Source organism: Schistocerca serialis, chromosome 4 (genome assembly GCF_023864345.2).
Source record: "Schistocerca serialis cubense isolate TAMUIC-IGC-003099 chromosome 4, iqSchSeri2.2, whole genome shotgun sequence".
Classification (NCBI taxonomy): domain Eukaryota; kingdom Metazoa; phylum Arthropoda; class Insecta; order Orthoptera; family Acrididae; genus Schistocerca; species Schistocerca serialis.
Genome location: NC_064641.1, coordinates 705350282 through 705926997, shown reverse-complemented (window position 1 = coordinate 705926997; position 576716 = coordinate 705350282). Strand labels below are relative to the sequence as shown.

The following is a 576716-nucleotide window of genomic DNA, read 5'->3' as shown; positions in this document are numbered from 1 at the left end:
CGTTGTGAGTCTTTAAAGCTGACTCACCCATCGTACACTTAGGCTCTGAATTTTTTCTTTTCTCTTCTGAAGATTTTGAAGGTGTGGCTTTATAGATGTAAACTTGCAGTTTGTAATTCTAGTAATTTACATTGCCTTTGCACTTATTTCTATAATGAATGTTGTAATGTTGCAGTTTTGACTTTGTATCATTTGTCATGTGACAGAATGTTGCACAAATCTGAAAATCTGAATGCCATGTGCTATGTATGTTTAAATTATGACTTGTATAGTAGATGATTTTCTTATCTTTTCTGCAATATGTAATGTATCAGATACTTCTATACATCTGAATTCTACCTTTTGCCATCATTTTGCATACCAGAATGAGAATTTCGCACTGCAGCAGAGTGTGCACTGTTCTGAAACTTCCTGGCAGATTAAAACTGTGTTCCGGACTGAGGCTCAAACTCAGGGCCTTTGCCTTTCATGGGAAAGTGCTCTAGCAACTGAGCTACCTGAGCATGACTCACGACCCATTCTCACAGCTTCAATTCCATCAGTACCTTGTCTCCTACCTTCCAAACTTCATAGCAGCTCTTCTGCGAACCTTGCAAGTTTGGAAAGTAGGAGACAAGGTACTGGCAGAATTGAAGCTGTGAGGAAGGGTTGCGAGTCATGCTTGGGCAACTCAGTCAACTTCACAGAAGCTCTTCTGCAAACCTTGTAAGTTTGGAAGGTAGGAGACAAGGTACTGGCAGAACTGAAGCTGTGCAAACGGGTTGTGGGTCATGCTTGGGCAGCTCAGTTGGTAGAGGACTTTCCAGCAAAGTGGAAAGGTCCTGAGTTCGAGTCTTGGTCTGGCACACAGTTTTAATCTGCCAGGAAGTTTTATTTTGTATACCATTTGGCAAACTTTATAGTAGGCCACAAAATATCGTAAACACATTGTTTGCAAATTTTGTGAGAGGGATATTGAAAAGTAACACCCACCTCTAGCATTATTTTTCCTCAGCAGAAGTACTGACACTAATTTTCGAATTTTGCAATGGTCAATATTATCTCAACTGTTTATCTGAAAAATTTCATATAATTTTATACACAATATGTTATATTTCAAGCTAAAAACTATGAAACTGAATTACTTTATTTTGGTTGTCACAATTAATATTTGCTAGGTCTCTATGTACAGTTAAGACAATTTTTGTTTTTAGAAATATTTGAAATTATAAAAGATGTGGCACACTTAAAATTTCTATTATTGATTATGCAATTTGGTACTGTTTTTATGTATATTTCTGGATTCATTTATAAAATAATAATATAAACTACTAGAAATTCATTTGCCAAGGAAGTTTTTAAACCCTTTGGAATATTATTATTACAAAGTGAAGTAGTAGTGGGCATGCCTTTGATGTGATTGAACATGTTTTTGTATTTTGAAAGAACAATGTAATTTTGGCTTTGTCAATGTGAAAATTCAAAAGACAGTGTATAATAGTAAAATGTGAAAGAAATAAAAATAAAATTATCTGCACAGATATTCATAAAAATTATTTATGTCAAGTGGATTCATGAGAACCTAAAAAATGAAAATTTCAGCTTCAAGAATCAGACCCCTAGACATGAAGGACTGAAGCCAGCTACAAGAAAAGAAGATAAGTTAAATGTCTATTGTAAATCTTACTCTTCTTGAAACTTATTAAAAGAGTTAACCATAAAGACAGTTGCAACAACAAAGGAGGGAGGGGTAAATTACAGTGGTTTTTGGTCTGTATAGGTCACAACATGGCTGCCTTCAATATCCTCCCTTAAACTTTGAACTACTTCACACACCACAAGTAACTCACAATCAAATGCACAGCATTTTGATTGCAAAGCTGTGAGTTTCTTGGAGAAGAAGCAAACTGCTTGTGCTTCACCTGGCACAATTCATTGTAAAACTTCCCAATAACCAAATCAGCATCCATTGCGTCAGTACACTGCGCATCTGGTGTCAGGTGTGCCAGGGTGGCCACTTCCTCAAGGCAGTCTTTAGTGTGGTCAAATACACCTTGAATGTTAAGAATCACAAACATTTCCTCTTTCCTTGTGTATCCTGACCAGCAAAGGCTTTGGTGAGTGGAGGCTAAATTGCAATCACATGCAACAGGTGACATAGGTGAAAGCTAAGGGTGCCTAGAAATCATCATACACTGTGAAAAGTCTGTGAAGATGGTAACAGTTGGAAGGGCTCCATTCATTCAGGCATGGGTTTGATGCCATCAGCATTGAATTCTGTCCAAAAAATATCACATCAGTTCTCTGCAACTGACATTTCTTCTCATTAATGACCACCCCAGCATTTTTGATGGCAGCATGACCTAGCTCAACATGTTCATGATACTGAGGATTAGTAGAAAAAAAATGCATGCATGTCCAAAGAAACATTGCATTGAACTTCTGAACAACACAGGCACTTCTATTTTGTATTTATTCACCAGTACCAGGCCCTCAACTTCTCGGACAATGAGGTGGCTAATAATAATACTGTTAATTAGGACACTCTGAATAAGCAATACTTTATCAATTACAACAAAATTATCTTTGCTCTCCAGGTTCAGCTGTAGCTATGAAACTGCACATGTGGATTTACAGTTCAGAACACACTAAATGAGCCATGATTACTGAGTGGTGAATTGATACAAGTTCAAAACTGCTGTACTATGGTTTCACTACAGTCGCTAGAAAACACAAGTTCATAGACACTTGTTGACACGGTTCTGATAGCATCATCGCAAAAGCACAGTTCAAAGGAGTCGGAAGACTCTTCACTCCCTGATGGTTGACACAAGCTGTGTCACAGCAAGCAGGCAGCACTATGAAGTTAATCTGATAGGAACATCCTGGAAGTGGGCAAGATCAGACCTCAAGCAGAACTGCCCTCCTGGCCTCTGTCAGTGCTATTTCAGGGCAGAGGTGTGGCAGTGGTGCCTCAGACCTATGGGAGGCATGGCTTCTTTCTAGCAACTCATTGGCAACTTATGATACTGCTTTGTTGTGCAGTGTTTCTCAGTTGGCCAATACTTCTTGTGCCACGCCCATTTGTTAATGGCACTGCATGCCTCCTCCCCAAACATTCACCCCAACATTGGGTATGGAAATGGGACATGTCAACAGTGGGGAGGACAGAGTGCCATTGCAGTGGCGAAGGTAGATGCTGTAATTTCAGTCAGTGCTGAGCACCCACCTGCACTCCAGTATCCACCCTACATGTGTATAGATATGCCAACCAGGAAACCAACCACAGGGTGCATGTTGGCAGCTGTAGCTACAAAGGCAGATGATGCAACATGTAAGCCACTGGAGATGCCCTTTCAGGCATCCGGCAGGGTGGCCACACATGACCTTGTTGATGTCTGCTCCATGAACTGCCAGCATGACTGTAATGCTGGTTGCAGTGCCAGGCTGATGTCCACAGGCATCTCCTGTTGTGGAGCAAACTATGCTGCCAGCGGTGACATCTGCTATGCCTGGTCTGATGCTGTTTCCTGCGCCACATGGCAGAAGATGGCTGGAAAATCTCCCAAAAGCCAGATATCTTTTGAAACAATGTGATGACAGGAGTCCTCAAATCATGCATCATCAGAGCCAATGGGGAGCACTGGCAGGAGGTTTGGATTGGAATGTTTGGTATTGGGCCAATATGACGACTTGTACTGGTAATTGGACAAGAGAATGGCCCACCATTGTAACTTCCATGCTTTACATTCTCAGACTGGCTGGGAGGCCCCAAACAGAGCTGTCAATGTTCTGTGGTCCACAACTAGAGAAAAGCAGTGGCTGTACAGGTATTGATGAAAGTGCATGACCCAATAAATGACAGCCAATGCCTCCTTTTCAAGTTGGCTGTAGTCGTTTTGGGCCTTGGTCCATGTCTTTGACGCAAATGAAATTGGCCTGTGTGACGTCCCCTCTCCCCTTTTGTTGTCGCTGTTGATGCTGAGCTGCTACTGCTACAGCTCAGTTGGTGGAATGGAGAAGCAATGCGCAGTGATGGTTGTCCTTGTTGTATAACGTGGAACAGCACCTGAAAATCTCTAAAGAAAATTTTTCCTCGCGTAATGTAAGAAAGTCCATTTGTGAGCCTACTGATTTTAATTGTCTGTTATGGTTTTATGATGATGCAATGCCCAGTTAGTTAGTTATTGCAGTATTGACTGAATCATTCATCAGCGGCATCGTTTCACACCACTGAAGTGAGGAAAAATTCATTTGCGGTTCAGTATCAGTAGCTGTTTTTATGTTGCTAGGCAGAATTGTTCACTACAGCACGACGCAACTCCAGAGATAATCTATAATGCTATCTTGCTTTCGTGCGTCATAATATTATTTCGGCAAAACACTCCTTTCAATGCACAATGTTCATCACTCTTTCAATCAAAATGTTCACAGTTGATAAATTTTTATCATCAACTATTACACAGTTCAATTAATGATGGAGCCAACACGAGATTTCCATTACTGACAAACAATTTTTATTGTTCTTTAGCAGTTTTTATAATCATCACATTACGTGCACACCCATGGGTCATATCAATTACGATTCTTTTCAGTTCGGTGATCATGACAATTGTGACAACTTTTACAATTGGCATATTTGTATTATCTTTGTGTGGTCATATTAATGTTTCCTACTCAAGGCTAATCAGGTATTGCTGTCTTTGATACTATGTCCATTCTTCATTGTAACTGTTCACTTTTATGAAGGTTGAGTCCAACAATAATATCTCCAATAATTAAAGTTCATTAACTCATCATACACTATCAGAATACCACTTCAGTTCAAGTTCTCCAGTCAGAATGTCTGAGAACAAAGCCCGCACATCTCTATCATGCAATAGTACTTTCTTTTAATAGAAACAATCTCTTAGCATTCCATTTGTAGTACTATAACAAATGGTGCTCTCTCATGACTTGATAGCAAGCAAGCTAGCAAGCGACTAACATTTCCATGATCGAGCATTCTAGATGCATTGAATTTCCTTTCCACCATGTTTACAACTCTCTTTCACAATAAATGTTATCTCTGACCTACATATTACTTTGGACTTAACTTTTGTTGCACTGATTTGCAGTTATTACTGAGATGTTTGGTAGCTAATTAAAAATAACCTTTCTTTCTTTCTACCTTTATATCATGACATACTCAGTAATTATTGAAATTGGTGTTCATCAAAACTTTAAGGTGTTATATTATTGTCAAAGTTGTCGTACCTGTCAGGATAATACTATTCCCTACTTAAAATTATCATGACATTCTTATTTGGGTTTTCAGGTTTCTTGGGGTGTTACATATTCCCTCCAGACGATGAAGTGGGTATTTTATTTCCTGCTTCGAAGTCCCTATCTAGGTCAGGTCCCTGTTTTTAATTTTCACACACACATTCACACACATACATGTACAAAATCGTAATATTACACCACTCATACACCTACGTATACAAAATTGAAATATTACATTGATCAATACACTCACATGAACTTAAGGTTCATCACTTATATAATTCACATCATATTGCACTGTGTTGTCAATACATTGGCACACTGACACTGCATCAGCACTGGACCATGTGATCTGCAAAACATGGCCCAGTTCGAAGCCCGTTTCTTCTTTTCCGAACCCCTTGCAAAGGTTCCACGGCATCAGATCATACCAAGCAGCGATTACAATCCAATTATTTGTGGTTAATTGTTGACATTTGTTGTGAAGTGGTGTCACCCCTGCTAGACTGTGCTAAGGACTCAGTACAATCTGCACCCTGATTGGCCACACTACCACTGTCGTGAATCTGTAACACTTAGTTCACACTTCTCTCTCTTGTGTACTCACAGGACACTACCTGCTTACTGGTTCCTACCAAAACTTTGTTTTTCTATTTATCTAATTATATTATTTATTAGTCTGAATAGTCTTTGACATTTCATACAAGTCTCATTAGTCTATTAACACATAGACCGTTCAACACTATCATCACTTTATTGTTACTGTCCTGTTATTCAAATGATTCTCACTCCCTTTTTCCCTCATCGGTTTTCTTTGTCTCTCTTCTTTACAGTTTTCATATGCTCTCCCCCAAAATAAGTCATCTTTCTTTTACATCAATCTTCTACCCGAACTGATTCTGATTATATTTTTCAGTGTGCTTGCGTTTACATGAGTGTGATGCCTCTTTTATAACATAACATGTGGAGGCTTATTAACAAAAATATTTTAAACAAACATTTATAATTAATCTATAATATATACATACTTAATTAATTAACAAAACTCCAACATTCTTGATGGCTCTTGCAACAACTTAATGAAACTCATAGTAATCATTTTCTTGGATGACACATTTTAACTTAACTATCAAAGTAATTATTATTACTAACCACTTATTTACTAAATCTAAATAGAAAGTTGATACATTGTTAATCTTCTCTTGCTTCACACTGGATCCTGTCATATAAAAATAGGAATTCTGGCTTAACTAAAATACCTTTTTAATTCTGTGTGAGGATAGACTCCTTTTATTTTCTTCTGTTCTTCGTCCTCTAGAAGGTAACTTCACCATTTTCGGTTTAGTTTCTTTTTCTTTGATGATTTCAGATGATTTTTTAACAATACAGAGTCATCAACTTTATAACTAATTACAACACCTAATTTCTTATAAAATTGTTTTATTTTTTTTTTTTTTTTTTTTATATTACCTTTATGTTTTAACCGTAAATAAGCTTTACGTATAACCTCATTGTGAACTCTTTCCTTATTACGTATATATGGTAAATTACCAAGCCATTCGTCACCATATTGTTTATTGAATAGAATTTCATTAGGCGCATAACTGGTCAATGTATGTGGTAATTCATTGTACATTATTTCAAAACTTTCAATTAACTCTATCCATTGATGATGTTGTTTACCTGCATATGTCCTCACGAATCTATTTAGTTCTCGAAAAATGCGTTCAATTGGGTTCCCCAACAGGTTGAAATGGGCTATGAACACATGATGAATGCCCCATGTCTTCACTGTGTCATGCCATATTTTACTTCTAAAATACAAGACAGTGTCTGAAATTAACATCGTCGATTTACCTGCTTTAGCTAGATAGTCATCTCCGATTTTTCTTAGCATTGGTTTAACACTAGTGGATCTTAATGGATAAAATTTTACATGCTTCGAAAACATATTGTACATCGCAAACACATATTTGAAATTTCCCTTTGCTGTTGGGAATGGCCCACATGTATCACACGATACAATGCCTAGAGATTGCTTAGGAATTATTGGATGTAAGACACCTCGAATATCATAGTTGACTGGCTTTGCCTTTTGGCGTACTTTACACCTTTTAAGTATTTCTTGAGGTCGTTTTAATAAGTTTGGGTAGAAACACAGTTGTTGCAGTTTCATGACAGACTTCTGAGCTCTGAGATGCCCCCAACGGACGTATGTGAACCACAAAATAGTGTTAATATATTCTGAAGGAATACATATTTTCCACCGATCTTTTTATTTTTCCAGTAGAACAATACATCTTCTTTTACTCTATAATGACACTTGACTTTATCTCTTCTGCCAGTTTGTAATTCACTGATGATTCCCTTCCATTACCTATCTACCTTTTGGATTTGCTCAGTCTGCGAACACATTTCATTAACCTCTTTTGTATATGGAATTGTTCCAGACATCATGATCTTAAAATCTATTATACGCCCTTCTTCAGTCTCATCAGACTTAGTGGTCGGTAATCTCGATAATGCATCCACGATGTCCCTTGACATGCTTAATCATCACGTTATATTCTTGTAATATTAGGGCCCAACGTGTAAGTCAGCCATGCACCATTCGACTTGACATTAGGAACGTTACTGCTTTGTGCAATACACCACTATCCGCTTACCATACACGAAATATCTCAACTTTTTTAATGCCCATAATATTGCTAACACTTCTAACTCAGTCATACAATATGAGCATTCACAATTTGATAAAGTTTGACTGGCAAAAGCAATTATCTTTATAGTCTCTATATTTGTCTCATCATCCATTTGAAATAAAGTAGCTCCTAGTCCAGTTTCTGCTGCATCTGTCGCTATGAAAAAATCTCTTTCCATCTGCAGATGATGCAATAGTGGTGCATTTATTAAAGCACTGTGAATTTCATCAAATGCTTTACTGCAAGCTTTTGTCCATTGCCATGGTACATTTTTGCTTAACAATTGCAGTAGACAGTCTTTCAGTCTTTATTTAACAGTTGATGGGATATAAACTTTCTGAAAAAATGATTTTAACTGTTTCTTAGTTATCGGATAAGGGCAGTTTCTTATGGCATCTAACTTCTTTGGATTTGGAATTATTCCTTCAGGTGTTACTATGTAACCTAAAAATTTAATCTGATTTCTCCCAAATTTTGACTTTACTAAATTAATCATTACCCCATATTCTAAAAATTTTGCAAATACACGGTTCAGTATCTCAAGATGTTCTGTCCACGTTTCTGTGGCAATTAATAAGTCATCAACATAAACAGTGAGCCATTCCAGTAAATCCAGACCAAGTATTGTGTCCATTGTGGTTACAAAAACACCACCGCTAATATTCAATCCAAATGGCATAACTTTAAATTGATAATTTCATCCTAAATAAATGAACCTTGTGTATTTTTGAGATTCTTTTGTGATTTTGGTTTGTCAATATGAGCTTCTGAGGTCCAGGGAGGTCAGGAACATCACCCCGTGAAATTTCTGGATGAGTTCTTCTAGATTTTCTGGTTGAGTCATAACAGGTTTAATAATTTGGTTGATATCTCGAGCGTCTAAGACTAGTTGTATATCACCATTAGGCTTAGTTATTGCTAATAGTGGGCTACAATATTCGGACATCGAGGTCTCAATGATTCCCAAGTCCAACATATTTGTTATTTCTTTAGTTACCGCTTCCCTTTTTGACCAAGGAACTGAATACGTTGTTTTACAAAATGTGGTATGTGGGTAAGTTTCGATATTATACTCAAAGTTTTTAATCACACCTAGTTTTTTATTGAATACTGGTAAATATAATTTTAAAACCTCTCTTAATTCTATTTGTTGTTGTGTAGATACATATTCAAATTCCCGGACTTCCTCGTTGACCCCTGACATATCAGCCTCAGCATCAGTTGGCTTAACACAGTCATTATTCAGACAGTGTAGAGCATTTACTGGAAAACTATTAACAATTAAATGCTGACAATATTTCCTTAACATAACTCTTTTCTTCATTAATGTTACCTTCAATGGTTTGTCTTTAACAATCAAAGTAAAAACACCTTCTTTAATATCAAGGACTGCACTATTGCACTATAATCATACAAAAAAATCCATCCCCCATACGCACAGTGAAGAAATCCTGGATACTATCAAGAAAGTACATTCTATTTCGACTCCTTGTAGCTCCACTGCTACCCGTACCTGCTTAATTACACTTTGCGCCTTAGTGCTAAATGCCCCTGATAGCTGGCCGGTGTGGCCGAGCGGTTCTAGGCGCTTCCGTCTGGAACCACATGACCGCTACGGTCACAGGTTCGAATCCTGCCTCGGGCATGGATGTGTGTGATGTACTTAGGTTAGTTAGGTTTAAGTAGTTCTAAGTTCTAGGGGACTGATGACCTCAAATGTTAAGTCCCATAGTGCTCAGAGCCATTTGAACCATTTTTTTGCCCCTGATACTGTGCATCCTGATACTGGCAAAGTGAGTAATTTCTGCTATCAACTAAGCACATTTAGGCAATTAATTGTCATTACACTGACCATTGGCCCCATATCACTTAGTATATTCATCGATATTTTATTGATTTTCGCTACTACAATAGCTTGTAAAGTATATACTTTCTTATTTAATTCAGCCCTTGGTTCATTCATTAGATCTTCTCTTATATCTGATTCATTGTTTTACTTAAGGATGTTTACAGATTCATGAAGCTTGCCTCCCTCCTCATTACCAGCCATCCAAGAAGGCCTACAATGACCGGTTCTCGTTTGACCGTCCATCATTCAGTTTCCTCCATGGTTCATGCACTTCTACCAAATGTACTTCAATTACCTTTTGGGGATATGCACTGTCTATCACCACATTTCTTCCATTCGTTAATGGTATAGGTCTATTAGATTCAAAGGACGTGCCTGTAGTATTGGTATTTGTCCAACCTACGTTATTCATTTGACCAGTCCCCCAACTGGACTTATTTGGCAGTTCCATGGGAGCACAGTTGTTTCTTCGGCCATTGTCACAACATTGATGGTTTGGCAATTGCCGCAACCCAAATTTCCTTTTCCTATTCATTGATACCAAATTCACCCTTTGGAAACCACTTCGTCCTGCCATTTCATTATTATTTTCTACAAATGAACCTTTAGGATAATCGTAATTTGCATTCCAATTCTGGTTATTCTTTGGCATGCGATCTATCTGTCCACTACCATTTTGAGGATTATTGTTATTTTGGCTGAAGTCTGGAGAATGATTATTATTCTGCTTATTCTGACTCCATTGGCAATGTCTGCTTGTGTCTGTGTATGTGCGGATGGATATGTGTGTGTGTGCGAGTGTATACCCGTCCTTTTTTCCCCATAAGGTAAGTCTTTCTGCTCCCGGGATTGGAATAGCTCCTTACCCTCTCCCTTAAAACCCACATCCTTTCGTCTTTCCCTCTCCTTCCCTCTTTCCTGATGAAGCAACTGTTGGTTGCGAAAGCTTGAATTTTGTGTGTATGTTTGTGTGTCTATCAACCTGCCAGCACTTTCGTTTGGTAAGTCACATCATCTTTGTTTTTAGATCTAAAATACAATTAATAGTTTGAAAGAAACAACAGGTTTGTTGTTAACATTATAGTATAGTGTTACAGTTGATAAAGTCTCTTATATCATAGAATGTGTGGTGGACTAGCCAGTCATGAATTGTTTGTTTGAATAATTGTTCAGGTAATTCTTGAACAGATTGAGAAAGATTATTAAGTAATTTGTACCCCATGGTTTCATAACTGTTGAGTGACTTTGACAATCTGTGGTAAGGAATATAGAGGCACCTATTCCTTCTTGTATTGTGGCTATGTACATTTCCTCTGGTTTTTGTTTCTGGTAATTTCTTCTTCGTATAAATTAGAACATAGTATATGTACAGATTTATAACAGTCATGACTTTTTGTTCACAGAACAATGGTTTACAGTGTGCCTCATATGCAGAACCAGTAATTATCCTAATAGCTTTTTTTTTGCAGTATTAATATGTCATGTACACAGCTAGAGTTCCCCCACAAAATAATTCCATATGTTATTATACTTTGAAAGAATTAAAAATAGGATGTACTAACATATTTTTCAGGAACACAGTCCATAAGTTGCCTTAACAGGTAAATAACTCTTGACAACTTACCACTAATATATTGTACATGTTGAGCCCAAGATAATTTATCATCTATGTATACCCCCAAAAATTTAACATAACTTGGATCATCTGACAGAAGCTTATCTCTGAGACTACAAACCATCTGCTTTGTTTTGTTTTCATTCAGCAGTAATCCATTTGCCTTGAACCAATAGGATGCTTGGTCAATTGTCTTTGCTGCACAAGTTTTAAGGCTATTGAAATCATCACTAGCATGAAGAAATCTTGTATCATCTGCATATGACACAGTGGTGGACTTGATAAATGATGGAAGATCATTTATCATTATTAGGAATAAAAAGGGGCCCAGTACAGATCCCTGTGGAACACCTATCTTGACTTGTTCTATACTCGACATTTCTTTCCCTACACAAACAACTTGCTTACAATTCTGAAGATATGATTTTATTAATTTAAGGCTGTTATGTCTAATGCCATAGAATTCCAGTTTTTCTAAGAGTGGCTTATGCTTTACACAGTCGAAAGCTTTGCTTCGATCACAAAATGTGAGTTGAACATAGCCCTTATCCTCAAACACTTGATGTAAGTATTTGACTAAAAAGTCTATAGCATCCACAGTAGACAACTTTTTCCTAAAACCATATTGGGATTCACTAATTGTTCCTAATTTTTCAAAATAGCTGTTGGTAAATTACACATTCCAGTATTTTAGAAAAAGCTGGGACTATGGAGATTGGTCTGTAATTGGAAGGTGAGTCTATATCTCCCTTTTTATATATTGGAACTACCCTAGCCACTTTGAGTTCTTCGGGAAAATACCCATCAGATATACATTTATTTATACAGAATGTTAAGGGGTACACAATATAGTCAATTACTTTCTTTAGTATATTACAGGATATGTCATATACACTGTCTGAAGATTTCAACCATTTTACAATGCTTAGGACAAGACTAGGTGAGACCTCGGAGAACATAAACGTACCTGTGTCTGTTGGTGTTCTGCAAACATTTTTAGAAAGTAACTCTGATGAACTGATATCAGGTTTGATTATAATATTTCCTACATCTTCAACAGATTTAATAAAGAAATCATTGAATTTTTGTGGACTTACATTAATTTTTTTGCTTCTTACATCTTTAGCGACACCATTTATTAATTTCCATGCAATTTTGCACTTATTTGTGGAATTATCAATGGTATTGAAATTATGTGCTTTTGACTTACATTAATTTTTTTGCTTCTTACATCTTTAGCGACACCATTTATTAATTTCCATGCAATTTTGCACTTATTTGTGGAATTATCAATGGTATTGAAATTATGTGCTTTTTTGGCTTCCACAATGGCTTTTTTACACTCATTCCTACATTTTATATACGCTAATCTGGCATGTTCTGTTTTCTGATTGCTACATATATTGTGCAACACCAGAACTTGGTTTTTCATGTTTGATAATCATTTAGTGTACCACAGATATTGTCTGTTTGTAGCCCTGTTTGTAAAGCCTTTGTCAGTTAATTTGCATTTCTTTATTGGAATGTTGTCATTAAATTGCATCAGAAATGTTTTAAAAAATCTCTCAAATAATAGTTTCCCTGACAAATCAGCCCTAAGACTATAACTTGTGTCACCATGACATTGGTTGAACCAGTCTCTCTCAGCAAGGGACTTACATAGCTGAACAATTTTGTCATCTGTGACATGTCTGGTGATTATAACTTTTGGGACAGGCTTAGGAATATTACTCTTATCAATACAGAACCTACTTGTATAGTTTAAAGATACAGAGTCATGATTTGATGTCTCATGATAGCTCATTGTTGTGTAGTATCTCCTTGGTGATCAACACCTCTTGTGCCGCTCTCGATACTTGACGACAGGAATATACATAATGTATAAGTGCAGGTTATGATACATGGACCTGCCATGTGGAAGTTTGAGTCTAACCTTGATTCATGCATGGATCCCCAAAGTGGTTAAGGCAACTGCTTGTGTAAAGTGGGAAATCTGGGTTCGAGTTCCATTCTGGCACAAATTTTCATTGTTGTCATTGCAATATACAAGGATTGGAACTTAAATAGTGGCAACTATTTATTCACAACAGATACAAAAGAGTTACATGTTTGCACCTGTTACTGTCCTTCAAAGTAGTCACCAGTGTTGTGTAGAACCTGTTGCCAGCGATGTGGAAGGCATAGTATACTATTAGCAGAGCCTGTTCTGTTGCTGGTGCAAATGGAGTGGTCTAAAGTTATGGTGATTCTCATGTACAACTGTGATGGTGTTATCCTAATGCATTATGTTCCTTCACAGCAGACCATCAATGCACAGTATTACTGTTCATTTTTGGAGCATCACCTGTGACCAGCTTTGTAAAAGAGGCGGCGACACTTTCTGCGCAACCCACCCATCATTTTGCACGAGGATGTGCGGGCACATACAGCGTGAGCTGTGGCTGCTCTGTTCGGTCGATGGGACTGGTAAGTACTGTACCATCCACCATACTCCCCAGACTTAGTCCTTGTGACTTCGATTGGATTCCAAAGATGAAGGAACCACATCATGGCATTCGCTTCAGAACTGTTCCAGAGGTTCGACAGGCAGTAGCCCAGCCATCATGTCTGTCATGCAGGGTGACTATAAGGCAGAGGCTGAAAAAATATGTTTTGCACTGTCTCTGCTCCTATTGGAACAACACTGCTACTCATGACGTCTATATATATACATGATGTCTATACATACACGTATACTGCTTTATATATGCGGTTCCCTCCTAAGAGTTATTAGGTACATTTTCTCTGATGTTTCAGCAAATGTTTGCAATTTTGCTGTTTCAGTGTGTAGCTGGAGTCAGCCTAAACAAATATTGCTCTCAAATCTTTCTTGTGATGAGTGGTGTCAACAGAAAGCACTGGTTTGTTTCCCATTACAATCTTCATGAGTAATAACACCAACAGGTGTTCATATACAGAGTAAACATAAAGTCTCTATTTCTAGCTAAATCTGTTTTTATGACAGGTAATCTGACAGAACACTCAACAGAAGAACAAAATTCTGCTATTTGTGCCTGTTTGCATGGGATGACATACAAACAGGTATGGAAGGATTTCATTTGTAGAGTTAAAAAACCAGGTCTCACAAATTTTGTAATAAGGAATTTCATTAACAAATTCAAATATATGAATAATGTTGGTGATGAGGAATGTGAGGGGAGGCTGTCCAGAATTCAAAAAATGGTGAGACACCTAGAGGATGCAATCACTTCAAACACTTTGCATCTACTGGTAGACTTGAGTACGGAGCTAGGTATTCCACAGTCCACAGTTTGCAAAACCATGCAATACATGATGAAGACATGCATACAACACACAGATTCCACACAAGCTTAAAGCTGAAGATTGTGCATCCCGAAGGGCTGCGTATTATGATTTATTAAAAGCTGTGGAGAATAACAATCTCATTACATGTGTTGATTGGTAATGAAGCAACATTCCACACTTGTGGACACATGAACAGAGATAATTGCAGAATCTGTGCAACCAAACAATCATACACTGCAAGAGTAGCAACATGGCAGTCCGAAAATGAATGTATTGTTGGGGATGCCAAGTACTGCTTCCAATGGCTCCTTTACAATTGTAGACAGAACATTTAATGGAGACATATACTTTGATATGTTGAAAACCTTTTTGGAGCCACGGTTGGTACAAGACAGGGTTAAAGAATAACTTGTTTTCTACCGGGATGGAACACCACCTCACTTCACCTTAGTTGTTCATGATTATCTGGATGTATGTTTTGTCCAGATTGTATGTGGTCCTCAAATGCTGTGAGCACCTCACTCTCCAGCCCTGAACCACTTAGATTTCCTTGTGAGGGAGTTTATCATGGCTAAACTGTACCAGATGAGGATTAATGGTGTAACACAACTGAAACAAAGTAGAGACACAGTTGACCAGATCTCTCCAGCTATGTTGGATAGAGAATTTTGTTCTGTATAAGAACACTGCCGGCTATGCCTAGATTTGTAGGGCGGTCACATTGAGATGTATTGATTTGTGGTTTTATTGTGATTCACATTGTATTATATATCACAGATGTGTAATAAATTTGTGTGTCCTCAGAAATATATAGAGACTTTATGTTCACCCTGGACTTTTGAAATTATTGTGAAGCAATAATTTGTAGCCAGAATGAAATTTTCACTCTGCAGCAGAGTATGAGTTCATATGAAATTCCTGACATATTAAAACTGAATTTCCTTATTCAATGTAAAATAACTGCATTAAAGAATAGAATAATGTGTTGACATTCGAATGTGTTGAGATTCGAACTTGGGACCTTTGCCTTTCATGGGCAAGTGCTCTACCAGCTGTGCCACCTAAGCATGACTCACAACCCATCCTCACAGCCTCACTTCCGCCAGTACTTTGTCTCCTATCCTCCAAACTTCACAGAAGCTCTTATGTGAACCTTGCAATACTAGCACTTCTGGAAGAAAGGATACTGCCAAGACATGGCTTAGCCACAGCCTAGAGGGATGTTTCCAGTATGAATTTTTCACTCGCAGCAGAGTGTGTACTGATATGAAACTTCCTGTAAGATTAAAACTGTGTGCCAGACCAAGACTCAAATTTGGGACCTTCGCCTTTCACGGGCAAGTGCTCTACCAACGAAGCTACCCAAGCAGAAATTATGACCCATCTTCACAGCTTCATCCTCCAAAGTTTGAGTCTTGGTCTGGCACATAGTTTTAGTCTGCCAGGAAGTTTAATATCAGTGCACATTCTGCTGCAGAGGGAAAATTTCATTCTGGAAACATCCCCCAGGCTGTGGCTAAGCCACGTATCCACAATATCCTTTCTTCCAGAAGGTTCACAGGAGAGCTTCTGTGAAGTTGGAGGGTAAGAGACAGAAGATACTGACAGAAGTAAAGCTGTGATGACAGGTTGTGAGTTGTGCTTGGGGAGCTCATTTGGTAGAGCTTTTGCCCACAAAAGGTAAGGGTCCCAAGTTCGAGTCTTGGTCCAGCACACAGTTTTAATCTGCTGGGAAGTTTCAATAGTTATCTCCTACTGGAACAATCAAACTTGTGATAGTTAATGTCTAAACAGAATAAAAACTTTTATGGAGTGTATAGGGTGGCCGAAGATACTCCAAAAATTGTATTCAACATTTTTAGACAATGTAATATTTTTAATCTTTCTCTTCATTTTATTATGCCTTTGTCCCATAGCAGCAGAAAAGTCAGCACAGTTATGAATGGATTTGTCATGGTTAGTTGGAGGTGTGGCCAGATGCCCATCATGTAATCACCCCATCTATCCCCGACCCTTCCCCTATGACGAAATATGTGTACCCCAACTGTCTGCTTGCAGTATGGTCATGTGAAAATGAACACAAGTTTTTCAAAATATTTGTGAAACGTGAAACTGAGGCAGGAGCTGGGTACCAACCTAGTAATCAACTAATGGGATATGAGAGACCACCTAAAAACAACATCCAGGATGGTTAGCACAGCAAACCTCATCATTAATTCACTGGGCAGATTTGATGTGAGGCAAGCATCCCTCTCCATTCCAGAACTGGTGCTTAGCATGCACAGTTATCTGAGTGGATTTCGTGACAATGTAATCTAAATACTGAACAGGATATTATAAACTACAGTTCAAGAAATGCATTCAAATATCAGAAAACATGTCACTATTTTTCAGTACTATGTGTAAAATAGTGAAGCAGCTGCAGCTATTGCATAAGGCCATGGGAATTAGCGAGCTCAGCACTGATTAAATGCTTTATGTCAGATGCAGCAACCCCACTGGCCGAGTATGACTGCTCAATAGGTAAGGGGCCAGCACCGCAACAGTGGCTACATGACAGAAAGGCAGAATTAGCAGAACTATTGGAGAATCAGTAGCCCGGTTGCTACACATCCAAGCCACTGGCTTGTTAGGGCCTATGTGGTAGAAAGTGGTGCTTTGCCATACAAGTACACACCAAGCTGGTATAAATACTTGTCACTTTAGTCAATGGTACCACAGCCTGGCTGCCACGATATATGAGGCTAATTGTTCTACTAATAGACATCATGAGACTTGGCCTCCACTAGCTGTAGGCCTACTGCTGGCTCTAAGTCCAGTGCTGTGGGCTTTACATTTTCCGGCCACCTCTCAGCTCATGTAAGCTACATCCAGCCTTCTGCTGAGGGCTGTCTTCCTCCACAGGAACCATGGCAGGATTCTGTGCTGCCCAGTGTTACCTCCCTGAGCTGCAGAACCGTGCACAGATGGTACACATGCTGTTACATACTGTGCATGTCAGCATTCCTCCAAAGTCTCTGTCTTCACAGCAGACTGTGGACCACTGCTGCATCAACACCTACCCACTCGCTGTCTTCAGCACATGCCCAGGAGAGTGTTGCTATGGCAGGGTTTCACTTCGAATGTTGTAGTTTGTTCTTCAAATGTATGACTGCCAATGCTGTGTCTCTGAGCAACCATTGGTCATTGTCCTGACATCAGCCCAGCACCCCCCCCCCCCTTCCCCCCACCCCCTCCCCCCACCCCGCCTCAATTTAGCCCTGCCCCTGTAGAGGTTATCCACCTCTACATCTTGTGAGAGAAGTGGGCACAGTGACACAAACCACTGCCAAGAAGGATGTCTGCAGCTGGACCCAGCACCATGTCTCAGCCAAAGCTGTTCGCATTGAGAAGTACAGTAAGGCTAGTACACAAACTATTTTGTTTCTTTTTTTCTTACTGTTTCCTAATGTAATAGGGGAGGTGAGCACAATGAAGGGCTGTCACTGAAATTTGAAATTAACATTGTTAATGCCAGAGGAACCAGCTTATTTGTCACTATGTTCGGGAACACTGTTTGCAGCCAGTAAGCCACATGCAATGCAGCCTATTATGTTGCAATGCAGCCTGTCCAGAGTCAGTATCAGCGAAGTGTTCCAGATGCCATAATTAAGGCCATACTGCTGAACAATGCACTGAGTGGTGCATGATTAGCCATAAGGTCTGTTAGTGTTCTATGGTTGAAAGTGTTTTGGTCATTGTGCAGGTATTGTTATTCTTAGTAAACTTGGTCATGTATTGCACATTGATGGACAGAGGTTCCACAGTGGCAGAGTCCAAGAAGTTGGCTGCATTAGTAAATCAAGTAGTGCAATTGTTGACAGTTGAGGATGTGTTGTCTTTCCTAGTTGATCTGGTAGCAGTGGCAAGGACTGAGTTTTGCCTGGATGACCAACCATCTCCTGCAGTACTATAAGAAGCGGAATGGTTTGAGATATTTCCATGGGCAATTGAGTGACTTATCATAGAATCAGAATGAATCAGTGGAGAAACTCATTGATAGGACAAGGAAAATCAATGTTCATACTTACAAACTGATGGAGAGAGATGAGACAAATAAGATTATCCTTCACAAACTGAACATAGAAAACAAGATGCCTTCCTGAGGGACCCACCACCTGACATGTCTAGGAGGGTTCAGGGTTCCTAAATGCTACTGTCAGGATAGCTAAAAGGCTGGAGGAAATAGATACAGCAACAGGGATGCACAATAGGTAAAGCATTTTCATGCTGACATAAGGTGTTACTAGTGTTGACATTAGGGTCACATCCAAGGCAGTATCGTCAACCACATTACAAGAAGCATGGTATTATTGGGCATCTGCAATGAGAGTGTAGAAGTAAAGGAGAGAATGGGCAAAGGTGAGATAGTAAGATACCGATAGCAAATGGGAATTCCAGATCCACATGGTAGTACTCCCAGTACATTCCAGTACTGTAAAGACATATGCAGAGGTAGATCATGGTGCAGTAGGAGTTGTTGGGGGTAAGAAACAAAAAAAATATTGTCAGTCACAGGGGCACAAGTGCCAGTGGCAAGTCTAAACCTCCTAGATAGAAAACAGTTAAGCCCACCACACTATAGTTTCCAAGGGATGTGTGATAGTGATGTGAAGTCACTCACTTCAGCAGTATTGAGTTTACAGGTTGGGGCAGAAGAACTACAGGAGTGTGCGGAGGTAGTGCCTCATGCAAATAAAGCTTAGTGTGCAATCATAGAGTTAGGCTTTCTGTTCAAGCATGATGGCAAAACTGATCTTCAGCGATGTACACTGTAACTCATGGGGACAATTTTTCAGCTGGGGGAAGCTGTTTCCAGTGAAATACTGATGTAAGGTTCATCTATCATGAGGAATAACCCAGTTAAACTGTGGATGAAATCATTATGGCTTAATTCACATGGTACAGTGCCACAAGGCACCAGGGAGTTGCTCTGGGCGAACAAGGGTACAACAGAGCATAACATCATGAGAAGAATTCGGTATGGGGTTAGCATTAAAGTGAGGGGAAATAAGGGGACCTAGGAGTCGTCATATTGTGTGGTAGCACTGTATGTGGGTTTGCATGATCACAGTTTTAGGGGTGTGTTTTCTAAGAAAATGCAAGGGGGAATTGTTGTTGCAGACACATAGTTCCAGATGATGTACCGAAGCAGCAGGTTAAGAAAATACCAGATAGACAAAAAGGGACACTGAGCATGAGAGATCAGTGGAGTAGTTGGATTACTTATTGTTAAAGAATTTTTGTGGATTGTGTTTTATTCACCTCATGAACATTTGCAATCCATTTTGTTTGCGTACAGGAGACATGTCAAAAATTTGTAAAACATTAATAAATAATAGCACTATAATAAATAATAACACTATAAGGATATTTCTTAGAATGTGTAACACATTGTATCCAGCTCAAATTTCCAGTTTGTCCCATATGAATTCGTACACTGAGTAATAACACTTCAGTGTCAGTACCTCACATAGCTTTCTTTTAAGTGAACCTAAATTCATCTGCTTCAACTTGTTCCCTTTTACAAATTTTCATTCCCGTATGTTGAGGTCCCTGGGCATACTGTCTGAGGCAGTGGGTGGGGAGCATAAAATTTTCTTTGTTTCTAGTATTGTGTGAATGAACAAAATGGTTTTCCTCAAATAATTCATGTATGGTGCACAAAAATATAATAATCTCATATATGTATAAGGACGGCAGAGTTAATATTTTAAGTTTTCTAAATAATGGTTGACATGGTTCTTTGTGATTTGCAGTGCACATATTTTGTATGATTTTATTCTGTATTTCTAGTATCCACACTATGTTTGTTGAGTTACCCCAAAAAACAATACCATACCTAATTATGGATTTGAAGTAGCTTGTATATGCTACTTTTCATGTGTCCATGTTAACTGCAGTTGATAATATTTGCGTTTCAAATGCAAAGCTGCTCAGTTTGTTTTCCAGGTAGTCAATGTGTGCCTGCCAGCTCAAATTTTTGTCTTTGATTTGTTAAGGATAATTTGTTAAGACAGAAGGAGCTTTCCTTATTTTTAGTTTGTTCTATATTTTTGTTGGTGTTGGTATTAGATAGTTCATTACTTTGTTGTGATTAATGGTAGGAACATGTATTTCAATGATTATGATATTTAATGGATGACTTAACAGCACTGCGCTTCTGGTCAAAAGAATTGTGCTTTGACTAGTTGACTACTAGTGAATCAATTTGACTATGCTTGGATTTCATGTAACCAGAGAATAAGTCACATCAAATTCTTCTACAACAGTTGCTGACAGTATCTTCTCATTATTGCTGGCCATCATTTCAGTTGTAGCAATGGGCAGCTGAGCATCTCTAGCTGCACCGGTGAAGACTCTACCATCAGTGTATTGCAGCATCCATGGTCCTGACATAAAAAAGAAACCAAGCATACAATAATACACAAATTAAGTATATAAGTTTATTTGCCACTATATGTATTAAATTTAATTAAGTCTTCTCATTTGCATTCCCTAAGGCATTAAGAAAATCGGGGTGGTAGATTCCAATATTCGGTTACACCACATTTCCTTCTTGCCAGTCTAGTGATAATGGTGACAGGACAATTGTTTTTCATGTGACTGTGATTTTAATCAATCACATTTTCTAATATTATTACAAAAATTCTTTTACTTATAACACAGAACATAAGCACCTTATCTTAATAAAACACCCAGTGGTTTTCACCGTCATGTGAACGTTAATTCTAATACAGAGAAAAGAGCTCATAATGATAGGATTTTATGTCTACTCACCTACAGTGTAACATTATTGTCTCATTACTTCATTTACATAATTTACACCTACTGGTTGAAATAAGTCTTATTTATTTATTTGTTTTGATCATCTGAATCATACATTGTACAGAAATGCACATCATGATATAGGACAGGTCATTTGATACATATTAGGCATTTGATACATATTAGGCATTTATAAGAAGAGGTACATGTCTATGAATCTATAAAGTGATTACATATTTATATCATATGTGTAATGTACTTAGGTCTTATATTTATTCTGTACCAGAATTCAGCATTTATATCAATAAAACTTACATTGAGTTATGTTACATAAGGTCAGTAGTTTGTGATTCATTATCTGATGTTTTTGTTGAGACATTCCTTATAGCAGGTTGTTTTCGAGGAATTCCTGTATGCTGTAGAGGCAGTGTTTAATTAGGAGTGACCGTAGTTTTATTTTAAAATCCTTTACTTATGTAATGGTTTTCACTGCTATTGGGAGATGATTGTAGAGTTTTATTCCCATATATTTGACACCTTTACTGTATAGTTTTGTTGAATGGGGAATTACTCATAGGGAGTTCTCTGACCTTGTATCATGTTGATGCCAGTTTGAGTTTATATCTAAGTTGCTAATATTTTTCTTGGTGAAACATTGTAGGTCCAGTATGTACTGAGATGGGAGGGGTAATATGTTCAGATTCTGGAACAGTGGTTTACAAGATTCTTTCTGCTGTTTGAATAATATTATTCTAACTACTTCTTTTTTAGTTTAAACAGCCTCATTGCTTCTGCACTATGGCCCCAAAAGATAATTCCATAGCTTAATATAGAGTGGAAAAGAGCGTAGTACATTGATGTGAGGGTGCTGGTATTAACAATATTCCTTATTTGTCTAATCATAAAATACACTTTACTCAATTTGGTGAAGGTTATATCAATATGCCTTTTCCATGTAAGTGTGTCAGTAATGGTAACCCCCAAAAATTTGGTTTCCTTTACATAGTTGATTTTATCATCAGTGATATATTTGGTACTGGTGGGTTTTTATTTTGGACTATGTGCAAAGTAATACCAGCTATCTTTTTTATATTTAGTAGTAGTCTGTTTGAATTAAGCCATGAGTTTAGTTGTGCTGTGCTCCTGTTTACTGCATCTTGAAGATATTCATTTGAGTCAGACATCATAATTGTGGTATTATCAGCAAAGAGGAAGGTTCTGTTATTGTGTAAATTTAAGGGGAGGTCATTTACATAAAGTAAGAATAATAAGGGTCCCAACACTGAGTCTTGGGGAACTCCAAGTTCTGTGATTTGGGTAGATGACTGTACAGTATTAGCAATTCCTGGTCAATTGGTTACGTTCATTTTGACATATTGGTTTCTGTCTTTGAGTTGGCTTTTAAACCAGTCAAGGGCAGTGCCCCTTATTCCATAGGAATAAATATTTTGGAGCAGTATATTGTGATTAACCATATCAAATGCCTTTGTTAGGTCAAGAAAAATGCCTATGGCTGGAAGCTTCTTGTCTACTAGTGTTAAGGTGTAATCTAGGAGTTGCTGCATTGCATCTATTGTGGTTTTTCCTCCTTGGAAACCAAACTCAGCAGGTGATTTGGCATTTCATTTTTTCAGAAATAGATTTAGTCTGTCTGCCATAGTGTATTAAAAAATTTTGCTGAATACTGAGAGTACTGCTACTGGCCTGTAATTGCTGATATCATCTTTACTTCCTTTTTTTATGAATGGGTATGATTTTTGCAGTCTTGAGTTTATTAGGAAATAGTCTCTGACATTTAATTGTAATTATTGTAAACTTTGCACCCTCAAGGTGAAATTTTTCATAATTATTTACATTCATTATATGCCTCCTAGCTGAACATCACCAATACAAAATTTTCAGTTTAAACACTTCCTATGCCACCAGGCCAAAATCAGCAGTCATAAAATGCTAAAGATCTAGCAGCCTATGTGCCTTTTAGATGGACTGTCCAAAGATAGTTCCTTAAATTAGAATCACATAATATATTTCTTGGACAAGATTCTTAACTCACTGGATTATTATTCATAATTAATGTACATATGTTTGCATATTGCCAGGAAATCATTTTTGTGTGCTTATGAAGCTTAATGATCACTTCTGTTAAACTATGCCAATAATAATTACGGTCTACTTACCCTTTTATTTTCTCGAGTCTCAGATATACTAAATGTAGTAGAAAACAATAATGGGGACAAGCTTCATGACCTTATTGGTGTTACTCTTTAACAGTGCTCTGGGCATAACTTCCTGCTTAATTTTTATGATGAGTTTAACAGATATAAATACACCATCCAAATAAATAATCCATGTACAGTGAACACTTCCACTTCCATGAGTATTCACACTGGGAGGGAGATATCATTTAATTTATATGACAGTATTATTTATCGTAAATACAATAAGTTTCTCTCTTACTATAAGTCTAATTTCAGCATATACCATTCTAAATAACCTTATTATAGTGCACATGATTGCAGTGAAATTCAGACTCTACCATTTAACAATAGTAACTAATTGTGCATATGACTGGAGGGCAACAACATACTCCAAGTGTACCCAGGTGCCCTATACAAATTTTCTCTCTGCATAGTCTGTAAGATCCATGTGATCCAATATACTATAGTACATTATGTGAATAATGTGTTATACCAACAGAATTGGAGAGCCTTCCCCTATCAGCTCCTAGCACAAAGGTACCTGAGTAATACATGAATTAGAACTTGCTTCAGTACTCACAAGGGAATGGTCCAATAAGACATGTCGATACCTAGCCTGAAATTTTTCACAGGAAGAAGACAGTGAAAGAAATGCACTGTCAAAATTTTAGTGTTTTGTAAAAAATGTTAAAGTTACACATATTTGCTGTGCAAAGAACAGCCTATAACATTGATTTGTACAGCCCTGCCAACCTAGCATGCAACTCAGTGAATCACTCATGCAGCCCCGTGTAGTAGAATTATCCAGAGTTCACAGACAGCAATTTTAAGCATCTAAAGCCTGGTTTACAATGTAGAAAATGGAATTGAACATGTGGAAATGAGCATTTCCAGAAAATTCACTACCACTTGCTTGTATATGGGTAGAATCGTTTATACTAGAGGGAACGGAAGAGAACACGAGTTACCAAACATTGCCTATGCCACACTATGTCATTAGTTTTCAGTTTTTGGAGCTAATATTTGGCTAATAGGATGCAACTCTACCTTGTTAGAGCCACAATGTGAAACTTAGCTATTCAGTGAGGATTATTTTGCATGCCGAGTGCACTGTTCTTGACGGAGTATGCAAAATGACGCAGGGAAGGAAGAATTTAAATGTGCCAATTCGTATGAAAGTGTGACATGCATGGAGATTGTGCACTTTGTACAGAATTGCATCTCTATCCCTCCTTAGTACTGGTCCAAAATTTTCCTTGTTTGTTGGCTGCCATTTTCCCCTGGCTTCTCATTACCATTGAGGGGAAATTTATAAACAGAACACTAATTACCGATGTCAAGCATCATCTCAGGAAGTGACACAGCTAGTGTTTCCCACTATACATGTAAGGTCTAACGGTCATATTCTTTTTTGTTTTTTCGTTTTTTTTTTCTCTAAAACAAAAGTGGTTTAGTGGCAAAGTGTGCACTTCGTGATACAGAAAGTGTGGAATCAAATCCCATTAGGTTACAACTTTTTCACTATGATTTTTAACTAAGCATTCACTTCTCGCAGATGTTGGAGTGGCCACAAAAGACATGGTTTGGATTCCACATTAAGCTGTAGGTCTCTATTTTGCAATTAGGTAACTGAGGAAGGTTAGGGACATCTAAGTAGCTGCAGTGGAGTCCAGTTTAAAGAACTGCAGGAGGCCTACTGAGTACACCAGACAAGATTCTCATTTGCTGCTGCTTGTTGGCTTGTTTGCTCCAATGAAAATCTGGCTTAAACTAAACAAACATTTTCTTGAATAACTTCATATCAACAGTTCAATTCTTGTACTTGTAATTCTGATAAAAGTGGCTAGCAGAGAAAGTAAAATCATGGCGGGTGTTTGATATCACAGACAACTTGCATCAATGAGAACCTGTAATTTGTTGAAATGAAATGTTTACTTTTGAATACATTGTGGGAGTACAGTGATCAATGTGTTACAAATATTTACTATCAGAAACAATCTTGATCACAATTTATTTATTATGGTGACTGTTTTTGACCATTACTGTGGTCATCTTCAGACCAATGAGTAACAACCTCCTTCTGCTGGATATCACAGTAGTGATTCTCCAGCAGAAGGAGGTTCTTACTCATTGGTCTGAAGATGACCACAGTAGTGGTCAAAACCGGTCACCATAATAAATAAATTGTGGGCAAGACTGTTTTTGATAGTAAAGAAATGAAAAGTGCTTCCAGAATGAGATTTTCACTCTGCAGCGGAGTGTGCGCTGATATGAAACTTCCTGGCAGATTAAAACTGAGTGCCCGACCGAGACTCGAACTCGGGACCTTTGCCTTTCGCGGGCAAGTGCTCTACCAACTGAGCTACCGAAGCACGACTCACGCCCGGTACTCACAGCTCTACTTCTGCCAGTACCTCGTCTCCTACCTTCCAAACTTTACAGAAGCTCTCCTGCGAACCTTGCAGAACTAGCACTTCTGAAAGAAAGGATATTGCGGAGACATGGCGTAGCCACAGCCTGGGGGATGTTTCCAGAATGAGATTTTCACTCTGCAGCGGAGTGTGTGCTGATATGAAACTTCCTGGCAGATTAAAACTGTGTGCCCGACCGAGACTCGAACTCGGGACCTTTGCCTTTCGCGGGCAAGTGCTCTACCAACTGAGCTACCGAAGCACGACTCACGCCCGGTATTCACAGCTTTACTTCTGCCAGTACCTCGTCTCCTACCTTCCAAACTTTACAGAAGCTCTCCTGCGAACCTTGCAGAACTAGCATTCCTGAAAGAAAGGATATTGCGGAGACATGGCTTAGCCACAGCCTGGGGGATGTTTCCAGAATGAGATTTTCACTCTGCAGCGGAGTGTGCGCAGATATGAAACTTCCTGGCAGATTAAAACTGTGTGCCCGACCGAGACTCGAACTCGGGACCCTTGCCTTTCGCGGGCAAGTGCTCTACCAACTGAGCTACCGAAGCACGACTCACGCCCGGTACTCACAGCTTTACTTCTGCCAGTACCTCGTCTCCTACCTTCCAAACTTTACAGAAGCTCTCCTGCGAACCTTGCAGAACATCCCCCAGGCTGTGGCTAAGCCATGTCTCCGCAATATCCTTTCTTTCAGGAGTGCTAGTTCTGCAAGGTTCGCGGGAGAGCTTCTGTAAAGTTTGGATGGTAGGAGACGAGGTGCTGGCAGAAGTAAAGCTGTGAGTACCGGGCGTGAGTCGTGTTTCGGTAGCTCAGTTGGTAGAGCACTTTCTCGCGAAAGGCAAAGGTCCCGAGTTCGAGTCTCGGTCAGGCACACAGTTTTAATCTGCTAGGAAGTTTCAAATGAAAAGTGTCTTGCAGTACTACATTTTATAACAATTCCTGCAGGCCATTCCTTATAACAATGTCTGAATGTTGTGCATTTGACTGTCAGTGAAACAGTTATTTGTTCATTCCCTGTAGCCATCACAAAAATGCGAACTGCCTCTTGAATGACAAAAACAAACATTCTTCTTGCACCAGGCACGCCAGACAAAGGAAAAACTGATGCAGTCAGGCACTTAGCAATAACCACTATTTTTTTTATACAGAACTGTGATTGAGTCAGAAATGGTCCTGGCCATTGTTCTGTATATTGTGCTGCATACCAGGCATACTTGGTCAAATTTGTAAAATGTGGCGAGGAAAACTGGTAATGCACAAATGACTGGAGCTTAAGAATACTTCCTGTTCTGCTGATAAACCTGAAATGAGAAGAGGTAATGGAAATTACGTTGCCTAATAATTTCCTGAAAAATGCATTCCACTGTCAAAAAAATTCTTTATCGAGAAGTTGAATGGCACTAGTAGTTCCAGGCAGAACTGACACATTATAAACAACAGTCGCAGGAATAATGGCAAGTTTTGTCTTTATGCCTGTGTTATCGATAGCTACGATGACATGGTGCAGGTGCAAGTTCATAGGTTGGCACTACGACACCGATGAAAGTGCCCTCTAGCTGGCACTGTTCAGTTCTACGAGTGCCGCTGCAGATTCTACCCATTTGAGCAAGAGCAGACAGCCAGGACACTTCACTTCAGCTTCGCTTCATATAGAGAGACATTGCTCTACTTATGACAGGTCTAAGGCTTTGCACCTATGTACAAAGTTATGTATGCCTCTGTATATATTCATGCACCAGTAAGCCAGTTTTACTTACTTGCAGTACCGACGTGTTTCACCTCACCTGCTCCTACTCGCTTCCTTCATTTGGCCAACCTTTCAGTTTTTAGGAGCAGACCCACGCGCCGCCTTCCAGGCAGGATACAAAAACTGGGGACGAGGCTAATTTTTTTTTCCTCTCCTATCATTTCGTTATTTGCTTGGTACTGCATTAACTTTTTTATGATATCCCCATGTGACTGTGTGAGTGTATGACTGCTCCCACCTTTCGCTATATAGACTTTCATTTGTGTAAACCATGGCTTTCCCACAGGAACAGGCTTTGCTGCCCGATCTTGTACGTTTTCAGGCTCAGCAAGTGATGCAGCTGCTTGCTGCCTTAAATGGACTGGTCACACTACAAACTGCAGCTACTTCGGCACCTTTGACGCCATCATCTGTACCGACGCCGTCACCAACGGCACCGCCATTTCGTGCCTTCAATCCTGACGTTGAATGCTGGCCGGAATACATTGCCCAGCTCGAGGCACACTTCACAGCATACAACATACCAGGTACAGAGCGGCTTGCCCTTTTCATTGCCAATGCGGGTGTTGTGTTATAACGTATGCTTGTAAAATTGTTTCCTGCCACCTGCCCAGAAACTAAAACTCACAACGAAGTGATTGATGCTTTGAACTCCCACTTCCATGACAGTGTAAATGTGGTAGCTGCACACTACAAATTCTTTCATCTCCAGCGTGGACCTTCAGGGACTAACTTCTGATTGGAACTTTAATTGTTTATGTGGATGCTCACATGCAGATATAATGATTAGAGACGCTATTGTGCAGAATGTGGCGGATCACTGCATCTGTGAGCAAATCCTCCGGTTAAAAAACCCATCTTTGCAGGAAGTGGACTTGCTAGACAGACAAGATACATTAGACTTGGCTACTTCTGCATTTGATGTGACTCCGGGTACGTGTACTGTTAGTGCGGCACAACATGTGCCCTCCCGCCCGGCCCCAGCACAGCCAGCCACACCACGTTGCTCGCGCAGATGTAAATAAATTTCATGCCTGGCACCTACTCAGAAACTGAAATCAGGTCTGAACTGCTTTCATGCCCATCCCGTCAACCACAGTGTTATTTTTGTAGTAAGAAAGAACATGTGCAAGCTGCATGTAGTAAGAGGAACTCTAATTCACAACATGTCTCCTATTTGCGTGACTCGCGTGGGCATCACCCCAATGGAAACCACTATGCTCAGGATTCACACCAGCCTATGGACATTAATGGCATTTTTTCAAAGCTTTCTGCTTCACATGTGTCAACAGCTCGTCATGTGGATCAAGTTTTGCCACACACTTCCTCTTGCACTCCCCACAATGCGAGGAAACTTTTTGTAACTTTGCACATTTGTGGACGTTCTGTTTGCATGCAGCTGGACACTGGTGTGTCAGTTTCTTTACTGAACAAATCAACATATGACTTGCTTGGTTCATCCCCATTTCATTGTTCGCCTTCCACACTGAATGCATTCACTGGACAGGAAATCTCAGTGCTCCGTGTGTGTAGTTTGCAAGCCACATATGGTGCAATGACACATAGTGTCTTTCCATGTGCTCCGCTCTAGTGATGCTATGAACATTTTTGGCATGGACGCATTTGAACTTTTTGACCTCGAAATTCATGAGAATTGGAATGAGAATCCACACTAGTGACCATGTAGACAGTGTTGCCGCACTGTGGGATGATTTTGCTGAACTCTTTTTCTGATGGATTGGTTGTGCCACAGACTTTGCAGCACATGTTGTAGTTAAAGACAATGCCATGCCTATTTTCCGGCACGCGTGCCTGGTACCACACACAGTGCATGATGCTGTAGCTGCTGAACTTATGCATTTGCAAGACAGTGGTGTCATTGAACCTGTTTCTGCTTCGCCATGGGATTCGCCTCTAGTGTGTGTGAAGAAACCAAACGGTCGTCTCCATATCTGTGCTGACTTTAAGTCTACAGTAAATCCCCAGACAGTGGTAGCTACATTTCCCTTACCATGTCCTGAAGACATTTTTGATAAGTTTGGTGCGGGAAAATTCTTTTCCATGACTGACTTGCAGGATACATACTTTCAGATTCCACTTGGCAAACAGACGCAGCGCTATTTTGTGATCAACACCCACCTTGGATTGTTCAAGTTTCACCACCTTCCATTTGGTTGTGCTTCGGTTCCTGCTATTTTTCAGTCTTATTTGCAGCAGTTGTGTGCCACAGTCCCTCGTTGGTCCAACTATCTGGTCGATCTAGTTGTATCAGGTCGCACCCCTGACAAACATTTACACAATTTGTGTGCCTTATTTACTGTACTTCTGCAAGCAGGACTAAAGTGAGACAACTGCAAATTTTTTCAAACTGAGATTCAGTATTTAGGACATATGATTAACGGACAGGGTATCTACCCCTCGCCATCACATCTCAGTGCAATTAGAGACTTGCCAGCACCCAGAAACTTGAAAGAACTTCAATCTGTGTTGGGAAAAATTACGTATTATATATCAAATGCAGCACAGATTGCAGTGCCTTTGCATCACCTTTAGCGCAAGAACATTCTTTTTGTTGGGTCTTTGGAATGTGACGCTGCTTTCCAAAAGCTCAAATCTGCTTTGTTGAGTGATCTTTGGTTGATTCCTTTTGATCCCTCCAAACCAGCTGTTTTGGCTCTCAATGCATCTTCTCACGGCATCGGAGCAGTTCTCTTCCACAGCATTAATTCTGGTGATCGCCCGATCACTTTTGCATCTAACCTGCCCAGCAAAACTATTCTCAAATCGAGAAAGAAGCTTTAGCTATTGTCTGTGGAGTGACAAAGTTTCATGATTTTTTGTATGATCGCAAGTAAGCCTTTGACGTCATTGTTTCACCTGTCAAAGCCAGTTCCAGCCTGTACGGCACAAAAGTTGCAATGTTGGTCTTTGTTTTTGTCTAACTACAATTACGAAATCTTGTTTTGGCCTACAGCAAAGCATGGCAATGCTGATGCTTTGTCTCGTCTACCTCTTGGTCCTGACGCAGTGTTTGATTCTTTTGAACTGTCATGCATGTTTATTGATTCACAAGATAAGGAATTAGCTAATGGTTTTCCAGTGGATTTTCATCACATTGCTTCCACAACTTCCACCGATGCCTCTTTGCAGATTCTTTTGCAGTATATTCATACTCAATGGCCTCCATCTGCTATGCAGATTTGTGATCCACTTGTTCAAAGTTACTTTGCGCAGCGTCACAACTTGTTTGTATACCACAGTGTTATTTTGTTACGCACTGACAATGATCAGTCTTGTGTAGTTGTACCTTGTTTGTTACAGTCATAAATCCTCCGTTTACTGCACGCTGGTCATTGAGGTATAGTGTGGATGAAGCAATTAGCGTGTCGTCACTACACTTGGGTCGGCATTGGTAAACATATTGAGAATTTGCTTGCTAACTGTTGCTCTTGAGCGGAGCATCAATCTGCTCCCCAACAGCGCTTCTTTGCATTGCCAACTACTGCGCCTTGGCAATGCGTTCATATTGATTTTGAAGGTCCTTTTTGGGACACCCACTGGTTGATAGTTATTGATGCATACAGCAACTTTCCTTTTGTTTTACCTATGTCTTCTACTACATCTGCCAGTACTATTCGGGCTTTGACGTCTATTTATTGCAATGAGGGCCTTCCTGATGGTTCTCTCACAATGGTCCCCAATTCATGCCCTCGGAGTTTGAAGCATTCTGTGCTGCTAACGGCATTCACCAACTGACCTCAGCCCCATTCCACCACCAATCAAACGGCGAGGCTGAACGCTTTGTATGTACTTTTAAGTTGCAGATGAGCAAGTTGCGCACCACGCACTCTCACGAGCACGCACTCTGGACTTTCCTTGCTTCATTCGCTCCCAGCCACACAGAACCCATTCCCCAGCAGAATTGCTACATGGCCACACCCATCGGTCCCTCTTGCAGCTATTGCACCCACCGCTGTGCGCTCCCACTACTTCGCCTCATTCTGGCTTGGTACCACATGCTTTGGTGTTCTACTGTGACACCGGAATGAGATTCGTTTGTGCCATCCTTGGTTTTCTGCCGATGGTTGTTTTCCAGCAGAATTGGAGGCTTCGTGGCTCCTGCGGCCTCAGCCCACGACTCCACCAATGGCACCTCCACCTCTCACACCTACGCCGTGGTTGTGCCTGCCGTCGTCTCCGCTGCCGGTCCGGTCACCTGCACCGGACGGGCACCTCTTGCCTCTTGCCTCTGGCTGCCGCTGCTGCCACCGTGTTCCTCCGCAGTGCCAGAATCAATGAGCACTGAGGCTGCTATCACGCCGCCGTCGCTGTCGCCCATGGAGATTGTTGCTCTGCCTCCTCATTTGAGCATACCCAGTGGTGGTTCACGGCCTGGGCAGGTTTTCCATGGGGGTGTTTTCCTCGCCCCCTCGTGAGGAATTCAGGGTCGTGGGTGGACAGCACGCCCCAGCGGTTCCGCTGTCTGCCCCCTCAGCTGCACCACCCCTGGGTCCCTCCATCCACCGTCTGAAGCCCTACTCATCGGCAGTGTGTCGTTTCAGGGGGGAGGAATGTGGTATCGATAGCTACAATGCCACGGCACAGGTGCAAGTTTGTAGGTTGGCACTACGACACCAACGACAGTGCCCTCTAGCTGGTGTTGTTCAGCTCTATGAGCACCACTGCAGATTCTACCTATTTGATCAAGGGCAGACAGCCAGGTCACTTCACTTCAGCTTCACTTCATATAGATACTTTGCTCTACTTACGACGGGTCTAAGGCTTCGCACCTATGTACAAAGTTATGTATACCTCTGTATATATTCTTGCACCAGTAAACCACTTATACTTACTTGCAGTACCAACGTGTTTTACCTCACTTGCTCCTACTCACTTCCTTCATTCGGCCAACCTTTCAAGTTTACAGGAGCAGACCCATGCACCGTCTTCCAGGTGGGATACAAAAATGTCAGCTATGAATTTCTCTATAGCATTAGGTATCACTGGTAGCTGCTCTACATGTTTACGTGATGTAAACTTGGTAAATTTGCGACTTTCTATTGTAAACAATTGCTTGAACCTGTGCAGTAAGGTCAACGAAGTCTGGATATTAGCAATGTTCATGTCAGATGCAATTCAGAGGGCCCAGTTTCATAGATCTCCAGCAGTAATTGTGCATAGCCTCTCACGAGCAGTTCTAAATCTTTTGAAAAGTTTTTCATTCAGGTGATTTCGGGTTTCTGTTTGGCGCATATTTCTTACTGCATGTAATTCATTCTTCCATTTGTACAGTTAATGCTCTGATTTTATGAAATGAAAACGTCTTTGCAAGTTACATAACTTCAAGCATTTTTTCCGTCCTTCGTTTAACCAATACTTAACTGCCTTTTCTTTGCCGCTGAAAGCTATTGAAATATGTGGCTTTTTGGGCTTGAAAGGTATTCTTCTGTTACTGGCACGACTGATGTTGTCCAAACCACAATTCATGGAATCGTCACAGTTATTTCCTATTCTTCTAATGTATCCACAATTATAAATGAAATGTCGATATCATTCGAATGAATGTCAAGGAAATCAACCAACAAAGTACATATATGTACTTCCTCAGGAGAACTAGGTGATTTCAGTTGGAAACCACATTATTCATATTTCAACACTGCTAAATTGAGAATGTTAATTGGATTCCACATTACTGTGAAACTGTAAGAAAAAAATAGGTACTATTAGCAGGCATGCATTATGAAAGCGCAATAAATATTAATTCAGCTTTATCTGTACTGTGAGTACTAACCAATACTGCAAAAAGCAACTGGTAATTTGTAATAAACGTTATTTGAGTGGCTAATTCGAGAGAATAGTACCTGTCTACTGTAGTGTCAGTGAAACTATCAGTTAACGGTAACCTCAAATGTCCTTTACCAATTACGATCAGGTTGTGTCATGTTTCCTGTTTACAAATGTACCTCCAGCCTTACCTCTGTGTGAGTGTGTGTTTGTGTTTAGTGTGAGCGCGCGTGTGTGTGCACACGTGCCTAGTTGCGCATGTGAAGTTTTCTGCAGTGTCATTAGGAGTGTACATTTCTACCACCGCCTGGTGCACTACAAATTTGGCAATTTTGGGGGGGAGGGGGGGGATGCCTCTTAGCATCTAAAATTTTGACAGTGCATTTCTTTCGTTGTCTTCTTCCGGCATAAAAATTATTGGACAATTCCCTTATCAGAGTAATGACAGCTAATACTACCTCCAAATGGACACTTCAGCCTGCCCACCTTGGTCCTCCAAAAATTGCATATGCATCAACAGAAATCTCAACATGAAACTGATACCTGGTCTGAAGGTTGCCAATACTGCAGTATTTCACTGCCTGTACCACTTTTAATCTTGTTTTAATATAATTCCTCTTTCAATAAAGATATCAGTCATCTAGTGTGTGCCTCATTCCATAAATCCTCCTTACAAATGCAAAATATTTATAGTAATCTCATTTATAGATTATGAAGCTTATTCTTAATAGGCATTCCTTCTCTTCCATATGTTGTTGTTATGGTCTTCATTCCTGAGACTGGTTTGATGCAGTTCTCCATGCTACTCTATCCTGTGCAAGCTGCTTCATATCCCAGTACGTACTGCAGCCTACAGCCTTCTGAATCTGCTTAGTGTATTCATCTCTTGGTCTCCCTCTACGATTTTTACCCTCCACACTGCCCTCCAATACTAAATTGGTGATCCCTTGATAGCTCAGAACATGTCCTACCAACTGATCCCTTCTTCTAGTCAAGTTGTGCCACAAACTCCTCTTCTCCCCAATTCTATTCAATACCTCCTCGTTAGTTATGTGATCTACCCATCTAATCTTCAGCATTCTTTTGTGGCACCTCATTTCAAAAGCTTCTATTCTCTTCTTGTCCAAAGTATTTATCATCCATGTTTCACTTCCATACGTGGCTACACTCCATTATATATTTTCAGAAACGACTTCCTGACACTTAAATCTATACTTGATGTTAACAAATTCCACTTCTTCAGAAACGCTTTCCTTGCCATTGCCAGTCTACATTTTAAATCCTCTCTACTTCGACCATCATCAGTTATTTTGCTCCCCAAATAGCAAAACTCCTTTACTACTTTAAGTGTATCATTTCCTAATCTAATTCCCTCAGCATCACCTGACTTAATTCGACTATATTCCATTATCTTCATTTTGCTTTTGTTGATGTTCATCTTATATCCTCCTTTCAAGACACTGTCCATTCCATTCAACTGCTCTTCCAAGTCCTTTGCTGTCTCTGACAGAATTACAATGTCATCGGCAAACCTTAAAGTTTTTATTTCTTCTCCATGGATTTTAATACCTACTCCAAATTTTTCTTTTGTTTCCTTTACTGCTTGCTCAATATACAGATTGAATAACATCAGGGAGGGGCTACACCCCCGTCTCACTCCCTTCCCAACCACTGCTTCCCTTTCATGCCCCTCAACTCTTATAACTGCCATCTGGTTTCTGTACAAATTGTAAATAGCCTTTCGCTCCCTGTATTTTACCCCAGCCACCTTCAGAATTTGAAATAGAGTATTCCTGTCAACATTGTCAAAAGCCTTCTCTAATTCTACAAATGCTAGAGACGTAGGTTTGCCTTTTCTTAATCTAGCTTCTAAGATAAGCCATAGAGTCAGTACTGCCTCACGTGTTCAAACATTTCTACGGAATCCAAACTGATCTTCCCCGAGGTTGGCTTCTACCAGTTTTTCCATTCATCTGTAAAGAATTCACATTAGTATTTTGCAGCTGTGGCTTATTAAACTGATAGTTCAGTAATTTTCACATCTGTTAACACCTGCTTTCTTTGGGATTGGAATTATTATATTCTTCTTGAAGTCTGAGGGTATTTCGCCTGTCTCATACATTTTGCTCACCAGATGGTAGAGATTTGTCAGGACTGGCTCTCCCAAGACTGTCAGTAATTCTAATGGAATGTTGTCTACTCCCGGGGCCTTGTTTCAACTTAGGTCTTTCAGTGCTCTGTCAAACTCTTCACGCAGTATCGTATCTCCCATTTCATCTTCATCTACCTCCTCTTCCATTTCCATAATATTGCCCTCAAGTACATCGCCCTTGTATAGAACCTCTATGTACTCCTTCCACCTTTCTGCTTTCCCTTCTTTGCTTAGAATTGGGTTTCCAACTGAGCTCTTCTCTTCCATATATGAAGCAGCTATAATTTAATAACAAGACAGTGTAAAAAAAAAAAATGCCTCTCATCAATTACCTTACACCCAGTACTATTCATAATTATGATTATTATTTCATGCTCTCTTCACATCCAGGTCTTTGTGAACAGTTAATAATTGTGAAATCCAAGTTCATCTAAGAATAGGTAAATCTCAACACTATTTTATTCTTCTTTTACTCTCTGAATCAATGTTATCATGATATTACAACTCATTACTTTGTTAACTTATCACTCTGTTAATTGATGCACTTTTAGCCCGGCTATTCAACAAAGACTTGCCCCAAATTAGTTAGTAAAAGGCTCACAAAAATATACAAGATACTAGCCTACTAGTCAGTGCAGCACTTAGAAGAAAAACCTTACACGTTTGTCTGGTTCGCAGTCCTTCATTTTGAAAAATGATTTCAGTTGGTTCATGCTATATGAGCCTTTAATAACTACAGTATTAGATTCTTTTATCTCTAGTGCTTTGGGACGTGGGATCCCTTTGATTTTTAGTGGACCCTCATGAAGATGAAAAAAATTTCTTTGCTTCTTTTTATGTTTTGTACTTTTGGTGTGAGGTTGTATCATTACCACATCTACAACCTGAAATATTGGTTCCCTAGCATGCTGGTTGTCTTTAGGGAGTCTCTGTTAAGCATTTGGGATCAAACAGTCATGCACTAGGTCACTTTGTACAATCATCAGATCACTTTTCATAAGGCAGTCAGGCTATTACTGAAAGTAACAGCTCATCTATTACATTTTACCTACTATCTCTAAGGGTGCCAATTCCATAATCAAGTGAGGCAGCTCATTCAAAATTTTATCAAAGTCTTACTTTAAGCTAGCCCACAAAGAATGTTTAGAGTAACAGAATGTTCTACAGAGATGGTCTAACACTTCCATTGTGCATGCTGCAGGGTCCCCTTGTGGGATACTAGTATGTGTTTAATGTCATGTTGATATAATATCTCTTTGAACTGGCTAATTAAAAATGTACTAGCATTATTGGATAGTAATCTTTTAGGCAATTACCAGTGCACAAAGTAGTTGCAAGTTAAACATTGAACTACTCCCTAAGCAGTGACTCTCTCTTTGATGTATACAATTTTACATTTACAGCAGCATTCTATAATAATAAATACATATTTAGCTTCTCATAGGCTACTAGGAAGTGGACCAAAATAATCCACTGCTATTAAATACCACAATCCTTTTAGAAAAATAAGACACTCCATAGAAGAAAACATATCCTTCACCTTTGGACATGCTAGACCTGTCTAGTATTGATCCTACTATTCTTGTCATGTTTTTAAAATAATAATGTTTCATTTACAACAAAAAGTGCATCTCTTGGAATGCTAAAATAAAGCACTACAATGCTGTGGTAAAAACAGAGTATCTGTATGCCACCGAATGCCTCTCAATGAATTACAAGTTGGGAAAGCTGGAGATACTAGAAAGAAGAATATTACGGAAAATCAAGGGTCCAACCCAGGTTGAAACTGGCTGGAAACTTCGGAGCAGCAATGAAATCTACAAAAAGGTGGAGAAAATCGCGGAGAACATAAAAAAGAGGAGGTTATCATTTCTAGGACACCTGTACAGAACAGACAGAAACAGTATTAAGAGAAGTGAAATTACCAGAGGATGTACAGGCGTGGTGGAGTTATAATAGAAATGTAATTACGAAAGCTGGAAAAGACATGCTGGCTGTAACAGGAAAGATCTACAAAGCAATAAAAGTAAAGAAAGATGCAAAAAAACAAAGGGACTTAACAGGAAGACAGGAGGACACGGAAGCCTACAAGACTGCAAAAAAGATGGCAAAAAGAGCAGTGGAAAAAGCAAACAAAGGCCGAGGCAATGGAAGAGGTGTATGAAGAGCTGGAAAGGGGATATGATGGCAGGCAACTCCTATGGATTGCTTAAGCAAGAGATGAGGCGACCAAGGACATAACATCAATGAGAAAGATAAAGGATGAATCAGGTGTAGCATTACACGACCTTGAGAAAACCCTGAATAGGTGGTGGGAGTACTCTGAAAGGCTACTGAATGAGGAAAATGTATGAGAGAAGTATGAGGATGGAGATATAAATGAAGGAATGACGCAAAGTATAAGTAGAGAATAAGTCGAACACGCTATGAAGAAAATGAAAAATGGGAAGGCCCTAGAGGCAGACCAGATCCCAATAGAAGCATGGAAAAGTCTGGGAGAACAGGGAACTGATATTCTCTAGGAGCTAATGCAGAAGATCTGGAAAAGAGAAAGAATGCTGCATGCATGAAAAAGCAATATCTGGTCCCCATATATAAGGGGGAAGGGGATATCCAAACTGTGGCAATTATCCAGGGTTAAAACTAATGTCCCATACAATGAAAATCTGGGAAAGGGTAATTGAGAAATGAAAATATGGGAAAGGATAACTGATAAGAGGTTGCATCTAGAAACTGAAGTATGTGAAGAATAGTTTGGATTTATGCCGGGAAGAGGAACAACCAAAGCACTATTTGCACTAAGGCAACTGATGGAGAGGCACAGAGAAGAACAAGCCGAACTGCATATGGCCTTTATCGATCTTGAGAAGGCATTGAGTGCCAAGGCAAGGGATGTGGAGATGTCTGAGAAGTAAATGCCTGCCAGAAAAGTATATCAGAGTGGTAGAAGACATGTATGAAGGTGCAATGACACACGTCAGGAGCAGTGCAGGTGGATCAAAGGCATTTCCAGTGAGAGTAGGACTACATCAGGGATCTGCCCTCAGCCCATATCTCTTTGACCTTGTCATGGATGTACTAGTCAAAGATGTGAAAAAAGGGGCACCTTGGAGCATGATGTTTGCTGACGATGTTGTAATCTGTGAACCCACCCAGGAGGTGGGAGGAGGGAGACAAGCTTGAACAGTGGAGAAAAGCTCTAGAGGAAAGGGGAATGAGAATTAGCAGGGTGAAAACAGAGTATATGTAAACAAAGGATGCCAAAGATCTAAATATTAACCTGCAATGAGAACACCTGATGTTGGTCAAGAAGTTTAAAAACCTAGCCTCTTACATGCAAAGTGATGGAGGACTGGAGGCCAAAATACAGCACAGGATAAATAGTGGATGGATGAACTGGAGGAAACTGAGCGGATTACTGTGTGACAAGAAGGTTAGCTGCAGAATGAAAGGAAAACTTTACAAGTCTGTTGTGAGGCCTACGATGCTGTATAGTGCAGAAACTTGGCCAATTACAAAAGCCCAAGAGAAAAATATGGAAGTGGCAGAAATGAGAATGTTAAGGTGGATGAGTGGGGTGACACAAAAGGATAGACTAAGGAATGAGAACATCAGGGGAGCAGTGAAAGTGGGGCCCATAGGGAAGATCCAAGAAAGTACGCTAAGATGGTATGGACATGTGCAGAGAAGAGGGAAGTACTATGTGGGGAGAAGAGTTGAAGATCAACAAATCGAAGAATCAAAGAGAAGAGGAAGATCAAAACTGAAATGGAAGGACAAGGTAGCAGAGGACCAACAGGAGAAAGGATGGCTCAGAGAAGAAGCACTGGATAGGCATTTATGGAAGAGAAGGATCCAGCAAAGCAACACTGACCCAAAATGGCTGGGAAAAGCCTGAGATGATGATGATGATGATGATGTACAGAATGGACAAAACCAGACTAACCAAAAGAATATTTGACTACCTGTTGAAAAAGAAGACAACAATGACATAGGTTACAGAAGCTCATAAAGATTTGGAAAGGTTCAACATTCAGAAAGTTCAGATGGTAAATAGGGATACATTTTGCACCATTATTCAAGATTTGGAAGGATTTCAAGTCAAAAGAACCAAGAAGACTGGAAGAGCCTGGACAGATGAACAAAAGCAACAGCACAGCGTCCATATGAAGGAGTACTAGAGAAAGAGGAAACTTCAGACAAAGAAGAAATGAAACTGTGGTGTGATCCTAAGTGGTCAATTTGCAAATAAAAAAATTTAAAAACAAATGTTTCATCAAATGTTTTTAATACAGTTTCTCACCCCAAAATGACCTTAATGTTCATGTATATATACGATTAATTCTTCGACTACTGAATAAGGTATACAGATTTTCCAAAATCTGTCTAGACTGGGAACTTTTAAGTAAAGCACAGTAAAGCATAAAACACCTCTTTACAAATCATCCCTTGTTGAGAAGAATTTTTCGTGCCTTTATCCTCCCTTACTCTCTGGATTATTTTTCCCAACTGTGGCTCGTTGATCTGCTCAGATTTTGCGGCAGCAGCAAACTGTCTGACCTTTCAACAATGAGTTTCAGTATTTAACAAATATATCTTAGTCCTTCAGTGGTTTTTGTATCACTCATGCTTACAGAAAGCAAAGCTAAGGCAGCAGGAACACCATTCTAAGAACCTTTTAGGTAAAATACTTTGTAGTGGAGTTTCCAATGCTTAACTCTCAATGATCTGTCATCAAAACAACACTGAGTATTTATTTTAAGTGAACTGCATTGAATCCCTCAGCCACATCTAGATTTATAAAACAGTACTTACTTTTTTATTTTATTGATGGCCTCTTCTTCTATGGTATGTGATGCTGGTCTTGAATCCTATTTTTGATATGAAGAAACATTAAGTGGTGAAAGGATTCAGTTATTCAGGTGATTTCCAAAGGTCATTCAATGAAATAAAGTTTCTGAACTTTGAAACTGTTGGTAAGGCTAGAAACTATCATATGCTTAGGTAAATAATATCAGTTTAAGACTTATCACACTTACAATTAGAATTATTATCACAGTACAAATATGAAGACAAGATACAGAATAGATGAAAAAAAAACAACAGAGAAAAGCATATAAAAAGGAAAATAAGCTAAATAATAATTATTAAATTGTTATTATTACTTCAATAGCTCCCCTCCCCCTTCCCTAATTTCATAATTTTATTAGATACATGTAAATTTCACTATCCCCATCTCCAGATGCAGTCTATTGAACTGTCCACTCATACTGAACATTCAGACGTCCTTCGTTATACAGCTGATGTATGAAACTGTATTTAATATCCACATGCTTCAGTTGTCTGTGTCTCCACTCCTGTAATAGATGTGTGCATGATAGATTATCTTCATAAACTATTGAAATTTTAACAAATATTTTAAGTTCTTCAAGAATATCCTCCAGCCATCGGGTGTCTGTTGCAACTTTTGCCACAGTAATATATTCTGCTTCTGCTGAAGATAGTGAAACACAGTCTCTCTCCATGTAACCCAACAAACAGTATTTTCAAAAACCTGGAGTATGTATCCTGTTGTAGATCTTCTGTCTTCTTCACTTCCCCCATCTGAATCAACATAGCACAAAAGAACATTTGAATTTCTCTTTTTGTAACACAGACCAACATCAAGTGTTCCTTTAATATACTGAAAAATTCTTTTTACACCTTTCCAGTAGCGATCTGTTTGCTTATTTTCAACCACGCCATCACAAGCATCTTCACTAGGTTTGATTTCCACTGATGGTTTACATGGTTTACAGTCATCCATGCTGAATCTTTTCAATATATTTTCAAGATAAACACACGACTAAAACACATTTTGCCATTGGTTTTTTGTATATTAATTTAAGAAATGATTTTGGGTCTCCAAGTTCTTGCATTTGAAATTTTAACTTCTTGTTAATATCAGTGATTTGTTTTTACAATTGCCAGTAATTAGAATATTATCTTTATACACTAGCAAATAAGTATTATAATCATCAAAGCTTTCAGCATGGAGACATCTATCAACTTCAGATTGTAAAAACCCAATTTCCTTCATAAAACTGTCAAATGTAGAGCTCCAGGCACTTGCTGCATATTTCTTCCTAGCTCTTGACCTGCACCTCAAAGATGGCTACAACAGTATACCTCTGTCCATATCAAACCTACTAACCACCAGCAATACCTTCACTTCGACAGCTGCCACCAGTTCCATACAAGTATTTCCTTCCATACAGCCTAGCCACCAGTGGTCATCACATCTGCAGTGACGAGTGGTCCCTCTCAAAATATAACGAGGGCCTCCCACAATTATCCTTCCAACCTTGTAAAAACAATAAATCTCCTGTGCTTTATCTTTCCAGTCACCATCATCTCCCAAAATCTCAACGTTCAGCCACAGAGGAGTATTCCCCTCGTAACTCAGTATAACCCAGGAATGGAGCAACTGAATTACATTCTCTGCCAGGGTTTTGACTACCTCTTGTGGTGCCCTGAAATGAGAAATTTCCTGCCCACTATCCTTCCCACACCTCCCACAGTGATGTTCCGCCGTCCACCAAACCCACACAATATACCTATCCATTCCCACACAAGCCCTGCTCCCAACCTCTTACCTCATGGCTCATATCCCTGTAATAGACCTAGATTCAAGACCTATCTCATACATCCTCTCACCACCACCTACTCCAGTCCAGTCACAAACATCACCTATTCCATTAAAGGCAGTGCTACCTGTGAAACCAGTCATGTTACCTACAAGCTAAGATGCAATCACTATGCTGCATTCTATGTGGGCATGACAACCAACAAACCTCTTACCTCATGACTCATGTCCCTGTAATAGACCTAGATTCAAGACCTACCTCATACATCCTCCCACCACCACCTACTCCAGTCCAGTCACAAACATCACCTATTCCATTAAAGACAGGGCTACCTGTGAAACCAGTCATGTTACCTACAAGCTAAGATGCAATCACAGTGCTGCATTCTATGTGGGCATGACAACCAACAAATTATCTGTCCACATGAATGGTCACTGACAAACTGTAGCCAAGAAACAACTGGACCACCCTGCTGCTGAGCACGCCGCCCAACACAACGTTCTTCATTTCAATGACTACTTCACAGCCTGTACAATATGGATCCTTTCCACTAACACCAGCTTTTCTGGATTGTGCAGGTGGAACTCTCCCTGGAATATATCTTACGTTCGTGTAACCTTCTCGTCCCAACCTTTGTTAGTCATTGTCCTCACCCTTCTAGCCCCTTCCCTGTTCCCATTCCAGCACTACACAGCCCTCTATTCCACCAACACACTCAATCTTTTTACTGCTCACTTTTTCCACTCCCTCCACACCCACCCACCACTCCCTGCCATCCGTCTAACCTCCTGACTGCATCTAGCTGCCCTACCCTCTCCCCATCTAGCCCCTGCTTGTTCCCCAGCACCACTTCACCATTCCCCACCCCTACCCTGCTATCCCCCCCCCCCCCCCACCCCCTCCCTGGCCCAGCCTCCTCCTCACTTCCACCCAGTTGCCTCCCCTATCACGCACTGTTGCTGCTGCTCTTAGTGTGGCTTCACCTGCCAGAGACTGTGGTTATGTGTGTGTGAGTTGCATTTGCGAGAGAGAGAGAGATATATATATATATATATATATATATATATATATATAAAAAGAAAGATGATGAAACTTACCAAACAAAAGCGCTGGCAGGTCGATAGACACACAAACAAACACAAACATACACACAAAATTCAAGCTTTCGCAACAAACTGTTGCCTCATCAGGAAAGAGGGAAGGAGAAGGAAAGACAAAAGGATATGGGTTTTAAGGGAGAGGGTAAGGAGTCATTCCAATCCCGGGAGCGGAAAGACTTACCTTAGGGGGAAAAAAGGACAGGTATACACTCGCACACACACACACATATCCATCCACACATACACAGACACAAGCAGACATTTGTAAAGGCAAAGAGTTTGGGCAGAGATGTCAGTCGGGGCGGATGTACAGAGGCAAAGATGAAGTTGAAAGACAGGTGAGGTATGAGCGGCGGCAAATTGAAATTAGAAATTAGCGGAGATTGAGGCCTGGCGGATAGCGAGAAGAAAGGATATGCTGAAGGGCAAGTTCCCATCTCCGGAGTTCTGACAGGTTGGTGTTAGTGGGAAGTATCCAGATAACCCGGACGGTGTAACACTGTGCCAAGATGTGCTTGCCGTGCACCAAGGCATGTTTAGCCACAGGGTGATCCTCATTACCAACAAACACTGTCTGCCTGTGTCCATTCATGCGAATGGACAGTTTGTTGCTGGTCATTCCCACATAGAACGCTTCACAGTGTAGGCAGGTCAGTTGGTAAATCACGTGGGTGCTTTCACACGTGGCTCTGCCTTTGATCGTGTACACCTTCCGGGTTACAGGACTGGAATAGGTGGTGGTGGGAGGGTGCATGGGACAGGTTTTACACCGGGGGCGGTTACAGGGGTAGGAGCCAGAGGGTAGGGAAGGTGGTTTGGGGATTTCATAGGGATGAACTAAGAGGTTGCGAAGGTTAGGTGGACGGCGGAAAGACACTCTTGGTGGAGTGGGGAGGATTTCATGAAGGATGGATCTCATTTCAGGGCAGGATTTGAGGAAGTCGTATCCCTGCTGGAGAGCCACATTCAGAATCTGATCCAGTCCCGGAAAGTATCCTGTCACAAGTGGGGCACTTTTGGGGTTCTTCTGTGGAAGGTTCCGGGTTTGAGGAGATGAGGATGTGGCTCTGGTTATTTGCTTCTGTACCAGGTCGGGAGGGTAGTTACGGGATGCAAAAGCTGTTTTTAGGTTGTTGGTGTAATGGTTCAAGGATTCCGGACTGGAGCAGATTCGTTTGCCACGAAGACCTAGGCTGTAGGGAAGGGACCGTTTGATGTGGAATGGGTGGCAGCTGTCATAATGGAGGTACTGTTGCTTGTTGGTGGGTTTAATGTGGACGGACGTGTGAAGCTGGCCATTGGACAGGTGGAGGTCAACGTCAAGGAAAGTGGCATGGGATTTGGAGTAGGACCAGGTGAATCTGATGGAACCAAAGGAGTTGAGGTTGGAGAGGAAATTCTGGAGTTCTTCTTCACTGTGAGTCCAGATCACGAAAATGTCATCAATAAATCTGTACCAAACTTCGGGTTGGCAGGCCTGGGTAACCAGGAAGGCTTCCTCTAAGCGACCCATGAATAGGTTGGCATATGAGGGGGCCATCCTGGTACCCATGGCTGTTCCCTTTAATTGTTGGTATGTCTGGCCTTCAAAAGTGAAGAAGTTGTGGGTCAGGATGAAGCTGGCTAAGGTAATGAGGAAAGAGGTTTTAGGTAGGGCGGCAGGTGATCGGCGTGAAAGGAAGTGCTCCATTGCAGCGAGGCCCTGGACATGCGGAATATTTGTGTATAAGGAAGTGGCATCAATGGTTACAAGGATGGTTTCCGGGGGTAACAGACTGGGTAGGGATTCCAGGCGTTTGAGAAAGTGGTTGGTGTCTTTGATGAAGGATGGGAGACTGCATGTAATGGGTTGAAGGTGTTGATCTACGTAGGCAGAGATGCGTTCGGTGGGGGCTTGGTAACCAGCTACAATGGGACGGCCGGGATGATTGGGTTTGTGAATTTTGGGAAGAAGGTAGAAGGTAGGGGTGCGGGGTGTTGGTGGGGTCCAATCTCCTGGTTTCCCACCTCCGGAAAGGCAACTCACTCACCCTTCACAACCTTTCCAGCAAACCTCAACCTCCTCTCATTGCACACAAACCCAGTCTCTCCCATCTACTCAATCTCCCACTTCCAGCTCCACTCCCTCCAAAACCTCAAAATTCCAATCAACGCAATCTGGAACCACAACACCCCAATTCAGTAGTTAACCTTTCCTCCAAACCTCTCTCCCAATCCGAAACCTCTGTCCTATCCAAAGGCCTCACCTTCAGCCCCACTCCCAGATTTAACCAAACAGCCCTCGTCAAAGATTTACTGTCCTACACCCGTACTCTCTGCTGGAAATATCACTTTGCCACGAAGAAAAATGATCCTAATCCTACTCCTAATGATCCAACTCCCCAAGACACTATCCAAATTGAACCATGCCTGGAACAGTTCCGTCCTCCGTCACAGCGGGACCCACCTCCTCTTCCTCAAAATCACCCTCTCCTAACCTTCCAGGAATTTCTGACTTCCAGCCTTGCCTCTCAATCCTTCTTAAAAAACCTTAATCCTACTCCCAACATCACCACTGCTGAAGCCCAGGCTATCCGTGATCTGAAGGCTGACCGATCCATCGTCATTCTTCCGGCGGACAAGGGTTCCACAACTGTGGTACTTGATCGTCGGGAGTATGTGGCTGAGGGACTGCGTCAGCTTTCAGACAACACTACTTACAAAGTTTGCCAAGGCAATCCCATTCCTGATGTCCAGGCGGAGCTTCAAGGAATCCTCAGAACCTTAGGCCCCCTACAAAACCTTTCACCCGACTCCATCAACCTCCTGACCCCACCAACACCCCGCACCCCTACCTTCTACCTTCTTCCCAAAATTCACAAACCCAATCATCCCGGCCGTCCCATTGTAGCTGGTTACCAAGCCCCCACCGAACGCATCTCTGCCTACGTAGATCAACACCTTCAACCCATTACATGCAGTCTCCCATCCTTCATCAAAGACACCAACCACTTTCTCAAACGCCTGGAATCCCTACCCAGTCTGTTACCCCCGGAAACCATCCTTGTAACCATTGATGCCACTTCCTTATACACAAATATTCCGCATGTCCAGGGCCTCGCTGCAATGGAGCACTTCCTTTCACGCCGATCACCTGCCGCCCTACCTAAAACCTCTTTCCTCATTACCTTAGCCAGCTTCATCCTGACCCACAACTTCTTCACTTTTGAAGGCCAGACATACCAACAATTAAAGGGAACAGCCATGGGTACCAGGATGGCCCCCTCATATGCCAACCTATTCATGGGTCGCTTAGAGGAAGCCTTCCTGGTTACCCAGGCCTGCCAACCCGAAGTTTGGTACAGATTTATTGATGACATTTTCGTGATCTGGACTCACAGTGAAGAAGAACTCCAGAATTTCCTCTCCAACCTCAACTCCTTTGGTTCCATCAGATTCACCTGGTCCTACTCCAAATCCCATGCCACTTTCCTTGACGTTGACCTCCACCTGTCCAATGGCCAGCTTCACACGTCCGTCCACATTAAACCCACCAACAAGCAACAGTACCTCCATTATGACAGCTGCCACCCATTCCACATCAAACGGTCCCTTCCCTACAGCCTAGGTCTTCGTGGCAAACGAATCTGCTCCAGTCCGGAATCCTTGAACCATTACACCAACAACCTAAAAACAGCTTTTGCATCCCGTAACTACCCTCCCGACCTGGTACAGAAGCAAATAACCAGAGCCACATCCTCATCTCCTCAAACCCGGAACCTTCCACAGAAGAACCCCAAAAGTGCCCCACTTGTGACAGGATACTTTCCGGGACTGGATCAGATTCTGAATGTGGCTCTCCAGCAGGGATACGACTTCCTCAAATCCTGCCCTGAAATGAGATCCATCCTTCATGAAATCCTCCCCACTCCACCAAGAGTGTCTTTCCGCCGTCCACCTAACCTTCGCAACCTCTTAGTTCATCCCTATGAAATCCCCAAACCACCTTCCCTACCCTCTGGCTCCTACCCCTGTAACCGCCCCCGGTGTAAAACCTGTCCCATGCACCCTCCCACCACCACCTATTCCAGTCCTGTAACCCGGAAGGTGTACACGATCAAAGGCAGAGCCACGTGTGAAAGCACCCACGTGATTTACCAACTGACCTGCCTACACTGTGAAGCGTTCTATGTGGGAATGACCAGCAACAAACTGTCCATTCGCATGAATGGACACAGGCAGACAGTGTTTGTTGGTAATGAGGATCACCCTGTGGCTAAACATGCCTTGGTGCACGGCAAGCACATCTTGGCACAGTGTTACACCGTCCGGGTTATCTGGATACTTCCCACTAACACCAACCTGTCAGAACTCCGGAGATGGGAACTTGCCCTTCAGCATATCCTTTCTTCTCGCTATCCGCCAGGCCTCAATCTCCGCTAATTTCTAATTTCAATTTGCCGCCGCTCATACCTCACCTGTCTTTCAACTTCATCTTTGCCTCTGTACATCCGCCCCGACTGACATCTCTGCCCAAACTCTTTGCCTTTACAAATGTCTGCTTGTGTCTGTGTATGTGTGGATGGATATGTGTGTGTGTGTGCGAGTGTATACCTGTCCTTTTTTCCCCCTAAGGTAAGTCTTTCCGCTCCCGGGATTGGAATGACTCCTTACCCTCTCCCTTAAAACCCATATCCTTTTGTCTTTCCTTCTCCTTCCCTCTTTCCTGATGAGGCAACAGTTTGTTGCGAAAGCTTGAATTTTGTGTGTATGTTTGTGTTTGTTTGTGTGTCTATCGACCTGCCAGCGCTTTTGTTTGGTAAGTTTCATCATCTTTCTTTTTATATATATTTTTCCCACGTGGAATGTTTCCCTCTATTATATATATATATATATATATATATATATATATATATATATATATAGAGAGAGAGAGAGAGAGAGAGAGAGAGAGAGAGAGAGAGATCTATTTTTGACAAAGGCCTTGTCGGCCGAAAGGTTATTTTGTGACAGTCATTTTGTTGTCCCTATCTGAGACTCTGCATCTTCACTACATGGTGAATAGCAACAATTCTTTTCATAATATTGTTACATTCTGTTCCTATAAAGCTATATTGAGTTTGCATACTGGTCCTTCCTTAATCTTTACACCTTGAGGAGCCTTCATATACATTTCTTCAGCCATTTTTCCATGCAAGAAAGCATTCTGTACATCCATTTGTTCCATAAAAAAAATCATGTTCATTCACTATACTAAGAAAATTTCTTGTTTTGAGTCGAGCAACTGGAGCATATGTCCCCTCATAGTCATGTCCTTTTACCTGAGAACAACCTTCAGTTCTTTGTCATGCTGACCCTTCACATTCTCAAAATTTTGAGGCAACTTTTCCACAAATTCCATTCAAGACTAACACTGCATAATCCTTGCAAGTATCTAGGTTTTCTTGTCATTTGGCTTCCTTCAGTTCTTCTCAAGTCACAGGCTCTGAGTTATCTTCAACAGTTTGTTCAGTTCCCTCAAAGTTAGTTTCATTCTGATGTCCTTGTCTTCTGTAATGTTCTGCATTGAGTTGGCCATTCAAACAGCCTCCTTCCATGTCCGATCATCGCCATTTGCTTTCACCTTCAAATAGAAACTTACCTTCTTCAAAAATTACATCTCTTTCAAGTACAATCTTCTGTTGTTTGAGACACCATAATCTGTAACCAATGGGATAATGAGTCATGAAACATTTTCATAAGCTGGTATCGGAGTTACCTGTCAATAGTTCCTTTGGAATGGGCAAGTAAGCAGAAACCCAAACACATGTAGTTTGGTAAAATTGGATTTCCTTTGATGCAGTAACATTGCTGGAGTTTCTCATGTAAGGCTGAAGTAGAACTATGATTAATGATAAAAACAGCTGTCAGTACTGCTGCTGACCAAAACTGTTTTTCAAGTTCACTATCAAAAATCATATAATTAGCCTTTACAATGATAGCACGATTTAGTTGTTCTGTCACTCCTTTTTGCTTACTTTACAGTAATTGAACTGCTCTCCCTTTTACTCAAAGTGTTTCATCATTTCATTTGAAATGTATCACAACCATTGCATGGTACACTTTAAAATAATGAAAAATCTCTAACTTTGATTGAAGAATATAATCAGTGAAAAGCATTATACACTTCTTTCCATCAAAAGAAAAGAGGTGATAGAAAGCCAAACACTTAACTATGTATCAGTTCAAGTAATCATTTGATTCAAACATGAGTCTGAATATACAGTAATAATGTTTGTTTAACCTCTATGCAGGTAAAAAATTTATTTACAGTTTCAGAAAACTTTACTTTACCAGTCCCTCTGCTAGATAATGAAGTTTCTTCATATTTTTGAGGTTAAAGTGTTTATGCCAAAGGTCTACATCACTGTCTGAAACACAAGAACCACACACAGAACTCTTGGTGTGTTTGAACAAAAGATTATACACTTATACATGCTTGAATCTTTTCTGGGACTTCAGCTACAACTTTATCATCCTTTTGAATTGAACCATCTGGATTTTCAGAAACAATGCAGTATCCAGTTGTGGTGCCGAAGAGGTCGACACCAGTATCGATATGGGTATTGTCTTTGAACTAAGCTATACATTATCTTTGCGCAGTTCTGCCATCCAATTCTTTGTAAGCCTTGCTTGTGTAAAGAGGTGAATAAATGAACTCCTGATAATACGGTGTTATTTGGTGTAACTGACCTGAGCATCCACCTCACTGGTGACCCCGAGTTGTAACATCTTCTGTTTTCGCCGTTGTACAGTGTCTGCGGCCTGCGCGTCATTTCTTTCGCGTGTATTACATCAACACAACATTCGAACAATGGCTTCGGCCCATCGTCTAATGCCAGATTTTGTGATCGACATGCATCGTGTTGCGGACGATCTACACCTGCCAGGACTGCAACACGATGCCTCTCACTCAACGATTACGCTGATTTCACCAGACTTTTTTGAGCCTGCAACAATAAGTGAGGTTAGGAGTGTGCATGACTCCAGCTATCAGACGCCTTTGTTCCCACCACATATGCCCTCCCTCATCGATTGTGCAGTTACCTCTTACGGATCTCCGTGCAGTGCGAGACCAATGCCAATTTCTGCAAATGCTTCGTTGGACAACCTACCACCACCAGGACAACAATTTGCCACGTCCCCTCCTGCCACTGAACCTGCTGTGGCCACCGAACCTCGGCCACCGCCTCTGGCAACGAACTTTCCGCAGGAAATGCAACCGCACTACCCATACTATTACTTCCACACACGGTTTGGTGAGGCGGCACGGAACTGCAGACCACCCTGCTGCTTCCAAAACACCAATTGTAGGTCGGTCCGGGTGCCGCCTCCTGCACACAACATGACAGGCACCTCCCAGTGCTCCATTCTGTCCAGGAACAATCGCATAATCACAGACGACTTTATATTAAAGACATTTCGTCGGGATACTTTTTCCTATTGGACACAGGCGCCGATGTTTCGCTGCTGCCTACATCCTTAGTGTCATTGAACATCCACCCTCATCATACTTCACTGCAAGCCGAGAATTCAACTAAACTACAATTCTCGGGTTCAACCTCCCACGTCGTCTCACTCTCCACAAACTGCAAACTCGAGTGGACTTTTTTAGTGTGCTTATTGAGGAACCTATACTAGGCATTGACTTCTTGCGACACCACAAACTTTCACTGGACCTAGTGTGAAATGCCGTGTTTCATCACCCGTCCAAAACTCACTTCCCCTGTGCTCCATTGAGCAAACCCCCCTGTGACACATCGGTCCGGGCTCATCTCATCCGCACATGCTCGTCTCTGTTGCCAATGTTACAAGAAACAACGCACAAGTGCCTTGTCGAGCTTGAACACGTCACTCGCCTATGCAAGGAAAACTTCGAGCTCTCCCTCCGGCTCCGCGAAACTCAGCTCCAGCTCTCCGATGCAGCAGAGGAATTACAGACACTGCAGCAAGGACAAAGCAAGGTCAGTAAGTGCGCCGAACCCGCTTGTAGTCCCAGAAATCGAGCCTCCATGTGCTTACCTCCCACTACCCCTCACAACTGTGCTATGAAGTCTACCATAATGTGTACTGACAGTTCCACAGGGCCACACCTCCCTAACATGGCAACATTTGATGCTCGGCCGGACATGAGTGAGCATGCGCGACGAGCGTCACCTGTTCCCGAACTGACAGCTCCTACCCCTTCCCTCGCGTACAGCACCTCAAACTTTAAACTTCGGCTCCTGCGGGCTGCCGTGCAACTGCCACTGACAACACAAACAGTGCACTCGCACCTAGAGCTTCGCCCACAACTGTGCTGCCACAGGCTGCGCCATCTGACAATGGACTCACTAACACTTCGCGAGCTCTACTGAGCTCACCCAGCCACAGAGCCACTGCTTCGGGCAGGCAGCCATCTCGTCACGTTGACTCCTAGGACACTTCGCTGCCTCGGCTCCCGTCGGATCCGCCGAGTGGCTCCGAACACCACAACCACTCCTTGCCTGCCCCACCTGCCTCACATTGTAAACAAACCGCTTCCTGTGCTGCCAGCAACATTTCCGTCATCACCAATGGCACGGTTCACAAGCTTAGCCTCACGCCAGGCCCCCTGATCTCCAGTAAGCCACGTCGACTTTGTCCCGAGTGCCTCTCTGACCTTAAAAAGCAGATTTCTGAACTTCTAAGCTCCAGTGTCATTGAACCCTCTGCCAGTAGCTGGTCTATGCCCATTCATATGACACCCAAGAAAGACGGGTTCTGGCGTATGTGCGGAGACTACCGTCGACTAAATGCACAAACAATTATGGACACCTAACCCATACCCAACATTGCCGACTTTACCAGTTGCCTCGCAGGTGCAATCACGTTCTCTGTCATTGATTGCAAATGGGCCTACCACCAGATCCCCAGGGCACCGGAAGACATCGAGAAGACAGAAATTACCACCCCAATCGGGTTATTTCAGTTTCGATTCATGCCCTTCGGTCTGAAAAACGCAACCCAGACCTGGCAACGCTTCATCAAGAAAGTGCTATTCGACCTGAAATTCTGCTTTGCATACCTTGATGACATTCTTGTGTTCAGCTCCTCTGTCAAGGACAACATTCGACATGCGCAAACTGTTATGAACACTCGCGGCAGCAGGCATCGAGACCAACCAGGACACATTGCAGCTACATCAACCCGCTGTCACTTTTCTTGGTTTTTGGGCCTCTGCCAACGGCATTTCACAGCCCTCTGAGAAGGTACAAACAATAGTAAACCTTCCCACACCTGCGTCATTCAAAGAGCTCCGGCGCTTTCTGGGGACAGTTAATTATTATCGCCGACATCTACCTCGGGCTGCGGAGATTCAGGCTCCACTGACGGACGCCTTGGCAGGCACCCACACTTCTGGATCTCGGACCGTTCCATGGACCCCTGCTATGACTGACTCTTTCACCGCCCTCAAAAGTCTTCTTGCCAAGGCCTGCACCATCGCGCATCCTCATCCCAATGCGCAGCTTTTCATCACCATAGACACGAGCAATACTGCCATCGGTGCTGTCCTTAGCCAGACAATCGATGGCCAGACTTCGCCTCTGCAGTTCGTCTCGCGCAAGCTCACCAACGCACAATGGAAATATTCCACGTTTGACAGCGAGTTGCTCACGGTCTACAAAGCGATCAAGCATTTTAAGACTGACGTTGAGGGATGCTCTTTCTATGTTTTAACGTACCACAAGCTCTTGGCTGCAGCCATTACAAACCCGCCAGTGGACCCGCCTCCTCGCCGCTTCAGATACATGGACTTCATATCTCAGTTCACCATCGATGTCATACACATAAAGGGCGCTGACAATATAGTTGCTGATTTCCTTTCATGAGTCGATGCCGTTCTTTCGCTGTTAGACCTCTCTGAACTGCCTAACCTCCAACCCGCTGGCGAGGACACACAAAACCTGATTTCAGACTCTACCTCTTCACTACACTTCGTCCACACCACCTTCCCTGGCATTTCTGGTGAGATCTGGTGCGACGACAGTAGGGGCACGTTACGCTCCCTCATCCCAACCACGTTCCGTTGAGCTGTCTTCAATGCACTGCATAATTTAGCCCACCCCAGTGTTCATGCGTCCACCTGCCTTGTTGCGGAGTGCTTTGTGTGGAGAAATGTCAACAAGGACTGCCGGCAATGGGCACGCTCCTGCATCGCTTGCCAATGCTGCAAAGTACATAAGCACACCTCACCCCCCTTCAGAGCCTTTTCAATTCCTCCTGGGCGTTTCCAGCATATTCATACTGACATTGTCAGCCCTCTCCCCCCCTCTAACGGCTTTCGTTATGTTCTCTTGTCTATCGACCGAACAACTCACTGGGTCGAGGCTGTCCCCCTCTCCAATATTACAGCAGAAACAGTTGCTCGAGCTTTCGTCAAGTTACGGATATCGCGTTTCAGATGTCCAGGTATCATCACGACTGACCAGGGCAGACAATTTGAGTCAGCCCTGTTCAACGAGATTTGTAACATCTGCGGCATCCGGCGCATCTATACCACAGCATATCACCCTTAAAGTAATGGGCTAGTTGAGCGCTAGCACCACACTTTCAAGGCGGCTCTTCGATGCCACAACTCTCTATAGACGGAGGTCCCTCCCCTTGTGCTACTTGGCATTCGTGTGATCTATAAGGAAGACCTCAAGGGCACAATAGCCGAGTTTGTATACGGCCAGAACATTGTTCTCCCTGGCGAACTTGTGAGCCCCTCCGCTTCTCTCCCTCAGTCTGACTTACCTTCCTTCGCAGACCGCGTCAGACCCCATTTCATCAACCTCCACATCCCTCTGCCTGCCAGCCACTCCCGCCCTAAGGTTCATGTCCTGAAATCTCTGGACAATTGCGAATACGTCATGCTCCGAGATGACACTGTCCGTGCTCCCCTCCAACCTCCATATACCGGCTCATACAGAGTTCTCTGGCGCTCAGCCAATACCTATGACATCCAGATAAAAGATTCAGCTGTCACAGCCTCTATCAACAGACTTAAGCCTGCTCATGTCGAGCCTTCTTCTACCCCGCTTCAGGCCACGACCACGCCACTCACTGTCGTGGCTCACGACGCTCCGACCACCCTCTCCAGTTCGGACTTACGCACTCAATCAAGTGACCTCCAGAGCCATTCGTCGAGCTCTCCTCCGACCTCGCTCCCTACTCCGGTCTCACGCACTCTGTCGAGTGACCCCATGCTCCCCACGTCGAGCTTACCTACGATCACGCCCTCGCCGCAGGGCCCTTCGACCTCTCCCTCTTCGCCTGCCTCGTTCTGTCGAGGTTTCTCACGCCCCCCATCTTGAATGTGCTCTCACTCGAGGTGTTTGTGCCTGTTCCCCCGGACATAATCCACGATGTCTCTATAATACTACGCGATGATACACTGTTCGTCGTGTGTTTCCCCTCATCCGGTGCTCATGACACAACCTTCGCCATTCCCTGCCGCCTGGTGAAATGTGTTCCCCTCTCACCCGACGTCGACCTGGACATGCATCGTGTGTTCGCCACGCCCGCCGGAGACATTATCATCGTCACTCCGTTCCTCCCGCAAACTGCCGGCCTACATGTCGCCACACGTCCAGCACACCCAGTACGACGCCCGGCGCGCTTCAATGACTTCCAGGTCCAGTGGCCAGACCTTCCTTCACGAAATCTACCCACACAGCTACCCGACGATGCTGTCGAGCTGACCGTGGTCCGGCTCCCGCGGACCACCCCTGCCGATGTCATAGTCACCCCCCCCCCCCCTCCCGGGCCTCTCAAGAGTACTCCGTACTACAGAGGGGGGGGGGGGGGGGTTGCTATGTGGCGCTAATGAGGTCGACACTAGTATCAATCTGGGTATCGTCTTTGAACTAAGCTAAACATTATCTTTGTGCAGTTCCACCATTCAGTTCTTTGTAAGCCTTGCTTGTGTAAAGAGGTGAATAAATGAACTCCTGAAAATAAGGTGTTGTTTGGTATAACTGACCCGAGCATCCACCTCACAGTCATTTCTAGTTTACACACTGACAATTAATTATTTAATAAACCTGACACAACTGCAGCATCTTTTACTTTTATTTGAAATTTCTTTCCATGAACGCTTTCAACACAAACTTCTCCAATCTTTCTGGCAAACAAAAATATGTCTGTTTTGGCAACCTTTATACTTATTAGATTTTCAACTTCCTTCACCTTTGTCAAAGGAAAAGTTTAACTAACTAAACGTTCTGTTCCCCACAAGTCTATAAACTGCTCTACTTTGCCATCTGGAAAACTCCCAGTAACAGATAAGAAAGAAAAATTATTTTCACTTTCATCTATTTCTTGCAGGTTTTTCTACATTTGCAGCACTTTACTTTTATATTTTTGTGACAATTTAGCTTTACATTGTGCCCTAATATAACATTGTTTCCCACATCTGTAAGAAATATATTTAGACCAAGCTTTGGTTGCATCGTGCATACCTTGAGACTTGGTTGTCACTTGATGCTTCCTTTGAACTTCCTGCAAGAGAAATGCTGTACATGAAGACAACTCATTTAATGAGCTTTTGTTACCTTTAGGATTATTACATTTTGCTTCTTCACCTACTAGTCTACCCTTTGCAAAACTCAGTTTCAGTTGCTTACTTCACAAGATTTTCAGAGCAGTAACAACTACTTCATATTCTGGAGGCATTATTAGGAACAAACTGCACATTGGATCAGTTTCTTCAATATTAGTACTTAATGCTTTCATATAGCGTATTATCTTATCAAACTTCAAATAATAATTTTCAAGAGAATCATCATTTGCATTATACTTCATGGTAAAGAGTGTGTTTCTTAATAAAAATTGATTAGTCATAGTTTTTTACTCAAAAGTTTGAGTTAATGAGTTCCACAAATCATACAGTTTCATTGCCCTATGCATACTTCAAGTCACTGCCTGAAATTGTTTGGATTATTTGTGACTTAAACTTCATATCATTTTTGCTAAGTTCTGCCAGAAGAGCTTTCTTATGTGCATTTCGTTCAGCTGTGTCATACTGAGTAGACTCTACCACTGCTGTGTAGGGCATTTCCACAAAACTCAATACCAGCTCATTTAAGTATTTCAATCCTAAATTTAAAGTTGCTAAGGTTCAGACAATGGTATCCTGTACTTCTACATCTTCTGAACCATAACTGTCAGTTACATATTGAATTAATTAATTACTTTCTCCACCTTCATTTGTTGTACTGTAAAACCTGGCATGTTGACCCATAACCGGTTGTTAATGCTAGAAATTACCAGACATTTAGATAATTGACATCAATTTATTACTTATCGCAGCAGCAATTACAACCCCAATATAACCCTGAAAACATGCTACAGAACAGAAGGAAAACACACACACACACACACACACACACACACACACACACACACACACACAGATATATATATATATAAACAAAGATGAGGTGACTTACCGAACGAAAGCGCTGGCAGGTCGATAGACACACAAACAAACACAAACATACACACAAAATTCAAGCTTTCGCAACAAACTGTTGCCTCATCAGGAAAGAGGGAAGGAGAGGGGAAGACGAAAGGAAGTGGGTTTTAAGGGAGAGGGTAAGGAGTCATTCCAATCCCGGGAGCGGAAAGACTTACCTTAGGGGAAAAAAAAGGACAGGTATACACTCGCACACACGCACATATCCATCCACACATACAGACACAAGCAGACATATTTAAAGACAAAGAGTTTCGGCAGAGATGTCAGTCGAGGCAGAAGTGTAGAGGCAAAGAAGTTGTTGAAAGACAGGTGAGGTATGAGTGGCGGCAACTTGAAATTAGCGGAGATTGAGGCCTGGCGGATGACGAGAAGAGAGGATATACTGAAGGGCAAGTTCCCATCTTCGGAGTTCGGATAGGTTGGTGTTGGTGGGAAGTATCCAGATAACCCGGACGGTGTAACACTGTGCCAAGATGTGCTGGCTGTGCACCAAGGCATGTTTAGCCACAGGGTGATCCTCATTACCAACAAACACTGTCTGCTTGTGTCCATTCATGCGAATGGACAGTTTGTTGCTGGTCATTCCCACATAGAACGCATCACAGTGTAGGCAGTTCAGTTGGTAAATCACGTGGGTGCTTTCACACATGGCTCTGCCTTTGATCGTGTACACCTTCCGGGTTACAGGACTGGAGTAGGTGGTGGTGGGAGGGTGCATGGGACAGGTTTTGCATCGGGGGCGGTTACAAGGATAGGAGCCAGAGGGTAGGGAAGGTGGTTTGGGGATTTCATAGGGATGAACTAACAGGTTACGAAGGTTAGGTGGACGGCGGAAAGACATTCTTGGCGGAGTGGGGAGGATTTCATGAAGGATGGATCTCATTTCAGGGCAGGATTTGAGGAAGTCGTATCCCTGCTGGAGAGCCACATTCAGAGTCTGGTCCAGTCCCGGAAAGTATCCTGTCACAAGTGGGGCACTTTTGTGGTTCTTCTGTGGGGGATTCTGGGTTTGAGGGGATGAGGAAGTGGCTCTGGTTATTTGCTTCTGTACCAGGTCGGGAGGGTAGTTGCGGGATGCGAAAGCTGTTTTCAGGTTGTTGGTGTAATGATTCAGGGATTCTGGACTGGAGCAGATTCGTTTGCCATGAAGACCTAGGCTGTAGGGAAGGGACCGTTTGATGTGGAATGGGTGGCAGCTGTCATAATGGAGGTTCTATTTTCTCAGGCTTGTCTGACATTTGGCATCACCCCCAAAGGCCTCACACTTAAAGTTCCCATCTCTGGCTGCAACCCTTCCTTGGATCAGTCCCTACACCAGTTCCAAACTGAACAATCCATTGCCCTCACCCACCTAATCCTTCACCTACACATCAACTCAGCCAATGAACACACCTGTCAACTCCTATCCTTAATAAAAGTCCTTAATCTTTCCTCTCCCACATCCACACCGGCTGTTCAGAGCATCCTCCTACAGGCCAACCGTAAATTAGAACAGCATGCCACCCTCCACCTCAATAAACTATCCAATCTCCTGGTTTCCCACCTCCGGAAAGGCAACTCACTCACCCTTCACAACCTTTGCAGCAAACCTCAACCTCCTCTCATTGCACACAAACCCAGTCTCTCCCATCTACTCAATCTCCCACTTCCAGCTCCACTCCCTCCAAAACCTCAAAATTCCGATCAACACAATCTGGAACCACAACACCCTAATTCAGTAGTTAACCTTTCCTCCAAACCTCTCTCCCAATCCGAAACCTCTGTCCTATCCAAAGGCCTCACCTTCAGCCCCACTCCCAGATTCAACCAAACAGCCCTCGTCAAAGATTTACTGTCCTACACTCGTACTCTCTGCTGGAAGTATCACTTTGCCACAAAGAAAAATGATCCTAATCCTACTCCTAATGATCCGACTCCTCAAGACACCATCCAAATTGAACCCTGCCTGGAACAGTTCCGTCCTCCGTCACAGCGGGACCCACCTCCTCTTCCTCAAAATCACCCTCTCCAAACCTTCCAGGAATTTCTGACTTCCAGCCTTGCATCTCAATCCTTCTTAAAAAACCTTAATCCTACACCCAACATCACCACTGCTGAAGCCCAGGCTATCCGTGATCTGAAGGCTGACCGATCCATCGTCATTCTTCCGGCGGACAAGGGTTCCATGACCATGGTACTTGATCGTCGGGAGTATGTGGCTGAGGGACTGCGTCAGCTTTCAGACAACACCACATACAAAGTTTGCCAAGGTAACCCCATTCCCGATGTCCAGGCGGAGCTTCAAGGAATCCTCAGAACCTTAGGCCCCCTGCAAAACCTTTCACCTGACTCCATCAACCTCCTGACCCCACCGACACCCCGCACCCCTACCTTCTTCCTAAAATCCACAAACCCAATCATCCCGGCCGTCCCATTGTAGCTGGTTACCAAGCCCCCACAGAACGTATCTCTGCCTACGTAGATCAACACCTTCAACCCATTACATGCAGCCTCCCATCCTTCATCAACGACACCAACCACTTCCTTGAACGCCTGGAATCCTTACCCAATCTGTTACCCCCGGAAACCATCCTTGTAACCATTGATGCCACGTCCTTATACACAAATATTCCGCACGTCCAGGGCCTCGCTGCGATGGAGCATTTCCTTTCACGCCGATCACCTGCCACCCTACCTAAAACCTCTTTCCTCATTACCTTAGCCAGCTTCATCCTGACCCACAACTTCTTCACTTTTGAAGGCCAGACATACCAACAATTAAAGGGAACAGCCATGGGTACCAGGATGGCCCCCTCGTACGCCAACCTATTCATGGGTCGCTTAGAGGAAGCCTTCTTGGTTACCCAAGTCTGCCAACCCAAAGTTTGGTACAGATTTATTGATGACATCTTCATGATCTGGACTCACAGTGAAGAAGAACTCCAGAATTTCCTCTCCAACCTCAACTCCTTTGGTTCCATCAGATTCACCTGGTCCTACTCCAAATCCCATGCCACTTTCCTTGACGTTGACCTCCACCTGTCCAATGGCCAACTTCACACGTCCGTCCACATCAAACCCACCAACAAGCAACAGTACCTCCATTATGACAGCTGCCACCCATTCCACATCAAACGGTCCATTCCCTACAGCCTAGGTCTTCGTGGCAAACGAATCTGCTCCAGTCCGGAATCCCTGAATCATTACACCAACAACCTGAAAACAGCTTTCGCATCCCGCAACTACCCTCCCGACCTGGTACAGAAGCAAATAACCAGAGCCACTTCCTCGTCCCCTCAAACCCAGAATCCCCCACAGAAGAACCACAAAAGTGCCCCACTTGTGACAGGATACTTTCCGGGACTGGACCAGACTCTGAATGTGGCTCTCCAGCAGGGATACGACTTCCTCAAATCCTGCCCTGAAATGAGATCCATCCTTCATGAAATCCTCCCCACTCCGCCAAGAGTGTCTTTCCGCCGTCCACCTAACCTTCGTAACCTGTTAGTTCATCCCTATGAAATCCCCAAACCACCTTCCCTACCCTCTGGCTCCTATCCTTGTAACTGCCCCCGATGCAAAACCTGTCCCATGCACCCTCCCACCACCACCTACTCCAGTCCTGTAACCCGGAAGGTGTACACGATCAAAGGCAGAGCCATGTGTGAAAGCACCCACGTGATTTACCAACTGAACTGCCTACACTGTGATGCATTCTATGTGGGAATGACCAGCAACAAACTGTCCATTCGCATGAATGGACACAGGCAGACAGTGTTTGTTGGTAATGAGGATCACCCTGTGGCTAAACATGCCTTGGTGCACAGCCAGCACATCTTAGCACAGTGTTACACCGTCCGGGTTATCTGGATACTTCCCACCAACACCAACCTATCCGAACTCCGAAGATGGGAACTTGCCCTTCAGTATATCCTCCCTTCTCGTCATCCGCCAGGCCTCAATCTCCGCTAATTTCAAGTTGCCGCCATTCATACCTCACCTGTCTTTCAACAACTTCTTTGCCTCTACACTTCTGCCTCGACTGACATCTCTGCCGAAACTCTTTGTCTTTAAATATGTCTGCTTGTGTCTGTATGTGTGGGTGGATATGTGCGTGTGTATACCTGTCCTTTTTTCCCCCTAAGGTAAGTCTTTCCGCTCCCGGGATTGGAATGACTCCTTACCCTCTCCCTTAAAACCCACTTCCTTTCGTCTTCCCCTCTCCTTCCTTCTTTCCTGATGAGGCAACAGTTTGTTGCGAAAGCTTGAATTTTGTGTGAATGTTTGTGTGTCTATCGACCTGCCAGCGCTTTCATTCGGTAAGTCACCTCATCTTTGTTTTTATATAAAATTTTTCCCACGTGGAATGTTTCCTTCTATTATATATATATATATATATATATATATATATATATATATATATATATATATATATAATGAATCAAAGCATAATTATTCAATTGTCATTATCACAACAGAAACAACTATATTCCCCAATATTTGCAGAGTTATTGACTTGGTCAATTTGTGAAGCTCTTTCTCCTGAATAAATCATCCAGTTCTTCTGAAATTGTAATCAACTGTTTGTCTGTACATGTACATCATAGCTAACAATCTCTGTCCCATTTGGATAATTTCTTCACAGTGTGGCTTTTTTTAGTGTATGTAACTCAGTTTTAGGAATTTTATCACACGTATCTGTAAAGAGAAAGCATCTCCACCAAGACTGAGTAAATCTTTATACAGAGTGGTCCAAAAAATGTATACACTGTTTTAATCGCTCATAACTACAAAATTTAACAGACTGAAATGTCTCACTTTTGGTGAAAGTGTAGCATATCAGTGCAGTGCATGTATTCGAAGTGGTCACCATTAGCATCCGTAAACAGATTATGCTGCTGGACTGCTGATGAACTACCTACCGTAATGTGTCCAGTTGGATATCTGCACAGGAATTTTAGTGTTCCCCATAGGTAAAAGTCCAGAGGCATTACGTCTGGAGGACATGATGGATATTCAATACAACTGTCTTGGCCTGTCCATCATGTGTGCAGATTTTCATTGAGATATTTTCTGATATGACTGTGGTAGTGCAGTAGGGTATCAGCTTGTTGAAAGTAAAACCTCTCATCTCCATACATCTCACTGATGGAAGGCAAAATGGATGTCTCAAGCTTCTGTAGGTACATCTCATGGGTTACAATCTCATCAAAGATCACCCCAATAAGATAACTAATGTCACACATTCACTCCCACTAAATTCACAGGTTTGTACACATTGATGTGTGGATTTGCTGTGGCCTAATAGATGGAATTGCCACAGTTTTATGTACCACTAAGTGTAAGTTGCACCTCATCAGTCCACACAGTCATCTGTCCAAGCACTCCATTGTCGCACACCGCTCTACTAAACCACTCGCAGTACTCTATGATCTATGTCATCCTCATTTATTGTGTGTAGCAGTCTTGGATTTAGCATTTAAACTTTGTAGTCTTCAAAATGCACTGAATGCTTGAGTGATTTGCCCTGGTTTCATGGGCACACTGTCTCACAGATTTCTGTGGTGAGTTAGCAAATTTTAACACTGGAGTTACTGAAACTGTTGCTGTTACCAGTCAGCCAGATCATTCCTTTTTTTGTACATCAGTAACACAACATTCAGATTACTATTTGCCTCAAGTGTACACAGTTGTTACATGTGCAGGTGGGTCTGTTGGAACCTCATCTCACCATTGGCGCTGAACCTCAATGTTAGCGTGCTTACACACACATACACTCACACTCATTTAAACACATGCACTCCCTCTCAGTCTCTCTCACACTCACACTCACACTCTCTCTCTAATGTGCCATTTCAAAACTGGCTTTCTTTCATCAAATGTCTGCCTTGCACCAGCCTTGTTTACTTGTGTAACAAATGCTCCTTCATACAGATCCACCATGCTTTGTAAGAAATTAAAATACAATAATACATAAACATTTTAGAGCAACAATACAAACAGAATAAATAAGACTTTCCCATACATACACATCCTTGTCACTATAGTCCTAGAGCTGCATGCAAAGACATTAAAATTGTTGTGTCTAAGTTCTCTAGATGCTGCAAACTGGGGCATGATAAGATAATTATGATACTTACATATGATTTGACAATCAGCAGCTGTATGAAATATCATTCCAAATTATTCAATGAATGCAAATTTCATGACATCACCTGTGGTGAATATACATGTATTACTAAAATGTGACATGTGACAGTTTGTGCCAGACCAGGACTCAAAACTGGATCTCCTACTTATCACAAGCTGTTACCTTAAGGCAGATGTACATAAGACTACGACACAAAGACAAGGACTGTGACATATGGAGGTTTGAGTGGGCTGGGGAGCCTGCATAGATAGCTGAAGCGGTTAAGATGAGCACTTGCGACAAGTGGGAAATCTGGTTTCAAATCCAGGTCTAGCACAAATTTTTGTGTGTCACGACTGGGTAATACATCTTCGGCCACTGCAGCTAACATCATGATATTTGCAGTCAGTGAATAATTTGGAATGATAATTCATAGAGACTGATCATCAAATCATAAGCTGAGCTAGGGCACATGGTGATAAAAATGGTTCCCTATTCCTTTTGATGGTGTCATTCTCCCTAAGTGGGGAACAAGTAATGCTGCTTGCTTAATGGGAGACATACATAAGAGAATGATATGTCAGTTGCGCTGGAAAGCAAGCACAGATAGCCAGAATGGTGAAGGCCACCGTTCCTGAGAATTTGGAAATCCGGGTTCAAGTCCTGGTCCAGCACAAATCTTCATACATCACAATTCGGTGTTACATCTACACCCACTGCAAATTCATATTCAACAAATAATTTGTACTGATAATTGTTAGACATTAACTGAAATATCCTGTTAAATGCTGTGACCTGAGCATCACACAGATGTAATGTCTGTCCAGAGCACTTCATGTTTGGAAGATAAAGAAACCTGCAATAGTGGTCAACAACATACGATCACAACAGTCAAAAAGAGCTGTTACAGTATGGATCTCATTGGTTTCACCCTTCCTGAGACATTACTACTCTACCTCCAACTAAATAATTTTTCTCATTCATTTTTAGTTCAAAAACATTGTATTATGCACGAAGAGGGCAAGCTAGTTCTTTTCAGTTCAGAGAAAAGATTATTTTGTGTTATTGGGTATCTCTTTATTATTTAAAGTTGCAATATTACGAAAACAATAGACTGCTATCTCTCTCTCTCTCTCTCTCTCTCTCTCTCTCTCTCTCTCTCTCTCTGTGTGTGTGTGTGTGTGTGTGTGTGTGTGTGTGTGTGTGTGTGTGTGTGTGTGTGTCCAGCTGGCGAAGCCGGACTGTGAGCAACTGTACACAATGGGAGAAGCTATCTGGGTAATGAAGGTAAGGAGAAGGCTGGGGCTGGGGGGGGAATAGGGATAGTAGGGTAGGGGGTGCCGGATGGTAAAGTGCTGCTTGAGGGAGCATGCAAGGATGTGATGGAGATAGGGTAGGGCAGTGAGATGCAGTTGGGCTGCTAGACAGTGGGCAAAGGTGTGGAGGGCCAAGAGAGCAGAAAAGGAGAGAAGTACAGAGACTATGGGTGTGTTGGTGGAGTAGAAGGCATTGTAGTGCTGGAGTGGGAGTAGGGAACGGGATACATGGGTGAAGGACTGTGACTAACGAAGGTTGAGACCAGTGGGATTACAGAAACCTATGATATATTGCAGGGAGTGTTCTCACCTGTGCACTTCAGGAAACATGGTGTTGGTAGGAAGGATTTAGATGGTGCAGGCTGTGATGCAGACAGTAAAGTGAAGAATGTTGTGTTGGGTAATGTGCTCAGCAACTTGGTGGTCCAGCTGTCTCTTGGCCACAGTTTGTCAGTGGCCGTTCATGTGGACAGATAGCTAGCTTGTTGATTGTCCCATGCAGAACACAACACAGTGGTTGCAGCATAGCTTATGCATTACATTATTGCTTTCACTTTTACCCCCGTCTTTGATGGACTAGGTGATGCTTGTGACAGGATTGGATTACATGGTAGTGGGAGGATGTACGGGACAGATCTTACGTTTGGGCATATTGCAGGAATATGAGCCGCGAGGCAAGGAGTTCGGAGCAGGAGTGGAGTAGGAATGGATGAGGACATTTTATAGGTTTGGTGGGTTGTGGACTATCACTGTAGGGAGGATGGGATGGATCCTGGGAGGGATACTCCCCATTTCAGCACACAACATATGAAAGGTTATGGGATGGGCCTAATCCTGTTGGATTTCTGGAATAGGTTTACTGTGGCAGGGTTTGTATGTGGACAAAACTGGCAAGTGGTGGAGTGCTTCCACCAGGTAATCCCTGCAGTTCGAAACTACAGTTGTGGAGCCTTTGTCAGCATGCAGGGAGTCCATTCCATACAGCCTAGCTACCCATGGTTGCCACATCTGTAGTGATGAGCAGTCCCTATCCAAATATACCCACAGGTCTCACTTAGACCTTCACAGACCGAAATTATCCTCCCAACTTTGTACAGAAATAGGTCTCCTGTGCATTATCTTTCTTGTCACACACCACCACCCATAGACGCACTGACTGACCACAAAGGAGCATTATCCTTGTGACTCAGTACCTCCCAGGACTGGAGCAACTGAATCACATTCTTTGTCAGGGTTTTGACTACTAGTCATGTGCTGAAATGAGGAATATTCTACCCACTGTCCTTCCCACCCCTCTCACAATGGTACTCCACTTCCCAACACATCTACAAAATATCCTCATTATCCCTACTCCACCCTTGGTCCGGACTCCTTGCCTCAAGGCTTATACCCTTGCAATAGACACAGATACAAGACCTGTCCCATAATCCTCCCACCACCATGTACTCCAGTCATGTCACAGGTATCACTTTCCCCACCATCAAAGACAGGGCTGTTGTGCTGCATTGTGTGTGGGCGTGACAACCAATAAGCTGTCTGTCTACACGGACAGCCACCGACAAACTGTGGCCAAAAGACAGCTGGACCACCAAGTTGCTGCCCAACACAAGGTTCTTCACTTCAATGCCTACTTCACAGCTTGTGCCATTTGAATCCTTCCTGCCACACCAGTTGTTCTGAATTGTGCAGGTGGGTACACTCCCTGCAATATTTCCCACGTTCCCATAACCCTCCCACCTCAACTTACATTAGTCACTGTCCTTTGCTGCTCCCACTTCAAACACTAGACAGCATTCTATTCCACCAACACACTTCTCTCTTTTTCCGCTCCCTTGGCTCCCACCCCTCTTCCCCTTGTCTTAACCAACCCAACTGCGCCTAGCTGCCCTACCCTGCCCCCAACACGTCCCTGTGTGTTCCCACAAGCAGCACTTACCATCTCCCACCCCCTAACCTACTATAGGCCTCCTCTCTGCCCCAGCCTTCTCCTTACTCTCACCATCCAGATTGCTTCTCCCATGATGCACAGCTGCTTGCAGTCCAGCCTCAGTGTTTATTTCTGAGAGAGTTGTGCTTGCATATATACATGTGTGTGTACTTTTGAAGGTCTTTTGCCCACAAGCTCACTTTTTGAGCTGTCTTTTTGCTGTGCTTGTCTGCAACTCAGTATCTACCCCACACAGTAAATAGCAGTCTTCCGTGTTCATAGTATTGTCATTAATCCATCCTTAATTTTCCACTGATTTATTAAAAATTGCAGTTTACATCTCTGGCCTCAAAAGTATTCTTTTTTTCTGTCTTGGGTTACATTTGTTTGTTCAAGCATTTGCCTTTTAACTAATGGAAAACAACCAATAAATTCAGTTGAGACATCTAATTCTTATTCTTGGATGTATATTTCTCTTTGAAATCTGTTTGTTCTAAATTATACAGGGTGTCCAGAAATTCTCGTTACAAACTTATAGGATTTGTAGCGGGGAGAGTGTGCAGAGTATTCTGACTAGGAACCCATGCCTGGAAAAGTACCACCATGCTACAGCCATTTGAAAAAATGTTTGTTACGTATGTATGTATGTGACAATGTAGTCATGGTGGAAGATGGTTACATCTGATCGGATGATGTCGTTCGGCATCCATCCTACCTCTCTGGTCCTCCTGTGAGTGTTAGAGCAACATTGTTGAGTACAGAATACAACAACAAGATCCTTCTGAATGGCAAATCTCATGGTAATGGAAGAGCTGCTCTTTGTCTTAATCATGACCATTCTCCACAATGTCCGACACCATCACATAGCCTTTTCCACCAGAATTACGCAGTAGCTTAAAAAAAGGGTAGTACCTTCACCACCAGCAGATGTGATTGGTGCACCAAGGAAACAACACACACCCGAACTGGAAGGGGCCGTATTGCATCACGTTTAGGGCCAGTCAACGAGTACAAAAGCAATTTCTTTGGCTATTAATGAATGGAACTGAGAAACAAGTGGTGCACTGGGTCACAGGTAATCAATTACCTGTAAAAGTGGCAGATTTGCCATCATTTCAAATGGCTGTAGCACGGAAACTATAGTTTACCCTCTACAAGTACTAGGAGTTTGTCATGGGAATTTCCAAACACAGTGTATGTACCTCAAGGGAAATATAGTAGAACTACATACTTCCTTTTTGGATGGTAACAGGGAGGGCTGTATCAACCCAGAACGTGTGTAGCCATGTCCACACAATCTGGTCTTGAAAACACCCATTAAAACTACAACCCCCCACTGTTGTGCACATATGAGGACAAGGGAACACCAGGAATGGAACCTGGATCAGTGGGGTCAGGCTCTCTTCACTGACAAGTTTACGATTTATCTGAAGCCTGCAAGTAATCACAAAAACTTGTGGAGGCAGGAAGGTACCAAAGCATGACTCAGGTATGTAGTCCCATGCATTCATCTGGGAGATGGATCCATCACACTCTGGCCAATATCACATACAGATGTCTGACATTACCATTATTTGCATGCTGTGCAGAACAAAGACAGGATCCCCAAACCTGCTGTTCAGTCATACAATCAACAATTCACCAATGGTTTGTCTTCCAAGGGAATAACACTTGAGTACACTGCATACCTCATGAATATCTTCCTGGAGAGAGAGAGGAACCAACTAAATGGAATGGCCTGCAGTATTGGTGATTTGAATCTGACTGGCTTTCACCCACAGCCTTCATCAGCAAAAGATTAACTCCAGTCATAAAAGTAAGCAAGCACACTTCATGCATACGTAACCACCAACTCCAGCAGCTCAGGCCATGTGTGCATAAGGTGTGCTTGCTTATGTATTTCTATTTAGCTATGAAGGCTGTGGCCAAAAGCTTTATGTGAGTGTGTAAATTGTGCCTGTCTGCAACTAAATGTGCCTTCTTTATGGTAATCAACAATGTCTTCCTACATTGTTGATATTCCTACTTGGAGTTCCAGTTTTTTGAGGTGCAGATTTTTTGCAAGTGCAAGTGTAGATAAAGCCAAAAACATTTATTTACTGCAATGATACAGTAAAACTTAATGTAACTTGAGAGTGAGAGAGAGAGAGAGAGAGAGAGAGAGAGAGAGAGAGAGAGAGAGAGAGAGAGAGAGAGAGAGAGAGAGAGATGGGGAGGAAGATGGGGGATGGATGCATGCATGCACATGGGGAGGAAGATGGGGCATGCATGCATGGACATACATGTTTAAGTATACACTTGCACTCAGCCTCTACAAATGACTGATGCAGCCTGCGATCTGGAAAGATTTTTAGATGAATGAATTAAAAATTACTGTGCCACGAGGGATCAATTTAAACTTACAGCATCACCACAAGACTCCTTCTCAGCCAATGGATTATCTAAGGAGGCCCTCCATCAAACAGCAGAACACACTTAGCGGCAGTCTCAACTACCTTTTGCACGGCATAACAATGGTTCAAGCAGGTTACAACACACAGGGTGGAGGAACATAGTACTGAATATTACCAAGCTGCAGATTTTGATTCCATAGATATGTAATTTCAAACAGACTGCCTCTATTATGGTTTTTGCTTTGGCTTCATTCCACAGTAATTTTTTTTTGTGTGTTTGATACAGCTTGTTACTTCCAGATTCCCTGGAATATATACCTAGACACAGTTACAGATATGTAAGTAGTGTATATTTTTGTACTATATTATTTATATTTTATGACACAAAAATAGGACAAGTTATACTGTTATTTCATCAATAGATTACTGCTAGCAGCTAAGAACATAGAAGTTAAACATTTCTGTACAATGCCGACAGTGCTATACCACTTGCAACTGAATGTCTGTGAGCAGAGCATTACTTACATGCTCCCCCAAGATATTAGGCACTGCATCACAGTCAGTTTAATTAGTACATTCTCTACATTTAAAGTGACAAACTGACTGAAGAATTACTAGGTATTATGCATTTTTTTGTTCATAAGTTGCAAAATTTAAATGCATTAACAGGGCTGTTGCTTTTGCACAAACACATACTCCAAACATGAGCAATGACACACAAGAACAGAAATTTTTCAACCACATTAGTACTTTACCAGGTCGCACATAAATCGGCAGAACAGTTAGTCAAGGTAATAAGGTTATAAACATACTTCTACAAGGCTTGATCAAGGAGAGGATTCTCTGCATAAAATGCGTTTGTGCACTTCACCAATTTTTATTGCAATGGCAGTGTTGCAGACAAAAATTAGGTTTAATCAGGAAACATTATCTTCACAAAATGATCCAGTTTGCATTCCATGAATCTTTATTACAATGGCAGTGTTTAATTTTTATATTACACATTATTCTCCATATCAAATTCTACCAATATTTACAATATGGGAAGAAGTCACATACATCTTGTACAAACATGATTTTGTGTATACTTGATTCCCTTATGGCTCACAGCATCATGATTCAAATCTGTTAGGAACTTAAAGACAAATTAAGAGCTATTCCAATTAAGACACCCAACCTGGTACGAGTCTGCTGTGGGCAATGTAATAATGCAACTTCTTCATAAAACAGAAAAAAAATAGTCCAAAATGGAACACACAACTTAGTGTAGAATAAACACTTGCTCTGCAAATAATACTTAACTTGTGCTAGTCATTTCATACATTCAACTGGAATACTAAAAAGGGCAGTCTAAATGTGCACACTAATGGTTTCTGAATCAACTGTCCTCTCATTTAATTCCCATCATTCACAAAAACATTTCAAGGAATCTCAAGCTAGAGAGATTGTCAGGAAACAAAACAGGTAACAGCTTATCCAAGAACACACAATGTATGTTGGGGATAAGACACATACACTGAACACCTGGTTTCAGACCTCTGCAGTTAGCAATTATAGTTAAAAAGTTATTCTTCCCAAGTACATTACACTAATAAAGAAATTTATCTTGGGTGTTTGGTAAAAGGTTCCACCTTTTGAAGCTATAGTAAGAAGAACAAAGAAGATTGAAGGCTGTGGAAAAGGAATGTGATTAATAAATGAGGCCACCACATGACAAACAAGAAAAGTAGGATGGGGGGAGAGGGGGAAAGAGGAAGCTGTGAGCCGGTTTTTTTCCTTTTAGTATCCCACTGTCAGTCTGCACAAGCCACAGTTTTCTTAACAGTACCCTCTCCCTCACCCCCCAATTATATCCTCATAAGTTATTTTTGTTTAGTTTTTCACCCTCACAAACGATAATCGTAATTTCAATCTTTTGTCAATTACACAATTTTCACTCTGTTCTATTAGCACAGTTACTTTGTCAACTATTTTTAAAACTGGAGGTAGTTTTCATAATGAAGTCTAAACGAGTTTTCCCATAAAGGTCAGAGAAATAGTATTACTTGAGAGAATTATGGTTATCTTCAAAAACAGTTATAAACAAAGTCTTGTATAGTGGACCATATTTGACCTACATTTTGCACACTAAGTAACTGAAGCTGGTCAAACTGCAGTGCTTTTTCAACGCATATTGCATATTTGTGGTGAAGAAATCTATCGTGTAACAATAACTTCATCTGCCTCCACTTTTTAGTGCCTTTTTCTTGTTCTGTCAGGTAAAAGCTGTATTACTTCTGATGCTCTCACCAAAATGAGTCAATATGAGCAGTTTGAATTCCGTGATGCTTTATAGTTGAAAGATGATAATTCTGTTGATTTTGCATTCATTTTTCAAATACTTTCAACCAACTAAGCACAATATGGTCACTATATGGACGGTGAAACCAAAAACCCTGCTGTTTAATTCTAAGTGGGAGCAATCAGCACATAGTGGCTGCTTAATATTAATGTAGAGTGATCACCAATTTTACATTATTTGCTTCCCTACACATTAAATTGAAATTTCTAATCTTTAGGACCACTAATACAAAATTTATATGTTATTGTTCTGGTATATTTGTGTTTCATATGAATGTAATCATCAACACAATTAAATCTATAATGATATATAAGCAAAGAAAACCTACCCTCTGTCCCTATCTTTTTAGCAACTAAAGTCCATGCAAGGGGGTTTCAGTCATTATTTCCCCCTAACAAAGTACGTTCTTACTTGCGCACTAATAAAATTTCGCCAGTACGATATAGCTTCCGACTACTCGGAAACAATGAGAATCTGTTTCTTGTAAGGTTATTCAGTGGTTGCACAAATTGCAATAATAAAGAAATCTTATACTTTCTTCTTGGCATTCATTTGGGACAGAACATGAATTCCTACAAGACTGTACAATAATGTCACTGAAAGATAACAATAAATTGCTGAAACAGGCTATGTGAATATTTGTAGTAAGCAGCTAATATTGACATAATAATTACTATACAGTTGAAGCAACAATAAAACTATTTGAAGTCAAGCAGCTTGTAGTCATACGTGAGTGAGTCAGCACAAACTGTGAGGATGGGAGAGGTTAATGATATATTCTCAAAGTTCTTTTTCCCACAATTCACAGTAAAACGTTACTGCTTGAGTTACACTATAAAAAACTGTATCAGATTGTCACTGGCACAGGCAACATTTTCGTTGCTAAAGGAACAGTGGTTCCATAGTTAGTTTTCAGTTACATAAATAAAATAAAGTTAAATGTTGATCTGTCTTACAAAGGGGTAAGCAAATGAATCAACAAAGAGCTAGAAACTCCTCAGCTATGCACTAAAGTGGAAGCGAGGCTTCAACCCATTGTGTCAACTGTAAATAATTATATTGGGTATAGAAGACAAAAAATATGAAACACAGGAGACATAAAAGGAAAAACTATGGTCCTTATGTTGGCTCTATCTCTTTATTTGGGTCCCCCAAGGCTTATATTTTACTCTTACCACTCTCCCCCCACCAAAGTACAAAAAAGTAAAATTCGTGAATCCCTATACTTTTAAATATAGTAGAATTGTAGATAGGTTTCTTCTTTAATGTAAGCTTTGACTTTCAGGAATAGTCCCTCACACCTGTTCATCGAACATACGGAAAATTTAGTAGGAGCAATAACATTAATAACAGCAGCATTTTCTTTAGGGTGTGTAAAACTGATCAGATGATCCACTAACAATTTTCCCAGCTTGCGGAAAGTAGCCTGACTTTACCTGAAATGGAACCGTATGTCTATCATCAATCATTCATTACAATTAGTGATTCCAGAATTCAGGTACAGATGCACACAGAATAGAGACACAAGCCCATCTCTGTAGTCACTGCACAACAAATGTGAAGTCACAAAGAAGCAACTCCAAACTATTGAACAAAATGCATACAACAATACTGAAAATTGGAAAACTTTGGCTCAACTATTTCTTACAAAATTAAGTATCTCATCTACAGGTAAATTAACTACCCTGATGAGAATATACCAAAACATGCAAAGAAACAGGGAGAGGGAGAGAGGGAACACCAGAAAAGGGAGGGGGGGGGGGGGGAGAGGGAGAGGGAGAGGGAGAGAGAGAGAGAGAGAGAGAGAGAGAGAGAGAGAGAGAGAGAGATAGTTAAATGTTTGACATCGTACCTTCAAAAAGCAGACACCACACTTCATTCTAATAAGGGAATTCATAGCTTCACAATTAGCTGTAATTCACATAACTTCCACTATATGTTTATTTAAAGTTGGAAATATATTTGTAAGTGGACAAATGTACAGAAATAAATTGCATTAAAGCTAATCATTATTGCTTCAGTTTTCCACATTTTGCTCAAATATACGAGAAGTGCTACTCTCTTGAAAACCGCTCACAAGTTTTTCTGTACCCTCATCTTCTCTTCATAAAATAGTGAAGATTTTCTTTAAAATTCACATGAGCAGAGTAAGCTTTCATAAGTAAGTACCAAAAACTAACATTCCACATCTCTGTGGGTGTTTTTCCCTTCCTGTAGACCAAAAACTATTACATTTTGATTCTTTACATATTCCAGGCTTTGAAGTGTCCATCAAAATGAACAAATAAAACCAGATCACCAAGATTCATACATGCAATTTTTTTTCCTCTCTCATAGAAAGTATGATTTTTGCCCCAGCACAAAATGAAAAACAAAGCAGCAGATAAATATTATCCATACTACAATATCAGCTCCCTTGAAATTAAGGGAGTGCAATTAAATAATGTTTCAATAAGATGAAGTACTTGAATACTTAAAAACTAAACTATTTATTAAATACAACAACATTTAAAATAAGTGAGGTAAATATCACAACAGAAGTTAACAACCAACAAGAAAAGACACATGTTTCTTAATATGTAGCAAAGTAGCCTCCACCAAATACCAGTTACTTCAGCTTTAGCATTTGCAATCTTATTGCTATGTAAAACACTTGATTGTGAGTGGTGGCACAAAATATTATATGACGGCCATACTGGACAAGAAATATTAATCCATTCACAAATGGTCCACAGACACCATAAGCACATGTGACATAAAACAACTTCATTTGCACATCACTGTTTGCTACAGAAAAAGGGCATACCATGCCTACAAAATGAAGAAACATGTATACTATTCAAAGACTTAACTATTTACATCTCAACTGACTGGCAGTTTTTGAAAATTATGTACTGACATACTTATATACAGAAGCACATGCACACGCACACACACAATATAAACACACTAACATTTTAACAGCCAAATGAAAATATTCCCACATTTTCAGGAATTCTTCATTCAAATGTGAATTTGATATATGTATATAAAGACCATTCTCTGCACATTTCAATCCCATTGTATATACATATCAAGTAAATAAAAATCAATTTTACTACAAATATGCATGATGCATGTACCGATATGAGGACGTTGGCACATGAAGAGCTGATTGCGTCTTATTTCACTACGGAATGGAATGATTAATTTATGAACAGGCAATTTCTTTCAAGAAAAAAGGCGACCCTATAATCATATTCAAGACCGTGCCAAGTCCTCTTCCATACAATAACAGCAACAACTCATGGTTACACATAGTTACATAAGTAACAGAATGTGGAGAAGCAAATGCAATTATATATCACCTAAAAGACTGAAAGTAATAGAACTACAATTATTGGCAGTGAGGCTCTGGAAGTATAACAAAAGCAAACAGTAGAGAAAATTGGAGGCCACATTCAATATTGTTGAAGTACTACTTCCCCTTAGCACCAGCATGTTGCAGAAAAATATATTATCCATTCACATCTTACATCACTCACCATAGATGAGGGAGAAATACACAGGGAGACAAATTCACAGATCTTATGGTTATTTTTCAACACCTACAAATTAAGAAAATGGGGCTATTCATTTTATAGGTGGAATATGGTAATTCTATGCATTTGAGAATGCTGCCATAAACAAGCATTAATTCTGAATATATGTCCAGTGAATAACAAATGATTTATGCAATAAAGGGAACAAACTAGATACATCTGATCATGAGATTCAGCTGAACCTAAATGTTCCATGTGCAGCTGAATATGCCTTGACAATGTAATACAGATAAAGAGAAACACAAATGGAAAAACCAAATAAATACAAAATCTTATTACTTCTGACTTGAGACGATGATTGAAAAACTTAATATTAAGTTTTTATTTTTATAAAAACAAGAAACCTATCAGAATATTTTTAGAGACAATACTGTATGCCAGTGCATAAGTTTTGTGCTTTCCATGATTATAACAAAATAACAACCATCTCAACATAACTTCACGACTGATGATGTAAGCACATATTTCTCAGGCATATTTAGTTGCTCAGAAGCACACAATTCCTCAGCTGTCTTATTTAAAAAGTTTTGACTAGAAATATTCACCGAGATAATTGTAAATGGATCTGCTGCAAAAAGATTACCCAAATCAGTAACAAAGGGGGTAAAAAAAAAAAAATAAAAGGCTGAGCCACTGTGTATATGAAAACATATCTATATAAACTTTAAAGTACCTAAGTCCACTATGTCAGGCACATTTCTAGAGCATAGTAATATTTAGTCACCATTCCAGTGTTAATATGTCAACATGAGCAAGAATAATATTAACCTAACTTTAGATAGACAGGCTACAGTAACAATATGAGAAAGATAATAATTACACCTTTACAAGAGAAAACTTTAAAATTGTAGAATAACAGTACAGAAAAAGCAAGAATGAGTAATGAACTTGCACACAAAATGCCACATGATGGAATTCATATAATTAAAAAGTTATTATGTCACTAATTTAACAGGATATATGTAAGCGTGTTTCACAAAAGCAATGTTTCACAGTTGCTACAAGAATTTTCCAGTAATGTCCATGGACTGAAATTCACATGAGGCAACATAATGCACTATTTCATCAACTGAAAAAGTTTTCACATTTGACTTGCAACTTACTAATATTTCTTTAGACATGTCTCAAAACCACATAGAAACAAAGTATATATCAATTAACAAAAACAGAAACTGTATTCATCACACAACAGAAATGAAAAAAAGGAGATTTGACAATAAGGTAACACCAGACATACTTATAATAATTACACATAATTCTACATAACCACTGACATGAACGGCAGTGCAATTGTTATATATGCTACTTTTATAACTCTGAGAATTGCGTGAACATACAAACAGCAGGCACCTAATAGAGTGCTGGGAAAAAAAGGGGGGGAGGGGGAGGTAAGATATGTAAGCAACAACAATGAAATGACACTGGTCAGGTTGACATACTCAAAAGGCAGAAGTGTTTTTGCCCATTTGGAAGCAATGCAATATTCGGATCTGTGACTTTAGTAAAATTACCAATATTGTTCATTACTAGAACAAATACTGCTTATCGTTTTCTAAACACGCAATGATAATGAAACACTGTATAAATCAAAGTGGGAGAGGAGTGCTTTTAACAAAGCATTACTTCAATCAAACATTTTCCCCTTTTCATTTTAACTCTGAACTGAAATTTTCAATATTTTAGTTGCCAGGAATTTTACAACTCACTGCATTTTAAAATATTAATCTCAACTTATAAACCAATATTAATTTCAACTTATAAACCAATATCAAACTTTGCACACTGTGTTTAGATATTTATGATGATACCAAGGTGGAAGATGATATAAAGGGCATTTGCAAACACACTGCCTTTTCATTTTCTTTACAATGCTAGCTAAGTTATACCATATCTTACTTTACGTATCTTATTCAATCAAATTTCACACATGTACATGCCGCAAAACTTTTATGTAAATGACAGAACAGATTCAGAAGTGCATTATGTATTACCATCTGAGAAGAACAGAAGATCTACAACCACAAAACTTTGTGTGGCTGTACATAAAATGGTACGTAAATACGTAAAACACAAACCTCAATACAAATTTTAGAGAGTCAAATTGTCTAAGGCATCAATTATTACATAATTACTGTGTCAACTAATGGCAACAGATATTCTTTTATGAATTTCAATGCAAAAATATATCCATTTACAAGTAGAAACTTTCGATCACTCCATGAAATTACAACAGAAACCTCTTCTTTTTGCGCTTTGTTAGGCAAATGCAAAACTAGTTTTTGCAAGTTAAGTTTGAAATTCCAATTAGGGTAATAAGCCCAACAAAATAGAAGTATTAGACTTCTGCAATATTGTTCTGAAACTGTCAGACTAATGAAATATTACTAAATACTCTTCAATTATGGGCTCCAATGATAACTCTACTGAGGGCTACCAGAGCCATACATTAATTGCATGAAAGACGTTAAACTCAAGTTATTTCAAACTAAGCTGATTTTGAAATGGGTGCTGTTGTGGCAGTAGCTGGTATATCAATAGTATGAGTCTCGTTACCTAATATCAGTCTTAAGCGTTTCATGGGCGGGCGAACGAAAGTTTCCACCTTGCTCGAAGAGGAATAGAAGCTGTTGCATTCACTTTTTCGAAAAATGTTATTTTCTTCGTTTATATCGTCAAAAGTTTGTCGATTCATAAGTTCTTTTAACCGTCTATGCTTCTTTTCTCTATCCTTAGATTTGTGCCTCTTCTTTCTATGAGAACCATTTTTATGACTCCCTCTTATAAGATTCTCATTTTCTACACCTTCAACCCTTAGAATTTCATACTCTGGAGCAAAACTGTCATCACTGAAATTTGAACCAGATTCTATAATTTCATCCAACATCGGACTACGCTTCATGCGCAGTGTTAGTTTTAAGCGTCCTGGCTCACTTGGTTTAGGGGGTGGCATCGGCGCACTTAATGATAGCGAATGTTTGGACATATTATTTTCACGAGCACATTCGGTGTCTGCTGTGTGGTGCACTTTTACTGATGTCTCTCTCACCTCACAAGAACTTTTATTCCAACATTCAATAGCACTGTTACACAATGTTGGTGATCTAACTGAATTACTACCAAGAGAATTTCCTAACAACCTAGAACGACAAAAACGTTGGGGTTCAGCTAAATCACTATCTTCTTTGTCACTAAATTCATAGATATCCTTCGTCCTTTCTGTGTACTGAGTCACAGAACTAAAATTACTTTCCACACTGTTATTCACATGAAGCTCACTACAATGTAGGTTTTGATTAGACAGTGGTGCAACAGCAGGTTCTCCTAGAAGTTCACACTGGGAATCTGCATTTATCGTTGAACACGACTGGCCACTTTGATGGCCGCTATCATCTTCAAGAAAGCTCTCATTTGCTCCAGTATCAAATGATGCAGTGTGTCCATTTTCCATACCAACATCTGAATCAGCACAACTATCAGTCTCATTCTTATTCGGAATATTTTCATCATAATCATCATCCACATCATCATCATTATCATTATCATTATTATTATTACTGAAAGACTGTTCTGCCTCCACTACAACATCAGAATACTCTTTGTTTTCATTCTCTACAGTTTTATTATCAACAACTGCTTTCAATGGCTCACATGTAGTTTCCTCGTTAGTTTCCTGAAGGACTTCAAACACTGCTCTTTTATCCTCACATTCAGCTTGCGTAGTATTGCCGACTGGTGCATGCGACACTGGTGTCACTTCACTGAGTCTCTCAATAGTTTCATCTTGCCGTGATTCGGGCATCTGACATTCTACAACACAATTAGATTCCACCTGATGATCTATGCTACAACTAACAGCTCTTTCTGTGACAAGGCAAGCATCTACTGAAAGTTCATTCAACGTTTTGTGATTCCTTAAGGTGATCCCGCAAGTCTCGCCCTCAGGTGCATCAGCCCCTACCTGCATGTCACAGCAATCTTTCTGCCCATCACTGTCAGAAACTACCCCACTGTCATTGCTAAGGCTGCTAAGACTGCTGATACAGCTACTGTTGCTATTGCTAGAGCAATTACTATTACTATTTTGAGTATCCTCTGTCAAAGACGATGAACTGCGACTAATTAAGTTTGAAAGAGTAACATTATCATCATCATCGTCAACCTGTGAAGAATTTAACTGCATTGTCTTTAATTCCGACCTGGTCTGCGCTTTGCGCAAAAGCCGTTGGGATCGACTGGAACCACCTGAGCGAACAGACTTTAATGAATGACAACCTGAACGCATAACTTCCCTTCTAGTTATCCTTTCACTACGTTCTTTCGCAATTCGTTCGGTGCTGGCCTTTCCAAGTGGTAAAGATGCAGCAGAAGATTCTTGCGTGGTGGACACTGCCGTCATCTTCTCAACTCCTCTACGTGTTCCACTGCTAACTGCATGTTCAATATCTGAAAATTTAGATCCTTGGGCTGCAATCAGCAGTTCTGCATCGTATTTTGTTAATCCCTTTTGCCGTAGTTCCTTAATGCTTAAAGGAGCTACAATAGATGTTTTAGCTTCACTGCTGGCAGATGACCTGTTATTGACTGCACTATCAATCAATTCTCTTTCCCCCACAAACTCTGGCTTTTGCACAGGGTTCTGTCGATGTTTTGTTCGATTTAAACGGTTATCAGTCTCTCTCAATCGGTAACCAGAGCTAAGTTCATCACTATTAGGTTTTCCTTTAGCAAATGCTCCAGTTCCCCTCCTGTAAATAAACGTAAGCAAAATAAACACCACAAACAATGACAGTTCAATAATAGGTGTCTTATAACACAGTGATACTAAAAGAACACTGATAGAACAATGTTTTTGTAGAATAATAATTTTTAAAAATTACAAGAGTATCAATAACCAATAAGATAAAATATTAATTTCTGGAAAAGTTAAAGAAAGGAAAAAAAACTATTTACACAGTATACTTTTTCCTTTAACGTCAGGTACAGCTAATATATAATACCCTTCTGTAACTAGTTTGAGCCCTATGGTGTTGAGATACTATGCCATCTCTCCCACACCAATAGTAACCTGTACCATGCCTTATATTCTGTAATTCACATTAAAGCCGACATTAACTGAATTTCATTCATTAGTAACTCAGGCACAATACTAACATTCTTCAAAGAATTTTCGGTTACTTTTTTGAGGAGTGTTGTTTTTTGATTAAAATAGCTTTGTGATTGACATTTCAGAAGTCAAGTGGTAGGAAACAGCCGCATGCTAATCACAGCTATTTTGTGAGCACCACGAGTTATCTGTATTGCCTGCTTTGTAGATAAATGCAGAGCTTATTAGGCATGGTGATCTGCAAGCCAACAACAATGCCCTCCACATCCTGCAGGAAGTAAAAGTTTAAGTAGTGGACTCCCCTAGCATTTTTTGTAGTTTATTTACACCACATAATATGCATCAAAATATTCGTTGTAGTTTTACTTTTATCATGAAAAGTGCATTAAATATGGCAAAGTGTGTTTGAATATGGCCCTAACGACAAATGTAAACATTCTATGTTACAAGTCAATATTTTACCACAAACTTTATTTGGCATTCAAATTTGTTGCACTATGGTACAGGTCAGTCCGTCACCATAACCAAGATCTTGCGCGCGCGCGTGTGTGTGTGTGTGTGTGTGTGTGTGTGTGTGTGTGTGTGTGTGTGTGTGTGGGGGGGGGGGGGGGGGGGGGGGGGGTTGGTTAATCATAGTATTTCCCACAGGAGTACATGCCCAAGCAACAAATGAAGCACAGTACGGACACTATCATATTGTAGCGATTCTTGAACAGTGTTATTCAATATCACTACCAGCAGAAAATAATAATTATCTCTAAATTTTACAAGTTGCTGACAGATTCAGGACCACTGAGTTTTTATGCATATCAAACATAGGGGCACAGTAAATAAAAAAGCTGCATAAGCCCACTAAGTAGCTCTGTAAACTCTAGCCAGTATCGCTATGCCTCAGGCCACCTGCCATGTAGGGTTTTTCTGGCATTTGTAGTTGCTATCTAGTTACATTGAAGATATTACAGGCACCTGCTGCAGCTGAGGGACAACTCATCACTTCTGCTCACTGCTTTCACTAAATACAGCAAACTTCAGAAATTATAATCATTTGGTGGTTCAAAAACTGAAGTGCCAGTTCCAACTTAAGTACTGTATTTACTCTAATCTAAGACGCACTTTTTTCCGGTTTTTGTAATTCAAAAAACCTCCTGCGGCTTAGAATCGAGTGCAAAGTAAGCCGAAGTTCTGAAAAATGTTGGTAGTTGCCACCATAACTAACTTCTGTCATCGAATATATGTAGCGCTACACAGGCATGCTTTGCAGGCACAAAGATAAATACTGGCGCCAAACCCTCTGCGTCAGTAAATAAATTAAAAAAAAAAAAAAAAAAAAGAAAAAAAAAAAAAAAAAAAGTGGAAGACGAGCTTTTTTCTCCCCTTGAGTATCGACCACTGCATTTTCATACATTATCCAACAAAGTAAATACAAATTCCGTATTGTCCATCTTCGAATGTAACAGCCTTTCAATGTACTACGAAAATCTGACTGGCAAGAGTGTTTGGGATGTTTGTCAATATGGCCAACTCCACTTTCTGAATGTTTTCCTACCTGTGAGAAGAGATGGTTCCTTATAGGAACCTCTATGAATTGTGAATCGCATGCAGTATTCTCTTCACCATAAGAATAATACGAATGTGAGCATTTTGCCATGTATTCTTTAGTGTTTGCTGCTCACTCATTTACATCCTGTCTGTCTAATAAACTAGAGTGAGACAACAGCAAACACGGAAGAATATACATATCACATCATGTTTATATTTGTATTATTCTTATGCCTAATAGTGATACAGTCAGAAATGAAGCATGGCAATTGACTAGATTTTTAAATCTAAGACGACTAATTTGAGTGCAGAATGTAATGTACTAAAGAGGTGTCTGCAAAAATTTTCAAACGAAGAAAAATTTTCGCTAAACTCTCATTCAGAACATTATCTATCATACACTGTCTGTGTCTGCCCCCAGTAGCTGAGTGGTCAGCGCGACAGACTGTCAATCCAAAGGGCCCGGGTTCGATTCCCGGCTGGGTCGGAGATTTTCTCCGCTCAGGGACTGTGTGTTGTGTTGTCCAAATCATCATCATTTCATCCCCATCGACGCGCAAGTCGCCGAAGTGGCGTCAAATCGAAAGACTTGCACCAGGCGAACGGTCTACCCGACATTTCATTTCATTATACACTGTCTGTTATTTGGATCTTGTTGATCATAATCAAAGAAAGCAGCAGTGTAAGTAACAACAAATAGCAGTCTCTTGCCATTGTTTCGCTGATGAGACAATTCCTCTCACCCCCCCTCCCCTTTTTTTTTGTAAGCGGCGGTAGCATGCACAAAAGCAAGCCATGCCGCGAGCGGCGACAGGTTGTAGACACTCATTATCAGAATGTGACAAACAATGCATGATTCAGTACAGTAATGCATTTTCAGCTTAGAGTGACGTAAAGACCTACAGCAAAGAGATCGGCACTTATAAGATCAAAGAAAAATAAGCAATCAATTCAATCCAGACGAAGTACGCGAAAAAGGAAGGGTACCCATATAAATACGGACGGAGCACCTGACGCATAGCAATGGCTACCTGATAAAGCTTAACTGCTCAGCTTACGACTCGAACCAAACCACTGTATCCGTATCGTCATTCGTTCGACCTAAATTGTGTCTCATGTTACAATGGACCAACTTTGTTTCGATTTGGAGGTGCGGCCTAAAACTTTTCTCTCCCCTTGAATTTCGAGTCTCAAATTTCAGGTGCGGCTTAGATTCGTGTAAATATGGTATGAGGGTGGTTTGAAAAGTTCTCAGAATCACCACAAGAGTCAGCACTAGAATGAGTTGTTCATGTGATATTTATTGGACTGTTGGCTGTAAACATGTGCCATGTCAGAGCTCTTGGAAGAGAGCTGTGGCAGTGGCGTGGCTCTGATGATGTTCCTGCATAGTAATTTGTGAAGGTGGGTGGGGGGGGGGGATCAAGATTCGAGCAGTGATTAAGTACTGCATTCAGACAGGTATGGAAGAAAAGGACATTCACGCCGATTTCCAGAATACACTGGGGGACTCTGCTCCTTCATATTCAACTGTTGCCAAATGGACAAAAGAATTTAAATTTGCTTGGGAGTGCTTAGATGATGATCCAAGCAGTGGTCGGCCAAGATGAGTCACTACTCCAGAAATCATTGCATAAGTGCACAAAATGGTCATGGAAGATCATCTATTGGAAGTACGTGAAATTGCTCACACTTGTCAGATGTCATCTGAAATGGTGTATCACATTTTAACTGAAGAATTAGAAATGAAAAAATTATCTGCAAGATGGGTGCCACAACTCTTGACGCTGGATCAAAAATGCATGAGAATGGACATATCGGAACAATGTTTGGCCCGTTTTAGGAGAAACGAACAAGATTTTTTTGCGCCAGTTTGTGACCACAGATGAAACTTGGGTGCACTACTATACCCCAGAGACAAGACTGTGGTGTCACCGCCAGACACCACACTTGCTAGGTGGTAGCTTTAAATCGGCCGCGGTCCATTAGCACATGTCGAACCCGCGTGTCGCCACTGTCAGGGATCGCAGACCAAGCGCCACCACAAGGCAGGTCTCGAGAGACTGACTAGCACTCGCCCCAGTTGTACGGACGACTTTGCTAGCGACTACATGGACGAAGCATTGCTCATTAGCCGAGCCAATAGTTAGAATAGCCTTCAGCTAAGTCAATGGCTACGACCTAGCAAGGAGCCATTAGTAACATTGCATGTATCTAAAGAGTCTCACTTGTATCGCCACAATCTCCAGATGTACCAAAAGGATGGATTAAAGTTAAGTATTCCAGAAGCTTCGTACTTTTCTTTATAGCATTCATTACGTATCCTGTTTCAGACCTCACGCCTTCCTGCTTTAGCTTAGCGCGTGCCTTTCGGCTTCCTCTCATTGTGTCTAGGCTGTCTTGTCTAGACACAACAAAAACAACATTCAAAGCAGTGTAAAAACACCGATTCTCCACCACCAAACAAAGCAGAGACAATTACTTTGGCAGGGAAAGTCATGGCATCAGTGTTCTGAGATGGAAAGGGGGTTCTGTTTGTAGATTACCCCCTCACTGGACAAATAATTACTGGAGAAAACTATGCTAACCTCCTTGGCAAATTGCAACAAAAGATACGTGAAAAAAGGCCAGGTTTAGCAAGGAAGAAAGTCATCTTCCATCAAGACAATGCATGCCGGCACACATGTGCCGTCGCCATGGTAAAATCACATGAACTACGGTATGAATTGCCACTCCTGCCTTATTCACATGATATGGCTCCATCAGACTTCCATCTCTTCCCAAAACTGAAAATGTTTCTTGGTGGACAAAGATTCACTTCAAACGAAGACTTGACAGCCAGAGTTTACCACTATTTTGCAGGCTTGGAGGAAACACATTTTCGAGATGGGCGCAAGGCGCTGGAACATCACTGGACCAAGTGTAAGGAGACTACATCGAAAAGTAAAAAAATTTCAATGATGTAAATACTTTTTTCTATTCCATTCCGACTACTTTTCAACCCCCCCCCCCCCCCCCCCCCCCCCGCACATAAAATACTCAAAGCTACTTTATATGCCAGTAACATTTATGACTGGTCATTAGGAGCCAACAAATTCACACAAAAGCTCTAAGAAAATTGTACCACATCAAACAGAAATCATACCATCAACTAATACAGGTAAGCAATAGCTGATTGCATATACCTTAAACATGGGCTGAAAAACAAAATAGCAGTGGTAGAGAGGATAATACATTATTAATGTTGAGTCTACAACCAGCAGTACCATACACAGAATAATTTACATTTACATTGTACGCCTTCTAACAACTGTTGCATTCAAGAGAATTGGAAATATCATCATCTATACAACAACAATTAATAGGACTGACATGGAGATGAAATCTGTTTCTTTAGAATAGACACCCCTAGCAAATGCAACATTTTTTCTTTGCATACATATCATAAGCCACCATACAGTGAGTACAAGAGAGTACTTCTGGTGCCATTCATTTCTCCTTATTCCTGTCCACTTGCAATTAGTGGTTAGGCAGAACAACTGTCACTATGCCTCCTTTCCACTCTAATATCTCCATTTTTCTCTTTGTGGTCACTGTACCAAGTGTATTTAGAGGAATTATATGCTGCGTCTCTTCTTTTAAATATACTGTCAGCATTTCAACATTAACCCTCTCCAGAACACATGTTAACCTCTCTTGTAGCACCCACCACTCTAGTTTGAAGATCACTTTTGTAACATTCTCACACGGGGGAGGGGGGTGGGGGGAATCTTAGTTAAACACACCAATTTTTCTTTGGATCTTCTCTATTCCCTCAATTAATACTAAATGGTCAGCATCACAGACTTCTGAACAATACTCAAGAATTGGACAAATGAGAGTTTTTGTAAGCTACCTGTTCTCTGTGAACTACACATTCATAGAATTCCCCACTGAGTCAGACTGACATACACTTTTTCTACTAGTAGTTTCATATGGTCACTCCACTTTAGGTCACAAAGGGCGGATACACCCAGACATTTTGCAACTGTTACTGTTTAAATTGTGATTTATTGCCTACAGAGTAAATGAACAGTAATGGCTCTTTCCACCTACTCAGGTGCAGTATGTTACATTTATTTACATTAGGGGTTAAGTTCTAGTTACTGCAGTGATCATCAATATATCGCAGGTTTTTTTGCGTTTTTTTGCATTTAACTGGTCTTCAGTCTTGCAATTTTCCTACACACAACATCAAATCAATAACAATTTCCTGAAATTTATTTTAAATCTGAGGTTTCCATCTCATTAAGAATAACATGCTGATTTCTGTCTTTTAGGAGCTGTAAATTCAATCACAAACTTGCTGTGATAATCTGTAAGGTTGAACGTTGTTCATTAAGTAAATGTGTACTAAGTACTTTTAATAATTTTAATACACAGTACTGAAAGTCTTCCAGAGGTAAAGATGCAGCATCAACCTTGGTGTTATGATCTTTTTACGAAGTTAATCTGCCAGAGCAGATTTTAGTTCGAAAATAGTTTAGCACAGAATATGTTTTTTTTTTTTTTTTTTTTTTTATTTTACTACAGGTAGAAGCAGCAAACAGCTTCCAATTATGTGCATCATTCTGGCAAATCACCTTGAAAACACAAATGACTTTCACCTTCTTCCAATCACTATGAACCTATCATTGTTCCAACGACCTACAATAAACTGCAGCCATAAAGAGAGCATGTCCTGTCACATAATCTAATAACAAATCAAACAAACACCTCATCAGGTGCACTAGCATTACTTCTGTAAATGATTTTGGTAGATTTCCTGTTCTGTGGTCATGTACCTCAGTACTTGCCATTTTCGCATTAGGAAGGTAGTTAATTGGGAGAACTGTATTCCAACCTTCCTTGATGGTGGGAGAGGGATACTGACAGATGAGAAATATCTTTAATTCAGTGCTTAGTGTTAACTCCTCCTTGTAGCTGCCATTAAAAATGATGATGTAAGGTTTCCTTTGTCTTTACAAGCTTTGTGAGGGTCCACTTCAGGAAAACACCGAGTAATCCTGATAACATGCTGATTTCACACAATCAGTTTATGGAAATTCAGTCTCATAAATGAAACTTGAGTCATTATAACAAAAATAAATTTAGAGAAGTCCACACTATAGTTGTGGAATGGTTAGCCAATGCCTTTCTAAAGAATAATGTTAAGATTCCACAGATTTTGCACCAATTATTAAGAATATCTATTACCCATAATGTACTTAATTTGATATCCTATAAAATATTTCCAGAAAAAATTAGTTATTTAAAAAGAATAAAAAAAAAGTATTGACACTAATACAACTCACCTCTCACATGTCTCGCATTCACAATAGCAATTCCCATCTCCAAAGAAATCCTCTCCATAGAAACATGTAATTTCTTCTCCAACTTCAATATCTCTAAGAACCTTCACACAAGCAGTATCCCTTCCAGTTGCCACAAACTGAGAAGAACAAAAGAAGAAAAAAGATGATTTACTCTCAAAACTTCTATGTGGGGTACTTTCTGTTGGTCTTGGATGTAAGTTTTTTTTTTTTACAAGATTAATAATTTCTTCACAAACATCAATATTTCTTGACAGATACACATTCTTCATAGTACAGTATGTAAACCAGCACACTCTCATTATAACTTAAGATATTCTCACTAAATAACTGAGTGGAAATAATACAATCTTACTGAAAAACTAAAATCACTATAAACAGTTAAACATGTGAGGTCACTGTACAATGGGATACAAAGTCCATAATCAGCGAATGATACAAGGAAACAATAATTATGCTGCTGGTCCATAATCAGTCAATGATATAAGGAAACAGAATAATTATGCTGCTGCTAATTCTCTCTCTCTCTCTCTCTCTCTCTCTCTCTCTCTCTCTCTCTCTCTCTCTAAGTGTTAAGTGTCTGCACGTACACCTGGGTTTGTTTTGCTTTGCTTTAGGATGTAAAAAACAAATAGGGTCATATGAGCCCATAACAAAACTACAGAACATGAAGACAGAGAGGAGTTAAAAAATGACTATACATCAGTCCCAACTGACATAACAGAAGACAGCTAAAATCAGGCACGTGGGAAAAGGGCTAAAAAAGACACCATACAGAAACAGAGGTCCAAAACTAAAAATTAAACCGCCTTCGCCATGTTGCTTTGGCAGATGAAAAGTGAAACGCGGTCCAAAGCTCGCGTGTCATTTGTTAAAACAGCCAATAACTCAGACGGCAAACCCAAGCAGGAACGTAAACGGTTAAAAAATGGGCATTCCACCAGGAAGTGGCAGACAGTTAAAACTTGGGCACATTGTATACAAAGTGGTGAGGTACCGCCACTTATTAAATGAAGGTGGCTAAAAAGGCAGTGCCCAATACGCAGCCAAAGTTAAAATGACCTCCTCCCGGCGGGAGGGCCAAAAGGAAGTCATCTAAGTCGCTGGGAGACGCTTAATATGCCGGAGCTTATTCCCGTGATCCGAGGACCACTGGTGATGCCAAAGGGACACCTCCTCCTGACAGAGAGATCATTGGAGAGAATAAACAGGGTGTCTACGTGGACCAGGAAAAAAAATTCCCGGATTTTTCCCGGATTTCCCGGTTAAAAATACACTTTCTCCCGGGCGAAAATACAATTTTTCCGTGTTAAGTGAACGTATACTATTCCTTGGCACTGTAAAACTCATAAATCCTTTGAATGTTTATAGTTTTATATACCGACGTAGAATTTCCCGCCACTTTAGAAAACGAAACTCAGGGGGGGAGGGGGGAGGGGAAGACGTTTTGAAACACCTTCGATGTGCAGCAATATGTAGGCTGCATATTTTCGTATTACTAAGGTATAAATTCGAATTCCACCAAATACCGCATGTTACTTTTCAAAGCATTGAAATCGAGATTGCGATGCACTTTTGTAAGCCACTGATAACTCATGTCACGTGATCTCGCCAGCTGATGACAGTATAGGACACGTGATGTAATCAGCCAGTAGCAAGATTACTCTTAAGTAGCACGAAAACACAAATGAGAAAAGTTAATGGTTTAAATTAATATACATAGCATTCACATATAACATTGGTCTCCACGATTGATAAGCTGGAAGAGAAGCTAAGCTTCCACATATAATGTTGATCTTTTCTGCGCGATACACTTTAAAATACATCACACAAACGTGCCAGTAAAATTTTTAATAACGACGTAAATGTCTGATCTTCTGAGCTCGGAATTCTTCTAAATGGCCGTCCTCAAAGAATTGATTTTTAAATGAGAGTCAAATGCTTTGTTATTTAAGAAATTCATCGTACATTCTCGCACATAGTTCATCTCACGTAAAAGGAAATTTGCTTTTAATGTATGTAACGCTTTTCAAATCACCGATCGCAATATTTTCCCGCTACCTGTTAGAAATAGGTTCATTTCAGCAGTTGCAAGAGAGCGCCAGATAACAGTCATCACCGCGCGATGACGCAGGAAGGCCATTATGTTTGTACGTGTAAAACATTAAAAGACCTTACATCATGTCATAAAAGAAACAAGACGTCAAAGGATACTTCAAGAGCATCGGAATTTCGTGAACCATACTAAAATGCATAATTCGCCTTAAAGTGCACATTCGTATGTAAATTTTCTTAGAGTACTAGTATTGTATTATCTCATGTTTGGTTCTTTATTATGGCATAATGTCATACATGCACTTGAAATCAGCGAACAGTTGAAACCAGCGAACAGTTGAAATCAGCGAACAGTTGAAACCAGCGAACAGTGTGAAATTAAACAGTTCGTTTCAAATAAACTGACTACCTCAGCAGAAAAGATTAATAAAAGCCAAATCTCTTTAGCAAACCGACAAAGATAACTTCACTGTTCTGCAAGGCGATTAATGCTTGACTGTCAAAGGTGGAAGTAAAATTGGAAACTAATGACATATTTTGGCCATCCGTAATTATGCGAACGTATTTTAATTCATTTGATATCTCCCGGTCACGAAAATCCATTTTATCATTTAACGTGAGAGCAATAAACGAAGAGGAAACAACAAAATCACTGAACGTAAACACAGGCCACGTGGAGACGACCCACCTCCCCACAACAACTCAGACTGCTCTGTGCATCAGGCCCGGATTTATTATATTTCCGAATCGGGGCAATATTAGGTAGTGGCGCCACACCACACTTCTGTAACAAGAAACGGAAGAAGGTACTCCTCATACGCGACTTAACTACGCATGCACAAGAGCCCGCCCGCAACTGCTCAAAGGAATCTAATTTAAACAGTTGTCAGTCACGCTCACCGGAGGCAATTTGTTGTTATGAAGCATTGCATAGTCTTCCAAAAGCCTTTGACACATTTTGCTGTTGGCAGACGCTTGTATGAGCACTGTGTTTTGTTATTGTATACGGCGCATTTCCTTTGCAACTTCTTTTTTTTTTCTTTTTTTTTTTCGTTCATGTTTCGTTGCTGCAGTGTTATTCTGCAGTAGCGGGGTACAGTAATATCCTTTGTTAGAGCATTGGTTCTTACCACTCAAAATCACAAAAATTTAACTGAAAACTAAAACAATGAAAAATTCCCAGAATTGTAAACAATTCTAGTGTTTTTCCCGGTTTTGTCCCAGATGAAAAAATTCCCGGGTTTTTCCCGGATCTCCCGGGTCGTATACACCCTGATAAAGGAACTCGCAGGCTGAGGTACGATGCCTGCAGCCGTGGCAGCAGCCTCGTTTCCTGGCAGACCGACATGACCAGGAACCCACACAACCATCGTTCCACCAAGAGTGAGCAAGTAACAGTTTTCCTGGACCCGCAGCACTAAGGGATTGGTGGTGTACAGCGCACATAGACTTCGAAGGCCACTAAGTGAGTCTGAGCAGAGGATACAATTGAAAAGTGTGTCACTGGATGTACTCCGTGGCCTGATACAGGGCGAAGAGCTCAGCTGTAAATACTGAGCAATGTGCTAGAAGCAGATATCGAAAGACACGGGTGCCAATCACGAAGGCACACCCAACCCCACGGTCAGTCTGAGAGCCATCAGTGTATACAAAGGTACTATCGCAAAGTTCCATGCGAAGGCCGTGAAAGTGTAGCTCACTTACTAATGGCAGTAAGTTGTCTATACTTGCCATACATGCCCTCGATAGCCGCAGCACTCTCCCACTGCCAGCTATTTCAAAAGTTCAGTTTCTTTTTGAACACAACTCAAAAATAACACAATGAAATTTCTCTTTCAGTTATTTCTCACCTGTTCACAACTGCTGCTTTTCATTGAGAAGCTCTCTTTCTCAATTACCTGGCGATCAGTTCCATGCATGAAACTCTGCCATCCTTTCAACCAAAGACCGACCAAAAACTGGTTATCTTCTTCAATACTAATCACATTCGAAGCATTAACAAGTGCTATATCCCCAAGTACAAAAAAATGTATTTTCACTTATGAACATGTGACAATTTTCCTTCATACTTTTGTAATTGCTTCCATTGAGGATACAATTTTAGTTCACTTTTTCTCAGCTCCCATGTTGGAATTCATGCTTTTTCCCAATAATCAAGTCAGTGCATAGACGCTGTAGTGTGTCATGTCCGAGGCACAGCAGGTGGCGTGAGGAGCACTCACGCAACCATCTCATACCCGAAACAACGTAGTCAAAACCCCTAAGATGGGTGCAGAGTGCAGAACTCTCTCTCTCTCTCTCTCTCTCTCTCTCTCTCTCTCTCTCTCTCTCAGAGAAAGTATTAAAAAATTCGACCGTTCTTTCGTCATTGGCTAGTATCAAGGAAAACGAATCCTTAAGGTCTTGCCTTCAACCAGGTGCTACACAGTGAGAGACTTCTGAGAAAGTAAAAAAAAGGTGTGGCAGAAAAAAGACTAACTACATTTAAATGTACATTAAACAGGGTAAAGAGAAATGGCCACCCTAATTGGTGGAGGAGGTAAGGTCCAGGGGACCTAGGTCCAGCGTGCGACACAAGGCTCCCCAACCCCAACCATGCTCATCCTCCCCAAAAGCAGTTTCAAACATTAGATTAGAGGACAAAAACCAGTTTCCTAGAGGAAAGTGGTTCTTGGGGGACAGTATGACCGTCCAGAAGACCGTGCTCAGTGTAGAGAGCAACAAATCATATATGACCAAACATGGAAGTGGGCTCGTTCCTGAAGGAATGCCATGGGGATGTAGTCTCCTCAACAGTGTAGGGTTTGCTACAGGGGGTCAGTAGTCCACAACACATTGTTCCATCTTTGGGTGAATAAAGGCGTAACCTGCACCCACAAATCCTTGGGAGGGAATGTCAAAGCGAATGTTGGGTGAGTAATCGCTTCTCTCCTCAAACATTTGGCCAATTAATTCCTCAATATGTCCTCATGACTTGGAACCCTGAGAAACACAATTGTGCAAGGATGATGACTAAGGTGAGAGAGAAGATCTTGCACAGCACATATTACAAGGCAACAAGAGTAATATCAACCAACAGCCTGGACATTGCTCACAGAGTCATTACAAATTAAAATGCAGTTGAAAGAGATCTCTCTATTAAAATAGATGTTCCCAGCAACAGAAGTGCTTGCTGACCAGCAACAGAAGTTGTTGCTGACCAGCCGGAGATGTAAGAGCCTATCTCATACTACATGTAATTGATTGAGTTTTCAGTGTAAATGATAATAGCACTAATACTCCTGAAGAACTGATGGGAACAGTTGAGAAACTCTCAGGTGGATAAACTTCATGTCCTTGAAACAGATTGGGGTCCTAATTCGAAGTCTGAGTACTTATCCAGGAAGAGGCTACGGGAATACACAGGGAGAATGCTCTGAGGAGGATAGATGGAGGACCCAGTCTAAGGTCTACCAAATACAAAATCTTCGACACTCAGTTTGGAAGAAACCTATGGTCCAATGGAGATCACTAGGCTCTTAATGTTTATAAGGAAGAAAATAATACTCAGCACTGAGCCCTGAAGATGTCTTTCTCTTGGAGTTGAGCAACATACCTATTCTTATCTTAATTAATCAGGAGAACAAAAATTTTATGGGGAAGTGGGCCTCAAACATTCCAGTCCTGGAAGATAAGTAAAATGTGATATCAAAGGAATGTTTTAATGGTCAGCTATAGACTGTCCTGACTAACGACGGTGCTAGGGGGACAATATGCCCCATGGTCCGAGAACAAAGCTAACCCATCTGGCTACCATCCTTTCAATAGGTCAGTATCTGTTTAAGGGCTGGAATGACATTACCCCTTCATTGTGATGAGAAAACATCTTCTAGCCAAATATGGATGAAGATCCAGAGCGGATGGAGTCTGAGATATGCACTAAGATACTGGACCATTTGAGTATGAATCAAATCAAGGCCTGGGCCCTTATCATGAGACAAGTTAAGAGCCTGCAGCAGCTAATGTTCTTTATACAGTTCAGGGTTAGGAGGGTGGGGGGTGGGGAGGAAAAGGACAAAGGAATGTCTTCAAGTTGTTTTTTGTGTGTTCAGAAGGTAGCTGTGTTAAAAAAGGAGACCGAAGCTGTCACGAACGGGACTGTGAGATGTACTGTCAGAACTGCCAAACTGGTAGAAATACCACCATTAAGAAGACCATCTGAAACAGTTGTTGATCTTTAGTACACTAAAGAGCTTGGCCCACGCCTAGGAAGACAGGTACAATTTTCCTAGGGAAGAGACTTAAGAGATTCCAGAATTCCTTCATAATGTGAAAATAGGTAGCAAGGTAGCAAGCTTTTTCACGGATCTTCAAAGGAGTGCTGAGGGCAATATGTGAGGGGTATCGCTGTAGAGACCTGAATAGCTGCTGCAATGTTTTTGGTCCACAACATAATACCAACCACAGGTGTTGGTGGCCTGTACAAAGGCAGACAGAAATTTCAGTGGTGTGGGCAATTATGATGGAGATATCCCCAGTAACATCAACAATATAGTCCAAGGGAGACATCAACCACCAGCTGGCCTTTTGGAGAGCCCAATGTGGTAACTGATTCTAAAGGAAGTAACAGTGTCACCAGAAAGAGATATATACCACAAATATTGGCATTTATCAACAGCTGAAAAAGTGGCATGGGTACTGGGTAGCACTGAAGCGTGTCGACACAGAGATCAAGACTGGAAAGAGAGACTTAAATCCACAAGAGTGGGAAGGAGCGAACAGAATAACGTGGCTAAGTACGCAAGTGCCCTGCACAGAGGTACACAAGAATTTCAAATACTAATCTCTAGAGTGGTTTTTACACACACTGCTATCACTTCCAATTTAGTATAGGACGCAATCACTGATGACCTACAGACACTCTCACAGGGTCAGCATGGTAACCTCGAAAAGTTTGAGAATGATCGTATGTAAAATGTGTTTCTTGGTGAGCAGCACAGATCAGGCAGCAGGACAACATCAGGAGTTGAAGTTCTGGCAGATGACAATCCCTATACTGGTTCCACTGAATTAACTGAAGGACACACTGATTGCGTGTTAAGAGACAAATATTACACGTCAAGTTACAGGATTCTTTATGTCAGTGGCAAGGGGAGGGAGAGAAGAGGGTGAGGGAGAGAGGAGAGGGGAGTAGGGTGGGGGAAGAAATTGAGCACGGCGAGGGGAGGGGAGGGGAGGGGAGGGGAGGGGAGGGGAGGGGAAGGGAGGGGAGGGGAGGGGAAAGAGGAGCAGGAACGAAGGGGACGGGGGAGAAGGCAGGGAGAGGGGATTGGTGAGGACCGCAGCTGGGCAGGCCAGGGCAGGGGAGGGGAGAAGCCTGTCGAGACTGGCAATCAGGGAGGGGGAGAAGAAAGCAGGGAAGGGGCATGGCATGGCTGGTGAAGGGGAGGCAGAGCGAAGTCGGCGGGACCGGGGGGGCAGAGCCAGAGCCAAGTCGGCGGGACCGGGGGGCCAGAGCCAGAGCCAAGTCGGCGGGACCGGGGGGCCAGAGCCAGAGCCAAGTCGGCGGGACCGGGGGGCCAGAGCCAGAGCCAAGTCGGCGGGACCGGGGGGCCAGAGCCAGAGCCAAGTCGGCGGGACCGGGGGGGCCAGAGCCAGAGCCAAGTCGGCGGGACCGGGGGGGCCAGAGCCAGAGCCAAGTCGGCGGGACCGGGGGGCCAGAGCCAGAGCCAAGTCGGCGGGACCGGGGGGCCAGAGCCAGAGCCAAGTCGGCGGGACCGGGGGGCCAGAGCCAGAGCCAAGTCGGCGGGACCGGGGGGCCAGAGCCAGAGCCAAGTCGGCGGGACCGGGGGGCCAGAGCCAGAGCCAAGTCGGCGGGACCGGGGGGCCAGAGCCAGAGCCAAGTCGGCGGGACCGGGGGGCCAGAGCCAGAGCCAAGTCGGCGGGACCGGGGGGCCAGAGCCAGAGCCAAGTCGGCGGGACCGGGGGGCCAGAGCCAGAGCCAAGTCGGCGGGACCGGGGGGCCAGAGCCAGAGCCAAGTCGGCGGGACCGGGGGGCCAGAGCCAGAGCCAAGTCGGCGGGACCGGGGGGCCAGAGCCAGAGCCAAGTCGGCGCGGGACCGGGGGGCCAGAGCCAGAGCCAGAGCCAAGTCGGCGGGACCGGGGGGCCAGGGCCAGAGCCAAGTCGGCGGGACCGGGGGGCCAGAGCCAGAGCCAAGTCGGCGGGACCGGGGGGCCAGAGCCAGAGCCAAGTCGGCGGGACCGGGGGGGCAGAGCCAGAGCCAACAGAGCCAATTCGGCGGGACCGGGGGGGCAGAGCCAGAGCCAATTCGGCGGGACCGGGGGGGGCAGAGCCAGAGCCAATTCGGCGGGACTGGGGGTGGGCAGAGCCAGAGCCAATTCGGCGGGACCGGGGGGGGGGCAGAGCCAGAGCCAATTCGGCGGGACCGGGGGGGGCAGAGCCAGAGCCAATTCGGCGGGACCGGGGGGGGGGGCAGAGCCAGAGCCAAGTCGGCGGGACCGGGGGGGCAGAGCCAGAGCCAAGTCGGCGGGACCGGGGGGGGCAGAGCCAGAGCCAAGTCGGCGGGACCGGGGGGGGGCAGAGCCAGAGCCAAGTCGGCGGGACCGGGGGGGGCAGAGCCAGAGCCAAGTCGGCGGGACCGGGGGGGGGGGGGCAGAGCCAGAGACAAGTCGGCGGGACCGGGGGGCAGAGCCAGAGCCAAGTCGGCGGGACCGGGGGGCAGAGCCAGAGCCAGAGCCAGAGCCAAGTCGGCGGGACCGGGGGGCAGAGCCAGAGCCAGAGCCAGAGCCAGAGCCAAGTAGCCGGGACCGGGGGGGCAGAGCCAGAGCCAGAGCCAAGTCGGCGGGACCGGGGGGCAGAGCCAGAGCCAGAGCCAGAGCCAAGTCGGCGGGACCGGGGGGCAGAGCCAGAGCCAGAGCCAGAGCCAAGTAGCCGGGACCGGGGGGGCAGAGCCAGAGCCAGAGCCAAGTCGGCGGGACCGGGGGGCAGAGCCAGAGCCAGAGCCAAGTCGGCGGGACCGGGGGGGCAGAGCCAAGTCGGCGGGACCGGGGGGGCAGAGCCAAGTCGGCGGGACCGGGGGGCAGAGCCAGAGCCAGAGCCAAGTCGGCGGGACCGGGGGGCAGAGCGAAGTCGGCGGGACCGGGGGGCAGAGCGAAGTCGGCGGGACCGGGGGGCAGAGCGAAGTCGGCGGGACCGGGGGGCAGAGCGAAGTCGGCGGGACCGGGGGGCAGAGCGAAGTCGGCGGGACCGGGGGGCAGAGCGAAGTCGGCGGGACCGGGGGGCAGAAGCGGAGCGGAGTGGAACTGTTTAATTCATACATACACACAATAATATAGCACATACAAAAGCAAACGTTTATTCACGACTACACCACTGAAGGAATCTCAGTGAAATTTGGCATTGAGATGGCCTGAATCTTGGGGATGGACTTTTTCTACTTTCGACAGTTAAAACAAGGAAAAGTTGGCACTTAAATTTATGAACTGGATGGAACACTTTCATTACACCAGTGAATATAGACCCCTGTTAAAATTTTTGTTTCTGCTGGTTGCAAAAAATACAGACTAAATAACACACAGCTACTTCAATAGCATGATGCTTAGAAGCCCGCACCTGTCCAAGTTGTCCGCGTGCACCAATCAGCAGCTACGCTGTAGGCCTATCATGTTGTTGTGTGCTGGGGTAGTTGGGAGGGGGTTCTCATTCATACTTTGTGTTCCGCTTATCTAAACAGGCAGACATGAGACTAGCTTCAGTTTCTGCATCTATTGCAGTTCACTTTCTGACTTACCTTCACTCAGCATTTCAGTACTATTAATATGTGAGCGACGCTGCGGTTAACAGCTATAGTTCAATTCTTTTATCTTGGCGGCTCGCGCATTCCCGCCCAGACGCGGGAGATGGCTGCATTGCCAAGTTGCAAATGACGCACGCGCCAAGAGAAGTAGTGCCATAGTATAGTAGAGTTCGCAAACTTAGATTTAGTGGGGAGCGCGCAGTTTATGAAGTAAAGCCCCCACGGCCGCATTAACCCTTTCACTGCTACAGAGATGTGCTCCCCGCATTCCACACTGTGCACGATTTTGTCATCACTGCACTGCTCGCCTGTGCCGACACACACAGTGTTCTGACAGCTTTGACACTGATCATTCTATTTCTCAAAAACCATTTGGCCCAAAAATTTGATTTTTACACTTCTTCTAGACTGATACCTTCCCCCCATAAATGACTTATTTTTGTTTCGATGTTCAATGCAGTTACTGTGCAGCATTAAATGTAGTAAACTATTGCACGAAATTTTGAGAAGTTTGCAGAGGTGAAAGTCCATAGCGTAGACTTTCCGTATGATCGATTTTAGTTGCCACAATGTTGAGAATGAAATGTGGAGAATGTACCTAAATTTCATGTAAAATTTGCTTATAACTATATCTCATTTAATTTAAAGACCAGATAGGTGTCGTATGTAATATTGAGAAATATTCCGTCTTTCGCGACTGTAATAGAAGTTTTATTTATACCAGAGTTATTTCGATTTTTTTCTAAAAAGTTCTGATTAAAACAAAGTTGGCAAAGTACACAAAACTGAATTGTGGACATAATAAAACATAGAAAAAACTAAAATATATTGTCAGTGAGGCACAGTCACAAACAATTTGTGTTTGTCACAACGGACAGCAAATACTTGCCAAAACATAGATCAGTCGACGAAAACTTTGAATATGATCATGTTGCCAAAGCAGTGAAGCAAAGAATTGCGTCCGACAATCAAGTAGCTCAGCAACGTAAGAGCCGAAATTCTGCTCTAAATAATACTTTTAATACTGTCGCAAAAGAATATATCTCAATATGAATAGTAAAACAGCAACTGCGGAAGAGAAGATATACAAACAAAACAGATAACATGAAGATTGTATGTGTGCCTTTTAATTGTTTTTAATTGCTGTAAAAAGAAATATTGGAGAACAAAATTAGAATAACCGAAAACTTATTATGATTATAATGAAGAGACAAAGCACTAGAAATTTCAAAAAATTACATTCAAACGAATAAAATTCATGAAGTAAGACACTTCGATATTGTTTTTAAATACAGAAAATATAAAGCACCGAACGAGGTTTGAACTCAGATCCTCTCACTTAGCAACTGAACACTTTAAACATTATGCTAACGCATCTTGTCATTTAAGAGAGCTCCTGGAGGACTTTAACATGTCACGCAAAATACAGACAAACACTGTTGGTATGGCAATGAATTACTCACGTTTCGTCAAAGTACAATAGAAAATAAACAGTTACCGCTGTTCTTTATTGCGGAAAAGTTCGTGAGAATGACACAAACACCTTTCCTTGCTATCGCCTGAATTAGGAGGCTTATTGCTTATTTGGTTTAATTAATTAATAGAATATGAAGCAATTGGTATAAAGAATGCTTTTTCCAAACTTTCTATAAAAGAAAGTCTGCTCTCAAGACATTGCTTTTGTTCAATTACTTTATTTATGACTGAACGTTTCTAAACTGAAGACACTCGTCCGTGCTCTGCACTGCAGTCGAGCTCTGGCAACGCCGTTCTCTGTTCATTGGCTGACTGCGCTTTGTGACGTCAGATGTGCAGAACTAACCTAAACTCGACCGCCGTCGTAAATGACGCGCACTTTAGTAATCCAGATTACATGTAAAAGTTTGTTCAACAGTTTTCTCATAAAATAGTTAAAACAGATAGTTAATGGTAGTTCAATTACTGCAATTTCCTTACTCACTAAATGGTATGTCTGAATGGGACTGTGGAATGAATTTTAACAACACATACATAAAGACTTGTGTGACCGAACAGAAACAATTTATAATTTTGTACCATTATTACTGTCTGTTTGGATGAAGAAAAATTAACTTAAAATCAGGCTGCATAAATCAATTATTAGAACCTCAATCACCACCAAAGTTTGTATAAAATAATGACTAAGACAAGTTTTATAATGTTGTGTGTTAAGGTGTTGTAGGACGCAGCATGAGGGACCCTGATCAAAGGCAAGGCCTTCAGTATGTGAACACGAAAGGGTCGGAGAAGGGTGCGGTGGAGCTAATGGATGCAGAGCCAGATTAAAACTGGTCCTGCAGAAGTGAAGGACTCTGCCACAACAAATCTGACTTCCTCCTCATTTTCACTGACAAACACTACATTTGCACAGAAATGTTCAAAATGCAATGGTAGGTTCTTCATAAATGTTTTCTCCTGAGATAAAGTATGATACAGAGAAATTTTATCTTAAACTATTAATACAGTTGTAAAGGAGTCAGTACAAAAATTGTTATCCTTACCTTACAATTTGCTCTACAATCATGATTTATGAATGCTGCTGGCCCAAGCCACAGTTGTGCACAATTCTTGCGGCAGCTGAACATCACAGAAAAATCATTTTTTCCTGGATGTAGCAGCATTGCTTCTTCTTCCTCTGTCAGTTCTGCTATACAACCAACCAAACATGGTATTTTTTCATTCTTGTACCTGTATGGAGGTATAATATAACAGAAGTAAATTTAATCACGTCAAAAATATGGGGCTGATGATCTATTCCTCAGTCCCAAGACATATACTATAAATATACAACAAATACGGAGTCCCACAAGCACTGTACAGAATGCAATGCGTCTGTTAATTCATCAAAAACACTATTTACGGTTGGAAATCGGCTATATATTTTACAGTACTTAAAAGGAAAAGATCTCAACGTAATAATTACATCCATTACACTCAACATCCAAAATAAATGTTCCTCCCAAAAACTTCTTAGCAGCTTTAACCCAAATCCAGACTGGTGCTCAAACAGGTTCTTGCCTTTCCAAAATACTCTTACAGAGTGAGTTGTCAAGGCACGTTCAAAGATTCAATTTGCTAAACTTCATATATAGAGGCAAAATTCACAAATTAAAACTACCATTTAAGCTAAAGCAGCCTCTGTTTGACATTGACTGACATGGTGAAGCTATAATATAAGGAAGCTATAATATAAGATGCATTCAAAAAGAAATGAGCCGAAGTCTCTATTCGCAAACTGGTGACGGGAGAGTAATATCTGGACATGTGTAATGAGGTATGGTCCCAACCAGCTTGTGTGGAAGTTCACAGCCTGTCACTAGAGGGCATGATGCACGTCACATGACTAGACAGAGCTAGCAGCAGCATGCATCAATCGTCCAACGTTGCCAGTCGCACTGTAACAGGCGTCAACAGAAGAGCAAAAGGTGGTGGTCGTTTTCTGACAGCGGGAGGAGGAGGAGGAATCTACATTCATCAACAAATGTCAGAAGTGTACGGCGAACACTGCATTTCCCTTGCAAGGGTCAAGACGTGGCACAAGCGCTTCAGGGAAGGACGTGTGTCATTAGGCAATGATGCACGGTCTGGAGCACCACACTGAATTAGCGATGTCATCGTCCAGCTGGTGGCTGTAGTCATTACCCAGGACCGTCAAGTGACAGTGAGAGCCATAGCTGCCATGGTCGGATTGAGTGTCAGAAGTGATCACATCATCATGAAGGAACAACTGCACATGTGCAAACTGTGTGCCCAATGGGTGCCCCACAGTCTTCAACCACACCAAGAAGCGTATCGAACGGTCCACTGTCTTGTTCATCTGCAGCACTATGCTCACGAAGGAAATGCCTTCCTGGCAAGAGAGGTGGCTGGAGATGGGTCGTGATGTCATCACATCGAACCAGAATCAAAATGTCGTCATCTCCAGTGGAAGCATCCAGGACCAGGACCAGGACCAGGACCAGGACCACCAAAAAAAGCCAAGGCCGTCCATACAAGTGCAGGAAAGGTTATGCTGACATTCTCCTTTGATCAAGATGACCCCCTTCTGATTCACTTCCTGCAGCACAGGACAACAGTGAATGCCCAGCGTTACTTGCAAACCTTGACCACCCTTCACCAGGCAATCAAATCAAAACGACCATGCAATCTCACCCATGGGGTCATTCTGCTCCATGACAATGCAAAGTCTCACACGGCCAACAGTTGCAGCACTCCTGCAGACATTCAAATGGGACGTTCTTGGCCACCCTCTATACAGTCCAGACCCCTCTGTGATTACGCCATTTTTGGTACTCTTAAAAAGGCTCTGAGGGGCAAAGGATTCACTATACATGAGGAACTGGTTAACATCACAGCCCCAGGAATTTTATGAGACAGCCATTCACCGAACTGTGTCACAGTGGGACAAGTGTCTCAACAGCCAGGGTCAATACTTCTAATATACATGTACTGGTTTCTGTAATTATGCCCTGGCTTATCTCTTTCTGAATGCCCCTTATATTATGATGACTCCCTGAATAACTCAGCTGCTAGGAACACAGGCTATGAAAAGTCATGGTCCATATTTGAGTCATGATACATCCTGAAATTTAATTCTGGCAGTAAGTTTTACTATATGTTTGTTAATATCAATGGCACTGCACAAAACAAGAACTACACAAATATCATTCACATCTACCAAACATTTACAATAACTTATTTATTTTGAATGAGTGGAGGCAGTATGCTGAGGAGTCGGGAGGGGACAGTTTATAGGTACAGACTGCATGGATGGAGGCAGTGTTGAGGGGGTGGCTCCATGTGTAAGGGGTGTGGGTGGGTCAAGGTGCAAGGACTCAATTTGAATTCATGGGTGAGAAGGAGGGGGTTTGTTGAGAGGGAGTGACTGAGGCGGTTTGCTTGATTGTGGAAGTGAGACATGGTGCTGGTTGAGGGAGAGGGTGCATGAGCACATCTTGCTGGCTGAGAGGGGGAGGCACATGTTGCTGGTTGAGGCAACATGGAGGGTCCTAATTTTGCGGGGGGAGGGGGGGGGGAGGCTGTACCCAGGTTGAGGTGGTGAAACAGTGCTGGGGCATGTGTGGATTAAAGGGACTGGCTGAGGGGCATGTGCAGGTTGAGGGCATGGAGTTGAAGCAGTGGTTGAAGTGCTGGAGGCACTGAGGTGTGCCGTGGTTGGGGGAGTTAAGGGGTGTGTAGGTTGAGGGGTGTATGTGGGTTGAGGGAGCTTGGCAGGGCAAGTTGGGGGCTTGGTGGGGGGCTGAGCAGGCATGTTAGGGGGCGTGTTGATGAGGCGGGTTGAGGGGGTTGAAGGGAAGTTTGAGGTTAGCATGTTCAGGGAGGGTTGTGTGATTCAGGTTGAGGAAGGCATCTTGACATGGCAGGTTGAGGGGAGGTATGTTGGTTAGTTTGTGGGATTGAAGGGACCAGACCGCGACAGTCATCGGTCCCTTTTTCCAAAAAATTCAAACATCTACACACAAGAAAAACGAACAATGGAGATGACAAGAGACGACACAGGACAAGAAAGACTCAGACAGAGACCACACAAAAGGAATTAAAATCACACAGAGAGTGACAGTGGTTGGCCGATCATAAGAGGCAAAAAAGGAGAAGGCAACCACCCAGAAACACACTAAAAAACCCAGTCTAAAATCATAGGCCAAAGACCAGACTCAACACAAAAGAAAACTACAAACACTTAGATTAAGTGATAAAAGCCCCCTGCCCGAATAAAACGCAAAACTAAGACTGCCATAGCGTTGTCATCTGTTAGAAGGGCAGGGAGCTTATCAGGCAGCGCAAACGTCTGCCAGAGCACAGTTAAAAGGGGACAGTCCAACAAAATGTGGACCACCATCAAAGCCGACCCGCAGCGACATACAGGCGGGTCCTCATGGTGCAGTAAATGGCTGTGTGTCAGGCGGGTGAGGCCAATGCTGAGCTGACAAAGGACAACTGTGTCCCTGCGAGGGGCTCACATGGATGACCGCCATACATTCGTCATCTCCTTGATAGGACGGAGTTTGTTTGGTGTGGTCAGGTCGCACCATTCAGTGTCCCAAAGTGCGAAAATTTTGCAGCGTAAGACTGCTCGCAAATCAGTCTCCGGGAGGCCAATGTCCAGAGATGGTTTACTGATGGCCTGTTTGGCCAGGCGGCCAACATGTTCATTGCCTGGTATCCCAACACGGCCTGGGGTCCACACAAAGACCACAGAGCGGCCGCAACGGGCAAGAGTAGGGAGGGACTCCTGGATAGCCATTGCCAGATGAGAGCGAGGGAAACACTGGTCGATAGCTCGTAAACTGCTCAGGGAGTCGCTACAGATAACGAAGGACTCACCTGAGCAGGAGCGGATATACTCTAGGACACGAGAGATGGCGACCAGCTCAGCAGTGAAAACGCTACAGCCAGGCAGCAATGAGTGTTGTTCGTAATAGTCTCCTAGAGTGAGAGCATAACCGACACGACCAGCAACCATCGAATCGTCAGTGTAAACAATGCCATAGCCCTGATATGTGGCAAGGATGGAAAGTAAGCGGCGGCGGAAGGCCTCAGGAGAAACTGAGTCCTTCGGGCCCTGTGCCAATTCGAACCGAAGGCAAGGGTGAGGCACACACCACGGGGGTGTACGCAAAGGAGCCCGGAAAGGAGGTGGAAGAGGCAAAACCCCAAGCCCGGAGAGAAGCTCTCTGATGCGGACCGCGATCGTACAACCCGACTAAGGGCCGACATTCTGGGAGATGGACGACCAACTGAGGGAACAGGAGACGATAATTAAGATGCCTGGGCAAGCCACAAACATGTGTACCATAAGCGGCCAGTAAACGTTGGCGTCGTAACCGCAGTGGAGGGACACCTGCCTCCACAAGTATGCTGTTTACAGGGCTGGTCCGGAAAGCGCCAGTGGCAAGTCGAATCCCACTGTGAAGGATGCAGTCCAGCACCCGCAACACAGAAGGCGATGCTGAACCATAAGCCAGGCTCTCAAAATTCAGACAGGACCAAATTAACGGCTGGTAGAGCTGCAAGAGAGTAGATCGGTCGGCTCCCCAGCTGGTGTGGCTCAAGCATCGCAGAGCATTAAGATGCCGCCAACACATCTGTTTAAACTGCCGAACATGAGGGAGCCAAGTCGACCAGGCATCAAAAACCACACCCAAAAACCGATGCGTCTCCACCACAGCAAGAGGTTCGCCGTCAAGACAAAACTGTGGCTCAGGGTAAACAGTGCGTCGCCGGCAGAAATGCATAACGCAGTCTTGGCAGGCGAAAACTGGAAACCATGCGCTACAGCCCAAGACTGCGCCTTGCGAATAGCGCCCTGCAGCTAACGTTCAGCAGCTGCAATGCCAATGCAGCTATAGTAGAGGCAGAAGTCGTCAGCATAAAAGGACGCTGAGACAGACGTACCCACCGCCGCAGTGAGCCCATTAATTGCAATTAAAAACAGGCAGACACTTAAGACAGATCCCTGCAGCACCCCGTTCTCCTGAACTCGGGGGGGGGGGGGGGGGGGGGGGGGGGGGGGGGGGGGGGGGGGGGGGGGGGGGGACTATGGGAGGCCGCAACTTGCACGCGGAAGGTACGATGCTCGTATCGAATGCCTTCCGCATGTCAAAAAAGAGAACGACGAGGTGCTGACAGCGGACAAAGGCTGTACGGATGGCTGACTCCAGGGTCACCAGACTGCCAGCGGCAGAGCGGTCCTTACGGAACACACCCCGAGACGGAGCCAGAAGGTCCCGGGACTCGAGTACCCAACTCAACCACCAGCTCACCATCCATTCAAGCGACTTGCAAAGAACGTCGGTGAGGCTAATGGGGCGGTAGCTGTCCACCTCCAATGGGTTCTTGCCAGGTTTCAAAACAGAGATAACTATGCTTTCCCGCCATTGCAACAGAAACTCACCCTCGACCCAGATACGGTTGTAAAGGTCAAGGAGGCGTCGCTGGCTGAGAGGTGTTTCACCATCTGACAGTGGATGTGATCTGGCCCGGAAGCTGTATCAGGGCAAGCGGCTAGGGCACTTTGGAATTCCCACTCACTGAATGGAACATTGTAAGATTCAAGATAGCGCTTGTGAAATGAAAGGCTCCGACGCTCTAACCACTCTTTAATGGAGCGGAAAGTCAGTGGGTAACTCGCAGAAGCGGAACTCTGAGCAAAACGCTCTGCTAAGTTGTTGGAAATTGTGTCTGGGTCAGTACAAACTTCTCCATTCAGTGAAAGCTCAGGGACACTGACGGACGTCGGATAGCCATAGAGTCGCCGAATCTTGGCCCATACCTGCGATGGAGAGGTATGGAGGCCAATGGTGGAGACATACCGTTCCCAGCACTCCTGCTTGTGTTGGCAAATGAGGCGGCAGGCCCGCGCATGGAGCCGTCTAAAGGCGATGAGTTGTGGTAATGAGGGATGTCACTTGTGACGCTGGAGTGCCCACCTATGATCTCTAATCACCTCAGCAATCACAAGCGACCACCAAGGCACAGTCCTCCACCGAGGGGACCCAGAAGAACAGGGAACAGCAGATTCTGAGGCAGTAATGATGCCGGTGGTGACGGAGTGAACCACCACATCAATGGTGACATTGGAAAGAGGCTCAATAGCAACAACGGAGGAGAACAAGTCCCAGTCAGCCTTATTCATAGCCCATCTGCAGGTGCGCCCAGAAGAGTGGCGCTGTGGCAATGACAGAAAGATCGGAAAGTGGTTACTACCGCAAAAGTTGTTGTGCACCCTCGATTGGACAGATGGTAAGAGGTTAGGGCTGCAAATCGAAAGGTCGATTGCTTAGTATGTGCCATGAGCCACACTGAAATGCGTGAAGGCACCATCATTTAAAAGGGAAAGTTCGAGCTGTGCCAATACATGCTCAACGGTGGCGCCTCGGCCTGTTGCCACTGATCCAAACCACAGTGGGTTATGGGCGTTGAAGTCACCCAGTAAGAGAAAAGGGGAGCGGCAATTGGGCTATCAGCGCAGCCAGGACATGCTGCGGGACATCACCATCCGGTGGAAGATACAGACTGCAGACAGTAACAGCTCTGGCATCCACACCTGAACAGCGACAGCCTCTAAAGGTGTTTGTAGAGGGACAGACTCGCTGTGAGGGGAGTGGAGGACGTAGATGCAGACGCCACCAGATACCCTTTTATAACCTGCCCGGTTCCTGTAACAACCCCGATAGCCATGGAGGGCGGGGGTTCGCATTGCCAGAAGCCAAGTTTCTTGAAGAGCAATGCAGAGGAACGGGTGAAGTCTGAGAAGTTGTCGGAGATCAGTGCCACTGGAGGATGATATTGTCCATGGCTGAAAAGGTGCGAAGGGACTGGGGAGGCATATTACGCCGCTGGGTCACCGGCTGCCACTGATTTAGCACCTGTACAAGTGCTATCCAAGGTGTCTGAGGGACCGGCGAGATCGAGGTCCTCAGGAGACGCCACGGTCTCCACCATCTCGGACGCAGAGCTCGAAGGTTGCGATGGGGTGTGTGCCACCGCTAGTTCCTTGGCTTTAGAGGTCTTCCTCCGGGACGGAGGAGGATCGCGAAGCCCTATGACCAGCTGCTTGTGGAAACCTGGTAAGGGAGGGACCCAAGGGACCCCTTGCGAGCGAGAGTAGTTGAAGAAGTTGGTCACTTCTCCGGCTTAGAAGTGGGGACGGACGCCCCCAATGGGTGGGTGGGGGGGGGGGGGGGGGTGCATCAGAGGTAGGTGGTGCAGAAGGAACAGGGTGGGTAGTGCCTCCCACGGGCAAGGGGGCGTGTGGAGTTGTACGGCTCAGCAATCTGGCTGGAATTCGCTGAACTGATGGGGCTAGCGCGGGTGTTGTAGCAGCGGCGTATGAAGATGACATTCTCACAGGATGTAACGGTTCAAATTTCCTCTTAGCCTCAGTATAGGTCAGTTGATCCAGGATCTTATATTCCATGATTTTTCACTCTTTCTGTAATATCTTGCAGTCTGGCGAGCAAGGTGAATGATGCTCGCCACAGTTGACACAGATGGGAGACGGGGCACATGGAGTATTGGGATGTGATGGACGTCCGCAATCTCGACATGTGAGGCTGGAAGTACAGCGGGAAGACAAGGCCAAACCTCCAGCACTTGAAGCACCGCATGGGGGGAGGGACATCACACTCGTAGACCATCACCTTGATCTTCTCCAGTATTGTATCACCCTTGAAGGCCAAGATGAAGGCACTGGTAGCAACATGATTATCCTTCGGAGCCCGATGAACGCGCCAGACGAAATGAACACCTCGACGCTCTAAGTTGGCGCGCAGCTCGTCATCAGACTGCAAAAGTAGGTCACTATGGAAAATAATACCCTGGACCATATTTAAACTCTTATGTGGTGTGATGGTAACGTTAACATCCCCCAACTTGTCACAAGCAAGTAACCTTCGCGACTGGGCAGAGGATGCCGTTTTTATCAAAACTGACCCAGAGCGCATTTTGGACAAGCCCTCCACCTCCCCAAATTTGTCCTCTAAATGCTCTACAAAAAACTGAGGCTTTGTGGACATGAAAGACTCCCCAACAGCTCTCGTACAAACTAGGAACTAGGGCGAATAACTGCCACTACTATCCTGAGACTTACGCTCCTCCCACGGTGTGGCCACGGAGGGGAACGTTTTCCAATCATGTTTCTGAGCATTAAATTGAGTCCGAGAACGCTTAAGAGACTGCCGGAGTCCCGATGCCCCAGGGAGATAGGCATCTACTCCTTGGGAGATAGGCATCTACTCCTTGGCATACATGGGGAGTTAACGGCGCAGCCATCAGCAGAGCGATCCCTGTGTTGTCAGGGGGCTACAACCAACAGGGGTACATGGTGGCCCCACCACAATGGACTGGCTACCATGCTGGATATTAGGTGACAAGTAGTCCATGTTTGTTGTCAGTGCAGAAAGTGGCACTGCACAGTGCATGGCGGAAAATGCACGCAGGAACGTGTCCATGCCCAAGAGTTGGAGAGCGGGCAGGACTGCAATGCAATGACGATTAAGCTAGCAAAAGGTCTCAATGCACAATGGACACAATGCACCAAGTAAGGCGCCCTTCCCCAATCGGCTCGCTCTTCGGAAGGATTTTGAGATAAGGAGGTCAAACCCAACAGGGGACCATCACATAAAGACCGAAACGTTTGAGACTCCTTTTAGTCGCCTCTTACGACAGGCAGGAATACCGCGGGCCTATTCTTACCCCCAAACCCACAGGGGGAGGTTGAGGGGAGGGTTGAAGGGGACATGTTGAGAGGCAGATGAGGAGGTGGTTTAAGAGAGTGGTCAGAGTTCCTGTGCTACTGACTGCTAGCCCACTAGCCTGTCAGGCAGGCTGGCCCATCAATGGCCCATCTCAGTTCAGCCAGCCTGTATCCGTAATCCAGCGTGGCACCTTCAACCCAGCCAGACTACAGCTTGTGAGCTGCCATTTGGTGTAGGATGCAACATACACTGTGTGCTACGTTTGTCTGCACTGCAAGCTCTTGTCACCAACATCTTGAATGGGCCTGAAGTTTCATGCAGTCAGCATAATGATTCCTGTAGCCTATTCAAGTTTTTAATACAAATGAAAACTGCAGAAGAAATTAGCAATAGTATAATAAGAGTTTGAATAGAACTAATAACTATAGACATATCACAAACCTGTTTAACATAAAATACCTCAACTACTTAAACTTGTACAAGAAGCTAATTTGATGCAAGCTCTGCATCACATCTGTCCTGCAGGAAAAGCACTTATTTATTCATCCAGTACTTTCATGAAAAAACTGTGTACAATCCAAACAGCGCCCATATCCTGAAACCTTTCTTCTGGAAGAACAAGTCATGCATAAATGAATTTGCATTCAGCCGCAGCCATAGTAGCAGGAATAGCTAAAAAGGATTTGGAAACCAGTGCCACTGCAATTTCCAATGGGAAAGCAGCACATTTTGGAACTTAATTACGTGAATGGTCTGTCATTGCGCAGTCATTACATCCTCAAAACACACAATAGCATTCTCGGATATGATATCCTGTACAGTCTAGTCTTCAAATCATCTTTTCTTAGGCAATGGGTTATTATTCTCCGATTTTCCTTTCAGTATATCTCAAATTACATCCAGATAACTACGTTTACACGAAAACATGGTCAAATGAAAGTTGGAGAAATTAAGATGCAAAATTCATTTTAGCAGTTAACAGTGTGGGCAGCAAATTAGATGCAACTTCAGGATTATTGAGAAAGTGTGTGCCAGACTAAGACTCTTTAACCTGGAAACTTCTGTCTTTCACAGGCTAATTCTCTGGCGACTAAGCTAACCATGTTCAACTCATGACATGCAATCACCATTTTACTTCCACCAGTACCTCTTTCTCAACCCAAAATTCACAGAAGTTCTCCTGCATACCTTGCATGACTAGTATTCCTCAAAGAAAGGGTACCGTGGGTGGCAGGGTACGTGTCCAATACAGGAAGGGCAAACAGTGTAACGAGCAAAAGACGTGTGGTCAGTGGAGAGTGGGACAGTGGAATGTGTGCAAAAGAAAAATGATGATTTTCTTAAAATGGTCATGTGGATATTTTATTATTATTCTAAGTGACCGTAGTGTAAAGCACCTACATCAATGAGGGTCATCGGCATGTGTCAATGTCATCAGAACACGATAAGTTATTTTACCTTCATAGCTGTATTATAACGTGAAAAAATGCTATCAAAAGAATATTGCCACTGTATAGTCCACTCCTTTTTGTGTCTGCACATAACTGCTATTGAATACAGCAGTTATCCTTTCCCAAAACGTATCCTTCTCCGAATCCATATGCGTAAGTGTAAAGGGCTGAATTTATAGGCCCTTGTCAACATCCCAACCTATCTTAATGCTCTTCCAGGAGTTAAACATGGAATGCTGTTGATTTCTCTAAAGGTACACGTGTTCAAATCTTCGTGGACGAGAGAAAGCTAACTGCAGTAACGAAGTCTTTAAAATTGTAATATGAATGCTTCAATATTTAACAAAGTCCAATCTGCCTCATATGCTGTCACAGTGTTTCAAAAAAGCCACTAAGCTGTGCAGCACTTGTTCGCATTGCTTAATTAGTTTTGGGAATTTGTTTTCCGAGTTATGCTCAAATGAAATGGTGAAGCATGACTGATTTATATTTGAAAGTAGGGTGTAGTCTTTTCACTGAGAAATACCTATAAGCACTGGGGTGGTGTGCAGATCGTGGTTAAAAATTATGTAACCACGCCAATGAGTTACTTCCAGGAGGCCTGCCATCTAACATGATAATCTTAAGTATTTGCTACCAAGCACATGTAAACGCACATCATCACAGCACACTTGATGCAATGATACATTATGAAAGAATTAATGACTCTATATAAGTTTGTTAATAATTACTCTGAGTGTTGCTGCCAAATTCTCCATTACATAGCAATGATATTGAACTTACAAGACAGGGTGATAAAAGTGTGATCAGAAACTAAAAGGAATTTTTGTTTTTCTTAAAAATCTTTAATAGTTCACCCCCCCTCAGGCATCATACACATGTGCCAGCACTTTCTTGAACTGACCTCTCGTTATGGTTTTAGCCCCTTCAGCGATTGTATTTTTATCTCATCAATGGTGGTAAAACAACATCCTTTCAGGGTTTCCTTCAGCCTCAACAACAGAAAGAAATCACAGGTGGCCATGTTCACTTAATACTGTGCCTGCGGCAACATACGAGTTTTGTTTTTATATAAAAAAAGAGGGGGGGGGGGGGGGGGGGGAGGTGTCAAGAACAAGCACTGAGGGGTCAGGGAGAGCATTATCGTTATGCAATTTCCAAGAGTGGTTTTGTCACACTTCTCATCGTTTTCTTCAGATTGCTTTGCACAAATGGCTCCTAACTTCTAGATAGTGTTCCTTACAACCATAGGGCAGGAACTCATGATCCACTAACCCATTGTAATCAAAGAAAACTGTGAGAATAACCATCAAATGTGATTAAACTATTCAATTTTTTTTTCGGTCTTGGCTCCTCAGGCAGCTTTCATTGGGACAACTGGGCCTTTGTTTCAACGTTCATCTTATTTCATCACATGTCATAACTTTCTTTAGAAGTTCTGGCTTCTTGTTGACTTCATTCAGCAATTCCTGCGCAATGACTTTGCAACATTTTTTACCTAAATTCAACAACTTTGGATCAAACTTTGCTGCAACACATATCACATCAAAAACATCCGAAAAAATTGCTTGGTATGAGCCAAAGGATATGTTGACATCATCAGCAACCTCTCTGATGATGATCTAGTGATTTTCCAGACACATTTTCATTACTTCTTTGGACATTTTCGTCAGTAATTGATGAGCTATTGGGTTTCCTTGGCAGTCACCTCAAAGGTTCCCCCCCCCCCCCCCCTTTGAAATGTTTATACTACTTGTAAACTCTTGTCTTACTGATAGTAGATCTGCCAAAAGCTACTGTGGACTTTTTGAATGCAGTGCTACACTTTACTTCATTTTTCAAGCAAAATTTAATTCAAATTCTTTGAGGCATTGTTTTTTTAAAGTAAAAATTAGCTGAGCACTCAAAAACACTTATGACCTTTTCAACAGTCAACAATACACTAAATATTCAAAACAGATGAATACGCAAATATACAACAGGAACATGTGTGCCAAGAAGTTTTTTTTTTTTTTTTTAAACTGAAAATCGAATGTATAAAGCTCATAAAATTAAAAAAACCCTGTTATTTTTTTATCACACCTTATTAAGTCTAGAACGAGAAAAATCAACAGTGTCAATAGTCAAGGTAAAAGAACTTGTTGGCATATTATTAAAACCAAACAGATCTATAACATGTAAATTATGGAAGGAGGGACATAACATCAGAGAGGAGCTCTTAGTATTTGATACATACATACATACATGCACACACGTGGTGCCACTTGTTCGTCATTGAAAAATTCAGTCTCTCAACTTACTAAACTGACTGAGTATTACTTGCTTGACCTACAACAGTCACACCACGTATTATAAAATATGTTTTCTGTGGCAAACAGTGTCTAACCTGATGTTAGCTAGTCCTCGAAAACTTTCTTAATGCAGTTTTTTTTTCTATTTACCTAACTGTGGGTTATAGGCATTTCACTACGACCTCCCATTACATTATGTGCCCATAACTTGGAATATTTAAAATAAATAAGTAAAATTACAGATGGTTGCTAATAACGCAATGATACTGACACTGTTAACAAAACATTAGGAACCTTTACTTTCAACTGTAAATTTAATTTTTATTTACTGTGCTTCAGCCAAGACAAAACTGTTTTCAGTCAAGACTGCCAAGTATTCAATTAACTAGAAGCATGATTATGTTTTCTTTAATGTTGAAGGAAATTTGTTTTCCAAACTGTAATAAAAGTTTAGGAGTGCACACAATTCTATCTGAAAGTCATAGCGGAATACTTTACATAGATGGACATAGGAGATACCCTGTAGCTACAACATAATTCAATGTCAGAGGTTCCTATCAACCCTCTTATGTTTACTCTGTCAATTTTGTACACATTGTTTATTTTGGGTATGGAATAACAAGATCTCTGCAAGATATAAACATAAACAAAAACTTACCATTTTTTTGTGGCCGATATCTTTGCACCTTTCTGTCCTTCAAGAGAATATCGATAACAAGGCTCAATAATGAAACCAGAATCTTTGTCGAAGACTCTTAAATAGCGATATATCTGCAATTTAAAATGTCTGTTAGCTAATTCATTAAACTGGTTTACAAAAAATAAATAACTCTGTTACAATAATATTACATGTTCCTCTAAGCGCAGTTGCTGCTGCTTCGACTTGAAATGCGTCATCCGTGGCATCCATTCACCAGATATTAAACGATTATATGCCTTTTCATAATTTTGTGTCACTATGAACTCTTCTATGATTCCTTTCAATTCTTCTTTGTTTGCTTTTAGAGGTCTGTACCTGAAAACCAACGCAATACATGCACGTATTATTTAATTGGTCATGTTTTCTGCATTTACAGTACCTTCCGTCATAGCTTAGTTTGTAAAAAGAATTGTTAATTACATCTGAGAACTGAAGTAAAACGCAAGAAAGACAAAACTGTACAAATTGCAGCTAGCCTTTCAGTATAAGCTTTTGTCATCTTTCTATGCCTTATCTTTTCACATTCTGAAGGCAATGAATAATTTTAGTAGTACCAACAACAACAACAACAACACAGGCCACAACATGGGTTTTAACTGAACTAAAGGAACAGTAAAAATTTAAGGCTGCACAGTTGCTAACGAGTTAAACCTTTGCCTTTCTACTAACAGCCTTCTTTGTTTCCCAGTTCTTTTACACATCAAGATGATAAGTAAAGTTTTATGATTAAAATACTAATTATTCAAATACTCCCATAAAAAGAATGTAAACAAGAGTTGAATTTCAGCAGTAGCTAAATAATGATCACAAGTTTCTAGGTCAAACATTTAATTTACGATATTTCTAAAGATAACTATGCAACAGTCCTCTTGCACAGATCAATAACACATTACACTGTGAAACTGCCACATGATTACAGTATTCCCACCAACTGACATATCTATACCCAAATCTCATTGTCTTTTTCAGTGAAAAGAACTTTTTCACAGTGCCAAAGTTGTCAGTGATTAACAAGTAATACAGACTACACCATAAACAGTGGTTGAGCATGATGAAACCAGTGTTAGGATTACACTGGTACAACCTGAGGAAATGTGTCGAATTCACAGTGAATATGGCCTACATTTGTAGAATAGCAAGCAATAATTTGCAAATGCAGATTACATTAAGCAAGGTGTGAAGTAAATTACAGCTGTTATACCTAGTGTTTACATTCAAAACTTGTAGGAACATAGCTATTTTGAAGAGATTCTTACTGAAAACTATTGCTTCCCACATTACATAATAGTGGTGAGGAGATATCATGTTAGTTACTGTACCTGATGTTCATCTTGTGAGTAACAAAACCCAAATGAGGATCAAGAACTAATGACGTCGCCAAATCGTCATTCTCCGACAGCTCTTTTGGTGACATTCCTGTTGGCTGCATCTTGTGAAACAGATGTCGAGGCACCTGATCCACAACCATCCTGATTCACTGAAGCAAACAAGTCCCAGTGACTCCACAGCACCACAGTGAAGGCATCTAATTAACTTCATTACAACATTATTTGCTGCATCTGAGGAGCATTGTGCTTGCTACGTTTGCACAGAAATTAAAATAGCTACAAATAAAACGAGGGAAATGAATATGACGAAAACAAAAATGAAACTGAAAAAATATTTCCCCAAGACACCTATTTAAAGTTACAAAGTCGAGAAAAGATAGAGTGGTAACCATGACACAAAGTTAAACTTTTTTACGTACTAGCTGTAAACGCAGAGGTTGGTGTAAGAACACTTCACTTAGCCTAACTGAATACAATTCGATTACTTGCACTTACACACCGCCAGAACATGGGGTCATTCTTGATGACAGAAATGTGACAGATTAAAAACATATGACAAGAGCGTTCGGCAACTGAGTCAGACGTAGGGTACAAAAAGTTCTGAGTCGCGTGCATAGAACTGGTGTCATTTGTAACCAAATACCGAATGTGAAATATTGAAACGAAAAATATTCGTGACACGTAATGCACACTTAATTCTATAAGTGTTACTTTATGCGTTGTAGTTAACTTTCTATAAACAAAACCTTCCTTGCCGATTGGGGCAATCACAAACACGGTTATTATTATACAACTGAAGTTTCAAAAATTTGGATTATGGATGCGTAATACACATGAGCATCTCTCTTTTTCGCAGACTCTAGGATTTGTCAAACTAGTTCAACATTTCAAAATGAGTAGCCTTAACAGGACTGCACACGGCAGCAGTATTTCTAGTTGCCCATGCACCACGAGTAATGATACTGTGTACAGCTGATACTTCCTATATCGTATCTGCATAACATTTATAAAAACAAACTCGATGACACGCATGAAGCTATTTGTTACAAACGACACTCCCCCATGGACACAAAAGATACGCGATGGAATGATGCTACGTATTCCACACATATGCGCCACAAATACGAAAGTGTAATATCGTCACATACTGTGTTGTCACTTCCAAAACACAGAATTTTTAGATTTACTGAAGACAGAGGAAAGAAACATTGCGAAGTTCATACGAAAACCGTTAAAAAGTTCAATGGCTAGCTGCATGGTTCGGCATCAATTTGGGTCCAAGCACATGACAAACATGTACTTCAAACACATTTCCTTACCTAATTACAAAAAGAAATATTGCAGAACTATGTTTGTCAGTCAGCTCCCCACTAAACTACTACATAAGGTGTGTCTGTTGCACATTATGCGAAAATCTGTACACTTCTTCCCGATAGACGCTTCGAACCAATCATGGCAGACAAGGATTCACTCAATACACGCCTACAGCTGACGTACACCACTGTATACTACCGAATCTCCATTTAATTTTCTAGGATAATACAAAGTTCGTATCTAATTTAAAAACGTTAACTACAACAACATATTAGCTGCCATTCCAATCGTTGCTCCAACTCCGGAACTACTTATGACTTCGCGGAGGAATTCGTATAACGGTGGTTCTACTACAATAAGGTCTATTTTGTCGTTTACGTGTCCATGGCCTTCTTGAATATTAGTGAAGCTTGCTTACATTGTTGGTTTGCAATAAGCTGGTGATGATTAGAGAATGGACGATAGGAGATATAATATTTGATCATTTCCCAGGAGTAAAATACGTATTGGAAATGAAAATTGCAAAGGATCGTTAAGTAATAAAAAAAAAAACAGTGCAAAAGGATTCAGGGTAGGAGAGAGAATGTAAATGACGGGATTTAAAAAAAATTACACCGGGACTCGGTACCATTGGCAAAAGTGTAGTTTTGGAGTCGTTGGGATCTAAGTGAAGACAACGAATACATTTTATAACTCCCTGCTTTTCATACATATTTCCGTGCAGACTACATTTGATGTTTTAACAGATCTCTATAAACGCCTGCATGTAGGTGGGCCTAATATCTCATTCGTATGTGTACTTGGAGTTGGTCTCATATTTTATTCGTATTACATTTTTTGTATCCGATCAACCTGCTATTACAGTACTTAGGCCTATGTAAGTTGTGCTTCACACTGTAATTGATACTCAGCCGTGAGATTTATATAACCAAAAACACCCTGGCCAGTTCTCTACGAGATTGCCCCAGTTAACTTAGTCGGCATCTTCTGTTTTGCATGATTCCTGCCATAATGTCTACGTCTTTACACTCCGTTGTTCCCAGTTAAGCGATCACCAAACAAACGTAGTGGTTACCCATTTTTCTACTTAACTTTTTGTGTATGACATATGCACTAAATCATATCAAGAAAAGAAATCCAGCTTGATAGGAAACTCAAGGCTCGTGATTACTGGTACTTTTATTAGTGCATAAAAACGTAGTCACTGAACCTGAATTATTATTTATCAGAAGAATATTAAACAATTGGGGCAATATAGAAAGGAGGCTCAGATTTGCATAACTTTAATGGAGGGGATGGGATAGTGATTCTGGGGAGCGAAAGGGAATAAGAAAAAGTTGATGGTGAAAAGATATATATATATATATATATATATATATATATATATATATATATATATATATATATATATATATATATATATATATATATATATATATATATATATGACTGGAGGAAAAAATGGGACACCTTTGTTACATGCTTCTCGATATGCTCAGCATTTCAATTGAGCCTCGAGGAAGTAGTTTCTGAGAGTGAATGATAGACTGTGGTAAAACAGAGAAAGAAGAGAAACAAAACATTTCAGACGTGGTGTTATAGATGTTTTGAGGCAAAAGCAGCTTAAGTGGCAGAAATGGAACTTAAGATAACTGTACAAAACTCCTGGACCCGAGAAAAATACTACAAAAACTATCTGCAGGGTAAAATGTGCTTTTGACAAGAACCTCTTTGTTCACATTTAGGGAGACTTCAAGACAGACTCATCTGAGACTTCTGTAACACTTTCAAATAAACTGTCTGCAAGTGCAGTCTCCCATGTCTGCACTTAAGGGGCCCTAAGTTGTGTACAGTAAGAACAACTGTCATATCCTGGTAAATTATTTCAAATTCTTGCTTAATTTTGAGGGCCCAAAATCCAGTTTCAAGTTCAGAAACAGCACACCGTTCCATCCTGGTTCACTACTTCCCACAAGAGATCTTGGACAACTCATTCTTTCACAAAAGAAAAATAAGGCACCAGGGGAAGATTTGAAAATTGCTGTGAAAGAATGCAGAAGAAAAGAGGGCTGATGAACTGAGATAATCCACATCTGGGAAACAAGAACACCCATGTCAGCAGTTCTCCACATTGATCTACCCACTTCACAAGAAGGGTGACAGACTGAATGTAAACAATTATCATGTCATCTTTCTTCTCTTAATAACGTACAATAGCCTCAGACTAGGACAGATAAGTAAATGGACTCGCAATTGGGTGACTGCCAAGGAGGGGTCAGGAAAGGATGTTTGTGTACTGAACAAATCATAAATCTTAAACAAGTTCTCCCTTACCTGAAACGCATAAATAACGAAGCCATAGTGACATCTCTTGATTTGAAAAAGGCTTATGATTTATGTCACTGAACGAATATTCTCAAAGAAATGTCTGTTATCCAACAGACTCTTACAGACATCAGATCCAAAGTCAAATTTATGGATGAAATTACAGATGCTTTTATAATCAGGATGAGAGTCAGGCAAGAAGATTGTCTCATCCACTTTGCACTCAAGAAAGCTATCAGCGAATGGTGGAAGGGAATGAGAAACAAAGGTGTAAGAAATGGGGTCGGGCTTAGCTATAGAAATATGAACTTTTCAGATAATTGTCTAGCTGTAGCAGATGAACTTCCAATTTTTTTCTGGTTCACTAGACATATCTGCAGTACAAATAAATAAATTGAAGGCGTGAGCAGCAAAGGCATGATGCCAGACCTTCTTTGAGAATACCAAATTTTTAAACATTATCAGATCTGCTCCCAGAGCACTAGAGGCAAAAGGATAGGAAATCAAACAGATGTGTTGTTGTTGTGGTCTTCAGTCCTGAGACTGGTTTGATGCAGTTCTCCATGCTACTCTATCCTGTTCGAACTTCTTCATCTCCCAGTACTTACTGCAACCTACAACCTCCTGAATCTGGTTAGTGTATTCATCTCTTGGTCTCCCTCTACGATTTTTACCCTCCATGCTGCCCTCCAATACTAAATTGGTGATCCCTGAATTAATCAGAACATGCCCTACCAACCGGTCCCTTCTTCTTGTCAAGTTGTGCCACAAACTCCTCCCCAATTCTATTCAATACGTCCTCATTAGTTATGTGATCTACCCATATAATCTTCAGCATTCTTCTGTAGCACCACATTTCGAAAGCTTCTATGCTCTTCTTGTCCAAACTATTTATCGTCCATGTTTCACTTCATACATGGCTACACTAAATACAAATACTTTCAGAAACGACTTCCTGACACTTAAATCTATACTCGATGTTAACAAATTCCTCTTCTTCAGAAACGCTTTCCATGCCATTGCCAGTCTATATTTTAAATCCTCTTTACTTCGACCATCATCAGTTATTTTGCTCCCCAAATAGCAAAACTCCTTTACTAATTTAAGTGTCTCATTTCCTAATCTAATTCCCTCAGCATCACCTGACTTAATTCGACCACTTTCCATTATCCTCATTTTGCTTTTGTTGATGTTCATCTTATATCCTCCTTTCAAGACACTGTCCATTCCATTCAACTACTCTTCCATGGATTTTAATACCTACTCTGAATTTTTCTTTTGTTTCCTTTACTGCTTGCTCCATATACAGACTGGATAACATCGGGGAGAGGCTACAACCCTGTCTCACTCCCTTCCCAACTTCCATTTTGTGCCCCTCAATCCTTATAACTGCTATCTGGTTTCTGTACAAATTGTAAATAGCCTTTTGCTCCCTGTATTTTACGTCTGCCACCTTAAGAATTTGAAAGAGAGTTTTTCAGTCAGTGTTGACAAAAGCTTTCTGTAAGTCTAAAAATGCTAGAAACGTAGGTTTGCCTTTCCTTAATCTTTCTTCTAAGATAAGTCGTAAGGTCAGTATTGCCTCACGTGTTCCAATATTTCTACGGAATCCAAACTGATCTTCCTCGAGGTTGGCTTCTACCAGTTTTTCCATTCATCTGTAAAGAATTTGCGTTAGTATTTTGCATCTGTGACTTATTAAACTGATAGTTCGGTAATTTTCACATCTGTCAACACCTGCTTTCTTTGGGATTGGAATTATTATATTCTTCTTGAAGTCTGAAGGTATTTCGCCTGTCTCATACATTTTGCTCACCAGATGGTAGAGTTTTGTCAGGACTGGCTCTCCCAAGGCTGTCAGTAGTTCTAATGGAATGTTGTCTACTCCGGGGGCCTTGTTTCGACTCAGTGTTCTGTCAAACTCTTCACGCAGTATCGTATCTCCCATTTCATCTTCATCTACATCCTCTTCCATTTCCATAATATTGTCCTCAAGTACATCGCCCTTGTATAGACCCTCTGTGTACTCTTCCCAACTTTCTGCTTTCCCTTCTTTGCTTAGAACTGGGTTTCCATCTGAGCTCTTGATATTCATACAAGTGGTTCTCTGTTCTCGAAAGGTCTCTTTAATCTTCCTGTACGCAGTATCTATCTTACGCCTAGTGAGATAAGCCTCTACATCCTTACATTTGTCCTCTGCCATCCCTGCTTAGCCATTTTGCACTTCCTGTTGATCTCATTTTTGAGACATTTGTATTCCTTTTTGCCTGCTCCATTTACTGCATTTTTTTTATTTTCTCCTTTCATTAATTAAATTCAATATTTCTTCTATTACCCAAGGATTTCTACTAGCCCTCATCTTTTTACCTACTTGATCCTCTGCTGCCTTCACTACTTCATCCCTCAGAGCTACCCATTCTTCTTGTACTGTATTTCTTTCCCCCATTCCTGTCAATTTTTCCCTTATGCTCTCCCTGAAACTCTGTACAACCTCTGGTTCTTTCAGTTTATCCAGATCCCATCTCCTTAAATTCCCACCTTCTTGCAGTTTCTTCAGTTTTAATCTAGAGTTCGTAACCAATAGATAGAGAAATTTAAATACCTAGGAGAGTGGATGGAGTCAAACACCTCTGAGAAAGAAGCCTTTGCATCACAAATCAGGAAAATGGAAACAACATATCAACTAAATAAAACTGTCAACAAGAAGAAACCAATGTCCATTAATAACAAGGTATGACATTACTGCACTGTAAAGTGACTGGAAGCTTAGTATGCCATAAAATGTCCTGTAATGAATAGGAAAGGTCTGATCAAGAAATTAGAAATACAGGTAAAACAGATCTTGAAGTCAAGACTAGTTCCAGTCAAATAAAAGGGTGATTTCAGAGCACAACACAACATGAACTTTATGCACATGTAGGAAAGATCACAGATACTATTCGAAGGATGAGGAGTTTTCTCTGTTGCCCATATTGCTCATCTTACTGCTGCCAGGTTGAGCAGTCAAATCTGCTGCTACTTTCTCAGCAACAAAGCAAAGGAGTTATGGTTCACCGAGGTAGCAAAAGACCAAACATGCATTTTGTTCACGAGTAAACTCCAATAACACTTTGATTTCCATGAAAATCCAAAGCTATAACTGGCCAGATGTCGACTAAAGCAAGGAAGGAACAGCACAGGCAACAGACATGAGAATACTGAAGTAAATTTAAGAAAAAGTATAGTGTGGTCCTTAGATGACTGATACAAGAAGAACATAACCATACAGATGGACAAAAAATTTCTTTTTTTACAGAGTCATAAATTTCATTAAGGATGTGTACTGTCATACAAATGGTTAGAAAATAGACTAGTACAAGTTTCCAGCTTGTGGCTAGCTGTGACTTTTAACTGCTGCAAAACAGAGTGTAAGCAGTTTCTGATACTGATGTCCTGTAAACACAAAATTTTATTATTAAAGGATATTCAGTGAAGTCAAACGTTTGAAATTCTTAAGGCTGAAGATAGATGAAAACTGTAAGAATAATCTCCACTGTCAATGACACTAAAACATAGTATCTGTATCTCTAAAGGAACTGCAGCAGCTACTCAGTGAATGCTAGAATGGGGAAAAATGATTTGCCCTTGGATAATCTTTCTTGAACATTGTATAGCAGGGTTCCCCTTTCACTGTTATTCCAGGAGAACTAAAAATGTGAAGGATATACTCCAAAGTTACAAATAAAAGTTGAAATGTCTCCTTGTGACAAATGCCCATTATTTTGCACAGGAATTACTCATGGTGTGTTGCATCCTATTACTGTATAGTGTTCATGTACTCGTACATAGGGTGAATCAACTAAAACATGCACTGCAAATATAGCAGAAATGGAAGTGCTATTGATATGTGGTTTTCACAGAATAGATTGGTAGTCAGGGGCTTGTATTGTTGTAAAATTTGAAATTTTCCCAGGGAATCAACTGTTCAAAGAGATTTCGGGCTTGCAGCTGCTCATCGTAAACTACATTCCATGATATTTCAGCTAGATAACTGCCAGCCATCTTCAGGCGAGCTGAACAAGGACTGACAAAGACGTTCTCCATTCCAACTTATATAGTGCGCTGATGGTATTGCCGCACAGGCGTTGAAGTCGCAAAGACAGAAGGACCACACTGCCCAGCGACAGCGCCCTCACAGGTGGAAGACTCCACTGCCATCAGTATTGTTGCTGGCCACAGCTATCAAAGTCTTCTGACATCTTCATCTCAAGCAAATTTTGGAGATGACAGGATTCCTCACGTTATTCAGTTGGTAACCAGTGTCACGGTTCATTAGATTTTCTGAGATGCATATTTCAACAGATTCTTTGATAACGGAGTCCCAAAAGGTTGTTGCTGTGGCCAAAATCGAAGTTTTGTCATACTCCATTGAATGTCTGTTGGAAGTACAATGTTCTGCAATGCAGACTTACTTTGTTGCAGTAGGTGAGTGCAACATTGATGTTCTGTACAACGCTTTTCTACCGTACGCATTGTCTGTCCTATATTGGCCATACCACATTGCCACATTATTTTGTAAATTCCTGCCTTCTGCAGTAACAAATCATCCTTCACCGCTCCCAGCAAATCCAAAATCTTAGAAGGTGGACGAAAAACCACTTTCACATGAAAATTATTAAGAATCCTCGCTATTTTGAAGGAGATAGTTCCAATGAAGGGAAGAAAAGCTAGGGGCTTGGCTGGTGCGTTTTCCTCTTTATTCACTTCCCGGTTCCTCGCTTTAGCTGAGAAGGCTCTGTTAATTTGCCGGGTTGGGTATCCATTGTCTCTGAACACCATCCTTAAATGTGCAAGTTCCTTAGGTAAATTCTCTGCATCTGACACCATATGTGCCCTGTGCACAAGGGTTTTAAGTACACTCATGGTTTGGGATGGGTGATGGCAATGTGAAGAATTCCAGTACAAATTAGTGTGAGTGGGCTTATGATAAACAGAATGTCCCACTGAGCCATTACTCTTCCGTTTAACCAAACATCCAGGAATGGAAGGCAACCATCTTTCTCTAGTTCCATAGTAAATTGAATATTCTCATGGATGGAGTTAAGATGATGAAAAGACTCCATTAAATTTTCTTCTCTATGGGGCCACACTATGAAAATATCACCGACGTATCTCCAACAGACCGGGGGCTTTCCACTTAAGTAGTTCAGATTATCTAGTGAGTTTTGATGTAGTTTTCCTTTTCATAAAAATACCTCTTGTGGATTCCTTGATGCTAATTGGTCAACAGTTTGAATCGGACATCACTGCTTTGTTTTGACATGCTCTTTCCTCAACTTATTTTATGTTTAACCAGGAATATTTTGAACAGTCTGATGGTGTCACCATTGGCAGCCCTCTGTCTCCTCTGGTGGCTAACTCTTTTATGGAAGATTTTGAGGAAAGAGCACCTGAATCAGTGGTTTGTAAACCAATTGTTTTTTGGAGGTATTTATTTTCAACCAATAGCTCAATACATAGTATCAATACTAGGAATAAGAACAATCTCCATAAAGACCTAAAATCACGTACCTTGGTCCAAAAAGTAATCCAGCATTCAGGAACACACATTTTCAATAAATTGCCAGCAGTCATTAAAAACTTGGTTTCAGATAAATCACAGTTTAAACAGAGCCTGAAAGACTTTTTGATAGCCAACTCCTGTTCTATAAATGAATGTCTTAACAAGGACTGTTAGACCAGATTCAGTAAAAATATCTGTTAGATTTCAGTTTTGACAGCAATTTGTCACAACAGTCAGGATTAAATATTATGTGTATGAAAAATTTATTGAAAGTGCATAACTATGTTTCATTCTGACAGTGTATTAATTTGGTAAACATTAGCAATCCCAGTTTACTGTAATGTATTCCACTATTTTGACAATCTCCTGACAAATAATCACGGTAGTGAGTATTATACTCAAATGTTTTATGTTTTTTATGTTATCCTTTCTGGCTTGTTCCACTACCATGAGAATCACCTCATTACTGTGTATTACTAGAGGGGAGTTTGTGGCACAACTTGACTAGAAGAAGGGATCAGTTGGTAGGACATGTTCTGAGGCATTAAGGGATCGCCAATTTAGTATTAGAGGGCAGCGTGGAGGGTAAAAATCGTAGAGGGAGACCAAGAGATGAATACACTAAGCAGATTCAGAAGGATGTAGGCTGCATTAGGTACTGGGAGATGAAGCAGCTTGCACAGGATAGAGTAGCATGGAGAGCTGCATCAAACCAGTCTCAGGAGTGGAGACCACAACAACAACAACTGTGTATATGGAACGAAAACAGAATCTAATCCAATCTAGCAGCAGCTGGCAGCAGTTCATTGTATGTCGACAGGTCATCCTGCAATTAATGGGGCTGGCCTTCCATTGGTATCACTGATATAGCCGGAATGATCAGACTCTGCGCACTGAATGGAAAGAAGGGGAGAGCGTAATAGTAGTAGATGACATGATTCCCCCATACAGAAGATCAAATGTGCCCCAGTTTGTTAAGCCTATCAGCATTCTCTGCTGGGCTAATGTTTACTTTAAGGTGTTCTTGTGTGGTCCTTAGGTGCATTTACTTATCACCTCCGGTTAAAAGACTATCATTAGGCCACCTTTGCAATGATGTCACAATGCTGAATCAGCTATTCCAGACACTGTCTCTTGCACAGTCTGTAGCAATTCACTCCTTGCTGTTTTATGTTCCAGTGCCCCCGAATCTTTATACTCATTATGCAACCATTGCATACCGGGTGAGCATGCTACATTTGGATGCCATTCCTGACAGCTCAATAATTTTATTCTTGATTCTAATAATATTTTTCTGTGCAACAGTTGTAACTGACACTCCTCTACGTGTTTATTAAAAATAATCCATTAAATTTCAGTTAAATGATAAATACTGTGTTTACCCAATTATAAGACAACCCTGAATATGAGACAACCCACCCCAACTTTTTTTTTTTTTTTTAAAAAAAAAGGAGCTCCTTGAGAAACATTTATTTTTAACTGATACAGATGCTGCATACAATGTTTTCTCCTCTCTTTTCATGACAAAATTGGAAATCTGCTTTCCAAAAAGATTAGTTAAAATCAACTCATCTAGCCATAGACACACAAATTATTTGATCACATCTGTCATTAAAAACTCTTCCAAGACTATGAAAAGAGTAAACTCTGAAATGAAAACTAATACTGACCCTAATTTTAAAAAAAATGTTAGTAATTACAGAAAGGTATATAGAAGGGTAATTAATCTAGCAAAAGTATTGATTAACAATAGATTAATAAGGAAGTTGGACAATAAATCAAGGACCACATGGGAAATTGTTAAAAGAGAAATAGGAAAAATCTCTAAAGACCAGGATATTGTACTTAAATCTAGTGATAACATTGAAATAAAGAAGGAAGTCTTGCCCAATTACATTAACAACTACTTTCTAAGTGTACCTGATAAGCTAAGCAAGAGCTTTACCAAAGAAGAAAAAACAACAGCACCAAAGTAGTCAGCAGCATGATAATAAGTCCCTCTAATAAATATGAAATATTGAAAGTGATTAACAGTATGAAACCCAAAATGTCTGCAGGACTGGATGAAGTGCTAGTGACAATAATAAAAAAAGTCACCTCACAAATCTTGGAACCACTGGTACATATTGCCAATTTATCATACAATGAAAGTGTGTTCCCCCAAAGGCTGAAAATTTCTAAGGTTAAACCATTATTCAGAAATGGGAATACACATAAGATAGAAAACTATAGACCTATATCCCTCCTTCCATCTTTATCAAAATTTTTTGAAAAACTGGTGAAAATTAGACTCATAATCTACCTTGACACCTTCAATCTTCTAAATTGTAATCAACATGGTTTTTGTACAGGTCACAGCATAGTAACAGCTATACAGGCCTATACAGAAGAAATTATTAGACATTTAGACAATAACAAATATGTGGTAGGAATCAACCTAGATCTTCCCAAGGCCTTTGATGCAGTAGATCAATTCTTCTTGACAAACTGGAGGCAATAGGCATCAGAGGAATTGAGAGGAAATGGTTTGAATCCATCTATCTCCAAGATAGAAATCAGGTTGTGGAACTCGTTTCATTTCAGAATAAGCAATAAATAAAGTGGATAACTGATGCTAAGAAAGTGGCAGTAGGTGTCCCTCATGGTTGTGTTCTTGGACTCCTATTATTCCTAATCTACACTCCTGGAAATTGAAATAAGAACACCGTGAATTCATTGTCCCAGGAAGGGGAAACTTTATTGACACATTCCTGGGGTCAGATACATCACATGATCACACTGACAGAACCACAGGCACATAGACACAGGCAACAGAGCATGCACAATGTCGGCACTAGTACAGTGTATATCCACCTTTCGCAGCAATGCAGGCTGCTATTCTCCTATGGAGACGATCGTAGAGATGCTGGATGTAGTCCTGTGGAACGGCTTGCCATGCCATTTCCACCTGGCGCCTCAGTTGGACCAGCGTTCGTGCTGGACGTGCAGACCGCGTGAGACGACGCTTCATCCAGTCCCAAACATGCTCAATGGGGGACAGATCCGGAGATCTTGCTGGCCAGGGTAGTTGACTTACACCTTCTAGTGCACGTTGGGTGGCACGGGATACATGCGGACGTGCATTGTCCTGTTGGAACAGCAAGTTCCCTTGCTGGTCTAGGAATGGTAGAACGATGGGTTCGATGACGGTTTGGATGTACCGTGCACTATTCAGTGTCCCCTCGACGATCACCAGTGGTGTACGGCCAGTGTAGGAGATCGCTCCCCACACCATGATGCCGGGTGTTGGCCCTGTGTGCCTCAGTCGTATGCAGTCCTGATTGTGGCGCTCACCTGCACGGCGCCAAACATGCATACGACCATCATTGGCACCAAGGCAGAAGTGACTCTCATCGCTGAAGACGACACGTCTCCATTCGTCCCTCCATTCACGCCTGTCGCGACACCACTGGAGGCGGGCTGCACGATGTTGGGGCGTGAGCGGAAGACGGCCTAACGGTGTGCGGGACCGTAGCCCAGCTTCATGGAGACGGTTGCGAATGGTCCTCGCCGATACCCCAGGAGCAACAGTGTCCCTAATTTGCTGGGAAGTGGCGGTGCGGTCCTCTACGGCACTGTGTAGGATCCTACGGTCTTGGCGTGCATCCGTGCGTCACTGCGGTCCGGTCCCAGGTCGATGGGCACGTGCACCTTCCGCCGACCACTGGCGACAACATCGATGTACTGTGGAGACCTCACGCCCCACGTGTTGAGCAATTCGGCGGTACGTCCACCCGGCCTCCCGCATGCCCACTATACGCCCTCGCTCAAAGTCCGTCAACTGCACATACGGTTCACGTCCATGCTGTCGCGGCATGCTACCAGTGTTAAAGACTGCGATGGAGCTCCGTATGCCACGGCAAACTGGCTGACTCTGACGGCGGCGGTGCACAAATGCTGCGCAGCTAGCGCCATTCGACGGCCAACACCGCGGTTCCTGGTGTGTCCGCTGTGCCGTGCGTGTGATCATTGCTTGTACAGCCCTCTCGCAGTGTCCGGAGCAAGTATGGTGGGTCTGACACACCGGTGTCAATGTGTTCTTTTTTCCATTTCCAGGAGTGTATATAAATGAAATTTAAAGACACAACAGATCATCAAAAATTATGTTATCTGGAGATATACAAACATAATTTCAAGTGGTGACAGCAAATCCTTATTCACTACAGCTGAAAAAGTTCTGAAGAGTGTGCAACAATGGTTTTACACTAATAAGTTAACACTCAATTTAAATAAAACAAATTACATACAATACGGTAAAGTAAATGAGAAGGATGATCACCATTTATTATTGAGCGACCATGAAATGCAGAAAGTCTACTCTATAAAATTTTTGGGCCTGTACACTGATCAGCACTTGAGCTGGAAAGACCATGTCACATACATATCCAAAAAATTCAATTCAGCATGTTTTGTACTGAGAATAATTTCTAGAGTTTGCAGTGCAGAGTATACAAGATTAATGCATATGGCTTATTTCGATTCTATATATCCTATGGAATAACATTCTGGGGTGCAACTAAATGTCACTTGAGAGAGGTTTTTAAATTACAGAAAAGGCCCATCAGAATTATTACACACAGCTCTCCACAAACACACTGCAAGCCCTTGTTCATGCAGCTAAACATACAGTACCATCTCTGTACATTTTAAAAAGCATACTGCATACAAGAACACACTTGAGTAGTTTACGTGTAAATTCAGATCTTCATGACTACAATACACTTACCTGTAAGAATCTGCATGTAGAAAGAACAAGAAAAACAAAAGCTCAAAAACATGTGAGCCACTATGAATAAAGCTTTATAATGCTCTGCCACTCTGCATCAGGGAAACATAATATGAAGGAAAATTTAAGTCAGAATTAAAAAAGTATCTGATAAATAAATGTTTTTATAGCATAGAGGAATATTTTGAATCCTTAAATCACTAACTGATAGTTGTATTGTCAATATCATGTTGTTCTCATTATCAGTTCTGTGTCTCGTTAATACTCTTTTAACTCTAAATTATGTGTAATATGTGTTTTCCAAAATGTACTAATATAAGAAAAATGAATCGAGTGAGCAGCAGAAAACCATGCAAACCTTTCTTTAAAGATCCTACCCCTTCCCTGCATTTATATACTGGAAGTAGTCATGCATGTCAAAAAGAGCATACTGAGAAAAGAAAACCTTTTTCCTCAAAACAAAAGTGTCCATGATTACAGTACCAGGTCAGACAGTGACATACATGTTAATCATTGTAACACCACATTATGCCAAAAAGGTGTATATCATGCAGGAACAAAACTTCACAACAGATTACCAAGATATATAAAATCTCTTCCTGAACTACAAAGCTTTAAAAAGTGTGTGACAGCCTACCTTCTGAAAAACTGCTACTATTCAATCTCACAGTATCTTATACAAGGGAAAAAAAATATAATTTGTATCTTTTATTGTAGAAATAAGTTATAAATATACAGTATTTCAGAAATTTGTAATTATTAACTGTATAGATCTAATTTGTCATAAACATTTAAATAATGTATGTTTGACATTTGAAAAGCCAATAGCTAAAAAGATTTTCTGTCCAATATCCTGTGTACAATACATGTACTGAAAAAGAGATTTATATGGACAAATAAATATATAAACTCATCACATATGGTACATATTATAAGAGCATTTAAAAGAACAACCCATTAATTCAATGTTTTAATTTTCAACATATTATATAATGTTAATTTTATGTGTTTGATAGAAATTTGTAATATTCTGCTGTGCATACTCTGGACAGTATTATGACAATTCCTATATCATGCAAATGATGCAAAGGATGATAATAAATGATAGTCTGACTAATCAAAATTACAAACTGTTTTATTGACACAAAGTATCTGCAAAAAAGTTAACATTATACCTATTCTAAACTTACGCCGTTAGTTGATTGTATACATACTGATAATACTAGGAGAAATAAAACAAACAAAAAGAAATGGTTTGCACTAACTTTTGGACCATTTTCTTCTTTTACCTTTTTTGCTTACTAATCTTGTTGTCCGTGGTATCACTATTTTTAATCATCATCATTATTATTCTAATAGCATAGTTACAAAATGAATATCTTCATTGTCACAAGTATTTGGCTGTTTCTTCTGAACATGTTCCTATTTCTGAGGTTGTCATTATGGTGGGATCTGAGAACACATCTGTTTTCTTCTAAATACATACCACATTTCACTTTTATAGTTTTGCTTCTAAATATATCACCTGCCCATTGCTCTCTCATTGGTTGTGTAGAACCAGCTGACACATGCCCTTTTATCCCCATTATGTGTCACAGTGAGTGTCAACAACATTGTAGCAAGAAATACATACGTACATCACTGGCCTCTATCTAGACTTTTACTGCCTCCTGAAGAAATGAGTACTAGTATTGCGTATCAGTCCAATTTTAAAGTCAGACAGATAGAGTGCAGTTTAAACATGATAGATATTCACAAAAAACCAAAGTACATGTTAAGAATTCCTGTGGTCGGCAACATGACAAAATTTGCTGCTTGCTCACTGCTCTCCTCCCCACAATCACCCTAGCTATCAGCCAAGCTGGTATCATTGTTCCCCTTACAACCTTTCAATAGTGCTGAACTTGCACAACTGCAATAGTGTGCAAGTCATATGTAACAACACCAACATAAATAAAAGATCGCAATTATGATTCAGTCCCATTATCTAACTTTCTGTCATCCCATGATCTAGTGACATCTTTTGGTACTATCTCCATGATGAGTCTTGCCACTGTAATTTATTCTTGCATTAACAATTACAGTCTGTTTATTGTGAAATATTTCCTTTAGACATTTCACTCTGGATTAATTTTCCTTCTTGTTTCAACTGAATGTAACCATCATGTTCTAAAGCTGATCAAAAGCTGGTATGTTTTTACCCAGTATTCTAATACATGAACAGTGACTGAATTTTTCATTTGCAATCCACTTTGTAAATCATTACAAGCTAATAAAAAATGAAAGAAAGAGAAGAGTCATAAAGTGGAATGGGATGGTGGGTGAAGGGCTAAGGTTGGTAGGAGGGATAAATGTCAAGGTGGATCTCATTGTCTGAGAGAGGGAGTTGGTTGCAGTTGTGTTGGGATATGATATGGAGAGTGTGTAGGAGTAGGGAAGGAGGGATGTGTTTGTGAAGGCACAGCAACATACCAGGATTGGTGATCAGAGATGAGACAACAGCATTATTTGAATCTAGTCTGTGGATAGTATAGAAGATGTGGAGTTTTCGATGTGGACGAGGAGGAGTTGTAATTTGATGAGATGATAGAGGGTCTATGTGGAGAAAGGTAAATAGATGTGAGAAGTGAGACATGGCATTTGAGTATATGGAGGGACTTATAGAATCTTGGTGAGGAGGAGATCCATGCAACATTTGCTTAGCAGAGGATGACTTGGATCTGGGTTTTTGTAGGTGTAGAGAATAATGGACGGGTGTAATCCCAAAGTTCGGCCTGGTGGTAATTTTAGTCTATTGTGTACTTTCTGTTGGATGCTCAGCAGGCAAGGTTTCCACATTAGTTGCCACTCAAGGGTTACTCCAAGATACTTTAGTGTGTTAATGAACTGGATTGGACAGTTGTAAATAGTAAGTTAGAGATCATGGGGGCAAAATGTGTGGATGGTTCATCCTATAACTATTGCCTGGGTTTTGGAGGGGCAGATCTTCAGGAGCTATTGATGACAATGGGAGATAAACTGATTGAAGTAGATTTGGAGGGATCATTGGGATTTCTGGAGAGTACGATAGAGGGCAAGGAAAGCGGTGTCATCAGCATATTGAAGGAGTTGGACTGGTGGGAGTGCTTCGGGCATATCCACAGTGTAGAGGAGATAAAAAAGGGAAGAGGACAGAACTTTGGGGCACTCCTGCAGTGAAGGTACAGGAATTGGTACTGTTAATAATGACAAAGGATGAGTGATTAGATAGGAAGGATGCAACAAGGTGGACATAGTTAATTGGAAGTTCATACGTGTGCATTTTGAAAAGGAGACCAAAAAGCCATACACAATTGTAGGCTTTTTCTAGGTCAAGGGAGGCAAAAAAACAGATTTATGGAAGTTGAGTTGGTGGGGTAGGAGATGCGTGAGGTGCAGGAGCTGGTCATCAGAAGACAAATTGGATCAGAAGCCACACTGGTTAATGGGAAAATGGTGGTGTTGGTTCAAGTATTGATGAATGTGTTGGGAGAGGATGGGTTCAAAGACCATGCTAAACAATGAGGTGAGGCAGATGGTGCAGTAGGAGGAGGTAACAGTAGGATGTTTGTGTGGTTTGAGGAAATGTAGGATTTCTGATTATTACCAAAGATGAAGATAGTTATCTGGGGAGAGGATAGTTTTTAAGGGGTGGCAAGGGTGATGGTAAAGGAGAGGGTGCATTCTTTGAGTTGTAGATGAGTAATGCAGTTGTGTCCAGAGGAAGTTTTGCATTTTCTTTTGGACTACTTGTTTTATATTATGTGCTGTAATTGGTATGTTTAATTCTGTTTATGGTATGTTTTCAAAGTATTGGAAGCTGGGAGCCATGGGGGGGGAGTGGAATTTATATGTTCGTGGATGGTAGAGAAAAGTGTGCAATCAAAATGTGGATCATCAACAATGGAGAAGATGTTAGACAGATAGGATGCAAAATGGTTAACTTTGCTCAGGTTATCACATAAGGGATGGTTGTCATGAAGAAACGGATAGTGAAGTATGGGGCTACTGACAGTGAGTTCATGGAATGCTTTCCAATACTTTTTTTTTTCTTTTTAACAAATCTCTACTATGTATTTGTATCTGCCAGTGGCATGTGAGTGTATTCTGGTCATGAGCCTGCAAGAAGGAGCGGTACATGCAACAGGATTCATGGAGGAATAGCAGGGCTTGTGAGGAGAGGATATATGGTCTTGGTAGGAATGTGGGTGAACATAGAGTCTGGCAGAGTCTGCTGTAGGAAGTATGTGGCATGAGGGATATCGCCAGGTTGCTGGAAGCATAGGCGGTCACTTCCAGTCTAGGTTTCTGTGGGTTCCCAGTAGACATTCAAATTGGTGCAGAAGAAGTCTTCAATAACTCTTGCATGAAGATTGTGGTGGGGTGCATGGAGATGAGGTTATATTTGGAGAGAGTGAGGAGTGAAGGTATGTATTTACTTCCTGTCAGATAGAGGATCTCTGCAGTGATACATCCAAGAAGGTTGGGAGATGCTAGGACAACATCAGATGTGTCGTTTTCAGGATGGGTATGGTGTGGGATGGGAACAATGTCACCTTGCAGGGTACTGGTAAACTGATAACCACTAGAGTTCTGTGGCAGATCTACTATGGATGTTGAGGTCAGTGGCAATAATATAGGTGGAAAAGGTATGATCTATGTCGGTGAGCAAGTAGGGTGATTAGGACAGATCTAAATCATTGCACAGGTAATGGTTGGCTGTGGAAAAAGATGGTAAGCATAAGGTGTTCAATGGGAGAGGCTTTGGGACCAAAGGTAATGTGAGGAATCTTGGAGAGGAGGGCAGCATGGAAGTTGGGGTTCAGGGTCTTTAGTAAGACAGAATATTTTCTTGGGATGATTTCTTGGGTGTGGATGCCTGGTGGCTATTTTTGGATTTTGGGGGTGAGGGCTTTGGGTTTAAGGAACTTTGGGTCTGGGTTGGAGAGGATGAAAATAGGGATGATAGAGGAAGAAGTTGGAGGAGGAATTGTACCATATGCAGAGTCTCATCATGTTCAGTTGGCGGTTTTTTAGGTGTGGGAATGGGAGAGATATCAATGTTTTGATGTTTTGTATGTGTGGTCTAGGGGTAGTGTCTTTGATTCATAATCAAAACATCTTGGGTCCTGGGTATGAGTCCAACCGCTGCTTAAATTTTGATTAATAATCAGCACTGGCAGCCAAAGATTTCCGGTATAAGAAGTCACCCTCATTCTGCCAACGGCCTTGTCAAAGAGGGCAGAGTAGCGGACAGAGGTTCAGGGCACTCTCTTGACCTAGGGGTGGGAAACTGCCCCTGAAAGTGGAAGAATCAGCAATGATCAACAGCATAAGGATTCAGAAGGGAGTGGAAACCACTGCATTAAAGACATGTAATGTGTATCCACAGGACATGTGGCCTGTAATTGAAGAAGTGTCATGATGATCTCTCCATTGGCAAAAGATTCCGGAATAGCCCCCCAATCGGATCTGTGGGAGGGGACTGCCAAGGGGGAGGTTACCATGAGAAAAAGACTGAATAATCAATGGAAGGATAATGTTCTATGAGCTGGGGTGTGGAATGTCAGAAGATTGAATGTGGTAGTGAAACTAGAAAATCTGAAGAGGAAAATCCAAACACTCAATCTAGATATAGTAGGGGTCAGTGAAGTTAAGTGGAAAAAAGGCAAGGATTTCTGGTCAGATGAGTATAGAATAATATCAACAGGAGTAGAATTTGTTATGAATAGGAAGGCAGAGCAGAGAGTGTATTTCTGTGAACAGTTCAGTGACAGGGTCGTTCTTATCAGAATCAACAGCAAACAAACACCAACAACGATAGTCCAGGTATACATGCCAATGTCGCAAGCTGACAATGAAGAGATAGAGAAAGTGTGTGAGGATATTGAAATGATAATACAGTATGTAAAGGGGAATGAAAATCTAATAGTCATGGGGGACTGGAATGCAGTTGTAGAGGAAGGAGTAGACGAAAAGATTACAGGTGAATATGGGCTTGGGACAAGGAACGAGAGAGGAGAAATACTAATTCAATTCTGTTACAAGTTTCAGCTGATAATAATGAATACCATGTTCAAGAATCACAAAAGGAGGAGGTAAATTTGGAAAAGTCAGGGTGATACAGGAAAATTTCAGTTAGATTACATCATGGTCAGACAGAGATTCTGAAATCAGATACTGGATTGTAAGGTGTACGCAGGAGCATATATAGACTCAGATCACAATATAGTAGTGATGAAGAGCAGGCTGAAATTTAAGACATTAGTCAGGAATGTTGTAGTTTATGCAGATTAACACAGCTAAATGACAGGTAACAACTATTTAAGGCACAAAATAAACTTATGCTTTATTCACACAACACATATTAATACATTTGATTACCAAAAATATATTTCGTTGCCCCATCAACAAACACGGAACATGTATATTCCCCAGAGTCTAATGCACTCTGAACATCATATCTTGTGCACACTGAAAAATGTTTGCTCACATAGCCCCAACAAGGAAGAATCAATATGCAAAGAAGTGGGATACAGAAGTACTAAGAAATGATGAGATATGCTTGAAGTTCTCTAAGGCTATAAATACAGCAATAAGGAATAGCTCAGTAGACAGTACAGTTGAAGAGGAATGGACATCTCTAAAAAAGGGCCATCACAGAAGTTGGGAAGGAAAACATAGGTACAAAGAAGGTAACTGTGAAGAAACCATGGGTAACAGAAGAAATACATCAGTTGATTGATGAAAGGAGGAAGTACAAAAATGTTCCAGGAAACTCAGAAATACAGAAATACAAGTTACTGAGGAATGAAATAAACAGGAAGTGCAGGGAATCTAAGACGAAATGGCTGCAGGAAAAATGTGAAGGCATTGAAAAAGAAATTATTGTCGGAAGGACAGACTCAGCATACAGGAAAGTCAAAACCTTTAATGACATTAAAAGCACTGGTGCTAACATTAAGTGTGCAGTGGGAATTCGACTGTTAAATGCAGAGGAGAGAGTGAATAGGTTGAAAGAATACACTGAAAGCCTCTATAAGGGGGAAGATTTGTCTGATGTGATAGAAGAAGGAACAGGAGTCAATTTAGAAGAGATAGGGGATCCAGTATTAGAATCAGAATTTAAAAGAACTTTGGAGGACTTAAGGTCAAACAAGGCAGAAGGGATAGACAACATTCCATCAGAATTTCTGAAATCATTGGGAGAAATGGTAACAAAACAACTATACACATTGGTGTGTAGAATGTATGAGTCTGGCAACATAGCATCTGACTTTCATAAAAGCATCATCCACACAATTCCAAAGATGGCAAGAGCTGAAAAGTGGGAGAATTATTGCACAATCAGCTTAACAGCTCATTCATCCAAGTTGCTTACAACAAAAATATACAGAAGAATGGAAAAGAAAATTGAAGATGTGCTAGATGACGATCAGTTTGGCTTTAGGAAAAGTAAAGGCACAAGAGAGGCAATTCTGACATTGCAGCTAGTAATGGAGCAAGACTAAAGAAAAATCAAGACACGTTCATAGGATTTGTTGACCTGGAAAAAGCATTTGACAATGTAAAATGGTGCAAGATGTTCAAAATTCTGAAAAATTGGGGGTAAGCTATAGGGAGAGATGGGTCATATACAATATGTCCAACAGTCAAGAGGGAATAATAAGAGTGGACGACCAAGAATGAAGTGCTCGTATTAAAAAGGGTGTAACACGAGGATGTAGCCTTTCGCCCCCACTGTTCAATCTGTACATTGAGGAAGCAATGATGGAAATAAAAGAAAGGTTCAGGGGTGGAATTAAAATTCAAGGTGAAAGGATATCAATGATACAATTTGCTGATGACATTGCTATCTTGAGTGAAAGTGAAGACAAATTCCACGATCTGCTGAATGGAATGAACAGTCTAATGAATACACAGTACGGACTGAGAGTAAATAGAAAAAAGATGGAGGTAATGAAAAGTAGTAGAAATGAGAACAGCAAGAAACTTAACATTAAAAGTAATGGTCATGAAGTAGATGAAGTTAAGGAATACTGCTACCTAGGCAATAAAATAACCAATGATGGATGGAGCAAGGAGTACATAAAAAGCAGGCTAGCTATGGCAAAAAAGGCATTCCTGGCCAAGAGAATTCTACTAGTATCAAATATCAGCCTTAATTTGAGGAAAAAATTTCTGAGAATGTACGTCTGGAGTACAGCATTGTACGGTAGTGAAACATGGACTGTGGGAAAACCAGAACAGAAGAGAATCGAAACATTTGAGATGTTGTGCTACAAACGAATGTTGAAAATTAGGTGGACTGATAGGGTAAGGAATGTGGAGGTTCTACGCAGAATCAGAGACAAAGGGAATACGTGAAAAACATTGATAAGGAGAAGGGACGGGATGATAGGACATCTGTTTTAAGACTTCCATGGTACTAGAGGAAGCATAAAGGGCAAAAACTGTAGAGGAAGACAGAGATTGGAATGCATCCAGCAAATAATTGAGGGTGTAGGTTGCAAGTGCTACTCTGAGATGAAGAAGTTAGCATAGGAGAGGAATTCGTGGCAGGATGCATGAAACCAGTCAGAAGACATAAAAAAAAAAAAAAAAAAAAAAAATGTTTGTTAACAGCTGTTGGAGGGAAGGATGGTTATGGGATGAGGGGTGGTGGGATATGACATTGTTGATGGTTACCTGGGCTCTGTGCGTGTCGTTCAGTACAGGGAGTTGGTGAGTTGTAGCTGAAAGAGAAATGGTAGGGGTAGCTGGGGATGGAGAGAGATGCAGGTGTAACTACTGTGGTTGGACAAGATACTGTAGGTAAGGGGTGATGGATGTAGGAAGGTGAGTTAGAAGACATGCTCCATGTGGTGACAGTGGGAGCAAGAGATGGAGGTGTGTAGATAATTGACGTAATACGATGTTCGATGATGGTGGAGAGTAATTAAAGGCACCGATTCTAGTGAGTGGCCGTCAAAGTAGAGCCGGGACAGTGGTGATGAGCTATGGTGAAGTTGTGAATTATGAGAATGCCTCTGATGTGACAGGGATGGAAGAAACTAAGTCAGTCATGATGTGGAGGTGCTAATAAACAGATGGAGGTGGCGGTGGTGACAAACAGGTGATGAAACGGTGTCGATGCTGATGGAAGTGAATACTGACGGTGAAGACGCAGGCCGATGATGACTGGTGGTGAGGGCAACAACTGGATGTGAAGATGATGACTAGCAGTGAATGTAATGATGGGTAGGGATTGCTGGCACCAAAAGCAATGACAAGTATCAAGGACTGGCAACAAAGACATGCAGAGAAAGTGATGACACTGATGTAGACAGCTGTAAACTTCTTCCTATTGAAATTTAAACCCCAAAGGCAGCCGAGGCAGTTCTTATTCCTGAGAAGGAGAGGGGCTTTGACCCTTGAATGTGTACCCTTAACTTAAAAAGCGGCATTAATATCCTTAAATGTATGTGAATCTTTATTGAAAACCTGTCCAAATACAACAAAAGTTTGTAAGATGATAGCATTAATCCTATTTTCTCCTTTATTTCATAAAACTATCAAACTTTAATCAGAACAGAAGAATGTTGTAGCGGCTAGTTCATAGTTTCTTGTCTATCTCTTGCACTAGTGCCCGCGTGTTAGTGTCACGTGATTGTTCGAGCAACATCAATACTGTATCAATCATATATTGGCTTATCAAGAAACCTTCAGCCTGTTAGAATGCAAGTATCATTTGTTAAGCACTGCGCTTCCCAATTCTTCAAAATAAATCTGCCCATGACCTCAGTAGCCAAAGCTTCATCTCTAAATGCAAAACGACCCTTATAAATGTAAGACCATCTCCATATACTCTGCCAAACAAAGTAGAAATGTTGTCCTCAGCAGCAATAGTTAAATCTGCAAATATAAGATGACCCAGTATGATTTTTAATGATGACTTTACAAAAAAAGCTCTTCTTAAAACCTGCTAAATAAAGCAATACAAATTTAAAGATTGTTGATTTAACTAAATACCTAAGTATTAGAATTACAAACAACTTAAATTAGACCCATTACACCAATGTTATGGGAAAGATGAACCAAAGATTGTGTTTTAATTGACTTAAGAATTAGAAAGGGCAACAACTCTATTAAAGAAATTACCCTCACCGCATCTGTCCAGCCTTTTCTGGAGTATTGCTGCACAGTATGGGATTGTTATCAGATAGGTTTAACAAAGGATATCAGAAAAGTTCAAAGAAGGCCTGTTCATTTCATATTATCATTTAATAAGGGAGAGACTGTGATAGATATGATAAGCAAGCTAGGGTGAGTATTACTTGGAAGATAACAGGAAGCAGTGTCACATAATAACACATTTCACAGCTATGGCAATGTTGCCTGCTGAACATGTGTACTGTGGTGAATTTCACTGAAAATTTTTTAATGGGAGAGAAAAGTGATTTGAAAAAACTAAATGAAAATACAAGTCACCCACAATGAAACACTTTAAGTTCTACATTAAGCCATATAATATTTGACCATATGTTTTGAATGAAAAGTTGGAAATGGTACTCAAAACAAAAACAACATTTCAGTAATGCAGTGTGGAAATGGAATGTGTAAAAATAGTAAGACTCTGACTAGTGTGTGTGGATCCCAGTGATTCAATGACCTGAGAAAGGATGAATTTTATAATAATTAAGAATGGAAGAATATTTTAAAATTTATGGTAAATAATTTTCAGTGAATATAATTTAAATGTTAAACATAAATGACTGTTTGGAAGCAGATGTGGTTGGCTACAGATGGACTTTTTGACTAGGGTGGTTGGTCATGTGACTTGCTGAGGTGAGAGCATGTACTAGTGTTTTCGCAGTCTTTTGCCAATAGATACCAGTCTGGTAAGGTTGTTTAGGTTGCAAAGTGCCCCTCATGTATGTGGGTAAGGTTGTTTAGGTTGCAAAGTGCCCCTCATGTATGTGCACCAAGTAAGGCATTTTGGGATTCTGATTTAATGTTTGGACTGATATATATTCAGTGTTTCTGAAATACCAGTAGCTGGTTTTCTCTTGTGTACAATGTAATGTTTTATGGATTCACATGTGTACATATACTTTGCCTGCAAACTGGCCTGCATGCTCTGGTAGACATGTGTTCTTGGAATAATATCAAACTGATTCATGCTTGTTGATATCATAAAGTCTCATATTTCATTTTATATTTTGTAATGATGAATCTTCTGTTAAGCAGTGCTTGAATGTTTACTATTTTCAATAAATCAGGCGTTTCAAAAGTGTTAATGTAAATGAACAGATAAAAAATGTGGTCACCAAGCAGCAACAGAAGAACACACATATAAAAGGTATTTAAGTTTGTAAGCTTTCAGAGCCAGTGGCTCCTTCTTCTGACAGAAGGGTAGAAGGCCAGGGAAGAGGGGTGAAGGAAAAGGACTGGTGAGATTTAGAAAAAGGGGTAGAGTTCATAAGTTTCAGTCTTTCTTTCTCAAAGAAAGAGCCTCCAGCTCCAAAAACTTGGGAGCTTTAATATCTTTTATGTTTGTGTTCTCTTGCAGCCACTTAGTGAGTAGATTTTGTATCTCTCCATGTACATTATATTTTCAAAAATTGATTAGTTTTGTAGATTTAAAAGTGTTAATGTGTTTTGTTTTAATTACTCACTGACTGAGATTCAATGAAAACATGCACATCAGGGCATAAATTCAACTGTGGAGAGCTGCTCCTCTCAGTAGCCAAGCCATCTGCTAATTTTAGATTGTTCACTCGCACCTCTTATGGGAAAGCAGTATTGGTTCTTCTGATTGCTGCGTGGTAGGGACAACAGATGTTTATTAATGCATGCTAATCCCCCTCTATGTTGTACATTAAGGCAGACATTTTTGCTGTGGTGAGATGTTTTCTTGAATTTTCAATCACCAGTTTCCTCCTCCACAAGCTATAATATGTTGGAAGCACAGAAAAAAACACAAATTGTAATAGGTTTGTTTGAGCCTTGGGAGAACATCACAGAGAGCTGAAAATCCTAACCTTCAGTTACTTGAAGATAGATTCCAACTATCATGCAGAAACCTACTTCCAAAGTTTCAAATACCAATACTGAGTGAAAAACCAAGGAAAATACTACAGCCTCTTACATATCACAAAATCAATATTAGACTAATTACAGTACACATACAGTGGCAGTCATTCTTCTTGCACTCCATATGAAAATAGAAAGAAACTTAATATGTGTCAAAATTATCATGCACTTCACATTAATTTACAGAGTATAGATGTATACATAGAATGATACCGTACTGTAGACAGAGTGACTTATCAGAGCACCAGAATTGTTACTGGATTGTAATAATGTACTGACCATCTTTTTTTCTTGGCAGAGAAGTGATGGTGAGCTAAATCAGTGAAATGATCCAGGATGTATACCCAGATGGCTCAGTTAGAAGAGCATTGGCTGTTTATTTATTTATTTATTTATTTATTCATCCCAGTCATTCAAATATCTGTCACACCATTCAGCTTTGTTACTGGATTTTAATAATGTACTCATCATCTTTTTTTCTTGGCAGAGATTTGACGGTGAGCTAAATCAGTGAAATGATCCAGGGGGTATACCCAGATGGCTCAGTTAGAAGAGCATTGACTGTTTATTAATTAATGAATTTATTCATCCCAGTGGTCCAAATATCTGTCACACCATTCAGATTTAGATTTTCCATGTTTCTCTAAATCATCCAAGCCATATTCTGTGATGGTTTCCAGATACTGGGTCACAGAACAAACACAAAACAACACAGTAACACAACACAGTAAAAATACAGTATTATTTCAGTTGATACACCCACAAATTAGCTTCTTGTACTTCTTGTATAGATGCAGTGCCATGTTGCAAGTCTCTTGTACCTCAAATGTTCTAAAAATTCTGCTACTGTATAGAAGCAATGATCTCACTTCAACCTCTTGGTTGGCATGCAGTTTTTAACATCAGTCCTCAGTCACGCAAATGATAGCCACCAGCTTATAACATGTCGATTAAATTAGTAATCTCAACCTAGCATGGAATCAGCACAGGATAAATCAAGTAAAAAACATCATAGTTGGCCTCAAATAATAATTTACAGACTGTTTCATAAATTTGTCAGGCAACTACCTAGAGAATTTTAGTTAGGAGATGACACACAGATAAAGAAACCAGCTTAGCACTTATGGATAAAAAGAAATATGATCTATATAATGGTGGTCATTTCCTGTACAATTATCATGACAGTGAGTAGTCAATACCTTTACCCCAAAAAATATCTACTGCATAATCTGCCTATCCCAGTTAGAATTAATACTGGAACTAAAAATGAAAACATAAAAAACTGAGAAAAGTAACTACCAGCCCATAAATGATGTATGTGTAGAGAAATAATTAAAAATTTCTTTCTGGAATTTAAAGTGTATTATGAACCTGCTGATGCAACTATGAACTGCACATAGCAGCCTTGAATTAAAATTCATGTCAACAGACATATAAAGACACTTTATAGTTTTCCTCTCTATCTGAACATGACCAGACAGAAGTATGAACTTTATTTATCAATTCTCAAATTTTCAGCAATAAGCTATTGTTGCAACAATTTGAACTTTCCCATAATTCCATAATGAGGTAGCTGATGCTTTGCAGATCTAGGATTCTTTTCTCCTCAATGTTGTGTCTTATAATCACTTCAATTGCTGTTGTTTACAGGATGGACAAGATGCAGGATCATCATACATGTCATCATTCTTGTATACCTCATATTCCCTAGATCCCATCATGAAGGAAAACCTTAATGAAAGTGGAGTGCGCCAGTGAATATTTTAACATAGAGAAATAACTTTAGAAACACCATGTGTAGGCTATATTAACAAGCAATTGGCATTACTCTGCTTGTGCTTATATGATAATATTCGAAATTCTGCTACCCTTTTGGCTAAATGTGTTACAGAGCACACAAAAACAGGCTGACTGCTAGATAATAAGATTGACATGAGGTCCATGGCAGTATGTGATTATCATGTGGACCAGTTGTGTTGGTCTCATACTCTGAGCTTTAAAGACATTCACACTTGCATTGAGACTGCTTAGGTCATGCTGTGCTGACGTTTGGTGCTATACATATGGCTCATTGTAGTCTTTGGCCCTAGCAGGCTATTGTGCCAAGAGTAGGAATGTTAGAGACCCCACTGAGATGTGTGAGGTCATGGGACATCAGTAATTCAATTGGGGTAAAAGAACGCTAAGATTTGTGAACAGAGGTAAAGGGCACATCACACTATTTTCTCTGCCTTCTAGACTGAGATATGAAATTTAGTTTAACAGGCAATTACAAGGACTATAGAAACACAACTGCTCCTGTTTTCTTTTATTTAGGGATAGTAAATCCCAGACCACTAGGATACAAAGATTTTTATTGTAGAGTGGAGTGAACTGAATAAAACTTCCAAAAAAGTTCCATAGTCTCATATCAGAAGAGAAATGAGAATATCCTTCAATGATTTGTTTGTATAGGCTGGCAGTGAACCAATGTAGGAAAATTATGAATTTCTAAGTTGGTGACACTGTCAGTTGATATTTTCTTCACTCTATGAAAAACATATTGCTTACTTTGAACTGTGTCTGTAAGTAACAATCTAAATTGTGTTATTTTAATTACACTACATGGTAATAAAACATGAAATTCCATTTCATTAACCAAAAGTTAAATTTTAAGGCACATTTTAATCTGTAGTGTGTTTCAGCTAATTGAAAATGTAAGGTTGTGGTTTTGTAATTTGTGGGGTGAATAGAAACAGTAATCATCAGTATTTCTTCAGAAGAAAACAAAGAATTCAATCGACATGAACCGTTCTCAGCTCAGGAGATTATTCTATGATTGAAGTATATGAAAAAATTAAGCAGTCATTTAGACTTCGTGAATGTAAAAATTGTTATTTAGAAGACAAAGGTTATGTTGATAAATCAAGTACAACAATTTAATGTTAAAATGAAGTACATAAAAGCATAACTTCTTTTTGGAAAACAATAAAAAAACACAATTCATGCAATATTACTAGTTTTTGTATTGAATAAAACTTTTTTAGATAAATTTTGTTTCATATTCCCCTGGATTTAAAACAGGCTCTGACATGTCCTTAATTACCCAAATGACCAACAAACAGAAAAAATAATAATAAGGTAAACATTGCTGTTTCTGTTAACCCCTTTTTTCAGGCCAAATAGAGACATAACATTTATTTTTTTATGGTTTAAAATCATGAGCTAGGTCCCAAATCTAATTACATAGTTAGTAACCTATAATCCCATATAATATTGATTCTCATATTACTTTTTAAAATTATCAGTTTTTGTCTTTTAAAGCTGAAAACATTTTCTCTTCACTCCGTTTTACAGTACTGGAGTTGGAATAGGAGTTAAATAACATAAAATGGGGTATAGGTCAGTGAAAAAATGAAGACCACATGGAACTGAAATGTGGACATACGTTTTATTACATATGTTTTATTACAATTGGGGGGGGGGGGGGGGGGAATTTCAATCATAAGCTGGATTTTAAACATGAAAATTAAAAACAATATAACAGTTCTCGATTTCAAATAAACCATCACAGAATATGGCTTGGATGATTTAGAGAATTACAGAAAATCTAAATCTGAATGATGTGACAGATATTTGAACCACTGTCCTGAATGTGAGTTCAATAATTTGACTGCTGAACCACCTCACTTAATCAGATGTTGAAGGAATCTCAAAACTAAATGATAAGAATTTTTATAAAAAGAAAGTCATGTTGAAGAAAATCATTCAACATGCTTACATTCTCACAGAGATATAAAAGACCTATACAGGGAGTTTAAAAAACTCATAAATGACTCCAATTCTCACTACAAAATACGGTATTTTAATGTAAAAATAGGACATGAGAAGAATTCTTCAATGGAAAAGTTTGTATATGATGACAGAAATTGTATATTAGTGGAGTCTGCCAATAAGAAAGCAATATTTATCCTTAACACATTCACCCAGGTGAAACCAAATACAAAACAGACTTGAAACATAGCAAGGCAGAAAATTCCATTTCCTTCAATATAGCCCCTAATATAAACACTATTTTTGTCCATTATTTTTCTTATTTGACTTGCATAAGTATTTACACAAGGTAATAAAAGTTTTTTATGAGATGTATCTTCCTAAATCTTTTTGTTTAATGTGTAATTTGCATTCAGTTGATGACCATGGTATAAATATTTGTATGGAAACTTTTTACCTCAGGCCATATTTAACATTTAAGGTTCAGTGAGAACTGCATGTAATCAAAATTTTGACTCTGCTAATACACATTTTTTGTTTAGTAAAACATAGGTTGTTCAAATTATATGACACAAACTTTTAAAAAATCCAGTATTAATATTTTGTACCGCTGAGTTTTCTGTGGCAAGAACAAAATTGAGCATCTTTAACAAATAATAAGGACAATGGGCTGGATATGTCTAGTGTTCCCAACAGCAGACATTGAAGTGGATGCAGAGGAGCTGGCACGGTTATTGCAGAGCAAAAGTGCAGAATGCTGTCATGAAGGATTTGTACAAAGCATGGCACAGGCAGAGCCACTGACCTGCTAGTGACAAAAGGCCTGGACTGGAAGTTGCTAATGCTGATTTCAGCACCTGTAGACCAAGGGTTTGCCTCACTTAATGCTCTGTTTCTGTGAGCTCAGTGCCAGTTACTTGTGCTGGCTGCATGTTGTGTTTTCTCCTGTGCTCAGTATTTATGTGGTTTTGAGGCTCTTTGCTCCCTGCAGATTGACTTCCAACTCAAATTTCATTGCCTTTTCCCATGTCCAACTCCCAGCTCAATGTCAGGCCACCATTGGCTCATATACTTTACATTCATGACAACAGTGGCAGTCCGTGCTGTTATCATGCCTTGTACAGATGCTAAAGTGTTGATATCGGACGGTCTTATGTGCACGATGCTCTCTTTTTTATTTTTAAATAGAATTAAATTGTGACCATCATGTACCTATAATCTTTGCAATGCTGGAAAAAGCAGTTGCTCCTCCAGGAGCAGCAACAAAAGCTGCAGCAAGAGCAGACGCGGGAACTACCCAAACAGAATGCGGAATTGCTCTGTATTCCTGCCAAGCTGATAGCAGACCAGGTACCTTGCAGGGAGTATTTAATTGTGTATAGAAGTCTTTGGATCTAACAGATCATTTTATTATAACATCAATGAATTGTGATTTTTTGTATCATTGCACTTGTTGATTTGTGTAACAGATAGTTAGAAGAAGTTGGAGTGTTACGGTATTACACTAAAGAGCCAAAGAAAATGGTATACCTGCCTTATATCCTATAGGGTCCCCACGAGGACACAGAAGTGCTGCAACATGACATGACTTGGCTCAACTAATGTCTGAAATAGTGCTGGAGGGAAATGACACCACGAATCCTGCAGGGCTGTCCATAAATCTGTAAGAGTACGAGAGGGTAGAAATCTCTTCTACACAGCATGTTGCAAGGCATCCCAGAAATGCTCAGTAATGTTCATGCCTGGGAAGTTTGGTGGCCAGCGGAAGTGTTTTAACTGAGAAGAGTGTTCCTCTAGCCATTCTGTAGCAATTCTGGATGTGTTGGGTGTCACACTGTCCTGCTGGAATTGCCCAAGTCCATTGGAATGCACAAAGAACATGAACGGATGCAGGTGATCAAACAGGATGCTTACATATGAGTCTCCAGTCAGAATCATATCTAGACATATCAGGGGTCCCATATCACTCCAACTGCACATGCTCCACACCATTACAGAGCTTCCACTAGCTTGAACAATCCCCTGCTTACATACACAGTCCATGGGTTCATGAGCATGGCTCCATACCCACACATGTCCATCTGCTTGATACAATTTGAAATGAGACTTGTCCAACCAGGCAACATGTTTACAATCATCAACAGTCCAACATCGGTGTTGATGGACCCAGATGAGGAGTAAAACTTTGTGTTATGCAATCATCAATGGTATACGAGTGAGCCTTTGGCTCTGAAACCCCATATCAATGATGTTGCATTGAATGGTTTGCATGCTGACACTTGTTAATGGCCCAGCATTGAAATCGGCAGCAATTTGCACAAGGGTTGCACTTCAGTCACATTAAATGATTCTCTTCTGTCATCATTGAACCTGTTCTTGCAGGATCTTTTTCTAGTCACAGTGATGTCAGAGATCTGATTTTTTACCATATTCCTGATATTCACAGCACACTCATGAAATGATCATACAGGAAAATCCTCACCTCTACAGGAAAATCCTCACCTCTTCGCTATCTCGGAGAAGCTGTGTTTCATTGTTCATGCGCTGCCGATAACACCACATTCAGACTCACTCAGATCTTGATACCGGCCATTGTAGCAGTAGTAACCGATCTAACAACTGCACCAGACACTTATATAGGCATTTCTGACTGCAGTTCCGTATTCTGCCTGTTTACATATCTCTGTATTTGAATACACATGTCTATACCAGTTTCTTTTGCATTTCAGTGTAGTAGTTGGATTATGACATCACCTGGTTTTGGATGGTAGTGGGTTCGTCTATGTTTATATTACAGTAGAGTTTGATTTGTGCAATTTTGTGGAAGAAAAAAAATGAAAGATAAAGAAACAGATACCAGTAGGGTAGTTCAAATCTCAATAACAACCTGATCATATTCCTAGATGTGATAATTAATTTTTCAGTCAGCCATAATTTTTAGTGAGCCACAAATTCAACAGGGAGCAGCAAGAAGCAGGTATTGACCAACTTTCCTTCTTACCCATTTATTAGTTGCACATACCTAGTTATGAAAGCTGAAAAATGCAGTTACCCAGAACTTTTATCCTAAAAAACGTGGCTTTATATGACAGTGAAGAGGATGGTATATCATCATTCCATTTGATAAGATTATCTTGTTATTGTCCAGCAGACATGGGTTGTATAATTCTGTGCAGAATTTGAAGCCCTCTAGTACCCCCAAGAAACTTAACATAGAGGATCTTTTGTCATTCCCTCATGTATATGTGGTGGTGGCAAAATTACACTTTAAGCGACACCACAAGTGCTGCAGGCAGTTGTGTGTGGTATGGATCATCAACCTGAAGGTCTCTTGTGCAAGTGTTCCTCTCTGCTACTTCATATGTAGATTTGCTAATGAGGGATGTGATCGTCCAGTTAACATCTGACCCAGAGGTCCAAACTAGGGCATTAGCATTGTCTAACCTTTCTTTACCTGAAGTCGCTGAGACTGCTGAATTGCATGAACTTATGGTGGCAGCAAGGGACTTATTTCTGAGAATTAAAACTGAAGAAGCTACAAAAGGCAGGATTTTAATGAGACGGGACCTGGATAAACTGAAAGAACCAGAGGTTGTAGAGAGATTCAGAGGGAGCATTGGGGAGCAATTGACTAGAACAGGAGAAAGGAATATAGTAGAAGGAGAATGGGTAGCTTTGAGAGATGAAATAATGAAGGCAGCAGAGGATCAATCACGTAAAAAGATGAGGGCTAGTATAAATCTTTGGGTAACACAAGAGTTATTGAATTAAACTGATGAAAAGAGAAAATATAAAAATGCAGTAAATGAGGTAGATGAAAGGCAACACAAATGTCTAAAAAATGAGACTGACAGGAAGCAAAATGGCTAAAGAGGAACTGCTAATGGACAAATGTCAGGATGTAGAAGCATACATCACTAGAAGTAAGATACATGGTGCTTACAGGAGACCTTTGGAGAAAAGAGAACCACCTGTATGAATATCAAGAGCTCAGATGGAAAGCCAGTGCTAAGCCAAGAAGGGAAAGCAGAAATGTGGAAGGAGTATATATAGAGAGGGTCTATACAAGGGAAATGTACTTGAGGGCAATATTATGGAAATGGAAGAGGACATAGATGAAGATGAAATGGGAGATATGGTATTGCATGAAGAATTTGACAAATCACTGAAAGACTTAAGTTGAAACAAGGACCAGGGATAGACAACATTCCCTAGCGCTGCTGATAGCACTGGGAGAGCCAGCCATGACAAAACACTTCCATCTGTTGAGCAAGATGTATGAGACAGGCAAAATACCCTAAGACTTCCTATTGCAAAGAAAGCAGGTGCTGACAGGTGTGAATATTATTGAACTATCAGTTTAATAAGTCACAAGTGTAAAATTCTAACATGAATCCTTTACAGAAGAATGGAAAAACTGGTAGAAGCCAACCTCAGGGAAGATCAGTTTGGATTCTGAAGAAATGTAGGAACACACAGAACAGTACTGACCCTATGACTCATAGAAGTTAGGTTAAGGGAAGGCAAACCTACATTTATAGCATTTGCAGACTTAGAGAAAGCTTTTGTCAATGCTGACTGGAAAACTCCCTTTCAAATTCTTAAGGTGGCAGAGGTAAAATACAGGGAGCAAAAAGCTATTTACAATTTGTACAGAACCCAGAGGGCAGTTATAAGGATTGAGGGGCACAAAATGAAAGCAGTGGTTGAGAATGGAGTGAGATAGGGTTGCAACCTATCCCTCACATTATTCAATTTGTATATTAAGCAAGCAGTAAAGGAAACAAAAGAAAAAATTGGAGTAGGAATTGAAGTCCAGGGAGAAGAAATAAAAACTTTGAGGTTTTCCAATGACACTGTAATTCTGTCAGAGACAGCCAAGGACTTGGAAGAGGAGTTGAACAGAATGGACAGAGTCTTGAAAAGAGAACGTAAGTTGAACATCAACAAAAGCAAAATGGGAATAATGGAATGTAGTCGAATTAAGTTGGGTGATGCTGAGGGAATTAGATTAGGAAATGAGACACTTAAAGTAGTAGATGAGGTTTGGTATTTGGGAAGCAAAATAACTGATGATGGTCAAAGGAGGGAGGATAAAAAATGTAGACTGGCATTGGCAAGAAAAGCATTCCTGAAGAAGATTAATTTGTTAACATAGAGTATAGATTTGAGTCTCAGGAAGACCTTTCTGAAAGTATTTGTATGGAGTGTAGCCATGTATGGAAGTGAAACATGGGCGATAAACAGTTTAGACAAGAAGAGAATAGAAGCTTTTGAAATGTGGAGCTACAGAAGAGTACTGAAGATTGGATGGGTAGATCACATGACTAATGAGGAGGTACTGAATAGAATTGGTGATAAGAGAAACCTGTAGTACAATATGACTAAAAGAAGGGATCGATTGGTAGGACACATTCTGAAGCATCAAGGGATCACCAATTTAGTACTGGAGGGAAGCGTAGGGGGTAAAAATCACAGAGAGAGACCAAGAGATGAATACAGTAAGCAGATTCAGAAGGATGTAGGTTGCATTAATTACTTGGAGATGAAGAAGCTCACACAGATAGAGTAGCATGGAGAACGCAGTGTTTGGACTGAGGATCACAACAACGAAGTCAGACATGCAAAGTAAACAGCCACCAGTGACCTGTGGGGAGTGTCATATGGCCTTGCCTTCTGCTGAGCCGCTGTGTGTTGATCCCATGTATGACTCAAGTACAGTGACGTCACTGCCTGCATTGGGTTTGGTGGGTATACTTCAATTGAAGCATCATAACTTCCACTCATGATATTTTTCAGATTCTTGGCATTGTTCCCCTTCTTCACTTGCTCCCACTCAGTCCTGTCCTGATGGTGTGGTGTATATTCAACATATGTTCCCACTCAGACATGTCCTGCCTGGTGTATATCCAACAGTACTGCCCACACACAGATAAAGAGTTGGGGAAAGCCACAAAATAGGGCATTTGAGAACAGTTTGCTGCACTGAGCAAGCTTGGGGCTGTCATCAGAGACCCCAGTGTTTTCCCTGATGTTTCCTCTGAGTGATTTCTCTGACACTCCTCAAGCATCACCTCAGCATATTCTCCTGACATTGATAGTGGGCAGGCAACCTTTTGAGTTACAGGTAGCCATGGAATCTAACACCAGCCTCATTAACTTAGATACATACCAACTCTTGGGCTGCTTTGCATTGCAATGGCCACTAGATCACATTGTGTCCTATAGTAAACAGTACGTTCCTCTGAGGGGACAATCCTCCATTTGTGCATGTTATAAGAGTGTGGTTGGCACAAAATATTTTAAGTGAGGACATCTTTTTTTTTGTTTTTGACTTCCAGATAGTTGACAAAGTACATTAAGTGTCCCAGTGAGGCACCCTCCAGGAGTTGGATAGTTTACTGTGATCATATGACCAGTTGTTTAAGGATACCTTGCATTGTGCAAAAAAGTTAGAGGGACACATCTCCTTCAAGCTATTTGCAATACCTCCATTTTGTTGCCTCCACCAATTCCCTTCACCATCCATAGCGAGGTCATGGCAGAATTGAAGCATTAACAGGACCTCAGTATAATTTCTCATATTTTGTTGAGTCAATGTGTGCTACCCATTTGGTGATGATTCAAAAGCCAGATGACACCATGCACTTTTGTGGTGATTTTAAACAGACGGTCAATGCACAATGTGTCACAGACTTCTATTCAAGAGCCAGAGGACCTGTTGGTGAAGTTATCAGGAACCCAGTATTCTTCATGCACTAGCTTTCACAATGCATACCTGCAGTTGCTGCTGGATGCCACTTCTCAGAGTTTCTTAACGCTCATCATCCTCTTTGGACTTTATCAGTTTAATTGCTTGCCTTTTGGAATCACGCCTGCACCTGGAATTTATCAATAATATTTGGGGAAAATTATTGAGGACATTCTTTGTTGTGTAAACTATATCAATGAGTTTTGGGTCACAAGCTCTCTGTGAGAGAATCCTTAATGAAATCTGCAGGCTGTTTTACAATGTCTTCTGGAGAACAAACTTTGTTGCAATCTAAAAAAAAAATGTAGCTCTTGAGTGAGGTGCTCAGCAAAGATAGCCTCATCCCTATGGATGAATATGTAAAGTCATCATCAACTTTCTGATGTCCAAGTACGTGAAGAGCTCCAGTCGTTTTAGGGGAAGATGCTGTATTATGCCAAGTTCATTCCCCAGGTCATGCACATTTGCCATCCTCATAAGTGGTTTCTCCAAAAGGACATCAGATTTTATTTATTTATTTATATCCCATAAGTCCAATACTGCAAGGCATTCACATGGATGTAGGACGTGTCAGAATTATTACAAATAATACAAAAGGAATACATAAAAGTACCTCTTGCAAGAGGATATCTGGTATAAGACAAAATACAAATTAATAGGTATAGAAAAAATTACATTAAAAATATGGTAGATCTTAACAGCTAAATGAAAGACACAGTAATGTTAACAGTGATTGTGAGTATCATAATGTACAATAGCACATCAAATTAGTAAACTAAAAAATCAATTACAGTTAACTCTACTGAAATATTCTTCTACCGTTTGAGCTGTTGTTTAAATTTGGGAAGCTCATGGATAAGTCATTTCAGTGATGGTGGGAGAGCATTGAACACCTCGCAGGTCATGTAATGGACTCCTTTTTGTACAATAGTAACGTTTTTTGATTCATAATGGAGGTCCATCTTCCTCCTGGTATTGTGGGTATTGTATCAATCATTGGTTTTGTACGATTGTCCATTTTTACCAACGAAACATAACAGGGAGTAGATATATTGGCATGCAGTTGTCAGTATCCCTAATTTTCTGAAAAGGTTCCTACAAGAATGTCTAGGCTGGACTCCGCTCATTATCCTAATAACTCTCTTTTGGGCAATGAATATTTTTTGGGGTAGTGGCTGATTACCACAGAAAACTATGCCATATAGCAACTAAAATAAGCAGTTTTTGTGATGTCTTGGTCACATACAGTGGAAATAATACAAACAGCCAATGTAGCTGAGCTGAGTTTTATGTTCAGACCATTTTAGACTGCTGTCAGCGTGTACACCCAGAAAATTGGTTGACTCAACTTGTAGTAACTCACTACCATTCAACATAATACTTAATTGATCCTCAACTTTTTTCCATACTTGGAAATGCACAAACTGGGTCTTATCAACATTTAGTGATAACCCATTATTTACAAACCAATTACATGCTTCACTAAAGACAATATTGGCCAGTTCCTCAAGATTGAGGTTGGGAGTTTTGTTGATGAGGATAGAGGTGTCATCATCAAAAAGAGTAAAGTGGGTTTTCAAGCTAGTATGCAAGGGAGGGTCATTGATAAAGATGAGGAAGAGAAGGGGACGAAGTACAGAGCCCTGAGGAACACCACAGCCAATAGAGCCCCAGCTAAATGACACAGAGTACCCCTCAGAGTCGTTCAACTTGACTTTCTGCTTTCTTCCAACTAGGTAGGATTTAATCCATGAGCCAACTGAGCCACTTATACCATAATATTCAGCCTTTGCTAAGAGGATTTAATGTTAGCACTATCAAAGGCCTTATATAGGTCACAAAAGATACCAACAGGAGATAATTTCTTATTAAAAGACTCTTAAGATTTGATGCATGAAGGAAAAAATAGCTTGTTCTGTTGATACACCCTGTTTAAATCCGAACTGGTTCCTGTTTAATACCTTATAATGCATGAGGTGTTCAATAAGTCTTTTCTGAACCAATTTCTCAAGAATTTTAGAAAAGGTTGTTAAAAGGGAGGTAGGCCAATAGTTGGTAACATCAGCTTTATTGCCTTTTTTAAAGAGAGGTTTGACAATAGTACACTTTAGTCTCTCAGGAACAATCTCGTGCTGGATGGATTCATTGAATATGTGGCACAGTATTTTGCTTATTGGCTTATAGCACTCCTTCAGTAATCTTGAAGAGATACCATCTATGCCAACAGAATTCTTGCTCTTCATCTCTCTAATTATGTTCTCAATTTCATGTACTGTGACAGGAGACATTTTAATCCGCTTGGTTTTTTTATTAATAGCTTTTTGAAGGGATAAAATGGCTTCATTAACAGAACATGTTTCTCCAGTTTGTACTGCTGATGCCAGAAAATGGTTGTTAAAAATGTCAGTGCTTATTTCAACATTGTCATGAATGGTATCATTTGTTTTAATTTCTATTGTGTTTTCTGCAGCAGGGATTTTACCTGTTTCCCATTTTATTATGCCCCATATGGTTTTAATGTTGTTATTAGAGACATCAATTTCAGATTTTATAGAAATACCCTTTGCCCTTTTTAGAACTTTTTTAAGAATAGAGCAGTATAGTTTGTAATGTTTTTCCTTTTCTACACTATAACTGGATTTGAGTGAGGCAGATTGATTCCTTTTCCTTCTGCAAGACATTTTAATGCCCAGAGTTAGCCAGTTTCTATTAGAGTAGGTCTCACGTTTGGATTTGACAGTCCTTTTAGGAAAGGCCGCTTCGAATAGGCAGATAAATTCATTTAGAAAAGCATTGTACTTGTCATTAACATTGTCAGAGAGCTCAATATGGTCCCAGTCTACTTCTTGTGGGGAATTACAGAAGCTATTGATAGACTGTGTGTTAATTACTCTGAAAGTTTTACTGCAGGAATTGTTCTTACAAAGAGGGCTAACATTAACAATTGAAAGTAGTTGACCATCATGGTCTAAGAGCCCATTCAATATACGTTTTACAGTTATGTTTAGAATTCTACAGTTGTATAAGAAGATGTTGTCAATTCGACTTGTAGAATTAGCTGTGACTCTAGTGGGAAAATCCACCAGTGCTGTTAAGTTAAAAGAGTTCATTAAATGTGATAAATCATTTCTTCCCATGTTATCTGTAAGAAAGTCAACATTAAAATCACCTAAAATTATAATATATTTTGTTTTGAGATAAGTTAACAGAGATTCTAACTGTTTTAGAAAAATACAGATTTTGCCTGCAGGAGCCCTACAAAATGAAAGGACAGTAATTTCAGAGAAATCAGTACAGATTACAACTCCACAAACCTCACCATGTTTATCAATACAGTACTCACTCAAGTCTAAAGATCTATAAGCTATTTTGTTCTTACCATAAATCACCACTCCTCCCTTATCTAACAAATGTCTACAGTAAACAGCTGCTAGGTTATACAAACCTCACCATGTTTATCAATACAGTACTCACTCAAGTCTAAAGATCTATAAGCTATTTTGTTCTTACCATAAATCACCACTCCTCCCTTATCTAACGAATGTCTACAGTAAACAGCTGCTAGGTTATAGTTATTCAGTTGCAGTGTGTCACAACCAAGTTTCATAAAGTATTCACTAAAATAGATTACATCAGCATTATTAATAAAGTCCTTATCTAAAATGTCAATGGATAGCTCATCTAGTTTACTTAATAAGCCTTGAATGTTCTGATGGTAAACAGCAAATTTATTAGCACTGGCTGGAGATTTGAGGTGGTTGATTGGGTTAGTCTGTCTTAAAGTATTAACATTAGGCTTACTTGGAGGTGTAGTTGTGACACAATTTTACTTTCCTAATTCTCACTACAAACTGTGGCTTTTTTGGACCTCTGGCTCCTCCTCCTTGCAGGTGGCACTTCTCCTTGGGTTGGTGAAGAATCCTTGTCTGTTAGGTGCTCTGATGGTTCTGCAACAGCTGCAAATGATACTCTGTGTGCTGATGATGCTTCATCTTTTGGCTCTGGAGCTATTCTTGATGCCAGTATATCTTCCTGAGGTGATGCTGGGAAAGCCTCTTCTGCTTGTAGGAGTGATGATATCCCCTGATCTTCTTCTGAATCTGTGGATTGCCAATGGGCTTTTCTGTCCCTCAAGCAGTGTTTGTACACTTCACCACTTGGCTTGTTTTACACCAGGTAAACCTGTAACCATAGTCTGTGACATCTCCCAATATGGCATTGATGCAGTCCTGTTTCATTGAAACCCAGATGGCACTGGAGATTCCATGACCTGTGCAACAAAGAAACTTTCCACAGTGTGACATAATTATTCGGAGGTGGAAGAGAAGGCTCTGGCTAACATTTTCACAATTAAAAAGTTTCACTTTTTCTTGTGTGGGTCAAAGTTCCTACTCATCAACGACCACAAGATGCTAGTTTCCTTATTTGGCCCTCATCCAAGCTGCTGGATATGAATGCCCACTACCTGCAAAGGTGGGCAATCTTTCTCAGTAATTATTGCTGTGACATTCAATACTGGTCCACTGCCCAACAGGCAAATGTGGATGCAATATTGCAATTGTCAGCAGGACTGGACCCAGGGTTTGACTGACAGGAGTTTCTTGTTTTCACATTGGACAATGCCAGCAGACTTTGTTGGATATTCCTTTGTTGATATGGGAGGTCAAGGCTGCCATGACTGCTGACCTGCTTTTCCAGAAAATCATTTCAGCTATCCAGATGAGGTGGGCAGAGTGCACTCTTTCAAGAGTGACTTCTGTGTGGCATATGTTTATTCTCCTACATCATCATCTCAGTATTGTCCAGAGAGTCCTCATGCCTCCCATGGAGGAGCAAAGCAGTTGGCTGGTCATCCCTCTGAGAATGCATCCTCTCATTAACAGCTGTTGCAGGTGTCGCATTAGGATACGACTTGTATGACGGGTTTGGCAAATCATCATATTTACAGGCCAGCAATAGATCCCAGTGGTGAACATCATATCTGGCCTTAGATGCCTTTGCACAAAATCAGGTTGAACTGCCTTGTCAGTATTCCACTGGGCCATTGGCAATTTGTGTCACAGGAGCTTGAAGACTTTCGCATTTCCATCATTTGACTGCTGCCCCATTTCACTCAGTATCTAGGTCAGAGATGGAGCACCATGTATGTATGCTAAAGACCTAAATAAAGATGTATGTGTTTCCCTCATTCTGAGCTTTCTGCTACATACTGGTTGATGCCAGTTAACAGGTGTTCCTGGTGCAACATTTGCTTGGGGCTGGCACTAGGGTATTCTGGATTTGTTGCACCCTGAGTTGCCTACCCCAAACCACTGTGGCCCACTGTGTTTTCCACATCAGGCTACAATTTGAGTCCAGTCTTTTGGCAGCAAGGATGGATGGCATGTGTAGTCATGGGCCACAAATGTTGGCAGTTGTTTGTGGTTAATGTCAGTCGAGAGCAACTTGACCCATCATTCCAATCAGTTGCAGCCATGACGTTTTGTATCTTTGGTGCCACTGTCTCCAAGCTAGCTTGGCAATGAGGTTGGTTGTGGTATTTTTCTGTGGGAGGATCCCAATTGGCAGCGATGTGCTCATCCACTGTTGCCTCCACCATGGCCTCCACTGTCTGACCTTTGACCGCAAGTTACAGTGGGACTAGATCCTGCACTCAACAATATGGAGACCATGCAATTTGAACCAGTGCCCCTTTTTCTTTCTTGCTAGTGGAAGAGTCCTCACCATGCCAATGGCTCAACTGTTACCCCAACATCAACCATAATCCACACCTATGGAGAAGGAAGCTGCATTGGCATTGCTTCCTTCAGTTTTTGATCCCCTGCTGGGTAGTGTTGTACCCTTTTCAGTTTTACAATGGAAGTCACTGCACAAACAGGACCACTTTTGGCTTTTCAAGGGGAGAGGAATTTAGTATCCCTGTTAGTAGACACCAAGATGGATGCAAAGTAGCTGATGTGATTATTGGAGTGAAATAGTTCAGAATGCTGTTATGAAGGGCACATGCGAAGTGTGGGCAAGACCAATAACTCAGTTGTTTACCTGCAGCTGGCAACAGGCATCACCTAGCAGTTCTAATACTGATTTCAAATCCTTCAGACCAAGCTTTTGCCTTCCACAGAGTTCTGTTTCCGTGTGCTTAGTTTTTGGTTGCTTATGCTGGTCATGTGTTGAGGTCCCCCCCCCCCCCCCATGCTCAATCTCTATGCTGTTTTCAGACTAGTCATCAGCCACTTATGAATTGTGAGTGAGCATAGATTTTAAGATACACAGCAAAAACAGTTACAAAACCCAAAAAGAAACATACTTACCAGACACAAAGTCAGAAACGATGAGTATGAAAAGTTGTGTAAAAATAACATGTGTACCAGGTGAAATTAAGTAATAATTTCATAATCTTAGGAAATGAAGATTATTCAGACAAAGGCAGAAGGAACAATTATTCAATTAAGGCACTTACATAAACAGCAGGAGATGTTGCAGGAACACAAAAGGGAAAAGAAAAGAAAATCCCAAATGTTACAAGTCAGTTGATGAAGAGAAGGTGAGAGTTTCAAGCGAACAATGAAAGGGATGTCATAGAGTAAATTTAATTAAACAAAACTATTCAGATAAGTCTTCAACAGGATTGTAGGGAGTACAGTGAATGTTTGGTAAGAGAAACAACTGAAAACAATAACAGTAAGAACAAAAAAATCTGTTGGGTGGGTATCACATTTTATCAGTGCAGATGTCAGAAATTAACAGCAAGTAATAACACAAAGACAAACAGCATTCAAAGATATTTTTAAATCATGTAGTTCAAGAAACTTATCACAAATGTAAATAATTAATAACGAAAATAATGACTTGTGAAAGTAATATTAGATGAGGTGTACAAATCCATTTGACATATGAAAAAAGGAAAGCCAAGTGGAAATGGTTCAAATGGCTCTGAGCACTATGGGACTTAACATCTGAGGTCATCAGTCCCCTAGAACTTAGAACTAATTAAACCTAACTAACCTAAGGACATCACACACATCCATGCCCGAGGCAGGATTCGAACCGGCGACCGTAGCCTAGAACCACTTGGCCACACCGGCCAAAGCCAAGTGAAGATCATGTTGTTTCAACAGAAGTGGTTACAGCTGGAGGCAAAGTATACCAAAGCAACTGCAAAAGTATTAATGGAATGCCTGCAGAGGAAGACAGATCCACTTAACTGGAACAATGCTGCAATTATTCTACTTTTCAAAAAGGAAACAGACAAAACATGAAACATTATTAATCTATATGTCTCCTCCCTCTAATGCACACAAAAATCACTACAATCACAGTCATATAAAAAAAACACTAAATATCATTTAAACAAAGGAAAAAGTTTTCTTTAGAAGTGAATACAGCACGAGGACCACTTTCAAGTTGTGAACAAATTGTAGGATAGAGTAACGAGTATAAATTATCATTGTGTCTAGCAACTATAGATTTTGACAAAACATTTGACTGTCTCAGCAAAATCTGTACTGTAACAGATTATATAGGTCATGATGTCTCAAAATGGCCAGCCCATCACAGATATGGTTACAATGTTTCAATGCCTCTGGGAATAGTCTTGAATACTTAACTTTCATAACTACTTTTTGCCAAATGGCTGGTATAGTCTTTCAAAAATAAGTAACTTTTCCTTTATGAAACACGCTGGATACTGAATATACAGCATTACCAAAACAGTTTTTGAGGTATACTGATTGTTATATGATGTAGCTGACACATTAGAATTTATCTTCCATCTGTTTATTTCTACAAAGACATACATAGATTTATTGTCACCAGATCTCATCCAGGATGATGGTATGTTGGCACAGGGCTAACTGAAGTAGTATTGATGTAACATGGCCACTACCACTGGTGCTTATTTAAGTCTCAAAATTACTAAAGTTTTTTGCCTGTTGTTTGAACTGTACATAATGAAACTTGCAGATGAAATTTATCTGCTTGCATAATACTAACTACAGAATTTAATTTAAAATGATGGGAACAAGTTTGATATAATTAGTATATAGAAATAAATTGAGTTTTACATCAAAACTGTAAATGTGAGACAGTCCAGCTGAAAGTTCTGTATGTATATGACTTCATGTAAACATTGTGTAATAGTAATGCAATCTCCAAAATGCATTGTATTGTTCTGTTTGTTTTATACTATCCCAATCTGCTACATTACATTGTGAACCGTATGAGGTTTGCACATCAGTACTTCCCACAAGGCAGTGCTTGGAACTGTGATACTGCTTCAGGTGCGGCTTGAGCAAGGATGCCTGCTGTTGAGCTCAGCTGGTTGGAGATTACATGTTCGATGAACTGTATCCAATAAAAACCAATACCATGACAACTTCAGTACAATTATTTAATATTGTGTACAATATAAGACCAGAACAGCAGTGGCCAATCTACAATGTGGTCAGAAACAGTCTGAAAAGCTTGTAAGGGTGTTGCAGGATAGGGTATGCTGAGAAATATTTGTTAAGAAAAAAAACTGATTTAGTGCACCATTGCTGATTTAATTAGCATTGAAGTTAGCCAGTCAGGCCAATGTATATGCAAATTCAAAAAGCCCACGAGAGATCATGTTGCCAAATGTGTTCTTCATTTGGTTTCCTGAAACTGAACAAGAGAGGGATGCAGATACTGGGCATGGGACACTAGTAAGGATTGAACCAAGCCAAAGGCTGGGCAGTCTCATGCACTATCATCTACACTATAGGAAGAACTGACAGTAATTGTACCTGGCAGGGCACTTGAATTTGCATGTGCTGGCCTGATTGGCTAACTTCAATGCTAATTAACTCGTAAATGGCATAATATATCAAATTTTTTGTTAACAATTATTTCTCAGCATATATATATCTGTGTGTGTGCGCATGTGCATGTGCTGTGCATGTGTGCATGTTTTTTTGGGCTTATGGGCACTCAATGGTGAGGTTGTCTGTGCTCTTACGCACATTAATACAAGCTTTTTGGACTGTTTCTGACCACCCTGTGTATACAGCAAGATGACCAAGATTTGCTTTCTTTGAGCAGGTTGAGTATTTATCATTTGCAAGACAGCCCAGTTTGTGATGGCCAAAAACTCCTGTGAGCACCCTTGGGTGTGAAGTCAATAGTGTCAGTGACTTCTGCACAGTCATCCGCCAGTGTGGCTAGTGATGACGTAGCACTGAAACAGTAAGTGCTGACAGAGCTTCCTGATCCACTAGTCTTTGTGAGAGCAAGTGATGAACCATGACAGAATTAACAGCCTGGAGAAATGAGGCAATGATTCTGTGTATGTTAGAATACTGAAAATGTATGTGTTAATGGGGATAAGTGAGCCTCCTTCATTTAACCCTGACTGTTTGCCTCTAGTGTAGATAATCTCCAATAATTTATGAAAGAATTTTTAGTGCAAGTTTGAAATTTGAACTTAGAAGCAATTAAAACAAGATAAAATATGTATAGTCAACATATCAAAAAGAAGACAGTACAAATAACAATGGTGTCCTGGAATCAAGTGATGAGTTTTAGAATTCAGGGCAGTTGCAGATGTCTGTATTGGCAGCAAAACAAATAAACAGAAGAGTAAAAATGGCCATAAGTGCTTTTCATATGTCTGGAAATCTCAAAAATGATATGTTACTGGTTTTGACCTATGGCAATGAGTCTTGGACTTTTAATGTGAAAATTTTTCAAGAATGAAGTGTTGATTAGCAAATGATATGGAGGAATGCATGTTGTGAATTACTAGGTGGTTGGGAAAATAATCAAATGAAGGTGGGCAAACTGGAATGAAGCATGCAACGATGACTGTAATGAAAATGAAATGGAGACAAGTGGGAAACATAGCCAAGTGAATGAATGGCAGTAGATGAAGGATGTGTTTTGCTGAGAGGAGGAGATAAGGAAAAACTGAGACAACACTCTAATAGAGGGTGAATAGATAACAGTAGAAAAGATGCAGGAATAGAATTGCTGACAATACTCTGCTATGTTCTGTTTGAGCTTTCTAAGCACTAAATGAACACAATATAATAAGCAAAAAAGCTGTGGTCAGATTGTTGGGGCCCCATTAAGAGGCTATGTATCTGAAGTTGTGCAAATACAGGGCTTATAGGAAGAAACCATGACTGTAGTAGGCAGATGTTTGACTTCAGCTTCCAAAATGGGACAGTGTACTTTCTTCCTTTTTTTAACACTGTTTCAGACAACAAGGTCAAAATAAGCTAGTCAGATAAGACAAAAACACTGGCCTACATAGTACCAAATCACTACACCATATGAGCAGAGCTGTCTCCTCTTAAGGGGAACAACAATCAAGAACCTATACAAGTACAGTAGTGCCTCGAGAATATTGGGGTAAATTCTAGAGAGCCTCATATTTCCACCATCTCAAAGCGTTATTTTAGAGATGAGTGTGGTAAAGTAGAACTGTGTCTACTGCACCACAATTATGTGTGTGCAGGACGGACGTGTATTGGATGGATGATCAGCATGGGCAGGTAGTCGCTGAGCCCGACTAAGAAGTTACATGTCCAGCTCAAGGAATAAATGTGCCGTACTCGGTGCGACGTCAAACATTATTGTGTGAACATTTGAATGTTGTTGAAAGAAGAGAAGAGACAGTTACTTATTCATTCATTCTCTTACTTTCATAATGTGTGGACAGTTGTCTTGTTAAACTTGGAGAGATTTGTAGACTGTATTTATGGAAAAATGAATGTGATAGTTTCTGATGGACCAGAAGGTGTCAAGCTTAGGAAAAATGTTTTAGTTATATGAAAATTGTTATGTGTGATGAAAATACAGTGAGATTGAATTCAAAGTATTCTCAAGTGTATGGAGTTATTTTAAAAGTATAAAAAATTCCTCCAAAGTAGCATCTTATCTTTGGAGAAGAAGTTGTGCAGGACATTGCAGCCGGCTATCATGAAAAGAAGATCAGCAAAGCAACTCAAAGTAAGTTTGATAGCCAATGGTGATTGTGAGTCTTCCACACCAGTACCACATTGTCATTGCTAGATTGTAGATTGTATTTTATTGGTCCTGTTGTCTACATAGCAGCTTATGCATAAGACATTGGACAAGTCAAGTTATAAATATACAGTCTGAAAGTAATTTCAAGGCATACATATTTAAGCTTACAATAATACACTTTACACGTAAGTATTTATATAACACATTTCATAAATATAAATATTCTTCAATGGAGTAGAAGCAGTGATGCTGTAAATATGACTTTAGAGATTTTCCAAATGTATTGACCTCAGTGATAGCTTTTATGTTTTCAGGAAGTTTGTTATAAAGCTTAACTCCCATGTGAAAAGTACCTTTTTGGCACAGTGCTGTGCTGATTTGAGTCATATGTAAGTTTCTGTTTTGTCTGGTAAAGTGCTCATGTATATCACAGTTTTTTTGTAGTCTCTGGTCCTTGCCTATTACATTTAATTTAAAGAACAAAAGGGTTTCCATAATGTATACACATGGTAATGGGGGAATACCAGATTTCTTAAACAGGGGTTTACAAGAGTCTCTAGGCTTGCACCCAAACAAGATTCTAATGGCCCTTTTTTGTAGTTTAAAAGTGCTATTAGCTATTTTAGAGTTTCCCCAGAAGGTGACCCCATATCTAAGACGAGAATTAAAGTACGCATGATATGCATTCAATACTGTTTTCTCACTACAGCATGATTTTAATGAACAAAGAAGATAACATGTTTTGCTCAGTTCTGCATTGAGATATTCAATAGGCTTATTCCATCTGATGTTACTCTGCAGCCAAAGTCCTGAGAATTTGGTTTCAGTACTGTTACCAACTGGTTCGTCATTGATAGAGACTGATGGGATAAACATGTCCTTATTAGGAACATTGTGGAATTTTAGAGCAACGGTTTTCTTACTGTTTATTACAAGCTGATTACTCTGTGCCCAGCTGCTAAGTTGTTTCGTGACCGTGTTTACTGTCTGCTGTAACTGTTCATCGTCGTCTCCTTTTAGTAGAATCGTGGTGTCATCTGCAAATATGACTGATTTGTGTGCATCAATATTTAAGCTTAGATCATTTATGTACAGAAGAAACAGAAGGGGTCCCAATACGGATCCTTGGGGTACACCACATTTTATTTGTTTATAGTCAGATAAGTGATTAGATACAGTTTTTAGTTCAATATTTGTGTGCTTGACGCATACTGCCTGCATATGATTTGTCAGGAAGGACCTGATCCACTTGTTGGACAGACCTCGAATACCATATCTTTCTAGCTTTGATAGCAGAATTTTATGGTCCACCATGTCAAAAGCTTTTGACAAGTCAATAAAGACTCCTATTGTTTCCTGTTTTTTGTCCATCAGGTTTAGGATGGAATTGATGCACTCATAGACAGCAGTTGTCGTTGACCTCTTATTTCTGAATCCATGTTGTTCATTACATAGGATGCTGTTTTTATTTATAAATTTCATAAGTTTCTCATACATAACTTTTTCCAGTACTTTAGAGATGCAGGAGGAAATTGTGATGGGTCTGTAGTTATTTACATTGTCTTTATCCCCTTTTTTATATACAGGAATAACTTTTGATGTTTTTAACACATCAGGGAAAGTGCCTGCCTGAAGTGAGCAATCGTATAAATGTGTGAGTACTTCAATTAGGTTTGATGCGCTCTTCTTTAACATTGTTGCAGGTATACCATCAATACCTGCCGATTTGGAATTTTTTAGTCCTTTTATTGCTTTAGCTACTTCATCTTGTGAAACAGTATAGGAGGAAGATTGCCTTGTGATGGTTCATGATACACACTGTATGGCAGTATGTTGATGTATCAAAAAGCTCATGAAGGAATGGTTTCTTTAAAGCACGTTACAGTCTGCTAGAATGTGACATCTGTCTCCCATTTCCACTCATTGGTGATTAATACAGGGAAATACAGACTGGTCATGGGACCAACTTATTTGACTACAGTTATCTGCTAAAGACCTGTTGTTGTTGTTGTTGTGGTCTTCAGTCCTGAGACTGGTTTGATGCAGCTCTCCATGCAACTCTATCCTGTGCAAGCTTTTTCATCTCCCAGTACCTACTGCAACCTACATCCTTCTGAATCTGCTTAGTGTATTCATCTCTTGGTCTCCCTATACGATTTTTACCCTCCACGCTGCCCTCCAATACTAAATTGGTGATCCCTTGATGCCTCAGAACATGTCCTACCAACCGATCCCTTCTTCTGGTCAAGTTGTGCCACAAACTTCTCTTCTCCCCAATCCTATTCAATACTTCCTCATTAGTTATGTGATCTACCCATCTAATCTTCAGCATTCTTCTGTAGCGCCACATTTCGAAAGCTTCTATTCTCTTCTTGTCCAAACTATTTATCGTCCATGTTTCACTTCCATACATGGCTACACACCATAAAAATACTTTCAGAAATGACTTCCTGACACTTAAATCAATACTGGATGTTAACAAATTTCTCTTCTTCAGAAACGCTTTCCTTGCCATTGCCAGCCTACATTTTATATCCTCTCTACTTCGACCATCATCAGTTATTTTGCTCCCCAAATAGCAAAACTCCTTTACTACTTTAAGCGCCTCATTTCCTAATCTAATTCCCTCAGCATCACCCGACTTAATTCGACTACATTCCATTATCCTCGTTTTGCTTTTGTTGATGTTCATCTTATATCCTCCTTTCAAGACACTGTCCATTCCATTCAACTGCTCTTCCAAGCCCTTTGCTGTCTCTGACAGAATTACAATGTCATCGGCGAACCTCAAAGTTTTTATTTCTTCTCCATGAATTTTAATACCTACTCCAAATTTTTCTTTTGTTTCCTTTACTGCTTGCTCAATATACAGATTGAACAACATCGGAGAGAGGCTACAACCCTGTCTTACTCCCTTCCCAACCACTGCTTCCCTTTCATGTCCCTCGACTCTTATAACTGCCATCTGGTTTCTGTACAAATTGTAAATAGCCTTTCGCTCCCTGTATTTTACCCCTGCCACCTTTAGAATTTGAAAGAGAGTATTCCAGTCAACATTGTCAAAAGCTTTCTCTAAGTCTACAAATGCTAGAAACGTAGGTTTGCCTTTCCTTAATCTTTCTTCTAAGATAAGTCGTAAGGTCAGTATTGCCTCACGTGTTCCAGTGTTTCTACGGAATCCAAACTGATCTTCCCCGAGGTTGGCTTCTACTATTTTTTCCATTCGTCTGTAAAGAATTCGTGTTAGTATTTTGCAGCTGTGACTTATTAAACTGATAGTTTGGTAATTTTCACATCTGTCAACACCTGCTTTCTTTGGGATTGGAATTATTATATTCTTCTTGAAGTCTGAGGGTATTTCGCCTGTTTCATACATCTTGCTCACCAGATGGTAGAGTTTTGTCAGGACTGGCTCTCCCAAGGCCATCAGTAGTTCCAATGGAATGTTGTCTACTCCGGGGGCCTTGTTTCGACTCAGGTCTTTCAATGCTCTGTCAAACTCTTCACGCAGTATCATATCTCCCATTTCATCTTCATCTACATTCTCTTCCATTTCCATAATATTGTCCTCAAGTACATCGCCCTTGTATAGACCCTCTATATACTCCTTCCACCTTTCTGCTTTCCCTTCTTTGCTTAGAACTGGGTTTCTATCTGAGCTCTTGATATTCATACAAGTTGTTCTCTTATCTCCAAAGGTCTCTTTAATTTTCCTGTAGGCAGTATCTATCTTACCCCTAGTGAGATAGGCCTCTACATCCTTACATTTGTCCTCTAGCCATCCCTGCTTAGCCATTTTGCACTTCCTGTCGATCTCATTTTTTAGACGTTTGTATTCCTTTTTGCCTGCTTCATTTACTGCATTTTTATATTTTCTCCTTTCATCAATTAAATTCAATATTTCTTCTGTTACCCAAGGATTTCTACTAGCCCTCGTCTTTTTACCTACTTGATCCTCTGCTGCCTTCGCTACTTCATCCCTCAAAGCTACCCATTCTTCTTCTACTGTATTTCTTTCCCCCATTCCTGTCAATTGTTCCATTATGCTCTCCCTGAAACTCTGTACAACCTCTGGTTCTTTCAGTTTATCCAGGTCCCATCTCCTTAAATTCCCACCTTTTTGCAGTTTCTTCAGCTTTAATCTACAGGTCATAACCAATAGATTGTGGTCAGAGTCCACATCTGCCCCTGGAAATATCTTACAATTTAAAACCTGGTTCCTAAATCTCTGTCTTACCATTATATAATCTATCTGATACCTTTTAGTATCTCCAGGGTTCTTCCATGTATACAACCTTCTTTCATGATTCTTAAACCAAGTGTTAGTTATGATTATGTTGTGCTCTGTGCAAAATTCTACCAAGCGGCTTCCTCATTCATTTCTTAGCCCCAATCCATATTCACCTACTATGTTTCCTTCTCTCCCTTTTCCTAGACTCGAATTCCAGTCACCCATGACTATTAAATTTTCGTCTCCCTTCACAATCTGAATAATTTCTTTTATTTCATCATACATTTCTTCAATTTCTTCGTCATCTGCAGAGCCAGTTGGCATATAAACTTGTACTACTGTAGTAGGTGTGGGCTTCGTATCCATCTTGGCCACAATAATGCGTTCACTATGCTGTTTGTAGTAGCTTACCCGCATTCCTATTTTCCTATTCATTATTAAACCTACTCCTGCATTACCCCTATTTGATTTTGTGTTTATAACTCTGTAGTCACTTGACCAGAAGTCTTGTTCCTCCTGCCACCGAACTTCACTAATTCCCACTATATCTAACTTCAACCTATCCATTTCCCTTTTTAAATTTTCTAACCTACCTGCCCGATTAAGAGATCTGACATTCCACGCTCCGATCCGTAGGACGCCAGTTTTCTTTCTCCTGATAACGACATCCTCTTGAGTAGTCCCCGCCCTGAGATCCGGGATGGGGGACTATTTTACCTTCGGAATATTTTACCCAAGAGGACGCCATCATCATTTAATCATACAGTAAAGCTGCATGCCCTCGGGAAAAATTATGGCTGTAGTTTCCCCTTGCTTTCAGCCGTTCGCAGTACCAGCACAGCAAGGCCGTTTTGGTTATTGTTACAAGGCCAGATCAGTCAATCATCCAGACTGTTGCCCTTGCAACTACTGAAAAGGCTGCTGCCCCTCTTCAGGAACCACACGTTTGTCTGGCCTCTCAACAGATACCCCTCCGTTGTGGTTGCACCTACGGTACGGCTATCTGTATCGCTGAGGCACGCAAGTCTCCCCACCAACGGCAAGGTCCATGGTTCATGGGGGGGGGGTAAAGACCTGTATGGCCAGTAAATGAATTCCCCATTTCATTACTACAAAACTGTGTCAGGATTGTGGGTGAACTCTACATAAAATGCGAGGGCACATCCTCGTGCTACAAGATCACCTGACATAACCAGTACTGTCAATAAGAATGTATGCTTCTTGTACCCTCTGCTGGAAATTCTCCATGATTTGTAGGTAACTGTTCAGTCAATATTATTTGTGCTACTCCTGTAGTCTTGACATTTCATGAAAAAAAAGTGCTATATGCTACCAGGGCAGGTGTGTCTAATTTAATTGGTAATTGTGAATATGTCTTATGGATTAATATACAGTGTGGACGGCTAATGAAATTTTGCCAACAAAATACAGGATTTGATGGTAAAATCTAGAATTAAAATGGAAAAAATGCTTTGAAATCAAGAGAGAGAATGAGTCAGTCATTCATTGTGTACTGTTGAATCCACAATGAAGGAGAACCATCAAGAGTGCAGAAAAAATCTAGGTATACAGTAATAAAGAGAAACACTCTTATAATTTGTGCTCTATTAACAATTATTTGTTGTAGTGTGGATCAGTTGGAAGTGTCCAATTAAATTCTCAGTTAGTCAGAGAACTTTTTTCTGTCACTTATCATTTCTTTTGCCTCCAGTGCAGTCTTTCTAGAAACTGATGAAGACAAGAATGTAGTGCTGATGAACACCACCCAGCTTTGGAAGGTGCCACTGTGCTAAGCTTCATGTAACACGAAGCATCACATATGGGCCACACTTCTGTGTATGTGAAAATGTCAAACTGCACCTTGGTTTAGAGTCCATGTTAAACTGTCTGACCCCCAGTGTGTGGCACAATAAATCAGTTTCAAAGCTCAGAGGAAGGCAATAGGACTGTAAAATGGTGTAACACGAAGCATCACATATGGGCCACACTTCTGATTGCTATCATCATATAAGGGTCAGCATAAACCTCATTTCATCATTGCATAAAATAATACATCACAGGATTTATTCTAGTACCAATCCATTGATGACAAATTCCATAATCTGTGGACTCATTTCCTGACATTCATCAGCGTTACCGTGACTGTGTTTATTGAAATTCAATAAAATGTATGCAGCTTCAGTCAGAACATTGTTGAAAAGATGGAGCTTATTTTTTTCACAGGAAGTTCAAAGGTGCATTTGATCCTGTGTTAATAAGATGTTGGAACAACAATTGCAACAACAGGAGAAATGTTAGGGGTCTGGTATTGGGGATTGTAATCTTATCCTCCCACACATAACCATTAAATTTTTCAGTGTCTTCCCTATGAAATCCCCAAACCACTTTCCTTACCCTCTGGCTCCTACCCTTGTAACCACCCCCGGTGTAAAACCTGTCCAATGCACCCTCCCACCACCACCTACTCCAGTCCTGTAACCCGGAATGTGTACACAATCAAAGGCAGAGACACGTGTGAAAGCACCCACGTGATTTACCAACTGACCTGCCTACACTGTGAAGCTTTCTATGTGGGAATGACCAGCAACAAACTGTCCATTCGCATGAATGGACACAGGCAGACAGTGTTCGTTGGTAATGAGGATCACCCTGTGGCTAAACATGCTTTGGTGCACGGCCAGCATATCTTGGCACAGTGTTACACCATCCGGGTTATCTGGATACTTCCCACTAACACCAACCTGTCAGAACTCCGGAGATGGGAACTTGCCCTTCAGTATATCCTCTCTTCTCATTATCCGCCAGGCCTCAACCTCCGCTAATTTCAAGTTGCTGCCGCTCATACCTCACCTGTCTTTCAACAACATCTTTGCCTCTTTACTTCCGCCTCGACTGACATCTCTGCCCAAACTCTTTGCCTTTACAAATGTCTGCTTGTGTCTGTGTATGTGTGGATGGATATGTGTGTGTGTGCAAGTGTATACCTGTCCTTTTTTCCCCCTAAGGTAAGTCTTTCCGCTCCCAGGATTGGAATGACTCCTTACCCTCTCCCTTAAAACCCACATCCTTTTGTCTTTCCCTCTCCTTCCCTCTTTCCTGGCGAAGCAACCATTGGTTGCGAAAGCTAGAATTTTGTGTGTATGTATGTGTCTGTTTGTGTTTCTATCAACCTGCCAGCGCTTTCGTAGGGTAAGTCACATCATCTTTGTTTTTAAATATATTTTTCCCGCGTGAAATGTTTCCCTATTATATTCATATCATAAATCTCTTTTTAAGTACATGTATTGTACACAGGATATTGGACAGAAAACATTTTTAGCTACTGTATTTTCAAATGTCAAACATAGATTTTATAAATTTTTATGACAAATTAGATCTATACAGTTAATAATCACAAATTTCTGAAATACTGTATATTTATAACTTATTTCTACAATTAAAGATACAAATTACATTTTTTCTTGCATAAGGTACTGTGAGATTGAATAGTAGCAGTTTTTCAGGAGATAGGATGTCACGGAGTTTTTAAAGCTTTGTAGTTCAGTAACAGATTTTATATGTCTTGGTAATCTGTTGTAAAGTTTTGTTCCTGCGTGATATACACCTTTTTGGCATAATGTGGTGTTACAATGATTAACATGTATGTCACTGTCTGACCTGGTACTGTAAACATGGACACTTTTGTTTTGAGGAAAAAGGTTTTCTTTTCTCAGTATGCTTTTTTTGACATGCGTGACTACTTCCAGTATATAAATGCAGGGAAGGGATAGGATCCTTAGATCTTTAAAGAAAGGTTTGCACGATTTTCTGCCATTCACTTGTTTCATTATTCTTATAATTGCCTTTTGTTTCCTGAAAACTGTTATGGCCTGATGTACATTTCCCGAGAAAATGATACCGTACTTCAGTATTGAATGTAAACGAGCAAAGTATACAGCCCTAACTGTTTCTGCACTAGTACTGTTGCAGAGAATTCTTACCACATAGCTCATTTTTGCTAGTTTTGAATTTAGGTTGAGATTTTCCTGGATATGAATCCCAAGAAATTTAGTTTCACTGACAGCACTAATGTTTTGGTTATCTATACATATTACAGGTTGTGCCGGATTTTTATTTTGATCAGTGTGGAAATTCATGAGTACCGTTTTTTGGGGATTCTGGTAAACCATTCAGATACTCCTTTTGTAATATCTTTTGCAGATGCAGTAAGATTTTCTTCATTATTACCTTCAATCAATAGACTGGTGTCATCTGCAAACAGTACTGGTTCAGAATCCCTAACGTGTGATGGGAAATCATTAATGTAGACCAAAAAAAGAAAGGGACCTAAAATGGAGCCCTATGGAACACCATGACTTAGTACACATGGTTCTGAAAGGTGTACCTGGAGTTCATTTCCTTCCATGTACTTAATTTCAGTTACCTGAGAGTGATATTCCAAATATGATTTAATCCACTGATTTGGCACACCTCTTGCACCATACCATTCGACCTTCCTCAGGAGTATAGAATGATCAATCACATCAAAAGCTTTTGTTAGGTCCAAGAATAAACCTGAGATATTTCTGTGGTTGTCCACTGCATTTAAGACATGGTTTATCAGATTGAAAGTGGCAGTTTCAATTGATCTCTGTGGTCTGAAGCCATGCTGACATCCAGAAATAATATTATTCTTGTCGAAGAATGTAATTAGTTTTGAAAGGAACACTTTTTCAATAATTTTCGAAAACCCTGACAATAGAGACATACATTGATGATAAATATTGTCAGATTCTGCAAATTAATAATAGCAATTTTAAGTATGACAGATATTTCATAATTTCAAATATTTCTAACAGAAAAGTAATTTTAACTGTATATACAGAGATAGTACATATTGATTTTAACAAATTAATTTCTTTTTATACATTTCAGCCAGAAATGTAATGCATCATATACAAAATCATATGAAATTCATTTAGTTAAACAGCTGAGATAATGTTCACCTATACAAGATCCAAAATTATTCCTGGGATCGGCTATTTCTATAAAAAAAATGGGGGAGCCAAAAATGTCATTGGCCTTAGCAGCTCCACAACTGTTGTAATTCCCCTTCCTTCCTCGAAACACAGATAACAATCCCAATGGATACTCATTCCTTTTAGTACTATCCTGGCTTTGAAAAGTAAAATTTTTATTATTCCATAAAATGTTCGTGAAATTTGTTTTCAGAGAGATTCTAATGCAACTGTGCCTAACTTAAAAACCCACATATTATAAACTGGCGACACTCACATTGTCATTGATCTATCATGAGCTAGTTTCTTTTAATAGTCAGTAAATTCCTTTATACAAGGTGAAGCAAAATTCGTGCACTTGGGCTTCGCAGCGTGACACCTCACATGCCAGTGATAAAAAATGTCTCTCCCAAAATTTCATCTAGCAAGTATATCCAACAGAAAAACGACGTTAAAGACTGACAATCTGGCAACACTGTATGGTAACTACCTCTGTCAGAACATGTTGGTTGTACTATGTAGTCGGTGCTGTGTATAAAGTTTTGGTTTAGCACGCAGAAGGTCGAGGTTTTGATCCTGGGTTGAGGCATATGTTTTTTATTTGGTAAATGTAGTCCAGATGGTGTTACATCTGGCATCTTAATCATCAACAGCAATTGCAGCAGGTCCCCTAGAAAACATTTGCACTTACATACTACAATTGTAGAAATGAAAGACTGGTCAGCTTGGGAAGAAGCCCTTTTCACATCGTGGGCGTGAATTTATTCGCACCACTTCATCTGCTAGATGCAAAACCTGTTTTCTTTTTATACCTTCCTCCAGTGGTCCCATAGATTAGTACCAACTATTACTCTTGCCTTGTTCAGGTCCATTACATTTCGTTACGGCCTTATGTTACCAGTAGGAGTAGCAACATGCTTTGCGAATAATGCCCAAACTCAGTTACTACAAGGGCAGTTCAATAAGTAATGCAACACATTTTTTTTCTCGGCCAATTTTGGTTGAAAAAACCGGAAATTTCTTGTGGAATATTTTCAAACATTCCCGCTTCGTCTCGTATAGTTTCATTGACTTCCGACAGGTGGCAGCGCTGTACGGAGCTGCTAAAATGGCGTCTGTAACGGATGTGCGTTGTAAACAACGGGCAGTGATCAAGTTTCTTTTGGCAGAAAACCAAGGCATCTCAGATATTCATAGGCGCTTGCAGAATGTCTACAGTGATCTGGCAGTGGACAAAAGCACGGTGAGTCGTTGGGCAAAGCGTGTGTCATCATCGCCGCAAGGTCAAGCAAGACTGCCTGATCTCCCGCGTGCGGGCCGGCTGTGCACAGCTGTGACTCCCGCAATGGCGGAGCGTGCGAACACACTCATTCGAGATGATCGACGGATCACCATCAAACAACTCAGTGCTCAACTTGACATCTCTGTTGGTAGTGCTGTCACAATTGTTCACCAGTTGGGATATTCAAAGGTTTGTTCCCACTGGGTCCCTCGTTGTCTAACCGAACACCATAAAGAGCAAAGGAGAACCATCTGCGCGGAATTGCTTGCTCGTCATGTGGCTGAGGGTGACAGTTTCTTGTCAAAGATTGTTACAGGTGATGAAACATGGGTTCATCACTTCGAACCTGAAACAAAACGGCAATCAATGGAGTGGCGCCACACCCACTCCCCTACCAAGAAAAAGTTTAAAGCCATACCCTCAGCCGGTAAAGTCATGGTTACAGTCTTCTGGGACGCTGAAGGGGTTATTCTGTTCGATGTCCTTCCCCATGGTCAAACGATCAACTCTGAAGTGTATTGTGCTACTCTTCAGAAATTGAAGAAACGACTTCAGCGTGTTCGTAGGCACAAAAATCTGAACGAACTTCTCCTTCTTCATGACAACGCAAGACCTCACACAAGTCTTCGCACCTGAGAGGAGCTCACAAAACTTCAGTGGACTGTTCTTCCTCATGCACCCTACAGCCCCGATCTCGCACCGTCGGATTTCCATATGTTTGGCCCAATGAAGGACGCAATCCGTGGGAGGCACTACGCGGATGATGAAGAAGTTATTGATGCAGTACGACGTTGGCTCCGACATCGACCAGTGGAATGGTACCGTGCAGGCATACAGGCCCTCATTTCAAGGTGGCGTAAGGCCGTAGCATTGAATGGAGATTACGTTGAAAAATAGTGTTGTGTAGCTGAAAGATTGGGGAATAACCTGGTGTATTTCAATGCTGAATAAAACAACCCCTGTTTCAGAAAAAAAATGTGTTGCATTACTTATTGAACTGCCCTCGTATTTGTATGTGTTATCACCATCGTCCCACTAATTATGCCTTTCAACATTGAGTCTGGTAACTGCATGCTGTTTACTAAGTATCTCAATGCATTATTATTATTATTATTTCTTTCCTTTCTCAGACGTTATGTCTGGTTAAAAATGGGAAGTGACACGGACCTTGAGCAAGCGTGACTTCCTTTTAACTGTACAGTATATATTACATTGCATTTAGGAGCTTTCGGGTAATTGAACATGTATCAATAATTACAGATTTCTGTAGCTGTATATACACTCCTGGAAATTGAAATAAGAACACCATGAATACATTGTCCCAGGAAGGGGAAACTTTATTGACACATTCCTGGGGTCAGGTACATCACATGATCACACTGACAGAACCACAGGGACATAGACACAGGCAACAGAGCATGCACAATGTCGGCACTAGTACAGTGTATATCCACCTTTCGCAGAAATGCAGGCTGCTATTCTCCCATGGAGACGATCGTAGAGATGCTGGATGTAGTCCTGTGGAACGGCTTGCCATGTCATTTCCACCTGGCGCCTCAGTTGGACCAGCGTTCGTGCTGGACGTGCAGACCACGTGAGACGACGCTTCATCCAGTCCCAAACATGCTCAATGGGGGACAGATCCGGAGATCTTGCTGGCCAAGGTAGTTGACTTACACCTTCTAGAGCACGTTGGGTGGCACGGGATACATGCGGACGTGCATTGTCCTGTTGGAACAGCAAGTTCCCTTGCTGGTCTAGGAATGGTAGAACGATGGGTTCGATGACGGTTTGGATGTACCGTGCACTATTCAGTGTCCCCTCGACGATCACCAGTGGTGTACGGCCAGTGTAGGAGATCGCTCCCCACACCATGATGCCGGGTGTTGGCCCTGTGTGCCTCGGTCGTATGCAGTCCTGATTGTGGCGCTCACCTGCACGGCGCCAAACACGCATACGACCATCATTGGCACCAAGGCAGAAGCGACTCTCATCGCTGAAGACGACACGTCTCCATTCGTCCCTCCATTCACGCCTGTCGCGACACCACTGGAGGCGGGCTGCACGATGTTGGGGCGTGAGCGGAAGACGGCCTAACGGTGTGCGGGACCGTAGCCCAGCTTCATGGAGACGGTTGCGAATGGTCCTCGCCGGTACCCCAGGAGCAACAGTGTCCCTGATTTGCTGGGAAGTGGCGGTGCGGTCCCCTACGGCACTGCGTAGGATCCTACGGTCTTGGCGTGCATCCGTGCGTCGCTGCGGTCCGGTCCCAGGTCGACGGGCACGTGCACCTTCCGCCAACCACTGGCGACAACATCAATGTACTGTGGAGACCTCACGCCCCACGTGTTGAGCAATTCGGCGGTACGTCCACCCGGCCTCCCGCATGCCCACTATACGCCCTCGCTCAAAGTCCGTCAACTGCACATACGGTTCACGTCCACGCTGTCGCGGCATGCTACCAGTGTTAAAGACTGCAATGGAGCTCCGTATGCCACGGCAAACTGGCTGACACTGACGGCGGCGGTGCACAAATGCTGCGCAGCTAGCGCCATTCGACGGCCAACACCGCGGTTCCTGGTGTGTCCGCTGTGCCGTGCGTGTGATCATTGCTTGTACAGCCCTCTCGCAGTGTCCGGAGCAAGTATGGTGGGTCTGACACACCGGTGTCAATGTGTTCTTTTTTCCATTTCCAGGAGTGTATACATTTGGATGTGGCTGTGTTGCGTTGATGTACTGGTGGATATTGTGTGGTATGACTCCTGTAGTTGATAGTATAATTGGTATAATGTCAACTTTATCCTGATGCCACATGTCCTTGACTTCCTCAGCCAGTTGGATGTATTTTTCAATTTGTTCTCCTGTTTTCTTCTGTATATTTGTTGTATTGGGTATGGATATTTCAATTAGTTGTGTTAATTTCTTCTTTTTATTGGTGAGTGTGATGTCAGGTTTGTTATGTGGTGTTGTTTTATCTGTTATAATGGTTCTGTTCCTGTATAACTTGTATTCATCATTCTCCAGTACATTTTGTGGTGCATACTTGTTTGTGGGAGCGTGTTGTTTTATTAGTTTATGTTGTATTGCAAGTGGTTGATGTATTATTTTTGCTACATTGTCATGTCTTCTGGTGTATTCTGTATTTGCTAGTATTGTACATCCACTTGTGATGTGATCTACTGTTTCTATTTGTTGTTTGCAAAGTCTGCATTTGTCTGTTGTGGTATTGGGATCTTTAATAATATGCTTGCTGTAGTATCTGGTGTTTATTGTTTGATCCTGTATTGCAATCATGAATCCTTCCATCTCACTGTATATATTGCCTTTTCTTAGCCATGTGTTGGATGTGTCTTGATTGATGTGTGGCTGTGTTAGTTGATATGGGTGCTTGCCATGTAGTGTTTTCTTTTTCCAATTTACTTTCTTTGTATCTGTTGATGTTATGTGATCTAAAGGGTTGTAGAAGTGGTTATGAAATTGCAATGGTGTAGCCGATGTATTTATATGAGTGATTGCTTTGTGTATTTTGCTAGTCTCTGCTCGTTCTAGAAAGAATTTTCTTAAATTGTCTACCTGTCCATAATGTAGGTTTTTTTATGTCGATAAATCCCCTTCCTCCTTCCTTTCTGCTTAATGTGAATCTTTCTGTTGCTGAATGTATGTAATGTATTCTATATTTGTGGCATTGTGATCGTGTAAGTATATTGAGTGCTTCTAGTTCTGTGTTACTCCATTTCACTACTCCAAATGAATAGGTCAATATTGGTATAGCATAAGTATTTATAGCTTTTGTCTTGTTTCTTGCTGTCAATTCTGTTTTCAGTATTTTTGTTAGTCGTTGTCTATATTTTTCTTTTATTTCTTCTTTAATATTTGTATTATCTATTCCTATTTTTTGTCTGTATCCTAGATATTTATAGGTATCTGTTTTTTTCATCGCTTCTATGCAGTCGCTGTGGTTATCCAATAAGTAATCATCTTGTTTAGTGTGTTTTCCCTTGACTATGCTATTTTTCTTACATTTTTCTGTTCCAAAAGCCATATTTATATCATTGCTGAATATTATCATTATTATTCATATTATTATTATTATTACTATTATTATTATTATTATTATTATTATTCTATCAATAGGATTGTGGAAACATCACATCTATTACCGTTAGCGAAACAGTGTAATTTGAAACCGAACATTTCACAATTAGCAGTGTTGAGATGAATCATGGAGAACAATATCTGTGAGAAGTGTAATGTGCATTAGGTGAAACAGCACACAGGACTGACAGCCCATTTATACTGTATGCACTGTCCACCAGACAGGGACTAGTTGTGAGTGGAGTAATACACCCGTGACAGACTCCAATGTACATTCGCACACGTATAGAATTTTCTCATTGTAAATCTCTAAATCAGTGTGGCAGACATATGGCATAGAAAAATGATGTATATGTGGATATGCTTCTGGTCCTTGGTGCATGTGATAACCAGGCTGGTGTTGCCGCTCGTGAATATGCTGCTAGATATCCTCATCGATGCCAGCCAGAAAAAATGTGTTTTGTCATCTGGAGCTGTGCCTTCAGGAGTCACGTTGTCTCCTTCCACCGTCGCGTGACAGAGGTCGTCCATGGGCTCACTGTACCCCAGCTACTGAGGAAGCTATTCTGGAGGTCATACGCCAGGAACCTCAGTGAAGTACACGTAGCATAGCAAAGCAGCTGCGCGTCTTGGAAAGCACGGTCGTTAACATGCTGCACTCGCATGAGCTGCACCCCTATCATTATGCTTTCACGCAACACCTGCATCCTGCACATTGCCATCAGAGAATGCAATTCTGTGAATGGTTCCAACAACAACAGGAATCCAATGATGAATTTGTGAACACTGTCAGATGAACCAGCATTCACTCATGGGGATGTCTTTAATATGCACAATGCCCACCTTTGGTGTGAGGATAACTCACACATCACCCACAACTGTGGATACCAAGTTCACTTTGGTATCAATGTCTGGGCCAGAATATTAGGCAACAGGTGGTTGGGCCCTACATGTTGCCTGACCGGTTGACTGCACGAAGGTATCAAGCATTCCTCTCAAACTATCTGCCTGATGTGCTAGAAGATTTTCCACTACATGTTCAGCAGAGGATATGGTTCCAACATGATGGTGCACCTCCACACTCTGGAATTAATGTGTGACAGTATTTGGACAGAACATTTCCAGGGAAATGCTCGGATGTGGAGGTCCAGTTGTATGGCCACTGCTTTCACCTGATCTAAATCCCTTGGATTTCTTCCTGTGTGGACACCTGAAGGAGCTCATGTACTCTACTCCACCGACAAATGTGGAAGAATTGGTAGTGTGTGTTCATGCTGCTCTTGTTACTGTAGACTCAGCTTTGCTGCAAAGGGTCCAGAGGTTTATGATCTGGCGATTTGCACAATGTCTGGACGTGGAGGGGGATTGATTTGAGCATCTGTTGTTCTGAAGACAACGTATTCTGTTGTGAAAGTCGTTAATATGGACATTATTTTTGTCACTGGTAGTTACTGTCCGATATCTGAATGCTCATATTACATGTAGTATAAATGACAAGTAGATGTTTTGTTATTGTACTGTGCTGTCATCTTTATCATTTTGAAACTGATATTGTTTTGTAGTTATTTTGTCCTATGACAGGTCATTTGTTTCAACTGTCTATTCTTATTTGTCTAACCATGTATTTGTTACAGGGTGTTTCAAAAATGACCGGTATATTTGAAACGGCAATAAAAACTAAATGAGCAGTGATAGAAATACACCGTTTGTTGCAATATGCTTGGGACAACAGTACATTTTCAGGCGGACAAACTTTCGAAGTTACAGTAGTTACAATTTTCAACAACAGATGGCGCTGCAAGTGATGTGAAAGATATACAAGACAACACAGTCTGTGGGTGTGCCATTCTGTACATCGTCTTTCTGCTGTAAGCGTGTGCTGTTCACAACGTGCAAGTGTGCTGTAGACAACATGGTTTATTCCTTAGAACAGAGGATTTTTCTGGTGTTGGAATTTCACCGCCTAGAACACAGTGTTGTTGCAACAAGACGAAGTTTTCAACGGAGGTTTAATGTAACCAAAGGACCGAAAAGCGATACAATAAGGGATCTGTTTGAAAAATTTCAACGGACTGGGAACGTGATGGATGAACATGCTGGAAAGGTAGGGCGACCGCGTACGGCAACCACAGAGGGCAACGCGCAGCTAGTGCAGCAGGTGATCCAACAGCGGCCTCGGGTTTCCGTTCGCCGTGTTGCAGCTGCGGTCCAAATGACGCCAACGTCCACTTATCGTCTCATGCGCCAGAGTTTACACCTCTATCCATACAAAATTCAAACGCGGCAACCCCTCAGCGCCGCTACCATTGCTGCACGAGAGACATTCGCTAACGATATAGTGCACAGGATTGATGACAGCGATATGCATGTGGGCAGCATTTGGTTTACTGACGAAGCTTATTTTTACCTGAACGGCTTCGTCAATAAACAGAACTGGCGCATATGGGGAACCGAAAAGCCCCATGTTGCAGTCCCATCGTCCCTGCATCCTCAAAAAGTACTGGTCTGGGCCGCCATTTCTTCCAAAGGAATCATTGGCCCATTTTTCAGATCCGAAACGATTACTGCATCACGCTATCTGGACATTCTTCGTGAATTTGTGGCGGTACAAACTGCCTTAGACGACACTGCGAACACCTCGTGGTTTATGCAAGATGGTGCCCGGCCACATCGCACGGCAGACATCTTTAATTTCATGAATGAATATTTCGATGATCGTGTGATTGCTTTGGGCTATCCGAAACATACAGGAGACGGCGTGGATTGGCCTCCCTATTCGCCAGACATGAACCCCTGTGACTTCTTTCCGTGGGGACACTTGAAAGACCAGGTGTACCGCCAGAATCCAGAAACAATTGAACAGCTGAAGCAGTACATCTCATCTGAATGTGAAGCCATTCCGCCAGACACGTTGTCAAAGGTTTCGGGTAATTTCATTCAAAGACTACGCCATATTATTGCTATGCATGGTGGATATGTGGAAAATATTGTACTATAGAGTTTCCCAGACCGCAGCGCCATCTGTTGTTGAAAATTGTAACTACTGTAATTTCAAAAGTTTGTCTGCCTGAAAATGTACTGTTGTCCCAAGCATATTGCAACAAACGGTGTATTTCTATCGCTGCTCGTTTAGTTTTTATTGCCATTTCAAATATACCGGTCATTTTTGAAACACCCTGTATGTTCAGCGTTACAAAATGTAAATTTAGGATACGCGTGACCTAAGAAATGGTGTATATTACAGAATAAAATGTCAGAATGAAATTAGCAAATAAAAAATGCGCCCCAACCCAGGATTGAGCCCTCGACCTCCTGCATGCTAACTCAAAACTTTATACACTGCACCAACTGCACAGTACAACCAACATTTGCTGACAGAGGTAGTTGCCTCACATGTGGTTACAGTGTTGCCAGATTGACACTCTCTATCATCCTTTTTCTGCCAGATGTACTCATCAGACAAAATTTGGGGACAGACATTTTTTTATCGCTGACATGTGAGGAGTCGTGCTGCGAAGCCCATGTGCACAAATTTCGCTTCACCTTGTAGGGTAAGTATTCTATGGAGACCATGTACAAAAAGCATTTAACATGAGCTGTCAATTGTAGTTATTACATTGCCTCACACTGCTAAAACTTTCAGATTAGATACTTTTACAGCATTTGGATTTACATTTCAGGTCACTGTCAGTTCAGTTTCAACTGGTATTATCTTTTTGATTTTCAATAATTTTTGTCAAAAATTTTCAGTTAATTTTTGCACCAGACCTTCACTGTGCATCAGTCTTCAAGTTACTCATAATGTTTAAATTGTCAGCATTTCTCAGTTTTACTAAGGCATAACTAACTCTTTTCATACTAATATACAAACTCAAACAGAAAATTGACTGTTTGGAACATTAGGTGTAGTCAAGCTTACATCCAGTAGGGACTGGGTCATATTAACAGCTGTAGTAAAAGAACAGATTGTGACTACCATATGGCAGTTCCAAGCTCATAGTAAATACATAATATATTGTTGACTCTTACCTGTTTATAGAAAAACTGCTGCCAAAATGATTAGGTTCAAAATACTTCTCCTAGCTATATCCCACCAAGACTCTTGAACCCCAGCTTTATGAGAGATCCAAAAATATCCTGGCTATCACTACTCCTTTCAGAGTAAGAGTTTCCATAACAGCTCAATGGAGATGTACTATACTGTTCACATTACTTAAGTGACATAATTGTTGCTAGTGTTGAACAACAGAACCTTTGAAACAACATCTGGGCCTCTTTCCTCATTACTAGATGCTGGTCTTGAGTAGAATTCTAACAAATACAATTTTTTTTCGGGAAGAGGTTTTTGAGCTACCATCTCAGTGGAATGAGCACATCATTCAGTTTTGGCAACAACCAACACTCTACTTAATATCAATAATATTACTGAATTTCTTATCTTCACAGGCAAAGCAAATTACTATGTGACATTCATTCCCGAAGCCGCTGACATTATGTGTCCATTGAACAGACACCATCACATAAAGACTTTCCTTGTAAGTTGTGTGCAGCATGTGACAAAGCACTCTGCAAAAATTAGGTCCAGCCTCACGTGTAATATGATCCATTCCAGGTGCCTCCCCACACTGTAACAGAGCTGTATTGGAACACAGACAGCCTGACAGTACTGAATAGTCTATTGCACACATGGCAAAAACTCTCAATGAAGCCCTAAATCAATTATTCTCAAGTTGAAAAAGATGCTTCAGTGAAAATCTATACAGTTAAGAAATAATGTCTATATATATATATTGTAAAAGTCCCATTTAACAACTGAATTGGTGCCTTGTAATGGTTTTTCCAAAAAAAAATTACATGGTGTTTACAGTGTTAGGGACTATTCTTCACATCTTCTCATCAAAAAAAGGTAAAATACAAGATGAGATCGCATGACACAAATGGACTCTTCGGCTACCTCACCCCATACAACAAATTCAGCAAACAGGAAACTGTCAGTTTCAAGCTTGGCAGTAACCTCAATACATTAGTAGAAGGGTTCTCCATTAGTTTACAGGTTATTGTATGTGCCACAGGAAGCAAACCTCTTCTAATGAAAGTGATGAACATTTACATCTTTCAAAGTGCCGCCGCACAGTTACGCGGGTCCTCTACATGCGGCGCTGTCTGCCAGCCATGCCACCTAAGCGGCCAGCCAGCCAGCGGCCACTACACTTGGACTCAGTTATGATTTGACTGTTAAAGTGTACACACATCTTACTCTGTTTACTTGATCTGTGACTTTCATGTATTGTGTTTTCCTTTAAATATATTTGTTCAACTTGAAGTTATAACAATTGGCGACGAGGTAGTGATTTTTCTTTTCCATCGTTGACCCACATGTTTCCATGGCTACTTTAGAGCAACTATTGCAAGGTCTCATAGAACAGCAAACACTTCTCACAAATGCGATTCGTTATTTCGTCATGGCATCAAATGTGTGGCGTCTCTTGTCGTCGTCTCTACCTACTTTTCCTCCTTGCGACGAGATGGCAGAAGACAGGTCTGATTACGAAAAACGTCTTCGACAGCACTTCTTGGCATTTCATGTAACGGACGAACAAACATGTAAGTCTCTATTCCTTTCATGGATTTCACCTCAAATGTATCGGTTGTTGTCACAATTGGCTCCTTTGAAAGATCCTGGATCTTTGTCCTTTGCTGAAATGTGCTCACTTCTGTCCGTCTATTTTCAAAAGCAAACGCATGTGGTAGCCTCTTGTGTTGCCTTTTATCATTGTCAAAAACAACCGAATCAATCCTAACGCACTTGGGCTGCTGAACTTCATGGCCCCAGTAGAAAGTGTCAATTTGTTACTGAAGTTCACAAAGAATTCTACGCCGATTCCATGGTACGGGGTGCTATTATCCGATCGGCACCCAACAAAGAAGTTAGGCAACGTGCCCTTCGGTTGGCAAATCCAACTCTAGATGAAGTCCTATCCATCGCTCAGTCTTTTGAAATTCCTCGCGCCGCTGGAGCACAAATAGAGGCATGGGGCGACATCAGGGAAATACAACCTCTGTGCGATGTCGACGAAGCGTGTGGCGTGTCCCCACTGGCCGACGTGGCCGCAGTACGCTCCCAAGCGCAGCCTTGGCCTAACCAGAAACAAACCTCTAAGAAACTGCAGCAAAACCCACAGCAACTTCCTTCATGTCCACGGTGTTCTACGAAACATTCACGAGAAGATTGTCCACAACGTTGGACCATGTGTCACAAACGCAAAAACAAAGGGTCATGTGTCACCCGTTTGCAAATCTGACTGCATACATGATGTTCATGAACATGACGCTGATTCTGATTCTGTGTTGTCTGTCAATTGTCCTTCTTCCCTTTCAGGGAAGTTATTCCTCACTGTCCAAATACTTGGTTGAGATGTTCGCATGCAGATGGATACTGGATCTGCTGCCACTATCATCAATTCTCAGACGTATCTTCAGTTGGGTTCTCCAATCCTGTCACCTGTTACTAGGCAATTACGGACTTACAATAAACAGAAGATTTTTCTCTTGGGACAATTAGATGCTGAGGTATCTTACCAATCTGTCGTTCGCACTGTTCCCATATTTGTGGTCGACCATAGTAATGCAGAGAATCTTTTTGGTTTCGATGCCTTTTGCGTTTTTGGGTTCTCCATAGATGACTCTGTCAATATCGTCGCTGATGTTATTCCTTATGCTCAATTGGATTCCTTGTCAATGACATTTTCGTCCCTTTTTTCTCCTGGGTTAGGCCGTGCAAACGACTTTGAAGCTCATATCACACTCAAACCCACTGCTCGGACTAAGTTTTTTCGGGCTCGGCCCATTTCTGTGGCCCTTCATGGTCAGGTCAAAAGGGAGCTGGATTGTCTCACTGCTTCAGGGGTCCTTGCTTCCTGTCACTTCCAGTGAGTGGTCCTCTCCTGTCATTGTCGTTGCTAAGCCAAATGGTGATATTCGTCTCTGTGGCGATTTCAAAGCCACTGTAAATGCTCAATGCCTTATCGACACTTACCCTATGCCTCGACCTGAAGAATTGTTCACTAAACTTGCTGGAGGCCAGTATTTTTCTAAACTTGACCTGTCAGAAGCTTATCATCAACTTCCTCTCAACGCTGCCTCCCGGCAGTTTCGGGTTCTTAATGCACCTTTCGGCCTCTATCAATACCAACGATTGCCATTCGTGGTTGCCAGCGCCCCTGCTCTCTTTCATCGATTCTTGGAACAATTATTGCTCACTGTCCCTGGGTGTATAAATTACCAGGACGACATTGATGTCACTGGCTCCACCACTGATGAACATCTACAAAATCTCCGCACACTTTTTCATGTCTTACAGACTGCCGATCTTAAGTGTAATCTTCAGAAATCAAAATTTTTTTAGGCATCTATCATGTACTTGGGTTTTCAACTCTCTCGGTATGGTATTCGTCCGCTTCAGCATACTGTTGCCAGGATCGATGCCCTTCCTCGCCCTACATCTGTTAAGGAACTGCAGGCCTTCTTGGGGAAAATAGCATACTATCACAAGTTTTTACCATCTGCTGCTTCAGTAGCTCGGCCATTGCATCGCCTGTTGCATAAAAACGTGCCTTTTCACTGGTCCACATCATGCGATGCGGCTTTCCAGAAATTGAAGACTATGCTGAAACAGGCCCCGTGCCTGGCTACTTATCGACCTGGCCAACATCTTGTTCTTGCCACGGATGCCTCTCAATACAGGGTCGGTGCAGTCCTTGCGCACCGTTTTTCTGACGGTTCTGAACAACCCATTGCTTATGCCTCCAAAACACCCACGGATGCCCAACGAAAATATTCTCAAATTGAAAAGGAAGCTTTGGCCATTATTTACGCCCTTTGTAAGTTTGGTGTTTTTCCCTATGGATCCAAATTTCATCTTGTTACAGATCACAAACCACTTGTTTCCTTGTTTCATCCATCGACGTCAGTTCCCGACAAGGCTGCGCACCGCCTCCAGCATTGGGCTCTTTACTTGTCTCGTTTTAATTATGAGATTCATTTCCGGACGACGGCTCAACATGCGAATGCTGATGGCACTGTCTCGCCTTCCCATGGGTCCTGATCTGGCATTCAATAGGGACGAACTTTTGTGTTTTCACCTGGATGTTGCCGAGCAGTGGGTTGTGGATGGGTTTCCCATCACCGGGGACCAGCTGGCGGCTGCTACGGGTTCTGACCCTACCATCTCCCGGGTTTTACACTGTATTCAGAAGGGTTAGCCAGATCATCTGAGCGCTAAGACTTCTGATCCATTGCGGAACTACTACGCTTTGCGTTAATGCCTCACGGCTAGGGATGGTGTTACCCTCCTTTCCACCAACAATGCTTCGTCGCGTGTTGTGGTACCTGCATCTTTGCATGCTTCGATCTTGCGCCTCCTTCACCAAGGGCACTGGGGTGTCTCTCGCACAAAATCTCTGGTGCACTGTCATGTGTACTGGCCTGGCATCGACTCTGATATCACACACATGGTCACTGCCTGCGGTCCTTGTGCATTTACAGGCCGCTACCCCGAAGTTATCTTTGTCACAGTGGCCTTCGCCTGAGAAGCCCCGGGAACGTATTCATGCTGATTTCAAGGGACCTTTTTTAGGTACTTATTGGCTTCTTGTTATTGATGCCTACTCTAACTTTCCTTTCATTGTCCGTTGCACGTCGCCTACCACCGCAGAAACCACCAATGCTCTAGCTCGCATTTTCTTTTTGGAAGGCCTTCCGTCTGCTCTTGTTACTGATAATGGTCCGCAATTTGCCTCTTCCGATTTTGCAGATTTTTGTGCCCATCACGACGTCATGCATGTCATGGCCCCTCCGTTCCATCCACAGCCAAACAGTGAGGCTGAACGACTGGTCCGCACATTTAAGGCTCAGATGTGGAAACTCCTGACTCCTTCTGCTGATGATGCGCTTCTCTAATTTCTGGCTTCTTACCGTTTAACCCCCATGGGCGACCACAGCCCGGCTGAGCTCTTACATGGCCGACAGCCCCGCACGCTACTTCATCTTCTGTGCCCTTCCACAATATGGCCGCAGGTGCCTTCGCTTGGCCGGTTTACCGCCGACGACCTTGTATGGGTACGGGGATATGGCATGCGGCCAAAATGGAATCCTGGCCGCATCTTATGACACCATGGCCAACGCCTGTATGAAATCCAGACAGACACGGGTGTTACAGTGTGTCATTCGGACCAGCTTCGGCCTCGTGTGCCGGCAACGCCTGTTCCGGATGCTGCTACACCACCTTTGGCTCTACCTGACGCTCGGGATACTGGAATCTTTCATTACTCACAACACAGTCTTCTCCTCATCATATTGTTGCCAGCACAAGAACTGACACCACCAGGAGACATGCCCACGCAGGAAGCAGATGACCATCATCTGTCGGAGCAACTCTACTCGTCTCCTTCTCCTACGGACGCGGACACATCGCCCATGTCTCCTGTTATAACAACCGGACTTGCCGCAACAGGCAGATTGGTGCACGGGGCCCCAGCAGATTTGACCCCCACGTCTCCTGCCATCTTGACCCGTTATCATCGGGGACACTTCCGTCCGTACGGGATGCCTCCTCCTCGAGACTTTACGGCCAGTCAAACAACACCTATGGACGTTAGAAATCTACAGGCCACCTCCATCGAGACCTGTGCAAAAAATTCAAAGGCGGGAAAAGTGTTGTGACTCGCCGATCTTTCAAAGTGCCGCCGTGCAGTTACGTGCATCTTCTACATGCGGCACTGTCTACCAGCCATGCAGCAGCAGCGCCACCTAAGCGGCCAGCCAGCCAGTGGCCGCTAGACTTGGACTCAGTTATGATTTGACTGTTAAAGTGAACACACGTCTTACTCTGTTTACTTGATCTGTGACTTTCATGTATTGTGTCTTCCTTGAAATATATTTGTTCAACTTGAAGTTATAACAACAGAAAATCAAAACACATTAAATTGTGCACCTTCTTCTTACAACACTATGTATTATCAACTATAATTCATTCACTGTTTTCCACAGAATGGCAAAACTGATTTACTCCCAGACACTTTTTTACCTCAAAATCCTTCATTCCACTTGGCCACTATGCAATCATGACAGGCTATTCACTTAGACGTAGTTAACCCACTGGTGAAAACAGTGGGGGTGGTGATAGTTGATGGATTCGCTAATTTCTTGTGTGTACACTAGTGTCCAAAATAAAAGCAACAAACTTCTATGTCCCTGTCCTGTCATGATGTAATCATACAATCTGTTATCAGATGTCTGTATGATCATGTTCTGCATGGAACATTGCATGCCGCTCAACGGACGACCATACCAGCAATGACATCAGGGAACCTATCACATGGGGTAGCGTTTGCCAGGTAGTCCCACATCCACAGTCATTATGTAGACAATCACAAATGGTGCAGTATGGCACAGAGAAGATGCCTGCCAGACTCTCTGCGGTGGAGGGCCATAGGAAGAATGAAAGCAGGACAGTTGCAAACTGATGTGGCCTGATGGCTTAATGTGAATCATTTGGTTTTTTCTCAGATATGGTGACAGTTTTGAGGACCAAAACTGTATCCCACAGATTAAGGCAGGGCCAACCATGTGTGACATCCAAAAGAGAGGACCATTATTTGGCTGCAAGGGCACAACAGTACTGCCTTATAAGTGGCATCTAACCCCACTGCATCAACTGAATCTGTTGTATCGAGGCAAATGGTACATAGAAAGCTTCATACTGAGTGGCCTTTATTGTCAGAGACCTGCTGTATGTGTACCTCTGATGTGTCTTCACAGAAGGGAACGTCTAGAATGGAGACGTCAACGCGCCCAATGGATGGTCGAAAAGTGGGCCAACATTCTTTTCAAGGATGAGTCCCAATTTGATCTGGAAACTGATTCATGATGGATTTGCATCTGAGGGGGACATGGAACACAATTCTGAGACCCAAACAGTTTGGAAAGAAACCATTATTGAGGAGGATCCCTAATGGTGTGGGCAGGGATTGTGTTGATCATACAAATACCTCTTCATGAAATTGGCAAGGTTTAACTGCTGTCAGGCACAGTGACAAGATCTTGGGATCTCATGTGAGGTTGTTACGAGGTGTTGTGGTCCCAGACTTTGTACTGATAATGATCAACCTAATAAAGGTTGACGTTTTCTTGGAAATGGAAGGTACTCATGCATGATGTGGCCCACTACTCTCCCAATTTCAATCACATAGAGCACGTCTGGGATGCACTAGGGGACAGATTGTATCATGTCAGCATCCACCAACCACTCTCCAAGATTCGTGAGCAGCTCTGCAGGAAGAATGGGCATTATTGCGTCAATATGAGATTGACGACATCATTCAAGCATGCCCCATAGATGTGCAGTCTGTACTGCTGCCATAGGTGGTCACACTCTGTTCTGAGCACATAACCAGTTATCAGAATGTGTATGCAAATCAGGTAAATTGGAAAAAATGAAGAACATTTTTGTCTACCATTATGTATGTTCTAGTGGTTTGGTCTGTATTCTGTACATTGTTTCTACTGTACTATCACCTATTTATACTGTTTTGTGACAAAATAAATGCAATCTTGCAAAATTTCTGTTTGTTGCTTTCATTTTGGACACCAGTGCATTAACTTTGTGTCTGAGTATTACAACATAGACAATGCAACTTCAGGTTAATCACAAATTATTGCTGCTGATAACTGCCCATAGCTCACTTCACTGTAGTTGCAGGCAGTCTACACCAAAACAACCACTGAATCACCCTTCCTATTCTGAAGAGTAACAGAGAAAGGGAGCACTTGGTGCAAATATTCAAAAGACAAATGACATAGGGCAGAGGAGAGTCTTCAACTGAAGGAGCACTTCCCATTTTCCTAAGTATTTATAGAACCACACCATTGCACTGTAAAAATTCTGACTGATCTGTAGCATGATGGGCAACTGTTCAAGTTGGACAGACATTTCAAAAGTTCTCTGCATATCCTAGAAAGAGCCAAGACAGTGCAGTCCTTCAGCAGGTGCCCAACATGAACATCCAACATGGTGAAGGCCTTGCTTAAATCATCTTGAATACAGTAGCCAATAAGCAACTCTCAGTTGCAAAGACTTTTGTCAATGTGCAAATTGCTTCTGAAGTTGCATCAAACACATGAAATGCACCCTCAAAGAGTGCCACTAGCTGCATTACTGTTGCCATTGCATCCTGGCAGACAGTGGCTGTATCACTTGTGACACATCTTGCCGTATCTCTGTTGTCATCACCCTACCCAGGTGTGCCAGAGTCAGGAGCATTGCAAACAATGCCTAGTTATCTTTTTCCATTGGTGCATGGGAGAAATTAACCAACACAGAGATATTGCTGGTCAAAAGTAAACTGATAGTAGGGAAAGGGTGATGAAGTCAAGAATGCAGAACTAATGGAGATTATGCAGCTTTGGAGGTCACAACCGTGTCACACTCAATGCCATAGCACCAGTGCATCATGTGGATAATATGTCTCAGTGTAGTCATCAAATTATGGACAGCACACCACTTAATGTTGCTTTTGCTTACGATACAGTCACATGCTCTAATTTATATGCTGCTGGACAGATCTACTTACAATGAATTCTACAATACATGGACTCTATTACCAAGATTCATTAGAATTATTGTGAAGCTGCTGTTTACAAATCAGGGCTGAGTAACGGGCTATAGTCATGAAAATATTGGTATCTTACTGAATTACCTCTTTGAGATAAGAACATTTCACTGAGTGCTTGGTCTGTATTCTTGCATGTAGCATATTTCAGTTCAATAAATGTCTGCAGCCACACAATGAACACAAAGTTTACATAGAAGTCATTTTTGGTTTATTGTACTGTGGTTGAATAATATACAATTCATTCAAAACTTTCTTAATGCACATTTTTCCTGGATAATTATTTTATTTACTCTGGGATCATTATCTCAAAACATAGTTCCATAAGAGAGTGGAGTGTGTGAGAATGCAAATAAGTTTTCACTCTTATCTTCAAATCAATGCTATATGGCAGAGGTTTTCAAACTTTTTGGGTCCTCAGGTCCCATAAACATCTGCAACTCCTTTCTCACAAAACATCAAACTCCAGGTGTGAGGTAAATAAACTTAAGTTTAAAAAAATGAATAATAGTATGTATTTCTTAATTCACTGTTGATGTAACACATTTCAATCAAATTTTAATGTTATTACATCTTATTCTTGCCACAAAATCAGTTTTTCAAATCTCTGCACAAGATTGAAAATTGCAACTCAAGTCTCTTTCAACGCACTCATTCATGATAAATATTTTGTATTGATGACTTCTAATCTTGAAGAACATAGCTCAGAGAAGTAGGATGTTGCAAAAGATATTCAAACTCATAAGGCCTTGTCACCTGTTTGTAGATAGTTATGCTTCAACAAGCTCCAAAACTCAAGCAGTAATGAGGAAACAAACTTCGATTTTAGTGTATAGTCTGGGTAAATATCAATAAATTACCCTTGCTCCTCAGTGGTAAGTGTTGAGGAAGTTCTGTACCAAAAGAATCTTTAATCCAGTCATGTTCATCAGCTTCTTCTGGAAAATACTTCAGAAAGAAATCACTGAGTTCAGTTAAATGCTCAAAAAATGCAGACCAATTCTTCACTCAGCTGAAAGATACTGTCTTCAAAAACTGTATGAAGAGTGGGAAAAATGTATATCTTTACCATCCAACTTCTTCTTCCACAATAGTTGTTTCTTTCTGATGCCTGAAATTTTGTCTGGTGGTTGCAGAATGTTGCTTTCGTTACCTTGAAGGGAAACATTCAATGAGCACATACCACAAAGATATGCCAGCTTCAAAACAAAGTCAGTACCTACAAATTTCTCAAAACTCAAATATTTTTCTTGAACAAGATAAGAATAATGTTAATTCCTGAGGTTTCCACACAAAAGCCAGTGTGAGCTACTGTTATAAATTAGAGCAATTTTGCTTAGCCCCATACCATCATACATTTGTTGATAATATCTCAACTTAAGGGGCCAACTTTTAATTAAGTTTAACATTTTGATCACTGATTGAAGAACCTCGTGAAGGACAGAGATTGTACTTTTTTATGCCAGCTTCTCAGTGAATAAAACTGTGCCAAACAGTATGAAGATCCTCTTTGTGGATCAGAGCTTGCAATCTGGCATAACAGGTAGCCATACTTCAGGTAGGACCTCCATCTGTATGCAAATCTGCACAAATTTCCAAATTAGTGTCATTTTCGTCCATAGAAGAGTGTAGTATTTCATTGAGGTCTACTGCTTTTGTTAAAAAGGGTTATTTTACTGCAGAAAAGAAGATCTTCAAAAAATCTGTCATCTTGTATAAACTGCATGTAACAAATTGCATGTGGACCATTGTAGTTCTCTGCAGCTTCATCTAACTAACTCTTTAAGCGTTTCAACCAACTGATCATTAATGTCATTAGCCATATAAATTATTTGATGACTGATAGTGTTGCGTGACAAAGGCACAATTGCCAGCTGCTTGGCAGCTGATGCACTTATCGTAATTGATACCATGTCCAGAGCAGCTGGTGAAATAAGGTCTTCTGGTATGCTGAGGGGTTTCTTGCCCTTCAATACACTATAAGCAACTTTGTAAAATAAAGGAAGAACTTTAGAGCCATTGTAGGAATTGTAGCTTCTTTAGCGAAAGGTTTTTCTGTTTTCAAAAAGTTGGAAAAGTATTCTTGTGATTTGCTTACCAAGCTACAGTGATTTGATTCCAAATGTTGTTTCATTTTATTAGGAAGCATGCATTTGGTACATAGAACTTTTAAACAAATGATACATTGTGGTATTCTTCATTTACAATAGCAGTATATCTAAAACAGAAATTCAAGTAACTGTCATACTTCCTGCATTTTTGTCTATTCATGTCTTTAGAACTGCATGATACATTTGAAATATCACATTCTGTACTTTCATTCAAACATTTGTCCATGTTTACAGAGAAAATCATACAGTAAATAACAATTACAAACAATCTTTGTTCAACAAAAACAATCTTCAAACCGATTGTTACTGAATAGAAACTAAAGAGTCACATAGTATGATTTGACTGCCATGTAACAAGCTGCATATTAACAATCCTTACTTGCCAGTCAGACAGATATCACTACTAGCACACACACTGTTCTTTTACTGAGAAAGCAAAGAACAAATTATTATTTTTATGAGGCCACCACAACAGCTCTACTGTGAGGTCGTGATGCCTCTGGAAGCTGCAACATGTAGTTTGAAAATTCCTGCTATATGAGATGTCAAAATGGGCTCTTGGTTAACTTATATAGGGGCTGACACCATCTTATTCTGTCACCTAGCTGCCCGTAAGGCAATTTCACACATAGTTTTCTGTGTCCAATTTCAGTAGAACACTTCTGAGCATACCACAGCATCTTAATGTAAAGTACTGAACTAACCAAAGTGTGACTTTCCTTGGTGCAAGTGTTGTGTGTAGTGGAAGTTGGTGCTCATACTTATTGTATCTCTGATAGTTGTAAAGATCATTAGGCAATCACAGCAGTGTCTGGTTGAAAGTGTGGCCCATTGGTCAGTCATTTGTTTCATTGATTCACTCATTGTGTTCTGTAGATGCCATCAGGAAGAACCTTCAAGAATGTGGAGCAAGTGATGGTGTACATTAACAAAATACAAAGAAATCATAAAACTTAAAAAGTACAATAAATGTATTAACCATATGCCATCACTGCATTGCTTACCGCTATTTGTGCTTATGTCAACTAAATTTAAGCAAGTGAACTAAAAATAAAGCTGCTGGTTCCTCCATAATGTTTAATATCTGCTGTTTATCTCCTGTTGGTAGCTTAATTTAGCTAGTTACAGTAATATCCTCCCCCTCACTGCAAAATAGTTACCTACATATGTAAATAAAGTGTCCTCTTCACAGTACATTACTTCTTGTCATGGATCTTTTCAATGAACACTGCCAGTTGTCAAGCAACTAAGAGTACTCTCGTATCATTGAATCTAGATATTCAGATAATTTGTAGAAAGAGTGGTTAACGAGATATGTTTTTAATTTTCTTATGAATTGATAGAGACAATTTCTTACAGTGTGTTAAAAAATGGAGCTTGTTGAATATCTTCTCACCAGAGTACACAGCTCCATCTGAACCCAAGATAAGGAGGCAAAGTCTACATGAAATTTATTTTTGTACATTGCACTGTGATTTTATAGATCACAAGTTGGCTAAAAATGATTTTTAACATCAGTGAAAGAAATCATTAAGGAGTAAATAAATGGGAAAGTGAGTGTAAGAATTCTAAGATCCTTAAAAGTGCCTCTGAAAGATGTACAGTCATCTACTTTACACAATATTCTTACAGCTCACCTCTGCTAAATAAATACTTGAATTGCTTTACAAACACTGTCTCAGAAGATAATTCCATAAGGCAACAGACATGATGTACAGCCCATCATGCCGAAGTCACTGGCAACCAGAATGTATGGAACCATTAGCAATCCTAGGCTGCTACAGGACTTCAAGTTTTACATTGACACTCTGCAACTGTCTTGCAACCACTTGGACATCCGGGAACATTATAGAATAGCAATAGTTGTGGGAGTGTTATGCAGCCTCTGATTTATAGCGCTGATCCAATTGCATATAACTTTGAACATACACTGCTGTGCTTGGGCCAACAGGCCTCCTGGTTTGCCCTACACTATCAGAACTACAATGCATCCTTGGTGGCTCTGACATATCCTGTAAAGTCCTGAAGCAAGCAAAAAATATTAACAGAGAGGATGGCTAATCACTCCAATGCCTTGGTTGCCAGTGATCTCAGAGTGATTTCTGGCCAGGAATTTCACCACACACTGATGTGACTGCCTAAACAAATACAATATTACTGGCTACATAACTGACCTGTAATTGTTGTTTCTGTTTCTAATGTATACTTCAGATCATTCCACATTTGAAGTTCTCCTTCTGGACATCTACAGAACATGACTAATAAATATTCAGAGTTTATCCTATTTGTGTAGCTGATAAATAAGCATTGTTTTCCTCTTTGAATTTAATGCACAGCAACCTCCTCCCATTTTTCCCCTAGATCCAAAGATTTGGGATTTATCAACTTTACTGTTCTCTGTTGCTGCCAATGCTGTCACAGACATTTTATTTGTCAGACTGAGGAGTGCAGCATCGGCCAAAATTTCTGGCCTATCTTCATAATTAGACTCCAGAGCGCTGAAGGGTGGGTCACACAGTGATGGTGTCTCACTGGATGCACACAAATATGAAGTTCTCATTCAGACCAATTCAGTTGCCAATATTTTATGAACTCATAAGCATTGAGCTTTAGAAATGAAAGCCAACATGGCAATGAGAATAATGTCACTGCTCAATGATTCTGTACTCACTCTCAATTAGCTCCCCTTACCTCAAAGTCAGACAAAAAATTGAGTATGTTGTAGGCTTTAGACATCAAGAAAATGGGGTGTGCTGTGAATAAGTGAAGGACGAAAACCCTCAAGTACTCATTCAACATGAAAGTAGTTTTCTGTTTGTACACATACAGTTACCCTACGATTGCCAAAGGCACTATGTGACAAAAGCTGCTTGGAAACCTTGATTTCTGTTAATACAATACAGTTCTTGTCCAAACACACTCTAGTCATTTGAGAATGAGTAAACATATTTCATGGGAATATCAATGTATTAAATAGTCTTCTTACTCATTGACATAATGCATTCCCATATGGCAATAAAATTTTCATTGTTAAGTTGGGAACAGCTGCAGTGAGTCCTAAATAAGGCATCTCCGCAACAAGAGAATCACTGCTTGAAGCAGATTATCATAAAGTTGTATAATTAAGAATTTAAAATGTAATTAAGTAGACATAGTGGCTAGAGAGAATTCTATTTGATATTTAAATGTGTCAGCAATGTTTTCACTTGCTCATGAGGAACTAGCTAGACATATATGAAGTGTGTTTGAGCAGGATAGACACACATCACAAAAACCGCTGAAAATTCTGATGCAGATGTTGGGTGGTCATTTGATAGCTCTAACTAGTATACTCTCATGACATATTTACATACCTGTCTACAGCCGTAAATTTCTAAATGTTGTCCCACAAGGCTGCAAGCTGTTAAGTACGCAATATTCTGAAAAAATTGTTGTAAACCTCACGACATGTTGAAGGAAGATGCTAAGAATTTTAAAAAGTGATCCTATATGGCTATCTACACACATCAAAACAAATTTTGCATCATCCTGGTTCCAAGAACTCCTGAATTAGACATTGACTGTGGGTATTGTATCACAGACACAGTCCCTTTGACTGTTGAGATATGTCACTAAACCTGCCCAAAGATGTAAACAACCATGCATGAGCAGCACCTATTAGACAGAGGGGGTCCGACAGTCGATCAGTTCCAGTCGTTCCACCAGGAAGGAGGTACAGCGGCTCGTGTTGCCTGTATTTCAACCATGCCTAGATGGTCAATATGCAGTTAGATCACATCCGCATTGTTACTTTGTGCCAGGATGGGCTCTCAACAAGGGAAGTGTCCAGGCGTCTTAGAGTCAATAAAAGCGATGTTGTTTGGACATGGAGGAATACAGAGAGACATGCCTCGCTCAGGCCGCCCAATGGCTACTACTGCAGTGTATGACCGCTACCCACGGATTATGGCTTGGAGGAACCCTGACAGCAAAGCCACCATGTTGAATATTGCTTTTCGTGCAGCCACAGGACATCATGTTACAACTCAAACTGTGCGAAATAGGCTGCATGATGTGCAACTTCACTCCCAACGTCCATGGCGAGGTCGATCTTTGCAACCATGACACCATGCAGCGCAGTACAGAGGGGCCCAAAAACATGCCGAATGGACCGCTCAGAATTTGCATCACATTCCCTTCATCGATGAGTGTCGCATATGCCTTCAACCAGACAATCGTCGGAGACTTGTTTGGAGGCAACCCGGTCAGGCTGAATGCCTTAGACACACTGTCAAGTGAGTGCAGTAAGGTGGAGGTTCCCTGCTGTTTTGGGGTGGGATTATGTGGGGCTGGCATATGCCACTGGTGGTCGTGGAAAGTGCCGTTACGGTTGTATGATACATGAATGCCATCCTCCTACCGACAGTGCAACCACATCGGCAGCAAATTGGCGAGGCATTCGTCTTCATGGATGACAATTCGCACCCCTATCATGCACATCTTGTGAATGACGTCCTTCAGGATAACAATGTCGCTCAACTAGAGTGGCCAGCATGTTCTCCAGACATGAACCCTCTGACATACCTGGTATAGATTGAAAAGGGCTGTTTATGGACAACGTGACCCACCAACCACTCTGAGGGATCTACACTGAATCGCCATTGAGGAGTGGGGCAATCTGGACCAACAGTGCCTTCATGAACTTGTGGATAGTATAGCACAATGAATACAGGCATGCATCAATGCAAGAGGGCATGCTACTGGGTATTATATGTACCAGTGTGTACAGCAATCTGGACCACTACCTCTGAAGGTCTTGCTATATGGTGGCACAAAATGGAATTTGTGGTTTTCATGAGCAATAAAAATGGCGTAAATGATGTTTATGTTGATCTCTATTCCAATTTTCTGTACAGGTTCCATAACTCTCAGAACCGAAGCGATGCAAAACTTTTTTTGATGTGCATATTAATTTCTGCAAGCAAAGGAAGCACAGGTTTTTAGAGCTAATGAATTGGTTAGAATTTGTATGTGTTGTCAAACTGTTGCCCCCTACCAAACAATAAATATTTGCTATCTCTGTCATTGTCTACAACACATTTCTTTACCAATAGTCTGCACACGCTCACTACATTTCAGATGAAGTGTTATGTCAGTACTTTGTGCTGCCTGCATAGTTACTCTATGCACGGACATCAAACTATATTTATTCCTTTTAAACAATGGAAAGTCCAGGATGAAATAATGACAATATTACTTAAAGGATAGATTCCTACTCACGATATAGAGGAGACACTGAGTCACAGACAAGCACCACAAAAAGAGTGCTATACATTTTCAGTTTGTGTGCAGTTTGGAAGGTGACAAATGAAGCACAAGAAAGATGAGAAAGAAAAGAATGAACACTGTGTAAAGTAATGCATTAGAGAATAGAAACAGATGAAAACAGCACTGGACTATGGGACAGCAGAAAAGCTGATGGGAAAATCAAACAATGGGAAGTCCAGGAGGAACAACGGCAATATTAAAAAGGAGAGACTGGTTCCCATCACATAGAGGGGACACTTTGAGTCACAGAAAGGCACAACGAAAAGATTGCTATGGATATTCAAAGCATGTCCTGCATGGAAGGCAATAGGCATATCACAACCTTGTGCTGTTTTCCTTTGTTACTGTTTTCTAATGCATTACTTTACTCATTGTCCGATTCTCTTCTTTCTCTTTTTTCCTGTGATTTACCTGTCACATTCCAAACCACATATGCTCTCAAACGGTACAGCAGTCTTTTTGTCATGCATGTCTGTGACTCAAAATTTCCTCTATGCGATTAGTGGCAATCCATTCTGTTGTTAATATTGTATTTCTTTCTTTTTTTAAATGTAATGGATTTGACTTGCATGCATGCTGAATCTAAAACTCATGGTGGAAGGGTTAATAATGTTTTTAATCAGTACTTAAATATTTGATACTCTTCAAACATTATAACAGAAGCGAAGGATGTATCCAACGGTTTCCTATTTTCTTAATAATATAAAAATGCATGCAAAATACACATCAGCAATATTGGCTCCTATAAGAAATGTTTTCAGCATTTTTATGTTCCAATTTCAGGATGAGAATAAAGTGAAATAATTGTTAGGAAAGCTTCTAAGGGCAGAAAGTAAAAAGATAAGTAAAGCAAGACTTCAGAATAATTGAGACAAGAAAATAATTATAAGGTAGAACAGCAATCTGTAACGGCAAAGTTTAACTTTTTCATCCACCTGCAGTTATTCTGTATATTAAATACTTCTGGGTGTACATGTTCTGCCCTTGCTCACGTTTTGTTCCTCGTCTTAGAATTAAACAAACTGACTGAAGCATACAGAATTGGCAAAAAGGCATTAGGCTCCCTATGTACTGTGTGACAGACTTTTTTATTAAATATGCACCAAAAGAAGCAGCTACTATTCGTCCTTCTCACCACTATATTTTCCACCTGTTATTTCCACATGAGTTGCTCAGTCCCCATACTGTTACACCCTCTTGAGTAAGCTATATACAGATAGTCCCTCCCTTCTTCTTTAGACCTACTTACATACACTGATCAGCCAAAACATTATGACCACTGTCCACTGCAATGTTGGATGTTGCCTGGTGGCATTGTGGACATGTAATGTGGTAACAAAAGTACGTAAGTGGAGCAAACATGGACGGGGGATCACTCTAGCAAAGATATTGGCTAGAAATGGGGAAATCCATTGAGGTGAGTGACTCTGATAAAGGGCATGTTATTATTATGCAGAGCCTGTGACTGGGTGTCTCGAAAATGGTGACGCTAGTCCAATGTTCATGTGCTTCTGTTGTGAGCTTCTACAGAAAGAGGTAAAAGGGTAGTGAAACTACCATTAGGAATAACACAATGCTGGTACACGCACAACTGTTTTGGAGCACACTGTCCATCGTACATTGTTGAACATCGAGATCTGCAACAGATTGCCCCTACATGTTCACATGTTGACCCAACCACTTCGTCAGTTACAACTGCAGTGGGCACAGGACCATTGGAATTCAAACATCAATCAGTGGAAATGTGTCAGCTGCTTGGGTGAATCACATTTTTGCTGCACTAGGTCGCTGGTCATCTTCACAAACGCCACCATCAAGGTGAACAGTGGTTCGAAATGTGCAGCACCCCACGGACAGAGGCTGGTGGAAGCAGTATTATGCTATGGGAGACATTCTCCTGCGCTTGCATGTGGCCTGTGGTAGTATCAAAGACATGCTGACAGCTGTGAAGCACCTATATCCCTTCATGCCTGATGTCTTTCTTGGTGGTGATGGTTTCTTCCAGCAGTATAACTGTCCACATCTCGGAGCCAGAACCATGCTGCAATGGTTTGAGGAGCATTATAGTGAACTCGCATTGATGTCTCAGTGACCAAATTCACCTGATATAAATCCTTTGGAACCTATCTGGGTTGCTATTGGGTGCCATCAGCAGCCTGCTATTTAAATGAATTATGTGACCCGTGCATAGATGTCTAATGCCACATACATCCACAAAACCACCAACAAACTGTCAGATTTCTAATATGCAGCATCTGTGATTTATTTCATTGGAAAGATGGACAAACAAGCTATTGAGCAGTTCGTCACAATTCTTTGGCTCATCAGTGTACATACCTGTAAACCATTGTGAACAGCATGGAAGATAGTACTTGGGATTATACAACGTATTAGAGTTACTTCTGTTTCCAGTTACATGTGGAGCACAGGAAAAGTAACTTTGCCCAATGTAATTAGTCTAATCTTGTTTTTGCAGTCTCTTCGGAGGATGTACATAGGGGGCTAAATTTTAACACTAGATTCGTCATACAATATTGGTTCTTAAAATTTTGGAAGTAGGTATTCTTGGAATAATTTATGACTATCTTCAAGCATTTGCCAATTCAGAATTTTCAGCATTCCTGTGACGCTCTCCTGTAAGTCGATCAAACCTGTGACCACCCATGCTACTCGTCTTTGTATGCATTCGATACCCCCTCTCTCTCCTACTTAGTATATGTCACACTCACTTGAGCAGTAATTTGAGGTAGGACGTAAGTAGTCTTCATTGCAGACTGACTGCCTTTTCACAGTATAGTGTCAATGAATTGAAGTCTGCCTACCTGCAACTGAGCCAAGAAGTCATTCCATTACATATCGCCACACATTGGTACAACCTGATATTTGAATGAATTGCACAATTCCAACTTGAAATAATTGTTACTGTAGTTATATAATACTATGACTCTGCTTTCTGTGAAGTGCAAAATTTTACATTTCTCAGCATTTAAATTAGTTTCCTTATCTTTGCACCACTTTTAAATCCCAGTGAACATTTCTGAAGCTTTTTTTCAGATTGTACTTCACCATAGATAACTGCATCACCTGATGTCCCCATTAATATTGAACATCGACAGTAAGAGTCTTCATACACATCCCTGAGTTACTTCTACATCTGTGGATTACTTTGCTAAAGATATACTGTGCCCTCCCTACCATGAAATCCTTAGTCCAGTGACAAATTTTGTTTGATACCCCTATGATCATTTTCATCAACTAACACAAATATGACACTACCCTCTATAAGCACTCTCATCACCTACAATAAACAAATACATTTGAGATATTTAACACACAAGCCAATGAGATGCCACAAAAAGTTCTAGTCCACACAAAGCACACACATTTTCCTGTAAGCAGAATAATAAACTTTCTAAGTATGTTGTAATTTTTAATTCTTGGAATGCTTTGACAGCAGCTTATACTACATTTAGACCACAGCTTGTTTACAGTAATAAGATTCTTCCATAAAAGTCGTTTGTCAGCGAATGGGGAGGGGTGAGGCAGTGACAACATAGAATAGTAGGACTTCATAGAGCAGAGTACAGGTGAGTACAAGGTATCTTGACTAAAAGTGACAAGCAGAGATAAATATGAAGGGTGTATGTGACAGCAAGTGTGATGAAACCAAGGGTAGACATAGCACAGGGACTGGTAGAGCAAACTAGGATTGCAGCACCAAAGGATGTATGAAGGGATTGTTCCCGTCTGTGCAATTCAGATAATTTAGTCATATGGGGAGAAAGGGAAAAGGAGGGCATGACTTGAAAGGAATCTGAGCAGTATGGGCTATACTATGTGGCCAAAGAGTGCCCTTGTAACACTTTGATAGTCATCATTCATATGGATAAGCAGTTGGTTTGTGCCAATGCCCACACAAGCAGTAATACAGTGAAGCTGATGTATAAGACGGGCAGGCAGTTGAAAATCATTTTTGGAGGATTAGGGTAGATTTTGGAAAGGGCTGCTTATTTCAGAACTCAGTGAAATTTTTTTTAAAAGTGCAAGTGGAGAATGTTATTCAGCTGAGCCATTTCCAAGAACAGAAGAAAATATTACGGTTAGTATTCTACTCAAAATGAGGGCATTCGAGACAGAATAAAAGCTCCAAGCACAGAAGGAAATTATTTTCAAAATAACCATTTCCACACTTGCCTTGAAGGATTTAGAGCAACAACAGAACATCTAAATTTGGATGATCAGGAGAAGTGACTCCCATTTCTCCTGCATGCAAGTCTAGCATTCATACAACTGAAGGAGGGTTGGGAGACGGGGAGTGGAGAAGTTGGATAAGTCTCCTTTCTGATCATATTTTTTTCTTTGTATCCTGAACTTAATTCTCCTTCGTGTGGTAATAAAACAACAGAGGTAATTCTGAAACCACATTTTATATTTTGGGCCTGTCCATAAGATAGCTGAATGTGTCTATCAGTGTTGGAGAGTTTTGCTGGTAATTATGCAGTACATGTAGTGCCCAGCTAGCCAGCTGCAGCTATTATTTTTCATGTTTGGATATAGCTTCCACTCTGGTTTTAGCACATAGATTCTATTTAACATAGCTAGTTTCTCCCTAGTCCAATTCAGTACAAGTATTTGATGTTTACCTATTATAATGTGCAGTAATGTAACCATTAAATTCATTTTGATGTCATCTCTGGCCAGTGTGGGTCCTTGTAGTCAGCACAACCTAGAAGTACTAGCTTATCCTTTTTTATGTTAATACTTGTTCCATTAGCCTTAGCGTATTTTCAGTACTGCGGCAATCACCTCACTGGAGTTTATAATGACAATCATATCATTGGTGTACACGTGGCAAACTGTATTTGTACTGAATATTTCCAGTTCTTGTAAGCATATCTGAAATCTTACCAGCAACGGTTTAGTTGCATTGCGAATAAGATCACTGAACAAGGGCAGCCTCCTTACATATCTTTTTTTTACTGGTACGATAATAGTAAGTAATCCACTTCGCTTCATTCTTGAGATTGTTCCACATATATATTTGTGTGCAGGCTGTAGGACTTGCCCATTGAGAGTACGGTATGGAAGAACAGTTTGTGGACAAGCTTTATGGGGTTGTGTTCCTCAGAAAAGATCTTTACAAGGCTTTATATTTGGTGGCTGTTCATTCTACAGGTGATTGATTTTGCAGATGCCATGTCTGTACAGTAGAGGAGATTTGGTGTGGAAGGGGTATCAGCAGACAAAGTCGAGGTAGTGCTGGAAGTTTGTGGGCCTGAAATGTGTAAGAATGTTTACAGAGACATCAGAGAAATGTGAGATGACATCTAAAAAAAGGTACCAACTTGAGCTGAACAATACATTTGCCATGTTATTGGCTGCGAACAACCATGTGATTATAAATTTTAACTATGAAGTTTACATCACAATTTTTATTTATTGGCTACACCAGTTTTCAATTGTCAGTCATTGCCAACATAAAGCTTCTTGGTTGCATCACAATATGGTAAGAGTAAACATACCCTCAAAACTGTTAGTAGAATTGTCATATTCACAGACACAAAAACTTGAATGATACACAGCAAGTGAACATTGTGGGTTACATAAGAGAATTACTGTACACGATTGCAGTCCTGTTTCAATTACACTACCTGACAAAAAAAGTGAAGGGTCCAAAAGCGGAAGAGGAAACAAAATAGAAGTTCACAGTTGAAAGGATATGCGATATTTTTTAATTTCAAAACTGAGTTACATTTACAAGAATTTGGCAGTATGATCCCTCTTATGACTATGACATGGAACTCCTTGTGGTCTGGGTGTAAGCACCAATTTGGTGGGGAAATGTGTCAAAGCCATTGTATCCACTGCTGAGGCACACTGGCCCACAACTGTTGTAACTAGTCCTTGATCTCCTGGACACTGGCACCAGGATGGAGCTGACGCTGAAGCTGGTTTCTCTCATTCTTCTTACTGGCTATGTAAAGAACCTCAATATCTCACTCACACTCACACACACACACACACACACACACACACACAAAAACTGTGTTGTCAAGCACTGCCCTGTTGAAAACTAGCCCCACTATACTGTTCTATGAGGGGATGCAGGATGTCCACGACATACCATTGTGCTGTTAAAATTCCCTTAATCACTACAAGCCATAACTTTATTAAGTCACACTCAGTGGCTCCCCACACAATGACACTAGAAGTAACAAGACTGTGCCTCTCCAAAATATTGGAAGAACACAACCTACCCACATGTTGCCATTAATGGACCCCCGCGCTAGTGCAGAACTGTAAGTCATCGCTGAACTTAAGGTGATACAATTCATCAGAAGTCCACGTTTCCTGGTCACTCAGCTCCTTGTGTCATAGCATTAACAGCAGCCTATGCTTGCGACAGTAATTTCCTAATCCAGATACTGCTCATCACCAACCAATGGTGTGGGATAACACAATGTTGCAGAGTGCCCATTACTTGTTCTTGAATTACAGTCACAGCTGTGAATAGACTGCTATGTGCTCGGTGCAGAATACAGCAGTTGTCCCTTGTGATGGTGGTCAGATCTGGTCAAGCATGACCTTGACAGGTATGCCTGCCCTCACTTTCCCATGCAGTCCCACACTGGGTCCTTGTGACATCAGAACGCCTAACAAATATAGATATTGCTCAATTTGATCAGCCGGCCAAACTGAGATCCCCAATGGGATCCTTTCAAACTGCTAAGTGCTCACAACGCTGCCTCAGGCGAGTGTGCAGCATTTCTGTGTCATTCAGAGTAATCGTCAACATCTGATGCTGTCTCTGCCCCTTATACATCCTACCAGGCTTCGTAACAACACTAACGGCAATTCCACCTGACACAAAGGAATGTAACTCCAATCATTTAAATACCTGCAACAGCAAGTATGTGTACAAAGTTACAATAACATTAACAATGTCTTCTGGTTGCTTTACTTTTTTGTCAGGTAGTATAGTCAGCATCTGATAGCAAGTGGACTGGATTGTTCCCATTACCAATACATTGATAGGAGGCCAATATTGTCAGATCCCACTGTCTTGCCACTTCCACTGTGAAAAGCTTAGTGCCTGCCAGTTTTCGAGCAAGGAACTTTTCTGGGCACAAAAATTTCATCTATTTTAAGAAAAAACTCTTGGACAATTTGAAATCAAAAACAAATAATTGAGTTACTGATAGACAAAGGATCTTACACCACACATTAATTTCAGAATTTTTAAGTAATTTTTGTAGGAGACATGAGGCTTTACAATAATTTTCTACTACCAGGAAGAGCAGAGCACTGGTGGATGACTTAAGTCAGTACCTACTGTGACGCGGTTGCAACTTCAGACCTTACAGGTAAGATTCCACTAATTTAGACTAGTTTGTTGACTTTTCAAGGATATTTCATGTGTCACAACCATCAACTTAACTGTGAGGGAATACGTAGTAAAGTAGCTGACAATATAAAATCATTTTTGTGTGCATGGAAACAAGTTACTGAAGTGAGACTATCAAAGGAAGAACAGTTACATGGTGTGAGTGAAGTGAGTTAAGCACTGGTAGTGCACACTTGCTTTTATACTGTGTATGATCTCATATACTTGTAGCCACATGCTAAATAAATCTTTTATACTTATGTATAGCACAGCACATCAACTGATTTACAAAACAATACAAAGCCAAAAATACAGATACTTGGTTGGTTGATTGATTGATTTAATTACTGGCTGATTTGGGGGAGGTGACCAAACAGCAAGATCATCGGTCCCATAGGATTAGGGAACAAAGTCAGCCATGCTCTTTCAAAGGAACTATCCTGGTATCTGGCCGAAATGGTTTACTGAAATCAGGATGGCCAGACGCGGGTTTGAATGGTCATCCTCCCGAATGAGAGTCTAGTAAGCTAATCACTGTGCCACCTCTGTCAGTGGAGTTACTACTGCCATTCCAGTCTGTACAAAACTAGAATACAAAGAGAGAACCTTTTTTTGGGAAGAGGAGGAGGTGGCTGGAGTGGTTTGTACATCACAAGCAAATAATATATTCAGTTCCACAAGAGACTGAAGTTAATGTGTGCATCACAGTGTAAACTAAGAACTCCAGATGGCTCATATATTCAAACATTTGGGTAATACACAAGCAACATTCATTCTATTATTTATGAAGTTTTCCATGTATGACTGACCAACTGTAATGCTAGTAACTTGAATAACAAGTTTCTGTCCAGCAGTTTAGTAGCAAAATATACTCTTAATGTTTTACATGTTCATTAAACAAACACAATGCAAAATAATGTTTTTTTCGCTGTTCCTTAATAAAACAAATGTAAGGAACTTGGAGATAATTTTTTTTCTGCTTATAACTGTTAAAATGATTTCCTCTATCGACATCAGTTTTTGCTATGTTCATTGACTGACTGGCTGCTTAACAATACCTGAAAAACAATAAGTTATGCATTAGTGAAAACAAATGAAAATTTTGTACAGCAGTAGAAAAATCAAATTTATGTAGGATATACAATCTCACTCAACCTGAGTTAATAATACCTAATAACTGTAGCTCTAATGAACTAGTCCAAAAGTACTTCCATCTATGAAAGCTGTTTCAATACACATCACACTTCCTGTCTATAGTATTCTGTGTATGTGTGGGCAGAAGTACACAAGTGGTTCACAGAAAATAGTTTTTGGGAACTTTAGAGTTAGGCTAACATACAGTTTCAGACAGTAAATAAAAAATTTCAAGTTTATGAAGTGGAGATCAACAGCCAAAAACTTTATGAAACCAAACATACAGAATTTCTAGGCATCCAAATAGATACGCAGCTAAGATGGACAAAGCAAATTGATCAGCTGGTCAATAAACTTGGCACAGTGTGTTTTGCCCTGAGAGCTATTTTTCACCATGTCGAAGAAATATTGCTTTTGTCATATTTTGTGTATTTCCATTCCTTACTCTTCTATGGTATTCTCTTCTGAGAAATGCTACAGGGGTTGAAATAATCTTCAAACTACAAAAATGAGTAATGAGGTTAATATGTGACGTCTCTAACAGAACGTCCTGTACAGGCCTCTCGAAGACTCTCAGGATGTTTACTGTTAGAAATCAATACATATACTCACTGATAATGTTTACAGCCAGCAACAAGGAATTATTCCAGAAAAACTGACATTCACAAGCATAACACAAGACTGGAAAAATTTCCACCAGGGCTCTGCAACTCTCACAAAAGTCCATAGGGGAGTAACAGGCAGGAATAAAAATATACAACAAGCTTTCCATAAGTACAAAAAAATTAATGCAGTTATTCAAAAGGAAAATGAACACATTCCTCAGAACAAACTGAATTCCTAGAGTAATTAGACATCCTTTTGAATAAATATAGAGGAAAGAAATCTTTACTTGTGTTATGAAGACAAAATTGTGTATTCTAACAAATCATAGTGATAAAATGTAAATTTATTTATATCATAGATAAATATGTACCATTTATTTTACACAATTAAGTATTCACTTTAACTTACTTATGTGATGGAGATAAAAAAAATTGTATTTTAATTTAAATCACAATGACAAAATGTAAACTTCATTATTTAGCCTGTGTGTGGCACTAGGATAAAAATATGCACTTCCATTCATTCTGCTAATTTTAAGCATTCACTTTAAAAATGTAAAATGCTGGTTGTCTGAAATCCATCATTCACAGATAATGACTATTTGTATGACATATAAAACGCTCACATAATTTTGTATTATTTCACTCGACTTGTCCTTTATTACTAGTACACCCTTTGTACAATATGTAATCAACAGGTCCAAATAAAAAATCAAATCAAACCAAATTTAACAAAAGTTACTTAGTGGACTCCCTTGCATTTTTCAAGAGTTGTGTGATATATGTACATAATATGCTCCAACATATTGGTACAGGATTTTTCCAATATATAAGTTTTCTGAATTACCAAGCAGTTTTTCTATTGACATAGTTTTAAATTAAAGGAGACAACTCACAAGAAAGCAGCAGCACTGAGTCATCGACAGCCAAACACAAAAAGCAAGAAAATTTGCTAGCTTTCAGGTTCTCTCTCTCTCTCTTACACACACACACACACACACACACACACACACACACACACACACACACACGACTACAAACTGCACATAATACAAGATGAAAAGATTTTCCTCCACAGTATGCAGGTATTATAGTGATGGAACAATATGACTTAAATTTTTTTTTGTTATATATGCAGGACTTAGCCTATACTATTAGGCCTACTTCCACTGTCCTAGACTTTTAATTTGTTTTCTGTTACCAATCATGTCTTCTACATGCCAGTGTTTGGGCTGTTCTGTACACTAAACTTGCATTTATGATTATTTTGGTGTCATAATTCTTTATAGCCCTGAGCAATCATATAGCAAATTATTGTCAATCACTAAATTTCTTTAGTAGTCAAAAGACAATGTTGTAACAGTACACAGACCTGTCCACCAAGCATGTGTTGGTTTGGTACAGCTGTAACCACACAAACACCAAATTTCAACAAAACCATCTTAACATTCAGATTATAAAAGACTACATATTTCTGTTGCCTTATTCTCATCTAGATGAGGCGGTCTAAACCTGAAATATCTGAAACTGAAATCTCTACATAAATCAAGCAAATATGTCAACATACACAGTGAAAAACCAGAACTGTGCACAGTAGGTAAATAGAACCAGAATGCTGTTATCCTTACATGACTAATATGCAATGAAATTCTCTCTCGTATGCGTATGGAAAGCTCTTCAGTATCCGGTGTAGCTTAAAGTACAAGGTACAGGTTGTCTTTCTTTGCTAACATAATTACACACAATAAACGCTGATTACAAAATTTTGTGCTTCAAGCGAAGTGAGGGCACTTACCTACAAAAATTTTACAAAAGTTTCCACACCACAAAAGGCGTGGATTGTTCGACAGGACACATGTTTTTAAACACAGTTTCCTCATGATTTTCCAGTCATCAAAACTGTTTCAGTGCGTATGGAACTGCAAATGAATAAAAACATGTACAACTAGCTGCACCCGAATTTGATGTCACACAACTTAGTTTACTGTCATCACAGTGTTTTTCAGAGACGGAAAGAACAACACACTATACAACTCACCTGCTCTGATTAATGCAATTAAAAGGAAAAACGTTGTAATGTTCCCTATTACTCCTTCTTTCGCTTTCTTCTTTTCTTCTGCAGTTAATTCCTCTGGTCCTCGAATCCGTATCATTCTACAGAGCGTGTCACTACGTCACCAATTTTTAAAAAAAAATAATGAACAACAAATATCCTTCGCTCCACAACAAACACCAATCAACCACACGCTTGGAGGATGCTAAGTTCACCGGACTTGGATACGATGTGACGTCTTTATGACGTATACACGCTACATCGAAAACGATAGAAACCGTATATCGACTATTCGACTTTTGTGAACTTTCGAGAGATTGTGACAGGGTAGCGCTGTGCTCTGCGCCATTCGTTTAAATGTGTTTTGCGTTCCTTGCGTTTAAATCGTGTATTGTACTGTGTTTGTGTCCTGTGCGTTGTTTTTCGTTTGCTTGTCTCTAATTATGTGTTCAGCATTTGGGAGACTAATGAGAGAAAAGCTTACCACCATGGAATGCTTTGACACTGCATTCAATCATTTCATACGTCAATCAGTACTAGACACTAACCTTTGGTTAAGATTACATTGAGAAATCCACTTCCCCTCGTATTTCAACCCCGGTCGACGAGTTTTCTTCAACAATGCCTCATATTTTTCTTTTTAAGTTCGAAATTCGATCATTCTACACACCAGTCATTACTGGACACTAAGGTACCTGTCTCTGCGGTCCGAGTGTAAAATTACGTGGAATTATGGTCGATAAAAGACTATCTTGGGATGGACATATAAATTACTTACCTAACAAACTTGCACGAGTTTTCTTTCAGCTATATAAATGAAGAAAAAAAGTCAGCAAGAGTATGCTGCTACAATCTAATATGTACTGACAAGACCAATTGTATGAAACCATACTAAAATGTTGATAATAAACAAATATTATTTTCGGCGTAAGCATTCAATACAACAATCACACAATCTAATCTGGTCGGGACATAAGAAGACTTCATTTTTTTACGTGGTGTTTTCAAGGCCACGGTCAGGAATATTTCTATTAATATCCAGCTCTTTTATTTTGGCGAAAGACATATACGCTGCCACACTGAGCTGTTTTCAGAATCGCACGTGTCAAAACAAACCACTAGCTGACGACAGTATAGAATCTCGAACGTTCGTAAAAGTCGATAGGTGCGTTAATCGACTAAAGCGTGTATACGTCATAATGACGTCACATCATATCCAGGTTGGGTGAACTTAGCATACTCCCACACGCTTTTTCAACGTTCCCACTTAACTACTCTCGTTGATGCAGTTGCAGTCCGTCGTTCGACTATAGCTCCACGGAAAGAGCCGAAGTTGCAAGAGGAAGCACACAGATAATACTCACTCCTCACCATCAGTCAGAAGTTGGCTACTTGACTCCCAGTAGCGCACGTGGTGTTTCGTGTATCTAACGAGTGTAATTTTCGCTGCCCTTGCGTGAAATGAAAGCGCGAAGAATTTCTTCTTCTTCCGCTAGGAACAAGGTGACGTTGGGTCGGTACCATCAGAAATATTATGAATGAAGATAAAAAATACACACGTTCAGAGTGTGGGAGAAGCTGTGATTGTCGATCGCTCCACAATCAACGACGCAAAAGTTTACAAATATTTGTGTTCCTTAGTTTACGTGGCAAACTGTTCAACAAGGAGCGCAATTTAATGTGTCACGAAAGAGACGCTGTTGTACGAAAATAAATGTCCTTAGTGCATTATTTCACTTGCATGCAGACAGAATCTACTTTCATCACTGCAGCGCATTCCAACTTCCAAATGATCCTCTAACGGCACCATTCGAGCCCTACACGTCGATGCTGTGGTGTGAGTGGAAGACGGCTAGAAATGTGTGTGCCTGTAGTCCCGCTGCAAATAACTTGTTTGCAACAGTTCGTGTTAACACGTCTGGGCTCATAAACCCTCTTATCTGTGCTGTGGTGCCTGTAGGACTTGCCGCTGCTGCCCTTACCTACGACGATCATGGCGGAAAGATGTGCTGTGTGGAAGTCCAGAACCTCTTCTACATTAGTGAGATGTTCACTTGACCACTAATATCAGCATTGTTGGATACCTGACACAGAACATCCAACGCATGCGGCGGTTCTCTGAAAGGACAATCCCGCAATTCGTAAGGACACAACTTGACTCCTTTCAAACTTGCCCAGTAGGCTGTAGAAAGAACGAATGCATCTCCATGGCATGGTTGTCTGCTTGCTTCACACGTCTGCACCACATTGAGCCCCCTTTATGTACCTTTTCCCTATTAAAGGGTAGATACAGATGGCGCTCTGGTAGCTATGCCACCTTGCTATTTGTTCAAATGTGTGTGAATTGCTATGGGAGCAAACTGCTAAGATCATCGGTCCTTACACACTACTTAAACTAACTTAGACTAACTTACGCTAAGGACAACACAGCACCCATGCCGGAGGGAGGACTCGAACCTCCAACAGAGGCAGCCGCACGAACCGTGGCATGACCCCCTGAGACCGCGCGGCTACTCCGCGTGGCACTTCGCTATTTGTTGGTGAACCACGTTCAAACCATTACCAGTACATCTGCTCTCTCCCAGGTGGCATATGTCATCATCAGATCAAAATCGACATCACCTTTCCAGTGTACTATTTTCTTCTGGCAGCCTAAGAGGCAATTTATTTGCTTCCAAGTTAGAGCGAAGTAGCCTGGATCCAAAAAAGAAGCGTATAACACTGAGCAGTACAATGATTTACATTCCATTGTTATGAAACATAAAGGGTATGGCACCTGTATAGAAACGTGGCTAAATGCTAGTGATAACCCTTCTGTGATGTTCTCCAAGACACAAGCACCTGACACAATCCATTCCTGAGAAGGGAAGACTTTGTCCTCATTATTATGAATAGCGCTCAATGTAAAATTCTGTAGAAGTACAGGGTGATTCAAACAGAATACCACAACTTTAGGAATTTAAAACTCTGGAACGACAAAAGGCAGAGCTAAGCACTATCTGTCGGCGAATTAAGGGAGCTATAAAGTTTCATTTAGTTGTACATTTGTTCGCTTGAGGCGCTGTTGACTAGGCGTCAGTGTCAGTTGATGCTAAGATGATGACCGCTCAACAGAAAGCTTTTAGTGTTATTGAGTACGGCAGAAGTGAATCAACGACAGTTGTTCAGCGTGCATTTCGAACGAAGCATGGTGTTAAACGTCCTGATAGGTGGTGTATTAAACGTTGCTATAAACAGTTTACAGAGAATGGGTGTTTGTGCAAAGGGAAAAGTTCTGGACGGCCAAGAACGAGTGATGAAAATGTAGCACGCATCCAGCAAGCATTTGTTCGCAGCCCAGGAAATTCGACTCGCAGAGCTAGCAGAGAGCTGCAAATTCCACAATCAACTGTATGGAGAGTCCTACGAAAAAGGATAGTTATGAAACCTTATCGTCTGAATTGAACGTCAACTACCCGAGGCGATGGATTGGCCGCCAGGCAGCCCGTGACAGAACACTTCATCACTGGCCTCCAAGAAGCCCTGATCTTACCCCCTGCGATTTTTTCTTATGGGGGTATGTTAAGGATATGGTGTTTCGGCCACCTCTCCCAGCCACCATTGATGATTTGAAACGAGAAATAACAGCAACTATCCAAACTGTTACGCCTGATATGCTACAGAGAGTGTGGAACGAGTTGGAGTATCGGGTTGATATTGCTCGTGTGTCTGGAGGGGGCCGTATTGAACATCTCTGAACTTGTTTTTGAGTGAAAAAAAAAACCTTTTTAAATACTCTTTGTAATGATGTATAACAGAAGGTTATATTATGTTTCTTTCATTAAATACACATTTTTAAAGTTGTGGTATTCTTTTTGAATCACCCTGTACTGTAGTGACTGCTTTTACATTGGTGGAACTAATGGCTGTGGTTTTGGGTTAATTACACCATTTGCACTTGATGACATGAGACGACTTTTTTTTTAACTTTCCTTATTTTGAACAGGTCTCACCAAGAGATACTGTCATTATTTTAATGAAATAAATACTGAAATAGGAAATGCAAGTCCACAGGTGTTTATGTATGAATTAGATGGGTCATTTTATAACACTTTGCTTCCACAGATAAAAGAAGTTATAACTTTTGAGCTGAGTTTGGTAACTATGCTATCATACAAGCTCCATCCACAAAACTTCTAGTCGTATGGGTGGATGAGCAATTGAGATAGTAGAAGTATCTAGAATTTTTGAACAAAAAACTAAGTACTATTATGTGGCAAAAATGCTTCAGGACTAACACAGAATTGAATCACTGTTGCGTGCCTATTAAGCTTACATAAACAGTTTGCTTAGATACGGTGTGATCTTCTGGGGAAATACAGGTACGGCAAAACAAACTTTCAAACTTAAAAAAAAATGGCTGTCAGAATAATGAAAGGAGTTCGCTATAGAGAGCCATGCAGGGAAAGATTTAAAGAATTTAAAATAATGACATTTCCTGGTTTATGCATTCATGAATGTGTATGCTTTCTGAAGACTCACCAGGAATTTTCAAACATCAAACAACCAGGTTCATAACTACAAAACAAGAAACCGAGATAACTTTCACAGAGATATCCACAAAAAAAACTGTTACCAAAAAATCTTCATTGCCAAACAAAAATACTTTTGAATGCCTTGCCTGCAACTATAAAGAAAGTTAAGGAGTTTAATAAATTCTGAGTAGAGGTAAAATAATTTTTAATAATGCATAAATTATATAACGTTGAAGAATATCTGAATATGAGAAAGTAAAATTATTTACATATACTGATGTAAGATGGTTGTACTTTTTATGTGAGATTGTAAACACCTTAAATATAAGAAATCTTACTGTCACTAGCCCTGGCTATGAATTGACTATATTCATACAGTTATTGGATGAATGAAGAAATTGAATTAAATGAATTTAATTAAATTTCTCTAGCAATGGAGTGACTGATTTTAGATCCTGTTACAACTAAGTCAGAGCAGTGGCATAATGTGGATTTTTGTTAGCCTAAACAAGCCCTAAATTTTCCGCTCCTTTCTCACCCAATTAAGCAAAATATAATTAAGATCTTTGACAATGAGGAGCAATATTTAGTTAATACTTGTAATCAGAAGATAGGGACGTTAGAATTTATTTTCCCTGCATATTTTTTAGTGTCTTCTATGTTTGCCTTTACGCTGAACAGATAAGCTCTCAAAAATTATTTACATAACTTGTCTGTAACAGCAAAGAAAAAATCATGTATCCAAAACAGTTTCAACAAAGAAAATACATACTTTCATGCAATGAGAAGTAAATAATTTGCTACATCTGAACCTACAGAGAATAGGCTTTCATAGCAATAAATTATGTTGTTCTGGTGTATGTTTGGGGAGTACTTTTATGTATGTTAAGTCTGTAATACTTCCTTGTCAATAGGACCTTAGTAGGCATTTCCACTGAACGCTACGTGATGTGCATTCAGTCCGTGTATGGACAGGCATGCTACATTTTGTCAGCTTACAACTAGCTGATGGGATGAATTCAGCTGGCTTTGCTGGATTCAGGAGAGTTTCACGACTTACAATAGCTTACCTTCATAATACACAAATCAAAAAAAGTTTTGCATCACCCCGGTTCCCAGAACTCCTGAAGATAAACGTTGACTGTGGATATTGTATCACAGACACAGTCCCTTTGTGTTTTCAGACATGTCACTAAACCAATCCAAAGATGTACACAACCATGCATGAGCAGAGCCTATTAGACAGAGGGGGTCCAGCAGCTGAACAATTCCAGTCATTCCACCAGGAAAGAGGTGCACGGCTTATGTTGTCTGTAGTTCAGCCATGCCTAGACAGTCAATCTCGTCTGCATTGTTACTTTGTACCAGAGAGGGCTCTCAATGAAGAAAGTGTCCAGGCATCTCGGAGTCAATCAAAGCTATGTTGTTCGGACATGGAGGAGATACAGAGAGATAGGAACGTCGATGACATGCCTCGCTCAGGCCGCCCAAGGGCTTCTACTGCAGTGGATGACCGCTACCTACGGATTATGGCTCAGAGGAAACCTGACAGCGACTCAACCATGTTGAATAGTTCTTTTCGTGAAGTCACAGGACGTTGTGTTATGACTCAAACTGTGCGAAATAGGCTGCATGATGTGCAACTTCACTCACAGCGTCCATGGCGAGATCCATCTTTGCAACCATGACACCATGCTTTGTGGTAGAGATGGGCCCAAGAACATGCCGAATGGACCGCTCAGGATTGGCATCATGTTCTATTCACCAATGAGTGTCGCCTATGCTTTCAACCAGACAATCATCAGAGAAGTGTTTGGAGGCAACCCAGTCAGGCTGAATGCCTTAGACACACTGTCAAGTGAGTGCAACAAGGTGGAGGTTCCATGCTGTTTTGGGGTGGCGTTATGTGGGGCCGGTGTACGTCGTTGGTGGTTATGGAAGGCGCCATAACGGTTGTACGATACATGAATGGCATCCTCTGACTGATAGTGCACCCATTCAGCAGCATACTAGCGAGGCATTCATCTTCATGGACGACAATTCGCTCCCCGATCATGCACATCTTGTGAATGACATCCTTCAGGATAACAACATTTCCCGACTAGAGGGGCCAGCATGTTCTCCAGACATGAACCCTCTTGAACATGCCTGGGATAGATGAAAAGGGCTGTTTATGGACGATGTGACCCACCAACCACTCTGAGGGATATACGCCGAATCGCTGTTGAGGAGTGGAACAATCTGGACCAACAGTGCCTTGATGAACTTGTGGATAGTATGCCACGACGAGTACAGGCATGCATCAATGCAAGAGGAAGTGCTATTGGATATTAAATGTACCGGTGTGTACAGAAATGTGGACCACCACCCCTGAAGGTCTCGCTGTATGGTCGTACAACATGCAATGTGTGGTTTTCATGAGCAATAAAAAGGGCGGAAATGATGTTTATGTTGATCACTATTCCAATTTTCTGTACAGGTTCCGGAACTCTCGGAAACGAGGTGATGCAAAACTTTTTTTGATGTATATATTATACTGAAAGTAGTAGCCACGAATAGTTATGTCAGGAAGCGACACCAAGGAGGAAACTGCTCATAGAAGAGAGAATGGGAATGCTTATACTGGGGTGAAAGCTGAAACATTTAATCTAAAAGGAATGTCCTCCATACTAGAGATTTAGATCGCCTAATAATAAACCTTTGCGGAGTCTAGAGCACAGGCAGACATCCGGTGGGGTATGGGGAACACATGGGAGATTTTTTAATTTGCAGCTCTGATTTTCGAGAGTGAGTGATTATGCATTAACTTAAGCATGGCATTATCTTTCGGTGGCAGCCATATGACATGTAGTAGAAGTAATAGTTAGTTGAAGAAGGTTTTTTGTTGAGAAAATGGAGTTCTCTATAGCTAGGGCTAAAAGCAGCTATGACGGAATATTCTTGTTTACCGATTTAAGGTGTATCTTTCAGTATTTCTAGAACCGTCGATAAAAATCCAATTAAAATTTTTTTAGCAGTCATGATGTTGTTAAGAATGCTTTCTGTAACGAAGTAGAGTGTGTCTCATGTCACCTGGAGCACAGGGACGAAGACAGCGTGTGTTGTCATAGACATCGCGAAAACGGGAAAAGGAACGTCACAGCTTCGCTATGTTTTGGATTCGTTCGCCTCTAATGTCCTAGGTATCTGTACAATGGGGAAACTAATTGTTCTGTGAGGGAGGATCGGTAAATAACGCACAATATTTTTTTCTCCATTCGTACAGCAGCTGGAATGTTGGAATTTCAAGATGACACAGTATGAAGTTTGTTCTACAGAAGGTATTTAGTTTTCATGTGTAGCTCCAGCGAGAAAAGCCTGAACTGGAAACAAACATGGCGCGCATGTTACAGTCGTCAGTTTGTTAAGAGCAGCGAAGTGCAGTTCGATATCTGTAAGATATGGGCATAAACCGAGTGATATTCATAAGAACATGTGTAGCGTGTATAGGGACGACTGTATGGACCACATCAATGACTACAGGTAGTGTGCATTCAGCCAAGAGGACAGCGTGAACCTTAGTGATTCGCCACGCTCGAGGTGGCCAATAACAGCTACAATCCTTCAGAGAGTCAGAGCCATAGAGGCAGCAATCGTGAACTACTGGCGAGTGCAACTGCGAATCTTACATAGCAGTTCAACATTTCCTATGCTGTGCTGTACGATATTGTTCACAACATTAATGCCAATGCTATCAAACTTCTTTATGACAATGTTCGCCCCCATGTTGCTGGTCCTTGAACCGTCCACTGGTGTGCTGCCATTTCATAGTGCCAAAGAGACACAAAATTTGGCGATCAGATATGTCCCCATCGTCAGGTGCGTTGACGAATTGAACTTCTGACAGACAGGCAGATGTGGCTCGAGTGCATTCATGCACAGCTGATGAAGGTTAAGCAGATCCAGCTGTTCCTGGTTTGGAGATTCATGCTGAAATTGTTGACCTTTTATTGGCTTTGTCCTCTCAGTTGTCACTGCTAATATGTTTGTTCTTGTCTTGTTGCCTGGTGTGTTCCAGCGTGTGGCCTCAAAACAACGACAGCCAACCTCTTCCGCACCAGTTCGACCTGGAAGGAGCTTTGCTTCTGCTGCTGCTTATACAGCACCTGCCAGATCAGCCGAGCAGCACCTTGCCGCCCCCACAGACGTCTAAGGGCGTGGCAGACTTTTATTTTGTGCAACTACATCAACAGCGGTAGCCATTCGTGGGAGTGGACCATCGTGCAGCAGCTGAGGCAGGCCTCTAGTGCAGATGAAGGAGGAAGTGTCCAGCTCATGAGTCTGCCACCTCACAGCCTGCTGTGCGAGTTCCACACATGGATAAATACACCCAAGGACTAACCATCTGTGTGTGGAAAGCAAACACCATCAGAATTCAAACTGGAGAATTTCAGCAGTTTCTGCATGATGAGCACGTGGACGTCTGCCTCGTCTCCGAAATATGGCTGAAACCTGGCGTGGATATGTGTGGAGCGAATTTCTGATGCTATCGCCCCAATTGGGCGACTCAGGGAGGCAGGATGGCAGTTTATGTGAAGATGACGCTGCACCACTAACAATTGCAACTACTAGAGATGGCAATACTGGAGACCATGGGCATTATGGTCAACACTTCAGCTGGCCAAGAAACGTCGTGTCGGCTTTCCGGCAGCCGACAGGACTCCTGCAACCCAAAGACTTCGAGACGCTGCTGTCGATGCATGGGAAACTTCATCGGTGGCTATATCAAAGCCAAACACCTGGAGTGGAACTCCTGGGTCACCAACAACTGCGGTAGGAGGCTACTCCAGTTAGTTAACGACCATGACACCATAGTGCTGGGTCCATTTGATCCCATGCACTACCCGAAGCGCGGCCGACGCGACGTTCTCGACATCGCGATTGTCAAAAGGGCAGCCTACAACGCAGTTGCGACTGCTGACCCCCACGCTCTTACACTGGATAATGGTTTCACATAAAGACTACCTTTTTTACACCATAGTTTCCTTTAAAAAATTACAATTTTAATATGACAAATAGTATTAAAACAATCTGAGTGTCTGAAGTGGCAGTGTGAGCAAGTAATACAATGAATAACAAAACCAATACTGGCAGTGCTTGTACTACAGCAGCTGCTGCCACTAGTAGCGTTAAGAGTAATAATAATAATAACAATAATAATAATAGTGGTGGAGATAAAAAGAATATAAAGATGCACAAAATAGATGTTTTCTGATATAGCGAGTTCTGGGGAATGGAAATGTAGGGAGATTGCACCAGCTAAGAATCCTGGGAAGAGAGGAAGATCTGGTCGGAAAGATGGATGCACAAGGATAACAAGTGTGTACAGGGACAATGATAATTCTTATTGCTGCTTCAGTAGCAATGTCACTAACTGTCTTCTGAAGCTGGAGATGTTATTCAGTTCCCTACTATAATGCCAGAGGTTATTCTAGTTGGGTTCCTGCCACTGAGGAAGACTTCAAGAAAGAGACTGGATGATATGGAGTGGGATAGAAAGGTTTTGCTCTCATGGGAATGGGTGTTTATGCCATGTTGTTCAGATAACAACGTTAGGACTGTGGAGAAATATGAGGGACAGTGTTCGCTAATAAGCGATTAGGGAAGACAGAGAGTATGGAAATCTCTGCACTTGTCTGCATGCAGCCAGGATAACTATGCATATGATGGTGAAATATGATCAGAGTCGAACACCACAGATATAATGAACAATGGTACTCATAACCATTTCCAGGTATTGTGGGCTTTCCTGATAGACGCCTTGCAGGATAACATTGCAGAAATCAATAACTGAAAGTATAAGTATTGAGGAGTAAACGAAACAATAATTATTCATTGTGGCAAACAAGCCAGAACGAAGTCTCTCGTGGCCAGTATATGAACTAACAAATCTATCCATACTAATGCCACTGCTGTTACGTATTCGAAAATCATTGTTCCAACACTTCTATCATTAACTATTTCCTCTGACAACAGATCAAAACTTTTTTCCTCTTCTGGCTGAAGCTAACACTAAAGAGTTCAAGTAAACCTAGTTTATGGTGTAATCTCACACCTTCATTTTGAACCAGTTCCATTTGTTCACTTGCCTTCATATTATGTGTAAACACCTATGTAGACAGAATTAAAATGCATTAACTAATCTAATGATCATGCAGACAGGATTATCCAGCTTAGTCACTACCTGCCACCCACCATTTGTGCCGCCTGTGGTCATGGCTGTGCCAGAATCCCCCTCCCTCCCTCCCCCGTGACTACACCATTGAGTTAGAGTTGTATCTCCAAGAACAATATGCTAAAACACCAGGTTCTGAGCATATCGTTACAGAACAAACAGCAGTGTTAGCACAAACATGCATCCTGAAAGACTGCACCAAACCATAAAATACATATATCTGTACGACAAAAACGTGAAATGTCTCAACAAATCATTTCAAGTATTGATGAGCGTCGTCAGGGACATTATTTGACAAGTTCATTATTTGTAAAAGTAGTAAAGTCACAAGTAAACTCCACGATGTTCACAAAAAACACAACTTAAGTGTAGACATGGTTAGAGAACGCATAGTTGAGAAAGGAAAAGGCTGACCTCACATCATCCACTTCTGAGGTGAATTTCACTTATTTTGCTCACGAAAATTTACACAACTGCAGTTACAAATTGATTTGTACTGCATCTGAAACCTGTATCCACCAATACATATGTTCACACTAGAGTCCACAATCAGGTCTGCTTATGCAAAATAAGTAAGCCATCCAGCAAGCGAATGTCAGAAGCTTTGACAGTCTTAATGATGTCATACAGGAAGATGCATCAAATTGTATGAAGAAGGAGAATCAATAAGAATGTCCCTTGATAAATTTGAACAACTAAATTACTGTAGTGCTGTGCTTTTTCCTCTTTTCTCTTATATTCGTGATTAAAATAGTAAAGAGTGGTCTTAAGCTGTTCATGTGCCAGTGATATGGAGAAAGAAACTATTTCATGTAAGTCGATTTTGGGTTCAGCCTCTGTCACCAGCAGAGAACGAGTATATAACACAATAAGTAAAACATCTTTTTTTACAGTTGCATTTGATTTCGGCGTGTTGATATGTACTTTCAGTCATATCACAGTGTAGTGGTAGGTTGTAAAGATCAGGTTACTGTTGTGTTGGCTAACACATAAATATCACTGAAATTCGTATGTCCCACCAACACTCAGGTCACTTCATAAGCATGGAGCTGCAATTGCACATCAGGCCCTAGAAACGTGTCTCAGCAGTCACATACATCCAGCGAATGAAATGAAATGATTGTATGGCACTGATGGCTGGGAGTCCCTACCTGGGGAAGCTTGGACAGTTGAATTGCAAATCTTTTCAGTTGACACCACATGGGCAACTTGTGTGTCGATGACGATAAAATGATGAGGAGGACAACACAACCCCCTGCCCCCGAGCAGAGAAAATCTCCAAAAAGGCCAGGGATTGAACCTTAACTCACTGCATGGAAGTCAGAGACACTGACCACTCAGCTAAGGGGGTGGACCCACATTCAGTGTCTGTGATCGAAGACAACTTGGGTCTAGCTCTTGACCATAGCTATGGCTCCTTACAGCTTCCATAAAGGGAGGAACACCATTGATTATTTAAGTATCCTGATGATACAAGTCGAGAAAACCTTTGCTTAGAATGCTTATATTACAGATTTATTCTCAGATATTCCGGCAGCTTATCACTGTGATGATGTTTTCTTGTTTACGCAAAAGTTTGGTGTCCCACATGTTTGTCTTTGTGTTCTTCTGAATAATTTACATCATAGAACCGCTTACATTATACAGCAAGACAACAGTTTACACAGAACTTTCTTAGCGCCGAAAGGAATACCTCAACGTGCTATCCAAAGTCCCCTCTTATATTCTTTATTTGCAGCAGAATTGGAAAAAAGCTTCTGTCAGCTTAGAACTGTATTGCTCACAGATGAATAATGCAGCTGATCTACTATCTGAATGATCCCTGAGGAACAGTCTCATTCTGATGCCCTCAAAACCCAACGAATACTATCAGCCTGGGACCTTTTAGATTAAATGTACAGAAGTCAGCAAAGCTATTCAGGCCTCTTCTGGACAGCAGATTATCCTGGACCAAACGTGTTAATCGTATTGTCATGAAAACAGAAACAGCTCTGCATGTTGTTTAACAGCATTTTACCTGCAAGATGTGGATATAAACCTCCGACATGTCAAATACTGATATCTGTAATTTTGTATATGCAAAAGACTTGTAGAGTTAAAATTTAATTGTCTTCTGTAACCTTAATAAGCAACTGTAGCAGCTGTATTGTTTTAAGGAAACAAACCCAATAAAATTACAGCTTCAAACTTGTGAAGTGAGCCACACTTAGGTGGGAAATACGAATTTCACCAATTTTTGTGGCATACAACACGAAGTAAGCTTGATGTTTACAGCCAACCAGAACATTGTATTATCATTGAAAGAATTTATAAACACGCTTAGCTTAAACGCATTTGCAAAAGAACAGTGATTTACCACACATATGGAGACATCAAAGACATCGACACAAAGAGAATCACTCACCAATACTGCAAAGTGGGGATGTGAAATCTCTGCGATCAAGACGCCAGTTCGGACCGAGCAATCGTAGATGGCACTCCCCTCTCATATTCTTGTGTATTGAACATATGTTTATCCACACATAACAGTGTCCACGTATTATTATCACGTCACTTATTAATATATTGAAGTGTACTTCCACATTTGCGACACACAACAGCAGAGTACACTGTGTGACTTGTAAAATACTGTCATGTGCCATGCCACTGCGCATTAACAATGGACACAAATTTAACCATTTCCCTGTTCCACAGAATTATACTGCTACAAATCCATCAACAAGGACTGCAGTGCAGTGTACCCATTGCTTCAGCCAACGAACTATATTGTATACAGAGCAACAAGTATGTACAGACATAGCCTCACAAAATATGGTGACTGTGGATCAATAATGGCCACCATCAGAGTCTGGATAGGAAGTTGGCCCCAGCGGGAGACTATATCCAGTCGTTCAGCACGGTCGAAATATCAATTTGGTACCCAAGCCTCCTCTGCCTGGCTGGCCGGCACACGCTCTGAACAATTGCGATGCCTCCTGACTTCACACAAAGCTGTCATCACAAGCTGCCCTACAAAAAATGAGGCACCACCTGTACATGACATCACAGCAACAGTCAAGTCGACTCCACCAGCTAACTGCACCCCTTCTCTCCTGGAACGCTGCTGGTATCATATGTGATAAGGTACATCAGCATACAACTGTCTTCAGCCTTGGGAATGTCTAAAAGACAACTGTGCACCACCCACCATTACATAGACGAGTCACCTCCCCTCATCTACAGTGACTTCACACAATAGATATCTCTACATTCAAGATCTTGACACTAATCTGTACTTTCTCATTGACACAGGATCAGACATGTGCACCGTGCTTTTTCTACTATTTGAACTAAACATTGCGAACATAGTACTGCATTTGCAAGTGGCTAATAGTGCAGGTATCCCTGTACATGGCATTTGAAATTTCGCAATTCATGTTTCCAAAAAAATTATACTGTAAATGAACCTTCTACATAGCCGATGTCGCTGAGCTGGTGATAGGGGTAGTTCAATCTCTTACCTGACCTGTACCATGGTGCCTTATCAGTGGCGGCTCGTAGGAATGGATTCTGGATGTTCACAAATGTTCGGATAAATATGAGAGTACGAAATTAATAACATATGCTGTATATCAGTTACACTTATCAACATATTTATACAGCTTCAGCAGTTGTCAAATAATAATAAAGTACAGTTTATGGCAAGAACGAAATAATGTTAAGCTTTCACTACTCTCTGTTTCGCATGTCTGTGTAAGTGGAAGTTTCCATGCTTTTTTATCTTTTTGGACAAATGTGCAAGGTCTCTAATACATGTATTAATTAACGAATTAACTTCAGGGCTGAAAATCAGACATTATTACGTTGCACCCACACAACTTAAGCTTACTGTACACTTCGTTAAGTGTCCACCTGTAGACACGCTTATTTGATTTTGCCACTTTCTCAGGCAATAGATCTAGTTTGGGAGGTCCTACTTTCTTTGCGACTAACTTTTCCTGGTAGTTTTCTTTTCTGTTAGTCCTTAATACAGGTTCAACAGAAGCCATGTTGACACTGCACAGGATAGACAATTCCTGCACAGTAAGCAACCAACTGCAAACATAAACTGCCATTTGTCGAAATTATTAAATTCCAGTAGTACTATCAACCAACAAGGCCACTTGATTAGAATACAAATGAGGCACTGAGAGTCATAAGGGCCAAAAGCAAGCCTTCTTCGACCCCCGCCTCCCCCAACCCCCTCCCCACCATATTTAAATAAATATCAGAGAAACCAGAAAGACAGCTTTTCATGAATGTTGATATATACGAGGGTATTTCGGAAAGTAAAGATACACCGTATGCCAGAGTAACAGAAGAGTTTTGGCGAGTAAGTTGGCAACACTGGTGTTAACCATGAACCGTTAGCTTTCTCCTCGCAGTCGTTCGGCAGTTGAACGTTGCTTCTGGTTGGAGTAGGTCGTGTTTAAAATGGCTGTACCGATTCAGAATCCCGCCAAATGCGAAGTGCGCTCCATCATACGTTTTCTTCATGCAAAAGGTCATCGACCAGCGGATATTCACAAAGAAATTGTTTCTGTTTCTGGGAACATTATGAATCAACAAAATGTAACGAAATGGTGTCGTCATTTCTCTAAATGTAGGACCGATCTTCATGACGAACAAAGAACAGGTCAGCCATCTGTGATATTTGATGCCCTTCTTCGGAGAACGGAGGAAGCAATTCGCGCGAATAGACATCTCACATTGAAAGAATTGCATCAGATCATACCAGACGTGTCAATGACAACTCTTTATGACACTGTGACTGTCAAGTTAGGGTACAGGAAATTGTGTGCACGCTGGGTTCCAAAACTGTTAACGGAAGAACACAAAATGAAAAGGATGGGCTTTGCACTCGACTTTCTCACACGCTATGCTGAAGCAGGTGATGAGTTCCTTGATCACATTATGACAGGTGATGAGACGTGGGTTTATCACCATACACCTGAATCCAAGCAACAATCAATGCAATGGCACCATTTGAATTCACCAAAAGCCAAGAAATGCATAATGTCGATTTCAGCGAAGAAAATCATGGTTTCTGTGTTTTGGGACAGACGAGGCATTCTTCTGTTGGAATTTATGCCTCCTAGAACGACAATTAATGCTGGTGCATATTGCCAGATTTTGAAACATCTTCGAAGGGCAATTCAAAACAAACGCAGGGGAATGCTGACAAGTGAAGTCCGCTTGCTTCATGACAATGCTCGGCGTCACACAGCGCTCGTAACCAAAGCACTACTCAGACAATTCAAATGGGACGTATTGGACCATCCACCATAAGGTGGACCTTGCGCCCACAGCCTTCCATGTCTTCCGTTACCTGAAGTCACATCTTGGTGGAAAATCATTCAACGACATTGAAGAGATCAAATGTGGTTCCGACAACAGGCGGCAACCTTCTATGACTGTGGGATACAAAAGCTTGTGCACCGACTTAACAAATGTTTGGATAACGGGAGTGATTATGTCGAAAAATAACAAATAATTGAGTTAATAAGATGTAACTGAAATATTCTAAATAACTTTTCTATTTAAGGATTGCAAGCCATTGTATCTTTACTTTTTAAAATGCCCTCGTACACACAATGTGGGCCTACAGTACAGATAAACCTGAGACACCATAAGAACGACAGATGTTAGAAACATGAACGAATGCTACAGTCTCACAATCGAAAAAGATGTGCTTCATGGTTCTCAGTGCCTCAAACGGATTACTGTATGATAAAATCCAAAACTTAATATACTGTATCTCATTCAAAACCCCATGAAATAGGTTTTTCTGTGAATAATACTATAACATATACTGACGTCCGATCTAATTTTAGTATATTGTGGTGTCACTGCCAGACACCACACTTGCTAGGTGGTAGCTTTTAAATCGGCCGCGGTCCGGTAGTATACGTCGGACCCGCGTGTCGCCACTGTCAGTGATAGCAGACCGAGCTCCACCACACGGCAGGTCTAGAGAGACGTACTAGCGCTCGACCCAGCTGTACAGCCGACTTTGCTAGCGACGCCACACTGACAAATACGCTCTCATTTGCCGAGACGATAGTTAGCATAGCCTTCAGCTAAGTCAACTGCTACGACCTAGCAAGGCGCCATCACCAAGTTATATTGAGATAATAATACTGTATCAACAAGACCAATGTTCACCAATTGTGGATTAAAGTTAAGTATTCCAGCAGCTACGTACTTTTCTTTATAGGATTCATTACGTATCCTGTTTCAGACCTCACGCCAGTCTGCGTGAGTTTAACGCATGCATTTAGGCCTTCTCTAGCAATACATCAAGTGGCAACGAGGATAAAAACGAGCTTCTTTATACTTGCTTAATTTACTTGTGTCATGGCTTCGCCACATTCTCCAGATGTACTGCCCGAATTTTATCGCTTGCAGAATCAGCAGACACAGTCGTTATTGGATGCCCTTGGACAGCTCGTCCAGGGTCAACGTGCAATGCACAACGATGCGGCAGCCGCCGCTCCACCGCTACCGCAGCCACAACATGCTGTTGCACCCCCATTTCGGCAATTTGATATGGCGATGGAAAGCTGGACGGAGTGGTCACGCCAATTTGGATTCCATCTCGCCGCCTACAGAATTCAAGATAACGAGCGGCAGCTTTTTCTATTGGCCTGTGTAGGTGTGTCCACCTACCGTGAGATAGTGACATTGTTTCCCCGACGCGACGTAGCAACTCTGTCCTACGAAGAAATTTTGTCGGCATTGGATGCCTATTTCAAAGAAACAGTCAATGTCGTTGCAAAAAGGTATACGTTCTTTGGTACAAAATGTATGGCTGGTCAGACTAATAGGGAGTGGGTTGCAACTTTGCAAGGCCTTACTAGGGATTGTGCTTTTGAGTGTGAATGTGGACTAACTTATTCAGATACTATGGTACGTGATGCCATTGCACAGAACGTTTCTGATGTTCGTATACGGGAGCAAATTTTGAAACTAGTCAATCCCTCCCTTCAACAAGTGATGGACATATTGGATAGACAAGACACACTTGACTTTGCTCAGGAATCATTTGAAACTTCGCCAGCCGTGTGTCACATTAACCGGCCCGCCGGGCGAGCTGCACGGAACTGTAAACAGCCCTCGAGCCCGCCCGCGCAGCCATGTGTGCCGCGTATGCAGGCAAATGCAGTGCTAAAATCATGCCCGCGGTGTGCAACCAGACATTCGCGCGAGAATTGCCCGTCACGCCAAGCTATTTGATTTTTCTGTAAGAAAAAAGGACATGTTCAGAGTGTTTGCCAGAAAAAGCTCAGATCGGACACTAACAACCATTCCAGGCCCTTTGCTTCGCGCCGGAATCGGAATCGAACCAAGAATACTCTGGCTAGTGAACCTTCGCCCATGGACATTCATGTAGTTAATTCCACTCCGCCCAGTGCCAATCTCTCTAACAGTGACTGTGTTCGTCCCACAAAAAGTGTGCGTCGACGTCGACGGAAATCACGTCAATTAGCAAGTGATTCTGTACCAGTGTCTGTTCAAATTGCACGAGACAGTCGCTCTTGTCGTCAGCAGGACAATAAACTTTTTGTAGACTTGGACATTAATGGCAACGTGATCCCATTCCAGCTCGATACCGGAGCTGCAGTTTCACTAATCAATCACGACACGTACCAACAGCTGGGCAAACCTCCGTTGCGTACCGCCAATGTTAAGCTAACTACATATTCAGGTCACAAGATCCCTGTGTTGGGACAGTGCAGCTTTCTTGCGACATACAAGGGACAAACAAAACTTGTGTCATTTTACGTACTTCGTTCTTCTTCTGCAGTGAACTTGTTTGGTTTAGATTTATTTCAGTTGTTTAACTTGTCTATAGTCAATCAGGTCCTATCAGTAAACAAGACTGTGCCTTCAGCCAGTGTTTCTAGTCTATGTGAGGAATTTGCAGACATTTTTGCACCGGGCCTTGCGCTAAGAACTATGAAGCACATTTGGAACTGAAAGTAAACGCGCAACCGAAATTTTTCCGAGCGCGCAATGTTCCTCACGCATTGCGTGATGAGGTCGCAAGAACATTACACGATTTAGAATCACAAGGTGTAATTGAACGTGTGCAGGCTTCTCTCTGGGCTTCACCCTTAGTAATTTTGCACAAACCTTCCGGAAAATTGAGACTTTGTGTGGACTTCAAGGCCACAGTGAATCGACAACTAGTGATTGCAACTTATCCTTTACCCCGCCCGGAAGATCTTTTTGACAAACTGTGCCCGGGTAAATATTTTTCGAAGTTGGACCTAGCAGATGCGTACTGCAAATACCAGTGGACGGCGAATCTCAGTGCGTCTTGGTGGTTAACACGCATCTTGGTTTGTATCGGTTCAAAAGCCTACCATTCGGGTGTGCATCCGCCCCTGCATTGTTTCAGCAATATCTGCAAACTGTTTGTGCCTCGGCCCCTACTGCAGCAAACTATCTGGACGATATTGTGATCTCCGGAAAGACGGAAGAAGAACATTTAGCCAATCTCAGAACATTATTTCAGGTCTTGCGACAAAGTGGTCTTCGCTTGCGGAAGGACAAATGTGTGTTTTTTGCTCGTGATTTACCATATCTGGGACATGTAATCAATGCCCAAGGCATACATTCTAGTCCAGAGCACCTCCGTGCCATACAAGACTTGCCTTCGCCGCAGAATTTGAAGCAGCTACAGAGTGTGCTGGGAAAAATTAATTATTATAAAAAATTTGTGCCGCGCGCTTCTTCCATTTCAGCTCCACTTCATCGCTTACGCCGTAAAGGTGTTCCGTTCATCTGGACGACGGAATGCGAACGCGCCTTTCGCCAGTTGAAATCGGCGTTGCTTTCAAATACTTGCCTTACGCCATTCGATCCCCAGAAACCCCTTTTGTTGATGGTAGATGCATCGGATTTCGGGATCGGTGCTGTGCTTGCGCACAAAGATGGTTCGCACGATCGCCCTATTGCCCTTGCGTCCAAATTGCTCTCGTCTGCGCAAAGACATTATTCACAGATAGAGAAAGAAGCCCTTGGCTCTCGTATTTGGTGTTACTAAGTTTCGTGATTTCTTGTATGGTCGTCACTTTACCGTCATCACAGACCACAAACCTTTGACATCGCTTTTTCATCCGAGCAAGCCTGTACCTCCACGTCCAGCGCAGAAATTCATTCGCTGCTCTATTTTCCTCTCGCAGTGCCGCTACGATATCTTGTATCGGTCCACTGCTAAGCACGGAAACGCCGATGCGTTGTCCCGTTTGCCTGTTGCTGAGGATAGAGCATTCGATTCTTCCGAACTTGCTTGCATGTTCATTGATGCGGAAACCGATGACGTGGTCGAATCGTTTCCGATTGATTTTCGTCGTGTAGCTACGGCCACAGCTGCTGACCCTGTCCTTGCTACCGTTTCGCGTTTTGTTGCTACGCAATGCCCCTTGTCGAAATCACGGATCGAGGATCCGTTGGTTCGCCGATTTTTTGCTCACAAGGAGAGACTTTTTGTTCGACGTGGTGTTTTGCTGTTGCGTTCTGATAATGATCAGTCCAGAGTCGTGGTTCCACGTTCGTTACAGTCCTCTGTCTTACAGCTTCTCCACCAAGGACATTGGGGTATAGTGAGAACGAAACAACTTGCTCGTCAGCACTGTACTTGGTTCGGAATCGATGCTGCGATTACGAATATGTGCTCTACTTGTATGGCGTGTGCCGAACAACAATCCGCACAACCGCGGAAATTCTTTGCGTGGCCGAAAGCCTCTTCCCCTTGGCAACGCTTACACATAGATTTTGCTGGTCCATTCTGGAATGCTCGATGGTTGGTTGTTGTCGATTCCTTCAGTAACTTTCCTTTTGTTGTCAGGATGTCTTCCACGACGTCATCTGCCACCATCCAAGCGTTATCCGCTATTTTTTGCATTGAAGGTCTCCCACAGACTATTGTTTCCGACAATGGCCCACAATTCATGTCCGCAGAATTTCAGTCATTCTGCAAGGCCAATGGTATTCAACATCTGACATCCGCGCCGTTTTCGCCTCAGTCAAATGGTGCCACTGAACGCTTGGTCCGGACTTTCAAGTCACAGATGTTGAAGTTAAAAGAGTCGCATTCTCGGGAGGACGCGTTGTTGCTCTTTTTGTCCTCGTATCGCTCTCAGCCCCGAGATGGTCGCTCGCCGGCTGAGTTGCTCCCACGGTCGTCCTCATCGAAACTTGATGTCTTTGGTGCATCCGCCGCATCAGGTTCCTGTGCAGCGGCAGACTCCTGCTTTTGCTCCAGGCGACGTTGTATTCTATCGCAACTATCGAGGTTCACGGCGTTGGCTCGCAGGGCTCATTCTTCGCTACCTCGGCTGCGCGATGTATTTGATTTGGGGGCCTCTGGTGAGGTGCGTCGGCATCTCAATCAGCTGCGCCTCTGTCGTCGCACGGGTTCTGCCGCTCCCCGTCTGCTTTCAGCGACGGTGCCGTCCGGTCAGCGCCCTGGGGACCCATCGACTGGCTCGCCTCATCCCCAGGTGTTACCGACGCTGCCTTCCATTTTGCCCCATGGCGACGCGCCGCCGCCGCCGCCACCGCCGCCTGTTCTCCCGCCGGCGCCGCCCGCAGTGGACGCTTCGCTGCAGCCGCCAAGCGCCTTCCTGGGTCACGCGCCGCCGATCGCTTCCCGTGACCAGCTGTCCTCCGACATGGACCTCTTGCCCGCTCTGGACCAGATGTCGTCTTCGCCCGTCAGCTGCCCCGACGCGATGGAGGTCGAATCTTCGGCCCCTCCTGTCTCTTTACGGGCGCATACACCGCATGTTGGCGTGCACCCTGGACTAGGTTTTCAGGCGTTTCCTAGCTCCAGCAGCTACGTACTTTTCTTTATAGCATTCATTACGTATCCTGTTTCAGACCTCACGCAAGCCTGCCTGAGTTTAACGCGTGCTTTTAGGCCTTCTCTAGCAATACATCATATATAACGAGTGATTTGGCATATGTGTGGAGTGTGCTACCGCTTAGTGGGATTTATGACAAGTGAACATGCATAGGCGTGCTGCAGTGTGCTTCTACCTGGTGGCATTAACGTAAACCTGTAGTTGAGTAGGAAGGACCATCAGTGCACACCATGAACTGTACATGTTGTATATCAAATTCGTATGTATTTGATCTGTAAGGCAATTACGTCACACCAGTTGCGATTGAGCTGAACCTCCTTAAAACGTGCACAAGTGAATGTGTTCTCACAACCCTGATGCCAAGTTCACCGACTATAGAGGAGCAATATAGCACAGCACAGTGGATTTAGTGCCGTGTGTTTCAGATTACCGCACCTACATTACATTTAACAGCATGCAAAGAAAAACAATAAATACATCCGCAAGGTGTCATAAGTTAGGGTGTTCATGTGCTCTTGTGCTCTTATATAACATCTGCCACTGTGCCTTATGCTACCATGCCGCCTAACATCTCATACCAGGGGTTTTTGCACTGACATCATCACAGGCCACGAATTACAATTTGCAACACAAATGGCCTATGTCATGTGCTACACTGACAGTGGTCTACTACTATGTAAGTATGTTACTAGGCCACAGCCTGCCTATATTGCAACACATGGCGTGTTGCACTACTGAATTGTACAGGTTAGTACATCACTGTCTACCTTGCTTTCTCCTCTGCAATGGGGACATTTCAATCCATCGTGTAACACACCAAGGGTTAAACTCGATCAGTGTGCAGTTAGAAACGGTACTGCACACTGTACCAGCGCAACCCCAAGTCTGTCCACCTGCCACAAGGCACGGTGTCTCACACCAACTCTTCTTCAGGCAGCCACGACAGTGATAGATGATAGGTTGCAAGTGGGCATTGTCGATCCTTCCGCCAGCGCCAGGTCAGCGCCCATAAAGCTGGTGACAAGAAAAGACGCTTCTGTGAGACTCTGCAGTGACTACACGTCGCTCAGTTCTGATACATGATAGCTACCCAATACCAACATTTCTCACATTCGCTCGCAGAAGCCACGATTTTCAGCGCAACTGACTGCTGAAAAGCCTCCTATCAGATTCCCGTGCGCTCATATGATATCAGTAAAACCGCCATCATCATTCCATTTGGATTATTTGAATTTTTGGTGGTGTCACATGGCCCAAAAAACGCGGCACAAGTGTGGCAACAAATCATTGATGATGTAACACACACAGCCCCAAACAGCACCTCCATTTAGTTCTCATTACTCTCCGTAACGCAGGTGTCATCAACAATGGTGACAAATCGCAACTGCAAAAACAAGAAGCCACGTTCCTTGGCTACGCTCTCAAAGCAGAAGGCATAGAACCGACTCTAGATCGAACTGAATCAGGTCGCCAGCTTCCTCCCCCGCAAACTTACCACGGCCTTTGTCGGTGCTTTGGCATTCTGAACTTTTATCGACGTCATTTACTTCATGGAGGAGATGTAGAGGCACTCTTACTGACGCCCTAGCGCGCCCTTACATACAGGGGAAGCGGAAAATAGAGTGGACCACAGAAATTCAAAAGGCATTCGATCGCTGTAAAGAATCTCTTACGATGACAGTGTCCTTGGCATATCCAGTATCAAACACTTAAATTACACTTACAACTGATGCCAGCGACTCAGCTATCAGAGCTACACTGCAACAGATGGCAACGGATATAATACAGCATCTCAGGATTTTCGCCAAGAAACTGACAACTTTACAATCAAAATTCACAGCCCTCGACCAGAAGTTATAGCAGCATACGAAGCAATGTGGAACAACCCGGAAGACACAGAATGGTGTCTTGTCCTCATTTACATTGACACTAGTCGTTAGTAGAGGCCGTAAGACACCCTTTGGTGATGATTAACCCCAGGCAGTACAAACGCCTAGATTTAATCGTTCAATATTCAACCAACATTTGGCACTTTCACAGCAGAGACAAAGTAGTAGCAGACCACCTGTTACAACTTCACACAATCTCTCTCACACAGGACTGTAGCACACTAACAGAAGAACAAAAAAAAACACATTCTTCCAAGCCTTGCTCACAGACACTTTGTCCAACCCACAACTGAATGACAATCAATCCGTGGGTCAGAAATCAACATCCTTTGTGACATTTCATAATACAAGATTCGCTCCAATCTTGCCCAGCTCCATGCAACAAATGGTCTTTGATAGCATACATAATCTTGCACACCCAGGTATCTACTCCATAACATGGTTAGTCAACAATCGATTTTGTTTGGTGGGGTATTAGAAGAAACTGTCTTAACTGGACACACATGCACATTGACTGCCAGTGAAGTATAGTCGGTCGACATGTGCAAACACTGCTTGGCAATTTTGAAATATGATGTGGGCACTTCCATCACATACACCTAGTCCTTGTGGGCCTGGTACCGGTGTCAGAAGGCTGCAAATAACTCCTCTCCATGGTTAACAGAGTTTCACTCTTGGTAGAAGCCATCCCACTAACAGACATCACAGTGGGATTCACAGTTAAGGCATTTATTACAGCCTGGATATCGGGTTTTGGTTGTGTAAATATTATTGCTATGGGCCAGAGACATCAATATGAGTTGACACTTTTTGCAGCTATCTGTAACCTCTGTGGCATCTCTCGTCATAGTGTAATGGCATAACACCCTCAAAGCAATGATTTAGTTGAGAGATGGCACTTCACAATGAAGATGGCTACCATATGCCTCGAAGGCACATGGGCCAAAGCTCTCCCATGGTTACCCCCTGGTGTACATGGATCGTGTGAAGAAGATCTACAAGCCTCAGTAACATAGATACTCTAAAGTGAGACATTAACGCTGCAAAACAAGTTTGTATTACTGGCACCCATGCCTGAGCCCTCGAATCTTCTGGCAGTGATACAACGTGTCAGTAACGATATATGCAATTTGCTTGTACCTCCTCTGGTGCCGCACATCTTATTGAAACCATTCATACATAGGAGACTCACGCATTCCACACACACCATGCTCCTTGACGATACTCTAGGAATGGCATTTCAGCCTCCATGCAACTACCCATTTCGAGTTGCCAAATGGGGAGCCCATTCCTTTGAAATTAATACCATTGGAATTACCACAATGGTCTCAATTAACAGACTGAAGACAATGTGGAGACTTATCACCAAAGATGACACAAATACCCAACATAATTACAACAAACAAGATATCTCACATATCTGTGAATCGTGCCCTGCCCAAACGGAAACAATTAATTCACAAGAATAACTACTGTTTCCATCGAAGCAAGAACAGCCTCTGTGATACTTTTCCAGTTTTTCTCCTTCAGTGCTATTCAGAATAATGAGAACGATGACTTCTTTTCTGTGGAGTGGTTGTCATAGGCTTTTTACATCTTGTTGCTTGTAGAACAACACACAGGGTTATCGCTAATGTTGATCTCGTTTGTAGCTTACCTATGTCTTTATGTCAAGACTTTTGAGCGTATATTATTGTATTGCTTAATGTCATATAAATCTATTTTATTGGCAAAAGAATTCCCTCTAACTTGGAAGCACATAGAGGTTCTCTTACTGTCATGTATGTCTGGAATTGAATTATATTAACGATGTCGTTATCAATACCTTCCACTTTTGTTAAGCCTAAATGACTTCTAACACTCTGATGACCCACATGAGTGGTTGCATAATTGATTTCTTAGCAACCATACACAGTCTTGGTTATTTCAATGCTGCCAGGACAAGCACTAGTTTTTCGTTACTAGGTCATGTGACATTATCTAAAGTATGCTAAGATACATGCCTTTTTATGTTAAGTGACAACATATTCCTTTCACTTTGCTGCTTCAAGTCATTGAACATCGAGAAAAATTCAAATTTAGTCTCTTCTGACATGATCAACAGATCATATTTCGACTGCATGTCTTAGAAACGACTGAAGGATGGCATGGCCGACGTTATATTTCCACATTATCACCATTTACTGATAGTGACATTACAAGTGGCGAGTCCACTAAATATTGTACATAAAACCATTTGGTTCAGTGGTATGTGAATGATAAGTTACCATGAAATGCTCCAATCAAGCAAGTTAGAGATGGCACTGTTCAAAGTACACCTATTGCGTCAAGCTATGAATGGATATGGAAGCTGCTCAGCTAGTTACAGCGGCCTAGTGACGTGGAAATCCTGTGGTTTTGGAGGAGAGTGAGCTACTTTATGGTTAAGGAAACGAGGCAAAATGGTCAGCAACTGTCTATGTTAAAAGTGAAACTTCTACTGAAAAAACTAAGCCTAGTTCCACACATACTACGAAAAATCTAAAGACAGCGCCAAATTCGTCGTAGTGAGACACGCTCATTAAAATTATCACCATATGCAAAAGATTGTTATTAACAAAGTTATTAACATATACACTAAAAATTGTTTCCAGAATCACTAAAAATAATACAGACATGTAAAATATACTTATGACACACAGTTAGGAAGATTTTGATGCCAACTAGGGTTGACCATATTAATGTTACTATTGAAAAACTACACAAATAGTTATAAATTATTTACTGAATTATTTGTACAACACTGCAAAAACAAAAATTTCTCCACAAGTACACAAACGATTACTGCCAGTAAGAGAGAGTTGTTCTATTAGTCTACTATCCATATGTTTTAATGTTCAAATGTGTGGGAAATCTTATGGGACTTAACTGCTAAGGTCAGCAGTCCCTAAGCTTACACACTACTTAACCTAAATTATCCTAAGGACAAAAGGACAAACACACACACCCATGCCCGAGGAAGGACTCGAACCTCCGCCGGTACCAGCTGTACAGTCCATGACTGGAGCGTCTTAGACCTCTAGGCTAATCCCGTGCAGCCCATTTGTTTATTTAATGAGATTTTAGTAACTTAAATTTTGCAAAATCGTCATTTGAGTAATGTATAATTGTAACAGCAAGGCGAATAAAGTTGTCAGGCTGACAAGGTCACTGGAGATGCCTTTCTGGTGTATAAAATTGAATAAAGTCAGTATATTTTTTATGTTTAAAACTAAATAATGTGATATGAGGTTGCTAGTCTCCTGCAGGAGAGCTTCTGTGAAGTTTGGAAGGTAGGAGACGAGGTACTGGCGGAATTGGAGGTGTCAGGATGGGTCATGAGTCGTGCTTGGGTAGCTCAGTTGGTAGAGCAGTTGTCTGCGAAAGGACCTGAGTTCGAGTCCGAGTCCTGCACACAGTTTTAATCTGCCAGAATGTTTCAAGTTTGAAATGTAGTATCCCAGTTATCTTTTTGTCAACAGTAATTGGAATACCACATTTCAAGCTTTTTTTATTCCATGAAACAACAAACATCACAGTTATCTTGTTTCAATTAAATTTTACAGTTAATTTCTGGATTTTTAAATTTAGTTTGAGGTGGCTTGTTTGTGGACGTCATTAGTTATTTTATCATCAAGAAGGCAAGGTTGCATCTTAATTCAATGTTCGATTAATGTTTCACAAAAACTAACTATTTATTTATGCAGTCATGTATCACCAAGAACATCATTAACCAGCAATGACCTTTTCGCCTGAAGTTAATTGTCAGTCAATCTGTTAAAGTCAATGAGTATAATTTTTTAATTTGAAGTAAAAGTACTTCAAATTTTTTGATAATGTCAAGCAACAATTAGAATAGTTGTGATGTCCTTTCTTGTTCCTTCAAATCGATAATTTATTGTTGAAAGTTCGCACTTGGAGCAATGTTACTTGTATATTGCTGTTTTATATGGAAATATGATCCATATGAATATGAATAATTTCAGCTATTGGTGGCAGCGTAAAAATAGTTAAAATTATAAATATGGAATCTGTAGAAAAAAGTGATGATGTTGACAGCAAATTTGCTGATCCAGCAGTTGATCACGTAGAACCTTCAACTGTTGATACAGAATCGTATGCTTAGTTAGGAGTTTGTCCACAAGCTAAACACATTACAGATCCATCTGAGAAGCTGTATTTAAAGATCGAAAGAATGGCAAATACAAATTTCGATTGCATATCAACAAAACAGGACGCCTTTCAGTCCAAAGAGAATTCATTTTAGTCCATTCAGCACACCTTTCAACCCAAGGATGCACTAAGAACCGAAATCTCGGAATTATGAAGTGATTAAGAGAATAGTCCTGATACCACAAAAAAAATAACAGGAGAAGTGGGTTCAGTACGATCAGAACAATCCAACGTAAAAGAAATTGTTCAGCAGCTAACCAAGACAGTAGATAGCTTAGGCATTGAACGAGTCATAAAACCGAAAGAACAATTTGGTGAACAGAGGTAGAATTTTTCTCGTGAACTTACAAAATGGGTATCTGAGAAAGACACACAGATTAATGAACAAGTGGATTTTGAGTTAAAAGTTGCATCACGACAGTCTACTATTGGAGTATCAGCAGAACGAGATGCTTCAGGGGAACTAACTAAATCTGTGTTGTGTCAAATTAAAACTACACTGAGTAGGGCCTCCCTGAGTTGCGTAATGATGTTGCTACACAAATTAATGATATGAGGAGGGAATTGCCTGCCGCTAAGGAAACTGTGCATGACACACTGCCCCTTGTTATTAGGGCAGGTGAGGCTTTTAACATCCTGAGTTAGTTTGATAGGATACATAGAGATGATGTAGATCGTAGTAGCCCATCGCCTAACCATGCACCTTTGCACCTTATGGGATTGGCGAAACTCCTACTTTGTTATCTGTTCTTTTAGAGGAAGGTCTGCTAAAGCATAGGCAGTTCGAAGTCTTCTCGCCTAATAGAAGGAGCACAAATCCAGCTGTTTTCACAAAATCGTTTAAAGAAGTTTTACCTAAGACTTTGTAAAAAACATAATTCACTATAGATTTATACAGCGCTAAGTAGCAGTATGGGCAACAGCAACTGTCGACTGTTGCCGCTCATATGAACAATTTTAAAAGGCTTCCTTGTCCATACGTGTACAGGAATGGTTTAGAAATGAAGTCTTTAATCCAGAGTCCTTCTATAGCTGACAGATTAGTTTGTGCAAATACTTAAAAAATATTTGAGCAAAACGCAGTACTGGGTGAACCGAACTCACGCCGAGATGTGCTACAGATTCTTAAAGCTAAAGTACCCCCAGATATTAGAGAAAAATTAATATATGTTTCTGAAACAAACTTGGAGCATTTTATGTCCATATTGGACTCGAATGATGTGACACAGGAGGATCCAAAAACAAATAATGTCAACACTACTGGCCAGACCACTCTGTCAGGTAACCATTTCAGCAATCAAGGTAGAACAAACAATTGCCGCAACAGCTGTATAACGTCGTCATTAGGGCCTCTAATGAGCAACCATGCACAAAAAAATCAAAGTCCACAGAAACAAAATAGAAGAAGAAGACACAACAATAGTCTCAATACCACATACATCGTTAATGGAGGAAATCAATGGCATTGTAATCATTACACTTGGTGAAATCCTAATTTAGGAAATCACGATCTATAAAATGTAAATAATATTCACCAGGGCTATAATCAAGTCCAAAATTGCACTGTCAAAGTGAACTGGCACACCCAGAATTCAACAGTTTGTTTGGCTGAGGTGGCAGAAGATGGCCATCCTGTTACGTCAAATTCAACAAATTAAAAGTGATGTCATTAAACCTTCAAATTTCAGTCACAGGATAGGTTGGTTGAATACGATGCCAGTTCTGTTAACTTGTTGCAATACAGTGATGGAATGGAAACTAGAAATGAGTTGTATACTGATCTTAACAAGTGTAATGAGCAACATGAAAACCTAGTTCAGGCTGCTGTTAATGATGTAACGTGCCAAGTATGACTGTACCAGATAGTGGAGCTACTGCCATTGTGATATCTACTAATTTATTTAACTGAATGAATGAGTCTAATAAAGTGCCTACTTTGACAGTTAAGAACTCTACAATTCTTGGTGCAATCGATACCAGATCACACAGTATGAAGGCGCAAACATAACTTCCTCTGGTCCTACAAAATGGAGTCATTAGATGCAACTTCCTAATTCTAGATGGTCTGTTCATCGATTGCATCTTTGGTATTGAATTTTTGCAGGAGAGGGACACCAAGTTACGCAAAGAAGTACGAGAGCACAAAAAAGCTGCAGACATTAATATGACTTGTACTAATAGACATACTGTATGTATGATATATGTATATTCTGTCGCTATTTTGTATGTATTTCAAGACGTACCCAGTAACAGAAATTGTCTGCTGTCAGTTACATGACTGTCTCCACACAAATATAGTTACATTGTGAAACTGTGTAAGTGTGTGATTAGCTAATCCCCTCCATGCCTGCTGTATTTGTATATATCACATAGTAGTGAGTAAGCACATAGAACAAAATGCACTTTAAATTCTTTTTTTAAAAAATCCAGGCAGGAATGGACCATGCAATTAATGACTATCTACATTGCTATTGGCATCTGTCTCTATGTTGATAATTATCGTTAGCTCATTGAACTACGGACATTAATAACATTTGAAGACATAGTCGATAAGATGATACATACACTCCTGGAAATGGAAAACAGAACACATTGATACCGGTGTGTCAGACCCACCATACTTGCTCCGGACACTGCGAGAGGGCTGTACAAGCAATGATCACACGCACGGCACAGCGGACACACCAGGAACCGCGGTGTTGGCCGTCGAATGGCGCTAGCTGCGCAGCATTTGTGCACCGCCGCCGTCAGTGTCAGCCAGTTTGCCGTGGCATACGGAGCTCCATCGCAGTCTTTAACACTGGTAGCATGCCGCGACAGCGTGGACGTGAACCGTATGTGCAGTTGACGGACTTTGAGCGAGGGCGTATAGTGGGCATGCGGGAGGCCGGGTGGACGTACCGCCGAATTGCTCAACACGTGGGGCGTGAGGTCTCCACAGTACATCGATGTTGTCGCCAGTGGTCGGCGGAAGGTGCACGTGCCCGTCGACCTGGGACCGGACCGCAGCGACGCAAGGATGCACGCCAAGACCGTAGGATCCTACGCAGTGCCGTAGGGGAACGCACCGCCACTTCCCAGAAAATTAGGGACACTGTTGCTCCTGGGGTATCGGCGAGGACCATTCGCAACCGTCTCCATGAAGCTGGGCTACGGTCCCGCACACCGTTAGGCCGTCTTCCGCTCACGCCCCAACATCGTGCAGCCCGCCTCCAGTGGTGTCGCGACAGGCGTGAATGGAGGGACGAATGGAGACGTGTCGTCTTCAGCGATGAGAGTCGCTTCTGCCTTGGTGCCAGTGATGGTCGTATGCGTGTTTGGCGCCGTGCAGGTGAGCGCCACAATCAGGACTGCATACGACCGAGGCACACAGGGCCAACACCCGGCATCATGGTGTGGGGAGCGATCTCCTACACTGGCCGTACACCACTGGTGATCGTCGAGGGGACACTGAATAGTGCACGGTACATCCAAACCGTCATCGAACCCATCGTTCTACCATTCCTAGACCGGCAAGGGAACTTGCTGTTCCAACAGGACAATGCACGTCCGCGTGTATCCCGTGCCACCCAACGTGCTCTAGAAGGTGTAAGTCAACTACCCTGGCCAGCAAGATCTCCGGATCTGTCCCCCATTGAGCATGTTTGGGACTGGATGAAGCGTCGTCTCACGCGTTCTGCACGTCCAGCACGAACGCTGGTCCAACTGAGGCGCCAGGTGGAAATGGCATGGCAAGCCGTTCCACAGGACTACATCCAGCATCTCTACGATCGTCTCCATGCTGCGAAAGGTGGATATACACTGTACTAGTGCCGACATTGTGCATGCTCTGTTGCCTGTGTCTATGTGCCTGTGGTTCTGTCAGTGTGATCATGTGATGTATCTGACCCCAGGAATGTGTCAATAAAGTTTCCCCTTCCTGGGACAATGAATTCACGGTGTTCTTATTTCAATTTCCAGGAGTGTATATTCAAGCATTCGCTTAGGAAAAGCACAAATGAGTACTAAGCTGAGGAAAGGGATACCTGCCAGCCACTGTGGCCAAGTGGTTCTAGGCACTTCAGTCTGGAACCGCACGACTGCTACGGTCGCAGGTTCGAATCCTGCCTCAGGCATGGATGTGTGTGATGTCCTTAGGTTAGTTAGGTTTAAGTACCATTGTTCTAAGTTCTAGAGGACTGATGACCTCAGACGTTAAGTCCCATAGTGCTTGGAGCCATTTGAACCACATGAACAGTATACCTTACTATGTAAATTTTGATACAGTTTTGAGAATGAGACCTATTTTTCAATAGGATAGTGTTTGACTCCGTCTTAGATGTCAATGTGGTGAAGACATATAGTGTACATGGCATAATAGCTGTTCTTCAAGGTTAACAATTGACAGTAAAAGGAATATTTCTACCATCAGGATGTCCACAACTGGCACAAAAGAATGTTCAAAGGTAATGCAAAATATATATACGCCTCAACACTTCTCACACTTGTATATATCTATCTACAACAGTGGCAAGACGCAATCAATATCTTCACTGCACAATAACAATGGTGATGTTGCTTATGACACTACTAAACACGTTTTTCCGAAATTCCTTCACCAAACAATATGAAATAAATATTCCGAATTCGAATCAAGAACAACTTCCAATATGAGTAACTTGGTAGTAGATAGCCTTGGTATAGCAAAGCAGATTAAATATCTTAATAAAGGCAAGGTCTCTGGTCCAGACCATAGAGTAAATATCTCTGGAGTGAGCATCACATGCGCAGAACAGATTTTGTGTTGGAACTTCCTGGCAGATTAAAACTGTGTGACCCGACTGAGACTCGAACTCGGGACCTTGCTTTTCGCGAGCAAGTGCTCTACCACCTGAGCTACCGAAGCACTACTCACACCTGCTCCTCACAGCTTTTCTTCTGCCAGTATCTTGTCTCCTATCTTCCAAACCTTACAGAAGCTCTCCTGCGAATCTTGCAGAACTAGCACTCCTGAAACAAAGGATACAGCAGAGACATGGCTTAGCCACTCCGCTGCAGAGTGGAAATCTCATTCTGGAAACATCACCTAGGCTGTGGCTAACCCATGTCAACGCAGCATCCTTTCTTTCAGGAGTGCTAGTTCTGCAAGGTTCGCAGGAGAGCTTCTGTAAAGTTTGGAAGGTAGGAGATGAGATACTGGCAGAAGTAAAGCTGTGAGAACCAGGCGTTAGTCGTGCTTCGGTAACTCAGATGGTAGACCACTTGCCCGTGAAAGGCAAGCTCCCAAGTTCGAGTCTCGGTCGGGCACACAGTTTTAATCCGCCAGGAAGTTTCATATCAGCGTACACTCTGCTGCAGAGTGAAAATCTCATTCTAGATTTTGTGTTGTCAACATACATTGCCGGCCTGGTCACTTGTTCTCGGGACGTCGTATGTTTGTATATTTCGAATGTCACTACATCCCTAGTACAGATGGATTCTTTTCGTACGTGTCGTGGATTGTTTATATATGTTGCGCAGACATTTTAACAGTATCCATTTGATGCCAGGAATAAACCAGCTACGTAAATTTTAAGGGCAAGTGATATTGCATTCTGCTTCTTTTCGATAGGTGTCACAGTTCAGATGCACTCGGTTTTTGGTAGTTTTCGGTATGATACGGCACTTAATAGTATTACAGAGTCCGAATTACATTTTTGCCGTGATAGTCTCGCAAAACGACTTGTCAGGACGCTAGTACTTTTGCAAGTGTCCGAAAAACACCGAATTTGCCTCACATTAGCGATTATATCCCTGCTAATTCGTCCTTTTTTCTGCTATTTCTGCGTATGTATTTTCTCGTTTTTGCGAGCTAAAGCACAATTTTTCTTAATGGTGACACTTTGAAGTGGTTATTTAACGCATTTTACGTACTTGCTCCCAGTTTATTAAATAAATAGTAGACTGAGTAAGAAGGGGGAAAAAAGGCGATCGGAGAATAAATGTACTGTAAAGCAAATACAGTTGGTCATGTAACAGTCAACCCATATAACACCATTAAGGGAAGTGAAAAGTGACACAAATGAATGAGTTTGGGGACATGTTTACCAATATTTTACGCTTCTTAATCAAATGGTGAAGAAAATAAATTGAAGGCAAAATACACCAAAGATGATGAATGTGTACTTTGATTAGCTACACTATTGCGTTTTTTATTTGCTTTGTGCAGAAAATGTATTTAAGCTGAATGCAGAAATTGGTAGTGGGTGCTGTGGAAAATTAAAAATAGTTGGTATAGCATCTACCTTCAGCCACACACGTCCAAATTTTTCTCTTTCTAAACATTCCTCTTCAAAGTGTTTTGAACATACTTTGGAATATTTTGTGGAGACAAAATTACTCCGTCTTATTTTCTGGAGCCACATCTTTACTCGTTGTTCATCCTTCGGGAAACTAAAATATGAATCACACATAATCATTCTCCATGTCCTAGACACACTTAACATGGTCTCCTACTGTAACTTTATAGTAAGCAAAAAGGTCTGAAAACACATATTATACGAAGACAATTACAGACTCCCACTCTATTGAATTTCTCTGTCTCCCGTCTTTCAAATCTATATACATAATCGACAAGTCACTGACAAATACATGGAGGGTAGTATTTGCTGAAGCAACTAACCATTCCCTTTCCTGTTCCACTAGCAAATTTACGAGAGGAATCGATTGTTTGTAAGTTCTTGTACGAGCTGTAATATCTATTATATAGTCATAAAATCGTAGAAAAATAGGTCTACAGAATCAAGCTTTAATGATAATGCGTCTCGAAATTTTTAAACATAGTACCCATGGAAAGTTACTGTCCCTCCTTTCATAAATTTTTCTTTGCATCCGTGGCAACAACAGTAATTCACCATCGCTATTACACTATCAACAAACGGTGAAAACACAACAAAAACTCTTGATCTTATAAACTTCAAACTCTGAGGAAAGCACACACGCACAGCGAAGTCCCGAAAACACGTGACAATCCTGGTTTAATGTTGACAGCATGCGCAGAACGCAATGCTCATTCCAGAGATATTTACTCTATGGTCCAGACTGCGTAAAATGTCAGGTTTCTCTCAGAGTATGCTGATGTAATTGCTCCGTACTTAGGAGTCATATACAACTGGCTCACTCATAGAAAGACGGTACCTAAAGACTGGTAAGTTGGACAAGTCACATCTGTACCCAAGAAAGGAATTAAGACTAATAAGCTGAATTACAGACCGATATCACTAACTTCAATTTGCAGTAGGATTTTGGAGCATGTATTTTGGTACATGTATTGTGTTTGAATATTATCATCAGTTGTGGGACTGGATTTGTGATTTGCTGTCAGAAAGGTTCTAGTTCATAGTAACTCACAGAAAATCATCGAGTAAAATTGGCATTGCCCAGGGAAGTGTTATAGGGCCTCTGCTCTCTCTGATCTATATAAACGATTTAACAGATAATTTGAGGAGCCCTCTTAGATTGTTTAGGCATGGTGCTGTTACTTACTGTTTTGTAAATCATCAGACGATCAAAACCAATTGCAAATGATTTAAATAAGATATCTGTATGGTGCATTAAGTGACAATTGACTCGAAATAATGAAAAGTGGACAGCCGGAGTGCCCGAGCGGTTCTAGGCCTTACAGTCTGGAACCGCGCGACCACTACGGTCGCCGGTTCGAATCCTGCCTCGGCCATGGATGTGTGTCATGTCCTTAGGTTAGTTAGGTTTAAGTAGTTCTAAGTTCTAGGGGACTGATGACCTCAGAAGTAAAGTCCCATAGCGCTCAGAGACATTTGAACCATTTTTAATGAAAAGTGTGAAGTCATTCGCAACAGCACTAAAAGGAATCCGCTAACTTTTGGTTACACAATAAATCACACAAATCTAAAGGCTCTAAATTCAACTAAATACTTGAGGATTACAATTACGAATAATTTAAATGGGACCGATCACATACATAATGTTGTGGAGAAATTAAACCTGAGACTGCGATTGATTGGCAGTATATTTAGAAAATGCTTACACTACACCTGTCTGCCCTCTTCTGAAGTATTGCTGTGCAGTGTGGGATCCGAATCAGATGGGACTGATGGAGGACACTGAAAATTTGAAAGAAGCGCAGCTCGTTTTGTATTATCGCGAAATAGTGGAGAAAGTGGCATGGATGTAATATACCAATTGGACTGGAAACCATAAAACAGAAGCATTTTCAGTTGCAGCAGGATCTTCCCATGCAATTTCAATCACTAACTTTCTCCCCAGTGTGTTAAAAAGTTTTGTTTACACCCACTCACACAAGGAGAAATGATTATCATAATAAAATAAGAGAAATCAGAGATTGCACAGAAAGATTTAAGTCTAAGTTTCTCCTGTACACTGTCTGAGAGTGGAATGGTAGGGAATTAGCTTGAATGTGGTTCACTGAAAGCTCTGCCAGACACTGGAATGTGAACTGCAGAGGAATCATGTAGCTGTAGCTGTATGATAGATATAGATGTAGATGTATGGTTATTCAGAACTGTAGTGTAGTGTCAACTTCCAAGTGGTACATGAGGATGTTCATAGGCCTAGAGGTAGCAATATTGAACTTACTCACATATGGCCTTTGAACTATTTATTGTGGAGCTGACACTAGCCTGTAGTTAGGAAATAGTTGTTTCAGTCATCTAGAGCTCATCGTTGACTTTCACTTCAAACTAAATGAAGTCTTCTTCCAGCATTCTGATATAGATATAGTGTACGGAAGGACTTACGCTTTTGAAAATAGACAACGATTCCCTAAATTTAAAGTAAATATAATAATTTCGTGATGGTTTGCATGCCTGTAAAGTTCAAGCTAAAATGACAAACTCTTATAAATATGTGAACAGCTGTGGATCAGAGTTATCTATGAAATGCATAAATGCGATGAAAATATTTTTCGTTGTATGTTGTATCATGAGAAATGGCGACCGTGGGGACAAAATTAGAACGTCTGCTCACATAGAACGAGAACTGAAAAGCTGTCTGTGGTGCTACGAATTCGTTGTAGTAGTGTTCGAATTTAAACTTTGCAAAGTGAACGGTTAAAACACTCCTTTGAGTGATGCTAGCAAGTGGCGACAAGAACAGCAAGTTTCGTACATAAATAAATAAACTGTAATTTCTCACTCATCTTATTTGAGTTTGCAGTAAGATGTGTTCATATTCATGATCCAATGAGCGCCCTCAACTCCAGACAAGTCTGATAAATTGTTTTTTATAAACAAGGATAAGCACGTTCACTACAAGAGGACATTAAATGGCCACTGTATCCATGGTTTCTGTAGATGACAATACTGAATGCACTGTTCCTGATTTTTGGCATGGAATGCTGCCAGCTTGATCATTACTGACTTAAACTTTGTAGTTCCAGTATTGAAACTTAGCTCTACAAGACCTTATTGAGTGCATATAGTAGATATTGAAATGTGTGAGACTTGCCTGTGAAATATGTACAGTTCATTAATAATAGACAACAAATTAAATCAGTATATGAAAATGTGTGGGTCAGTGGTCAATAAACGAAAAGGAAAACGTGTCCCTAATAAAACACCAGATCTGTTTAATGTGCTCAAGTACTTACCAATTTGTTCATATACTTCTGTAAATTTCATGTATGTGTTAATAACGTTTTTATTTCAGAACAATTTAATGTAAGTCTTATGTTACATGTTTTTGAAACAATTGTACAACTGCTTCATGTAATCCATATCTTACAAGTGGCCTAATGTCTCCATGAAATGAAATCAACCTATCTTGAGGGCCGTGACCTTCCACCACTTCACTGGTGTGGCTGTCGAAATTCCTAAACTTTTACAACAGTTCCTGTCACCTACGATCGATTCCTCCTTCCTGTCTGGAAACCAGCTCATCATATCTCAGCCAGAAAGACTATATGTGAACAGGTAACTTCAAATGCCCATACTCCTCAAGTAAATAGGCAAAACGTACTAACATGTGTTTCTTCTTTCCATGCATTGATAAATTAGTGCATTATGAAACCAACAAAAATACACAGCTCGTTTTACATTTGATTATACTTGCTGTGTTTGTAAATAACTATTACAATTTAAAGAACTGTATAGAAATTAGTTGTTTATTTTCAGGCTAAACGTGTGAATACAACTGTATGTTCACTCCCCATGCATAGATTACAAAATTTGTTGGATTCTACGTTCATAGATATCTATTTACTTTTACCAATCTTGATTGAGATTATGAACTTTATCTAAGATCTATATACATATACCGGTTTTCGAGGACCTCGATTTTATTATGTAAAACAACAAACCCCTCAATTCTCCTGTTTCAGCTAAATCATGCAGTTAATTTCAGGCCATTTAAATTAAGGTGGAAGTATCCATCGTTCATTATTTTATTACGAAACAGTCGAGTCTGCATCTTAATTCAATGTCTGGTTCACTTTCCACAAAATAACTTTTTTTGTATGACCGTTAACTACTTACACGATCATGGATCATCAAACATGCCATTAACCAACAATGATATTCTGGCCAGAAGCTAATTTTCATTTAGTGAACTAATGTCAATGAGCGCAATTTGATTTGAAGTAACAATAATTAGCATTTACAATAATTTCAATTGCCAATTAGAACTTTTGCACTTTCCTTTTTTATCGCCTTTGGAGTGCAACTTATTATTTGAGAATGGCAGTCGGATGGTCCTGGTGGCCCACTTGTGGCCTGAAGATGAGTGCTCTTTTTATGATACTCTTACAACATGGAGGTCTAAGTAGTTTATACAGAAGAAGCCACTTCAGTGGTCAAATTCAGACGTGTGATCACACAACCAAGTTCTTACATATGCAGGTGGGGCAGAGTTAGGGTCTTTTTGTCCTCGTCTTTTGGTGAGGTTGTTTTTGGTGACATTTGTGTGGCAGCGAGTCGCCAGGGCTTAAGTGTTATTCAGGACTTGAAATATTTCGATGTGCACCTGTATGGGAGTTAAAAATGTATTCAGACTCTGGGTGCCAGTGAACATAGTCTCATAGATGAGCTAAGATTGACAACATTTTAATTTTGGTATTTTGTTACTGTATAAAGACTATTATTTATAACTTTGCAGTTTTAATAATTCATTGGTCGGCTCTATGCTTCTAGTTCACATTAATTACTAATAGAAAATGCTCCACTTGCACTACAGGAAATTAAATATTTTGAATTCTTGTAATTATATTGTGTTCAGTAACAACACGTGTGAGAACACCATCTGAATAAATTTGTATGAGGGTTTGAATAGGCAAATAATCAGAGATTAAGCGATTGGTTGTAGCCCACATTATTATTATACAGGAATGTATTATTAACGGTTTTCCATTTAGTATTTACTGTCTATTTTGATTTGTTTAAATATATTTCTACTCTGTCTCTGTTAAAATGGTGTCTCATGTATGGTCCTAGTCTCTATAAGAGCTTAAAGCAATAGTGCATGATAGATTCCTATTAGATCAGATAAGCCATATTCAAATTGTAGGATGTCTCTGGAAGCTAGGTAGCAATGTAATGAACCTGTATGAAGATTAATTTCTTATTATGATTACCCCCAGTCACGTTGCAATCAGTCTGGCCTTGTCCAGGATTAAACACTTGTAACTAGTGGTGGCCCATGATGCACATATGTTTCTTTCACACCACATTAAATTTAAGTCCTGGTTGTACTGTATGCCAAATAAACCATACAAATACTTGTAAAATATTTGCAACTGTAACTGTGAAGTGACGCTCTAACTTCTCTGAATGTGAGTGGAATAAGATTTTTGTTAAATTATTGTTGTGACCATAACTTTTCTCGCACTCTAAGCCATCAAACATTAAGCCATTAAACAATGTCTATCTTCCATTTGCTGTCTCACAGATCCTTGGCTCTTCCCATGAGAGACGGGACTGTAGAGACATAGCTGCAAGACAGAGTAGAGACACAAGTGAAGAGAAAGAACAAGAATATTTATGGAGTGAGCATTCAGAATGTGGCATACTAAGTCATCTTACTTTCTGGTACTTACATAAGAAAAGTAATTTGTCCCTGTTAATTTTAACTGTTAGTGGATTCTTTTTCACCAGACTTTCATTATCAATTACACATCATTCTAAAAAAACAGTTGAACACAGTGATGAGTTTCTTCGATTAAAGAGCGATTCCTGTCTTCAGCAAAATGGAATAGCAGGCAGTATCACCATTAAATAATGATCTAATTTGATTTACTTATAAAGCTAGGGATCATATTACAGTGATGACATGTTGTCATAATTCGATGAAAGTAAATAGTTCTAAATAAACAGAGACACTGATATGTAAGTACAGGTTGGCCATAAATGTTTGCCCCAATTTCAAGATTGTCTATTAATTTCATATTTATTATAATGGTAATATTTGTTTTTTTGCTACAGATCTACTAGCAAACCCATGAAGTTACTGTGCATCCATATCTCATTCAATGTCAGCTACATCGTAAAAATAGCTTCCCTCCCCCCACCCCCACCCCGCCCAGGAGAAAGCTCAATGTTTTGTGTGGATAGCAAAAACCAAATCAACAAGTACTGTGCAGTGATAGTTTATGTCCCATTAATGAAAGAAAACACCTAATGTCAAGTTAATAATGACATGGATGGAAACTTTTTTATTAGGGGTTGTTTCACAAACAAACAAGCAGCACCAGACCATCTGTCTTGGAGGAGATTGAGCAGGCAGCTGAAACTACAATCATGAGGTCGCCCAGAAACCAATTAGGCATGATTCACAGGATCTTCAAGTGCCAAAGGGTACAGTGCATGCAGTGGTCGCTAAAGTCTTAAAACGTATGCATACAAGGTCCAATTATTCAGGCATTACAATTAGATATTCGCCCAAAACATGAACTACTAGCAGCGAACGTGCATACCGTGTGTATGCGGACAATAATTTCTTGAAGCACATGTACTTTCCCAATGAGGTTACATTTCATGCCTGTGGCTCAGATAACCACCACAATGTCCGGATTTAGCGATTAGAAAATCCTCATGTCATGCGAGAACACATTTGGGACAGTCCAAAGATGTGTGTTAATGTGCGATCGAGTGACTGGTCCATTTCTCTTCCTTGAGAGCAATGTGAGTAGATATGGTTACCTATACATATTAGTAAATTACTCCATTCTCTAGCTGCAGGATATGCAAGACATTGTCATTTTTCACACTGATGGTGTTCCCCTCATTGGGCCCTAGAAGTTAGGTATTTTGTTAATGAAATCTTCCCCAACAGGTGGACCGGGAAAAAGAACCCAATTCCATGGATTCCCAGATCTCCTGACATTACCCCCATTAGATTTCTTTCTTTGGGGGTATGTGTAGGATATTGTGTGCAAAACAGCAATTTTTGATATTGTGACATTGTAACAACACATCAGACACACCACTGGCACGATAACACTAGACATGTTGTAGAATGTGTGGCAAGAGACTGAATACTGGTTTGATATTTTGCGTGTTACCATGGTTACACATGTTTAAATGGTTTATATGTTGAAGTACACTACCTGTATTAAATTTTTGTGTAAGGTTCAAAGCTTAACGGATAGTCAATGTCATATAACGCATTTTCATTTACTGTGCCAATAAATGAGTTATATTGTTTTGTTTTGAGGATAATAATTTATGGAAGCTCTCCATAATTTTATGGGGTAATAACAGGTGATCGGAAGAGGCTTTGAGAACGAACTATCCTAACATATGCCTGAATGATTTAGGAAAACCATGAAAAACAAAAATGAGGATGGCCAGACAGAACAAACTCCACCGTCCAGAATATGAGGTCATTGCCTTAACAATTAGACTGCGTCTTTCATTGCACAATGTTTTTCACTTTACACACAATTTGAAGCAGATTACTGTAATACAAAAGGTTGTTCCGTACTGCATCACTGAACATATTAAGGTCACCCACTGGTGCCTCCTGAACCATGAAAATGTTGCTATGCCCATTGCAGTAACTCCAACCTGCTTGGACATTTGAAACCAGGATCATAAACTCGCAGCTATGCTCTGTGCATGACTTCAGGGTCTCCCATCAGTCTGCCTGAAAACTCTGTTAGCACCAGCTGATGGTGGGTGAGCTGTTGACCTCAGGTGAGTGACAAGACATGAGAACCATGCATTATAGATCTTGACACATGACTTTTTGTAGAGCTGTTATGTTGTGATCACATATTGTAATATGAGTGGGAGCTGCTGTTATCCCTCTTCATTATTAACAACTAATCTGGGTCCTCAAAATAATCCTTAACTGAATAGTATGCAATGCTTATGATGAATGTTATACCTGCCTTTTCAAGCAATGGTATATTATAAACCTAAGATATCCCTTTGTGCAATTCATTCCTTGGCATAACAGTTTTTCCATGATAAATTTAGCTCCAAACTGGCGCTTGTTCCCTGATTATGTATAGAAATAAAGAATTGTGAAATGCTAAAAAAGGTTTTCCATGATTTGCACTAGAGATTGGTAGACCTACTCACTTGGTGCAATAAGTTGTCTGTGTTTTTTAAGTAGTTCTTTATTCGACTCCATTACTGTTTATAAGTGTTATTCTTGTGGCCCTTTTCTGCAATTTAAAAATTGTGTCGTTTTTTTTGCCTTTGATCCTCAGAAAGGACTCCTGTAGCTAAGACTTGAGTGTATTTAGGAACAGTAAGTCACCACAAGTCATTGACTGTTGCAAACTGATTATAGAAGCCTTGCTCTAGACCGTACATCAACACTTCGTCACTTCAGCTAAACCTGGTACTGAACAGAGAAAGTGAGATTATTAGATACCACCCATGATACAAAATGGCATATTATATTATCGTAAGTAACGAATTATCAATGATAAAGTTTATTAGCGACCAAAGAAAAGCTCACAGGGGTTATTATTGATGAAGTTTGTATTGAACTGATGAGAAGTGGAACAAAATCAAAAGTTTTGTAAAAACGACAACACTTATTTGCTATATACATAGAAACACATAAAAATACTTTTAAGATAACACAGAAACCCTGTTAATGTAATGCATAGTATTTTTTTCTTGCCAAAAACCAAATAACGCCAAAAAGTACTGTGTTTCACTCCCACAATAGAACTGACTCTTTTAATTGTTAAAAACAATTATTTAACGAAAATATCTTCATCATTTGATATTTCTAATTATACACATGGCAGGCTTTTCACTGTGCAGTTATTCTAAAATGTAAATCAATTTTTGCTTTCAGATATCTGGTCTTTCATGTGGAAGCACACTCACTAAAAAAATATCAGTGTCATTATGGGACATCTGCATTACATCATGAAAACAAAGCAAAAGAATAAAAATTAAGACCAAGAAGAAATAAAAATACAAAAACCAAATACTATATTCTCCTGAGCACGGCAAAAATACAATTCCTTTCGATATTAGAAGATGGTGACATGCTGCTCTCATGTGGTGTAATATTACGGGGGTTGATGCTAAAGTGGACAAAGCTTTTAAACTACAAAAACGAGATATGAGATTTATGTGTGTTGTTACAAATCACCTATTGTGTAGGCGCCTACTCAAGACCGTTATGATATTGACATTCATAAGTCAGTACAGCTACTCACTGATGATATTTGTAATAATCAACTTTAAAAGTTTCCAAATGATCAGTGACATTCACAATCATGACACAAGGCGGAAGCAAAGACTTCATGAAGAATCAATAACTCTCAAAACAGTGCAAAAAAGGAGTTAGCAAGTTTACAGTAAAAATTTATGATAAATTCTGTGGTGTCACCGCCAGACACCACACTTGCTAGGTGGTAGCCTTTAAATCGGCCGCGGTCCGTTAGTATACGTCGGACCCGCGTGTCGCCAATATCAGTGATTGCAGACCGAGCGCCGCCATACGGCAGGTCTAGAGAGACTTCCTAGCACTCGCCCCTGTTGTACAGACGACTTTGCTAGCGATGGTTCACTGACAAATTACGCTCTCATTTACCGAGACGATAGTTAGCATAGCCTTCAGCTACGTCATTTGCTACGACCTAGCAAGGCGCCATTACCAGTTACTATTGATGCTGTAAAACATGTACCGTCAAGAGCGATGTTCACCAATTATGGAGTAAAGTTAAGTATTCCAGCAGCTACGTCCTTTTTTGCTAGTCTCATTTCCTTGACCTGTTCCAGACCTCACGCCAGCCTGCGTGAGCTAAAACGGGTGCCTTTCGGCTTCCTCTCATAGTGGGTTGGCTGTCTTGCCAATCCACAACAAATTCCAACTGAATATAAATGAGGACATTGGCAACAATCATTCAAAAAGAAAGTGAAACGATTCCTCATAAACCACACTGTATACAATTTTAATTAACTTCTAGATCTATAAGTCATGTGAAAGATGTCTTAAATCATAAATGACACTGTAATAATATATGCTAATGCACAAAATACTGTATGCCTTGTAGATATATTTTTAAAGTATTCTTGTATTTCATGAAACCATGAACATAGGACTGCATACCTTGATTGTTAACTGTTTTCGTTATAACTTTAATTTATTTTGTTTCTCTGTGTAATACTGAATTCCTTTATTTGTCCTGTACAGCCTTTATACATAATGTAATTTAACAGGACCAAACAAAAATCAAATCAAATTATCAGCCATTATGTCAGGAACTGCCATCAACTGTCTCATATTCCTAAACCATCCACACAGATAAACACTAGTTCACATGACATCAACAGGACAAATTGGATCATTAGTTTACATTATCATCGGATGATGGAGACTTCATGCTAAATGGAACAACAACATGATGTCAGTTCAGTTAAAGTGGAGTTATTTGATACTCTCTGTGATCGAAAAGTCAGAGTATAATAAAATCGGAATTGAGGAACTAACAACGATAAAGTATATTAAAGGCCAAAGTTAACTTCATACTGGGTGTTCTTGATCAATTTTGTGTTGTAAGTTGCTGAGAAGTGAAACAACAATTCAGATTATCGACATTTACTTACTACAGAAAATATATACATAAAAAATATTAAATGATATTTACAAGAGAATACACAGAGCCTGCTTATCTTATGCATTAAACTTTTCTTCTAAACAGCAAATAACGCCATGATAACTTAAGTTTCCACATGGAAGGACACCAGATCAAATTAACTGACAAAGAACCTCTCTATATTATTTGTCCCTGAAAGTCTTGAAATACCCAATCAGGTTCTGGACCCAGGAATTAAACGGTATGTCTGAGAGAAAAGGACAAGTTGTATGATAAGAAGTTACTCAGTAAAACGCTGTCAGCCGCTGTCAAGTGGTGCACTTTCGTTAGCTGTGCTCACGACATGTTTGGGCGAAAAGTAATCTACAATGGCTGAAAAAGTTTTTGTAAGACATACCAGGAAATTAGACAGGAAGAATTATCATGCCAGTAAATTCCAGATGACTGTTATTCTTAATGTCTAAGTAATTTTTGATGTTCTAGTTAGAAAAATTATTCAGATATCTAACATCCACAAAGCAGCCTTGGAAATTCAGAAAAGAGAAAGTATCGAGGATGTTCCGCATCAGTCGACGAAAATCAAACGCAAAATCTGATAGTTTATGATACAGCACAGGGAATGAGGAACAAGTTGGGGTTCATACCCAAACAGCAATCAGAAACCAGTCAGTTATTCTTAAAGCAGCATTTTCATGATATTGGATAAAAGGTGCTGAAAGTAGCCCTATTGCCGAAAATCGTCACATCATTACTATGGTTGTACAACACATTTGAAACAGCAAATGGTAGTGAGAACCACTTATCAAAGCACGGTTCACAGCTGATGATGAAGTTTTGTATTTGCAGCAATGGCGATCAGTAAGAAAACAAAAAAGGTAATTAAACGTGATGAAACCAAGAGTGAAAAACACAGTCTGCAGTCGAGTGTTTTTACTGCAAAAAGCAGTCCCAGAAGAAAAGTTAGACATGGAGAAACATAAAAGAGTCAAAGTTAAATCTTTCTGTGCATTTATAGTCTAGTCCGATAAAACATGCCCTGTTGTCAAAACGTCGTGATAGATTTGTGTAAATTGGTTTGAGTATGCATGTACATGGAGAGTTGTGCCTTACATCAAGCACTTTTTTATGGAAACACTTCTGAGAGGTTCAGTTCTCAAGTTCAGAACATGTCTCACTCGACAATAATAAAGAATGCCAAATCACCAGTATAGCAACCGTCAGTCTCAGCAAAAAATTGATAGCAAATAGAGCAAATCATGTCATGAAAACATTCTCGATCTACCAACTATCAAATGAATTTGTTTAGTGTCAGAGCATGTACTTCACAGAAAATCACTACATTTTTCCAAAACTATCAAGTTCTATTAGTGTACAATAAATAAACTGTAGCAGAAGGTGAAGTATGAAAATATTATTTATAGACTGCTTTTGATGATGAAATCCACTCAGGTGAGTGATGAAGTAAACACTTCAGCGAATGACTGAAGCAATGGCATGAACAGTTGGAGCTTGTCAACAGAAGGATGCTGCAGCAAATGTCAATGAAAGGGACCATTGAAGGACCTAATGAAATAAAACAAGATTTGTTTGCAAATCTTGTCAGCAAGGCAAGGAAAGTTCAATAACAAAGTCACAATCCATTCCACAAACTGAGATGAATTTATACATTTGAACATCTGTGGTCAGATGTCAGCTGAATCAGGCAGTGGTGCAAAGTTTCTTATCAAACTGAAATATGACATTACTATATACATGTTGTTTATTATACACAAATCTGATATCCTTGATCAGTTTTGTGAATTCAGTGCTCCTGTGGTATACAAGCTTCGTTAAAGAATGAAAAGTTGCATGCAGACAATGATGATGAGAAATCTCCTAGCATTGTGTGTTTGTGAGGAAGAAATTTTAATTTTAATTAATTTATTCACTGAAGAAAGTATTATGTTAGAAATGCTTTGTAACAACACACACTCAATGTACAGAAAAAGTCGAAGCCTATCTATTACTGAAGATGAATAAATAGGAAACAGATCATAAGGACTATAATATAGAATTGGTGTTTTTTCACTCCACCTCAATTCTATTTAAATATAATCCACAACTTCGCACATTCCCAACCCTTGTGACAATTCCAAATTTTTGTTTACACAACGTTTTGTAAAATGTCAGCTACCTGATTTTCTGTACTAAACACCTATTTTCCTTTTTAGACGAAGTTTGTAACAAATCCATATTAACATCTTAGTCTGTTATACTCCTATTTACAAGGAGAGGCAATAGAAGACTGATTGTCTTCATAAATTATAAGTTTTTCATTTAAATTTAATAAACTGTGGGTTTTTTGTGAAACATTGTAAATTAATTAAACAAACACTGCTTTTAGCTTTGTTTCACAATTTATTACTAATATTATTGCACAACCTAGGTTTCAGGTTATAAGCCTAATTTCACGTACATGACTGACTCCCAAAGATGATAATGCACAGAAAAACATGACGACAAGGCAAAGATAATCATTTCTAGTTCTTGAGACATCAATCTATAATTTAATGTACAATTACGTCAATGACCATTTTTTAACAAATTATATACAGTGTTACCATTCACCAATTATACTACAATGACCAAACTAAATTTATGCATCAGCCAAGATATTTTTAACTACAATGGACTGGGGCCGAAAATTTCGCTTCTGTCTTGGGGATCTAATCTTATCTAAAAGAGGTGAATAATTGAATTGGCTTCGCTCGTCTAAAAATAGGTGCAGGGAAAGATGCATCTGTTTTTTAATTTGTAAAATTTCTAATTGGTTGAGTTTGACCCCGTTTACCTTTGTGTGTAGCACTTGTACATCTCTTGTGTGGCAAAGGCAGAATCAGGCTTCCTTTATCTCCAGCTTCTGTGGTGTTCTTTAAGCCTGTTCAATGTAGCAAGACTGACACTCATGGCATATGATTTTATAAACCCCACTTTTTGTGGTGGCTGGCTGTTTGTCCATTGCATTGAACAACAAACCACCTATTGTCTGAGGGACATAGAAAAACACATAGGAACCCTTTGCCTTCAATATGTTATTTATGCTATTTCGTGTTTTCCCTATAAAAAGTAATCTGCACCATTTATTTTCTTGTTTCTCTGTGTTTCTCACTGGGGACATTAGGGACCTGGCTTGCTTCTTCATCTTTTTACCTAAAATTTTATCAGTGGTGGGGTCAAATTCATTGTTTATGGCTATCGTTTTTATTGTGTTAGAAAGGAGACAGTGGATCATGTGATGGACTACTGCATGTTTGTGGGTTGTAGGATGTTGGGAGGAAGCTGGGATAAAAGTGTCAGTGAAGGAATCTTTTCGGTAAATTTTAAATTTATGGTTACTGTCTTCTCTCTTTCAGACAATGTCCTGGGAATTTATGCTGGACGCATCCAACTCCATGCTGACCTTTATGTTAGTGTGCCACTGGTTCATATTTTCCACAAGTTAATGGAGTTGTCTATTGGAACCTTTCCACATGCAAAGAATATCATCTACATATCTGTACCAATACACAACATGTTTTGCCAGTGGTTTTATCTACAGAAAATCAGTCTCCCACTGAAACGTATTATAAATGATGTCTGAAGCTGTTTCCCTAACAGTATTATCCATCCACATAAATTCACATAAATCAGGTGCATACTGACATTATCAAGAATTCTGTATTAATTCGAAGTTTCTTGTTTATCCCATAGTTTTTCTGCTGCCTTCTTCATATGTCTTGCTGAGGCTAAGGTCTGTTTGATCATGATGTTTCTGTGGCAAAAGAAGAAGTTAGAGCAGTTATTATCAGTGAAGGAGAGAACATTAACCCCAAAAACGCCGATCCACTTTGCAGATAGGATTGTTAATTTATCAACATTAACCCTTTCTGAACCGAAAGAAAAGTTAATATCAAAAGGCCACAAACACACTCCAGACATGACAACAAAACCTCAAGTGTTAGACGATCAAGGGTAGATCTGGAACTAGCCCTATAGAAAGATATAATAACGAAAGTGCAGTGTATGGAAGAAATCAAGCAGGCACAGAAACGACAACAACAACAACAACAACCACAACATCAGAGGAACAACTAACTCCTAGTCGTAAAGGAACTTAAAACTATGATTGAAAACAGCAACAACAACAACAACAACAAGCACAAAATCAGAGGAACAACTAATTCCTAGTCGTAAAGGAACTTAAAACTATGATTGAAAACAGTAATGTGGTTCTGACTAGGGCGGGTAAAGGAAGGACTGTAGTGCTGTTACATAAAACAGATTACGCAAGCAAAGTAGAGGATTTTTTCCAATCAGTGCAGCTACAGAACCTGCAGAGAGACCCGACAGCTAGTTACAATGATCAGGCTAAGCAAATAGCAAACAAGTACTCCAATATCTTTTCTGAATATGCCTGTAAGAGCATACTGCAAATGAACCCTAGGCCACCACAGCTGTATGGTTTACCAAAACTCCACAAACCAAATGTGCCAATCTGTCCTGTGGTATCTGCAATACATGCTCCAGTATACAAGATTGCCAGGAGAATCAACACCATCTTGAAGAAGAAGCTGAACCTCAAAGGGAAATATACTACTGAAAACAGTTTAGATTTAGTTAACAAGTTAACAGATGTTAAGGTTCCAACAAATGAAAAACTAGTCTCTTTTGATGTGCATAGCTAGTTCACTTGTATTTCAGTGAAAGACTGTATAGGTATTGTGGAACAATCAATGTATTCACACAACATAAATCCAGAAGAGCACCTGAGCATTGTTAGTGCAGTGGAATGTCGTTTAAATCAAAATTGTTTCTGCTTTCAAGGGAGCTATTACCAGCAAGCAGACGGTCTGGCAATGGGCTCACCTTTATCCTCCTTACCAGCAGTAATGTTCATGGACAAGTGGGAGGGAACCACTGGCAAAACATGTCGTTAATTGGTACAGATATGTAGATGATATTCTTTGTATGTGGAAAGGTTCCAATAGACGACTCCATAAACTTGTGGAAAATATAAACCAGTGGCACACTAAAATAAAGGTCAGCATGGAGTTGGGGGCCCCACAATATAAATTTCCTGGACATTAGCTTAAAGATAAAAGACAGTAACCATATATTTAAAATTTACCGAAAAGATCCCTTCACTGACACTTTCATTCCGGCTCCCTCCCAGGAACCTACAACTAACAAAGATGCAGCATTTCATCACATGATCCACCGTCTCCTTCCTATCCCTATGTCCAAGAAGACTTTGACCAGGAACTTATTACAATAAAAACAATAGCCATAAATTTTGAATTTGACCCCAACACCACTGACAAAATTTTAGGTAAAAACATAAGAAGCAAGCCAGGCCCCAATGAAAACACAGACAAACAGAAAAACAAAGAACACCACAGAAGCTAGATATAAAGGAAGCCTGATTTTTGCCTTAACAATAACCACACAATAGCTGTACAAGTCATACACACAGACGAAAACGAGGCCAAATCAAAAAACGTTCCGAAACCAGACAATGTGGCAGCAGTTCACCAGAAAATGCTTCAGAGTCCTACCACATCAACCCAATGCCTGTCGATAGACACTGGCATATCATGTCAATCGTGTGGACGAATACTCCACCTGAACCTACACATGCATCCCTAAGTTTTAGAAATTAAAAGCATATGAGTATATCCACAAACCTATTGTTAAACAAGCGAACCCAATACAATTATTCACCTCTTTTAGATGAGATCGTAACCCTAGGATAGAAGTGAAACTTTGGGCCTCAGTCCATCATAGTTAAAAATATCTTGGCTGATGCATAACTTTAGTCTGGTCAAGGTAGTATTATTGGTGAATGGTAATAATATATGTAATTTGTTAAAAAATTGTCATTGACGTAATTGTTCATTACACTATGGATCGATACCTCAAGAAGTTGAAATGATTATCTTTGCCTTGTCAGCATGTTTATCTGTGCATTATCACCTTTGGGAGTCAGTCATGAACTTGAAAATGGGCTTATAACCTGAAACCTAGGTTGTGCAATAACATTAATAATAAATTGTGAAACCAGGCTGAAAGTGTTTGTTTAGTTAATTTATGAATTTTTCATTTTCCAGGATTATTAAGTAATACTTCAACACAAGGTACAAGTGGCATAAATTCTCCTTTTGTAGAATGAGTTCTCCTACCCAGAGTATTACCAAACATCTTCACAGCATAACCTTTTACTGACTTTCTATCTGAGCTGCTGGCCTAATCAGCATCAGCATTAGCTGTTACAGTTCCATTGTTTCCTCATTTTTGTAATGCATTCCATAATTCACTTTGCCTTGCATTTAGTGCAGTATTCTCTTTAAACATTATTAATGCAATTCCATCAAATCACTTTAATAATGACTGAAACAACTCACAGTAGAGTTTAAATCAGGTCATATGGTTTGTATTACATAAGACAAACATCCTGTCAATTGTATGTAAGAAACTTTCTCGTGCAGTTTCTCATTGTCACCAACTTATCTGTATTTGAGTTCCATGAATGCTTTAATTAGCTTGCTTTCATTCTTACCAAAACTCTTCAACAGATTTCCGAGTAAGTTTTCTGATTCAAAATGATTCCATTCTCCCTCTCACCTTCTCAGATCCCATGACATGGAATATGCATTTGCATGTTGCATATGCATTTGTATGTTTGGCTGCTTTTCACCTGTTATTGGATATTTTAACTAAAAACTAGTGACATTGCACATTTTTTCTCTATGTTTACAGTATTTTAAAAATTTAGAAGGGCGGTCTCTAGCTCGATCTAATTTTGATGTCTCTCAGATTGAACCCAACTGCCTAGCGAAATCATTACAGAAGAGGAACAGGAACAGGCAGACAGAGTCAATGGTCCTGCGCCCGCGCCCCCCGGTTAATCTGCTCTGCAGTCATACCGTATGAGTCGGCAACAATTAAATTAAATTTCGAAAACTTTTAGCCGCACGTTCATTGTTTTAATTTATCTTTCTATTTACTTGTACACAGCTGAATGTGTTTATGATGTGTAGTGTGTAATGTGTTGTGCTCCATGCCAGCCTAAAAAAGAAACGCCGTTTTGTGGATAGCTGACCATCCTGGAACATTTATATATGACAGAATTGTCTTATATTGTCGAGTTTGGCGAGAAAAACGTTTCGTGCAAAAAACGTTTCAAATGGACCAGCATGTCAAGACAAGTCTTCATATCGCAAGAGTGCAGACAAAAGGACCACGACAACAACTTCAGACAATAGCAAGTTGCAGTAGCAGGGATTTGTCGAAAGGTAACGAAACAAGTCAGTTTAACATGGATCTACGTGAAGCATTCATTGCAAGCAATATACATCTTCACAAACTTACAAACCCTATTCTCTAAGGCTACCTAAGCAAATATTTCTTAAATCAAAATATAACAGATGAATTACATTACGTAAAAATTATGTACCGACAATTTTATTTAAATGCTCTGGAAGAAACACGCAATGAACTCAAAGACAGCACTATCTGGATTTCAGATGACAAGACTAAAGACACTTGTGGCCGTTGCATTGCAAATTTAATTGTTAGTGTTTTAAAAGAAGAGCATTCTTCTTCCTATTTAGTGGTCTGCAAAGAACTTGAAAAGGTAAATCATTCTACGCTCGCCAGATTTGTGAATAAGGTTACTAGAAAAATATTTCCAGAATCTTCTGCAGATGAAAAGGTATATGATTTTATTTCAGATGCTGCTCCCTATATGATGAAAGCAGGAAAAGCCCTCTGAGTATTTTATCCCAATTTGATTCATGTGTTGCGCTTTGCTCATGGAGTGCATTGCCTTGGTAAAGGAGTGTGTTCCACATTCGTGAACGTAAATAAATTGATTTTACCCACAAAGAAATTGTTTCTAAAGTCACCTGCTCGCATCAACACCTACAAAGATAAACTACCAAATGTGCCTTTACCTCGCAAACCAGTGGTAACTCGTTGAGGTACGTGGGTCGAAGGTGTGTTGTTCTACAACGAACATTTCAAGGCCATTAATGGGGTAGTACACGACTTCAATAGTGCAGAGGCTTTGGCAGTTTGTCAATGCAAGGAAGCTTTTAATGATTCTGGTATTAAAAGAGACATTGCTGTGATTAGCATTCATTTTTTCCATATACCTACAAGTATAAAAAAAGCTTGAAACTCAAGGTTTGGCGTTGAATTAATCTGTCCAGTTAATAAATAAAATTGTTCTAGTGAGCCAGATGTATTCCCAAGAAAACTTAAAGAAATGTTTGAAAACATTTTAGACAATAACCCAGGCTTTGAACCCTTGTGAAAAATTGATAGTTTTAGTAATAGGATGGGTGAACTTTTACCAGAAACAATAAATGTCAACATAGTACCCAACTTCAAATACTGCCCAGTTATCTCAGTTGATGAAGAAAGATCCTTTTCTGCTTATAAAAATATTTTGAGTGATCGAAGAGAAATCTTACTACCGAGCATTTGGAACAATACTTGGTCATTTATGTTTACAATAGAAGAAAAATGCAAAATAAATTCTAAATAATGCTTTGGTCCTACAGTACTAATTAAAAGTTAATACTGTTCCAAAAAAATTGATAATTGCATGTTGTTTTTCAAATAAAATATTACAGAGTGTGATATATCTCGATGTGAGTCCTGTACATATCGATTGTTTTGCTACAACTCCCTCAAGTCACATACTGTTGTTACCGACAACAGAAAATAAGGAACAATTCTCAAAACACGGTATGCGCCCCTATTTTGCAAATTTTTAGAAAATAATCCCAGGAAGTCCTCCTTCCTAACCCCTACAATAAAGTATTCAGAAAATGATATCAGCATTCTGAATTTACGGATTTTTCGTAATTTCATAATTGATATGCACAGGTTTGACTCTGAGATATAATGCACACAGTAACTACCATGTTTTGTTTATTATTTGATCTTGCATATTTCGACACTTTTCACGCATTTTTTAAGAATTTTTCATGCATATTTTAAGGTTTTTGTGATGTATATAATTCAGTCCTTACCCATGAGAGTCTCAAATTTCCTAACTCTTTCACTTTAAATTTTCTTCTGAAAGTAACTGGAATTTTTCAGTTATCATCTTATCATTTCCTAAATCGATAATATCATCTACAGATAATAAAACGTAAGCTGTAGCATTTAGTTTGCTGTAAGTATATAGACAACAATAGAACTGCTTTCAAAAAAGCCTAGATCTTTGGAAAACTTGTCAGACAATAAATTCCAAGATCTTGATGCATGCTTTAATGTTGCAACACTGAATCATTGCTGTGTGCCTATTATGCTTACATGAACAGTTTGGTTAGATATGGTATGATCTTCTGGGGAAATTCAGGTACAGCAAAACAAGCTTTCAAACTTCAAAAAAGGGCTATTAGAATATTGAAAGAGGTTCCCTGCAGACTGTCACGCAGGGAAATATTTAAAGACTTTAATATAATGACTCTTCCTAATTTATACAGCTATGAATGTGTATGCTTTCTGAAAACTCACCAGGAATTTTCAATATTAAATAATCAGGCTCATATCCATGAAGCAAGGAACAGGGATGATTTTCACAGAAACACCCACAAAGGAGCACGCTACCAAAAAAGTGTAAACTACCAGCCCAAAAACTTTTCAGTGCATTTCCTTCTACAATAAAGAAAATTAAAGAATTTCATAAATTCGAGGTAGGCCTTAAACAATTTTTACTATCACATAGTTTTTATAGCATTGAAGAATATCTTAATATGAAATAGTTATATTATTTATATACACCGATATAAAATATTCCTATTTACTATCCAAGTTTTTGAAACAAGTTAAAGGTATGAATCTATATTGAAATTGACTACAGCTATACAATGTATATTGTTAATGGATGAATAAAGAGATTGATTCATTGATTGATTAACTGCTTTGTTTAGCATACATACAGTACCTGATAATGCATTAAATTCTGCCAGTATTTTTATACACAATTTGTCATCCAAATTTCCGTAAAGGACAGAATCTTTTATATCCATTTGATTTATAATCAGTTTTTCATGATTCGCAACAGGAAGTAATGTTCTCAGAATTGTCAGTCTTGGTGCAGGGGAACATAATTCCTTTAATGAAAACCTTTTCTTTGACAACAACCACGAGCATCTAATACAGTTTTACATTTGTAATGTTGCTTACATCATTGCATTTCTCTTTAAAAATCTATTTCGTGTCAATAACCTCATTGTTTTGAGGTAAATCTTATATTGGCCAGGTTTTGTTTTCACTTATTATTCATATTCATTCTATTACAGAGTGAAGCCATTGTCTTTATCCAATCAGCTGCTAATGTCACTGAATGTCTTCAGAACATCCCTGATGTACTTTTCTGAATGCAGTGCTAATAAGCATAGTTTTCCATTCATGCTGAGCTTTTCTTTCTCTTTGGATTTCTTATCTTCGCTTCATTATCACTTGATGCAGAGTCATTTCTGTTGTCACTGACATCTTCTTCATCAATAATAGCATCATTTTTGCCTAATTTGCGAAAGAATCAATCTTCTTTGTTAAAATCATAACATCAGACTTGACGTTCTTCCAAGAATGACATGTCTCTCTTCAGGACGCTATAGCCTATATCCATTTATACAATATCGAGCCAAGAAGCACTTCTCTATTCTGCAATCAGTGTTTCCACAAATCACTTCTTCTGGAAGTCATAAATATGTCAATTCACCAGTCATTTTCTGTTTCTCCCACTGTGGTATTTCACCATATCACAGAATAACAGGAATTGTTATTTTTAATGCATGCATTCGTGTTCTGTTTATCAAGTAAACAACAGTCTGTACTGTAATTCTTCAAGCTTTCCCAGTGATGCGTTGTCATGTTGATTAATCGGGTTTCTGCCGGTTATTCACGTGTTTCCTGCACGATATTTCAACAGCGTGGCTTTCAGTCTTCAGGTGCTGTCCGATACTGATTCCATTGTGGAATATTGTGCACGAAAGACGCGAATAGCCGTCAGAAACTCGATTAATCAACATGACAGCGGTCTGTACTACTTCTCACAAATCGTTTTTTTCAAGTTTACCGCTCAACAACATTCAGTGAGCCCAGCCCTCACATCTCTCATAGTCGATCCAGTTTTCTTCCAAAAATTCGTCACAAACCATTTTCGTTTGAAAAACCCCATCTGGGGCATCACAGATGTCTCGTGATTCCATACAAGTGATGTTAATCTCCTTTGTAGTGTAGTTCCAGGAACATTAAACCGATTAGCAGCTGCTCTTTTGGTCATTTTCTCTTCTTAAACCACTGAAATTGCACATTCCATTGTAGTTTTGGAGCACCCTCTTCAAGGATCACTGGCATGCATCTTCTCAAACATCAGCCTTATTCCAGATAGCTGTCCACAATTCGTTCTATTAGTTCTGAATAATAGTTTTTATCATATTTTGTGAGAATTTTTGATTTGTTTATTTTCTCAATTCATTTCTTTTCTGTGTCACTATCTAGAAACTTCACCTGTTGTCTGTATTTTTCTGCAGTGAGATCCAACAAATCTAATTTGTCTACCAAACCTTGCATTCGAAATTTCTTGTGGCCAAAATTGTTTGCATTGGAAAGTAGATCGCGTTATTTCGTTCTACATTCTGCCAGTATCTAGACGCTCCAAGCTGATGAACTAGAAATATAAAAATGCTTCCACAATAGTTATGATTTAAGCTTTCAACTACTTACCTTGTGCCTTTGCACCTAGACAAGGGAGGCGCTAGTTTCACCTCTGTAACACTTTGTAACCACCCTGTTAAATTGTTAAAAACTCAGTCAGTCAGTGTCGTAATTTTGAAATGAGAGTTTGTATGAATGTCATGTAACAAATATTTTTGCATGAAGCACTGTTGCGAAAGAGGCAAAGGTCAATTGTGGAAATTAAGCCACTGAATATTAAAAGTAACGTTATTAAGGAATACACACGACTGACTATGCAAAATAAAAGGGCATGTACATTCGCGAATGAGTGGATCAAAATAAGAATTAATACTGTAAGAGAAATGGGTCATAAGTATAGCTATGTCGGTACACACTCAGATGTATGCGAACATGCAATCGGGATAGAGGCAAGTACGTTATAAGTACTATCATTCCCTGTGGCCAGTGTAAAACGAATTGTGGTTAAAATGCATTTATTCGCCTGAGAAATAAAATAAACAGACTTCGTAATTAAATGAAAAGAAAGGTTTGAGGTTTTGAATGTCGTGGCAAGTATGACCTAAATACTGAAATACTAATAAACAGAGAGCATAAGTCTTGTTTCGTCCATCAGTGTCAAGTACTTTTCAAATGAATCTTTGGTATGAGAGCCGAATAGTTATCTACACATTTATCTTTATAAGAAAAGAGTCACTTTACTTATACAGTTCTGGTGCCAGTCTGGGTGCTTAGCTAATCATTTGTTGTAACATTCGTTTCTCTCATATATTGTATGTTTGTGGTTTTTAAGGAATGAAAACATACACACTAGGGTACAAAAAATATACATTAACCTACACTGTACACACAAAAATTGCTGCATCGTCATTTACATCAATACATGATTATTATATTAAATTTTATACAAGCTCATAGTTAAGTTCTTTATGTTAGGTCTGTAGCGCCATTATTCATGGGTACAAATATCATTCTCAGTAGCACGTTGACAACAAAGTTACATTCCACAGGTCTTTTCTATGCTTCTACGATTACATTTTTCCTGAAAATAAAAAAAAAATTCATAAGATCAGCGTTTATTTTGGTGTGCTGATCCAGGTTGTAGGGTTAGCAAGGGTATCTGGAGTGGTAAGTGTGACAAATTCTTCCTTACAGTTGCTTATACTCTCTGCTGCCTCCCTCTTTTATACCACGATCTATTTGATAACATCCCAGTGTATCTCCTGTCTCAGTTTTATAGTTGTCTCATCATGGGCAAGATGAGCATGTAACAAACAAAGTTCACAGAGATTAGTACTTAGTCTAACTTAACACTGACATACATGTAAACATACCGGTAGGTGCTGTTCTGCCTTAAGTTCAATGAACACGGACGTCGTTTTTATTTCGTAACGTCGGGTGTAGATCATGAGCTGTAGTGGTAAGACTTTATTTAGTGAGTCAGGTTCAAAAATGGTTCAAATGGCTCTGAGCACTGTGGGACTTAACATCTGAGGTCATCAGTCCCCTAGAACTTAGAACTGCTTAAACCTAACTAATCTAAGGATATCAGACACATCCATGCCTGAATTGGGATTCGAACCTGCGACCGTAGCAGTCGCGTGGTTCCAGACTGAAGCGCCAAGAACCGCTCGGCTACATCGGCCGGCTTGGGTCGGGAAACTGTGTCGATACATCTCTTTGCACTATGGTGAGTGTCCATTTGAAGGTAGATTTCGCTTTCCATTCAAACTGTCCTGCTGCATGACGCCGTCAGTCAATAATGCGTCAGTTACGAGTAACCAAACAAGCAACAATTAGTCTGGGAGCACTCTACGCACCGTTTGGAGTTCAATAACAGCGCATCCACCTGCAGGTAGTGATACTGCGCGTGCTGATCGATGCATCTTTATGGAGTATTTTGCGCAGCATTTACGAAACTACTGCACCTGCTTCAAATCGTCGTACACCTTGGCTGTGATAAGGGACCTCACGGCACCTCCTACGTTCACTGCTCGACGGTAAGTAGTGCACTTTATTATTTAGTGTGCCAACAGCACACTGTCCTAATGCACCCATACTGTAGCAGGCGTCCTGGATTCACCAAGTCTCATTTATTTCGAAGTAGAAGGCTCGTGGTATAAAACTTGTTCTCACTTGCCTCTATGTATGTAACTCACATGTCACTTAATAAATCACTATCACTGAACAACTCACTGTCATTACATTAGGTAACTATACACTCTTCCATTCATTTTTACCGTTCAAAAAATTGTAGCTCATGAGACCACTGGATAAGTTTTAGTAGTTTATGCCCATGTTCGTTATTTGCTCCTGTATCCTCTTTCGAAACTTTATCTCTGTGCATACTGCTCAAAATATTTAATTACCCAAGTTGGTAAGTGAATGTGCTCCCAGAAAATACGTGCCTCTACTGCTACAGTTCGCGATCGCGATACTATCTTACATCTCTCAGGTCATAGGAGGACAAGTTTTCGAGAATAACAGCACTTTCCTAGCTTAGGATCGTGCTACAAACGCAATCATACGTCGAAACGACTATACAATAAATGAATGCACCAAAAGTGCCTACAGGAATTGTCTCTAAATGAGGCAAAAGCTGTGCTTTAACTACTCACGAGTTACTAAGGGGCAAGAATCTCATGTTTACGTCACCCAAACCAAAGTAACAACGCGTGATACGAGGGTGGTTTGAAAAGTTCTCGAAACACAGTAGGAAAAAGTACTTACATCACCGAAACTTTTTTTTATTTTTCAATGTAGTTTCCTTCGTCCACCAAGACAAATTTTCAGTTTTGGGAAGAGATGGAAGTCTGACGGAGCCATATCAGGTGAACCAGGCGGGTGTGGCAACAATTCCTACCTTAATTCGTGTAATTTTGCCAAGGCGACGGTACATGTGTGCGGGCGCGCGTCAAGAGTCGCGGCACCCATCTTGCAGATTATTTTTTCATTTCTAATTCTTCAGTTGAAAAGTGATATACCCTTTCAGATGACGTCTGACAAGCGTGAGCAATTTCGTACACTTTGAATCGGCGATCCTTCATGACCATTTTGTGCACTTTTGCAATGATTTCTGGAGTAGTGACACGTCTTGGCTGACCACTGCGCGGATCATCATCTAAGCTCTCCCGACCAAATTTAAATTCATTTGTCCACTTGGCAATAGTTGAATATGAAGTATCAGAGTCCCCCAATGTATTCTGGACACCGGCATGGATGTCCTTTGCTTTCATTCATTTCTTTACGAAGTACTTAAACACTGCTCGAATCTCGATTTTTTCCCATCTCCGCAAATCGGTACGCTGGAACAAAAACAGAGCAACGTCACCACCTCAGCTCTCTTCCAAGAACACTGACGTGGCACATGTTTACAGGAAACAGTGCAATGAATATCACGTGTACAATTCGTTGCGCTGGTGCTGTCCTCTCGTGGTGATTCCGACAACTTTTCAAACCACTCTCGTACAAACACCAAAGAAAGAAAATAATAAACAACACACAAATAAAACGAATCCCTATTTCTAACATCACGTAAATATAAAGCAAACAGGAATAACCTGACAAGTAATACAAATAATATTAGTAATAAATGAAGCTTGGTTGCAGTGCGCTAGACTGCTTCTAAGTGCGTGTCAATGTATTGTACATGTCTTATGTTGTGTATGCTTCTTCAATGCACTAGTATGTGAATGTATTAACAATCATCCTGACCTCTGTCACCTCTCAACTCCTATCACACATAAAATATCTTGCATAAAATATTATAAATATAAGAAAATTCAAAGTATGTACATTTTTTATTAAAAGCAATCATATCATGTTTTCATGACATTAAGCTCATGTTTCCACTGGGGTTACTGAACAGCATGGTGAGTGCAGCCAATGCTATGATAAACTTTACAAGATTGCCTGGAATAGTTGTAATGTCTGTATAACTTTACTACTTTTTATCGCCAGATGAAGTCTTGTAGAACTTCGATGGCACCATCCATAAATAATTGCGATGACTTGGTGCTACATAGTATTGCTTCCCAGGTTTGCATTTGTAACTTATCTTGTACTTTTTGTAGACTGTGTCGTATTTACCTTATTCCATGTTTACAAATTGTACATCATTAGTGTAGTTAGCATCTCACATGTACAGATAAAGATAAATGTATCCTTGCCAGTTCACACTAATTCTCTATTATAAGTATTATCTCTGGATGCACATAACTTAGGCTAGGTTGCCAAGTAAATAGTAGATGATGTGAGAGACTTTCTTCAGCAGCTCGAAATCATTTAATCTGTGTAAAACATACTATAATTAATTCAGTTCTAATCAAAGCTGCATCGAAACTGCATAGTGGTGTGGATACGTCATTAAAGGTTCTATGCACCATGACATGTACTTGTGTAACCATATACCCTGCCTTGGGGGGTCCAAATTTTTTATGTAACTTACCCAGATCCTTATTATCCTGATCCACAAGTGGTGAATTAAAATTACAACTACTTTAGTTTAGTACCATGTCAGTGCTAATTGTTCTCTTCAAGTACCTGTATTCATAAGCTTAAAACTAAAACCACTGTGATAAAAAAATCATTCAATCAGGACCTTACAAGTACATCCTGTGGTTATTTCACTAGTTCTTGTCTGTGTGTCCTAGTATAATTACATTTTGTGTCCATATTCACTTGTGGTGAAAACAAGTATAGTATAAACATAACTTTCTTGGCCAGATTTTTTTCTCTTATCATAGAGCACTTAGTGTATTTATGTGCATTAACAGGTGTAATGTGTGATTCTAAACATGGTAGAATTTCTTTAAGTCTCAGTGTGCATAAAGTCCTTTGACTTCGCTGTTGTGAGGGTACACGATTAGGTAACATCGATCGAGTGGAATATGTACAATGGTGAAAGGGCCAGTGTATTTAATTTGCCACTTATCATTTCCCGTAGTTAATAAAGATGATTTAACATGAGTTTCAAGCAACATCTTCTCTCCAATAGCAACTCTTGTTATACCACGTAATTTCCTGTCAAAATGTTTCCTCCTACGATTGGCATTCTCTGTAATAGAAACTAGCACTTGCCTCACCTTTTCATCTAAATTTAGTTGTTCTCTTGGAACAGATAGGATGTTATTTACCCACTCATTGTCCTTCTTCTTGTTATGAGTTATATCCAATGGTGTAACTGTTGTGTCGTAAATTGGTAAATTGTTTAACAATAGTTCAAAGACATTTAAGTACTGGATCCAATCTGATTGCTTACCAGCTACATACGTCCTCATGAATGTATTTAGCTCACGAAAAACACTTGCAATGGGATTAGATTGTGGGCTGTACTTTGATATCAAAATTTGCTGGATCTGCTGCTCCCTTAAAAATTGTTTCTAACACTTGAAGGTAAAATTAGTTACATTGTCCGATAAAATCACTTGAGATTTCCCAACAGAGGAAAAGTAGTCACTTAGGTTTAGCTGCCATAGATTTTAGTAGTAGTAGTAGTAGCTTTATTCATCTGTAGATCTCTTTTTACAATGATATAGGACATGTCAAATTATTTACAAGTTTAGATCAATTTAAAATAAGCTAATTCGTATACACTTATACACTCCTGGAAATGGAAAAAAGAACACATTGACACCGGTGTGTCAGACCCACCATACTTGCTCCGGACACTGCGAGAGGGCTGTGCAAGCAATGATCACACGCACGGCACAGCGGACACACCAGGAACCGCGGTGTTGGCCGTCGAATGGCGCTAGCTGCGCAGCATTTGTGCACCGCCGCCGTCAGTGTCAGCCAGTTTGCCGTGGCGTACGGAGCTCCATCGCAGTCTTTAACACTGGTAGCATGCCGCGACAGCGTGGACGTGAACCGTATGTGCAGTTGACGGACTTTGAGCGAGGGCGTATAGTGGGCATGCGGGAGGTCGGGTGGACGTACCGCCGAATTGCTCAACACGTGGGGCGTGAGGTCTCCACAGTACATCGATGTTGTCGCCAGTGGTCGGCGGAAGGTGCACGTGCCCGTCGACCTGGGACCGGACCGCAGCGACGCACGGATGCACGCCAAGACCGTAGGATCCTACGCAGTGCTGTAGGGGACCGCACCGCCACTTCCCAGCAAATTAGGGACACTGTTGCTCCTGGGGTATCGGCGAGGACCATTCGCAACCGTCTCCATGAAGCTGGGCTACGGTCCCGCACACCGTTAGGCCGTCTTCCGCTCACACCCCAACATCGTGCAGCCCGCCTCCAGTGGTGTTGCGACAGGCGTGAATGGAGGGACGAATGGAGACGTGTCGTCTTCAGCGATGAGAGTCGCTTCTGCCTTGGTGCCAGTGATGGTCGTATGCGTGTTTGGCGCCGTGCAGGTGAGCGCCACAATCAGGACTGCATACGACCGAGGCACACAGGGCCAACACCCGGCATCATGGTGTGGGGAGCGATCTCCTACACTGGCCGTACACCACTGGTGATCGTCGAGGGGACACTGAATAGTGCACGGTACATCCAAACCGTCATCGAACCCATCGTTCTACCATTCCTAGACCGGCAAGGGAACTTGCTGTTCCAACAGGACAATGCACGTCCGCATGTATCCCGTGCCACCCAACGTGCTCTAGAAGGTGTAAGTCAACTACCCTGGCCAGCAAGATCTCCGGATCTGTCCCCCATTGAGCATGTTTGGGACTGGATGAAGCGTCGTCTCACGCGGTCTGCACGTCCAGCACGAACGCTGGTCCAACTGAGGCGCCAGGTGGAAATGGCATGGCAAGCCGTTCCACAGGACTACATCCAGCATCTCTACGATCGTCTGCATGGGAGAACAGCAGCCTGCATTGCTGCGAAAGGTGGATATACACTGTACTAGTGCCGACATTGTGCATGCTCTGTTGCCTGTGGCTATGTGCCTGTGGTTCTGTCAGTGTGATCATGTGATGTATCTGACCCCAGGAATGTGTCAATAAAGTTTCCCCTTCCTGGGACAATGAATTCACGGTGTTCTTATTTCAATTTCCAGGAGTGTATTTACAGACTCCTAGTTAGAGACAATCATTAGATTTACTCCTGGTATACAATACATTTTTTTACAAATAACTTATTAAATGATGTAATGCCACACTGTTCACTCATATCTCACTATCAGTCACTGTGCACACTATGCATACATTGTTTCATAACACTTCACTCACTACACACATGCACAGAACACCCACCCACCCACCCACACACACACACACACACACACACACACACACGTACACACACACACACACTGGTGATCTCTGAGCCGTTTGATGTTCCAGAACTTCCCATCATTTGCTCTCCTGACAAACTGAGTCAGCATCCCTCCATAATGAGTGAGATATTGGGCTCAGAAAGAGGAAGAGGTGTTAGTATTGTGCTATGCATTGCTTTGGGGTAAGTTTTTCTAGAAAAGAAAAAAAGAAGGAAAAAAACGTAGTGTGAAGGTGTTATGTGGAATGTTGGATGTTTTATAATCATTTTTACTATTTATTTGTATAATTTTTTTCTTACCAAAGCCCTACTCTGTTTTATCTGAGTAGCCCTTCAATGCATAAAATGTATTACATTACAGGTACTTTTTAGCTGTCATCAGCGAAGAGAATTTTTTCACCATGAGTAACACTACTGGGAAAGTCATTGATGTATATCAGGAACAGTATTTTTCCTAACATGCTACCTTGCGGAACCCCTATATTAGTGTATTTTGATTCTGATGAGTGTTTTACTAAATGTTTACATCTATTTGAAGTATGTGTTATCTCTACTCTTTGTGCCCGATCTGTTAGGTATGATCGAAAGCAGTCATTAGCTACCCCTCTTATTCCTAATGCTTCTAATTTTTTTCATAGAATCTTGTGGTCGACTGTATCAAACGCCTTAGGAAGATCCAAAAATATGCCTGTGACACACTCATCTTTACCAAGAGCATCAAATACAACTATTCTGAATTCTACTACGGCTGACTCTGTATTTTTGCCACTTTGGAAAACCAAACTGTGATTCACTTAAAAGATTGTATTTATTCAGGTAATTCATTAATCTGTCTATCATAATTGCTTCTATTATTTTTGAGAATGCTGGCAACAGGGAAATGGGGCAGTAATTTTCTATATCTTCTGCATTACTTTTCTTAAGCAAAGGTACAACTCTTGCCTGTTTTAACTGCTCTGGAAATGTTCCTGATGTGGAGGATTCACTTATTATATTTGTTAAGGGGCCTTGTATAATCCCTATGCATTGTTTCAGTACACAAATTGGTACTTCATCTAAGCCTACTGACTTTTATTTTTTTGTTTTTGAACAGTTTTATTGACTTCATTCTCTATGGTTGGAAGTAACATCATTGTATTTAGTGCGACATTATTTACAGGTGTTGTATTTCTTTTGGGGAATTTTTGCTGTAACGTCCCTAAAATACTTGAAAAATGCTCGTTTAAATAGTTTACTAAGTGTTGTGGATCATATATACCCCTCCATTAGCAGTATATTATTCTGCGTTTGTTTGCCTCTCCCAATTTCCTTTTTTATAGCATCCCAGTCAGCTTCGCTTTTATTCTCTGCATTCTATATTATTTTGTCATTAAATGACTTTTTTTGCAGCAATCAGCTTCTTCCTATAAATCTTTTTGTACCTATGATAGAAATTTAAGAGTTTTGGATCACTGCGAAACTTTTTCATGAAACTGAGGTGTTTAAGTGTGTGCAGGGACTTAATACCTGCTATTATCCATCTGTTTTGTGAGATGTTGATACAGACATGCATACTTTTGGAAATGCCTTTTCAAAGTTCAATGTAAACAATGTGGAGAGTTTAGAGAATTTCATATTCAGATTGGCTTCTTTGTACATTTCATCCCAGCTTTGTTTTGCTAGTTCTTTTAAAAAATCTTTTATTTTAATTTCTGATAGATGTCATTTGTAGGCTCGTAGTTTAGGGAATGATTCAATGCCCGATTTTAATGTTGTTATTTGACAGAGATGGTCTGATAGTCTGAGATCTTTTACAGCTACATCACATTTTTCCCTGTCCATATTTGTGGCCACATGGTCAATTACTGATGCAGTCAGTGTAGTAACCCTTGTTGGACTATTGACCAATAGGGGCATGCAAAACTTTGAAGGATGTTTATGAAGGAGCTGCTGGATTCATTTATCATATTGTTGATGTTAATGTCCCCACACAGAAATATGTTTGACCTTTGTACTTGAGACTTTATCTAGAATTTCTGTTAATTATTGAAAAAAGTGTTCACATTACCATTGGAAGATCTATACACACACAAAATAATTAATTGCTCAGTGATATCAAGCCCTGTTAATTCAATAGCTGATATTTCAAAGTATTTGTCTTCACTTACTGTGTTGAGATCATGTCTTGATTTGAACTGTGTTCCTTTTCTGATATAAATACATGATACTCCACCCCTTGAAGTAGTTCTGCAGTCAGAGTTCGCCTTTTCATATAATGATAATACTACATGTTGGATTTCTGTGTCTCTGCACCAGTGCTCTGTAATACAAACTACTGTGCAGTTCAAAGACTGGAGCTTCTAATAGTTGTATTTTATTTTTTATTGATTGCATGTTTTGATGGAGGATTGTCAAGTCTGTGAAATGTCCCATGTTATTCTTTCCAATTGTTTGTTTTTCTTTGTGACATCTGGTATGTGTGATATTTGGAGTATTAAAATCTGTCTTGTGAGTTATTGTTTTAGTGTTTTTTAAACTGCTGGAGATACTCTTTAGGCTGGAGAACCTGTTGTCTGAATTTATCCTAAAAAAGACCTACTTTTCCTACATATGACAACAGGAATTTGGTCACTTTCATGAATCAGCTGTACCAATCTTCCATTCTCAGTCCTGTTTAGGTGTAGGCCATGCCTAGTGAAACCCCATCTGCTGATAGTCCTGACAGGCACAAGAGAAACATGAGCAAAGTTGGCTGTCCTTAGGGCCATCCCTAACCCACATTGCTTCACCTCACAACTCCATCAAGGTGTGGTCAATCATGACACCAGAACAGCTCAACAGAGTGTACATTGGTGCCATGAGTCAGGGAAGCTATCTTGTCCAGGTCACCATCTATGTCGTATGCACCACCCCTGACCAAACTGTTTCCCGCACCACTCACTATCACAAAATGGTTCTCTTTTGTAAACTCCTTACATAAAGACGTCTGGGTCCTCTAACACATGACTTATCCCTGCATTTTGCCTGAAGATACTGGTGGCCTGGTACACTGCTCCTAAACTTTCCTGTAATTCGGGGCCTACACCTCGCCCATGGCTACTACCTAGCAGCAGCACTTTCTTCTTCCTAAGACTTTGTACATTACTAGGCTTCATGGCCTCGGTTGAAGTGTGATGGACATTTCCTGCTCCTCACTCTACCAGATCCCTTAATCGGGCAGGTAGGTTAGAAAATTTAAAAAGGGAAATGGATAGGTTAAAGTTAGATATAGTGGGAATTAGTGAAGTTCGGTGGCAGGAGGAACAAGACTTCTGGTCAGGTGACTACAGGGTTATAAACACAAAATCAAATAGGGGTAATGCAGGAGTAGGTTTAATAATGAATAGGAAAATAGGAATGCGGGTAAGCTACTGCAAACAGCATAGTGAACGCATTATTGTGGCCAAGATAGATACGAAACCCACACCTACTACAGTAGTACAAGTTTATATGCCAACTGGCTCTGCAGATGATGAAGAAGTTGAAGAAATGTATGATGAAATAAAATAAATTATTCAGATTGTGAAGGGAGACGAAAATTGCACAGAGCACAACATAATCATAGCTAACACTTGGTTTAAGAATCATGAAAGAAGGTTGTATACATGGAAGAACCCTGGAGATACTAAAAGGTATCAGATAGATTATATAATGGTAAGACAGAGATTTAGGAACCAGGTTTTAAATTGTAAGACATTTCCAGGGGCAGATGTGGACTCTGACCACAATCTATTGGTTATGACCTGTAGATTAAAACTGAAGAAACTGCAAAAAGGTGGGAATTTAAGGAGATGGGACCTGGATAAACTGAAAGAACCAGAGGTTGTACAGAGTTTCAGGGAGAGCATAAGGGAACAATTGACAGGAATGGGGGAGAGAAATACAGTAGAAGAAGAATCGGTAGCTTTGAGGGATGAAGTAGCGAAGGCAGCAGAGGATCAAGTAGGTAAAAAGACGAGGACTAGTAGAAATCCTTGGGTAACAGAAGAAATATTGAATTTAATTGATGAAAGGAGAAAATATAAAAATGCAGTAAATGAAGCAGGCAAAAAGGAATACAAACGTCTAAAAAATGAGATCGACAGGAAGTGCAAAATGGCTAAGCAGGGATGGCTAGAGGACAAATGTAAGGATGTAGAGGCCTATCTCACTAGGGGTAAGATAGATACTGCCTACAGGAAAATTAAAGAGACCTTTGGAGATAAGAGAACGACTTGTATGAATATTAAGAGCTCAGATGGAAACCCAGTTCTAAGCAAAGAAGGGAAAGCAGAAAGGTGGAAGGAGTATATAGAGGGTCTATACAAGGGCGATGTACTTGAGGACAATATTATGGAAATGGAAGAGGATGTAGATGAAGATGAAATGGGAGATACGATACTGCGTCAAGAGTTTGACAGAGCACTGAAAGACCTCAGTCGAAACAAGGCCCCCGGATTAGACAACATTCCATTGGAACTACTGACGGCCTTGGGAGAGCCAGTCCTGACAAAACTCTACCATCTGGTGAGCAAGATGTATGAAACAGGCGAAATACCCTCAGACTTCAAGAAGAATATAATAATTCCAATCCCAAAGAAAGCAGGTGTTGACCGATGTGAAAATTACCGAACTATCAGTTTAATAAGTCACAGCTGCAAAATACTAACACGAATTCTTTACAGACGAATGGAAAAGCTAGTAGAAGCCAACCTCGGGGAAGATCAGTTTGGACTCCGTAGAAACACTGGAACACGTGAGGCAATACTGACCTTACGACTTATCTTAGAAGAAAGATTAAGGAAAGGCAAACCTACGTTTCTAGCATTTGTAGACTTAGAGAAAGCTTTTGACAATGTTGACTGGAGTACTCTCTTTCAACTTCTAAAGGTGGCAGGGGTAAAATACAGGGAGCGAAAGGCTATTTACAATTTGTACAGAAACCAGATGGCAGTTATAAGAGTCGAGGGACATGAAAGGGAAGCAGTGGTTGGGAAGGGAGTAAGACAGGGTTGTAGCCTCTCCCCGATGTTGTTCAATCTGTGTATTGAGCAAGCAGTAAAGGAAACAAAAGAAAAATTCGGAGTAGGTATTAAAATTCATGGAGAAGAAATAAAAACTTTGAGGTTCGCCGATGACATTGTAATTCTGTCAGAGACAGCAAAGGACTTGGAATATCAGTTGCATGGAATGGACAGTGTCTTGAAAGGAGGATATAAGATGAACACCAACAAAAGCAAAACAAGGATAATGGAATGTAGTCTAATTAAGTCGGGTGATGCTGAGGGAATTAGATTAGGAAATGAGACACTTAAAATAGTAAAGGAGTTTTGCTATTTGGGGAGCAAAATAACTGATGATGGTCGAAGTAGAGAGGATATAAAATGTAGACTGGCAATGGCAAGGAAAGCATTTCTGAAGAAGAGAAATTTGTTAACATCGAGTATAGATTTAAGTGTCAGGAAGTCATTTCTGAAAGTATTTGTATGGAGTGTAGCCATGTATGGAAGTGAAACATGGACGATAAATAGTTTGGACAAGAAGAGAATAGAAGCTTTCGAAATGTGGTGCTACAGAAGAATGCTGAAGATTAGATGGGTAGATCACATAACTAATGAGGAAGTATTGAATAGGATTGGGGAGAAGAGAAGTTTGTGGCACAACTTGACCAGAAGAAGGGATCGGTTGGTAGGACATGTTCTGAGGCATCAAGGGATCACCAATTTAGTATTGGAGGGCAGTGTGGAGGGTAAAAATCGTAGAGGGAGACCAAGAGATGAATACACTAAGCAGATTCAGAAGGATGTAGGTTGCAGTAGGTACTGGGAGATGAAAAAGCTTGCACAGGATAGAGTAGCATGGAGAGCTGCATCAAACCAGTCTCAGGACTGAAGACCACAACAACAACAACAACAACGCTCTACCTGACGCTCTTCTCCACTTAACTCTGGCAGTGGTAGATACCTGTTTTTGGTGTTGACGATAAAACTGTCCTCCTACCTCCCCCCTATCTCCCTTGATCCCTATGAGTTCCTTCCTTGCTTCCTCCAACTGTGCCTGAAGGGCACAGATTTTCTTTTCCTGTTCCCCAATCAAAATGTTTCTACTGCATACTCCTCAGTTCCAGGAGAGGGCCTCTTCTGTTCTGCCAACATTCTCCCCACTCCATCCCCCCCCCCCCTCCCTCCACCCTAGTGAAAATATTTCCTACAATATTGGCAACAAATCCCTCTACTCACTATCATATAACAGCTTCCATATTTCTTACTCATGGTCAGTTTCGAAAGAATAATTAAGTTTAAAGAATGTTTTAAATTTGTTGAAGACGAGAGATTGGCAGTGTGTAATCAAAAAACGAAACAGAGGTCTTATGTGCGGTGGTTGTTGTTTTTGTACTGATTTAGAGACACAATGACAGAAGAATGAATTTGTAATTAGTTGGCCTTTAGAGAATTTACGTAATCAAGCGTGTTTGGTCAGGTTTTTAAACGTTTATAATTCGGAAAATTTAGGCCTAGATCGCGTCTATCTAACCAGTAAACAATATGAAATGTGTTAGTTAAATACGATTTAGAAACGTTTCATTACACATTTATTGCTACAATAGACACTGATGAAACTATTAGCAGTCTTTTTTAAACGAATTTTGCACTATCAAGAAAATTGGAATAAATTTTTTTGTGTTTATGTCACGCAAAATTTCGGGTTATGTCGCGATTATCGGGACTTTATCTAAGAACAAGTTTTTTCACGAAAAAGCTCTGTTGGGACGCTAATATTCAATTGTGTGACAAGAACGGACATTACAGCAAGTATACAAAACAAAGAAAATTTAAATTTGACACTATTTCCTCTTAAATAAGTTCTTTTAGTAGACGAAGGAAATACCTGTGATCTCACTCGGCGGCCATGCGGCCGTCTTGTCTGTGGACGAACACCAACCTCCGAATGTGGACTCTTACTGTCACTCACCTGGTGAGTTTGCAGCTGCAGACCTAGTACTGTGGTGTACAGTTTTACATTTTTTGGAAAATACATCATATACGCTTATTGTGTACTTAACACTACCTCGAGCAGATGGCAGGGGTCCTGAAGCATCAATACAAACTAGTTCTAGTTGATTCTTTGGCAGTATAGGACGTAGTACTGTTTCACAGTTCTGGTTGGAAGGCTTAGCCTTTTGGCAAAAAATACAAGTTTTTAAAACTTGCTCGGTGTGTCTGAGTATATTAGGAAAATAGCAATAAACATTTATCTTATTACAGCACTTACGGGCACCGAGTGTGCCAAATTAAATTCCCTTCACACACTTTGGGAATGCAAACACACCACGAATTGCTGTATGGGTTTCTCCTATAAAATAGCACATCGTGATAAAGTTGGTAATGCTGGTACACAGGTACATGTTAATTGTTATTTAACTGTAACGTTTTTCCGCCGACGATCCTCCTTTTGCAGTTTAGTCATGTTATTACACACATCCAAAAAATATTTTCTATACTTAGTGTCCTTTATAAGAATAGTCCTAAACTTAGTAGCCGGTTCTACCAATTCCACAAATTCAGGTGAACCTTGAGGCAATTACGTTGTCTTTACTGTTCACATGTATAATTTCAAAATCGTAAGCTTGTAAGAACAGTGTCCACCTTGCAAGCCGATTGTGTAACAACCTACAACAGAGTAGAAAACTTAGTGCTTGATGATCGCCGTACACTCGCACATGCACACCAAACAGATCGTTGGTGCCACCACCTTCAGTCATCTGAAAGAGACAGGCACCTAAACCTGAAAATGATACATCGGTAGCGATACAAAAGACTTGGCTAATGCCTGGGTGGCCAAGAATGTTAGAGTTTACCAGAGCACATTTTATGTCCTTGAAGCGGCTTGTCAAATCCATTGCCTGTCCTTCTCTAACAATCCTAATAAGGTGGTACTATTTAGCAGTTGATTAGGTACAAAACGGCGAAAGAAAGAACAACACATTTAGCTGCCGTTTTGTGCAAGGTACAGGAAAATTCTTAATCGCCAGCAGTTTTTCAGGGTCAGGCTTTATTCCAGCAGGTGAAATTATGTGACGTAAAAATTTAATATTTTATTGTAACGAACTCTGATTTCTTAAGATTCGCCGTTACCCCAGCTGCCGAATATCACTGTAGCATTCTGTCTAATAGTTATAAATGTTCAACCCAGGTAGATGTTGCGATTAATATATCATCAATGTACACATTGGGCTTGTCTAGGAGATCAGGCCCTAATACAGTGTCAAGTGCAGTTATAAAAACTCCAGCACTAATGTTCACCCGAAAGGGTAAAATGCAGCACTGGAAGGACCTGCCTGAAAAAATAAAGGCTGTGTACTTTCTGCTTTCAGGTGGCAGTTTGATCTGCCATTAAGAACGCCGGAGGTCAACACTGGACAGATACTGCACATCATGAAAGAGTTATAACTGTTCCCCCAAATTTTCAGGCCGGGTATTTAGTGGGACAGTAATTTTGTTAATTTCCCGATCGTCGAGAACGAGCCTCACTGTGTTATCAACCTTTTTTTACCGCTAGCGGCAGGCTGCAGTATGGTGATAACGATGTTTCAATAATATTCCAGACAGCATCCTTTTTATCTCGCGAGCTACCGCCGCTCTTTGACCATGGTATGGAATATGTGTTCTTGCAAAACGTGTCGTGGGGTCTAATATCCACGTGGTACTAATACATTCTAATAACTCCGGGTCTTTTATCGAACACACGTGTATATTCCTACAATAAACTTCTAAGTTCTTTTTGTTGCAGAGAAGTCTCTGTGCACTCTTCCGCCAGATTTTCGATTTCATCACGCTCCACTTGTTGGAACCACTGTTCTGTCGAGTCATGGCAGTGAAACGCGTTGACCTTCAAAATTTGAATGTGTATGTTTCTACAAGGCTTACCAATCCTACCTTTAACCTTTATTAAATCTATTACACAGTTTTGACCATTGATAAAAATATGACATTCTCCAGATTCTACATCAATTGTAGCATACTTTTCCCTCAGGAAATCCAGTCCGAAAATACATCGTTCTATCAACCCTTCGACCACCAGGAAAATCGACTGGAATACGATCTCCTCAGTCTGTACTTCGATCATGGTTTGCACTTTAATCAGCTTGGATTTGCCACCTATGGCACCTAGTATCCTATAATTTTTAGTGAGTAGGTTGGAAGGGCTCTGTGACTGTCAATCTCTTTGAAAAGGGCTTTTGGTAGCCCACTAACCTTGACGCCGGTGTCCAGTAAGATATTGATCGGTATTTTTCCTATTAGCGCCTGTATTCTTGCTTGAACTGTGTCATCCTTCTCGTACAAATGGGGTATTTCATTGTTTGTCAATACACCATGTATGTCAGCTTCATCTTGGTATCTCAGTAAATAGGTATGCTGATTGCATGGATCGTCCCCACGACAATCCATGGCCAACATTGGAGGGTATAATGTGGCCACGTTTAGTTTAACACCATATTTTTGTCGGTTGGTATCTTATACGTACTTCGATAATGTTTACAGCTGCTGTGTTATTTATACGTTTCGCATTGCGGTCATTATTTGGTCCTGAGTTCACAGGTATAATATTAATTAATAATTAATATTAATTAATTAGTATATTATTTTGTGCCTGAAACTGAAACAGTTTGTTCTTTGGGCATACTGCCATTGCGTATTTCTAGGATCGGATAAGTTGTTGCTATTGTGCTATGGTTGACACTGGTTGTAAGCGTTTCCCCACTGATTTCTACTATCCTGCCTATTCCAGTTTCGATTTCCGTTGCCATAATAATTTCGATCACCATTCTTCCTCTTTCTTTTAAAGCCTTGGTTGTAATTAGAATTGTAATTGGGGCTAAAATTGCCTCCCGATTTCGGGTTTTGTATTTGCGCTGCAGAGGCTGAATCGAAAAAGCCGGTCCTGGCTCAGCCGCGCGCTTGGCATTGTTGACTTGCGCTTGGTGCGGCGCAGAATGAATTCCGCCACCGTTACGATAGCCATTTTGGCTGTTACCGCTGTGCCTCTTGTCTTCATAAATCATATCTGTGGAATATAAGATCGATAAGATGTACTGCAAGTTGCTCTCAGGTACCTGTACAAGTTTTTCTCTAATGTTAATGGGCTGTTACACTTTCAAAATCAGTATAACATCAGTATGTGAAACTTGTTCATCCCAGAAACGCTTTTTGTTTAGATACTTTTCGAAGGATTTTCGTAAAGATCCAAACTTTATATTGTATTGTTGAGAAGCATATGCCGATTTCCTCAGTCGTTCCTGTACACAACGCGACCCGTACTTAGAATCAAAAGCATTTTCGAATTGCTCTAATGTTTTGGTTGCCCACAGCGAACGATCGCCTTGAATGTATCCAGTAACATACTGAAGCTTTTGCTATTCGGACCATCCCTTGGGCAACACATCTCTGAATAACCTAATAAAAATAACAGGATGTACAGACTTGCGTTCAGGGATAAACACCTGAAACTGCCGATGTTTTATAAGACTCTCGTCGAGCAATATAGTCGACAAAGCTGGTTTTACTGTAGTCTGTTTCCTAACATATTCTGGTGTCGTTGATTGCCATAGGCAAATACATATTAACGTATATACTGAAATAGTCTCTATGTAAACTGTCTTCCTTACCTGCATGCGTGTGTTCAGGTTCTTCCTCTTCTTCTGCATTTCTACGTTGCCCCAAATTTCATGAAGTTGCCTGTTAGTTTGCTCTATGTCTGTGTGTAATTTCGTAACGTGTTCTGTTTAGAGTAAACTTGTTCCATTATGTTATTTATAGCTTTCTGTTTCTAAAGTGCGCTTTATATTAATATCTTTCTCCTGCAAAAATTCATCAAACTGTCGCTTCAGTTTTTTAGTTACCTCTTCAACTTGAGTGCCAGCTTGCTGCATTTTTGTGTTAAGTGTTGTTTGTTGTAAGTGCATGGCATTAAAGTCTGCAGTTAGCTTTCTTATTTCTTAAAATAAAACCTGTCCAACTTAAAAGTGGAAGCTCTCCTTTTCAAGGAACGTAGAACAGTGTGGTACTAATCAACAGAAAAAAATTATGGGTTGGCATTTTTGCAAAAAAAAAAAATTCCATAAATTATGAAAAAAGCTCAGAACACTATGGTAAAAGAACTTTGACAGATAAGTCCAAATGGAGGATTTCTTTGTAATCATAATGCAATTCTCTTTCAAATAAAAAAAAACCAACAAAATATCTAGAACTATTCCAGAGATACAGCATTTTAGAATTTTTTCCAAAATTTGCATCTTCAAAATGGTGTTTGCAGTGTCATCTTTGGAGGCCTGTATCTTAGGGCAGTAATTCTTTTTTTGGAGAAAACAAAAAAATATGTGTTTCTTATTTACTCCTGAATTTTAACATATACCAAATTCAATAACATCTGAGACTATGAAGGTAACCCCCTGCCATTTATATATAATACAATATATTAAGTTATTTTGAAGGTCAACTGCCAGTCCCTAAATCAAATGGCAATCACTGCTGGCCTTCCTATATTTTTCTATAGTTTTCTGAGATTATGACTTTCCTATATACAACAACTTTCCTACTTCCTACTACATCATCTGTAAACATCCTCGCTACCGTATTTACTCGAATCTAAGCCGCACTTTTTTTCCGGTTTTTGTAATCCAAAAAACCGCCTGCGGCTTAGAATCGAGCGCAAAGTAAGCGGAAGTTCCGAAAAATGTTGGTAGGTGCCGCCACAACTAATTATTTTTTTTCCTTTATTGAGTTTCGATTCCCCTTAAAGGGGGCGGGCTGGCAGCTGCTTATTACGCTGCTCTTCAGCCTACGGAATTTGTTTTAAAAAGATGAAGATAAGAAAAAAATAATAACAGTTGGCGATAAAATCGGTGACTTAAAGGTAAAATGGCAGAAAATGCTGGAGCTTAAAACATAAAACACAGGGTTGATGATGCTAATAAAATACACAGGAAGCAGAAAAATAATAGACAGACAATTAAAAAACATGGCGGCAGTCTGGGTTCTGTTCGCAAGAGATATAAAATGCACACCCAACGACAGCATGATTTCAGTTCACAACACTGTGGAAAGACGCACAACACTGAACACTCACTTAAACACTGCACTAAAAAGTTGGCACAAATATGACATACCACACCAGAGAGCAGGTGGGGGAAACTGGTCAGATGACGGGAAAAAAGGGGGGAAGGAGAGGAAAAGTGAAGTGGGAGGGGGGAAAGAAGCCAATGGAAGAGGAGGATCCATATGAGGGGTGGGGGGTGCTGAGCAGACGTGCCAGGGAGTGGGGAAGGCAGAGGAGGGGAGTACAAAAGGACTCGGAGGGGGGGGGGGAGAAAGGAGATAGGGAGAGGGTAGGCGGGGAGAAAACATAGGATGGAAGGGGGGAGGAAGAGGGAGCCCATGGAAAGGACGGAGGAAAGGAGGAGGGTGAGGATCAGAGTTGATAGGAGGGATAAATGGAGGGAGAGAGGGCACCATCCGGGAGGGGGAGTTGATGGAAGCCACCTTGGGAAAGGAGATGTAGGGTGTAGAGATGGAGGGTAGGAGGGATACAACAGTGAAGACATGGCAGGGAGCGGGGATGGGAGAGAAGAGGAGCAACCAGGGGGTGAGGGGGTTCAAGGCGGTGGGAGGTGTAGAGGATGCGGATATGTTCGAGGAACAGGAGCAGATGGGGGGAAGGAATGAGTTCATAGAGGATCCGCGTGGAGGACGGGAGGCGTATACGGAAGGCGAGGCAGAGTGCATGACGCTCAAGGATCTGGAGGGACTTATAGAATTTGGGGGGGCAGATATCCAGGCAGGACTGGCATAACAGAGGATGGGATGGATTAAGGATTGGTAGGTGTGGAGGATGGTAGAGGGGTGCAACCCCCATATCTGGCCAGAGAGGAGTTTGAGGAGTCGGAGGCGGTTGTGGGCTTTGGATTGGATGGTGCGGAGATGAGGGATCCAGGTGAGGTGACGGTCAATGGTGAGGCCAAGGTAGGTGAGGGTGGGGGTGAGGCGGACAGGACGGGCACAGACAGTAAGGGAGAAATCTAGGAGCCGGAAGGAGCAAGTGGTAAGACCTACGATGATTGCCTGGGTCTTGGAAGGATTGATTTTCAGGAGCCACTGGTTACACCATGCAGCAAAAAGGTCAAGGTGATTCTGGAGAAGGCGTTGGGACCGTTGGAGGGTAGGAGCGAGGGCGAGGAATGAGATGTCATCAGCATATTGCAAGAGGTGTACTGGAGGGGGGGGGGTTGGGGCATATCTGCCGTGTACAGGAGGTAGAGGAGAGGGGAGAGGACAGAGCCTTTGGGTACACCCGCAGAGGGGTAGAAGGTGTGGGAATTGGCATTATGGATGGTAACATAGGAGGGGCAGTGGGAAAGGAAGGAGGCCATCAGACAGATGTAGTTGATAGGAAGGGCGTAGGTTTGGACTTTAAACAGGAGACCGGGATGCCAGACATGGTCATAGGCCTTTTCGAGGTCAAGGGAGACAAAAATGGTGGAGCAACGGGAGTTAAGCTGGAGGGAGAGGAGATGAGTGAGGCAGAGGAGTTGGTCATCAGCAGAGAAGGAAGGTCGAAAGCCACAATGGGTGTTGGGGAGGAGGTGGTTTTGGTGGAGGTGGTGATGGATGCGCCGGGAAAGGATGGATTCCAAGAGCTTGCTGAACACCGATGTGAGATAGATAGGACGATAGGAAGAGGCATCAGATGGAGGCTTGTTGGGTTTGGAGAACATCAGGATACGGGAGGTTTTCCACAGGTCGGGATAGAAGCCAGTGGCAAGGATGACATTGTAGAGGGTGGCAAGGATTGGGGATCATCTGGAATGGAAAAAACATCGGAGAGGTGAGAGGCAAAGTGGTTGGCCTTACTGAGGTTGTCAGGAAAGGGACGGTCATTAAGGAGGAGAGGGTACTGGGGGGTGGGGTGGGTCCCAGTAAGGCGGTGGAAAGCAGACCAATACTTGGAAGAGTTTATGGGGAGCGTGGTGTTGAGTTGTGTACATGTCTGGCGCCAGGCACAGCGTTTCTTCGCTGTAAGCAGGTTGCGGATGTTTCGTTGTAATTGCCGGTGGCGGGTAAGTGTATCCCAGTCACGAGTGTGGAGAAAAGAGCGGTAGAGGCGGCGGGACCCTCGAAGGAGGAGGACGGCCTGTGGAGGCAGGGTGGATGGCTTTGGTGGGGATATGGGTGGCGATGGCGTCAGACAAGGTCTGGTGCAGGAAGGCAGTGGGGACAAGTAGGGGAGTTCTTGCAGGCAGAGGTAACGTGGTCGTTGTACGTGAGACAGCGTTGTCAGTGGTAGGATTGGACTGGGGAATGGGAGGGGTCCACCTTATGACGGCGATTGTAGATGAGGGCTCCCTCGGTGAGGAGGTGGTCAATGGAGGAGGAGGATTTGGTGAATATCCGTATGAGAAAAGTCGGCCCGGCATCATTGAAGATGCGACAGGCCGAGCGGATTTCAATGTCGGGCCGGGAGTTGAGTTCCGCCAACACCTCAGCCTCCGTGATCACGGGGCTAAGCTTCGTGATCACAGCGGTGAAGGTTGGCAGACGTCGGGGAGGTTGAGGCTGACGGGTAGAGGAGGGGGTGTGGTAGGGGGTGAGGGTTGGACGTTGGCCAAATTGGATACGGGGGATGCGGGAGAGGAGATTGGTGTGGAAGGAAGCATTGGGGGATTTAATGAGGACCGAGTCCTTGCGAGGAATCAGAAGGGAGATGGGGGCATTGGGGTAGTATTTCTGGATGGCGAGGGTGAGGGAGCGGGCATTAAGGAATTGAGGGTCAGGATTGGAGAGGACAAAGGTGTGGGTGGCAGGCGTGGCGGGGGCGGGGGTTGGGGTCGCGTCCATGGGGGTGGGTGAGTCACGGGGATTGGGGTTTTTTTTGGAGGAGATGTCGGGGAAAGGGTCAACATTTGGGCACTTTGAAGGTTTCGTGGTCACGACTGGGTGGAGAGGGGGCTGGGGGATGGGTTGCAGGGGGAGATGGCGGGGGGCAGGACCACCCTGAGCAGCAGATGACACAGAGGGAGGGGGCGTGGGTGTCACAGAGACAGTGGAACGTCGAGCCGAAATCTGCGCTGGCTTGGAGTCTGTCGGAGGCGGTGCAGGGAGCAGCGGAAAGTCAGTAGCTGTCGATGGGGCGACAGTGATAGAGGAGGGGGAGTTGGGGGTGGTTACAGCCGAAAGTGGCGCAGGGGTGGGGTGGACAGGGAGAGAAGGAAGGACGGGAAGTGGGGTGGAGGATGAGCTCCATGTGATGGCGGTTGGAGCAGCGGAGGGAGGGGTGAAAATGATAGTGGTGGTGGGTTGGGACATGGTGGCGGTGCGCGAGAAGGGCAGCGGCGCAAGCACCGGCAGGCAGCGACCAGGCGGCGGCGGCGGCAGTAGACGACGGCGGCAGGCAGCGACCGAACGGCGGCGGCGGCGGCGGCGAGGAGGACCGGACGGTGAGCAGTAGTGACGGCGAGCAGACGACACGGCAAGGAAATGGTGGGGCTCTTCCACGTCGAAGATACACCCTGAGAGTTGCCCAGGCAGTGAGAGTCTTCGATGAAGAAGTGAGGGAATCCAACCCTCGAAAGCCACAACTAACTTCTGCCGTCGAATATATGTAGCGCTACACACTACACAGGCTTGCTTTGCAGGCACAAAGATAAATACTGGCGCCAAAACCTCTGTGTCAGTAAATGAATTAAAAAAAAAAAGCTGGAAGACGAGCTTTTTTCTCTGCCCCGAGTTTCGATCACTGCATTTTGATACATTATCCAACGAAGTAAATACAAATTCCGTATTGTTCATCTTCGAATGTAGCAGCATTTCAATGTACTACGAAAATCCGACTGGCAAGACTGTTTGGGGTTTTTGTCAATATGGCCAACTCTACATTCTGATTTTTTTCCTACCTGTGAGAAGAAATGGTTGCTAATAGGAACTTTTATGAATTGTGAATCACATGCAGTATTCTCTTCACCATAAGAATAATATGAATATAAACATTTTGCCATGTATTCTTTCGTGTTGCTGCTATCTCATTTAAATCCTGTCTGCCTAATAAACTACGAAACTAGAGTGAGACAACAGCAAACGCGGAAGAATATACATATCATATCATGTTTATATTCGTATTATTCTTATGCCTAATAGTGATACAGTCAGAAATGAAGCACGGCAATTGACTAGATTTTTAAATCTAAGATGACTAATTTCTGTGCAGAATGTAATGTACTAAAGAGGCGTCTGCAAAGATTTTCAAACGGAGAAAAATTTTCGCTAAACTCTCGTTCAGAACGTCTTCTATCATACGCAGTCTGTTATTTGGCTCTTGTTGATCATTATCAAAGAAAGCAGCAGTGTAAGTAACAACAAATAGCAGTCTCTTGCCATTGTTTGGCTAATGAGTCAATTCCTTTCTCTCTCTTTCTTTTTTTTTTTTCATTGTAAGCGGCGGTAGCGCGCACAAAAGCAAGCCAAGCCGCGAGCGGCGACAGGCCATAAACACTCATTATCGGAATGCGGCAAACAATGCATGACCACAGTACAGTAATGCATTTTCAGCTTAAGAGTGACGTTAACACCTATAACAAAGAGAAAGGCACTTATGAGATCAAAGAAAAATAAGCAATCAATTCAAACCAGACGAAGCACGTGAAAAAGGAAGGGTACCCGTATAAATAAGAACGGAGCGTCTTACGCATAGTAATGGCTACCTGGTAAATCTTAACTGCTAAGCTTTACCACTCGAACCAAGCTGCTGTAGCTGTATCGTCATTCATTCGACCTAAATTGTGTCTCTTACTAAAATGGACCAGCTTTGTTTCGATTTGGAGGTGCGGCCTAAAACTTTTCTCTCCCCTTGAATTTCGAGTCTCAAATTTCAGGTGCGGCTTAGATTCGGGAAAATTTTTTTTCCTTGATTTCGAGTCTCATTTTTCATGTGCGGCTTAGATTCGAGTGCGGCTTAGATTCGAGTAAATACGGTAAGTTTATGAAGCTATTCTGCATATAGGTTACATGTATCATGAACAGCAACTGCCCTATAACAGTCTCTCGCAATACTCCCAAAACTACTTTAGCGTATTTTGTATTGACTTTTCTATTCTCTTTTGTCAGTTATTGTACAAGATACAATAAGATATGATATAATTAGGTGAGAACTGATACCATGCACACACATTTTTTGTGATAATATAGGTATATATTTGTGGTTAAGTTACATAAAATAGTTTAGAATTGTGTTATAGAAACTAATAGCCTACTTCCCTGAAATTATTTTATACACACAAGCAAGAAGAGAATTATATTTTCTGTAGTGATAAAATATGGAATCTTACATAGTGCGTTTCTGAAACCCGTAGTCAATCTACAGTTTATAGCAGGTGAATTCTTACAATTGCTGTAAAATTTTAAACAGCTTGTAAGCAGTACTTAAATATCTGTGTGGGTTGCTTCCCAATGAATTCCCAAGCCATAACAGTAGCTATGAATTAAATAAGCCTTCAATCTGACTTTAAGATGTGATTATAATATCTAGATATTTAATTTATTTCAGGAGCTTTTGTAAAATTTTTTAACCTTAATGTAGTGTTCATCTCTAAATGACACTTGTTTTTTGCCTGTTCAGTCAACAGATTCCTTTTCTTGTCATATTTTACAAACATGAATATCTTCATTCCTGCAGAACAGATATCCAATATCAGATGCATACCTCTTAATGAACATAACTGTGTTAAATAAACAGGGCATTCCAAAATTACATCAAGAAACTCTGAGAGGATGTTGAAGGTGTCTTGAGGAACAAAATGGGGGTAGTAACCAGAAACATCGTCCAATGATGCTACAGAGTTTTAAGGTTACAAGTGCCAGTGCCTGCCACTAGGTTAACCCTTCGGCAGCAGACATGACTTTTTATACTGACAGACTGTAGGGGGAATGTTGCATAGTGTTTGTTGATTGCAACTGATGCCATGATCAGGCATGGAGAAGATAGAACTAGATGCTGAGTCTCCTAGGAATGTAATGCTCTGTTGCGTTGAGGAGAAAGGTCTTGGACACAGGTTTCCATACACACTTTATTTTCTGTTGGAACTTTCTAAAATCTCCGTGGTTTTTGCTATAAGGGAGAAAAATGAGGCAAGAGAGCTTTGCGATCATAGGAGGCAAGGCCTGTCTATGCAGCAGCTAGCTTCAACTTCTCCACTGGCATTTGTGGCAGTCAGTCACAATCAATGAACAACAAACAACACTGCAAGACGTTCTGATTATAGTCCATTGGCGAGCAAAGTCACATCTGCTGCTGAAGGTGTGGTCTAGCAGTGGTCAACGGCACCTATAACTTCGACGCTCTATAGCTTCATGGGACGATGGTTCTGGACATGGGTTCCTACCTTCGTTTTGTTTCCCAGGACACCTTATACATCTCCTTGAAGTTTGTTAAGTGTAATTTTCAAATACCATGTACATATACTAGCAACCAGTCCCAACTTTGCATCGATAGCACTGAGCATCCACAGCTTACCAACTTTTCTCGTGTAGCGGCAATAAATTGTACACACAAACCTTCCACAGGAATCAGTGTATCTCTTAGTGAAAACATTACCAAATTTCCAATAGTAGCCCATGAGATTAACCTTCACATACAGACAGAAAAAATTGAGTAGGAGTTTACTTTACAACTTATATAGAAGACGTGTGTAGATGAATACATTCTGACCAAGCTCTGCTGTTCTCTGGAGTTGCCGCAGCTGTTTACATTTCTGCTTTTCCTGCCAGATGCCACCTCATCTGTAGTTGACCAGCTCATAGTTTCCATCTTTGCCACAAGATTAAATACAGAACAGATAACAATTCACATATTACACACTCATAATTACTATAAATTACGTACACAAACCATGCTCATGAATCAGTCTGTGTGCAGGGTGTTTCAAATCTGTTGGGTCAAATTGAAACAGGTGATACTGGATCCACAACCAATTATGTTGAGATAGGGAACCAATTGTCAGAAAGGCATATTTATTGTGTTTTGGGTATGCATGCATACACCACATTACAACAACATAACTCATAGTAATTGTTGAAACAGATGACTGCCAATCTCAGTCCATGCATGACAATGATGTATGAAGTTCTGCCACACTCTCTCAAAGATATCTGGTGTTTGTTGTACCAGGATACAGGCAGCTTGGACTCTAGGAAGCAGGACTTCATTTGTTTCTTGGGGGGGGGGGGGGAGTTAATATACCATAATTTTGACATAACTCAAGAGGAAAGAGTACAAGGGTGTGTGAATTGCCAATTGCACTGGTCATGGGACAGGACCTCCCCTTTCAATCCAGTGATGAGGGCAGGGGCGATTCTAGGGGTCGGTCAAGAGGGGGAGGGGGTTTGGAGGAATGGAATATGGCTTAACAAAAGGAGAGTTGGGGTCCTCTACCAATAAATTGGTAAAATTTGGTGTTGCTTAAAATAGCTTTTGGTAACTGTTTAGGAGTTCAAGGTAAAAAATGTGTATTAATAAATAATAAGATGCCTTTTTTAAGTTAAATGATATTTATTGGTTTAGGTAGTAAGCTATTTGCCACTCTTATGCTTTTGTTAAAATGTAATTGGAATACATTGCAACCTATATTGGTACATAATTATAAAAAAAATTATTGAATCTGTTGGAGTAATATATTTGCTGATTTCTGAAGTAATTTTATCCAATGTAATATAATACTCCATGAGGGGGGAGGAGGGGGGGGGGCTTTAGCCCCCATAGCCCCTTCCTTGCCACCGCCCCTGGATGAGGGTATGTATTCTTCAGATGTTCGTGGACATTAACATCAAAGTGAGCTGGTGTACTGCCATGTTGAAATCGACCTTTCATGGACAACAAGGGGTACAGTCTCTGAGAACTGTGGCAGCACATCTCACAGGAATGGATCAGCCAAATGGGAGGTAGCAAATAAGATCATATTAGATGATCTTGAACAATGTCTGCCCATTTGGTGACAGAGAATTGTTGCTGGTGGCCACCAATGTGAGTGGCGCAGGGATTGTCCTCACTCCAGAAATGGCTGCTGCAGCTGTTTCAAACACCATCACAGGCGATTGAGACCTCATCTTGTACAAAGATCAGCACTACAGTGCTTCAGTGGATAATCCACCGTCAGAAGTGAACGTGGGGTCTTGCTTGCACACATTCTTTATTATAGGGGTGTAATACCTGTTCCGCCAGTACTCTCCACATTGTATCCTTCAAAGTGTGCATTTCATGGGTAAGTTAACCAGTGTGTATAAGTGAGTGGTCAGGCATATGATCCAACACCATCTCCTCGAAGTCTGCTATTCAGATATGGCTTTAGAGGGAACCTTGTGAGTTCTCTGCAGTGTGAATGAACTCATCTCTCGTAAGCTGCTATTCACAGAGATAAACTTCTTCCAATTAAGATTACACCTGTTGAAAAAGCATTCTCTGTACCTTTGTGCTGCTTTATGAGCACTGCATCCTGCAGCACTGTACATTAAAGGCATCTCTGCCAACTCTTGTGATGAGTATGTGTAACATACTGTACACAGTAGTACACCTCACTATGGACACATCACAGGCTGTCTGATGCAATGGACAACTGATGCCGGGGATAGTGGCATGCACATAGCACATGTTCATATGCCAGTGTGATGCATGCAGTTGTCACGTGACACTTGTGGTATGAGTTGTGTACTCTACCTCAATTTGGCAGTCAGGGGTGTATGCAGTTTATCACCTGCTGCCTGTTCCAGAGTAAAAGACACACCAAGGGTCTTCACAAGAGTTTGGAAAAACTGTTTGCATCATTGCAATGTATGCATTGAGAGTAGCAGTCATCACTTTGAACAATTACTGTGAGCTATGTTGTCATTACACTGTGTATGTTCACAACACAATAAATACGCATTTCCAACCATTGGTTCCCTATCTCATTATAATCAGCTGTGGACCCTCTAATGTGAAATGTGTTTTATTCATCCCATACCGTACACGATTTCAGAACATATATCTGATGCATAGGAGACATGTCAAGGTTACAATTAGCTTGTTTGAAATTTTGTCACATTTGGAATAATACCTTGTGGAGAATTTACTTATTTAAAATTTGTCAAACTTACAGTATTTACATCTACTATAACTATCAAAATTTTTATTCCATTTTAGGGATCAAGCTCAAAATATCACTTCATCCTTCATGAAATCTTCCACAGAGTAGTAGCATTGTTCAATTAGAAAATCATGTAACTTGCTTTTTAAAATATTTATCTTCATACTCATTATGTTATACCCTTTTATTGTGTTGTGAATTTTCATGGCTATAAACTGAGGAGTCTGAGCACGCAGTTTTAAGTGATGTGAGATAAGCATAAAGTTTTCTTTACACCTTGTGTTGCATGAGTGTTCAAAATGATTTTTTTTAATAGATCAGATCTGCTGTATAGGAAAAGAACCACCTCAAAGATGTATAAAGAGGGGACAATTAATATTTTTAGGTCTTTAAACAATGGTTGACGTGATGCCCTCGGCTGTGCAGAACACATGTTGCAAATGATTCTTTTTTGCAACTTTCTACACCTGATTCAGTTCGGCCCAAAGAGTTTGAGACACCCTTTATTACAGAAAACTGTATCAAAATCCCTACAGTAGTACCTGATATTAGTCTTAACATACAAACAGAAAAATTTGTTGAAGGACTATAATTTATAACTTGGTGTAGATGGTAAGGGCAGTATTCCTGTTTCACCGTATAGTGATTTGCAGGATGTTCCATTTTGTACTGCTTGTAATTCTTAATATTCATTGATGAAAAAAGCAAATAAATTCTTCTCAGGTAGTGTTTGTGTCAGTAATTTTCAAGAAATCTCTTTATGTAACATACTGTGCTTAGCTGCTTCAAGACATTTTCATTGTGCATTTCATCAGAAATCATCCAGGAGTCAAATGCCAAGAAATTCTGCAGTGAATACTGACTGAGTTTTTTTAAAGTGCACTGCTTGTTTGTGCTATGGAATTCTTATTTGCTGGAATATGGAAGCTTAACATGAGAGCTTCGTTTCCACATTACTCTTTACTAGGTGAAGTCAGAGGTGGAAGACCTGCCCAAACCATACACTCGGCACTTCCTATTCCAGTACTGTCAAAGGCTTATCCTACCCCCTGAGGCACTGGGCCACTTCTGAGAGTAGCCAGGGCATATACCAACTCTGCTGCAGTTATTGCACAGCTTTTTCTTTTGGTATGACTACCACCAGCCAGCTGTCCATCAGGATGAACGGCCACCACCAAACTGTGGCAAAGAGCATGGTAGACTATCTTGTGGCACAACATGCAACTAAACATAACACATTTGATTTCAATGGCTGCTGCACAAGCAGGTCCTCCCCTTCACTATCCGCTTAACTGAACTGCACAGACAGTAGTTATCCTTACAACACATTCCCTGCTCCTAAAATTATCACGGCCTCAACCTACAGTAACCTACTGTCCTCACACCCTCCACCCATCAGTTCCCTTCCCTTCTGTCATATCACATCCCTCCTGTTCATGCTCTCTCACTCTCATTGTGTGCCACACTTTGCCAGTTGCACACATCTTTCCCTGTCCCTGCTCCTCTCCTCTCCTTTCCTGCTTCCCCTACCCCCCACCCACCCATAGCTTCAACCTCCTGACACTGGGACTGACAGTGAGGGTCCCCCCCCCCCCCCTGTCCCCCCATGCCTCCATCTAGTGCATATGGTATTCTTCTCTCTCCTCACCTGTACCCTGCTATCCCTCTCACTTCCCTGCCCCACTCCAGATTGCTGCTCTGTGTGACAGCCCCATTCTGGTTCAAGTTGCTGGTCATGTGCACATGAGGTCTGCTTGCTTTTCTGAAGAAGGCTTTGGCTAAAACCTAAACTTGTAACAGTCTTTTTGTTGTGCCTGTCTGCAATTCAATATGTTGCATTTATGATGAATAACAATCTATCCTTTTCCTAATATTATTGATACTATAACCTGGAGTTTTCATTGTTATTTTTTCTAGGTGATGTACCAAGATGATGTTTGAACCCACTCATTCAAAGTGTAGGTCCAGTGTTTTAATCACAATATCAACTCTCCCAGTTAGGATGTGTAGGAACATGATACTTAAAGGGAAATAGTCCAGTAAACTACAAATATATCAAAACCATTGAACCGTTTTATTAAGAATTGTTTTTACTTTGTACATCTGTGGAGTTTATAAAATCTGAGTGATTAATGCACAACTTTGTGGTCTTACTCAATCTGTGGTGCAAAATGTGTAATCAGATATGTCCAGTATGCTGCATCATTTCATGCGAGAGTCTTGTATAATAGTTTGTGGCAGTATGTAGCATCAAAAACAAACATCTATGGTATCTATTGATACTGCCATATGCATATAATTACACATTATTTCAGGTGTAATACTAACAACAATGTCCATAAATTTTGTTACTGCTGTGGCTTAATTGAAAAGATTAACTCTTTGAAATGTCTGTCAGAAGGCTCTGCTTTTGAAGTGCCTCCAATGGTGCACACCAAACAACAGCATAATGAGATGCAGTTACAGTCCATTGACATTAATTTCTTTCTAGGAAACAACTATTTAAGATTTCTTCTTTTAGTGACAAAAAGAGAGTTGTTTGTTTGTTGTCTGAATATCAGACATTACATTCTGAAGGCAAGTGAGCTGAGCATCATGATATAGAATAAGACAAGATCATCTCTGAGTGCCTCATGAAAGTCATGTGCTTTTGGACAACAGCAGTAAAATGACAACTGTTTGGGAACTGTGTGCTTCAGAGGCATAATGCATGCTATAACTGCCACACAGTCATACATCATTTTCATCACAAAACTCTATTTCTTCAGTATTATTATGAAGGTGCTGCAGTTCAATCTGTTCTTGGGACACTTTAATGCTATCAATGCACCCTCTGAAGCCAACATAGAAAGGAGCAGGAAGACCAGCTGGAAGGACAGCGGCACCACCTGAGGACAGAAGGATAAATGATACACAATCTTAAATATGTTTCAAATAAAAATAGTATTTATCTATAGCAAACAAATATGTTTTGATTGATGCTGCCCCAGATAAACTTTCTAATACAAATTATTGCAAAGAACTAGTAATTTTGCATGAAATGCCACAGTTTTATTTTAGTTATCATATGCAATGAAATGGATAGAAACATATAGTTGATAATTTTGTAGACTGTGAGTTACTATGTTTACTTAAAGATGGCGGCTAGTATTGCTATACGTAGTGTTCATGCGAAAAAAGTGAAAATTATACCAATAAAAACAGTGTGTGCATGAATTGTAGTGATGAAATCAGAAAGTTAAATGATCGTGTAAGTAGGCTGCAACTAACCATTAATATGCTGATGAGCAAACTAAAAAAACTTACATCTGAAAAGTGTGAACTGACAGCAAACTTGCCTCACGGTAACTTTGAAATTCCAGGCAAAGTGAAAAACAAAGTAATTTTTTTTTTTTAATTACTGCTACCAGTCACAAAATACCACATTCTCAATGAAGCTTATTAAATGAACTTAATATCGTGTTCACAAGCAGATTCAGTGTGCAATCAACACGCAAGATAAGAAACACTGTGCACATGATAAAACTCATTTGCGAGCTGAATATGAAACTACAAATATGCAGAGTGATACATCCGAAATAATGCTTAACAACTCGATTACTATTACGAAAGAGAAAGAGTCTGCTAGACCTGAACACTTGTGTGACTTAAATATCAAGTGTTTGTTCAACACTGATACTAAATGTTTTTGCTATAAAGCTGGCGGCCCTTCTAAACATGCAAAGAAACCTGAACAAAAAAAAAGTAGTTGTTATGGCAGACAGTCATGGTCATGGATTTGCTTGCCTTCTGAATGGTCAATCCAGTGTACAAACAATCTCTTACATAAAGCCTGGTGCTTCTATGTCAGAAGTTTTCAAGTATGTACAATCCACAGACTTTGCTGACTTATCCTCTGAAGACTTTGTTGTGCTATTTGGTGGGTCAAATGCCATGTACAAAAACGAAACTTACAACAAAAAGTAAAAAAGTGCTTAGGACAGTTGACACACACAAATGTTTTAGTGCTGAACATCCCACATTGGCATGACTTACCATTTTGGTCATGCATAAATAAAGAAATAATTAATGGCAACCACCAAATTTCATTTCTTTGCAAACATTTCAGAAATGTAAACTTGTAAATGTTAACAATATTGGGCACAGATTCCACACATTACATGGATTCCATTAACAACATGGGGAAAAACTGCTTGTCAAAAAAATTAAGAAATTATCAACAAGAGGCATCAAACACTCAAAAGCAAAATCATCCTAGACTCCCCCCCCCCCCCCCCCCCCCCATTATCCAAAAGAAAGGAAACAATGCCAGCAAGACGCCAGTCACCAACATCAACGATAACGAAAGAAAAAACAAGGTGCCTTCAATATTCAGTCACAGCAACAACAATGACTGCAGTAACAGCTCCACCAATTGCAGACCCAGTTCTAAACCAGCAGCAAAATCATCAACAGTGACATCAGCAGCAGGATCAACAACCAGAACAGCTGAACAACTAACAGGGGAGCTAGACACAGAAGAAAATTCTGCAGCAGATGATATTAGAAGAATAAGTGATTTAGGGAAAAGAAAAGTAGTACCTCCGTCACACCTGAACGATTTTTTACTGACAAGATAAAGGTAAATGATCAATTAAATATGCCAAAGTCTAAACAATCTTTTAATTTCATGCGGATTCATCAAAATGTCCAATCATTGCAAAACAAAAGTAAGTGAACTTGAAATTTTATTTACTGATGAGTTAAAAAATGCTTCTGTAATGTGTATAACTGAACACTGGCTGCCTAAAGATGCAATGCCAGTCACAAAACTTGCAGACTTCACTCTTTCATAATCATTCTCTAGAACTACATCTAGTCATGGAGGGTCATGTGTATTTGTTAAAATTGGTATTGATTATTGTAACATAAAACCTAATGAACTGTTAGCTGAAGAGAAAGTCTTTGAAGTATCTGCATTTGAGCTCTCCGCATTAAAATTAATAATCATCTGTGTATACAGAAGCCCTGATGGGTACTTAAATGATTCCTGTCATCAACTAGAAGCATCTTTAAACACCATAAAAAACCTCAACAAAACAATGATCATATGGGGAGATTTTAATATTGATTTTCAAGAAAACTCAAAAGACCAGCAAACTGTAATGGCCCTACTGGGAACATATAACATAAAAGCCACCATAGATTCTCCTACAAGAGTTACATCAACAATAAACTCAACAATTGAGCAGATATTAATAAACACAAATGTAAATCACAAATTCTGTGCTGGAAAGCTCAGTACTGGCTCCAGTGACCACTATGCACAGTTTATTGTTTTACATACCCCAAGCAAAACAAATGAGAAAGAGGAACTTGTAAAAGAAACAAGAAAATTCAGTAACAAACAAAGGTTTTTATACAGAGACTAAGTGAAGAAACCTGGTATGAAGTGTATACTTGTGAAAATACCAATAAAAAGTTTGAAAAATTCATGGAAATCTTCATGTCATACTTTGAAGCTGCATTTCCATTAAAATAACAAAAATGTCAACTTAACTTCAACAAGAACAAATGGATTACAACAGGTATTAGAATCTCTTATGCAAAGAAGAGAAGATTACACAGTATAGTAAAGACACAGAACATGTCTCATTAATTTCATTTATACCTGAAGAGTTACAAGAGGATCCTCAAAAATGTAGTAAGGAAAGGTAAAACAATGACTGATGATAAATACATTGAAAATTTAAAAAAATGCTAAAGCTGTATGGGAAGTTGTAAAAAATCAAACAGCAAGTGAAACCAAACAGGATAAAAATATAAACTTATGTTGTGAAGGACAAACGATTTCTTGCAGAGACTTTCAACAAATATTTAGCAAACGTAAGTGAACAGTTGGTGAGTGGACTTGAAGAACACAACAAAATAGCATATCCATCATACAATAGCATAAGAAATATGTCTAAATCATTGTTCCTTTCACCTAAAAATACAGAAGAAATTTTATCAGTTATAAAAACCTCGAAAACAGGGTACTCATAAGGAATTGATGGAATAACAGATGCGATTATTAAAAAATGCTGTCTTGTCTTAGCTGAACCCTTGACACACTTGTGCAAAAGCTCACTGGCACCAGGAACCTTCCCTTCATGCTTAAAACAGCAAAACTGAAACCACTGCTCAAAAACGGAAATCCTAAAGATCTTTTAGTCCCTACTGCCTGTATTTTCAAAAAATTTTTAAGAGATTGTCTGATTTCCTAAATAAACATAAAATTCTCTCTCTCACACACAGCATGGTTTCAGGAAAGGCTATTCAACTGAGAGTACAATATTTGAATTTCTTAATGAAATCTATGCCTGCTACGTGATAAGGATCTTAAAAAGTTGTTGCGGCAAAGCCAGCATGTTATGTGTATACTACTCCTATGTGCATTCTGTAATTAAAAATGGTATAATCTTCTGGGGCAATGCAATAACACATATTAAACTTTTCAGGATGCAAAAGAGAATATTAAGAATTATTGAAGAGGTAAACAATAGGAAATCATGCAGATCCATAATTTAAAAAAAAAAAGTTCAATTCTTCCTCTTCCTTGCATTTTTATCTATGAAATATCAGTTTTCATAAAACAATATATTGATAGACACCCAGATATCTTATTAAAAAAATGAAGCTATACATGCATACAATACAAGACAAAAATCTGATCTTCATATGAAACAGGTGAGAACATCATTGTGCCAAAAAGGCACTCTACATATTAGGATAAAAATTTACAGTAATCTGCCTAACCATATTAAATCAATAAGTAAATTCAGTAGTTTTAAGGCTGAGCTAAAGGCATATTTAATTGATCATTGCTTTTACAGTCTGACAGAGGACCTAGAAACCAAACAACAAAAATAAATAAGCATTATGAATATTCTACTTTCCACGTTGTCTCTAATGTTTGTTGTATATATGATTCTTTGCTAAATTAAGTAAATATCTAGTCCTTAGGAATGCAATACAAATTGTATTTTATGTTAAGACTTAACCATGTCCAATATCCTTGTATATATTCCATACAGGTAGGATTAGAAGGACTAAATAAATAAAAAGTAAATATTGCTTACAATGCTTCTGAGTAAAAGTTTGTAAGTTCACAAAAAAATCTGTACACATAAGAGTGTTGCCACAGAAATAACTAATATAATTACCAAATGAAACGATAAGGCTCCAGAAACCTTTTCCAGCATAAAACATCTGTGATATATAAACAGACTGAAGCAATGAATGAAAATCTGCACAAAGGCTGGGATTCAAACCCTGCTTAAAAACTAATTTCAACTGTGTGTGTGCAATTATCAGTATATTTATGCAGTTTAGTCTGAAGAGTTAATATTTTTTTCTGTCTTTATTAGGTGATACTAATAATGGAAAATGAAATTTCAATGAAATAAAAAAGATATACTGATGAGCCTGAAATATGACCATAACTCTTTGTTAATAAGGAGAAAGGTGAATTAGCACTTGAAATGTAGCCACAGATTTGGCACTGATGGACCCATAATATACCTATGTAATTCATTTTACAAGGTTAAACAAAGAAATTTTCCAATATATTTGGCTGTAGATAGACACATTAAAGCAGGATAGAATTGGTATTAACAGACAAATAAATTTACTTTGCCAAGGATGCCCTCTAGAGATATTTTTCTAGAACAGTGCTAGAAAAACACATGAATTTCTTCTTCAGTGCTGTCTTCATTCCACTTATCTGTTTGGTTGTCAGTATTTGTTTCACATCTTATATGAGATTTTCCATTAATCATTTAGATCACCTATATGGTTGTCAGTAATGTTGCTTTCTCCCCACTTTTGTCTTATATCCATCTGTTGATCCACACACTCAAGGTAGCTGTCTTACTTATTGCAGCACATGAAGAATGAGTGTTTACTTACCTCTGTGCATGCTGTAACTAATCTAATCCTGTCCCCATGATCCTGAAAGGAGCAATATGTAGGGGCTGTAGTTCATTCATAGACTTGTCATTTAAAGCTGGTTTTTGAAACTTTGTAATTAGGCTTTCTTGGGATGGTTTGCATCTATCTTCAAGTGTGCACCAGTTCAGTTCTTTCTACATAGCTGTAACATGCTCCCTTGGGTCAAACAAATTACTGTCCTTCTCTGCATATGCTCAGTATCGTGTGCTAGTCATATTTCGTGCAGTTTCCACATACTTGATCATTATTCTAGCATGGGTCATATGACTGAATGACAAGAAATCTCTTTTGTAGGGTGATTGCATTTCCCTAGTATTCTACTAATAAACCAAAGTCCCCTATCTTCTTTACCCACGACTGAGCCTAAGTGATTGTTCCATTTCATGTCCCTACAAAGTGTCACACACATTTATTTGTATGGGTTTACTGGTCCCAGCTGAGACTAGTTGATACTGTAGCAATAAGATACTATATTTTTTTCATTTTGTGAAGTGTACTACTTTACATTTTTGAACATTTAAAGCAAGTTGCCAATCTTTGCACCACTTTGAATCCCCTACCAAAAACACCTCAGTTGAGTCACAAATTTTGCTTGATACTCCTTACAATTTTACTTTTGATAATAAGTGTAGGTGTGGTATTAAGTCAAATCAAGAAACATGCACGTGCATAACCATTTATATATGAGAGTGCAGGCTTTCTCGGTGAATTTCATATATGAAGTCTTTATGGGTTGTCAGCTGAGGAGCATCGTCGTCTTGTAGCAACGTTTCGATGGAATGTGTCTCCATTATCTTCAGGTGAAGTGTCGAGATATTGTTGGTCACAGGCTGATATCTCTACTGGACCACTCTCCACTTCCCACCGCTGGCCAATCATGTGCCCACGGAATTGCCCGATGTGCCTGGAGCGGCTGGTGGAAGGGGGGACGTGTGTGCTGGGTTCGTGTCCCGGCGTCCGTCTCTGTCTGTGGCCCTTGGTGGAACAGAACGTTCTTCTCTGATTTTCCTGATTGCAGGTTCCCAGGCTGTGCTGAGATGGTAGCCACTGTCGCGGTTGATTAGGTTGTCGTGTAACCGTATTTCTATGGACTCTTTGATTACAGAGTCCCAAAATCTGTTTGACCGCATACTTTCCTTGTGTCCTCGAAATTGAAGGTGTGCTTCTCATCAATACTATGTTCCACCACAGCAGATTTGTTGGTCTGACCCAAGCATACATGCTTGATGTGTTCATTGTGGCGCTGTGAGATGCAATGTTGCATGTGTCCTATATATTGCATCCTACATTCGCATCTGATCTTGCACACACCAGGTGCCGTCAGACCTAGCGGGTCCTTGGTTGAACCGAGAAGGTCTTTGATTTTTCCCACTGTGCGGAAAATGGTCTTCACTTTATGTATCTTGAGATTTCTCGCGATCTTGACCTTTTGAGGACTTGCGTATGGCAAGAATGAACAGCCCATTGCTTCGTCTTCATCCGGTCTCTCTTCTCTCTTCTTGTGGTCAGTCTTCAGAGCTCTCCTTATCTGTGTCTCACTGTATCCATTTTTCTTGAAGGTGTCCTTGAGGTGTTGCAATTCTCCTGGCAAACTTTCCTTATTGCAGATTGACCTGGCCCTGTGCACTAAGGTGTTGAGTACAGAATTGCGCTGCGTAGGGTGGTGGCAGCTATTGGCATTAAGATAGAGGTCCATGATGGAGACGCATTCCATCGAATCATTGCTACGAGTTGACGACACTACTCGGCTGACAACCTTTGAAGACTTCATATATACATTCATATAACTAGTTTCTCCAAAGTCTACTTCTACAGGAGTCAGGAAAAACACTCAACATCTCTGATGAAATATTTATTCCCTGACATGCACATGCCATTATTTTACAGAGTTTAGCAATAGTTGCAAGTATGAAGAACATTATGTTTAATACAAAGTTGTAAGTGATTCTGTCAAGTTCAAGGAATGTCAGTAAGGGGCTTCACTGTATATACCAAACATTAAATATTTACCAATCCAGAGTGTGCTGAATACTGGCTGGAAAGACGTTCTGTTGAACTGAATACGTACTGGATTCTCACTGTCAACTTGTAGAGAGCTCAAATGAGCAGTTACTGTATGCCATGTTCCATCACTCACATACACCTGCAATACAATATCATTTACCACTGATTATAAAGAAAATTTAAATGATAGCAGAGCTGACAAGCTCTGCTGAAATTGTTCCTAAAGTGCTACATATTATACAAGATCTGACTTTACCACTGCATTGCATTAACCTATTTTTCCATAAGTTACCTCTCTAAATTAAAATCTTCACTTACAGTTTCAATTTATAAATGGAAAACAATGAGAAAAATCATTAGGTCATGATAAGCTTAATAACTTGTAAATAAATATTCAACTTCTCTTTAAAATTATAAAAGAAATAAAATTTTAGATACTTACCTTAGATTTTGCAACTAATTTTCTGTCATCTGTTAAATGAAGTTCTACAAAGCCATCAGAAATAACTAATGAGAAGAAATCAGATTCATAAGAGAAGTCATTGGATAACCAGAGGAGAAGGCTATTTGATTCCGCTGTACGAAATACAACTTCGTAACTTTGCCTTTGTTCAATGGTGACACTAAAAGGTAAATTGAAAATATGAGACGCAAATTACAACTTTTCATTGTGAAAAATAATATAGAACAAGCTTCAAATGCAAAGAGCCTAATGATAAAAGTTACCTGTTAATAAATTTAAGAGCACAAAAACAATAAAATAACTCAAAGAACTGAAGAAAACACTTATTTAATAGTTCATTATGAACCAGCTTTCAGTTATCTGACAATGGGCTAACAAGCTGAAAGCCAGTTCATAACAAACTATTAAATGGATATTATTGTGGAACATTAATACTGTGAATTGAAGTTATTAATTTGTCTATGTTTCTCCAAGAACTGACAGACTATTCCATCAACACTAATTTTAAAAAATTTGTATACTTTATTCCTTATTTATGCTACAAAACAACTACAAGTGTAACATGTAATGATAGTTAAATGTAGGCAAGAAAGAAGAAACTAATGTTTAATAGACAAACTGCTGACAGCTTAAACATATTGTAATATAGTGTGCTTTGTTGATCCTTGTCATCATGTAAGGAGGTAGGTGACAGAGGGAGTAGTCATGAAATATCTACACTTAATCTGTCTGCTCACTTAGCTGAGTGGTAAAGTGCTTGCATACCATGCCACAAGCCTGGGTTTGATTCCTGGCTGGGTTGGAGATCTCCACCCATGGACTGTCTGTTGTGTTGTCCTCATCATCATCTCATCATCACCAATGAGAAAGTCGCCCAACGTGGTATCACCTGAAATAAGACTTGCACCCAGTGGCCAAACTATCCTGGATGGGGCCTCCTGGCCGACAGTGCCACACTATCATTTTTGTAATTAAACTAGATGAGAGTCATATTGAAAACCCAGCTCCAGTATCAGTTTATATTAATGAATTCTTCGTAAATGTAGCAAAGGTGGATGTCAACATGGGAGTGGGTAAAGTAAATCCCCCTGGGATCTGAGTGAAGTAAATCCCTCTGGATTTCAGCAAGAAGCCATGTATCTTACAGACTTAAAAAGATTTCAATAAAGGATGGGGGAAATGTTACACTACCACTAAAAAGCAGAAGCTCTGCAGGATAGCAGTACATCACATAACTGAATCTCCACTAAGTTAAATAATCAACCAATATTTTGATCAGGGGTGCTTTTGCGATGCGTTGAAGTATGCTTAAGTTCAAGAATGGCTGGAGGGAAGACTTGGGAAACAGTCGTCCTATTTCTATACTTCCATTTCTGTCAAAAGTGCTGAGGAAAGTAGTTGCAAACCAGATTCAAAATTTCATTATAAACATTTTAATATTATTCCAGTCTGGACTTTCCATTGCTTCCTTATTAAATCTGTGTACTGAATCAAATGATTTAATTTATTTTGTGAAACTAATAATCCGTGACTCACTTTTTCATAATTCTTGTACTAAGTACAATAAGACATGGGGCAAGTCGATTTATAAATGATGTGATGGCTACGTGTTTTTTTAATGATGTTATGTGCACATATTTTACAGTTAAATAATAGTTTATAAGTGTCATACATAACAACCTACATCTTTGAAATTATTATACACATGAAGGCATCAGTCCTAAAAAATTCATCAAACTGAAATTTTTCAATTAGCAGGAAACTTTGTCATGCAATTGTTTTGCCTGAATAGACAAAGAGCACAACAGAGACATTTCATCAAGAATTTTCCCATGATAGTGAGCATTTAAATCCCACCTCTACTCTCCAATATGTATTATGAATTATTATTCACAATATGGTAACCACACAAAACAGAGTGGCACAGAAAACAAGATAATTTGAAGATGGAGATGATTATAACTTGACAATGATAGCAGAAGTGGAGAAAGGGCATCAAACTTGCATAGCAGTAATTTACAATTTAGTGACTATGAAGCACTGGAGTTGTGCAGTATGTATGTTTACCACACATAATGACAGACTGACAGTAATAGAACAATTTCAGAGCAGCTATTGTAACAGATCTCCAACCCAGCCGGGAATCAAAGCCAAGCCTGTGGCATGGTAGGCAAGCACTTTACCACTCAGCAAAGTGGGCAGACAGATTAATTGTTGATATTTGATGACTACTCTCTCTGTCACCTATCTCCTTACATGATGACACTTGTTGTGTTATATAGGTGCTGCCGACCTCAGCGCCGTATTCTGTCTGTTTGCATATCACTGTATTTGAATGTGCATGCCTAAACCAGTTTCTTTGGTGCTTGAGTGTAAAATCTTTGAATGTGCTGTGAAGCCCATTATCTTTTAATAGTTACACAAATAAACAGAACTTGAGTTAATAGGCTCAAAATAATTCTGCTCAAAGCCACCAGTATCCATTACACAGTGCCAAAGTTACAATATGGCTTGCAGTATCGTGTCACAATATGATGGGCCTTTATGTTTTTGAGCGTGAATGAAGCACCACTGTTGCTGTGACATCTGAACATTACATCAACATGCTTGAGACAATTATTTGGCTCATAGGCTTCAAACATTCCAAAATCTTGGCTTTTAGCATATTTAGCCATTTTTGCAAATGGCAAGACAGTGCATGCCAGCAATGAATAATGTATTTTAGGATCACATTGTTTCAAGGAGTGCTATCACTGCTAGGTCAACCTGGTCTCTGGGCTTTTGGCTTTTTCATATCAGACTATGCCAAATATTTTTGCTCAACTCATGACACGAGTGACAGAATTAATTGTCAGGACCCCTAGTGACACATTTTACCTCTGCAGAAATAGTGTACTGAAAACCTATAGTAGGATTGGATGGCATTCGACTGATGTAATTTTTAAAGAGATGCTAAATGTAATTTCTAGTCTTACAGAGCATATTTTTGATCCCAAATAAAGTTTTGTCATTTTTCTTAATTTTTTTTCTAGTGACTTAAACATTTCCTGTTTCCATGTACCATCATTATTAAAATGTTAAGATTAAATTACATTACCTTTTCTGAAAAAGGTGTCCATCATTTTCATCGTACATATCTTGCTCCCAAAATGTTTCATTCTCCATGAAGAGGGATTCTTCTTGTATCTTCTCAAAATTCACATTTGAATCATTAAAACTGGCAGAAATATTGGTGCTGGAAGAAAATGTGTATGTGATGACAAATTTAAAGACAATGACCTTTCATTTCTCTATTGAGACATTTTTGGGTACTACTGAAATGTTGATGACTGTTATTGTGAACAATGAAGAAACACTTGGGCTGTATGCAATTTATAGCCAATATGAATTTCAGCACACTATCATGACACCTTTGCAAATGTTTTGTACTTGCAATGTAGGCTCTGTTGCCACGGAATGCTGATGGAACAAGTGTTTCTACAATCATAATGACAGTGTTGAAAACTAATGAACACCAACACTATATTATAGTTTACCTGTCTAACTGCCTATAGATTCCAGTCTGTCAATGAGTGCAAAGAACAGTTTACACATTGGCACTCAAATATCTATATTGTCATTAATGGAGGCGTAACATATCTCATATCTTAGAGGCGGGCCAGAACACTGGTCTCAACCCATGTACAGTCTGCAGAGACATGGACAGAGGTCAATGTTCTAGCCCACCTCCGAGATACAAGATATGTTACACCCTGTTAAAGATGATGTAGATACTGTGCCTAGTGTGTAAGGAGTCCCCTGTGAATGTGGTAGCATCCACTTAGGCCAAACTATTCACACTGTTGCTGAGTGGTGTTCTCATCACACACTACACACTAAACAAAGCAAACATGAGAATTCAGCTGTGGCTGAACATTGCCTAAAGAATGGACGCAAAATACAATCTGAAAAGATGAGAGTCTTGACTCATGCAGTACGATACTGGGAGTCCATTATAACAGTGGTGAATGAAATTAGAATAAATTCCAACACTTACATCAGAGACCAGAGTACATAATTAGTAGGGCATGAGGGTGAACTTTGGGAAGCAAAGATGGATGCCTGATGCCTATAGGGAGGTGGGAGTGCTAGCACTTCATGCCACCTGAACCCAACACCTGCAAGCCAGAGCTGCATTGAGCTACCCAACTCGCTTTCCTATACATGCATCACTCCAGCCCTCTCTGGAAGGTTCCAGATACTGCTATCATGTCTCTATAAATGAAACACTGTTCCAGCTCTGGAAGTATGGGTGAAGACAGCTGCCAAAAGTTAAAGCGTTTTATTCGATGGGACTGAGATGATTTTATTTGAGAATGTTATCATGAAAGACTCTGAGACTGACTTTCAGTTAGTTAATTAGTTTCATCTTCCATGGATCATTTGTATGATAAATCTTAATGATATGGAATGAGTAACTTTACATTCACATTGCAAATTAGTTTCTAAATATGGCTACATGCTGAAAATTTAGAAGTTTTTTTTTTACATTATTATTATTATTATTATTATTAAATATGTATTTGTGAGTTAGAATTCCTACCCACCACCTTTTACATATTACAATAACAGAAATTCTTCTATGGAATAAAAGGAGTTGTCAAAGATAAACTTTTTCAGCTGTTTTGAAATTTTACTTTGCTGTCTGTCAGACATTTTATCTCTCTGGATAAGTGAGAAAAATTTTAATTGTAGTCTTGTGCACCACTTAAAGCACTAAAGACAACACTAATGTGGAGTAATGAACATCTTTTTTCCTTCTGATATTGTAATTATGTAAATCATTGCTCCTTTGAACTGCAGTGGATTATTTACAACATACTTCACAAGGGTCACTGTGAAGCAGTAATCACAATGCCCAACTCCTTAAACAGATGTCTACAACATGATTGGGGGTAAGCACCAAATATTATTCATAGAGCATGTTTTTAAGCTATGAAGACTTCTTTATTAAAGATGAGTTAGTCCAGAACATTATTCGACTGACATTATTGAATGAAGATATGTCAACTTACTGATTTTTTAAAATAAGTTTCCTTAGTAACTGTGAGTAGTTTTTGTAGTGTGCAACTGCACAGGATCTTTACTCATTCTTGACAGAAGATACAATTCCTTTTTCATTCCACATGATACATTAATCCCTATAGTGATTCGTGGTATTTACATGGCCAGTCAATGTCCTTTCTGATTTGCCTATGCAGAAAGCTGTTTTCAAATAATGATATGAAATTATCATGTAATAGATTAAATTTGATTCAGCATTTGGTTCATTATAGATTTGATCCCAAGTCATCTCTTGTAAAATATTCTTGAAAAGATTTGTTCAGGAGTCATTAATTATTCTAACTCTCATACACTGAGGAGCATCTATACTGTAAGACACTATCTCATTTATCCTAACTTACTGTGTATCATGATCAGAGTGAGCATTTGCTGCTGGGTCTATAAACAATTAAAACTGAACTATTTTTGAGTATTAATTCACCAGCACATACTTCTAAGTGCAGATCACTGTAAACCCTACTTGTCTCAATGTTTTTGAACTTGTGTTCTAGCTTAATACATGGAACACTATCTCCTTTCTCTACATTAGTTCTACATGAGTAAGATGCTAGAATGTAATCTTTTATGTTTAGCATCTCTAACCCTGTGGTTATGTGGTACTCAGACAGGCAAAGAATATCTATCTTTCGAGAGTTTTCTAAATTTTTCAAACAGGCAAGAAGCTTTCTACCTTATACTCAGTACTTTAATGTTTTGATGAACTAAGCTAATGTTTCTTTTCTGTGCATTATTAAACATTTTGTGTGACTCTTCTGCTTTTGTAACTTCCTTCTTAACAGGGTGGCCAACTGCTGATCCTAAAATAAAAAAGGTACCTCTGTGACACGAGTAACCACAGGGATCTTGCCATTGTGTGATGGTGGCCCAGATATATCTTCGGTAAGAAGCTCAGCCAATTTATCTTTCCCTATCTTATTCAGGTGTAGGCCACATTTAGAATATCCACATCTTCCAATTGTAGCGACAGCCACTGCACTCATTTGCAGTTTCATTTCCATCAGCAGCAGCCTGTCCACCTCTGTGTTTATGCATCTCAAGGAGTGTTAACACAGGGCTGGTCATGGTGCTGCAGAACCTTCACAAGTCACAATTGTGTGTGTCGTTGCTACACCTATTTCATCCAGGTCACCCCTATTGTTCTCTTGTTTTATATGTCTGTTAAGAGTTGGAGATATGCAGTTTGAAAAAGTGAACACATTTAAGTATCTAGGCGTGGACATCACTTTGAGAAATGAGATTGAATCCGAACTGAAGAAGAGATTACGGGCGGGAAATGTGTGCTACTTCTCACTGAATAGATTACTTTCATCACGGATATTGTCTAGGAATTTAAAGATTAGAATATAGAAAACTATTATTCTACCAGTTATGCTGTATGGGTGTGAGACTTGGTCTCTCATTGTGCAAAATGAAAAGCCATTTCGAGTATTTGAAAACAAAATTTTGAGGAAAATTTTCGGAGCAAAAAGGGATGACATTCACGGAGAGTGGCAAAAACTGCTTAACGAAGAGGTTCACAAATTCTATTGAAGCCCTGACATAATCAGTATTACTGAATCACGTAGGCTGCGATGGGCGGATCACCTAGCTCGAATGGATGAGGGCAGGGCATCGCGCAGAGTACTGGTAGGGCACTTAGAGGGAAAACGTCCTGTGGGGAGACCGAGGTGTAGATGGGAGGACAATGTGAAGGTTTGTTGTGACTTAGCAAGACAGCCAAGTCATAACGAGAGGAAGCCGAAAGGCACGCGCTTAAACTCACGCAGGCTGGCGTGAGGTCTGAAACAGGATACGTAATGAATGCTATAAAGAAAAGTACGTAGCTGCTGGACTACTTAACTTTAATCCACATTTGTAGAACATCGCTCTTGATGATACATTAATAGAATCTCAATATCAATTGAATACGGCGCCTTGCTAGGTCGTAGCAAATCTAGCTGAAGGCTATGCTAACTATCGTCTCGGCAAATGAGAGCGTATTTGTCAGTGAACCGTTCCTTGCAAAGTCGGCTGTACAACTGGGGCGAGTGCTAGTACGTCTCTCTAGACCTGCCGTGTGGTGGCGCTCGGTCTGCTATCACTGACAGTGGCGACACGCGGGTCCGGCGTATACTAATGGACCGCGGCCAATTTAAAGGCTACCACCTAGCAAGTGTGGTGTCTCGCGGTGACACCACAAGGCTGATTTGAGGATCCTAGGTATTGAAGGTGAATGGAAGGAAACAGCTCAATACAGGGACAGATGGCGAAAGTACGCTGCTGTGGTAATGGACTCTTGAGTCCGGTATGAACAGTGTGTGTGTGTGTGTGTGTGTGTGTGTGTGTGTGTGTGTGTGTGTGTGTGGATGTGTGTGTGTTGTTTACTCTGGTAACAAGGTTAGTTGACGCTGCTCAGTAATTCGAAACACTAAAACGAAAAACACTTTAATATTGTAATGTAATGCAGATGTATCCAAATTCATTAAGTCAGTGATAATGTTAAGAAACAAATGTTGTAAAATGATTTGAATTTTATTCATTTTTTTAAAAAAAGTTTGTCTTTAGAATCACATGAGATATTTATAAGTCCTCACTGGAAATGAGTTGCAATAAAAGTGACATACTCATACAAACAAAAATACAATTGTAATAATACTCACTCCTTCTTAATATTAAGAGGACTGCTGAAGAAATTTCTGCCATCAAATTTCACTGGTTTTACAGTGTCTGTAAAGAAAATCACAGCTAAGTTTACATTTGTTGTTATATCAGGGTATGTAATAAAATTTCCTCCACATTTAAAAATTACATAAATAAATCACTTTAAAACATCAAAGTAATTGAAGAAGCTTCACAATGCTTCCCAGTCACTATTAGAGAGAGGACGGAGAGCAGGAAGGGAGTAGAGATAGAGAGAGAGAGAGAGAGAGAGAGAGAGAGAGAGAGAGAGAGAGAGAGAGAGAACGTTCTAGGAAACAGTGAATGACACTCTTCTTATCTTATGAGAAACTTGGATTGCAACAAAACTATCAATAACTGCTTTAAAAGAAATGTGTCAAATGCCACTGGAAATACTGTTAGTAATCAGGAAGAAAATAACTTATTTGTACTGATCACAAGATAAAATTCTGACAATCAGAACTGTGTCTTATAACCAAGAAAAATAAAATGTACACCGAACAGTCAGATTGTATGATACATAGTTTGATCATAGAAAACGTTTTAGAATCAAGGGAAGGGCTCCACAATGACTGCCATTTCAAATCTACCCCACATACAAATGAGCCAGAAATGAGACAGACCTGCAGAAAATGAAAGAGTGAAATTTTCATATGAGATGATTTTTGAAATATCTGCGGTAAGAATAAAGCTCAGAATAGCAGTTTAATAATAGGTAGCTGTACAGATCTCCTAATTCTTTTGTCATTTAGAGGAATTTATTGATAAATTCTAACCTCATAAACAGGCTATAATAGTAAGGGATGTGAACATTGCCTCCTTAAATAATAATGTAACTTACCTTAGATATACTGGTATGTTGCAGTCCTATAATTACTTCCATGTGATTTCAACAACAAAAAGCCTGACATGTGTCTCTCAGGTATGTATGGACCATGTTATTACAAACTTCAGCAAGGAAGACCTTGTGATTAGAACTGCTGAGCACCACAATTCAGATCATAGTTATTGGTCCTGAAGCTTCATATAAATAAAGAAATATTATCTCACGGTGACCTATTTACCTTTTATAGAAAAGGTGTCACACATTAAAGGAAACCCTTGCACACATAAACTGGCAGTTTCAAGAGCCTTAAATTCCCTTTGACGTTATATAATTAAGGGAAGGTTTACTATCTTTTGGTTCAAAAAATCGATTTTTTTAAAATTTCATTTTTGGATCCACAAAAGTGTTTAGAATTCACCCCTGAAACGGTTTTCTCAAATACAGAACAGAAATGTTTCTTATTCACGGTAGAACAAAAAAATGCACCTGCCTGAAATCGGCCTTTTTCACGCACCAGTTTTTTTCTTTCAGAGGACAAGGTATTGTACTGGTGCTTAGTAGGAAAAACACAAAATTCAGATGAAAGTTTGAACACGTGTGTTTGGAAGTTAGCCCCCAAGCATTTGCATTCTGGTGTGAAGACTGTGGAGATTGCGACTTTCCTGGCAGTGAGCAGCTTCAACGAAGGGTATTCAGCAATTATGAAGACCATGACAATGATGAACGTCACCCTGGGACTCTATTCGATGCAGTTCGCCAAGCATTCGGACGACCACCGAATTCAAGCGGCCGAAAACCGCTTGTCACCGGCCGTACGAGCGGCTCTGGAGCAGTGCAGGATGGCCCAGATCGAGCAGAATGGCCTCTATGAGGGAGAGGAAGGACTAGTTTATGGACCCAGAAGAGCAGATTGAACGTAAGTTGCTTAATATTGCATTCATATGTAGTCAAAACTTCAAACGCGTTTTTCTTGAAATGACTTTTTTTTTATCGCGCGGTATGGTAACTTCAAATCTACTGAATGAATTGGCATCATTCTTTGTTTACAATGAAGCTAACTAGATTATCTAGGAGTTTTACCACTTTTATTCTGATCCATGAACTATAAATACTTTTATTTGGCTGACAAAGTCGAAAAATAGATGAAAAAAAAAACCCTTTTTTTTCAAATGGCTGCCATTTTGTTTCCTATGGTCCAAATAACTTAATCGAGGTACAACTTCTAAAGAATCTTATATACTTGGCTAATGTCAACTCAATTTTGATTTCAGATGAGCTGGATGACCTGTGACACATCGCACGTGGAGATCTGCATTGAAATTTTGTTTCGTTCCAACGGCACTTCCACCTTGACTCTTACATTTCCGGTCGAAAAAACATTTTGACCAAATTTGACAATGATATCTATAACACATCCAGAGAAAAAAAATTGTCAATGAATATGCTTTTTTGGGGCCAAAGATAGTAAACCTCCCCTTAAAGTATGATATGAAGGATTTATATATATTTTTTTAGAGACCCCAAACTGCAGTACTTCCAGTCTAAATACAAAGCCTGTAGAAAAACCTACAGGGAAGCACTTAAGACATTAAAAGCACATATGCAGAACAGATGAGACAATCTAGTAATGTTAGGAAAACAGCAAGGAGTATAGTAAATAAGGAAAGTGGGGGGAGCAACAACACAATGTGCAATAACTTAATAATAAGAGACAATGAAAAATTGCTGAGTGACCAAAAGGAAGTATGTGAGATATTCAGAGACCAATTTAGTAAGAAGAATAGGGAGGATGTGATTGATCCACCACAGGTGCTAAATCTCAGTAATGGCATTCATTCTTCCTGAGTGTGTTAAATAACTGGAAATCCTGAATTAATTGTTTTTACCAAATATGTTTCACAGAATCATGTTAGGCTCTTCAGAGGATTGCAAAGTTTAGTTCTGTTTTTTATTACACTATCAACAACTTGCTATGATGTGGAACATATCAACTTGTTTTCAAGTAAGATATATTTTCTTTGTAAAACATGGCTTCTTGCTGGCTATTTACATAAATGAATGTTTTTAGATCTTAATCTTCAACATTATTTAGTTAATGAAACCCAACCACAAATATACTGTCTATTCAAAAATTCATCTATGTAGTAGGTGCTGTCAAGAAGAAATGAATTCAATTTGTTTTTAAAACTTTCATTATCTACCAACATATGTAATTCACAAGGGAGGTGATCGAATAATTTTATGGCTGCATACTTTGCTCATTCATGTGCAAGAGAACGGTTAAGTTGTGGCTAGCTTCTTTTGTTCCTAGTTATATATTTATGCATGCTATTTATTATTTTCAAAGTGTGCTTATTATTCATAATAAACTTTGAAAGAGAATAAATGTATTGTGAAACTGTTGTTAGCGTGCCTAATTTTTTAAACAGTTACCAGCAAAAAGTTCGAGGATGGGCACGAAATATGTTTACTGTGTATTTATGTGCAATGAATACTGTGTGTGTGTGTGTGTGTGTTGCCTCAAATAATACCATATGACATAAATGAATGGAAGTCTGCATAGTAAGATAACTTCCTAATGCTTTCATTGCCAAAATTGGCAATTATACATAGAGCAAACACTACTGAACTCAAGTGCTTAAGATTAACAATATGTCATTTTCAGTTCTACTTCTGTCAGTATGAGCACCCAGGGATTTTGGAAATTGATTCTACATATTTTCTTTCCCTCTGTTGTATTGTTGTTAATGATTTATTTTGCATTATGAAGTACTGAAAGAACAGTGTTTCTTAAAAGGTAGGTGACAGACCAGTTACCGAGAGGCAAACAATAATTACTCTGAATATTTTATTTATGGCTTCTTTTACAGTTAGGCTTGATTATGATGTCTGCATAATCAACAAAGAGCACTGTTCCTATTTTGTCAGCATAAGAGGGAAGGTAACTTATATATAGCAAGAACCAGAGTGGCCCTAGAATTGAACACTGTGGAATACCAATAATAATTTGTCCCACTCTGAAGGAGATTCATAATAAAAGTTACATGAAGTACCTAATATGGCCCTTTTCTTCCTGTCAGTTACGTATGAAGTAAATCACTTAGTTACTTTACATTGAAAGCCATAAACTTCAAAAGGTTGTTATGAAAAGAGCTAATGAAGTAATTATCCTTTTATTTTTTACAGTTTTGAACATGGATTTTATTTCTTTTTAGATCATAGATTGTAATATGATTACATTACACACATTTGGTAAATCAATAATAAAAATTTAGTTGCAACAGAGACGTACCGTAATACTTATTCTGTCTACAAGAAGTAACAACTGAGGAGGAATGACTGTAAAAATCAACTACATAAACAAGGATGGATGGGAGCAGACATATCACAGAAATACAGAGCTCACAGGACTGCACTGAATGCTATAAAAATGAAATTTAGAAGAGTGTGTATGAAATGCAACTGACAAAGGTAAAGCACGCAATGCTTTCGAAAGTTTTGTAATACATCTCTATAGCTGATGAACTGTCTTTGAAACACTCCATATCATACAGGAGACAACACAAAGATATTTGTCATTCAATTAAAGGGAACATCAATACCAAAGTCAGGCCCAAAGACTACAAAAAAATGATGCAACTGTGAAAACCAAAGGGCATAAACACACAAAACTGATGTTAAGTAGAATGTCTTTCATCATAATACATGCTATTATCATGAACGGCAAGAAATAAGGAACATTACGGTTTAATGAACCACTGATGACAAGAAAGCTGAGAGATGGAAAGCATGCTCAGAAAGGATAGGGATAGAGAAGGATATCACCTGTTATCTTTTCAAAGTGATGATTCTGACGTTAACTTTAACAGATTTAAGGAGATGAGGGACAAAATAAATTTGGGAAAATGAACCGAAATTTTAACACTACTCCTCTTTAATATGAGTCCAGTGCTGCCTAACTCTTTATGAATTGCAAGAGCTAATGCATAGTAGCCTTACACACTTAGAGAAATGACCTTGGACTTTCTGCAGTGAATATAGTGATGTAAGTTAGCCTTTGAGAATCATGTTAGAAGAGCAGTTCATATTAACTTAATCTGGTAGAAAAGAATATACTTTTGAAATATGAAGGATTAGCAGAAAGTAACTTCTAATTAACAATCGCTCCTATAAATATGGTAATGAAAAGTTCTGGTGGCATTTAAGTAATTTAAGGACAAAAGATTGTTGTTGTTGTTGTTGTCGTCTTCAATCCTGAGACTGGTTTGATGCAGCTCTCCATGCCACTCTATCCTGTGCAAGCTTCTTCATCTCCCAGTACTTACTGCAACCTACATCCTTCTGAATCTGCTTAGTCTATTCAACTCTTGGTCTCCCTCTACGATTTTTACCCTCCATGATGCCCTCCAATGCTAAATTGGTGACACCTTGATGCCTCAGAACATGTCCTACCAACCGGTCCCTTCTTCTTTTCGGACAAAAGATAATTTACCAACTAGTAAATTAGTGAGTTGCTGAAAGAAACATAAACAAAGCTGAGAAATTTGACAATATTATGAAAACGATAGCTGCTACTCACCACATAGCAGAGATGGTGAGTTGCAGATAGGGGCGCATGCACGCACGCACACACACACGCACACACACACACACACACACACACACACACACACACCAAATGCAACTCTCACACAAATGACCACAGTCTCTGGCAACTGAAGCCAGACTGAGAAATTTGCTAGCTTTCACACATATATCGTTTTCCACAGCTATACAATACAGTATACATATACACGCAGGTGTATGTGCATTACACTGCCTGATAAAAAAGTGAAGCACCCAGAAACAGAGCAGGAGACAAAATGAAACTTCATCAGTTGAGAGGGTAGGTGGTGTTATTTCAGCAATTAAAAAATGTGAGTGTACATAGAATTTGGCATTCTAAACCCACTTATCAGTACAATGTTGCACCTCCAATGGAATTAATTCATGCACTGATTCAATTGGGAAAGTATCATGAAGCTATTGTACCCTCTCTTGAGGCAAATTGCCCCACAACTGTTGTAACTTGTCCTCGATACCTTGCACACTGGTATTGAGATGAAGCCGACATCAGAGCTGATCTCACACTTGTTCTATCAGGGACAGATCTGGAGACGTTGCTGGCTATGGGTGTACCTCAGTATGATGTAGACAGTTCATACAGTCATGTACCATGTGTGAATGAGGATTGACATGTTGAAAATGGCACCACAAAACTGTTACATGAGAGGTAACACAGGAGGACACAGGATGTCTGTGATGTACTGTTGTGCCATTAGAGTTCCCTAAACAGGTAGTAGCCATCAGACCTGATGGCCTCCCACATTATGCCGTCAGAAGTTAATGCTGCTGTGCCTCCGCAAAACACTAAAAGAATGGAACCTCTCTCTCGAGGTCATCGCCATAGCCACTAATGATGGTCATCTGCAGTAGTGCAAACTCTGTTTCATAGCTGAACGCATTCGGGAGGACGACGGTTCAATCCCGCGTCCGGCCATCCTGATTTAGGTTTTCCGTGATTTCCCTAAATCACTCCAGGCCAATGCCGGGATGGTTCCTCTGAAAGGGCACGGCCGACTTCCTTCCCCATCCTTCCCTAATCCGATGAGACCGCTGACCACGCTGTCCAGTCTCCTTCCCCAAACCAACCAACCAACCATAGCTGAAGATAATGCTATGCCATTCATCAAAAGTCCGTAGTTCCTGGTCACAGCACCACTCCAAATGCAGTCATTTGTTTTATGACATAGATGGCAACCTATGCAGGAAAGGTACCTCCCTAGTTCAGCTGCTGCTATTCTTTGACCAAGGGCATGGGATGACACAGAATGTTTCACAGAGTCCATTACTTGTTTTCAGATGGCAGGCACAGATGTGAAGGATTTGATGTGCTTGGTGCAAGAGTCATGCATAATGAAAGCAGCAATCTGGAAGGGGTGGGGATGGGGGTGAGGAAAGGAGAAGGGACAGCAGGGTATGTATGAGGGAGAGAAGAGCACTGTCTAGTGGAGTGTTCAGGGTCTAGACAGAGGCACGACAAGACTGTCACCAGGCGCAGCATCAGAACGCTGTGGGACAGGGACTAGGAGGAGGGGAAGGGGTGGAACGTGGAGTGGAAAATGAAAGGAACAGGGAAAAGAAAAGATGGGTGGGTGCACACAATGAGGGTGAGGGGATGTGAATAGGGAGCAGGTGACAGGACAGTGGGAGTGGAAACTGTTGGGTGGATGGGATGGGGCAATGGGTTACCATAGGTTGAGGCAGAGATAATTTCGGGAGTGGAGAATGTGTTGTGAAGATAACTCCCATCTGCACAGTTCAGAAAAGCTGGTGGTGGAGGAGAGGATCTAGATGGCACAGCAGCCTCTGAAATAAAGCATGTCATGTTCAGCTGCATGCTGTATCGTAGGAACGTTTACTTTGCTCTTGGCCACAGTTTGGTTGTGGCTGTTTATCCTAGTGGACAACAGGTTGGTAGTCACAACAATATAAAAAGCTTTGCAATAATTGCAGAAGAGCTGGTATGTGACATGGCTGCTTTCACAGGTGGCCCAGCCTCTGATGGGGCAGGATAAGCCAGTGACAGGACTACAATATGAAGTGCTGGATGAATGAATTGGGCAGGTCTTGTACCTGGGTCTTTTACAGGGATATGAACCTTATGGCACAGGGTTGGGATTGGAATAGCCATAGGGATGGACTAGGATGTTGTGGAGGTTGGGTGGGTGCTGGAACACCACTTTAGAAGCGATGGGAAGGATCTTTCGTAGGATGCCCTCACTACAGTGCATCACAATAGGTAATAAAAGTGCTCATGAAGGATGTGGTTCAGTTGATCCAGTCCAGAGCGCATTTGGATGATGAAGGGCACATTTTTTTAGCTGGGCCTTGGGGGAGTGGTGGGAGGCTTGGGAGTGTGTGGGAAAATGGTAGGGGAGACCTGTTTGCAGACTTGATCTGGGGGATAGTACCTTTCTGTGATGGCCTCGGTGAAGCCTTCAGCATATTGGGCAAGTCAAAATGCAGATACTGTTGCTGTTTAGTGGGTTTAATGTGGACAGAAGTGTGGCTGGAGCCATCAGAGAGGAGGAGGTCGATGTCCAGAAAGGTGGCATGCTGGGTTGGAGAGGACCAGGTGAAGCAGATGGGAGAGAGATTGTTGAGGTTGTGAAGAAATGGAGGCAGGGCATCTTGGCCCTGATTGCAGATCATGAATATGTTGTTGATGAACCTGAAATAGACCAGGTGTTAGGCATTTTGGGGGAGCTAGGAATGTCTCCTCTAGGTGGACCATAAACAGGTTGGCATAGGAGTGTCCCATGCATGTGCCCATGGTTGTACAGCTGATTTGTTTGTATACCTTCCCTTCAAAGGAGAAGTAGTTGTGTGTTAGGATGAAGTTAGTAAGGTATATGCGGAATGAGGTGGTGGATTTGAAGTCTTTCGCTCTACACCCAAAATTAACCATATTTGACTTTTCAAAGACCTACTCTCCTTCTCCCAAACCCTGGAATGGAAAAATTTCTTTGCCATGAATCCCTAATCTAAAACATTGAACCCTGCCTCTCCAACTAAAAAAGTGCTTAGAATAGTTGACGCACACAAATGTCTTCATGCTGGATATCCCACACCGATATGAATTACCACTGTGGTTGTGGGTAAACAAGGAAATTACTGCTGCCAATGAACAAATGTCAATATTATATAAACATTTCAGAACTGTAAAAATCCTTGATGGTAGCAACATTGGCTGAAGATTCCAATCATCGCATGCATTACACCTTAATAGACTACAGAAAAACTGTTCATAAAAAATATAAACAATAATGTCAACAACAGGATTCAAATGCGCAAAAGCGAAATCATGTTAAACTGGCACTCTTACAACACAGCAGAGACAACACCAACACCTCCACTATCAGCGTTTCCAGCCGAAAAAACAGCTCATCTGACATGCACAAGAAAGGAACCCCAGTGTTTTTTTTATGGTGAGTCACACAAGGGAAGTGCAGCTTAAGTCATCTGATGCATTTCACCTGGGGCAGCCACATGACAATAGTCAAGAATTTTGTGTGTCCAACAGCCAGACAATATTGCAAGAAGTTTGTTTTTCTTGCACATTAATATGCAGCCACAAAAAAAATGGAAATGGAATACTGGTTGGAAGAATTAAACTGCAATGTTTTGCTAGTAAATGAACACTGGTTAGTTCACTGTGCACTAGAATTAAATGTACCTCATTGATACAAATTAGCAACAAGTTACTGTAGAACAAATCTGAAGCAGGGTGGTGTTCCAGTCTTTGTCAAAGGAACAAATAATTTAATGTATGAAGTGATAGATAATAAGTTCTCTATGTATGGAAGCAGTTTTTGAAGTCTCAACAACTAATAGCTATATCAGTATACCACTCTTCTAGTTGTAGAGCCGACTTCTACCACCAAATGTATCACGATGACCAAATGTAGTGGGAAGAGGTAGAAGCCACTGTATTAAGACTCGACTGAGCTTTCCAAGTGATTTATTGTTTCCAACTACAGTGCTGTGTTCCCCTTGGTCTGCGTCACTGGGTCCCACAATGCTGAGGACACCACTTCGCTGCCTGCAAAATGGCTTGGCACGGAATGGCTGCCTCAGTGACCCGTGCACACACTGTGTGATGGCCTTGTATGCCAGCAGAGTTGTGTCGTCATCAGGATGCCGGCAGTTGATGCAGTGGTCTGCATCCCTGCCAACTCGACACTGCTCGGTGCAAGCTGCAGGCAGCCAGCTGCATCCTTTTCTCTGGCGTGGCTGAGATCGTGGAGCCAATGAGCGCCCATTATCCGGCATCCAAATCTGTGGCCCTCACCTCTGGCATGCGTTGAAAGCTAGGACACCTGTCCGCGATAGCGAGCCATGGAGTGGCCCACTGCTGGCTGGCTACAGACCCCGTGTCAGCCTCAGAGGGTTGAACCAGTGACCCGCAGTGGACTGGAATGCTAGCGCACCATCTGCTGCTGTGGCTAGCTGGTGGTGTAACACTCCCCGCTGTCCAGGACAGTTGCCACACTTGAATGAATCTCGTTAGAAACCCGCACCTATTTATATGCAGCTGTGCACCTCTGTTTTGCTAGGCACGCCGCTTCGCATCATGTACTCATAACACACTAGGTTGGCCAGTGGGCCCCTTCTGCCTGTAATTTGCGACATGCAAAACTGCTACGTATACTCTTTCAGCAATTTGATGGCCCTGTGGCCTCTATTCTACTTCGAAACTGTTGGTATGTGTAACTCACTGCAATTTGGCTCGCACCTAGCTGTAACTTGTGCTCAGAATATTGCACAAAACTGACTTTCTCTATCCTAAACGGTGGTGCCGCTATGTTATTCCCCTCTTTGGAAAGACCTGGTCCCCAGGTTGACTCTTAACTAGCTCTCATCTTGTTTGGGTTGGCACCTATGGCATATTTCCTTACTATTAGAAAACTTAAATGTGGTCTAGTTCCCCTTGAAACCATGACATGAAACAAAACGAAAAATTCTCTACTGGAAGAGCACTGCTCAAATCAAATGGTTCAGATGGCTCTGAGCACTATGGGACTCAACTTCTAAGCTCACAGTCCCCTAGAACTAAGAACTACTTAAACCTAACTAACTTAAGGACAGCGCACACATCCATGCTCGAGGCAGGATTCGAACCTGTGACCATAGAGGTCGCGCAGTTCTAGACTGTAGCGCCTAGAACCGCTCGGCCACCCCCACCTGCGACCACTGCGCCATCAACCCCTTACTTACTCATCTCACGCCCTCAGTATCCAATCCACTGGGACTTGGACTACCCTTGGTTCCCTCTTGAAATTATCTCTCTGCCTGATCTGAAAGAAAACAACACATAACAAAGTTAAGGCTGCATTGACACTTGGCACAGAGGTGCTCAAAATGATCATTGTTTGCCTTTGCCTTTCCCTATACTGAGTGACATGTTGCACAAGCTGTTCAGCTGAGTCTGATTTAACAAGGTCAGGTTCTGCCTTGGCAAAAACTCTAAAGTGGTTTCTGGCCAGTACGGCTGTGGCTGCATAACATTCAATTGCGTGACTCCTGAAATTGACGCTGGCAGGTGGAAGGTTGATCCTATTATGCTACACTTAGTTCCATTGATTAAAATTCCATTCCCCTCGAGCTCTATACATTTTGCTTCTGCAAATACTCCCTGCTCAAAACAACTTGCTACTACTACCAAATTCTCTTAGGTGGAAAAGATCCAATGTATCCCAACCCATTGCAAGCTCAATTTTGGCTCCACGATGTCCCTTGGACAGTCTGTTCCTTTCCCCCTGGCTAAAAATAACTGCACTGTGCATGTGTCCAGATTGGTACTTACCACCCTGGCTGGACATACCATTACCTTCCCTCTATGGCAGCTTCGTAATTCCTCCCTTGCCATCTCGGCGTACCAGTTTTTAGTTGCTGAGATCAGCAACACCTCTTTAGTTTTCACTTCCACAAACTTGCCCAACTTCACTAGCCTGAGGACAGGGATCCCCATCCCCCTTTCTCCCTCTTCAAAAGGACTGCTGTCTGCAGCAGGCTATATTCGAAAATACACGCAACATACGAAATACAATGCCTATGTTGCTCTCTATCTTCCTGATGTTCTCTGTGCTTAGCATCTCTCTTCCCTCTCTCTTTCTTCCTCTTTCCTACCTGTGACATGCCTGGAACCACATCTGGGCAACCCTTAAATGGCCGTAACTCCCCAATGTGTACTATCGTTGTTCTAGTTGGCAGCTGAAGCTTAACATTAACGTGGGATGTGGTTTCAACAACTTGGTATGGCCCTTGATACCTTGTGAGTAACTTCTTCATTTTCCTTTTTTGCGTATAGGGGTTGGACAGCATTACTCATTGCCCCACTCTATACTGCGGTAAACTGCCTTTCCACTTTACTGCGTCTTCCTGCCTTTCCAAAGCCTTTGTATTCGCCTTTTGTACCCATTACCAAACAACCCAAATTGTCCTTGCGAATTGACGTACAGATTCACCGGTCCTTCCTTTCTGTAGCCTCACCAAATCAAGCAGTGACGGCATTTTTCACCGCGCACATGGTATACAATTCTTGACATATTGATCCACATCTCCTTTCCTACCTCTTCACAAATATCTTTCCGCCACTCTCCTATTCGTTGCTCTACACCCCCCATGACTGGATAATGCGTGATCATGTGCTTCCTTTAAAACCTCATCCCTCAGTTTCGCCGGCACTGCTACCCTTGGCCCTAACTTTGTTTCCCTGCACAGAAGACCGTCATACATATTAAACTGTGGTTGTGTTCGATACAATTTACAATTGTTGTCCACGTCCTGTAATACTTGCCATACTGCTAGGTCATAACCTATGATTTCTACTTTTGCCACCTTCCTACTTAGTGCATCCACATTACCGTGCTTCTTCCCAGGCTTGTGCACCACCACGTAGTCGAATTAAGCCTCACAGCCCATCTAGCGAGTCTAGTGGACGGATCCTTGAACCCCAACAACCACTTCAATGCAGCATGATCTGTCACTACCCGAAATCTTCTCCCATATAAATAACATTTAAGATATGTGATTCCATAGATTACACTAAGCATCTCCCTCTGAGTTGTTAAGTAATTCCTCTTTGCTGCATTCAACTGCCTAGACACATAGGCTACAGGATGTTCTTTCCAATCAGTTTCCTGACTAAGAACACACCCTAATGCTTGATTCAATGCATGGCATGCTAGTATAAACTCCTTTTCAAAATCTGGAAACACAAGAACCGGACCTGATATTAACACTTCTTTCAGTTTGACAAACACTTTCTCACACTCCTCTGTCTACTCAAATTTCACACCCCTCCGTAACAATCGAATCAAGCACTGTGCTAAACCTGCAAAATCCTTCACAAACTTTTGGTAGAAATTGCAAATTCTGATGACTGACTGCACTTCCTTAATTGTTTTTGGTTCCCGAAAATCCCTTACAGCCTGTACCAACCTCGTATCTGTTCACACTCCATCCTTACTGATAATATGACCCAAATATTTTACTTCTTTTAATGCAAAATGACACTTCTCCAGGCTCAACGTCAAACAAGCTGCTTTTAACCTCATAAAGACTTCCCTTAACTGCTTTCTATGTTGCTCCATGCTACTTGAAAACGCTATAATGTCATCTGAATAGACCAGACACTGCTGTGGTTTCAAACCCCTCAAGACACTGTCTAGCAACCTCTGAAATGTAATCAGAGTGTTTTTCAAACCGAATGGCATTCTAATGTACTGGTAATGGCCTCCAGGAATAGAGAAAGCAGTTTTTGTGTGATCCTCTGGAGCCACCTCTAATTGAAGATAACCACTTGTCAAATCCATCGTGGAAAAGTACTGGCACTGCCCTAAATGATCCAAAGTCTCTGATATGTTTGGAATGGGATATGCGTCTGTTACTGTCTTATTATTGAGGCATCAGTAGTCACAACAGAATCTGTATTTCTTAGTTACATCCATAGATTTTTTTAGGCATAACGACAATGCCCGCTCCCCAGCAACTATTACTATGCTCTATAATACCATCTGCAAGCTGCTGATCAATGAAATCCTCCACAATCGACTGCAAATACCTCGGTATTCTGTAGGGTTTACAGTAAACAGGTGCTTCATTCCCTGTTGGTATCCTATGTTGAACTAACGCTGGTAACGGCTCTAATGGTAAAAACAAATCCTTAAATTCCCACAATAATTCTTCCATATGCTCTCTTTCTCCTCCTTTCAAATGCTTAATTTGCCAAGCAATGCAATTCTATTGGCAGTTAGTGGTTGATCACTTCGCCTACCTCTCGAACATCAGTCTTCACCATCTGGGCACATCCAAATTTGCTACTAAAACTCCTTTCCTCACATTCGCGTCTACAGTGCTAAAATTATCCACGTTCATGGGAAATACTCGCCCGTCATTCCCCTCCTGTATGTGTCCAACACTACGTTTCACAAAACAACCCAATGAAGCCAAAACTTCATTATCCTACAATGATTCAATAACACATACTGTACCCACAGGTATATTTGACTCCACACTTACCCAAAGTGACTTTCCTGTGCCACTAGACACACACTCATGCGAATTAAGCCTTAATGCTAATGTACGCAGTTTAATTTGTTTGTTCATTACGCTGAACGCCCCTGGTAACAGCTCTGCATTGACAACAGCTTCCCCTAGCTGAAATAACATTCCAACAAGTTCCACAGTTCATTGTCCAAGGTCAATTTTGGCATGATGTTGATGCAAGAAATCTACTCCAAGGATCACGTCGTAGCCCTCACTTAGTCACGGTACTACCTTCATGCATTCATTAAACCAGACTTTCTCTATTTGAAAGTCAACTGTCACCAACCTCAAAGGCATGACCTCCTTATCCCCCACTCTATGCAACCTATAACGTGGTGGGTCTAGCTTCCTTCATCCCATTATATTCCTAGTAGCCACTGACACTTGCGCCCCTGTGTCCAACAAAATCTTAAACTTTTTAGTTCCTACGGATCCTACCACTGAACATTCCACCTCTGCATATGTATCCATAGCATTGAAATTAAACGGGAGCTCCCTTAGGTGGGTCTTGGGCCCCCTCTGCCATTTAACGCTTGTCCATCTCTCCTATCCCCACTTCTCCATCCTCCCTGCTGCCGATTTCCACCCCTTCCTTTATTCCTTGGTGACTGGGAACATTACCTCTGCACATGTCCCGTACAACCACACTTAAAACATTTCACACCCACTGTAAACACTGTTTGCCTCTTGCATACCCCTGTTGCCACATCTATTTCCTCCCATTGAATTGCCAGCTGAATGGCTGAATACAAATCTTTCGGAGACCCTTCATGCATTTTCTGTGACATATGCACCAGTAACCCTCTCAAAAATACATCAAGTGCTCTTTGATTGGCCTTCTGCAACAGAACACTATTCGCTTCATCACTCTGACCCAACTCGTAAGTATACTCATTAATTTCCCTTATCCTGTCCACATATTTCTCCATCATCTTCCCCTGTCTCTTTGTCATTGTTCTTAACCTCTCTCTAAAATACCGAGCGCTATTCTGTTTTTTGTACCTTTGTAAAATCCCTTCCTTTAACTGCTTAAACTGTCCTGCATTCCATGCGGCCTCAGAACACCTTACATATGTTTTCGCTTCACTCGTTAATCTAATCTTGGCTACATGTAACAACTGCTCATCAGACCAACCATTCATCACCGCTGAAGTCTCCAAGTCCTCCACAAACGAACACACATCCTCTGATGCATTGCCAGAAAATGGAATAATCAAACTTGCAGCAGGTGGATCAATCTCCTGCACCCTAGGCAACAACGACTGATCAGATGTGGTTTCCCGCTCACTTCTAGATGTTAATTCATTTCTCAACTGCATATTGTCTGCTGTCAATTGTGCTACTTTTTCCAATAAAATCCATACTGCTTCTGGTTCCGACACACCTTGCGTCCTTGACTCTGCCATTGTGTTGCTTTTGTTCCTAGTTAGTCCCGAAACAAAACATTTAAGTACAAGAATAATCCAACCCCCTACACCTCAGTATCGTCATACTCAGTAACATCATACTCAAATCAATACAAAAGTAATTAAATACCATGAAAAAAAAATCTTACTGCCCCAAATACACTAACATTATTCTGACAAAATAATAATAATAATATGCCTACACAAAACTTATAAAATGTGGCTCCTGGCAGGCCATAGTCAAAACACAAACAAGAAAGAAAATGACTAACACTCAAAAGAAAACTGGTCAAAACTCACCACATCATGTGAATGTAATGCGGGTGGTGGGCTTGAATGTCATACTGGACAGACAATGACCACTATTCTGACACCAAATGTAGTAGCAACTTCTACCACCAAATGTATCAGGATGACCAAACGTAGTGGGAAGAGGTAGAAGGCACCGTATGAAGACTCGTCCAAGCTTTCCAAGTGATTTACTGTTCCCATCCACAGTGCCGTGTTCCCCTCAGTCTCTGTCACCGGGTCCCACAATGCTGAGGACACCGCTTCAGTGTCTGCGAAACAGCTTGTCATGGGATGGCTGCCTCAGTGACCTGTGCATGCAATGTGTGTCAGCCTTGTACACCAGCGGAGTTCCGTCGTCGTCAGGATGCTGGCAGTTGATGCAGCGGTCTGCGTCCCTGCTGACTCAGCGCTGCTCGGTGCGAGCTGCAGGGGCCCAGCTGCGTCCTTCTCTCTGGCATGGCTGAGATCGCGGTGACAATGAGCACTCGTGATCCGGTGTCTGAATCTGTGGCCCTCACCTCGGGATGCTTCCGGCATGCGTTGGAAGCCAGGACGCCTGCCCGCCATAGTGAGCCAGGGAGTAGCCCACTGCTGGCTAACTACGGACCCCGTGTTGGTCTCAGAGGGTCGAACCAGCAACCCACTGTGGACTCGAATGCTGGTGCCTCATCTGCTGCTGCGTGTAGCTGGTGGTGTGACATGCCCCACCATCCAGGAGAGCTGCCACACTTGAATGAATCTTGTTAGAAACCCGCACCTATTTATATGAAGCTGTGCACCTCTGTTTTGCCATATGCGCCACTTTGCGTCACGTACCCACGACATGCTAGGTTGGCCAGTGGGCCCCTTCTGCCTGTGATTTGTGACATGCAAAACCACTACATATACTCTTTCAGCAATTTGATGGCCCAGTGGCCTCTATTCTACTTTGCAACTGTTGGTATGCGTAACTCACTGCAATCTGGCCTGCACCTGGATGTAACTTGTGCTCAGAATATTGCACAAAACTAATTTTCCCTATCCTAAATGGTGGTGCCACTACGTAGTTATAACACAGAATTATTATAGAAAATCTTGAAAAATTGATAATAATGCTCTTAAACATTTGAAGCATCTATTATAAATATTAAGATCATTAAACTTATACTGTCTAAATGACAAACCCACCTGGCTCAGTGCTTGCTTAGATAATATGATATGCAACTTTTGGCCAAATAAAACTGAATTTGTTACTGTAAACCTTGCGATTCAGAACATGCATGGCTGTGGTTTAGGCACCCTTTAAACAACAATACAGACAGTTCAGCAACTGAACTAGGAAGAGTAACCAGGCCAATCAATGAACATAAATTGAATCAGTTAAAAACCAATCTTAATCACATAAACTGGGATACAGTACTCGCTAGTGATACGTATGTCAAGGGTTCAACACAGAAATTTTTAGAATTATTGGCAGAAAACCTCAACTTATGTTGTTCCAAGTATCACAGAAAGCACCCAAAGCAGACCTGGAGTAATAAACTGCAAGAACTGAGAAACTGGCACATGTGGCACCTGCGCAAACTTAGGGAAGAATGACGGTGCACTATGACAGATTGCATCGGAATCAAGTTGAGAAGGCAACTTACACAGCAGCAAGAAGAGTGTATAGATCACAAATTGAAGCACCCAAGAGGAAAGCCAATGATAGTTACATATTCAGTTTTGACAAATAAGTGTAAAGCAGCATGGAATATTATCAAAACTGAGATAAGCTCCAAAAATAAACACAACAACATTCCAATGCAACTAAACACGTCAAGTGCACACTATACCAGTTCTGGCTCAAATAAAAATCTCACTGAAGATGCAAATAAAGTGTAGTTTTGCTCCAGCTCTAGATAGTAAGCAACATGACAACTTCTGCTGGACTTGTGTACGCTACAGACAGTCAGCAAAACAATTGCCAAACTTAATAACTCAAAAGCAGAAGGCTTCTATGTGCTCCCAAACAATATAATAAAAAATGTATAGAAAGAAATTTTACTGCCACTAACCAAAATCATGAAACAAATGCCAGACAAAGGAATTTTCCCAGATTGCCTAAAAATTACTATTGGAACACCTTTCCATAAGAAAGGCGATAAAGCATCTCCTGATATCTATCATCTCATCTCACTCATACCAGTCATATAAAAAATTATAGAGTATTGTATGCACAAAAAGATGAACCAGCATTTCAAACAAAATAATCTACTTAGCTCCTCACAATACGGTTTCAGACCTCATTTTTTCACAGTCAAAGCAGTTGAGAAAACCATCACAAAAATTTATGGCTGTTTTGAGACTAAGAAAACAACCTGTGCAACTCTTCTAGGTTTGAGGAAAGCTTTTAACACTGTCTCCTACTGTATACTTATAAAAAGGCTCCAATACTATAGAGCTGGAGAAGATGTTCTTTACCCTCCTCCAAGTAGCCACTCATCCCACTCTTCCCCAATTCTGTCAGCCTCAGCAACTGTTCAATAGCTGCCTGCCACTTTAGCCATTACTGCCTGGGTTGGATGTCTGTGTGTATGAAAGTGATTAAAATGATTAGAACAATAGCTACACAACCATTCATGTGAATGACTGTTAGAGTCAATAAATCCACCAAGAGGATAAAAGCATTTTTATATTTGGCAGAACAGATAAAGAGTCATTAATCTCTTACTTACAAAACAAATGGCCATAATTTAAATGAAGTGTGATGGATATAGAGGAACTGTGGGCAAAATTGAACCTTGCTGTGCATTATTCTTTAGATGAGTGTGTGCCACCTACGTTGATTAAAGGCATAAAATGACACAACAATGGTGATGAGTTAAAGTTAGTAGAAACTCATGCACTTATATAGAGTTGATGCACTATGCCGCCATTACACGTATAAAATGCGTTTGGCCATTAGCTGATTTATCAACCAGTTTCAGCACAGACCATCTTGGACTGGCATGAGATGCTGGAGTTTGCAGTCATGTGTGCATGTGGTGTGCTTGCTTGTGTATGTGAATGCTGTGTGTGTGTGTGTGTGTGTGTGTGTGTGTGTGTGTGTGTGTGTGTCTTTTACTGATGAAGGCTGTGCCTGAAAGCTTTATGCAAGGGTCACTTAATTGTGCCTGTCTGCAACTTGACATGTCTTCTTGTGGATAATGACATAAAATACACAGTCTCTTCTCCACAAACAACACAACACATAAAATACACAATTTTAACATCAGTATGTGTCATGAAAGGTAAGCATAGAAACATGTTTAAATAATAGTGGTAAAGCATGCATAAAAATGAAACAAGAAAGTGAGTAGCAATTTACCATGGCATAAGTGCCACAACTTCAATTAGGAGGCTGTATGTGAAATTTTTAAAATTAAGAATGGAGAAGATTATAACAGAAATGGAGAAATACAGTGGCTTTCAAAGAGGCAGATCAAGTGTATACAATATCTTCACCCTAAGACAGATCATTGGGAAGAGACTGTAAAGGAATACAAGCAGTAACTTGAGGTCTTTATGGGTCTTGAAAAAACTTATGACATGGTGACACTGAAGATGTTGTTTGAGGTGCTGTGGTCAGGGGAACTGCCAAAAACTTACGTAAGGAGAATCTTAAACCTCTACATGTAAGAATAATATGCCATTAAAGTAGCAAAATAAAGTTGTACAGAGGGCTTCCAATCTTTAAGATGTATGTGCAGAAAGCACTGGATCTCTGGTATGAAAAGTGCATGGGCATGGGAACAGAAGCAGGGAACCAGTTCATGTACATACTGTTCTATACTGATGGTCAGATTGTTGCAGCAAACTATGAAGAGGATATATCGTAACCTGCTTAGGACATTATTGGAAGAATATAAAAAGTGGTGTTTGAAAATGACTTTTGAGATAGTATACCTATGTTTGCAAAAGGAGAAAAGTAACTTGGACATTGGTGGACATCAAATTAAAGTGTGTAAAGATGATTCAAAAGGCTCTGAGCACTATGTGACTTGAAAAGTGTGTAAAGAGTTTAAGTATCTGGTCAGTATTATATGATATGTGACGGTAGATTTGACAGGGATATCCAACAATGGATTGGACAGGGAAGGGCGGGAAGGGTGGTCCTCAAAAATGAGTTTAAAAGTTAAAATGCAGTAATACAAATCCACTATGGAACTAATAACAAGTAATGGGAGTGAGTGATAGGAAATCATGAAAAGAAATAAAAAGACTTAGAACTTTAGAAATGAACAACGTGAGAAGAGAATGTAGAATTTCCTGACTTGATTGCATGAGAAATGAGGACATATGAGAAAAGAAGCAGACCTAATATGATATTATGAATAGAATTGAAAGAAGACAGCTAGGATGGTTAGAGAATGTCAAAAGAATTGACAAGGACACATGATCAAGCAGCACTTTCATGGCAGCCTAATGGAAAAAGAAGAAGAACACCATGATAATGGTGGCTAAGAGGAATCCAAGAAAAAAAGGAGAGAAAAGGATGAGGAAGAATGGTGATGTTGAGGTGTTTGGTGACAGAGATGCAGGATGTGGTGACAGCTATAGGACACCCATGACAAAAAGAAGGAAAAGTATCCTGCATTCTCACCTCCATCTCCTTCCCTTCCTCAAATGTACAATTGTTATATATATCAGATCCATCTCCAATTTAATAGAAAACTTAATTCTTCACAGTTTTATCTGAGTATCCATCACCATATCAGTTAGAGGCAAAAAATACAGCTCTTTTGATGATGGAATTAACTTACTGGAAATCTAGAAGAGAACTTTAAACATTTACTCCTATTTTCGATTACTTACTTCCATTTTCACAGAACCTCCCTGAGTAAGGTTCTGGACAAAGACAAGTATACTCCTGTAACATGGGTTGACACACACCACCATGCACACAGTGGCTTTGGGAACATGGTATTCCTGTCCACTGTGGTAAACCAGATGTTCTGAAGTCCCCTATGGAGTTTCCATTGACAATAAATTGTTGCACTGCTCCATCTAAGCCAACAGAGGTGTTATCTTTTGATCTGAAATGTTAATAAGGCTACTGTAATACATTAGTGATACTTATTACTGTTCTTGAAGAAAATGCCCATCACTAAACCAACACCGCTTTCAAGTCCAGATTAATAATGCTGTTACTATGGTTCAAAAACAATTTGTACTTGTTAGTGTCAATTGAATAGCTTTTTTTCTTTACAGAGAGCAGAGTTTAACACATTTTAAATAAAATGTGCAACTGGACATACCACATTTACAAGTTTTGAGAAACAAGATTTACATCTAAAGGAGATTAACAGCAAAACATTCATTTATGAAGGTATGCAAATAATTGTGAAGATTGTATCACAATGTACAGACCTTTATGTGATAAGGGGTAAAGCATACCAACCATATTAACAGCTACAGAACCTATTCCTCCTGCCAACAAGCAGAAATCATTTATCTTACAGTAAGGTTTCAACCCATGTAGAATTACAGTATATCCTATTAGTTTTCTATTATTCAGTGACATCAATTGTGTTTGAACTTTATAATCACTTATTCTTATAGCTCCTATTTTCGTATTCATGTAATGATCAATAGAAGGGTCTCTGGCACAATTCATCTGTAACACAACTTCCAAATGCAGAGTTTAGAATTTTGGCCTCCACTTCATCATTTTCTAGACTGAACTGTGACTGAATATATTCAATCTCTAAACTGATTTTGCATAAGACCAAAGGTTCCTGTGACATTTTGTACAATTTGACAGATAAAATTATGCTTTTGAATTCTTTCAGCGCTTCTCTCCCACATAATTTTTTAAAAATAATTTCCTTATACTATCATTAATCAAAGTTCAACTCTCTTGTCATTTACTATGTGCACGTAGCTAGCACACATCCTTCAATATGTTTGAATTCAAAGCAAACATCCTTTACATTTTCACCTCCACAGCTGAAATTTACTGCTGGACACTCAAATATTTAGTCAGTTTTTGCACTGCATGTCTAAAAATGCAAGTAGCCAATGAGACTTATTTCTTCCTCCAGAGTAAAGTGATTGAAGACTTAGGGCTTGTTTATTGCCATGAAGTTTAGACTACTAGGAAGACAAACAAACTTACGGGATTCCTCCAATGTACAATGGAAGCTCAAGGTTTAATTCAACAAGAGGCAATCCTGATTCACCCCTGGTTAAAGCACCATTATCCAGCTGCAGTGTTCCTTCACGGTCTTGTCTATTCACTTTCACAGAATGCCATTTTCCAAGAACAATTTCATCATCAGATCTGCAAAACATGTTAAAAGTAGAATACTGTGATGAATCTGAACAGTTTCTCATAGATGTCTGTATTTATTCAAAATATCATGGACAAATAATAAATAACAATACTTAAATATACATTCTGTTGCACTTATATTTGCTATTTTTTTCTCAACAATGTCGGTGCAAGATGAATAGACATATCAGTACTCCATACATACATTATTTTGCAGAAAAGCAGCTAATCTTTTCAGATATTGTAGTTTACTTTTGCTCAAGATAGCTATGAGGCATATCAAATAAGAAGGGCAACTTGATATTTTTAGGCTATGATTATGATATGATGATGATAATGCACAATCAGAATCAGTAAGGGAATGTAATTTTATAGTTCTCATTTGTTTTAGTTTTATAGATGTTTTTAATGATGCAGGAAATTTAGCTAGACATTTGTTAACTGAAATGGCAGGAGACGAGATTTTAAGAACTTACTTTTTACTTTAAATTTGAGCAAAGTGCTTTTACCCCTATGCTCTATCAAGTTGATATGCTAATTATCAGGAAGATAAGGCTGCCTGCAGATTGAAACAATCTGGTATATACAAGCAGTAATTCTCATTACTTCAAGGGCATGTAGTGGGGATCAAGCAGGTATCATTTTGAATACTAACTCATGTTGACTTATTAGCAATATAGTACTACAACACTTTTAAACTTACTGCATGTTTGATACATCAAAGAGAGGAGTACAATTGTTGTTGATATGCTCTTGTGTTCACTTAAAAGAGTAGCTCAACAAGATGGTGGCATCTCAAGTTTTGGTATGCATGTTTACTAGTGCCTGTTAGTCCAACATTCCCTGCTGCCGCAACCTAACCCAGCATATGTTTTTACAGATCTTTCCAAGATTTCAAGGCTGTAAAAAGCCTGAAAACTTGCTTTAAATGTTCAGAAATGTAAAACTGCATATTTTGCAAACTGCAAAACGAGAGTATCATATGAAGACAGTATTAGTGAGTTACAGTTGGAGTCGGTCAACTCAGACATGTAGTTTGATTTAAGAATTTGTGAGGATATGAAACGGATTGATCACAGAGGTTCAACTGTACATAAAGCAGATAGTAGGCTTTGTTCAGTCACAGGATGCTTGTAAAATTTCAGGATATTCACCTCAATAATAAATTGACATGTACAGAACACATCAGTATAATATGTAGTAAAGTAAATTCAGTCTGTTATGCATTTCAAAAGTTAGCCAGAATTGTGAGTACCGAAGTTCTTAAAATGCATTAATTTGTACACTTCGAATCTATTACATCATATGGTCTAGACCTATGAGGAATCTCAGTAAATATGATGAGATACAGAAAAGGGCTTTCCGTACAGTGACTATTGAGAAACACTGAACACACACATAAAAAAAAAAAAAAAACACTACTCATAGGTACATCAACATAAAATGAGAAACTGTTGAAAACTAAGAAAAATTGAACACAGGTCAAGTCATTCCAAGAAAATTATAGTGTGCATAAGGATGTACCTATTCAACTTTCTTTCATACAATATCAGCTAAATAAAGAACATTAATGCCTTTAAGAAAACAGTTACAGAAATAATGAAGAAAAATCCATTTTATTCAGCAAATTAATTTTATTCTTATTGGAAAGTAAATCACACAGGCTGCAGCAGTTTTAGATGGGGATGTTTTGAACTGTGGCTGCCAAAGATACCAATAGAGGTTATGACCTAATACCACATTTACAATACTGCCGATATTAGCAAACAATTGCGCTCTAGACATTACTGAATGCTTCTTCTGTTCTGCTTTGTTTTGTGTTATATGTTGCTCATTGTTTTCTTTTCTTATTTTCAAATGCATGAAGTAACTAACCCTGGTCCATGAAGGGTTTGAGCACAATCCTTACAACATGAGATGGAATCAGTGATCCCTGATAAGTACTGTTAAGTACTGCTGATGCTTACTGGCAATTGATTGATCTTATTGCAAACCATTCTTGACTGGAACTGGAAATGAGGGAAGTGACAGTGGTGCACAAAGCCTGCCCCCATCCTCCATCACACACTGCAAGGTGGCTCATGGAGCATAGATGTAGATGTAGATACAGTCCCTGGCCAAATCATTAGATTAATGTTATTTATAATAATTACATGTTGAGTACTTTATTTAATGTGTTTAATCAGAAAATTTATGACAGTTATTCAGGGCACTTATTACATTGTTGAATTTTTGTATTTGTTGTTGCTACGTGACATTGGATTGTTGACTTATTGTAGGTATCAATGTGCAGAGTACAGTGTACAAGAAAGGACCTGTTCAGTGGCATTCTTGCGTGTAAATGGTGTAATACTTTGTTCATTTTGATTATCAATTTCATAATATTGACATCACAACTGATTGTTTAACAGCCAGATATTACTAATTGTGACCTTTAAAAATGGGTAAAAGAGGGGACATTTCACCATGTAAAAAAGCTGAGGTCAAAGCCCTCGTTAATAGGAAAATGTATTCCAATTGGGAAATTTCACTAAGGTTGGAAATGTCAGGAGCTGGCGAGAGGTGTATAAAGAAGAAAATTAATTCAGGTAAAGAACTGAGTCCCAGAAAGAAGAATAAATGTGGAAGAAAACCAATTTTCATCCCAAGGTCAGAAAGATTTCTCAAAATAATTTGGCTAGTAAACAGATTTGCAACAATGAAACAGATAAAATCTCAACTGGAAGAGGCTCATGTGAATACATCTGAATGCACTATTCACAGAAAGCTGAAGGATATTGATTTCAAGATCTGTCGACAGGCTAGAAAACCAAAGTTAACAGCCAAAATGAAAGCAAAGCATCTGAAGTGGGCTAAATAGTGGTGTAATAAGGATGTGGACTTCTGGAGATCAGTAATTTAACTTTAAAACTGTTATTTATGATATGATATAATCTATGTAGATTTATTCATAATGTATTAATTACGTTTCCTGATTTTTACAGGTATGCTTCAGCGATGAAAGCATGTTTGAAATTTTAACTAACATATCTCAGTATGTGCGCTGTTCAACAGGAGAAAAATTTCATACTGACTGCATTATTCAGACCGTAAAATGTGTCAATAAGGTTATGACTTGGTCTGTCATCTGTGGCAAGGGTACAGGATGTCTTTACGTGGTTAAAGGTATAATGAGGCAAGACCAGTACAAGGAAGTCCTACAAAAATGGTTAATAGCACACCACAGAGAATGGTTAATGAATGGGGAACCATTTATTTTTATGCAAAAAGTAGCTCCCAGTCCCACAGCCAGATCAGTTAAATCCTGTGTTAGACTGGCCAGGTAATAGTACCAACATGAACCCCATAGAAAACATATGGGAATTAATGAAGAGGGAGGTGGTAAAAGATGTTGTCACAATAAAAACACAGCTCTTAGAGAAGATTATCCATGTATGGTATCATCATCCACAAACGCAGGAGACTGTACAGTCCTGTATCGACAGCATGCTATGCCATATTAAGGATCTCATAGCTGCAAAAGGTGGCTCAACAAGATATTAAAACTAATGTTTTCACTTTCACAATATTTTAATTTTTGTTGTAATTATTGAAATAAAATATTTCCAACAAATACTACATTTTATTTATTTGTTGTATCACCTTAGTTATGAAATAGGCTACACATAATCATTTCATTACAATTTATGTATTAAAGAACAAATATCCTTAGACATAAATCAAAATTTGCTTAAAAACTGTAGTGTGTCTAATAAATTGGCTAGGGACTGTGTATTCTCTAACAAATATGATACTTGGTATGCAACATATTCCCACAGGTAGTTAATGAAGTCTTAAAGCCACAGCATTTGTTTAATATATCTAACAACACACATGTAAAATAAAACTAAAAATAAACTCCTCCCAAACAGGCCATGAAGGCCCAATGGTACCGACCAGCAGCCGTGCCATCCTCAGCCCGTAGGCATCACTGGCTGCAGATATCGAAGGGCATGTGGTCAGCACACCGCTCTCCCGGCTGTATGTCAGTTTCTGAGACCGGAGTGGCTACTTCTCAATCAAGTAGCTCCTCAGTTTGCCTCACAAGGGCTGAGTGCACCCTGGTTGCTAACAGTACTCGGTAGACTGGATGGTCACCCATCCAAGTATTAGCCCAGCCCGACAGTGCTTAACTTTGGTGATCTGATGGGAACCAGTGTTACCACTGCGGCAAGGCCATGTAAAATAAAGGAAAAGCAACAACTTACCTACAGTTGACTGATGAGAGGTGCATAGAAATATGCAACAGGAGACAATATTCACACTAGCTTTTGAATTCTCACTCTTTCTCTAATAAAAGTACACACATTCACACACACAAAACCACACAGACATCCAAATGCACACACCTGTGGCTCCAAAGAAATTATCGATGGGAGCAGTGCCTAGATAGTTGGAGGTGATGAGGGGATAAGGAAGGATACATGAGACGAGAAGAGGGTAGCAGGCTAGTGTGAGGCAGATTTCCAAACAGATGACTCTCTGAGTGCACGAGAAGATGGGAGGAGATCAGAGGGTAGAGGCATATCAGAGACAGAGGGGTTGGGGGGAGGGTTTACAGTGGAGGAAGGTTGAGATCAAGGGAGAGACAGGGAGAGGAATGCAAAAGGGGAGGGGTAGAGAGTGAATGCCTGTATTGGGGAGAGGGGGGGGGGGAGGAAGGGATGTAGAAGAAGGCAGTACACGTTCTGTATGGGAAAGGTGTGGAGTGGACAGAATAGAGAAGGGAAAATGTCAGGTGAGGCAGTGTGAAATAGGTTAGCAGAGATTTAAGGCAGAAGGGTTGCAATGAGTGCAGGATATACTGGAGATACATTTTTGAACTGCAAACTTCAGAGAAACTAGTGCTGGAATTGCTTGCACAGTGAATCAGCTGTTGAAGTCATTTGTGTTGTAGTGTGCAGCATGTTCAGCAATTAGATGTTCAAGTTTGCAGTTAACCACAGTTTGGCAGTGGCCATTTATGTGAGAATCATCTCATTACACAGTGAGAGGTAGTCAAAGCCCTGGTGAAGGATGTGGTTGAGCTCTTCAAGGCCAGGGTGATACTGGGTGATCAGAACACTGCTGGTTGTTAGCCAGTTAACAGTTTTCCTGGCATCAGAAACAAAGATGGCACAGAAGATCTGTTTTTGGATTGGCTGGGTATGATACCATCTGTCAATAAAGGCTGTAGTAAGGTTCTCTGTATATTTTGAAAACTCCTGGTTTCCATTGCAGATGGGGCATCCACAAATGAATGACAAGGCTGTAAGGGAGAGACTTTTTGACATGGAACAAGAGACAACTGCCAAATTGGAGGCACTGCTGGTGGTTGGAACACTTGATATAAGCAGATATGTTTATGGAGCCACCTGGGAGGATGAGACAGACATCTAGGAAGGTGACATTTAGAGTTTGGAAGCACTAGAGGAAGGGGATTTGCGAGCAGGTGTTGAGACTGAAGAGGACAGAGCAAAGGTTGTCCCTGCCATGAGTCCAGATCATAAAATGTCTAGAATGAATCTGAACCAGGCAAGGAGCTGTAGGTGTTAACTGGATAGGAGGGATTCCTCCATATGGCCAGTATACAAGTTGTCAGAGGGTGGTGGCATGTGAATACCCATGGCAGTACCATTGATTTGTTTACAGATTTGGCCTCTGAAAGTGAAGCAATTGTGCCCCAAGATGTGGTTGACTAGAATGATTAGGAAAAGAGGTGGTGGGTTTGGTATTAGAAGGACATTGGAAAAGTTAGTGTTCCATGACCACAAAGTGACAGATATCAGGGAAGTTGGTGTATAAAGTGACCAACAAGGAGTCTGGAGGTAATGGGACAGGAAATGTGGAAAGGCGGTGAAGCAAGAGAGATTCTTGAACACAGGATGTGTGGCACTCGCATTACGCCATCCTACGCAATTTATTTATGGGCCATCTGGAGGAATCCTTCCTATCAAGTCAACACATAAAACCCCTTGTCTGGTTGAGAGTCACTGATTGTATTTTCATGACCTGGACCCTTGGCAGGGACAACTAATGTTCTTTCCTCCATCACCTCAATACCTACGCCCAAATCTGTTTCACTTGGTCTATTTCAACTCAACAAGCCACTTTCCTAGGTGCCAATCTCATCCTCTCTGATGGCTACATAAATATGTCTGCTCATATTGTGCTCTCCAATCACCAATAGTATCTCAACTTTGAAAGCTGTTCTTTTGCATTACCACCCCTGCACATTCCATATACAGCAGAAATCAAGAGTTATCTATATACAGGATGAATCAGAAGGAAAGGTACATGCTTTGAGGGGTGATAGTATTAGTAATTCTGAACAAAAAACTTAATATGGACATATACCCTGTTCTGAATGGTTTCTGAAATAGATCACATTTAATATCACTTTTGTACGTAACTCGAAAACTGCACCCTCCAGAAAAAATGTGTCGCTGTACAAAACTGAACTATATTTAATTTCCTACAAAAAAGGTCCTATTCATCTTTTTCTCTAGAACTAATGGTTTGTGCAAAGAGAGCAATGTTGAAAAACTAGCTCGACATGCATGCACGGTAGCTTACATAGTTTTTGTAGGCCAATTTGAAGTAGTTTCCCGACTTGACAGACTACAAGTGTCCCATATCAAACTGTTTGTCTCAACTTGCTCTACACTACTGTGGTACATTACAAACCTCAAATTGGCCTACAAAAACTTCCGGAACATTGTAAACCTCAAATTGGCCTACAAAAACTACGTAAGTTACAGTGCACGTGCGTTGAGCGAGTTTTTCAACATTCTCACGCCCTGTTCACACAAACCATTAGTTCTAGAGAAAAAAATGAATAGGACCTTTTTTGTAGGAAATTTAATATCGTTTAATTTTGTACTGTGACACGTTTCTGCTGAAGGCTGTGGTTTTCAAGTTATTCAAGAAAAACATACAAAAGTGATATTAAATGTCTTCTAACTCGGAAGCCATTTGGAATAGGGCATATGTCCATATGAAGTTTTTTGTTCAGAGTCATTAATACTCTCACCCCTCAAAGCATGTACCTTTCCTCCTGACTCATCCTGTAAATAGATAACATTACCGGAGCCTTTACTGACAGACAGTATTGTACCTAGCCCATCCAGGAACAGATCTCCTGTGCTGTCTCCTTCTCCGACACCAGTAAATCTGTTAACCGGCCACAGACCAGCACTCCTCTGATCAGCCAGTATCACCCTGATCTTGAAAATCTCAACCAAATCCTTCATCAGAACTTCAACTACCTTACTACAAGCCCTGAGAAGAGGAATATCTTACTCAAATTCCTACCCACATCACCCAAAGTAGTGTAGTGCTGCCCAAGCACTCTACAGAATATCTTTGTCCATCCCTACTCCAGCCCTGCACCACATGGATCATTCCCTTGTGGTCAACCCAGGTACAAGGCATGTCACATACACCCATCCACCACCTCCTACTGCAGTCCAGTAACAGGCATTTCCTGTCTTATAAGAAGCAGGGACATGTGTGGAAGCAGCTATGTTATATATCAACTGCAATTATTGTGCAGCAGTCTATGTGGGCATGAAAAGAAACCAACTGACTACTTGCATGAATGGCCACCGCCAAACTGTGGTGCATTGTAAACTTGGCCATCTAGTTGCCAACACAAATGGCTTCAAATGATCTCAACAGCTGCTTCACTAATGGAGCCATTTGGATACTCCCTTCCAGCACTAGTTACTCTGAACTATGCTTGTGGGAATTGTCTCTCCAGCATGTTCTGTACTTTTTCGGTCCTCCTGGCCTAAATCTCCACTAACGTGTCTAGTACTGCCTCACCTAACATTTTTCCTTCTCTCTTCTGTCCACACCATTTCTTCCCCATTCAGATTGTTTCCTGCTTTTTTCTACAACTCCCCCCCCCCCCCCCCTCCCACCAATGCAGGCATTCATTCTCTCTCTCTCTCTCCTGTTTTTGCATCTCACGCCTCTTTCCCACCCCTCCTCACTATCTCTTGTATGCTCTACCCTCTGATCTTCCTTCATCTTGTTGTTCAGCAGCTGAGTCATCTGTTGAAAAACCTGTCTCACACTAGCCTGCTATCTGCTCCTCACCTCATGCATTCTCCCTTATCCTCTCAAAATCTCCATCTATCCGGGCAACTGCTGTCAATAATCAATGTCAACATTCAGTCTCATCACTTCCGTGGCTGTGTACATTTGGGTGTCTGTATGGTAGTGTGTGTGAATGTATGCACTTTTGCCAGAGAACGAGCAACTGTTCCAATGATAGTGTGAATACTGTTTTCTGTTGCATGTTTCTTTGTGTCACACATCAATCAGCTATAGGTAAGTGGTTACCTTTCCTTTATTTTTTTGTATTATTGCATCCAGGAATTTCCATTGTGAATAATATGTATGCTTATTTCATAAATATACAGTTTCAAAACTATGTTAACTAGAATGAAATGAAGTGAATTTAACTGCTCAGCATTATAAAGAACTACAGGATGTGGTCAAAATTCAGCAAGAAATAAACACAGCATCTCATGTTCCCATAATAATGTATATAGTGCGCATACATCACTTAAATTGTACATGCAAATATGATGATTCACCATAGAGTCAACTGTATTTCCACCTGATAGATACCCATGAAAAATTTAATTCATTTAAAACACATTGATTTCCATTTAAAGTGTATACAGATGTAAGCAAAGGCTGTCTTAGTAAATAAAATTAACCATTGCACTATGCTTTTATGTAGAATACAAAGATAAAATCTTCAAAGACAAATTACAACTTTTTTAACTTGGCGTGGACTTGACAGGAGAAACTTAGTACGTAAAGGATTAAAAAATTCAAACATGCTTACATACTTGTTACAAGAATTTATTTATTTTCTGCAATATTAAGAGCACCATACTTTATATTTCAATTAAACTGTTATAAACACAATAAAAACTTTTATTTTTTATTTGTAAAATTTACATATAGCTAAAAAACTCACGTTATATTTGCTGGGCCACTTCCCAAATCATACTGGAATTGTACATGGCCATTAATTAATTCTAGTGATATGAAATCACCTTTTCCATTTGCCATCTGTCCATTATAAAACAACATTCCATCCAAAGCTTGTGAGAGGAACCACATTTCTATGGAGAATGCTCTTCCCACACCTTCTAGCTTTGGAAGTTTTATGTATGAGCTGCCATTAAACTCAGGCACATAAATCTCCTGTAATGCAACATCCACTGGAAAATAAAACACACATTTCTTTGTATTTTGTCTGCAAGAGGGAAAAGAAATTAGTTGTGTCAGAGTTAAAAGCCTATATTTAAAGTTCACTTTTGGTTTTCTGAAATTTAACTCTCCATTCCCCCACTGTTTGTTTATATGGCATATAAAGAAACACAACCTTGGATCTGTTGGAGCTGCAAATGGTTGGAAAGAGTTTAGGAAAAAAACTGTTCACAAGTAATAGGAATGTACACAGTAAATGTCTGCATGATGTTTTACAGTACTGCATGCCATTTCCTATTCTATTCACTGCACATGTAAGCAAATTTTAAATGAGTGCATGTTTTCGGGTCCTTCATTCACAGGCAGCTCTACACTAATTCAGAGATTCTTCATTAGTTTACCTCACAATAAGGTGTCATCAGCTGTATCAGGTTGCACGGACCAGCATTTAAATGAAGCTAGTCCACAGCTCATGGTCTAGTGGCTAGTGTTGCTATCTCTGAATCACGGGGTCCCGGGTTTGATACCCGGTCGGGCTGGGGATTTTCTCTGCCCGTGGACTGGGTGTTTGTTTTGTGATCATCATTCCTGGAAGTGGCTACATTGGACTGTGTACTGATTAGGAATTTGTATGGGTGCTGATGACTGCACAGTTGAGTGCCCCACAAACCACACATCCTCATCATCATTAAATGAAGCTGCTTCCAAATGTAAATCCCAAAGTTCAGTGCTCTGTGGTGGAAGAGTGAACTAAATTTAAGAAATTAAGTAAAAGTAGAAATCTGTATAAGCTATAGTAGCAGGAATGCAGAAAATAGCTGAATGATGCCAAAGTTGCATTAAAATTCCTCATTTAATAATACACTGAAAGACTGCTCTATATGTCACAGAGATTCAGAAAGATATTGATCTTATAATCTTTTATTTTTTACATTTGCTAGGCAGTCAACACAAGAACAGGAAACGATGCTGTACTAAACTGAATTTTGTTCTGTTCATTGTGATGGTGAACAGTTTTTGGAAATATTAGAAAATATGTGACGCAGCTGCCAGCCCCTTGAAGGAGTTACCAAGTCCCACCACTCCTGTTCGTAGAAGGAGAATGATCACATGAAGCAAAACTAATAACATGATGATGAACATGCTCTATCAATTGTTGCATCCTGTTTTCTGTTACACCATGCAATGGCATAAATGCTACTTGGAATATACTTTTTCTGTATTGATCAAAATATTTTATTTGGAGGGGGCTGAATGGAACTTTGGAAACTCACTAAAAAGCTTATACTCCTTCACATTACCTTTCCAGTGAACTGTTGCAAGAAAATACCTTCATCATCCTTGGCTTTGAACAAAGTAATAGTGCTGAACAAGCCTGATTTGTAATCAACATTTAATTTGAAGAAACAATGCACACAGTACTTATAGTCAGAATCTATTTTTCTTACTCAATAATGTCAAATCTCCAATTTTCACATTCTTGGTCCTTTGGTGATTTCTTTTAAATTTCTCACTTTTTATTTTCTTCTTCTCTGGAGTACTTTCAGTACAACTTTCGCTGAAACTCATTATGAAATATCTCCAAACAGCACATTATCAATTAAAGAGCACAGGCTTTGGAATTTGACAATAATTTGAACAAACTGTTATAAAGACAGTCTTTGTTAATATCCAACATGCTTGCACTGTATGGGCCTCAGCACTGGGACGTCATCTACTGACTGGAGCATAAACAATATTAAATTGCTAATCAGATTGTTTATTCAGTTGCTGCAGTTTTAGATAGGGCTGTGTCTTTGACATAAGGCACCTGACAAGTGGGATTTCTACACACATTGTGTACCAACCACAATAAAGTCCATTAACAGTGGAAAACATGTTACAAAAACTTCTGGACTTTCAAGGATTCTGCAGTTTATTGCTGATCTAATTTTCATCCATAATCAGTTATTGTTCTAGGTGATGTACTCTATAACAAAGAAAGCACTTACATTTCATGACTCGAAGGCAGCAGTGTTCAAGTATCTATGAAAGAGATAAATCCACTGTGACTATAGCATGAGGAACGAAATTCTTCATTCCTTAATTGGCTTATGTGAGTCTTATGTTGTCAGTACATAGGCTATAAGTGAAGGCACTTACCATCACATAACTCTCACCTGAATGCAGTTAACCTTCCATGGGTGAAAATTAAAAAAGTGTGTTCAGGCAGCAAACATAACTGAGAAAATTTTGTAAATGTACTGACACTTCTCACAGTCACCACAGAGGACTGGACAGGATACTGTCAGACAGTGACAATTAGAGAGTGAGTATTGGGTATCATGAGAGATGGCATCTTATGATGTTTTTAATGCAGGCACAGCACTCCATTGCCAACAATGAACAGGTTTCCAGCAGAGACAATGATGTTAGTGGAATATGGATTTGATTGCTTTTTCACAAGTTTGAAACTTTTCTACTTACTTTCCACATTTTACATTGTGTACAAAACAGGAAAGTTTCAACAAAAGTAAAAACCAACAGGAACCTTATTCAGTGTTTCACATCTGTCTAAATCAATTTTCATAAAGTCAATTGATAACTCCTACATATTTTATAGCTGTGAACATATTAATTGATTATATAATTTCATCTTCAGTCAGACATTATAACTAAGCAATCTGTAACACTGTGTGATGTGGTATACAAAATCAGATGATATGCTAATATATGTTAATATCATCAAGTTAGGATGGTATGACAGAAAGCTGCCAGAGCTCGTCAAGGACCTTTGAAACATATTGATTCAGCTAACTCCATCAGCCACCACACCAAGTATCTTTGTGGAATCTGTGGATACTACCAATCCAACGTCTAAACTCAAACTTACTGGTAATAGCTCAAATTGTGGGTGAACAGACCTACAACAGATTCACATGAAACAGATTTAAGTCTTAATTTCATCAAGACTTGTATTTTGAAGTTTTAAATACATAAATATGACATGACAATATATGATGTAAACATTAATGGCCATACACAAAACGAAACACCACATTTGAAATTACTTTGAGTTTTGTCAAGAAGTTCTATTCAATGTATTGTGCTCGTAGCTGTGTATCTCATTGAGATGCGCATATTTTCACTCCCTGTGTCTCATAGAATTATTTTCTGGAGCAATGCACGTAAAGTAAGTGAAGTATTTATTCAGCAAAACCAAACAGTAAGATTATTGTGTAAATTAGATAACAGCTCATCTTACAGAGGTCTCTTTAAGGACCTTTGATGTTTTAATACTGACTTCTCGGTACATTTATTTCTTGATAGTTTTTGCTGCTGATAATAAAAATATATGATCTAAGGATTTCCAGAGTAAATGGTACTTCCATGGTTCTTAGATGTATTGCCAGATCCAATTGTCAAAAGTATACAATATTTCTGTGGACAACTGACCCATCACCATCAGGTGGTGCTGAAGAAATGAAGTGTCTGCTGCAGACATACAGTATTTATACTTGCCAGTTCAGAGTTCAGGCCACACCAGCCCTGCACCGTGTTAAATGGTGGGAGTACATGCAGCTGCGGTGGTAAAGAGGAGAGTCTCTTTCACCTTCCGCCCATCAACCCTGTTGCATCTTGTGTTCAGGTGTCTCATTTTGCTTTCACAGAGCTTAGTATTATTGGCTCCCATGCCTTGCTCAGTTGATTAAATTATCAGTTACACAAATTTCAATTGCTTCTTTGAAAGTGAAGTCCCATAAATTTATTAGTGTTAACCAAGATTTTCATTTGCTGATAATTCATTTTACGTCCATTTTCAATGCAGTTTTCTGCTACTGCAAACTTGTTAGACTGCAGAAAGTCTGTGTGGTGCTCATGTTCTATATGTCGATCTTCAGTTGTGCAGGTTGTTTGTCCAATATTACGTTAACATACCATTGCAATGCCTCTGCGATGTGGCTATCGTCGACGTTGGCAGTGCACTGTTCCTGTGTACAAGTCACTGAGAGGAATAGAGATTGACTTGGCTGGACAATTCAATAAGCAGCAACTTACAGGAGGTCTAAATGTTTCTTGTGGGCTAAGAATGCGGTTCATGTGTGATGTTTCTGCTGTGTTTGGAGGCAGTACATGGCTGACCTTGGCTGTTGTATGGGGCAATAATGCTGACTATGGTGGCCTTGAAGCTTTCCCTGATGTAAACATCTTGGCTTGGAAGACATGGAGTATAGCCGAGAGTACAGGTCTACTGGCTAAGGTTCTCTATGGTACTTTGGTGCCAGACAAGCTGTTTACACTGTCTACAAGAAGGAAGTAGAAGCTAAATGCAGACGAGTATCTGTTTATATGGGCCAAAGTAGGGAACAACAATTGTAAAATAAAGATTACTGGAGATTGTACATTTTACTATAGACAGAACTTGGTGAATCTCCACTTTAGTCCTAGGCAGGCAAAAAACTGGGGTTATGTGGTGTTTTCACGGTAGTCTGCTGAAGACATCCAAAATTATTCTGCCAGCAAGAAATTATGCATGTTTTTTAGTTCTATAATGTTTATGAATCAATTCTGAAGAAAGTGTGTGGTTAAAAATTTGGTTTTGTACATTTACCTTTTCATAATTTGTAACAGTCATTGTGAAATCATGCTATTTGTCAGGCAGGTGCACCTGATTTACAAATCTTGTAGTGAACAAGTTTTGTATCAGGTAGCCTACTGTTAGATACATTACTAGAAATGAAATATAACTAAACGTACAAAATTTTTTTTGAAATAGTAGTGACAGTGATATCTGTCTCTGTTCACAAGTAAATGTGTGTTATTCAGTGGCATCAATGTCGTGATTGCGAGATTATGGAGTTCGTGTATGTTCAGTGTAATGTAAGACAATGCAAGATAAAAAGAAAATGGAATTATTAGTGATCAATGCAGGACTAGTGTTCATCCTTCATATTATTCTAATGAACCACGTGCTGAAAACTCTAAACATTTATGACTTTTTCCTTCAGTGAACACCAGTTATACAAGTAATGGTTTTATAAAAGGCCACACTTGACGTTATGAAAGGAAAACAATTATTTGTTATCAACATCTTACAATTAGTAGAATGTACATTTTGAATTTGGAACTAGAAGATAAGAACAAATTAATCAGAGACTTTGCTGTGGGTGGATTATAATAAATCATGTGACATTTAACTTAATTGCTTTCCAGTTGGAAATGAAAAACTGCACAGGCCAAAAAACAGAATTAAATTTATTGATGTTCCTTTATATAAGCTGACTAATGTACAAGATGTTCTGTTTGGAAATTTTTACTTTCATATTTCTGTGTGAGTGTAGTGCTGCAAGTTGTAAATATTTACAACTCACATCCATCCCTAAGGAGTTTTGATTTCTGCTTTTCTATAAAACAGAAAGAAGGAAGCAACATCTGGATTTAATGTCCTGTCGATATGAAGACCATTAGAGACATTTAACAAAATAGAATAATGGACAGTTTCAGAATACTATCAAACACTGCAGCACAGGTAAACAAATTACTGTTGACTGAGGTGGGGGTGCCCATCATTTTTCCAGCCCCACCTTCCCTGGTGGGGTGAGCTGCACTAGCAATGGAATACCCACTATTTGACAGGTAGGCTTTCATCAAAGCTATTTTGTCTTTTTTCAGTTGCAAAAATTCTTCAATACTTTTTCCACTAGTTTTTTTCTTTTTCCTTAGTGATGTGGTAGCTGGCAGTGGCAATGGTTCATCGACTGCAGCCAATGACAACTTCTTGTAATGATCTCATTTGTCTTATGGCTAAGACAGATTGACAAGCGAAAATTCTTGAGATAATGCCATTTGGCTTACTGGTTTTTTTTCCAATGACAAGGAACTTTGCATAGCTCTTTCAATTAAGATGGTTTTTGGGAAATTGTGATGAAGGCCAAGTGGAACTACAGTTCAAAGAACATTTTCCTGCATCATCCAACCTGATTTTGCCAAGTTTTTCACGTTTTTCTCTGTAACTTTTTCTGAGGTATTTCCATTTCAAATTGAAGAATAATAAAAAGGTGTTAAACATATGTCTCTTTAGTTCCCTATTGTTACAGATACATGAAAATACATGGATGAAGTAACTTTGCATGTATCATTTCAATTCCTCTAATTTTTCATCACTGACTGTGAAATGTGACAGAACTTTTTTAAGGAGGAAAAACACAACAACATGTACAGTGACTCTTCTGACAAAAGCAGATGGGAGATATCTGATAAATGTACTGTGGAGGCTAAAGCACAGCTTCACTAACTTGCACCAGCCATGGACTTGTGTCGGAAATTTTAAACATTCTGGATGTTGTTGTGGTCTGGCTCTCAGAGTACCATAGTGGCCCAGTCATGAGAGTGAACACCACAGTGCAAAACAATGGATTTGATATTCCAGCATGCCACAGCCAAGGCTGGCATGTCTTGGCCCACTGTGCAGTATAAATATGCCCTTAAGGTTTTATATACTTACTATAAGATATTTAACACATTAAATCATTTGTAAAATAACACAGGCCAACGAAAATTTTTTTCTGAAAACCTTTTTTTACTTTGATAGCTGATCTTTATAGATTTTTATGAGCTGAATCCAAATCTAGCCTTAGTTTTTTTTGTATCACCCATAGTTTTCGAGCAATATGATTTTTATTATATAGTATAAAAATCCTATGCTATACAGTATACGGGGAAATTAATAAAACACTTTGTTACAACATAATCATGGTTTGCATTTAGAGTAAGCTACTTAAAACAATGATATGTGTTAATAGAGGTTTCACTTGTCAGCTGGAATTGGATGGTATTTTCTTTCTCTTTTTTCTTTGAAGCTTCTTGTGTAGCTTTTTCTACAATGAGTTGATTGCTGAACTTCCCGGTGAAGTGACCAACAGTAGTCCCCTATCATGTTGGTGTTCCAGCAATCTTGGCAGAGTTTTTCCATCACTAGTTTTGGATGAATCAGTAAACAGCCTCCAGTCTTCCTTTTTGTATTCAATACCAAACTCATTCATCAGACCGGGAATGTCTTAGCCGTACACTAAATCACCTTCCTGTTGAAAAAACTTGAAAAATTGCTGCTCTCTCTTTCTATACATGTATATGCTGGTCCCAACTCCCAATAAGTTCATTTCTTTTAATCTAGAGCCAAGCAATTCAGCTTTTTCTTTCATTAAGCCCAGATCCCTAACCAAATCATTAAGCTTGCTCTGAGTAAACAATCTGGACTCTAGACTTTCTGTATTACAATGGAATTCATCATCATCTGGTTCATCTAAATCACATTGTACATCAGAAAATATTTCTGTTGGAATAGAATTTAAATCATCTGGTGGTTCAGGAACAGCCAAATCTACACCATGCTGCACTGGTCGGATGGTGGACGGAAGGTTAGGGTAGCTTATTAACTTCTTGTTTTTCGAATTATGACCAGTAATATCAGCACTGCAAAATTAGCAAACATCAGAATGATTTATTGGCTCCCTCCATATCATAGCAACAGCAAATCTAAAGGCTTCTTTTCTCCTTTTTGGACCATTTTCTCACATCTTCAACACACACATAACATACCTTATTCGGTGCCCAAGATTTATCTTGATCACCAAGTTTAGATCCAAAGTATGATAGATAAACCTTTTTCACAAAGTCTGTAGTGTTTCTTTGGTGTTTCTTAATCACAAATTCACCACAAATACAACAAAAACTGTCAGCAGAGTTTTTACAACCACGATTAGACACTGTACTCAGCACGTGAACAAGGTAACAGGAAAGTGAGGTTAGGTTGACAATAAACAAAACACCATCTGTTAACACAAAAATAGAATCGACCTTTTTATGACACAAATGTTTTTCAGCAGTGCTACCAACGTCATCTACATTCATTACACCTCCTTTTTAAATTATTTTAACTACATAAAAGCTGTTAAATTCTTTAAAAAATCACTTAATAAATTTAACTATAAAATGTGAAGAAATGGTAGGTGATACCATTTTTTAAGTATCATATTTGGATTTCCCACCCTAAAAAACACAAGAAAAAGATATTTTCAGCAAAAAGTTTTTCCGGCATTGGCCTGTGTAATCAGACGGTTGAAGCTGTTTTATACATGGGAATTTTACTTTTGAAAGAATCAGGGGTGGTGTCAGTGTTAGTGATGGGTGGTGGGGTGTGACTGGTAAATACTATCAGGTAGTGGTTTATTTCTACTGCAGTGTACAGAGAAAATTTGTAGGAATTGACTCGATTTTGTTTATGTATAAGTCGATTCATTCCACACCATGATGAGGCTTATGGAACATGATGAATGAATGAATGATTAATGAAAAAAGTTCCTGGTGTATTGTTTCCTAGAGGAATATGACACTACAGTTCCTCTTCCACACACTGTAAAGTGGCTCGTGGAATTTAGATGCAGAAAACTGTTGGTAACTGGAGAAACTTGAAGGTCACAAAAAAATAATTTAATTCTAGTGACATAAAGGTTAAAGCTACTAGAAATAAATTCTAAAGATCACAAACTAGACAAAATTTGATATACAAGACTTCCTATGAAAGGGATCTACATAAATAAAAAAGATAGAATAAAACCATTGATTGACTTATCGAAAACTGCAGCAATGTCTTTGCCTTAGGAGTCTGTCTAAATCTGCTACAACAAATGTGCTAACATATTCCTCAGTTATGTGGCATTTGTGCCCATAGCTGCTTTATAATTACTGAAAATGTGATGTAACTGGATAGGTAAAAAAAATCTACTCATCAAGTGGTGACAAGAGAACACACATTTTAAGATATTATAATTTGCAAGCTTTCAGAGCCAGTGGCTCCTTCTTCCAGCAGAAGGGTTGAAGAGGAAGGAAGAGGGATTGGGGGAGTTAAAGAAAATGACTGTTGAGGTGTAGGATATGGAGAGAGTTCAGAAAAGTTGCACAGAAATGGGATCAGGGGAGACTTACCAGATGGGATGACAAGGCTTTATAATTATTGAGGGTATTTTAAATTAATGTTGCTATTTTTTCCTTTTTAAAAAAAATGTGCTTTTATAGTTACAGAGACAGATTTAAACACCATCAATATACTAACATAAATTGTGTATTATGAATGCAAGTTAACATAATAAATAAATCCAATTAATGTACATAAATATATCTTTATATAATCATGTTTGCTTTTATAACATGTTGTCTAATAAATTACAAGACGGGTCACAAGTCAATATTTTTCTTCAAAAGACAAAATGTGTAGTACTGCTGCAGACACATATTAAATTAAAGGTACACATTACTTAGCTTTCAGAACTAATAGTTTCTTCACTGGGGAGGAGAGAGGGATACACTGGGGAAGGTTAAAAGGAAAGGAAAGGTCACTCAGACCCCAGGATTAGAGGGACCCACCTATAGTAAGGACGAGGAAGATGAAGGGAGAGGCATAAGAGAGAGAAGGTTAGAAATAATACACTGGAAAACACTGTGGCAGCTTCATTCCAAAGGTATGGACAGACTGAGAAGTACAGCTTAGGGAAAAGAGAGATGAATAGCACAATTAAGGATTAGAATAGATGAAACATATAAAGTTGTTCAAATGTTTCCATTCCTTGTACACTGATTCAGCTGCAGAAAATGCTGAAAAGCACAGGCCCCTCACAATGACTCATAACTGCCCCCGGTAGCTGAGTGGTCAGTGCGACAGACTGTCAATCCAAAGGGCCCGGGTTCGATTCCCAGGTGGGTCGGAGATTTTCTCCACTCAGGGACTGGGTGTTGAGTTGTCCTTATCATCATCATTTTCATCCCCATCGACGCGCAAGTCACCGAAGTGGTGTCAAATCGAAAGACTTGCACCATGCGAACGGTCTACCCGACGGGAGGCCCTCGTCACACGACATTTCATCTCATTTTTTCCATAGAACTTCTTACCCTTCATGAGGATTAGTTAAAATAGCTGTACCTCAGGGATCTGTACTGGAGCCTTTTATGTTCCTAATAATGATTAATGATCTGCAATCATTCATTGAGTGCATGACAGTACTATACGCAGATGATACAACTTTCCTTCATTGTAGTAATGATTTCAGTAGCCTCAAAGCTTGTGTTGCAGAGACAATGGTTCAAGCATCCTATTGGTTTAAAGCAAATGGCTGTCTACTGAAAATGATAACAAAATGCAGCAGATGGTTTTTAGTCTAAAAGACAAGCCTCCATCAGATGATTCTAGTAGTGTTACGTTTTTATAGGTATATACAGATGAAAAATTATCCTGGGGTCAACATGTACAATATATCAGTGGTAAATTGTCTAGAGTGATGTATTTGCTATGGCGACTTATGGACTGTGTACCTCAAAATTATGTTAGAACGTTATATTTTGCTTTTTTCCAAAGCATCCTAACATATGGTATTATTTTATGGGCGAACTCGATTTCAGTGCATGACATCCTAATACAACAAAAGAAAGCCATTAGGATAATTACTGGTTCTCCATATAAAGCACACTGCAAACCATTGTTCTGTGAACAAAAATTCAGGACTGTAATAAACCTATATATTTACTATGTTTTACTCCACACAAAAAAGAAGTTACCGGAAGCAAAACGTAGAGAAAATATACATTTCTACAACACAAGAAGGAGCTTATGCATTTATACTCCTTACCACAGACTGTCAAAGTCACTTAACAGTTATAAACTGATGGAGCACAAATTAATTATTCAGCTTCCACAGTATGTACAAGAACTACCTGAACAAGCATTCAAACAAAAACTATACAAATGGCTAGTTGCTCACCCATTCTATGACATAAATGATTATTTCAAATGTAATATAATTTTGTAGTGTTAATGACACGTCTCTTGATTTCTCTGAATTAACAGTTATATTGTATTATATGCCTGACGTTGTCTGTTGCTGTAATGCTGAATGACAATAAAATTACTATTATTATTATTATTTAATCACAGGATGACACTTCTGGACACACCCATACTGTGGTCACAGTAGTGATACTTTGACCAGCTTTGAGCCATCCAACAGCTTGGCTACAATCTTAAGCACTCAAATAATGTCTTGCAGGCATGTTGATGTACTACATGGAATGTCGCACTAATTGATTCTAGAACAACCTTGACCACATGCTGTACTGCATGAACTTGAATGTGTACAGAGTGTTTGTGGACAAGCTTTGCTGCAGCTGAAATGTCTCCCTCTCTACATCTCCTTTTACTATTATTGGCTCATTGTTTGGGTGTTCTGTAGAATAGTCGGTTGTTTTGTAGCAATTCTTTAGCAAGTGTCAATTGTTCCTTAGCAACTGTCAAGCAGTGCATGAGTGTGTATCCCCCCACTAAATGACCTACAGCCTCTTATTTCTATTGCAGGTTCCATAGTTCTATTAGAGTTGATTTCAATGACACTTCACTCTTCTAAATCTGATAGATGATTTTAAGGACTTAAGAATTAATTGTTTTGAACATGGAACTGAGTACTGTCTTATGCAAAAGTTAGTGTACTTATAGGGAACTGTCACATCTGGGTGACGGGCTCCCCTGTTATACTTACTAAAGAAGAATAATGGAAAAAAGTTTAAACACCAATTGACAGGCACTGGATGCGGCAGCCAAGGATGATTCACCAGTTAACTATGGTAATGGTTCTGCTCTTTTTCTGCCATAGCCTTGAATTTGTAAGTGCACGTCAAAATTTAAATGGATTTTAAAACAGAGAACTGAGGTATAAAGACTGTTAGATACCAATTTTGTGTCATGAGTTTAATGTCAAGAGACACACTTACATTGCAAAATTATATCAGCAACAGCAAGGAATGGAAAATCATGAAAGAGTGTGCTCACAAACACTTCTTAAAATTTCATTTATCTCTCCAGTGTTCAAAATTGCCACTGTCTGCTGTAATACGTGTTTGTAGTCACTGGCACAAGGATTTTCTGAACAGACTGAAGAGAATTCTTTGATGTCATTGCACATGTTGCAATAATTAAATGTTTAAATACTTGTCAGAACTTGTGCAAATTTGTCTCCTCTGATTTTGCCCCAGAGAAAAAAAAAATGGCATGAAATCAAGAAAATGAGCACGAAACTGGTAATTCCTTGATGTCTAATCCAGCCACAAGCAAACAGTAAGCTGGACACCCATTGTGCTGATGCCACATTCATCTATGTATTTGAAGTGGCATGTCCTCTAGGACAGCCACTAGCTTTGGTAAGAAATCATGCACACCTTTTAACTGTTAAGGTTTTTTCAGTGTAGTAAGTACAAATGATGTAGTCTCCAAAAGTCCATTACCAAATGGTCACACTCTGTTGACTCTGGTGTTCAACCTGTCTCAGTCGGTTGAGATTCTCACAAGGGAACCTCCCCATCGCACCCCCTTCAGATTTAGTTATAAGTTCGCACGGTGGATAGGCCTTGGAAAACTGAACACAGATCAATCGAGAAAACAGGAAGAAGTTGTATGGGACTGTGAAAAAAATAAGCAAAATATACGAACTGAGTAGTCCATGTGGGAGATAGGCAACATCAAGGAAAGTCGAAGCTCAGCAGCGCCGTGGTCCCGTGGTTAGCGTGAGCAGCTGCGGAACGAGAGATCCTTGGTTCAAGTCTTCCCTCTAGTGAAAAGTTTAATTTTTTATTTTCAGTTTATGTGACAGTGATTATCACATCCACAAGAAAACCTAAATCGGGCAAGGTAGAAGAATCTTTTTACCCATTCGCCAAGTGTACTAGTTAGGTGGGTCGACAACATATTCCTGTCATGTGACGCACATGCCGTCACCAGTGTCGTATAGAATATATCAGACGTGTTTTCCTGTGGAGGAATCGGTTGACCTATGATCTTGCGATCAAATGTTTTTGGTTCCCATTGGAGAGGCACGTCCTTTCATCTACTAATCACCCGGTTTTGCGGTGCGGTCGCAAAACACAGACATTAAACTTATTACAGTGAACAGAGACGTCAATGAATGAATGGACAGATCATAGCTATGCAAAAATAAAGAAGGTAAACTTCTCACTCGAGGGAAGACTTGATCCGAGGACTTCTAATTCCGCAGCTGCTCACACTAACCACGGGACCACGGAGCTCCTGAGCTCACGCTATCCTTGATGTTGCTTATCTTGCGCATGGACTACTCAGTTTGTATATTTTGCTTATTTTTTTCATAGTTCAGTTTTTCAAGGCCTATCCACTGTGCCAACTTATAACTAAATCTAAGGGGGGTGCGATGGGGAGATTCCCTTGATAGAACTGCAATAACACATATTTCTTCCACATAGCTTTCCATGATTTGTAAATATAGTGTTATGGCCAGATGAAACTACAATCACCCAGCCACAACTGTGGTTCTTTGATTGCTCTGGATGATGGCTCATCTGAACTACAACATTTGAAATATTAGTTCACTTTATTACATGAATGATAACAAGATTTATTTAACTTGGTACAATCCTTTGCCACAGAAGTGCCTGATAATTCTCAGCTGTTGGTGATTGTTAAAGCATGACTTGATGTACTAATTACCAAACTCTTCTCTTGAAGTACAACATTCAACATTTACAAAAGTACATTTACATCTGAGCCTTGAATGACTCTTTAGTCCTACTTGATGATATTGACTGCTTCAGCTAACGTCACGAACTGGGGCAGAGTGTTTCCATGGTTGGTTCTATTTCAACCTCTGTGCGAGATGCTGCTGTGCTGAGAAAGAGGGTGTGTCTTCTTCAGCCTTCCCCATTTGTTGTTGCAGATGGCAGCGAGACATCGCTAATGTCTGTGATATCAATGTGAGCTGCCAGCAGTGGTGTGGCACCGTGATCTCTGGACGATACCACAAATAGCTTCATTGATAAAGATAATCCTTTGAAGAAAGAATCTATTGTCCACTTGCCACATCAGAACTGAATAGCAGGCAGCTTTTGAAATCCTGCTGGTTATTTAGTGGTGAAGTGACACCACCAATGATGCATATGGAAGCTGTTTGTGTGCAAAGTGCAAACAATTCTGGGCTGACTTAGACCATAGGTGCATGCAATTTCTGGAGCTAACCTGCGGGTTAGGAGCAACAGTTCCAGAGCATCTGCCTCATTTGCTTTACTTGTTGTAGTCTTGCTCCTTACCTTCTGTGTACAATGTCTTTTCAAAAAATTCCAGAATATTCATAATTTTGCACCAATGGTGTGTTTCAGTGAAATGCGACTGGCATCCATGCACATGCCTGTATTTAATATGTATCTGCCAAAAGTTTCAGTGTTGTATTTCTGTTAGTTATGGTCCAGTGCTATATTGAGTAGAACATTGTGTTACACAGCCTGCGAATTTCAAGATGACAGTGTAAGAGAAGCAACACATTATTAAACTTAGCATGAAACTCAAGAAAATCTTTACAGAGACACACCAAATGATGCAGGATGCCTATGCTGATGAGTACTTAAGTCACACTTCATGTTACAAATGGTTAACATGGTTTAAAAATGGCATGGCAGAAGTTAAAGATGATACTTGTTCAGGACATCCTTTGATATCTACTGATAATGGTCATGTCAGAAACATCAAAGAAATTGTGTGTGCCAATTCAAGAATGACTGTCCAAGAGATTGCAGAAGTATGTAGCATTTCAGATTGAACAGGTCATGAAATCCTGACACGTCACCTTGGAATGCATCATGTTGCTGCCAAGTTTGCCCCAGAGCTCATGAGTCAAGACCAGAAGGACCTTTGCCTTCTGTGAAGAGCTTATGGCTCACACAAATGAGAATGAGATGTTCAATCTTCACAATGGCTCACAAGAGGTTCTCCAAGACCAGAAAAAGCTCGTCAGGTTAGGTCAAATGTTAAAGCCATACTGATAGTTTTATTTGATTTTGAAGGATTAGTTCATTACGAATTTGTGCCACAGCAACAAATTGTTAACCAATGGTACTACTCGGACATGTTGTGATGCCTGTGAGAAAATGTGAGAAGGAAAGGCCTTGAAATGTGGCAAGACATTTCATGGCTCTTGCATTATAATGCACCCATATATTCATCCCTGTTCGTGTGTGACTATTGCACAAAAAAACAAAATCACTGTGTGGCCTCATGCTCTATGCTCTCCAAACCTGGTTCCTGCAGACACTTTTTGTTTCCAAAGTTGAAAACCCCATTGAAAGGACAAAGATATGCAATGACAGATGAGATAAAAGAAAATCTGCAGATGGCACTTCACACAATCCGGCAAGAGGCGTACCAACACTGCTTTCAGAAGTGGAAGTGGCGTTGGGAGCAGTGTATAAATTGCCGAGGAGAAGTTTTCGAAGGAGATCATGCACAATAAGTAAAAGATAAGTGCAGAAAAATTTTGTGGACAAAGTTCTGGAATTTTTTGAGCAGACTGCATATTATTACAGTGAACTTACAATGATGATTTTTTGCACATTTACTGAATTATCGTTTTCCTTGCATACTGTCTGTTGGATTACCTATGTCGATGCAATTCAACTGTTCTCCTCATGTTCCTTCTGCATCTCCTATAAAGAAGTAGCATATCTAGTTTATCCTGGTTTGTTAAGACATTTCTTAAGAACATTAATTTTTCAAACTAACCAGCACACATGAGTGATGTAGACAAAATGAAAGGTACATTTCCTGAGCTCTTTTATACTGGTATCATGGCAGTGCAATGCTCTGTTTCCTGCTTATACACTGTGATGTATTTCATTATTTGGGTATGAAATCACAGACTTCAGCTTAACACAGCAATTGGTTTCTAGTTCAAGGTAGATCAGTTCTATGTTATAAATATCGGTAATTACTCAGAAACTAATAATTAGACTGTGGCAAGAGAAAAGTCGCTGAATTTGCCTCTTTTTAAGTTATGATAGAACCAGCACAAATTACCATAGTTACATTTGAAAAAGCAAAGTTGATACTGATACCTCTGTAATTAGTATAGCTATAAAAAGAGACCATATGTCATTTAGTGGGGAATTTTTCACAATTAATCTGGGGTGAAACAGAATCACAGCATCTTGAATGGTCCCAGAAATATTTGAGGGCATTGTTAACTGCACAATTTGTCTCTTTCCCCTAATTGTCTACACTTCTCTCTGTCATTATCTCTGGACTGGAGCTGAAACAGTGCCTTCCCATGTACCATCTCTGAACTATTCTCTCACACGCCTTGCTGTCCATCTTTGTCAACTCTCGTTGTCAATATATTTGGGTCTCTCTCATCCTGAGTGACTTGCCATTCCCTTTTAACATTCTCAAAAGTATCCCCCTCTCCTCTCCAATGAAGGAACAATTAGTTCCAAAAGCTAGGCAGTGTGCATCTTTTACTTTAATATGTGTTTATAGGCAGTACTTCACATTTCACCTCCTGTAGCACTTCTGCCTCATTTATTAGTTTTCTCGACCAAATCTTCCTTTGATACAATTAGAACATACTCAGGTTCCAAGCCTAGTGAGATCGTGGAAAGCATGACACTTATAAAGTAGATTCACTTCCAACATCTCCACCAGGAGATCAGGACATCAGCTTACCATGTCTTTTTCATGATTTTACTCAGCTGGACATCTGAGAAGTTAGTATTAAAATATTTCTTCCTTTGCAGAGCATACAATTTAATAATTTAAAAATCTGAAGATAATAATCATAAATTTAAGAATGAGAATTATGTTGCCCAGTTTGTTTCTTGGTTCAATGATGCAACTGATTTAGTTAAAGATAACCTTTAGGGAAATTATGACGGTTATTAGTTACAACATATGGAGGATAGGAGCAAAATTTCATCTATCAAAAGTGTTTAATGAGAATGGATATCATTATTAACTATCTGGCAGTAAGTGTACACATTATTTCATTTTAAGAAGCAATTATCTATTTTCAGCAATGATTAAAAATTCTAAAAGAAATTAATAATAAGTGAATTTATCACATATTTCTTACTTTTTGGAACTGAGCAACAGTGTGTAAGAGGTTGGCTCAAGGTAATTCATCTTAAAAGAATCCCAAGAAAATGATGTTTACAAATATAACACAATAATTTAATTCATACCTTTATGACAGGTTTTCCCTGAATGACCAGGGGGACATTTGCATGTAAAACCTCCATGTGACAACATTTCACACGTTGAACCAGATGCACACGGATGAGATGCACAAGAATTCAATTGGTTCTCACAGTTTACACCTACAACAAACAAATAATTACTATTTTTGGCACATACCTGTATATTCAATGTAACTGAAGTATATTAATATTTGTACGCCTCATGGAAAAGTCTTACACAACATGTTTTCAAGATACGTAATTAACAGCAATAAAAATTCACTAAATTGTTATAAGTGTTAATTTTTAACATAAAAATATCTGTTCTCCCATTAACATTCAGATCTTAACGAACAGACCAGTAACACAGTTTCAACTGTGATGGAGGACAGAAACACTGATGTCTTGTCAAAGAAACTGTAATGGTACTTGACAATTTTAGAAAAGTGAGGAAAATTGATATCGATATTACTGGATGGGTATTTGATCCTACTCTGATGAAAAGTTGCAGCGCCACAAATTAAAGAAAAATGTATAATTTTTGAACAACTGTAGTCATCAGTTTTAGAATTTTGTACTAAGTAGATACCATCAATATTGAGAAGCATATCACATACCTATCTCACACTTTGTTTTATTTTACAGTTAGTGAGAAAATATGCAAAAAGTTATGACACTGATAATGTTTGTGGTAAAACTAGTGTTCATTTACCTGTTACTGATGCACAGAGAAAAGGATGAGAAACTCACGAATTTAAAAATGTAGTGAGTCTTCACCTTTTACATTTTCTTAAAATATCTACATCAAGATGAAGATGAGGAAATTGAAAAAGTGTATGGGTCAAAGGAAACATCATCACTACTCTGAATTAGGAAAGACACTAGGTACTACAACTAAATTAAAAATGTGCTGTCAGCTACGATTCAGATTTTAAAGTACTGTTAATGAAAAGATTGTATGGCACTAATGGTCAGAAGACCCCATCTTTTTTTGACACCACTTCATCAATTTGCCTATTTTTGTGATGAAGATGAGATTAAATTATTAGGACAACATAAACATCCAACCCCTAAGTGGAAAACTCTTGGACACGGTCAGCAATCGAACCCAGGACCTCGGGATATGGAGGCAACTACGCAAACCATTAGACCTGTAGCTGTGTACAGTACCGTTAATAATGAGCTGTTTGTTAGCAATAATTTAATTACAGAGTCTATACGCAAAGAAAGTATATTATTCTCCTGAAAGATAGTTCTCATCTTTGACTACTGACTTCTGTCACATCATTATTATCAGTGTAGTGCTATATGGAAATTGGTCACTAGTCTGTCGCTCCTTTGATTACATCTGATCCAGGATCTACAGCAACTTTTTCTTTCTTTCAGTACCTGAAATTAACTGTTTGTGTGTGCAGCTCATCGTCAGCACTATGATGGAATTTTATAAACAGCTGTCGGTGATTTAACTGCTTTTTTACACTTATGTCTACTAACTTTGCTTTAACCATTTCTGGATTGGTAGATGATAAATCAACACCCCTCTATGACCACACATATTATTTCATAACAAAATTTTTATGAACTATTATACACAGGCATTAGGCTATTGCACCAATATTTAGAATGTAAGTTTCCCATATCGACAAAAGATGCCAGCCAGTACATTGCAAAAGGAGGCAAAGGGTGTGAGGAAGGAGATGGAGAATATGCCTGAAGTATGCTGAAGCTGGCACTTTACTATCATCCACAGACGGACCATTGACATGAATGGAAATAGCTGCTCTGATTTTTTTTCCTCCCACCAGTCATGCACACAACTCACTGATACAACTTTCAAGCACATAGAACATAATGTGATTAAAATTTAGTGTTAGTTCTGTCTAGAGTATGGACTGAATATCATAACCAAGCAGACAATGAACTGATGTGGCATGTGATACTGTCATGAATTTGTCCACTGTGAAGTGTGGTCACTGCGCAATAAGATGATCTTGTGGATAAGGCATGGCCATACACTGTGTAGAACCACTGCTTTATGATTACTGAACTCAACAGTTTTTGAAAAAAAAAAAAAACCTGTTGAGTTCAGTAATCTCATATATATATATATATATATAGGGTGGTTCACTGATCGTGATGGGGCCAAATATCTCATGAAATATGCATCAAACAAAAAAACTACAAGCAACGAAACTTGTCTAGCTTGAAGGGGGAAACCAGATGGCACTATGGTTGGCCCACTAGATGGTGCTGCCATAGGTCAAACGGATATCAACTGTGTGTTTTTTTTTTTTTTTTTTTTTTTAATAGGAACCCCCATTTTTTATTAAATATTCATGTAGAACGTAAAGAAATATGAAAGTTTTAGTTGGACCACTTTTTTTGCTTTGTGATAGATGGTGCTGTAATAGTCACAAACATATGGCTCACAATTTTAGACAAACAGTTGGTAACAGGTAGGGTTTTTAAATTAAAATACAGGACATAGGTACGTAAGAACATTTTATTTTGGTTGTTCCAATGTGAAAAATGTACCTTTGTGAACTTATCATTTCTGAGAACGCATGCTGTTACAGCATGATTACCTGTAAATACCATATTAATGCAATAAATGCTCAAAATGATGTCCGTGAACCTCAATGCATTTGGAAATACGTGTAACGGCATTCCTCTCAACAGCGATTAGTTCGCCTTCCGTAATGTTCGCATATGCATTGACAATGCGCTGACGCATGTTGTCAGGCATTGTCGGTGGATCACGATAGCAAATATCCTTCAACTTTCCCCACAGAAACAAATCCGGGGACGTCAGATCCGGTGAATGTGCGGGCCATGGTATGGTGCTTCGACAAACAATCCACCTGTCATGAAATATGCTATTTAATACCGCTTCAACTGCATGCGAGCTATGTGCTGGACATCCATCATGTTGGAAGTACATCGCCATTCTGTCATGCAGTGAAACATCTTGTAGTAACATCGGTAGAACATAACATAGGAAATCAGCATACATTGCACCATTTAGATTGCCATCGATAAAATGGGGGCCAATTATCCTTCCTGCCGCACCGTACATTAACCCACCAAGGTTGCTGATGTTCCACTTGTCACAGCCATCGTGGATTTTCCGTTGCCCAATAGTGCATATTATGCCAGTTTACGTTACCACTGTTGGTGAATGATGTTTCGTCGCTACATAGAATGCATGCAAAAAATCTGTCATTGTTCCACAATTTCTCTTGTGCCCAGTGGCAGAACTGTACACAATGTTCAAACTCATCGCCATGCAATTCATGGTGCATAGAAATATGGTACGGGTGCAATTGATGTTGATGTAGCATTCTCAACACCGACATTTTTGAGATACCTGATTCTCGCGCAGTTTGTCTGCTACTGATGTGCGGATTATCCACAACAGCATCTAAAACACCTACTTGGGTTTCATCATTTGTTGCAGGTCTTGGTTGATGTTTCACATGTGGCTGAACACTTCCTGTTTCCTTAAATAACGTAACTATCTGGCAAATGGTCCGGACACATGGATGATGTCGTCCAGGATACCGAGCAGCATACATAGCACATGCCCGTTGGGCATTTTGATCACAATAGCAATACATCAACATGATATCAACCTTTTCTGCGATTGGTAAATGGTCCAACGCAGGTAATGTATCAAGAAGCAAATACCATCCGTACTGGCGGAATTTTACCTGATACCACGTACTTATATGTTTGTGACTATTACAGCGCCATCTATCACAAAGTGAAAAAAGTGGTCCAACTCAACATTCATATTTCTTTATGTACTACATGAATATTTAATAAAAAATGGGGGTTGCTATTAAAAAAATGCAGTTGATATCCGTTTGACCTATGGCGGCACCATCTAGTGGGCCAACTACTTTTTCTTTTTTAAAAAAATAAATAAAATAATAAAAAATGGCCAAATGCAAGTAGGGCTTGTACACTGAGGGTTCTGTGCAAACATAATTATGTATGTATGTGTATAGTTCATCCATGCTAGGAACTGAGAATGTCTTTGTTTTTTGCTCGTTTTTGATTTAGGTACTGGAAAGATATTGGTCTGGGAATTCCAGGACTGTACCAAAATTTCTACAGTAGTTCCTCAGACTAGCCTGGACACCCAAAAAGAAGCAAGCAAGGCACTTCAGTTTATATATGTAGATACATAAGATATAATAAAATATTGTTTATTTACTTATTAAAACATGACTGCAACTTACATTTTATATTAGCATGCAGTAATAGCATGCAGTAAAGTTCATCTATAATGCTTTTGATGGACAATGAATGCAATGTACATTCTAATGGCAAAAAGATATTTTTATGTGATATAATTACAATTTAAAATCCAGGATGGAATAATGACAGTATTGTGATGATAGTCTACTACTTACCATATAGTGGAGATGTTGAGTCACAGACATGCACAATGAATACACTGCTAAACAAATATGCCTTTGGCCAAAAGATTTCTTTCTTGTTGCCCAGAGACAATGGCCATGTGTGTGTGAATTGTGTTTGCATGAATATGTGTGTGTGTGTGTGTGTGCTCCTCCTCATGTATGTTGTTCATTTCAAAAGAAGGCCTTTTAGCTGAAAGCTTACTTTTTCAGCAGTCTTTTTATTGTGCCTTCTGCAGCTCAACATCACTTAATGGTGAGTGGCAATCTATCCTTTTCATTATATTACAGTTAAACCATTTTCAGATTTTTTACTTTACTTATTCTGCGAAACCGTACTTATTGTCAAATTTCATTATTCTACATCAATGGGGCATACCCTTTTCATGAGTGAATTTCCGAGTATCTAAATATGTGACATAAATGGCCGAATCTTTTGATTGCATTCACTCAGATGCTTAAATTTTTTACCCTGCCAAAGGGACATAGATGTTAGTGAGTGACATAAATTTGAATTTGATAAGCCAACCTGTCTTGGGTCTTGATGGACAGACTTGAATTGACTTAGCAGCTTAAATTCTTGACACTACCAATGGACAATAGACATTAATATGTGGCATAAATTTGAACTTGATATGTCTACTCATTCCTGAGAAAAAAGGTTCTTAACAGTCAGACATACAGACAGATGGACAAGAAAGTGAACCTACAAGGGTTCCATTTTTACAGACTGATGCACAGAAACCTAAAAAAATCTGCCTACCAAGTAATCATTTTCATAATGATGAAAATGTATGACTAGCTATCAGACATTGGTTCTATTCTGTTATATGTCAGCCACACAAGGGTGTCAATTCTAGTGTAATTTGCACAGAAAAATAACTCAACAATTGCTATATCTTTCCAGCCAGCTATGTTTAATTTCTCTGTATGGCCCTAGGGAAACTTGCTTTCTAGATGGTATTAATACATAAGGTTACTGCAGCTTTTTGTGGCATATGTGAAGAAGGTACATACAAGAAGATCATTACAATATTTGTAACACAATATGATAAAGTTATTACATTTATAAGAAAGAACTGAAGGTATAACCTGTAAAATCATGATGACATGAACAAGTGTAATTGTCAGTTCCTACAACACTGCATGATCCACCATGGAGACACGGCAGGTTAGCGCAAGGGCTGAGACCACATTCACGAACATCTGATGCCCGCACTACCTGTGCATCACGACCCTCATGGAGCTCCAGCCATCGTTGCCCAAGTCTCATTGCGTAAATGCAGCCAGTCAAACCAACTTCTGTGCCAGCATTTTCAAATACCCTGCACAACAACCAAACATACTAATAACTAGCTTTAATGTATTACCACAAGTTGTTTTATTCAGTGGTATCACTTTATGCACATTTTGTGGCTGCATTTCAGATATATGTGTACATAAAAAAGTAAATATGATGCACAACAAAGTATCGCACTGCATTTCTAGTTTCAGTCACTTTTATTGTATCAAATATGAAATTGTTGCATGTTTAATGTTGAGTGCAATAATTGCTTTCCCCTACCAGTGTGTTATTTATGTTAAAGTCAAATACATGGAAGAAAGGATGTGTGGCTTTTGCTACTGCACAGCAAAGTAGCACCTATTATCACACCACTTTTATGTTATGGATGAAAAAATAAAATCTTCAAAATAACAACAGTTTCATGGGCAAAAATACAAAATGTGCTAAAAAAAATATTGTAAGCAGTTGACCAGAAATTTAGTGCATATCACATTTTGGACTCCTATGTCTCTTCTGATTCATAGCCTAAAGTGACTTCTCTATTTAATCCCTGAATAGTCCTGTGGACCATCCAAAGCTGTACATACTTTTTTCCATGCATTTGACTTTAACAACACACTGGCAGTTGAAAGCAATTATACATCTAAATTTCTTGATGTAATAAAAGAGCATGGCTTTAGATTACATTTCTGTGATGAGACCAGAGTAATTGCACAGTCAGCAAATTGTGTTGATAATACTGCAACTAATTACATGTTAGATGATGTATATTTATTTAGCTTAGATTTAAGAATCTCTTGACTACTCTCTGTTATTCACTGAACTATCAGAAATGAGCAGGGAAATTTCTTCTGAAAATGAACTTACAAATAAATAAATAAATGAAACTTCCTGGCAGATTAAAACTGTGTGCCCGACCGAGACTCGAACTCGGTTGGGCACACAGTTTTAATCTGCCAGGAAGTTTCATATCAGCGCACACTCCACTGCAGAGTGAAAATCTCATTCTGAAATAAATAAATACTAATAAAAAACAAACTGATCATATTTACGGGGGTAATCCCAAAAGTAAGGTCTCCTATTTCTTTATAAGTACATAGACCTGTTTATTTCTACAATGGTTTACATCAGTTTACAGCTTGAACATTTAGCTACTTTTCGATATAATCACCATTTCCGTCGATGGAAGTTTGAAGATGCTGTGGCAGTTTTTGTATGCCCATGTCATACCAGCTCGCCGCCATGCTGTTGAGAAAGTTATGAACCTCTTCTTTCACTTCATCATTGGAGCTGAATCGCTTCCCGGCCAAATATTCTTTTAACCTACAGAATAGGTGATAGTCACTGGGCGCCAAGTCAGGACTATAGGGTTGGTGGGTGATTATGTTCCACTGAAACTGTTGCAGGAGAGCAACGGTTTGCCAAGCGATGTGTGGGCGAGCATTGTCATGGAGAATGTATATGCCCTTGCTCAACATTCCTCTTCTCTGGTTCTGATTTGCCCATTTGAGTTTTTTCAGAGTCCCACAGTACCTGTCAGTGTTAATTGTGGTCCCAACGATTCAGCTCCGATGACGAGGTGAAAGAAGAGGCTCATAACTTTCTGAAGAGCATGGTGGCAAGCTGGTATGATATGGGCATACAAAAACTGCCACAGCGTCTACAAAAATGCAGCAACAGAAATGGTGATTATGTCAAAAAATAGCTAAATGTTCAAGCTGTAAACTGATGTAACCCATTGTAGAAATAAACAGGTCTATGTACTTATAAAAAATAGGAGACCTTACTTTTGGAATTACCCTCGTAGTAATAAGCTGAGAGAGGGAGGCAACTTGATAATAAAATAAAGTATGATAAAATAGTTATGTTACTGAATGTGTAATACATTATAAAATCATACTGTGAAGGCAATGAAGCATATGACAAACACTAAGTCAATTTTAAATCATAAAAGTAAGACAGAAGCAGTGCAGTTAGTTGTTAGATCAGAATTAGACAGTCTAAAATAAAACTAAATGATAACATTATTGTATATTCTGCTCTAATATCAGAGCACATACATGAATTCCTCATAAATATAGTTGAAGCAGATGTTGTTACAGTAGGTTATCAGTATGAAGTACTTGGACTTCACCAAAAATCTGAATATCTTAAAGAATGTGAAAAATGTTAGGTTATAATTAAAAAACAAAAATATTCTGGGTCAGATGGGATATTTACTGAAGTAATTAAAATGGTATATAAAATAATAGTAACTACACTAACTCTAACAATCAATCAATCTTTTGAACAAGGGTGCTTTCCTGACAAGTTTCAGTAGACAGAGGTTGAATCTCTGATTGAGAAATGGTCAAGAGAAGACACTGGAGACTGACATTATTTCTGTTCTTCCAAAACTGTTAGAGAAAGTAGTTGCCATCCAGCCTCAAAGTATTCTTGTTAAATGTAATATTATTCTAGGTAAGCAATTAAGATCCAACAAGGAAAATGCAAGGTGCATGCAAAAGATAAATAAATGTGACTATATTAATATTGGGTTGCTGTTAATGGTATTTAATATGCTTTGATACTGGTGAAGTTTTATCACAGATTTTTGATGTGTCTCTTGCACTTGATCCACTAGTTGGAAATGTGGGTTTCGAGGTAGATGAAGCACAATTCAGTAAATCATTTGTACTGCTTGTCTATGTTGATTAATTACAATCTTTTAATGTAATTTCACATAACAGGGTTAGGTACTTGGCATTAATTGTTTCAGCAGTTTTGAACATCAGATACTAGTAATGATTCATTCTAATGGCACGCCAATAAATACCAGCATCAATCTTCCACTGACAAAGGGACAGTTTAGGCAAGTTTTTTGCAGCCTTATCAGTGTCTGGCCATTAGTCAGTTCAGTTCAGTTGTGGTTACTGAACAATCTCCATTTTTCTTTGTATTACTACTCAGCATAAAAATTTCTGTTACTTTAGAATAGGGGAATGTTTACTTTCTGATGAACTGCTAACAGCCAGCTAGCCTTTGGCACTCGATTCTCAGAGACATACAAGTTCACAAGGCAAACAATCAGTTAAGTACCTGTGGAATTAAGGTATGGTGGAAAACACTTTATTTTGTATATGTTATAAATGAATGCAACTGTTTAATGTGTAGACATAATAATGAGTGATATGATGTCTCATGCAGCTGAACATCAGCAAGTGTGTGAAACTTCAATAATTATTCATGATAATGTCATAAGTAATCTGACTGACTCTATGGATTTGCTTTCCAATGTCAAACTTAAAAAAGGGGACTTTCTAGTGATACAGCATACATTGTACTGTGATTTTCAGAGAAATCAAATTATCCAGTTTCCTTTAAGCACTCAGAATGTGTGGCATTATCAACATCCTTTGTCTTTTACAAGTCCCAAGCAGTTTGGTAAGAGTTAATCTCCATTACTGGTTGCTGTTACTTGTGATCAATGGCCATTAATCCATGTACAAAACTATTTTGTAATAATATTACAATTTTGAGATCATTATACGATTTGGCTATTTACAAAAATGTCAACATAAAGAAAAAGTAGAATACCTCATAATTTATACGTTGTTGTTATACAATAGCATGGTGTGTGATCATTCATCTGATATCTTGATAATATGTCGGGGTGTACGCACCTCACTCTCTGATAGACTAGCATAATGTGGTAATGTAGAACCTACTTCATTTAAAAATTCGGCATCCATTTGCAATGATTTGATATTTTAACTAACAAATAAGTGTGACTCAAATGGAACATTTTGAGATCTTTCTACTGGTTATAAACCGAGTCACAAGTTCCTTGTGATTCATTTATAAGCTGAAGATATAAATTTACAGATGCATAATTTAAAAGTGGTGGTAAAAGTGTTGGTATTTACATTTCTCCGGGTGGCCTGACTTCGTCATTTGCAGTATCCACCATCAGTTAGTGATGTGATATATTCAGTGTTGCATTTCTGAGTTCAATGGAACACAATCCAAAACAGAAAGATACCAAAATGCAGGAAGCCGAAGGTTTGAATTTAATGTATGCTCTATGACAAAAAGATAATGCACCATGAAAGAATTATCCAAATTGAACAGAAATTAGTATATGTGATGTTCATGTACAAACAAACAATTACAGTTTCAGGAAAACTGGATGATTTATTCAAAAGAAAGAGCTTTACAAACTGAGCAAATCAATAATATGTTGGTTCACCTATGGCCCTTATGAAAGCAGTTATTCAGCTTGGCACTGAATGACAGTGTTGTTGGATGTCCTCCTCAGGAATATCATGCAAAATTCTGTCCAATTAGCATTTTAGATTATCAAAATCCTGAGCTGTTTGGAAGCCCTGTCCATAATGCTCCAAACATTCTCAATTGAGGAGAGATCTGGTGGTCTTGTTGGCCAAGGCAGGGTTTGGAAAGCACAAAGACAAGCAGTAGAAACTCTGGCTGTGTGTGAGTGAAATGTATGCCCGGGATGGTTTGCCATGAAGGGCAACAAAACGGGGAGTAGAATGTCATCAGTGTACTGCTGTGCAGTAAGGCTGCTGCAGATGACAACCAGAGGGGTCCTGCTAAGAACCGAAATGGCACCCCAGACCACCACACCTGTTTGTCGAGCCATATGGTGGGATACAGTCAGGTTGGAATCCCACCACTGTCCGGGGCATCTCCAGACAAATAGTCGCTCATTGTTGGGGATAAATTTGAAGTGAGACTCATCACTTAAAGACAGTTCTACACCAAACAGTGACGTTCCAGGTCAAAGACATGCCCAGGACAGATGTGGAATCAAACTTGACTGTCGCCTACCAAACAGCCCAACAGTCAGGAGTGGTGGTCTGGGCTTCCATTTCTTTTCATAGTAGGACTCCTTTAAAAGCTGCCATATGTTTGATATAAAATATTCAGCCAGCTACAGCCTTAGTATTCATGACAGATGTATTTGTTTGAATGCTTACTCCTTACAGGAAAACATCACCAGTATTACCTTTGCTTTCCTTGTTTTGTTTTAGGTTGCAAAAACAACTAGGGTCATATGTACCCATGTCAGAATTGTAGAACATAAAGACAAAAAAAGGAGTTAAGAATAACTAAACTTAAGCCCATTGGATGGAAGGAAAGACAGCCAAAAACAGGGACTTGGAGAAAGGTTCATAAAATACACCATAGAGAAATGGAGGTCCTGAACTAAAGATTAAATGTCCTTTGCCATACTGCTATGACAAATAAAAAGTAAAACATGTTTGACAGTCTGTGCATCGTTCGCTAAAATGGCCAATAACACAAATGGCAAACATAAATGAGGATGTAAGTGGTTAAAAAAAAGGGTACTCTGTCAGGAAACGGCAATGAGCACAAAGAGCTGGGGGAGCAGCACTTAACAAATGGTGATCACTAAAAAGACAGTGCCCAATATGAAATCTGGTTAAAATGATATCCTCATCGTGAGAGAGCCAAGAAGAGGTTTTCCAAGCCGCTGGAAGAGGCTTAATTCTCCGGAGCTAGTTCCCCTGAAAGGGAGGACCAGTAGTGATGCCAAAGTGACGCCAACTGCTGATAGACAACAACACAGAGATCATTTGAAGGAATGGAAAAACTAGTGGGCTGAGGTACAAGGACTGCAGCTTTGGCAGCAGCATCAGTGGCCTCATTTCCCATCAGACAGATGTGGCCAGGAACCAACATAAACATCATAGTGCCTCCATCAAGCATGAGCAAGTTACAGCTTTCCTGGACCCATTACACTAAGGGATGGACAGTGTACAGCACACAGAGGCTTTGAAAGGCTCTGAGAGTGTTGGAGCAGATGATGCAATTCAAAAGTCTGTGTCTCCGGATGTACTGTGTGGCCTGATGCAGAGCAAAGAGCTTTGCTATAAATATTGAGAAGTGTTCTGGAAGCCAATACCAAAAACTGTCAGTGCCAATGATAAAGGCACACCTGACACCATGGTCAGTCCGAGAGCCATCAGTGTACTATCGCAAAGTTCCATGTAAAGGTCATGAAACTTACAGCGATAGAGTGAGGTTGGAGTAGTGTCCTCAGGAAGCAAATGGAGGCCAAGGTGAACATGGGCCACTGCATGAAGCCTAGGTGGAGAGGGTTCTCACCCATCAGGAAAGTGGCAGGTAGCATGAAGTTGAGCTGTCAGAGCAAGAGCCAAAAGCGAACTCCAGGAGGTAACGGAGAAGAGAGATGTGCCCCATACTGGTGATCAAATGAGTCATCGAAGAAGGAGACATAGGATGGGTGGCCAGGCATGGCAGACAAATGGCAAGCGTATCTGCTGAGGAGAAAGTCACAGCAGTATGGTAGTGGTAGTTTGGCAGCTTCTATACAAATGGAGGAGGGTTGTCCGATCCACTCCCCAGGAAGTACTGCTGAGGACACGTAGGACACTGAGGGACCGCATACAGCAGGCAGCCAGGTAAGACTTGTGAGAGGAATATGGTGGATACCAGACCTCCAACAGGTGTTGTAGGCTTCCTCCAAATCGAAAAACATGGCCACAGTCTGGTATTTTTGTAGAAAACCATTCATGACATGGGTGGACAAGGTGGTGAGATGGTCAACTGTAGAATGGCTTGCTCGAAATCCACACTGTGCAGTGGTTAGTAAATTGTGACTTGAGCCACCATACCAGCTGTGTGTGAGTCATATATTCCATCATCATGCAAACAGAGCTTGTGAGAGAAATGGGGCAATAACTACTGTAGAAGGAAGGTGTCTGTCACTACCGGGCTTAGGTATGAATGTGACGGTGGCTTCACACCAGCATCTGGAAAACGTGCCCTCTACTCAGATGTGATTGTACTTGCCTACAAGAGAAAGGTTCTCCAGCATCTGAATGTGAGCATTGCCTGACCCTGGGTGATTAAGTGAGAGCGTGATCTAGCTCCCACACAGTAAAGGTGGCATTGTAGCACTCACAATTCTGAGAAGAGAAGGGTATCATCTGAGCCTCCTCCATTCATTTCTGATAAGGAAGGCAGGGTGATAGCAGATGGAGCTCAAAATCTCGATAAAATAGTGGCCAGGGTGTTGGAGATGGAAATAGTGTCCACTATGACATCATCTGCTATGGTCAGGCCAGAAATAGGGGGATGGACCTTGATCCCAGACAGCTGTCAGAGATTGGCCCACACAACGGAAGAGGTAGTGAAAAAAGAACTAGAAAAGGAAATAGGAAATGTGGCTAGCTTTTCTGATGTCCTGATGAATGCGGCAACACTGTGCGCACAACTGTTTATAATTAATGCACATTTCCATCATAGGATGATGGTTAAAAATGCAGAGAGCACAGCTCCACACGTAAATTGCAGCGGGAACTGGGACATGGCACTGTAAAGAGGAAGTGTGAGGAATGGAATGTTCTGTGCTGTTAAAGATAATGTTTGTAAAATATTCTACCTGTTCATCATACATGGGGTGATATTGTTCATCAAAGGTCACCAGGGAAGAGAAATGCCTCCAGTCATCCTTAGAAAGCTGACACTTGGGTGTGCACATAGGTGGGGTACGAGTGAGCAAATGGACAGCACATGGGAAATGGTCACTTGAGTTTGAGTCAGAGAGAATGGGCCACTTTGAGATGATGGGCAAGCTGTGCAGTGCAGAAGGAGAGGTTAAAATGGGAACTGGTGTACATGGAGTCTGAAAGGAACATGGGTGCTCCTGTGTTAAGGCAGATGAGGTTGAGTTGGTTGCGAATGTTAGCCAAGGGAGCACTCCTCAGATAGGTTCTTGGAGAACCCCAAAGGGGATGGTGCACATTAAAGTCACCGAGCAGCAATAAGGAATGAGGGAGTTTGCAATAAGCTGGAGGAAGTCTGCCCTGGTGACACCGAATGACGGAGGGATGTAAACAGTCAAAAGGAAAAGGTAAAGTGAGGAAGGAAAATCTGGACCACAACAGCTTGAATCCAGGTCATCAGGAAGATGGGTTGACTACAAACATCACCCCAGGTCAGTGGCATGACTCCTCTATGAGATGGAAAGCCATCGGGGGAAGGTCAGAGCGGACTGGGAAGAAATGTCACGGCTCGAAGCAGTCACGAGGACACAATTTGGTTTCCTCGAAGCAGAGAACAAGTGGACACTGCGATGCCAAGAGTAGCCGCGAGTCCTCTTTGTTGGATTGAAGGCCGCAAACATTTCCATTGGAGGAGAGTCTCAATGAGGTAAGGGGAGAAGGGAAAAAATGTAGATGTGTCAACCTGGTGGCTGCAGAGTGCCAACCTTTGAAGACTCACTGCTACAGTGCAGCAGAGGCTGGAGGATCCTGCTCCATGAGATATACAGAGGTGTCGACAGATTCCTTCTGTCGCTCTGCAGAGTTCAGGACAGAAAAACAGTTGGCAGTGCACACAGGAGACATGGGTTGGCCAGGGTGAGGGTATCACATAGTGACACTGTCGAAGATCACTGAGTTGGCAAAGGAGAAGACTGTTTGCCTTTGTTTGATTTCTTGCAGCCTCTTTGGTTGGGAAAGAAAGACTCAGATGTTTGTTGGCTGGATGGATGTAACAAGTCTTTGTGGGAGTATTCCTTCTGTCCTTTCTGGCCTGCTGGTTGTGTAGCGTGTGACCTCGTCCCGTGACATGAAAGTTTCGTGGCTTGTTGTACAGCTTGAGGAGGAGACGGGGATGCTACCATGACACTGAATTATTTTACAGCTGTGGTGCTGAATTTGAGGTTGCATGTCTGCACGACCATGTATTTTGTGGAGCAAGATGTAGCAAGAACAGTAATGTGTAAGAGCTGGATGGTAGAACTCAGGGTTTCTGACCAGGCAACAACTTATGAGTGACCGAGTAAGGCACTTTTTCCTTCACCCAGATGTCCTGGATGGCCTGCTCATTTAGATATAAGGGACAATCTCAGGAGGAGGCAACGTGATTGCCATTACAACTGATACAGCAGGGGGCCCTTATGAGCATCCATACCATTGGTTACACATTTGGTCAGGTGTTGCCAGGAAATTTGAGTGTGGTTGTAATGGTGACACTGGTAGTAGCACAGTTTCAGAATGTAATGTCGGACTGTGATAACTTCATAGCCTACTTTGATCTTTGATGGAAGCACCACTATATTGAAAGTAAGAACAAGAGTGCATATGGGCAATAAGGATGCATCCACCTTTTTCGTCACCCAATGGACTGCAATGATAACTTGATCAGAGGTAGGTTTGGATTTCTGCCTTGGTCAGACCATTGAGCAGCCTAGTGTAAATATCACGATGGACAGACTTCAGTGTTCAATAGGCCTCAACATGAACAGAATAGCAGTGGAGGAGCAAAGCTGCAAGCAGTTGTTGTGCTCGAGAATCACAAGTAGCCTCCAAACACAAAGTGACATTGCATAAACGAGAGTAGAATTTTCACAGGCGTGGCAATTACATCGACACCTATCAGAATAATAAACGGATTTACCGTAGCCAAGAAGTAAGTGAAACCATAAGGAAGAGTGGTGCAGCTGGGATGTTCTTTGAATTAGCTTCATTCCGTTTATGTTTAGTAGACACTGATTGTAAAGAAGATGATTGGCTCATTGTGAGAAAATCCCCCCAATTGCCAGTGTCTCCGATAGCGTGCTCCTTCCAACTGGGGCCCTCCTAAGATGGGTTTGCACTCACCTTAGGTGATTGTTCACACCTCAGGTCACACTTCCCGAACACCTGACAGAGGGACCAATCAGCTATTTGGGAAGGTAGCAGCTCAGGCAGTCACCCCTGCCTAGGCCTGACCTGTACCAGGAGGTATATGTGAATCCTACCTGTCGACCCGGGGCTGGGAATTAAGCATTACCCAATCACCTGTTCTGTGTCAGTCACTTGGGCCAGCCTTCAGGAGTGCACAGGGAGAAAGAAGAGAAAGAGGAACCTCAAACACTGAAGCAGAGGAAGGGTAGGAGGAAGGGAACAGATAAAGAAAAAAGGAACAAAAAACAGCAGAGAGACTGTTCTGATATCAGCTACTGAGCAGAACACATTTCCAGAAACATCTCTGACATATTCCTCAAGGGAGGGGAAAAATAGTAGCTAGAGGATGGACATGCAGCATGACAGGGAAAAGATGCTGCAAAGGCTGGGGCTCTGTGGTAGCCAAGCATGAACCAACCAAAGAGTGGTGAGCCCCCTAGGGGGTACCTGCATTGTTGTAATTACCCCACCAGCCCATTTTACAGACCTAGTACTGCAGAATGCATTAACAATATTCTTCAGCCAGGGTATGAATTCTGAAATCATGTCCTGAAATGAAGACCACCGTACTTTATTTTCATCCCACACCACCTAGGATAACAAAATTTTAACGCCATCCCCCCTCCTACTCCCAACCTCCACATTATGATCAGAACCCAGATACTACATTCTTCCTGAATCATTTCCTTGTCAAAGGTTATCATTACTGTGACTGCCCACACTATAGGATTTGTCCTATATTTCCTCTTACAACTACCTACAGTAGCCTCATTAGTGGTAAAACCTATTCTAACAAAGGTAGACACACCTGCAAACCAGCTCACATCATTAACCAACTTAAGTGCAACCGCTATACAAGGTTTTATGCTGGTAAAACAACAAGTAAGGTGTCAGCAAGATGGAATGAACACAAACAGATAATATGCACTGGTAACACACAGTATCCTGCATGCTCCACAATGTGAGAGTCATGACCTTGATGCCCATTTTAGCCTGCAGGCTACCTGGTTTCTCTCTTACTATAAAGTTCCCTAGAACTTTGCAGATGTATACTTATTCCACAATTGCATTCTTCCTGCCACTGATGTGGTCTCAGTGTATGTCACTTTTTAAGCCTTCTTCTTCTTCCTTTGTTCATTTATTATGTCTTTCCTTTTCATTAATTTTCCTTCCTCTTTACTATTTTTCCTGTATTTTATGTCCCACCTATTTATGGCATGTTTCTATTAATGTGACATATCCCTCTTACATGGTCCCTTTCATCCTGACTTTCACTTGGGACAGGCTTTCTAATCTACTTCTGCCAGAAGAAGAAGACCCTCTTTACCACTTCATATTTTCTGCATGTTTTTAATCTGTCACCATTAGGTGAGAAGATTTCCCTATTCATGTTATTTTCAGTTCATGGACTTTCACTGACTGAATCTGTACATCTGTAATGGAACCAGTGAAATCTTTTACACACTAACAATGAATAAATTTGGAAATTAAGAACCTTGCTAAATAAAATCACGAAGTGTGGCTGTGTGTCCTTAATTCCTTCCCATTATTTATTTATTTATTTTTTTTTTAACCCGAAGACTTTAAGACTATACAGGCCAACAGGATAAAACGGCAACTGAAAAATAATGGCACGAAATGTGACTGCTTTTAACAGGTAGTACCTAGCAGACACTGGTGTGGAAAGGTTCCATAACAGTTTTTCAATCTCTAGCAATGGTAAAAATTAAAACAATGGTTGAAATATAGCAAGGTGAAATCACTCAACTTGCTGTTGTTCTACACCTCTTAAATAACTAATTTTTCTCTCAAATTTCATATAAATTTAGTTATACACTTTGGGTATAACCAGTGTGTACCTAAATCTTCCAAAATGCTGTTCATACAATATTTGTGTAGCTTCATTACTTATATCATAATATTTAACCTGCTGATTGTAACAGTATTGCTAGTTTCCAGTGAAACATTCTCACCCCATCCAATAAGTTTCCCCTGATCTGGTGTTCTGGGTGACTTTTTCGAACTCTACCCATTTTCCTAAGCCTCTGCAGTCCTTTTCCTTCCCCCTCTTCTTTTCCCTTCAACCCTCCTGTCAGAAGAAGGAGCCACTGGCTCCAAAAGATTACATACATAAGATCTTTTTTATATGTGTGTTCTCATGCCGCCACTCAGTGAGCAGATTTTTTGTCTATTCAGTGACATTACTTGCAAATAGGTAAAGAGACATACAAAATAACTTTATAGTCTTTCTTAGTTTGTTAACTAAAAATATTTTTTCTACACAAGTTTTTGTTGAAACATATAGAAACTCTAGAAAATGTTCACCTTACAGTTTTATAAATTATAATATAATTGTAAAGAGCACAAAAAATCACTACACCAGTCTTTATATGGCACCCGCACCTCAAAAATTTTCAGTCTGAACCTGGTAATCACATGAGTAAGATCTATGTAACAACTCCACCTTCTGCTTTCACCACAGTAACATCTCTGCATTACTATTATGGAAAGTGTACCAGCAGTATTCATATGATCAACATCTCTGTCATTCACTTAACGTGTTAACATCATGTAGTAACCAGTATTTGCTTTTATTAAGTTCTTTGAGTCAATCTATGAATAATTTATGTTCTGGGTGGAATATTAACAATATTATGAAAATGACAAATTACTACTCACTGTAAAGATAACATGCTGGCTTTCAGACAGGAACAATGAAAAGACTGCAACATATTAGCTTTCAGACAGAGCCTTCTCCAGAAAAGGGAAACACACACACGTTCTCACAACCAAGCACACTTGCATGAAAAGGACCACTATCACTGGCCACTTCAGCCAGACTGCAACAGAAACATGTTGAATGGGAGCAACAATCATGGGAAGAGTGGGAAAGGGAGAGTGGTAGAAAGGTACAGGTGGGGGAAGAGGAACTGATGCTGTCTGGCAGAGGTGGCATGGCAGGGCTGACAGGTGCAGTGTTAGAAGGCTGTGGGGGAGGGAGAGCAGCGGGGAAAAACAGGGAGCTTGTGTGAATGTTGTTCATTTCTGTTTTCTGAAAACAACTCTGGCAAAAAGCTAATACATAATAGTCTGTTCATCGTGCCTGTATGCAACCAAACGTGTTAGCTGTACAGTGAGCAGCAACCTATCCTTTTCATAATTTTGTTAATTTATGTTATGGTCACATCTTTGTGTCAACATCATGGACATATGTGTCTTTTTATCATAAGGAAATCTAGTGTGTTAACTAAAAGCAGTATTGTGATAATGTTCCGTTAGAACTAGATTGTAAAAGTGTAAATATTTTGCCACTATCATACAGATTAGTAGGATGTTGAAAATATCTGCCTGTGATACACATTTTGTTGTAAATCTATGACTCATCATCAAGTTGCTATAGTAATAATAAAAGAAGAAACAGACAGTGAATTTATCATAAAACCAGTTTACAGCAGTTCGGTTCACTTTCGCCTATGGGACACTTGGGTGCAAACAAGAAATCACAAGTAATGTATGTTTCGCAGTAGGTTCTTAATTAAATAAAGAAATATAAAATATATGAAATGAGACATTACACTGGCAGCAATTCCCTCCCCCCCCCCCTCCCCCCTTTCCCCCTGCCTCTGTCTAACCTCTCAACTGCACCTACCTGCCCAACACTCTTCCCACCTCATCCCTGTATACTACCACAAGCATGTCTTTACCATCCACTACCCCAACTTCTGTCCCTCCTCCTCCATGCACCCTGGTCACGCGTGTATGAGTTGCATTTGAATATACGTGTGTGTTTTTTGTCTACTTCCAATGAAGGCCTTTTTGGCTGAAAGCTTGCTTGTTTGGCAATCATTTTGTTGTGCCTATCTGTGACTCTGAATCTCTGTTATATGGTGAGTTGCAGTTATCCTTTTCATATCATAATCATTATTTGCTGCTTCAAGTATTCCTTTTGGCAGCTTTAGGTAAGTGCTGCCAGCCGTTCTGTCTCTTCATGGTAAGTATTAAAGATGAAATCAGTAACCTGATTAAACATCCTGTCCAGTTTTGCTACATCATCAACTGTGCAATGAGAGCAACAAAGCATCGGAACCAAAAACAGACCAGATAGTTACATATAGACACATAACATGGCTGCAACTCATGTGTAAAAGAATTTGATGTCTTAGATCATTTATGCTAAAGAATAAATTTACAAGAAGGATATCTGCAACACACCACTGAATTTCTGGCATCTCACTCTGGCTAGTTTACAATTATTTCCCCATGTGTGAGTATGCTAACATTTAGACAGCAGCAGATGTTCCATAATCAGATTTCTGTAAATAACAACTTTTAAACAGAAATTTTTAACTAATTAACTTAGCTTAATTTATTAGTGCTTCAAAACAGTGCAATTTTTTTTAGTGTCAGTATTGACAACATGCTCCCTCTTTTGCTATGCACATAACAGTAAACTGCTACACTGGTAAATGTATATGTTGATTATGATGCTCCATTGTGTACAGTGAATTCTGTTTTCATTTTTTTCACTTATGTCTCCCAAGTACATGCTCTTCTTCCACTCCTTTGTCCTTGTATCTGATCATACTATTCCAGTGTTTCCTAAAGCATTACACTATTAGCAGACATTGGTTCCATTTTCCTCCTTTCTTTCTCCTTTTTCATCATTATTAACTTACACTAGTTATGTAAACTGAATTTGGAGTTACTTAGTTCAATAGTCTGTATGAATGGCAAATTGCTTTTTCTACAATTGCATTGTGCACTTAGAGTTCAAACTCATTTGATTCAACACATAGCTTCATTCTTCTAAATAATTTCTCAAGTATTATCTCAGTATAAATGAGATCTGAAATGTTACTTCAGTACAAGTATTATAATTATTCTATATTTACAAGGCATTTCACAGTATATCAATAGTTTTCCAGTTTCTTTTTCATCTATTATGAAAATGTTTCAAAAACTTTGACAGATGAGCAGTCACAAGCAGCTCTCTGGAAGTTCTTTAGTGACACAGTGTTCTTTTTGTATTTCTCATTCTTTGTTCTATTTTAAACAATCACACTCAATGTCTCTCAGTCACTGATACAGTTTGAAATCATACATTTATGCATCAAGTGTATTCTTTAACAAAAGTAAAAGCACATCAGCCAGAAGAAAATGATGTGAATTAGTAAATTGGTTCTACACACATAATATTTTTCAGTATCTGTTAGTCAGGATGTCTCTCGCTGTTATCACTTGATAATGACCATCATCAGAGTGAAAATTGGTTGTGCCAAATAAATCTCTGTTGCAACTGCAACTGTGTTTGTCACAGTTACTACATATAACAGCTACAGGCCGGTTATCCTTCTGAATAGGGAAAAACATTTATTCATAAAATATTTGTTGTGATACTTAATTATTATTACTGGTATATTTGAAGAACAAATAAACAAAAATAAGTTCCAGAATGTTCTTTTAGGTTTGGAAGCTTATGTTTTAATCTTCGCAAAACTTTGATATTTTTTTCTCAAAATCCTTGAGTGCTACAACTAACAAAAGTCACTTTGCATATTTCAAAGGCACAGTGTACAAGGTCCATTCAATAAATGAAGTTGTGTGAAAGTTGTATGGAAACACAAAACTTCAACAAAGCTTGTCCTCCGTTGTTATTTTTTGGTGGTGTATAGAACTATTATCAGATGGGCCTGGTACGCCTACCTCATAAACAGGATGCTGGGAATGAGTAACATAAGATGGCAACACCCAAGCAGGTTTGCACCAATGTGGACCAGTGAAGTGTTATAGCTGAAGAGTTGAAATCAATCAAAATTCATTGTCAGATGGCAGTGCAATACAGTAAAAATTGTTTGAGTCAAACTTCGATGTATGAGTGGGCAGATAAGTTCAAAAGAGGTGTAACAAGTGCCAAAGATTCACCACACCCAGGATGCTCTGTCTGTGTCATCATGGAGAATAACATTGTGTGGGTTGATGGACTGATATGGGAAAACAGGCATATTTCAGTGAGTGTTATTGCAGTAGCAATGAACATTAGTGTCAGATGAGCCAACCATACTGTTCATGAAGTACTGATGTTCAAGAAAGTGTGAGCGAGGTAGGTCCAAAAACATTTGACATCGGAAAGGAAAGAGAGGTACATGGATGTGTGCCAGGAGCCTTTGTGATAGTACAAGGCAGAAGAGGAGGTGTTTCTTTACTGCACTTTAATGGGAGGTGAAAGTTGGGTGCATTTGTAACCAGCTGAAAGAAGCTCTTAGTGGCTCAAGGTTCACTGATGAGGAATCCAGGCAGCAGTACATAACTAGTTATGCATATGCCCCCAATAATTCTTTGCATGTAGAACTGAGAAGCTTGTTCAGCACTACCATAAGTGCATAGAACTTCACAGTGATTAAACAGAAAAATAAATAAGTGTTGTATTCCATTCTCATAATAGATTCTTAATAAAACAATCATATTCTTTTAGTCAATGACTGTATGTCATTCACATCAGTTTGTTGGTCAGCAGAATAAATTGTGAAACTTTTATTGAGTAATTATTGCAAGGAAATAATTCAAATTATAACTGTAATTAGCACAATGATATTATTTATCACATTCTGACATTAATAGGAAAACATGACTGATGGCAGAACATAGCTAGGAGATCCACATGGGATACCCGTGGTTGATGTCCCACACACTTGGAGACATTGGTGGGCACATATCCAATGAAGGCGTCCTCTCCCAAGTCAAGCGCACGAAGTGAGCCTTTTGTCTGACCAGTGACATCTTCTCCACCATCTAGTCGTAACACACCATCTCGATGGTATCGTTTCACTATTATGTGATGCTTCCGACCTAGTTGAATACGTTCAAGTGATGTTATTGAGACTGGTCCACTACCAAGATTGTAGCGGAACTCCACATGCCTGAAACATACAGGACACAGATTACTATTAAAGCCATTAGATTATGCTGAATTACTTTAACCTAAATAACCTCATAGCAGACGACTGTTAATAAAACTGAATTTCAAATCATTTAAAAATAAACACTTATGAAAAGAGCAATTCGAAAATACATTGCTGAATGAAAATGCAGGATGATTTTGAACAACAGGAACAAAGTGTGGGAGGTGATCCCTAAGAGGATAAAGAACAAATAAGATCTAATCAACATATCTTCATAAATGCATGATTTGATGTTACTTGTCATTTTATTCATACCATGGAGCAACCTGTAACAATTATGTATGTGAGCAGTGACTGATGGGAGTAGCAGAGCTGAAAAGAAAATTAAAGATGTGGAAAACTAAAACCTTACCTGTCCATTTTTTGTGGCCCCCCTCCCACCTCTGTTATGTACAATCCACTTAGATTTTCACTCTTATTAACTCATGCATGATGTTTAAGCAGTCATCTCTGTCTAGCACATTACCCTGTCTTCCATCTTTAAGTACTCAGGTTTTCAAATCTCATCCAGCGCAGTCACCAGCAGTCAGTATTTCCTCCTCATCCTGTCCGTTAAGTTTCCCCTGACCCGCTGTTCCGGGTGACTTTCCAAAATCTACCCCTTTTCCAAGACCTCTCCTGTCCTTTTCCTTCACCCCTCTTCCTTCCCTTCAACCATTCTGCCAGAAGAAGGAGCCTCTGGCTCTGAAAGCTTGCATAATTATAACCACTTTTTATGTGCATGTTCTGCTGCCACTTGGTGAGTAGATTTTCTTTGTCCATCCAGTTACATTATACTGTCAAAAATTGACTATTTTTGTTGTTATATTAGACTCAACTGTGTATGTTCTGCCCTGCACCATGGATGGAACTGTATCATTTCCCTCACAGATGCCAATTGAACAGCATAGCGGTACAGCCTATGTGGGAACTGGAAGATGTGGAGAGCAACAAGTGACAATTCAAACTTTGAGCTTAGCAGTGAGGTGCATACGGATGCAACAATTGGTAACAAACCACTTGCAAAACACAAAGATCCTGGTGAGACTCCAAGTATGGTGCTCAGTTTTAACTTGTGGCAAATGTCTAAACAAAATGCAGTTCAATCAAAAGTCGACTGCTGAGGTATGTAATTCTATAGAACCTTTTACATAGGCAGTGGGCACAGACGGAGCCTACAGTGACACCATAAAGACAACAGTTTCTCCATAACTGATACCTCATGACATCACATTTCTGCTGCTTTTAGTAATTAATGGAAGTAACATGGGACAGGGCACAAGTTCCTCTCAACAAATTAAGGTCATTTTTGAATGTATCATAGCTTCTGCCAACCAATTATTATCACCACTGAAGAAAGATGACCTCAGCTTGATAAGAAGATCCTTGAAATTGTATGGGGAGTACATAAGTTCTTCTATTATTTATACATACATTATTTTATACAGATAGTCAGTCATAAGCTTAATTCACAAATATGAGAGCTACAAAAATCATTACCACTATTATGCATAATTATTATGATGTTTTTATTTTGGTCTTCAGTCCAAAGGTAGGTTTGATATAGCTCTTGAAGCCTTGGTCTCTTAGTTGCAGTTGACTGAAAATTTCAAAGCCCTAATGATAAATGTGAACAATCACATACTAATTTGTTAGTGTGGACATGAGTTTAATGCATTCTCCTGATGAGGGGTTGAAAAATGATGTTTTGAAGTTAAAAACCACCTAATTTGAAACATTTTTGCCCCTCATTCATGCATTTTAGCAAACAATAACATCATCTGGCGCATTACATAAACTATCCCAAAAACATCTACTAAAAGAAAGTTTCAAGAACTGGTTTCAAATGACGACTCTAGGAATATACTACAGCCCACTAGGTATCATTCACATAAGGATAATGAGGATAAAATTACAATAATTACTGCATACACAGGAGCATTCAAACAATCATTCTTCCTGTGGTACAGGGCACAGTAGATTCAGTTACTCCTAGTGAGAATTCATTGTGAGTGAAAAACGGCCTGTAACCACAGAGCTTTGATTTTTGTGACCTTAAATTCCAGGTAAATTATCAATAAAATTACCTGGCAACATCGATAAAATGATTTAAAAGTGATATGAAACACATGTAAAGTGAGTTATGAAATGAACTAGGACAGGGAATTACAAACTGCCTGTCATGACCTTACAGTAGGGGAATCATGGTGGTTTCATAAAAATAATTGGATTACAGGTTTGCTTTTTGAGTATAGGAACAATATGTGTGATTGTAGTGAAGGCTACCAGCTTGGCAAGTATGTGTTGTTCCTATGGCAGCATTGTAACATGGAAAAATTTTTAAATTCAAATATAATTTGGGACATTTCAAATGTACCATACAATTCTAAAAACATGAACAGATGAAAATGTAGGAAATATGATGACTGCTACTGAAATTTCAGCTTTACACTTTCAGAAATGAAGAATAACCATAGTGTGCCATTTGTTTCAAAGATCTAGTTTCTGAAAGCATGTATCCTAATAAAATGAAATGACAGTCATAGTCATACTGTGATAGTTTGATAAACAAAACATGAAAGTACTTTTCCAACAAGTTAAAAAAAGGAAAGCTTCCATTAAATAAGCTCCAAAGGCTCTTCTCTCATCTTAAAAAGCTGCCTACTATATGATAAAGGGCAAACCTCACACTGTAATGAAGATATTATTTTAAGAGCTGCTCTAAACATGGTATCTGTCATGATACTTGCGTCAGCTGCCAAGTAACTGGCATATGTACCTTTACCCTACAATACTATCAGTTACTGAATACCTGATATGGCCGATGGCATTAATGATCACTTGTTTCAAAATCTCAAAGGTAATCATGATTTTGTAATTCAGTTGGATGAAGCTACAGACAATGACAATGATGGGCATCCATTTAATTTGTTATGTGTGATTTACACATGACAAGAAATTTCATGAAGGTTTTCTTTCCTGCAGGAAAACAACTCCTGGAACAAAACCAGCAGACCTTTTTGAAACACTACAGTCTTATGGAAGAAAACAGTGTAGCCTTGTGTACAGATAGAGGTCTTAGTATGCCCGGCTGTTATGCTGGACTGGAAGCTCTGATCCATGACCAGGCTCCTCATGCTATTTGGACACATTGTTTTTGTCACGAAGTACTGGCACTACAAATCAATCATGAGCCTTGTCCTTCATGAGGTCCTTCAGTCAGAGATTAAATTGGTAAACTTCATTAACAATTGGCCATTTATGCCCAGATGTTTTCAACACATGTGCATTGCTATGGGAGCTGAGTGCATTTCCCTAATTTTTTGCAGTATACAATTTCACTGCCTACATAACAGAGTCTTTAAATAGTAAAATGCCACATCAGGAATTTTCTGTGACTTACTGAAAGTGCTTTTGTGAACCAAGACATAATATTACAGAAATTACAATACTGTGGTATAAATGGAATAGCATATGAGTGGTTTAAGTCATATCTATGGAACAGGAAGGAAAAACATTTCTTTATATGGTTTAAATGATTTAAGGAATTTTCCCACTTCATCTAAATGGGGTGAAATTACATTAGGTGTTCCACTGGGTTTGATCATGGGTCCCCTGCTGTTTTTGATATATGTGAATGACCTCCCTTCTTATCTGAAACTAGAAGCTAAAGTGACAGTGTTTTCTGATGATACAAGCTTAATTATCAATCCAGTGAAAGAAATTCCAATACAAAATGATACAAATAATGTCTTCAGAAAAGTTATTGGTTGGTTTTCTGTGTATGGTCTTGCTCTGAACTTTGAAAAATAAAGTACATCCAATTTCCTATTGCAAAGAGTACAGGAGTACAGTTCCTTCAATAAATATAACACATCAACAGAAGTCAGCAGCCGGGGTAGAGCATACTAAGTTTTTGGGTGTATGTATAGATGAGAATCTTAATTGGAAAATTCATATTTTGGATCTCCTAAAGCAACTACATTGAGCAACTTTTGCAATCAGAATAATTGCTAATTTTGATGATATAGAAATTAGCAAGCTAACATACTTCAGATACTTTCATTCTCTGATGTCATATGAAATAACATTTTGGCGTAACTCAACACTTAGACAAAAAGTATTCACTGCTCAGAAGAAAGTGGTTAGAATAATATGTGGGGTTCATAGTTGCACATCATGTAGGCATCTGTTTAAAAGGTTAGGAATTGTTACAACAGCCTGACAGTACATTTAGTCAGTAATAAAATTTGTTCTCAACAACATGGACCAGTTTAAAAACAACAGTGACATTCATGATTGTAATACCAGAAGAATGAAAGACTTACACTCTCCCCTACTTAACTTATCTTGGCACAGAAAGTGGTAAAATACACTGCTGTAAAACTTTTCAATAAATTACCAGATGAAATAAAATGTCTGACAGACAGCAGTAATAGTTTTAAAAATAAATTGAAATCATATCCCCTTGACAACTCCTTCTATACCAAAGATGAATTCTCAAACAAGAATAAATAAATCTATAGGTATAATATACACATTTTGTGCCATTTAAGGGAATGGAGTAAGAAACAAAAATTTTAAGCTTTTTTTATTTTTATTTATTTTAATCTTGATTCATGTGTCCATTTATTATGCTGGCACATTTCACATCATAATGATTACTGTGAGATTGATCAATGGAACACATAGCTAAGTAACTCCCACTGGTTTTCACTTGGGAATGCCTTGAACAGGGGTGTGACCTCAGAAATAAACTTTACTCCTACCTTGCTCAGGAGAAACATTTGAGTTCGAAGAAAATTATAGACAGTGTCATTGGTTTGAAGCTGGCATATCTTTGTAATATCTTTGAAAAATTCAGTTCATTACATATATCCCTTCAAGGTAGTGAGACCAGCATACTCTCAGACTACATTTCAGCTTTCAGAAAGAAACTACTATTATGGAAAAAAACTCTGGATGAGTTGGAAATCTATTATATTTTCCATGCTCCTCAGATGATTTTAGAAGACAAAGAATTTCAGCTGAATAAAAGACTGAAATCTGAGTTTGTGGATCATGTAATTAAAATCAGTGATTACATTCAGGGGGGTTACAATTAAACTTTCACTGCTAGAACCAATGTGGACAGAAAAACATTTCACATGTGGGCACATAACTTTATAGGAATGGAGTTCAGACTGTGCACTGCACAATTTATGTTGTCAGCAATGTTAATGTTGTGACTTTCATTAGGTGCTGGTAACGGTATGGCAACACAGGGCTGAAACACAAGTGACAGTGTGCATTACAGTTGCACACAGTCAATATGGGTCTTTTATATGAAAACAACAACAACAATTGTCCTGCTGCTATTCATGAGTATTGATGCATTAAACGAATATGGAGAGGTCCTCTTTCTGCACTGTGGTTGAAGAAGTTCGAATTAATTGGCAACTTGGGTAACTGGTCCTGGGAGAGATCAATGGTAAATTGCACCAAAATTTGTTGAAGAAGTTACTGTTGCCAACGCTGTGAATGCTGGATGCAATGTGTTATCTTCAAGCAGAGCATGAGCTGGACATTCGATGGTCCACTGTTTAAAAAATGTTACGAACAATTGTGAAATGGTGTCTCTAGTGCAGTTACAGACTGTCATGGATGCAGATAGTTGCCATACTGAGCAACATTTGTAACCTGGAATGTAAACAAGGTATGAATTAATAAATGTTACCCTCTCATTTGGAAATTAAAATGTGTTTCTTTCAATGTTTTATTCATTATTTCTCTTATGCAGGTCTTTACAAATGATTCCACAAAGTGTTATTGTCCTAAGATCACTCATTTTTCATGGGGGATCTTTCAAATAGTGAAAATTTAATCATAACTACCCTCTACTTTTCAGAAGGAGGTTAAATTTACAAGTGGAGTAAAGCTCCTTTCAGTGCAAAACTTCCATCAAAATTTACCACTGAAGAACAAGAGTGATTTATTGATGTTCCTTCAGACTCCAAATTGAAATTGAAGATCATTTCCTCATCATTCCTTGCGTTTTGGAGTTTCATGGAGCAGGAGTATCAGCAAGTATGTCACAATTCTCCACAAGTTATGATACCTTTTGCAACAACCAACTCACATGAGGTAGATTTTTCAGCACTGGGAGCCATCAGCATGAAATATAGATCATGAATGACTGTGGAGAAAGAGACATGAGTCACTATTTCCAATCTGATGCTCAGGGGCAGTGTGAGAACACATTTCCATGAAAGTGACATATCATTTGACACTCTTCCCCTCCTTTCTCTTCACATACATTAGTTGCCATTCCTTGAGTACTCAGTAAGGCCTTTGCAAATAAAACTAAAACAAATAAGTGTGAAAATGGATTATTTTCACTACTAATTATGATACACCCTGTATACAAATTTTGTGCTTCTGGAGCCCCTCTCAGCTTGGTGTGTTGCTTGGACATTGAGCTGGCCCTGCTGAAGAAGCAAGCTCACACTTTCCATTTATTCTGTTGCAAAATTAAGATGTAATAATGTTGAAAGTTGATTAAGTTTGTTATATCAGTAGGTAATAATGTAATAACAGCTGTTACTTTTTTTAAAACTTAAGTTTACTTAACCCAAACTTCAAGTCAGATACATGTGAAAGGGCCTACAGGTGTTTATGTTCAGACCAAGGTTCCCTTGCAGCTAAAAAGTTTGAACACCACCAAACTAGAATAAAACTTTATGCACATTTGGGAAAGATATTACAAAAATGATAATTAATTTAAAATCACTAGGTTTTTCTTTAAGAAGTACAATTAATAAAGTGTCATGAGAATTGTTGTATAAGCATCTCAGAACTATTGCAGTGTATGACAGTCAGCATGCATATATTCTCAAAAGTGAGGGAACATGTGTTGTTTAACTACAGTTACTTGTAGTTAGAAAAACTTTCAACATTTTCTACAACTGCAGTTTGCACTTTTATATTTTCCTCTAGTTACAAAATCGAAAACAAATCTAAATAACTGAGACACTAATACTGAAAGTTCACAAATGTACATTATGTTTGGTAGAACAGTGACACAAGGTATCATTATTTTTGTTTCAAAACCCATAACTGGAACACGCTCACAACAGTAAGCAATGGGACAATTACAGTAGGCAGATCAATGATTGTTTTTTCTCAACATGTATGAATACATTCTTGAATAACTTTTTCTTTTCGCTGCACCTGTGTTACTCAGTGTTCCGCTATATGATGAGTAGCAGTCTATCCTTTACATAATATTGTGATTATTCCATCTTGGATTTTATGGTGTTTGATTTTATTGTATTTACATTGTTAACTTGTTTAGGTTTATAACAGTGACCAAGTATTAAATGTGTGCTGTAGAAATTAATCAGAGAAAATGACGAGCAGATAATGATGTCCTTGAACTTACTCATGAACATGTGTAGGGAAAAACCTGCAAGCATGCTTGATGTCAACGAAACTGAGGTAGCCATTAATACTTGGCAAACTACGGTTAGTGAGGAGACTGAAGAATGTATAAGGACAGTCTCTGATATAAATAGTAAGTTGGTCCCAGATGATCGGGATCAGTCAACCTGGGTGTTAAAGTAGAATCTGATAGAAAATCTGACATAAGTAATCCAAAGGAGGTAATTGAGAAGGTAAATAGTATTTAGCATGAGGTCAGTGATTTTAATGATATAGATACTGAACCTTCTGCTGGAAATGTAAAGAAAAAGCCAAATTCAAAATTGAAAAGTAGGCCTGCAGTAAATAATAATAGTTGAAATGTTACCACTGAAGACCATTGTTTGAAAGAACATATTTGCCACAAATTCATTGCTATAAAAATGTACACTCCATCGGGAATCATAGAAAGAAAACTGAGGATATTAGCAAGGCCCTGAGTCAGGTGGTTGCTTTGTTAGAAAAAGCAACAAAGGATAATAGTTGAAAGAATGTAAGATGGAAGTCAAAGGATAATTGGGAAAGAACCCATAGCAATTAGATTAGATTAGTTTTTTGTTCCATAGATCTGAGCTGAGGAGATCCTCGTGGATGTGGAACATCTCAATTTTTTTTTTTTTTTTAAGCTGAAATAACAATACTAAATCGTCAATGGAGTAGAAGGAGTTGGCCACTAGTAAGTCTTTCAGGCTCCTTTTAAACTGATCTTTATTTGTAACTAAATTTTTTATGTTTACTGGCAAATTATTGAAGATGAGTGTTCCTGAGTAGTGGACCCCTTTTTGAACTAAAGTAAGTGCTTTTAAGTCTTTGTGCGGATCATTTTTGTTCCTGGTATTGTATGTATGAACTGAGCTGTTTGTTGGAAAAAGAGATATATTATTTAGGACAAATTTCATTAAGGAGTAAATATACTGAGAGGCAGTAGTTAGTATACCCAGTTCTTTAAAGAGGTTTCTACAGGACGTCCGTGAATTTACTCCACAAATAATACGTATTACACACTTTTGGACTCTGAAAACTTTTGTTTGACTTGAAGAGTCCATTATACCATATGACATTATGGAATGAAAGTAGGCAAAGTATGCAAGCTTTTTCATTTTTATGTCACATATGTCTGCTAACACTCGAATTGCAAATACAGATTTGTTAAGGCGTTTCTGCAGTTCTGTGGTGTGCTCATCCCAACTGATTTTATTATCAAGTTGTAATCCCAGGAATTAAAGACTGTCAACCTCTTCTATCTGCTCTTCTTCGTACCTTATGCATATGCTGGGTGGAAACCTCTTACAGGTTCTGAATTGCATATAGTGAGTCTTTTCGAAGTTTAATGTCAGTGAGTTGGCTTTAAACCATTTATTAATATCCATGAAAATATCATTAGCAGATCTTTCTAGAACTACACTTGACATACTATTTATTGCAATACTTGTGTCATCTGCAAACAAAACGAACTCTGCTTCTGACAGTGTAGCTGATGACAGATCATTAATGCACACAAGAAAAAGCAATGGCCCTAAGATGGATCCTTGTGGGACACCACATGTAATTTCTTCCCATTCTGAATATGACTGATGACTTAATTCACTAGTCCCTTGCACTGACACCATTTGTTTCCTGTTAGTGTGGTATGACTTGAACCATTTTGCAGCACTGCCCATGACGCCATAGAATTCTAATTTATTTAAAAGGATGTTGTGGTTCACACAATCAAATGCCTTTGACAAATCACAGAAAATACCTACTGCTTGTAATTTGTTATTTAATGAATTAAGTACATTTTCAATGTAGGTGTAAATAGCCTTCTCAATATCAGAACCCTTCAGAAATCCAAACTGTGTTCTTGATAATATGTTATTTGTGGTCAGATGGTTGAGCAGATGCCTGTACATTACTTTTTCTAAAATTTTTGAGAATGCTGGCAAAAGTGAAATCGGTCTGTACTTTGATGGTATCTCTTGATCCCCTTTCTTGAATAGAGGCTTAACATCCGCATATTTTAGCCAGTCAGGAAATGTCCCAGTTATAATTGACTGGTTACACAAGTAACTTAAAATTGCACTAAACTCACAACAACATGCCTTAGTTAACTTTGTTGATATTTCATTGTAACCACTAGAATGCTTTGTTTCTAAAGATTTTATTATGGAAGTTATTTATTTTGGTGAAGTGAGTGACATATTCATGTACCTGAAGCTATTTGTAAAGGATAGTTTCAGATATTCAAGGGCATTATTTACTGATCCTGACAGTCCCATTCTATCAGTAACGGTTATAAAGTACTTGTTAAATAGATTTGCCACACTACGCCCATCGGTTACTAACGTGCAATCTACTCTTAGTGCTATTTGCTCCTGTTCCTTTCTGGTTCTACCAGTCTCCTCTTTCACTATATCACATACTGTTTTTATTTTGTTCCCTGACATTGCTATCTTCTTCTCGTAGAGCATTTGTGTAGATGTCTGAATTACTTTTTTAAATATTTTACAGTATTCCTTGTATTGACCTAAAACATCAGCACTGGAGCTTTTTGTCTTACAGGAAATCTTTATTCCTTGTGTAATCCATGGTTTTATTATAGACTTCTGTTTAATTTGAGTAACTTTTAGAGGAAAACAGGTTTCAAACATGGTACTGACATTGTTCATGAATGTGTTATATTTTTCATTTATGTCATGAGCGCTATAAACATCTTTCCAGTTCATATCTTTGAGCAGTTTTCTAAAACACTCAATTTTTGGTTGATTGACTACTCTCTTGTACTCAGATTTAGCAGTCTTGATAATCTGCTTAGAATTTACATCTAAAACAAGGAGCTGCATGTCATAATCTGATAGTCCATTTATAACAGGTTTTATGATATGATTTTGTTCCTTTGATTTGTCTATAAAAATGTTATCAATGGCTGTCCTTGAGGATTTAGTGATCCTAGTTGGAAAGTTTACAGTGTGAGTTAGATTGAAAGACAACATTACTAACTGCACTGAATGTTTACTGGAAGATTGCATTAGAAAATCTGTATTAAAGGCACCAGCAATCAAAATTTCTTCGTTTCTTCCTGTCAAATAACCCAAAAGAGCTTCTAGATGATTTATGAATAGATTATAATTTCCTAAAAGTGCTCAGTAAATAGTTACTACTGTTACTTCTGTTGCACATGCTTCTAGATGCTGCTCTAAACAGAATTTATTAATGTCAATGCTCTTGAATTTATGGCAGTTTTTAATAAATGTGGCAACTCCTCCTCCATCCATATCTACTCTGCAGAAGTAGGAAGCTAGCCTAAATCCTGAAATGTCTAACATATCTATACCAGTGGTCACTTGATGTTCAGAGAGGCAGATTATGTCAATTTGGTTAGATGAATTCATTTCATCGATACAAATGAATAGTTCATCTACTTTATTTCTGAGTCCCGGAATGTTCTGGCATAATAAAGATAACTGATACTGCATACTAATGGGATTATAGCTGCTTTGGCGAAGATGAACTGGCAGCTTCTGATTACTTTCTGTTAAACATTGTTTAAATGGAGGCTGTATGCTAAAATCTGACTCCTGTTCATCTGTTTTCTCAAACTGAGTGTGTCTGCCAATCTCTCTTAAGACTAATTTTCTTTCCCCCTTCCCTATCCTAAAAAAGGCACCCCTCAGACACCTGTGACCACTGGTATTTTACCACTTGTGACAGTGTCCCCCCTTAAATTTTCTGCAATCAACCCAGACAGTTTTCCCTTCCCTTTCCTATTGAGGTGAAGGCCATGCCTAGTGTAGTCTCACCTATCGATAGTGTAGTGTTGGCAGAAAAGCCAACACTGTTTTTCTAGAGGAGGCCGAAATGCACGCGTTTAATTACACGCTGACTGGCGTGAGGTCTGGAACAGGACAATATCTTGAGAATTGCAAATAAAGTACATAGTTGATATAATACTTAACTTTAATCCACAATTGTAGAACATCTCTCATTACGGTACATGCTTCGTAATATTAATTATCAATTGAATACGGCGCCTTGCTAGGTCGTAGCAAATGTAGCTGAAGGCTATGCTAACTATCGTCTCGGCAAATGAGGGCGTATTTGTCAGTGAACCATTGCTATGAAGGTCGGCTGTACAACTGGGGCGAGTGCTAGTAAGTCTCTCTAGACCTGCCGTGTGGTGGCGCTCGGTCTGCTATCACTGACAGTGGCGACATGCGGGTCCGGCATATACTAATGGACCGCGGCCGATTTAAAGGCTACCACCTAACAAGTGTGGTGTCTGGCGGTGACACCACAGATAGCATCCACAGGAATCAAACCAATACGTGACCCTATATCCGTCCTAAGCAGCCACTCCAACTCCAAGTTCACCCTCCTTATGGAAGAGTTCAAATGAGGCTGATCATGGCATCTCAACACAGACACAAATCCCACACTCGTATGCTTTGTTGCTGATGCTATCTTCACCAGGTTACTCTCTGTGGAATATTCAGAGGCTTTGTCAATGCTACTTCCCGGACCACCCACCATAACCATGGCATCCTCCTTTGTGAAATCCTTGCATAAAGAACCTAAATCCTCTGTTACCTGACCCAGATCTGCACTGGGCTTGAAAAAGTTTGTGACCTGATACTCTGGACCTAGATTTTCCTGCAGTAGTTGGCCAACACCTCTACCATGGGAAGTACCTAACAACAGAACTTTCTTTCTCTTTACAAATTTCCCTACCTGTTTCATGTGCTTGAAAGCTTGTTGTGCCGTTTATACAGCATCAGTTACACGAGGCTCTGACTGAGGCAACAGGCCAAATCTATTTTCAAGTTTTATGACAAAGGTGTCTGATGCTGTCCGTTGCCTGTTCCCCCTATTACCTGTTGCTACTTCCCACCTCTGTTCACCCTTCTCCCTCTTTAACCTGTCCAGACCCTTCCTTGCCTTGTCTAGGTCAGCTTGAAGAGCTGCAATTTTCAATTCCTGTTCCAGTATTTTCCTATCTCTACTGCAGATCTTACAATACCACTGGTGAGCCTCATTTATGTCCCCATTTCCCATGCCACTACATTTGCCCCAATGAAAGAAACTACAGCACCCATCACACCATACCCCGGAACTAATGATCCTACGGCATGCCACACACTTCTCACTCGTGGTAAAAACAGAAATCGTATAAACTCATTTAAGTAGTGACTAAAACGTAAACAAAGGACCCTAGAAACTATTCAGGCAGATATAAATAAATTGAAAGAGTAGTGAATAAAAAACTGGTGATTACATATAAGTTTAAGTTACTGTTTACTTACGATTAAACAATGTTCCCTCAAATCAGAATGAAAGATACACTAACGATTCTTCCAGAAAAGCAATAGATGGGAGACAAAGTGGTTAACATTTTTGTGACTATAGACAATATAATGATTGTGAACAAGAAAACATACATAAGAGGAAAGGAATAAGGAATGAGAGTAAAGGGAATCATCAGTTTGTTGCACATGTTAAAATTAATGTTACTGAACAGTAGCAGCCATTGATACCAGCAGCAAAATACGCACTGTTATTGGAGGACTTTATGGAAAAATAATAAATGGAGAGAGAGTACCAGTATTACCAATACAGAGGTTTGTGATCATAGATGATACTGGAGATAAGAATAAGAAAACGAGTATTACTAGAAATGCGGAAACAAGAAACATTGTTGAGGGTTACTGCTCTGATGGTAAAAGATATATGTATCAGTTTTATTATAAGAAAGGATCCATTGGTAGATCACACCGAGATACTAGGTTTTGAGACGGGTAGTATGACCATCGAAGTAAATGGTCCTTTATACTCTGTGTCATACAACCCGTCTCAAAACCTACCACCTCAGCAAGTTCCACCAACAGATCCTTTCATATAACAAAACAAAGACAAAGTCTGCAAATATTACTAGTCTTTGCAAAGGAGCACAGAACTGATGCTACGTGAAGGTGATGAGCTAATGCTTTCAATAGAAATCCAATAAAAATGAGATTACATTGCTAAAGAAAAGAATAGTCAGCTCAATAGTGAAATACATGTGTCAAACAATAGTATATGAGTTGAAGTAATGGAAATTATAGGAATTAACAAAGCTGTAAAGGGAAAATTAAAGAATTTGCTTTGGAAATACCACAATGTGTTCTCAACAAAGACAAATTTGATAAAGATGACAAAAAATCATCAGATACTAATAACAAGATAGAGAATTTTTACCAAATTTTTGAAGGTTCGTACACGGTGAGCAGGGTACCTCATCCAAACACAGTGGAGGTGTCACATCCTGCATCGCAGGTGGTAAAGAAAGCGATGATTGCAAGGATAATATATTAAGGTTAAATTGTACCGGTACTTCAAAACAACTACTTTATGACTTACCCATTGATGACAGCCAAAGAAACAAAATCTCCTGTTCCATCAGATTTCTGTTGATTGTACAGGATGATGCCATTGTTGGTGTATGTACTGAATTCCAGTTCTACACTTAATTTATTGTAAGCTTTCAGGCGTTTCAGCTGAATATATGACTTCCCATCAAATGATGGTATTTTGTAAGCTGTTTTGAGGGAAATTAAAATTATTTTAATATTAGTATTTAGGTGAACTAGTCACATTAGATTGATGAGATTTCTTGAATAACAGCTTTTATTATTTGGAAGTTACATCATAGCATAGGCATGTTTTACAAGAAATTTTGTAATAAATAAAAAAGGGACTCATTATAAAATAAACATTGTTCATTTACTGTTCATGAGTTATCACAGGCATGAAGTCTATATAATCAAATTCATAGTTAGTACTTGCATACAAAAATGATGTGTATTAATGATCCTGAAATTAATATCAGATTGTGACACATGTCAGATATCAGTTCTACAGATATTCTGTATTAACTGATTAAATAGTGACTTTGGAAACATAACCTCTTTTCATTGGCCAGGTAACTATGCAGTTCAGATTTGTCATTTGTTGTTTATCAGTAATATTAGTGGTAACAAATTAGAAATACAAGTAAAGTTATCTCGAAAAAATCTACTTAGGAGCAAAATACAAAATAATAAGCAAATAACCACTCTAAACTGCTTAAACTAGTGGATTAAACAACTGCCAGATCAAAAGAAATGAAGAGGACATAGAATAAATGTGACTGAGGCAAACAAAGACAAAGCTATCATTTTATAATTGTCTACCCTTTCTGAAACACAAGAGAATTGTTTCTCATAAAAGTTCTGTAGTTTATAATTTTGTCTGTAACTACTAACAATTTACGTAACTTTGGTGGTTCCACTATTTCCCCTGATTATGTATTATGCATGACATAATTAAAGAAAACCATTACATAATAGGAACACTTGTTGAAACATAAAAGAATCACGATTGTACACAAAAGATTGTTTGACAAAACTGACAAAGGTGCCCAGCATTTGAACACAAATGTGAATCAACTTACCACTGGTGTACAATATATAATGTCTGGGTTTATTAATTTTAGAGACTGATCTTCACTGCAGATTCAGATTACAATTAATAACCATTACAAAAACAAAGTCATTCAGAGAAACTGGAAACTAAGTTCTGAGGTAAAGTGTTTACATGCAAATATGAACCATAAATAACTTATTTATCACAAACTATTTTGATAAGTAATGTAAGTGAAACTGAGAAACAGATAGAGATGTTTTTCTATAATAAATGAAAAGATCAGTGGATATTTTACACAACTCTCTCTCTCTCTCTCTCTCTCTACAGAAAGTGGTAGTCCAATTAACATCCCTCCCATTTAGCCATTCGATCTGTCATTTTGTCTGTGATGCCCAAACATTCACAGTTAACAGTTTATCATACGGTATATTGATGGAAAAATGACAATTTTGGAGAAGGCAGAAAACTGAGCAATGAACTAAGAAAGTTAACTGATCAGTCTTGAGAGGATTTGATGAGGAAACAATATGGGCAAATAGAAGAATTGGAAATAAGGAAAATTGGAAGAAGTGTAGAAAACAGTAAAATCCTTAACAAGAGAGGCAAGGAAAATAAGCAAGCAAGGAATTTTAAATAAAGATGGGAAGAAGATCATATCAGACTAGTTTATGAAGATGAAGAGGAACAAAATGAAGAATACCAAGGTTCTAATAGGGAAACAGAGAACATAACTTGGGAGCTCTGGGAAAAGAAAGCATTGGGCTGTACAGAATACCATCTGAGGCAAAGAACGTCTTAGGTCTAACTTCAATAGTTGGACTGACTGACATGGGAATAATCCAGTCCAACATGCCAAAACCTACCTGAAAATTTTCCCCTCAGGAAGACTAAGTCAAAAGCAATGCACTGTCAAAAATTTAGCTGCTGATGTGTGCTGCAAGTATTTAAAAAATGTTAAAGTTATTCTCATTACCACCACAGAAAGAACTGCTCATAACAGTGGTTTGTACAGTCCTTCCTGCCTCGCACTCAAGTCAGCAAATAAGTAGATGTAGTTGTGACAAGACGATGTAGTGCCATGTAGCAAATTTTAAGTGCTTACAACCATACCAAAAACGTATCACTTCATTAATGTTTTGAACCTGCAGTTCATATTGACAGCTAAACTGTTGCAGGTGTGTCAGAAGTGACTTATAGAGGAAAGACAATCAAAGCAGTGTATGATATTACAATACAGATGACTTGCATCAATCAGAACTTTAATATGTTGATATTAAATATTTTGTGACAATTCCTTATGATGATTTTTGAATAATGTGTAGTTAGGTAACAATGAAACCATTCCTTGTTTATTCTATGTAGTTGTCACAAAAATGCGAAGTTTGTATTGGATGACAAAGAGAAAGATTTTCGTTACACAAAGCACACCTAATAAAAGAAAAAATAATTCATTCAGACAGTTCAGAGTAATTAATGGTTTTATTTAGACACAACAGGAATGGAGGAAGAAAATGTCATTGCTGTAGCTTTGCATATTGTGGTGCATACCAGGCACATTTGATCAGATTTGTAAAATATGATGATGCAAACTGACAGTACAGGAATGACTGAATTTCACAGTACTGTTCCACTGATAAATCTGAAATGACAAAGAGCTATTGGGAATTATATTGTCCAACAATTTTCTAAAAAATGAAAGAAAAAGAAATTTCTTTATTGAGTCGGTTAATCACACCATTAATTCAGAGTGGAATTTGTATTATATTAAGTCTTTTTGTCATCCTCTGAAAGGCAGAGGTATCATTATATCCAGACCAAGAACCCAAGAAAAGCAGCGAATTACTTCCTCCAACTGGTAAGAAAATGCTTCAGATGTAGTAGTGAAAATAATTCTCATCCATTTTTCCAGATTTTGCTATGTTGAGTACGAGATATTTTTCAACTAAAAAGTCCACTTTTTAATTTGGTGGTTACTTGCCTTGAGGTTCCTTATGACAGACACAACGCTATGGATACAGTAATTCACTGATATCACTGGCATTGTTGTATATGAATGTATCAGAGCATTCATTGACTTCACAAGCAGCTCTGCATATTTTCACTTGAAACGACAAAGTGTGAGTCACAAGCAGTCCTTGCACAAAACTGACTAATTATCCTTATACATAGCATTTTAGGAGATAGCAAGAAGCTCCATCTTCAAGTCAGTTACAAAGTTCCCTACTATATTATCTATTAATGACATTTCCTGTACATGTTTACTTGAAGTAAACTTCGAAATTTTGTGACTTCCTTCTCCATATAATTTACTGAATCCGTTTAACCAGTTCAAAGAGGTACGAAAGTCAGTAATGTTCATCTCACTTGCAATTCAGAGGTCCTCAGATCTCCCTTGGTAATAATGCACTGACTCTCATGAGAGCAGTTCTAAATCTTTCAAATATTTTTTCTTTCACACTTTTGCAAGTTTCACTTTGGTGCATATTTCGTACGTTGTGTGAATCCACCTTTCATTTATACAATTCATGTTCAAATTTTATGAAGAAAACCCAGCTTTGCACACCACTTATATATAAGTGTTTCTCCTTCCTTCATTTAATCAAAACATTTACAGCTTTTTCTTTGTCACTGAACATTATAAATGTGCATGTTTTCTTTGGGCTAGGAAGGTACTGTATTTTTGTTTTGGGCTTTAATGAGTACAAAAACCATTGTTGGAATAACAGTTCATGGAATCATCAGGGTTATTTCCTGTTTCTTCTAATATTTCCACAATTTCTAATGAAATACTGAAACCATTCAAATGACTGTCCAAGAAAATAATTAATAAATAACAGATATGTAGGTCTTCACGAGAAGTAAGCAATTTAAATTGAGTATTATTCATATTTTGATTCCTTATATTTCTTGTTTTCAAGATTGAGAACAGTAACTGGATTTGACATTATTGTGAAACTCTGGAAAATGCAAAAAGACAGATGCTACTGGCAACAACGTATCCAGAAAACACAAAAAAAAAAAAAAAATTACTTCAGTTTTATCTCCATTGTTAACAATTAGTAATGCCTCAAAGGAAACTGTTAATTATTATTGATATTAAATAAGCTGCAAATTTGAGTGAGTAACAACTGTGAACAACTGTCAGAGAAACTGAAATTCAGTTTACAAATCATGACTGCACGGTGCCCTATTATCTATTTACCAATGTGCTGTCAACCAAGACTATGTACCTGTCGTGTTGCACTTGTGCTATCTGCTACAGCTACGGTAGAGGTGTACATTTCTTTGGCCACCTGCTGAGCTATAAATTCATAAATTTTCAACGTTTAAAAAAAGAAATACTTGCAGTGTGTCTTAGCAATTATAATTTTGACAGTGTGTTCCTTTCCATGTATTCTCCTTGCATAACGTATTTTAGGACAGGTTTTGACATGTTGGGTTAGGCAGGTTCCTTGTGAGTTAGTGAACAGAATTTATGACACAGGAATTTGTCCTCAAGATCTACACAAGGCCATTCTAGTACCTTTACCTAAAAATGAAATGCAAAATAATGCAAAGACTATAGGACAATTAGTTTTATCAATGCCTATAATAAGAGTCATACTACAGATATTGAAAAAAAAAAATAGTGGGGAAGTCCAGTTTGGGTTTAGAGAGGGTAAAGAGACAAGAGATGCTATAGATTGTTGGAGGAAGAATGATAGAAATGAACAAGGACGTGCTTTAGATATAGTTAACTGGAGAATTCTGCTGAGAATTTTAAAAGATGTGGGTTCAGACTGAAAAGCTAGAAATTCATAAAGGATCTGTATACAAAACAAAAAGTGACAACTAGAGTAGGGAATGAGGAGATGGAAGAGATGTGCATTGGAAGAGGTGTAAGGCATGGATGCTCACTCTATCAAAGCTATTCAACATATATGGAGAAGAACTGACAGGGAAGGAAAAAAAAAAAGGATGCAAGAAGCATTGAAATTGGAGGAGGAAGGACAAAAACTATAAAATATGTGGATAACTGAGCAGTGCTGGCACAATCAGAAGAGGAGCTAGAGGAGATGTTGATGAGTATTGCAAGAAAGGGCAAGGAGTATGGAATGAAGATTAAATATAGGGAAGACAAAAGTGATGTAACTTATACCCAGATGGAAAAAAATACAAGTAAAATCCTTTCTATGCTTATGGAATTTAACGACATGGAATGGAAGCTGTACAGGAGAAATAGGAAGGATATAGATGGGAAAGATAGAACTTGAAAAGGTGAAGTGATCACCAACGTCTAGAAGAATTCCAATGTAGCTGAGGAAATGATTTGCTAGCTGTTACGTCTGGAGTGTAGTGTAATACAGCAGTGGAATCATGGGCAGTTAAAAAGAAAGAAGAAAAATATCCTGAAAGTTTTGAAATGTGGCTGCAGAGAAGCATGCTTAAGGATACATGGACTGAAAGGCTTAAAAATGAAGAAGTAATGAAGAAAACAGGAAAAGAAAGAAGGTAAGTGGAAGTGACCAGAAGGAGCAAAAAATTTTGGCTGGGATACATATGGTGCAGGAATTGTCTGCAACAAAGAATTATAGATGGAAATGTGGAAGGAATGAAAGGAAGATGTAGGAAGAGAATTGAAAAGTTTGATGACACCAGAAGAGGATGAACATATATACAGATGGAGGAAAATGCTTAGAGCAGGATGCAATGGAGCCTCTCCAGTTGAAACCTGTCATATGACAAATACACTAAGACAAACAAAGAAAGAAGAAGATATGATATGTGGAATAATAGGGTCTACTGCCAGCAGTAGACCCGATTATTCCACATGTCAAGATCTTGCCGGGAAAGCCTGAAGAGTTAAGAAGATATGACTTTATTTCACTTCAGTGACTGGAACTAAACTGCTTCTTTATCCTCAGTGATTGTCTACCAGTGATGAGCAGTTGTTCATTCTTGACTTGACTGCTATTTTAATTTTAATTCTGTAACAAGGTGCTCTTACTGCTCTCACAAATACCAGCCACTGTAATGGAGGAAATTCATGTGCACCATATGTCTATGAATCCTGGAACTGTATACAGTGTCTATTTGTATTTTAACTCTTTGAGTGTTGCAGTTTCTATTAGGAAATGGACCCAGGTCTACATTTGTCATGACCCATGGAAAACCATCTAAAATAACTTATGCAAGACCAACATATACAAGATCAACAGTCATGTTCTGGCACCTGGATTCCACCTGGCTCTGCTTCACCTCCCTGTTTTGTATGCCAATGTGTTTACACACATGCAGCATTTGTTACAACAATAGCTTAATACAGAAAGAATTTTCTGATTTTTATTCTCTACTGATTTAAATAATATGTGTGTCTGTGCTTTGTGGTGAGAACTGAGGTTATGAAGATGCATCAGTTCAATCTATGTCATGTAGGAAGTTTGTTAAGTGCACAGACAAAATTTCAGGTTACGACATGTGGAATAAGATAGTTCTTGGAGAAAAGTATAGATTACAAAACTCACAGAAAGTTAGTAGTTAAATGTGTTTAAGTGATATAAGCATAAGAAGATATTTGAACATTTCAATTAGACTCAACAAATGAAAAATCAAAAAATAATTTCAAGTTCATATGTATAAATACTTAGATTTAATGTTAGAATGTAACCACTGAATTGCAAAAATTACTTGAATTTTAACAAAGGTCCACTCATGATAAAAGACTGGTGTCTATTGACTAACAGCCAAGAGGGCAGAAACTGGCCTGCATGCACCCCCCCGCCCCCCTCCACACACACACACACACACACACACACACACACACACACACACACAACTGTTAGTTATTTTTTAATCCTTTCCTACAACTGGTATCATTTCTCACTCAGTTTTGGAGTGATTTTTACTTCCTTCCAGCACCTGCAAAATTGGACCTTTCTTTTGCTCCTTTCCTATCATTTCCTTTTTCTGGGTGAATTATGCTTTGATAATCGCAAAAACTACATTTTTCACGATTCCTGCTCACTTCACTCCTCTTTTGGGATGTGGGAAGAAGACAGTTAGCTTCTGTTACAAATTTTCTTAGAAATCTTAAACATGGCTGCAAAACAGCAACTGTGTAAATCTGAAGAGGTTGAAAGATCAGTCATCCAGTTGCAAAATAAATGTTTATTAGCCCTTGACCTGGGTTTAGATATTTCTAAAGTATCTTCTTCTGAAGGAGTGGGCCTTGTCACATCACATGATGGAATGTTGGATTAGATGAAGCCGAGCGGCTCTTGTCTTATAAGACATTGACAAAACAAGAATTATCCTAAGCAATGGCTTTATATAGAAGCCAGATTACATACGTCGTACTTTTGAATGAATGCTCACTAGTAAATGCCCACAGTTAGAGGCTCTTGTCAACATAAAGTGCAACAGGAGTCATAGGATAAAATATTTTCATAAGTTACGTGTACGTCATGCCAGAGTCTCTACCTGCGGGAATTTACTAGTGAGCATTCATTCTAAAGTATGATACATGTGATCTGGCTGCTATGTAAAGCCATGGCTTAGGATAATTCTTATTTTGTCAATGTTATATATGACAAGGGCCTCTCGGCTTCATCTAATCTAATGTTCCATCATGTGATGTAACAAGGACCACTCTTTCTGCAGAAGATATTTTTAGAAGTATGAAAACCTAGGTAAAGTGCTAATAAATCTTTGTTTTGCAACTGGTTGGCTGATTTTTCAACCCCTACAAATTTTCTTAGATCTGAAAGTTGATTAAATATTTTAATATGTTGACATTCTTTTGTTATTACTTTTTCTTCACTATATCCCCATATCTTACAATACCCACTGAAGAGTACATGAGAGTTCATCCCATACTGGATACAGGTTTACTGTTACATGCAATCCATTGTTGTGGTGGACCGATTACAGCCAGTGAGTAACTAACAAAAAGTTTCTAGTATAAGCTAAGACTAAACTTAATAACAATTTTAATAACAGCTGAAGTGTAAGTATTTTTCCCATTAGTAATGGTACTTAACAAATCACAGACTTGTGATTACAACTGAAATTAATTTACCAATGCAGCCTTGCCTGTCTGGTGCTTCGAAATAGCCATCACTGCACATGCACTGGCCAGAAATACAGTGGCTCTTAGGAATGGTGCACGATGAATTAGTACCACATCTTTCTCCAATTGCAGCAATAATTAACTGAACAGTTGCAGGTGTAGGTTGAAGTACAGCTTCAAATGAAATATCTGCAAAAGTTAAAACCAAATTAAATCACTTTTGTAAATATTTCCTGCAAGTACTGTATACATATCTGCATGCTTAACTTTCATATTTTTGTTAGAAAGATAACACTGTCAATTATCGAATTTTTAAGCTACAGAATATCTTTTAATTTACAAGAATTTACCACATTAAAATCATAAAATTTTAACTGGCATATACAGAATTAAAATAACAATCCTACCAAGACATAAAATGTTCTCTATATCTTACCACTGTTATTGTCAGATCCTTCTTGATGCAAACTGCCAGAATGATAAAAGTATCTGTCATCTGGTGCTACTGGGACCAACAGATGCCTTGTAAACTTAAAGATGGGAAGGTTAACATCAAGAGCCTCTGTATACTGATAAGTAGTTGATCTTCTTATTGGACGTTCTGTTCCAGGAACAAGCACTTCTGAAAAGGAAAATTACATTTCTTATACATTTTATCTTAGATTGCAGTTACTCATAGAATACCAATAAGTTCTTATTTGCAATAAATCATTACTGTTACAAACTGATTAATCAAAAGTATTCTTCACAAATGTATTTAACTGCTAAATTGGGGTTTCATTGGCAACTTCTACCAGACAGTGCATCTGCACTATTGGTTGTACAGCAACACATTTGTTTTCAGATGAAACAAACACATATACCCATAAATCTGAAATTTGACTACACAGAGATGATAATGAAACCGTTATGAAATAAATATGCTAAATTACAAACAGTTACCAAGAATATATAATAAAATATAGGTCAAATAACAAATTGATAACTAACATAAATAATTTAGGAGTAAAGGAGACCACTCAATCAACAGCAGGAGTGTTGAGTCGCTGACAGGCACACTCAAAAGAAAAAGAAAACTTGCTAGTTTTTGGAACAAATCATTTGTCAAAATGATTCAAATGACTGTAACCACTATGGGGCTTAACATCTGAGGTCATCAGTCCCCTAGACTTAGAACTACTTAAACCTAACTAACCTAACGACATCACACACACCCATGCCCGAGGCAGGATTCGGACCTGCAACCGCAGCAGCAGCGCGGTTCCGGACTGACGCGCTTAGAACCACTTGGCCACAGCGGCCGGCAATCCTTTATCAAGCTAGAGAACAAATACACATACAAAGTGCATGCACACCAACACCAACACACACACACACACACACACACACACACACACACACACACACACACACTTGTGGCCATAAATTATGCCAGTGGATGCACAATGCTGGGATCCCATTTCAGAAAGTGGATTAGGGTGGTGTGGGGTCGTATCAAGTGGGGTGGATAGAAGAAATAAGACACAGGATGCACAAAGAGTGGTTGGGGATGGGTAGCTAGCAGCTCAGAGGGAGGCAGCATTTTGATGGTTAAGAATGTGGGAGAATGGTGCGGTAGGTGTACAGGCTCGGCATGTGATGCCTGGTTACTGGACGGAGAAATGGGAAACTGCTCTGTGGAGGGTATGGGGACACAAGATTTTCAGAGACTGAGGCCAGAAGGGTTGCAGGAGTGAACAATGTATTGCAAGCATACCTCGCATCTGTATAGTACAGAAAAGCAGGTAACAGAGGGAAGGATCCAGATGGACCTGGTTGTGAAACAGCCACTGAAGCCAAGCATTTTGCACTCAGCTGCATGTTGTGGCACTTGCTGGTCAATTTTGTTCTTGCCACACACTTTGGCAGTGGCCATTCATTCTGGTGGACAGCTGGTTGGTTGTCATACTGACATAAAAAACTGTGCACGGATTGCAACAGAGTTGATGCAAGACATAGCTGCTTATGATAGGGTAAGACTAAACTGTGACATGACTAGGGTAGAAAGTGTCATTGATTGGAAGCAACATGTTCAAGGTCTTTCACCTGGGTCTTCCACAGGGATATGATACCTGTGCCAAGGTGCTGAGCTGGAGAGTGGCAGGGGGCTGGGCCAGGATTGTGCATAAGTTGGATGGGTGATTGGAATACCACATTAGGAGGTTTGGGAAGGACCGTGGATGGGATGTCCCTCATTTCCAGGCATGATCATAATAATCATAGCCCTGGTGAAAGATTTGGTTCAGTTGTTCCAGTCCTGGGTGATACTGGGTGACAAGGGGGCATTCCTTTGTAGCTGATTTGTGGGGCTCATAGGAGGATTAGGGGTGAGAAAATATAACTGTTTGTGGAGTAGATTTGTAGAAGAGTGCCTGTCTGTTAAGACCCTCCTGAGACCTTCAGCATATGTGACAATGGAGTTCTCATGGCTGCAGATACATGGTCCATGGGTGACCAGGCTGTAAAATAGTGATTTTTTGGTGTGTGCAACAGGGACCATGTCCCTGTGGAAGACCCAGGTGCAAGACAATCCATCCACTCAGCACTTCCCACTCCAGTCCTGTCACTGGTTATCTGATACCATCAAGGCAGGGCCACCTGTGAAAGCAGCCACGTCATATACCAACTCTGGTGCAACCACTTCACAGTTTTATATCAGCTATCCACCAGAATGAATAGCCACTGTCAAAGTGTGGCAGAGAACAGAGTTGACCAGCCACTGGCACAACATGCTTGATTTCAACAGCTGCTTCATAGCTTGTGTCATCTGGATCCTTCCCTCCACTATCAGCTTCTCCGAGCTATGTAGATGGGAGTCATCCTTGCAACACATCTTTCAATCTTATAACCCTCCTGACCTCAGTCTCTGTAAACCCACCATCCCCGAACCCTCCATCCAACAGTTTCCCTTCCCACTGTCCTGTCATCCCCTATCAATCCCTGCCTACAGATCGACTTCAACATGCACTAAAATCACTGGCTCTGGTATCTATGCATCACATGCCGAGCCCATTCATCAACAACTCCTCCATCCCATATTCCAAGCCAGCAAACATACTGCCTCCCTCTTAGCTCCTAGTTATTCACATCCAATCCCTCTTCCTGTCTCTTGCCTCTCCCTTCCTCTACCCATCCTCATGAGACAATCCCCATCCTATTCCAGTCCACCTGCCAAAATGCAATCCCAGCATCGTATGTCTAGCCAGTACGATCTAGGCGCACAGGTAGGTGTGTGTGTGTGTGTGTGTGTGTGTGTGTGTGTGTGTGTGTGTGTGTGTGTGTGTGTGGTTGGTTGGGTGGGTGTGTTTAAACATTGGCTTGATATCTGAACTGATACAAAATATATTGCTACAGTTATTTGCCTGGTGGATGTATACTGGAATCAGAAAAAATAATTTTCTGACAAAAAATACAAGTAAGTATGCCTTATTTTTACTATAAAATTTCTAAAATAAATAATGTATATGGCAACAAGAATTATTACTTTTCTATATACGGGCCAGTGTCAGGCCAAAGCACTTAGAATCAGTTAGCTGTGTTATAGAGTTGCAATGTGTCAGCGCAGTTCATGTTCAGTGCAGTCATGACTCAGATAATTGTTGTATTTCATACTGCACTGTAATGTCAAAGACTGGATATGAATTTACCAGCAAAAGGGAACTGATGAGTATGAAAAATTGTGAAAGAATACATTAGAAGATGTATACAGTGAAACTTTGATTTTACATTCTCTGATTTTACATTGTTTGTGACTCTACACCATAAATTAGTAGCCCCTGTGAAAAATCTGTAAGATCAATGCTAAAAATTCCCCAATTTTACATTTCTTCCTCATAAAGTTTACCTTGATTCTAAGTTCTTGCTCAATGTCTCACTTGACTTTAGCTAAAAATTCACCAGTTTTAAATTTCTTCCTAGTAAGGTTCACCTTGACTCTCAGTTCTTACTTGACTTCTCACTTGACTTTGTCCCGTTTTCATCCTATTGACATTTGATGTTACTGAATGAGTTATAAATGGTGCAAAGGACAGATGGTTCACACCATGGGTGGTGGTGGAGTTTAGGGAATATTTTAGGTCATTGTGGAGAGGGGAGATGTGAGAGAGGAGAGTGATGTAATCCATGATCGGTGTTGCCAACACAACTTGCAACATTTAGCTTCACTGTGCAGTTTGATACAACTACTGCCAGGTTGCAACGGTACTGGAAAAACAAGACAGTCAACATGAAGCATTCCGGAATGAGCCAATACAAGATGAAGGTGCCTGGCCACCACCTTTTCTTGTTCCACTTATAACTCAGTCTCATCTTTTTGCATGTATTTCCAATGTACTATATCAATAGACAACCTTTTAAATTCAAACACTGAGTCTCGAAGAACATGCTTGATCATAATTGAGGAAACGTTGCCCATTTCTGGCTAGTGAACTCTGATTGGTTGGCGGCTTGTTAAGTTATCCAATTGCCAGTGCAGCCACCACACCACACCAACTAGAATGAGCTGACCTACTGCATGTATGGAGAGAAGGAGTGGCCCTTCAGTGATGGGAGTGCACGTATGGGTGAAAGAACTTTCTGAAGTGCTGAAAATATACTTTTTATGCAGATGATGTCCTATGACAGAGATGTCAGATGGAAATAGAAAAAGGGTTTCGTAATAGCACATGCTAAAGGCTTTCATGTTCAAATCTGACAAGATACAGTTGCAACAACTATATACACTACTCATGTATATACTCTGCACCGCACACACCACACACTCTTGACTGTAAAGATTGGCAGCAGTGATACAGGGCATGAAGTGAAACTGTAGCACCTGAGCTTTCTTTCAAATTTACATTTAACACAGTGCACAGAAATACACTGAGCCAACTTCTAATAATCTTGTTACATCAACTGGGGAAGTAAACTCATTTTTTCACATCTGTGTTTCTCTCATCAAGCCTAAAATAATACTTTAACAGTGGTGAGCATATGAAGTGCGGCTCGTAAGAAAAGCATTAAACAATAACAGCAATGGTGACAAAGTATATCATTAAGCACATGTCCACATTTATGCTTACAGTTTAACCACTTAGCTGCTGTATGTTTTTGGTTTAATTCAATATACTCATCATCAATTTTTGCTTTTTCTCTGGATGAGCACAAAGGATGATCTCTCAAAAATGCTTGTTTTGAACATATAATTTGTGGTCGTTGCATTTCAGAAAAGAGCTCGAATACTTTGTACACAGATACCAATTTCAGTTTTTTTTATGAGTTTTTACTTGCTGTCACACATCAGTACCTCACCTCACCTCCTTCCTTCCAAACTTCAAAGAAACTCTTCTGTGAGCCTTGCAGCAATACCACTTTTGGAAGAAAGAGGAAACTGCAGGGATATGGCTTAGCCACAGCCTGGGGGATGTTTCCAGAATGAAATTTTCACTTTGCAGTGGAGTGTGCACTAATATGGAACTTCCTGACATATTACAACTGTGTGCCAGACTAAGACTAAAACTCTGGACCTTTGCCTTTGGCAGGCAAGTGCTCTATTGACTGAGCTACCCAAGCACAACTCATGACACATACTCACAGCTTTACTGTGAACATTGCTGGAGAGCTCACTGAAGTCTGGAAGGTAAGAGACAAGGAATGGCAGAAGTAAAGCTCTGAGAACAGGTCATGAGTCATGCTTGGGTACCTTAGTTGTTAGAGTACTTGCCTGTGAAAGGCAAAGGTCCTGTATTTGAGTCTTAGTCTGGAATAAAGTTTTAAGCTGCCAGGAAGTTTCATATCAGTGCACAGTTTGCTGCAAATTGAAAATTTATGTATCTACATGTACATTGCATACTCCACATACCACTGTATGGTGTGTAGCAGAAGGTACCTTGTACCACTACTAGACAGTTCCTTTCCTGTTCCATTTGCAGATGGAGTGAGGGAAAAATGATTGTTTATATGCCTTTGAGTGAGCCATAATGTCTTGTATCCTATCTTCATAGTCCTTATGTGACATGTATGCTGGCAGAATAGGATCATTGAGAAGTACTCAAGAATACCTCGCACTAGTATCCTACATGATGCTGCCTCCTTTACAGATGAACCACACTTTTCTAAAATTCTTCCAGTAAACTGAAATAAACATTCGCCGCCAAGAACAACTACAGTGTTTTGTTACTTAAGTTTTCTTCAAGCCACACTCATATTTGGGATCTTGTTCTGTATGCTCATACCTTCATTAACAGTCTGCAGTGATGTCCAGCGTCAGATACTTTTTGGAGCTTTAGAAATATGGAATCTCCCTGTTGTCCATCATCCACAGTTTGCAGTACATCTTTTGAGAAAAGGGCAAGTTGAATTTCACTTCACATGAGTGATGCTTTTTAAATTTCATTCTGGAAACATCCCCCTGGCTGTGACTAAGCCATGTTTCTATAATACTCTTTCTTCCAGGAGTGATAATCCAGCAAAGTTTGCAGGAGAGCGTCTTTGAAGTTTGGAAGGTAGGGGATGAGGTCTGATGGAAGTAAAGCTGCAAGGAGGGCTCACGAGTTCCGCTTGGGTGGCTCAGTCAGTAGAGCGCTTGCCCGCCCAAAAGGCAAAGGTCCCAAGTTTGAATCTCAGTCTGGCACATAGTTTTAATCTGCCAGGAAATTTCATATCAGCACACACTATGATACAAAGTAAAAATTTCATTCTAAAAAAAATGTAATTAATTGTGAATCAGTTAGTAAACTAGATTCCACGAAATTTGTTTTGAGGATATATCAGAAAATTCAAATAAAAGTATGGACTCTGAAACAGCATCTTGTACTAATGATAGTGCATCCAAGGAGAGGGAAATTGAAAACCAATGTGATAAGCAGATATTAGTTACTGTTAATTCTTTTTAGGCCAAGTCAGAAGAAGTAGTAGTTTTGTAATGATAATATTAATGAGCTGGATTATAAAAATGCAAAAAGATACTGAGAATGTAAAAATTGTGGAAATGGAGGAAGAAGTTGTAATGAGGAATTTATTAATGGCAAATCTGTTGACATTGTGACAGAATGTCAGATTGAGGATGAACTTAAAAAATATCAGTAATGTAAATAAAATGCACCTGGTTCACACTAGTGTATGGAAAGTTTAGCCACTGTATACTGTGTAATGTAACAGACTGGGATTCTCTTACTGTAGTATAAACCTGATTATGAATTTGGGTTATGAAAAGGCCGATAGGGTTCAAGTGGACTCCCTAGCTTTTGCTGATGGCATAGCAACAGTGCATGAGGCAAAAGAAGATGCAAAGTCACAACTTGACAATCAAAGGTAGCCTGGAAGGTGGGACTGAGAATCACCTGCAACAAGGCAAGGCACGGAATACAACTGGGGATTGAAGAACACCAGAAGGCATGCAACTGGTGGACAATTTTAAATTTCTGGGTGAATATATAAGAGGAAGAAAGAGGAACAATGAGGGAATAGTTGATAGGATAAAGATGATGAGGTCAGTTTTCTGTATGACAAGAAATAAATACAACAAAAATAATATATCTACAGACACAAGATCAAACATTACAAGGCAGCAGTGAGGAATGTGGTACTGTATGCACCAATCAATGGATATACAAAGAGAGGAAAGTACTAGATCGTAAAGATCTAGAGAAGAACTATACTGGGGTATGAGGACAATATAAGCCGGCAATTAGACTGAAAAGGGCAAGGTTTGCTGGACATGTGATTAGGATGAATATGAATAGAGGTGCTTCCATGTTCCTGCAGAGACTGTAACACACAAAAGGGAAGAAGAGAGAGAGATGAAAATATATGAGAAATGTTGAAGGAGGGTGAGGTGTACAGCTGGAGGAGGCGACAAGTTTCTGTTGACTTGTAAAATGAAATAGACAATTTCAAAGGAAGAATGTGGAAGCAATTATTGGCTAACAGTGATCAATCAAATTCCTGGGTATTAACAGTGAGCTGTTAGCAGTTTGCAGCCAGAGAGAAAGGTTAATCTCAAAAGAATTGGCAGTGTGTAAATGAAAATGAACACATTCATCATTTCATTCTTACTCTGTTTATTTTTCAACACTCATGTCCCTCTTGATTTATGTTTTCTTGTGAGTTTGCCCTTCCTCACAAGCATTACATATACAATTTATTTCTGCAATTGTCTGCCATTTCCCTTTTCATTATGACAGGAACTCTAAGCCACCTCTTCCATAGATTTCACACAAAAACCTAATGTGTTAACGCATATACAAAGAAATTAGTCTGTTTAACATTTTTGTTACTGATAAAAATAATTACTTTACTAGAAAATAAATATACAGATAATAATAACCAAATCTTGGTAAGCAGCCAAACATTTACCATTACACATTACAACAGTGAAGATCAGTTACACTGTATGCCTCAGCAGGACAGCTGCTTCATTAATTCAGTTATTTGTTGCATTTTCTAGATCCCAGCATGAAAAAGAACTGTCATCACTTTGCTGATTGAAATATATTCCAGTGGGCCTATATCAAGTAACGTGATTTTTACACAGATCAGTCTCATTTTTGGCAATTCTACATTGCATGGGTATGTACCCATTCCTTTTTCATTTTAGTTACTGCTGAACTGTTTTTTAGTCAAGGATCAGTTTGATTCCTAATTCCATTTATCCACTTTTACTCACTGGACATTCATTAGTGATGAGGGTTGTTTCAAAAGTAAGGTTCCCAAATCTGTACCCCTACCGTGCATCATGCAATGCGAAATCTGGCAACACCACCATGTTTACCGGATCCCCCACCACCAATTCCAACAACCAGTATGGCTCTACAATGGTCAGTACCAGCCTGACAGCCATAAGCAATGGAGCCCATCATTGCCAGGCATGAAATTCGTGCGGTCATCCAATTTTTGCACGCAAGAAAGTTACTACCTGTAGAAATTCATCGGCAATTGAGTGAAGTGTATGGGGAAACATGTATAAGCATTCAACACATCCGAAAATGGTGTAGGGAGTTTTCCAATGACCATATGGACGTCCACGATGAACAACGAAGCGGGAGGCTGTCAATCTCAGATGAAGTTGTGGCAAAAGTTGAGCAAATCCTGCTCAAAGATCGGCGAATCACCATCTGGCAACTGGCTGCTCAAATTCCTGAGGCTTCTCAAGCTTCAATTGACAGGATATTGAATGAAAAGCTAGGCTACCACAAGTTGTGCGCACGCTGGGTGCCGCACATGCTTTCAGAAGTCCACAAACAGCAGCACGTCGACTGTGCTCGGAAGTTCTGGAGTGAATGCGACGAGAATAAGGAAGACTTCTTTGATCCTATTGTTACGAGAGATGAATCATGGTGCCATTACATTACTCTGGAAACAAAACAACAATCGTGCTAATGGAAACACACCGGATCGCCACCAGTTTAAGCAGCAGCTGTCAGCAGGAAAAATCATGGCATTGGTGTTTTGGGACTGGAGTGGTGTACTGCTCATTGATTTTATGCCTATAGGGACCACCATAAACTCAACAGGTTATTGCGAGACCTTGAAAAGGCTCAGACGGGCAATACAAAATTGTCGTAGGAGAAAACTTAGCAAAGGCATAAGGCTGCACCATGACAATGCCCGTCCACATGTGTCGCAACAAATGAAGGAGTTAATCGACAAATTTGGCTGGGATGTCATTGACCACCCCCCTTACAGCCTCGATTTGGCACTCAGCAATTTCCATCTGTTTCTGAAATTGATGGAGCACCTAGGCGGTCTACGATTCCCGACAGATGAGGAATTGCAAGATGAAGTTTCCAAGTTTCTCAACGGGTTGGTGGTAGACTTCTTTTGAGGTGTGAATGCAAAAGTGGATTACTCGACAGAAAAAATGCATAGAAAATATGGGAACTATGTGGAAAAAAGCTTAAAGATCAACATTTCCAATGGTGTAATCGATTTTTCGAATAAAAAATTCTTTGTGTCTAAAAAAAATGTGGGAACCTTATTTTTGAAACAACCCTTACAATTTTGTCTTCCTTGTTTAACTCTATTCACTCAGTGCTTTAACTTACCTCAGATAACTTCATCTTTCCCATTATCAGAGTATTAATTTATAAAAATTTTCTGTACAGTTATGAACCAGAGGATGCACCTTAAAAGTTGCGAAATCAGTTGTATAAGTGTCTAATTGACTTACATAAATATAGCTACAGAGTACTATTGGATTTATTATTCAGTTTTATATTTCAGTAGTTTAACATTGTATATAAACACCTGTTATACTACATGAATTGGTCAATGGAATACGTATACTCCCAGAAGCTGTTTTTATAAACTGATTCAATAGTTATTACCACTCTTGATTACTAGTGATCTGTCTTTCAATGAACACTGTCCTTTGTTAACTGAATTCTATGGTCATCAGACACACCTTGTTGCAGCTAAACTAAAGTTTAATCATTGTCATAAACAACATGGATAGTCTTACACAGCATACGCTGACAACTTGCAGAGTCTTGCACATTTCAGGCCAGTAAAGTTTCATACGCAGAATCATTGATTTGGAATGTGATTGAGTGCCTTGCCTTCGAGGCGGAGGGGGGGGGGGGGGGGGGGGCTTTACGGTAAAAGCTTTGACCACATCTGACCTTAGTCTCAGTAAAGTGCTTAAAATTGCTAAATCTTTTAAGGTTGCTTTTGAAGCTCAGTATGCTTTCACAAAAGAAATTCACCACAATGACCAGTGGTCAACCATTGATTCTGGCTTGTCACCATCTTTTTTTGGCTTTAAGTCTCAGCTGAGTTCATGGGTATCCATATCACCAGTTTCTCTTAAGAGACTTGAGTATGCCAATTTTTCTACTCCCCCCCTCAGCATCAAGTGATTGTTTTTGTAATTTCAGAAACAGGTCAGAAGCAACTGCCCTCCTTGGTGTTGTGATGTGCTGCACACAAAGCAAAAAACTCCAGTTCAGTCCTGATCATTGAAGCAGGCATTCTGGACACAGCTGCCAGCATTGAACAGCAGACTGCTGGGCCTGGGGCAAGCAGGGATAGTGGATAGTTCTGTCTGATGTACAGAAGGGGTGGCCAGAGCATGTTTCCTGTCACACCAACATGGTCTCGCTCAGTTATTTCGAATTGCATTTGCTGCTCAACCCCATAGGGGAACCTTAACATTGGACCACAGAGAAATCTGAGTGCCAATTCACTATTCTGCCCACACACTGACCTCACACCCTCCAGCCTCTTCATGCTTCTCACTGGGGGATGATGCACATGAAGGCACTGGACAAGTGGCATATCTACAGCTCTGGCTTCGATGCCAACACTGAATGTGTGTGCTGCTCCTGTTGTGCCTGCTCCCTCAGTCAGGTGGCCAATGTACAACATTTCTCACCATGACTCCACCCTGACCAACCATGGCAGAGGGTCCATGTTGATTTTGCCAGGTTGTTTTAGGGAGCTATGTGGCTGCTGGTGGAGGACATCCTTTCAAACTTCCCTGCTCTGCTACCATTCATGCCCTCTCAACAATTCTGACATGTACTATGGTGTTGGAAAATGGCCATCAACTTTCATTGTTGCAGTTCCAGGTCTTCTTTCACCGTAACAGTATCGAACACTTGACCACCACACCATTTCACCCTGTCTCCAATGCAGAGGCTGAGCAGATGGTCAGCACTTTTAAACCTCAGAAGTGGAAGGCCTTGCCTACGTTGTTCACCAAGGAAGCCCTCCACAGCTTTCTTGCCATCTATCAGTCCACTCCCATCAATGGGATCAGTCCAGGCAAAACACTGTGTGGGCACTGGCATTGCTCCCTGTTAGACCTCCTGCATTCTGTACAGTGTGCCTGCCTACACATAGGTCACCTGTGTCTGGTCACACACCTTTGGCCAGCATTCAGAGTGGGCCCAAGTGTTCATCGTAGGACACAGGGGTTGTCAGCTGTTTGACGCCATGGCCAGAGGTGATCTTCTGACTCACCAGTGCAACCCGTTCTGACCCTGACCACAGTTGCAGGAAGTGCTCCTGTCCGTCCTTCCTCGGGCGTGGGTGTGTGTGTTGTTCTTAGCATAAGTTAGTTTACGTAGTGTGTAAATCTAGGGACTGATGACCTCAGCAGTTTGGTCCCTTAGGAATTCACACAAATTTGAACATCTGAATCAGCCATGCCTACTGCCCTTCCATCACACCACCCACGTTCCTGTGGCAGTTTGGTTAGTGGACAATGGTGTGGAAACCCATGGGGACAGAACTGTTCCCTTTTCCCTATCTCCAATCACTCTTGTCATACTGGCACAACCCATTGCCTTTGGCATGCTACCATCTCCACTATTGTCTTAGTCCCTTGTTGGATCATCTCAGTTGGATGGCCCCACAACCATGCAGCTCTATCTGTTGTTGGCAGAGAATTTTGCCACTCCTCTCACTCCCAACCTCCTTGCCAGCAGCAGCAGCATAAGCCTGGACATTTTTGGCCCTATGTGTCAGTTTTCTTGCCAATGGTGGATATCAATTACAGCTCCAATGTGATGCATCTTGCAATCGATGATTGCTGCCAGAGTCGTATGTCGAATGTCATGTGGTCTATCCACTCTCACAGTGTGATACCATGAGTAATAATGAAATGTATTTTTATGGCCTTTTCTTAAATGTCTAATGATGTAGAATATTTTTATTTGGTTATATAGTGTAGAACATGAAGTGCGACTATGTTTAGTTTGCTCTTTCCTATATGAGTTCCTTATGTAAAGACTTGGATTTTTTTTCTGATGATCATTCAGATAGTTTTGTTAAATGTATTGTGTGAAACGTAATGCAATAGGCAGAAGTGTTGTAAGAACTGTGGAGTGAGAGAGGTATCGATAATTGTTGGGTCGAACAGTGTGGCAGACAGCCGCAGATGGCGCGTGAGCGTGCCGGTACAAAAGCAAGTATTGTGTGTAGTAAGGGTATGCTTTTAATGCAATATGAATATTGGACTTTCGTGTGTTAGACACAGTTTGAAATTTGACTCCATGATGGGCATTCTAAATGGCTGGTGAATTATGTGAACGCTGTTGGTTTTTGCAGAACAATTTTTGTGGTAGTGACAATGCACTCGTGAACAGACAGTATTGTTGCTGGTTTAGAATTGAACTGCATTACATAAACTGCGAATTTAATATTGTTCATGTTCTTGACTATGACATGTGACATATGCTAAAACACTAACCGCCAATGTGGAAATTGTGAACTGTGTTGCTACATAAATGACTGTTTTCGCGGGAACAGTGTTATCGTGAACCATGTATATTAACAGTAGGTGAACTGTCTAACTTTGCAGTAGGTAAATTATAGCAAATGGAATGTTAATTTAAACATGATGTATGGACTGTGCCAAAGTATCGTGTGTGAAAGTTGCAATTGAAATAATACAACCTTGAAGTGCTGTGTAAGGAAAAGAGAATATATTACTGCCAGGGAAGCAAATGGATGAACTTACAGGATTCGTATCAGCAACTTCTAACTGCTTCTACCGCCTTCACCATATCACGCCAACCCAGAACAGATAAGACTCAAAACCATATCTCTCTTCGAGAACTCACAACTGTAACCAATTTAATTTCTTTCTGCGTTGTAACAGACTATCTCTTAATGTTTCACACAGTAAATAAAAGTATAGTAGTGTGTATCATAAAGACTGTTAACCTTCAGTGATTGCTGACCCCGACACTAACAGTAGTTATTGCCATAATTTATTTGTCTTTGCGTTTCAGTGTATTTGTACTAGTCGTTGCATGCATTGTATGTGTGTTTTGGAAGTGTGTGCTTTGATGTGTATATACAGTAGTTTAGGCAGGAGAATTTGTGTGTTGTACAGTGAAATGTGGCCAGATGTATAAGTTGAGGCATCCGCCATTAAAGTTATTTACACCGACCAATTACAGAGAAGTAGCTTACTCACCACTGGTGCAAGTTAGTGTATTGGTACCCTGAACTTGACAACTGTCAAAGTACGCAATCTTTGTTTACATGCCACTTAACATCATATTTCCATCCATTCATGTCTATATGCAAGTTTATCTGGGTAAGCAAAATTACAGTATACTGTGTCCTTATTTATCAAATTAACTTCAGAGTGTTTTACTGTTTGTACTATCAAAGAATTTTATCATCACAATTTTAACAGGATTGGGAAACTTCTCATACATAGGCTTGCTTTTGAAGTTTCCGGAAGTAAAAGGGGTTCTCGGGGTTTATGCAATATTAATTTACTTCATGCAGTTTTTCTTTAAACATTTTCTGATTACAAATTCACAGTCACAGTGAATCTCCAAGAACTATTTTCTTCACAACAGGAGCCGGGCAATGCAGGCAGCTGCTAACCCAGTCTAGTATAGCACATCGTATGAGTTGCAGTCAATCACATATTGCTGTTATTCAGATAATGATTCTGCTTTGGACACTGACTTTCTGCATTAGTATTACAAGCAGGTCTGGGTTGCAGTTTTAAGACTGTAATATCATTGTCCATTACGATGATCCAGTTCTTAGAAGTGACAGCATTCATTTCCAAATAGCAGTCATTCTGTTTTTCTTACACCTGAATACAAATTTGCTCCCAGAAAGAAAATCAGGGGAAGAGCTAGTGTATAGAATTCCTAGTTCTCTGTGAACTTTTCCTAAGGGAACCAAAAAACTTGCCAGTATCACCACTCATTTTTAAGCACATTTTCATAAAATCATTCTGATTCACCCATAGTTCATCAAGGTAACAACTTTGAACTATCTTTTCCCTAATTTTGTGCAGCTACCTCAGACATATAGCTTCTGCCACAACTACACCGCTTCTTGCTGCTAAAATTTTCTTCCATCATTACTTTTAAAGTACGTAAACCCAACATTTTTTTTACAAAACACTTTGTATTGATGAAGTACTACCTCTGAAGTGAATTTTCCCATGTACCATTGTAAGAAGTTTATGTCATGTTGAATACTCACAGTTCATATACATTTCAAACACAGAGTACCTTAAAATGTTGTTGTCAAAATCATTAGTCGCATTAGATGTGTCTTGTGATTTCAGAACATGACTACAGTGACAAAAAAAGTGAAAATTTTAGTACTGCTGAGACACACACACACACACACACACACACACACACACACACACACACACACACACACACACAAGTAAAGAACACAGAATATCTATTCCTTTCTCGCCGCACCCTCACAACAGAGTCTGGTGTCTCAGTGATGTGTCCTCCCTTTTTAATCTTCCACAACCTATCCCTTTTTTCTTCTCATGGAAGTAAATTATAGTTCTGAAAGCTAGACCTGTTTCATGTACTTTTATATATGTCTATGAGCAGTTCTAAAATCTTTGTGCCCTGAAGTCAAGTACTGAATAGCAATTTTATCTCTTAATTGTACAGTTTTCTCCAGTGAATTTTCCTTTTGAAACAATAAATATTATCTATATATTGGAGTAATTGAGGCCTGTGACACAATCTTTGTGCACGAAAACCCTTTTGAAGTGATTTCAACTGTAGACTGTGATATCACGACGAGCTGCATCAAACCACATGGGAAGAAAAAGGACATGAGAAACAAAGAACGACACAGTTGTTTTCAACCACAGGAAAAAAGCAACTTAGCTGTGAGTGTAGTCACTGACAGTGAATCAAAATCAAGCATTCCTTAAGATAGATTATTGACTAATATGGACAAAGAAGACAACACAAACAGTACCACCATGCAACACCCAAGTACCGGCGGGCTTAAAACCAGTTATCATCAACCAGCAAATGTGTAAAATAAACCTATTAATAATGTACAATTAACTGTGAATAAGGATGATATCTCTGATCCCTTTCTAGTCAGCAAATATTTTTAATAATCAATTCACAGATACTGTGGAAAATGATGTCTCTATGAAACAGGATATACAGAACACAGCACACTACCCGCAGTAAGCACATATGATATTCTGCAGACTCAGAAACAAAAACATCAGCAGAATTAGATGAAATTTCTCGATACCTATTGAATAAATGCAAACATAAATTAATGAAACCACTAGTTCATCTAATAAACTGTGTTTTTGAAGATGGTGAGTTCCCTGATGAGTTGAAACTGACTGTAGTTAAATCAATACACAAAAAGGGGAAAATAAAGGATGTACAGAGCTACATACCCATTGCCCTAATATTAATTTTCAGCAGACTGATAGAGAAAATAATATTTAAAAAATCCTGGAATATTATAACAATGCTGACAAATTAAGTGATTTCCAGCATGGTTTCAGAAGAGGTCGAAGTACCACATCAGCATCAGTACAATTTGTCCATCATGCACTTGAAAAAATAGATGGAAAATCCCAAGCAGCAGGAGTATTCCTGGACATCTCAAGGGCTTTTGATAGAGTGCATCATGATGTGCTCTTATCAAAAACTGTGAAGAGTGGTGTCACTGGAAAACTCACGCAATTGCTAGAAACATATTTAACGGGTAGACAGCAGAGCAAGGAGATTATATACTCTAATGGAGAAATACTGGAGAGGACAAGGTCAAGTATAAGAAATAGACATTTTAGTGTTCCTCAGGGCTCCATTTTAGGTCCAATTCTATTCATATGCTATGTAAATGATTTCCCAAGTTCTTTTGATAGTACGCAATTGATCACTATGTACGCAGACAATACATATGGTGTCTGCTATGCAGACAGTGAACCCAGCCAAGTTGAAGAGATACATAGCTTTAGTGAAAAGGCAAGGGCTCACTTTGAAAGAGACAACCTAAAAGTAAAAATAGAAAAAACTAATATTTTAAACCAAGAAAAAACTAATATTTTAAACCAAGTGGTCCAAATGGACAAAATACCATGATAGGCGAAATTCTATCGAAAATCTGTACAGACTGTAAATTATTGGGTTCATGCATAGATGATCGACTTTTATGGAAGCAACAAGCTGATTATGTCTGTAAAAAAATAACACCCCGTCTATAGGTATTAAAAAGATTATCACCATATCTTAATTCTGAAACCCTAAGGTCTGTATATAGGGTGTTTATAAATGAATATCAGGGTTTTAACACTTTATAATACTCATTATATTAAACTTACAGTTAAAAATGATATGTAAAATAAAGGAGCAACTCAGACAGTTTTACCAAAAACCTTGTAAATGTTCAATGTGAGGATCATTTGTCACATTGCACACATCAAGTCTATAGCTGAGTTCTTCCCAAACATTGATTTGATTTTGATTTATTGATCCATTTTCATCTACAGCTGCACAATGTGCAATAGATATTTGGATTTTTTTGTTAGTATTAACAGTTTTACATATAATACAACTTTGTATACAATAACACACATTAATATACCAATTAATGATGAGTACTTAAATAAATGTTGTTGCGTTATATACAGAGAGATGAAATACAAATGTTCTTCTGAATGAGACTACATTGGGTAAACAAAAAAAAAAAAAAAAAAAAAAAAAAAAAAAAAAAAAAAATTAGTTTTGTAGGTATTCATTTACTGTGTAAAAGCAGCGATCAACTAAGTACGACTTCAGTTTAGATTTGAAGTGGCCAATGTTTTGTATGTGTTTAATGGTATCTGGTAAGGCATTGTATAGTTTGATACTAGGATGGATAAGGCTGTTTTGAAATAACTTTGGGTTGGCGCTTTGAACATGTACATCCAATTTTTGTCCTGCATTTTAGCTGTGTATTGTGCGATTAGTGGTCTTTTTGTACGTAAGTTACTTTAAATACATTATATTTTCAAGTATATATATGCAAGGAAGTGGCAGGATCATCCTTTTTTGAAACAATGGTCTACATGATTTGCGATTATCTACCCCTTCCATTATTTTTATAATTTTTTTTTTTTTTTTTTTTTTTTTTTTTTTTTTTTTTTTTTGATGACATCTCCAGAATTTCCCCAGAACATAATCCCATACCGGAGGTGAGAGTGTACCACTGCATAATATACACACTGAAGGGTGTTGTACCTGGTACAATTTTTTAATGTACGCAGCACAAAACAAGAAGCACTTAATTTTTTGTTCATTTGCTCAATATATGCTTTCCATTTGAAGTTGTCTTGTAGATGAAGTCCAAGAAATTTGGTACAGGCTGTTTCGGCAATTGTCTGTCCAGATAGCTGTAGATTGGGTGATATCAGATTTTTTTGTTTGTGCTGTGTGTATATCCATAGCTACAGTTTTTTCAGTGTTTATTATTAAGTTATTGTCATCAAAGTAACATGTTAGCCTGTCAGTGGTTTCTTTTATGTTTTTTACAAGAGTTTCTTCTGAGTTTCCTGTAATTAGAACACTCGTATCATCAGCAAATTGAAATATTTTACTGCTGTCATTGCTTATGTTTAGGTCATTTACATAGAGTAAGAACATAACAGGACCCATTACTGATCCTTGTGGCAATCCATATTTAACAGTCAGTAGCTTGGAATTATATTTCCTAATGACATTGTCCCTTTCTTGATCTATTTCAACATATTGTTCCCTGTTTTTAAGATAAGAGCTGAGCCAGTTGCTAGCTGTTCTCCTAATGCCAAGATTTTCTAGCTTATGTAGCAATTTGTCATGATTTATGGTGTCAAATGCCTTTGACAAATCTAAAAATATGCCCATGGTAAGTTTTTTGTTGTCTAATGCTATCAGTGCCTCTAATTGAAAGGAGTGAAGTGCAGATTCGGTTGAGTGGTTTGCTCTAAATCCACGTTGAGATTCTGACAGAATGCCATTTACCTCTAAGAACTCTGTTAGCCTCTTATTGAAAAGTCTTTTTAATATTTTTGAGAAAACAGACAGAAGTGTCAGTGGTCTGTAGTTGGAAACATCATCTTTGTTTCCTTTCTTGTATAATGGCTTTACTTTTGCTATTTTCAAACATGAAGGAAAAGTTTCTGTAGCAAAAGATAGGTTACATAGGTGGGTTAAGGGCTCAGTAATCAAGTCCCCACACTTCTTTATAATGAAATCAGGTATATCATCTACAGCTGCAGAGTGTTTCATTTTGAGACTTTTTATTGTAACCTGTACTTCTTCTACATTTGTTGGGTACAGAAACATTGATCTGCTTGAGACTTTTTTCCCTGTTTCTGTATGCTGTTTTCTATTAGTAGTCTGTTGTAGTAGTTTCTCTGTTACATTTATAAAATAGTTATTAAACATATTAGCTACTTCCTGTGGGTTATTAATGTTTTCCAAGCCAGCCTTTAATACTATATTATTAACTCTACTTTTGTAAGATTTGGTTTCTTTTTTTACAACTTGCCAGATTGTTTTGTTTCTGTTTGAAGCATCTTCTATGTATTTGTCATTGTCTCATTTCTTTGCCTCCTTTATTATTTTATTTAAGATAGATTTATATTTTTTAAAGTAACTATCAAACTCCTGAGTTGTGTTGTAGCTTCTTGCAATATTGTTATGGTACCGTTTTTTAGCACAAGATTTCCTTATACCATTAGTAATCCACTTGTTGCTTTTAGTAGTTTGCACTGTTCTGGCTTTCAATGGAAAAGCAAGATCAAAATAATACTTAAAAATATTCATGAATGTCTGAAATTTATAAGAAATATTTTCTGTACTATACACTATCTCCCATGATTCTTGTTGGAGATAATTCTGGAATGTTTGTACTGCAGTATTACTGAAAGTTCTGCCCATGTGTGTAGTCTTCCTCATATAATTCTAGGATGGATTAGTGTTTACACAAAAGCTTATAGCCTGTGCATGATGGTCTGCCAGTCCAGCTTTTATTACAACTGATTTATATTTTGTTTTGGAGCTTATTATTATTTGGTCTATGGTAGTGCTAGAATGATTCGTTTCACATATAGGGGAGTGGATTGTAATCTCCAAATTATTGTCTGTTAATATGTTCATCAGCTCAGATTTCGAATTGCTTCACTTACTAAAGTCTACATTTAGGTCTCCACATATAAGAACTGTTTTTCGATTTGTTACTACTTTATTTAATAAAGTATCAAGCCGAGTATTGAATTTTTTTAGGTGAGTATCTGGAGATCTATATAAACATACTACAATTAATTTGAATGCTGGAATTTCTATGCCTGATATTTCAAAATCTTTCTTAGTGTTCAAGGATTCAACATTGTCTAAGTTATTGAATTCGATATCTTTCTTTATGTATATGCAGTTCCCTCCACGTGTAAACTTATATCTACAAGTCTGTGCTGCTAACACATAATCCGTTATTTTCACTGTCTTTAACTCATTTTCTTTCAGCCAGTGATCAGTTAAGCACAGTATATTAACGTATCTGAGTTCACTTGATAGCAAGATTTCAGGCTCTCTTGCTTTATTCCTAAGTGACTGTATATTCTGATGAAGAAGAGTGACCTGGTGAGATTTTAGGTTTGTTCTGATTGTACTTGGTTGACCACTTACCTTTATTCCTGAATTTAAATTGTGTGAGAAATCTTCGTTCTCATCTAGAAGCATGAGTTGGTTTTTTCCATTGGTCATAAGAAAATGTCCTGATGGTGAAAAAGAGGCAGTTCTCCATCTCTCTGGTAATTTTACTTGTGTGGTCGATGTTGAAGTGGTTTCTGTTTTTGCTGCAAGGACTGCTACTGGAGGTGGTGTTGATAGGTGCACTAGTTATCCTAATTTGGTCTTGAGGCTTTTTGGGAATAAAAAATCTGGTAGATGACATGGTCGCCTTACATTTCTTCTCACTGGAATTGCTGAACTTCCTCCTGTTGCTGGGGTGGTAGTAGTTGATTGTAGGTGTTCACTGATACATGTAAAATTAGATGTCCTTGGTGATACTTTTGAGACTGGATCTGCTGATGTCCTTAGTGGGTCTTCTGTAGATACTGCTTCTGGTTTCCAGGGCCCAGTTCTTCTTGTTGTATCTTGAATATCTTCAGTTGTGGAACTTGGTTCTGCTGCTTTTTTTGGGTTAGATGCTTTTGCCGGTATCACAGCCTGGTTTAGTCGATGGTAGTTTTGTTTCGCTGTGTCTTCTTTGAGTGATGAAGGTGTAGTACAGTTCTTTTTTGCGCCTGCTCGTTTATCTTTCATAACTATCAAGTTGGATAAGTCCGTTTCCACTTCTGATTTTTCTTGTGTTTTCACTGTCATATTTGCTGAAAGGTCTTCACATTGTATGTATGTTAGAGCCGGTATTTGCAGATTGGCACTTACTGCTAGTTGTAAATGTCTACATAATTTCTCTTTGCCTTCCATTCGCAAGTGAAGTCCACACTTTGTATAATCGCTTCTACTGAGGAATGTATTGATGTCCACTACCATTACATGCTCATAATTTTTTGCTGTCCTCATTGAGAATTCGTTTGCAGCATAGATTCTGTTGTTCAGTTTTGGTACATCATATCTGTACGGAATTGTGCACAAGACAACTTTTGTGCGGATTGTCTTATGAAGAGAATCTGTTAAGGCACATTTGAAATCCTGAAATTTCTTTAGGATGTCATTTGTCCCACCTAGAATGATGACACTGTCATTTTTCGTATATTCTTTCGTCTTCCTGTCTATGTTACAGACTATGTCCTTTAACTGTGCAATAGGTTTTATTACAGAAGAAATGTAGTGTTTTTGATTTTGAGAACTGTTCATAATTTTTGCACAGTGATGACCATGACCATCAGAAAGAATTAATACATTCTGTCTCTTGTTATCACTGTGTATCATTTTTTGGGGCACTGGTTGATTGCTATTTTTACAATTTTCATTTGTATTAACGCTGTTGGTTTTGTCAGGGCACTTCATAATACAAACACTTGAGTCCTTCGCTATAGTATTTTTGCTTTTGGTCCATTCATGCTGCTTTTCTTTCTCACTATTTATAGTTTTTGTCGGTTTTGACTGGTGCACTCAATTTCAGATAACCTAACAGTTCGGTATTTTCATTTTGAAGTTTCGTTAAATCATTCTTTAAAGTGTTAATTGCTGTTTGTATGCTTATGAAACACTCTTTTAAATGTTCGATATCTGTTACACATTTGTTACATGGAATATTTTCACTTTCAACGGCTGTATTTCCGCATGGTAGAACATTGCGCACATCACACTCGTGAGCCATTTTATTTGACTTCAAAGTGTGTCTTCAGTGATTGAAGCAACAGCTGCTTCAATCCATTTTCTTAATTCAAGGAGGTCTGCTGGTAGCGGAGGCATGTACACACAATCCCTGATGAAGCCCCAAAGGAAAAAATCTCATGGCATTAGGTCAGGTGAACATGGAGGCCATGCAAAGCAAGCCCTGTCATTGGGCCCCTTGCAGCCTATCCAGTGCTTGGGTACATGGGTAAATAGACTTGATGTGTGCCGTGTGATAGATGGTGCTCACATTGAACATTTATAAGGTTCTTGGTAAAACTGTTTGAGTTGCTCTTTCATTTGACATTTCATTTATAACTGTAAGTTTAATGTAATAAATATTACAAAGCATAAAAACCTGATATTCATTTATAAACAGCCTGTATTATGGATTAGTGTACCCTTTCTTATCTTAGGGAATAGTACTGTGGGGTGGGACATGCCAAACTAATACGGAAAGGGTTTTTATACTGCAGAAGTAAGCCTTGAGGAACATAGCTGAAGTAAAACCGGGAACTTCTTGCAAACCCCTGTTCATTAGACACAATATTCTCACAATTTATGCTGTGTATATGGTGGAAACTATAACGCTAGTGAAAGGAGACACTAAGAATACAAGAAGAAACAAGGATATTCACAACTATGAAACAAGGCATAGAAAAGACTTTCATATGGTTAACAAAAGATTAACTTTAATAGCAAAAATTCCCTATGTCAAAGGAGCTGTTTTTCATAACTTGTTACCACATGAAGTTAAGATATTCACAGGGGATACTTTTAAAAAGTAAGTCAAGTAGTGGTTTTATCCCAAAAGGCCCTTGTAACTTGAATTTATTATGAATTATAATGTAATAAGAAATAATGTAATCTGAAAAAAATTAATTGTAAAAGCTTTATACTTAATTGAAAATGCACATGCATGTGAGCCCCATTGCATTAATGAAGGTGTGAGCATATGGAAGAAATTTGCAGATATGTGACTGGCTCAAAGACTTCTTAAATAATAGAACCCTGTATGTTGTTCTCAATGGCAAGTGTTCATCAGAGACAAGGGCATCGTCAGGAGTGCCCAGGGAAGTGTGAAAGGACTGCTGTTGTTCTCTGTATAGATAAATTATTTGGCAGACAGGGTGGGCAGCACTCTGCAGTTGTTTGCTGATGATGTCATGCTGTATGGTAAGGTGCCAAAGATGAGTGACTGTAGGAAGATACAAGATGACTTAGACAAAATTCCAGTTGGTGTGATGAATGGCAGCTAGCCCTAAATTTGGAGAAATGTAAGTTAATGCAGATGAGTAGGAAGAACAAACCTGTAATGTTCAGATACAGTATTACTGGTGTCCAGCTTTTGCAAAGCAGTATGAGGTGGATAGAGCATGTGAAAACTGTGGTAGGGAAGGCAAATGGTTGACTTCAGTTTATTGGGAGAATTCCAGGAAAGAGTGGTTCACCTGTAAAGGAGACAGCATATAGGACTCTGGCATGACCTATTCTTGAGTACTGCTTGAGTGTTTGGAATCTGTACAAGGTCAAATTGAAGGAAGACATAAAAGAAATTCAGAAGAGGGCTGCTAGATTTGTTACCAGTAGGTTGGGAAAAACTTAAGTATTACAGAGATGCTTCAGAAACTCAAACGGGAATCCCTGAAGAGAAGGTAGTGTTCTTTTTGGGAAATACTACAGTGAAAATTTACATAACCAGCACTTTAAGTTGACTGCCAAATGATTCTGCTCCCACCAACATACATCATGCATAAGATAAGAAGATACAAGAAAATAAGGCTCATACGAAGGTGTACGGACAGTCATTTTTCCCTTGCTCTATTTGTGAGTGGAACAGGAGGGGAAATGACAAGTAGTGGTACACTATATCCTACATCACACACCTTACAGTGGCTTGCTCAATATCTATGTAGATGTAGATTTAGATTCCCATACCTAAACCTTAGGTAAGAACACAAAGTCTGGATGGAAGATATTTTTGTATCTTGTATTGTTGTATACATCACACTTCATCTGAATCTGCTTCTTATTACAGATAATTTTAAAATTAGGGCTCAATTAATTATACATAATTGCTTCACCATTCATACAGTATAACACAGGTGTTAAAAGTTTTAAAATATAAAACTGAATGAAAAGTCCAACAGTCCACAATAGCTGTATTTATTGAAGTTGATTAGAGATGCTAATTAACATCACTAAATACAGCTACTACTGACTGATTTTTCATTCAGTTTAATATTTAAAAGTTTTAACACTTGTCTTATACTGTGTGAATGGTCAATAAATTATGTTGATTTTTATAACTAGCCCAAAGTAGCACTAACAAGCAAATGAACAGGGAAGTGAATCTAAGAATGTCATGATAATTGAAGAGACCTCTGTAATATGTATGGCTGTGAACTAGAGTATAAGTGAAGTATGCAAAATACTCTATCACCCTTGTTACCAAGTTAACACAACAGAAGCTACTTGTAAATGCAAAACATACCAAACTAAGCTTCCTGGTTAGTTTGCCAGTAGGTAGCCTTCATTTTGGCTTGTCACTCATTTGGATGCTAAGGACTTTTTTTTTTTTTTTTTAAATCATTGTTGAGTGATGAGGAAAACATTCTGAGTGTGAATAATTCCCTCATTAGAACCTGTGATATTCCTGAATTACTGTCTCCACCACAGTATTTCCCCTAATCTAACTAATACTGTTCCAAAACTCAGTTATGTCTGCACAAATCCAGAGCAAGTTGGAAACAAATCATATCATGTGTATAGCATCTAACTTATTCAAAGTGTATTTATATAAGCTGCAGTTAATAGTTTGATTCTGAATGCAAAGATGAATAAGTTTTGTGGTTGTCCAACAAATGAATATGCTACATATAGTTGTTTATTATGAAACAAGATTCTTTTAAATTCACTCTGCAACATTGGAATGTTTGTCCCTGTGCTTTACTGATAGTCATACTGTACACTAATCTTACTGGAGTCTTTTAAAGCTGAATGGAAAGTTAGTTGAAACAAGTGCAATTCATAGTTACGATGATTTTGTCAGAATGCAGATCAATGTGACACATGCTGTTTCCAAGTTGTAATCTGGAATATTTGAGAATATTCTGCAACATTCAAAAATGTGTCACTAGTGTCACCATTTGACAACACTCACACGAACTTGAAAATATTATAGTGCATCTCATTTATCTTATTTTATTTTATTTTATTTATTTTTTTAACTTTGAAAAATACATTGATGCCAAAGAGACAGGAAAGAATTCTGGTAACAACCATGGTGTGATGGTGACCACTTCAAACACAGTGAAACCTTGACAGCAAAACAGTTAGCAGCATACAGCCACTATAGAGCACAATAAGGGAACTACATGTAGCATCAGACACTAAACCACATATTTGCAACGGGCAGTTTTGGAGATATCATCAGTTTCATCCACTAACACATACTAATTCGCTGCTAGAACACAGGCATTAATGATGAAGAACAAAGTGAGCACATTATACAGTATGTATCAATGTCTAGCACAGATTGAAAAGAGGCAGAGTGTACTGAAATAACATTAACATGCAACACTAACTGATGTAGAAATCATAGGTTCAAGAAGATGAAAATTTAATATTTGTTTATGACTCTAATTATCACCCTTACCATAACCTTATCCTGACTGCTGAATGTAGATTTCATTCACTAAATTGAACACTGGACATTTCTTGTATTTGTTTTTTTTTTTTTGTCTGTATTACACTGCACTACAATTACATAATTTTAATGATTATTCTTACCTGACACTGACACACAGCCTGAAGGACCAAGAGTTAAGTTATGCCCAGTACAGACAGTGCACTTCTGTCCTTGAACACCAGATTTGCACATGCACCGGCCAGTCATCTGTTCACAATCTTCTCGAACAGCACCATATGGGGAGCATCCACAAGCTAATTGTTTGAAGAAAATACATCTAATCTTTAATGCGCTTCCATTTATGAATTATATGTATTCTATTCAAATATACGAACTTTCACAGGATATTCAAAAATCCTTGCCATCTGCAGTACTAGTGATATACATTTTACAATTATATTTTATACAAACAAGCTTATGTCTGTTAGCTATTTTTCACATGCGAATGACTTGGGGTAGTAAAGAAGAAGGTATATATTATAAATTCAGTTTTATATTCAGACTGTAGGTGTATAAACTGTATTACGAGATTTATTAAGGTGTAAAAGTTCTCCACTGTTGCATTAAGCTGTGACAGAAAATGGTAATTGGTGCAGTGAAGGAAAATAAACTAATTCATTTCAAGTGTAGAATAGTTTCCACATAAATCATTTTAATCTTCAGTTGTGATTACTCAGTTACTTCAATAAACTGTCAAAACAGCACATTGGTTTGACTAACCTGACAGTGTCTGGAAAACTTTTTATGGAGTATGAAAAGCTGAGAGCAATGGATCACTCTTTCTTACTTAATGCTCAGATGCAGCTGCCCCCAGTTTTGTCTTCATAAGGCTGAGACAAATACAAAATCTACAAATTTCCAGCTCCAGTCTTGGAATATTACTACCCAGTAAGATTACTTCACCCCTCACAGCATCTGCACTCGTGGTCTAGTGGCTAGTGTTGCTGCCTTTGGATCAAGAGGTCCCGGGTTCGATTCCCGGCCACGTTAGGGATTTTCTCTGCTCAGGGACTGGGTGTTTGTGTTGTACTCATCATTTCATCATCATCATTATCATTAGCAACAGTGTCTAGATTGGCCTTTATAAAAAATTGTACCGTGTAAAAATTGGGACTTCATCTGCACAGGCACTGATGACTGCTCAGTTGAGTGCTCCAAAACCAAACATCATCATCATCACCCCTCACAGGCAGTTCCCCTATTATCAACACTTCAGTGCTCCATTAATCCATTTTCCCCCTATTTTCCCAGAAGATCCCCAGCCTCAACTCAAAGACAACAAACTCGTACAGATCCACAATGTACCTACCCTGCAGAAATTTCAAACATATTTAAAGGGATCATTCTATACAGTACCTACAGATCTATTTTTTACTTACTTACACAGCAAATGGCAAAGTGTAAAGTGTTATACACAACCTTTGTCACAGTTTTGCCTCATTTGACTGCCTGATCAACAGAAGTGTTGAATGCACCCAAGCTTATAAAATATGACATTTACTTCATGTCAAATAAACTACATGTGGAAGTGCATTAGACTAATAAATGAAAAAAAAGCATCTGTGATTTTCTAACATATTAAAATTTCCAAACTATTTGGGGTGGCCATAAATTTTAATTGTCTACTCAAAAAATTAAACTGTGACCTTAAAAACTAAAGGTGGTGCTTGTCTTTCACTACATGCTGGACTTTCAATGCAACTCTCCTTTTCCTAACATGTATTACTTGGCAGAAACATTGATTAAAGAAATCTGGATTTTTGTTGTTCAGGAAACATTTAACATTTATCTTGTCAGCATTCTGGAAAAGGCTGCAAAGCAATGGTTTCTTCTTACAAGGAGAGAGAGAGAGAGAGAGAACGTCACAGGGTGCCATGACAGAAGAATAGAGGGTTGAGGAAAATCTGACAGCCGAAAGAAGCAGTATGTAAGACCTGTGCAGAATGAGCTGGCATGTTGTCATGGAACTAAAACACTTTGTCTTGATAGCCTCCTGTAACCTCAACAGGAGATTTTGGTAGTATGCTTTGGTGATGGTTCGATACTTATGAGCATTAGCGACATATTGAAGCAGTCCAAAAAATACTCAGCATCACATTACTGAATGGTGGTTGAGCCTTCACCTTTTTCTGTCAATGGTGAATCCACACATTTCCACTACTTGATTTGCTCCTATGTCTTGGAGTAATAGTGATAGGCATAGCACACATCCATCGTGATTAGGTAGGTAGACATCTGGATTGGCCTAAGATTGGTGCAATATTTACCCTGCTGTCTCAGTTTGGCAAACTGTTCAAATGGATGTGAGCAGCCATGGAACCCAGCTAGAAAACTGATCCATGATGATTTTCATTTTTACCACTAATGCACCAAGACCTGCTCTTCTTTTACACTTCCTGCTCTTCACAGAGAGATGGTCTGCCATGTAGTTCTTGATTATTCAGACTTGTTTGACCACACTGTATGTATCTGTGCCACCTACCCACTGTATTACACTCCTGGAAATTGAAATAAGAACACCGTGAATTCATTGTCCCAGGAAGGGGAAACTTTATTGACACATTCCTGGGGTCAGATACATCACATGATCACACTGACAGAATCACAGGCACATAGACACAGGCAACAGAGCATGCACAATGTCGGCACTAGTACAGTGTATATCCACCTTTCGCAGCAATGCACGCTGCTATTCTCCCATGGAGACGATCGTAGAGATGCTGGATGTAGTCCTGTGGAACGGCTTGCCATGCCATTTCCACCTGGCGCCTCAGTTGGACCAGCGTTCGTGCTGGACGTGCAGACCGCGTGAGACGACGCTTCATCCAGTCCCAAACATGCTCAATGGGGGACAGATCCGGAGATCTTGCTGGCCAGGGTAGTTGACTTACACCTTCTAGAGCACGTTGGGTGGCACGGGATACATGCGGACGTGCATTGTCCTGTTGGAACAGCAAGTTCCCTTGCCGGTCTAGGAATGGTAGAACGATGGGTTCGATGACGGTTTGGATGTACCGTGCACTATTCAGTGTCCCCTCGACGATCACCAGTGGTGTACGGCCAGTGTAGGAGATCGCTCCCCACACCATGATGCCGGGTGTTGGCCCTGTGTGCCTCGGTTGTATGCAGTCCTGATTGTGGCGCTCACCTGCACGGCGCCAAACACGCATACGACCATCATTGGCACCAAGGCAGAAGAAACTCTCATCGCTGAAGACGACACGTCTCCATTCGTCCCTCCATTCACGCCTGTCGCGACACCACTGGAGGCGGGCTGCACGATGTTGGGGCGTGAGCGGAAGACGGCCTAACGGTGTGCGGGACCGTAGCCCAGCTTCATGGAGACGGTTGCGAATGGTCCTCGCCGATGCCCCAGGAGCAACAGTGTCCCTAATTTGCTGGGAAGTGGCGGTGCGGTCCCCTACGGCACTGCGTAGGATCCTACGGTCTTGGCGTGCATCCGTGCGTCGCTGCGGTCCGGTCCCAGGTCAACGGGCACGTGCACCTTCTGCCGACCACTGGCGACAACATCGATGTACTGTGGAGACCTCACGCCCCATGTGTTGAGCAATTCGGCGGTACGTCCACCCGGCCTCCCGCATGCCCACTATACGCCCTCACTCAAAGTCCGTCAACTGCACATACGGTTCACGTCCACGCTGTCGCGGCATGCTACCAGTGTTAAAGACTGCGATGGAGCTCAGTATGCCATGGCAAACTGGCTGACACTGACGGCGGCGGTGCACAAATGCTGCGCAGCTAGCGCCATTCGACGGCCAACACCGCGGTTCCTGGTGTGTCCGCTGTGCCGTGCGTGTGATCATTGCTTGTACAGCCCTCTCGCAGTGTCTGGAGCAAGTATGGTGGGTCTGACACACCGGTGTCAATGTGTTCTTTTTTCCATTTCCAGGAGTGTATATGATGCTGCATTTTTTATTTCTGTTTCCACCAATTCAGCATGTGTTGTTGTTGTATTGTTTCCCTTCAAATGCACAATTCTCCAGTTAGTCAATACACTGTCAAAAAAACAAAAACTGTGACCCTCTGTGGGGAATACCCAGTACAAAGTGAGATCTGTTTGAGAGAAATTCTAGAAAGAGTGAATACATTCACATACATAGGCTATAAACTAACCTTTCTGGAAGAAACAGACCTAACTGAAAAAGCCACCAGGTATACAAAGGCAATGGGAGTCATTAATAATGTAATGAAACCCTCTCTCACCCAGAAGCAAACCAGAACATGCCTTTATAAGACTTTAGAAAGACCTATGTCTATAATATGGCATCAATGCCTAGAAAATAAAGGCAAAAGATGCAAAAAGACTAACAGTCTGTGAAATGGAATCCTTGACACAAACAGCTAATTACACCAAATGGGATCGCAAAAAGCATGAAGATGTGCTGAAGGAAATTATATTCAGAATGACCAAAGGAACTGCAGAAAATATCTGCAATGAATTAGCTCTTGGAGAGTCCCAAAATCCAAGCTACACTTCTACACCAATGGTGTATGATTGCTAGGTCAACCAACATTTATTTAAATAATATTTGTTACCAATATTAAAATTTACTTACCACAATGTGAAAACAGACATGGAAACTTTATCATGCAATAGAGGTATGAGCTGATATAGGTCACAATAATGTGTGGAAATTCCAGGACTGAATGTAACAATATAATGAAAAGGATGGTTGCTAGTCACCATAAAGCAGGGATGCTTAGTCCCTCAGCATCTCCGCTACTATATGGTGAGGAGCAACTATTCTTTTCATTATACTGTCACAATAATGTATATTGCAGGAGTGAAGCAATGTATTCTAACAATATTTGATCCCATGATGAACAGAAACTGATTGTTGTAGCAGTTTTCATATACCTGGTGCAGTGTACTACTACAACATGTCATGTATAGATAGAGGTGGTAACACATATTTGCAAAAGCTTCGGGATAGCCCTGAGTTGGTGGTAAGTAAGCTTCTCAAGGACCACGAGTGCCAGATTAACTTCATGGTAAGTACACATCGCAAGCCCTTTCCAGAAACTATTTTGATGGTAACCATACTTCCCAAGAGCCATTAACATGCCATTGTTTGGTGAGCTATGTACTTCTCACAGCCCTGAAGGCTATGTTCCACAACAAACAGAAACTATAGCTGTTACAGTGGACTGCCACTAGATGCCAGGAGTGTACAGAAGTGGTAACACATATTCCCTTAAATGCTGTAAAGAAATACATTTAGTTGGAAGTATATCCCCTACGGCCTGCAAAAGGGTTAAACAATCTGTTAGCAATACTAAAATTTTGAATATAACCTCCTTACTGAAGAGCTGTTACTTCACTCAATTGTTTACACTAATTTACAGAGCACGCAAGCTTGGGCAGTACAAAAATGTGACAGTTATACAAGATTTAGTGTGTTACTTCTAAAAACGCAAGACAACACCTACATTTACACGATGTCGTGCACACAGCTGTCTCCAAAAAGCATATAATGTATTTGGTCCATGATGAACAATATTATTGCATAGAACTATCAAAACAGGATAGTGTATAATTTTTAGAAACAAATGATATAGTGCTGCAAACAGTCTTTAATATAGAAATATTCCAAATTATACATGATTTAACTGTTCTTTAAATGGCTGCTGTACTTTTCTATGGAGGTGAGAGGCAGACTTCCAAGATTCCTTGGTGGTTTGTTGACAGAACAGCTTTATTCAAAAAGATGCAAAAAATTGTCTGTTGCAGACAACTTCATATATTCTGTAACGTACATTTATATAAAAAGCATGCCTTTACCAACTGTACTTTCTGGGGTCACAGGGAAGGGTAACTTGAGATTATGTTATCGTCTCATACCCAATTGCAAGATATTTCAGTGTACTTTGGCATAACATTCCCTGGAAGAAGAAAAGAACTGCACTTGCAGTAAGTATCCGATTAAACAACAAAACAAAATTCAAACACTGGTAACCCTGTGGTGTGCAGTGTGGTGTGCCTCAAGCCAGTCCGGGCAGTTCTGCCATTCCTGCTGCACAGTGTTTTATGGTATGGTGCATATTGAAACATGGGACAGTATACAGTCTCCCCCCCCCCCCCCCCCACCTTTTTTTTGTTGCAGCCAACATATCTTATCACATGGCAGATTTTTTTTCCAAGACAAAACAACAATGCCTGAAAAGTGATTTTATTGTAGTCACAAAGCGATTTCCTCTCCTGGTTTTATATAAATTGCATGTGGAGGGGGAGGAAGGAAAGGAAAGGAAAGGGACTGTGGATGACAGCTGCATTGGGCGTTTATGCAAAATCAGCAGTGATGAGTGGAAATGTGTGCCTAACCAGGATTTGAACCTGGGATCACCTACTTACTAGGCAGTTGCCTTAACCATTGCGCCACCTGGATGCAATGTTTGTCGTAACTGTGTGCACTATCTCAGCATGCCTCTTGGCCAATCCACATTGCCACTTCCAACAACAGCAAGGAAAACAAACTGAATGAGAAAGAAGAACTAAAATACAGCACTACCGACGATCCTAATTTAAACTAAAGGTAAGTAATGCTGTAAACATGACTCCCAATTATGAGATGGTGAGTAAGCACGATCTAAAAATTTACCACCATAATGTGCAGTCCCTGCATAATAAGATTGATGAAATTAATGTACTGTTAACAGGTGAACTTATATATTTCTCAGTGTTATGCATTTCTGAGCACTGTCTTAGCCCAGAATTAAACCAGAATATGAAAATAAACAAATTCACTTTGGCTTCTTACTACTGCAGGAAAAACAGTAAGCATGGTGGGGTGGCAATTTACACAAAGGAAAACATAAATTTTATTACCCTACCTGGCTTAACTAGAACATATGTCAAAAAAGGTTTATGAAACTGCAGCTATAAAAATTATTCAGTTCAACCTGGTTTTTGCTACAGTTTACTAATCACCATCTGGAAATTTTGAACTTTCTTAAACAAAATGGAGTCATTGCTACATAAAGTAAATAAAATGGATAGATTTCCTTACAAATAGTAACCCTTTTGAACCTTGCAACATCCTATAATTTAAAGGCTGAATAAAAGCTGCTATCTGAGTACCAGAAACTTGCCAAACACCTCTAGACCGATTTCTAGTCAAGAAGAGTTTACACAACACTTCACTAAAACTTTTCAATGCAGGTTTTAGTGACCCTCTTGCTCAAATATTAAGCATAAAAGTAAAAGGCAGTATTATTAACAACATTTCTTTAAGACGTTATAATCAGGATAATGTAAACTACTTCAACAGCTTATTACAGAAAGAAATCAGTCACACCTGTACAGAATGAATGTTATAAATGTAAAGTTCAACACTTTCAATGGTACATTAACCCATTTCTTTAAAATTGCATTCCTACTGAAAACTGTAAGCATACGGGGGAACTCCAGAACAAACAGTTGAAGCACAAGGGGAATAAGGGTTTCATGCCAGAAGAAAAGACTACTTCATGGAGTACGTAACCCAAAAAATTCCTCACCAGAAGTACACACATACTATAAAAAATACTTCAAAATATTTAACAAAGTAATAAAAGCAGCAAAAATAATGCATTATGATGAATATGTTTATGATTCAGTCAATAAATCGTAGGCTATGTGTTATAAAAAATGAAACTGGAGAATACAGACAATCTTGCAAAAATATAACACTATCTCAAAAAATAAAGAAGTGACATATCCCTTACAGGTAGCCAACACATTTAACAATTTTATTATAATCAAACTTACATAAGAACACTCAGGCAAATGGATATAAAATAAGTGCATGTAGAGGATCAATGTATATCAATTCTGTTTCACAAGATGAAGTAACTAAAGAAATGAAAGGACTGAAAAATTCCAACCCTGTGGCATTGATGGTGTACCTGCAACAATAATAGAAGAGAGCATCAAACCTAATTGAAATACTCACACTTTTATGTGACTGCTCACTTCAGGCACGCACTTTCCCTGATGTATTGAGAATATTAAAAGTTATTCCAGTATATAATAAGGTGAGAAAGATATGTAAATAACTACAGACCCATCACAATTTCCTCCTGCATCTCAAAAGTATTAGAAAACGTTATGTATGACAAACTTATGAAATTTATAAATAAAAACAACACCCTATGCAATGAACACCATCGATTCAGAAATAAGAGGTCAATGACAACTGCTAATTATGAGTGCATCAGTTCCATCATAAACCTGATGGGCAAGAAACAGGAATCAATAGGACTATTTATCAACCCGTCAAAAGCTTTTGACATGGTGGATCATAAAATTCTGCTATCAAAGCCTGAAAGATATGGTATTCAAGGTCTGACCAACAACTGGATCAGTTCTTTCCTGGCTAATCATAAGCAGACAGCATGTATCAAGCACACAAATATTGAGCTAAAAACTGTATTGGAACACTTATCTCACTATAAACAAAGTAAATGTGGTGTACCCCAAGGATCAGTAATGGGACCTCATTTGTTCCTTCTGTACATAAATGATATAAGCGTAAATGTTGACGCACATAAAACAACCATATTTGCAGTTTACACCACAATTCTACTAAAAGGAGACAGCAATTAACAGTTACAACAGATCAGTAAACATGGTCACAAAAAAGACAGCAATGAACAGTTACAGTAGTCAGTAAACATGGTCACGAAAAAACTTAGCAGCTGGGTACAGAATAATCAGCTTGTAATAAACAGTAAAAAAACCATTGCACTAAAATTCCACAATGCTCCAAACAAAACATGTTTATCCCATTGGTCACTATCAAAGACGAACTAGTTGGTAACAGTACTGAAACCAAATTCTTAGGACAATGGCTGCAGAGCAACATAAAATGGAATAAACGTATTGAATATCTCAATGCAGAACCGAGAAAAACATGTTACTTTCTTCGCTCACTAAAATCATGCTGTAGTGAGAAAACAGTAATGAATGCATATCACGCCTATTTTCATTCTTGTTTAGATACGGGGTCACTTTCTGGGGCAACTCTAGAACAGCTAATAGCATTTTTAAACTACAAAAAAAGGGCCATTAGTATCATGTTTGGGTACAAGCCTAGAGACTCTTGTAAACCTCTGTTTAAGAAATCGAACAATGGAAAATCCAGGATGGAATGTAACAATTCCAGCACTACACAGTCGTCATTTCACCATCTCACCCAGTCTTTTCATTTCTTTTTATTTATCTTACTTACCCCCTCCCCCCTCCGCACCTTCTCTCCTGCCCTCTGTCTAAACTGCAACACTTCACTGTCCGCCACTCCCACCATATTATCCCTCCCCCTCCCTGCGCCAGCCTCCTCCTTACCCCCACCCAGTCTCCACTCCCATCACGCACTGGTGCTGCTGCTCACAGTGTAGTTTCAGCTCTCTGAGACTGCGGACACATGTGCAAGTTGCGTTTGCGTGAGTGTGTGTGTGTGTGTGCGCGTGTGTGTACGTGTGTCTACTGCTGACGATGGCCTTAATGGCTGAAAGCTATAATTGTGTGAATCTTTTTGTTGTGCCTATCGCGACTCACCATCTCCGCTATATTCTTTAAGAAATCTGGTATACCTCCGTTACCATGTGTATACATTATGGAAACCATTTTATTCTTTAAAATAAATGTAATAGGAAAGGACTGCAGACTGCAAAAATACTGTGATATACATGATCACTTTACCAGACAAAACAGAAACTTACATATAACACAAATCAGCACAGCTCTGTGCCAAAAAGGTACTTTTCACATGGGAGTAAGCTTTATAACAAACTTCCTAAAAACATAAAAGCTATTGCTGAGGTCAATACCTTTGGAAAATCTCTAAGATCATATTTATAGCATGACTGCTTTTACTCCTTTGAAGAATATTTAAAGTTATGAAGTTTGTTATATAAATACTTATGTACAAACTGCATTATTGTAACCTAAAATAATTATGCCTAGAAACGACTTTCAGCTGTATACTTATAACCTGAGCTATCCAATGTATTATGCATAAGCTGCTTTGTAGACAACTGGACCAATAAATTCAATACAATACAATACTTAGAGCCATCTATCTGTTCCCGTCTATGTCCTCCACACTCACTGCTATATGATTCCAGCAGGTGATCGGTTGTAGTTGAGCATCAGCACTACTGAATGTGGTGGAATCATTGCCCCTCAAGGCATCAGTAGAGTGGGTGACCAACTTCCTGTGGGACTCTCAAAGTAGTGAGGATCGTGGACATGGACAGGGACTTCAGGTAGTTGACAGTAAATGGGAATGTGGGTAGGTCGAGAGATATGCCAAGACAGTCTGCACAACTGCAATAAATACTGTGTGCAGTTGGCACAGTGCCTAATGCAGCTGAGTCCCGATGCAGCTGACATCAATAGTCCCTTCCCTTTCCTTTCTTCCCTCCACTTTCAATTTACATAATATGTATCACAGCTACAAATTCTGTGTGGTGTCTGTTCTTTTGGATGTGTCTGAAAGAACAGGCACCATGCATTCATGTAACCTTCTAATTTTGTTCTTTCTTTGTCATGCTTTTCTATAATTTCTCAAATAAGAGTGAAATGATATTCTGAGATTAATAGGTTTTCTTACTTACAGAATTTGTAAGTAACATGTGAATTTAGTACCAGTACACTTGTTTATCATGTGAAGACTAATTTTTAAATAATTTTATGTTGATTCAAGTGCATTCTGCATCAAGTCACACTGTCTTGTCTATCGCTCCCACTGATTGATTGCAGTTCAATAAGTATTTTGGTGACACCAAATTGTTAAAAGTTTCTATTTTATTACTCTTCAGCTAGTTTCAACCTAACCATTCATCTTCTAGCAGAACTTTAATGTTGGCACAAGCATAAACCAATGTAACTTAATATTCCAGGCATTTCTTATTAAAAGTATGATGTTACTGCAGTTTGCTAATTTGAATTTAAGCCTTTGGTATGCCAGTGCTGAACTTCTAATTTGGTCAGACAAAACTCGTATTATCTTCTTACAAGAATATGTCTTTTACCAAAGCTGTGCCACATAATTTTAAGATGATTTTGGATTCAGTTTCTCAAGATTGCTTTGATAGTCCATTTTTCTTGCTGATACCATTTCAACAGTAAGACATGTGGACAATATACACACGTCTCTTCTCCTGCACCTATTCAGTGCCACTAGGATACTCATCAATCTAATTTCCGGATATACTCTCTTCCACTTGTGTTCAAGTCCTGGGACCTGAGAGTTATGAGTATTTCTCCATCTTCAATATTGTGAAAGAAATCTCCTTTACTTCCAAGTTTTTTGCTTTCCATATTTTGAGAGTCAGTGTGGATCAAAGCATGGAAAAATATCCAATCAACATGGGCTCTTAATGCATACCTTAAGAGCTACGAGCACTTCTTCATATTCACTACTGTGAAATACATTTCTTCTACTGAACATGTGCTCATAGCACTTAAGGTATGCTTTTTAGAGCCAATGTTTACCAGGCAATTTTTTCCTGTTTTGGTCCACACTAACCCCTCCCAAAATATGTAAAGCCAAGAGCTTGCAGTAGAAGAGATTTGTTTCACAATATCGAAGATAAAGAAGTGCTCATAGCTCTTAATGTATGCATTTTAGACCCCATGTTTACTACACTTTTTTGCTTAGAATGATTGTTCCTGTCATAACCCTGAATACTGATCATTCCTCCTGAGACTCCATGTATTTGTATTTTTTTATAGCTATGTTGCCTTATTGCCTAGCTATGTTGTCTTATTGCTCTTCTGTTCTATCAGCCTCTTAGTATAATGCCTCATCTTTGAGCAATTGACTGCTTTCTGTTTTGTAATGCATTATTGTTATAATGCATTATTATCCTATAATCGTAATCTTGGCTATGAAATCACACATTTCAGATTCAGATTTTGTGTCAATGTATATTATTATGCTCCTATAGGTCTGCGTTCACTGTGTCGAGTTCTCTTTCATAATTGCAATAGTTTGTACATACTGTCCTTCCTTCACTTCAAAACATAATTCCATATTTAGTGAATATAACATTTGCTGTAAGAGTAAACACCACTACAATAAAGGAAAATGAACAACTGGAAGTGAAAAGAACAAGCAAAAAGGTAAACAAACTTTATAACATTAAGTGAATGAAATATGGTAAACCATTTGCAAAATCAAATAATATCTTACGTAAACATCCATCATGACCTTCAGATATCTTTGGCAGCCCCCAGTAGCCCGGTTCACAACGGTCACATTTCACACCACCAACTCCAGGTTTGCATTTGCATTGCAGAGTATCTGGATCACATGCATCAGAGATAGAACCTACAAAAAAGAGAAAAGCACAAACATTTACAATATACTCAAGAAGAAGAAAATTTAAAAGATGTTGATGAAGATGATGTGATGATATTTTGAAGGTGTGCAATGGCTTCAGATGACGTGATGATATTTTGAAGGTGTGCAATGGCTTCAGTTATCACCACTTTAAAATATTATTAGATGAGTGTTATTTACCTGTTACAAGTATCATTTTTAAATTAGTAAAAAATAGTTCTTACTTACATTAAAATCATAAGAAGCATCTATATTTTAAACATGTAAGGAAAAAGAACAAAATAATTTGTTAAGACAGTACATGTAATAGCTGACCATTACACTAAAAATGGATGAGCTGGCTCCATGCAACGTACTAATGTCTGAAACACAAACATATTGCATAGTACACTCCTTCCATCACCAGCTACAATACACAGCAGAACCTCACTTGTATTAACAATACAATTCCAGATCATCAAATGCACTGTTTTGAAATGAGGCATACATGTGTCACAAGGACCATGAACAAGTGAGGCTTTCGATGTGAGAATAAAAGCACATTCATCAGAAACTGAACTATACACAAAGACGTGTAAAGCCATTTCACCCAGTCTAAGTGACCAAGAGGAGGAAAAGCAAAAGTAGAATGCAAATCTTTTCACGGTGTCCAGCAACTGAGTTTTCCACTGACCTATGACCAAGTCCAACAATGAGTTTATGAATTATGTGACCCAGCAGGCACTTTTGCTATTAAATCAGCTTGCTTGTTTCCTTGGATTCTGATGTACCTGTTGTGACTCGCCTATCATTCAAATTGCCGCCGCGCAATTACGTGCGTCCTCTACATGCGGCGCTGTCTGCCAGCCATGCAGCAGCCGTGCCACCTAAGCGGCTAGCCAGCCAGCGGCCACTAGACTTGGACTCAGTGCTCATTCGACTGTTGCCGTGTTCACATGTCTTGCTTGTCAACTTGCTCTGTGACTTATATGTGTTGTGTCGTTTTGAAATATATGTGTTCAACTTGACGTTGTAACAACTGGCAATGAGGCAGTGGAAGTTTCCTTTTCATCGTTGACCCACAGGTTTCCATGGCTACTGTCGAGCAACTATTGCAAGGTCTCATTGAACAGCAAACGCTTCTAACATCGGTGATTTGCGATTTCGTCGCGGCGTCAAATGCGGGGCGTTTCTCCTCGTTGGCTATACCTCCCTTTCCTCCTTACGACGAGACGGCGGAAGACTGGTCTGACTATGAAAACCGTCTTCGATAGCACTTCTTGGCATTTCATGTCACGGATGAACAAACATGTAAGTCTCTGTTCCTTTCCTGGATTTCACCTCAAATGTATCGGTTGTTGTCGCAATTGCCTCCTTTGAAAGATCCTGCATCTTTGTCTTTTGCTGAAACGTGCTCACTTCTGTCTGTCTATTTTCACAAGCAAATGCATGTGGTAGCCTCTCGTGTTGCCTTTTATCATGGTCAAAAACAACCGCATCAATCCTATCGCACTTGGGCTGCTGAACTTCACGGCCTCAGTCGAAAGTGTCAGTTTGTTACGGACATTCACAAAGAATCCTATGCCGATTCCATGGTATGGCATGCTATTATCCGGTCGGCGCCCAACAAAGAAGTTAGGCAATGTGCCCTTCAGTTGGCAAATCCGACTCTAGATGAAGTCCTCTCCATTGCGCAGTCTTTTGAAATTTCTCGCGCCGCTGGGGCGCAAATAGAGGCGTGGGGTGATGTTGGGGAAATACAACCTCTGTGCGCTGTTGACGACGCGTGTGGCGCGTCCCCGCCGGCCGATGTGGCCGCAGTGCGCTCCCACGCACAGCCTCGGCCTAACCGTAAACAACCTGCTAAGAAACTGCAGCGAAACCCCCGGCAACTTCCTTCATGTCCGCGGTGTTTTACGAAACATTGACGTGAGGATTGTCCCTAACGTTGGGCTGGTGTCACAATTGCAAAAAAGAAAGGTCATGTGTCTTCTGTTTGCAAATCCGACCGCATACATGATGTTCACGAACATGACACTGATTCTGATTCTGTGTTGTCTGTCAATTGCACTTCTTCCCTTTCAGGTAAGTTACTCCTCACTGTCCAAATCCTTGGTCGGGATGTGCGCATGCAGGTGGATACTGGTTCTGCTGCCACAATAATTAATTCTCAGATGTATCTTCAGTTGGGTTCTCCACTCTTGTCACCTGTCACTCGGCAATTATGGACGTACAATAAACAGAAGATTTCTCTCTTGGGACAATTTAATGCTGTGGTATCTTACAAATCCGTCGTTCACACTGTTCCCATATTTGTGGTTGATCAGAGTAATGAAGAGAATCTTTTTGGTTTCGATGCCTTTTGCGTTTTTGGGTTCTCCATAGATGACTCTGTCAATATCGTCTCTGATGATATTCCTTATGCTCAATTGGATTCCTTGTCGACGACATTTTCGTCCCTTTTTTCTCCTGGATTAGGCCGTGCAAACGACTTTGAAGCTCATATCAAGCTCAAAACCACTGCTCGGCCTAAGTTTTTTCGGGCTTGGCCCATTCCTGTGGCCCTTCATGATTGGGTAAAACGGGAGCAGGATCGTCTCACTACTTCAGGGGTCTTGCTTCCTGTCACTTCCAGTGAGTGGTCCTCTCCTGTCATTGTCGTTGCTAAGCCAAATGGTGATATTCGTCTCAGTGGCAATTTCAAAGCCACTGTAAATGCCTCATCGACACTTACCCTATGCCCCAACCTGAAGAACTGTTCACTAAACTTGCTGAAGGCCAGTATTTTTCTAAAATTGACCTGTCGGAAGCTTATCATCAACTTCCTCTTGACGCTGCTTCCTTGCAGTTTCTGGTCCTTAACACGCCTTTTGGCCTCTATCAATACCAACACTTGCCATTCAGGGGTTGCTAGCGCCCCTGCTCTCTTTCAGCGATTCTTGGAACAGTTATTGCTCCCTGTCCCTGGGTGTATCAATTACATGGACGACATTGTTGTCACTTGCTCCACCACTGAAAAACATCTTCAAAATTTCCACACACTTTTTCATGTCTTAAGACTGCTGGTCTTAAGTGTAATCTTCAGAAATCACAATCTTTTCAGGCATCTATCACGTACTTGGGGTTTCAACTCTCTTGGGATGGTATTCGTCCGCTTCAGCAAACTGTCACTGCGATCGATGCCCTTCCTCGCCCTACATCTGTTAGTGAACTGCAGGCCTTCCTGGGGAAAATAGCATACTATCACAAGTTCTTACAATCTGCTGCTTTGGTGGCTCAGCCGTTGCATTGCCTGTTGCATAAAAACGTACCTTTTCAGTGGTCCGCATCATGTAATGCGGCTTTCCAGAAATTGAAGACTATGCTGAAACAGGCCCCGTGCCTGGCTACTTATCGACCTGGCCAACATCTTGTTCTTGCCACAGACGCCTCTCAATACGGGTTCGGTGCAGTCCTCGCGCACCATTTTTCAGACGGCTCTGAACAACCCATTGCTTATGCCTCCAAAACGCTCATGGATGCACAACAAAAGTATTCTTAAATTGAAAAAGGAGCTTTGGCTATTATTTATGCTCTTCATAAGTTTGGTGTTTTTCTCTATGGATCTAAATTTCACCTTGTTACGGATAACAAACCGCTTGTTTCCTTGTTTCATCCATCATCGTCACTTCCCGAAAAGGCTGCACACTGCCTCCAGCGTTGGGCTCTTTACTTGTCTCCTTTCAATTATGAGATTCATTTCCGGCCGACGGCTCAACATGCAAATGCTGATGCACTGTCTCGCCTTCCCGTGGGTCCTGATCTGGCATTTGATAAGGACAAACTTCTGTGTTTCCATCTGGATGTTGCCGAGCAGCGGGTTGTGGATGGATTCCCCATCACAGGGGACCGGCTGGTGGTGGCTACAGGTTCTGATCCTACCCTCTCCCAGGTTTTACACTGTATTCAGAAGGGTTGGCCAGATTGTCCATCTACTAAGACGTCTGACCCGTTGCGGTACTACTACGCTTTGCGCTACCGCCTCACGGCTAGGGATGGTGTTATCCTCCTTTCCACCGACAATGCTTTGCCGCATGTTGTGGTACCTGCATCTTTGCGTGCTTCAGTCTTGCGCCTCCTTCACCAAGGGCACTGGGGTGTGTCTCGCACAAAATTTCTGGCATGCCGTCATGTGTACTGGCCTGGCATTGACTCTGAAATTGCACACATGGTCGGTGCCTGTGGCCCTTATGCGTCACAGGCCACCAACGCGAAGTCATCTTTGTCAACGTGGCCTTCGCCTGAGATGCCCTGGGAGCGCACTCATGCGGACTTTGCGGGACCTTTTTTAGGTACTTATTGGCTCCTCATAATTGACGCCTACTCTAATTTTCCTTTCATTGTCCGTTGCACGTCGCCTATCACCACGGCAACCACAAGTGCTCTCGCCCGCATTTTTTGTTTGGAAGGCCTTCCCTCTACTCTTGTTACTGATAATGGTCCGCAATTTGCCTCTCCCGATTTTGCGGATTTTTGTGCTCGTCACGGCGTTATGCATGTCACAGCCCCTCCGTTCCGTCCATAATCAAACGGTGAGGCTGAACGTCTGGTCCGCACATTTAAGGCTCAGCTGCAGAAACTCCTGACTTCTTCTGCTGCTGATGATGCGCTTCTGCAGTTTCTGGCGTCTTACCGTTTCAACCCCATGGGCGATCACAGCCCGGCTGAGCTCTTACATGGCCGACAGCCCCGCACGCTCCTTCATCTTCTGCGGCCTCCCACCTCACGGCCGCGGGTGCCTTCGCATGGCTGGTTTACTGCCGACGACCTAGTCTGCGTACGGAGATATGGCAGGCGGCCAAAATGGAGTCCGGGCTGCATCTTACGACACCGTGGCCGACGCCTGTATGAAATCCAGACGGACACGGGTGTTGCAGTGCGTCATTCGGACCAGCTTCGGCCTCGTGTGCCGGCAACGCCTGTTCTGAATGCTGCTACACCACCTTCAGCTCTACCTGACGCTCAGGATCTTGGCATATCTCATTACTCACAACGCAGCCCTCTCACCGTCATCTCAGTGCCAGTACAAGAACGGATGCCACCAGGAGACGTGCCCATGCAGGAACCGGATGACCATCATCTGTCGGAGCAACTCTACTCACCTCTTTCTCCTACGGACGCTGACACATCACCCACGTCTCCTGTTATATGAACTGGAGTTGCCGCAACAGGCAGATTGGTGCACGGGGCCCTAGCAGATTCGACCCCTACGGCTCCTGTCATCTCGACCCGTTATCATCGGGGACACTTCCGTCCGTACGGGAAGCCTCCTTCTCGAGACTTTACGCCCAGTCAAACAACGCCTACGGACATTAGCAATCTACAGGCCACCTCCATCAAGACCAGTGAAAAAATTTCAAAGGGGGGAAAAGTGTTGTGATGCGCCTCTACATGCGGCACTGTCTGCCAGCCATGCAGCAGCCGTGCCACCTAAGCGGCCAGCCAGCCAGCGGCTGCTAGACTTGGACTCAGTGCTCATTCGACTGTTGCCATGTTCACATGTCTTGCTTGTCAACTTGCTCTGTGACTTATATGTGTTGTGTCATTTTGAAATATATGTGTTCAACTTGACGTTATAACAGTACCTTTGTGCCTGTCAGAATAACATCTACTTTCCCAGTTCTGTACACAGACAAAGGATTCTTGTATATTCTAGATCATTTTGTCCATTATGTGAATCAGTCAAGGGGCATGGAGGACAGAAAACGAATCACAACAAATGAGAAACTTCTCCCTTAGTCACGTCATCTTTCTCAGTGTCTACATTCCTTCACACTAAATGCTGTAAATTCATTTTTAATGATTATCCATAAGAAATATTGATAAAGTCTCTCTTCCATGAGTAGACATGAAGTTAAAATATCAAGGCTAATTCTGGTAAAGTTGATTGACAGCAGACCAGATACTGAATATGAAAGTGTTAGATATTATATGCTAAAGTGTTAGATATTATATGCTGATAGTAAGGTAATATTATCCAGTTTTGTAGATTCACTGTGATATGCTAGTTGACTTATTAGCAGAAATAGAAGCTGATGAAAACCTAATGGGAAATATAAGAGAACGGCAAAGTTGACTGACAGCAAGTCCAAAATAAATTCCATGAATGTTTATTTAACCCCTTTGAAATCAAAACATGTCGTTAACAGGAATCTGGACTGTTGCCACTTTTGTTTAACTGTGTGTTAAATAATAATACAAACAATAATAACAATAATGGTAGAAGGAATAAAAGTTTCAGAACATTTGAAAAATTAAAGATCATTTAAAGATGAGACTAAGAGGAATAACATAGAAATATAATTTTTAGGTTTTGTAGATGATACAGTCCTAATAACAGAATATTCTGAACCAGCAAGAAGAAAAAATAATGTAATGAAAGTGTAGATCATGGTTCCAAACAAAGTCAGCACCACAAAATATAACAATGCATCAGAGCATACTGCAACAATGAATGGGAGGTGCTGGCAAAGCCACACCCTCTCTCCCAGCTCCACAGCACTATCACAGGGATGCTGATATATAGTCAAGCAGAGGAAGGCTGCCCCAGTTTGTGACATCCAATCAAACAGAAAACATTGTCTACTTAGGACACATGTATTACTCATGTCTTAGAAATGAACTATATTTCAGAACTTTGTGATCCTTATACTTGAAGAGAAGAGTTAGTAAAAGTGTGCATCAAGTGATGCTTTAATATTTTAAGGCAGCTGTAAATAATCAGCACATTCCTGTGGCAATGGATTGTATAAAGTTAAGTAAATATTTTTATCATTCTTGTAATAAAGTGCACTAATATTTCATAGGTTGTAGTTTTACTCCACCATATTCCATAGCAACCCACAGTTATATTTGACGATTGTAGTTCCATCAGGACATAACAGAAAGAATGTATTGAAAGAAGTGGCAGAGCAGATATCGCTTGGAAAAAAAAAGAAACATTGTATAATACCAAATGTCAAGGACAATACATCCCAATTAAACACCAGATAATGACAATAATATGCATAAAAATTTTTACATCCCTTGGCAAATAGATTACAATCAATAAAGAAGCATTGAAAGCAAGTGCCAGAAAAATGGAAACATGAAACATTTACAAAAAAAAAAAATTGTTTTTTTATACATGCCAAAACTCATCATTAAAATTCTTCCAAAAACCATCATGTTTATATGAGAAACATTCCTAGTGGAATTAGAATAAAAATAAGAAAAGATCATACAAAATTTACTGTGTCCAAACTATAAAAACTTGTTCCACTTTTAAAAAATTAGAGACACAGTACACAAACAATAAGTCTTCTTTTATGATCATATAAAAAGAATGAATGACCCCAAATGGATGAAATGCCTCTTCAACATCTCTGACTTAAAACACAAAAACATACATGGCTGTCTAAAGACATAGATGAAAGGAGCATAAAAAAATCTGTTAGCTTAGTGTGTTTCTTCAGTGGTCAAGCAATGAAATAAAGAAAAATAATACTGATGCACATCATGTTTCATGTATATTTTAATAGATACAATTTGAACCATCGTTACAACTATTGTGTCAATTTATACATGGTTCATGAAATAATACTCTATACATGTTACCTCTGATACAGAATCTGGTGTAGCTGGAGAGACTATTTAATGGTAAATAAATATTTCAAAACATAGAATAGCCGCTAGTCTCTGCCTGTTCCAAGTTCCAGTTCCAAGGTTAATATGTATGATATTTAATGATAGAATGCTAAAAACTAATGCCTCCAAATTCTTTATGCGAAAACTCTAAGCTTTTTAAGGAAAACAAATATTATTAACATTCTAAATCCTTATTATTTATGTCTACCAATTTGCAGCCCTCTGCCACAAGAGGGCTCCAAATTATAGCAAGGAACATGGCAGTGTGTAACATGACTATATTAGTGTGGAAGAAATTGCATGCTGTGCAATCAAGTTTCAAATTCGAAGACTTCGTCCACACATGGAGCACCCTCTCCTTCAGCATGATAATGTCAGACCACACACAGGCACTGCAACACCTGCAACAATCCAATGCCTTTGGTTCACTATCATTACTCCTCCTCCATACAGTCTTGATTTTGCCCCATCCAATCTTCATATGTTTCCAAAACTTAGAGAACACCTTGAAGGACTTCACTCTAATAGTGTTGAAGCGGTGCTCCCAGAGATGAGGTTGTGAGTCCATCAACAAAGTCTTCAAACACTGCACAGTGATGATATCAACAAACTGGTCTCTCAGTGGAAACAATGTGTTAATCTCTAGAGTGACTACCTTGAGAAATAAGTAATAATATCAGGAAAAGGATAGTTGCTACTCACCATATAGTGGAGATGCTGAGCCATAGATAACCACAATGAGCTTTTGGCCACAAGGCCTTTGTCAGAAATAGAAACACACACACACACACACACACACACACACACAGATTGGGCAGTCATGTGTTTGTGAGTTGTGTGTGTTTGTGTGTGTGTGTGTGTGTGTGTGTGTGTGTGTGTGTGGGTGGGTGGGTGGGTGGGCGGGTGGGTGGGTGTGTGGGTGTGGGTGTACATTCTGTCCCCAACGAACGCCTTGTTTGCCAAAAGCACATATTCTGACAGTCTTTTTGTTGTGCCTATCTGCAACTCAGCATCTACACAATATGGTGAATAGCAACTATCCTTTTTATAACATTGTTACATTCCATCCCAGATTTTCCATTGAGAAATAAATATGTGTAAATGAGGAACAATGATGTAGAATGCCAGTAACATTTGTTTTATTTTTTTTTTAATTAATAGTTTTCACATAAAAGATTTGAAGGCATTAATTCTCAGCAAAACTTCATAAAATAATGTTGGGAAAGAAAGGACAGAATGTAAGTGCTTCTTCTCCATGAAGGAGCTGTGCAATGCCACCTGAGATAGTCTATTAAAGGCACCTCTGCAGTTTCCTGAAAATCCTTCTAATGGTCACCTAAACAACAGCAGACTTCCTGAAATTGTGTTGATGTTTAGGAGCTCACAATGAAATATCTTCCAGTTCTATTTACCAGTAAATCATTTATATTTTGTTGTTGTCAACTACAAGGCTGTGATGATCTGTGCAGTTCACCTGCATTTAGCTTTTACAGTACTGCACTCATGTTTCTGATACACACGTGCCAGTTTATACTCTGTCAGGATCAGGCTGCTTTCACTATTGGCCTGAAAAGTCTTTAACTGAAGTCATCAACTACTGTCCCCAGAGCAGCATCTACAAAGATGGCAGAGAATTACGAGAGACTGGTGCTGGAGAACAATTCTGTGACAGTGCTGAAATTGCTAGTTTGTACTGTGCATTACATTCATAATAGACAGAGCTTCTGATAACAATAGGTATACTCGAGAGATCAGTTTATGAGGAAGGTGCTAACAGAACATAATGCAACATAACATTCATTAAACTCTCAATCTAGGAAAACTGAATGGGAAGGTGTGATGAGGTTGTAGAGCACTTCCTGATTTATGGCATCATGGAGTCACAGACAGGGGAAACGTCATTCTCCTATTATCCATGTGCATGACCAAGCAATTACAAGTTAACCAATCATGAGACATAGAGTGGTATTGCTGGCAAGCAGTGTAGGGTCACTATACCCTGTGAGTAAAATTATCAGGATCTAATGTGCTGGAAATAAATATGTTATAATCAGACACTTCCTAAGCAACTTCACACTTAGGAGCATAGTGAAACATTCTATTTACACCAGGAAAGTGTCATTTGATAGTTGCTTTATTGCTTCTGAACATAGAAATCCCATTTCCCTGCTTAACAATTACAAACACATTCAGGAGAGAAGAACTGTTCTGTTACTATCAGCAAAGGAATTTTTTATTACCAGTTTCCCACAGGACTAGCTGTTCAAGCTCTCTTTGTTGCTTGGACGTTAAAATTTCCTGGCAATCTGACCACAACTGTAATCCAGTTGGTTAAGCCATGATCTGTGCTTCCTAAAATGCACAGTATTTCTGTGTAATGCCATGCAGATTTCACTTCTTCACTGCTTATGTTGTCCTTTCATGTGGAGAGCAACTCTTCCTCTTTCCCCATACTCTATCAGTTACTTTTAGTTTCTAAACCACTACATGAAATAATATTTTATTTTCTTTATAAATTAGCTAATGAGACAATTTTTGTGAAAACAGTGAATATTAAAAAATTTCTTAAATAAAAGTTTATTGTGCTATAAAATAACACACAGTGCCTCTTTGATCCAGTTTAAGTAACTACACTGAAGCACCAAAGAAACCGGTTTAGGCATGTGTATTCAAATACATAGATATGTACATAGGAAGAATACGGCACTGCAGTTGGCAATGCCTATATTAAACAACAAGTGTCTGGTGCAGTTGTTAGATTGATTACTGCTGCTACAATGGCATGTTATCAAGATTTAAGTGAGCTTGAATGTGGTGTTATAGTCGGCACATGAGTTATGGGACACAGCATCTCTGAGGTAGCGATGGAGTGGGGATTTTCCCGTATGACTATTTCACGAGTGTACCGTGAATATCTGGAATCCGGTAAAATATCAAATCTCTGACATTGTTGCAGCCGGAAAAAGATCCTGCAAGAACAGGAACAACAATGACTGAAGAGAATTGTTCAACATGACAGAAGTCCAGCCCTTCTGCAAATTGCTATAGATTTCAAAGGTGGGCCATCAACAAGTGTCCGAAGTGTCCGGGTGTAAACCATTCAATGAAATATCATCAATATTGGCTTTTGAAGCCAAAGGTCCACTTGTTTACCCTTGATGACTGCATGACACAAAGCTTTACACCTTGCCTGGCCTGTCAACACTGACATTGGACTGTTAATGACTGAACACATGTTGCCTGGTCAGACAAATCTCATTTCAAATTGTATCAAGCAGGTGGACATGTATGGGTATGGAGACAACCTCATGAATCCATGGGCCCTGCATTTCAGTAGGGGACTGTTCAAGCTGGTGGAAGCTCTGTAATGGTATGCGACATGTGCAGTTGGCTGATACGTCTAGATACAATTCTGACAGGTGACATATGTAAGCATCTTATCTGATCACCTGCATCCATTCATGTCCATTATGCATTCCAACGGACTTAGGTAATTCCAGCAGGACAATGCAACACCCCACATGTTCATAATTGCTACAGAGTGGCTTCAGTAACACTCTTCTGGGTTTAAACACTTCTGCTGTTCACCAAACTCCCCAGACATGAACATTATTGAGCATATCTGTTCAGAAGAGATCTCCATGCCCTCACACTCTTATGGATTTATGGACAGCCCTGCAGGATTCATGGTGTCAATTCCCTCCAGCACTACTTCAAGTCCATGCCATGTTGTGTAGAGGCACTTCTGCGTGCTCACGGGAATCCTACACTGTACTAGGCAGATGTACCAGTTTCTTTGGCTCTTCAGTGTATATTACACATTGTCATTTAATCAGTATATTAACATCATATATTTCATCGTAACTAAATCACACTCACCCAGTTTGTTGCATCCACAAAGTGAGGGGCAACCAGCATTTCCCTCTCCTTGGATAGGAGTTTTTCCATCAGGACAACAACCAAGAAATGTTGCTTGACATGGACTGGCCTCAACAGCTGACAGAAATTTTATTAAGATATACTGCATGTATTTTGTAAACAATAATGAAAATCAATTGCATTTACACACATTCCATGTATGAATTATCTACAAAAAAAACCTTAGTTCATTATTTGTTTCATACTGGTAATGTCCTTTTATCACAGGGTATGAGACAAAGCTCTGTAAAGAACTGCCCCCATTCTGTCCCCCCCTCCCTTTTCCAACCTCCCAAAACCCATAAGTGCGGAATAACATGGAGCTATTAAGTAAGTCAAACTGATGATTAAAAAATACTATAATTCTATGCTCGTTACTACGATCATTTAAATGTAATTTTCAGTTTTATTTCTTCTTATTACTTGTACAAAATCCAGCACACACATATATCTATACTCTGCAAAACTCTGTGAAGTGTATGGCAGAGTCTATATCCTGTTGTACAACATATTATGGTTTCTTCTCAGTCCGATTGTATATGGAGTGGGAGAAGAATGATTGTTTAATTGCCTCTGTGTGTACTTAAATTAGTCTAGTCTTTTCAGTCCTTGTGTAAGGGATATGTGGGCACTGTAATACATTCCTAGATTTCTCACTTAATAGTGTTTCTTGGAACCTCATAAAGATGAGTGATGCGGATAAGGAGGAGGCATGCAGTGGGGAGAGGGAGGGGTATCAGGGTAGGAGTGGGTGAAGATGCCTGTGCTGCATTTGGGTACTTGCAGGGACATGGTGGGGACAGGCTAGAACTGCTAGGTAGATATGTAATAGGGAGAGTTCCCACCTGATGACAGTGGGGAGGATCCAGTTGGCACAGCCTGTGAAACAGTCATTATATTGAAGCACATCTATTTGGGTGGCATGTTCACAAACTGTATGGTCTAGCTGTCTCTTGGCCACAGTTTGGCAGCAACCATTCATACCCAAAGATAGCTTGTTAGTAGTTATGCCCACATAGAATGCAGCGCAGTGATTGCAGCTAATTGTCGGCATGCATCTACAAGTGTCTGCCAGTGCAGCTGTTTCTGTATCTCAGTGATGCTGTCCCAGGGTCTAAGAAACCCAGCAACCATTCTTGCTGGTATTCTTTGTACATCCTGTTAGACCGGTATAGGCCACACATGTGTGAGGAGTATTCTAGAATGAGTGGCATGAGTGTTTTATAAGAAATCTCCTTTGTAGACAGACTGAATTTTCCTTGTCTCTTGTCAATAAACTGAAGACTGCACCTTCTTTACTTATGATTAAGTCTAGTTGACTGATTCCAATTGTGTCTCATTGCTACTGTAACCAAAGGTTACTACATTTCTGCAGTGTTTGAAGTGCACAATTTTCCAATTCTGAACATTTTGTTTGATATGATTGTTCTTCCATTAATAAGAATTTGTGCTCAGAATATATTTTAAGATTCTATAACGTATGGATGTCAAAGATACTGGAGGTAGTTACAACAGTGTAGAAAGAATACATTGCTACTCACAGCATACAGGAGGCAGAGACAGGCACAATAAAAAAGAATACTAGAAATATTTAAGCTTTTGGATGAAGCTTTTGGATGAAGACCTTTCTCTGAAGCAGAGCTCTCACACATTCACACAAAAAACAACACAAACATACATGGCTACTGTCTCTGGGTGCTAAGACTCAACTGCGAGTGTGTCTGACATGGGCAGTGATCAACTGTGTGGGTGATGTGGATAAGGAGGTGTGCAGTGGGAGGGTGAAGGATAGGATGGGGGGATGAGATACTATTGCTGCCTGTGGGAGCATGAAGGGGCATGGTGGGGACAAGTTAGGGCTGCTACGCAGATATGTTATAGGGTGAATTCCCACCTACGCAGTTCAGAAAAGCTGATGTTGGTGAGAAGAATTCAGATACTACGAACTGTGAAACAGCCATTATACTGAAGCACATCTATCTGGGTGGCATGTTCATAAACTGTATGGTTCAGCTGCCTCTTGGCCACAGTTGACAGTGGCCATTCATGCACACAGACAGCTTGCTAGTAGTTAGGCCCACAGAGAATGCTGCACAGTCATTGTAGCTAAATGAATCTTAACTGTGGAGGTTGGTATTCTAGCTACAACATATCCTTCATTCTGACAACCACCCTATCCTCAGCTTTTGTTAGTCTCTGTCCTCCACCAGCCTAGTCCCTTACCAGCTCCCACTACAATACACACATGCCTTCTAGCACACCAATGCACCTACAAGTCATTTCCTCTTCTCTGCTTCTCTCCCCTTCCTCCTTCCCCTCAGCAACCAATGCTGTACCTAGCAGCCCTCTTCTGTCCCATCTCAGCCCTGCATGCTCCCACAGGCACCACTAGCATCTTCTCTCACACCTACTCTGCTATCCCTCCCCCTCCTTGCCACATGCCTCTTTCTTATCCCCACCAACTGCCCCAACAGACTGTTGCTCATGTCAGACACTGTTTCAGTCAGACCTTAGCACCCAGGGACATAAGTCATAATGGTGAGAGTTCTGTTTCTGAGGAACCACTTTGTCTGATAGCTTAAATATTTCTAGTATTATTTTTCATTATGCCAGGCTGCACCTCAATGCCTCTTCTATGTGGTGAATGCAATTTATTCTTTACATATAATTGTTATTCCACCCTGGACTTTCCATTGGATGGTAATTATGTGGATCACAGCTACTACCATTCTTCTACACAGGTGTGACCTGCAGTTTCTTCAACTACTGGTCAAGTTATTTGTTGGCATGATCTACCATATATTATGTTTAAAAGAGGGGTAGCTCAATCACAAATTCTGTAGAGATAGGGATTCTATTAGGCACAGGGCCTGGTTCAGTTTCAGCGATATCCACTGTTCCTGTTGATACTAATATCTTTATCAGTCATCCTTGCAATGGTATGAGAATTAACTTGCAGCAGACTCCTGTATCTAGTTTAGTGACATATGAAAATGAAATTCAGCATCTCTACTTTTGCTTTGTGAACTTCAGTTTCAGTACCTGTATCATCAGCAACTGTCTGGACACCAACTTTTTTGCCACTGACACCCAGTACACATACATTCTGCTGCAGGAGGCATTAAAAGCATCATGAACTCCCATTTGATGGCATGTTTCCTTTAGCATCTCTCTATCTATAATTGGAAACTTTGTTTTACATCTATTGTGCGGTATTTGCAGTTTCTTTAGAGGGACTGCATATGATGGAGCAATGACAACCCCCCCTCCTCCCTTGTCCTCCAACTCAAAAAAGTCACAAACTGTCCTGCTGGTTACATATCTATTGACTGAAAAATAGTAATGACAAAGACAGCCTGTTTTACTCATGTGTTGTTAAAGTAAATAACTGTAAAGGTATCTCTGCATGATCAAGAATGGAAAACTGTATTCCAGTTCCATAAAGCGGTCAAAATCTCTTAATGCACTTAGCATCAGAAGATGAGATAATTAAGATGTTGCAACATGGTAGGAATGCTCTATTAGTGAGAATCAGTGAGTTAGAGCAAAAACTAAATAAACATGTAACCAGTGAAAAGTCATGTATGAGGCATTTTCAGAAAATAAGTACCATTCTGTTCTACCACCACCACAGCACTAGCATTGCTGCTCCACAGATTGCACTCATCTCTCTGGTTCATTGTCTTTACACAGACACCATTACAGCAGGATTGTGTTTTATTTACATTTGTAGTGATCGTTCAAAATATTTAAGACAATCTCTGAGCCTGTCAACTTTGAAGTACACTGTAATAAAGTTTTTGAATGCAAAGAATGCTAAGCCAGCTGAAATTCATCATCAAGTTTTAGGATTTATGGTGAAAATGTAATGACTGATGGAGTGGTGAGGAAGTGGGTGAGACAGTTCAATGATGGATGAATCAACGTTTATGATGAAACACGGACTGGGCAGCCTTCTGCTGTTTGGTTTGGTTGAGAGAGTGAATGAGAAAATTCATGAAAACAGATGGCTGACAATAAACATGCTTTGTGATGAGTTTCCACAAATTTAAAAAACTGTTTTGCATGCAGTTGTCACAAATTGCTTAAATATTTGCAAATTGTATTCCTGCTGGGTTCTGAAAATGCTTACAGATTTTCACAAAATGAAGTGTGGCAGTGCTTTGATATTTCTTAACCTATAAACTGATGAAGGAGATGAATTCTCAAAGAGAATTGTGACTGGTAATGAAACTTGGGTTTGTGATGTCACTCCAGAATCAAAACAACAGTCAGTGATGTTGGGGCATTCATGAACCCCCAAAACAAGAATTAAAAACAACACTGGCAAGACAAACAAATCTTGTGCAGTGTGTTCTGGGACAGATAGAGCATTCTGCTCTTTGTGTTTCTTCGCAGAGGTGAAGCCACCAGTGTGGTACAATACTTTGGAACATTGTGAAAACTTTGGCACGCAGTCAAAAACAAAAGGCATGGAGTGCTCAGTTGAGGCAGTGTATTGCTTTATGATAATGCATGTCCTCAGTCTGATGGTGTCACTCAAAATCTTATTCAGCAATTTTGGTGGGAGCAGTTCGATCACCCACCGTACCACTCTGATCTTGCACTTTCTGACTATCACTTATTCTTGAACTTGAAGTGTCATTTTGGAGGTAGCGCTTTGACAGCTATGCCAACACAAAAATGATGTTCAACAGTGGCTGTCTTCACTGGTGGCAGCTTTCTATGACAAGGGCATACAAAAGTTGGTTTCCCACTATGACAAATGTCTGAACAATGGTGACAGCCATATACAAAAATAGTTTAAGAAATACTCTTTCCTGTAAAAACAAATTTCATGTTGAAAAAAAATGTTTTATGAGTTTTTTCCCAAAAAAGTACTTGCTTTTGGGATAGGCCTGGTACATTAGGAAGGGTATCCAATTCATGTAATTTAAAATCACCACTGATGACAAACTTATGTTACATGTACCCAGTTCTCTTGTGCCAGCTAGCAAAATGGCAGTGCAACATGTAAGTGTAATTAAAAACATTGATTACACGCCAACCAGTGAAAATGAAATAGCACAAGAAACTGTGGTTAAAGATGCCTGCAGTGTTCTGGAAGATCATATAATTATAGGAAAAGTTGCAAGTCAAGAAATACAGCACTGAAACAGGAGATGTAATAGTGAGTGACAATCATGTCAGGAGTGTAGAAACATACCGGAGAAAAAAAGTGAATCAAATAAGGCATTCAAAGTTTTATTTAGCCAAATGCTGCTCTCATGGAAGTTTTTCATGAAGACTCACATAAAAATAATTTTAAAAACAATGATAACGTCTTACCAAGTGGTCTCCATCTGAGTAAATAGATATATGTAGTTTTACATCCAATAACTAAAAGATGTGACAAAGGACATATGAACAAAAAAGTCAATATGGTTAACCATCATGTAGTGAAAACAGTGAGCTGTTCAGAATCATGCATCAAAAGCAGAATATCCACAAATTTTGAAATGGGAAGACTACCATGTGATAAATTCACACGCCACTGTTTTCACTTTAACAGAAAAGGGAAAGAACCAGTATACAATACATTCTCTTCATTAATTAAAATTAGCTACTGCACAAAGCAGGTGAATTCATCTTTAAACCAAAAAGTCTGCCTGGAGACATCAGAATTTTTATCTTATTTTATTTTGTTTCATTTTGATATACAGAGAGAGAGAGAGAGAGAGAGAGAGAGAGGATGGAAGCCAATGAAGTACCCATACCTAAACTGAAACAAATGCTGCTCAACAAATGGGTTATCATTAGAAACACCACAAAACAAGAAAGGCAGACTCCAGATAAGGTTATAGTGGTATACCTGTATTATGTTTTACTGAGCACCAGTTGAATAAAGGCTTGTTAGAACTGATACACCTCCATCAGTTCAAATTGGTGGACAAATATTGCAGAGAAATACTCATTCATGATGGTAGCTGTATATATGGCTGAGAAAATATAAAATTTGGTAATATAACCAAATCTGACAGCTTATCGGGAGAAAGAGACATCAGACTTCAACAGCAGAACTCCCAAATCAAAATACTGTGATCATCTCTGCATATACATCACAAGATGGTGATGAAATGTCTATCATAATTATATGGAGAACTGTTAGAAAATTTCATCACCTTCAAGAAAAATATTTTCATATGCGGAGTTTTCAATGCTGATTTCTCCAAACCCAACAGATTTAAAGATTTACTGAAATCCTTTAATTAAAACCAACTGTAACTAATCCAACATATATAACTATTACTTCTGCAACATGCAGTGACCAGGCTTTTATAAATACAGATAAATATACCTACGACACACAAATTATTAACACTGGTTTTAGTGATCAACATGCACAGATTCTAACAACAGCTATTTTTTTGATGCGGCTTTCTCCAAATAAACATCAAAAAGTGAATCACAGCAGAAATAAAAATCTCATGCCAGAGTCAGAGCAGATTATATGAACAGTCAAAGCAAATTAAAAATCCTGTTTTTATTAACTGTTTAAACAATATAAACAAATACTTAGACAACTAATACCAAATTAAATGCAACAGAAAATGACAAACAAATAGAAAATTCCAGGAACAAGATGAAAACATCCTGGAAAATCTTCAAAACAGAAATGAGTGCCATGTCATCACACAACCACAGAGCAATAAATGAAAACCAGATTGAAAAATTCATACAAGAACAGCATCTGTGTCTCCTATAACACCTGAAGAATTATCTATAATGATAAAAACATTACCCAATAAATACGCAACAGGTGCTGATGAAAACCCAGATATTCCATTAAACCATTTTCCTAGTGTATTTTATGTACAGTGGACACTTTCTCTGAAATGGCTTTATTTTCATGGCTACAAGGAAACTCTGTGACATAGTCTTTGAACAAAAAATGAGTACTTTTACTACTTTCAATCACCATGATGTCTTTCCTGTAAGACATCACTTATACCATCATGGCTCCAAATATTTTTATTAACTCAAAACTGTAATATTAGAATTTCACTCTTTGTGTTTAAAAATTACTTTCTGCCCAAGAGTAGAACAACCAACATCTTCACTAAAACTATGGTTTTTCTCTGAGCATAGAAAAAAAAAAGACCCATTAATGCTTGTCGTATCCACTCTGCCAGTGCCTGCTACCACCATTTCAGTTTCAGCAGCATAATTCCTATGCCTATAATATTGGTTGAGAGCTGCCCTGCCTCCCTTACAGAATTTTCATGGTACATATAAATGATCAATACAAACACTGGTTACAGACTTGTTTTTGGAAAGTGGCAAAGGAAAGTCTAAGTGTGAGATTAGTCATATTTTACATAATTTTTTGTGCAAAGGTTGCTCAGTTTTCTGCAATGACATTGTCATTTGCTATAAGTGTATGCATGTACTCTCTGAAAACCCTACTAGCTTCTCATCAGAAACATTATGATAGATGATAAGATAAATGAAGATGAGTTTATGACATCTGGACATGATAAGATGTGGAGAGAAACATAGATAGCCAAGGATATGTGCTGAGTTTGAGGATTTTTTTTCTGAAATACAGCTTGGCTTCTGCCACTGGCTCCCCTATTAACTCACTTCAAATGTCAGAAAACAGGAAGGGAATAACACCTCTAAGTGTAATATGCTTGACAAAACACTAGAATGTGTAGACATCTACATCTACGTGATTATTCTGCTATTCACAATTAAGTGCCTGGCAGAGGGTTCAATGAACCACCTTTAAGCTGTCTCTCTACCGTTCCACTCTCGAATAGTGCACGGGAAAAATGAGTACTTACATATTTCTGTGTGATCCCTGATTTCACTTATTTTACCATGATGATCATTTCTCCCTATGTAGGTGGGTGCCTACAGAATGTTTTTGCAATTGGAGGAGAAAATTGGTGACTGAAATTTCATGAGAGGAAAAACGCCTTTGTTTTAATGATTGCCACTCCATTTCACATATCATGTCTGTGGCACTATCTCCCCTATATTGTGATAATACAAAACGAGCCGCCCTTCTTTGAACTTTTTCAATGTCATCTGTCAGTCCCATCTGATGCAGATCCTACACCACACAGCATTACTCCAGAATAGGGTGGACAAGTACAGTATAAGCAGTCTCTTTAGTAGATCTGTTGCATCTTCTAAGTGTTTTACCAATGAATTGCAGTCTTTGGTTTGCTCTACCCGCAACATTATCCATGCGATCATTCTAATTTAAGTTATTTGTAATTGTAATACCTAAGTATTTAGTTGAAATTACAGCCTTCAGATTTGTGTGACTTATTGCGTAATCAAAATTTAATGGATTTCTTTTAGTACTCATGTGAATAACTTCACACTTTTTTTATTCAGGGTCAATTGCCACTTTTTGCACCATACAGATATCTTATCTAAATCATTTTGCAATTCATTGTGGTCATCTGATGACTTTACAAGACAGCAAATGACAGCATCATCTGCAAATAATCTAAGAGGGCTACTCAGATTGTCTCCTATGTCGTTAATATAGGTCAGGAACAATAGAGGGCCTATAACACTTCCTTGGGGAATGCTGGATATTACCTCTGTTTTACTCAATGACTTTCCATCTACTATTAAGAACTGTGACCTTTCTGACAGGAAATTATGAATCCCATTGCGCAACTGAGGTGATATTCCAGCCTCCGTAGTGTAGCGGTAGCGTTACCACCTACCACGCAGGGGGCAGGTTCGATTCCCGGTAGGGAACTGGGTGATGTGTGTCCTTCATCATCATTTTCATCATCATTGACTCACGAGTTGCCAATGTGGCGTCACCTAAAAAGGACTTGCAATATGGCGGCTGAACTCCCCCGAAAGGGGTCTCCCAGCTAACAATGCCATATGCTCATTTCCATTTTGGTTAGAAGATTCTTATGAGGAACGATGTCGAAAGCCTTCTGGAATGTTGAGAACTGTTTTCCTTTATTTGTGCATTAAGAAGACATTACACTACTGGCCATTAAAATTGCTGCACCAAGAAGAAATGCAGATGATAAAACAGGTATTCATTGGAGAAATATATTATACTAGAAATGACATGTGATTACATTTTCACGCAATTTGGGTGCATAGATCCTGAGAAACAGTACCCAGAACAACCACCTCTGGCATTAATAATGGCCTTGATAGGCCTGGGCATTGAGTCAATCAGAGCTTGGATGGCGTGTACAGGTACAGCTGCCCATGCAGCTTCAACATGATACCACAGTTCATCAACAGTAGTGACTGGCGTATTGTGACGAGCCAGTTGCTCAGCCACCATTGACCAGACATTTTCAATTGGTTAGAGATCTGGAGAATGTGCTGGCCAGGGCAGCAGTCGAATGTTTTCTGTATCCAGAAAGGCCCGTACAGGACCTGCAACATGTGGTCGTGCATTATCCTGCTGAAATGTAGGGTTTTACAGGAATCGAATGAAGGGTAGAGCCACGGGTCGTAACACATCTGAAATGTAACGTCCACTGTTAAAAGTGCCGTCAATGCAAACAAGAGGTGACTGAGACGTGTAACCAATGGCACCCCATAGCATAACGCCGGGTGATACGCCAGTATGGCGATGACGAATACACGCTTCCAATGTACGTTCACCGCGATGTCACCAAACACGGATGCGACCATCATGATGCTGCATACAGAACCTGGATGCATCCGAAAAAATCACATTTTGCCATTCGTGCACCCAGGTTCGTCGTTGAGTACACCATCGCAGGCGCTCCTGTCTGTGATGCAGCGTCAAGGGTAACCGCAGCCATGGTCTCCGAGCTGATAGTCCATGCTGCTGCAAATGTCGTCGAATTGTTCGTGCAGATGGTTCTTGTCTTGCGAACATCCCCATCTGTAGACTCAGGGATCGAGATGTGGCTGCATGATCCGTTACAGTCATACGGATAAGATGCCTGTCATCTCAACTGCTAGGGATATGATGCTGTTGGGATCCAGCACGGTGTTCCGCATAACGCTCCTGAACCCACCGATTTCATATTCAGCTAACAGTCATTGGATCTTGACCAATGAAAGCAGCAATGTCGCGATATGGTAAACTGCAATCGCGATAGGCTACAATCTGACCTTTATCAAAGTCGGAAACATGATGGTACGCATTTCACCTCCTTATACGAGGCATCACAACAACGTTTCACCAGGCAACACCGGTTAACTGCTGTTTGTGTATGAGAAATTGGTTGGAAACTTTCCTCATGTCAGCATGTTGTAGGTGTCGCCACTGGCGCCAACCTTGTGTGAATGCTCTGAAAAGCTAATCATTTCCAGATCACAGCATCTTCTTCCTGTCGGTTAAATTTCACGTCTGTAGCACATCATCTTCATGGTGTAGCAATTTTAATGTCCAGTAGTGTATTGTGAAGGATTACTGGTTGTTGACTTTGGAAGCACACCAATGAAAAGTTTTCAAATGATAGTTTACTACATCATGTGCTGTGATTAATTTCATCTAATATAATTAGATAGATAAAAAATCTAGTCACCAAGCACCAGATGGAGAAAACATGTAAAATTTCAGGAAAACTGCAAGCTTTTGGCATCAGTGGATCCTTCTTCTGACAGGAAGGTTGAAGGGGAAGGAAGAAGGATGTAGGAGAAGGGCTGTTGAAGTGTATGTACTAGAGAGAGTTACGAAAAAGCGGGTCAGATCGCCGAGCCAAGGGGAACTTACCAGACAGGATCAGAAGGAAAGAAGGATTGTCAGGACTCTACAACTTGACAGGCACAACCTCAGCGCCTGTTTCACCACATATGACATCTGGATTCTTCTTACTGACACCAGTTTCTCAGCACTACACAGGTGGAAACTGGCATTACAATATGCCCTTGGTTCTTGCCACCCACTTGGCCTTAATTTAGTTTAACTTAGTTTTTTGTGCAAAGGTTGCACAAAAATTAATTTAGATTAACTTCTTAATTTAGGTTAACTTCTTTGGTCTCAGCATTTCCTTTCAGTAGCTATTCTTTTCTTCATTCTCTTTTAGTTTTCTAACAATGGAAAAACCAGGATGGAATGTAACGGTATTATGAAAAGTAAAGTTGCTATTCACCATATAGTGGAGACACTGGGTCACAGATAGGCGCAACAAAAAGACACACCTAAGCTTTTGGCCAATGGGGCCTTCGTCGAAAATAGATGACACGTACACAGACACACACACACACACACACACACACACACACACACACACACTTATGCAAACACAACTCACACACACGACGGCAATCTCTGGCAGCTGAAGCCACACTCAGCTTCAGCTGCGTTAGTGTGAGTGTCAGTGTGTGTGTGTGTGTGTGTGTGTGTGTGTGTGTGTTGTCTATTTTTGAGAAAGGCCTTGTTGGCCAAAAGCTTATTTGTGACAGCCTTTTTGTTGTGCCTATCTGCGACTCAGCATCTCCGCTATATGGTGAGTAGCAACTTTCCCTTTCATAATATTGTTACATTCTTTTAGTTTTCTATACCTTTTACTTCTAACCTGTCTATTTCCTTCCCCTTCCGCCACCCCCTGTGCCTCCCTCCCACATCTTACATGTCTAACCTGTATAATGCACTTAGCTTTCTGCACTTATTACCTGTTGCACAATGTTTTGTCGGTAATCTGTGTCTAGCTTATCACCCATCTTCCACCCTTAAGCTCTCAGATTTTCAAATCTCAACTGGTGCAGTCCACAACAGTCAGTCTTCCCTTTTCATCCTGTTCAGTAGTTCACCCCCGACCTGGGGTTCTGGGTCACTTTTCCATCACTCTCAACCCTTCTGCCATGAGCCACTGGCTCTGAGAGGTTGTACATTGTCTTCATTTTCCTCCTGGTGCTTGGTGAGTGGATTTTTTATCTATCCAGTTATATTATCTTGTCAAAAACTGACTGTTTTTCTTGATAACTTAATTTCAGCTGATATTTCTGACACTGGATGTGAACTCACTTCCTCCCATGATATACATCTACTATGGTGTTATTTATCCATGAATCACATACTCTTTTCCCTGTGGCCTCACAACAGATTTTCTTCATCCATTAATCCCCTTCAGCTTCAAAAATGGGACACCAGATAATGGGCAACACAACAGTTCAATAACCAGAATGTATACATATTTCTCTGTCTTATTTGCTTCTTGATAGTGAAAGTCACTGTCGCTAAGTAATGGTTTTAACTGATTTCTCTATGGTGGTTCTGGATACAAATTGCAGGTTAACAGGTTTTATCACTTAAAACAAACAACTAAAACCAGTGACAACTAACAATAACTGATTCAAAAGAGTCCTAAGCTGCCAGAGCAGCTGAAGAAAGACTAACAGAAAGATAGGATGGGATCTTTAAATTTCACTACTTTCAAATAGATCTTTGATTGGTAGAGAATGAAAGATGCACCGTGAGAAGAGGGTTCAAGATTTACAGATGCTGGAGACAAGCAAAAAGCCACTATAAAGTATGAATTAGATTATCCAAAAAATTTGGCAAGAGAGAGTGATATAATGTACCTATTATGATTTTCTAATACAGGTCATGCAGGGACTTTTGTTTCTTTCTGGCCTCTTCACACATTACGCTATTAGCAGTCCAGAAAGCTAGAGGTTCTATTTTGTAGCTATACTGGAATTATAGGACTTGCTCCAGCTGTTCATATTTATGTAGCAGCTAACCAGATATTTCTCTGCCATTGCAAATATTGTTGAAATTAATTCTAAAATTCTGTTATGAAACTGTGTGTAGGGATAAAAAAGGTTGTAGAATTACTATTTTTCAGCATTAAACAGTTTTAAAGGAAAGAAAACATATGGCATATTATGTTAATTTTAGTACACCATATTCAGTTTACATAATAAGGATAGTGATAATTTAAGTAGCATCTTCCAGTATTTGAGAAGCTGTAAGGAAGAAGATTCTCTTCTTTTGACTTGAAAACTTATCAAACTTTCTTGAGTGACAACATACTGTCAGAGTTGAATCACTAACCCAATAATGTGTAAACAGTGAATGAGCTCACAACGGATGGGTTGCATTTGTACAATTTGTTCACAAAGAGACGAATGAGGGTTCCGTAGTTCTGAATTGGGAAAATTTGGTAGATGCATCGATATTAAATTTAGAATTAAAAAATAATGAAAGATTTTATACCATGTTACTTGTAAATATGTTTGGAGTTATACAAAATGCAACTCAGAGGAAAGCTTACATCAAATGGACTCCAAAAGGCCTAAAAAGTCCAATGTGAGGCAAATGCAAGAGATATGGCAGCTTCAAAAAGAAAATGAAAATACAGCACAAAGTGATTATGCAGCTGGCCCATCAAGCAAACAGTAGCCAGAAAGTCAAAACTTGTGATTATCTATTCTATAACCATTATACTACTCTGTGTAACCACTGTGTTAAATATATTGATAAGTAAGTTACATATTAAGATGAGACACTTGATATGATTTTATCCTGCCATTTCCACGAAAAACCTGCAGCACGGACCTGAACTGCACGCAGGTAAATTCTTTGTAGGAATGTCTCTCCTTTGCAGTTAAAATGTTTTGTTGGTATTTAAATGACTTGCATGTAAACATTTTAACTTATTAGGAAACACAAAACAGTTGTAAGCTATTAAAATCTTTACAGGAAGAAAGCCTGATACATCTGCCTCTTATTAATTATCTAAGGTTACGGCAAACAGAATGAAATGCAGAAGGCAAAAATTTACAGAAGTGTATGTCCAGTATTAGATGTTTAAATCTACATCATAATTGGTTTGCAATTAAAATGAAATAATATGACAGAAAATTTTTGAAGAACCATCCAAATTTTGTTACAGTTTTCACGTCCATCTACTACAATTTAGCTTCATTTTTGTAATTACTTTTATTATTAATTTACTTAGTTCCAATTTATAGCTGTGAACTCTCTGCATCAGGTATGATAACAGCTTACATTTAATAATGAAAAATGATTTGTTGATAGTTTTACAGAAGGTAGTGTTTGAAAGGAGTTAAACTGACTGTGTGTTCCACATTTTTAGGGAACTAAACCATGAGTAGAATATTTTACAGAGTTTTGTGAGAGATACAAACAATTTATTCTTTCAATCAAAAACATCCTGATCTGCTAGACTGCACCATTGCTCAAACCTTCTTCAATCCAACATTTTTGTCTTGGTGTTACTTTCTTCAGTAGCGCCCTACTTGAATTTTGAGGTGGAGGAGATTTGAAAAATAATGGGTCCTAGCAGTTCACAACATTTTAAGTTGTATGGAACAGCTGCAAAAGCTTAGACAAATAATTTATTCTTAATTCTTATACAAAGACATAGTTACATTTATTTTCAGAATATACATAAATATGTTCAGTCATAATTATTATTTGTATTTATATTACTCAGTAACAGTTTCATAATCGGTAGAGAAGATTCAGAAAATAGTTTTTCTACTACGATGTCCAAATTCAGCTACCATAAAAATGTACGGTAATTTATGTACTCCAGATACTGTAAGACTTTTGTATTATTTGACAGTAACACCATGTAAATCACAAGTTCAAATGTATTTACTGCATATGAGCAACACAGGCCAATATAAAAGAGGTTATGTATGAAAGTGAATGCATCTAATATGAACAGTTATGACACATGATGACCTTATACCTACACGACTTCATTAAATCCATTTCTTGTTTATTTCATAATTAGGAAACAATGAGAATAGGTTTGCCATTTATAATATGTCTGATAACTGACACCAGAGATGTATGAATAGAATTTTAAACAGTTTGGCCATTAATCTTACCCTTCTTACAGCAGCGAGCAAAGTATGGTGTCTGGTGGCAGTAACTGCCAGCAGGACAGTCCTGCCTTGAAGGGCCACTGCCACAATCATATGCCATACCAGTAATGGGATTCATCAAAGGGGGTGCACCATTGCATGGCTTAACTTTCATTCCTGCAAGCATTTCATTTTACTGTTTGCAACTCCTTTTTTGATATGTAAAGCATGCAATTCCAATGATAATCTGTTTTTCTTTAATAAAAAATCAAATGACTATGTGCTTATCAGTCTGAAGTGTATTTTATGAAAAGACAGCAGCATGACTTTTATTACTAACAATTAGATGGAATTACATCATTTGTTTCTCTACTGCTATTTATAACAATGTTCTTCAATGAACATATGAGTTACAAAAGTAAATACGCAACAGAGGATCTGACCCACAGAGATAGAGAAGAATATTAAGGAATGAAGTAAAGAAGAACAAGAGGGACAGATGACGAAGGAAGTGAACTAAATATGCAAAAGAAAAAAAGATTTTTCCAGTTTTAGGAGTCAGCTTGGATCAATTGTTTTTCTATGCAAAAGAAAGAAAATAACTTCCGTGGAAGTGTTGAAACATGAATCTCCAGAGAGATTTTGTTGTACATCTTTCACTGAAAGTAAAGGATGAAAATATTGATATGATTTGAGAACAGGAAAAATCCTTATTGTCTTCTCTTTGGTCTGCACAGTCTGTAATACATAACAGTTTCTGTCATGTGATCCCACAATCCAAACATAAAATGTATTGTTTTGAACAAAGAATGGTCATCCCTAACTACTCTACTGACAGAGTACCTCGTGTCTTCTGAAAGATACAAATGTAGAATAAAGCAATAGATATTTATTGTAAGACCAACCTTGACAGAGATCCATTGGTCGTAATCTTAGTTCTTCTTTACGCATACAAGACTCCAATTTCATTTCACACAAGGATGGATATACACGTTTGTCTGAAGCACATACTGGCTCTCCCTTTTGCAAATGTTTGCAGTTAAAGTCACATTCACAGTGTGGATGACCATCAGATCCAATCTGACATTTAGCATCAAAATCACATCTCACATCTTGGCACATTTCCTCCTTGGCAAGTCCTGGTTTCATCAACAGGCTGAACATCTTGGTGTTATTTTTCCTCTCCTGATTGACTGAGTTGCTCAAAATGCTATTTTCATGATGCAACATTCTTTCATTTTCACTAACTATGAATATCTTCTGACGGACGGGACTTTGGTAAAATGAAGGTGTTGTCATTGTCGCTAGAGAAAAGAAATAAATTTTGTGGAATTAGTGTCAAAGGTGCCATATTTTGCAAGAATATACACAGAAGACAACATGTGTTAGTTATGTGTACAGGCAATAATCACCAATGCAACATCAAACATTTATACATACCAAAATGAGTAAGCTATGCAAGTATGAACATTACAGAAATTCCTGACTAATACAAAGTGAGTCAAAAAGGACTTTACAACTTTGGAAAGGTATAGAAATTTATTTGAGATAGCTTACAGAATTGGTATATGTGTCACTTTGTAGCAAACAACCTCAAGTTTGATTCATGTAGTGCATCGTACCCCATTCTGCCACCAGGAGTGCCAGTGTAGTGCGCAGTTCAAGCGGCTCCTTTCAATGGCATGGAGAATGCTTGTCATGTGTTTTAGTTTCATGAAACAAACTCTTCAACAACTGTTCAGTGTAAAATCCACACTGAATATGCTGAGGAATCGCCAAGCAGGCCTACAATTTACTCTTGGCACAAGAACTTTGTTAAGACAGGTTTTTCACTGTGACATGATAAATCACCAAGTCACCTGCATGTTGATGATTATGTTGTACAGGTTAGGGAGAGCTTTACTTGCAGTTTACAAAAATCAACGAGACATGTGTCTTGCGTGACTAATACTCCACAAAAGACTGTTTGGTGAGTACTGCATAGATGTTTACACTTGAAAGCAGATAGATAGATTCACAATGGTGCGGCACATTAGTAATGCAGGTAAGGTAGCTTGTGGGGAATTCTGTGTGGAAATGTTACATCAGAAAGAGGGCAACAAGACATACCTGAAAACAATAATCTTCGACGATGAGTCAACATTCATATCAGTGGCATGTGAACACCCACAACTGCAGAATACCAAATCTACACTGCCAATGCACAAGTTACACCCGATTTGATACAAAGAGTATGAGAAGAAACTGACTACGAGTGGGATGTGTGCCGCATCACAAATGGAAGACATATCAAATCAAAATGACACTTGACACTTTTATGTGAAACTTGAGATTGTTTGCTACAAAATGACATGTCTACTGATTCTGTAAGTTGTCTCAATAAATTTACATATAATTGCAAAATTGTAAAGTCCTTTTTGATTCACCCTGTACCATAGGTGAGTTGGTTAAGTTGATCCCTGACAGCTGCAGTGGGTTCGGCGCGGCAGCTTCACACGGCTACCTTAAGCAGTAACATAACACAATTTCATAAATGTCTCTATGGAAATGACTCAGGATTGTCACAATTTTTTATATAGATGCTGTTCTCACCTGCGGCTATTAGCGCTTCATACTGAAAGCTGGTAACAGTGCTGCAAGCTGTCAGGGATCTTCTTATTCCATCTTGGCTGTAATTTCCATTTATTGTTATATACAAAGCTCAACATACCTTTACCAAATCCAACACTATCGGCATGAGGAGTGGAGCATTTTAATGTCAAAAGTTGAGTGACTAATAACCTTTACAGATATAAAAACTGCATCAGAAGGAATCAGAGCGAGTTTCATACTTGACAATGATATCAAACACACAGCCTAAAGGGGATTCTGAGTGGAATAGTTTGCCTCTGGTTTAAGTGCTCAGCTTGCTCAATGACAATTCTACACACTCTAAAGATGCAAGTGCATCAATAGATGTGATTGGAATTATGGGCCCAAATTTAGCAGCAGCTAGTTTCAAATCAATCGTTGATTCTTCAGGTTTACACTTCCTCAATTTCCACATATTATTTCCAGTGAATTTATGCATTCAAATCACTTTCTTGTTGCAAACTTAGTTAATTTACTTCCTGCAATGACATTACTTTTGGTAGAACAGTAAATATTATTAAATAAAATAAAAATTCAGTATTTTGGCAATCAACCGTGCTGCCATCATCAGGTAAACTGATGTACTGCCAAGGAACGGCAGATGTGAGGTATATATCAGATTCCCCCTCCCCTCCCTCGGGTGCTCCCTCTGCCGTCTGCGCTGCGGGAACTTTCTCAGTTGTTCACGGCGGGGTTCGATCCCTGGCTTGTGGCCCAGCATCTGCGTATCCCTCATAGGTCAGCACCCAGGAAGGTTTGCCAGTGGGGTTTTGGAGATTCCTCCCCCTGCCCTCGAAGTCAGTACATTCTGGGATACCTCTATCTTCTCCCTGATCTGGGTAATGGCTAGTTTCCAAGCTTGGTTAACGGAATAGCTGCTGTCACAATTCAGTTCAGGTTTTATAACTCTGATCTCTATAGCTTCTTTGATGATACAGTCCCAATATTTCGAAATCTATGTTAGGACCTTGGACTTATCATAATCCATGCCATGAAATTCTGACAGGCAATGCTCGCAGATTCCACACTTATTAGGCTGTTGCAATCTCATGTGCCATTGGTGTTCACGGCATCAATCTTCAATGGTGCGAATTGTCTGACCTATGTATTCCTTACCGCATTGGCATGGTATTTTGTAAACCCCTGATTTACGTAAACCAAGGTCATCCTTAACACTGCCAAGAAGTGCTCTGGTGTTAGTTGGAGGGCAGAAGACGGTTTTTACTTGATATTTGCGTAGAATTCATCCAACTTTTCCCGATAAGGCCCCACAAAATGGAATGAATGCCATGGCCATGTTTTCCTCAGGTTCTTCATTAGTTTCCGCCAGTTGTGTTGTGAGTGTCGGAAGTAGAGCATCCTGGATTTTCCTTTCCTTATAACTGTTCCTCAGAAACACAAACTTCAGATGGGCCAATTCTTGTTGGAACCTGTCCTCGTCAGAGAGGGCATGAGCTCTGTGTACAAGAGTTTTTAGAACGCCGTTCTTCTGAGCAGGGTGGTGGCAGCTGTCCACGTGTAGGTATAAGTCGGTGTGAGTTTTCTTTCTGTACACACTGTGCCCCAACCTGCCGTCATCTCATGTTTTGACGAGAAGGTCCACGAAGGGGAGCATCACATTCGATTCTACCTCCATAGTGAACTTGATATTCTTGTATCTTGAGTTGAGATGTGTGAGAAATTCCATCAACTTGTCTCTTACATGTGGCCAAATTACAAAAGTGTCATCCACATATCTGAAGAAACAAGTAGGTTTTAGATGCACTGAGTCCAAGGCTTCCTCCTAGAAATGTTCCATGTACATGTTAGCAATGACGGGAGAGAGAGAACTCCCCATAGTAACACCTTCGGTTTGCTAGTAGTTGTCACCGTCAAATAGAAAATATGTTGACGTTAGAACATGTCTGAACAGATCTGTGGTTTTCTCATCAAATTTCCAGCCAATGAGATCCAGAGATTCACGTAACATAACCTTAGTACACAGCGAAACCACGTGGAAGCTCACGAGTATGTCAGATTCCTTAATGTGAGGTGATTGATGCCTCCCAAGAAATCCAAAGAGTTATGGATATAGTGTGTACATGTCCCCATGTGAGGGCTGAGCAGTACCCTTGAGGCACTTGGGGAGAGGATATGTTGGGGCAGCAATATTGCTGACAATAGGACATAAAGCGATGTGTTCCTTGTGAACTTTCGGTAAGCCGTACAGCCTCAGAGGATCAGGGGCCCTGGGTTGTAACTTCTTTGTGACCTATTCAGGGAAGCCGGAATCTTTGAGAAGGGCCAAAGTTTCTCTTTTGACACACTCGGAAGGATTGGTGTAAATCTTGCGGTATGTGGTGCCATCTAGCAGGTCCCGCATCTTCCTGGTGTAATCCTGGTAGGACAAGATTACCATAGTGTTAACCTTGTCTGCTGGTAAGACCACTATGTCTGGATCTTCTTTTTGCATCTGGATGGCCACCCTCTCTTTTTTGGAAATATTCGGTTTCATAGGTCTAGTTCTAGTTATGGCCCTGCAGGTTTCACGACGCACCTCTTCCACTGCCTCAAGTGGGAGTCGAGCCACTGTCTGTTCAATTGCACTAATGATGTCAGTGATGGATGCATCTTTAGGTGTCAGAGCAAAGTTCAATCCTTTCTTGAGAATGGAGATCGCTTCATTATCCAGTTCTATGTTTGTGAGATTGATAATTGTTTCCCCCTATCTTCAGAACTGAAGCGGCGAGTTGTAGATGTAGCTGGAGGAGAACTCGCCAACTGCTTCAATTCCTGCACCTGGGATTGGGTTGATGGTGTCACATTGGCCCCACGCATCTGTGCCCAAAAGAACTCCGCCAGAAGACAGCTATCCAAGTTCGAATGTATACTGGAGAAATGGCCCTCTGAAGAGGTCACAAGGAAGTTACGACCCAGGGCCCCTGATCCTCTGAGGCTGTATGGCTTACTGACAATTCACAAGGAACACGTCTCTTTATGTCCTATTGTCAGCAATATTGGTGCCCTGATGTATCCTCTTGCCAAGTACCTCAAGGAGCTGCTCAGCCATCACATGAGGACATGCCCACACTATAGCCATAACTCTTCAGATTTCTTGGGATGCCTTAACCACCTCACATTAAGGAATCTGACATATTTGTGAGCTTCGACGTGGTTTCCCTGTTTACTAGGTTCTGTTACCTGAATCTCTGGGACTCAACAGCCAGAAGTTTGATGAGAAAACCACCGATCTGGTCATACATGTTCTAACATCAACATATTTTCTATTTGGCAGTGACTACTGTGTGCAGACCAAAGGTGTTACCATGGGGAGTCCTCTCTCTTTCATCATTGCTAACACGTACATGGAACATTTCGAGGAACAAGCCTTGGACTCAGCGCATCTAAAACCTACCTGTTTATTCAGATACGTGGACGACACATTTGTTAGTTGACCACATGGACGAGACAAGCTGATGGAATTTCTTGCACATCTCAACTCAAGACACGAAAGTATCACGTTCACTATGGAAGTAGAATCGGATGGGATGCTCCCCTTCTTGGATCTTCTTGTCAAAACATGAGATGACGGCAGGTTGGGGCACAGCATGTACAGAAAGAAAACTCACACCAACTTATACCTACACGTGGACAGCTGCCACCACCTTGCTCTGAAGAATGGCATGCCAAAAGCTCTTGTACACAGTGCTCACACTCTCTCTGACAAGGACAGTCTCCAACAAGAATTGGCCCATCTGAATTAAGTGTTTCTGAGGAACGGTTATAAGGAAAGGAAAATACAGGATGCTCTACAGCCAACACTCGCAACACAACTGGCAGAAACTAATGAAGAACCTGAGGAAAACATGGCCATGGCATTCATTCCGTTTTGTGGGGACTTTTTGGGAAAAATTGGATGCATTTTATGCAAATATCAAGTAAAAACCATATTCTGCTCTCCAACTAAAACCAGAGCACTTCTTGGCAGTGTTAAGGATGATCTTGGTTTACGTAAATCATGGGTTTACAAAATACCATGCCAATGCGGTAAGGAATACATAGGTCAGACAATTTGCACAATTGAAGACCGGTGTCTTGAACATCAACGGCACACGAGATTGCAACAGCCTAATAAGTCTGCAATCGCCGAGCATTGCCTGTCAGAATTTCATGGCATGGATTATGACAAGTCCAAGGTCCTAACACAGACTTCAAAATCTTGGGACTGTATCATCAAAGAAGCTATAGAGATCAGAGTAAGAAAACCTGAACTGAATTGTGACAGCAGCTATTCCCTTAACCAAGCTTGGGAACCAGCCATTACCCAGGTTAAGGAGAAGATAGAAATATCCCAGAATGTACTGAATTTGAGGGCAGGGGGAGGAACCTTCAAACGATGCTGGCAAACCTCCCTGGGTGCAGACCTACAAGGGAACACCCAGGAGCTGGGCCGCAAGCTAGGCGTCGAACACTGGCGCGGATGGCCAAGAGAGCACCCGTGGTGCGGACAGCGGAAGGAGTGCCCGAGGGAGGGGGAGGAGGAATCTGGTATCTACCTCACGCTTGCTGTCCCTTGGCAGTACATCAGCACACCTGATGATGGCAGCAAGGTTGATTGCCGAAATATTGTGTCCTTTGTACACTCACACCAAGATGTTCACCTGAGATTTATTTCATCAACAATTAGAGTTGTGTACTGGTGGGATGGTGTTACATCATTGGATATAGTTTGTACAGGATTAACATCAGCGCACTGAGTCAGCTGCACAACTGGGCTGTGGAAGCAGTTAACAGTGTTACATCTGATGAACTATAGAACATGTTCTTGGCTAACAGCTGAAACGTGATCTCTCTGTGTTGACTTGCGGGGTGGTCATATTGAACTTTAATGATTTCTAATGTTTCATATATGTCTTTGTCATATAGATATATGTTTTAGGGCTCCAAACCTTAATCAATAAAAACAGAGCCCTTATAGGATCACTTTTTTGTCCACCTATCTGTCTGTCTGTCAGTTAAAAATTCTTTTTCTCATGAACATATAGACATATCAAGTTGAAATTTGGTCCCTTGGTGGTATAATAAATGTAAGCTTCTAAGTCAATGCAATCAAAAGATATGACAATTTATGTTACATATTTTGATACTTGTAAACTCACTCTTCAAAACATACAGGGTACTTCCCATATGCCCAGAATCATGAAATTTGGTAAGAAGCAAGGTTGCACAGTACAACCAGTGCAAAAAATTTGAAAATTGTTAATTTGTAATGATACATATAAAAAATGTATTTTTTAACTGTAGTAGACATATCAGCTTGAAATTTATGTCACATACTGAGATCTATGGCCCTTGGCGGTGCAAAATTGTTAAGCTTCTAAATCAATACAACAAAAAGATACTGCCATTTACGTCAACAATGTACGAAAAGACAGACTGCTATTTACCATAATGAAGACACGTTAAGTTGCAGACAGGCACAATTAAAAGACACATACACAAAGCTTTTAGCCGCAGCCTTCATCAGCAAAAGAGAAACAGACACCATTCATACACACAAGCAAGCACGTTTCACAGGCACATGACCACCAACTCTGGCACCTCAGGCCAGAAGTCTGGCTTGAGCTGCCTACATTGTTGATATTCGTATGTGGAGTTTCCATTGTTTCGTTTACCCATTTATGCCTCATATTTTGATACTCACAAACTCACTGTCCTATAGGGTACTTCCCATCTTCCCATTGATCTATAATCATGAAATTTGGCAGAAAGCCAGATTTCAGAGTAAAAAAAATGTTAATTTGTAATTATGTCAGACACACAAAAAAATTCTTTTCTGACTTGTCATCTGACTTCAAACTTGAAATTAAAACATTTTCGAAAATCTTGGCATCCCCAGGACTGATATCTTGCCTGTATCAATTTCGAAGGAAAAAAAAAAATCAAGATTCTCAATTCCTGGAATGGATGAATTGTCTATACACAATTTAGTTTGTACTGAACCCTCAGAGCACTAATCCTATTCAAGCTTGGCCAATTTTTTATTCTAAATGATTTCAGGGCTGCCTGGCTGTCTGAATAGATGTAGATGCTACGATCATTGTAGCGCCTACTCATATTCTCCTCCACACATGCCCAGATTGCAGTAATTTCGGCTTGGAATACAGAGGCCAGTTTCCCTAGAGAGATGCTGCTCTCCAGTCTTGGCTGAATCCCGTTCAACCCTGCCCAACGCCTTGTTCTGTTTTTGACCCATTGGTGAACCAAACGATGTCCCCAGTACGGTGTTGAACTGTTTTCTCCCACTGCTCCCTACTTCCAATTATTATGTTGTAAGGCTTGCCAAAGCAGTTAGGAGTTATTATATAGTCAACGGGCATTTCCCCAGCCATACCTATATTTACCTCACTCACTATGTTAGTGTGTGATTCTGGATATCCAAATGAGACCCAGTTTTGGCCAGTTTTAAGTCTGTATGCCCCAGCTGCTGCCTCCATCTTAACCCAAAGGTGGAGGCATGTCCAGCATGGCTTCCACTCCAGCGGTTGGTGTGCTGCTAATTCTGCCCGTTATGGCTAAGCAGGCCACTCTCTGCACCTTAGCAAGCTCTTTAGCAGCAACCCACTGTTCTACCTTCTTCCACCACACTACGGCCCCATAGGAAATCCTAGGTCTAACCACTGTGGTGTATATCCAGTGCATACCCCTGGGGCTGTGCTGAATGGAAATGAATCATCTCTTTTGGCACAACTTGTACTTAGTAGTTTCGAGAGAGACATGTAAAATAGTTTTGAAGCCTAGGATAGTATTGTTCACTTTTTTATGTGTCATTTGAAAGTGCAACATATTTCATCTCCTGAAGATAAGTACTAGCCAGTAATTCAATTTCACAATTTCAGTAATAGCTTTGAACTGAAGAGTTATTTTTTTAGTTATTGAGGTGAGTTACAAAAATATATATATTTCCGGACATTGCTTCCATTTTGTGAAATATTCTGTTTCCCATGGAGAAGCACATGTGCTTGGAAATGAACAGGTTGAGAAGACCAGACTTGCATGCGGAGTTCCAACGAAGCTCATAATTTGCACCATTGTCCCCAGAACTGATCGTGGCCCTTGGAAGGACTGAACCAGAAACTTTGAAGTTTCAAAACTACCTAGAACAAATAGTTAGGAACCTCACTCATGATGGAAATATCTTGATCTAATGGCAACAAATAGACCTGGCCTCTTTGAGGATGTCCACACCAAAACTAGTATCAGTGACCATGATGTGGCTGTGGCAACAATGATTACCAAAGTACAAAGGATAACTAAAACAAGTAGAAAGATATATATGTTCAGTAAACTAGTTAAAAAAAATCAGTAGTGTCATTCCTCAATGAGCAACTTGAAACTTTCAGCACACGGCAGGAGCATTTAGAGGAACTCTGGCTCATATTTAAAAGAATAGTTGACCATTCACTGGACAGATATTTACCTAGTAGAACAGTTCATAATGGGAGGTAACCTCCATGGTACACAGTAACTGCAAAGAAACTTATCAAGAAACAGATTACTCCATAACGAGTGTAAAACATAGCATAGAGTTACAGATAGAGAGATGCTGAATGGAGTATGTATGGCTGTCAAGAGAGCTATGTGTGATGCCTTCAACATCTGCCATAGCAGAATATTGTCAAATGACATTTCACAAAATCCAAAGAAATTCTGGTTGCATGTAAATGCTGTTAGTGCCACCAAAGTTAGTGTCCAGTACCTAGTGAATGAGACAGAAACTGAAACTGAGGATGCAAAGCAAAAGCCAAATGTTCCTTTACAAAGGAAAATCCAGGAGAATTGCCACAATTTAATCCTTGTCCCACTGAAAATATGAATGAAATAAGTAAAAAGGGTGTTCAAAAAGTTTTGCACAGTTGTCCCTAATTTTATTATTTTTTGCAGGAGGAGAATGAATTTTTTTGTAAACATACTTGGAACATTTAGCTATAAGTTGGTATATAAAAGTATTTTCCTTTATCTACATGTGAGCCACAATGGACCATGAAGTAGATGTCAGCTTGAGACAATGGTCGGTGATGGAGTTCCTCTTCAAGACCGGTGATGACTCTGCCACATTGATTCACAGGAAGTTGCTCCCTGTTTATGGGGAGGACACAGTAGATTGCAGCAGGATCCAGTGGTGGTTGCAGAGGTTTAAAGAAGGTGATTTCTCTCTGCTGGACATGTGTGCGAGGGTCTCATGAAGACCTTTACTGAAGAGTGGAAACAGTGTTTTGATGGCGTCCTTACCCAGGACGAAACATAGTTGTTTTTGTATGAAACTGAGAGCAAAACCCAATCCATAGTGGCATCATCCGGGTTCCCCCCGGAAGAAGAAACCAAGACTTTCACAAACAGCAGGCCAAAATGTGATGGCCTACTTTTTCTGGAATCAGTGTGGTGTCATTTTCATTGACTTTTTGGAACCTGGCTTTACAATCAACCGGGACCATTACTATTTGTCATTGGACAAGCTGTGATGTGCCATCAAGATGCACAGACCACAGCTTCAGGGTCAGCTCATCAGACTACACCATGACAATGCCAAACCCCATACAGTCCTTATGACGCAGGAGAAAATCGTGGGTTGGAAAACTGTTCCTCATCCTCCCTACACTCCGAGCTCTGTCTGATTTTTACCTCTTTGGTCATCTATAAGCCCACCTGCATGGTACAACATTTGATAGTGAGAAAGACCTTATTTCCTGTGTCAAGAGATGGTGTAAAAGTCAATCCCTAGAATTTTACCAAAGTGCATTTACATCATGGAAGGAACGTTGGGCCAGATGTCTCACAACTGATGGAGGCTACACTGAGTAGGCTCAATGTATAGCTAAATGTTCCAAATATGTTCACAAAAATTTTCATTATCCTCCTGCAAAAAATAAAAAAAACTTTTTGAATGCCCTTTCTACTAGAGTCAGTGGTGTTGAAAAACAGCTGAAATAGTTGAAACTGAACAAAGCTACAGGCCCTGATGAAATCCCTGTCAGATTCTACACTGAATTTGCAGCTGAGTTAGCCCCTCTTATAACTATAATCTACTGTAGATCCCTTCAAAAAGACGTGCCCAGTTCTTGGAAAAAAGCACAGGTCATACACTTCTAGAAGAATGGTAGTGGAAGTGATCTGCAAAACTACTGTCCAATATCCTTGACAGTGATTTGTTCTAGAGTCTTAGAACATATTCTGAGCTCAAACATAATGAGGTATCTTAAAGGGAATGACCACCTCAATGCCAAAAGGCATGGATTTCGTAAATATCGATCATGTGAATCCCAAATCGGACTTTTCTCACATGACATACTGAAGGCTTTGGATCAAGGCAACCAGGTAGATGCAGCATTTCTTGATTTCCAGAAAGCATCTGACTCATTACCACTCCTAAGCTTATTGTCAAAAGTACAGTCACATGGGGTATCAAGTGAACTTTGTGAATAGGTTGAGGACTGTTTGGTAGGAAGGACACAGCATGTTATCTTACATGGAGAGTCATTATCAGATGTAGAAGTAACTTTGGGTGTGCCCCAGCCAAGTGTGTTGGGACCCTTGCTGTTCATGTTGTATATTAATGACCTTTCAGACAATATTAACAGTAAAATCAGGGTCTTTGGAGATGATGCAGTTATCTATAATGAAGTACTATCGGAAAGAAGCAGCATAAATATACAGTTGAATACTGATAAGATTTCAACGTGGTGCAGATATTGGCAACTTGCTCTAAATGTTCAGAAATTTAAAATTTTGCACTTCACAAAACAAAAAAATGTAATATCCTTTGACTATAATATCAATGAGTCAGTGTCGGAATCGACCAACTCGTACAAATACCTGAGTGTAAAGCTTTGTAGGGATATGGAATGGAATGATCACATAGGTTCAGTTGTGGGTAAGGCAGGTGGTAGGCTTTGGTTTATTGGTAGAATACTGGGGAAGTGAAATTAGTCTACAAAGGAGATTCCTTACAAATCACTCATGTGACTGGTTCTAGAATCCTGCTCAAGTGTATGGGACCCTTACCAGATGGGACTAGCAGGGGATATTGAACATATGCAGAGAAGGGCAGCATGAATGGTCACAGATTTGTTTAATCTGTGGGATATTGTCACAGAGAAGGAACTTAATTGGCAGACTCTTGAAGACCGACATAAACTATCCCAAGAAAGTCTATTAACAAAGTTTCACAATTGGCTTTAAATGATTACTGTAGCATTATACTACAACCCCCTACATATCGCTCCTATAGGGATCATGAGGATAAGATTAGAAAAATTAGTGCATGCACAGAGGCATTCAAACAATCACTCTTCCCACACTCCATACATGAATGGAATAGGAAGAGACCCTAATAATTGGCACAATGGGACATACCCTCTGCCATGCACCTCAAGATGGTTTGCAGAGTATAGATATAGATGTATAAATGAAACTCAATCTTCCACACAAATAAAAAAATTGCCTCTTTCTTTCTTTTAACCATGGTCTTTGTAAGTACATTTGCTTGAAAGAACCTTAACCCTCCATGCAAACCAAAAATTTCTCTTTCTCTCTTTTTAGCTTATGTAATTTTGCTGTTTATAAAATACTGTACATAATTTTTATGGTACTATATGTTACATGTAGATGATATATAGACAGGAGTCCAGCTACTACTACTATTACTACTACTGTAGTTTTTTGTTGTTATAGTCTGCATTCTGAAGAGATGTTTAATGCAGCTCTCTATGCTAGTCTATCCTGAGAAAACCTCTTCACTTCTGAATAATTACAGTAACATGCTTGTTATAGTCAAGCCTTCATCTCCCACTACAAATCCCCCTGCCCCCTCTCCCCCACTTTTCTCCATTACCAAACTGATGATACCTCGATACCTCAGGATGTGTCCTATCAACTGATCCTTCCTAATACTCAAGTTGTACCATAGTTTTTTACCCCAGTTTGATTCCGTAATTCTTCATCAGTTACCCAATCCACCTATGTAATCTTCAACTTTCTCATGTAGCATCATATTTCAAAAGCTTCTATTATCTTCTTGTCTGAACCGTTTATCATCCATGGTGGCTACAACCCACACAAATACTTTCAGAAAATAATTCCTAAAACTTAAATTTATATTTGACATTAACAAATTTCTTGCTATTCATAGTCTGCACCTATTTAACTAACAGGTTTTTGTCTTCTAGGTATAAAGGTAAATATGTGTGACTGAATTTTGTGAGATCAAAGGTTTTATCTATGTTCATCCAAAAAATCTCTCAACAGCCTGTCGAAATCTTAGACTGGAAGAGTACTCTGCTCAGGTTTGAAAATGTTATAGCTCTATCAGTTTCAGTGTGCAGTAACAAGATACAATAGGAATTATGCAAGTAGAACTTAAATCACAGAAAAGAGATTTATTAAAAGAGTAAAAGGTTGCACACAGTTAGATACAGAACATAATTACTGTGTTAGAGATGAAGAAGAGTGGAAAGAAAAATAAATGACAAAATAAATAAATATTGAGAGAAATGACCACAACATATACACACAATGACAGATGGTCTGGCGGAAGCAATGCAATACCACCTCAAGGAAAGGCAAGAATTGGAAGACTAAGAAAAAGATGAACTGGAAAAAAAACAGTCAATCTGTAAAGTAGGAAGAAGATTATTTTATTTTTAGTCCTCTCATTTAGTTATTATCTTTTTTCTGTCTTATATATAATTTTTCTCGTCTAGGACTTGAGAATTCAAATTTCCAAAAGCTGGAAATTCAACATGTTTCTCACTTCTGTCTCAAACAGCATTAATGTTCAGTAGCTAAAACATGGACATCATAAAGTTAGAAACAAGGTTGAATCCCAAGATTTGACTTTCTTTTAAAGAAAGAGAAGAGGAAGAAGAAAACTCCTACATCAGAGAAAGACAAGAACCAAGGAAAACCAAGTGGTCACAAGGTACTGATAACATTGACCAGAAAATGGGTTGAACTGTGGCACAGTGCCTGACCTGAATGTCGTTAACATTGAGTAAGTGACAGCTCCTTCTGTTACTTAACTTCTCAGGTTTTCAAGGCTCATATATTGTTGGATCCACATACTTACTAATAAATCAAAGGATAGGTTTCCAATGAATAAATAGGATTAACAGGCCTGCCATACCAATGAGGCTAGATCTTGATTTTGTTCTATTATGATATACACACTGTACCCAGCATTATTACTCATAATACTTTTAGAACATTTTTACACTCACTTAGGATTGCTGCTGCTGTGTAACCAGCTCGTTCTCTACATTCTCCAAAGAAAACAACCCTAAGAGGTGATGAGCCAACAGGCTGAGAACAGGAGGCATGTCTCATTTCACACTCATTAGCATATGTCTGCCCATTTGAAGCACAGACTGGTTCTGATCGCTGGAGAGGTGACAAGCTACTGTTGGTACAGTTGCTAACGCAAGTGCATTTTCCTGATTCACAGTGTGTACCAAGTTCACATTTTATGCCTTCACACAGATCTGGTAAAAGAAAAGCAAATTTATTAATCAGATATAAACAAAAATTATTATGAGGACTCTGTATTGGGTACATGTACAAACCAGTGCACCAATTTATGTTCACAAAACTAAGTTTAAAGTCAGCAAAGACAGGATATAAGTCTAAGCAAAAGATTTCACATGGTTGAAGATCTTAAATTACTTAGGAAAAAACAACACATGTGGAAAATACAATTCATTACATTCTGTTGTTACAAAAGTGATTTAGTAACTCATGTGGAATTGCTTCTACTTCCGAGTGTACAGGATCTTTCATATATTATTACCACAAGCTCCTCTATAAGCCACAGCAAGAGCCTTCTGAAGCTGACAGGAACTTCTCCTCAGCTCACACTCATTTCTGTATGTGATGCTGTCAGTGCCACAAACAGGAGCTTCCAACTGGAAGAGAAAAACTTAAGTCAGGTACAATAAAACAAATACATGAAAGTAATTCTCCTATTCCTCTTATTAATGTTAAGAAGCAGTTGATGAGACTTTTGCCATTTTTTTTTATTAAAAGAAGGAATCCAAATGCCAGCATATTACTACAGCCAACACTGTGCGGTAAAATGTGCACAGTACCTTTCTGTTAAATACATAAATTGTGTTTGTTTGTTTAGGGGTTGTAAGGTTACGATATTGACTGAAGCCACTAGAAGTCAGTGTTGTCACACAGAGTGCAAAGGCACACAAATTAAAAAGCAACAATAGGACAGTGAGGCAACTGTCCTTGTAAAGTACTGGAATCTATGAGATTCTGCACAAGCATATGTTAAAATATGTTGTTGTTGTTGTTGTCTTCAGTCATGAGACTGGTTTGATGCAGCTCTCCATGCTACTCTATCCTATGCAAGCTTCTTCATCTCCCAGTACTTACTGCAACCTACATCCTTCTGAATCTCCTTAGTGTATTCAACTCTTGGTCTCCCTCTACGATTTTTACCCTCCACGCAGCCCTCCAACGCTAAATTTGTGATCCCTTGATGCCTGAGAACATGTCCTACCAACCGGTCCCTTCTTCTTGTCAAGTTGTGCCACAAACTCCTCTTCTCCCCAATGCTATTCAGTACCTCCTCATTAGTTATGTGATCTACCCATCTAATTTTCAGCATTCTTCTGTAGCACCACATTTCGAAAGCTTCTATTCTCTTCTTGCCCAAACTAGTTATCGTCCATGTTTCACTTCCATACATGGCTACACTCCATACAAATACTTTCAGAAACGACTTCCTGACACTTAAATATATACTCTATGTTAACAAATTTCTCTTCTTCAGAAACGGTTTCCTTGCCATTGACAGTCTACATTTTATATCCTCTCTTCTTCGACCATCATCAGTTATTTTGCTCCCCAAATAGCAAAACTCCTTTACTACTTTAAGTGTCTCATTTCCTAATCTAATTCCCTCAGCATCACCCAACTTAATTTGACTACATTCCATTATCCTCGTTTTGCTTTTGTTGATGTGCATCTTATATCCTCCTTTCAAGACACTGTCCATTCCGTTCAACTGCTCTTCCAAGTCTTTTGCTGTCTGTGACAGAATTACAATGTCATCGGCGAACCTCAATGTTTTTATTTCTTCTCCATGGACTTTAATACCTACTCCGGATTTTTCTTTTGTTTCCTTCACTGCTTGCTCAATATACAGATTGAATAACATCGGGGACAGGCTACAACCCTGTCTCAGTCCCTTCCCAACTGCTGCTTCCCTTTCATGCCCCTCGACTCTTATAACTGCCATCTGGCTTCTGTACAAATTGTAAATAGCTTTTTGCTCCCTGTATTTTACCAAGATAAGTCATAGGGTCAATATTGCCTCACGTGTTCCAACATTTCAGCGGAATCCAAACTCAAACTGATCAAAATGTTAAAATAAGTCAATGAAATGGCAGTGACAGAGAGATCGAATTTAAAAATTGAGATAATGGTTTTTTTTTTTTTTTTTTTTTTTTTTTTTGACAGTAGCATTCTGTGATATGTTAGTCAAGGTAATAGCTATTAGACTTCTAAATAAAGCAAAGTGTTTTCAGAGAGTGTCTTTCATTTACCTAGAGTCACACTCCATGTCCAAAATCTTTAACCTACTAATGAGAAGGGCCATATTTATGACAGGGATTTTGCAGGATGCCTGAATGGCAGTGGCTTAGAAGTAATTATCAGGTCACCAGGTTGTACATTTATGGTGATTCAGTCTGGTATTAGCTCATGGTCCATTCGTATGTTATAAAATGAGAAGCACTCTCTACCTTGCAGTTCACAGTGGGTTGCAGAGTATGTAGGTAGATATAGATTTAAATGTAAAGGGATCAATTAGCTGATAAATTATACTGCCAAAAATGTTTACTTTTACAACTAGACACTGCTAAATTGAATAAATGTTAAAAAATATTGTAGTATATGGTGATAGTAGACTATAGGTTTGTTGCAATTGTTCATTAAATGTAGGACATATTCCTAACACAAACTCACTGAAGAATTTTTGTAAACACTCTGTATATGACCTAGAAAACATAGTCATTGTCATGGATCAGGTGACAGTTTAATACCAAAAGCAATGGTAAAAATAAGCTTAGTTTGAAAAAGTCATACAAAAATGTCTCTGCATTAGATGAATAATGATAGTATTACATTACTTTTAGGGATAACTAAAGTATTAAAGACTGTTTTTGATTTTGTAAGTAGGTACATAGAGAGAGGAGAGACAAAGGAGGGGGGAGAGAGAGAGAGAGAGAGAGAGAGAGAGAGAGAGAGAGAGAGAGAGAGAGGGGGGGGGGGAGGGAGGGAGGGAGGGAGGGAGGGAGGGAGGGAGGGAGGGAGGGAGGGAAGGAAGGTGGGAGGGAGAGACAGAGAGAGAGAGAGAGAGAGAGAGAGGAGCAGGCCACAGGAGGGGGAGAGGAGGGAGGAGGAGATAAAGAGGGGGGAGGGTTGAATGATTTAACTATTGTAAGAACTTAGTCTCTCAAAATTTATCAGTGACAGATAGCTTGCACAAATTTTTGGTGAACTTACACACACATCTCCTTAATAGAAACATCATGGAACAGTCTACAATGAGATAGAAAACACTGATTTGGAGACAAATGAATGAGTGACTCTACGCTGACATCATAAGTTGGCTCCTTCCAACTATTAAAAAAAAAAAGTAGCACAAGAAATATGGCACTTACGAACTATGAGGTCATTAGAAGTGGAACACTAGCTACACTGGATATGGTGAGAAAGTACATCAACTGTGACCCGTTGAAATGAACCATTCCAGCATGCTCATGCAGTGATTTAGGAAAACTACGGAAAACCTCAATCAAGATGGCTAAATGGAGATGTGATCCCACTCCTCCCACATGTAAGTCCAGTGTATTAATGCCTAAACCACCTTACTTGGTTCTAATTAGCAAGAGATTATGCCTATGACAGAAGATGCTTTATGCATAGATGCTTTGAGAAGGAAAACGTGATACCCATGACAACCACATCGTGCATACTAGAGACAACTAAGTATATTTCCATGAAGTTCTACAATTGCCAGTACACCATGAACAATAAAAGGAAGTTGTTGTCCTGGAAGAAAATACTGATAAATGTACTTCTACAGATGAAATTGTGTCTTATGCTGCAGACGAAGTTAATTTCCTGAATATCATAGCATCATTAACAAGGAAAAAACTGCTCATCTGAGAAACATGTACATAAAATTGTGAGCAACACTAGGAATCTCTAGAGTCAATTGTCATCAATGCCATGAAATCAGTGGTGTCATATTCAGGTTTCACTGATGAGGGTACACAATAGGTTAACTTGCTTATTTTTCCTGTGAATTTCTGTCAGTGACACAGTGATGAATATTATTATGCATATGTTTTTATTTTTTATTTTCAGTGTTTGTAAAAAGTAATGTACATAATGCACATAACTTACATCATCACAGGCCTCTGGACATATGCACCTTACTGTTCCAGCACCATCACTCTCACATATGCCATAGTGACTGCACTTATGGTTCTCACAGCCATCTGCAAGAAGAAAATTACATATATTGCTGCTGCCTAAAATTTCATAGAAAACAAATAGTTTATAAAATCAAAAAATTAAGTGAATTGTGTTGCACTATGTCATAATAAACCAACATAAAGTTCAGAGTTCAGATCCTTTCTCCTCTTGTCCTCCTAACAGTTGGGTCTCTCTCATCCTGGGGTCTTCCTTTCCTTTTCAATCTTCCCCACCAACTCCTCTTTCCTCTGCTCTATACACTTCAACAATGTTCTAGAATGGGCTGTACAAGTATTTTGTAAGCAATTTCCTTTGTAGATTGACTGCATTTTCCTGGTATTCTATCAGCGAACCAGAGTCTGCCGCCCACCTTACCTACGACTGAATCTATGTGGTCACTCTGTTTTATAACCCTAAAAATTGTTGCACTCTGGTATTGATATGAGCTGACTGATTCAAACAGACTCACTGATATTGTAACCATGGGATACTATATCTTTTTCATTAAAAAAAATTGTATATGAGATGCCATTTCTTGGACAACTTTAAAATCTTAGGAATATATGACTGAATATCGGTGCAGCCTCTTTCAGACAGTACTTCATTATACACTGAAGTGCAAAAGAAACTGGTACACCTGCCTAATATCGTAAAGGGCCCCTACAAGCATGCAGAAGTGCCGCAGCACGATGTACCATAGACTCGACTAATGTCTGAAGTAGTAGTGCTGGAGGGAATTGACACTATGAATCCTGCAGGGCTGTGCATAAATCAATAAGAGTATGAGATGGTGGTGATCTCTTCTGAAGAGCACGTTGCAAGGCATCCCAGATATGCTCAATAATGGTCGGGAGTCTGATGGCCAGCGGAAGACTTTAAATCCAGAAGAGTGTTTCTGGAGCCGCTTTGTAGCAACTCTGAACTTGTGGGATTTTGCATCATCCTGCTGGAATTGCCCAAGTCTGTCGGAATGCACAACAGACATGAATGGATGCATGTGATCAGACAGGATGCTTACATATGTGTCACCTGTCAGAGTCATATTTAGACATATAAGGGGTCCCATATCACTCCAATTGCACACGCCCCACACCGTTACAGAGCCTCCACCAGCTTGAACGGTCCTCTGCTGACATGCAGGGTCCATGGATTCATGAGGTTGTCTTCATACCCATACATGTCCATCTGCTTGATACAATTTGAAACGAGACTCGTCCAACCTGGTAACATGTTTCCAGTCATCAACAGTCCAATGTTGGCATTGATGGGTCCAGGAGAGGCATAAGGCATTGAGTTGTGCTGTGATCAAGCGTACTCAAGTGGACCTTCGGCTCCAAAAGCCCATAATGATGATGCTTCATAAAATTGTTTGCACACTCACTTTTGTTGATGGCCCAGCTTTGAAATCTGCAGCAGTTTGCAGAAGGATTACACTTTTGTCACATTGAACAATTCTCTTCAGTTGTCACTGGTCCCATTCTTGTAGGATCTTTTTCTGGCCGCAGCAATGTCAGAGATTTGACGTTTTACCAGATTCCTGATATTATATACATGGAACATTCGTAAAATGGTCGTAGGGGAAAATCGCTACCTTGGAGATGCTGTGTCCCATCGCTCGTGCGCCGACTGTAGCACCACGTTCAGACTCACTTAAATCTTGATAACCCGCCATTGTAGCAGCAGTAACCGATCAACAACTGCACCAGACACTTATTGTCTTATATAGGAATTGCCGACCACAGTGCTGTATTCTGCCTGTTTACATATCTCTGTATTTGAATATGCATGCCTATACCAGTATCTTTGGTGGTTCATTGTAGATAACTGCATCATCTGCAGAAACTTTGAGGTGGCTATTAACACTGTCTGCAAGATCATTAATATACATTACGCAGCATCAATAGCAAGAGTCCCACACACTTTCCTGAAACACACCTGAAGTTTCTTCAACATCTGTCAAAAACTCTCCATCAAAAATAACTTACCGTGCCCTGTCAACCAAGATGTTCTGAATCCAGTCACAAATTTAACATGATAGCCCATATGATCGTGTTTTTTGTAATAAGCATAGATGTGATATTTTCCAAAACTGAGAAATACTGGACTTCCCTGACTGCCTTGTTTCCTGACCTTCAGAATGCCATGCGAAAAAGTGTTGAGCTGTTTTTTTTAATGCAAGGTGATTGGCATTGAAGAGGTCATTCTGTTTGAGATACCTCATTACATTTGAGCTCATAAAATGTTCTATGATTGTACAATACATGGAGGATAGTGTATTTTTATATGTGCCTATTGCCAGTACTAATGCTTCGCCTCCTAATTAGGTATGTACCAGTCAGCAGTTCTATCACATACATTACATAATGACAGCTTTATTGTGATAAGAGCTCACATTATTCTTAAAATACAACTAGCGTGTATTATCATGACACCAATAAACTCTGTTCTGTAATTCTGTCGTCATACATTTACGATCCAGTTTATTATGAATGTATGAAACTATGTAATTCAAAAATACAATAAATATGGACTGTGCAACTATCTCACACAGAAACACAGTAAATTAAAAAGGTTGTGGCAATTATGTTTTCCAGACTATGCAGCGTTAAGGTTGCCATGGATATATGCTCGTGTCATTAACCAGTACTGGAGGTAAATTATGATTGTTAAACAGTAGCAAGATCATCTGGTGAAATAATTTTACAATGAAAGCTTTCACTACATTAAAAAATGTAAATGTAACCATCTGAATACGAGCAAAACTGCCCAGCATCTGTTATGACAACTAAACAAAATCTTTTTTAGGTATTTGTAGCTAGTTTTGGTCCCATTCAGTGATATTTAATCATCTTACTGTTGAAATGTCGGAACTATTCTGGGTACAATGGAGTACCAAGTGGCTTTTTGAAACAGTTCACTGATTTTTCAGAAACGTCCCTAAACTAACTCTGTAATCAGTGTATTACCTGAAAGTCTGAAACATGCAGCAGAAATAACTATTTATAAAAGTGTAAACAAAAATAGATTTGCTAATACAGTAGTAGACTTGTTTCACTTCTTTCAATATCTGAACATTTTTGACGTGGTAACACAGTAGAGTACATACCCCATGTTACACACAAGACCTTGTTAATGGCATTTAAGTTAGACTTTTGTATATGCTACTGGACATATAGCTGTAAATTATATCAACACAATTTTGAAAAAAACTGCTAAGGGCTTTAACTGTATATACAGTGGAACTTACTGGCAGTTTAAAACTGTGTGGTTGACAGGAACTCAAAACTGGGACCTATGCCTTTCATGGGCAATTGCTCTAGTGGTTGAGCTCCCTAAGCACAGTACACCCTTATAGCTTTACTTCCACCAGTAAGTCATCTCCTACCTTCCAGACATCACTGGAGTTCTCCTGCATACCTTGTGGCACACAATTTTAATGTGCCAGGAAGTTTCAAATCAGTGCACACTCCACTGCAGAGTGAAAATTCATTCTGGACACAATCATCCAGGTTGCAGTTAAGCCATGTCTCCACAATACCCTTTCTTCTATGAATGCTAGTTCTGCAAAGTACACAGGAGAATTTTTGTGAACTCTGGAAGTTAGGATATGAGGTAAAGGCAGAATTAAAGCTGTGAGGGTGGGTACTGCATCATGTCTGAATAGCTCAGTTGGAAAAGTAGTTGCCCACAATAGCCAAAGGTCCCAAGTTTGGGTCCTGGTATGGCTCACAGTTTTAATCTACAGGTAGTTTCTGTTGTGGGTTGCCAGGAGAGCCAACACCGGGTTACAAGAGGAAGCCGAAAGGCACGCGTTTTAGCTCATGCAGGCTGGCGTGAGGTCTGGAACAGGACAAGGAAATTAGAATTTAGAAAAAAACAGACGTAGCTGGTGGAATACTTAACTTTAATCCATAAATGGTGAACGTCGCTCTTGATGGTACATTATTCTCAGTATCAATAGCAACTGGTAATGGTGCCTTGCTAGGTCGTAGCAAATGACGTAGCTGAAGGCTATGCTAACTATCGTCTTGGCAAATGAGAGCGTATTTTGTCAGTGAACCATCGCTAGCAAAGTCGGTTGTACAACTGGGACGAGTTCCAGGAAGTCTCTCTAGACCTTACGTGTGGCGGCGCTCGGTCTGCAATCACTGATAGTGGCGACACGCGGGTCCGACGTATACTAACGGACCGCGGCCGATTTAAAGACTACCACCAAGCAAGTGTGGTGTCTGGCAGTGACACCACAGTTTCAAACCAGCACATACTCTGCTGCAAAGTGAAAATTCATTCTGCATAGATAGTATTGTAGTGCCTATATTCCCCATCCCACCCTTTCCGAAGTACGAGTTAACTAGTGATGAGAAGTGGAGGTTGTATTAGAATACTCCTCAATAGCAACAGGAATGAAATCAGAATGAGGAAACATCAAATACAGCTTAAATTGATCCATAAATAAATTTTCTAATAAATATACTGAACAAGCATTTGGATAACTATCACATGCAAAATAAGGCCACATTGATATTTCAAACAGAAGTAAGGCACTGCACAGTTTTCCACAGCAGCCCTGAAGATGTTCAACCACCTACCACTGAATATTTCAACATTGTCACTGAGGATATTCAGAACTAGACTGACACATCTGGTCAAACAACAGCCCTATATCCTGTAAATGAATTTTTCTCTACAAGTGGAATTGTAGACTGGTCAACATGATACCATCATATGTGAAGCCATAAACTCAAAACATTAAGCACCTGTAAAGTGTTGTTTATAACCACTGCTTATAACATCAGCATTGTGTAATGGTTATTGTCTGTCATCTTAGTTTTAGCAGTGCTTTTAATATATAATCACTAACATGTGATGCAATCTGTCTGCTCATGGCCACTGAATGATGTTGAGTTAGTAATAGTAATAGTGCATAGGCACATAAATTCACATTGTGTTTCAGCTGTCGAACTTGCATTGTTTACCAGGGTAACCACATACACTGATGAGCCAGATTATGACCACCTGTTTAATAGCTTGTTTGTCCATCCTCGGAATGAAATACATCACTGTTCTGCAATCAGGGTTCTGACAGTTTGTTGATAGGTTTGTGGAGGCATGGTTACAGATAGCGACCCAGATGGGTTCTATAGGATTTACATCAGGCAAATTTGGTCACCAAAGCAACACCACAATTTCACTATAATGTTCCTCAAACCACTGTAGCATTGTTCTGGCTCTGAGGCATGGACAATTCTATTGCTGAAAGATGACATCACTGTCGGGGAAGACATCAAACATAAAGGGATGCAGGTGGTGTCTTTGATTACTACCACAGGTCCCATGCGAGCACAATACTGTTTCCACTAGCCAGTGTCCATGGCTCACTACACATTTTGAGCTGCCAATTAGCTCAATGAGCGCATTTTTGGAGACGATCATTGACATAGTGTAGCAAAATGTTATTCATCCAAAGAGGCAACATGTTGTCATAGATCAATGGTCGAATCCCAATGGTCTCATGACCCTGCAATTGTAATTGATGATGTTGTTGGGTCAACATGTGAACATGTAGAGTTGGTCTGTTGCAGAGCTCCATGTTAACAATGTACAATGGATGGATTGTGCTCCGAAACACTTGTGCATGCACCAGCATTGTGCTCTTTGGGCAGAGATCCCACAAATCATCATCTATTCTATTTTACAGAGAAGACAAGCCTCTGAACTCCACGCTCTGTGAAGAGTTGTGGATGTCACATTCAACCTTCTAGCAACTAGTGGTAGTTCACTGCCCTTCTACCTCTTTCCAAAGATGCTCATGACAGTAGCATGTGAACATTTGACCAACTTCACCATTTTTGAGATATCTGTTCATAGGCTCTGCATAGTAATAATCTGCCCTTTGTCAGACTCACTTATCTCAATGGATTTCCCCATTTGCAGACCATATCTTCACTAGGTGATCCCTGTCCACTTCTGCTTCGCTTACATACTTTGAATCTTGCGTCAGGCGCCTGCAATGCCACCAGGAGGCATCCAGTGTTGCAGTGGGCAGTGGTCATAATGATTTGGCTTATCAGTGTACTGATCACTTTACACAAAAAGCCACAATACACTCCAACTGAAGAGATAGGCAAAAGAAAGTGCTAATCTACAAGAATGTATAGGCTATTGAGATACTGCATGTTACATGTTTGGTTAAATTCAAAGCAAGAAAATATATACAATTAAGACACAAAAATGTATATAGTAGATAGTGCTTTTTAGCAAGTTGTAGGGAACTACTACTTAGCAGCACATGGTACATTCTAAAACACAATGGATAAAATGACCAGCCTAATCGTTATTAAACTGAGGGTTAATGGTTTCTTCCACCAACCCCCTGAACTAAAATGATTATTTACATGATGTTGGGTGGGTGGGATGATCTCTAAAGACATAAGGGGTAGTCAGTAAGAGTTAATAAGAGATGTGATCAGAGAAGGACAACATGGGAAAGGGTAGGAATACATGAACAGTTGTAATAATTTTTTTTTTTAAAAAGTTGCTGAATAAAAATAAAAATTGTACCAAATATTGAATTTGGAGAGATATAAAGTGCAGGAAATAATGAGGAAATAACAATGGACCCTTACTGAAACCTGGAGATTGAAATAATTTTAAATTTTTGAGCCTACCAACTTTCCTCCATTGTTCCCATTCTGGTGGCTGAAAGCGGTTGATGTACCACTGTCACAAATATTCTGTGTATTATTTTTTTATCTCATAAATAATGCTAGTATTCTCTTTTTTGTTTAGAATATGTCACCACATACTGAGAAATTATGCTTTTCTGTAAATAGGTTCCCATTATTATAGTATGTACCAAATATATCTATTTCTCCTGGGCAATAATTAGTGAGCTCAGGCAAATGGTAAACAAATGTAGTACTCAAACTGACTGAATAGTACACCTGGAAGAGCAGCTGTCTCTGTGAAAGCAGATGCCTTGTAATAAAATGTATTTGACATTTATTTAGACACAAATAATGGAAACTAAGTACCGGTACGTTGAATCATGATTAGACATCAATTTATTCCACCTCTCTGAAGTTCATCTTCATGATGAGATTTATGGGAAGCAATATAAAAAGAATACGATTGTGTGTTCGTAACTAAAAGTTCCCTTAGAATTCGTATATAAATAAATTTATATTCGTATTTAAATAACATGGTGTGGTAAAAAATGCGTCACTTGAACACCAGTACCTGTAGGCCTTCCAGTATTAAAAAGTTGTATCAGTGGTAGAGAATTAGAGATTTTGTTTTATTACCAAATATAGGGACGCAAAGCTATGCCAAGGTTTGCTGCCAATGTTGTGAACCCCCACTTTTCGCTTTTAACTATGCAGCTTGAGCATATTTTATGATTTTTTAAGCAGTTTTAATAGAATAATACTTTTGAATTCTGCGAATTAAAAAATCATGCACACAACCAATGAAATGTATCATTGTAATAAGTGAACTGCAAATTGACTACAAATTACGACTGCTCAAGAGCAGTGAGTAGACTGCAGGCTAGGTAGTCTAACCTCCTTAGCTTGTAGCTTCCCGCAGTACTGCCATCGTTTTAGTTCATGGTGAAGAGGATACGTAATTTGCTTAACCCTCCAGCCAGCACTTTGACTACTGCTAAGTTTCGGTTGGTACCCTATTCAATCTTTCTGATTCAATTTGGAGAAACTATTCGGTTAAAAAATTGATTTTTCCGTATCTTAAAATCTGGCTTCACAGCTGGATGATGACCCACCGGGCATATTTTGAAAAGTTATCATCAAAGTAAGTGGTCGTTGGCCAGTTAACATTTGATGGGTTTTTAGAAAATGGATTGCTGCGTACGAAAATAGCAACATATCGAAATTGTTTTTGGTGTTTAAGAGCATTATAAAGAAACGACATCTCCCGAACAGACGTTTATCGTTAAACATGACTTCATGTGGCAACAATGTGCTTGGTTCATACTAGAGTTGGGCAACACGATTCTTTTTCCCGATTCGATTCCTACGATTCAATCTCACATTGCGAATCGATTACTACGATTCTTTCACGATTCATTCTAGTCTTCGATGGCACGATTCTTACGGAATGCAAAAAGTTCTACATCTTACTCACAGATGGCAGGACATGTCTCGCGGCTCCTAGCGAAAATGTTTACCAGTATATAATTAAACTACATTAAATTTCCTACAAAAACGTTCCTGTTCATTCTGTGTCTACGGCTAATTCTGTCTGCGTTGCATGGAATGGAAAAATTGCAGTTTATTAAAACTAGTGTTTTGCCGTAATAAAATTAATGATTTATCGGAAGTGAAGTAGAGCCGTTTTAAAGAATAAATTGTGTTCGGGAAATGTAACAGGGTGAAGACGGGGTGCAGACCAGAAGCGTAAAGCCACACTGTTCTAACGCATACATCCGCCGTATGTCCCATATTGATTTCTGCCGTTATTTCAAGCAGTGTTAGTTGTATGTTAGCACTGACAATTCTACGCTATCGTTGCTACTCTCTTTCGTCAAGTGAAGGCCGTCGGCCATTGCGTTGTCCGTGTTGAGAGGCGATGCCTGAAATTTGGTATTCTCGACACACTCTTGACACTGTGGGTTTCGGGACTATTCAATTCCCTAGCTATTTCCGAAATGGAACGTCCCACGCGTCTAGCTCCAACTACCATTCCACGTACAAAATATGTTAATTTCCGTAGTGCAGCAATAGCCACGTCGTAAGCCTTTTCACATGAATCACCTGAGCACAAAATACAGCTCCGTTTGTGTGTGTGTGTGTGTGTGTGTGTGTGTGTGTGTGTGTGTGAAGTGAGCCAGAGTGCTACCTGACATTAAGCTGGGCTTCTGGGTATAGGGATTTATTCAAGCTTTATTCTGACATAAACAGGGGGGAAGGCTCACAGCCCGTGGCCCCACTAAAGCAGTTGGTTTTCGTTGGATCCAGTTATTGAGGTGTGGGGGGCTCGATGATTGCACGAGGGACCTGCACTTGGTGCCACCATTGTGGAGCTATAGAGCAGCCAGTATATTCCAGGAGTCGCGCAGTGGGCCTGAGTTCATCGATCCATGGAGGAGTTTCTGCATTGCAGATGTGATGTGATCAGAGATGTGTGAGATGTTCAGTTCGTCGTGAAGGTCAGCAATACGGGCCCAGCTTGGAGCTCCGAAGATGAGCGGAGGTATCTGTTTTGAAAGACTTGTAGCGGTCGAAGACTGGACAGGCTGGTGGTTCCCCACGTGGAGTAGCCATAAAGAAGCGTAGGTAAAACTGTCGCTCGATATAGCTGAAGCTTTATTGGAACGTTCATCTGGCCACTGCTTAACAGTGGATACAATTGGTGTAAGAGGTACAGTAGTTGAATCCTCTTGTTGTGGATATGACGTTTGAAAAGGAGTTTGCTATCCAGGGTCAGCCCTAGGTATTTTACTTGGTTTATCCATGCAAGTTCTTGATGATGAAGAGTAAGGCTGTCTCGTAGATCAGGTCATTTGCAAGTGAAGAGTATGGCCTTAGTTTTGTTAGGGTTGAGACGAGTGTGATTATTTGATGCCCACTGTTCTGTCAGCGTGAACTGGCGTTGCGGTCTCCCTACTGTTGCAGTAATCTGCCAGCTACTGGTGAGTAAGGCTGTGTCGGCCACAAACTGAACTAGGACGACGTGGTGCAGGATGGTAAGTCGTTAACATAAACGATGAAAAGAGTTGGGGATAGGTCCGAGCCCTGTGGGATACCTTCCTATAAATGTCTAACGCGGGAGCGTTGTCCATCGATGTGAAGCATTATCTTCCAATGTTGAGAAAATTGCCAATTATATGTAGGCAATAGTCAGGCAAGGTTTGCAGGTTTTTCAGTTTGATCAAGGGCACTGCCATTTACTTTGCCATACACGAAGTGCATGGCAGCGTACTCTCCATTGGTGTAGCCTCTGTCCATGGCGCCTTCACGTTCATAACTGATTGTGAGGCCGGTACGGCACAGTGCACAGAGGGGGAAAGGGAAGTAGACGCGCATGCATCAACAAACAGATAGCCGATCCCAAACCTTGAGATACCTACGTAAATATCGCGGTATCCAGGGGCGTTTACAGTTGGTTCCCAAGTCGAATTATTTCGATACGTCGGCAACAGTTTATTTGTGGACCCGTGTTTATGGGAGCTTTTTAGCTATTTTTGGCCTGTACTTTCCACCACTTCTGAAACACCCTGTATGCACGCCCACAGCAGCGAAAAGGCCTACTGAGTATGGTTTTTTTTGTGCGTATGCAGTTACTTGAGAATGGTAACACAGCTGAATTGTCGTAGTGTACAAAACCAAATCAGCCGACGCAGGAAAGTTATTTGCTTGGAGGAGAGGAGAGGCACTGACCGCAGAGCCCCTGGTAGAGCGCGACGATGCGGCGTCCGCGCCGGCAGGCCTCGGCGCGCAGCTTGCAGCCGTTGCCGTAGGAGATGCCGTCGCTGGCGCAGACGGGCGCCCACTCCTCGGAGCAGCTGGGGCAGCGGCACTCGGCGCGGCCCGCCCGCTCCTCGCACTCGGCGCCGTGCTCGCAGCGCCGCACGCTGCACGGGCCGCCGCCACCTGCGCAAGCGCGAAACACCTCTCTCAGCCTGCACAGCACATCCACAATCTAACATGACACTCGTGAAGCTCACTGCTGTAAAAGATGTTTACCGTTTGACAGCTGGAGAGACACTAGCGCTCCAAGCGGCAAGAAAGGAGAACTTCAAATGCGTCGTAAAGCAGTCGGCACACGGACCGTGCTGTCGAACGTTAACGTTGAGCGCATCAAGTTCAACGTGCTGCTGAACGCCCAGGAACGATATGACTTGTGCATACGGTACGTATGACCAACGTGGTATACGCGATCGCAACGCAGTCCAGCGGCAGTTGAGGGACGTTTCTAGTTCGTAAATCACACTATTTACTCAACGGGCGCGCGTAAAATTCCCACGTTACCTCTATTAAAATGTACATTTCCTCCATCGTCCACGAAAAGGAAAGTACCATGTCCAATCAATAAGGACACAGACTTATAAAAGTTCCATTACAAACAGTGCGGTACAAATTTTGAATACTTCTCCGCATAAGATAAACATTATTTCATCATTCCCACATTTTAGTAAAACCCCAAGGTCAGTCTTACTTGATCACTGTTCCTACTAGACTTGTGGCGATTCGTGAATGAGTCGTTCATTTGAACGACTCTAAATAAAGAATCGTAAGTATCGAATCGTGATACGGACGAATCGTCGTTCAAAAGAACCGTAAGAACGATTGCATGTTTCTGAGTCGTGACGATTCCAAGTTCCAACGATTCATCGATTCTTAGTTCGCTATGCTTCGAAGGCAACTTCCGAATCATGCCGAGTCGTGCCGAATGATTACGACCGCCAGATGGCAGTCAAGTGGGGGATGCGTGTGAAAAAAGGAAGCTCGGAACGAACAAACGAAGTTCTTGGGCCGTAATATTACTCGTGAAAAACCAAGCTGACACTTGGCGGTGGCTGACGGGAACGAGCGTGAAGGCATTTCCCATTTACTATCGATACCATCAGCCACCGCGCCGACGTCAGCTTTCATCAATTAAGGCATTACACGTATAAATCGAGAATCACACTTGTAACGTCATATGCATGTTTACTCATAAATAAACTTTTTCTGGCATATCTTATCACGACACAGTTCGATTCTAATCCAATTGACAATTTAAGACATGTCCTGCCATCTGTGAGTAAGAAGTAGAAATTTTTTCATTCCGTAAGAATCGTGCCATCGCAGACTAGAATGAATCGTGAACGAATCGTAGGAATCGATTCGCAATGTGAGATTGAATCGTAGGAATCGAATCGGGAAAAAGAATCGTGTTGCCCAACTCTAGATCCTACCTAGTAGCAGAATCTTTGCAACATGTGAATTGCGAAGCGTAAAAGAAAAAGGAGCAAAATATCTTTATACAAGTAGTGCAAGCTGTCCTGTAGATGAAGCCAATCGAACAAAGTCATCCCTAAAAAAAAGTGAATTTATATTTACATAACGTCAACTATTATTGTATATACTTATATTAAACTAATAATAAAGTACCAGAACCTAATAAAAACGCGAATGCTAAGAAAAAAATTTGGGAGTGTCAATAAGCGAACCACCGCCCCTATATACAATTTTCTACAAAACAGAGACACTACTCTTTGCGCTAAACCAACACCACAGCTCTTGCTCATAATCATAGCTTTTTAAGACTTTCTGAAAGCCTTATTCGTAGATATGTTACGAATTGAAATTTAATTACAACAAATTGTACCAAGAACAATGCGTTTTGGGTGGATCTTCAGTATGTTGCTGACTTCAAATAGCCTACTTTCATAATATGCAAGTTACAATAATTCTTTTGCCACAAATATGATGTTTCTCATTATTTTATTGGAACGAATCACACAGTTACCAACGGGTTTTCCAGTGATTCTCAATTTGATGGTGCTCAGAAACGGCATGTATACATATAGACTTGAAATGAATGCCAATATGGCGCCTCACAACTCTGTTCTGAAGGGAGACGGCGTGCGTGTGACGTAGGTGGCGTTGTGCCATCTCATTGGTCAACGCTCAGACGCACGCTCAGAATATCTGACATGCCAGATATTGCTCTGCACGTTCGGAAAGACTCCCGAACGTGCTGTTCCACGTTATGACGTCAGAAACACGGCACGCTCAACGCTCAACGTTCGGATGCACGGTCCGTGTGCCGACGGCTTAAGCATAATGTTTGTTTTGCATCCCTTTCCTACGTGATTTACGAAATATTTAAATTATTTTTTTGCCTCCAAGAGTTTTTTTAATATCATAAGACATAGATGTTTCTAAAAATGATTCTAACATACGCGCAAATAGGGATAAATATCATGAATCGAGTGGCAAGTTACAACATATTCGTGAAGAAACACTTGTGATGTTGGATAGAACTGCAGCTTACCGCGTTGATATCAACGGAATATAAACACATAGATTCACGCACAAGAAGCATACACACGTACCTCTACATGAAAAAGGGATCGACGCCCCATTTGTCGTTCCATAGGCCTACTGTGTTTTAGTCATTGTCGCCTGTTTCCACAAGTATCACCTTAATCTTTATATTATTCTAAGTGGGTCAAGAAACTGCCAAATAGTGGGAGAAACATACTGTGCGTTTAAACCCCACTTCACCACAGCCAATAACGCTGTCAGATGTGCTGTCGTATGTTAAGTTTGCCATTAGAGACTTTTCATCCAATGACATATGCGCTAGTTTATCAGTATCGGAGAAATGCTCTACTTTTAGCTTTAAAAGGCGGAACATATTGTCACTTATCCATCATTTTATGTGTATGCTTTCCACGTACCTCTGTAATGTACACACGGATGGAAACATAAAACATTCTGACGAAACCTGTATGCCTGAGTGCTGTAATGTAATAAATTTAGAGCAAACAGCTTATTTTCGTCTTTCCATCTTGCAGATGGCATGCTAATTTGCCGCGCGCATTGGCCGCGCGGTTTAGGCGCCTTGTCACGGACTGCGCGGCCCCTCCCGCCGGAGGTTCGAGTCCTCCCACGGGCCTGGGTGTGTTTGTTGTTCTTAGCATAAGTTAGTTTGAGTAGTGTGCAAGTCTAGGGACCGGCGACCTTGGCTGTTTGGTCCCTTAGGAATTCACACATATTTGAACTTTTTTTTTTTTTTTTTTTTTTTTTTTTTTTTTTTTTTTTTTTTTTTTTTTTTTTTGCTAATCTGTTTCAACAAGTCAAGGGCATCTTTTATTAAATATCGAGATCCTGTAGTCTTCAAAATTTTGTTTGTCCTTCTTCGCTTGATCCTTCTGATACAGTTTCTGTTGCTGTCTGTACTTAAAATGACAGGTACTTTTCTTGTCCCATAACAGTTTTGCACGAAGTCTAGTGATCTGCACATTCTGATACTCCACACGCCTTTTTACTAGATACGAATAACTGCACTTAATTTTACCACTTCAACGTCAAAGAGGGTGAATCTGGCACTGACATATGGAGAGTTGAACTGGCTGCTTCTGTGCCATAGGAGTGTTTTACGGCTTTAGACAGATTGTCGAACATTTGTGGTAGTTTCCTGGCCGGCCGTTGTGGCCGAGCGGTTCTAGGCTCTTCAGTCTGGAACCGCACGACCGCTACGGTCGCAGGTTCGAATCCTTCCTCGGGCATGGATGTGTGTGATGTCCTTAGCTTAGTTAGGTTTAAGTAGTTCTAAGTTGTAGGGGACTGATGACCTGAGATGTTAAGTCCCATAGTGTTCAGAGCCATTTGAACCATTTGGTAGTTTCCTCTTCATCGTCAGTTCAGGTGGCTCATTTGGAATGTCAGAGAGTGTGGTTAACTGCATTCCACACGAGTTTATTATTGTCTGCATTCATGAACTGGCTTTGTTCGACATGTAGCGGACAAAACTTAACATTATTATGAAGGTAAACAGGGTCTGTTTTCGTTAGATCTTCTCGTCTGCAATTCACTAGCCATTTTCTGCTCCAGAAATGAAACATTAATTGTCAATACACATGTAGTTTGCAAGCGAATCCTGACGATACAGTTTAGTGACATGATGGTATATACCTCTCAGGGTCCTTAGGGAACCTAAAAAAAAAAATAGATATTGTATCTTCTTCTTATTGTTTCTGCAATCTAGTGCGCTACGCTACACTCACATTTGTAAAAGCCATTGTACAAACCAAAATAAACAACTACTATACGCTCTCGCTTTCACGATCGCTCCGATCTCAACAGCTTAGCTTGCTGGTCGCTTGGCGCGCTTCTGACGCAGTAGGCAACAAAATTGAGACGAAGTGTCGCGACTGTTATGTTAGACTGTGGTACAGCCGTCTTCGCACGGGACGAAGCAGCTAACGTAGACGTGGACGCGGATGGGGCATCCGATCTCACCAGAGACAGCGGCGTCGGCTCACCGGACCAGATGGATAACATGATTTGCGCTCTCAGCGCTCTCCAGCGGCCGTTGTCCGCTTTATTTGGCTCGCAAACCGCACAGCTTCTTTCCGAAAATAGTTGCCCGTTAAATAGTCGCCTCATCTCTGTTAGCCATTGTCGAAGGACAGTGGAGAAAATCGTGAAGAAGCTTCTCGACTCGTCGACAGCTTGAACAGCCGGATTGCTGGTTGTGGAACATTACATGATGCTGTACGAGGACCTGGGATACATACTAGTAGAAGTTATTTGTTAATTCAATTGCATTTTCATCCCATTTCCGGTTCAAAAATGATTCAAATCGCTCTAAGCACTATAGGACTTAACATCTGAGGTCATCAGTCCCCTAGATTTAGAACTACTTAAACCTAACTAACCTGACATCACACACGTCCATGCCAGAGGCAGGATTCGAACCTACGACCGTAGCAGCAGCGCGGTTCCAGACTGAAGCGCCTAGAACCGCTCGGCCACAGCGGCCGGCCCATTTCCGGGTTTAAATAGAAATGGTTAAGGTATAGTGTCTAACGTTAGTTTGCGCATGCAAAATATCCACATTCTCGATGTTGCATTGACCATCAACACACTGAAATATCGTAGTTCATTACGTAGATTTCAGTATTCGAAGCTGCTCACCATCATATAAAAAGATGTTGATTGGCAAGATACAAACCTGAGCCAGTCCATAAACCGAGACGTAGGTATATATATTTTATAGAAAGCTTTATAATAGCAAAAACTTCCTGTGTCTAACTTGCGCTTACTTTATGACATAGACTGACAGTCACGTTAAGTTTTCTGGCTTCAAGGGAAACATTCCAGCTACTGGCCTTTGCAACAAGAAGTGCAGCAAATGAATTATTTATAATAAATTACATCAATTTTTGAGATAATACTTCTATTATACTAATAAGAAAGACCCACAATCTTTTAGAAAATTATAGGGTTAGAAAAACTGCAAGGAGGTGAACGCAAACGTGTTACCATTCTACACACAGCTCACAGCGCTATCAGGTGCACTACAGTTTCAGCATAGATGTTGGTGTTTCGTACATGACATAACTGCGGAAGACTGTATCTACAAATGTACTTTTTTCCTTTGAGTTTATAAGCTTCTGCAAACGTCATGACTTGATATTAAAATGCAAATTGTGCCAAAAAACACGCGCTTTTGATATACCATCATTGTGCCGCACCATTAAAATGGTACACTTCCGTAGCACATACGCTATAACATTGAAAACACCAGCTACAGGAAGCCTTTACCTACCGATGTGTGTAGTGGAACGTGGAATTCCACGCTGTCACGCCACCAACTCCTCGTCCACTTGCCTTTTTTACGTCCCGTGAGAGGACGGCTTAAGTCGTAATCAGAGTCATGTACGGTCCAATTCTCAGTCCGCCCTGCCCGTGTGCCGCTGCCTGGCCTATACTGTACCTCGACCACCCAGGCTGGCTCGTCGACTGCTCAGGAAAATCCGCCCTCTCACGGAACGAAAAAGACGTTTGTGGATGAGGAGCTGGTGAGGTCATAGCGTGGAATTCCACGTTCCATTACATGGCGAAACGTGAAATAAAGAGTATGGCACGCCAGATTTTTCTCTCGTGGAGAGGAACGTGGCCAACAATATGCGATATCCTGTCGTATATTGACGATGTAATGACTTGTACATTGTTGAGCTTAAGGCTGTTAAAAGCCAGCAAGGGCAGCCAAGTATGAATACAAAAAAAAAAAAAATAAAATAAAATAAAATAAAATAAAATAAAAAATAAAAAAAAATAAAAGGTGAATATTTTCAGGGAATTGATACTGAAGCCGCACCAGTTGCGTACTCAGATTACATTTACACTGAAGAGCCAATGAAAGTGGTACACCTTCCTAATATCGTGTAGGGCCCCTACAAGCATGCAGAAGTGCCGCAGCACGATGTACCATAGACTCGACTAATGTCTGAAGTAGTAGTGCTGGAGGGAATTGACACTATGAATCCTGCAGGGCTGTGCATAAATCAATAAGAGTATGAGATGGTGGTGATCTCTTCTGAAGAGCACGTTGCAAGGCATCCCAGATATGCTCAATAATGGTCGGGAGTCTGATGGCCAGCGGAAGACTTTAAATCCAGAAGAGTGTTTCTGGAGCCGCTTTGTAGCAACTCTGAACTTGTGGGATTTTGCATCATCCTGCTGGAATTGCCCAAGTCTGTCGGAATGCGCAACAGACATGAATGGATGCATGTGATCAGACAGGATGTTTACATATGTGTCACCTGTCAGAGTCATATTTAGACATATAAGGGGTCCCATATCACTCCAACTGCACACGCCCCACACCGTTACAGAGCCTCCACCAGCTTGAACTGTCCCCTGCTGACATGCAGGGTTCATAGATTCCTGAAGTTGTCTGCGTACCCATACACGTCCATCCGTTCGATACAATTTGAAACGAGATTCGTCCGACCAGGCAACACGTTTCCAACCATCAACAGTCCAATGTCGGTGTTGACAGTACCAGGCGAGGCGTAAAGGTTTTTGTCGTGCAGTCACCAAGGGTACACGAGTGGGCCTTCGACTCCAAAAGCCCATATCGATGATGTTTCGTTGAATGGTTCGCTCGCTGACACTTGTTGATGACCCAGCAATGAAATCTGCAGCAATTTGCGGAAGGGTTGCACTTCTGTCATGTTGAACGATTCTCTTCAGTCGTCGTTGGTCCCATTCTTGAAGGATCTTTTCCCGGCCACAGGGATGTCGGAGATTTGATATTTTACCGGGTTCTTGATATTCACGGTACACTCGTAAATGGTCGTAAGGGGAAATCCCAACTTCATCGCTACCTCGGAGATGCTGCGTCCCATCGCTCGTGTGCCGAGTATAACACCACGTTCAAACTCACTTAAATCTTGATAACCTGCCAATGCTGCAGCAGTAACCGATCTAACTACTGCGACAGGCACTTGTTATCTTATGTAGGCGTTGCCGACCGCAGCACCGTATTCTGCCTGTTTACGTACCTCTGTATTTGAATACGCATACCTGTATCTCACGAGGGGTAAGATAGACACTGCCTATAGGAAAATTAAAGAGACCTTTGGAGAAAAGAGAACCACTTGCTTGATTATCAAGAGCTCAGATGGAAACCCAGTTCTAAGCAAAGAAGGGAAAGCAGAAAGGTGGAAGGAGTATATAGAGGGTCTATACAGGGGCGATGTTCTTGAGGACAATATTATGGAAATGGAAGAGGAGGTATATGAAGATGAAATGGGAGATATGATACTGCGTGAAGAGTTTGACAGAGCACTGAAAGACAAGGCCCCAGGAGTAGACAACATTCCACTAGAACTACTGACAGCCTTGGGAGAGCCAGTCCTGACAAAACTCTACCATCTGGTGAGCAAGATGTATGAGACAGGCGAAATTCCCTCAGACTTCAAGAAGAATATAATAATTCCAATCCCAAAGAAAGCAGGTGTAGACAGGTGTGAAAATTACCGAACTATCAGTTTAATAAGTCACAGCTGGAAAATAGTAACGCGAATTCTTTACAGACGAATGGAAAAGCTGGTAGTAGCCGACCTGGGGGGAAGATCAGTTTGGATTCCGTAGAAATGTTGGAACACGTGAGGCAATACTGACCTTACGACTTATCTTAGAAGAAAGATTAAGGAAAGGCAAACCTACGTTTCTAGCATTTGTAGACTTAGAGAAAGCTTTTGACAAAGTTGACAGGAATACTTTTTTTCAAATTCTAAAGGTGGCAGGGGTAAAATACAGGGAGCGAAAGGCTATTTACAATTTGTACAGAAGCCAGATGGCAGTTATAAGAGTCGAGGGACATGAAAGGGAAGCAGTGGTTGGGAAGGGAGTGAGGCAGGGTTGTAGCCTCTCCTCGATGCTATTCAATCTGTATGTTGAGCAAGCAGTAAAGGAAACAAAAGAAAAGTTTGGAGTAGGTATTAAAATCCATGGAGAAAAAATACAAAGTTTGAGGTTCGCCGATGACATTTTAATTCTGTCAGAGACAGCAAAGGACTTGGAAGAGCAGTTGAACGGAATGGACAGTGTCTTGAAAGGAGGGTATAAGATGAACATCAACAAAAGCAAAACGAGGATAATGGAATGTAGTCGAATTAAGTCGGGTGATGCTGAGGGAATTAGATTAGGAAATGAGACACTTAAAGTAGTAAAGTAGTTTTGCTATTTGGGGAGCAAAATAACTGATGATGGTCGAAGTAGAAAGGATATAAAATGTAGACTGGCAATGGCAAGGAAATCGTTTCTGATGAAGAGAAATTTGTTAACATCGCGTATAGATTTAAATGTCAGGAAGTCGTTTCTGAAAGTATTTGTATGGAGTGTTGCCATGTATGGAAGTGAAACATGGACGACAAATGGTTTAGAGAAGAAGAGAAGAGAAGCTTTCGAAATGTGGTGCTACAGAAGCATGCTGAAGATTAGATGGGTAGATCACATAACTAATGAGGTGGTATTGAATAGGATTGGGGGGAAGAGGAGTTTGTGGCACAACTTGACTAGAAGAAGGGATCGATTGGTAGGACATGTTCTGAGGCATCAAGGGATCACCAATTTAGTATTGGAGGACAGCTTGGAGGGTAAAAATAGTAGAGGGGCACCAAGAGATGAATACACTAAGCAGATTGAGAAGAATGTAGGCTGCAGTAGGTACTGGGAGATGAAGAGGCTTGCACAGGATAGAGTAGCATGGAGAGCTGCATCAAACCAGTCTCAGGACTGAAGACCACAACAACAACAACATAGCTATACCAGTTTCTTTTGCGCTTCAGTGTAGAAAGGAGTAGTAGGCATAGGAGTTGATAGACACGGAGGTGCGAACGAGACGAATCTGGACGTGTTGGGAAGCGGTGGAGTAGGGGAGCAGTGTCAGTACTCACTGCAGGCGCCGGCGTGCGCGACGGCGATGGTGGTCCTGGCGGCGCAGGCGGCGCGGCGCAGCTGGCAGCGGCTGGGGTAGGTGCGGCCGTCCGAGCCGCAGACGGGCCGCAGCACCGGCTCGCAGTCGCCCGGCTCCGGGCACTCGCAGCGCGCGTGGCCGCCCGCCAGCACCACGCAGCGCTCCTCGGGCCCGCAGCGCAGCGCCGCGCACGGGTTCGCCCCTGTCGGCACACGCACAACCCCCACTCCTCTAGTCTGCCTGGCAGCGCGCAAAATCTACACGTGCATCTCAGTATCTGCCGTTACGATGATCGAAAGGAGGTATTGCGTTACACGTGCCTAAAAGCAATTTCGGAAGATCGACTTCAGACTGCTCTGCGACTCGTACTCAGTGCGTGGCACAGGGTTTGTCAAACTACCTTTCGATTTTTTCTCTACTGTTTCACTCTCGGACAACGACTCTGAAAGTAAAACTTTGTGAAGTTGTAAGAGGTCCATGATTAAGGAATTTGTTGCTAGCGCACTCGAGCAGATGTAATTTCGATGGATTGCTCATGCGCTGCCTGAGATACGTAAGGTATAAGAGAATCTCAGATCAGAGAGCAGTGTTGTCAGCAGTAGGAACTGTGTGGCAGTAGCAGTAAGTTGTTGCTAGCAGTTGTGTCTGTGGAGTTGGCTGGGCCGGTTGTGGGGGAGCGATGGCGGTGCATGAGCGTTTTAGTATAAGGTAAAAGGAGCCTCGCGCGTATGTACTATTGTAATATCAATTCCCATATAATCTTTCTTATAAAAAGTAACTTTTCACAATTATTCATTTCAGTTTAAAGAATTTACTAATTTTTCCAATCCATGCTCATCCTGATTATTGTAAAGAAAAAAAATCAGTTGTTCTTTTTATACATGACAAATCTATCGGCCAGCATTGCACTGGGCTGTGCCAGAAAAATTTCATATAGGAGCAGATATACACGCGTTATCCGGCGACTTCATTGAGGTAAGATTTTTCAATTTATTCAGCATGATCTTTCAGGGCCATGACGCAGCACTGCTGACGTCTAAAATTTACCAGTTTAAATTCACAATCAATTATTGAAAGGTTATAAGTGAGCCACGATTTTGTTGAGAGGTTAGTCACATTGCATTATTGGTAGGTTACGCAGAATGTGAATTATATAATTATATTTTTTACTGTAGGGAGGTTTCGGAATTTTTCTGTTGGGAGGTTACAAAGTGATCTGACTAAAGCCACTAAGAGGCTTTGCTCTTCCGTAAAATCAGTTCGAAACACATGTTCAATCACTCAGAGACCACAATGACACGGAAAAGGAACGTGACAGACAGAAGGTCAGAATACTTCCGAAATTGCTTCATCGTGAAACACTGTGACACCGTCGCTCCTTTCAAACATTGTGTGAACATCGAAATGGCAGATATTGAGATAACCGATTGTGAAATAGAAAAACAATTACAATTGCTTAGTAGCGGAAAGGTGTGAGACCCAGATGCAGTAACTATTAAGGTTCTACAAATGTTGAGTGCGAGAGCTTGCTCCATTTCCAGCAGCAGTTTATTATAAATCATTGGGTCAACGAATGGTACCTAGCAACTGGAAAAAAGCACGGGTAATTCCCGTTTGCAACAATGACCATAGCACAGATGCACACAATTACAGGTCTACATCATTGACGTCAGTCTGCTGTAGAATTATGGAATATGTTTTATGCTCAAGAACTGTGGCAATCTCGAGAACGAATATCTGCTCTATAAAAGTCATCGTGCATTCTGCAAACAGAAATTCAGCAAAATTCAGTTCGCTATGTTCCTCCATGAGACATATAGATCTGTAGGCAAAGGCACTCAGGTTGATCGCTGTGTTCCTTGACTTCAGGAAAGCATATTGTGGTATTAAGTATCGGTACCACTTCACGGAGTATCGAGGTAGGTACCAGAATGGCAAGTTTCCGTCTGACACTGATACCAGTTGCACCGAATCAAATGGACCCAATAGTGTCTGTCCACCAAGCCACAGCTCCTGCAGTTTTGCACTATGAGTGCGCTCTACCGCCGTAATTCACACATCGAAAGAAGTTTTGCATCACCTAGGTTCCGAGAATTCCGGAACCTGTACAGAAAATTGGAATAGAGATCAAAATTAACATCATTTCCCCCCTTCCCTGAAAACCACGTTTGCATGCATACAGTGAGACCTCTAACACCCAGTGGCACATCCTCTTGCATTGATGCACATCTGTATTCGTCATGACATATTATCCACAAGTTCATGAAGGCACTGTTGGTCCAGATTGTCCGACTCCTCAATGGTACTTCAGCGTAGATCCCTCAGAGTGGTTGGTGGGTCATGCCGTCCATAGACAGCCCTTTTCAGTCTATCCCAGGCATCTTCGATAGGGTTCATCTCTGGAGAACATGCTGGCCCCTCAAGTCGAGCGAATTCGTTATTCTGAAGGAAGTCATTCACAAGATGGAGGCGCGAATTGTCGTCCAAGAAGACGAATGCCTCGCCAATATACTGACGATATGGTTGCACTATCGGTCGGAGGATGACATTCACGTACCGTACTGCCGTTACGGTGCCTTCCATGACCACCAGCGGCGTACGTCGGCCCCACATAATGCCACACCAAAGGGTCAGGGAACCTGTCCTTGCTGCACTCGCTGCACAGTGTGTCTAAGGCGTTCAGCCTGAACGGGTTGTCTCCAAACACGTCTCCAACGATTGTCTGGTTGAAGACATATGCGACACTAATCTGTGAAGAGAAACGTGATGCCAATCCCGAGCGGTCCATTCGGCATGTTGTTGGGCCCATCTTTACCGCGTCGCACAACGTCGTGGTTGCAAAGATGGGCCGGCCAGGGTGGCCGAGCGGTTCTAGGCGCTACAGTCTGCGTTGCTTTCAAGGTTCCTCCGAGCCATAATCCGGAGGTAGCGGTCATCCATTGCAGTAGTAGCTCCTGGGCGGCCTGAGCTAGGCATTTCATCGACAGTTCCTGTCTCTCTGTATCTCCCCCATGTCCGAACAACATCGCTTTGGTTCACTCCGAAACGCCTGGACACTTCCCTTGTTGACACAAAGTAACAATGCGGACGCGATCGACCCGCGGTATTGACCGTCTAGGCATGGTTGAACTACAGACAACACGAGCCGTGTACCTCCTTCCTGGTGGAATGACTGGAGCTGATCGTTTGTCGGACCCCCTCAGTCTAACGGTCGCTGCTTATGCATCGTTGTTTACATATTTGGGCGAGTTTAGTGACATCTCTGAACAGTCAAAGGGACTGTGTCTATGATACAATATCCACAGTCAACGTCTATCTTCAGGAGTTCTGGGAACCGGGGTAATGCAAAACATTTTTGATATGTGTAGAAGACAACTAGCAGCAGCGCTCAGAGCCACTATACTATGACACCTTCGTTCTTGCTTCATATCTGTTAACACTGTGATAGCGGACTTTGTTTCTTGCTGCATTATTTGTAATGAGTCTTCGTTCGCTGGGAGAAATACAAGTTAAGCAAATCTGCTGTTTGCTGTAATTAACTTGCTCAATAACCATTTCTGCTACTGTCCAGCTTTGCTACAACAACAGCTGCCACACCACTCTGTAGCGCATCGCTCTTTACCACTGTGCACCAAGTCATACACAACACATCTAACACAGTCCCTCACTGTCATTTACTGAATAAATACGAGCTTACCAAGTATTGGACCAGACTTGCGACTGGATTCAAGATTTCCTTACAGACAGAACTCAACACGTTGCTCTTAATGGAACAAAATCGACGGATATAGAAGTAATTTCTGGAGTACCCCAATGGAGTTTGATAGGACAGTTACCATTTACAGTGTATATAAATGATCTATTTGAAAGCTTCGGATGCTCTTTAAGTCTGTTTGGAGATGATACAGTCACCTATAAACGAGTAGCAACGCCAAAAACTGTATCGATTTGCTGAATCACCTACAGAAAGTTGATGGACTATGCTGTCTCTGGCAGTCAACCCCGAGCATCAATAGATGTAAGATATTGCGCATACATAGGAAAAGAAATCCACTACTGTACAACTACGCTATTGATGACAAACTGCTGGAAACAGAATATACCATAAAATATCTATGAGTAGCTATCCAGAGCGACCATAAGTCGAATGACTGTGTAAAAATAATAGTAAGATAAGCAGATGCAACTCTGAGAACCCTACAGTACACCCTCTGAAGAGCCATTGAAGCTCCGCATACGTATATAAAATACTGTCAAATTCTCAAATATTGCAATTTGATACTAATTACTACGTCAATTACACACCAGTTAATAAGGAAGTTCTTGTTAGAAGCCAAACAGAAAGTTTATTACTACATCAGATTCAAGTAAACTTAATATCCAGACTCTGTAATTGGTAGGAATATTTTTTGTTATCACTGAAACCATTATTTAGTTAAAATCTTTAATGAATACCAGTGTTCACTAGAATTTATATTTGCCTCATATTCTGTTCGCATTGTATGCATTATTTCATCAAAGTTTGCAGTATAATAGGTCAACAATTTAAATACTTGCAATGTCGTTTGAAATTAAAGAGAAATTATGCAGTCCTTTATTACAAATATAAAATTATACAGATTTTCAGTCCCAGCAATCATTTTGAACATGTAACTACTGTTAAATTTGATTTGTAACTTCAGTTTATGTTAGGAAAACGACGTAACTTACTTTTGCTTGTAAATAAAAAAATGTAATTCGCGTTGTTAATTTCTGTATATTATCTTTTTCAAGCTTCTAAATTGCTTATGTGACATACTACCTGTACATACTCATCAGGAAATAATGAACCTAAATTTCGCTGTTCACAGTTTATCGTGTGCCTTAATATTCAATTCTAATTTTGTACATTTACGTGTTAAACAATAGTGTTGATTATTCCTAAAAGCCGGCCGGGGTGGCCGAGCGGTTCTAGGCGCTACAGTCTGGAACCGCGCGACCGCTACGGTCGCATGTTCGAATCTTGCCTCGGGCATGGATGTGTGTGCTGTCCTTAGGTTAGTTAGGATTAGTAGTTCTAAGTTGTAGGAGAAAATGGCTCAAATGGCTCTGAGCACTATGGGACTCAACTGCTGAGGTCATTAGTCCCCTAGAACTTAGAACTAGTTAAACCTAACTAACCTAAGGACATCACAAACATCCATGCCCGAGGCAGGATTCGAACCTGCGACCGTAGCAGTCTTGCGGTTCCAGACTGCAGCGCCTTTAACCGCACGGCCACTTCGGCCAGCAGTTGTAGGAGACTGATGACCTTAGAAGTTAAGTCCTATAGTGCTCAGAGCCATTTGAACCATTTATTATTAAAAGTATAAAAAGACGTACAACAGCACTGCCATTACGCGCTTTTTAGACAGTTTTCTGAAAGTCGAGATGTCGTCGGTTTGTAATGCCAATTGTTCATTGCTCCACACCACCTACACAGTAATAAAAGGCTCCATTGCACCTCCTGAACTTTCATCGATGATTTCCACGATGTGACAACATTGCTTCAGTTTGTTGCAGCTACATATCAAGGACAACAGGGCATCAGCAGCAAAGCAGATATGAAGATCTAAAAGTTGAATGTTAAATTCTACCGCCGAATTTATATCACCCAAGAACTTTATTGACATTATCATTCTCATTAGTTTCAGTCTAAAGTTTCGATATAAGCACGTCGTGTTCTGTACCTTGTGGAGGAACCTTTTTTATTATTCAATTTTGCTGCGACTGCTCAATGAGATTTCATAGTGAACATTAATATTTTGCAGTTTTAAATAATTATATTTACTCATATTCCCAGCAGTAATGTTACAAGATTCATAGGAAGAATTTTAAGGAACTGTAGCTCATCCACGTAAGAAGTGGTTTACAAGGCGCTTGCTGGACCGATTCTTGACCAGTATTCACAATATGTGACTTATACTAGGTAGGACTGATAGACGAAATAGAGAAGAGCCAAAGAAGAGCGGCGCATTTCGTCACTGGATCGTTAATCGGCGCCAGAGAGCGTTACAGATATACTCAGCAAACTCTCTTAGCAGACGTTGCAATAGAGCTACTGTGCATCACGTAGAGGTATACTATTGGAATTTCGAGAGAGTACTTTCTGGGAAGAGTGGGACACCATATTACATCCTCCCATATCCATCTCAGCAGCTGTTCTGCGAGGCATGCAGGAGAGCTTCTGCGAAGTTTTGAAGGTAGGAGACGAGGTACTGGCGGAATTAAAGCTGTGAGGACGGGGCGTGAGTCGTGCTTGGGTAGCTCAGTTGGTAGAGCACTTGCCCGCAAAAGGCAAAGGTTCCGAGTTCGAGTCTCGGCCCGGCACACAGTTTTAATCTGCCAGGAAGTTTCAATACACAGGCTTACTGACAATTCTTCCATACGCCATTTGCGACCGGAACAGGTAAGGGGCGATCAGTTACTGGTACCGGAAGTACCCTTCGCCAAACACCGTCAGGTGTCTTGCGGAGTACTGATGTAGATGTAGAAAAATAAACAGTTAAATCTTTCTGTATGAGCTCTCATTTCTCTATTTTGTTATGATGGTCTTTTAGCCCCATGTAAGTGGGAGTCAACAAAATATTTTCGCATTCGGTGGAGAAGCTGGTGTTTCAAATTACGTGAAAATATCTCGCCGCAACGAGAAACGCCTTTCTTTTAAAGATTACCACCCCAACTCGCACAGCATATCCGTGACACTCTCTTATTTATTTTGCAATAATACAAAACGAGCTCCCCTTCTGTGAACTTTACCGACATCTTCCATCAATCCCACCTGATACGGATTCCACACCATGCAGGAATACTCAGAAGAGGACTGACAAGCGTAGTGTAAGCAGTCTCTTTAGTAGGCCTGTTGCGCCTTCCAACCGTTCTGCCAGTAAAACAGTCTTTGGTTCACCTTCCCCACAATATTTTCTGTAAGAGGCAGTGAGATGACAACGAGACAGATAGAAAAAAGTAATTGAACTGTTTATTATTTCAGAAGTAATCGCCGTAACTGTTAATACATTTCTCATACATTATGGAATCTGACAAATGAAAAAAGTAAGTCAACTGTTTATTATTTCAAAAATAATCGCCATAATTATTAAAACAGTTATCCGCCGTTGGACAAGACGGTCGACGCTTTCATGGAAAAATGTTTGCGGTTGCCTAGGTAACCATGATTGTATCCAGACGTGCACCTCTTCGTCCGAAGGAAATCGACAGTCACAAATTGCTTTCTTCAGTGCTCCAAAAATATGCAAATCCCATGGGGAGGTATCGAGACTGTATGGTGGATGCGTGAAGCTACCCAGAGAAACTTTTGGAGCGTAGTCAAAACAAACTGCCAATAAATTGTCCGGCCACATGCTGCCAAGGTTGTTTCGAACGTGCTGTAGGAGTTTTGCTGGGAAGCCCTTACACAGCCTCCATACAGTCCCGGTCTCTCTGCATGCGATATCCATATTTTTGGAATTCTGAAGAAAGATATTCTTGGCTGTCGATTTGAATCATCGTTCCCTAGCTAACCGCAAACATTTTTCCATGAAAGCTTTGACCCTCTTGTTTCATGGCTGGATAAATGTATTAGTAGATATGGCGATTATTTTTGAAATAATAAAAAGTTTACTCCATTTTTTCCATCTGTCTCGATTTCATTTTACTGCCCCTTATATGTCATCGTTCCAACTGAACTTCTTCGTAATTGTAATACCTAGGTATTTCGTTGAAGTGAATTTGTGTGATTTGTCATGAAACCGAAATTTAACGTATTCGTTTAAAGGCCATGTAAAACTGTGTAGGGTAACGCCAGATACCACTACTGTTTTACACGGTGGCTTTCTGTCAATTACAACGAATTGTGACCTTTCTGACAGGAATTCACGAACCTAGTCGCACAACTAAGACGCTACTCCATAGGCAAGCAATATGATTAGAAGCCAAGCCGCTTGTGAGGAATTGTGTTAAAAACAATCTGTAAATCTAGAAATATGGATTCCGTTGGAGAACCCCTGTCGATGGCACTCATTACTTAACGTGAATAAAGAGCTAGTTCTGTTTCACGAGAACGATATTTTCCGAACCCGAACTATCTAAGGGTCAATACATAGTTTTCTCCGAGGTAATTCATATTGTTCGAACAAAGTACATGTTCCAAAATTCTATTGCAAATCGACGTTAGTGTAATTCAGTGGATTACTTCTATTTCTTTTCTCAAGCATTGGTGTGACCTTAGCAATTTTCCAGTCCTTAGGTACCGATCTTTCGTCGAGCGAGCAGTTGTGTGGAGCAGTAAAGTATGGAGCTATCAGCATACTCTGAAAGGAACCTAATTGATAACCCTACAGGCTGGAGGACTTGCCTTTATTAAGTGATTTAAGCTGCTTCGCTGTACTAATGAAATCTACTTCTAAATACCCCACGTTCTTGATTGTGATATTGTGATTGGTAACATTACCATTGCTATCTCACAGTGAAAGTATTAATTTTATCTTGCGGTTGGTGTACTTTACATAGGCGAGAATCTCTCTGGATTTCTAAACAGAGCTTCGTTGTAGAAGCATCTCACATTGAAGTTCGCGCTTCTGTAAAACATCGCCAGTTTCGCGCTTGGTAGTTTCCATCTTACTGCAATACAGCTATGTTTGTTGGAACTAGTTTCATGCAATTGCAGTTATTACTAACTCCCTATGTTCTATTTAGTTTTTAAGCATTTAATTTCTAATTAATTTTCTTGTTTGTTTAGCATCCGGCAACGTTATCAAAATCGCACCATCCGACTCACCAGAAACAGCTCGCCACCGCGGGATAGCCAGCCCAAGATTTCACACGACACTTTGAGCTGCTCAATAGAGATAAGAGAAGGGAACACCGGCAGTACTGATCGCACATCCGAAGTCCAACTCTTCCTGAAACCTTATAGATCGCATCCTATTAGCCTCACGTCAGTCTTAGAACCTTTCAAAGCATCCTTAACCGACTAAGTCAGCAACTTGTAATAAACCAGCCTGTTCTCAACACCTAATGTGCATCTAATCTCAGTCATTTCATGGTTACCCACCCTCTCCTTCCGGGACTTCAACCAGGTCCCCATGACCCAACAATGAAATCCGTAAACACCAAGCCTGGTATCCTGTTGCGCCACTACATCCATACTTCACCTTCTATGCACCTTCTATCATACATCAACTAAATAAAGAGTGTGTATAGTGTTTATTAAACTGGGTGGTTCACAACACCACAAGAGGACACAGCAGTCCACCCACCCCACCGCCGCCCCACACCGAGCCCAGGGTTATTGTGCCGTTCGGTCCATAGTGGACCCTCCCGGGAACGTCTCATACCGGACGAGTGTAACCCCCAATGTTTGCTTGGTAGGGTAATTATGGTGTAAGCGTACGTGGAGACAGTGTTTGCGTAGCAATCGCCGACATAGTGTAACTGAGGCGGAATGAGGGGAACCAACCTGCATTCGCCGAGGCAGATGGAAAACCGCCATAAAAACCATCCACACGCTGGCCGGCACACCGGACCTCCACACTAATCCGCCGGGCGGATTCGTGCCGGAGAAAGGCACGCCTTCCCGCTCGGGAAGCAGCGCGTTATACCGTGTGGCTAGCAGGGTGGGCAAATAAACAGTATTACATCATATTTCTCTTCCTTGAGATCCAAATCGCTTCTGGCCGGGAATGACATTCCGGGCTGCACCTCAGGGTACAAAACCATACACTTTCAGCTAACTATGCCTTAAAGCATCCTTCCTCCATCGCCACCCGACATACACCGTACGTCCAATAGGCCCAAAAAGTTCTGAGACTGTCTTTATTCCTGGCCTATAAGTGACAACCCCCCCCCCCCCCCATGAACCATGGACCTTGCCGCTGGTGGGGAGGCTTGCGTGCCTCAGCGATACAGATGGCTGTACCGTAGGTGCAACCAAAACGGAGGGGTATCTGTTGAGAGGCCAGACAAACGTGTGGTTCCTGAAGAGGGGCAGCAGCCTTTTCAGTAGTTGCAGGGGCAACAGTCAGGATGATCGACTGATCTGGCCTTGTAACAATGACCAAAACGGCCTTTCTGTGCTGGTACTGCGAACGGCTGAAAGCAAGGGGAAACTACGGCCGTAATTTTTCCCGAGGGCATGCAGCTTTACTGTATGGTTAAATGATGATGGCGTCCTTTTGGGTAAAATATTCCGGAGGTAAAATAGTCCCCCTTTCGGAACTCCGGGCGGGGACTACTCAAGATGATGTTGTTATCAGGAGAAAGAAAACTGGCATTCTACGGATCGGAGCGTGGAATGTCAGATCCCTTAATCGGGCAGGTAGGTTAGAAAATTTAAAAAGGGAAAAAGATAGGTTAAAGTTAGATATAATTGGAATTAGTGAAGTTCGGTGGCAGGAGGAACAAGACTTCTGGTCAGGTGAATACAGGGTTATAAATACAAAATAAAATAGGGGTAATGCAGGAGTAGGTTTAATAATGAATAAAAAAGTAGAAGTGCGGGTAAGCTACTACAAACAGCATAGTGAACGCATTATTGTGGCCAAGATAGACACCCAACTAGCTCTGCAGATGATGAAGAAACTGATGAAATGTATGATGAGATAAAAGAAGTTATTCGGATAGTGAAGGGAGACGAAAATTTAATAGTCATGGGTGACTGGAATTCGAGTGTAGGAAAAGGGAGAGAAGGAAACATAGTAGGTGAATATGGATTGGGGGTAAGAAATGAAAGAGGAACCCGTCTGTTAGAATTTTGCACAGAGCATAACTTAATCATAGCTAACACTTAGTTCAAGAATCATAAAAGAAGGTTGTATACATGGAAGAATCCCGGAGATACTAAAAGGTATCAGATAGATTATATAATGGTAAGACAGAGATTTAGGAACCAGGTTTTAAATTGTAAGACATTTCCAGGGGCAGATGTGGACTCTGACCACAATCTATTGGTTATGAGCTGCAGATTAAAATTGAAGAAACTGCAAAAAGGTGGGAGTTTAAGGAGATGGGACCTGGATAAACTGACTAAACCAGAGGTTGTGCAGAGTTTCAGGGAGAGCATAAGGGAACAATTGACAGCAGTGGGGGAAAGAAGTACAGTAGAAGAAGAATGGGTAGCTCTGAGGGATGAAGTAGTGAAGGCAGCAGAGGATCAAGTAGGTAAAAAGACGAAGGCTAGTAGAAATCCTTGGGTAACGGAAGAAATACTGAATTTAATTGATGAAAGGAGGAAACATAAAAACGCAGTAAATGAAGCAGGCAAAAAAGAATACAAACGTCTCAAAAATGAGATTGATAGGAAGTGCAAAATGGCTAAGCAGGGATGGCTAGAGGACAAATGTAAGGATGTAGAGGCTTATCTCACTAGGGGTAAGATAGAAACTGCCTACAGGAAAATTAAAGAGACCTTTGGGGAAAAGAGAACCACTTGTATGAATATCAAGAGCTCAGATGGAAACCCAGTCCTAACCAAAAAAGGCAACGCAGAAAGGTGGAAGGAGTATATAGAGGGTCTATACACGGGCATTGCACTTGAGGATAATATTATAGAAATGGAAGAGAATGTAGATGAAGATGAAATGGGAGATACGATACTGCGTGAAGAGTTTGACAGAGCACTGAAAGACCTGAGCCGAAACAAGGCCCCGGGAGTAGACAACATTCCATTAGAACTACTGACGGCCTTGGGAGAGCCAGTCCTGACAAGACTCTACCATCTGGTGAGCAAGATGTATGAGACAGGCGAAATTCCCTCAGACTTCAAGAAGAATATAATAATTCCAATCCCAAAGAAAGCAGGTGTGAAAATTACCGAACTATCAGTTTAATAAGTCACAGCTGCAAAATACTAACGCGAATTCTTTACAGACGAATGGAAAAACTGGTAGAAGCCAACCTCGGGGAAGATCAGTTTGGATTCCGTAAAAATATTGGAACATGTGAGGCAATACTGACCTTACGACTTATCTTAGAAGAAAGATTAAGGAAAGGCAAACCTACGTTTCTAGCATTTGTAGACTTAGAGAAAGCTTTTGACAATGTTGACTGGAATACTCTCTTTGAAATTCTGAAGATGGCAGGGGTAAAATACAGAGAGCGAAAGGCTATTTACAATTTGTACAGAAACCAGATGGCAGTTATAAGAGTCGAGGGGCATGAATGGGAAGCAGTGGTTGGGAAGGGAGTGAGACAGGGTTGTAGCCTCTCCCCAATGTTATTCAATCTGTATACTGAGCAAGCCGTAAAGGAACAAAAGAAAAATTCGGAGTAGGTATTAAAATCCATGGAGAAGAAATAAAAACTTTGAGGTTCGCCGATGACATTGTAATTCTGTCAGAGACAGCAAAGGACTTGGAAGAGCAGTTGAACGGAATGGATAGTGTCTTGAAAGGAGGATATAAGATGAACATCAACAAAAGCAAAACGCGGATAATGGAATGTAGTCGAATTAAGTCGGGTGATGCTGAGGGAATTAGGTTAGGAAATGAGACACTTAAAGTAGTAAAGGAGTTTTGCTATTTGGGGAGCAGAATAACTGATTATGGTCGAAGTAGAGAAGATATAAAATTTAGACTGACAATGGCAAGGAAAGCGTTTCTGAAGAAGAGAAATTTGTTAACCTCGAGTATAGATTTAAGTGTCAGAAAGTCGTTTCTGAAAGTATTTGTATGGAGTGTAGCCATGTATGGAAGTGAAACGTGGACAATAAATAGTTTGGACAGGAAGAGAAGAGAAGCTTTCGAAATGTGGTGCTACAGAAGAATGCTGAAGATTAGGTGGGTAGATCACATAACTAATGAGGAGGTATTGTACAGAATTGGGAAGAAGAGGAGTTTGTGGCACAACTTGACGAGAAGAAGGGACCGGTTGGTAGGACATGTTCTGAGGCATCAAGCGATCACAAATTTAGCATTGGAAGGCAGCGTGGAGGGTAAAAATCGTAGAGGGAGACCAAGAGATGAATACACTAAGCAGATTCAGAAGGATGAAGGTTGGAGTAGGTACTGGGAGATGAAGAGGCTTGCACAGGATAGGGTAGCATGGAGAGCTGCATCAACCAGTCTCAGGACTGAAGATCACAACAAACAACAACAAGTGACAGCGCAGTAACTGCGGTGGCAGCTTGAATTACCAACTGTAAACAAGAGACGCGCATTCGACCAGTCTGTTGTGAGCAGGCTGTGTTAAGCAATGGACGTGAAGCCATAGTGTGTCAACGTTTCTGTATCATAAATCATAATGGAGCAACATCTCTAAATCAAGTGTTCAAAACATCCTGCAGAATGTTTCGAAAAAGAGAAGAGTCTGTGCAAGCTTTGTCACGCACTCTTTGACTTCAGAACAAAAAGAACGACACGTGAACGCTTGCCGCGAATTGATTGAAATGCAAAATGTTGATAATTCTTTTCTGGAAAAAATCATCACTGGTGACGAGACTTGGTGTTATCAACACACACCTACCATAAAACGGCAGAAATTCCGATGAAGAGTCATTGCTTTGACGACATAACGGACATTCAAGTCAGTGCAACGCGAGAGTTGAACAACATCCCAAAGAAGGACTTTTCTAGCAGTTTCACATGGTTGTCTGTACTTTCTGTGGTGCGTTGTACTCAAGTAGGGGAGACTATGTAGAACACCTGAAGCATTAAAACCACCGTTACGTTTTTCTATCTTTTATTAATCCACCCTCCAAAGTTATCTACTGAGGGAGTATATTTCAGTCACCCATACTGACGCGTCTTTCGTCTAACAGCTCGTGTGCCTGAATATTCTGTCCTATTCCCCCTTAGTTACGTCCTGTACACGGAAGACATCGTTCCCCCCTCCCCACCTAACCTACCTCCTGCAATATGCTGATGACACTGTATATCTAGCTACCGTGCAGACTCTGCCATCTTCGACATCTCTCACCAGCGTGACTTGAATCTTCGGATCGAGTGGTGAAGACGTGGAAACTACAAGTAAATTCACAGAAAAGCCAAGCTCCCATCTTTGACCGCACCACTTGGCATCTTCGTCGTCCATATTTCCATGTTGTTTTTGTTGTTGTTGTGGTCTTCAGTCCTGAGACTGGTTTGATGCAGCTCTCCATGCTACTCTATCCCGTGCAAGCATCTTCATCTCCCAGTACCTACTGCAACCTACATCCCTCTGAATCTGCTTAGTGTCTTCATCTCTTGGTCTCCCTCTACGATTCTTACCCTCCATGCTGCCCTCCAATACTAAATTGTTGATCCCTTGATGCCTCAGAACATGTCCTACCAACCGATCCGTTCTTCTAGTCAAGTTATGCCACCGACTTCTCTTCCCCCCAAATCGTATTCAGTAGCTCCTCATTCGTTATGTGATCTACCCATATAATCTTCAGCATTCTTCTGTAGCACCACATCACGAAAGCTTCTATTCTCTTCTTGTCCAAACTATTTATCGTCCATGTTTCACTTCCATACATGGCTACACACCATACAAATACTTTCAGAAACGACTTCCTGACACTTAAATCTATACTTGATGTTAACAAATTTCTCTTCTTCAGAAACGGTTTCCTTGCCATTGCCAGTCTACATTTTATAACCTCTCTACTTTGACCATCATCCGTTATTTTGCTCCCCAAATAGCAAAACTCCTTTACTGCTTTAAGTGTCTCATTTCCTAATCTAATTCCCTCAGCATCACCCGACTTAATTCGACTACATTCCATTATCCGCGTTTTGCTTTTGTTGATGTTCATCTTATATCCTCCTTTCACGACACTATCGATTCCGGTTCAACTGCTCTTCCAAGTCCTTTGCTGTCTCTGACAGAATTACAATGTCATCGGCGAACCTCAAAGTTTTTATTTCTTCTCCATGGATTTTAAAACCTACTTCGAATTTTTCTTTTGTTTCCTTCACTGCTTGCTCAATATACAGATTGAATAACATCGGGGAGAGGCTACAACCCTGTCTCACTCCTTTCCTAACCACTGCTTCCCTTTCATACCCCTCGACTCTTATAACTGCCATCTGGTTTCTGTACAAATTGTAAATAGCCTTTCGCTCCCTGTATTTTACCCCTGCCATCTTCAGAATTTGAAAGAGAGTATTCCAGTCAACATTGTCAAACGCTTTCTCTAAGTCTACAAATGCTAGAAACGTAGGTTTGCCTTTCCTTAATCTAGCTTCTAAGATAAGTCGTAGGGTCAGTATTGCCTCACGCCTTCCAATATTTCTACGGAATCCAAACTGATCTACCCTGAGGTCGGCGTCTACTAGTTTTTCCATTCGTCTGTAAAGAATTCGCGTTAGTATTTTGCAGCCGTGACTTATTAAATTGATAGTTCCGTAATTTTCACATCTGTCAACACCTGCCTTCTGTGGGATTGGAATTATTATATTCTTCTTGAAGTCTGAGGGTATTTCGCCTGTCTCATACACCTTGCTGACCAGACGGTAGAGTTTTATCACGACTGGCTCTCCCAAGGCTGTCAGTAGTTCTAATGGAATGTTGTCTACTCCCAGGGTCTTGTTTCGACTCAGATCTTTCAATGCTCTGTCAAACTCTTCACGCAGTATCATATCTCCCATTTCATCTTCATCTACATCCTCTTCCATTTCCACAATATTGTCCTCAAGTACATTGCCCTTGTATAGACCCTCTATATACTCCTTCCACCTTTTGCCGGCCGCGGTGGTCTCGCGGTTAAGGCGCTCAGTCCGGAACCGCGCGACTGCTACGGTCGCAGGTTCGAATCCTGCCTCGGGCTTGGATGTGTGTGATGTCCTTAGGTTAGTTAGGTTTAAGTAGTTCTAAGTTCTAGGGGACTGATGACCACAGAAGTTAAGTCCCATAGTGCTCAGAGCCATTTGAACCATTTGAACCTTCCACCTTTCTGATTTCCCTTCTTTGCTCACCCCTAGTGAGATAAGCCTCTACAGCTTTACATTTGTCCTCTAGCCATCCCTGCTTAGCCATTCTGCACTTCCTGTCGATCTCATTTTTGAGACGTTTGTATTCGTTTTTGCCTGCTTCATTTACTGCATTTTTATATTTTCTCCTTTCATCAATTAAACTCAATATTTCTTCTGTTACCCAAGGATTTCTACTAGCCCTCGTCTTTTTACCTACTTGATCCGCTGCTGCCTTCACTACTTCATCCCTCAAACCTAACCATTCTTCTTCTACTGTATTTCTTTCCCCCACTCCTGTCAATTGCTCCCTTATGCTCTCCCTGAAACTCTGACAAGCTCTAGTTCTTTCAGTTTATCCCGGTCCCATCTCCTTAATTTCCCACCTTTTTGCAGTTTCTTTAATTTTAATCTACAGTTCATAACCAATAGATTGTGGTCAGAATCATTAGCTGCCCCTGGAAATATCTTACAATTTAAAACTTGGTACCTAAATCTCTGTCTTACCATTGTATAATCTATCTGAAACCTGTCAGTATCTCCAGGCTTCTTCCATGTATACAACCTTCTTTTGTGATTCTTGAACCAAGTGTTAGCTATGATTAAGTTGTGCTCTGTGTAAAATTCTACCAGGCGGCTTCCTCTTTCATTTCTTACACCCAATCCATATTCACCTACTATGTTTCCTTCTCTCCCTTTTCCTACTGCCGAGTTGCAGTCACCCATGACTATTAAATTTTCGTCTCCCTTCACTATCTGAATAATTTCTTTTATCTCATCATACATTTATTCAATTTCTTCATCATCTGCAGAGCTAGTTGGCATATAAACTTGTACTACTGTAGTAGGCGTGGGCTTCGTTTCTATCTTGGCCACAATAATGCTTGTAGTATCTTACCCGCACTCCTATTTTTTTATTGATTATTAAACCTACTCCCGCATTACCCCTATTTGATTTTGTATTTATAACCCTGTATTCGCCTGACCAAAAGTCTTGTTTCTCCTGCCACCGAACTTCACTACTTTCCATTATATCTAACTTTAACCTATCCATTTCCCTTTTATATTTTCTAACCTACCTGCCCGATTAAGGGATCTGACATTCCATGCTTCGATCCGTAGAACGCCAGTTTTTTTTCTCCTGATAACGACATCCTCTTGAATAGCCCAGCCTGGAGGTCCGAATGGGGGACTATTTTACCTCCGGAATATCTTACCCAAGAGGACGCCATCATCATTTAACCATAGAATAAAGCTGCATGCCCTCGGGAAAAATTTCGGCTGTAGTTTCCCCTTGCTTTCAGCCTTTCGCAATACCAGCACAGCAAGGCCAGATCAGTCAATTATCCAGACTGTTGCCCCTGCAACTACTGAAAAGGCTGCTGCCCCTCTTCAGGAACCACACGTTTGTCTGGCCTCTCAACAGATACCCATCCGTTGTGGTTGCACCTATGGCACGGCTATCTGTATCGCTGAGGCACGCAAGCCTCCCCACCAACGGCAAGGTCCATGGTTCAGGGGGTGGGGGGTCATATTTCCATGTCTCCACCAATATCAAAGTAAAGTATTTAGGGCTAGCTCTTGACAGAATACTAACATGTAATGCACACCTCCTAACTATACGACATAAATTCCGATACTACTAAAACTACTAACACATCGCATCTCATGTCTACATATTTGCTCCACTATCTTCGCACAAAAATGGCTCATTTACCACATCTTAAATTATATCAATATATCTCCAATGTCGGTCTGTTGTACACTGAAGAGCCAAAGAAACTGGTACACCTGCCTAATTATCGTGTAGGCCCCCCGCGGACAGGCAGAAGTGCTCCAATACGACGTTTCATGGACTCGAATGAAGTCTGAAGTAGTACTGGAGGGAATTGGCACCATGAATCCTGTAGGGCTGTCCATAAATCCGTAACACTAGGAGGGGGTCGAAATCTCTTCTCAACAGCAAGGCATCCCAGATATGCTCAATAATGTTCATGTCTGGGGAGTTCGGTGGCCAGCGGAAGTGTTTAACCTCAGAAGAGTGTTCCTGGAGCCTCTCTGTCGCAATTCTGAACGTGTGGGTTGTCGCATTGTCCTGCTGGAATTGCCTAAGACCGTTGGAATGTATAATGGACATGAATGGATGCAGATGATCAGACAGGATACTTAGGTACGTGTCACCTGTCAGAGTCATATCTAGACATATCAGGGGTCCCATATCACTCCAAGTGCACATGCACCACACCATTACAGAGCCTCCACCAACTTGAACATTCCTCTGCTGACATGCAGGGTCCATGGATTCATGAGGTTGTCTCCATACCCGTACATATCCATCCCCTCGATGCAATATGAAGCGATACTCGTCCGACCAGGCAACATGTTTCGAGGCATAAACAGTCCAATGTCGGTGTTGACGGGCGCAGGCGAGGTGTAAAGCTTGGTATCGTGCAGTCATCATGGATACACGAGTGGGCCTTCGGCTTCAAAAGCCCATATCGTTGATGTATAGTTGAATGGTTTGCACGCTGACACTTGTTGATGACCCTGCACTGAAATCTGCAGCAGTTTGCGGAAGGGTTGCCCTTCTGTTACGTCGAACGATTCTCATCAGTCGTCGTTGGCCGTGTTCTTGCAGGGTCATTTTCCGTCCGCAGCGATGTCGTAGATTTGATGTTTTACCGGATTCCAGATATTCACGGTACACTCGTGAAATGGTTGTACGGGAAAATCCCCGCTTCATCGCTACCTCGAAGATGCTGTGCCCTATCGCTCGTGAGACACCACGTACAAAAACACGTAAATCTTGATAACCTACCATTGTAGCAGCAGTAACCGGTCAGTAACTGCGTCAGACACTGGTTGTCTTATATAGGCGTTTCCGACCGCAGCGCCGTATTCTGGCTATTTACATATCTCTGTATTTGAATACGCATGCCGATACCACTTTCTTTGGTATAGAATTCTGGAACATGTTTCTTGCTCGCATATTATGACATTTCTGGAGACCAAAAATCTTCTGTGTAGGAACCAACATGGGTTCCGAAAACAACGATCGTGTGAAACCCAGCTCGCTGTGTTCGTCTGCGAGGCCCAGAAAGCAGTAGATACACGAGCCTAGTTAAATGCTATGTTCCTTGACTTCCGGAAGGCGATAGAGCTCCGCACTGCGCCCAGTGAGTAAAATACAAGTACTCGGAATTTCAGTTCAGCTGAGTGATTGGACTGAATCGTTTTTAACAGACATGACAGAGCATATCTGACCGGAGAGTAGTCTTCAGATGTGTTGCCTCCAGAGACGGTATCGAAATGCAGCAAGACCTGCAAAGGATCAGCGCTTGGTGCAGGGAGTGGCAGCTGACCCTCAACACAAACAAATGTAACACATTGCGTACACATAGGCAGAAAGACCCTTTACTGTGTGATTTCACAACTGCAGAACCATCCCTGGAAGCAGTTACTTCCATAAAATATGTAGGAGCATATGTACGGAGCGATTTGAAGTGAGACGACCACATAAAATTAATTTCGGCTGAGGCAGATGCCAGACTGGGATTCATTGGAAGAATCCTCAAGAAAAAGCACTTCTCTCAGCGCTGTTGAAACCTATATGTTTCTGGAAATATGTGGACGACACTTTTTCCTGCGTTTCTGGAACACCTTAACTCACTCCATCCCAGCATTTGCTTCACCATGGAAGTGGAGAAAAATGGAGACCTCCCGTTTCTTGACGTCTTGGTCCACAGAAAAGAAGACGATTCCTTGGGTCACAGCGTGTTCCGCAAAACGACTCACACTGACCCATATCTACGAGCTACGAGTTGCCGACACACACCTCAACGCAGTGGCGTGTTGCGGGCTCTCATTCATGGGGCCAGAATTATCTCTGATGCAGGGAGCTTATCAGCAGAGCTTAGCCATCTTCGCTCTGTGTTTGTACAAAACGGGTACTCTGATAAACAGATTAGTAAGGTATTTAAACCTGCACCATCTAAAGGTCAAGAACAGCCAGAAGAAACATAGAACTCCAAGATGACGGTTTTTCTACCGTATGTTGGTAGCGCGACCTTTAAGATTGGCAGGCTCTTCAAAAAACATCAAATAAAATGTGTCTTCTGCCCTCCATCGCGAGTGCAAACTATGCTGGGTTTTGTTAAAGACGGCCTGAGTCTAAGGGGACCAGGGATACATAAAATCCCGTGCCAGTGTAGGAAATCATATATTGCCAGACGTGTCGCACTGTTAAGGATAGATGTGCTGAACATAGACGTCACACCAGATTGGGTCAGCCAGAAAAGTCTGCTGTGGCTGAAAACTGTCTTGACACGGGTCACAGTATGAATAGGGAGAGACAAAGATGCTTTCGTCCGCTTCCACGTACGGGGACTCCATCATTAAAGAAGCAGTCGAAATTCGTGTAAGTAATGACCTGATCAATAGAGACACTGGATTTCAACTCAGCAAGGCATGGGAACCAGCGGTACTAAGGCATTGTCGGCCGCAGACGAACAAAGCTGAGTCGACACAGACGGAGAATCAAAGTTCGCACGGAAACTGGGCGCCAACACTCCGCCCGCACGCGCGCTGGGCAGCTATCTGCGGCCGCGCTTTTCCCACATCGCGAATGAGAAGACTGTGCCCCGTTTGTATGGCGGGGACACTGGATGCCGCCGTGCTCTATGTTTCGTCTACGATGGCGGTTTAGCCCCAACCCTTGGCACCTGCACTTTTCTTGCGAGTCAGCGTATATATTTCCGAGCCAATGCAGCAACAGGTCAGTAAGCACCTGCGGGTGACAAGCAGCTGTCTCGTCGAAATATTATGCAGCTTCCAGTAGATCATTCGACGCGACGCTCGTGAACCAGTGAAACAGTGTGGTAATCTTTTGGTTTATCAGTGTACATTTAGATGCATTATTACTCGTAATTTCTAAGTTTTGACCGTAATATTTATATTTACGTGTCACTGAAGAGAAGTTTAATGGAAAATACGAATATTAAATACGAAGACGTAAATAAACCCGAAATGTATAGGCTATAACGTAGCGTTCGCTTTTTACCTGGTATTTCACTAAAGCCACAATAACCTCTAACTATATTTTGAGATTTTTATTGCACTTTGTACTTTTTGCATGTATGTTAGGCCGTAGTAGCAATAGGTAAACCACAATTAAAAGCGACAATGACACATATCTTTCTTGAAACTTCCTGGCAGATTAAAACTGTGTGCCCGACCGAGACTCGAACTCGGGACCTTTGCCTTTCGCGGGCAAGTGCTCTACCATCTGAGCTACCGAAGCACGACTCACGCCCGGTACACACAGCTTTACTTCTGCCAGTATCTCGTCTCCTACCTTCCAAACTTTACAGAAGCTCTCCTGCGACCATGCAGAACTAGCACTCCTGAAAGAAAGGATATAGCGGAGACATGGCTTAGCCACAGCCTGGGGGATGTTTCCAGAATGAGATTTTCACTCTGCAGCGGAGTGTGCGCTGATATGAAACTTCCTGGCGGATTAAAACTGTGTGCCCGACCGAGACTCGAACTCGGGACCTTTGCCTTTCGCGGGCAAGTGCTCTACCATCTGAGCTACCGAAGCACGACTCACGCCCGGTACACACAGCTTTACTTCTGCCAGTATCTCGTCTCCTACCTTCCAAACTTTACAGAAGCTCTCCTGCGAACCATGCAGAACTAGCACTCCTGAAAGAAAGGATATAGCGGAGACATGGCTTAGCCACAGCCTGGGGGATGTTTCCAGAATGAGATTTTCACTCTGCAGCGGAGTGTGCGCTGATATGAAACTTCCTGGCAGATTAAAACTGTGTGCCCGACCGAGACTCGAACTCGGGACCTTTGCCTTTCGCGGGCAAGTGCTCTACCATCTGAGCTACCGAAGCACGACTCACGCCCGGTACACACAGCTTTACTTCTGCCAGTATCTCGTCTCCTACCTTCCAAACTTTACAGAAGCTCTCCTGCGAACCATGCAGAACTAGCACTCCTGAAAGAAAGGATATAGCGGAGACATGGCTTAGCCACAGCCTGGGGGATGTTTCCAGAATGAGATTTTCACTCTGCAGCGGAGTGTGCGCTGATATGAAACTTCCTGGCAGATTAAAACTGTGTGCCCGACCGAGACTCGAACTCGGGACCTTTGCCTTTCGCGGGCAAGTGCTCTACCATCTGAGCTACCGAAGCACGACTCACGCCCGGTACACACAGCTTTACTTCTGCCAGTATCTCGTCTCCTACCTTCCAAACTTTACAGAAGCTCTCCTGCGCACAGTTTTAATCTGCCAGGAAGTTTCATATCAGCGCACACTCCGCTGCAGAGTGAAAATCTCATTCTGGAAACATCCCCCAGGCTGTGGCTAAGCCATGTCTCCGCTATATCCTTTCTTTCAGGAGTGCTAGTTCTGCATGGTTCGCAGGAGAGCTTCTGTAAAGTTTGGAAGGTAGGAGACGAGATACTGGCAGAAGTAAAGCTGTGTGTACCGGGCGTGAGTCGTGCTTCGGTAGCTCAGATGGTAGAGCACTTGCCCGCGAAAGGCAAAGGTCCCGAGTTCGAGTCTCGGTCGGGCACACAGTTTTAATCTGCCAGGAAGTTTCATATCAGCGCACACTCCGCTGCAGAGTGAAAATCTCATTCTGGAAACATCCCCCAGGCTGTGGCTAAGCCATGTCTCCGCTATATCCTTTCTTTCAGGAGTGCTAGTTCTGCATGGTTCGCAGGAGAGCTTCTGTAAAGTTTGGAAGGTAGGAGACGAGATACTGGCAGAAGTAAAGCTGTGTGTACCGGGCGTGAGTCGTGCTTCGGTAGCTCAGATGGTAGAGCACTTGCCCGCGAAAGGCAAAGGTCCCGAGTTCGAGTCTCGGTCGGGCACACAGTTTTAATCTGCCAGGAAGTTTCATATCAGCGCACACTCCGCTGCAGAGTGAAAATCTCATTCTGGAAACATCCCCCAGGCTGTGGCTAAGCCATGTCTCCGCTATATCCTTTCTTTCAGGAGTGCTAGTTCTGCATGGTTCGCAGGAGAGCTTCTGTAAAGTTTGGAAGGTAGGAGACGAGATACTGGCAGAAGTAAAGCTGTGTGTACCGGGCGTGAGTCGTGCTTCGGTAGCTCAGATGGTAGAGCACTTGCCCGCGAAAGGCAAAGGTCCCGAGTTCGAGTCTCGGTCGGGCACACAGTTTTAATCTGCCAGGAAGTTTCATATCAGCGCACACTCCGCTGCAGAGTGAAAATCTCATTCTGGAAACATCCCCCAGGCTGTGGCTAAGCCATGTCTCCGCTATATCCTTTCTTTCAGGAGTGCTAGTTCTGCATGGTTTCGCAGGAGAGCTTCTGTAAAGTTTGGAAGGTAGGAGACGAGATACTGGCAGAAGTAAAGCTGTGTGTACCGGGCGTGAGTCGTGCTTCGGTAGCTCAGATGGTAGAGCACTTGCCCGCGAAAGGCAAAGGTCCCGAGTTCGAGTCTCGGTCGGGCACACAGTTTTAATCTGCCAGGAAGTTTCATATCAGCGCACACTCCGCTGCAGAGTGAAAATCTCATTCTGGAAACATCCCCCAGGCTGTGGCTAAGCCATGTCTCCGCTATATCCTTTCTTTCAGGAGTGCTAGTTCTGCATGGTTTCGCAGGAGAGCTTCTGTAAAGTTTGGAAGGTAGGAGACGAGATACTGGCAGAAGTAAAGCTGTGTGTACCGGGCGTGAGTCGTGCTTCGGTAGCTCAGATGGTAGAGCACTTGCCCGCGAAAGGCAAAGGTCCCGAGTTCGAGTCTCGGTCGGGCACACAGTTTTAATCTGCCAGGAAGTTTCATATCAGCGCACACTCCGCTGCAGAGTGAAAATCTCATTCTGGAAACATCCCCCAGGCTGTGGCTAAGCCATGTCTCCGCTATATCCTTTCTTTCAGGAGTGCTAGTTCTGCATGGTTCGCAGGAGAGCTTCTGTAAAGTTTGGAAGGTAGGAGACGAGATACTGGCAGAAGTAAAGCTGTGTGTACCGGGCGTGAGTCGTGCTTCGGTAGCTCAGATGGTAGTGCACTTGCCCGCGAAAGGCAAAGGTCCCGAGTTCGAGTCTCGGTCGGGCACACAGTTTTAATCTGCCAGGAAGTTTCATATCAGCGCACACTCCGCTGCAGAGTGAAAATCTCATTCTGGAAACATCCCCCAGGCTGTGGCTAAGCCATGTCTCCGCTATATCCTTTCTTTCAGGAGTGCTAGTTCTGCATGGTTCGCAGGAGAGCTTCTGTAAAGTTTGGAAGGTAGGAGACGAGATACTGGCAGAAGTAAAGCTGTGTGTACCGGGCGTGAGTCGTGCTTCGGTAGCTCAGATGGTAGAGCACTTGCCCGCGAAAGGCAAAGGTCCCGAGTTCGAGTCTCGGTCGGGCACACAGTTTTAATCTGCCAGGAAGTTTCATATCAGCGCACACTCCTCTGCAGAGTGAAAATCTCATTCTGGAAACATCCCCCAGGCTGTGGCTAAGCCATGTCTCCGCTATATCCTTTCTTTCAGGAGTGCTAGTTCTGCATGGTTCGCAGGAGAGCTTCTGTAAAGTTTGGAAGGTAGGAGACGAGATACTGGCAGAAGTAAAGCTGTGTGTACCGGGCGTGAGTCGTGCTTCGGTAGCTCAGATGGTAGAGCACTTGCCCGCGAAAGGCAAAGGTCCCGAGTTCGAGTCTCGGTCGGGCACACAGTTTTAATCTGCCAGGAAGTTTCATATCAGCGCACACTCCGCTGCAGAGTGAAAATCTCATTCTGGAAACATCCCCCAGGCTGTGGCTAAGCCATGTCTCCGCTATATCCTTTCTTTCAGGAGTGCTAGTTCTGCATGGTTCGCAGGAGAGCTTCTGTAAAGTTTGGAAGGTAGGAGACGAGATACTGGCAGAAGTAAAGCTGTGTGTACCGGGCGTGAGTCGTGCTTCGGTAGCTCAGATGGTAGAGCACTTGCCCGCGAAAGGCAAAGGTCCCGAGTTCGAGTCTCGGTCGGGCACACAGTTTTAATCTGCCAGGAAGTTTCATATCAGCGCACACTCCGCTGCAGAGTGAAAATCTCATTCTGGAAACATCCCCCAGGCTGTGGCTAAGCCATGTCTCCGCTATATCCTTTCTTTCAGGAGTGCTAGTTCTGCATGGTTCGCAGGAGAGCTTCTGTAAAGTTTGGAAGGTAGGAGACGAGATACTGGCAGAAGTAAAGCTGTGTGTACCGGGCGTGAGTCGTGCTTCGGTAGCTCAGATGGTAGAGTACTTGCCCGCGAAAGGCAAAGGTCCCGAGTTCGAGTCTCGGTCGGGCACACAGTTTTAATCTGCCAGGAAGTTTCATATCAGCGCACACTCCGCTGCAGAGTGAAAATCTCATTCTGGAAACATCCCCCAGGCTGTGGCTAAGCCATGTCTCCGCTATATCCTTTCTTTCAGGAGTGCTAGTTCTGCATGGTTCGCAGGAGAGCTTCTGTAAAGTTTGGAAGGTAGGAGACGAGATACTGGCAGAAGTAAAGCTGTGTGTACCGGGCGTGAGTCGTGCTTCGGTAGCTCAGATGGTAGAGCACTTGCCCGCGAAAGGCAAAGGTCCCGAGTTCGAGTCTCGGTCGGGCACACAGTTTTAATCTGCCAGGAAGTTTCATATCAGCGCACACTCCGCTGCAGAGTGAAAATCTCATTCTGGAAACATCCCCCAGGCTGTGGCTAAGCCATGTCTCCGCTATATCCTTTCTTTCAGGAGTGCTAGTTCTGCATGGTTCGCAGGAGAGCTTCTGTAAAGTTTGGAAGGTAGGAGACGAGATACTGGCAGAAGTAAAGCTGTGTGTACCGGGCGTGAGTCGTGCTTCGGTAGCTCAGATGGTAGAGCACTTGCCCGCGAAAGGCAAAGGTCCCGAGTTCGAGTCTCGGTCGGGCACACAGTTTTAATCTGCCAGGAAGTTTCATATCAGCGCACACTCCGCTGCAGAGTGAAAATCTCATTCTGGAAACATCCCCCAGGCTGTGGCTAAGCCATGTCTCCGCTATATCCTTTCTTTCAGGAGTGCTAGTTCTGCATGGTTCGCAGGAGAGCTTCTGTAAAGTTTGGAAGGTAGGAGACGAGATACTGGCAGAAGTAAAGCTGTGTGTACCGGGCGTGAGTCGTGCTTCGGTAGCTCAGATGGTAGAGCACTTGCCCGCGAAAGGCAAAGGTCCCGAGTTCGAGTCTCGGTCGGGCACACAGTTTTAATCTGCCAGGAAGTTTCATATCAGCGCACACTCCGCTGCAGAGTGAAAATCTCATTCTGGGGACATATCTTTCTTGTTTCGGAAAGTATTTTCGTTTAGAAAAGTCAGCTCTGTTTTCGTTTAGAAAAGTCAGCTCTTACAATGGGCAGAGGTAATAGACTGCTGCAGCTGTCACTGTTATTATACATGACAAAGCTGTACAGAATTTATACAGTAAATAAGTACTTCAAAATAAATAAAATGGTGTTCATAATAAGATGATATAAAACGGGGTTCTGTCATCCCTGATTAATAAGTTAACTTCGTAAAATATAGATGTGAAGCTGGGCATCCATCATGCCCTTTTGCCTATAATTGTTAAAAGTCTCTTTTACGTAATAATTTTGGCACAAAATCGATATGCAATGTCAGAAGTCGGTTAAAAAATCTTCCTAACGATACCTCATTGATCCCTTTTCGATTAGAATGTGTTCAGAAGAGGGGTGTTGACTTGAGAAATAATATATATGATACAGAAGATCCAAACCAGAGCAGCACGTTTAGTTTCAGGTCCATTTAGTAAGTGCGTAAGCGCCACGGGGAAGATCAATCAACTCCATTGGCAGACGCTTCAAGAGAGGCGACCGGCATCACGGTACGGTCTGCTGTCAAACTTCCGAGAGTGCGCGTTCCGAGAAGAGTCCTCCTATGTATACCTCCTGCGAAGACCGCGAGCTAAAGTTATAGAGAGATTCGAGCCCACAATGAGTCTTACAAGCAGTCGCTCTTCCTGCGAAGCGTACGCGACTGGAACTCAAAAATGGGTACGTGACAGTGGTACACACAGTACTCTCAGTCACATTTCCTAAGGTGGCTTGCAGAGTATCTGCTGCGTCGTCCGAAAAAGACACACTTAGGGCAAAAGAACCACTGGCGCAAAGATGCGAGCTGGCGCCAGTGCCATAGAGACTCGCCACTTGGGCGAGATCCACGAGCGCCACCTGCTTACAAGTTCGTGGTGCCTTCCACCGGTAATGCTGGAATTCAGTACGGCGTTGGCCCACCCTTAACCTTGATGACAGCATCCACTCTTGCAGGAATACGTTCAATGAGGTGCTAGAAGCTTCGTTGGGGAATGGCAGCCCATTCTTCACGGAGTGCTGCACTGAGGAGGGGTATCGATGTCGGTCGGTGAGGCCTGGCACGAAGTAGGCGTTTCAAAAGATCCCATAGGTGTTCTATAGGATCCAGGTCAGGACTCTGTGCAGGTCAGTCCATTACAGGGATTTTATTTTTGTGTCACCACTCCGCCACAGGCCCTGCAGTATGAGCAGGTGCTCGATCGTGTTGAAAGATGCAATCGCCATCCCCGAATTGCTCTTTAACAGTGGGAAGCAAGAAGGTGCTTAAAACATCAATGTAGGTCTGTGCTGTGATAGTGCCACGCAAAGCAACAACGGGTGCAAGCCCCCTCCATGAAAAACATGACCACACCATAACACCGCCGCTTCCGAATTTTACTATTGGCACATAACGTTCACCAGGCATTCGCCATACCCACACCCTGCCATCGGATCGCCACATTGTGTACCGTGATTCGTCACTCTACACAACATTTTTCCACCGTTCAATCGTCGAGTGTTTACGCTTCTTACACCAAGCGAGGCGTCGTTTGGCATTTACCGGTGTAATGTGTGGCTTATGAGCAGCCGCTCGACCATGAAATCCAAGTTTCCTCACCTCCTGCCTAACTTCCATAGTACTTACAGTGGGTCTCGATGCAGTTTGGAATTACACATTACGACACTCTTCAACTGTCGTCGGTCTCTGTCAGTCAACACACGAGGTCGGCCTATACGCTTTTGTGCTGTACGTGTCCCTTCACGTATCCACTTCACTATCACATTTGAAAGAATGGATCTAGGGATGTTTAGGAGTGTGGAAATCTCGCGTACAGACGTATGACACAAGTGACACCCACTCACCTGACCACGTTCTAAGTCCGTGAGTTCCGCGGAGCGCCCCATTCTGCTCTCTCCCGATGTCTAATGACTGCTGAGGTCGCTGATATGGAGTACCTGGCAATAGCTGGCAGCACAATGCTGGGGGGTGTACGGATACTTTTGACCTCATAGTGTACATCTACATGGATACTCTGCAAATCACATTTAAGTGCCCGGCAGATGGTTCTTCGAACCACCTTCACAATTCTATATTATTCGAGTCTCGTATAGCGCGCGGAAAGAACGATCACCTATATCTATCCGTACGAGCTCTGATTTCCCTTATTTTAGCATGGTGATCGTTTCTTTCTATGTAGGTCGTTGTCAACAAAATATTTTCGCATTCGGAGGAGAAAGTTGGTCATTGGAATTTCGTGAGAAGATTCTGCAGCAACGCTAATGCCTTTGTTTTAATGATGTCCACCCTAAATCTTGTGTCATTTCAGTGGCACTCTCTCCCTTATTTCGCGATAAGACAAAACGTGCTGCCCTTCTTTGAACTTTTTCGATGTACTACGTCAATCCTATCTGGTAAGGATACCACATCGCGCAGCAGTATTCTAAAAGAGGAGTAGGCAAGCATAGTGTAGGCAGAATGAAGATATCGACTTAGTCTCGGCCAATTGTCGGCAGAGTGTGTTCTGCCAATGACCGGACGCCAACAGACAGAAGCCTAGTGGGAAGATAGAGGAGCAGCTCTCGCGCACATGGTTATAGCTCATCGTCCAGGGCTGCCTTAGGCAGTGAAAGTCGTTTAGAGAACTGTTAGAATTGAGCAGACAGTTGTTAACTGCATTTGCTGTGTACTGTGAACTTTATCTATGAATATTTGCGCTTAGCCGTTGAAGGCCTTTTTGTGTTATATTACATGCAGAGCACTGAAAGACTTGTCTAAACAAGGCCCCGGGAGTAGACAACATACCATTAGAACTACTGATAGCCTTGGGAGAGCCAGCCCCGACAAAACTCCACCATCTGCTAAGCTAGATGTATGACAAAGGCGAAATACTCTCAGACTTCAAGAAGAATAATCCCAATCACAAAGATAGCGGTTCTAGGCGCTACAGTCTGGAACCGCGCGACCGCTACGGTCGCAGGTTCGAATTCTGCCTCGGGCATGGATGTGTGTGATGTCCTTAGGTTAGTTAGGTTTAAGTAGTTCTAAGTTCTAGGGGACTGATGACCTCAGAAGTTAAGTCCCATAGTGCTCAGAGCCATTTGAACCATTTGAACCAAAGAAAGCAGGTGTTGAAAAGTGTGACAATTACCGAAATATCACTTTAATGAGTCACGGCTGTAAAATATTAACACTAATTCCTTACAGACAAATGAAAAAACTGGTAGAAGCCGAACTTGGGGAAGATCAGTTTGGATTCCGTAGAAATGTTGGAACACGTTAGGCAATACTGACCCTACGACTTATCTTAGAAGATAGATTAAGGAAAGAGAATGCTCTTGACAATACTCTCTTTCAAAATCTGAAGGTGGTAGGGGTCAAATACAGGGAGCGAAACAGCTATTTACAATTTACACAAACACCAGACGGCAGTTATACGAGTCGAGGGACATGAAAGGGATGCAGTGGTTGGGGAGCGAATGAGACATGGTCGTAGCCTATCCCCGATGTTATTGAATCTGTATATTGAGAAGCAGTAAAGGAAACAAAAGAAAATTTGGAGTAGGAATTAAAATCCACGGAGAAGAAATAAAAAATTTGAGGTTCGCCTACGACCTTGTAATTCTGTCAGAGACAGAGCAGTTGAACGGAATGGGCAGTGTCTTAAAAGGAGGATGTAAGATGAACACGAAGAAAAGCAAAATGAGGATAATGGGATGTGGTCGAATTAAATCAGGTGATGCTGACGGAATTAGATTAGGAAATGAGACACTTAAAGCAGTAGATGAGTTTTGCAATTTGGGGAGCAAAATAACTGATGATGGTCGAAGTAGAGAGGATATAAAATGTAGACTGACAATGGCAAGGAAAGCGTTTCTGAAGAAGAGAAATTTGTTGACACCGAGTATAAATATAAGTGCCAGGAAGTCTTTTCTGAAATTATTAGTCTGGAATGTAGGCATGTATGGGAGTGAAACAAAGACGATAAATAGTTTGGACAAGAAGAGAATAGAAGCTTTCGAAATGTGGTGCTACAGAAGAATGCTGAAGGTAGGATGGGAAGGTACTGAATCGAATTCTTGAGAAGTGGAGTTTGTAGCACAGCTTGACAAGAAGAAGGGATCGATTGGTAGGACATGTTCTGAGGCATCAAGGGAATGCCAATTTAGTATTGGAGGGTAGCGTGGAGGGTAAAAATCGTAGATGGAGACCAAGAGATGAATACACTAATCAGATGCGGAAGGATGTGGGTTGCAGTAGTTAGTTGGAGATGAAGAAGCGTGCACAAGGTAGAGTAGCATGGAGAGCTGCGTCAAACAAGTCTCTGGACAGAAGACTACAGCCGGCCGGAGTGGCCGAGTGGTTCTAGGCGCTGCAGCTGGAACCTCGCGACCGCTACGGTCGCAGGTTCGAATCCTGCCTCAGGTATGGACGTATGTGATGTCCTTAGGTTAGTTAGGTTCAAGTAGTTCTAAGTTCTAGGGGACTGGTGACCTCAGAAGTTACGTCCCATAGTGCTCAGAGCGATTTTTTGAAGACTACAACAACAACAACAACAACATTACATGCATTGTTACAGACTTAATCATTCAACAAGTCACAAAGATAAGTAAATCTTTTAACTCATTTGTGTGATTTTGTGACTAATTTGTTGGAGTGTTGAAGTATCTTCGTTCTGCGATCCTGTTACTTGACCCAGGTGCAGCGAGAAATTGTCTTAGCGGTCTACTGCACTAGAAGCCGTTTCACGGACTCACAGGCTCGGTCTACGTAACAACAGTGGCAACTCGGCCTCCACAGCAGTAGCGACGAGGCCTTTGCAAAACTGGCGACGAGGGTTTACAAAAGTATGAATGCAGATGCAGGTGTTCGATTAGCCTCTGGATTTTCTAGTCACTGGTTCTAAGACCAGTCGGTGTGGCTGGCGCAGAGAGCGGAAGGAAGAGTGTTGTTACCTTCGGAGCACTTGCCGCGGAAGAGCACGGTGAGGGCCCTGCGCGTGCGGCAGGCCTCCTGGCGCAGCGAGCACTCGTTGGCGTAGGTGCGGCCGTCGGAGGCGCAGACGGGCGTCAGGTCGAGCGGGCACGTCTCCCCGCAGCGGCACGACGGCTGCCGGTCCGCGTCCAGCTGGCACACCTCGGGCGGCGCGCACCGCACCGACTCGCACGGATCTGCCGCAGCACAGGCAGGGGGAGGCGTTGAGGGGGCCGACTTGGAGCACGAGAGGCACCACGGCACATTTCAGTTTCCACTGTCTATACCGGGTGATCAAAAAGTCAGTATAAATTTGAAAACTTAATAAACCACGGAATAGTGTAGATAGAGAGACACACATGCTTGGAATGACATGGGGTTTTATTAGAACCAAAAAATAACAAAGTTCACAAAATGTCCGACAGATGGCGCTGGACAGCAAAATGTCAGTGACTGCGCATGTCACTCGTGTATAAAAGGAGCTGTAATGAGAGAGAGAATCAGGTGCGCCAGCAGTCGCAGCATGTTGACGTTACCTGAAAAGGCGCTTTTAGTGAAGCTGTATTATCAGAATGGGGAATGTGCTAGTTCAGCGTTACGATCCTATCGCCATAGGAAGGGGATTCGGACGGGTAAAGGTCCGTTGACAAATGCAGCTGTGGCGAGAATGATTTCGAAGTTCGAAGCCACGGGCTGTTTAGACGATAGACCCCGTAGTGGCCGACCCAGCACAAGGCGTGATACTGCTGAGACAGTTCAGGAAGAAATGGAGACTGTAGCGGGGTCGTCTATGCATGGGGAAGTCAGCGCTCGTGCAGTCGCACATCGCACCGGCATTCCATACACTACTGATTGGTTGCCACTGAGGTGTATCCTTCGATGCTATCCGTACAAAATTCATCGGCATCATGAACTGTTACCTGGCGATTTAGTGAAGCGGAGCCCATTTGCGGTGTGGGCGTTTCAAAAGATGGTGGAAGATGACGATTGGTTGGGTAACGTGTTGTGGACCGAAGAAGCTCATTTCACGCTCCGAGGGTCTGTCAACGCCCACAACTGCAGAATTTGGGCTACTGAAAATCCTAGAGATGTCATGGAAACCATTGCATGACGAGAAAGTCACGGTATGGGTTGGATTTACCACATCTACCGTTATTGGGCCTATTTTCTTAGAGAAAATGTGTGATTCTGGTTTTGTAACTGCTACCGTGACAGGTGAGAGGTACGCCGATATGTTACAGAATCGCATCACCCCAGCCTGGCTGATAAACACCTGCTCGAATGTACGATGTTTATGCAGGATGGTGCTCCACCCCATATTGCTGGACGGTTCAAGATACCTTGCGCGCGTCGTTTAGTGATGATGGTGTGCTCAGCCGCCACTTTCGTCATGCTTGGCCTCCCATGTCCCCAGACATCAGTCCGTGCGATTATTGGCTTTGGGGTTACCTGAAGTCGCAAGTGTCTCGTGATCGACCGACATCTCTACGGATGCTGAAATACAACATCCGACGCCAATGCCTCACCGTAACTCCGGACATGCTTTACAGTGCTGTTCACAACATTATTTCTCGACTGCAGCTATTGTTGAGGAATGATGGTGGACATATTGAGCATTTCCTGTAAAGAACGTCATCTTTGCTTTGTCTTACTTTGTTATGCTAATTATTGCTATTCAGATCACACGAAGCGCCATCTGTCAGACACTTTTTGAACTTTTACATTTTTTTGGTTCTAATAAAACCCTATGTTATTCCAAGCATGTGTGTCAATTTGTACCTCTCTATCTACATTATTCCGTGACTTATTCAGTTTTCAAATTTATACTGACGTTTTGATCACCCGGTACTTTTACAAATTAAATTCATAAGACATTGCCAGCATGACCGGGAAGGATTCAAGATTCACACTCATAGCAGCAGATGTCCCACAAAATAACAAAATATTTTTTTTTTACATGTGAAATTTCATCATGTTTTCACCTTCTATTGGTTGCATTTCTTGCTGTAGGTACACTTTTCTTCATAAGTAAGAGAGATTCTTCCATGAATTTTGCGCAGCATACAAACCATACTTACAGATGTATGAAACTCTACAATTTACTTAAGTCATGAAAAAATGAATGAGCTGTTACATTTTAAACTTCATGTTTAGAAAAATCTCAAATTTTATAGTTAACTATATCAGTTTCTAGAATATAAATTTTCACTCTGCTGCGCAGTGTGCGCTGATATGAAACTTCCTGGCAGATTAAAACTGTGTGCTGGACCGAGAATCGAACTCAGGACCTTTGCCTTTCGAGGGCAAGTGCTCTACCAAGTGAGGTACCAAGCACGATTCATGACCGCCCTCACAGCTTTACTTCCGGCAGTACCTCGTCTCCTACGTTCAAAACTTCACAGAAGCTCTCCGAGTTCGATTCACGGTCCAGCACACAGTTTTAATCTGCCAGGAAGTTTCATATCAGCGCACACTCCGCTGTAGAGTGAAAATTTCATTCTGAAAACATCCCCCAGGCTGTGGCTAAGCAATGTCTCCGCAACAGTCTTTCTTCCAGGAGTGCTTGGTCTGCAGGAGAGCTTCTGTGAAGCTTGGAAGGTAGGAGATATACTGGCGGAAGTAAAGCTGTAAGGGCGGGTCCTGAGTCGTGCTTCGGTAGCTCAAATAGGTGCAGCCGGCACGGTAGCTCAGCGTGTTCGGTCAGAGGGTTAACTGCCCTCTGCATAAAAAAAAAAAAAACAAAAAAAAAACCTGAGTGAATGGATCAATAATGAACTTCAACGGGCGTCAGGGGACGTCCGCCAGTAACAGTAACAATTACAACGAACTATAACGAACAAAATGCAAGAAAAAAAGAAAAAAAAGATAGGTAGAGCTCTTTCCCGCCGAAGGCGAAGGTCCCGAGTTCGAGTCCCCGTGCGGCACACAGTTTTAATCTGCCGGGAAGTTTCATCTCAATTTTCATCACAGTTTTTAATACATTTGGAAAATTCTAGAGTTTTGCATAAAGGAGTTTGTGTTTAATAAACATACCAAGTTTGAAAGTAATAGAACATTTATTTTGGATGTGACATGTGCGTAACTACAGAAATGTGTTTTGCGGAAAATGGCCGATAAAGTTTCTGCTTGTATTTGGCATTTTTTTTAACTGTCCAGCAAGATAAGCAGGTTCTTTTTCGTTTTCTAAATCAGTTTTCTTCCTTTTCACATTCCTATGATGCACTCTTCTTGATTTTATCACCTCCAAAAACGATTTACCTGCTTTCACTAGACACTCTCTGTCTATCGCATACAAAGATTCGATGCAGTTCACTTCGGGCTTAATTCCCATTTTCTCTAAAACGTATTTCCTGCTTTGCACACCATCATTAAAACATGAAACTGCATCATAAACACCAATAGCAAGTGCATTTCTTACCACAAAAATGGCATATGGCAATCTTTTCCATACACATTGGTTAAAACTTTCATTTGGGTTTTGGGTACCGCCATGAAAACATTTCTTCAATAAGTTTTCTTTTGCAAGGTCCCTGAACATAGGTGTGATGGCTTCCATTACAGCATTTGGTAGAGAATTGCTGTGATGAGTTGGGTTGTTTGGGGGAAGAGACCAAACAGCGAGGTCATCGGTCTCATCGGATTAGGGAAGCGGGGAAGGAAGCCGGCTGTGCCCTTTCAAAGGAACCATCCCTGGATTTTCCTGGAGCGATTTAGGTAAATCACTAACAACCTGAATCAGAATGGCCGGACGCGGGATTGAACCGTCGTCCTCCCGAATGCGAGTCCAGTGTGCTAACCACTGCGCCACCTCGCTCGGTTCCTGTGATGATATTCTTCACCAGCAGCAATTGACCTTTGGTAGCCACACCATGATTCGCTTCCTTTTGGGCATAAGTTGTGGATAGGGTTATTGTCTGTGGACATTTTCTTGAAGTATAAGGCCTAAACTGCTTGCTTCATATGTTTCAAGTCCCCTGTGTTCCTTCTTATCGCCAAGCCATAATATGTCTGTAGCTTGTCAATTGCTGCATTCGTCAGTCGCCCTCTTCCTTTTATTCCCTTACAATCAGATAATTTTTGTCCTAAAAAATCTTGTATCAGCCTTCTAAGTCTAGTACCAAGTCTTTTCTGTACATATCCGACACACTCAAACTTCTGCACAACAGTCTCAGCTCCATACGGAGCACGTTTTTGAACCTCAAGGAAAGCTTTACTATCACCATCATCTTGCTACACTTAAGACCAAATAACGTGCATTATGATCTCTCAAATATATGTATTTTATACTTCAAACTATTCAAGAAGATGTGCACTGCCAAATAGGAATATTTTTGAAAAATCGATTTTTTTTCAAATTTTTGACGTCCGGCCTCATTAAGACTGGCGCCCACACTAGGCCAGCAGGCCAGTGCGGCAGAGGTCTAGTAGCTTGCAAAATTCCAATACACAGGGGTCGGGAAAAAATATGAAAACAGTGCGAGAAGCGTATGTAGGACCTGTCTTGTTTCCCACTGTTTCCAACTACTTCCCAAGAGTGAAACATGGTGGGCTTCGGTGATATGGGCAGCCCCGTTGTAGTATTCCACGGACCCCATGGTTACCTTGCAAGGTTACGCTACTGACAAGTATTATGTGACCATTTAGGTGAATCAGTTTGTGGCGAGAAAAGCGCAGTATCATTTGAGAAATACAGAGATGAGCGAGTGTGCCGGGACTTACCCCAGTTCACTGCTAGTAGCGCCACGTCACCTTAACGCATCTGTGCGTAGCACACAAGTATTGCACCATAATTTAAGAACGAAATTAAAAGTTAAAGATGCTCTTCCAAAATTTGTCAACATATGCTTCAGTTTGTAAATGTTTAAATTGTCAAATCTCAAATCGATCACATGAATATCTTTCCATAAATGCAACGTTCTAAGAAAAAAATAAGTGGCGCTAAATAATAAAGCTAGCAAGACAAAAATTGGTCATAACGTGCAGATGTATGTCAAAATTAACTGGTACAAGTGTCAATGTGATTAAAGAAATATTTTTGTCAGAAACCATGTTCTTAAGAAAAATTGAAGGCGCTAAATATTAAACTTAGAAATATGAAAATTCGTATGAAGTTTCAGTTGAACATAAAAATGGTAGCTACTTCACCCCATTGAGCTACCTCTAATAGTTTTCGAGGAATTTACTGAAAACTAAATTTGGAACAAAATCGTCCTTATTTGTAGGAGATTAAGTATCTGTTATATTAATGCTAGAAAGTTCTGATTACAGCACGTGATGAAACCTATTAAATAATAGAGCTATAACAAGTGTCAAAGGCTAGATGTAAATAACAACAAAAAAAGGTCCTTTAAAATTGTAGTTCAGAGGTCATGTTCTACTGTCAGTTCCGTTCTAAAAGTTCTAGACGGCAAAGTTTAAATGCAGGCGAGCTAAAACTTTTTCTGTGGTTTCAACCAACTTAACTACATTCATATAAAAATTACGAAGATTCTAAATTGTTTCATAACCGTGTTATAAAATATTGTGTGTCCGAGGAGGCGGCAGTTTAGAGGCTACTACCATGAGGATAGAGCGGGTAACAGTAGATTTTCTACTGGCCGTCCGCTGCGCCCGTATATAAATAACGGCCTGAGAGGCAAGACTTCACTCACTTTGCACCCAGCTACCGTACGATACGCGTCAGCCAAACGCCAGAGTACGCGCTGACTCGGATGTCGTCACAGTCAGACCGCAACTAAACTCATATTTTTGGTACAAATAGGAAGTGAAATCACGAGGACTGCACACAGTCCTTTATCGCTTACATTCCGCGGAAGTAACTGTTAGTGTGCCGCCCGTAATGTTAACAAATCCGCACGGTAAGTTGTGATAATTATTTTCCGCTTTTGTGGCGAGCAACTATTTTGATCACCAGAAGTCACGGCGAAAGACCATTTAATCGGAATTTACCGTAGAGGTCGCCTCTGAACTGCTTATAGTGCTGTTTAGGATAGAGAGATTTATTATTAGTACTAACGTAATGAATATTACGATGTTGTACGTGTGAAAATTTATCAATTAGAACTCAAAATCTTGGTTTATAATCATAGTAAACAGAGAATAGAAACATTCCTTTCAGTGGGCCGGACGAGAATGTGGACTTGCAGACTGGGAACTATGGTCAGGATGTTCTCCATCGCTTTCTGGCTGACCACAGAAATAGTTTCCAGGCTCTCGTAAAAGACGGCGAACAATAGTCTAATATTTCCTAATTACTATTAATTTTTATTAACCCGCCGCCCCACAAGTTCCATACCATGATGCAGTGTTTGTTCCGTAATGGTTATGCTGTGTTCCAAGTCGACAGGGCCGCTGTTCGCACAGCTCACATCGACCCGGACTGGTTTTGTGAACACGAGCACGAACTGTCGCATCTCCCCTGGTCACCGCAGTCAGCAGAACTCAATATTGTTGAGCTATGTGGCCTACTTTGCACAGAAGGGTGTGTGATCGCTATATACTTCCATTACCGTAACGTGAAATTACCATTATTTTTTAGGAATAACGGTATAAGATTCCCTTGTAAACCATACAGGTCCTATATTTATCCACTACGAGACGACTGGAATGGGTTTTGAAAGTCATCAGTTTTCCTACGCCGATCAGACTTAGTAATCTCTTGTGTTTTTGCCGTTTACATATTTATGTGCACTTGACCCCCCCCCCCCCCCCCACCTTGCTCCCTAAGGAAACTAAAATTAAATTTTATTAAAGTATGGCAGTTTCTAGACTGCTCTACAAATTTTCCAACCTACAAAGAACGAAAACAATAATAAAAAATGAGAACTCTTGTCTTTTACACAGGGGTTTGTACTACGGTACTATAATACAGAGGCATGCTGGTAGATTCCTTATTAGCAGGTTTGACAACATGCGAGTATTATGGGGACGCTCTGTGAACACAAATGGGGACCTCTGCGACGTTTTTACGTGAAACACTATTGAGGAAATGTAGAGAAGCGGCATTTGCAGCTGACTGCAGAACGATTCTACTGTTGCCAACGAACATTTCGCGTAATGAGTGCAAAGACAAGATAAGAGAAGGTTCGTATGGAGCCATATAGTCATTTCCTCCTCCCTTTACTTGCGAGTGCAACAGGAAATGGAATTACTATTAGTGGAAAAATATACCGCCCGCCATGCATCATATGGTGGCTTGCAGCCGAATATGTGCGTAGATGTAGATGTGGATGTGGATGTGGATGTAGAAAACAGGTCCAATGAGACGGGGCAGTATTCGTCTACCTCTCTGCTGCAAGCATGGGACTCATCTTGCAGCATGCCCCGGTGTGTGAGATTGTGAAGCTTACCAATGGACCTACCCAGATCCCGTCACATTCGCCTTAAGACTCCATGTTAACTCCTAATAATGCAACAGAATCGCTATCTTCAAATGCCCTAACGTAGAATATAAGGTGGGAAATTGCGATGATCCTACTATATGTATTTACTCAATCAAGAGAACATATAATTGGTTTGAAGGGAACTACGTGCACCTTCAAATAAAAAAAGAAAATGAAACATAAACCAACTATTTATTATATTTACCAGTTACCAAATATTCGCATCAACATTCTATGAAAAAACAACATTAACTGTTGTCGACAGCTAACAAGATAGAAAAGCGGAGGGGTGGATACCGCATACTAGCTGGACATTAAATCATTAATCCACTACAATCCAACGATTAAGTTAGAAACCCCAGTGGTCGATTGAATACGACATCAAACGAGAGTTGTGGCAACGGTACACTTCCTATCTAAACATTAACCACCACTTTGTATACTCTCACCAATCTGCTGTGGCGGTAAGTCAGAGGACCGTGGTCATTGAAGAGAATCAGAATCTCGCTCGTCAGGACTCTGATACCTCCAAGCGCCACCATGTCTGGAACCAGCGACCTATCTCGATAAACAATCAAACCAAAATTGCCCCTTTTTCTTCCACCAACACTCAGCTCCGCAATTAGGACCAATCAGTCTGCAAACGACAATCAGGAAAAACGTTACTACTCGTATTTTCAATCAATAGCGTGTCAGTGCCACGTTTTACAAATTCCCATCCCAAAATATCGTCAATTAAGGGCCAATCAGAGCACTTCGTCCTCTATAGTTTGTCCTAGAAATTCCCGTCTGATGTCAGCCGGCGACTGGCGAATCGGAGCGTTGTTTAACACTTCTGAGTTTTTCAAGGTCACTGTCCTCACCGTGCTTTGCCCCCACATTCCAAGACTTGTACATTTCCGCCATAAATTGTGGTATCCCAGCAAGCACTTGGAATTGTTGTCCTCGACCATTTGAAGAGGCGAGTCGTACCACAGGCCGCTAACCCCGACTTAGTGAAAAAGATCGGAAGGTTCCGTAAGATTTGCAGGCCACTTGACACACTGAAGCCGTCACAAAGCTCTTAATGCCCACGACACACCTGCCGCATTCAGAGCAGTGTGCGAGCTGTGCATTTCTCACGTATTCACAGTCTGGAACTATTAGCGCCTTTACCGATGACACTGAAATTCTTATAAAATACGTTTCCATGTAATACATTAAAGTAATGGGAGTTAACCAAGTGTCCTACCTATAACCAGTTGCGACAAAGGGCAGATTAATTTAGTATAAATGGAAGGAGGCAAGCCAGACAGCTTGTAATCTTCCAATCTGACTCGTTAAATATATACATATTTTTTATTGTAAGAAAGATGAGTTGATTTTATACAGGTTTCATTCTGTGGCGGAAAGAAAGCTTCTTCTCTGAAACAACCTGATGGATTAATGCTGTGTGTCGGACTGGGACTCGAACCCGATACCCTGTACACTAGCTGATCAAGAGTATCTGCGCAAATCTATGTAATGCATAGCTGACTGATAGACGTCAAGAGGGGCAGACCCGCCAGTATAAATGGAGACCGGGAATATCGTGTTGTGGGTCGGTCAGCAAAACTCCATGACTCCGAACATGAACTTGTCACTGGATGTCACTTCAGAGAAACAAATCCACGAAGGACATTTCATCCCTTCTAAAGCTAGCCACGTCGACTGTTTGTGATGTGACTGTGAAATGGAAACGTCAAGGAACAAACCCCAGCTAAATCAAGACCAAGCTGATCTTACTCACTGCAGTCAGTACAGGACCGTGGAGCATTGCGGACAGTGGGTGCAAAAAATCACATGACATCATCCGAAGAAATCACTTGGGAGTCCCAAAGTGGGGATCAATGATCGTGCACCTCCTTAGAAGCCACATATTTCTGTAGTCAATGGTAAGCAGCGCTTGAGGTGGTGAAAAGAGCGGCGCTAATGAAGAGCAGATGACTAGAATCGAGTGTTTTGGGGTGACGAATCACGCTATAACCCATGGCAGTCCTAAGGAAGGGTCTGGGTTTGGCGAATGCTTGGAGGACATTAACTGCCACCACATGTAGTGCCAACAGTGAAGCAAGGAGCTGACATTACGGTATGTTCTTGTGGAACGCAGCTAGCTCCTTATTCGCACGAAGTAATGGCTGCTAGCTACAGGGGATCTCAAGTTGATTCCGTATTTCTAGATTTCCGGAAAGCTTTTGACACCGTTCCTCACAAGCGACTTCTAATCAAGCTGCGGGCCTATGGGGTATCGTCTCAGTTGTCGACTGGATTCGTGATTTCCTGTCAGGAAGGTCGCAGTTCGTAGTAATAAACGGCAAATCATCGAGTGAAACTGAAGTGATATCAGGTGTTCCCCAGGGAAGCTGAGAGGTGGCATGAGCCCCCTCTCATATTTCTATCTTACGATTTTCCTCTCTAATTGCATGCGGTGAAAAGTTGCTATTCCTTCACACGCGGGCTTCCCACGCAGCGTCTCTCGTCACCCGGGTGGTCCGGTGACAGGCGGGCTCTGCTGATCTTGAAAGGGTAAGCCGATGGGTATGAGGGAGTCGAATGAATGCTTTCAAGACGCTGACATTGTAGAATAGCGGCGGAGACACGCTCGGAGGGGCCTGAAGTAGCGGCTGGGCTAGAGGTTCCGTTACTTCGCAGAAACTTAGCGAAAACACTTTCTGGCGTGCTACCAGCGAGGCATGGGAATGACTTGTGTACCCAGGCAGTTTTGGCGGGCAAATTCCCGCGCTTTCTGCAAAATCGTAACTGCGATTGACTTGCTCAGGGCATAGCTGCGTGACGTAGCAAAATCGGCGCAGAAATTGGCGCCAGGAATCTCCATTAGTGGAATGGTAGTGCTCTGGCAATAGAGTGGAATTTTCCGCCAGTTTTCGAGTTGCTGATTGGAACGGTTAACCACGGCCACTGTCGTGGGGGCGGGAATGTTCTGTGTTCGGTTTTGTACGGGTGCTCTTGTGGGGTAGTCGGGTCTCGCCTTTCAGTTGGAGTAGGTTACAACACTGAGCTCTCACTGCTCTGGACATCCTGCCTTTCGTTGGCTGTCTAATATACTTTTATTTGATTGTAACTGTTTAACAAAGTTGCTGAAGTTTCGACTTCAACGTAACTTTCCGAGTACAGTTGGCAATTGAGCGTTCTGCGTACAAGCGGTCTATGTTGTCTGTCTTGGGCAGTTTTGGCTAATGTTGACTGTATCGGAGTTACTGTGTGACTTCGCTTGTGAAAATCAGTCACTGTACCGTCAGTGATTGTGTGGCGAGCCTTCTTCGTCTCCCTCAGAGGCGCATTTGTATTGATAGGAAGTCTTTAGTCTGGAACAATCAGACCAGGACAATTTGTTTCGGGCTATACTCGTGACATTATCATCACCACGACGGGACGTCGAAGCAACCAGCCATCGCTTCCAGTACGCCAGATCGTGTCCTTGCAGCTAAGAAGACAGCTTGGTAATGTACGTCCGCAGCATCGGCAAAGCAGGCAGTTTTGCTAGGCGATAATCAGAGCTCAGCAGAGCGCGCCTGTTCGTCTTTTCTAACTTTGTTCTATCTTGGGTGTTCATTGTCTGAGTTCTCACTAATGTAGCAGCAATTAATGTTGGGTTAGCTGTGTGTCTCTCTTAAGATTTGAGTTGCAAGGAATTGGCTCCACATACCACTTCGTCATAAACGTCACAATCTAGTTTAGGGACAACTTCACCTTCACAGCGTTTATTTGAGTATCCAATTTGAGCCAATTTGATGTATTGTAAATGTTTCATGTGTTTTTGTTTATTATTTTGTGTTTAGTCTTAATAAATCATATTGTTATTTTGGACAGAACTTTCATTCTGTTAATCGGTAGAGCAACCCTATCATTTCTCACTACGTTAATGAAACCTTCCTTTATTTAACTTATTTATCAAATTAAATTATTGCAGGTGCCAAACTCTTTTTCTACTCCACTTGCAGGGTTTGTTACAGTCAGTTCGCGTATCTTTTTAATCCATGTGCAGCAGCAAAAGTCGGAGTTAGAATAGGGGGGGCTTAGAGCATCATTTACATATGTAGATTCTAGAAGAAATTAGTGTTAAATACACTGCTAGCCCCGGCACCTCGCATAATATGGCGACCCTTAGCCTTGGATCTTCCAGTGAATCGCTGATAAGCAAGCAGTAATATTAGTAGGGACACTTAGAATTTTTTTTGCTCAATTTTTTATTGATTAATACCCAAGTTTTTTTTCTGGTAGTTCCGCGTTTAGTTTTAAGTAACGGCGCATGATTACAGTTTTTCTTTTCAGTGTATATATTTTTTTGTTCATTGTTTTTTGTGTTCCTTTGATGGTGTGTCCGTATCACATCACACTTTGTCGGGTTTGTGTGCGGTTTCTGTACCACAATAAATCGTGCGTATAATTACAGCGTTGGAGCGGCGTTGTTGAAATTTTGTGTCTATGTGTAAAAATATATGGAGTAGATTAATTTTATTGTGCATTTTTAGATAAATTTGTTTTTCATGAATGGTAACGAGAAGTAGGGCACGACTATCGAGCGAAGCTAAAACAAAAAAGGATAGCATAATGGATAAGGGGCAGTTTACTGACGGGAATAGGTTTGGAGATGAGATGGGCACATTTTTAGCAGGACAGGACGCCAGGGTCATTGATGAGGAAGGTGATTTGGACGCGATCTTAGAGCAGCGTTGCGGCCGTGATTATGATAGTGAAGTAGAGTATGAAACAGAGACAGGCACACAGGTCGAGACGGTAGCAGAAGTTTATAATCAAACGAACGAGAGCAGACAGGGGCTTGCTCAGCCACGTCAGAGCTCTAGCGCCCAGGTGTTCAGAGTTACATCTCCCACGTTTGAAGAGGATCAAAAAGGTGACGTAAACCCAATACTGAGCTTCCTACGATCAATAAAAGAAGAAGCTGACGAACAACGCAAGAAGGAGAAGGAAGAAGATGAGAAACAACGTAAGAAGGAGAAGAAAGAAGATGAGAAACAACGTAAGAGGGAGAGGGAAGAAGAGGAGAAACAACGTAAGAAGGAGAAGGAAGAAGCTGACGAACAGCGTAAGAAGGAGAAGGAAGAAGATGAGAAGCAATGTAAGAGGGAGAAGGAAGAAGAGGAGAAACAACATAAGAAGGAGAAGGAAGAAGCTGACGAACAGCGTAAGAAGGAGAAGGAAGAAGATAAGAAGCAACGTAAGAGGGAGAAGGAAGAAGAGGAGAAACAACGTAAGAAGGAGAAGGAAGAAGCTGACGAACAGCGTAAGAAGGACACTGAGGCAATAATTTCGCATATAGAGGAAATTCGTGGGGAATTACTAACAATAAAGAAAGAATGTGGAGAAGCAAAATAAATGTCAATGGTAGCACAAAAAGTAGCAGGCGTAGCCAAAACGGCAGCAACAGGGGCAATGAAAATCGCAAAAGTAACTTCTCAACTCGCAGGGCGCTTGCGACGTGCAACACAAGCTCACTCAAAATCCCTAGCGTTCTTAAAAACCCAAGGTAATATCGCGGTTACGAACATCGCGAAACGAACGAAAGAAGTAGAGAGTCGGATAGCAAAACTAGAGCGAAACAGGCACACGAGCACTGCGCGTTCGGATACCAATGATGGAGTACACAGAATTGTGTCTCCGAGGAAAAGCTCGCCGTGCTCTAGCCCAATGACCGAGTGCGGAACTAACAATGCACACGCAGAAACAGCGAGTAATAGCTCCAATAATTGTAGCCCACTTAGGAGACTGAATTCTGAGTGCCACTTCCACTGTGATACAGAGGTAGCAAATCACAGTTATCAGCATGATAGATCAGGACACTCAGCAGACGTGCAAGTATCGGAAACGAGTGACAACACCAGTGCGAGGATCAGACAGGATTTTGATCACAATCACTTCCTGTCGATGCTAAAATTCCAGAAGTTCAAAGATAATGGAGGGTCGATGCATCCGAAGAGCTGGGTGATACAGTCTACAAATTCATTACTGTCGTCATCGCCAACCCAGGCAAAATTAGAATTCGTGTGTGGACACATCGAAGGCCAAGCCGCGGAAAAGATGCGGGGTGTGGCAGCAACGTGTCGGACTCATCAGGAATTTGTTGGTGCATTCCTGCGGACCTACTGGTCAAAGGAAACGCAAGACAGGATTAAAGAGGAAATAATATTTTGTCCTGAACTGGAAGTGTCCGGGCATAGGAGCGCAACCAAATTTTTTGATGATTTGCTCAAGAAGAATCAGTTTTTAGATAGTCCATATAGCAACGGAGAAATCATTAAATTTTGTTTTTCCAAATTGCCAATTAGGTATGAACAGACACTTGTCGGGAAGTGTGGATCTGACATAGAAGCATTCAAGAGTCTATTGCGCGAACTCGAAGTAGTCTTTGATAAACAAGACGCAAAGGACAGGAAGAAGGCGCAAAATAACAAATACCACGGGCCAGCAAGGGAAGACAACAGATCGCATAATCGCACTGGTCAGTTAGGAAACCAGGGTTACGGAAGTCAAGGTTACACTCTTCAAGGTTATGGAAACCAGAGACACGGAAACCAGAACGTCAGGGAACAGGGTCAATCTAGACAAGGAATGTGGGACAGGAGGAATAACGAACGGCAAAGGGACCGTAATTGGAGAGAGCGAAACGAAGGACATCAGGAGAACCAGGAGATTGAAATTAGACCTGCAAATCCTAATGCATGTCAGAGGAGAGGGAGTCTGACAAGGGATTGGCGCTAGTCCATAGGACTCCACCACGTGTCTCACACAAGGAAGTTCGTGGAATAGTAGTAGTGTAAGTGGTGTACATAGTAGAATGGGCAAAACATGAACCTTTCTTCGGGGAACAATAATCATTGCATTAATAGATTATGATTGCTAAAGTATTAACACGCTGCATTGACTCGCATAAGAATTTACTGCTGCTATCCTTTTTTGTTTCTGTTCGCGACTTCCAATGTCGATGGAGTAGGAGACACTACCTTTCCATGAGCAATGTTTTAGTCCTTTCCTGTCTGGTGTCCATGTTGAGGGATAATGATGAGTGAGGAGATGTCGCACAAACGGACGCATGCAAGAGCGTGCTCTTAGAAGCGTTCTGAGAAGTCGTGATACTCTCCATAGCGGCCACAACCAGTTCGTAAGACGTTCATACCAATGCTTGCAGGCACGCGTCAGTGCACTGCAAGATTGTGGTATATTGCGTGATTTCGAGGATGAACATGGGCGGTATAGTTTTTACAGTGATGCGCCAGCATCGTTGTCTTGCAAGTCGGGGTGAACCTGTGAGCGTTTGACTCCAATGGTGCCCTAGACGGTAGAAATGCGGGCTTAAAGCCTAACATGCCAATGTGCTGCTTGGGGATTTAGCGTGCTGCTTGTGACTGTTACAGATGAATAACCAAGGAATTATACTTGGAGATTCGTGACATACTGTGTAGCTGGTGTGTGGTGGGCGACGGAATCCTGAACAGGAACCACTCCTGGCTTGGTCATATTACATTGCCTCTGGAAAGGTGTGCTTCGATCGCGAAAACCGCATAACATAGAAAAAGAAGTTGCAACTATAAATTTATTGTCTTGTATAGCCATGGCTAACCCAGTCTCTGGAGTTTCAGTGAGGCGTAGTGAGAACTCGGAGGCCATGTCGTACGGCGCGCACATCGCTGTCGTCAATAGCGGCGAGCAGCGAGACATCTCAGCGTAACAGGAATTATGTAAGAGTGCTGTATAAGGAAAAAAATAAAAAAAAAATAGAGAGAGTACCATATACTAGGATAAATTAAACTTTAGGATTTAACAATAACTAGATCCTTAATATTGTGGTGGTTTTCTACCACAAGTGTTTGGCGCGCGCCTGTTGGTATGCTATTTTTCAGGTCACCAGACCACAGACCCGAGATGGAGGGACGATGGGCGAGCGAAAGTAGAATAGTTGCATCTTCTTTATAGCACAGTAAAACTTCGACCTGCATAACAACATAATTTAGTCAAAAGACATAGAATGTAGGTCGTTGGCAAATGGTAGTTAATTCTTGAGCATGTGTACTGTCGATCTATGTAATTAATAGTAATATTAGTGCGGGCCCACACATGTAGTTGTTCATCCAATACATAGCATGTTGTCACACACAAAATACAATAGTGAGATCGGTCTCTACACAAATATCAAGATAAATTATTTCCATGTCTAGATTAGATACACCAAGATTTTGTTATAATGATAGCCATAGATTAATAACTATAAAAGTAAAATAAGAGTGTCTGAAATGACAGACCATCAATGTGTCGATTATGTAAATTTATTATAAGATAGAAGGTCATGGGAAAAAGTTAGGCATAAGATTTTTGTCAGAATTGTGCATATGACGGGTATCGTGGCAATGCAGAGGCCAGCCGGAGCAAAAACAAGAGGTCTTCAGCTACCTGGAAGAAGGGGAGCGTCAGTGCGCCACCTAATGAGAAGGGCACGGGAGCGTCCGGTCCTGCAAGCTGACACCGGGCCGTATACCTGAGGGATTAGGCGAGATCCTCGCCGGGCCACAAGCGAAAGTGAGGCTGGCCGTTGACACTAACACGCGACCCACACGCGACATCCAGCTAGCTCTCCGGACGCGGCAGCCGTTTGGAGGGATTCCCTGTGGCAGACCACGTTGTCGTGAGTACAGGAAGAAGATCACATACGGTGTCAGAACCTCCACCTCATGTGCCTCAGGACAGAAAGGGGCACTATATACTCACCTGTTTGGGTTTTTACAACTCACTAGCATTGGACGATCTGCATACACAAAGCAGTATCGTGCCACAAACTCTAACAAATGAATTGTCTCATTTCTAGCTTCTCCTCTCTATTAGAGAGCAGTTGTAGCAATTGTCGCTCCTAGTTAGATCCTGTCTGGATGACCTAACACACTTGTGGAGTCACTCCACGTGCCATCATCCCTCGTCGAACTTCAATATTGGGAAACGTAAAGTACTGTCCAGGGAGAGAAGAGATCTGGACTAGTGATGCATCCCAACTAGTAGACCTCAGAGACATTTAATCGACATGAGGAGAGCCTATCACTATGTCTTCCTACCGTACTGCCGTTATCATATGGGTGGGTCTTGCTGCAATCTCAACAGAGTACTGCAGATGCTCCAGCACACCCTATTGCTGTTGCAACAACGTAGCAACAACACCCGACATTTAGCCCTATGTGATGTCAGTATTGTGGCCCCATCCCAAAAGCCCCCCTCCGATGCTCAAGACATGGAACCACGTGCATCAATGCATATGACTCAACATACCAACCCCCTCAGAGAAACTAACGAATTTGTGAAGTGCTTCGAATATTTCTAACAATGTGATTTAGTGCCTCATTCTCAGCTCAGTCGTGAACATTGTGCAATGTGCACACACAACTTGATGCCCCATGAACCATGTTTTTTTTCTTAAATTTCTTTCTCTAGTGTTGTTTTTGTAATGATGTTATACCTTGTATGTGTTTGTGTTTTACACTGTAATTTTTATGTAAGTGATAGAGTAGGGCACACAAATTACAAATTACAGTATTGTTCTCCACACCATGTTGTTTTTTTGTATTTTGTATTTATTGTTGTGTGTATGCAAACAGTGTGCCTGAAGTCCCCATAAACTGAAGCAGATACCACCACTGTCATTGTGAATGGACCATCAGTTCAGGGAACATTTTGTAAAGGTTATTCTTGCTGCAGGGAGACAGAATGAATCGGAGGTTGTAATTAGATTCTGAAAGCTCATAAAGAGATTGTTAACTTAAATAGTATCATGTGTGAGTGAGTTCAGGTTAGTTTAATGATTCAAATTGTTGTAACATCTTGGGCATTTAATTGCAGACCACTCCAACTCTGATTGTAAAGAATAAATTGCTCCATATTTGGCTCACATGCCCGGGCCATGTTTAGAGAGTGAATGTCTGTGTGAATCGGTGTTTGGAAGGGGCTCCCTGGGTATGGATGTGTGATGTGAGTGTTAGAGTTCCATATTAAGAAGGTGAAGTTGGCTACATCATAAATAATCCTCCCTCTATGAGCTGCATTTTTCAGTTGCAGTGATTTTTTTTATAGAGTGCGGCATGTGGAGTCAGTTTGCAAGATTGTTCTTGGGCGATTGACTCACTACCTTGCTCCTAAGTGAGCCAACCACTCACCAATTACAATCTAAAATGGTGTAGTGGCTATGAGAGGTGGCATGAGCCCCCTCTCATATTTCTATCTTACGATTTTGCTCTCTAATTGCATGCGGTGAAAAGTTGCTATTCCTTCCCACGCGGGCTTCCCACGCAGCGTCTCTCGTCACCCGGGTGGTCCGGTGACAGGCGGGCTCTGCTGATCTTGAAAGGGTAAGCCGACAGGTGTGAGGGAGTCGAGTGAATGCTTTCCAGACGCCGACATTGTAGAATAGTGGCGGAGACACGCTTGGAGGGGCCTGAAGTAGCGGCTGGGCTAGAGGTTCCGTTACTTCGCAGAAACTTAGCGAAAACACTTTCTGGCGTGCTACCAGCGAGTCGTGGGAATGACTTGTGTACCCAGGCAGTTTTGGCGGGCAAATTCCCGCGCTTTCTGCAAAATCGTAACTGTGATTGGCTTGCTCAGGGCATAGCTCCGTGACGTAGCAAAATCGGCGCAGAAATTGGCGCCAAGAATCTCCATTGGTGGAATGGTAGTGCTCCGGCAATAGAGTGGAATTTTCCGCCAGTTTTCGAGTTGCTGATTGGAACGGTTAACCACGGCCACTGTCGTGGGGGCGGGAATGTTCTGTGTTCGGTTTTGTATGGGTGCTCTTGTGGGGTAGTCGGGTCTCGCCTTTCAGTTGGAGTAGGTTACAACACTGAGCTCTCGCTGCTCTGGACAGCCTGCCTTCCGTTGGCTGTCTAATATACTTTTATTTGATTGTAACTGTTTAACGAAGTTGCTGAAGTTTCGACTTCAACGTAACTTTCCGAGTACAGTTGGCAATTGAGCGTTCTGCGTACAAGCGGTCTATGTTGTCTGTCTTGGGCAGTTTTGGCTAATGTTGACTGTATCGGAGTTACTGTGTGACTTCGCTTGTGAAAATCAATCACTGTACCGTCAGTGATTGTGTGGCGAGCCTTCTTCGTCTCCCTCAGAGGCGCATTTGTATTGATAGGAAGTCTTTAGTCTGGAACAACCAGGCCAGGACAATTTGTTTCGGGCTATACTCGCGACATTATCATCACCACGACGGGACGTCGAAGCAACCAGCCATCGCTTCCAGTACGCCAGATCGTGTTCTTGCAGCTAAGAAGACAGCTTGGTAATGTACGTCCGCAGCACCAGCAAAGCAGGCATTTTTGCTAGACGATAATCAGAGCACAGCAGAGCGCGCCTGTTCGTCTTTTCTAACTTTGTTCTATCTTGGGTGTTCATTGTCTGAGTTCTCACTAATGTAGCAGCAATTAATGTTGTGTTAGCTGTGTGTCTCTCTTAAGATTTGAATTGCAAGGAATTGGCTCCACATACCACTACGTCATAAACGTCACAATCTAGTTTAGGGACAACTTCACCTTCACAGCGTTTATTTGAGTATCCAATTTGAGCCAATTTGATGTATTGTAAATGTTTCATGTGTTTTTGTTTATTATTTTGTGTTTAGTCTTAATAAATCACATTGTTATTTTGGACAGAACTTTCATTCTGTCAATCGGTAGAGCAACCCTATCATTTCTCACTACGTTAATGAAACCTTCCTTTATTTAACTTATTTATCAAATTAAATTATTGCAGGTGCCAAACTCTTTTTCTACTCCACTTGCAGGGTTTGTTACAGTCAGTTCGCGTATCTTTTTAATCCATGTGCAGCAGCAAAAGTCGGAGTTAGAATAGGGGGGGCTTAGAGCATCACTTACATATGTAGATTCTAGAAGAAATTAGTGTTAAATACACTTCTAGCCCCGGCACCTCGCAAAGTGTCCTGGGACCTCTGCTGTTCCTGATCTATGTAGATGACCTGGGTGACAATCTGAGTAGTTCTCTTAGGTTGTTGGCAGATGATGCTTTAATTTATCGTCTAGTAAGGTCATCCGAAGGCCAGTATCAGTTGCAAAGCGATTTAGAAAAGATTGCTGTATGGTGTGGCAGGTGACAGTTGAAACTAAATAACGAAAAGTGTGAGGTGATCCACATGAGTTCCAAAAGAAATGCGTTGGAATTCGATTACTCGATAAATAGTACAATTCTCAAGGCTGTCAATTCAACTAAGTACCTGGGTGTTAAAATTACGAACAACTTCAGTTGGAAAGACCACATAGATAATATTGTGGGGAAGGCGAGCCAAAGGTTGTGTTTCATTGGCAGAACACTTAGAAGATGCAACAAGTTCACTAAAGAGACAACTTACACTACACTCGTTCGTCCTCTGTTAGAATATTGCTGCGTGGTGTGGGATCCTTACCAGGTGGTATTGATGGAGGACATCGAAAGGGTGCAAAAAAGGGCAGATCGTTTTGTATTATCACGTAATAGGGGAGAGAGTGTGGCAGATATGATACGCGAGTTGGGATGGAAGTCATTAAAGCAAAGACGTTTTTCGTTGCGGCGAGATCTATTTACGAAATTTCAGTCACCAACTTACTCTTCCAATGCGAAAATATTTTCTTGAGCCCAATTTACATAGGTAGGAATGATCATCAAAATAAAATAATAGAAATCAGAGCTCGAACAGAAAGGTTTAGGTGTTTGTTTTTCCCGCGCGCTGTTCGGGAGTGGAATGGTAGAGAGATAGTATGATTGTGGTTCGATGAACCCTCTGCCAAGCACTTAAATGTGAATTGCAGAGTAATCATGTAGATGTAGATGGTGTTGTTTTTCGTGATGATGGTCTGGTCCACTTATTACGCTAATTGCTGAAGGATGTGAACACATTTTACAGCACTGTGTTCTGTATACAGTAGAGGAACAGGTCGGGGACGATGTTTGTATTAGCATGACAGTGAACCCTATCATAAGGCTGTATCTGTGAGGCAATGGTTTGTGGACAACCAAATTTCTAAAATGTAGTGGCCTGCCCAGAGTCCTGGCCTCAACGTAGTGAAGCAGCTCTGGAATGAGATGGAACGTCGACTTCGTTACAGACTCCATCGTCCAACATCAATACCTTCTCTGAATTAATGCCGTTCCTACGCAGACATTCAGACACCCTACTGAAAGTGTCCCCAGCAGAGCTCAAGCCGCCATAAAGACGTGCGGTGGATAAGCCTCATACTAATTCCCAGTAACAGTTGTCCGGATACTTTTGATAAGGCAGTGTATTTCGGGGCCAAAGTTCCTACTGACTGAGCAACGCAGGCATATCTCACGTACTGCCCTCAGAGAGCATTTTCGTCAGTACCTCTCTCGCAATTTCAAGCGCCTCAGAGGCACTGCATGTTATCTTGTTTTAAAAGCACCACTTGAAAGAAGGATACTCGGCAGAAATGTCGATAAACTTTTTTCTTACATTAACAAATAAATCTATACTTTAGTATGTGGGATGGTACTATCTCTCCCTCCCCTCCCCCCATTCCGCTTTCCGTGTTTCATTTGCGAATGGCGCGTGGGATGAATTACTGACGCTAAACCTCCGTTTCAATTCTGGTTCCTCTGATTTCCTTGATGTCGTCATTTTGTGAAATGTATGTGCGATGAAGTAATTAATGTGTTTCGTGACTCTTCCTGGTGTATGCTATCTCACAGTAAACCTCTCCGTGAAGCACAACGCCTCTCTACTACCGCCTACTTGTGTGACGACTCGCGCCAACTCGGAGATCCTGTGACGAGTGGTAACTCTGTAAGGCGGCAGGGGAGTTTCTAAGAAGTTTACAGAATAGCAGAAAAGTACTGACAAAACGTAACTGATGATGGGTCTTGTGTCGTGCCTGGGTAGCGGGAACATTGGTCGCCGTTTCAACTCATGGTCCGGTACACTGGCAGGGAGATTCAAAAGACCACATACTCCGCTGAATAGTGAAAGATTCATTCTGGAAACCATATCTACTGTTACAAAGTAGTCAAAATGGTAGCAACAGGTACTGTTTGTTTGAAATTTGTACGTACTACTTTGGTGACAGGCAAGAAACATTGCCGCGCGGAGTGGCCGCGCGGTTAGACGCGCCATGACACGGATTGCGCGGCCCCTCCCGCCGGAGGTTCGAGTCCTCCCTCGGGCATGGGTGTGTGTGTTGTCCTTAGCATAAGTTAGTTTAACTTAGTTTGGACCGATGACCTTGTAAGGTGTCAGGCAAATCCAACATCTTCCATGAAAACCCTGACATGATAAGCAAATCCAGTAGTATGTCACATAGTTCCGAATAAATCGTCACATTAAATTAACCAAAGTAATACGAGTAACGAGTGAGCAAACGGAATACCACAGACAACACAAGAATGGCTAAATACATCTCATACCTTCACACCGTGAGACAGACGCAGTTCCGAGGGGAGAAACGAGAACAGAAACCGAGAGCAGAACCGTGTTAAGCTGGAAGGCCCTACGATAAGGGACGGACACCCACGTCGCCAGCTAACCGCTAGGACCACCCCCCAGCCCATGTTAAAAGCTAGAGCCCTCCAGAAGAACAGTATAGATCTTATGATAACACAAGTTTTAGCGTCGGACATTTTCGCGTCTCTGTTACGTCAGGACCACCCCCCAGCCCATGTTAAAAGATAGAGCCCTCCAGAAGAACAGTATAGATCTTACGATAACACTAAAAGGACCACACCAGCTGCAAGTTTTAGCGTGAGACTTTTTCACGTCTCTGTTACGTTGCAAACTTTAAAAATATTGCCCCACCACGAAAAGTATAACGTTTCTCATTGGATAGACAGAATTTTTGTAGGTGGAGCTTAAGGTTAACATTGAGACCCTGATTGGTCAGATGAAAACACAGCCAGATAGTTTTTTTAAACCAACTTCGGTAAATTGTAGTAAGGAGAAGTTAGGAGGGAGTTGCTTCCGAGACAGCGAGGTGAGCGGAGCTGTGCTGCACGCTGCCCCCTGACGCACACCGACAAGGTAATGAACGCACGCGATGCCACATAACAGCGCATAAAGCTTCACTCAGAACTGCAGAAGTCTCATCTGTTACACCCCCTTTTTGCGTAATACTAGTGTCGATCGTCAATTAAAGCTCATGGTGTTCACATTTGCCACTTGAAGTAAAAATCTGAAATGCGATGATTTTTCTGTTATATAATTATTGAGAAGACACATCAGCCACTGTAATTTACGACAAGTTAGATAACTAATTAAAGATAATTGAGGGTCACTGTAGACCATTTTGATAGTTTTCTCTTTTGTGAAACTTAATTTAAACCTAGATTATAGACGTGATATGGCATAGGTCATCCTTTGATCCATTGTAGGACTTGGAAACCCATTCAGGAAATATTGGTTCACATTTTTGTTGAACGCAGTTGGTTTTTTGCCATCCTGTATTCAAACATTTCCTTTTATCAATAGTGCAATTTATAAACAATGTTTTGTGAGTAGAATAAAATTTCCAATGGTAAACTTAACTGCTTTTTCGACGTTATTTTACCAGCTAACTAAAAATAGAAAAGCCTTGAACCCCTTCCACTAAATTTAGTTAGTATTAAGATTCTTTTACAGGGAGTGCAGTGGAGCTGACTCTGAAATCATTAAGTGTTTGGTTATATCATCGCTAGTCTCACTGAACTCGTCTGAACTCTACATGTCATGTGTGGTCTGGTGTCTCCTTACCAGCAACAGGTCCCAGGTTCAAACTAGTCAATTCCCTAAAAAACACGCTCAGAGCATCGTTGCGCGAAAGTGGTAGAAAGACACGATATAGAACAAACAGACACTACGCAGAATGTTAGAACCTCAGCAGTTTGGTCCCTTAGGAATTCACACACATTTGAAAATTTTGTATTTCTTGTTTTGCAAGTAACATTCAGATAAGCGCGAATCATTTCCATATTCACACTTTTAGTAGTACTTGAAATTGGCTAATGACACGAGGAAAGGATTCTTGATATTCGATATGATGTGTTTCTGGTGCAATTCTAACTTATAGAATTCTCGGGTGTCCGCCGGGAACACGTCGTAAGTTTTCCACTATGATTTGGCAGAGTGGTTGTCATCTTCGGGTGGTTGCTAATGGCTGCAGTTATGCGCGGGTCGGCGTCCCATTCGTCAATTCTTCCCTGCCGCCGAGAGTAATGGTGGTGGTGGTAGGCGTGGCTTCACCCGACAGCGAACTGTCCGTTCCGGTTTGTGCAATATCTCCTTTACCAGCAGACCTCACTGTACGGGTACACTTCTCTTTTTCTCGCCTCAGTGGAGGGTTCTATGCCTGTCTCATTTGTAGGTACAGTTGTAAACAGTTTTGGGCTCTATTTTCAATGGCCTATTTAATCACACCATCCCATAAGGAGGTTTTGTTGTAATCTACAATATGGTCGACCATAGTACAAAAACTAACCTACAGCCGAGTCAGGCATGGAACCCTGCAATGATCCGAGAAAAAAAAGTGTGCTGCCTGTAACCCCCCCCCCCCCCCCCCCCCTCCATTGAGGATAGCGCGGAGCCTGTAGACCGCAGCTTGGAGCCGTCGACGTCACCCTACTACCACCACCACCACCCACAACAGCAAATGCAGAAATAGCACCAGGAGCGGCGAGATGGAGGGAGTAGCGGAAAATGTATATAAGACGCCCAGCTTTTAGAAAGAAATATGAATTAAAAAAGTAAATAAATTGTCGCTGTACATCAAAAGGCTGAAAAGGGTATTGCAAGCCCTCAAGCAGCCTGCCCGTCCCCCTCAGCGAAGGGAATGAAAAGTGCAAAAACTTTCTAATCCGGCGCTCTTAGTTCCAAGGAGAGCAGTGGTGAAGGATAAATTTTTTTGAGATCTCACGTAGCTGCTGGCCCTGCCACTCGCTGGCCACGCCCTTTTATTTGATGTAGGAGCACCTGGAATGTATGAAGTGTAATCGACTTTGTCTTGTCATTTTACGTGCAACAATACAGCTGCCACATTTGCCAATAGGCAAGGAAAACTATTTTATATGCTTAATGAGCTCACAAGTATATTGCTGTGACACATTTATTTACAGCAGTCTACAGTAGTGTTTTGTAGATAACAATGCAAGATAATCTAACATGAAAAACATGGAAAACATAGTATCGAATGTAGTGTAAGCCCCCTTACCCTACAGGCACTTCTAATAGGTGATTTGTCTGCTATGCTCGCATTGTTGTGCTCAATTTACATGCTATGTAATAAAACAGAGCCTCTTTTGTTGGAATTATTGTTTCACAACTCATTTGCAGGTCTTCCAAAAAAAATGAAACATGTATGTGTACAACTTTTTGTTGTCAAGACGAGATTTACCAGAGGGTCCGTCCTGGCTAAGGTTAAAGTAATAAAATGGTACCGCAGCCATATCACTGCCAATTTGTCCTCTGAAGCTCGTGTTACTTTACGTTTTGAGTTAGTCTACTACATACACGAATTCCAAGACAACCAATATGAAGCATATCTAGGGTTCCCATTTATTCCGATTCTTCCGAGACAGTCCCGAGTTTTAACAAAATTCCCAGGGTCCTTAAACTACCTCTGTGGACAACAAAGTGTACCGGATTTTCGTCGTACATAGTGTGACTTTTTTGTTTCTAAACTAATCACCTGCCCTGATACAATACATTTTTCGCCTCAAGTTTTGGAACGCTGGCATTACGCTCCGTTCTCACGAAGAAAGTAAACTGTATTTGTTGTCAAGTTCGACGTACACTTCAGTTCTTTCGAAACTCGGCGGTCCCGCGATCCTGTAAGGTATTGCACGTATTCTGACTTCGGTGTGTTGTACTATTCTAAGGTGTGGCTCAGGTTTATTTACTTGTTTTACGTGTTCCGGACATGAAATTATTAAATACTGATACAGCATTATTAACATACAGAGATTAATTACATACAAAGTATAAATTGTAGAGAAAATTCAATATAATAAAGACTGAAAGTAATAATAAAAATACGACGACTGATATGTACAACAAGAATTTATACAATACAGACAGGAAGATGTGTGGTAAAGTGCCGGACTACAAATCGAAAGGTCTTGTGTTCGGTCTCCGGGCAATTTTCTTTCACGTGTGGTAATGCTTGTCCAAGTGAAAAAAGCAGAGTTGGACAGTGGGTCGGAACCCACGTTAAATGCTAGGTCTCCTCATAACTGGCTGGATGAGTCAGTTCAAAGGTCGGAGGCGGGCAATAGCATGCCACCTCCAACTCACAAAGATCAGAAATTGATAACTAATTATCTGTGAAGATAGTTTCAGACATGGATAAGCAATTTTGGATCAAGAAGCCACATTTGCGTCCCACACAGTGATGCATAACAAAAGATTATGACTGCATCACTGACAGAATTAAATCACTGTTCGACAATAAATTCTTGTGCTTGCCGACGAAAATCAAATCAGTTTGACGAACATGATTGTGCCGATTGCTATGGAACAAATAATGAAGGAAGTGAAAGAAGCATGGTTTATTTCAGTTGTGATAGAATCTTCTAGCCACACGAACTTCAGACTGGTTCCTTTACTGATTAGGTTTTAAAATTCACGTAGTAGTCGTAGTCGTAGTTAGTGAACATTAATGCTGAAAGTGCAGAGAATCTGAGCAGAAAGTTGTAGGAATTCAAATTATAGAGGAAATAAAAAGAAAGGGAAAAAATATTATTCTTAACTCGCAAGAAAATAGTGAAAGAAATTTAGTAAGAGTAGCATGTCCTTGATCATACAGCGCACAGTGTTCGCCAAAGTGGCCCAGACAGTTTACCCATTGATATACAGATTATGATTTGTAAAATCTATCAATATTTCCATATTTATGTTGCACGTGTACAAAACTGAAATCACTAAGTGAGTTTGCTGAAGTAGAATTCAAGAAACTTTTAGATCGTAGTAAAACTAATTTGTTATCCCTTTTATCAACTGTGAAAGATTCAGTGATGTTTTACAAGCATTAAAATCCTACCTACAGTTCGTTGGCCAGTGTCCTATTATCCAAAAGAATTTATTCAAACATTTCCTCTCCTTCATCCTACTAAATTTCCTTTCAAGATAATTAAGTATTTTTTCCGTCGTTTTCTGTGCACTAAAAAAAAAAAATGTAAGTAGAAGTTGCAGACAAAAAAATACAGTGCTCAACAAATTAGAAGCTAGAAATTCCCAACGAGTTATTATTTATCTGCAGTAAAACAGCCGTTACATGATTTGGAAAGTGAGGGACTGGTGACACTTGATCATTTTAATGATATCACCACGGGTTTCTGTGATAACTGCTTTGGATATATTGACAAATGATGGAAACCATTTCTGAAATCTCTTCATCCAATGAGGTGGATCGCCCTTAATGAAACAATGAGCTAAGCTAATGCTCAAGAACTGTATAGTTTTGTACAGTCTAGTGCTACGAATTGTTTGACGACTGCTGTTGTGTAAATAAATAATGTGAAAGTAAACTGCTGGATTGGAATACGAAATTGGCTGAATTTTCGCTTGCCATTCGAGGCTCTAATGCGTCAGTCGAAATTGTATGCTCAGTAATTAAAGTATTGCGCACAGGTGAAACAATAATATTCAGATTATAAACAAAAGCTGTGACAATGATAAAAACCACATTTGTTAGCTTCCCTTGTGTAGGTTTCTACAATCTGATAGCAAATGAAAATAAATTTATGAAGCAAACACACCACCGAAAAGTGCTACTCAAATACTAGTATGTCTGTACCACCTTCTTCAATGCAAAATGTATGAAATTTGAGTTTATATTTACGTCGAAAATGTATATACAAAACTGCTGGTAACCTCTCATCACTAACATGGTTGATTGTGTGAAAATAAATGAAGTCAATTTCTACCCTGTCCCGATTTTTACTCATTTGTCCTGCATTTATGTGTGTTATTTTGAAAATCCCTCAATTCTGCTAAAAACAATATGGGAAACCTAGACATGACAGATGATAATGACTGACTGGTGTGAGCAGTAACGCAAAATGGATTTCACCGCAAGCATGTATCCTGCCAGGACAAACAAACAGGGGCTTCACGCGATGCCGCTGACGGACAATGTGGGTGACCGCTTTCGGCTGTCCAGCGGACATTTCAAAACATTGTACGAACGTTAACAATGGATGACCGCGCCCCAATAGCGTAGGCTTTTGAATGTGGCGACCGGTCTGCGGTCATCGGGACCGCTGGGAAGAACACACGGATTGCGTGCGTGATGTGGAAGTTATCTCAATGACGAAAGCCTTCAGGTGCATCAGAATTCAGGAAGCGTCGAGGTAATTTATACTATTTTGTACTTGTATCTCAGCTTTTCGGAGAAGATTCGTCTGACGTGATTCCACCATTACAATCACAAAGCGAGTTGGGGTAAAGCTAGAGCACTGGACGGTCATCCAGATTTAAGTTTTTTGTGGTTTCCCCAAACACGACTAAAGCTAATGCCGGGATTAGCTGTTTGTAAAGAGCGCGGTCTATTTCCTTCCATAATTCGAGGTTCTGCTCTGTCTCAAATTATCTCGGCATAGATGGGAAATAAAACTGTACTCTTCTTGACTTCCTTTCTATCTCCTAAAGCTCAGGAGCTTGCTTTTAATATTACAGTTTACTATTTTTCTAATTAAATGTTAGAATTCAGTACAATGTTGTTCGTTTGTAGCGTGAACCAATTTTTTTAAGAACAACAGAAGGTGTTACTGATTGGAATAAATAATCTTCTGCATCGAATAATAAAAAATGAAAAAACGCTGAGGCCTTCCGAGGTAGTAATTTTCTCAGTCGTAAAAGTGAGGGTTACAACATTTTTGTCTAAGTTTGACGGACACCTCGTGGACAGCTGGTCGATATTGTAAGAAGTTGATGGTGGAAGGCGAGAAATATTTATTCCCGAAGACTCGGCGTTTGAACTTTTTAGACACTGACGGCAGGGTAGACGCAGGTGCAAAATAAGTGTCTTGTAAACGCGTACTACTGGCCACTAATTTTTATATACTTGTCACACTTGATCTCTTTGCGCTTGACTTATGTTTACAAGTGCAAGTTTATATTTCAGATAGGGAAGCTCCAAGTGTGAGTTTATGTTTGATGTAATCCTAGAATATTGCAAACTTTTGTCGGAAATGTTACCCTCAGCAGTTCTACTGTTTTTTGTAGCGTCTCCACACATCAGTGTTAGGAACCACCTCCACTACACTAGCTTAATAACAAATCGCAATCGTAAGAAAGCAACGAGAGATGCAATATGTGACTTCTTCAGCTGCAAGCCAACAATTTACAAATACACCATGCAAAATAGATTTGATTGAATAGCTAAACTGAACGGATGGGTAACAATAACTAACTTCAGTCACGAAGAAGAGTTATGTATACAATGGGTTCTGATATACAATGGGGCCACCAATTTAGCAGTCTCAAAGACACCAGTAATTTACCAAGTTAGTTAGTTAGTTACTTACATATTCCATGAATCATTTTGTATGATAAGTCGTAATGTTGTGGGAAGAGTCATTTTACATTCACATCCCAAAATAATTTGTACATATGGTTACATTCTGAACATTTCTAAGTTTCTTTTCATTCTTTCTTTATATATATATATATATATATATATATATATATATATATATATATATATATATATATATATATATATATATAACATTAGGAAAAGCATACAAAAATGTTGGATATAATGTGGAAATGTATCAACATTATTGATATATCGACATCATAACATTGATGTATGAACACTGGTATTAAATCCACAAAATATATATCATATCTATATTTCTGGTATATCGTCATCTCACCATCTAGGACGTACCACACTGTAATATCATGATTGCCCAGTGTGTACTCAGGCCATATGAGGAGCGAGATTGTCAGCATGCCTCACTGCATTGTAATTCTCTGACTGAGTAATGTATGTGCAGGACTTACTGTACTGTAGTGCTGTCAATGGCCAGCGCGTCTTCAAGATTTACTGCTCTGCGGTCCTGTAAGTGACCAGTATGTGTGTGTGTGTGTGTGTGTGTGTGTGTGTGTGTGTGTGTGTGTGTGTGATGAGATTTGTCAGTGTGCATTCAGGATAGATTGCACGGCGGTAAGGTGAGCACACTGTAGCTACTTCTTAGGCCAAAGTGGATACAGAGTTTACTGCACTATAGTGCTGTTAGCAACCAGTGTGTGTGCGTGTGTGTGTGTGTGTGTGTGTGTGTGTGTGTGTGTGTGTGTGTGTGTGTGCAGAATTTATTGCACTTTTGTATTATGCGAAGCATGCATGTCTACAGGACTTACTACACTGTAGCAACATGAGTGTCTAGTGTGTGAGCACTGAGCACTACTTACCAAGTCGTAGTGATGTGAGAGTCCAGAGGATCTGCAGGATTTACTGCACTGTACTGTTCCGAGTGGGCAGTACATCTACAGGACTTACTGCACTGTAATGATGCGAGCAACCAGGGTCTGTAAAGACCTCATCACGCTGTAATCATATGAATGTCCAGTGCATGCATAAGACTTACCACACTGTGGTGATGTGGGCGTCCAGTCCATTTGAAGGACTTACCGCACTGTAGTGACGTACGCTTCCATTACGTGTGACGGACTTACGTCACTGCAGTGACATGAGCGTCCTTTAAGTGTGAAGGACTTATCACAACGTAGTGATGTCTGTGTCCGTTGTGTCTGAAGGACCAACCACAACGTGGTGAGGTGAGGGTCCAGTGCGAGTGGAGGACTTACCGCACTTGCCGGGGAAGCGGACGGCGAGGTCCGCGGCGTGCGCGCAGGCGGCGCGGCGCAGCTCGCACTGGTTGCGGTAGGTGCGGCCGTCGCTGGCGCAGACGGGCCGCGAGCCCTCGTGGTCGCCGTAGTCGGGGCAGGAGGCGGGGCAGCGGCACGACGCCGAGCGGCCGTCCCGCGAGGGCACGCAGCGCGCCCCGTGCCGGCACGACACGCCCACGCACGGGTCGGGCACGCCCGCCGGGAACACGTAGCACGCCCCCGCCCCCGCCGCCAGCGACATCGCCAGCGCCAGCGCGACCACCCACGCCGCCCCTCCCAGCGCCCCCATCACTAAGCTCGCACGGTGTCGCCCCACATGCCACGAACCACTCGCCTCCTCTGCCAGTTCTCGCCTACTCGTCGCAGCTCCTCACCAGTTGGTCGCCTCACCGGTGTCTTACCGATTCGTAACGACGTTGGGAAAGCATCTTTCCGTGGAATCAGTTGCAAGTTTCGGACATCCTCTCTCCTTTCCGCTCCTCCGCAGGGGGCAACTCGTACACTTAACAATTATCGTGTTAGTGCGAAGCCAACTTTCTCCCCACTTCCTTTGGTATACTTCTGTTGTTGTTCAGCTGCTAAAAGTTCAAGTAGTTATTGCATATCCGGCGGTCACCGATTGCGTCTGCAACTATTGTTTTTTCCTGTAATCACCATTAGATTTCCTGAATAGTGCTTAGTCGCACGAAACTTTTTGTGAAGCTGTTTTCCCGCAGCGATTTCTCGAGTTGCTGAGAGATTGACAGTGAATTCACTTTTTGTTACGTCTGATCTACAAGATCAGCGTTATATGTGGCTGACAGATTTCCGAGATGGCTTCATGGAGAGATATGCTGTCTTCCAGTGAGTCCTCTTCGACTTGGTGAGGCGGTGCGGTGACAACACTCGCAAGTGTCTTTCGAAATCTAGCTCTGTAAGTTGAAAAACCGAGTATACAGTACACGGGACAGCAATTCAAGTACGTTGTATATTAAAATGTAGACTGTAAAGTGTAGGGAGTTTCTTTTGTAACGGGAAGGACAGGAGACTGGATACACACACTCCCTTTCCCTTCGTTTATTTATACCCACTGCAGCAGCAGTCTCTCTCTCTCTCTCTCTCTCTCTCCCTCCACACACACACACACACACACACACACACACACACACATACACACAAACCTTGATGGATAACTACCACACTTTCAGAATCTCTCATTCATTCACAAATGCAGTAAAAATTGAATTAAATTAAATATCGTATCGGATTTTTGTCTGGTAAATAGCGCGAGGTGGTCTCAGCCGTCTAGTCACAAGGTCTGTGCTCCTTCGCGCACATAGGCTCGTCTGTTCATGAATATCTGTGGGTTGCGTCGCACATGTGTTTCTAGAGTGTAGGTGAGTGTAATGGATGTGTGTATAGTGTAGTGTTATGTTTTGTGTTGTCTGACGGTTGAAGAGGGAAGGGAGTCGCTGAAACCCAGTGTTGCAACATAGCCTACTCTTCTAGCATGGCAACAAGTAGGCCGCTGTGCTTAACATCCACACCCAACCGACGGATCGTCATACACAGCGTCACATGTCCTCACTTCATGAGACACTGGGATCAGGTTTGGAATTTAATCCAGGATATTGGCGCAAAGACTGGTGATCAGGATCTTTATGCGAACACCTCTCTTCCCCTTGCAGGGCAAGTACTGGCAGTGAAAATTTCATCCATCACCATCACACCAGCGTTCGAACAGGCTTATCTCTGAGTCGAGCGCCACTGCACAGGCTTGCATTACTCACATCTGCAGTGGAGGCTGGTGACAGTGCAGGTATTGCCCAAAAGAAGAGCGACAAACACTGACGATTCAAAATATTATAACCACTACCATACATAAGAGTGAATGCCATGTTGTGACATTTCGGCCATGCGGTGAGAAAAGTACGTAAGCGGAGCATACCCGAATGTGAACATTATAGCCACGAATTAGCAGCAAATGAGGAAGTCCACTGACATCGGCGACCTTGGCAAAGGGCAGGTCCTTATGACCAGGCATCTGGGAACAAGCATCTCCGAAGCGGAGGAAGCTGGTCGGCAGTTCGTGTACTGCTGTCGTGAGCATCTACCGGCATTGCTTGAAGTGTAGTGAAACCACGAGTGGGTGACAGTGTGTTGGACGTCCACAACTCATCACACGACGTGGAGCTCTGAGGCTTGCTCGCTTTGTAAAGTGTAATGGGCCGCGATATGTGGCAGTGCAATCCTGGTACAGACATACAGACAGAGTTGTTTCGGAGTACACTGTTCAGTGCATATCGTTGATCGTGGGGCTCTACGTGCTCCCACGCTAACACAAGATTGTCGTCAGTTATGGTGGCAGTCGGCATGGGATCATCGAAACTGCTCTGTGGATCAATAGAAACGTCGTTTCTTGTTATACAGTGTCGATGGTCGCGTCCGGACATGCCATTATCCATGCCAACGACGGGTAAAAACTGGCAACACGTCGCTGATGCAGGCCTATGGGAGCAGTATTATTCTATGGGACTTGGACTTTTGTGGGGTCTGTGGTAATAATTTGAGACACCAGACTGCTGTGGAGTACTCGAACATTATTACAGACCAACTGCTAACCATAATGGTTGATGTCTTCTATGACACCTGCGGCATCTTCCAGCACGATAACTATTAACGTTATATGGCTATAATCATGCTACAGTGGTTTGAGGAACGTGCTAGTGAACTCACATTAATGTCTTAGCCCACAAATTCACCTGACTGAAACCAAATCTAACACATCTCGGTCGCCATCGGGCGCCAGCTGTACATCCACAAACCACCGCCAGATAATGGAAAACGATCACGAAAACAGCTCAGAAACAGATGTAAGATGGGCAGTGCCCTCAAAACGTGTAGAACACTATTTCTGTAAGTCTTTCAACGCCACAACGAATTCTTCACGATTCGCGTTCACTTTAACGTCAGTGAATTCAGGGAAATGTACCGTTTCTTTTCCAGAGATTGCCCCTTCCACAATGCGATTTTCTTTTTAAATGCATCTCCAGAAGTAAGTAGTATACTACCTTGCGTCTTACTGTGAGCTGTGAGTAGTGAAGTCCACTTAAAGTGAGAGGTAGGCAATCCATTCTAGACATTCTGATTTCGGTTCCTGCTTTTCTTTTTAGTCCAGAAACTCAACAATAGCGGTTCTTAAATCGAAAAATCGTTACAGGCACACCCCTTGATTTAACCAACGTTCAATGCAGTAATACATAACATCTCCATACTCTTCGTTCTCTTCGAGCGAAAACTCCTGTAACTGACGACATAATAATGCGTGCAAGTTCATAAAATTTACCGTGGGTACCACCAATTTCATCACGTGCTCTAGGCCTGCTATTTCTCGATTTACAAAACAATGAATCCCATACGAATGGGCTGTCAATCCTAGTAATTTTTTGCACTTTCATCATCAACTAAATCTTTAAATTATGTCCGCACGGTATTATAATGCTGTTCGAGCGTAAATGTGCAGTATTCGTCGATTATGCGACTGCATAATAGGTACTGAGAATTCTCATCCTTCCATTCCGTGATTACCATTCATTTTTAAATGTGACGATAGATCGCTAGATTGCCTCTTTCTGTGCAAGCAGCCTTTGGACCTATGAACTTCCTTTATATCACAAATAACTAGCGAAGGAGAAACAACGTTGTTACTAAGATTCTGCGCAATTGGATGAAAGTTGTGCCGACTGCAAAATGCCACCCTAAATTCCAGAAGAAACAGTATCGCATCGTGCCAAGACGGACCGAGCCTCGTACTGCACGACTGCAACGCACAGTGCACGCTTGAGGTTTGGCATGCCATGGCCTACCCTGATTTTGACGATTCTTGTCACAATGTTCAGGATGGGAAACGAGTAGCGCAGTATTACGACACGACGTATAGTGCTTAGAAATGGAAAGAGCCTCGCTCTTTCATGTCCAGGTAGTATACAATGAACCCTAATTTATCTGATTTTTTGTTATAATCCTATGTGAAGACGAATTCTGCGGATTTTAATGGTAGCTCTGTATAAGTCACTATTCTTACAGACTTCCGTTGGGTATTTTTGAACGCCATTGCAATGTCTTCATGCAGACGGAGCAGCATCTCTCACAAACGCTGCAGTCTCCATTTGTTTCCGCTTTTTTAATGTCTGCTTCTTAATAAGCAACCGGGACAAGTGAGCAATGCACAAGGATGAGAGATCGAATATGTGGTACGTATTCAACGACTGAAGATTAGACATCCGTATCCATAGGACATATGTATTATTATGTTCTGCAGAAATAATTAGCATTTCAGTCACCTCGGTTCAGTATGTGATCTGTTGCCTGGTGGGCACTGGGTCCGCCATGAGCCCTGATAACTTGTTCCGTGAATGAAGGCATCGAAGCGTATAAGGCGCGAATTGTGTCCTCCGGTACAGCCATCCACACTGTATTCACCTGGTTCCAAAGTTCAAGTTGATCTGCCGTGGTCGGCATTGGACCACAGTGCTGCACCCTTAGTTTCACCACATTCCACACATTTTCGATTGGTGACAAGTCTGGTGATCTGATGGGCCAGGGCAAAAGGCTAGAGCCAGTGGCGCCTGCGGCAACATGTGGTCGTGCGTTGTGATGCTGAAAAGTTGCATCTGGGGTGTTGTGAAGAAAGGGTACGGGTAAGGGTTGCAGGACGTCATTCACGCAGGTCATACTGGTCGCCGTACCCTGGACACACAACAACAGTGATTTGTGGTTGTATCCAATAGCACCCCACACCATAAGGCCTCGAGTTGGCACGGTATGTCTTGGGCGAATCAGCCACTTGGATGCCGCTCTCCCAATCCGCGGCGAACAAAAATGCGGCCATCATTTTCAAACAAACAGAACCGGGATTCGTCTGAAAACACTATATGATGATATTCCTGTCCACAATGACGTCGTCCTGTACACCATTGCCGGCTAGCATGTTTCCGCATATTCGTCAAAGGTAGGCGGAGAAGTGGACGACGCAAACGCAACCTGTGCCGCAATAAACGGCGACGGAATGCAACTCTTGATAATATACGATGTTTTACACCGTTGCTCCAGAGCCGAGGAGGACGCAGATCGTTCCTGCAAATGCCATTCGGATGGGGTGTCGATCTCGGGGGTGCGACCTGACCATCTCGTCGTGTTCTACGGCCTTCCGTGAAACATTCTACACACACCCGTTGCACTGCCTAACTACACGAGCAATTGCCCGGATGAATGCATCACATTCTCTCATGGCAAATATGCGCCCTCTTTTAAACTCACTGATTTGACGGTATGGTTCGCGAATACCTCTGCGAGGAATCCTGCACGTCTGCTCATGTCACACTGATCCATTACCTTCGGTTTATGTCAACAACGAGAGCCACAGGCACATTTTACCTGTGGATGATTTTGCGCGGCGATACCGATGTTGACCTCGAATCCATGGCCAGAGAAGGTTCAAATGCTAATCATTTGGTTCAAATGACTCTAAGCACTATGGGAATTAACATCTGAGGTCATCAGTCCCCTAGACTTAGAACTACTTAAACCTAACTAAGCTAAGGACATCACACACATCAATGCCCGAGACAGGATTCGAACCTGTGACCGTAGCAGCAGCGCGGTTCCGGACTGAAGCGCCTAGAACCGCTCGGCCACAGCGACCGGCGCTAATCATTTCTGCAGAACATACTAATGTACACGACCTGTGAATAGGAACGTCCTGTACCTAGTCGTTGAAGGCGTTCTGCTTTTTCTGAACATTAGTGTACATTGTAACGAAGTTACTTTATTATTCCTGTTTTAGGTATGGAAGGGTAAATAAAACGTAATGTATAATCAGGACTTGCATTTATCCACACCGAGGCGACTAGAAGTTGTTTTAAGTGCCAACAGTTTTCCTGAACTGTATTACGCGTGGTAATGTGCTGTAATTTGGTGCGTCCATACTTCTGTCTACCCCCAGTGTATACGTGAAACATAGTTACTGATTGATCTTCCAGGAGTAGGTTGGATTTATGTGTACGTAATGTACCAGTGCAGTGTACAAAACTTAGGAGCAGTACAGTTGGACAGGCCCGCCACAGCTCGAGAAATATATGTTCGAGATTATCCAATTGCAGCGTGATGAGGGGGGGAGGGATGCGGGTGGCGAGCAGCCAGCCACACTTGACATGAAGGCTATCGTGCACTTATAAAACAGGCAACGCAACGAGCACGTTACATTCGAGAAAGACCTACGACTGGCTGACAGCTGCCACCTATCACCCGACTTGCTAATACCACCAAAGTTATTTGAATCAAATATACCAGTGCGCTGCGAGTGGACAGAGCGCGCGAGCAACCCAAGTCTGGAACGAGCGACCACACAATGAAAGGCAGAAAACGTCTGCAAATCAAGAATACCACTTTTAGGTATCAACATTGATTCCGCAAACAACAGTCCTGTGAAAACGAGCTGGCTATGTTCGTCCACGAGAAGAAAACAAGCTTTATATGGACTATAAGAGAAACTTCGTCATTTACCTAAAGGGTTCCTGGAAAATAAAACAAAATATGTCATTCGTAACGGAGAGACATCTTCGGATGTAAAAGTAAATTCAGGTGTACCACAGGCGAGTGATATAGGACCATTACTGTTCAAAATATAGAGGGTGGCCCATTGATAGTGACTGGGCCAAATATCTCACGAAATAAGCATCAAACGAAAAAACTACAAAGAACGAAACTCGTCCTGCTTGACGGGGGAAACCAGATGGCGCTATGGTTGGCCCACTAGATGGCGCTGCCATAGGTCAAACGGATATCAACTGCGTTTTTTTTAATACGAACCCCCATTTTTATTACATATTCGTGTAGTACGTAAAGAAATATGAATGTTTTAGTTGGACCACTTTTTTCGCTTTGTGATAGATGACGCTGTAATAATCAGAAACATATAAGTACGTGGTATCACGTAACATTCCGCCAGAGCGGACGGTATTAGCTTCGTGATACATTACCCATGTTAAAATGGACCTTTTACCAATTGCGGAAATGGTCGATGTCGTGTTGATGTATGGCTATTGTGATCAAAATGCGCAACGGGCGTGTTCTATGTATGCTGCTCGGTATCCTGGACGACATCATCCAAGTGTCCGGACTGTTCGCGGGATAGTTACGTTATTTAAGGAAACAGGAAGTGTTCAGCCACATGTGAAACGTCAACCACGACCTTCAAGAAATGATGATGCCCAAGTAGGTGTTTTAGCTGCTTTCGCGGCTAATCCGCACATCAGTAGCAGACAAATTGCGCGAAAATCGGGAATCTCAAAAACGTCGGTGTTGAGAATGCTACATCAACATCGATTGCACCCGTACCATATTTCTATGCACCAGCAATTGCATGGCGACGACTTTAACGTAGTGAACATTTCTGCCACTGGGCACAAGAGAAATTACGGGACGATGACAGATTTTTTGCACGCGTTCTATTTAGCTACGAAACGTCATTCACCAACAGCGGTAACGTAAACCGCCATAATATGCACTATGTGGCAACGGAAAATCCACGATGGCTGTGACAAGTGGAACATCAGCGACCTTGGCGGGTTAATGTATGGTGCGGCATTATGGGAGGAAGGATAATTGGCCCCCATTTTATCGATGGCAATATAAATGGTGCAATGTATGCTGATTTCCTTCGTAATGTTCTACCGATGTTTTACAAGATGTTTCACCGCATGACAGAATGGTGATGTACTTCCAACATGATGGATGTGCGGCACATAGCACGCGTGCGGTTGAAGCGGTATTGAATAGCATATTTCATGACAGGTGGATTTGTCGTCGAAGCACCATACCATGGCCCGTACGTTCAGTGGATCTGACGTTGCCGGATTTCTTTCTGAGGGGAAAGTTGAAGGATATTTGCTATCGTGATCCGCCGACAACGCCTGACAACATGTGTCAGCGCATTGTCAATGCATGTGCGAACATTACGGAAGGCGAACTACTCGGTGTTGAGAAGAATGTCGTTACACGTATTGCCAAACGCATTGAGGTTGACGGACATCATTCTGAGCATTTATTGCATTAATGTGGCGTTTACAGGTAATCACGCTGTAACAGCATGCGTTCTCAGAAGTGATAAGTTTACAAAGGTACATGTATCACATTGGAACAACCGAAATAAAATGTTCAAACGTACCTACGTTCTGTATTTCAATTTAAAAAAACCTACCCGTTGCCAGCTGTTCGTCTAAAATTGTGTGCCATATGTTTGTGACTATTACAGCGCCATCTATCACAAAGCGAAAAACATGGTCCAACTAAAACATTAATATTTCTGTACGTACTACACGAATATGTAATAAAAAATGTGGGTTCCTATTTTTAAAAAAAAGCGCAGTTGATACACGTTTGACCTATGGCAGCGGCATCTAACGGGCCAACCATAACGCCATCTGGTTTCCCCCTTCAAGCTAGACAAGTTTCCGTCTTTGTAGTTTTTTCGTTTGACGCTTATTTCGTGAGATATTTGGCCCGGTCACGATCAATGGACCACCTTGTATAGAAATGATCTTCTGGATATCACCGGATGGTCCATTAGGTTTGGTGCACAGATTAGGAGTTGACCTTCAACACAAAAAAATGTAATATATTGAGTATAAAGAGACGGAAAGACACGTTACTGTATGAAACGACCACGATCCTAGGAAAGAATCATTGGAAGGATCCTCAGGGAAGTGTAGTCCACCTACGACGGACACAAGTTATAAAACGCTCCTTCGACCGTACTGAAATACTGCACGCCCGTCTGGGACCCGTACGAGAGAGAATGATAGAGGAAATAGAGAAGATTGAAGGAATAGCAGCGAGTTTCGTCCGAGGTTCGCTTAGTAACTGCGAAAGCGCAACGTAGATGCTCATTCAATTCCAGTCGCAGAATCCAGAACAGAGGCGCTGTGCATCACGGAGTGGTTTACTTTTAAAATTCTTAGGGTGTATGTTTCCAGTGGAGTCAGACAATTGATTGTTTCCTCCCATATATATATCTTGGAGAGACCACGAAGGTGAAGTTAGAGAGGTTCGAGAAATACCAACAATCGTTCTTCCCA

The 576716-nt window shown here is 40.6% G+C and overlaps 2 protein-coding genes, 1 long non-coding RNA gene and 1 other non-coding gene across 4 annotated transcripts; 1 reads left to right on the top strand and 3 right to left on the bottom strand.

The window, feature by feature from the left end:
• Positions 1–69659: 69659 nt before the first annotated feature.
• LOC126473219 (uncharacterized) lies at positions 69660–115177 on the bottom strand. Its single transcript, XM_050100129.1, has 7 exons — positions 114896–115177; positions 113568–113725; positions 112398–112563; positions 112207–112319; positions 99089–99275; positions 86701–86837; positions 69660–79469 (listed from the first exon to the last, which is right to left on the bottom strand). Exons 2-7 carry the CDS (start codon positions 113714–113716, stop codon positions 77210–77212), a joined length of 3012 nt encoding a protein of 1003 aa, XP_049956086.1. The 5' UTR covers positions 113717–113725; positions 114896–115177; the 3' UTR covers positions 69660–77209.
• An 86042-nt stretch (positions 115178–201219) lies between these two features.
• Positions 201220–207220, bottom strand: LOC126473218 (uncharacterized). Its single transcript, XR_007586420.1, has 3 exons — positions 206964–207220; positions 206721–206844; positions 201220–204244 (listed from the first exon to the last, which is right to left on the bottom strand). It is a non-coding gene; the product is annotated as an uncharacterized LOC126473218 (long non-coding RNA).
• An 86658-nt stretch (positions 207221–293878) lies between these two features.
• Positions 293879–567841, bottom strand: LOC126474707 (agrin-like). The gene is made up of 26 exons (XM_050102185.1): positions 567559–567841; positions 537339–537554; positions 506208–506372; positions 496624–496836; positions 486155–486249; positions 482520–482634; positions 481954–482214; positions 467974–468372; positions 467093–467245; positions 452231–452347; positions 440558–440695; positions 428462–428614; positions 402997–403182; positions 402570–402749; positions 394469–394646; positions 380390–380617; positions 363786–364018; positions 358276–358410; positions 340988–341234; positions 331816–331980; positions 330513–330733; positions 310004–310070; positions 305359–305496; positions 302241–302421; positions 301805–301937; positions 293879–294711 (listed from the first exon to the last, which is right to left on the bottom strand). Exons 1-26 carry the CDS (start codon positions 567839–567841, stop codon positions 294554–294556), a joined length of 4758 nt encoding a protein of 1585 aa, XP_049958142.1. The 3' UTR covers positions 293879–294553.
• Positions 512445–512519, top strand: Trnal-caa (transfer RNA leucine (anticodon CAA)). Its single transcript has one exon. It is a non-coding gene; the product is annotated as a tRNA-Leu (tRNA).
• Positions 567842–576716: the final 8875 nt, after the last annotated feature.

Excerpts from the sequence above, each read along its gene's own strand:
- LOC126474707 (XM_050102185.1), bottom strand. The coding sequence starts at position 567,841 with ATGTCGCTGGCGGCGGGGGCGGGGGCGTGCTACGTGTTCCCGGCGGGC. Across the intron at positions 467,246-467,973 it reads ACCAATGGATCTCTGTCAAG|GAATGAAAGTTAAGCCATGC; the intron begins GTTGGTCTTACA and ends AAATGCTTGCAG. Across the intron at positions 302,422-305,358 it reads GGACACCTTTTTCAGAAAAG|TGTCACCATTGAACAAAGGC; the intron begins GTAATGTAATTT and ends TTTACCTTTTAG.
- LOC126473219 (XM_050100129.1), bottom strand. The coding sequence starts at position 113,716 with ATGGTTGTGGATCAGGTGCCTCGACATCTGTTTCACAAGATGCAGCCA. Across the intron at positions 112,564-113,567 it reads ACTCACAAGATGAACATCAG|GTACAGACCTCTAAAAGCAA; the intron begins GTACAGTAACTA and ends GTTGGTTTTCAG. Across the intron at positions 99,276-112,206 it reads ATATCGGCCACAAAAAAATG|GTACAAGAATGAAAAAATAC; the intron begins GTAAGTTTTTGT and ends ACCTCCATACAG.